Source organism: Cynocephalus volans, chromosome 2, assembly GCF_027409185.1.
Source record: "Cynocephalus volans isolate mCynVol1 chromosome 2, mCynVol1.pri, whole genome shotgun sequence".
Taxonomy (NCBI): Eukaryota; Metazoa; Chordata; class Mammalia; order Dermoptera; family Cynocephalidae; genus Cynocephalus; species Cynocephalus volans.
Window position 1 is genome coordinate 64,736,894 of NC_084461.1, and position 576,716 is coordinate 65,313,609.

The 576,716-nt window shown below is 39.4% G+C and overlaps 5 protein-coding genes, 1 non-coding gene and 1 pseudogene across 10 annotated transcripts; 2 read left to right on the forward strand and 5 right to left on the reverse strand.

Annotated features, from left to right (window-relative positions):
* The first annotated feature begins 47,317 nt into the window (after positions 1-47,317).
* Positions 47,318-79,003, forward strand: AGGF1 (angiogenic factor with G-patch and FHA domains 1). The gene is made up of 14 exons (XM_063086908.1): positions 47,318-47,899; positions 50,573-50,675; positions 51,684-51,886; positions 52,705-52,869; positions 55,430-55,618; positions 64,230-64,560; positions 65,412-65,523; positions 65,879-65,930; positions 68,656-68,757; positions 69,528-69,693; positions 70,972-71,054; positions 74,390-74,517; positions 75,226-75,325; positions 76,667-79,003. The coding sequence occupies exons 1-14, from the start codon at positions 47,678-47,680 to the stop codon at positions 76,865-76,867; spliced, it is 2,157 nt and encodes a 718-aa protein (XP_062942978.1). The 5' UTR covers positions 47,318-47,677; the 3' UTR covers positions 76,868-79,003.
* Positions 79,004-90,153: 11,150 nt separating this feature from the next.
* ZBED3 (zinc finger BED-type containing 3) lies at positions 90,154-99,851 on the reverse strand. Its single transcript, XM_063087129.1, has 3 exons — positions 99,764-99,851; positions 92,721-92,860; positions 90,154-92,051 (listed from the first exon to the last, which is right to left on the reverse strand). Exon 3 carries the CDS (start codon positions 92,035-92,037, stop codon positions 91,363-91,365), a length of 675 nt encoding a protein of 224 aa, XP_062943199.1. The 5' UTR covers positions 92,038-92,051; positions 92,721-92,860; positions 99,764-99,851; the 3' UTR covers positions 90,154-91,362.
* Positions 95,040-95,177, reverse strand: LOC134371424 (small nucleolar RNA SNORA47). The gene has a single exon (XR_010022845.1). It is a non-coding gene; the product is annotated as a small nucleolar RNA SNORA47 (small nucleolar RNA).
* Positions 99,852-122,769: 22,918 nt separating the features above from the next.
* On the reverse strand, positions 122,770-123,113 carry LOC134370912 (large ribosomal subunit protein eL30-like; annotated as a pseudogene).
* Positions 123,114-193,742: 70,629 nt separating this feature from the next.
* PDE8B (phosphodiesterase 8B) lies at positions 193,743-424,347 on the forward strand. 4 transcript variants are annotated; one of them, XM_063087919.1, is made up of 23 exons: positions 193,743-193,909; positions 227,618-227,923; positions 330,684-330,743; positions 344,686-344,876; positions 348,235-348,294; positions 350,648-350,705; positions 356,067-356,155; positions 362,493-362,571; positions 366,283-366,423; positions 367,826-367,914; positions 370,121-370,181; positions 400,582-400,624; positions 404,232-404,309; positions 406,431-406,507; positions 407,903-408,067; positions 410,078-410,123; positions 410,546-410,681; positions 411,306-411,504; positions 416,031-416,248; positions 417,615-417,735; positions 419,478-419,645; positions 421,769-421,898; positions 422,533-424,347. In XM_063087919.1, exons 1-23 carry the CDS (start codon positions 193,874-193,876, stop codon positions 422,640-422,642), a joined length of 2,661 nt encoding a protein of 886 aa, XP_062943989.1. In that variant the 5' UTR covers positions 193,743-193,873; the 3' UTR covers positions 422,643-424,347. The 4 variants fall into 4 exon arrangements, with proteins under 4 accessions (XP_062943989.1, XP_062943990.1, XP_062943991.1 ...); XM_063087920.1 differs by having other exon boundaries at positions 330,687-330,743; XM_063087921.1 differs by lacking the exon at positions 227,618-227,923.
* On the reverse strand, positions 424,310-466,044 carry WDR41 (WD repeat domain 41). Of its 2 annotated transcripts, none has more exons than XM_063087925.1 (13): positions 465,743-466,044; positions 463,486-463,586; positions 450,446-450,494; positions 449,131-449,262; positions 448,327-448,389; positions 443,421-443,532; positions 440,941-441,003; positions 439,403-439,513; positions 434,662-434,846; positions 432,004-432,125; positions 431,142-431,230; positions 430,022-430,155; positions 424,310-426,985 (listed from the first exon to the last, which is right to left on the reverse strand). In XM_063087925.1, the coding sequence occupies exons 1-13, from the start codon at positions 465,929-465,931 to the stop codon at positions 426,833-426,835; spliced, it is 1,503 nt and encodes a 500-aa protein (XP_062943995.1). In that variant the 5' UTR covers positions 465,932-466,044; the 3' UTR covers positions 424,310-426,832. The 2 variants fall into 2 exon arrangements, with proteins under 2 accessions (XP_062943995.1, XP_062943993.1); XM_063087923.1 differs by having other exon boundaries at positions 463,486-463,601.
* Positions 466,045-565,661: 99,617 nt separating this feature from the next.
* Positions 565,662-573,653, reverse strand: OTP (orthopedia homeobox). The gene is made up of 3 exons (XM_063083513.1): positions 573,617-573,653; positions 571,936-572,345; positions 565,662-566,192 (listed from the first exon to the last, which is right to left on the reverse strand). The coding sequence occupies exons 1-3, from the start codon at positions 573,651-573,653 to the stop codon at positions 565,662-565,664; spliced, it is 978 nt and encodes a 325-aa protein (XP_062939583.1).
* Positions 573,654-576,716: the final 3,063 nt, after the last annotated feature.

Below are 576,716 nucleotides of genomic sequence, written 5' to 3' on the forward strand. Positions count from 1 at the left end.
GGAAATCTGAGAGCTTCTTTGGTAGTGACAGCAGTTTACTGTTGACTGAGACTTGTTTACGTTTGGCTTGAGACTAAGCAGGTGGTATTTAAAGGCATCCTAGAGTATAAAACGAGGTTCTGAGCAACAAAGGAAAACTCCTAAGTGAACTCTTTACTTTGTGTTAGTGGATGGAATCTCCAAACTGTGCCATAATGAATGGCCTGATTGTGATTCCTGGAACATATTTAATAGAAAGTTTATTGGAATATACTGGGATCCCATACACTGAGATTGTTAAAATCTGAAAACCGGGCAGAAGGAAAAATATGGATTTGGAAGTGCTACAAGTACCTAGGATTTAGCATAAGTTTTGGATAAGTAGACATTTTGGAATGAGTGAATACTTTAGCAAATGAATGAGTAAGTGCTTGGATAGATGGATGACTATAATGCTTGACTTGTTATATAAGAAATGGAGTCCTTGTTTCATAGAAAATAATTTCTGTGAAGTTGAACCCTTTTATCTTTTTCACAGTCCCTCTAGCAACTTAAGAATAAGGCAGTTATATCACTGTCAGAAGGTTCTTGCTCTTAACCCTTGTGACTCCCTTATGGTGAATAAATTGCATTTTACCATGGAAGTTAGGACAATCTTATTTCTAAGGGATGTTTTGCAAGCTAGTTAGTCTCTCTGCACTTAGACAAGTGGTCCGTAAGTTTTCATCTAGTCCTGACATTCCACAGTCATTCCTTTGTGACATATTTTGCTTCAAAGCTTGTTAGTGCACAACAGTTTGCATTCTTTGAGAGGATGGTGACTCCAGTGGACTGTCATGTCTTATTCTCGGGGGGCATGACTTAGTCTTTATTCCAAAAGGGTGGGGCAGCTTTCTGGAAACAAAATGATAGATGAGATCTCTGGGGGAGAATTACACAGTGAGCCTTCACTGGCACATCCACTGAGCAAGTAAAAGTTTACATGAAACACTGGCCAAATTTGACTTTCTAAGAATGGCAGTAAAGCATAGAAGTTAAGGTCATCAACTCTGGAGCCAAACTTCTTTGAATCCCAGCTCAACAACTTACTTGAGCAAGTCACTTATAAGTCTCCATTGCTCAATTTTTAATCTGTAAACTGGGTTAACAAAGGTACCTTCTTCATAAGGGTTTTGTCAAGATTAAGTGGTTAAATATATTTAAAGACTAAGAACTGTGTCTAGCACACATTGGCTGTTATTTTTATCATTGCTTTTTAATTCTAAGAAAATATGCCACCCCAGTTCCTCTATACTCTTAGTGGGACATTTGCTTTGTACTTTGAAGGGTTTGCACTGATTTGATTGTACTGTTTCATCCCAGGGCATTGGTGAGGAAGCTAGGGTTAGTTAGGGTTGTTGTCTGTGACTGAGAAGCAGAGTAAGGTTACTGATATCATCTGAGAGTGGATTGTGTCAAGTTTTATCTGGTTGTCATGTGCTTCTCCTCACAGCCAACTCCTGTCAGTAGGCTCTGCATTGCTCAAGGACCAATCCTGACCTTTGGCAAGAGGAATTTGAGGAGCTCTTGTCCGCCATGCTGGTCATGAACAAGTCTCATAAATTGTCTGTCTTGGCTATCTATCCTTCTGTCCCATTCCCCATCTCTATAATCTTCCCTGATCTTGGCTATTTCATCCTAGATACTGCTTGACAATAGTATCATCCCTAACTCCTACTCCTAGGTCTTCCTAAATACTAATTAGGTGACTGGCGCTCTGCTACTGATAACTTATTTCCCAAATTCCTCTTGGCTCCATGCCTGAAATTCTGAGCATTTTTGCTTGTGGGTCTTATGTCACTGTGACCATTGCATCTTCTGGACACTATTCCATCTCCTATCAGCCTACCCCTCCTAGTCTTCTAGCCTATCATCTGTGGAACACCGTGGTCTGCCTATGACACTGGATTTTCTCCCAGTATCTAAAGCAGCACATCTTCTTCACCCCCAACTGCTTCCTGGTTCTGTGGCTTCATTTAAGTGGGTAGAGTAGAAATGCTATGTGTTCACCAAAACTCATTTCTTCTACCTCCTGAGTACATAGCTGGACTGTATTTCTAACCTTTACAGTTAGATTTGGTTACGTGACTGAATTCTGACTGAAGAAATATGGATAAAAGTGATGTGCACCCCTCAGAGTGATCCTCTACACCTTCTCCCTCTTCCCTTATCTACTGTCTAGACATAGGGTTTCTAACAGAGGACTCCAAGGCCATACAGGAAGACAGAGCCATAGAATGTGAGGATACTGGATCCCTGAATGACCACATGGAAGGCTGCCTATTGCCCAGGAATATTCACATTGGACCTTGTATAAATGAGAAATAAACTTTTATTTTGTTAAGCCACTGATATACATATATATATATGGGTATACATATATGTGTATATATAGCATTGAGTGTTACCATACTTCATACATTGGTTTTGTCTAAATCCAATTCTCAGCTATTCTTGAATTTTCCTGTCTGGTTTTTCAGCAGCTATCCAGACAGGCCTGACTTCTCTCTCTTCCAAAGAAAAATACCTCAAATGGACATCTTTGATCTCATGAACACCAAGCTTTAACTGATGTAACTGTATCTACTTTCTTCAAATCCCTTAAATAGTCTTAGAACAGTGATTCTCAGCTCCCTTTGAAAATCTGAAAGAAACTACAGATCATCTCCCAGAAAAAAAAAGCCCACAAAATACACAAAATATCCCCCAATATCTGAGTTCACAGACCCCCAAAGCCCATCCAAGTATTTCAGGTAAGAATGCCTGCTCTAGGATAAAATAATGGATAAGTACTGTGGTGAGGGCATTGGTGTCTTCTCAAATGGAGTTACCCTATTTTCAGTATTAGTATTTGTTAGTTAATTTGGCTGAAAACTAGGACAATAACAGCAACTTAAGCTTCCTGTATCTATATTCAACTATTTAATTTTGCCTTTCACTAAATGAGTTTTTCTTTATCTGCTATGTAGTTTTTCCTCAAGGAGGAAATACATTTGATACAGGACAAATTTTTGTGACAAAGATGTTTTCAGATTTCTCCCAACTTCAAGCTTTCCTTTCTTGCTATTTTAATAGGAAGGCAATGTTGCCAGAGTTTGCCTGCAAAGTAGAATCTTCATGAAAGAAAAATAAAAGTTTGATGGACAGGATTTACTTGTTGGCAGTTGGTTTATGTACTCAAAAACACCCAACAGAGAGTTGTGGAAAGGAACGCCTATTATAGGGTAATCACATGAAATTATATCTGAATGCACTTTTATCTGGGCAGTGGAGTATTTCAGAAGAGAGAAACACCTTTATGTGTTCAAATAAGCATGTTGAATGGACTCTGTTCTAATGGGTCATTTGTAATGATTACCATCCATTTTTCTCTTTGCATTTAAAAGTTTTTTCTTCATTTGTTAAGATAAATTAAAGAAAGAGGAGAAACAGACACACGAGAGAGAAAATATGAGTGAGAGAAAGAAGGCTTGATCAGAGGGTGTGAAAACAAAATGAAAATCAAGATCTCTAAATTGGACTCTGGGCTTGGCTCTTGATAACAATCGTGTACTCAATCCCTCTGCAGCTGAAAAATGGAAAACAAGAAGTATTTTGTTTGGGGGAAAGGCTTAATGTTAACACTAAGACATAAAGTCAGATGAGCTAGACATAATCATGATCTTTGTAAGTAGAAAGATTACCAGGTATTGGGGTTTCCAGTAAGAAGATGGACTCCCCGCTTCTGACTCCCCTCCCCTGCCCAGGTTTCTAAAGTATACCAAAATATGTTCTGCATTATTAATGGTTCAGATGCAATCAAGCCAGCCAAATGCACAGGCAAAACAGGCAGATACCTATGTGGTATGATTTGAGGGACACCAAACAGCCCACTTGACTGAAAATATTGCCCTCCACTGAAATTCCCACCCTTACAACCCTTTTCCTTTTGTTCTTTAAAAAGTATATTTATCATGTAAGTAATTCATTGGTACCTTGTTTGAAAGATTCAAACCATACAGAGGTAACTAGTTAATGAACTAACTTACGAACCAGTAAGCAATTTGGCCATGTGAGGTACTGCTAATCATTATGACATGACATAGAATTGGCAGGTAAGTTTTGAATAAAGGAGAAGGTAGTGGATGAAGTTAAGAGTATGAGATGCCAAAAAGGAAACCGACCCAGATGAACGTTCCATTAAAGCTACCTGGACAGCCAGCAAGGTACTGATGAAACCACTAGCTGGCTGCAAGTTTGTAGAGGTAAGCAGAAAGAAAGCTTGCTATGGAGTTGGGGGTGTGTCTTAGTCTGCTTTGTGTTGCTATAATAAAATACCTGAGAGTGGGTAATTTATAAAGAAAAGAGGTTTACTTGGCTCACAATTCTGCCAGCTGGAAAGTCCAAGGTTGGGCAGCTGCATCTGGCAAGGACCTCAGGCTGCTTCCATTCATGATAGAAAACAGAAGGGAATCGGGCATGTGCAGCAAGATCACATGACAAGAGAGAAAACTGAGGTAGTCAGTTCTTTTTGACAACCAGCTTTCACAGGAACTAATCCATTCCCACAAGAGTGAGAACTCACTCACTCCTGCAGGAGGGCACTAATCTATTCATGAGGGATCCGCTCCCATGAGCCAAACATCTCCCACAAGGCCCAACCTCCCAACACTGCCACATTGGGGATCAAATTTCAACATGAATTTGATGAGGACAAACCACACCCAAACCATAGCAGGTATTATCAAAGACAAACTTTGTGTGCTTTCTTAGTTTTGCTTAGGAACAGCTCAGAATGCAATCATGCCTGTGTAGAATGGATAGGACTGGCTTTAGAAGCCAGATCTAGACTTGTGAGTATAGGCCTCACAATGGAGGGGGAAGAACCTAGACATCAGGAACCAGATGTGGGGTCCTGAGTCAACCACTAACCAGTTGTATGTCCTTGAGCAAGTCGCTGCCCCACTCTGAGCATCCACCTCCTCCCATGTAACACATAACAGGAACACCTACTTTTTTTTTTTTCTTTCTTTTTTTTAAAATTTTTTAATTTTTTAAAATTTTATTTTGTCGATATACATTGTGGCTGATTATTGTTGCCCATCACCGAAACCTCCCTCCCTCCTCCCCCCCCCCACCAATGTCCCCTCTGTTTGCTTGTCGTATCAACTTCAAGTAATTGTGGTTGTTATATCTTCTTCCCCCCCCCCGGGTTTTTTGGGTTTTTTTTTTTGTGTGTGTGTGTGTGTGTGTGTGTGTGTGAATTTATATATTAATTTTTAGCTCCCACCAATAAGTGAGAACATGTGGTATTTCTCTTTCTGTGCCTGACTTGTTTCACTTAATTCTCACAAGGTCCATCCATGTTGTTGCACATGGCAGTATTTCATTCATTTTTATAGCTGAGTAGTATTCCATTGTGTAGATGTACCACATTTTCCGTATCCACTCATCTGATGATGGACATTTGGGCTGGTTCCAACTCTTGGCTATTGTAAAGAGTGCTGCAATGAACATTGGGGAACAGGTATACCTTCGACTTGATGATTTCCATTCCTCTGGGTATATTCCCAACAGTGGGATAGCTGGGTCGTATGGTAGATCTATCTGCAATTGTTTGAGGAACCTCCATACCATTTTCCATAGAGGCTGCACCATTTTGCAGTCCCACCAACAATGTATGAGAGTTCCTTTTTCTCCACAACCTCGCCAGCATTTATCGTTCAGTCTTTTGGATTTTAGCCATCCTAACTGGGGTTAGATGGTATCTCAGTGGGAACACCTACTTTTAAATGCCATGGCTTACATAAAGTGCCAAGCACCCGTCTAGGTACATGGTAGACACCATAAATCAGTGTCCCTTTCCTGGAAAAAAGTTGTTTGTCAATCAAGTCTTTGCTAATATAATTTCATCATAAATGCTATAAATAAGTTTGCTATTTAAAAGAAATAGAGGTGGCTTTTAAGTGATGAAAATTTAGTTGGTAAAAAGCAAATAGGTTGTTTTTGTAACATTAAATTGCTATTTTTTTTTTCTTGAAATGGCCTTACCTGTACAGTATTTACTCACCAATTCACTAAAACAGGGGCAGTTCATTTGTAAAGTTAATAACATGGTAGATCTGTTGCCTGCCTCTGTCCCTCCCCCATCACATCCGGGCTTATTCATAGGGGCCTCTATGATTCTTCCCTCCCCCAGCCTTTCCTGTGAAAAACAACCAGTGCTGACTTTGAGTGCCCCTTAGGGAACACTGAAATGCCAACCCCAGGGTAAAGGTAGGAAGGGATGAGGCTGGTGTAACTCTCTGTAAGCCTGCAGGGTTAAAAACAAAACAAAAGAAAACAACTCTCTCTAAGATTAGCAAACGATAAGAAAATGCTTGGCTTTATTCTTAATTTAAATGATAATAAAAGCTAATATTTATAGGATACTTAGTATGTTCTTTGCACTGTTCTACAGTGCTTTTCAGATGTAGAAACTGAAGCACAGAGAAGTAAATCACACAGTTAGAAAGCAGCCTTCAGGGACCCAACATCAGAGCTCGCGTGCTTTATTAGTGTCTCAGCCTGCTAGAGACTGTCACCACAATAAAGCATGTAGCACGGCCCTCACAGAGGGTATCCACCAGGATGGCAGTGACAGTGAAAGCATTCTGACCCTTATTCCTTTGTCAAAACACACCCTTCAATGTGATTTTAGGGCATGTGTCTGCAGATATTATAACAAATCAATCCCAGTTCCAACTCTCAAAATAGCCAAATGTGATGGCTCATTTTATGTGCCACCTTGGCTAGGCCATGATATTTAGATAGTTAACATCCAGTCATCTGGATGTTGCTGTGAAGGTATTTGTTAGAGGAGATTAACATTTAAATCAGTAGACTTTGAGTAAAGCGAATTACCCTCCGTGATTTGGATGGCCCTCGTCCAATCACTCGAAGGCCTTAAGAGGAAAAAGACAGAGGTCCCCAAGGAGAGGGAACATCCTATTGGTTCTGTTTCTCTGGAGAACCCCTAACACACCAAATGCTTTCTTTTCTGAAAAACTTTCCCTTGTACCCAGCCATATATGTGGTAAGCAAAGCTGTTGCTAAATCCCTGTTTACTGGCAAAGAGTCTGAGGTGATTGTGTCCTTCTTTTCTTTCTCCACACAGTCTGTGTGACCCCCTGCTCACAATTAAACTGACTCTAACATATAGGAGCACAAAAGGACAAAGGAATGGACATCAACATGCTCATTAGCACCTTTCCCACATCACCTCAGTCCATTTAAGTGAAGACCAGCTGCTGAAGATGGCAAGAGCCAACATAAAATCCAGTTCTCGACCAAATAAAATATCTCTGAAAAGAGTCCAAAATAAAATGGTTGTGAGATGCCACGGTCCCATTTTTGAGAACTGTGAAAGAAGAGCTGACAGTGACACAGAAACTTAAGATTATTTTTAGGTAAATTCCAAGCTATGTTCTATTTATAACCCATGCTAATTAAATGTTATCGTTTAACATTCATGATTAACAAAGGTTTTCTGGCTATTGTCAAATCTCAAGTGAAAGGCTTTTAGCTTCCTCATTTCTTCTCAATGAAACCAATTTGGTAGTCTCTTTCTAAGCAAAGTCTTTCATTGGAAAGTACTCCCTCCCTCATGCCTGAATGAACAATGTGTCTCCTCAGGTCATTGATACGATGTGCTCAGAATGAGCACGAAGCTCTGTGGTGGTGCTCTTCTCGGGATGCAGAGACATCTGGAATGTTCCTGTGTAAAAAGACAAGAGCAGAACATTATGGGGAGAGAAAACCCAGAGGATTAACTATAATAGAGGTAATAAATTTAAGAACTAATAAAAGAGTCATTAAGATATAAAGCTCTATGGATGGGTTCAACAGTTGATTGGCTATAGCTAATGAGAAAATCACTTCTGTAAGAAAAGTTAGGAGATACGAAGGAAAGAAAGAGATGCACTGACATACAGTCGCCCTGAGTGGGCCAGTGGTCTAGGATATTAGGCATTTTGTTTCTCCTCATTGCAAAAGATGAATATGCTCAGATACTCTGCAGATTTTTAAAATAGTTCTCTTGAAAATTACTCCCCAAAAAAGTGATATCCATAAAGATGCTGCGAAGAACTGATCGTTTATTAACTACATGAATGCAGGTGAACCCCTCCCAGGCCTGATCAATCTGCTAATTTCCCTCACAGTCATTTTGTTTTGTTTTTTATTCTTAAATGATCTTGTAAGTAGCTCACTTTCTCATTTCACTTCTTTATGTATGTAGATTTAATTTAATTGACACTCAAATTTTTGCACTAACGCTTTCTTTTAGTCCCAGAGTTGACTGCACCTCTATATAATAAGATGTAACATTTATTCAGTGTTTATTCTCTAAGCACTGTAAAATGGTTTACATATATTATCTCATTTAATCTTTGAACAATCCAAAGTGGTAGATAGTATTTTCCTCATTTTACAAATAAAGTAATAAAAGAAGAAAGAGGTTAAGACACTTTCCCAAGGTCATATAGCTACTCATTTATAAAGGAAAACAATTCACATTTGTTTGTCAAGGTTAATTCATTCCAAGAATGACTCATCTCATTCCTAATTATAAATCACTCTTTTATGTTACCTGTTTTACAATTCCTCCTGACCTCTTCCATCACAACCCATCCTATTCCATCCTCCCTTCCTCCAAATAAAAAGTGTCCATGGTATGGGGAAGAATACCTAGATAACTCAATGGGTTTCCTTTTACTATTTTCTTTTTAATGGAAATATCTGGGTGATTTCCCTCATTTTTCATTTCACAATAATTGTAGAGACTTGGCTTGTGGTATATCATATGTCTGGCATGAATGAAGGAAAATCCTTCAAACCTAGAGTTCTAAGATATCAAAACATTTTCATAATGATCCTTAGGTCAGAGTTTAGATGAGAAATTCATTGCTGTGGGATAAGAGGCAATAGCTTCCTCCTACGTCCTGGCTAGAACAGACAAAGCTTGCGTATTAGTCCTTCTCTGTCGCTTGTAACAGAATACCCAAAACTGGGTAATTTATAAGGAAAGAAAATTTATTTCTTACAGTTTCAGAGGCTGGGAAGTCCAAAGACTAGGGAACACATGGTGAGGACCTCGTTGGTGGTGACTGTATTCAGCAATGCAGGGTGTCCCATGGCAAGAGTGGCTGAGCAAAAGAGCTAAGCTTCTCCATTGTTCTCCTTTTAAAGCCATCAAAACCAGGCACATTGCTCCATGAATGGACAATTCCATTCACAAGTCCTCACAATTTAATCACCTCTTTAGGGCCCCACCTTTTGATTACCATAATAGGACTTCCCATTCTCGTAACACTGTCACAGTGGGGATTCAGTTTCTAAAACATGAAACTCTGAGGACACATTCAACCTATATCAGCTTGCTTTTGTGTTTTTGTTTGGCCAAATTTCTAGACATTATTTCTAGAGCAACAGCCTCTTGTTTGGTGCTGCTGGAACACAGTGCTGGGATCACAGATGGGAGTATCTGGGGTGACCGGGGGAGCTAACTTGCCAACCTTCCTCTTACTGAATAACACTGTCTCTTTTCCATTTTTTGTAGAAATCTTAATAGGCCACCAAGACTAATGAAAAAAAGTGGTGCTTCAGAAGAGAAGCCCTTTGCAGGCAGCTGCAGCTTGTGGTATCATTTAAAGGGCAGTCTATATTTGGCAGTGCTTCTTAAACCTTAATGTAACTCTGATTCACCTGGGATCCTGTTAAAGATGAGATTCTGATTCCGGGGTGGTTTCTAAGATTCTGCATTTCTAACATGCTCCTAGGTAATGTGACGCTGCTGGTTCATGAACCATAAGGAATACAGACCAGTATGGAGGAAGGAAATCAGCTTCCAAGGTATCTGGCTTATTTCTTCTTGCTTTTCTTGATGGCTGTGCTAAATCATGAAATCTACCTCACTTTCTTTCCACCTTGTCACCTGTGTTTGGAGCAACACAATACAAAGCGCAAGCTGTAACTTGTGAACAGGAGACACATTAATAAAAGAAAGCTCCAGAGAGAGAACCCAAGGCCAGCTGTTGCCATGACACTGAGCCGGAAGAGTGATTCTCCCTTGAGTAGTTATCAAATGACACCATCTTAATTAGCCATTGAAAAGACTACACCGTTTCCAGCAAACAATTATTTCCTGATTGATATCCCTGTCTTTGTGCATGTGCTTTCTGGCCATTTATAACCAGACATCTGATGTACTTTTCTGGAGAAGGAGAATCACTTTCTCAGCTATCTACTAATCAGCAGCGCCAACCTATATCACACACAAGAGCTTCTACATTTAGTTATTTTGAATGGTTTGAAACTTGTATTAGTCCGTTTCTGTTGCTTTTAACAAATACCTGAAACTGGATGATTTATAAGAAAATGAAACTTATTGCTCATAGTTTCAGAGGCTGGGAAGTCCAAAGTCCAGGGAACATATCTAGTGAGGTCTTGGTGTTGGCAGGAGTGACCCAGGGGTCTCACATGGCAGAAAAATGGTGGAGCAGAGAGAGAGACTAACCTCTCACGTGCTCTTCTTTTAAAGCCCTCAGAACCACACCACTGACCACTATTACTAATCCACTCACTACAGCACAGTCCTACAATCTAATCACCTCTTCAAAGTCCCACCTTTCAAGTACCATAATAGGATTTCCCACCCTCAACACTTGCAGTGGGGATTAAGCCTCAGTGAGGTTGGGGGGCCATCCAATCTACAGCAAAACTCCTTATTATTTGTTACACTTCAGTGACTTTTGACTATCAACGGAGAATTAAGAAGAGCACACAACTTCCCTTCCAGCAACTTATTTCACACTTGTGGCTAAGATGTCAACTTGGGGGAAGAGAAGATTGTCTCAAACCCTCCCTGGGGCATCTTCTTGATCTCAGCTTCTATCACGCTCCAGTCCTCTGAAGCCCTTCACTTTTGGTTGTGGTCTAGAGGCCTCAAGGACGACTGTCCCTTCTGACACTCTATGAGATATGGTTTGGGAGGGCAGTGTACCTCTCACTTCTCCTCACAGCCCTGTCTCTCACGTCCCACTGTAACACCACCACACTGAACCAAAAATGTTATTGATGAGTATAGTGGGTTGAATAGTGTCCTCCTAAAATTCATATCCACCTGGAACCTCAGAATGTGACCTTGTTTAGGAATAGTTTTTGCAGGTGTGATTAGTTAAGATGATGTCACACTGAGTTAGGGTGAAACCGAAATCCAATTATTGGTGTCCTTATAATAGCAAAGGACACACAGAGACAGAGGAGACACAGAGAGAACCCATCACGTAACAACGGAGACAGAGATTGGAGTGATGCATCTATGAGCCAAAGAATGGCAAAGATTGCCAGCAACCATCAGAAGCCAGGAAAAGACAGGGAAGGATTCTCTCCTAGACCTTTCAAAGGGAGCATGCCCTGCCAATGCCTTGATTTTAGACTTCTAACCTCCAAATCTATGAGACAATAATTTTCTGATGCTTGAAGCCACTCAGTTTATGATACTTTGTTATGGCAAATCCAGGAAACTAATATAATGAGTAAAGGAATTAAAAGGTGTGCAGGAAAGAATTTAAAACTTTGTGAAAAATATGACACCCCCCCCCCCACCATGGTCTAAAGAAAAAAAATCTCTAAAAGTTTAGCCCTTCATAGGGCTACCATGTTTCCTTACCATGCTCAAGGCTCAGGTCCGGGCTTTCTGTGGGAGCATCTTCTTCAAACGTCCACAGTTCAAATCTCCATCCATCTCTCGGGAAATCTCACGCACTACCAGAGGGATTGGTCTCACTCTAGGGCCGATTTCCCTTTCCTCACAATTTGTGATAATAGTCCCCAGCTGTGTTTTTCTCTAATTCTTAATTATCCAGCCCAGAATCACACTAGAGGGGAAAGGGCCTCTAGAAGGATAATTTAGAATGCGCAATGGCACCTTAGGTTTATTTAAGGTCTGCTACCTGTGTAAGTTGTGGAACTGCCACTTCATTCTTTTGAGTATCTACTGGGTAACTCTTTAATCACAAACATGTGAATGCGTGCATGGGTACACACACACACACACACACACACACACACACACACACACCCCTAGTCCCAATGCGTGCATGGGTACACACACACACACACACACACACACACACACACACACCCCTAGTCCCAAAGCCAATGCCACCGTGACAGACATTATTATAACTGGATATAGTTTGCTCAGCATAGCATGATATTTATATATGCTGCATTAGCGTGATTTGGGTTGCTTGGCACACACACTGTGCTATAGTAGGTATAGTGATGTATTACTTCTATTTGTATTTAACACTTCATAAAGGATTTTCATACATATCTCATTTAATCTCTCCAGTGTGCATGGACTCAACTCTGTTAACTAGGTGAATATGGGTATCTTCACTTAATACATGGGGAAACACAAGATTGAAAGATTTATGGAAGGATTGATAGTGAGTTAATGCAAAACTAGAATTTGCACTCAAAATGCCCAAGTTTCTAGACTACTGACTAACTACCTATCACTGAAGGCTAGTATTTATAACTCAGAATTGTATAATGCTAGTGATGTTCAGACTGCAGGATGCACATGAAAAAAGTTTTAATAATAGGTAATGAAACATTATTATTAAAAGGCATATTTCCCTAGTTTTATATACGACGACTTTCAGTTTTGAGTAACTAATTAATGCCTACAATAAAACTCTCAAATGAATATTGGCAATACAGATATGTAAAGATTTTTTAAAATCAAACTTAAAATAAAATCTTACTGAGTATTCATCAGAGAATTAACACACAATTGTTCTTCCTTTTAGAGCTTTATATGCTTGCGAGCTATGAAAGAGCAAATTTCATTTTACGGAACTGTCACTTTATTTTTTGCATCAGAAAATAAACTTTCATTTATTTTTGCCAAAACCCAGAATAATCTCTGATCATGTAATTTACTTCTCAGTTCACCAGAGGATATTTGTAGCAGAGTGAGCCTCAGAGATGAATGTTTAGGATAATGTTATGACGTTAGAAGTAAAATAGATAAGAAACATTTGGAAGGAATTCATGACAATGTGATAATCTTTTATAAATGATTCTTTTCTCACCTCTTTTTATATAAGAATGCCATTAGATGCATTCAGCTACTGTTTAATAGACTTTCTTGTTTAAACCCAAGAGAGAGACTGTTCTTTAGTCATCTTCATGTCCCTCAGAACTTTGCATGCAACACTGCCTTACATTCAATATGAATTCAAAAAATATTTGTTTAATTGAATCACTCAACTGTATTGTGAGACTCCCGTGTTTACATTCTCTGTATGAATTGCCCCAAGCCCTAGAGTAATAACGATAAACATTAAAACTAAACCCAGATTCTTAAAACTGTCCTAAAGTAGATTAAAATGGAGGTGTTGTCAAAATGTTAACGTAACTTCTACCAAGGCTGCTCTTAGAGTGATCACAATACATGGCATCCCAGAAGATTTTTTTTTCTGGAGCCTTCCCTATCCCTCCACTCTTGGACAGAGTAGAAGGACAATAAATTTGGGTAAGGTTAGTATGTCACACACCACAGATCTGGATGTGTTTATTCTAGAAATTAGTGACAAATGTTAGCAAAATTTTACCTGAAGAGACTTGACCATGGAATATTACTGGAGAAACCCAAGATGGGATGAGAGTTTAGGGTGAGACCCTGAAACATCTAACATGTAAACTTTTGCAGCTCCATGTTTAACTAGGGAATTTTTTTTCTCCTAGGACAAGTGGCCTAGAAATATGGATTTTAAAGAGTCTAAGATATTTGTAAGTCTAGGTTAAAAAGCAAAACACCAACTCACTGAGCCAGTAGAGGCTGAGGTTCCTCTTGCTAGAGTGAACAAGACTGTAGCACCTGCTTAAGACTGAGGAAGGAACATGAGAAGGGGTGAGTTGTAACAGCAGGACCCCTATGTTTGATCATTTTTTGATCCTTTTGCCCCAGGGCTGGAGCAGGCTGTAGACTTGGGGGAACTTTGCACGGCACACTTGCGGGCTGAGTCCCCAGAAACAGGAGTATATGCTTGCTAGCAGAATATAAGATGAGCATAAAGGCTGACAGCACGCGTTTCTCTGAGATCCCTCTTTCTCCCTGGTTACTTGATATTTTGAAGCTTGGTTGGGGGCAGGATGACATTATTTATGTAAGTGTAGAGCTGTTTTCCAGTCAGCCTGCAGCTGCAGACTTGCTATGAGGCATGTACTATCCAGACGCTGAGAGACTAAGGAAGACATCAATAAAGCTGTGCTGACTCCACCCCAAAGCAAATCAAAATCCTGCAGGACATTCAGATAACATCCAGGACGAGAACAGAAACTACATGGAACCGAGGTGAGATTTGCACGTGGCCTTTTACATGGAGCCCTACAACTCACATCCCCCTCCCTCCTGCTTTCCGCTTTCCACTTCTTACCCCCATAAAAACCCTTGGTTAACTTGAGCCAAATAGGTGGTGTAGTCTGCCATCTCCTTAGGCCTGAATAAAGCCACCTTTCCTTTCCACCAACATTTGACTTGTGAGGAGTCATTTGTCCACCAACAGAAGTGTGGCAGACTTGGGTTCAGTAACACTCTTGGTGTTTCTCCCTCTGAGGTTAAGCACAACAATTGCCGCCCCACTCTCCCACCCCCAGGGCTCCGCAGAGTCTTTATAGCCCTGCCCTGCCCTGCCTTCTGCATTATGACTTTTTCTTCTGCTATGGAGGGGAGCTGACTGTAATAGACTGTACGGAGAATAAATAGGCCTCCAGATCTCCGAGCTGAAGAATGGTGGTCTGGGGGACAATGAAAAGGAAAAGTTTTATGGCAATTGCTGTTCAGAAACACTGGCTGCCTTCAACAATCGGGCCCCTTCTGCTACAGTTTTGCTCTTAACTGCTTATTTTTTGTTGAGAGGGCAATGTTGTCTTTGGAACCTGTGATCTCTCTGGTCACATACTCCAGACCTGCAAGCTGAACTTGGAAGAAAACTGCTGAGACTTTGGTTATTTCATAGTATGTATAACGAATGAGAGGTATGAAATTATTCTTTATTTTTGTCCTCCGTTTTCCTGAATATACCACCTTCTGGCCATCCGGACTCAGTTGCCTTTCAGTCTCCATTAGCTTGTGGCTGCTTTCCTGGATAAGGTGGGAGCCCTTTGGGCTTTGCCAGGGAAAAAGTTTGTCAGGGTAGTTTCAAAGCATGATGCTCACCTAGTCCTAAGATCTAGAACATATACACCTGCACACTTCCACTTTCTATCCCCACAGCCTAGGGCAGGAGACAGGGAGTTTGGAAAGGAGGGTTGGTTCCGGGAAAAGTTCTCTTCCTTTTAGTAACTAAGCAGTGATGGAACCACTCAACTGCCTACAGGGTGTGTGTGACTCAAGGAAGGAAACTGTAATACTTTCTCCAGATGCTGCCTCACCCCAGGCCCTCAGCGCTGTCTGCTCTTACCCAGGGCAATAAGTAGAACTGTGTTCCCAAATTCCTCCTTTACCCCTCCATAAATTTATCATCTCAGGTTTCATCCTTAGTTCCCCCCCCATCCCCTTCTTCTGTGAGTACTGGTCTTAGGTGGATCATTGGTTGTAAGGAAATAGCCTAAGTGATTCGTTTTCAGGAATAGCTTAGCAAAGGGTGTTTAACTGGCTCTACCCCAAAATTGTTTAACTGGCTCAACCCGAAAGTTGTTTAACTGGCTCGACCCATTCCCAGAGAGTCCCTAAATGGGCAGAGCTCAGAAGCAGCACGTCACTCTTGAGAAATGACTTCTCAAGATGGTGGGTGGTCACTAGCCCTTTGTTCTCTTCATTTCCTGCTTCTTCTCCCTTCTCAGGGCTTTGACAGGCCTTTTTCACATGCTTGTCCCGAGCCATCAGACAAAGGAATTCCTTACAAGGGGATAATAAATCTTAGGTGTTGTCTGGGAAGTCTGTGCACCCCATAGTACCCAGCCAGTGAGGAACTGGAGGAGGGACTTGCGCACTAGGGAATAAATTGCTTTCTGGAACTGTTTTGTGTGTGCCTGCCCATTAGATACCTGATCTTGCAAGACTGTTATTAAAGTCTCGCTTCACTGTATCTCGTGTCTCTGTGTCCATTCTTTGGCATTGTATGGGTGAGGTTATTTCTCACATCTGTGAATTTATTGTGGGATTGGGTGTCAACAAAACAGCCAAGTGATGTTTAATTTTTTATTCTGATTACTGTCGAATTGAGATTTCTGAGCTGTAGACTAACAGATCTGCAACATAACCAGTGCCACTTTAGACAAGCCCAAGTACAAAATGGCGCCGCCCACCTCCTCCCCTCCCTTCCCCCCTTCCCTTTACGAGAAGCCTCCAGACTTAAACAGAAACCCCTTTTACTTCTGCAAGGACACAGTTCTCCACCCCATCTACATTAGCATAGTGACCCTCCTTGATGGTGTCAGCCAGCCCTTGGCACACACTATAAGTGGTACTACCCCCACACCTGGTGCTGTCCCCCATTTTCAGGGCAGCCCCAGGCTGTTCCCCACTTTGGGCACACCCTGGCAGATTCTTTTCCTTTAATAAAGCTTGAACGGTACCCGGCATCTCAGCTCATTTTCTTTCATAGACCACCATGCAACAGGGTTGCAGGTTGCAGATCAGAGATGCCAAACATGTCCCTAAAAAGAGGCTGCTGTTTATTAGCTAGTTCGAAAGAATCTTGGTCAATCTGGATGTTTGTCTTTGAGAAAAAAGAAACACTGATGTATTTAGGGAGTAAGGCAAGTTTGTTCTTCTGTCATGCATCTGGTAATAGGAATCCTTTAAGCCAGTTTACCAGACGTCCCTAGCTGTGATTCACCTGGATTGGTTGTTATTAACCCAGATTCCCAAGCGCCTCCACAAGATTCTGATTCAGTAGATCTGAGGCGGGACCTGGGAGTATGCGTTTATCACCAGCTTCCTGCTTCCCTGTCCCCCTGATTGTTATGATCAGGGAAGTGGACAAAATGTTGATTTAAACGAGTGATTATTAAACTGTAGCCTGCATCAGAATCACCTGGAGAGCTTTTTCAAAACATACCTCCAGAGTTTCTGATTCAGTAGGTCTTGGTGGTCCCCAAGAATTTCCATTTTTAACAAGTTCCCAGGTGATATTGATGCTGCTGGTCCTGGGACCACACTTTAAGAAGCAACGATTTAAACAACCAAGTCTCCCTAGGAAGATTCTTTACATTGGAACCACTTTTACTGCTCCTGTCGGCCCGAGGGGCTGTAGACCAGGGGGTTCAGGAGATGTACTTCATTCCAAAGAAGCACTTGGCAGCAACTTCTGGACTTCATGGCCCTCTTCCCACAGTTGCCTCCCCTGAAGACTGTGAACTAAGAAGAGCATGGCTGTAGCTTCCTAAAGCCAAGGCAGAAGCAAGTGTGTAGCTGTTGTGGTCTGAGAATGTTCTGCCAGTGTATTTACTTTGTTCAGCTGACCTTTACCGGGATCACTCCTGTCTGCCTGTTACAGATACCATCATATTTGTGTTGCCTGCAGCTGTTGGTGTTCTCAACAGCACCTTATTTGCAATACAAGAAAAGATGTTTTAATAAGAGAGTCCTGACTGACTAAAATCACTATGGCAAAATTCCCCTGGAAATCACAGCAATGAATACATTCAAAATTCTAAATGTCCAAAAACTCCTATTATATTCCCAAATCTTGTAACATTGGTAGCCTGTAGCTAAGGTGGAAAGAAAAATTTTCACCACCTGCTTCTTTTTACCATTTGAATTTTGAACTATATGAGTAAACTCTTTGAAAAATAAATTAATCTCAAAAAACATGAAAACTAAACTAAAAACCTCCCACTAACATCGCACCATAGCACTGCTGGCGTAAAAACATTAATCCAGCTCCTTTAAAAAATTTTTTTCATTTATTAAATTTAGGAATATATTCATGTGATTAAAACGTTCTAAAAATATATAAAAACATACAATAAAAAGTGTCATTCCCATTTCAGTCCCCATATCCACTGAATTCTCTTTCACCCCCATGGTTAACCACTTTTATTAGTTTCTAGTGTATCTTTATAGAAGTTTTTATGCAAATACAGGCACATACAAATATATGTTTTTGTTTTTCTCCTTTTCTTCATTTAATAATGTCATAGGGCTTTTTCTATATCAGCATTAGGTAACTTCCTCATTTTTACAGCTGGGTGTTCCATACTTTATTTAGCTATGACAGTGGACATTTGGATTGTTTCCAAACTTTGTAATTATCTGGTTCCTTCTTAAAATTAAAAAAAAAAAACATTTTAGGCTCTATCAGTCTAATTCATTTATGAACAAACATCTACAAGATTTTTAATGTGCCAGCCATTGTGCTGGGTGCAGGGGCCTCAGGGTGGGACAGATTGGGTCCCTGCAGTCATTCCACCAAACACGTTGTCCTAGTTTATTTCATTCAGTCCCCACAATCACTATTTCTATCTCTATTTTACAGATAAGTAAACTGAGGCTTAGAAAAGTCAGATAACTTCTCCAAAGTCATGCATCTAGAAAATGGCAGAATCTGTATTTAAATCCTGGCTATCTGACTCCTGCGTGAGATCCCAGGAGAAAAGTGTTAATTACAATTGCTACTGAACCAAGAGGGCGGTCTGTTGTTCACCACACCATGAAACTAAAGAGTCTGTGATGCCAAAATTTGCAGTGATAACAAACAGCATTTATTTGAGTGGCCAGTCAAAGGAGAACAAGGTAGCAAAAGAAGCTTGAAACCTGAAACTCCCAGATAGCTTAAAATCACAAGCATCTACAGAGCAAAATCATGAGTGGAGGTCCTGGGAGTCTTGTGGGAGTCTGACTAGCTCAGGGTCGAGTCAGCATCTTGTTTTGTCAGATCTGGGGAGTACATGTGTTTTAGCAGGTTTGTGGTTTCTGGTGGTCTTGCTTCATCTGCAAAACAAATTTAGGACTGGCATCAGAGGTGACTGGATGCTGGATGATCCATGTGAGTATGGTCAGGTTGCCCCAACCTCCAAAGATGCAAAAAACCATTTTATATTTATGTATCAGTACTGTTATCTTTAAAGCAAATACAGAGGCAAGCATCTAGGCATCTGGTGTCTCCAAATCATTTTTTTTTTTTTTTTGTCTTTTTCGTGACCGGCACTCAGCCAGTGAGTGCACCGGCCATTTCCATATAGGATCCGAACCCGCGGCGGGAGCATTGCTGCGCTCCCAGCGCCGCACTCTCCCGAGTGCGCCACGGGCTCGGCCCTCCAAATCATTTTTGACTACTATTTAAATTATTACTTTATGCTTATCTGGCTACATTTTTAAGAAGATAAACAGAATATTCTTTAAGCAACTTTCTGTAGTCTATTCCCTGTTACAAGTTCCCACTCTTATTATCTAGAGTATATGTGCTTACCTGCCATAAGGACTATAGGCTATAAAACTGAGCAAAATACGTATTTCTAATTTTATGATATCAAATCAAATCAAATCTGTGGTGGTCCGTTTAAAAATCTTATGGTACTTTTCTCCACTTGTATCTACACATGGTTTTCCCAGGAGAAAACAAGATCCTAATGCTAATTCATTATGACTTGAATCTCTAAATGTTACCCAGGCTATAAATGTAAAATTCTTTCCATAATCATTAAATTTTCAATTTCAAGAATAAACAGTATGCTTAACTGTTAACTCCCTAGGTTAGAGACTGAGTTATTCACCTTTGTTTCACCTTCCTCCCAGCCAGCTGGTAGCAGGACAGGCACATAATGGGTTACAAAAGTGTTCATCTCCCTGCCTGCCCCATGATTAGAACTGTTTGTCTCACAGTTGGAGCACTTTAGAGGAAAATGTTATGGTGGCATTTAACCATCCTTATTTTCAAAAACTTTTTCAGAAAGTTTATTTTTTTTAACATTTTACTCCTTCAAATGATAGGTGTGTTTGCATGGAGGAAAAATAGTAGTAATGTTTTCCCTATATATCTAAATTTTCTTCAATTAATATGTATCCTTATTAATGAAAGTTATTTTGCTTTTTTATTTTAAAAGAATGCACATATATGGTAAAAACTCAATTAGTCTGAAAAGTATGAAATGGAGAGTTAAACTCTCCACCTACTTACCCAATGTACACCCTTCCCACCACCATATTTTATTTCTCAACTCACTGTCAGTTTCTTGGGTATCCTTTCAGAAATGTTTTATGTGTATACAGAATATGTGTGAAAACCACACATGCACAAATTGGAGTAGCCTATAATACCGATCTATACTTTAAAGAAACAATGTGGTGGAAAAATGGCTTGCTGCCTCCTTGCTGTGTAGTCTTAGGCAAATTCCTTAACCTCTTTATGCTTCAGTTTCCTCATCTGTAAAATGGGAATAATAATACCTACATACCTTGAATAAATTCATTCATGTAAAGTGCTTAGACCAGTGCTGGCATGAAGTAAGCACTCAATAAACATTAGTTGATGTTAGCAATTTACACTGCACTTTATCTTGGAAATATTTCCATGTTATCCATATAGTTATTCCATATCCTGCAGAGTATTCCACTGTGTTGATGTATCACTTATGTACTTAATCGGTTCACTATTTCAGACATTTAGATTACAGTCCAGGTTTTGCTAATACAGACAGTGGACATCCTTGTGTACTTGCGGGAGTGCATCTGGAGGATAAATTATTAGAAGTGAAAATTTTGAATAAGAAGGCAGAAAACATTTTACATGTTGGTAGTTACGTCAAATGGCACCTCAAAGAAGTTGCGTTCATTTTCACTCCCACCTACAGGAAGTATGCTTGTTCCCTCAGACCCTCAATGGAAGTATAAAACTTTCTGGCTGTCACCAACTAGACAAGTAAAAATGCTATTTTATTGTTTTAATTTGGAATCTCTAAATATGAAGAAAGTAGGAGAGCCTTTCATATACTAATTGACTGTAATTCTGTAACTATTTTCTTTCTCCATTTTTCTATTACGTTGTTGTTTTTCTCATTGACAAGAGCTCTTTGGCAAGAAAGTAGCCCTTTTATGTCATATATGTGACAAATATTTTTTCTCAATTTGTAACTTGTCTTTTGACTTTAAAGACAACATTTTATATTTTTAAGTAGGAAAATATATTCAATCTTTTTCTTTATGTTAGGTTTTATATTAAGCTTAAAAAGTTTTTCTCCAATCTAATATTTCATTTTTAAAATTTCATTTGTTTTCTTCTATTACTTTTATGGTTTTGTTTTTATATGCAAATTTTTCATTCATCTGGAATTGGTTTTGCAATAAGGAGTGAGATACAGCTTGTTTTTTCTAAATAATAAGCCAATTATTCCAACACAATTTGTTGTGTAAAACTCTTTTCCCCCACTGACTTAAAATGACATCCTTAATACAGATCTATTTCTGGGCTGCCTATTTCTGCTTAAGTACAAAACTTTACTATATTTTTATAATCCTTTTTGCCTTTTTACTTTTTTATCACTCAGAAATGCTTCATTTAAAAAAAAATTTAGATTTCGGACTCTGTCCTTATGCCTTCAGCACTTTCACAACTATTTTCTGCTCCTTGATGAGGAAGGCACACTTATTCCTGTCACAGACACATTTAGCTCACGTGGAACCACCACAGGCCCTGCTGACATGGTGTTTCACTTTAGACAGCCTCATAAGAACCTTACGTCTCACAGTACTAACCCCTTGAACTCTGCTTGGGTACACACCACATGCAGATTGGGGGCTTTGCCAACCTTTTTCATATAAAGGTAAACAATTCTATTATCAGGGGTTCCTGACAGCCAAGTATTGTTAGAGGATGTATTGTAGGAAAGCCTACAGTGTTATGTCAAACGTGGACCATACTGAGTGCCTCTAGATGCTGTCCCCAGAAGAGGAAAGTCTATAATACATTTTTAAAAATTAAAAAATGCAATGGCATTTTAGGAAGATTTAGCTAATCAAAATATGGAGATTAAGGAAGACACTGGAGACAAGGTGATTAGATAGAATGTAATTGAGTCACCAGGTATGGCATGATAAATGCTTAGGGGGGAAAAACAATCTGCCTAATTAGTAGAATTTGGTGATATGTTGGACATGGGGGTCAAGAAGAACAAAGGATGGACCAGATCCAAAAATTATCAGAGAAAAGGAATTTGAGTCTTGTTCCTGTCACATCAAACGGAACTGAATCACTCTGTAGTTTCAGGTTTGGGTACTCGAAGAGAAATGGTATCACGACACAGTCATGGCTTTGTATGTCTTTAATGTGGGAATTTTGCCAAATTTAGGGTGCAGTCATATTTATTGGGTTAGACTAGTCATACTTCTTGAGGATTACACACTCTTTAAGAATTTGTGTTCCTGGTGAACGATTAGTTTTAATGTATCTCTTGGGCTGAGTTAATATGAAGTGCTTACAGTTAATTCAAAGATCAGATTTTTGGGGTCAGATTCATGTGATTATTGAGCCATGCCATTTGAGGAGCACACTTTGATATTTGTGGGTTGCTTGCCATATGCAGAACGCCAAGGAGGTAGACCTGGTGCCTTGACTCTTGTGGTCAACTTGTCTGGGCAATAACACGTGCAAACCCTCCTTTGTTGTTCTGGACTCTTTAATCAGCCATATCAAGAATACTTTATTCTGAACAATTAAAAATAATTTTTATGATATAACTTTTTTTAAAACTAAAAAGTTAATTAGAACAATAACATATACACATACTCTACAAGTTCAATGGTACAAAAATTTATAAAATAAAAAGTGGAGGGTCCATATCCTCTCTGCCTGTGTCAACTCCACTTCCAAAGGGATAAATGCTATTAAGAGTTCGGTGTGTCTCCTACCAGACCTTTGTTTCTATTGCAAACATTAACATATGTATGTATATATGCATATATGCATACGTGTATATACACACATATTCACGTAGCTTTTTATTTTACAAAAACACAATCATACTCTACACATTCTGCAATTGGCTTTTTTCATTCAATCTATATTATTGATGACTTAAATATCAACCAGTGTCCTTTGAGGCATCAATATTATCAACCAGGAATGACCCGATAATAATAATGATGTTCCCTGTGTTGTTCCACAGCAAATTAACAAAGCCTGTGATTAGAGATTATTGAATGTATAATCACTTCAAAATCCATATAATGTAAAACAACTCCAACTCTTTTTAATTTATGTTACTGTAACCAAAGACTTTTCTAAAAACCAGCAATTTAAATTATTATATCATTAATTTAATCAAGCACCAGTGTTTTACAATAAAAACAAAGATATATAAGCACACATAAATGTATATACACATACATAAATATGTCATACACATATACACATCACATACACAGATATATTTATATACACACATCTACACATGCACACATATATATACATCACACACACACACAAAAGCATCTGCATTATGTCTGGTATAACGTTACCCTTCTCTGCTCTGTTCTCAACACTTTTTTAGCTACCATATCATTAGTTGAATTCTGGCTTTTCTGTTGCTGAAGATGAAGTTAAAATAATCTGAATATTGAGTCAGTAGGCCAAAGTTGTTTGGCTTCAGTAGGGGCTCCTAATGAACAGGGCTGCCTGGGTCGTGGGCACCCTTGTATTTGGCTCACAGAGATGTGTTCAGAGCCACATGCCCCAACGAAGGAAGACCCCTCTGCAAGTTGATTTTAAGTAGACAATTAGAGAACCTCATTTTCTAAAGCAGTTAACATCTTCTTTGGCCTCTCTCTTTTTCATTGAAAACACTTTCCAAGGAAGCTTATAATAGTCTCTATGCTTTCTGGAAAATGAAACTTTTTTCACCTTTCTTTCGTGGAAACCCAACTTTCTCAACTGACTTTTACAATGCTTTTAGAGTTTTCACTTGGCTACACAGAAAATGCATTACTTTAACATCCTTTTTTTTTCAAGTATATGTGTTGTATATATAAAAATTAACATATACTAGCACATTATTCATATCATAATACATTAGTATGTAAGATTTTTATTTTATTTATTTTGGGGGGTTTTGCAAAAATTTTTACTGCAAGATCCTTTTAAGCAATGGCTTTCGTATTGCTCTGAAGCGCCAGTTGGCAGATAATTGGCTATTTGATGGGGAAGAGAGAAAGAGTTAATATAATGTCCATTCCTTTTCTCCATTCCCTGTAAGCCAATCAGTTTCCAAGTTTTTTTAACTCTTCTTCCCCAATATTTCTCTAATCTCTTTTTCCATTTCCATTATGGTTTTAGTCTGGGTTCTTATAACCCAAATTTGGGATTAGCAATAACTTGCTAATTGCTCTCCTTGGAGTAGTTTCTCCACTTCAGTCCAACTCATGCATCGATTTCATACAGATTATCTTAGAGTACTGATTTCATTATCTCTTTTTTATTCACACTCAAAGGCTGCCCAGTGTGTAAGGGATTTAATCCCACAATAGCATCCAAAGCATTTTATTGTCTGCCTTTATTTATCAACTTCCCAATTCTCTCCAAGGTATCATTTATAGAAATACTTAAACCCACAATAGCATACAAAGCATTTATTATCTGCCTTTATTTACTAACTTCCCAATTCTCTCCAGGTTATCATTTATAAAAACACTTGCAAGGGCTGGCCCATGGCTCACTCGGGAGAGTGCGGTGCTGATAACACCAAGGCCACGGGTTCGGATCCCATATAGGGATGGCCGGTTAGCTCATTGCTGACAATACTAAGTCAAGGGTTAAGATCCCCTTACAGGTCATCTTTAAAAAAAAATAAAAATAAATAAAATAAAAACACTTGCAAATGTGTGACAGACAGATTAATGGTCCTCCCTTCCCCAATTCCAAATGTCCACATCCTGATCTCTGGAAGCTTACAAAGCAAAAGGGATATTGCACTTGTGACTAACATCGAGAACCTTGAGATGAGGGGATTATCCAGAATTATTCATGTGGGCCCAATACAATCACACGAGTCCTTAAAAACAGAGAAGCTTTCCAAGATGTGGAGAGAGGGAGGTGTAATCATGGCAGAATAACCAGAAAGATGCAACATTGCTGGCTTTGAAGATGGAGGAAGGGGGGCACAAACCAAAAAAATGGAAAAGGCAAGAAATTAGATTGTATCCTAGAGTTTTCATAAAACTGAAAGGAATATAGCCCTGTTGACACCTTGATTTTAGTCCAGTGAGACACATGTTAGTCTTCTAAACTTCAAAACTCTAAAAAAATTTTTCTGTTGTTTTAAACCACTAAAATTGTGGTAATTTGTTACGGCAGTAACAGAAAACTAACATATGGGGTAATTGACTACATATATAAGGTTTTTCTATTTGTCAAACAATCCTCCTACCTCTACATAAGCCAGGTTCAACAGTGACTCCAGACAGGTTCCCAGGCTGGCCCTCTGCCTGCAATGCCCTCTCCATTGCATTTATTTAAATATTCTCTGTCATTTGAGTCCAGCTGGAGACCTGTTTCTTTCAGATTATTCTAATCTCTTCCTTTTAGGGTGTTGTCTGCACTCGATCATTACTCTCCTGCCCTGTTTATTAATTGTTTAACATCTGTATGTCTTGCTTCCATAATTAGATTTTAGGCTGTTGGAGAACAAGGACCACATTTTACATTTTTTGTCTCCTTCTTAGTAACCAGAAAACTGCATAAACATATATGATCAGCCCTAAATAAATAGTTCAATGTTAGAACCTCTTAAAAGTTAAAAATTAAAAAACCAAGTTATTGCCATTTGAAAAATAATCATTGAACTCATTGATGAAACTATAATGTAATTCAGTGAGGAAACAATCCAGTTGTCAAATTTCCTTCCCCAAGAAAACACCACTACATAAAGAAAGGTATTTCTGTGTGTATTCTAGTGGCAAGTTAAGCTTTAGTAGAAATGGATGAGCTTTCTCCAGTTGCAATGAGTTATACTTAACTACAGATGAAAAGCATACAACTCTTTACCAGCTTGGGAAACAGATCAGCCTGCTTGCTAAGTATAATGGCCAGGTTTATTGTTAGTGCTTGAAAAGTGGGATAAACCCAGAGGGGTGCTGCACTCACAATACTCAGCAGCTCCTTTGTTCAGTTTAATTTTATTCCTTAAAATAGGAAAATTCAGCCTTTAATAAATTGCTACAATTGACATCCTACTCAGTATTATACATATCAGAAAATGATCCCAGTCCTGATGTTTTGCCACAAAATATGTGTACATTTAGCACTGGAAAAATGATAAACAGAATTTTTGAGCCTCCTCATCAAGGAAAGCACAATGAGCAATAATGCAAGCATGGGGTGAGACAAGGATGAGATTATTTGATGTTCTTATAATAATGTTGATTTTTCTGATGCACTCATCTGCTAATCCCTGTAGCTGCTTATTTGTAAGAGAACATTCATTATCACGATCCTTTCGACTTTAATAATTTTGATAATTATCAATTCCATTTGCATCCTCTTTTTAACCATGTGACTGAGCTCCAAGGACAGGAAAACTTGCAGCAGGGTCTGAAATTGAGCAGAAAAGGTTTATCGTTAAATGAGACAGTTGGATCAGCAGGGGAGAGAATGCAGAGTGTGCTACTAAGTAACATGCCTCATCAGCAATCATAGCCACTGTCTCTCATTGTTACCACCTGTTGGGAAAATAGAATAATTTAATCAGGCCCCCCTGCCTCGGGGCAGGTTGTGGGTGGTGCAGCATTCTTTATGGACAGGTTGTGTGGGTGGAGTTAGTGCGCCTGCGCGGCGCCACCACCTTGGCTGACTATTGCCATGGGCGGCAGCCACCGCAGAAGCGGCTATGCCTTTCCAACCTGCGGCTTCCAAGGACCCATTTGCCGGTTACCTAGCTCATAGACAGACCTGCGTGTAAACGGTCTGGTGACCCAGCCTGGCATGTAAAGGGTTTGTGACCCAGTCTGTGAACGGGCTTGAGGGGTCTGTGAGCTCCAGACTCAGCCCTAGCTCGACAATTGGCCCAGCCGGGGCAGGATTATGGGCAGGTGGATTAAGAGCGCCACAACTGGCGTCACGAACAGGATTAAGAGCGCTACAGTTGGCGCTGTGAGTAGGATTCCGACATGAGCCTGAGCTTTACAATTGGCATCATTGGCAGGATGCCAACATTAGCCGTAGCGCACCACCACCTACTTCTCTTAGGGCACCTAAACAGCTCAACCCAGATGGAGTACCCAGTACGAAGTTCATTTTCCAGCTTCCCCAAAATTGGTGACCAGGCTGTATTGCTCCTAAATTAGTCTTCCACACTTATTTGCAGCTTATTTGCTGGCCATCGCCCAACTGTTTACAATACACTGGGTATATTGCTGGGCATATTGAAGTGTTGAGAAATATATTTCATCTATTAAATGACAATATGTACATGTATTTTCTGATGAACTCAATACCAGACATCAGCAAGAGCTCTTGCTTGTTTCAATTAGTTTACAATAAAAACTGAGAACCTGAGCATGAAGTTGATAGCTGATTTAAGTAGAAGACAGCACTTAGCTCTGCTATCAGAGACCCTCAGTTTGGTTTTGGTGTGGCGCTGAAGTCCCCCCTCCAAAGTGTCTCCTAATTGGTGACCTTCTCATTCTGGGTCTCTGTTTTGTGACTGTCAGTGTCTTGTCAGCAGTCACTGACTTCCTCTGTCTTCCCACAGCACCTTGTTGGTACTTTTTCCTGTATCAATCTGCCTTTGGGTTTATTTGGGTCGTTTAGAGATGTGCCTCTACTACTACTAAGATTAAGTTCCTTGACAATAGAGAATTTGTTACTCATTTAAGTCTCTCTCAGGACATGGCAAAGATCTGTGCACATAGCAGATAGACAACAAATTTGAGTATTTATTGGGTGAATAATGGCAACTGAATTAATTGTTAACTTTCAGATTCCTATAGTACCAGCTCTTTACAGGATTTTTTTCCCCTTTAACTCTTTAAAGTTTTATTACAGAATTAGTGCAAGCTATTTTAAAACCCAGGAACTATACCCAAGTAAAAATAAAGAGGCAAACTACTCATAATTTCTCATATATACACCCCTATATATTGTTGTGTTAATCTGTGTAGGCTATTTTCTATGCATATATAAACATAGAAATGGGATCATACTACATATAGTGTTTTGTAATTTGATTTTAAACTAAAAATATGCAATCTATATGCAATTAAATATAATCAATGCTTTAGTCCGTTTTGTGTTGCTATAACAGAAATACCTGAGACTGGGTAATTTATAAAGAAAAGAGGTTTATTTGGCTTACGATTCTGAGACAGTTGCATCTGGCACGGGCCTCAGGCTGCTTCTACTCATGGCGGAAAGCGGCAGGCAGCCGGAGGGTACAAGCAGGTCACGTGGCGAGTGGAAGCAAGAGAGAGAGAAGGTGCCAGGGTCTTTTTAAGCAACGAGATCTCGCAGGAACTAATAGAGTGAGAACTCACTCATTAATGCCCCCTCCCCCAGGGAGAGCATTAATCCATTCATGAGGGATCTGCCCCCATGACTCAGTTTCCAACACTGCCACATTGGGGATCAAATTTCCACATGAGTTTTGGAGGGGACAACACATCCAAACTCCATCAATTAATATATCCATATATCACAATTTTGACAGCTACAGAGCATGTTCATAGTATGGATGTACCTTACATTCTACATTTATATTACTTCCCAATTTTTGTCTTTACAAGTCCAGTTAAGATATTGTTTTGGCCTTCACTATTTTGTTAGTTTGAGGCCCACTCATCAAAGGGACCCACAATGTTCTGTGTGTTTACAGCAACCTCTAATCCCATCATGACCTGGAAGAATTACCTGGTGGCTGGTTACATAGGCTTTTACTGTATCCTTAACAAAATAATGTGTAATACAATAAAGAAAATTATAGTTATTCATCAAATCTACCTCATTCTTTGTTAAGAATGTGTATCTGAGAATACATTAGAAACTTTAAAATGATCAAGCACATTTCAAGACACTTAGTATGAGTAGAATTCATTGTCTACAGAAGTGTTGTGGTACCTTCATACTCCAGGTCCATTGTAAAAGAAACACTGATGAAATTGAAATCAGTCACAGTGACTAAAACCAAAAATGAAGGTAAGTGTGTTACATGGAAGTTCATAAAAATGCTCAAAAATATTGTTTCACACTAGCCTTTCTGTTAACGGACTCAGGTCCAGCTGCCTGCCCCCTTGAGAAGGAAAGAAAAAAACTCAGAAGTCAAATGGTTGGTGTTAGAAAAGCAGATGTATTCAGCTGAAGGAGACGGTAGGCTACCCCATCTCCAAGATTTGGATTTACTGAGTAGTTTTTAAAGGAAGGGTTAAGGGAATGGAATGTGGGACGTGAAAAGCAGGAGAGAAGGAGATGTGAGTTACAAGGGGTCCATTTCTATGGGTCAGATACAAGGTCTTGCCAAGGCTTCATCTGGTTTCTGTTCTCATCTTCGCTGTTATCTCAGGACTCTGCAAGATTTTGATTTGCGCTGGTGGTGTACTTGGCTGGTGCCCAAGGTCAGCTTCAGTCGTTTGGCCTTGATCATTTCTCAAAACTCTACAGTTCTCAAAGAAAGAACGGTTAGCTTTGCAAAATACTAATTAGCTTCTCGGCCTTGTTTTCCTACTTAGCAAGTGAGATAAGAAAGTCAGGGGATGGGAAGAAAGAGTGGAGAAAAAACTGTCCTTTTTAAAATCCTCCCCTGCTCCACAGCCCAGGCAGCTTTAGGTCCCAACATGGCTTCAGTCCTGCTCACTACAACATTTCCTTTTATTTTTCTCTCTGAAAATGATAATCGCTTCATCTGTGCAGCATTTTACATAGATAAACTAAAAGCCCATTCTAAAAGCTATATTTTAGTCATTGGCTGATGAGATCAAACTCTGAAGCTGGTGATAGTTACCCTCAACAAACTCTTACACTGGGTCACCATCTCCTTGCTACAGAAAAATCTGCTCTGCAAAGACAGGTTAGGGCAAGGAAATGAGGAATATGGCAACCACATGCCAAGAAGGTCACCTCAGGGTCTCTTCCTGTCCATTAATCCAGTCAGAGCCCAACTCACTCTAAAGTCCTCCTGGATTATTCATGCCTATGATACCCAATTATCAAGACCATGTCACACTAAACCAAATAAAAGAAGCAACCAAGGGTGAAAGTAATTGAAAACATTTGGGAAATAATACAAAGCAGTTAATAAAACTGTAGAGATCGTTGACTCATATTTTATCATTTAAATTCTATAGGCATAATATATTAAAGAAAAAGTACTGGGTCTCTGATTACCGTATGTTTCTGGCATTTTATAGACCTTGAGACCAGGTATGAACACCCAATTGATCGAGCGACATGTGCTGCCACTGTAATTAAGACTAAATGAAGTAAAACTATTTTAACAAATACATCATAGAAAATTCTATGATTCATCTACTTAAAATGGATTTAGAATTCTGGAAATATGTTGCCAATTTCATTGCCATTAGAGGAGTGAATTGTACATAATAAATGCATCTGTACAAAAAAAGTCATTTGTTATTTATGACTCAGGTCTAAAATTTTTCTTGGCAAATGAATAAAATCTTTATATAACAACCTGGCATCTGGTGTTTTACAATAGTAAAAAATAAACTGTTGACATTTTACGATTCATTGCTGAAAGCAGCCCATAAAATGGAATGCCATCATCTCATTGTTTCTTGATACAGACCCATCACAATTCCCATACTAACTTTTAAGTGTGCCACAGTTTAACTTTCAAGCCCCATAGTGTAGTTGAATTTATTTACATATTTTTCAGACTGTATTGGAAACTAGAAGCATTCTATGAGTAGCAGGAGTCATTCTTTTATCTGAAGACTATGCCGAATAATATAATCTATGTTGAAGGGAGGTAGACAGTGCATTGGCTCTGGGTTAGAATCACACCCTGTCACTTTCTAGCTGGAATGGTCTTGGGCATTAACCTCTCTAAGCCTCAGTTTTCTCATGGGCAAAATAGAGGTGATAACTTTCTTTTAAATTTTTATTTTGAAATAATTGTAGATTCACAATTTTTCTTTTAACTTTTTCTTTTGAAATGCTTTTTCTTTTAACTTTATTTTGAAATAATTGTAGATTCACAAGAAGTTGCAAGAATAGTGCTGTGAGGTCCCAGGTATCCAACACCCAGCTTACCCCAATAGTGACATTTTACATAACCATGGCTCATTATCAAACCAGGAAATCTATTGGTACAATACAATTAACTAGTCTACAATTCTTACTCAAATTTCCCCAGTTTTTGCATGCACTCTTTTGTGTGTGTGGGGGATTAGGGCTTTGTGTATAATTCTATGACATCACATGTACAGACTTGTATAAACATCATTGCAATCAAGATAAAAATATATGGATTAAATATAATTAAACATTTTAAGTGCTTAACACAGGAGGTTGCACATAGAAGAAACTAATGAAATGTTATCCGTTATTATTAAATCAGATGATCTTGCTTATTTAAATGATCTCGCTTATTCAATGCTTTCCAATTTCATGAGGTATTTGGTTGGTTGACACAAACAGTATTTTAGAAAGTAAGTATTTAGAAGCAAGTCTCTTAATTAATCATGTTTTAAAAAATTTTCTACATTTTATAATGCTTTGACATCTTGGGCCCTTGTAGACCTGAGAAGGGACTGCCCTTTTCAAGGGTAGCTAACTCCTAGTGATATCGAACATTTGCCTGTGAACTGCCTTTGATATGCCAACTAACCAATCTCAGTCCATATCTCCATCTGCCCCTTTCGTCAGGTTCTTACAGTTTGGGATGCTATCTCCAAGGTCCGGATCACCCCAGGCCCAGGTACTGGACAACCAGAGACCACCCCTATAGACCAGAGCCTGCTGAAACTATTCAAAGTATCCAATCCCAAGCCTGCTCAGCAGCTCATCTTGCCTCACCTGTTCCTTCCCATGGAAGCCACATAAAGGCTGTTGCCCAGGCTTTCTCTTACCTCCTTCTGCCCAACCCTGGTGCTTCCTTGTGTGGTCCTGAGTGGTGTGGCTTGCCCCTTATTCTTAAGAACTGTGAATAACAAACTATCTTTTCAATGGCAATTGCCCCTGATCTGTTTGCCCCACCCTACCCGAATAAAAACAAAATCCTAGGTCCATTTAAAAACATTCTTCGAGATCCAATTAACTCCCTATTTGGGAAAGATATAACCTGGTATATTCAACGTGAAGAGCCAAATCTGTTTAAGATAGATGTCTTCCCTCAGACTGAGAGGTCCAAGTTTAGAGCAAGAGATTCACCTAAGAAATATACGGAAGAATTTGGCACATAGTAAGCATTCAGTAAATGCTATGTTCCTGACCTGCCTTCTCCCTCTTCGACCTTAACTCTGAAAGTACCAATGTCTGCAAATGTAAGAGAACCTAATTCTTCTCAGCAAGTGTCCGTTATGAAAGAGCTTTAGGCATGGCCCAACGATGCCTTTGCTTCTGCAAAGAAGCCTTTGCAGGAAACTAAGGTTGGACTTCTCTCAGTGGCAGTCCTCTCACCCAAGTGACCTGCACCTTCAGGTCTGAGCTCCTGGCCTCTGCTATGGGGCCCCGCTGAAGTCGGACTCACCTTGCAGCCTGCAGCTCCATGAGCTTCAGCCTCCTGTTAGACTTCCACTGCCTCCCAACCACTGGGAACCTTCAGTACAGGCTGCTACCAGATTCTCACTCCTGCTCTTGAGTGATTGCCTCAGAGTTTGGACCTGTCCTACCTTATTTCCTCTCTGAATGACTTCCCATTGCATCTTTGCTTTTCAGGTTCATAACCATATATGCTTGCCTCTCAGTAGCAGACTCCTGTCCTGGGTCCATAGATGGGTTTCAGGGGCATCAACAAGTCAATAGGAGAGGTGGGTGGAGTTTCTGAAAATTCAACTTATTATACAAATATATAGGATAATAATTTTCAGCTGCTCTTTTTGGGGGGTTTCCAAACCAGTTATTTACTCTGGCCACCCATTAGAATCACCTGGACAGCTTTTGAATTATACTAGGCCCCACCCCAAAAGTCCTGATTTAATAGGTCTAAGGTGAAGCCACACATTAGTAATTTTAAAAGCTTCTCAGGTGATTCCTGTAAGCATCCAAGGTGGAGCTTCATCTTATTGGCTGGGGGGGGGGAGTGGAATCTCTGAGAAGGATCAAAGTGGGAAGAATGAGCACAGGTGCATTTCCATACCCTTTTACCACCTCCAGTCCCCCAAATTGTGCAGTCAAGCCTGACATATGGCCATTCAAGTGGGAAGAATTTTACTTCCTGTAAACTGTAGAAGCTTGAGCAGATTCAGTTGACATTTTTTGGCAGGAAAAATTCATGGGTGTTGTTATGGGCTTCTGTCAAGAGGCACATAAAAACCTGGTTGTCTCTCCTGATGTTTGATGATCAATATTTAGGTCCATTAATTTATTAGGGGCTGTGAAAAGCTGAGATTCTAATTCTATCTTCCTTCTTCATTTATTACCTGAAATATTCCTATAAGAAAAAATTTATTTTCATCTCTGATTAGTCCATGGTATGGTTCATATAGGAAATACACTAACAATTCTATATTGGAAAAATATGGCAAATACTTATATCCCCACTGAGTCCCTATTGCTGTCTAGCCACTTGATAGAAGACCAAAAACTGCCAGTTCATGATCCAGATTCTGCTTTAAATTAAGGTATTGATGCTATCTGTACACTTGAAGCTGACAGACTCTCTCCTTAACCAAACTTTAGTTGGGCTCCTCTGAGCCCTCTTCTCAACTAGGCCTAGATTTGTATAGCTCAGTTATAGCAAGAATCCTGCTATGTCAGTTAAGAGAGAATCTTCCCCACCCTTGATATTTGATCATGCTTGATATTTGATCACTCTTAATATCTAATCAAATTCTTCACCCTCCATCCTTGATATCTCATTACCCTGGCTTGCCTTCAGCAAGAATACTGTTTGGTCAGTCTAGCAAGAATCCTTCCTACCCTTGATGTCTCCTCTTAGTAATTTTTCATCCTCCAATATCCCCAATCTGCTCCTTGGGTATAAATTCCCACTTGTTCTTGTATTCAGTGTTGAACCTGATCTCTCTCCCTTATTACAATAGTTTCGACGTCTTTACTTATAATGGTCCTGAATAAAGTCTTCCTTACTATGTTAACAAGTGTTGGAATAATTTCTTCTTTAACAAACTCCATACCCGGCCTTTTCTAGACAGTACTAATGTGCACCTCCCAGAATTAAGGGAGATTTGTCAGGGTCTTCTCCCTTGATTACCGGAGGTGGAGGGGGTGGAGGCTGTGGAGGACCAAATCAAGGGTACGCCAATTTCTCCTAGTATTTCTTTCCTATTCCATGGATGAAGAACAAAGAGCAGGAATCATATTCTCAGATGCAGTAAAATTAGCACATGGACAAACTTCACCAGAGTTACAAATAATATAACCACAATATCCCAGTAATCATTCCATTTGCACAATAAAGTTAACTTAAATGTAGATTCTTAATCAGTTTTATGTTAATACCCTCTCATAATGTCACAGGATGGAGACATACTCTTCAGATAAATGACCTTGCTCTCAAGTACCCTGTGCGTTCTTAGTAGTGGCACCTATCGTACTATATCCCAACCAACTTCTGTCTGAGCCTGGGCTTCTTCAGGGCAGGGACACCCAGTGTGGGGGTGGGGAGTTGCTCGTCATAGTTGGTCACTTTAATTGGCTTTTAATTCTATTATCATTTGAAGACCACCAGGCACAGAATGTGGACCAACGAACCTCTAGACAGTATTTTGGCTCCTTAGATATACAACATCATGAGTTCTTAAATGTGTACCTGGCAGCATGGTACTGGCACAGAAACAGACACATAGACCAATGGAACAGAATAGAGAATTCAGAATAAATTCATGCACCTACAGCAAACTGATTTTTCACAAAGGAGCCAAGAACATACATTGGAACAAGGACAGTCTCTTCAATAAGTGGTGCTAGGAAAATTGGAGATCCATATGCAAAAGAATGATACTATACCCAATCTCTTACCATATACCAAAATCAACTCGAAATGAATTAAAAATTTAGGTGTAAGACCTGAAACTATGAAAATTCTAGAAGAAAGCATAGGCAAAACACTTCAGGATATAGGTCTGGGCAAAGACTTTATGAATAATACTTCAGAAGCACAAGGAACACAAGCAAAAATTAACAAATGGGATTATATTAAACTAAAAACCTTCTGCACAGCAAAGCCAACAACTGACAGAACCAAAAAACAACCTGCAGGATGGAAGAAAATATTTGCAAACTATGGATCTGACACAGGATTAATATCCAGAATGTACAAAGAACTCAGACAACTCAATAGTAAAAACTCAAATAATCCAATTAAAAAATGGGCAAAGGAACTGGACATTTTTTTGAAAGAAGACATACAAATGACCAACAGCCATATGAAAAAATGCTCAACATCATTAATCATCAGAGAAATGCAAATCAAAACTACAAAGAGATATCATCTCACCCCAGTTCAAATGGCTATTATCAAAAAGGCAGAAAATAACAAATGAGGATGAGGACAAAGGGAACTCCTACGTTCTTGTTGGGAATGTAAGTTAGTGCAGACACTATGGAAAACAGTATGGAGATTTCTCAGACAACTACAGATAGAACTGCTGTCAGGTTGGATCCTCAAGTCCTCCTCCCCTTCCTGTGCAGGTCGTGAGTCAAGTAACTGAAAGAAGACCCTGGCAGCTTTATGCAAGGTAGACATAATTTATTCTTCAAACGTGAGCTTCACAGACATACCTTATCCTCAGGCATGAGCTCTGCCATTCTCCACTGTGCTCTGCTGACCAGCAGTTCACAGCAGTTATCTTTTTGCTCTTAGTACACAATAGTGGCCACAAGCCCAGCATTACATAATTACAACAATCATGCTGAATCAGTAAATGGGCACGCATGCGCAGTTACACTACTTTTATAACTTGTTTCTAACAAATGTGCTGAATCTTGCCCATCTGTAACAGATGCGAGGTGAGAGAACCTGACTAAATTTTTTCTACTTTCTTTACAACTACCATACAATCCAGGAATCCCACTACTGGATATATATTCAAAGGAATGGAAGTCAACAAGTTGAAGGGACACCTGCACTCCATGTTTATTGCAGCTCTATTCACAATAGTCAAGAGTTGAAACCAACAGAAATGTCCTTCCACAGATGATTGAATAAAGAAAATGTGGTATATATGCACAATGGAATACTTCTCAGCCATAAAAAAGAATGAAATTCTGCCATGTGCCACAACATCGATGAACTTGGAAAAAATTATGTTAAGTGAAATAAGCCAGGCACACAGAGAGAAATACCACATGTTCTCACTCATATGTGGAAGCTAAGAAAATTGATCCCATAGAAGTAGAGAGTAGAGTAGTGGTTACTAGATACTGGTCAGGGGAAGGGAAAGGAGAGCTGGGAAGAGGTGGTCACTGAATACTAAATATTAGACAGATAGGAAGAATGGAATCTAGGGTTCTATAGTAATACAGGTAGACTATAGTTGACAACAAAGTACTGTGTATCTTTGAATAGCTAGTCAAGATGAAGTTAAATATTCCTAACACAAAGAAGTGATAAATATTTGAGATGATGGATATACTAAGCACCTGATACGATCTTGCACAGAGTATGAATGTACCCAAATATCATATTATACTCCATAAATACCTACAATTATCATGGATCAATTAAGAAAAATTAATTAAAAAGAGAGAAATAGAGAGTAGAATAGTGGTTACCAGAGGTAGGAAAAGAGAGAAGGGAGGGAAGGCTGGGGCAAGGCTGGCAGACTGGTACAAAATTACAAAGTTACAGTTAGATAGGAAGGATAAGTTCTGGTGCCCTAAGATGACAATAGCTAATAATATTGTATTGTATATTTCAAGATAGCTAGAAAAGAAAATCTTGAATGTTAGAACCACAAAGAAATGATAAACATTTAGGTGATTCTGATTAGATCATTGTACAATATATACACGTACTGCAACAACAAACTGTACCCCATAAATATGTGCAATGAAGAAATGAATAAAAATAAAAAAATAAAATAAACTTGTGCCTGAAACCTTTAAAAAATATCAATACTTTATTGCCACCTTCTGGTCAAATTGTGTTTTGTGTTATTTCTTCGTGTCATCATTTGGTCTCAATAGAAAGGATTTGAGAGATGTGAAGTCCCTGTCAGAACAGCAATCCCACTTCCAGTGGCAACCAACATGGATGGAATATTACGTATATATCCTTTGAGAAACTTCCCAAAGATGTGCATGCACATATGTTTATTTATAATAAACACAAATGAATACTGTTCTGATTCTACTAGGATATAAAAGTCAGATAATTATAGCTTACATTTCTATAGGTTGGTTTTTTTTTTTTAAAAAAAATAGTTTACAAAGTGCTTTCACATTTGGTCATCCTATTAGCTTCCAAGACAAGTAGGAATTATCAGTAGAATGATTTTTATAGCAATGATTTTTCCCTATAAGAAGATAGGGAATTGTCAACGAACTCTGAGTTTCTTTACAGATTTTTGGTCCTATTAATCTTTTTAACCTTTCTAGAATAATTCCGTATCTACTTTTTTCATAAGCAAGCCCACTTTTTCACTTAAAATATAATTCAGTTTACAAGAGTGATGGACACATTTTATGAAAACATCTGTTGTGGAGACAAAACTCTACTAATCAGTTGATGAATATGTATATATCGGTGCTTCATGCTTCACCCTCAGTTTATGGTTCTAGATGATGATGACGATAATGATGATGGTGACACCAACATGTGGAGGATAAATGGCATGGGGTGAAGAACACTGCCTCCGGAAGCAGATATTCTGAATTTGAATCCCAGCTCTGACCCTTACTGGCTGTATTATCTGAAGCAAGTTACTTAATCTCTGGACTTCAATGTCCTTATCTGTGAAATGGAGGTGATTATGATAATAAGAACAATAGTATCTATCCCACAGGACTGTTAAGAGAATTAAATGGGTTAATACGTGCACAGTGCTTAAAACTGTGCCTAGCATACAAATAATCATTTTTGTAATTATAACAGTGCCAGCATAGCAAGCACTATATGAGGGTACTTAAAAAGTTCATGTAATAATAGAATTAAAAGATAATATGAATCTTTCCATGAACTTTTTGAAGTACCCTCGTATAAACATTCATTAAACAGAAAAATAATAACATTAAATATTTACTGAGGATTTACCGTGTACCAGGATCTAAATTTAGCACTTTGCACACATTATTGCTTCGCAGCCTCCCAGGATCCTATGTGAAGGGTACTATTATTTAATCTCCACATGACAGATGAGGAAACCTGAAACACAGAGTGCTTAAGTAACTTGCCTAAAGTCACAGAGCTAGTATACAGCACAACTGAGATTTAATTAACCTGTCTCTCTCAAAAAGTTATTTTACTAACCCACACATGACCTTGTTGCATTTAAACAATTTCACTAAAATACCAAGTTAATTCTACACTGTTTGGAATCCTCTGTAACCCTAACTAGCTGCCTAAGTACCCAACTTTGTCTTTCTCTTCTAGGTTTTTGGTACATATTCAGATGAACCTTAATTTGTTCCTGGTTATTTTATATCTAGATACAGTCATACTGGCATCCAGGGGGGATTGATTCCAGGACCCTGGAGGATACCAAAATCCATGGATGCTCAGCTTCCCTGAGACAAAGTGGTGTCGTTTTTGCATATAACTTACACACATCCTCCCATATACTTTAAATCATCTGTAGATTACTTATAATACCTAATACAACATAAATGTTATGGAAATAGTTGTTATGCTGTATTTTTATTTGTATTATTTTTATTGCTGTGTTGTTATCTTTTTCTGAATATTTTAAATTTGTGATTGGTTGAATCCCAGGATGCAGAGCCTGTGGATATGGAGGACTGACTGTGTATGGGCATTTAAAACCAAACAAAATAACCATGACTATGTTTAATAAACATACGATGATAATACAGAAGTCGCTAGGCTCACAAACATTCTGTCCTTCCTCTTCAGGATACTGTTTCAGTAAATTAATTCATGACTTTGGTGATTAAATACTCATTCATTGTGATCTCAGGTTGAAGCCTCATGAAGTAAAGCAAAGTGAGAAGTACATATATTTCAATAAACAATGGGATCATGACCCATTGTTAAATATGTAGTCATGACATTCTAATGTTTCCTTTGGATAATTTAAATTTTATTTCTTGTATTTTTAAGTATTTCTAATTATTACAAGATAATTGTCAAAAAGTATTGCTCCACCTCAGGGAGAAAAGGGCAGGGAGGGAAGAAGTCTCCTACCTTGTGAAGATGCATTCATTCAGCACCTCCTCCCTTGCCCCCAAGCACACATGTGAAATGCCTCTTCATTACTCACTCACTGCGGGGGGCCCTGTCCAGGACCCGATCAGTCATCTCCTTCTCCTTGGGTTCATGTGGGTCTTGGGGTATTATGTTCACTGGATAGTGAAGTGGGGGAGGAGGGGCTGGCTGCAAGTCTCCTGGGCAATCAGAGGTGGAAGATGCTGGAGGAATGAAGTCCTCATGGACTCATAGGAGGAGACAGTTATCAAAGTCTCCTGGTGCAGGCACTGGAGATATTCTCTTGAATGAAAGCAGGGCCATTTGCAGGTGATGGCTCAGCTCCCAAGCAGTTCCCAGGCCCAGCACCAATAGCCCTCATGGTCGTCCTTTCTCAGATTTGCCTGTCCAGCTCTACCTGAGGAATTCACCCTTCTTGAGCAACTTTTCCTGGCTCCCAACCCATCCCCAAACCCCATTTCCTCTTCCTGACATCCTCTTGTTTCCTTTTGGTCTTAGAGAAAATCCTTACTTCCTTTAGCTCCCAGCCTTTTCTAGGATCCTTCTTTCTCTTTCTCAAACCCTAGTCTTTCGTTCCTTCCTGACAGACTGATGTGCATTAGCCTCAGGCCCATCCCTGTCCGTAATCCTTGAGTACAGGTAGAAATTGACATTCAGACATTTCCAAGAATCTAGGGGAAAATCATACTATATCAATGATATCACTTATAATTGACATAATTATGTAAGTATTGTTATAATATTTTCTATTGTTACAGTATTTTGACACTATAGTGTTAAATTATTATAACAATATTGTTATGTTTGTTATAATATTATTATAACATTTTATAATCTTATAAGTTGTTATAATATTTAGTTGCATTATTATAACATTGTCAAAATACTTTAACATTATAAATATTAAAATACAAATTTAATAAAAATAACATAAATATAAAACATTGATTTTATATGTTGTTTATTATTATTATATTAAAATGGTCTGAACATTCCTGTCTTTCCACACTATCTTGCGTGAATGTAACTGCTTTGGGGGAATTGTGGGAAAGGTTCTGAGCATGTTTTGTTTCCCCGGTAATGAGAGACTGTTCATTCTGTCCCAGCTCCCTGTTTTGATCCTCTAAAAGAAAATTTACATTGCTTTTTTTTTTTTAACATCTAGTTAGTGGAACCAAAGCAATTGTTGAAAGACTTCCCTTACTCTATTTTCTGTAATCATTTTAGCACCTTTGTCCTTTAAACACAACTCCCATCGCATTTTTAGACTTTTGCTTCAATGGAATAAGTTGCATTCAACGGGTGATATGGTTCTAATGCTGGTAATCTTGCTTTACAACTACACTTTTACTTGTTTGATTTCCTGATTAATGTCTGCCTCCCCAACTAGACTGTAAATCACAAGTAATTGAATCTATTTTCACTCACCATTGTACCCCCAGAGCCTCGCACCATGCCTAGCACATAGTTGGTGTTCCATAAATATGTGTAGAACAAGTAAGTGTTACTCTATTTTTGCCTTTAAAGCCTTTCGTGAAGATTTTGTCAACATTTAGAAATAAAGGTGAAGAAGAATTTTGGCAGAACCATATTAAAGGTGGTCTCCTGTGCCCCAGCTCTCTGATTCTTACCCAGGTGATTTAAGGCTTCATCACACATGACAATTTCATTGATTGATTGTAGCCATCTGGGGCGATTGTGCCAAGAAGGATTATGAAGACAAGACTGGGCTCAAAGGGAAAGAGCCAAATGCAGGGTGGCTACATCCTTGCTGTGTATGTGCTGATCTCACTTTATGCTTATGTGGTCATCCAGCTGAGAGGCAGTGGTATCAAGGAATGATCACACATCTCCAGTGTTTCTCACAACTTTTTTTCAGCTCATGAACTCTGTGAGTTTCACAGCCCTACACCACTCCAGCCAGATGTCTATAAATAACTCTGGTCCTCTCTTGCACTTAATGGTTTTTCAAATCAATTCAGCAGCATATACTGAACACTATTTTTGGAATACCCTGGTGGGGCTCAGTACATAGGCATTCTTTTCACTACTCTTTTTTTTTTAATAGATTTTATTTTTTAGAAAAGTTTTAGGTTAAAAGCAAAATTTACTTCAGTGTACTCATTTTAAAAACTCTGAAACAAACAATTATCTGCAAATGTAACAATTTGCAACTTGCAAATAAGCCCACATAGCATACACACATGCGCGCACGCGCGCACGCGCGCACACACGCACACACGCACACACGCACACACACACACACACACACACACACACAACCAGACAGCCTCCTTTCCACCATTGTTACAACTTCTATCTACCACTTCTTGGTTATTATTTATCAAGGGAAAGGAGAAAAGCCGAAAACTTCAAAACACACCAGGAACATTTTTATGTGACACTGTTGGAAAATATTCATGAAGGTTTCTTTGCCAAATTCCTAGTAAGTTTTAAGCTATTAATTTCTGGAGACTTGTCAATTAATTAATACTTGACTTTGGGGGAAAAATTGGAGGATATATAATTTTCACTCTGAGCTTATTGAAATGTTTCTTAACTGGAAGCTTTCATAGGTCACTCACATAGAAGAAGAACAAGGGAAGGTCAAGAAGAACACTGCATATTCTCAAACCTTCCATTGGTAATCAAAGTAACATCAAGAAGCCAGTGATTCTTAAATTTAGAGTCATTTTATCATAATATGAGAAATCATTACTTGAGTTTAAATTCTCATAAGTATAAAGTATTTCTAGAGACTAGAGTAGTAAATGCTTTAATCATTTAAAAGTTAGGTTATTAAAAATTACTAAGACATCTAACAAAGTAGATAAATTACATAAAAATGACTATGTCATTTAGGCATTACATTTGGCTGAGTGCAATAGAAACCCAACTGTGGTGACTAAATAAAATAGGGTTTAATTTTCTTAAGAGGAAGTCCAAAGACAGGCAGTCACAGTGCCTTTAACATCCCATTCTTCTGGCTTGCTTTCCTTAAGGTATGATGTTCATTATCATGATTGCCTCATGGTCCCAATATGGCTGCTCCACTTCCAGCATAATATCCCCTTCCAGGTAGGGGGAATAAGAAGGAAGAGAAGGACACACACAAAAGTCTGGATCTCTCCTTTTTCAGCAGACAGCAATAGCTTCCCCAGAAACCTTGCCTCTAGACTTCTATTTACACCCCAGTGGCCATAACTGTGTTACATGGTCACCTAGCTGCAAAGAAGGGTGGCAAATATAGATTTTAGCTAGGTGTATTGCAAACAAAATTCTGGTTCTATTGTAAATGAGGGAGGGAGAATGGCTATTGTGTTGACAATAGCAGTGCCTGCCACAAAAACAGTTTTTTATACTGGATCCAGAAAAGGTTTAAACTCCTAGGAACACTGGAGACAGTGAGAAAATGAATGAATGTAATATCTTGAATAAAAGTTTTTTTACAGGCTTGGGCTCAGCCTGAGGACAAAATATAACCTATGCTCCTACCGGTGGGCAATTAGACATAGTTCAGCATGAGCTGGCTTGAGTGCATTTTTAAAAACTAGGCAGCCACTTTCCTACTTATGCTATAGGATGCCTGAAAGGCACCAGCAAGCAATGAACACTCAAAATAATTTAACAATGATGCATGATTGCTAATTTTTGTATTTTGTCTCCAGTTTTAACAACAAGAAATTCCTGTCTGGAATGGGCCAGTTGCATTCAAAGAAGCATAGTTCAAATAGCCAAGCAACTTTTTAAAGAAATCCAAACTTTAACTTGCATCTCTTGAAAAGCATTAAAGAAGACCCATTTCATACTACTCAGCAACCCTTTTTGCATCCCTTATTCTCTCCTCCCCCATTCACTCACACATTTTATTGTACCTTACAAAAGTACTGATCCACAATGGATTAGAACTTTTTAAAAAAATTTTCTTCACCACAGAGAGCTTGAGAAGTACTTTTCTAGTATAAATCATTGATTTTGCATCTTGAAGACCTAGAATAGGTCCAGTGGAGACAGAATGTCCTCTGAGATCAACATTCTCATTACTGGGGGAGGTGGAAGGGGAGGAGAGTGTGGGAAGATTTACAATACACTCATTTTTTGCTCATTATTCATTATTATAAAATGAAGGTACAAAATGCAAGCATTTCAGTTGGGGGTGGAGAAGAGGCGTTTACCTAGCTTCCTTTACCAACACTCCATTGTTTTAATGTTACACCCACCCATTCTTTTCTTGGGCCTCCAGGGGAGGAAACAGGTAATGGTCAATCGACCAAAAGTAATATGGAGCAATAAATCAGAACTGTTGAAATGCTATGTCTCCCCAGATAGTCTGTGTGACGTCAAATAGTAGGATCAGGTAGGGGAGATTTGGCTACCCATTGGATCCAATATAAATTATGACAGGTGAATATTCATTAAATATAGAATTGATGACACTCTAAAAGAAATTGGATATAAATCAGGTTTTAATGAATCGACAATATTCCTCTTGTAGAATATAGTAGTCTCAGGCAGTTGGACTCCAGCCTGCTAAAACTCAGAGGCATCTGGAATGGCTCTAGATGAAGCTGAATATCAGCTATAGCTGCATACAAACACTCCCAAACCATAGTAGCTTCAAACTACCATCATTAATTATTTTTCACAAGCCTGGGGGTAATGTGTGGGCTGGCTGATTGTGATTGACAACGGGATTGCTAATGTGGCTGAGGGTTCCTAGAGCCTTGGCTCTAGGCTGGGCTTAGCTGGAGTAGCTTAGCTGGGACAGATCTGCTCCATGTGTCATTCATCCTCCTTCTGGGACCAGCAGACATGACTGGGTATGTCTTTCTCATGGCAATGGCAGGAATCCCAGAGAGCAAGTAGAACCACTAAGTCCTCTTGAGACCTAGGCTTGGAATGGATCCACTCTTCTGACCTACCTCATTCTACTGGTCAAAGCAAATCACGTGGCCAAATGCAGACTCAAAGGTGGAGGTGAGATTCTTCCTTTTTAGTGAGAGAAATCACAAAAATCATATGGCAAAGGATGTGGATACAGGACAGATAAAGAACTGAGGCCATTAATGCAATTTCCAAAGTGTAATAATTAATTTTATGTGTCAACTTGACTGGGCCACAAGATTCCCAGATAATCTCCTTAAACATTATTTCTAGTGTGTGTGAGGTTGTTTCTAGAAGAGATGAGCATCTGAATTGAACTGAGTATAACAGATGGACATCTCCAATGTGAGTGGCATCATTCAACCCACTGATGGCCTGAATAGAACAAAGAGGCAGAGGAGGTTGAATTCTTGCTTCAGCTGGAACATCCATTTTCTCCTGCCTTCCCTTAGCACTTCTGTTTCTCAGATTTTCAGATGTGGACTGTAATCTACAACATCAGCTCTCCAGCTATAGTTCAAATGTTCTTATCACAAAGAAATGATAAATTTTTGTGATGATGAATATGCTAATCACCCTGATTTGATCATCCCACATTGAATGCATGTATTGAAATATAACTCTGTACCCCATAAGTATATACAATCAATATATGTCAATTAAAAATAAATAATTTTTAAACCACCAAAACTACACCATTGGCTTTCCTGGGTCTCTAACTTCCAGACAGCAGACTGTGGGACTTCTCAGCCTCCATGATCTCATGAGCCAGTTCCTTATAATAAATCACATACAGCCATGCTTTGCTTAACAATGGAGATGTGTTTTGAGAAATGTCTCATTAGGCAATTTTGTCACTGTGTGAACATCATAGAGTGTACTTACACAAAACTAGATGGTATAGCCATTAAACACTTAGGCTACGTGGTACAGCCTGTTGCTCCAACCACCATCATGTATGCAGTCCATCATTAACTGAGATATTGTCATGAGGCACATGACTGTACGTGTGTGACACCAGAGCAGTACTTGAAGCAAGCATGAATAATGAAGAGAACATAATTATGAAGTCACAGAAATTATTTTTCTAATTTGAACATTGTTTTTAAAAAGAAAGATTTCATGTAAAAATCCAGATTTTTGGCTTTTTTTTAAAGATCAGAAGCTCCACAACACAGGGTCCTCATTCCCACATGGTTCCACAGTTCTCGGGAACTGAGTAGTAGCTGCTCATTGCCCTGTCAACTCATTTGTTTAATCTCCCTAGCTCATGGAGCCATTTAAATTTGCTTTACACAGTAGTAGTTCTACAGACAGATCTGTTTCTTAAGCTTCATATGGGCTTCTGCAGTGCTTATTGCTTACTGAACATCTGTAAAGGCATCCTGAAGCACCTCAAACTCAATATATTCAACAAAATCAAAACTACAGCATCCTTTCTTCTGCATGCAACATACTCATCTCCAATAATCCCTACCTCCTTTGTCCAAACTAGAAAATTATTATCTAACAGTTTGACTTTTCTTTCCTTCTCTAATATACTGGAGTATAAGAAGATTTCATTTACAATAAAACTACAGAGTTTAGAAAATAACCTAATAAAGAATGGCAAAGACCTTTCCCAAAAGAGTGTTAAAACTATGATAATGTAAACAAAAAGAATGAATAAATGGAGCAAAAAAGAATGTATGTGGATTGGACGTCTTAACATAGCAAAGTTTTATGTTAATTCTTCCCCCAAATAAATCTATATATTCAATATAATCTTAATAAAAATCCCATTGGATTGTTTGAGGAACTCAGCAAACTCATTCTAAAATTTATATGGAAAAACAGAGGTTCATGAATAAGTCAAATTTGAAGAAGAAAAGCAAAGTGGGGACTTGTTCTACCAGTTTTGAAGACATACTACAGAACCAGAGTGATGAAAATATAATGGTTCTGGCACAGAATCATTGTTCCAGAATTGGAACAGACTAATTGATGATTGGAAAAGAATAGAGAGTAGAGAAATAGGCCCATGTATAGACACGAACACCTGATAGATGATAATGGTGGTACTACAAAGCAATGCAAGGGAAACAGTTTTTTTTTTTCTTTTTGTCTTTTTTTGTGACTGCACTCAGCCAGTGAGCAAACCCGAACCGGCCATCCCTATATAGGACCCGAACCCGCGGCGGGAGCGCTGCTGCACTCCCAGCACCGCACTCTCCCGAGTGAGCCACGGGGTCGGCCCGTAAGGGAAACAGTTTTAAGTAAACTAAGTCATGTCTGAATCCCCCCTCCCCCATTGAACTAGAGAACGGAATGCAAAAGTTCAAATTCTAAGGCCAACACAAGAAAATATGACTCGGGATGGGGAAAGACTTTATGAATAAGATTCAAAAACCTAAATCATAGCACAAATGAAATAAAATAAAGTAAAATAAAACAAAGCCTGATTTGACTACTTGTAACATTAAGGATTTCTGGTCAATAAAGGACACCATGGACAAAGTTAACAGATATATGACAGACTGGAGAAGATATATATGCAATATCTAAAACTGATAAGAGATTAATACCTACTTTATATAAAGAATTCCTACAAAATAACAAGAAAGAAATGGCCAAAAAGATATGGATAGGCAAATCACAGAAAGTCCGAATACCCATCTCAACTTACATACTTTACAACAAACGTATAAAATCCTCTAGCAATCAGAGAAGTGCAAACCAAAACAGTAAGAAACTCATTACACTTATAATGGCAGAAAATAAAAGTGCCTCGTATGCAATGTAACCGCCCGGAGCCCAGCAATCCTCTCCACTCCCTCAGGCACCACCCCGCCCCCCTCAGGAGGGAAGTGCGCGTGCGAAGATGCGGTCCTTCCCGCTTCCCGTCGCTTCCTTTTCCGTCTTGGCCCCACCCACCGCCGGCGCCATCGTTTCCGGTTCAACCCGGGAACGCCCGAGTGTTTGTGGTCCGTGGTTCTCTGACCCGCCTACTCCTCTGACTCTCCTCCTGCCGTCTCAGTCGCTGGGGAAGATAGTTGCCAATAAAGTTTTCGGTTTCAGGGCCGCGCAGACCAGGCAGGGGCCATCCTTCGGCCCCTTGCTCGTTGCCCGCAGCCCGGTTCGGCTACAGGCAACGAGTATCAGGGCGTCATGGCCAGGGGCCACTGCGGCCGCCCGGGTGTCAGGCCGCCTTTCGCTGCCCGCGCGCTCCCGTGGCCTCTGGGTCCGCCGGTTCCTGTCTCGGCTTGAGTGCAGACTCTCCGCTCCCGCGGGCCACCCCGCGCTGGACCTCATGGCCTCCGAGGCGCCGTCCCCGCCGCCGTCGCCTTCGTTGTCGCTGTCACCGCCCGCCTCCCCCGAGCCTGAGCTGGCCCAGCTGAGGCGGAAGGTGGAAAAGTTGGAACTTGAGCTGCGGAGCTGCAAGCGGCAGGTGCGGGAGATCGAGAAGCTGTTGCATCACACAGAGCGGCTGTACCAGAGCGCCGAGAGCAACAACCAGGAGCTCCGCACGCAGGTGCGCGGTCTGCCCCCAGCCCCGCGCCCCATCCAGCCCTAGCTGAGCCTTCCAGGCCTCTAGTAGCCTCGGGAGGGCTCCCTAGCAGGGGCCCAGGACCACTCTCTAGGGTACTTGAAAAAAAATACAAGCTCAGTGCAGTTATAATTACAGGTATATTTGGAACAAACCTAAGAGAGCAAGTTTACTTAATTTAGATAAGTGTCTCACGGCTGGTCAGTACTCTGGCTACGTTTTCTTCATTCTCACTTGTCCAAGAGTCCCATTGGCAGTAGGTGCGTTTTAAATATTTTTTCTTCTAGATGACGCTTGAGTTTGTTAAAGCACAGAATGTGAACCCTAATCTTATTTCTGTCACTCTTTAGATGTATAAATTTATACTTAGCCTGTTTCCCATAAAGTGAGAATGTTAGTACCGCACAGTTGTGAAGGTTAAGTGAAGGTAAGCGTGAGCAAACTCTTAGAATTTTACAAACTGTTGAACACTATACATGTGTACGGTTGTTATTCTGGTCGTTTATCATCTTGGGTTTTCTTGTGGAAGTAGATTAGAGATCTTAAATTAATGTTAGAGACATTAAGCAGCTTACTTCATTTTCGTAATATACAGTAAGGACAAGTACTTAAACTGTCAAATTTTTTTAAAAAACAGGAGCATAATTTTTTTTCAGCTTTATCTGCTGGGCAGTTGCATTCTCTCCGAATAAGTTCCATGTAGTTACTAATTTCAATTTAACTCTTGTGTAGTCCTTCATAATTTATTGGTACCTTTCCCCAAACCACATATAAGAGGGGTCTTCAGGAGGTTCATGGAAAGATTCCTGTTATCTTTTAATTCCATTTTTCCACGAACTTTTCGGAGTACCCTCATGTAGTCTGAACACTTAAACGTTATCAGACTTTGTTATGCTTTGTTACCAAATGAGCAGTGAAAATAACTGTTGAGTTGCAGTGACTTTGTATGCCCGTTGTATAGAGTTGTCGTTATGATATTATAGGAAGTTTTTATTTATTTACTCAACAGCCGGTTCTTGAACACCCACAATGTATAAGAAATTCTAGGAGAATACAAATATGGTAAAAGTATGGGGGGAAGAGGAGCAAAATATGGCAGCTTTTTTAAAAAACCCTTTTATAATTCTAAATTGTTAAATTACTGCTTGTGTTAGAGATCCTAAAAAACTTTTTTGCTAATCTTCGAAGAGCCAGCATTTTGGCTATTAGTGGTAATTTGATTGTGGTCTAACATGAACAATTGAAATAACTAGAAAGTCTTGACTCTACTGCTGATAGTAATAGCTCCCGCTTATTTTCCTTCTAGTCAGCGTCCCCTGGTGGAGGGGTGGAATTTGGTTAACTGTCATCTCAAATAACTGAATATGTTTTGTCTGAAGTACTAAAAAGTTGGCTTGAGAATTCAGGATGAACTTTTAGAAAATCTTAATATGTGTAGGCTTTGGGGTCAGAGATCCTTGTGCGAATCACTCTGTGTCTTTAAATATTTCATATGTAAAATTGGGGTTAAGACAACTAATTTGTAAGGTGGTTGTGTGAATTAATGAGATATTATCCAAAGCACCAAGTATAGTGCTCAGCATGTGGTAGATACTAAATAATCTAGTTCGTAGTAATGGTGGTTGTAGCCAGAGCCAAGACTAGGGCAAGGCAGTAAGTCTCCTAGATCAGGGAATTTAAGGGAGCACTCATTCTCAGGTATGGACCCTGCGTGCGTCTGAGAGTGAATGCCTCAAATTTTTCACCCTAGGTGCCTTGCTTGCCTCAAACTAATTCCAGTCCTTGTAGTAACAGCAGATCTGATAACTCATGACGTGCCTAGATAATCTGTATATAGTCAGTCTTATCATCTTTCTCTGTTTAAGCTTTATGTGTCATTTAAGAAATATTTAGGAGCTTGTTTTTTAGTTTGTCTCTTTAACTATTTCATATGTAAAATTGGGGTTAAGACAGACTATTTTTCCATGTATATAGTAGACATTCTCTCGAACAGAGATCCTGCCAGACTGAAGTGTATCGACTGAGGCAGCTTCTCATCTGCTTATAGGCATTTCTGCGCTGTTGTTAAGCCTATGCAGCATCCTTTCAAGGGCATTTCAGTGTGTGAGGAACATGGAGGACAGATGCCCCTCTTAGGCAGTCACCTGTGTTCTCTTCTGCAGTTATTTAATCATAAGACTATTTGAAGAAAGATATGCAGTAAAGCATATAAGTGGCATGAATATATTTAAGTGACTCGTTAATTACAGGTGGAAGACCCTGAGTAATATTAGATAATTCAATATGGATGGAAATTTGTAGTTTTTAAATTTTCTAACTCTTTAGAGAGAACTGCTGACCTTTTAAAATATTAGCATAAAAGCCTTATTTGTTAGAAATAGAGGACCTGTTCACTAAGTCCCATTACTTAATTTAGTTAGTCCAATTTTTGGAGGGGATAGCAAGAGAGTTTAAGAATAAAAACATCTCTGTCTGCAAATTAAATGTAAAAGGTGAAAGTAAATTATAGTATTTTTAGCTTTTCTGGAAAGGAAACTAGCTGCTCTTGACCTTTTTCTAAAACTTTTACCAAGAAAAATAATTATTTGTTGTAATGTCAGAAGAATGCTATGTATATTATTAGGTTGCCATATGATTTTCTAAATCATTTTCTTTCAGGTGGAAGAACTCAGTAAAATAATCCATTGTGGGAGAAATGAAGATAATAAAAAGTCTGATGTAGAAGTACAAACAGAGAACCATGTTCCTTGGTCAATCTCAGGTATTCAACTTACAGTGAGGATATCCTAAAACTGTTACATTCAGATCATGCTAATGTAGAGTTTTCTTTAAATTTAAAATAGACAAGGATCTAGGTAAATATGAGAACTGTTATAATGTTGACTTCCCTCCATATGATTTGGTATTTTCAGATGATCAATTTGCTCTCCTGGTAGAAAAAGTAGAAGTGTGTTATTCCTATGATTTGTATGGTGTTGCTAATGTGTTTTCAGTAGTACACTCACTGAGTAATTTTTGCCATACAGTAAGCCGTCTACTTTCATATCTGTCTTTCCTCATGACCAGGGGCACATGTTTTCTTGTTGATATGTTCAACTTAGCAATCTGTACAGTGCCAGTCTCTTAGGCCCTTGTGAGAATGGTGAGCCCATCACCATGGCCTCATCAGTGGCATTATGTTGTAAGGTAAATTAACTGAGCTACTGAGTGTTAATAAACTTAGATCACAAGAAAAAGTAATTTTTACCATTAGGTTTTGCCTTACATCATTGAGGACATAATTCAGCTAAATTGCCAAATAGTAATAGTACTAACCTTGCATATCTATATGATATTGTATTTTTTTAACGTCAGCATCATGAGAGAAGTTTGACAGAAAAATTGTCCCTCGTACCTTGTCTTTATTTTGTCAGTTGATAAGCAATAATATTAAGGTATGTGGTTAGAAGCTATTAAGAGTTGCTGAGTTTTTGTGATAGAATACAACCTTCCTACCTATTTTCTTTGTTATTCTTGCTGTGGAAAATCCCAGTTTGCTTACCTTTTTAGTTTGACAGCTGGGGTACTGAAGGTGACATTAGAGCCAAAGATACATACTTCTGCAGATTTATCTGTACCATCAGTTTTAATCTTTTAAAATGTGTACAGTTGTAAAAATCATGATTTATTTGCAATATACTGTTTTGTGTTCAGTGCAATATTCTGGAATTAAAGTCCTTTTTACGTACAGTGTTCTAATATGATATCACTTAATTTGTTTTTGCTACAGATTATTATTATCAGACATACTATAATGATGTTAGTCTTCCAAATAAGGAGACTGACCTCTCAGTTGAGCAAGGTCAGGATAACAAAGTTCCTACTTTTAATTCTGAAGACCAGTCACAAATAGAAAATGATGCTTACGCTGGTGCTGATATAACAGAAAATGTTAAATGTGGACAAGAGGACCATTTCACCTCAAATGTACAGGTAATAAAATGCTAAACATGAAACTGTTGATGCCAAGAACTTGTCTTCTTTGTTGTTATTAGGCAGAAAAATAGACTTCTTTGGCCCATCACAGCGTATACAAGGGTTTTAAACATTGTTATGTATAATTATTCAAAGAATATTACAATTTTTGAAAAACAAACATTAGAACTTATTCATATGTGTAATTGTTTTCCTGCTACATTGTGTTCCAAAATTTTGTAAGGGATATACACGAAAAAAAAAAAAATTTGTTGTATATTTTGACTTGACCAAAGAATTTCAGACAACAACCACAATACCATGTTCACACCTAAAAAAAATTTAAGTACTTCCTTATGTCAAATATCCTGTCACTGTTCATATTTTACTGAGTGCTTTGTAAATTTACAGTTTGTTTGAATCAGGATCCCTACTGTGTGTGATATGTCTTATTTAATCCATAGTTTTCTCATTCATCTAAGTTTTTTTTCCCCCAGTGAATATGTAATTATTTGAAGAATCTAGATCATATATCTTACACAATATTTCAGAGTCTGTGTTTTGTGGAATGCTTTCCTTTAATCTCATACATTTATTTTTGAATACTGTAATTGTCTTTCACTCACTTTTATTGTCTTAAAAACTGGGTCAAAGTTGAGTTAACTGACACTAGTTAAAAAGGTGATTCAAATTGTAATTGATACCCACCCTTTTCATTGTAGAAATTGAAGTCATTATTTAAATGTAGCTTTAAGTCTATTGTTTCAAATTCTGCTAACTATTAAATTGATATACAGAAGTTTTTGTCTTATTTGACATGAGTGTATGTTTTGTAGGAGTCAGCATCTGTATTAGCAACAGAAGGTACATCCTTAGAAGGTTCATCATTAGCTGAAAGTTTGAGAGCTGCAGCAGAAGCTGCTGTATCACAGACTGGATTTAGTTATGATGAAAATACTGGACTGTATTTTGACCACAGCACTGGTTTCTATTATGATTCTGTAAGTATTGCAGACCTTTTAATACTCTGTGGTTGCATTCTTAGCTGCCTGATATCAAATATTAAATACGAAGCTGAAGTAAGAAAAGCAAGAAACTGCATTTAAATGTTATGTTTGATTCAAAGTTCTTTGACAGAATTATTCAGTAGCTTATGATGCTACACTTCTGAGTTTTTAATAAAATACGGTTTTAAGTTGTTAATCGTGGTTATTATTAATGTTTTAGAGAGGTCTAATGTTTTATATATAAAGTAACATACTAAAATTTTAGAGCATTTATTAATAAAAGTATGTAATTAACTACATTGTTATGAAATGTTTAAGAACCTAAACTAATATTTTTTTCATAGAATCTGTAAAGATATGGAATACTTAATTCTAGTTTTGGGGTGAGATTTTAAAAAATTGTCTCAAATACTTTATGAATCCATTTTAGGTCACAGATGGAGACTTTTTCTTGAATTCTCATTTGCATTTTTATTATTAGTCAGCGTTTTATATTCTGTAACTTTTAAGCATTTTCCTTTTTAAAAAATCAGTCTGTAAAAAGTGAGAACTAGGGAATTAATGTGGAATCAGAAATATAAAGGACCGCTGGCTAGCACAGACCCAGAAAATAAAATTTTTGATTTATGATATAGTATTATGACTGTTGAAGTTTAATACTTAATTGGATTTAATTCAGGATTTTATGACAGTGATGATGGAACTCACCCATGTACTTCAACTACAAGGATTTAGGAATGTGATCTGTTCCTCTAGAGAATTACAGAACATGGTGGCCAAAAGTGGAACAAATTTTTACCATTTCAGTTACTGGAATTATTGTTAACTAATCTAGGGAACATAATGATAATATTAAGTATCTTAGATGAGATAAGGGATTTCATTAGTTTGTCGATCTGTGCGTGGTAGATTTTGTAAGCTCTTTGTGATGAGAAAATTTTCTGTCATGGGAATATGCTAATTGACATTGCTGATTAATACCCAGAAAATTAATGTTTAAACTTTTGTCCGAGAGAAGTAACTATTACTTGTTTGATTTCTAGGGAAACACAAAGTTTCCAAGTAGACATTAGTTTTTGTCATTCTTTACCTTTCTCTTTGTATATTTCCTCCTGACACCTATTCTGTAAATTGTTAGTTACACTCTGCAGTTTATATGAGGGCACCTTTCTGAGTAAATTAGGGACTTCATTGTTTTGACATTTTTATTGAAGTAGTTTTCATTTTATTTTACTTAAAGTTTTTCTTATATTTCAAAAATGTCTATATAGTCACGCATTGCATAACAACTGGGATACGTTCTGAGGAATGCATCGATGGGCGACTTTGTCACTGTGCAAACATCACAGAGTATACACAAAACTAGATGGTATAGCCTACCACACACTTAGGCCGTATGGTATAGCCATCACAGTATCATGGGACCACTGTCGATATGTAGTCTGTCATTGACCAAAAAGTCGTCATGCCGTTCATGACTGTATTTTAGACTGACAGACATAACAGGTTAAAAAGGTTTGAGTTATAAAAGATCCATTATCACTAGAAGTGAAGAATAGAAAGCTTCCATTCAATTTTTTAGTTAAGGCTAAAACAGTGAGAATTCTAAATATTTTTGTAAGAGATCTGCAAAATGCATGGATTAAAGATGATAAATTGTGATAGTATCAACAGTTAGAAAAATAAATTATTCTTTTTCAGGAAGTTTTAGTTGCTCAATCTCAGCACATCATAAGATGTTTCCAGGTCTGGTCTGTATGGATTTATGATGTAAATAAAATATAGACTGTTCAATTAAATCTTGGCTATGGAGTACTGGCCAATATCTAATAAATGCAGGTGATTACATAATTTTATCTTTCTAGTTTTTAATCCATAATTTGCCAAAATTCACTTTTGCATGGCCGCTTTACTCACGTGTTATTTTCTTTACTATAAAATTAATTAGTGAAGAGAATTGGTTTTTGATTTTTCTATATAGAATGTTATGTTGTGGTATTTATGAGCTTTACTTTCAAATTTTTCTTCAGTGACTAAGTAATGAACATTACAAGGCAAATCTTTGTTTTAGGACATTGAGAAGAGGGTTTGGGGTTTATAATGCCAAACCACTATTGTGTAACCATTAAGGATAATGAGTCTGGAATTGCTTTCATATGGTCAGCCTTTTCTGATGCATGCCTTCGTTTTCATGCCTTTGAAAAACGTTTCCTGTTATCACTTTTTGTTAATGATTAAGTTAAACTATATAAAATTGCTGTTTCTTGTAAGTAAAAAATGGTTAAATATTGACAGTTTCATATGACTCAATATTTAGATTTATGCATTTTTTTACACTAGGAAAATTAAAGCAGATATTGAATGGTAAAGTATTTTGGAAAATTACAAGAATTTTTCACTCTGTTATCTTCATAATTCATTGTCTTCTGAAAATACTATAGTTTGTTAAACAAACATTTACAATATTTGAATACATATGGCATTTCTTTTGTTCATTTTTCTGTTTTATTTCATCTCACCTGAATAGAACTTATTGTTTTCTTGACTTTGAAAGGAAAATCAACTATATTATGATCCTTCTACTGGAATTTATTACTACTGTGATGTGGAAAGTGGTCGATATCAGTTTCATTCTCGAGTAGATTTGCAACCTTATCAGACTTCTAGCACTAAACAAAGTAAAGATAAAAAATTGAAGAAGAAAAGAAAGGACCCAGATTCTTCTACAACAAATGAGGAAAAGGTATATCTTCAAAATTTTAAAAGTTTACATAGTGGTGGTAACATAATAATTAAGCCAATTTTTTTTTTATGGTACCGAAAATTATTCAGTAATTCTGTATTTCAAACGTCTCATTAAGATAACAAGATATCATAATCCAACAACTGAGGAGAATTCAGATGGAGCAAATGGACTTTTTCACAAATTTTCAGTCACTAGAAATAGGAGGCATTCCTTAAAGACTGAAGGAGGTAAATGTAGGGCAGGTAAAATATCTTGTGTTGTATAATTTGGAAGAAGAACATTGAGACCCTCAATTGATAAGTTGTTGTTAGTGCACAATTCACACTTAAAGAAAAACAGAGTTTGTAAGAAGACATAGAAACAGGTTCAATATTCTTGGTCATGTTGAGCAATTTTTTACCTATTAAATTAGCAAACGTTTTTACTAGTTTTTTTAAATTAAAAAATTTTTTATATAAATTAAATTTAAAAAATTAAAATTTAAAAACTTTTTTAAACTAAATTTTAAAAATTTAAAAATTTATTTTTGATTATACATATTTACAGGGTAAGAATTGACTATCAGTATTTGTGTACAGTATGTGATGATCAAATCAATATTATTAGCATGTTCATCATTACAAATCATAATTACTCTTTGTGTCCCTCACCCAATTACTCATTAAGCCCCCTCCCCCTCCCTCTTTCCCATGTCTAGTGACTATAGGTCTTTTCTCTCCTGAAAGTTCAGTGTTTTACTGTGTTCTTTCTTAGCTTCCACTTACGAGTGAGGACATACAGTATTTCTCTTTCTGTGCCTGGCTTATTTCATTTAACAATTTTCTCCAAGCTCATCCATGTTGCTGCAAATGGCAGAATTTCATTCTTTTTTATAGCTGAGTAGTATTCCATTGTGTATATATACATTTTCCTTATCCAGTTGTCAGTCAATGGACATTTAAGTTGATTTCATATCTTGGCTATTGTAAATAGAGCTGTGATGAACGTGGGTGTGCAGGTATCCCTTTGACATGGTGATTTCCATTCCTTTGGGTATATACTGAGAAGTATGATTGCTGGATTATATGATAGTTCTTCTGTAGTTGTCTGAGAAATTTCCATACTGTTTTCCATAATGGCTGTACTAATTTACAGTCCCATAAACAGTGTAGAAGAGTTCCCTTTTCTTCACATCCTCGCCACCATTTGTTATTCTCAGTCTTTTTGGTAATAGCCAGTCTAACTGGGGTGAGGTGATATCTCATTGTGGTTTTGATTTGCATTTGCCTGATGATTAGTGATGTTGAGCATTTTTTCATGTATCTGCTGGCCATTTATATGTCTTCCGTTGAAAATGTCAGCTCCTTTGCCCATTTTTTAATTGGATTATTTGGGTTTTTTTTTTACAGTGAAATTGTTTGAGTTCCTTGTATATTCTGGATATTAATCCCTTTTTGGATGTATAGTTTGCATTTATTTTCTCCCATTCTATAGGTTGTATTTTCACTCTGTTAATTATTTACTTTGTTGTGCAGAAGCTTTTTAGTTTGATATAATCACATTTATTTTTTCTTTTGTTGCTTGTGCTTTTGGGGTCTTATAACGTCTTTGCCCAGTCCTACATCCTGAAGTGTTTCCCCTATGTTTTCTTCTAGGAGTTTTATAGTTTCAGGTCTTATACTTAAGTTTTTAATCCATTTTGAGTTGATTTTGGTATATGGCAAGATGTATGGGTTTAGTTTCATTCTTCTTCACATAGATATCCAGTTTTCCCAGCACCATTTGTAGTTGTTTGTCTCAATAAAATGTAGTGAACTACACTGAGACCATACATTCTCCAATGAATGTTTTTGGTGTCTTTGTCAAAGATCAGTTGGCTGTTAAGTACCTGGGTTGGTTTCTGGGTTCTCTGTTCTGTTCCATTGGTCCATGTTTCTGTTTTTATGCCACTACCATGCTGTTTTGGTTGCTTCATTGTATAGTTTGAAGTCAGGAAGTGTAATGCCTCCTGTTTTATTTTTTTTTTTGGCTTAGGATTGTTTTGAGTATTTGGGGTCTTTTGTTGTTCCATATGAATTTTAGGATTGTTTTTTCTATTTCTGTGAAGAATGGTGGTGGTATTTTGATGGGGATTGCATTGAATCTGTAGATCGCTTTGGATGGCATGGACATTATCACAATGTTAATTCTTGCAATCCATGAGCAAGGAATGTCTTTCCATCTTTTGGTGTCCTTAATTTCTTTCATCAGGGTTTTGTAGTTCTCATTGTAGAGATCTTTCACCTCTTTTGTTAAATTTATTCCTAGGTATTTTATTCTTTTGGTAGCTATTGTAAATGGACTTGCTTTCTCGATTTCTTTCTCTGCTTGTTTGTCATTGGTGTATAAGAATGCTACTGATTTTTGTGTATTGATTTTATATCCTGAAACTTTACTGAATTTGTTTATGAGCTCCAGGAGTTTTTTGGTAGAGGTTATGGGTTTTTCCATACATAGAACAGTGACAATTTGACTTTGTCTTTTCCATTTGGATGCCCTTTATTTCTTTTCTCTTGCCTGATTGCTCTGGCTAATACTTTCAATACTGTGGAGTGGTAAGAGTAGGTGTCCTTGTCTTGTTCCTGTTCTTAAAGGAAAAGCTTTCAGGCAGTGGGTTTGTCATATATGGCTTTTATTGTGTTGTGGTATTTTCCTTCTATACCTAATTTGTTGAGGGTCTTTATCATGAAAGGATGCTGAATTTTGTCAAATGGTTTTTCTTCATCTAGTGAGATAATTATATGGTTTTTGTCCTTGTTTTTGTTGGTGTAGTATATCACGTTTATTGATTTACATATGTTGAACCATCCTTGTATCCCTGGGGTGAATCCCGCTTGATCATGGTGTATAATCTTTTTGATGTACTGTTGTATTCTGTTTGCTAATACCTTGTTGAGGATTTTTGCATCTATGTTCATCAAGGATATTGGCGTATAGTCTTTTTTGTTGTGTCTTTGATTTTGGTTAAATTTTTTTTTTATTGAGACATAGTTGATTGTACGTATCTGAGGGATACAAAGTTAAGTATCAATAACTGTATGCAATATGTGATGCTCAAATCGGGATAATTTTGTTGTATTCAACACTATACAATGTAACTGTTTTTCATGGCCCTTTACCAGTTCCTCCCTTACCCTCCCTCCCCCTCCCCCTCTCCCACCTCTGGAACCCTCAGTTCTGTTCTCTCCCTTTAGCAAACATTTTTAAGAAAATTAATTGCTGGCAAACATGGAGTGAGGTATATATTTATTAGAACTGTAAACTGGTGCCTTTTTGGAAAATAGGCTGGTTATATGTGTCAGTAACCATAAAAGTGTTCATATTCATTAATTGGAAAATCTCATTTCCAATGATTTAGTTTTTAGAAAATCCAAATGAAAGAAAAATTTCTTTGCATAGTTACATAGCAATATTTATGAGCACAGAAAAAAATTAAAATTTTAAGTGGCCTGTAAGATACTGGTTAAAAAAATTGGTGGTATGTTTAATTGAAAAACTATTATATAGACCTTCAGATTTTGTAGTTATATATATAAAAATGCTTATGATACAATGTTAAATTGAAAAAGGGAAAATATAAAAAATGTTATCAGTGATCTTATTTCTACTCCCTAATAAGTTTGGTAGTTTATAGATAATGAAGGAGACTTATTTCTTGTATTGGCATTTTTTGAATTGTGTTGATTATTTGGTACTTTACTCTTGAAATTTTCTCTCATATTTTTCTCTCTTAACCAAAGAAAAATTACTTAAAATAATACTAAATTCTAACGTTTGCATATGGCGTTAGGATTCTGTTGGATTTATTTTCAGTTCTCTATTTGATTTGTTTCTATTTGTCTTTTTTCACTGACAATACCTAGAAACAGAAGAGTATATGACTGATACTGAAAATGATTTTTCTGTTTGCTTTCAAGACCTCTGTTTTAATGACTTGTGCCTGTTACTAGTGGTTGAATTGTTTGAAAGTCTACATTGTGAGAGCATTTCTCCCTGACAGTGAGAAAAGAGTGTACGGGATCCTCAAATGGTCTTTTCCTGACAAACTAGAGAATTGAAGTGGAAAGCATTCTGTGATATTTTAGTCCAGCCTAGCTCCCATAACTGCATGTCTTTACCATCCTTTTTTGAAAATGTGTGAACTCCAGGACAGGAACTTAAGAAAAATCATGATAGAATTTTGAGAATTCTTTGAGGACTCTAAAAGGTAGCTGTGAAGTCATGAGAAACTGGTTAAAGCGTCCTCATTATTTTCTTTATTTTTAAGATACTCTTGAGCCTCACTTCTTGTAGGTGGAGGTTATGTGGAAAAAAGACAGTAGGGTGAGGACATTGGACTAAATAACTTGAAATATACTTGTATGCCTCAGTTCCCACATGTAACCTCCCCCTTTTTTTAATCTCTTAATGAATATTTAGTTATCTAACATTATGTACTGCAGATAGCTTATAAAAAGTAGTACCTTTGGCAGTTTCATTCATTTTTCCCTCCATATGTTGTCCTATAAAAAGTAGTACCTTTGGCAGTTTCATTCATTTTTTCCCCTGTATATGTTGTCGTATTAGCAATAATAATAATAATAATATATACAAGATTGGAAACTTGTGGACAGAAAGGTTAAGTTATATACTTTTTAAAGTATATATAAATATGGATGTTTTTGCTATAATTCATGATGTACTCTAAAGCTCCTCATAGTTTTTCAGTTCCTTGCCTTTGTGCTTGGTGAGTTTATATTGCTGGAAGTATGTATAGTTTATCACACTGTGGATGTTTACCCAATCTCCAAATTGAATGTATGTTGCTTTTAAAAACATGTGTACAGGATGCTCTTATATTTTATATAATAACAGAAGAACATATGAATTCACTTCCTCATGTTGTGCTAAAGTAGAAAGAAAATTGTGTATGTGTGTTACAAACCAAAGAAAAAAGGGGAAAATTACTCTTTGCTTCTTCTAAGGTTAAAATAATAGATTTGGGAGGTGGGGTGGAGCTAAGGCACTGTGGTTGTAGGGGTTATTGCTGAAGGAACTAGGGAGCACACTTGGGGTGGGGGCTGAATTCTTCATTTCTGAAAGTTCCAGGTAAGGCTGAGAAGCACTGAGAGGCAGTGAGTGACTACCAATGCACAGGAAAAGTGTCCAGAAGGAGACTCTTAGTTGTTGAGAAGATTAGCTTGAGGATATTGGCCATTCCTGAGTTCTGAGCACAGAGAAAAAACCAGACACAGCCCCTGCTCAAGTAACGGTTGTGTGGTATCAGTCATCTAAACAGACAGTTGCATAAAACGGTGATTAGATGCCTGACAGAGTCTAAGCGTGGGATGCCAGAGATGGTGTCCTGGAAAGGTAGTCCTCTGACAGGTAAGTAAGGGGAACTGAAAAGACCTTGAATATGGGAGTCAGAGAAGGCATGATGGTGTGAAGATGTTGGAGAGATACTAGAGGAATGCCAAGTGTTGCCTGCCAAAATCTTCAAGTCTCTGTCTCTCTCTCTCTCTTTTCCCCCAACATGGTTATCTGCATTTGTTTGACCTGGAAACAGTGACCATTTTATATATTAGGCTACCTTTTAAATTTATCCCCCAAATTAATTTTTTTCAGTGACAGTCATTAATTAATTAACAATAGTTAATTAACTCAGTGACAGTCATGAAAAGGTTCTGTCTTATTAAACAATAAAAGATGGAAGTTTAGGCTGGTTACTTAAAGTTGCCACTATTATGCCCATTTTACAGATAAAAAAACTTATGGACAGAAAGGTTAAGTGACCTTCTCAAGGATACACATCCTATAAGTGTGAGATTTAAGCCCAGAAATCCTGGCTCTGTGCACTAAACTATTACATTATACAGTATCTCAAGGTAGAAAATAAAATGAAGGTCCCTTCCATCAAGGACCTCATGCTCTAGAGATAGAGACCTGCAAGAAGATTGTACTGTAAACCAGTAACTACAGATATAGATGTATGAGCCAAGTGAAGTGGTAGTCTAGAGAAGGAGACAATTAAGCTGAGTCTTTGAGGAGGACCAGAATTTTGCCAGGCAGAGATGTAAAAAAAAATTCTCTGCCAGAAGGTAGGCAGGTAAGGTTGTCAGGAAGGCAAGGCCTGGAAGAATTGCAAAACTTCATAAGACAGATTTGAAAATATCTCCCACGAAAATACTTGGGTACTTCTTGAACCTTGAGAAAGGAAAAATGGAAACTTGCAATTAAATACCTTCAGAATTATCTAGGTATGGGCCTTTAAGAAAAAATAAGTATGCCTTTGGTAAGTTGGTTGCAAAATCTGGGGGACAAGACAGTACACAGCAATGACATGTATCCTTTGTATCCCATGTATAGGCAATGGAAATCTCTCTGCCTATGCTTACCCCATCCAAGGGACGAAAAGTAGTAACTAGTTGGCTCACTTCCTACCCAGGCCATTTTTCTGTCTTGGCTTCTTTCTTTCTCCTTGCTCCCATTCCGCTGAACAATGTGCATCTTAAGAACTGGGGTCTGAGCCCTAGAGAGTGAGGATCCTGACTTCCTTTACTCTGTCACCTACTACTTGTTTAAGCCAAAGGGTTAATTATTTTCTAAGCAGAGGACCACTGCCTAGTAGTATACTGAAGACAAGGGAAACCAGTGGGTAAAACTTAAAATTAGCAAGGGTTAATTAAAAATATATATCATTGAAAGTTGACTATAGCATTCATGCTTCTGGTACTGGCTACAAACCACCACCAGTATCTTGTGCTGTGTCAGATTATATATCATCATCATGTTTACTTTTGTTTTCAGCTTTGGCCTGATACCTCTCGTTTTAGATTCATCACCTTCCAGACAGTAGCCACAGTGATGTTTCTAAAATGTATATATTAGTATGTCCATAATAGTGATGTCTAGTGTAATAGAATGCTTACTCTGTGCCAAGAACTCTTCACATATTAACTCGTTTAATCATCACAGTAGCCCTCCGATGTTGGTTTAGAAGCATCTTTCCCAGTTTACAAACAAGGAACTAGATAAAGCTCAGAGAGGTTTCATAGCTTGTACCAAGTTATACTGGAAGTCTGTTTCCAGAGTTCATGCTTTTCCTATTTCAATATTCCAGTAATTAAATAACCCTTGAATCACTCTCCCTAAAACATAAAGAGGACTTGCTTTCTGTAACATGCCTGGTGGGCTCTCCCTGATCCATGGAGCTCCCTGAAATGCCTGGGGTTAGGAACAGAAGAAGTTCCTTTAGACCTTTTAATACATCAGGTCTATGCAGTGAATAGTATCAGCATAATTAATCAGCTTTGGGGAAGGTTTTAATCAGGTTCTGTATGACAGGTTCCAGGTTCTTGTAATTTCTTCTCTTGTTCTAAATATTTACTTTTACATTAAAAAAAATAGGTTTGTCCATTGTGCAACATGGTGACTACAGTTAATAACAGTGTATTCTTGAAAATCTGTGAGAGTAAATTTTATGTGTTCTTACCACAAAAAATAAGTATGTGAGATAATGCACATATTAATTAGCTCAATTTCGCCATTTTACAATGTGTATGTATATAATTTTATCAATTAGAAAATTAGATTTGCTTATTTGTCATAATGCATGCCAGCTATATATGTACAACAAATACTAAAAGGCTTATGCTAGGTAAGTTGAAATTTTGTAATAAAAGAGATATAACTAATTTGTCTGCACATTTAACTTTTGTGTGTTATCAAAACAACTCTAAAAGTACTAAATTTTAGCAAAACTACACTTTTGCTACATTGAGTACATTTGGATCTTTAAGTTCATGTTGTTAGTAAAGCCAATTCTGTATTCATGTTAGTAAAGCCAATTCTGTATTTTATGTGTGTTGACCTTCTAATTGGTGAAATGTTCAGAAGGAAAATTTAGCATAGGTTTATTCTGTAGGCCTGTACTGTCTAGTAAGGTAGTCACTAGCTATGTATGGCTATTGAGCATATAAAGTATAGCTAGTCCCAATTGAAATGTGCTGTAAGTGTAAAATACACTCCAAATTTTGAAGACTTAGTACAAAAAATGTAAACTGTCTTATTAATAATTTTACTTTTTAAATGTGGCTACTAGAAAATTTAGTAGTATGAATACGAGGGTTCTTCAAAAAGTTTGTGGAAAAATAGACTTAAAATATGATATGAATCTTTCCATGACCTTTTTGAAGTACCCTTGTATGGCTTAACATTATATTTTTATCAGACAGCATTGGTCTAGGCTATCACATGGTCCAGGCTATACCTGATGAGGGCCTGGTCTGGGAACGTTAGGACAATGAGAATAGATAGGGGCGCAGATTTGGGATAAATTGTAGATGGAGATAGTGTCTGTAACACTTAGTAATTGATTCCGTGCCGTGGTTACAAGGGTGTCAAAGATTACTAAGGTATTTAATTTGGATAAGAGGATAGTAATATCATTAACCAAGAAAGGGAACATGAGAAGAATAGGGGTACAGGTAACTATTGTTATTTAACTGTAAATATATCTTCGCTAATTCGTTGAAAATTGATGTAATGTTATAAGATAGTGATATTTAAGATTATTCTCCCCTGTTCCTGCCTACCCACCTCTTTCCAGGATCTGAATTCAGAAGATCAAAAAGCCTCCAATGTTGAACATATAAGCTGCAGTGAGGAAGAAAATTTTGCAAATGTGAAAAAGAAGACCAAAATAGACATTCATCACAAAAATAGTCCCTCAAAATTCAGTGTTTCATTTAGTAGAAATCCTATAGAATCTCCTGTTAAAGAAATCATCTCTAATTCAGCTTCATTTAAAGATGAGAAAATCATAGAGACTGATAGTGAGCCCGAAGAAGGTGAAATCACAGACTCTCAGACTGAGGATAGTTATGATGAAGACATTACTAGTGAAGACGATATAACTGCAGAAGATAGTGAGGATGAAGGTAAGTAAACAGTCATTATTTCATTTTTAATAAATAACCAGTTGGTAACTGTAAAAGGGCAAAACAGTTAAAAATGTTAGTGATACTATCTCTCAAAAAATAAACTGATTATCTTAATGGCATTATTGAAAATTATGTGTGCCACCACTTGGTTATTTTTAGAGAGTAGGATGTGAATAAATAACTTATACTTAGACATTAAGAAAATTTCATTGTATCGAATGGCCTAATCAGTAGAACACAAAACCAAGCTATGTATATTCTAACCCTAAAGAATATATTAAGGATGTTTTAGGGGGTTAGGTATTTGTGGTATACTTTTGTAATTGGGGAGGGGGGACAGCAAGTTGCCTTTAAAAAGTGTAGTTCATGAATTTAGTTACGTAGGTGTTATGGTAAATCTAATATTTTTTTACTTGAAAATGTGAAGACATACTTTTAAAGCTTAGGATTTCACATTATAGTGTATGAGCTTATTTTGTTCTTTTGTTCTCAGTGGAATCTCTCTTTTAAAAAAAAAAGTGGGCTTAATTTTTCTTGCTTAAAATAATATAAAGATATTTGTTTGGGATATTTTCAAATTCCAAGACCTTAAAAAAGGGAGAATTGATTATTTTATAACCTGTGATAGATGCTGAATATGCTGCATACCTTTATATTGACCACTTTAATAACAGTGTTAAGCCTTACTCTTTGCTATGTATATTATATAGTAGAATTTAAGAAACTTTAGTAAGAATTAAGAGTTTTTGATCAATTTATTTTTATTTTATGGATGCCTCATAGTTATCCCTATGAACATTTTTTTCATAGCATTTGAATTGATGTTTATCCGCTTCTTTCCTTGGCAGACGAAGAAAAAATTTGGCCCCCATGTATTAGAGTAATTGTTATTAGATCACCAGTGTTGCAGACAGGATCACTTTTTATCATTACAGCTGTAAATCCTGCTACAATTGGAAGGTAAAAATGACTTATATTTCTATATCATTCTTTTAGTTATTTAAAAAACATTTTATTGACCGAGTATTATATATCAGGCATTGTTCTATGTGTTGTGGATACAAAAAGCTCTAAGGCAAGATCTCTACCCAAAGAAAGCAGTCTGAAGAGGAAAAAAAACATGTGGACAAATAATTACTGTGTGAAAGCAAAGGAAATCTAGAGTAGGAGTAAGGAAATGGAATAATTTGTGACTAGGAGTTAGACTTGTATTTTTTAACATTGTATTTTTAAAAATTCTTTCCATGTCACACTTTAAGTGCTGCATTTATATATGCTTCAAACATTATTAAAGATACTTTACTTAACTCTGCAGAGAAAAAGATATGGAGCATACTCTCCGAATCCCTGAAGTTGGTGTCAGTAAGGTAAGACCTTTAATTTCTCAAATATATAACCCCCTAGATGTAATTTTAAAATCATTATTACAGTAGAAAGCTTAGGGCTTTTTTCCATTTCATAGAAAGGTTAATATTTTGTGTAGTAATGGTAATGAAGGTGGTATGGATTTCTTTATTCCAGTGGCTGAGAAAATAAAAATTTTTGATCACAATTTGAATACATTATGTTTATTTTTTAACAGTCTGGAGCAGGAGTAGAAAACAGATTAATTTAATCTAAGTGTTAATGTAGTACCCATTTACCAAATACTTATGTAGCAAAATAAATATGCTACATTTTATGGCAGTTCAAAAATGAATCATACCTGGATTCAGGCTACTTTAATAGGTGGTTACTTTGAGCCTGGTGTATTTTTACAACCCAATAATTATCTGTCCTTCACCACCCAAGGCTCTTGTGTACAGCTCTTCTCCATTGAGCCTCACATGGTTTCAGGAAAAAGAACAATTGAGTTTTCAAAACAAACAGGAAGAACAGAGTTGCAACTTAATTTAAGTAGGAAAAAAAAGGGTTAGCTACCAAGGCTGTTTATACTTCATATTTCTCTTTTTCTTTCCTATGTTGTCTGTGGTTTTTCCTCCTCCCTTCTTATGGTTGTTATCATTCTCATCTTTTACTTTTTTTTTTCTTTTTTTACCTTCAATTATTCTCACTTTGTTTCTATTTAATAGACTGTAATATGGACCTGAAGTAGATTTTGTGTGATTTTTGTCATTTTGGAATGAAATTTCTTTCCCATTATTAGTTTGAAAGTGTAGTTACTTTCACTTTTTGGGGACTCATTCAGAGGGGGGGAATCCTCACAATCTTAACTCCAGCCGAATTATCTTGCCTTTTCACTTTACTAATATAGTTGATTCTCCTGCCTCCAAAGAAAACCCAGTCTGTAAGTTAAATAGCAAAGAAGTTCTTACTCACCTTTGATCTAAAATAAAGGTCGTTCTCTAGTGTCATTTCTGTTTCTTCTTTCTTTCTATTAAAATCCACTGGTAGGGTAGGTAATTTCTTGGCAAAATCAGTTTAACAGCATGTCTAACACACATCAAGGTAGGTGAAAACAATTAAATTTTTAAAAAACACTTCATATTAATGTTAGGGGAAAAAACAGAAACAAATATTTAACCACTGGATAGAAAACTTTCTGAGTTTAAAAAAAATGGTAAAAATCCCAAAGGGCAAGGTAATTTTCATTAAGTGTGAAGCTTTTTATATGTGTTAAGAAGCATACTTAAAAGGCAGACCGGGACAGTCACAACAAATATGACAAAATACATATCCTTTATATTTTAAAAGTTCATACAAATTTGTTTTTTCAAACCCCACTGCAACAATAGATAAATGAGCAAAGGACATAAATAGGCAATTTACAATAAAGGAAATATGGTTGATATATGAACACCAATCTTTGTGGTAATCTAAGAAATACACTGGCATATTTTTAAATATCACTCCTGTTGGTAGCATGATTTAGAACAGCTTTTTGGAATAGGGTTTGACAGTATTGAAAGACTTGAAACTGTTTAAACCCCTTTATCAAAGGGTTAAATAGTTACTGTTATTCTAAACAACCTAATAGGAAAAAGATGTACAAAGGACATAAAGAAAATTTACAGAAGAGGAAACCCAAGTGGCTAATAAATGTAAGAAAACATTTTCAGTGGTAATCAGGGAAATGCAAATTAAAATCACAGTGGTAAGACTTCATTTCACACCTGTTAGGCTAGCAAAAATTAGAAATTCTGACAATACCAAGTTTTGGTTAAGGATATATAGAGCAGTTCTCATAGATTGCTGGTGGGAATATAAATTGGTACAGCCACTTTGGAAGGCAATATGGCAGTATCTAGTGAAATTTAAGATTTGCATAGTATATCAAGGGTGCTTCAAAAAGTTCGTGGAAAAGTTGAATTAAAAGATGATATGAATCCTTCCATGAACTTTTTGAAGACCCCTTGTATAATTTAGCAATTCCATTTGTAAGTATATATCCCAGAAAAACACTTGCATTGTATGCAAAAAGATTGCGTGTACAAAAAAGATCATAACAATATTTTTTAAAATAGTAAAACCTTGGGAAAAACCTGGTTGTCCATTGTCAGGAGAGTAGATAGATCGTGGTATATCCACATAGCAGATTACCATTCATCCAAAAGAGTGCACGACAGCTGGATGAACTTCATGACATAATGTTAAGCCAAAGAAGAGAAATAAGAGGAATATATAAATGAAATGCTATGGAATGAGGAAGGAGTGATTTGTTCTGAGTATTGAATATCTGGAAAACTCTGAGAAGTTGGCCTTGAGTGATCCAAATCACATACCAGCAAGCTGCCAAAAAAGTAAAAACAAACCATCTTTTGTGTTAAGAATTTTTAATAATATGGACAAATACTTTTATTAGGTGAAAAAGTTCCAAATTGTTTATATAGTATAATCTTAACTGTATTAAAAAAGTTGAAAAGGTAGGACATATACTGTTATTAATGATAAAGGTGAAATTATAGATGAGTTTTTCTTCTATAATCTCTATATTTCTATCAGAAGCATAATAATTTATATTCAGAAAAGAGTTTTAAAAATAATAAATGTAATTATCAGAGACTGAAGTCTGCATCATATCATAGAGAAATAGTTATACATGGTTAAGAAAAGTATAGTACTTTATAATAGCTTGATTTTTTTTTTTCCAAGTTTCATGCAGAAATTTATTTTGACCATCACTTACAAAGTTATGTCCTCGTGGATCAAGGCAGTCAAAATGGCACAATTGTTAATGGAAAACAGATTCTTCAGGTGAGCATATATGTATTAATCATCTGTGCATTATTTTTAAGATGGAAATTTTTTATTCCTGAAGGTCATAGTCATTATAGGTATCATTTGGTTTGGATCAGAGTTCAAGCCCAAATGTGTTACTTGGAAAGGAATTCCCAGAAAAGGCTGAAAAAAGTATATAATCAGGGGATAGTTGGCTGTTGAGTTTTGAATTCTAATTATGTATCTATGCCTTATTTTTAGATATGAATGTATTTTAAAGCTATTCGGAGTAAATGGTCTTATAGCAACTTTAGGGGCCATGCTTTTTTTCTTTTTTCTTTTAAAATTGTCTTAATGGAAATGTTGCTAAACTGGAAACTCCTTGAAGGCAGGGGCTGTGTCTATCCTATTAACACTTATATCCCCAGCATGTAGTAAAGTGCTTGGCTTATAATAACATATGGAAGGAGGAGAGGGAATGAAGGAGGGAGGTCTTATGCTTAGTCTGTAAGAGTATAAAATGAAATAAGACTGAATTATCAAGAGAAAAGAGGGGAAAAAAAAGGAGATACGAAGCATTGACACCCGTCTAAGTTGCTCAGTTCAGCTATCTTCTCCACTGGTAGAATGTTTTTTATGGATCATCCATCAAGTTGGGGATGTGTGTGTGTGTACACGTCCATCTGTCTCATTAAGAATCATTTTAAATATTTTTAAAATTATAATCAGACATTGCTTACAGTAGACATAAAATAACCATACGTGACTGGTTTGGATTTCTGTTTTGTAACATTTTTCCCCTCTAGCCAAAAACTAAATGTGACCCTTATGTACTTGAGCATGGAGATGAAGTGAAAATTGGAGAGACTGTGTTATCCTTTCACATTCACCCTGGCAGTGATACCTGTGATGGCTGTGAACCAGGGCAAGTTAGAGCTCACCTTCGTCTTGATAAGAAAGATGAATCTTTTGGTATGTGAAACATTGTTAAATGTGGGTATGATAATTTTTCTCTTTAATTCAGTAAGTGTTTTAAAATATTAGTCAGCTACCGGCTTCATATCTAATTGATAGATACCATATTGAGATATATTTGTATGAAGCTATCAGTTTTGTATCTAATGTAATAATGGATTGAGACACATCTGTATTTCAGTGAATATTATCAGTTGAGACTAAGAAATGACATATATTTGGAATTTGAGACCTAGGCTAATAGATTGTGATTGTAGTTGAGTTTTCTATGTAGTAATTTAGCTATGTGATATTGTAGCATTAGATTGCTTTCTGACCAGGAATGAGACTGATTCACTCTGTTTTTGCTAATTCAGTTTAGTAGGATTTTGAAGCAGACTGCTATAGTAGCTAAATGTCTTTCAAAAGAGTAATTATGTTTGAAAATTGCTAAGAGAGTAGATTTTAAGTGTTCTCACCACACACACAAAAATGATAATTATGTGAAGTAATACATATGTTGATTAGCTTGATTTTGCCATTCCACAATGTATGCATATATCAAAACATCATGATATACACCATACATATAATTTTTATTTGTCAAGTAAATAAATAATTTAAAAAGTAATTGTGACGTAATTATAATAAAGGTTGGTTTCCTTTTAGTATCTGTTTACTGATAAGAAAAAGTTGAACCTTGTCATATAATATTAACATAGAAAATAGTAAGCCAAGACATTAAAGGTGCTATAAACCTACCCATCTAAAAATCTTAAAATTTAATATATACTTTGAACTAGTAAAAGTCATCTTTTTCCACATCAATTTTCCCCATAAATACCAAGTATATGTGTTCATTGTTTATTTTTTGTTTTCTGATACTAATTTGAAAGTGAGCATGTCGCATTACACAATAACATAAATCTTGGGTGTTCTGTGATTTTTATTTTTATTTTGCACATGCCTATGTTCCTTTGAAAAATTTACTTAATATTTCTGCATTTGAGATTTGACTGTAGTAATCAGTTCGGAAAGTTGACATGTTCATTTTCATTTTGGTATTTATTACTGTAATCTTATTATAATGTTTGGTTTTTGGTTTACTTTCCCAGTAGATTTAGCTATCAAGATGCTGAACAGACATCATCACAATCCTAGGTCCTTTATATTAATGTTTATTTGAACTTCTGGTTAATCCAAATGGGGTACTAATACTGTTAGTATTATTTTCTACAAAATCTATCAGATTTGGTGGATTTTTTTTTTCATTAAACTCACTTTTTTTCCTTTGAGTTGGTCCAACACTAAGTAAGGAGGAAAAAGAGCTGGAAAGAAGAAAAGAATTAAAGAAAATACGAGTGAAATATGGCTTACAGGTAAGGATGTTAAATATTGTATGTGTCAAGCTGTATATTTGGTTTTGAGTAACATGCCTTTAGATATGCTGATATTAAAAAAAGAGATACTTAGTATAATTTTGAGATTTATGTGATTTCTATTAGTTGTTTACTGTTCTGGTACCATAACATAACTTTTGAGGTTGGAGTTGAAAATGATGATCATAGCTATGTTTGAATAGCCTTTTCTGGTTTTCAAAAAACTTATATTCAGAAGTCATTGAAGAACATAGTTGGAGGACTAATACTACCTGATTTCAAGAGTTATTATAAAATACAATGATTAAGACAATGATTATCATATTTCCATAAAGATAAACAAATAGGTGGGTTGAACAAAATAATGAGTCTAGAAATAAACCAGTATATATATATGATTTTTGACAAAGATGGAAAGGCAGTTTGGTGGAGAAAGGGTGGTCTTTTTCAAAAAATTGTGCTAGAATAATTGGACAGTCATGCAGAAGGAAAAAAAAGAAAAAAACCCAGAAAACAAAAGAAAGAGCATTGATCCATACTTTGTACTATGTACAAAAATGAACTGAAAATGGATTGTAGGCATAAATATAAAATCTAAAATTTTAAAACTTCTAGAAACCTTTAAAACAAAAAATGGTTAGGCAAAGATTTCTAAGATATTTAACACCAAAAGCACAGTCTATAAGAACAAATTTATAATCTGTATTTCCTCAAAATTGAAAACTTTTGCTCTTCCACAGACACTATTCCACAGAGAATGAAAAGACAAGCCACGGACTGGGAAAAATATTTGTAAATCATATATCTGATAAAAGACTTACATCTAGAATATATTTAAAAGTCTCAGAACTCAATAATAAGAAAACAGCTCAGTTAAAAAATGGGTAAAAGATTTGAATAGACACTTTGTCAAAGAAGATAAACAGATGGCAAACACACACACACAAAGATGTTTAATATCATTAGGGAAATGCAAATTAAAACCACAGTGAGGTACCACTACACATCTATTAGAATTGCTAACATTTTAAAAACTGACTATACCAAGTGTTAGACACACAGAGGAACTGAAATTTTCATATGCTGCTGGTGGGAATGTAAAATAGTGCAGTTGCTTTGGAAAACAGTTTGAAAGTTTCTTAAAAAGTTAAATGTACACCTACCATATGATTCAGCCATTCCACTCCAAGGTATTTACCCAAGAGAAATGCAAGCAGATGATTATACAAAGACTAGTAAACAAATGTTTTTGGTAATAGAAACTGGGAGAAAGTCAAATGTCCATCATATATGGATAAACAAACTATGGTATATTTATGTAGTGGAATACTATTTAGCAGTAAAAAAAAGAAACTATTGATATAGAAGACGACCTACATGAATCTCAAAATAATCATGTTAAGTGAAAGAAGTGAGACAAGACAGTATGCTTCCACTTGTGAAGCAGGTTTGCTGTGCACTGGTTTCCAGCTTGTCTGAGTCCGGTGAGACAGAACACACTCATATGCAACAAGTCACATGAAGTAGATTTATTACTTACAGATAGGCAACAAGGGACAACTGAAGCTGCCTTCTATATAGATGGAGTCTCCATTGTGTGTGCCTCACTTGCACTGCAGATGATACACTCTAGAAAGCAGCCCTCCCTGGGTTATATATCCCAGGGTCACGTGACTCATAAGGCTAAGTGTTGAGGGACATCCTGTTTCTAGCTGGGATCTGGAACAGAGCCTGGATTTTCCAACCAATCCCTCCTTATTTCAGGATGTTGTGTTCTCAGCACATTCTACAGTTATTCTTGAGAACTACAAATGAGAAAGGGGGAAGTACTGGGTTGGTTCAAGGCCACTGTCCTGCACTATTTACATAAACTTCTAGGAAAGCAAACTAATGTATTGTGATAGAAAAAAGATCAGTGGTTGTCTGGACACAGGGAGAAAGGATACACAGGAAGGTGTGGAGGATTCGATTACAAAGAAGGGAGTAGGACACTTTCGGGGGAGACAGATATGTTTATTATCTTGCTAGTGGTAATGGTTTCATAGGTGTATAAATCTCAGAAGAATCTCATTGTACACTTTATGTGTAATCTATTGTATATTAATTATACGTCAACAAAGCTGTTAAAAAATTTACCATTTAATCCTATAAGTAGACCAGGACGGTAATATTTACGGTTTACTTTTGAGAAGTTGAAGCTCAGTTAGTAAAATGACAGAGCTAACTACAGAATCTGTGTCTCAAGTATATTTGTCCAGTGCCTTTTACATTTCATGAAGATGTGAAAAAAGGAGTTGTTGCCGAAATATTTTTCTGCACAATTTTATTTTTTATTGTAACTGTTGTAGTAAGAGAGAAATCATAATAGAAAAAAATGTTCATTTAGGCCAGTTCGTGAAAAAATAGAAGCCATGTAAGGAGAGAATAAAATGTTTTCTCAAACATGTTTACACAATTTTTGTATCTTCTGGGGGAAGAGCTCACTAGGATAGGTGGTTCTATATTTTTCTTCTCTGTTTAAAAGCAAAATCAAGTAAAAACTTCTCTGATATTTTCCTTGAGTTGCTTTCCAGTCTCTAGCATCTCTCTGGATGAATGTCACTTTTTATAAAGATCGGGAAGTAGTAACAAGGGAAAGGAAGCGTTCTCTGAAGCCCCCAGCTGAATTGACTGCCTCTTTGTGCCACTGCCACACCTTATGAATACTATTATTGTAGAACCAGTCATACTGTATACAGCAAGCTAAAGATTATGTGTCTTCCCTCTGGGATTATACATTTGTTTTCATTCCATCACCTACCATGGAGCTTAACACACTCTTTACTCAGTGAATATTTGTTGAATGACTGATGAATCATATAAATGGAGCTGTATTGAAGCAAAAAACAATTATCATCACTGGGATATAAAGAGTATTTGACCTTTTCTCATTTTTTAAAAACTTTCTGCCTCTTTCCCTTCCAAGAAACTATCAAACTGTTTTAGGTCCTTTGGAACTTTCAGTTCCTTAGAGAAAAGGGGAATTAGGGTTTTTTTTTATCCTCAGGGGTTTGAACATTGGTAGTTCATTTGACAGTATGAAAACACAGTGTTAAGTCAAGATGTACTATATTTTTACCATATTATCTTCTCGCCATTTATATTTATGTTGGGGAACAATTTGAAATAATATAAACATTCGAAAGGGAATAGGATATCTAATAACACAATTGTCTTTATATTGTAGCTTATTTTATATTATTGTTTATAGAGGCCCCATTGAACCGTATTTGCTAAGGCAGTTGTACAGAAATTCCTTTCTTTGTATGAGCTTTCTTTATTTTCTGTATATTAAGAATACAGACTATGAAGATGAAAAGACACTGAAGAATCCAAAATATAAAGATAGAGCTGGAAAACGTAGAGAGCAGATTGGAAGTGAAGGAACTTTCCAAAGAGATGATGCTCCTGCATCTGTCCATTCGTAAGTATTGAATTATGATTCTTGAAACATTTTTGTTCCATTTTATTTTACCTTATTAATGGTTTATTGTTATTGAAGAACTAATTTAGTACATTTTGTAGAACTGAAAAGATATGTGGTAGGACATAAAATTAAAACACCTTTAAATTAGCAGAATACTTGGACAAGAAATAGAAAATTATCAGTAACTCCAGAAGCCTACCCTCTTTGTGACCCTTCCAACTCGCTGTCCTGCTCTCCTCCCTAAAGGTAGCCACCATCTTGACAGCAGTAGATTGATTTCACTTATTTCTAAATTTTAAATAAGTGGAACAGTTCATTGTTTTATCTATATTCTTTTTGTCCCATTATTTTGTTAGGTATAGTTTATTTCTATTATTTATTTTAATTTATTTACTTTTTTAATTTTAATTTTTAAATTTTCTATTGTATGTGTATAACACAATTTATTCATTTTACCATTAATGGACATCTGGATTGTTTCTAATTTGTTGCTATTAGATTTGCTGCAAGAACGTTCTTATACATGTCTTTTGGTGCACACGTACATGCTTTTTTCTATTAAGTAGTATATGTAGGAGTGGAATTTGTCTTCAACTTTATTTTTTCTAAAATGGTTGTACCAATTATTTTTAATTCATGAATTTGTTATAAATCTGGCCTAAAAGGTCTTTTTATAAATCAACTGTCATTTAATTTTTCTTAAAGTGAAATTACTGATAGCAACAAAGGTCGGAAGATGTTGGAGAAGATGGGTTGGAAAAAAGGAGAGGGCCTGGGGAAGGATGGTGGAGGAATGAGAACTCCGGTAAGACTTGTGTTTTCTTTCATTCACATATTCTTACAGCAGACATTTACTGTGCCAGTAATGTGCCAGGCCTTGCCTTAAGTGCTGGGAATGTAGTAGCAAGCAAAACCACACATGATTATATTTACGTTTTGACTTTGTGGCATTTACAGTTGCCATATATATGTGTGTGTGTGTATATATATATACATACATATATATACATATATATATATACATACATATATATACATATATATATATACACGTATATATATGTGCTTTGTTTTGATTATGTTTTAGGAAGCCTCTTTTAGAATTTTTTCCTACATCAAAGCTAGGATAGTAAGTGCTGTTTACTAAGCCAAAGGTTCTTTTTTGTCTTTTAGTTGTTTTAATGACTTTCTTATGATGCCTGGTACTGGACATTGCACGAACAGTCACAGTGTAAGTTTACAAACAGGCAGATTCTGTATCTGCTGGAGAATATGTTAGGTTAAAGAATTAGAGCATGTAATATGCAATGTAAGAATAATGTCTGGAAAACAATACAGTGGTTTAATTCTGTAGTCCCATGGTTCATAGGAGTTTCAAAATATCTTTCACAGAAACCTTAAAAAGTAACCTGACTACAGAACTTTCATGGTAATTACTTAGTATCGAAAGAAATAAAAGATGGATCCATGTGAGTCTATCAGTTTTCTCATTTTCATTGAGGTACAATGGAAAGAACATGGATTTTAGTCAGACATAGGATGGAATATGTGCTCCATTATTTTCCAGCTGTGTGGCTTTGGGCAGGTTTGGACTTAGTATTCTTACGTAAAAATGATAAGGACTGTTTTTCAGGGATGTCTTGAAGATAAAGCCCCTAAGCATGGTACCTTACATTAGGCACTTAGTAACTGACTGGTAGCTTTTAGTGTTCTCAAAATTATATGTAGTCCTTCCTTCCTGTTATGGAAAAAACAAACAAACCCAGGTTCTCTTTGACTCTTAATGTTTAATGTACTTGTTCACTTATTTAAGTGAGGATAGGACAATAGGCTTAAATATGTTTATTGCCTTTACTTCTGGTTAGAGTGAGATGACATACTCTGCAGCATCTAAACAAAATTTGGTGATTGCTATTTTCTGTAGAATTGGCTATATTTATTCACAAGCAAGGCAACATGGAAAAATGAGTTTTAGCATTATGTATAATGTATATATTCCCGTATGGATTTGGTGCATTTGACAGGTTTTTCTTTTGTATCAGCCTTTATTTAAGAAATCAAAGAATTAGAGTACCAAGTTGGACACAGGAGATTTCAGTGTGCTTAGACTCTAAAATAAGTCCTCTGCTCAACTTTTCGGTAACAGATCCAGCTCCAGCTTCGGCGAACACATGCTGGCTTGGGGACAGGCAAACCATCCTCAATTGAAGATGTTCACCTTCTCCAAAACAAGAGCAAAAAAAACTGGGACAAAGCACGAGAAAGGTTTGCTGAAAACTTCCCAGAAACTAAACCTCAAAAAGATGCACCAGGGAGCATGCCTTGGGTAAAAGGGACTATAGAGTGAAGGTCAATCATAGAACAAAATTCAAGGTTTTTTTAAAAAAGAGTTTGGAAACTCTTATTTTATTGCAGAACTTTTCTCCCTAAAAGAGTCAGTGGCACAAGAGAACTATGCCACAATTTACGCCCTCATGATTCAGAAATGGGTAATAAAGTGTGGTTTGCAGCTTTTAAAAACCATTTTTTTAAACTAATAAATAGTAACTTAATCAAGCTATGCAGTGAGTGGACTAAAGTTCATAGGGCACAGATGAGCTTATCAAACTTTGTTATTTTATCTTGTCATTTACAACACCCATATAAGCAACAAGCTGTATAAGCAAAATTCACGTGACCACTAATAGTTTAAATGTACATTTGTCCTTATACTTTTGTCCTTGTCTCCGTATATTCATCATTGTAAGGTGCACAGCAAGAGAAACATCAGAAGTTTATGAAAACAATTCTGACAATATGCATCTTTGTTTACACCCTTTAGAATCTAGATAAAAAATGTTGAGAAAACATGGGTAGTGCATAAAATTTATTATCCTTGAAATAGTCTAAGTAATATTGTTGAAGAATTAATGAACAGGTGACATATTGTAGAAAATTAGTCTTTTATTTTCTTCTGTGAAGAATCTGTTCATTTGTATTATGTATTCCGCATTTATATTTGGTTTGTTTCATAGCTGATGAGAGATTTACATATGAACAGCCGAGTATGGTATTGAAGTATTCAGTGTGCTGGCATTTGTAGTTTTGATAAATACCATTGCAGGCAATGGAGTTGTGCCAGAGAAATCTGATTTCTAGTACAAAAAGATTACCTAGCCAAGGCCTCAAACTCAAGATATTTATTGAAAATGTCCTCAAATGCAATAAAAACATTATATAATATTAAAAAGAGTGACTCATTGAACCAGTGATTTAAACATATTGATCTGCTTTGAATTTGCAACCAGCCAGAATTTTCCTCTGTAAATTAGCAGAGTGATAACAAAAGGATAGTCTCACGTATTGAAGAGCTGCAGTGCAGCTTTCTGGGTGCAGGTGTCACTGCTCTGCCAGCTGTTCTTTTCCTTTCTGTTCAACTTTTCTCTCAGCTTTTTGCTAAGAAATTAATGCTAGAACCAACCCTTTTCTGGCAGTGAATATAAGCTATAGTTCCCCATATACTATGAAGAAATGTCTTCAAGATTTAGAAATAAGTAAGGGAAAATTCTGAAAAAAAAAAAAAAAATTACACAGTAACTGCCAGTTTAAATGGTGCAGGGTACCTAAGGAGAAAGTGGCATGGAGAAAGAGAAATAAATTATGACTAAAGATGAGAGATATGACCAAATTGGCATGTCCGTATAGACTTAAGCTGGGATAATCAGGCCCTATAACTCCAAATTTGGATAAAGTATTTTTGTATATCCTTCCTGGCCACGTACACAGTCGAACACACATGTGTACATTAGACACAGAGGTCTAAATGTGGTCCTGGTGCTCATGCCCTGTATATAGGTAACAATATAGGACCCCCAAAAAAGATTTTGCTTCTGGTGGATATCATACATTGGGTCAGTGTACAACTGTCTGTATATTTCCCATTTTTTTAATTATGTGGGAGAAAAATTTTTTATAGTTTTCTTTTGTTAAGAAAATGGAAATCTTGAAAATGGTGATAAAAATTGAAATATGTGTGATATTTCATTATTAAATACCTTTGCAGATCTGAAGTCTCAGGGCTATACTATAGTGGTTAAAGTACTAAATATGTGGGCCTATTTCCTTCTGTAAAATAAGAATAATATTTATCTCACATGTTTGTCTTGAGTATAGAAAATGTATATAAAATTACTTTGTAAACTATAAAAGTAGTGCAAATGTGAGGTTCTATTTGTTTAGAAGCATAAATGAATTATGTACAATTTGGATTATGTGTAAAGTTGTTTTATGCCAAATATTTTAAATAGATGATTCACACAGTATGCATTTACTAATTTAATTGCTTTTAAGTGTTAATGGAGCTACAAGTTGATGAATTTTAAAAAATCTAATTTTGCCAGAACATGAGAAGCTGGCAAGGTTGAGAATAGAAGAAACCATCAATGTTGGAGTAAAAGAACAGAGATTGTTTTCTAATATTAAATAGTTAGAGGAAGCACTCTTATCTTTAAAAAAGAGTAACTTTTTTTTTGTTTTTGAAACAGTTTTTGCTCTGATGTTTTGTTTTTATTCTAGTCATGAACTTATGAAAAGTAATGGTACACCCAAATCAAAACCCTTCTGACTTTTCATGTAAAAGATTATTTATTATTTTGTCATATTTTCCAAGAGAAGGTAAGAGAAAATAGACATCTCAAACAAGAGAAAGCAAGAGGTGTCAGAGATTGTGTACAAAGGCTATTCTATAAAGTAGCAGGACAGAAGGATGTTGGCAGGGAGCCAGAAAGCACTTCTGGACCTACTGCCTAAAGGTGTTCACAGGAACAGTTGAAAGTGTTTTCGCCGTCATCTTGTTAATGTGCTGCTGCTTTTAGTAGGTCCTTACTTATATCTCTGCTCTGAATTTTTTATTTAAAACATTTCATTTTACTTTTTCTGATTTTAAAGTAGAAATACATTTATATTCTTTAAAATGGGGCAGTGTTTATGTGTGTATCTGTGTATCTGGGCCCGGGCTTTTTTTCTACCTCTCTGCTAGTCTTAGTGTTGGCCTGTGGCATTGTAGTTGCACAATGACTTTTGGAACTCTAGCCATCATATTCATGTCTAAAAAAGGAAGAAAAGGGAAAAATCAGTGTGTAGTGTTGATTCTCTTTTATCAGGAAAGCAAAAGCTTACTCAGAAGCTCTCAAAGCCAACTTTTCAGGGTCATTAGCCAGAACCAGATAGTATGTCTACTCCTAGAAGGGAAGCTGTAAAAGTGGGCAACAGGATGGTCACAGTTGTCTTAAGACAATCATGAACCATCACCTGGGACTGAGCATATTGCCATTGGAACAAAATCAGGGTTCAGTGAACAGAAGAACAGTGGATAGTGAATGGAAACTGTCTGCCAGATAACCTAACTATCCATCAGTGGAGACCAGGAGTTTGTTTAAATTGTAATGCATCCCTACTGTGTAATACTTTTGTAGCCATTCAAACGAATAAGCTACAACTATCTATACTCTAATATAGAAGAAAATTCTCACTACATTGCTGATTTTAAAAAGCAGATTGTAGATAATTATGTATGTACCCATAAGGGTACATATCGAATTAACAATTACCCAAGGAGTGAGCAGACTTTCATTTTTTATTTTATTATTTTTATATTTGCAGTTTAAAAAGTAAACGTGCAATTGTGTGGTTAACTGTGTATGTACACACATATTTGTAATAAGTAGGAATTCACCTGGAAGTGGGGAGGCCTTCAAGGCTCAACCCCAGGCATTTTTCTCACGTGTACCCAATTTCATTTACCATCTGTATACCCATGACTTGTAGGCTGTCTCAGTCAGGATATTGATTCTGAGCTCATGACCTACATATTCATCTCAAAGTCACTTTAAATGTAGTTTATCCAAGACTAAGCCTATAATCTGCTTCAAACCCTAGTCTCTTGTAGTTTACTCTCTCAGGCTGGTAACACCATCTTTCCAGTTGTGTGAGCCAGAAGCCTAACAGAGCCTCTATTTCACTACCACCAGCCTCTTCCCGTCCTCCCAGTCTCCAATATATTAAATCAATTCATTGTCACCACTTCCCAGGACTACTCCAATAGCCTCCTAGCTGGTCTGCCTACAGTCCCTCCTTCCCTCCAATCCATCCTCCACACTGCAGACACAGCATCTTCACAGCTCCTATCTCATCATCTTTTTGGCTTCCCATTACTCTGAGGACGAAATAAACTCCAGGCCCATAAGACCCTGCATGGTCTGGCCACTGCCAACTTTCCCAGTCGTGTCATGTCACTTTCCCACTTATTCTCTGGGCTCCAGCATGCTGGCTTTTTTTCAATTCATCAAGCACACCTGTCCTTTCTCTTAGCAGGGCCTCTGTGTTATATCTGGAATGCTCTTCCTCCACTGACTTATGTAGTTAATTGACATAGTCTTTAGATCTCTACTAATTGATTCTTCAGTGATGCCTCCCTTGAACCCCTACACTAGATCAATTACCTTTGATATATGTTCTTGAAAAACCGTATTTCTTTCATTTAGAACACTTATCTTGGTTTGTGGTAATAATTAATGTGGTTAGTGTAATTTGTCTCTAAACTCTCAAAGTGCTATGTGAATAGGACCTTGGTTTTGCTTACTACTGCATCCCTAAACTGTGCCTGGCATCTATAGACAGAAGTGAAAGAGGAAGTTGGGTTTGGGGAACTGCAAGTAGCTTGATGGAGTTTCATGTGACTGAAGAAATGTGGAAACTAAGGCTATATAGAGGATCTAAAGCAGTGGCTTTCACACTGTTTGGAAAATGATTCTTGATAAGAAATACAATTTATATCAAACTAAGTACACGAGCATGTGTGTATGCATATGTAACATAGATTTTTTGTACCAATACAGTTCTTTGCTGTAAGTTCATGTAAACCACTCTTGTTTTCCAAATCAATGATTCCAACCACTAAATTGATTTCATAACCTACTAAAGGGTTGTGTCCTACAATTAGATTTTCAAACTGTTTCACAGAACCCATGACATAGCCTTAGGAGCTGCTGCTGCTGCTGCTACTCTCTCTCTCTCTCTCTGTGTGTGTGTGTGTGTGTGTGTGTTTGTGTGTGCTGCTGCTACTCTCTGTGTGTGTGTGTGTGTGTGTGTGTGTGTGTATGTGTGTGTGAGAGAGAGAGAGAGAGAGAGAGAGAGAGAGAGAGAGAGAGAATGAGATTGGGGGTGGGGAGGGGTTAGGATGCCAGACTGGTGACTCCAATTCTAATGCCTGTAACCTCATAGGTCTGTGTTGATCTGGTTTACAGTTCAAGCTCCCAGATAGGTTTCATCTGAAGAAAAAAGGAAGGGGGGAAAATTGAGCCTCTTATCTATAGCCATTCTCACATATTGTATTAACAAATTTGGATTTTATATCTGAGGCAGTGAGGAATCCACTGAAGGATTTTAAGTAGGGAAGGGCCCTCGCTGTATTGCTTTATAGCAGAATAAATGTAGTCAATTGAAGAGAGGCAGAGTGGAGGCTGGGGACCTCCTTGAGGGTTTGTTCTATATATCAAATATTTATTGAGCATCCGCGAAGTGTTGTGCAGATCTTGGAAGGCAGGAACCTTGTTTGTCTTATTCGCTGCTGTATCTTCAATACCTCACACAGGATTGGATGCTTGGGAGGTCCTCAAGAAGCATTTACTGGTGGAATGGACAGAATGCACATTTGTGGTATGTCAGGCACTGTGCTAGGCACTTAACATGTTCTTTCTTCCTACTACTATCTTGTGAATTAGAAAACTGAAGCTTAAGAGGTTTTTAATTTTGTTCAAGGTCAAAAAGCCTGTATGACAGACATGGCAAAGCTGGGCTTTCAGTATTGATTCTTTTCATCCCAGAGGGATGGTTAAGAGCACAGGCTGAGGTTTCTGACCTGGGTTCAAATTACAGCTCCACCACTTCTGAGCTGAGGGACCTTTAAAAATTTATTTAAACCTCTGTACCTCAGTGTCTTCATGAGATTGCTGGAAGATTAAATGAGACAAGGACTTTGTGGCACTGAGCATAGTGTCTACACAATAAGACCTCCAATATTAGTGATTATTAGCATTGTTATCATCTGTGCTACCAATACCAAGGGCGTGGGGAGTAGAGTCTTGGAGTAGAAATAGTGGTTATTGAAGTCAAGGAGGATGAAGAATGAGGCTAGCAAGTGGATGGGTCACCTTAATTCGTTGAGGTGATGATGGGAGATAGATGTGGACAAGAAGACTGAGTCAGGAGGTGTGTTTCTTAATACTGAGAATGAACGGGACCACAATTGTAGACGATAAACAGTGAGAAAGGAGAGAAGGTATTGTGTGATCATCATCCTCAAAGGGGGAGGGGATTGTACATGACTTTGGAAATGGAGCCATCTGGAGAAATGATAGAGAGATCTAGCAAGCCAGCCCTGGCTTTCAGTACCCTGTGGGAGAAGGAGAGCAACAGGGAGAACTCCAAGAAGAACTAGATTTCAGTTACTTGCGTATAAAATCTTTCAACAACATTGATTAATTCAGCAATAGCCATGAAGCACTTAGCATAGGCCAGGAACTGTTCTAGTCACTAGGGATACAGCAGTGAAAAAAACAGACGAGACTCCTTGCCTTCACGGAACTTATATTTATTTTTAGATAGTATGGGGCAGAATTAAGGCCACGTAATACATGAAGGCCTTGATGGTTCCATAGAGTATTAATCCAAAGGTTTCTTTTCATTCCAAAGTTGTAAAGCCGTAATTCATGGGGTGGAATGGGTGGAGGGATTTGTTTTTTTTTTTTTGGTCGGGTTTTTTAATGTTTTCAGATCTGTCTCTAAACCAGACCTATTTAGGGAAATCTTATAAACTCTGCCTTCAAAACTTTTTTAGTCATGTTTTTGAGAGTTTTGTTATATAGACAACAAACAGTAAAACTGTACGGAGGCCATAGCCCCTCATTTAGTCATGTACGTCCTCTGGTTACCTGAGAATAATAGTAACTGCTCAGACATTTGGGTTTTACAAACATTAGGTTAACGAAATTTAAAAAAAAAAAAAAAAAAAAAAGCAACAAACAATCAGAAATAGGGATTGATGGAGAACATGTAAATCAAAAAGCCCCTGGAGGCGGACAGTTGGGAAAGTTCATGTGAATGGAGGCCATGTCTCTGCCTGCTGAGTAAGAATGACTTTTCAGAAATTCTTCATCAAAAAGTCCACTTCCTTCATCTTTGTTAAAATGCCATGGTATTTTATTGCCCAGCAAGCAGAAGACAGGCAGAAGCTAGTTGGCTGTTAATAAATGTATTTAAACATGTGACCATGTGTCGCTTTGCTACTGATTACTAGTAGACTGCAGAGGGCAGAAAGGTTGCCAGCTCATTCATCTCATCATTACTTATCTTGACCAAAAGCCCGTGAGAATATGTACTGAAGGAATAAAGCTTTCATATCCATTTAATGTTTTTCCTTAAAGCCTCATTTTAATCCTATGAAATCAGATCGCAGAGAACGTTATAATTAAGATTTTCATAAAAAGAAACATTTAGTACTGTTTAAATATATAATTACTCCCAGTGCTACCTGAATTCATTCACATCATAAACCAACTAAAAGGCTTTAATCTCTACCATGACCGTGCTGCCTTTACTTAACCTTAATATACAACACCATCAAGACCAATTTATGAGCCACACAAAAATAATTAACATTGCTTTATTGTAATCTCACTTTATTAATCAGAAATGTTAATCTAGTTAATAATCTACCATATTTACCAGACTGGGCTCTGAATAATTGGCTGCTCTTTTTAAAACTCAGATTTATCCTGGAAAGATGAATATTTGCCAACTAAAGGATGTTTTAAAGAATGTGCTAGAGACTCTGATGGCCACTCTAAAAGGAGTTTAGAAATGTTTTAAGCATGGAAACACTTGGAATACTGTATAGTTTTCCAGGGTGATTGCTATGAAGGGAAACTGCTTAAGATGGATAGATTTTTATATATTGTAAGATACATTGGATTACTTTGTAGTCGCAAGTCATATTGAGTTCTGACTAGAGCAGCTCATTTGGTAAATCAGGTATGAAGTTTATGTTTTGATAGAAAATAGTTATAATGTGAAAGAGAAGGACTTGGCAAATCTTTGTGATTTGTGTGCAGCTGCTCTCAGGAATCCTCTCAGGGAACCTGTTCTTTCTGAGGTCCTTGGGTTTTGACTTTGAGCTCCCATTCAGGTAAGTAAGAGAAATAGAAGTCATAGTTACTGAGTTCAAACTTCGTCAGAATTTGCCTAAGTAATATCTTCCTCCTTACAACAACTCTGTAAAGGTATGTATTATCCCTACTTTAAAGGTAGGAAATTGGGTTTCAGGTTAGGGAGTCTATGGCCATACCACCCTGAAGACGCCTGATCTCAGAAACTAAGCAAGGTCAGGCCTGGTTAGTACTTGAATGGGAGGAAGGTTAGGATGGTTGGTTGGGAGCTTAGATTTTAATTCATGGCTGACTCCAAAGGCTTGGTCAGCTACTCACCCACCATCACATAGCCTTCCTAGTCAATGCACAAATTTACAGACATTCTTGGAACTGTGGAGGTCTCTGATTTCCCATCAGAGTTATCTTTGACACCCACCTTCCAGGTATTTGTCCCAGAAAAGTCTATGAATGCTCATGTAATGAGCAGAGAAAGATACAAGAGGGGACAGATTGGGACCCCTGGTGAAGTGTTAATTGTGGGGAAGAGGGGCTCCTCCATCAAGCACATCCCTTTCTCAGAACCCCCTAGCCCTGAGCCAGGCAGTATAATATTGTGGTGGGTAGAATAATGCACCCTGCTCCCCCTGCAAAGATGCGCAGATTCCAATCCCTGGAACCTGTCAATCTGTTACATAGCAGGGGGAAATTAAGGTTGTAGATGTGAGTAGAATTAGGTTGCTGACCAGCTGACCTTAAGATAAAAGAGAGGATCCTTTAAATGTGGAAGAGGGAAGCAGAGTAATGCAGTGGGAGAAAGACTCCACTGGCCCTAGCTGGCCCGTGGAGAATACAAGCAAGGAGTATTGGAAGGGAATCCAAGCAAGGAATGTGGGCAGTCCCTAGAAGCTGGAAAAGGCAAAAACCAGATTCGCCCCTAGAGCCTCTGGAAAGGAACACAGCCCTGCCAACACTCTGACATTCCATTTCAGACTTTTGACCTGCAGAACTGTAAGATAAAGTTGTGTTGTTTTAAGTTGCTAAGTTTGTGTAATCTGTTACAGCAGGAATAGGAAACAAATACAAAGGCCAACCTCTTTTCCTCTGGGAAAGCTGGCTGGCCTGCCCCCTACATTAGAGCTTGTGGGTGGGAAGTAGCCAACATCAGCCCAAGTGTTTGTTAGCAAAGCACTCAGGCCAAGATCCAGAGGTCCCAGCACTGCTGAAGAGGTGAACCAGAAGAGAGGCCTTGAAGGAAGCACAAATGTCAGGCCATACATGTGAGCGGGTCCACTGGGATCCAGGCTCCAATCAGCTACTTACCAGCTGTGTGGTCTTCAGCAGGGCACTTAACCTTTTTTGAGGTTTTGGACACCTAACCTACCTGCAGGATGTTGTGAGAATAAAAAGGAGACAGTATGGAAGAATGTGCTGATTCCTGCTACGTACATTTTCAGTTCTAGTTAGTGATTCTGATAGAATGAGTACCTTTATGCTGTTGTATTAAGTTATATGAAGTGGTGTATCAAAATTCTTATTTGATATACTACCTTTATTTTTAATAAGAAGCATGCACGTGACTTTCAACATTTTTTCCTAACTCTGCATTTAACAAGAAAATCCAAATAAAGCAACCGATTCACTAAAATGTCAATTGATGTTTTACTGTATTTCATGTAATCATAGCATATTAGAGCCAAAGGGGACCTTAATGATTACCTCATCCATTTTACAGGCAAAGAAGTAGATTTCAGCTTGTTGAAAGGTAGAAAATCAAACCTTTCAAAGTAGAATTCCTGAATGAGTCCATGGCAGCAAAACAAAACCAATAAATCCCAGTGTTCATTAATCTCTCTGAGACATTAAGGACACAGACAGCTATTTAAAGTGGAAACTCAGCCCAAACCAAACCAATCCCTTCCCTTCTCCAGCCTCCAAGGATGACGTCTTAGGTGCTCGAAGGGCCCTAGCTGTTTTAAGTTTGGTTGTCATTACCTGGCTTTTCCCACACTCCCTCCTCCCTGCCAGATTTAACCTTAAGAAGTGAGCAGTCTCTTTACATCATGGCAGGATTTGAGCAGTTGATTTCCAGGGCGCAGTCTACATCCCAGTTCCAGCCATCTGCCTCACCCCTATATGTACTACTCTCAGAGACAGCACCAGGGTGGTGCTGTTAGCAAGCCCAGGTGCACAAATCAGGGAAGCCCTGATGACCGACACAAGGCATGTCATTGTCACCAATTGGCAGTGACAACCCCCTGTGTTGCCACAGCCAGAAAGTCCAGTTCAATTCCCTGAAGCCATCTCTTCATTCTCAAATCCCACCTCTTAGCAGACATTGGGATTGCCATCTCAGCCAGCTGGTTCTGATGGACTTTGTGCTTTGTCAGGTGAGCAAGAAGCTCTCAAGGCCAGAGAGGGGCAGAATATCTGTTGAAAATGGTGCAGTCAAGTGACCTGCCACAGTCACTATCTCCTAATAGCGGACAGGTCACTCTCTGGGACTCATTTTCCTCATCTGTCAAATGGTGGAATTAAACTGGACAAGAGCTACATTTCTTTCTAGGCTTTTCTGGAAGTGGGGATTATATCCATGCTTGTGTTGTAGGTTTTGTAAGGAAAGGTAAGGAAGCTGAATGCTGATGGAGAGATTTGTTTGCAAAATGTAAATTTTAATTTTTTTGTTATAAAAGTAGTTCATGCTTGGTATTAAAAAATCACAACAATGCAGAAGTATATAGAGCAGAAAGTAAAACCTCTCCCATTAATTCCCACAACCAGCATTCAGTCAGCACTCAGGTAATTGTTCTGTCCCCTGACAGGCCACTCAGACTAGCCATCTTTCTTGAGGGAGTGGTTAAGATTTTAAAAATAAATCTTTAATAGTTCTAACCATTGGTGAAATAGAAGAGTAACATTTGTAGAAGTCTTTTTTTCCCTTCCAGAAAGTCCAAATTGAGATATTGTAGCCCAACTTACAAATGTACATGAAGTTAAATTCCAATACTTAGAAATAACTTATACTATTATTAATGTAAAAATGGCAAAAAACAGAAGAAATTACATTAAAATGTTAATAGCAATTTTACCAAGGCAACAGGACTTTGAGGGATTGTTTTTTCTGCTGTTCTTTGTAGACTGGCGCATTACATTTTTGTTACTCGTATAATGAAAAAAACAGTCCTACAAAAAACATTCCTGATAATGACATGCTAGAATAGTTGATTATATTGAAATCAAACAGCCCAATAACTGACTTATTAAATTTTGACTAAACAGCTTTAAAAAATTATTATTGCTATTTCCCTTTAGGCTATTTTTTTTTTTTTTCTGCTAAGAATCTTACTTAGAAAATTAAAGATAGATGAATTATAATTACAGAAAAACTAACATAAAAATCTTAAACACGTTGAATTAGTTCAATGCCTCAGATATTTATTGAGCAGCTATTATGTGCAAGGCACTGTGGGAGTAGGAAGAGTCAACGACCCCCAGGGGCTCAGGTCTGGCAGGGGAGGTAAAACAAAACCCTACATAGCCATGCTAGATGGCCTGCTTTGAGGGCTGTGAGATACAAAATGCTAGGAGAGTCCAGAGAGATAAGGAAATGCCTCTAAATGAGGAGAAATCAAGGAAAGCTCTGTGGTCTTAGAAAGTGGGTGGGCTTTTTCATACTCAGATTGAAGAAGTTTTTTAAGTCGAGGGACGGTGAACTGAGGCATAGAGGGGCCACGTTAGGAAGAATGGACTCCAGTTTGGCTGGAGCATACAGAATATGTAGGAGAAGGGACAGATAAGACTGGCATCTGGGGAGCAGGGAGGGCAACTTGAATGTCAGGCCACAAGGTAGAAGCCTGGACTATAATCAGTAGGTACTGTGTGACCTTGGGGGCTTTTCAGCAGGAAAAGTGATATAATTAGTCAGCATTGGTTTAGGACATTTCCTTGGCTTTGGCCAAGTTGTGTCAGGTCAGGGGAAATAGGGGAAGACAAGAATGGGAAGACGAATCCCAGATGAATGGTAAATGGGGTCTGGGCTTGGCAGGTGGCATCAGAAGGAAGGCAGGTACCATATTTTGTAGACAGACTTAGTAGAGCAGGTGCCTAGAATTCAGTGAGACTGAAGTTCAGATCCCACTTTGCCTCTTTGCAGCTGTGAGGCTGTGAAGACTTTACTGAACTCCCCTGAGCCTGTCTCCTCCTCATCTACAAAATGGGCACAATAGCACCTATGTCACCAGGCTTGCTGCCTGGCAGGTAATTATTTTTGTAAAGCCTTATAGCATAGCTCTGACACTTGGTGAATGCTCAGTAAGTGTTAATATCAATTCCAGTTAATTCCACTAATAAATTGGGAGCTAGGGTGGAAACAGGTGTCAGCTTCCATAACTAGCAGGAAAGCAGAGCTCTCAGAGGAGCAGTGCAGTAGTTAGGAGCATGGCATCTGGGAGTCAACTGTGACTGCATTTGGATCCCACCGCTACTATATACCAGCTGTGATCCTGTGCAAGCTACTTAATCCCTTTACCTCAGTTTCCTTAGCTGTAAAATGGCCATCGTATCAGTACCTCTCCATGGAGCTGCTGTGAGAATAAAGTGAGATATTACATGTAGTGTGTAGTGCATACCTGATACATTTTAAATACCCAGTAAATATTAGTTATCAGGTGAGGGGTGGAATGTGGAGTGGAATAGATGTTTCCATTTGAATGCCCTTTCCATTTGTAGTGGCAGGAGATGCAAGTAGGGGTGGAGACAAGCAGCAGGGGATTGGGCACGAAAGACCAGAGCCAGGAAGGCTGGAGATAGAAGTCGCTGGCACAGAAGAGATTATTGTAAGTCTACTGGGAGATTAGTCAGAGTGGAGTGTGGAAACTGGTCCAAGTAAACAAGCAGACAAGTCCAGAACATAGGACATTGTATAAGACAGCTGGCCTGGACGCTTCAAAAAGTAAACATGGAAAAAAATATAAGGGGGGATGTACTAGACTAAAAGACAGTGAAGAGTTATAAACAAAAGTAATATTTGAACATTGATTGGACCTGTTTGAAAAAAGAAAAAAAAGATGAAAAGACATTCTTGAGACAATTGGGGAATTTTGATTAAGGACAACGTATTAGAGGCTATAAGAAATTTATATTCTTAGGTATGATCATTGTAATCATGTAGAACAAGGTTTTCATTCTTAGGAGATACATGCTGAAATACTTAGGGGTGAAATGTCATTATACACACATACATGGGGTACAGAGTGAGAAAAGTAAATATGGCAAAATGTTAACAATTGTTCAGTCTAGGTGGAGGGTATGTATATGGGTATTCGTTGTACTAGCCTTGCAACTTTTTCTGCATGCTTGGGATTTTTCAAAATTAAAAAAAAAAAAAAAATAGGAAAAAAAGGCATGAGGAAAAAAATGGGAAGCGGTATACATCAGAAAAAGGAGTTCTTGGGGGGGAAAAGCAAGTTCCATCTACCAAAGGAGATATTTCCAGAAAGAAGAGATTAAGAAAAATGAAATCATCACATTTGGTCATTCCAAGATTGTGGTGGCTTCTAATGTAGCATAGAAAGCTGACCAGGAGTGAAGGAGTAAGAGAGGAGGAGGAAGTATAAGCAGCAAGGACTACTTGACCCTTCTGGGTTGAAAGTCCTAAGCACTGCTGAGGAAGAAGAGCCTGGGGAAAGGGAGGGTGACAGACGGAGGAGGAATACTAATGGAGCAGAGACCCATAAACGTGGAAGAGGAATGAGAGAAAAACACGACAGGAAGATGTGGTCGGGGGTGGGGGGAGGGAATCTTTCTCCTTTGACCCAGGAGTGAGGACTGTGAAGACATGTGCGTTAGGAACCGCCCTTCCTAGCAACAATGGGATGAAGTCATGTCTTGCCACCAAGTGGCAGGAAAGGAGGGAAACCCCCGCCACATCAGACCCACATCTGCCACTGGGTCTGAACCAGGGGAAAGATGGCTGAGGTGAGACAGGGTGCGTCTGGTATTGGTTGGGCATCTTGGGGGGGGGGGGGATAAAAAAGGGGCCCTCTGGCGCTGCCCTGACGCCGCTCTAGAGGTGATGAAAGTAAAAAGAACAGTAGTGGAAACTACAGATCGCCCTTTCAGAACTTGGTGCTGAGCAAAGATTAGGCTTTAGGAAACGTGTAAAACTTTTCTGGGTGAAAACCTTTCTCATTTCCATGCACCAACCACCTTGGGCTGCCCTGGTGTATAGGCACATGGTGTTTTAAGTCTTTGGTGTGTAAAGAAGCTTCTGACCTTTCAGGGTCACCAGGTACAGGGTTCTCAGCCCCACTAGCCACGGCACCAGGCGATATGGATTCCCGGTGCTGCTCAGCTCTCAGGTTTCCCGCGTGCGCACTGCCCTGCACGCAGGCCCACGAAAGGCCAACAGCACGGGAGGCCACAGGGGCTTCGGCTCCCAGCACCCCAGATGACCCCACTGAGGAAATGATTTTTGGTTCTGCTCCGGCTCCCGAAGCGCTTCTCAAACGTAAGCAGTAGCATGGCGTGGAGGACCCGGCATTTGGAGCCCTCGAGTCAGTCAGGGGTCCGCGGGCCTGAATCCTGCCCCTCAGGGAGGCTGAAGGCACCGGCCGCGGCCCACACTTGGAGGAGCGCGGGCATGGGGTGGATGTGGCCAACGCTACAGGAGGACCTTCGTGATGACGCAGCCGCTGCCGTCCCCCTCGGGGTCCTCTTTGAGGGGCGGCGGCGCGGCGGCGGCCCAGGCCAGGGCGCCCTCGCGGCGGCTCACCTCCCGCAGCCGCGCCTGCAGCGCCTCCCGCTCGGCCTGCAGCTCTCGGCGCGCCTGGGCCGCGGCGCGCTCCTCCTCCTGCAGCGCCCGCCGCCGCCGCTCCAGGGCGCGCTCGCCCTGCTGCACGGCCGCCTCGCGCCGCTCCAGCTCCCGCTCGCGCCGGCTGCCGCGCACGGCCAGCGCGCCCATCTGCTCCAGCAGGCGCGCCCAGTCGCCCTCGGCGGCCGCGGCGGGGCCGGGCGGCGGAGAGCGCCGGGTGCCGCTCTTTTCCAGCTCCCGCCGGTGCGCGCCCCTCAGGTGCCTCCACAGCGCCGCGGTCCCCCCATGGAAGCCGGGGCCGCGGCCCACCTGCTCGCCGCACAGGCGGCAGGTGGCCCAGTGGCCCGACGGGTGCCCGGGGAGCGCCGGGGCCAGATGGAAGTACCCCCAGGCCTCGGAGTATGGCGCCCCCAGGCGGCCGGGAGGCACCGGCGCCAGCTCCGGACTCGGGCCGCCCTGCGCCGCCACCGAGTCGTCCTGCCCGCGGCTCTCTTCCATGGTCACGGCCAGCTCTTCACGCCTCATTCTTTCGGCTGCGTCTGCACACCGAGGGGAAAGGAGGGCGAAAGCGGAAAGAATAGTAATAATAATTATTACTATTACACACACACAACTCCTAAGACTAGTGCGCCTGTGAAGAAACCATGCCGCCCTCCCTTTTATTCTTTCTCCTTAATATTCAGTATTAAGTGTTGATCCCCGGGGAAAACATGTTTAAAATGTCTAGCCCTTCTTATACTAGGAATTCTCTTTGAAATCAAGTGGGTTCCCAGCTAACAAGTATTTATACTAATAGTGGGAAGCTAAGCTTCTTGAACGGAAAGACCTACCTAGTAAGTGCTGTATCTCTATTAGTTTTAACTAGGCTCCTTCACTTTAAAAAAAATAGTTACTGTCTCCAGGGTAAGAGCGAGGCTCCCTTCTGTAGTCTTCTCTGGGTATTGCAGAGCAAACTTTAGAAATGAGCAGAAAATAATGATTTGGGAACGAACATTTTGTTTCTTAAACTTTAGGGGCAGAAGTTCCAGTGGTGAACAGGCTTTTTAAAAAGCTTTCAATGACTGGACATTTTTCAAGATACAATTATCTGTTTTTGTGATTATAAAAATAATGTTCTTGTAAGAAAATTGGCAGTAACGAAAGCCATTAAAATGTTTTAGTATATGCACATTTAGAAAACGGCAATATATAAAGCAGCAAACTTTTACCTTTAACTTAGATGGTGGGCCATGTTCCGAAGGCTTCCAGGTCCCTGTCATTGCCTCAAGGTTTCCAACCAACCCAAGTTCCAGGGATAGAATCACTGTATGCAGCATGACTCTTGAGTTCTGAAGCACCATCAGCAGTGCTAGAAGAAAATTTAGAGGACGGGAGGCCCAGTAAAAGAAATTCAATCAAACAGCCTTCAATAAAGATACTAGAAATACTGACTTAGTGCCATGTCCTTCTAGTGTTCATTTTTTCTGACCCTTTCATAGGTGTGCAAGGCATAAAACAAAATTAGTTTTTTAAAAATTGCTCATCCCAACTAAATGGCGCCCTCTATAGATCTGCAAGCTACAAAGCTTGCTCAATACTTTTAATTAAGAAAGAAAAATAAAGAAAATACCTTCGCACTTTGTCCAGGAAAATATCTTGGTTAAAGGGATCCAAACATAATGCAATGACTATCATTGCAAAGTCTTTTCTATTAGGAAAACAATGCATGACTTCAATAACCTATCAAACAAGGCAGGGATAGGAAAAGGTGAAGTATAGCCTTTAAGAAATACGTTCACAAAGGACCAAATGTGTGATTATAGACAAATGTGCTTCGAAAGTTTAAAAACAATAAAGAGAACACACGACAGACTCCCTGAGTTCTTCTGAGAACTTATCTCAGGGGGAAAATCAAGGCCAACGTGGGGAGAACCATGCACAGTGAGCTAGCCAATGCCTGCTCATACTGTCAGGTTTCCAACCAGCAGCAGTGAAGATGATAAAGTTCCAGAATCTCTCTTGCTATAAACACAACTGAGAATGATTAACGACAAAGATGAAAACAGGAAAAATAGGCTCCTATATTAGTAGATTTAGTGTAAGCTTTTAATTCAACTACTAATAATGTTCTTACAAATGCATTACAATTTTCTAAACTTAATTGTTCTTTTTCCCACCAAGCAGTCTACTCAGGATCAGGCATGACCTTTAATATGTCTCTCACATTTTAAAAAAAGATAATAATTATACCACAGTCATCAAAAAAGACAGGAATCAGGTCTCTTCTAACAATAGAGTTGGCTTATTCACATATCTTCTGATTCACAGGCATTAAATTGAATATTGTTACTCATGATGACCAATTAGCATAAAAGGACTTTAGAAATTAAAGGCCACATTTCCCCCAAGAGATTTATTAAATTGCTGTGGGGGAAAATAGGTAACTTAGTCAGACTCCCTCCGCTCAGGTCTGGCTGGGGGTCAGCAGCATATTTCTTGTAAACAAGTTGTTGGGTAGAGTTAGTGTGCATGTGCACCCATGTATCTTTCTAATTAATTGCTTTTGTGTGTTCTGCAGTTTGTGAAGCAGGCTGGCGGCAGAGAGCTGCGTCTAACAATAGAGCATGTTTACTCTGCTGGCAGCTGCTCAGGTTCAGTTTTTCTTTGGACTTTGCCAGCAGCAGTTGAGTTTCTGAGTTTCTGTTTGTACTGCTTAGCTCCTAGTGTTGTGTGTGCTAAATAAAGAGTATTCCTTCTTCAACCAAGGCTCCAAGGACCGTTTTATCTGGTTACCTAGCTCATAGACCTGCGTGTGAAGGGTTTGTGAACAGGCTCGAGGGGTCTGTAAGCACCAGACCCTAGCCCTAGCTCTACAACTGCTGAAGTTCCAAAAGTAGGAATAGGTGGGATGAGGAATTACAGACCACCTCCAAGGAAAATTTGTTTATGGTCAGTAAACATTACAATTATGTAACATTATGGTTAGTAAACAGAACAAGATTTTAGTCTTAGAAATGTTTTTATTTTCCAACTTTACCTAAAATTTTCCTACACTCCTTTTTCCTTTTTAGAACTCCATTTCCTTCTACATTTGAATTTGACCTTTTCAGAGTTCCTATTTTATTATTGGACATACATAAAAGTGAAGAAACTATATAATGAATCCCTATGATTTATTTAATAAAGAGATTTAAGTTTTTCTATAAGATCAAGGCTATTACTTTGCATTCTGATATGCCTTCCTGAGCTAGTCGTTGAAACTGCACATAACCTGCAGATTCTCTTACCTGTGCCAAAGTCTGAGAGTCATCATCACACATGTGCCCCTAATAGTGCCTGAAGTGTCCAATTACTGTCATTCTTTTTACCTCCCTGCAAGATATCTCTGGGTTTCTTTAAAAAACTGGAATGCCCAGAGAAGTATCATATATGTGAATGCCATCTGTTATGAGTTAAGGCAGGCACAAGGGTGAGATGCTGTGATTTTGATGTCTTAATCCTTTTGACTTAGTGGAAAGCCTCACCTGAGCCAGGGCCAAGCAGCACCACAAATGTTGGCCAGCAGAGCGCTGCCCCTCCATGGGAGGCAGAGGGACATCCTCTGCCTGGGCAGCCTTTCGCTTTTGGAGGTCTTAACCAGTGGAAGGCAGCACGGTGCAGAGCTGCCTCACTTTCTCAGTCCTCCACACTCAGCCGCATTTGGCTCAATACAATCTTCTCTTCAGACGCAGTATCTAAAGAGTGACCAGCAGTCTATGGCCACAGGTCATAACAGCCTGCCTAGCTCTGCTAAACAACCCCTAAGTTCATTTCACTTGCCCAGCCCTACAGTGCAGAAGGGAGAAGCCTGCAATTCAACCATCCTGCTTGGAAGAGAAGCCTTTTTAGACTCTTCAGCCACAACCACAACACACAAAGCTTTCACCAACTGACACAAAAAAGACAAACAACCTAATAGAAAAATTGGCAAGAAATATGAATAGGCAAATGACCTAAGAGCAAACTCAAATGGCAGGGAAATTTGTGAAAAGATGCACATTGTCACACGTTCAGTGAAATGCTATTAAGGTGAAAATAAGGTATCATTACACTCATCACCTAACAGAAATGAAGAAGTCCAACAGCCAAAGCTAGAAGGGAGGCAGAGAAAAGGGCACACTCGTATTACCAGTGAAGATATGATGGCTTTTAGGAAAGCAAACTGGCAATTTCCTTATTATTTAAAAATAGATATAACCAGAAATTCCACTCTTGGGGATCTATTCTATAGAACTAAAAGTACCAGTACATAAAGTCATATGTGTTAGGATGTTATTGTAGCATTATTCAGAATGGCAAAAAACTGAAAACAAGGGAATGCCTATCAGCAGGAGAATGGCTGAGTAGATTATGTATGTCCACACTGGGGAATATTACACAGCCATTAAAAAGGATGGACTAAAGGTCTGCCAGATGTCACTGGAGGACTGTTCAGGGAGAAAAGCAAGATGCAAAAAAGTGTGTATAATAGGATCTCATTATTAGTAAGTAATATACAGATCAGTATAGGAGATATGTAGAAAGATATATATGAAGAAAAATAAGGAAGGAGACACAATGAGTTCATGGGGTGGCAGCTGCTGTGAAAGGAGGGAGAAGGGGAAGAGGTAAATATAAAAGCAAAAGAAAAAGGTACTAAGAAAGCATGCATGTTATCATGTGCATACATTTAGGTAGAGTATGTATATTGCAGGATCTGTGATAAATAAAACATAATTTCATAAAATAATCCTTGGCTCCTGAGGTATGGGGGCTCAGGAAGGATCAGGCCAACCTTAACTATGGAGGCTGGAGGGGCCAGTCCTATACATGCACAGTGTGCTGCCATCTGGCCTGGGAGAAACCTAGTATGTGAGGTTGCTCAGTGACGAGTGGTTCGCTGTGCCCTGCCCAAGCAGAAGGAGATTCTATTTCCACAGGAGATGAAGGACACAATGGGAGAGGATCTCATCTCATTCATCTCCCTGGTACAGGGTAGACACTTGGGGGATGCTGCATTAAATAAAATGAACCTGACTCTGTTTCTTGGCCCCAGCTTACCCTCTCCACATCTGCCAAGGGAAATGATTAGATTATGTGCCTCTAAGCAGATGGCTGAAATCATATAATACTAATGATGTCACTGTGGACTCTCCGGTGCTGTATAAATTCAAGGCATGAACAAAAAAGAAGCTACCATTACTTACTGATTGAACATGCCCACCTTAAGATTTTAGTAGCTAAAAGGCAGTGGTATTTTTCTGTTTGACATTCTATTATTCAATATAGTAGGTAGTCTATGTTAGAAGAATCCCCTTGGGGATTTTTGAATACAAAAATCAAATAAAAAGAATAACAGATCCAAGACCTTCACTCCCCAAATTTATTTTCATTTCCTAAATTGACTTTCATGCAAAATAGGTTGCTCATCATTCAGGTAAAAGAAGATAATGGGGAGGTTTGATTAGCTGGAGCCCTGTGGTATGCATTTCTTCCTCGCCAAGTACCCAATAAAAATGCATATCCATTAACTGTATGTTTAGCTAAGAAAAAAAGGAAAAATAAGACCTTCTTTAATTTTTCCTTAAACATTTCTTTAAACTACCAGAAAGATGTCAGTAAATGTGATTATTTTGCATACATCTATTCACTCTACCAACTCATTCACTCAAATGCTCACTGTGCACTTGCTTAGGGTCAGGCACTGGCTTGCTGCCAAGCATTCCAACAGGAACACCACATAGTCCCTGCCCTCAGGAAGCTCACTGATCTGGTGGGGAAAGAGATGCTTCCAACAATAATTCTGTTACCCCTGGTAAAGGTCAGATCAGTGTTCACTCATTAGGGTAAATACCATCACCCTGTCCATACTGGGGAAGGGTAGGCAGGGGGCAGCTCCTTGGCGCTGAAGACTTGGGGGCTCTAACACAAACATTCCTGCTGCTTAGCATCCTTCCTCTTCCCATCCTCCACAGTGGACAAAATGCACTGTGTTATCCACCCCCAAAACACATTACCATTAGTGCTTGACTCTAATAAATACAGTTCCAATTCGTTGTATAACTAGGCTTCCAAGCTCCTATTTTAATATAAAATTTCTTGAAGCTAAATAAAAGCATTGCTAGCATGAAATTAACAGTGGAAATTTTTGAGTCCAATTTTAGAGGAAAAAAACTGGAAAAAAAATGTAGATTTTAGATATTTCATGGAAGAGGAGACAGCAGCATTATTGGTAGCATGCCTCTGATTCTCCTACAGCTGAGTTTCATTTGAGTATCCATTATCTGGAAGGAGTGATAAAAAGTCTAAGCCTGTGGAATGTAATAAATTCACATTAATTATCTATGCATTTGAGTCTATTCCTGAAGAAGCTCTATTCTTCTACTAACCTATCAGATTAAAACCCAGGTTCCTCAGTATCATCTCCCTGAATGCCAATATAGAGAATAAAGAAAGGGATCAAAACCCAGATGGATAATTTGTGTAAGTATGGGCATAAACACAGGTATGACTATAACATTGAGTCATTCTATAAATAACTCACAAAAGTTAATTTTATTATTTTATACTTATATACATAAAAAATATTAGGCAGGCTAAAAAGCAAAGAACCAGGCAATGTTCTTGAAGGAAATAAATGAATCACAGCTTTATTTGTCCTTCCAAAGTCAAGGCTACTCACTTTAGTTGGATTAACCAGGCAGAGTTAGAAGCAAACACATGTTGGTGGAGCCTAGTTCTTAGATGAGAAATTCACAGTAATATGAAATTTACATAGACTTGTGTGGAAATACTAAAACCATTTTCATTTAGTTCATCCACCAGTGACTTTAATCAAAGCAGAACATAATAATTTAAACGAATAACTAGCCTTGACAACAGACGTGTCAAGGAAACCACAATTCATTCATGTGTTATCTATCTCTGTTTACTGCCAGGTATTAATCTATTTATAAACAGATCCAGACAATTAGAAAAATTAGTCTAGAATCACCAGGCTAAAGGCCATAAAAGACAAGTAAAAATGTCTCCAAACTGTTAAATGTGGATACCTGAGTTGAAGAATAAAAGGTTAAGTGTGAAAAATTTAGAAAAAGGTTATAAATGGACTCTAAAAAATGTACTGGACCCACAGGTAATTATCTGGTGAATTAGAGGTGTTCCCTAAATGTCATAAGCCAAACTCCTAGATATTTCTACCATTAGCTAAAAGGTAGAGAAACACACTCTCTATTAATGCATTTTAAAAAATGAAATTGTAAAGCGTTCTGCCCTAAAGCAGACCTTTATTTCAGGCCTGCTTACTTTAATACAAATGCTACTGAAAAGAAAGGTGGCGATCCATTTTATTTTGTAAAAATGCATAATTTAATATGAATTAAGGGAATTTAAAGCTGCCCTACTTTGAAGGCCTGTGTAACTCAAAAGATTTTCTAATTGAGAATCACATGGTTTTGGCTCTTGACCTTTTCATACATCGTTGAATACTTTTTATTGTAAATTGCCTAAAGCTATTTTTGGCCAAAAAAAAGATGTGCTAATAATACATTAATAAAAAAGAGAAGAAATAATTACCCTAATTATGTCAATTTATTAAGCTATTTCTACAACAGTTCTCTTAAACACCTTATCTTTGTAGTTTTGGCTAATTATAATTTCGACCGGTGGCAAGTACTTATTTTTTTCTTTCAAGGAGGGAAAAATAACTTTGCTTGAGAAGCTGCAGGTATTTGGTTAGTTTAAGAAACTACAGCAAGCTGCTGCAGGATACTCGGAAAGGATCAGAAAATTATTTTGTTTGAGTACCATGGAGGGGGATTCTGGTCTGAGCATCTGGCCTGCGTTCGGTGTCTCCCCCCAAACGTGCAAACATGAAGAAAGTCCCAACTAGAGAAAGAGCCCCCCACAGGGCGCTCAGCCACTTGTACTGTTAACGTGAGACTACGACGAGGCGACTTTAATAAAGGGACAGCGGGACAGTGGCAATGGTTTTCGACATTCTGAATAACTTGGTAGGGGAGGAAGACCGCAGGGAAGGAGCAACCGTGAGGTGCTAAAGGCAGAAAAGCGGGGCGTGTGCGCAGAAGCCGGGTCCCAGTGCATCTTTAGATCGGGACAATGGCGAAGGGCACGCCCCGCGCCCGGGGCTCCCGGGGCTCCCGGGCCTGTGACAGCGCCGGGCGGCGCCTCGCTGACTACCTGCGCCCCGCAGTCCTGGCCCGCCGCGCCCGCCAGTCCCGCGGCCCACACTCACCGCATCTTCCGCGGGGCGCGGCTGCAGCCCGAGGCGGCCCGGGGTCCGGGATCGCCGAGCCCGCGCCAGGCTCCTCGCAGACATTTTGTCCCGGACGGAAACCTCCGCGCTTCCCCCTTAAAGACACAGCGCTCAATTCACTCGTCGTGGGTGCAGAGGGAGACGGTAAAGCGTGTCCTTCAGGGGAAAGCGGCCGGGGAGGCACTCCTAAAGCATCCAGACTCACGATGACACACTCATGCTCGTCAGAGTTTTAACATCAGTCAGTCGCTTAGTGATGTTTAAAGTGTAGCTATTGCTTTATGTCTTTGCATTAACCTTCCAAGACCTGGATTCTGGATTCTACCCCCCGCCCCCGTTCCCGAGTCTCTGAGTGCAGTTTGCATCCTGTCAGGTTCAGGCGTGTGATGTCATAAGCTGTTAGAAGACATACGCCCCACCCCCCCCCCCCCAAGGACAGATAAAGGTAGAGCTCATTGGTGTTCACCAAAACACCAGCATGGTGTATCAGCTTTGCTGGATTTTAGGTAACGAACAATCCCTGCAACTCAGGGATTTGCAATATAGCAAAGGTCCGTTTCTCAAATACGTTACGTCAGCGGCAGGCAGCTTTGGCTCTACTCCACGAGTTTTCTTTATTCCAGGCTCCAGACTGAAAGATCAACTTTTGGGGGGACATGCTCACTGGTGCGTTGGTAAACCAACTTTGAGGGAAGAGGGGGAAGTCCTGATTTGCAGTGTTTGCTATTTCCGTGGTGTAAATACTCCCACGATGGCCGACTTCAAGTTACAAACAGTTTTAACAAGTGGCTGGCCAAGTTCCTGGGAATGTAACAATCGGCTCTTGTCCCCGCGTGGCACATATTGCTGGTAAAACTCACTTTGTGCATGCCGCAATTCTGCTCACGTTCTATTGGCCAAATCAAGTCACATGACTGAGCTTGATGCCAATGGGCGGGAAAGTGTACTCCCTTAAGGAGGCCTAGCAACCCATGTGACAATAAGCAGAGATGTACAATTCTCTTCAAAAAAAGAGCAAGAAATAACCGTGTATAGTAATACAATCCACTCTACCTGCTTTGGTTCAAGTAATTGTTTTTAAACCTCATTCTTTCTGTAAACTAGAATTTCAAAGTCCATTTCATGGTGTTTTTCCTTACCATGCTAAGATTAGTTTTGTAAGACCCGTGCACTAAGCACAAATCCCACACGCCGGAGTGGCTCGCTTCACAAAGACCACGAGACAAGAGTCCGCTGCAGTCAAGCAAGAGGTGTTTATTTCAGCATGCTGGATCGCTTTTTCATAAGCAGCCCCGAACTTACAATACCAAGGCTTTTTATACAGTTTTTCTTAGACAGACTCTCATAACAGGCTGAGTCGTTAATTAGCCATGGCGCCTTAAGATTTATGGTTAGGCTCAACAGGCCTGCACCACTAGCACCTCGATAGGTGTCCAGAAGATAAGGTGGGGGCTGGTTCAGTCCTTGGGACCGGCTGTCTCCTGGAATGTGAGTCTGGTTCTGCCTTGACTTCTGCCTGACCTCTTAAAAGGTGCTTCACTTAAAAAACCTTTAGATATGTTTTCCCCGTTTTTAGTAAGTGCTTACAGGAATAATTGGTGCAGGTTAAGTTAAAGTCATACTTTTCTGTTACAATTTGTGCAGGCTAAAGTTATATAGGCAATAGTGCAGGTTAGAGTTACAATTTTTATAACAGTTTCAGAAGAAGAAACTAAACAGGTGTCTTCAAAGGGACAATTTTGCAATATAAAGGTTAACTATTAGGTTACTACTTTTCTTCAGGCCCAAAAGGACACTTACAGCCGTAGACATCTGATTAAAAGAAAAATAACTAGCATAAATGAATCAGGTTCAAGTCATCTTTAATTCACGTTTTAATATATGAACAAATACTTAAAGATTATTGTATCTGGCAATCCTTTTAACAAGAAGCTATATTGCTTTTGAGTGCTTTAAAGATTCATTTGGCTTTAAACTGACCATGTAATGAGATACATGATATTTTCATTAGTTCATTAGAGATTTTAGTAAGTACTGGTTATGGACAAAGTACTATCTTAAGCCTGATTAGGAGTCTAGAGTTTCAAGAGACCATTTCTGCCCTCAAGAAGATTACACTCCAGTAAGACAGTAAGACAGATGCAACTCCAGGAAGAAAGTGAAAAATGATGTTAGAGGAAACCAAGTGCCGTAAGAAATTGAGAACAGCTACAGATTTTCGAAAGTGTCAGCGTTTAATCAAGACCTGAAAAAGGGCGGGATTTGGACCCCTGGCATTATATGTTTATTATCCTAACAAAATGCGTTTGCGATTCATTTTTAAACTTCAGAGAAAAGGAGCCTTTTCTGTGTTTGATTCAATGTTTAAACTTTGTTTTAATCAGAAATCTTTTTGTAACTTTCAATTAAATTTTAAATTAAGTTATAAAATATGTCTCAGAACTGTTGTATTGGGGATTAAATTTCAACATGAGTTTTGAAGGGCACAAAAGCATGCGAAGCTTAGCACCAGCAATCCTTGGTGTTCTTTGGTTTGCTGTTGCATGACTCCAGTCTCTGCCTCTGTCATCACATGGTGTTCTTCCTGTGTGTCTGTGTCCAAATTCCCCTCGTCGTATAAGGACACCAGCCTATTGGATTAAGGCCTACCCTAGTGACCTCGTCTTAACAACATCTGCAAAGAGCCTATTTCCAAATAAGGTCACGTTCATAGATACCCAGGGTTAGGACTTACCATCTTTTTCGTGGTCACAATTCAACTCAAAACACTTAACCACACGTACCAGTTCCACATGGTCAACTTTTCTGTGTGCTACTCTTTACCCTTCTTAACTCATCCTTTATTTTCCTACCTATATTTTCCTTTTGTCCTGATTTCCTAGACTACTTAGTTTGTCCTTAATTATATGCATCTTTGGCTGGGTCTGAAAGAAAGAAGACAGGAAGGGAAGAAGGTAGGGGAGGAGGGAGGACAAAAGAAAAGAGAAAGGGAGGAAGAAAGGCTTGCCCCCCCTCCCGGCCCGCCACCCAGTTAGACATGGAACTTGGAGGACAGTGTTGCTGGAATGGGGAGTGGGGGTGAGGAAGATTGGTTGGAGAAGGGTTGCTGTGCGGGCTTCATCAGAGCCTCAGAATTACTCTTTTTGCAGGAATGGATGCAATGGTTAGGAGCTGCTTGCAGCTCAGCTGACCTAGGAAAAGTTGGAAGCTAGTTTGAGGAGTGGGAGGTTAGGAGAGTAAAGGTATGGCCCAGCTACTTTTATATCAATATTAGTAAATACAATACAGATTCAGGTTTTGTGGTACTCAAAAGCCCATACAGTAGTCACCTCTGATCTGCAGTTTCATTTTCCAGGGTTGCAGTTTCCTTCAGTCAACTACAGTCCAAAACATAGGTGAGTACGGTACAATAAGATATTCTGATAGAGATACCATATTCACATAGCTTTCACTTTTATTATTATATTTTTTTGTTTTATTATTAGTTATTGTTTTAATCTCTTACTGTGCCTAGTTTATAAATTAAACTTTATCATAGGTATGTACATGTAGGAAAAGCATAGTAACTATAGAGGTCAGTACTGTTCGCAGTTTCAGTCATCCACCGGGGGACTGAGAATGTGCCGGAGACCAGATCCAGTCAAGTTGGGGGTCTTTGAAAGAGGGATGGAAAGGCGGCGAAAATAAAAAAAAACAGGTAGAGACCTCGGTTCCTTTGAAGCACGTTCTCACCCTGTGGGCTGTCAGCGCTGTGGCAGCCAAAGCAGCTAAAGCAGCTGAAGCAGCCCAGACTGAAAACAGCATTTTTATTTGTTACACAACACGGGGGGTGGTTAATGTGGGCATTTTAACTACATAAACCTTTAAAATTATTAAGCCAATAGTTAAATGGAAACTTTTCTTAAAATTACGTCAATTTTCATAAAATTAATAATTCACAAGGTTAAATAAAACTCGGTGGTCAGCCGATTCTTTTTGGTGATTATATCTGTTGTGGTCGATTAGTCCGTGACTTGCTGTTCTTGACGTTTTTCACCATTGTGTTTCTTTTTTTTCTTGTCCTCATATTAACCTTAAACTTATTATTACCAGCAAGCATAAATTATATGTCTGACTCAAAACTGAGACGGCAGCGATTGTGGTTTCAAAGTGTTAAACAAACCTTATATATATTTTTAACCTTGATTTAATGATTCTCATATTTCTATAGGCATGAACCTATTGTTTATTTGAAAAAGGAATAAAAGATATTTGAACAGCTTTATCATGCATGTACTTAATATAGCGGCCGTGTGGCCCAATGTAAAGTGTCAAAGTTCACAGCACCATCCCTCACAAAACCAGGTGCATTCTAAATTCCATCTATAATCTTTATTTTTAGGAGGGAAAGTTGTGCATCATATGTTTTTGTCCCAATATCTTACTAAGATGTTTTTATTTAACTTAGGACACCAATGAGTAACAGGGTTTCTATGCATTCCTTCTCATAAATTTAATTCTTTTTATAGTATCTTTTTCCATTAATTCCAACCATTCTCTTACCATTAATATAATCCCCTGTAAATGACGTTTGCCAACTTAAGTCATATTTAAGACGTCCCCTAGGAGGGCACCAAATTTTTCCTTACCCCATTTTATAACCCATATAATCATTTACCCAGATGGTGGGAAGAGGATGGGGATTTCTATTGTTTATTAATTTCTTTGGTAAAAGCAATTGCTCATGGCTGTTCATAAGGTGTTTTTAAAACATCCGTTGGTGTAATAAATTGACTCAAAAGGGACAATTTGGAATTGTTCAATCTTCTCGGATTTTTTGTGGGATAATCTAATTTTATGACAACAACTGTTTGTGTGTCATTTTCTGCATCGTTTGGAAACTCAGGAAACTGCCACGCTGACCAAAACATCAAAAGAGAAAGCAAAGGCAGCACCACTATGCCAAGGCAGAGATCTTTAAGTGAAAGCAAGAGCTGGTAGCTGTGGCCCTGCCAGCAGCTCTCCCTCCGGGGCCTTGCCAACTCGGAAAGGGCAGCCCAAGCTATTCTTTTCAAGACCCCGCCATGGCGTGGACCGTGCCAGGAATGTATCCCTGCAGATAAGGGGGGACTACTGTACAGTGTTGAAGACCCATATATTCTAGCTATTGGGGACACAGACCCATAAATCATTGATTTAATGCATACAACTTACACTGAAGGACAGTATTCCATCTCTACAGGGCATCACACTCCAAAAGGCACCTTCACTGAAACTTTAATAGGCTATACATATGTTTTTTAAGGTCTAGCTAAAGCTGCTGCATAAACCAACATCCCCTTCCACCTGTTCCTCATCTGCAGAGCACACTGCTTCACTGGCCCACTTGTCCAAAGAGCTGGCAGGGTGGGAGTCCATACTGCTTGTTTACAGACAGGTATGAGTTGTTCAAGGGGTCATCTGGAGGCTCATCTCATTGTCATTCCAGGAATCTCTCCTTCCAGCTGTAGTCAGAGTTGATGTGACCTGACCCTGGTGATCAGACATTCCACACAAGTTGCAGAGGTTTTTACAAACTCCTTTTGTCAAAGGAAAAAGACAAATTTACACAAAAGAGCTGGTTTAGCTATTTTCTGAGATAATTATAAAAAGCAAGCCCCCTCCCTTAAATTTTTGTGTGTGTGTCTATTTTGTGATAGGAGAAAAGTAAACCATTAGAAGTGTATGTGTGGCTTGGGGGGACGTCCAGAAGTCTGATTCACAGACCTAGAGTTTATTTTTCTGTCCTCAGAGAAACTATATCAGAATGCTGTTGCCTTTTAGCTTTGGCTGGGTCTGCTTGGGATGATGCAGCCTGCCTGCCTGGATGTGTGATATAGTTAATACAAAGTCTTCCTCTCTGCCCAATTGTATCAGTCCATTTCTGTTGCTTATAACAAAACACTTGGAACTGGGTAATTTATAAAGAAAATGAAATCTACTGCCTATACTTTCTGAGGCTGGGAAGTCAAAAATCCAGGGAACACATCTGCTGAGAGCCTTGGTGGTGGTGACAGTGACGGCAGAGTATCACATTGCTAAAATGGTAGAGCAGAGAGCGGTATAGCTCCTCCTACACTCTCCTTTTAAAGCCACCAGAGCCACATCCATGACCATCATTTTTAATCCATTCACTACAGCATGGTCCTACCTTTCAATTGTCATAATAGGATTTCCCACCCTCAACAGTTACAGTGGGGATTAAGTTTTAGGAGGACATTCAACTGAAGGCACCAACCAAACCTACTCATTCTTTGAGTCTTATGAAGACTTCTTAGACTACAGCATCTAATAAGCCTCTCTCTCACATAAATTTCTTATTCTCCAGGTTAGTATTATGTACCTAATTCATTGTTTCTTAGAAGCTACTCTTGCCTTCACAGCTCAACTGTAATGATCTCAGTGGTAGGAATCAGATCTCATATTGTATATATTCCCCCCATAAAGTTTAGCACAATATTTGTAAATAGTATTTGTAAACACTTGGTCTCAGTAACAACATGGAGGGATTGAAAATTTGACATCAAAAGTATGCACTATACCACTTATATGAGGTACCTAGAGTAGTCAAGTCCATAGACACAGAAAGCAGAATGGTGGTTGCTAGAGGTTGGGGGTGGGGGGATGGGAGTTGTTGTTTGATGGGTATAGAGTTTCCGTTTGGGAAGATGAAAAAGTTCTGGAGTGGATGGTGCTGATTGTTGTACAACAATGTGAATGTACTTAATGCCACCGGACTGTGTGGCGGTACTTCAAAAAGTTGGTGGAAAGATTTGTGTTATCTTTCAATGCTTATTTTCCATGAACTTTTGAAGTACCCTCGTACACTTAAAAAGAGTTAAAATGATAGATTTTATTTTATGTGTATTTTACCACAATGAGACAATTTTTTTAAAAGTATATGCTATAGAAATTTGAGGCTGTACCCTAACTGCACCCTCAGCCACCCCACGTGATGCCCATGTGCGGAATCAAGATCTACGTGTGAGGGAAGTTTCCAGTTTGACTGGCATGCTGAGCGGGCTCCAGATACCAGGCTCAGCTTCCCACTTGTCAGCTTCCTTTTTTAAAAATGGGAACATTTGCACCAGGCTTTCAGTTTAGATTTGTTTTTGCAGTTTATGCCCACACAGGGATGATTAGGCAAGAGTCCAGATCTAGAGCAAGCAATGGGACAATTTCCCTCAGAGTAACAGAAAAAAAGCATAGTGGTGGTGTGATTATGGGCAAGTTACTTAACATCTCAGATCCTTAAATTTGTTTGGTTTTGGTTTTCATCTATAAAATGGAGACAATAATACCTCCATTGGTTGTTGTGAGGTTTAAACAAAATGAATTGCATTAGACACCTTGCAGAGTACCTAAGGCAGAGTAGGAGCTGGAAAGTATGGTTAATTGTTTGTAAATGGCAGCTGAGAATTCTTTTATTTTGTGTCTTCAGCTTGGATTCAAGAACAGAAGTTGACCACAGGTCCCTTGAAATAGTGCCTTGTCTATGACGTGTGATCCCACATGCAACCAAATTCCTGGAAGGCACCAGGCTGGTGGCTGGAGGAACAACCCAACACAGAGCATCAGGGTCTTTCTCTCAGACATTCCCAGCTTGTCCAGAAACATGCTGTCAGCAGCTCCTGGGCTCAGTTGTTCCCAGCTGGGCTCCCTTTCTTTAGTTCAAATTTGAAACATCTTGGGAAAGGACTTGAAAAGACCCAGCTTGGCTGGCATTCTCCCCTGTGTGGTCAAGATGGTCAGAGTGGAGAAGGCAGTTTTCCAAGAGAAGGGACTGCTGCCTTCTGAATAAGAGGAGTGTTAGGCAGAAAAATGAAGTGACCGATCTGCACCAAACTAGAGAAAAAGCAGCCATGGGTCCCACCCTCCAGGATCTTGTTCTTTGGTGATTAATGACCTATATGCCATGCTATCTGTTTTCAAGGAACAGATGCCCCATGTTTCTTCTTTTCAAAGGGAATCAAACACATTGATCTAAACTTTTTCAAGTTGGCACTTAAAATTATTTTACCTTGGTTTAATATGGGGAAATTTATCAGGTTGTGAAAATGAAAATGCTTAATGAAAAATACTTGAAATAAACTCAAGACTGCGTTAACATTTAATGTACACTTCCAGAGAGAAGCTGTTTTTACGTTCCTATTTACTAGTATGATATGCTTTGGTTATGTTTCCCCATGACTCGATATGGTAGGCTGTTTTTCCCTTTCTTCAAACAATTTTCAATTTGAACGTGACCCAGAGTTCCCATTTTCCCCCCAAATTACATAGTTTTAGCACATGAGGATAGCAGGAATGCTGTGTGTCTCTCGAATGTACTTCTGTATTTGAATTCTAGAGAAAATGACTTAATAGGATTCTGAACTTTGGGTACTCTTGATACAGCTGATGCAGAGAGGAGAACAGAATTCTGTGTTCTGGACCCAGGTCCTGCCTGGTCTGAACACAAGCCTGCCGTGGACTGTGCATGCTGGGTCAGGGCGGTGAGGGGAAGGGTGGGCACGCGTGATCAGGAACAAAGGCAGCCTGGCAGTCACAACCCAGGCTTTGACGTCATGCAACCCCGGGGTCAGACCAGTGAAAAACTGAATACTTCTCCCTTAGATGGTGAACAGGCAAGGATGTCCTCTCTCATCAGTTCTATTCAATATTGTACTAGAAATTCTAACCATTGCAAAAAAGGCATGAAAAAGAAAGAAAAGGCATAGATATTAGGCAGGAAAATAATAAAACTTTTTTTTAAAAGATAACATTATTGTATTAGAAAATCCTAAAGAATCTACAACAACAAAAAAGCTACTGGAACTAGAAAGTTGAATTTAGCAAGGTCATAGGATACAAGATCTATATATAATCTCAAGTGTATTACTAAATACCAGCAATGAACATTTGGAAAATAAAGTAAAAAATACAATTCCATTTATAATGTCATCAAAAAAATGACATATTTTGGAGTAAGTTTAACAAAGTTTGTGCAAGACATGTATACTGAAAACTATAAAACGTTGCTAAAATAATTAAGACCTAAATAAACAGAGACATATATCATATCCACAGGTCTGAAGATTCAATATTGTTAAGATGGCAATTCTCTCCAAATTGATTCACAGATTGAACAACATCCCAGTCAAAATTCCAGCAGATTTTTTTCTTTAGAACTTGACAAGTTGATTCTAGACTTTATATGAAAATGAAAACAACCTAAGATAACAAAAGCAATTTCAAGACTTTTTGTAAAACTGCAGTACTAAAGATAATGGCAAAAAGACATGTAGATCCAGAAAAACACCCATATGCATGCACAGTCAAGTGATTTTCAACAGAAGTGTGAAGGCAGTTCAACAAATGGTGCTAAAACAATTGGAAATCCACATCAAAAAATATAAGTATTGACCCTTGCCTCACAGCATGCCCAATAATTAACTCAAAATGTAACACGTAAAAGTGGAAACTATAAAACTCCTATTTCAAAATCTAGGATAAAATCTTTGCAACTTTGGTGTAGGCAAATATTTCTTAGATAAGGTGTATAAAACCCATAAATTATAAAAGACATAATTAGAAAATCAGGTTTTCACAAAATTGGTATTTTTACTGATTGAAAAACATTATTAGGAAAATAAAAATCAAGCCCCAAAGTGGGAAAAAATATTTTCAATACATATATCTGACAAAGGATTTGTATGCAGAATATATAGATAACTAAAACAATCCAACTATCAAGACAGAAACCAATTAGATATAGGCAAAATATCTGAGAAGATACTTCACTGAAGAAGATATATGAATGACTAATAAACACATGGAAAGACCTCAACACCATTAGCCCTTAGGAAAATACAAATTAAAACTAAAATGAGATACCACTTCACACCCACTAGTATGACCAAAATTAAAGAGACAGAGTGTCACTGAGGATGTGGAGCACTTGGAGCTCTCATGCATTGCTGGTAGGAGTACAAAACATCATTGCTACTTTGCAAAATATTTTTGCAGTTTCTCATAAATTTAAACATGTGCTTACCAAATATGATCCAGCAATCCCATTCCATGTACTTATCCAAAGGAAATGAAAACATGTATCCACATAAAGACTTGTACACAAATGTTCACAGCAGCTTTAAAAATATATATATTTTAATATTATGTATATATATATATAATACCCCCAAACCAGAAACAACCCAAATGTCCATCAACAGGGAATGGAGATAACCATACTGTGGTATATCTGTATAATGGAATAAAACTTAGCAATAAAAAGGAAGCATCCACTGATACATGCAACAATGTGGATGAATCTCAAAAAATGATAAATGAAAGAAGCCTAACACATTCCATTTATGTAAAATTCTAGAAAATGCAAACTTTTCTACAGTGACAGAAAGCAGATCAATGGTTGCCTGGGGGTGGGGAGAAGGGGAGATAATTGCAACAGGATATAAGAAAACTTTTGAGGGTTATGGAAGTATTCTGTACCTTGATTGAGGTGGTGCTCACATAACCATACACATTGGTCGAAACCCATCAGACTGTACCTTTAAAGTGGAAGCACTCTATTGTATATAAAATGTCTAAGCTGTCTTCCAAAAATGTTCACTAAAGCAAAAACAAAAAAACACCCAAGTTTCTGAATCCTCAACTAGGTGACTGTCTTAGTCCATCCCTGCTGCTATCACAAAATACCACAGACTGGGTAATTTATAAATAATAGAAATTTATTTCTCACGGTTCTGGAGTCTGGGAAGTCCAAAATCAAGAAGCCAGCAGGTTCGTGTCCCATGAGGGAAGCTCTGTGCTTGCAAGATGGTGCCTTGCTGCCACCTCCTCCTATTCTGGAGGGAGCAAACACTGTTTCCTCACATGGCAGAAGGTGGAAGGGCAAAAGGGCTGAACATGATAGTTAGCTGTAACTTCTTCATAGATGTCCTAAAATGTAGTCTGCTTTTAAATATTACTATGGTCTGGCAGTTCTAAACCAAGCCAATGATAAAATACTTATCACACCAAAAATATCTTTTGTTGGTCTAAGTTCCAAGCAATTGCTGAAGTTACTGTTGAGTTTTATTAATATATATGTAAGCTTAAAATGTACACTTTTGCATCAATTATCCTTTAAGAATTATATTTTATGTGGAAGTTAATTAAGAGAATTCCCAGTTATACATTTATCCTGTTCCCTTCCAACTCCCCCCAGGACCCTGCACAATGACTCTGCTGCATGCTTTCTTCAGAAAACAAATTTGTAAGGTTGAAATAATTCCAGCTTTCTTCAGGTGCACTTCATGCCTCCAGTCCCTGGGATACACATATTCCTGCATTTACACCATGGAGTCCAAATAAACAATTACAGTTATGCACTGCATAATGACATTTTGGTCAACGACTGACCACATATACAACAGTGGTCCCATATGATTCAAATGGAGCTGAAAAATTCCTATCACCTAGTGGCATCGTAGCTGTCATAATGTCATAGCCCAATTATTTTATTTTTCTATAAACTCAGTGTAGCCTAAGTGTACAGTGTTTATAAAATCTATGGCAGTGTAGAGTAACATCCTAGGCCTTCACATTCACTTACCACTTACATGCTGACTCAGCCCAAACAGCTTCCAGTCCTGCAAGTTCCATTCATGGTAAGTGCCCAAAACAGATGTACCACTTTTTCAAAATCATTTATATCATCATATTTTTCCTATATGTTTTCTGTGTTTAGATAAGTTTAGAGCAACTTCCAGTCCTGCAAGCTCCATTCATGGTAAGTGCCCAATACAGGTGTACCATTGTAAAAAAATCATTTTTACCATATTTTACTGTATCTTACCTATGTTTAGATATGTTTAGATGCAGAGATACTTACCATTCTGTTACAATTGCCTTCAGAATTCAGTATAGTGACATGCTGCACAGGTTTGTGGCCTACGAGCCATAGGCTATACCATATAGCCTAGGTGTGTAGTGAGTGGGCCACACCCTCTAGATTTCTGTCAGTGCACTCCGTGATGTTCCCACAATGACGACATCACCGGACGAGGAGTTTCTCATATCGTATTCCTGCCGTTAAGTGACACTTGATGGTATAGCACAACGATTAGAAAGATGAAGAAACAGAACTTGACTTACTTCAATTCTGTCATCTATATGACCACTTGGAGTTTTCAGTTGTGCTTAAAATTTAAGACAGTGAAACTACGAGGTGTAACATTTTTGTTTGGTAGGGCAAATTTTCATTTATACATGAAATGTTTTACTGATTGAGGTGATATCTTTAAAATCGACGTTTGTTCATTTTAATTGCTATTCTTGTTATTTGTTGTTTAATTATAATATTATTCATTTCTGTGACAGACCAATAGGTAGGTCTCAGGGTTTTTCCTTTTAAAAATACATTAATGGAATGAAAGAAAAAAAAATCCATCATTATTTTTGCATGTCTGTACTGTAATATCTTACTTTTTATTTTTTACTTTTAGTTTTATTGGCATACTTGTATGTACAACATTTAAAAAAACAAAAGTTTTATTGTCAGTATTTCTCTTCTGGTCATCGTTACTTTTCACTGCAGTTTATGATTACTTATAACAATAATTTTAGTACAGAGACCGGGCATTTGCTCCAGGGGCTGAGTATGCCATTCCGCCATCGCTGAGGTGGAGCCTGTCTGTGCATGGCTAGCCCCAGGCAGTTGTCAGCCCACAGACCACCCTGTGAGTCAGACAGAGTGTGCTTCAGGTGGTTGCCTGTGGTTTCTTTGTCTTCTGGGGAGCATTTTGAGTTTTGTTCTGCGGCAGGGGCACAGGTAAGACAGTTTAATGATGAATAGCTGTGAAACAATTCTGTAAAGTCCTAGTGGAAAACACTGGACTGAGAGTCATGACTCTGCCCTGATGCCACTTCATCTTCTCACAGCTGGGGGTTGAATGAGACAATGCCAAGGTTTTCTTCTGTTTCTGAAATTCAATGAGTCTCTTATCTCACTATTAAACATAAGAGGTTATTATGACTGTTGTTGTTGTTTGTATTAATGAGCAAAGAAGAGGCTCTGGAGCCTTTGACCAGTGGCGCAGGAAGGATAGTAAGTCTGTTAAATATTAAACATCTTCTAATGGCAGACTGAAGAGTCATGTCCCCAGCTATTTCAATTGTGCTCACTCCTATCTCTGTGACCTTACACTTCATTCTCAAGGTTGGAGACCTTTATTAAGTTAAATTGCAGAGAGTAGATGCTAATGGTGGTTAACTAATAATACGTCTGTCCTTGAGGCTTCTCCTGGGTGCTCAGATCAAGCCCACCTCTGCCTGGGCTCAGGCAGAGACAGAAACCCATGTCTGATTCTGTCCTGTTACTGCAGAGGCAAAGCTCTCCAAAGGTGTTTTTGGATCATCTCCATCAGAATCACCTGGAGAGCTTCCAAAACTACTGAATCAGAATCTAAGGGCCAAGGAACCTGCCCTAAACATGTTTGCCAGTTGATATAATGCATTCTGAAGTTTGAGCTCTAGTCATATGGAAGGATGGCCAAGTGAGTGAGGGTTTGAAAATGACTCAAATTAGATACAACACAAGTGAATTACTAAAATGTTATTTAACTACCTTTGTTATTTCACAATATCTTTAGTTATTAAATGGCCAGTGCTTTGTCTTCCAAAGTTGTCATTCTAGAAAATCAGGAGATGCCACTTTAAGTAGTATTAACTGCTGCAAGATAAAATATGGTGATATGACTGATATGACAAATTGTAAGATGACATTCATCACATGGAATCCATGGCCTGTATGAAAGGTTAGGGAAACTATGGGTTTCTAATGAGAAAGTCAAGTTTAATTAATTGTCCTCTGAATAGATTTGCATTGGAGGTTTGGCACCTGAAGCTTCATAGCTAATGACAAGGATGGCCAGTGAATGAATAGTGGGTAATCTGCATCCCCATTTTTATGCTGGAGATGTCATAATTGCTGTTTGTCACAGGACAGAAGGCAGAGGAAATGGAAACCAGTTGTGGCTTTCTAGAGGCATCCCAAGGTGCTGCTCTGAGGGTTGGAAAATAAATCCCAGTTGTCAACCCCAGACTGAGATGGAATCAGTAGTTTCAAAAGATGCACTATGTACCTGGTTGCCTTTGAATCATGGAGACGGAAGAAACTGCCAGATGGCCCCTAATCGATCCCCTTCCAATAGGCCACAATGCATCCAATTATTTCAGGTAATACCATCTTCCCATCCTTCAACTCCCATCCAGCCAATTCCCTTCAGTAGTTAGGTATTAGGCAGGGTTCCTATAATTTACCATATGAAAAGCATTTAACAAAATTCAACACCCATTCATGATAAAAGTTCTTAACAATCTTGGAATAGAAGAGAACTCCCTTAACCTAAAAAGGGCATCTTAAAAAACCTACAAGTAGTGTCATACTTACTGGTGCAAAACTGAATGCTTTTCCCCTAATATTGAGGAAATCACTTTGGCTGAAGAATGAAGAATGAATTGTAGAGAGATGGGCAAAAGTCAGGGATATAATGGCATCTAGGAAGTTATTGCAGTAGTTCAAGAAAGGACGAAAGCTTAGACTGGAGCGGCAGTAACAGAAAAGAGGGGTATTTAGGAGGCAAAATAGTCGAGGCTTATTCACAGATTGGATACGTGGATTGAGGGAGTGTTCTAAGGATAACTCCTAGGTATTAGTTTACTCATGTGGACGACTCAACTGGATGGATGGTGCTGCCTTTCACTGAGCAGGACAATCAGGATGATGGGACATGTTCCTTCTCTTCTGGAGGGACTCTACCCTCTATATCATGGCCCCCCAACGTCAATTAGAACAGTTTTGTATCGGTGGAAAAGATATGTATTCAGAATGGGAGTGAAGTATTTGCAAGCATATAAAACCGTATGAGGGTACTTCAAAAAGTTCTTGGAAAAATGGAATTAAAAGATAATACAAATCTTTTCATGAACTTTTAAAAGACCACTCATATTTAAATACATTGGCCTCCTTGACTACAGATGGGCCTTGAAGGAGAAAAACAAGTCTTTTGAAATAAATTGTTGGGGAGATGTGCCAATGCTGAAAAACTGGAGAAGAGGTGAAAATGATGTATTTCAAGGTGCCTTACAACAAATTTCTTTAGCATATTATCTAATTTAGGTATCACCTTAGCCATATGAGGTAGAATTTTTTTTTTTTTTTTTTTTAAAGATGACCGGTAAGGGGATCTTAACCCTTGACTTGGTGTTGTCAGCACCACGCTCACCCAGTAAGCAACCGGCCATCCCTATATGGGATCCGAACCTGGGGCCTTGGTGTTATCAGCACCACACTCTCCCAAGTGAGCCACGGGCCGGCCCAGGTAGAATTTTTTTGATCCTTGTTTTCAGATTAGAAATTGGAGTCCCAGATTTAAGTGATTTGTCCAAAACTATTCAATGGTCAAAGAAGTTTTTAAACTTAAATCTTCTGATTCTAGTGTCCCTAATATGTTCAATGCTACAGTGAAAATTAATTTCAACTAGGAAGAGAGCTATTAGAGAGAATTTGGGTGCATGCAGGCTGGGTCCTCTCTTGCAGGCTGTTTCTCTTTCTCTCACACAGCTAAGTCCTATGCATCCTTCAAGGATCAGTTCAAATTGTTCGTCTCACATAAATCTTTCATGCCCATTCCTGCCTACTGATTTTTTCCAATTTTTTAATTTAAAAATTATATTTTATTTAATGTAATACATCAAAATAGTATCATTTCAACATATAATCAATGTAAAAATTGAGATATTTTATTAAGTTTTTTCTGTACTAAATCTTTGAAATCCAGTGTGTATTTCACACTTACAATACATCTCAGTTTCAACTAGTCATGTTTAAAGTGCTCAGTAACCAATGGTGGCTAGGGACTACTAAATCGGACAGTGCAGGTCTATAGTCTAACCCTCTTCTAACCTCCAGTATAATACTCACCTTAAAATGTACACAAAAAAGGTACATACATAATTGTTGATCCAAAGCTAAGTAATGCTCTGTTAAAATGGCAAGTGAAAGACTGTCTAGATCTGTTCTAGTGACATAAATGAAAAATTTTGCTCTTATTTAGGAATGGCTTTGCAAATGTTTTTGACATCTGTATTAATCTGTTTCTGTGGCTTATACCAAAATACTTGGAATTGGGAGATTTATAAGAAGATGAAATTTATTGCTTATAGTTTCATAGGCTGGGAAGTCCACAGTCCAGGGAGCACATCTGGTGAGGATCTTGGTAGTGGTGACATTTACCCAGGGGTCTCACATGGCAGAAAGTGGTGGAGCAGAGAGAGCAGAGACTAACCTCCTCATTCACTCTCAAAGCCCTCAGAGCCACGCTCCTGACCGCCATTATTAATCCATTCACTACTGCACAGTCCTACAGTCTAATCCCCTCTTCAAGGCCCCACCTTTCAATTACCGTAATAGGATTTCCCACCCTCAACAGTTACAGTGGGGATTAAATTTGCGGGGGGAGGCATTCAACCTAAGGCAACTTCATTTTTACAAATGCTGGGAGACTGGTTTCTTCTTTCCCTTACCTCATCTAAAGTCTTTCTGGGCACTTGGCTATTTTTGTTCCCCAATTGAGTTCACTCAATAAATACTCACCTGTTGACAACTATTTGCAAAACACTGTGCTAGTTGCGGTGAGGGATGTAAAAGATACTCTATATCATTTTTCCAAACTAGAGATAAAAGGAAAGAGAGTGACAAACATGTGAAAATAAATCTTTGTGTTTTATTTGACTGTTATCACTCTGTGTCAATTATTTGCTTGCATATTAGTTTCCCCTAATTCTCTAACTGGAATGAAAGGAATTTATCTTCTTATTCTTTTTATCTTCCCAGGACCTAAGAGAATGCCTTAATAATACTTGTGGAATTCACTGCAATGAATAAGTAGGTGTTATTTTCTACAACAGAAGTCCCTGCACGTATGCTAGGAATATAAGAAAACATTTCATCTTCCCCATGGGGAACAGAAAAGAATATAAGGCAGCGGAGTTGTATGGGCTAGGTCTTGAAGGACCTGACACAAATAGACAATGGTGAGGAGGAGGTTTGAGGAAGAGAATGAAAGAGTTTACAGATGAGAAAGTATGGGAATCCTATGAACATTTCCTTATTAAGTGCACAAATGGATAAAAGGCAGAGGCTGAATGACCCGAGAATGACCTAATTTGTGGACATAAAAATGGAGAATATGAGGAAGTGCAGGGGGGTGGTGCCCCACAAGTCATACAGAGAAAATGATGTCTATGACTAAGTAGCTGCAATTATTAACATTTTAAAGCAAAACAAAACAACAGCAGCAACGACCCTCCTGACCTTGAAGGGTACAAGGTCTTATCTTTGGGCTAATACCTGTTGTATCCATCTGAGAACTTTAATGATTCCATAATCTCTCCTTAACTTGAATAATTTCATTAGAGAATGTTTATGGGCAGAGTGAAAAATAAGAAACAGCCAAGTGACATACTTTTATTTTACCATCATGCATACAAGGGGAGACAAATATGCCAATAATGCACTTCTAATTTGATAGCACAATCTCACAAGAATTTATGCTATTTAGGAGAAAAGACACATCAATTACTAACTGTTTCCAGGGAAAATTAGAAAGCAAGACAATCAATCAGAGCCACAGATCTTTGTAGGTTATTTTTCCAGGAAGACAACAATTTCCAAAGTTATCAGAGTCTAACAAGATCAAATTATTCAAATTATGCTTCTAAGGATGCAGTTTTAGTATAGAAAAGAACAAATTGAAAACTGTTAGAAATATTCATGTCTCTGTGTTATACAGGAAAGTAAAATGGATATTCTCTAAATGTTCCCAGTTGAAAGCAAACATAAGCCTGTACAGCTCATATTTTCCGGTAGGAGAAAACAAAGAAAGTAATAGGATTTTCTAAATACTGTGAAAAACATAAATGAGCTCACATGGAAACACGAGAAAACTCCCTCCTGTGGGTTGATATATCCCCCAAAAGTTCATGCATTGGAAACTTGATCCCCATTGTAAGAGGGCAGGAAATCCAATTATGGTATTTGAAAGGTGGGGCCTTTAAGAGGTGATGGGATGGTGAGGACTGTGCCTTCATGAATTAATTCATTTATGCAGTAATGGGTTGATGGTTTAATGCATTATCAGGACGTGGTTTTGATGGCTTTCTAAGGACAGCAAGTGAGCACCTTAGCTCTCTTGCTCCTGCCATGCTCGCCATGTGATTGACAGTGTAGCCATGGGACTCTTCAGAGTTCCCACCTGGAAGAAGGCCCTCACCAGATGTGCCCCCTGGACCTTGGCCTTCAAGCCTCCAAAGCTGTTAATAAATTTCATTTTCTTATAAATTACCCAGTTTCAGATATTATGTTATAGGCAACAGAAAATTGACTAATAAACCCCAAATTGCCTTGTTTGTGTTTCTTTAAGGAACCCTTCTCTAAGCAACATATCTGACGCTCCAGCCCACTTCAATTCCCCCATCCCAATCCCGACAAAAGCATTTCTCCTTCCACCACCACTGCCAGAGTAAGTCCCCGCTCCCAGAAGGGGTTCCTCTTCCTACAGCTCATCCTCCTTCCCTCCTTCCTCCTCCACCCTCTTCGCCTCCATCACCCCGGTCCTCTCCTCCTCTCCTGCTGCTGCTGAGAAGATGGCACACTTTTCAGTCATCACTTCCGTGGCCTTCCTCTCAGCCATCACCTGCACCACAGATTTCTAGAGACTTCTCCGCAGCAGGACCTTGCAGTTCTCCACCCTGAGAGCCATTTTTCAGGCTGCTATCTCTTGCCACCAAGGCAGAGGCTGCTTCTAGGCCTTCCGTTAGGGGTGAAACCTCTTCCTGCTCTGCTTTGGTGGCTCAGAGACTGCAATCCTCATCGACTCGGACCTGGGTAGAGTGGTCACAGTCTGAGGGGTCCCAGGGTGCACCTCCCTCCCCTGGAGCCTCCAAGGTCTACAAGCTGTCCCACCTGTGCCCGCCATCACCTGCATTGCCTCAGTTTCTGCTCAGAGTCTCTGGCATAGCGGAGGCCTCCAGGAGCATGGTTGTGAGTAGTGAGGCTGCGGGTTTGGGGCTCCCATCCAAGCCACTCATGTTGGTCACTACCAGACTGATCGGGCAGGAAGGGCGAGTGTGCATTTTCCCATTCATGGCCCTCCCCATGGAGCATGCTCCTTCTATCATTCTTTGTTTTATAACCACATACTATCATGTACTGTTATTTAAATATGCATCCAATCATTTATACATTCATTATTTTTTTTCACCCAACAGTTATTCAACACATATGTACAGGCACTTTTTTAGGTGGTAGTTCTGTATCAGTCCAGAACCCTCAAACTTTTAAGTTTTTTGTTGTTGTTGTAGGAAAACTCAGATCCTGGGGCAGAACATGAGGATAGGACAGGCTGAAGGATACAGTGGGGGCGGGGGAGCTTGTCTCTCAGACCTGTCCTCTCAGGCCTGCACACGGAGAGTCATGAGATGCTTCAGGGTACTCTGGGTGAGGAGGAAAAGATGGAGGAAGACCTGGGTCTTATATGGAAGCCCAAGTGATTTATGGAAGAGTAATTTGTTTTCTAAGCCATTTCTCTGTTTTTTAGACCAGTGCCTTTTGTGTTTGAACTTGGCATGAATGGCTGTCTTAGTGATTTTTATTGCAATGACAATAGAGTTAAATGATATAAGATTTCATTAATGGTAAAGGATACAGAAATGTATCTGTGTGTGGTCAATATAGACTACTCCCAGCCAGAGGTACAGTTTTCTGGATCCTGCACAGACATTACGTGGAAGCACATCTATTAACCAATGAGAGGTGAGGTTTCCCCCAAATAGAGAAGCATCCTCTTTGCCATTTTCACAGGAGTGGGAATGGGTTTATACCTTCTTAGCTCTCCTACTGTTTCTAGGTATCCTCTTAGCCTGAGTATCCCTAAAGTAAAGCCAAGATGAAGGGTCATAGACAGGTAGTCTATTTGAGAAATGATACTTGGTACCAGTGGGGAATGGGAGAGTGGAGCAGGGGAGACGGAAAAGCCAATACAAGAATGCACTGTTGATAAATGAATGACCAACAAGCACATGAAAAGGTGGTCAGTATCGCCAGTCATCAGAATTCAAATGCAAACCACAGTGAGATACCTACTAGATGCTTCCTAGAATGGCTAAATTAAAAAGACTACAGCGACATATGTTGGTGAGTATGTGGAACAATCGGAGTGCTCATAAACTGTTGTTAGGGGTGTAAAATGGTACAGCCACTTTGGAAAGGTCTGGCAGTTTCTTTTTTTTTTTTTTTTTTGTCGTTTTTTCGTGACCGGCACTCAGCCAGTGAGTGCACCGGTCAGTCCTATATAGGATCCGAACCCGCGGCGGGAGCGTCACCGCGCTGCCAGCGCAGCACTCTACCAAGTGCGCCACGGGCTTGGCCCTGGCAGTTTCTTATAAAACTAAAGATATACCTTCTATGACCCAGCAACTCCATCCCTAGATATTTACCCAAGAGAAGCCAAAACATCTGTACACAAACATACTTGTGTAAGAATGTTCACAGCAGCATTATTCATAAGAGTGAAAAACTAGAAACAGAAGAACGGATAAGAATGGATAATTAACAGAAGAATGGATAGGCAAACTGTGGTATGTTCATGCAATGTAATATTGCCCAGCAATAAGAAAAACCAGATTATTGATACAACAATATGGATAAATATTAAAACATGCTAGGTGAAAGCCTTAGGCAAAAGAGTACGGTATTTTTCTATTTATGTAAAATTCTAGTACAGGCAAAATTAATCTGTTGTGGAGAAAAATCGAAACAATGGTCTGTTTGGGTGTGGGTGTGGAAATGGGGATTGACAGAGAACAGGCATGAGGGAGTGTTGTTCTATATCTTCAGAGGGGCCTGGGTTACGCAGGTAAATGTATTTTTCAAAATTTATTGAATGGTACACTTAAGATTTGTCCTTCTATTGAATGAAAGAAAAAAATCATAAACAAATATTTAAGTCTAGTTAATGATATGCATGCTGAAGTGTTTAGGAGTGAATTTGTTCTGTTGTCTGCAAAGTACTTTCAAATGCATTAAAAATAAGATAGATTAGATAGAGTGATACATGGATAGACATGTGATAAAGGAAATAAAGTAAAATGGTAATTGTACAATGTAGGCAGGGGTATATGGGTTTTGACTGTAAAATTCTTTCAACTCTCCGTATACTTGAAACTTTTCATAGTAAAATGTTGGGTAAAAAGAAGAATACATTATCAAGTCAGACACAGTTGTGTGATTGGTGCTCAAGTTTCCTAAGACTTTCTCAGGAGTCTTCTGAAATCCACCTCAAAACCTAACAACTGGCTGGTAAAAGGGAAAGCATTTATCTATGGGCTTCTTTCTCATTTTGTGAGTGCTGAAAGGCCTGTTGCAGGTTCCCTGCACCTTAGAGAATTCCTGGAGGTACACAGAATGGGCAGAGGTGGGATGCTTCAGGTTACACCTGTGTATAGCTGGTCAAAGCCTATGCAGAACCAAGAGCCAAACAAGAGGATGTAAAGTGCTGTAGAAGTATTGTGTTAGTTACCTATTGCTGCATAACAGGTTACCCACAAACTTAGTGTCTTATAACAAAGCAGGCAACTACTATCCCTAGTTTCTGTGGGTCAGGAATTCAGGAGCCACTTAGCCGGATGGTTCTGGCTCAGGGTCTCCCATGATGTTATATTCAATATTTCAAGCCAGAGCTGCATTTATCTGAAAGCTCGATTAGGGCTGAAAGATCCACATCCAGTGTGACTCACTACATGTGGTTGTTGGCAGGAGGCTCCAGTTCCCCCATGCGGGTCTCATACTAGGGCTGCTGGAGTGTCCTCATGACATGGCAACTGGCTTCCCCGAGTGAGCGATGAGAGAGTGATTAGAGAGAAAAAGAAGGTCACAATGCCTTTTATGACCCGGTCTCGGAAGTCACACACTGTCATTCCACCACCTTCTGTTCCTTAGAAATGAATGGCTAAGTCTGGTCCACCCTCAGGGGAAAGGGAGTTAGGCTTCACATCTTGAAGGAAGGAGCACTACAGATTTAGAGGACATGTTTTGAAACCACAGCAGGTTTCCAATAGAGATTTACCCTTGCACTTCATAGATACTTATGTGCTCTGCATTAAGTCCAATCTGCCCAGAGTCTTCTTCCAGGGAGTGACCAGCTCCAAATCCTACAAAGACTTAATACAGGAAGGTTCATGGAATAAATTACATTACCTGCTGCTGCAACAAATCCTAAGTACATAATTAATATTCATCATCTCCCTTTTCCACTGTTTGCTCTAAATTTCTCTTACTCTCAGCCACTTCCTTGGTTGATCTAGGTTGCTTTCCTGATGGATGACTCAGATCTTCATCTCTGAGAGGTCTGACCCTTTAGTTGCCTTTGGAAGGCCATGATCACTGCTATTGTCCATAAACTGTCACCAGTCATGGAATCATCAATGTCCCTGAGAATCTCTTGTGTTCCAGACATACTTCTCCCTGTGCACATTATGTAACAGCAGACTTACCTCCTTAATTAGAGCCAATGATTCTTTTCAATGGGGGAGTACCTTTCTTTGCTTGCTGGTCTACTGCCATGAGGAGCCCAAAGTTTACAAGTGGTAATTATAACCTAAGTTGAGTGGAGGAAGCTCTACTGTTTCTCCTAGTGGGCACATTCTTCTATCTGAAAGTAGGACAATTAATTCAGCAGAATCTAAGCTTGTGGATATGAGAAATCATTTTTTTGTTTGTTCGTTCGTTTGTTTTTGTGGCTGTCCACCATGGGGATCCAAACCCTTGAACTTGGTGTTACAAGGCTACATTCTGACCAACTGAGCTAACCCCCCCCCCTTTTTTAAACAAGCTTTGGCAAGTTTATTAAAGAAAAAGTTTGTGTGGTTTACTTTTCACCAATCTGCTCTGGCATGCTTCTAGGGATATCAGAATCACCTGGATCAATGATAGCCAGTGTATACACTCTGTAGTATTTCCTGCATGCTGTGCCCAATTCAGTATTATTGCCACTAGTGAGGGACCTGTTTTGGCTAACATGGCGTAGTACTCTATTTCAGATTTCTTCAAAGCTGGGGAGTTGTTGGCGAGGATGACCAATTTCACTTTGCCTTATCAGGCCATCTTTAGAGTCTGCTTGTATTCCAGCACGTATTTTCACCTTTTCATAACAATCTGGAGCCTAGAGTTAGTTGACTCCGGCGACTTTTTCATCTTTTTTGAAGCCACCATCTTCCTGCCTTAGTTGCAGGACAGTCCCCAACCAAAACAGCTGCCAAGATGGCCAGGCAATAAGAAAAGCGAGAAATACAAATTTTTAAGTGGATCACAAGAAGTGATGCCCAGTCCTACTTCTACCTCATATTTCCTTGACCAATGTTGCTAGACATTGAGGACATAACACCATATATCAGCTGTTGTTTTAACACATATGTACTGTGTTCTGGAGGACAGCATCATAACCAACTGGATGTTGTCCCTGAGATGACACTGAAAGGTCTTTTCAAGAACTTCTGCTTTCAGCCATGAGGGAGTAAGCCAGTCTGGCATTACACTTTGAATGTGAGCAATTAGAAAACTAAACAAAATGTAGAAAATAATTATTTTCAGACATTGAACAAGAGTCAAACAAGACTGTAATCCCTGTGAAAAGGAGAACAGAGGGTCAAGATTAACCATTGCGAAGGCTTTGTAGCCTTCTGTACGTAGCTCCAAGACTGATTCAGGGAGAGAAAACCATGCAGTGTGTAGTAATTCTCACCAAGTTAAATAGAGACTGTAGTTCAAGAAGACCAAGGTAACTATGAATTATAAGACAGGGTATGTGAGAGGAGGGAGTTACACAAAAAGAGCTAGAGAAATCTCTTTAGGAATCCACTTGAATCTTTGTCGTAACACCCAATACTCAGGAATAGGGTGAAATCCCCAAAGCCTGGGCAAGAACAATTTCCAAGGAAAGAATAGTTCACTGTAAGCTGTAAGACAAATAAACAATAACCAGAGTTCACGCAGGGCTGGGAATCATTTAAGTTTCTTCCAGTCAGAGTAAAGAGACCTTGCTGAATACACATGACATTCAGTAGAAATCCTAGAAAAGCAACAGTTTATGGAACAGAGCTAAATTGTCTCTCAAATAAGTGCTACTCTAGAACACATTAAAGGAGCCTAAAAACATACTCAAAAGAGTCAAACTAATCTGCAAGTAAGTCCAGCAGAAAAAGCCCAACACTCTTTAAAGAAATACAACAAAGTTCAGCACCCAACCATGTAAATACCCAACATTTAATGTAACGTTAATAGACATTCAAAGAAACAGGAAATTATGAACAATAGCCAAGAAAAAACTTAGTCACAAGACTCAGATACAGAAACGACAGAAACTATGGGATTAACAGACAAGAATGTTAGTACAGCTATTAGAAATATGCTCCACATGCATAAGGATAAAAGAACATGAAAATGATGAGATGAAAAATGGAAGATTTAAAAAGAACTAAACTCAAGCTTCTACAGATAAGACTACAATATTCAAAATTAAAAATATCCTGGATGGATATAATAGCAGGTTCGAATGCAGAAGAAAAGCTCTGAACCTAAGGCATAGAAAAAGAAACTATCCATATTGAAATACAGAGAAAAGACTGACAAAAAATAGCATCAGTGAGCTATGGAATAATATCAAATGATCTGTCATATGTGCATTTGAAGTATCAGAAGGAAAGAAAAGAGAGGAGGGAGAAAAAAATGTTTGAAGCAGTAATAGTGCTTCAAATTTTTTTTTAGTTCTTCACACCTGTTAGGATGTTATTTTTGTAAAAAGTAAAATAACAAGTGTTGGCAAGGATGTGAAGAAATTGGAACCGATGCATTGCTGGTGGGAATGTAAAATTGTGCACCTGTTGTGGACAACCGTTTGAGGGATCTTCAAAAAGTTAAACATAGAATTACTACATGATTCAGCAATTCCCCTCCTAAGCATGTACCCCAAAGAATTGAAAACAGGGACTCAGACAGATACTTGTACACTAATCTCCATAGAAACACTATCTGCCAAAGCCAAAAGGTAGAAACAACCCAAATATCAAAACAGATGAATGGATAAACAAAATATGGCATACACGTACAATGGAATGCTATTCATGTTTTTAAAGAAATGAAATTGTGATACCTGCTACAACGCGAATAAACCTTGAAAACATTATGCTACGTGAAATAAACCAGACATACACACAAAAGTATTGTATGATTTCACTAATATAAAGTACCTAGAATATATCAATTCATAGAGACAGAAAGTAGAATAGAGGTTGCCAGGGACTGTGGGAAGAGGAGATTGGGGAGTTATTGTTTAATGGGTACAGTTTTTCAGTTTGGGATGATGAAAAAGTTGTGGAGATGCAGAGCAGTGATGGTTGCACGACACTGTGAATATCTTTAATGCCACTGAACTGTGTACTTGAAATGGTTAAAATAGTACATTTTGTGTTATGTATATTTTACCACAGTAAAGTTTTTTTTTAAGTTAGTCATCATTGTTCAAGGATAAACTGTGCTTTGTCAGCACAGGCCATTTGATGATTATGACAAAGATCAAAGAGCTTGATGGAATTCAGTTTTGTATAAGGGTATCTGTGTGTGTTTCTTCCAAACTTTTAGAAACAGAAATGCTTGTAGACATTTAAATTACATTTTGCCTCTGAATTCTAATGAGCACTTTCTGCTATTGATCATAAATGAATAAGCAAAAGAAAAAATAAATCTCTTCTAATATTTCCACTTCCATGAACTTTCTGATTTCTCCTTAATATGGTACCAGAGAAGGTCCAGCATATGGATTTTGTTTAAACTATTCTTTCAGTGTGTTGATCCAGGAGGCCTTGCCATGACATTGAGTTTAAACAAAGGGAGAGAACTCTCTTTCCAATAAGTCCTCTGCTCTCCAGGTCTCTGTCCCACTAACCCACTCCGGTCCAGCATCCTCAAGATCAACTCCCACAGGCACATCCAGATTCCCACCTGTATGCATGAGCCAGATCCGTCAGTTCCTTCAGTAAACTATTTCCTGCTGGAGCAGGTATACATTTCCTTGCCTGCTTGAGCTGAAAACTGACTCTAATTATTATCCTGGAATCAGTGAGTTGAGGTAGGAGAGGACCTTGAGGAAGACGAGCATCACTTTGCGTGGCAAGGTGCAGGTGAGTTCTTTTCAGGGTCCCCTGGCAAGGCGAGGCTGATCTCTAGCAAGGGGAAGAAGGTTGATTCTGCTGTCCTAGAGGATGAAAGTAAATCTAGCGACTGAATATTCTTGGACTTGTCTACCCTATTCCGGGTATTAAGATCTTAAACTTTTCCTGTCAGGGACATAACTTTGAAATAGGAGACCTGTTGAGACTTTGCTTTCTGTCTCCATTATGACTTTGTCACCTGATGACTAAATTTTTGACTTAATTTTTTTTATTGGTTATGAATATTCATGGGATATAAAGCAAATTGTCACCACTCATGCCTAATATGTGATGGCCAGATCCATACTGGCAGCAGGCCCATTACCACAAATTGTGATTATGCCCCGTGTCCCTAACCCAATTATCCCCGACCTCCCTCCCCATCCCCTTTTCCCCACTCCACTTTGTATCCTTGGGTATGTTCTCTCCCTCTGCAAGTCCAATGTACCACTGTGGTCTTTCTTTCCTTCCTTCTTTCTCTCTTAGCTCCCACTTATGAGCGAGGACATGCAGTATTTATCCCTCTGTGTTTTGCGTATTTCACTAGGTTTAATTTTTAAGACAGTATTCCCTGCACCTGCAGGAGATCATGTTCTTTTAAACATCACCATGGAGACCTTCTAAACTTCACAGTGTGCTCAAGTTGATAGTTGGCTAACCTGACTCTGTCGGTTTCTTTTTCCAAGACTTACAAAGCAGTTAACAAAAGCCAGTGAATTCCCCACTCCTTATCATTATTCTTGCCTCCATATTGTTCAAGTGCCACAGCTTCCACTTAACCCCATTGCTCCCTTCCACCTGTACCTCCTCCCAACCCACCACAGGTATGGGCCTAATTGTGTTGCTACCGGATCTGCACTTATCACCAGCAATGGGGTCCTTATTTCTGTCCACCTATGATATCCCATCCAAAGGGAGCCTCAAAGGTAATAATTGCCCAACACTTCTGGATTATTCATGTCTGCCAAGCAGTTTTTCACAGGCATCACAGACGTTGGCATCAGAGAAGCCCTGAAGCAAAATCTAAAGCTCCAATGTCTGAACTGAGGCACTATCAGCTTCAGCCTGTGTGAAGCTGGTCAATACCTACATGGAACTGGTCACCTGCAGCAGAGGCTGGAGTAAGTGGCAGGGCCAACAGGATGCACAATGGTGCTCAAGAATTCTGGTACTCTGGCAGCACTCTTTACAATAGCCAAGAGTTGGAACCAGCCCAAATGCCCATCATCGGATGAGTGGATACGGAAAATGTGGTACATCTACACAATGGAATACTACTCAGCTATAAAAACGAATGAAATACTGCCATTTGCAACAACATGGATGGACCTTGAGAGAATTATATTAAGTGAAACAAGTCAGGCACAGAAAGAGAAATAGAACATGTTCTCACTTATTGGTGGGAGCTAAAAATTAATATATAAATTCACACACACACACACACACACACACAAACCGGGGTGGGGAAGAAGATATAACAACCACAATTATTTGAAGTTGATACGACAAGCAAACAGAAAGGACATTGTTGGGGGGGAGGGAGGGAGGAAGAAGGGAGGGAGGTTTTGGTGATGGGGAGCAATAATCAGCCATAATGTATATCGACAAAATAAAATTTAAAAAAATAATAATAAAAAAAATAAAAGGAGAAAAAAAAAAAGTGGATGGCAATAAGGAAAAAAAAAAAAAAAAAAAAAGAATTCTGGTACTCTGGAGGCTCTGCCTGTAACCAAGTATTCGCATACAAAACATTGTCAGTGCATCCCTGAGCACTGACTTGAACCTAGGTAAATTGGAGGTCATTTCCTAGATGCATTTGAACAGAACTAGATCAAAGTCTATTTGCCTAATCAATTTCCTGGCTACCATTTTAGCTGTTTGGTTCTGGTACTGGGTTTGGTTCTGAGTCTGAGGACCATGATCACAAATCTATTTCTCAGTGGACTAAAAGCGAAACCAGGCTAAAGATTCTCAAACGTACTAACATCCTTGCTTTCAGTCAGTCATTAAGGTGATGGTGATTTCATTCACTAACAGAGCTTTGAACATAGTTTTCAGGGTCAAAACTGCCCGAATAATTTATTTCCTTGTTGTTATCAGATCTATAATCTGTTATATGACCTAAAGTGTCCATATAAAAAATTTCTGTTTCCCCAACTAGTTTATTAATCTTAACTACATGCAAAATATGTCTAAAATTCCTTGGGGGTCTTGGTGAAGATTACCTAAAAGCTGGCTGATGGGTAAATGAAGATTTATTATTTCATTCTTTCTATTTTGTGTATATTTAAAATTTTTCATAATAAAATGTTTTGAAAAATCCTTCTGATTTAAAAAATATCTTCAGTATGGGGAAGAGGAGGACAGATGAAATTATTAGACTGTCATTGAGAGAATCCACTAGTTGTAAAAACTTACAATTGCTTAAGGATTTTTAAAAAAATTTTATTATGTCAATATACATTGTGGCTGATTATTGTTGCCCATCACCAAAACCTCCCTCCCTCCTCCCTCCCCCCCCAAAACAATGTCCTTTCTGTTTGCTTGTCGTATCAACTTCAAGTAATTGTGGTTGTTATATCTTCTTCCCCCCCCCGGTTATTTTTTTTTGTGTGTGTCTGTGTCTGTGTGTGTGTGTGTGTGTGTGTGTGTGTGTGTGTGTGTGTGTGTGTGTGTGTGTGTGTGTGTGTGTGAATTTATATATTAATTTTTAGCTCCCTCCAATAAGTGAGAACATGTGGTATTTCTCTTTCTGTGCCTGACTTGTTTCACTTAATATAATTCTCTCAAGGTCCATCCATGCTGTTGCAAATGGCAGTATTTCATTCGTTTTTATAGCTGAGTAGTATTCCATTGTGTAGATGTACCACATTTTCCATATCCACTCATCTGATGATGGACATTTGGGCTGGTTCCAACTCTTGGCTATTGTAAAGAGTGCTGCGATGAACATTGGGGAACAGGTATACCTTCGACTAGATGATTTCCATTCCTCTGGGTATATTCCCAACAGTGAGATAGCTGGGTCATATGGTAGATCTATCTGCAATTGTTTGAGGAACCTCCATACCATTTTCCACAGAGGCTGCACCATTTTGCAGTCCCACTAACAATGTATGAGAGTTCCTTTTTCTCCGCAACCTCGCCAGCATTTATCGTTCAGAGTCGTTTGGATTTTAGCCATCCTAACTGGGGTTAGATGGTATCTCAGTGTGGTTTTGATTTGCATTTCCCGGATGCTGAGTGATGTTGAGCATTTTTTCATATGTCTGTTGGCCATTTGTATATCTTCCTTAGAGAAATGCCTACTTAGCTCTTTTGCCCATATTTTAATTGTGTTGCTTGTTTTTTTCTTGTAAAGTTGTTTGAGTTCCTTATATATTCTGGATATTAACCCTTTGTCAGATGTATATTTTGCAAATATTTTCTCCCACTCTGTTGGTTGTCTTTTAACTCTGTTAATTGTTTCTTTTGCTGTGCAGAAGCTTTTTAGTTTGATATAATCCCATTTGTTTATTTTTCCTTTGGTTGCCCGTGCTTTTGGGGTCGTATTCATGAAGTCTGTGCCCAGTCCTATTTCCTGAAGTGTTTCTCCTATGTTTTCTTCAAGAAGTTTTATTGTTTCAGGGTGTATATTTAAATCCTTAATCCATTTTGAGTTGATTTTAGTATACAGTGAGAGGTATGGGTCTAGTTTCATTCTCCTGCATATGGATATCCAGTTATCCCAGCACCATTTGCTGAAGAGGCAGTCCCTTCCCTGGTGAATAGGCTTGGTGCCTTTGTCAAAGATCAGATGGCAGTAAGTGTGTGGGTTGATTTCTGGATTCTCTATTCTATTCCATTGATCAGTGTGTCTGTTTTTATGCCAGTACCATACTGTTTTGGTTATTACAGCTTTGTAGTATAGCTTAAAGTCAGGTAGAGTTATGCCTCCAGCTTTATTTTTTTTTGCTCAGCATTGCTTTGGCTATGCACGGTCTTTTATTATTCCAAATAAATGTCTGAATAGTTTTTTCCATTTCTGAGAAAAATGTCTTTGGAATTTTGATGGGGATTGCATTGAATTTGTATATCACTTTGGGTAGTATGGACATTTTCACTATGTTGATTCTTCCAATCCAAGAGCATGGGATATCTTTCCATCTTCTTGTATCCTCTCTAATTTCTCTCAGCAGTGGTTTGTAGTTCTCATTATAGAGATTTTTCACCTCCTTGGTTAACTCAATTCCTAAGTATTTTATTTTTTTGGTGGCTATTGTAAATGGGCAGGCTTTCTTGATTTCTCTTTCTGCATGTTCACTATTGGAGAAAAGAAATGCTACTGATTTTTGTGTGTTGATTTTGTATCCTGCTACTGTGCTGAAGTCATTTATCAATTCCAAGAGTTTTTTTGTAGAGGTTTTAGGCTGTTCGATATATAGGATCATGTCATCTGCAAACAGGGACAGTTTGACTTCATCTTTTCCAATCTGGATGCCCTTTATTTCCTTCTCTTCTCTGATTGCTCTGGCTTGTACTTCCAGCACTATGTTGAATAGGAGTGGTGAGAGTGGGCATCCTTGTCTAGTCCTGTTCTTAAAGGAAAAGCTTTCAGCTTTTGCCCATTCAGGATGATATTGGCAGTGGGTTTGTCATATATGGCTTTAATTATGTTGAGATACTTTCCCTCTATACCTAACTTATAGAGGGTCTTTGTCATGAATGAGTGCTGAACTTTATCAAATGCTTTTTCAGCATCTATAGAGATGATCATATGGACCTTGTGTTTGACTTTATTAATATGGTATATCACATTTATTGATTTGCGTATGTTGAACCAACCTTGCATCCCTGGGATGAATCCCACTTGATCGTGGTGAATAATTTTACGTATGTGTTGCTGTATTCTGTTTGCTAATATTTTAGTGAGGATTTTTGCATCTATATTCATCAAGGATATCGGCCTGTAGTTTTCTTTTTTGGTTATATCTTTATCTGGTTTTGGTATCAGGATGATGTTTGCTTCATACAATGAGTTTGGGAGATTTGCGTCTGTTTCAATCTTTTGGAATAGTTTGTAAAGAATCGGTGTCAATTCCTCTTTGAATGTTTGGTAAAATTCTGCTGTGAATCCATCTGGTCCTGGGCTTTTCTTTGTTGGGAGCCTTCTGATAACAGCTTCAATCTCCTTTATTGTTATTGGTCTGTTCAAATTCTCTACGTCTTCATGGTTCAGTTTTGGGAGCTTGTGTGTGTCCAGAAATTTATCCATTTCCTCCAGATTTTCAAATTTGTTGGCGTATAGTTGTTTATAGTAGTCTTGAATGATTCCTTGTATTTCAGATGAATCAGTTGTAATATCGCCTTTTTCATTTCTAATTTTGGTTATTTGAGTCTTCTCTCTTCTTTTTTTTTGTTAGCCATGCTAATGGTTTGTCAATTTTATTTATCTTTTCAAAAAACCAACTTTTTGATTCATTGATCTTTTGAATTGTATTTTGGGTTTCAATTTCATTCAGTTCTGCTCTGATCTTAATGATTTCTTTCCATCTGCTATCTTTAGGTTTGGATTGTTCTTGTTTTTCTAGTTCTTTAAGGTGAAGTGTTAGGTTGTTCACTTGCCATCTTTCCATTCTTCTGAGGTGAGCATTCAATGCAATAAATTTCCCCCTTAATATTGCTTTTGCAGTATCTCACAGGTTTTGGTATGATGTATCATTACTTTCATTAGTTTCAATAAATCTTTTGATTTCCTGTTTGATTTCTTCTTGGACCCATATGTCATTAAGTAGAATGCTGTTTAATTTCCATGTTTTTGTATAGTTTCCAGAGTTTCGTTTGTTAATAATTTCTAGTTTTAATCCATTGTGGTCTGAGAAGATACATGGGATAATTCCAATTTTTTTGAATTTATTGAGACTTGATTTGTGACCTAATATGTGATCTATCCTGGAGAATGATCCATGTGCTGATGAGAAGAATGAATATTTTGAGGTTGGTGGATGGAATGTTCTGTAGATATCTGCCAATTCCAATTGGTCGAGAGTATTGTTTAGATCTTGTGTTTCTCTGCTGATTCTTTGCCTAGATGATCTGTCTAATATTGACAGTGGGGTGTTCAAGTCCCCTGCTATTATGGTATTAGTGTCTATTTCCTTCTTTAGGTCTAATAGAGTTTGTTTTATAAATCTGGCTGCTCCAACATTGGGTGCGTACATATTTATGATTGTTATGTCTTCTTGATGGATCAGTCCTTTTATCATTAAGTAGTGTCTCTCATTGTCTCTTTTTGTGGTTTTTAGTTTAAAGTCTATTTTGTCAGATATAAGAATAGCTACTCCAGCTCATTTTCCTTTTCTGTTTGCATAGTAAATCTTTTTCCATCCTTTCACTCTTAGTCTATGTGAATCTTTATGGGTGAGGTGGGTCTCTTGTAGGCAGCATATAGTTGGGTCCTCCTTTTTGATCCAGTCAGCCAGTCTGTGTCTTTTGATTGGGGAATTTAAGCCTTTTACACTAAGAGTTGTTATTGAAAGGTGTTTATTTATTCCTAGCATTTTATTGGTTGTTTGGTTGTCTTAGGTGTCTTTTGTTCCTTGCTTTCTGATTTACTGTTTGGTTTCTGTGTTTGTTGGTTCCTTAGGTTGTAGATAGCGTTTTTGTTTGATTGTTTTCTCTTCATGAATGCCATTTTTATTATACTGGTGGGTTTTGATTTTTCTTGGGTTTTTATGGCAGTGGTAGTTATTTTTCAGGAACCAAACCCAGTACTCCCTTGAGGATTTCTTGTAAGGGTGGTCGTGTGGTAGTGAACTCTCGCAGTTTTTGTTTGTCTGAGAAATATACTATTTGCCCTTCATTTCGGAAGGATAGCCTTACAGGGTAGAGTATTCTTGGCTGGCAATCTTTGTCTTTTAGTATTTTGCATATATCATCCCATTCCTTTCTAGCTTTTAGGGTTTGTGATGAAAAGTCTGATGTTAGCCTGATTGGGGCTCCCTTATAGGTGATTTGACGCTTCTCTCTTGCAGCTTTTAAGATTCTCTCTTTGTGTCTGAGTTTTCCCAATTCGACTATTACATGTCTTGGAGAAGGCCTTTTTGGGTTGAATATGTTTGGAGATCGTTGAGCTTCCTGGATGTGAAGATCTGTGATTTTTCCTATACCTGGGAAGTTTTCTGCCTCTATTTTGTTGAATATGTTTTCAAAGGAATCTCTATTTTCCTCCCCTTCTGGAATACCCATGACTCGGATATTTGAGCGCTTAAGGTTGTCTGATATCTCTCTCAGATTTTCTTCAATGTCTTTGATTCTTTTTTATTTCTTTTTGTCTGCTTGTGTTATTTCAAACAGCCCATCTTAAAGTTCAGAGGTTCTCTCTTCAACTTCCACAAGCCTGCTGGTTAAACTCTCTGTTGTGTTTTTTATTTCACTGAATAACTTCTTCAGTTCAGCATGTTCTGCTACATTTTTTTTCAGGGCATTGATTTCCTTATACATTTCCTCTTTCAGGTCCTGTATACTTTTCGTCATTTCATCATGATGTCTAGCTGAGTTTTCTTGTATCTCATTCAGTTTCCTTAGAATTATCACTCGAAATTCCTTGTCAGTCATTTCCAGGGCTTCTTGTTCTATAGGATCTACAGTTTGAGATTTATTAACTTTTGGTGGTATACTTTCTTGATTTTTTGTATTTCAGATATCTTTTTTTTGATGTTTATTCATTGTGGCAGGGGGTTTCACAGTCCACCTGTTTGAGACTATTGACTAACTAAGATGTTGCTGTGGTTGCCAATTTGGTATGGCTACCTCCGTGACTGCTCAGTTGACCTTTAGTGCCTTGTGTGTATGGTTGCCTCGGGTCTTGGGCCTCTCTGGGGAGCCACCTCTCTGGTCAGCTTGGACTCTTCTGGCCTGCTGGATCACGTGCCACAGGGTGTGTGATCTCTGCTGAGCTTTCACTTTCCATGCAGGACTTCTCCCTGTTCCGTGCGCTCTGGCCCGGGCTGTTGGATCGTGCAGTGGTGACCCCACAGGGTGTGTGGTTTCTGTTGAGTCTCCGCCTCCCTAGCCGGACGTCTCCCCACTCTGTGCACACTGGGCTTGGCTGGGACGTGTCTTCTGCAACCCTCGTCTATCAGCTGGGCCTTCAAGACCCTGCTCGGCACCACCTCGCCCAGGAAGTCTACCAGGTTTCTGCTAGGCACAGATGACCGGTCTCTCTGGGTGCCTTTGTAGCACTGTGTAGATCTTTCTTGGGACTTATCACCTTCCTCCTGGTATCGCGGTTATTTGTGTACTTGTCTTATCTCCCACACCAGAGTGTGAGCTCCTCGGAGGAGGAGCCCGCAGCACACGGTTCACCTTTGTATCCCCCCGGTATGGACCGAGTCCAGTGCCCGCCTGCAGACAGCTCTCCGGCAGGTTTAAGCGGACTTGGGAACTCTCCTACCACACTATTCCTAACCAGAAATTGGTTAGGCGTTTTTCTGAACTGGTGGCCGCAGAGATGGTATCTGCCTCCCAGTAACAGGAAGTTTACCAGGGGCCGGAGTCCAGGGTGTGGTGGAGTGACAGTCAGCCCGCCCATACTTCCTTGCCCTCCTGACACTGGCCGGGGATGCCCCACGCCACTAGCCCCGCCAGAGAACCATGGAGGGAGTGGGAGGGGAGGCCAGCCCGCAGGCCCCAGGAAGGGCCACGCAAGGGCAAGCAAGTGGGAAGGCTCAGTGAGGAGCCGAGCCGGGCCGGAGCTGCCACCACCTGAGAAAATGGAGGCAGCCCCGAGGCGGCGAGTGGCCCAGTGATGCAGGCAGAAGCCGGGTGGGCGTCAGCCCCCCGAGCAGGGCCAAGCCAGGGTTCACTCACAGGGCTGTGCCAGGTCGGGTGCTCACTCTCTGCCTCTGGTTTGTCGCCTTCCCCATTCTCGGTTCCGCTGCCTCGGGCTGCTTGCTCGGTCCTACAGCGTGGCTCGGGCGCTCCCAGGAATCTTCTTTTATGCCGGCCTGAAACCTCGAATCCTGAATAGGGCAGCTGGCCGCCTTCAGCGCGGCCCCAGCCTCCGGGATCCTGTCTGCATCCACAGCAGCCCTGGCTCCATGTTCCCTGTTTAGAGACTCGCTTTTGCAGCTAAGAAACAGTTCTTTTCCTGCTCCACACTTCAAAGCTGTTGCTTGTAAGTGGGGCAGCCTCTCCTGCCAAGGGCAAAGTGGCGGTCAGCCCCCATGACCGGCCACCAGCCGCGGTCCTCCCTTAAGAGATGGCAAGAGGAAGGTCCACAAGTTTCCCGGCTGCCTGAGGCCCAGTGGCCGCCTTTTCCACCTCAGCTACTCCACGCCAACCACCGCAGCCACCGCCATCTTGAAACCGCCCACACACACTCCAAAACATTTTATTATGAAAACTTTTAAACATACACAAAACAGAAAGAATGAAATAATAAATCTTCATTTACCCATCAGCCAGCTTTTAGGGAATCTTTACCAAAACTCCCAAGGAATTCTAGGCACACTTTGTGCACAGCTAAGATAGTGTAAGAGAAGAACATTTTTCTCACCATTCCCATCACAGCTTGAATGAGTGATCACATTGCATAACTCAGAAATGGATTTCTTCCCCTCCAGTGGGTTTATGTGCTCAGGTTTCATTTAAGCAGAGGGGTCAGTATCATGGTCAGGCATGAGGCAGGGTTTAGCTGTGCTCACTGGAGAGAGTAGTATCCTTCTGTTTCTCAGTAATGCGCTGTAAATTGGTGCTGATACTTGTCAGACTTTTGTTTAGTTTTGTTCTCCTTGTGTTGGAATATCGTTCGTTTTCCTTGGACTGTGGGATACATTCCATGACCTTCACCCTGGCTCTGGCATTACTGTCTGTAGTATTCCACAGTAAATGAATTCGCATAACGTCACCGACCTTACTTCTATGCTGCTTGACTCTTGCATTCCTATCAGTGTACAGACTGCTCACTCTTTCTCATCTTAGTTCAGGGAAACTAGAAAAAAATTGCTTTGAAATTGAATTTTTTTGAGTATGTTTTTCTAATGAAACTCCTCAATGGCCTTGATTGTGTTTTTCAGATCTCTTCTCATCTCACTTCTGTTTTCACACTGAAGTGCAGTTGTTTTTCACAGTGTGGAACATGGAAAAAAATGTGAATTGTACCATATGCTGATCAGAACCTATGTGGACCTATGGGTTTTATTTTGGGCACTACATTTGAAAGGGTGTATCGGCAAACTGGAGTGCATTGGGGAAAGCTAACAGGTTGGTCTGAGAAATACATAAGGAACAATTAACCATGGAGGAAAGAAGACTCAGTAGAGATAGAGTAGATATCTGCAAAACCTGTACTGAAATATAACCATGACTGGTGTGGGGAAGTTAGAGGAAGGCAAATTTTAGCTTATTATAAGAATAGATTAGAAATGTCCAATAATTAAACTAGACTGATTCATAAAGTAGTGAATTTCCCTCCCTAGGAGTCAGATAAATACCAGTTAACCTGTCTCAGGAATATACTTCCAGAGGGGGATCCCAATAACAGCAAACCCACAAAGAGTACTTCTCTTGCAAGTACTATTCTAAGCACCTGTCCTATATTACTAATTTAATCCTCACAAGAAACTTATGAGATAGGCACTTCAGATCCAAAGGCTTTTATTCAAAAGCTTTAGGACCAGACATGTGTCAAAATCCTTAATTTTATGGGTTTTAGAAAGGTATATGGCTCATATACGTTATGTTAGAAAACACCCCCATGGGGTTGTATTCCATGACTAAACACATTACTGTTTATGTAGAGAGGCATATAAACACATTAAATAGAATAAATAGTTTTACATGAGTTGGGTCAGATTTTGCTGCCATTATTTTAAAATAATGTTAGGCTTTTGGATTCTGAACTGTGGGTAAGGGAATATGGACTCACTGCTGTCCCTAGCTTACACATGAAGAAACTCAGACATAGAGATTAAATAACTTGCTCAAAGTCTTACAGCTTCCCAGGGACAGAAATCAGGTTCACACCATGTCCTTAATCACTACATGTGTTACCTTTCACCAAGCTCTGCCTCCTCTACTTGAGGAGCTGGGCTAAATCACCTCATGTGTCTCTTAAAACTCCTGAGTCTTTGATTCCCTGACATCTGACTTCAACCAGCCTCAGGCTGTTCGCAGAGAGATACCAAGTTCTATTCCCAGAGACGAGGCTGGAATGAGAGACATCTGGGAAAAGGAGATGTCCTACCCCAACTGGATTGTGTCTTACAAGAGGCATTTTAGAGTCCTTGCTTCCTATGGACCGGCAGAGGCAGCTGAAGAGAAAATTGCATGTCATCATAATTTGTCTTCGGTGACCTTTCCTTTTGTGTCTTTCATCACCACCTGTTCCCCAAAACAAAACCACATGAATTCCAATCGTTCAGATTTGCCCCCTTTCCACCACGTTCCAGGATGGATTTTCCCAGGAAAGGGGCTAAGGACTCTTCACTTTTCTTCTACCATATAGAGAAGAATTATGGGTAATGGGAAGAAAATGGGTTTGGACATTCAAATACTTTGAGTTTAAGTCCAGATGTGCAAACTTGGGCAAAGCCCCTTAACCTAATTCATTGACTTCTAAAATGGGATAAATAATAATTACCCAGGATGAATTTAGGGTTTGTTGAGCCTGAAGTTTATACTATTTTGGGGAGCCTACTTTAAACAAAAGAATACAAATTTGTGAGCACAAATTGGATACAAAAATCTATATTAGGGGGCAGCTCCCTCTGCCCAGAAGCAGGCAAGAGAGCAACACACAGGGTCTTAAGCAAGAGCTGATGGCAGCCTCCCCTGCTTAGAAGCAGGCAAAAGAGCACACCAAAAACACCACTTTCATGCAGGTGGCCCACCACAGCCACCATCAAAGCCACAGCTGCTGCAAAAGTGGCTCGACACCACAGCAGTAGCCACAGCCACCATGCAGGCATCCTGCCAGACACTTGACTGTATAACACAAGCAGAGTCACCAGCGGAAACCAGAAAAAGAAGAGATTTCTCTCCTCAAAGCCCACTCCAGAATAATAGAAGAAGCAACTACTCTATCAACATGAAGATACTAGAAATATTAAAACCCAAGAAAATATGATACCACCAAAAGAATAGAGTAATTCTCAAATACCAGATCCTATAGAGCAGGAAACACTTGAAATGACTGAAAAGAAATTCTGAGCAAAAATATTAAGGAAACTCACTGAGATACGAGAAGACTCAGTTAGACAACATAAAGAAATGAGAGAAAAAAAAACCAAACAAACCCAGGATATGAAGGAGGAAACTTACAAAGAGATTAATACCTTAAAAAAGAATGTAGCAGAAGTCATGGAACTGAAAGATTCATTCAATGAAAGAAGAAATACAGCCAATAGCTTAAGCAGCAGGCTAGAACAAGCAGAAGAAAGAATTTCTTTCTTTCTTTCTTTTTTTTTTTTTTGTGACCAATAAGGGGATCGTAACCCTTGGCTTGGTGTCGTCCGCACTGTGCTCAGCCAGTGAGTGCACCGGCCATCCCTATATAGGATCCGAACCCGCGGCGGGAGCGCCGCTGCGCTCCCAGCACTGCACTCTCCCGAGTGAGCCATGGGGTCAGCCCCAGAAGAAAGAATTTCTGATCTTGAAGATACTTTTTTCTAAATAACCCAAGCAGACAAAAAAAAAAGGAAAAAAGAATTTTAAAAACTGAAGAAAATCTAAGAGAGCTAGCAGACAACCTTAAATGCACAAACATCCAAATCATGGGTGTTCCAGAAGGGGAGAAGTGAGGAAAAGGCATGGAAAACCTATTCAACAAAGTAATAGCAGAAAACTTCCGAGGTATAGGGAGAGACATGGACCTTCAGATCCAGGAGGCTCAAAGATCCCCAAACAGATCCAACCCAGAAAGATCCTCTCTAAGACACATTATAGTCAAACTGGCAAAGATCAAAGACAAAGAGAGAATCTTAAAAGAAGCAAGAAAAAAGTGTCAAATCACCTGTAAAGGGGCCCCTATCAGACCGACAGCAGACTTCTCAACAGAAACTCTACAGGCCACAAGAAAATGGGATGGTATTTTCAAAATACTAAAAGAAAAAACTGCCAGCCAAGAATACTATACCCAGCAAGGCTATCCTTCAGAAATGAGGGAACAATAGTGTATTTTCCAGAAAAAAGAAAAGCTTGAGAGGTTCACCACCACGTGACCAGCTCTACAAGAAATCCTCAAGAAAGTCCTGCATCTAGAATACAGAAAACAATAATCACTGCCATGAATACACAAAAAGAACAAAACCCACTGGTAGAACAAAAATGCAAAAGGGAAAGAGAAAGAAACTAAATCTTACCACCACAAAAAACCATGATGACAATGTAATAATGCCCCTGCTTTATGTCTGATTTTAGTAATTTCTGTCTTTTCTCTTTTTTTCTTGATAGATAAAGGTTTGCAAATTTTGTTGATCTTTTTAAAGAATCAAGTTTTGGTTTTGTTGATTTTCTTTACTGTTTTTTAATTCCCCATTTCATTTATTTCTGTTGCAATCTTTGTTATTTCCTACTTAAATTTACTTTTGGTTTAGTTTGTTCTTCTTTTTCTATTTTCTTAAGGTAGAAGTTCACATTACTGAGTGGAGATTTTTCTTATTTTTAATAGAGGTGTTTGCAAGTATAAATTTTCCTTTAAGCACTGCACGAGCTCTGCATCCTATAAATTTTGATATGTTGTACTTTGATCTTTATCTCAAAGTATTCTCTAATTTCCCTGTGATTTTTCTTTTTATCCATTGTTTATTTAGGAGAGTGTTGTTTAATTTCCACACATTTGTGAATTTTCTAAATTTCCTTCTGTTATTGTTCAGAGAATATATTTTCTATGATCTTAGTCTTTTAAAATGTATTAAGACTTGTTTTGTTGCCAAAAATAAAAGGAAGGAAGGAAGGAAGGAAGGAAGGAAGGAAGGAAGGAAGGAAGGAAGGAAGGAAGGAAGGAAGGAAGGAAGGAAGGAAGGAAGGAAGGAAGGAAGGAAGAAAGGAATAATAAGGTGAAAAAAGTGAAAAAAAACAAGTATATTTATTTAGTAGTAATGCCCATGGCTACATAAGGGTAAATATGATGCATTAGAAGTGAAGTGTTCTTAACAAAAGGCCATTTTCTCTGTAATTGACAAAAATATATGATTGTGTGAACATATTGCCAGGGCCTCTTCCTGGAGTTAGGAAGGAGTCCATTCAGTGAGGGGTCCTGAATCTTAAGATTCATTAGCATCATGGTAAATTTACATCTGTATCAAACTCGCAGACTTGTGAGAATTAAATCATAAGACTAAATATATGCAAATATGTTCTGCCATCACTGAACATTGCGAAGTATTGATCATTATTTTGATGCCTAGAACCAAGAATACATGTTTATTCAATAAATAATAAAATGAACGAAACTTGCTCTCACCAAAGTATTGTACAGGCTTACTTTATTACCCTTCCCTAGGCCTTAAAAAGTTTTATCAGAGTAATATATGCACATATTTTTACAAAAGAGTCAAATGTTGGTGAAGACTTGCAACAAAAAATTGCAATCCCATGTCTCACCCCTCATGTTTTCTAATTCCACTTTCCATAGTCAATGTGTTTCTTGCATGTTGCTAAATAATATGTGTTGTATTGCTTTCTCCTGATTTATCAGCCTTGTCTTTCTATTATGGTAGATAAGGATTTCATGTTAGTATTCCCCTTCTCTCAATATAGTTATAGGACAATTTTTATGATTATTAGTATATGAAATATTGTTTATAGCTGAACAAAATAATGGACTATAATTATATTTCCTTTCATATACATCTTTTTCACTTTCCTGGAGTTAATAATTGTATTACTTTTTTTCTTTCTTAGTTTTTCATTGTACCTATATTGAGTTTTCCCACTCTCTACAATAGCATTTTATATATATTTTTCACACAAATCAATTCCCCACACTTCAATGACCCATGGAGCCCTCCATCTCTCTGCACCAGAATGGTTTTGGTGCTCTCTGTGTAACGATATGGAACTTCCCTATGCTATCATGCTGGAAATTTCACTCTCCTATGTTGGATTTCTTACTTCCTTCTTTCCTATTTTCTATGTTCTTCTTTCTTCATTTAGTGCCTCTTTTTGGTGGATTTTTTTCTCCAGTAGCTTCCCAAGGAAAGGTATATGAGAGATAAATTAACTGACATTCTTCAAGTCTTTGAATGTGTTTATTCTTCCTTACAATTGATTGATAAGTTAGATATAGAATTCTAGGTTTAAAACCATTTCACTCAGAATTTGTCAGCACCACGCTCACCCAGTGAGCAACCGGCCATCCCTATATGGGATCCAAACCCGGGTCCTTGGTGTTATCAGCACCACACTCTCCTGAGTGAGCCACGGGCCAGCCCTTTTCACTCAGAATTTGGAAGGCATTTCATTGTCTTCTAGCTTCTGACATTGCTCTTGAGAAGCTCTGCCATTTTCATTCCCAATCCTTTGTAATTGATACCTTTTCCTCTTTGGAGATGATCTAAGATTCCACAAAAATTTATGGATAGACTAGGTTATTATTCAGAAATAGTCATGCACCACATAACCATGTTTTGGTCAACAACAGACTGCATATATGACAGTCGTCAGTGGTTGGTGGTCGGTGCAATAGGCTGTACCATATAGTCTAGGTTTGGAGCAGGCTATGCCATCTAGGTTTGTGTAAGTACACTCTATGATGTTTGCACAATGATGAAATCACCTAAGGATGCATTTCTCAGAACAGAGCCCATTGTAAAGCAATGCATGACTGTACTCTTCTCCCCCACTCTCTCACCCCTGCCCTACTGATGTGGGTGGAGCAACTTTCCTGACCCTAGATTCTAGGCTTGACCATGTGACTTACTTTGTCAAATGGAATATTAACAGATATGCAAGCAGAGGCTTGAAAAACACTTGTGTGGTTGGGCTTGTTCTGTTATGCTTATGCCTTCAGAATCAGCAGAGCATGCTGATGGCTAGCCCACTGGTTCTAGGAGGAGGATTAATAAACACATGGAACAAAGCCAGTCAGTCCTACCTACCCATGTTCAATCTGAATCAGCAAAGCTGCCCCGTGGGCCCAGCCTGGATTTGCCAACACTCAGGTGAGTCACAGATCAATAATGACAAATTACTGTCAGTTTTAAGCCACTGAATTTTTGGATGTTTGTTATCTAGCATTTTGTGGCAATAGCTTTTGGTATCAGAAATTGGTACCTAATTGGTATTAGAAATTGTTATCAATAGTGGGATATAAGAGAAACAAAATTAAGTGGCATTGGTTTGGGGACTGGCTGGTGGGCACAAGAAAACTGCTATAGGAGGCTGGAAAGAAAATGGTGATCTGTGTTATGTAGGGATGAAATATTTTATAAAACTGTCACCTTTGGTAACTTGGAAGTTTATGTACCTAAAAATATTTGGATTTGTGCTGAGAAATCTTCAGACAAAATAATGAAAGTGTGAGCTAGTATTAGGCTGCATATAATAGGTACTATAAGAAAGAGATGAGTTCAAAAAAGAACTAGCCAGTTTTCAAGGACAATGCAGGTGGAATAGAGAGAGCCCAGGAAATCTGGGACTTGCTGAGTTGGAAAATAAAATGTTTGCATCTCCAACTGGCTATTTAGTGGCAAGCCAACTGTATTGGGTCCCTTCTGTCCTGCAAGTTTCAGCAGTTCATTCTCTCAGGGTTAGATCCTGTTCTGTCTATAGGATCTGTCTTTCCAACCCACAGAGTTTCAGCAAGCACCACTACCTGGGGCTCATGCATGCCTGCTCTATAGTCATGGAATCACACACAACATGCTATTGGCCAGGGGATCTACTCCATAGCAAATAAGGCATAGGAATAGGCCCATGACCATGGATCCATTGGTCATATCACATACTGCATCATCTAGAAGGAGCCAGCCTTATAAAGCATTGGGATGCTCACTAAGGCACAGCCAAGCTCCAGCTGGGAGACAATACTGTGAAAGGACAGAGCCCCATCCTTCAGCATGCACTACATACTTTAAATTAGGGTCCTCTATATAGTGCTGCGTCATCAATAGGAAGGATACATGGGTCTGAGAATCAAGGGGCAAAAGCAGGAGTGACCCCACTTATCACTCCCAATGACCTGCTGGGGAACTTTGTGCTTCTTGTCTCCACAATTCTGGGCTCTGTGGGATTAGAGGTCCTGGTCCCCCAATGAGGTGTCCTTTTGACAGGAGACACAGCAAAGTTCTCACTGAACTACGTGCTATGGCTACCACCAGGATATTTTGGACTTTTTATATACAAAGACGAGCAGGAGAAAAGAGGAGTCCTCATCTCGGTAGCGATAATTGACCTTCATCAACAGGAGACTGTGGGGATGCTTGTACACAATGGGCAGGGAGGAACGTGTGTGAGTTCCAGGTGACCGTCCTGGGCACCTCTCTCTATACTCTTGCCCAATCTGTGAATAGACACGGGCAACAAATCCTGCCTGAAAAGCGTGTGATTACCAACAGCTAAGACCTCTCTGGAATGAAGGTTTGGGTCACACAACCAGGTAAGCCTCCAAGAGCTGCAGAATTGAGAGCTGAGAGAGAGGAGAATTTAGATTGGATTGTGTAGGTGGGAGAGGATGAATATTTGTTATGACCTCAAGACAAATGGCAGCACCAGGGCTATAGTTCCTCCACTGATTCCCCTCTTCTAAGTTACTCCTCAGGAAGAGAAGCCCACAGGAACCAGGGAGAATTGGATCTGTGCGGGGCAAGAAATGGACTGTGGCACTGTTCAGATGTGCCTTTAAGATAACCTGCCAGGGGAAGCATAGCTGACCGACAGCTCCAGCTTCACACCTTTGGATCTCCCGCCAGGTGAACTAAGAGGACGTACTTCCCTTAGGCTGCTCCCAGCCAGTGACTAAGGTGGAACAGAGCCAGGCCGTGCCTACCTGACAGGGGCTCCTCTGACAAGCAACCTTTGCTGCACAGACCTCCTTTGCTCTGGCTGAGACTTTCTTAGAGCTGTGCTGTGTCTGAAGCTTTTCCTGCTCAAGGCTCTCTTCTCACAGGTATCAGACCTGCATCGTGTGAAGGTAGGTTGTCCTCACCTACTTCTGCTCTCTAGTCCTTTATCCTTCACAGGCATTTCCCCAATACATCTCTCACACAACCAATCTCATCTTGACATCTCAGAGGATCCAAAATGACATGGATCCCACAGCATTTTTTGGTAAATAGTTAATTGATATAATTTGACTTAAAATGGGTTTCATTCATTGTGCTCGGCACTTAAGAGACCCTTTCAATTGAGGGACTCAAGACTTACAGTTACAGGAAATTTTATTTCTTCTTTTAAAACCTTCCCTCCACTTTTTTTTCCTGGAACTCGTATTAGTTGAACCCCCCAGGATCAAACTTCTACTTTTCTTACCTTTTCTATTGTCCATGTGTTTGTGTTTTGAGTTCTACTTTCTAGGAGATTTCCTCAACTTTTCTAGCAACTTTTAGAATTTCTGTTCTCTTATTCTTAATTTCCAAGAGCTCTTTTTATTTTCTAGTTACTTTTTTTTCTAGAGCATCCTGTTTTTATTTCATAAATGCACTTTCTCTTCTTACATATTTCAGGATTTTATTTCTAGTTTTGTCTTTGAACTGTTTATTCCTTACATTGTCTCTACTTCCTCTTAGTAAACTTTTTTTGTTTCTTTTTGCTTTGTTTGGCTTTTGTCTTTGTTTTTTGTGCAGGAAACTTTTTTTCAAATGTCTACCGTCAATTCTTGATTATCTGTTCTTATTTTGAGAGTGAGGCACTAACTGGCTAAATGTAAAATCTGAGGGGCTGATCACCCCCTTGACTACAATGGTAGTAAGCTGGATTTTTCAGTGGGGGAGATTCAGAAGTCATCATCTGTTGGACGTCTCTCTGGGACCGTTGAGGTCTGGAGAGAAGAATCTTCCAGTCTTCTCCTTATAGGTAAGAGCCTAGCTGCTGGCATTTTTGCAGCTGAAATGAGGAGGATGTTTGCATCATTCAATATTTTTACTCTGAAATCTAGCTCCCACATATTCTAGAAACTTTCTGGTTCATTTATTTCCCACATACAACCTCTTTGTATCACTTTATTTGGGTTGTGGGTGAGAACTTAATGCTCATTGAGTAGATTTTGGACATATCTCCCTATTTCTATCACTTTCCTCACTCTAACTAGTCTCAGAGCCTGAGCTTTTCAGAGGTTATGCAGGGAAAAATCACTTTGTTTCCTGGTGATTTCATTCTCTGCAGGTTTTTAAGTTTCACTTTTCTCTACTCTGCTAGGGAAAGAAACCTCCAGTTACTTTCCGTGTTCATATATTGTGCTTTGAGAACAGAAGGTTCTCTTGGTTTTATCAGTGCTGCGTGGGTGTTTCTGTTTCTCATCTTGCTTGTTGCTGAGAGTGTAAAGGGGAAGAAACGTCTTTCCTCCATCATCTTAAACTGAAAGACTTCCCCAGGTTATTTGCATGTTACAAGAGTAAATGCCTAATTCATAATTAGCTCATGCAGATTACCCCAAGAGAGCCTGGCTTAGGAGGGCTGGGAGAACCCATGGGGGTGGGGTGGGGTAGAGGGGTACACGGATGCAGCTGGATGAATGTCAAGAGCAAAAAGCATGATCGAGCTAGGAAAGAGCACATTTCCAAATGGCATGTTCAGAAATGGGATGGGAACTGCAATTGGGTTGAGGGTGGACTCAGTCAGATATGGAAGAAGAAACAGGTATGAGATGCTCTGGCATTGATAGGCTGTCCAAGGCAGAGTCAAGGTGGAAGCAGCTTATTGGAATTTCTGTCCAAGTTTTGCTAGTGGCCCTATCAGGTCTGCTTTGATGCCACTGCTCAAGGCAAGACTGCTTCCTGGTTCTCGGTGTCTTCACATGAAGTAAGGAGCACCAGTGGTCACAGTCCAGTGTCAGCAAATGGCCCTTGTATACCCTGCAGAAAGGGCCTCCTTCCTGGAAGTTTAAAATCACAGTTTTGCTCTAGCTGTGAGCTCTACCTTACCCTCACATTTTGTGCAGGAGTAAAATAGGCTGTGGTGTAGGTGATGGTATGACTGGAGGTTGGTCATCAGCAGAGTTAAGGGAGATGTCAGCATCTGAGAAGGCAAAGAAGGACACCACATCTACAAACTGACCAAAGCAAAGGAACAGACATGCTTCCCACCCCAGAAGTTATTAAAAATGAGGGGGGTTACCCAGGTACAGGAAAGACTCCTACTTCCCTACTCCTTTCAGCTTCCCATGTTGATAGTGACAAAATCTTTAAAACCATACATGTGAATATCTGGTGTGACAAGTCCAAGGGCATTTATGAAGACAAGGAAACTGAATATTTGAAATACATTCATCCTTGGAAATTTGGAGCCAAGGGGTGCCATCTCTTCAGCCTCCTATCATCCTGAGGCTACCTCAATGGTTTCTTGTCCCCACCTGTATTCATTTATTTTTGTGTTGTTATAACAGACTACCTGAGACTGGGCAATTTTAAAGAACAGAGGTTTATTTGGCTTACAATTCTGAGATAGCTGCGTCTGACACTGGCCTCAGGCTGCTTCTACTCATGGTAGAAAATGGCAGGGCAGCCGGCAGGTGCAGGATCACAAGGCAAGAGGAAACAAGAGAGAGAGGCTTGCCTCCTCATGTGCTCTCCTTTTAAAGCCCTCAGAACCACACCCATTACCACTATTAAACCATCAACTTATTAATCCATTTACCAGGTCATGGTCATCACAACCACCTCTTCTTCAAGGCTCCACCTTTCATTGCCATAACAGGATTTCTCACCCTCTTAACACTGTCACAGTGGGGGTTATGTTTTGAGGGGACATTCAACCCACAGCACCACCCTTCCCTAACCCTTCACTGTGGCCCTGATTTCAGGTCCTAAATGCATCAAGTTAGGAGTTTCCTAGGGCAAGTGACATTTTTCTTTCTTGCCCCTCAGGTTTTTTTTTTTTTTTTTAATCCTCAGTAGCTTGTATATTTTGAATAGAACAATTGTGTGAGGATTATTTGCCTGAAAGCCCTTTTCAGAGCAAAGTATTTCCAGAACAGAGGTAAATGGACTGCTCTTATTCTGAAATCTATTGTGATTATTAACAAAATTTCCTTATTTTTTATCAGTTTATTTGTCAAAGACTCTAGTGTAGAATCTTTCTGTTTGTTTGTTTGTTTGTTTTGGCAGGTATGGGTATCTGAACCCTTGACCTTGGTGTTATGAGCACTGCACTCTAACCAACTGAGCTAAGTGGCCAGCCCTCCAGCGTAGCATTTATTTAAGAAGAACAAATGATTTTCTAGGTTTGACTTCTTGGCTGAGAGGGATTCATGGTTCATAGAAAGGCCCAAATAGGAAGATCTTTTCGTTTTCTTCTTTTAGTTGATCGATATTTTCTATTTCTTTCTATCTGCTTTTATTTCCCATGATCCAGACCCACCTTTCCTACTTTGCCCCTCCATCAATCTAAAACACTGTGTAAAGATAGGGATAATTCTTGTTCTTTTAAACATTAACCATAATTTCAAGAAAAAAAAGTCTAGTACTACAGTCCTAGCAGCACAGATTTTAACACCGAACAAAGCAATTTGTTTTTTTCTTTAGATACTTTTGGGCCAAATTTGGAGGGTGAAAGGTTTATAGGTAAAACTAAAAATTAGTTACCCCAAGATTTTGCAACAGCAGCAAAGAAATGTCAAGCCATTAATTAAAATGACTCCAACTTCCCTCTTGGAATCAAGTTGTTCCCAGTAAGTCAACATCTGTCACAATCTGTGTGAAAGGGCAGAAAATGCTACACAGCAGCACATTTGAAAACTCAACTGCAAAACATTAAATCAGAGCACAGAGGCCTTTGGCCACTGTGAGGCTGACTTGCCCGTGGCATGGTAGTTGCAGTTGGCTAATATAAGCCAGCCATTGCCCACTGACCACATCTGCCCACTGGCCACAAGTGCCTGAGTAAACCCTCCAAGACCAGGAACCTCTCAGCTCATCTGAGCCCAAGTTGTTCACCCACAGAACTGTGAGTTTTAAATGAATAGTGGTGGTTTTAAACCACTGAATTCTGGGATGGTTTATTACACAGCAGTAGATATCAATACAGTGTACTTGTCAATCTAAGAATCCTTGTGTCATCGATTCTGAAAAGATTCCCAACCATTTTCGCATCACATATTATTTCTTTCCCATTTTCTGTTCACCCCTTCTGTAACTCCTATTAAATAGCCTTTCTGTCTTTTGTGATTCTGTCCTTTGTGATTCTTAAACTCTCATTCATCTTTTTCCCCTTTTTGTCTTTGCTACATTCTGAGTCATTTCCTTAGTTCCAGTTGCTTGTTTTTTTATCTTGCTATTAAATACATTTATTTAGTTTTGAGTTTCAGTGGCTGTAAGTCTCATTTATAAAAGAAATATTTGGCCCTTTTCTAGATCTGCGTTTACTTTTTACATGCTTCCCTATTTTTCTTTTCTTTTTTTCTTTCTTGTAAATCATTTAAAACATATTTATAGTAATCTATAGATTGATCTATTTCTCTACTTCTTGGGGCATTAATTTCTCTGTTGATGTTGTGATCTGACCCTCAAGATGGTTTCCTCATGTGGTTGTAATTTTTATTATGAGCTTATTTTCAGCAGGGATTTTTCCACCTGGTGAAGATCTGGATGCCTTGGGTTGTCGGACTGTCCCTTCACTGTGCCTTCAAGTTTGCTTCTGTGGGAGTCCTGCAGGTATCCCCAGCTCTCAACCAGCTTTAATATTTCTTCCCAGATTGGTATTTCTGTCTCACAGTGAAAATTCAGAGCTCATGTCAATGGATGGCTCAGGCTTGGTTTCAAGTTTTTGTGTATGACCTTATTTTCTTTTTCTTTTCACTTATAGCCTGAGGACACAGGAGATTTGATCCTGGTTTTGCCAACAGTTCAGCCCTCAGGAACTCAGTTTTGCAGAGTGTTCGATTCCAGGTACCTTCCTTGTTCACACCAGACACAACATCTTATTGGCCCAGAAGGGTGTTGAAATCCTAGGCACCCCTAGGGCTTATAGTCTGTCCAAACCCTGCAGAGGCTACAGTGGCATTAGCCCCTACTTATTGTTCAGCCTCTGAGTTCCCTCTTTGTTTCTGGAATCTGGGGATTTCCCTTTCTCTCTGTCAGGTACATATAACTTTCCCCCCAGCATTTCTCTGTAATAGAAGGTGAAGTAGAACTCTTCTGCACCATCTTAGTTCACTATATTGCTGGAAGTTTCCTCTTCCACACTTTTGAGATATAATTTTACAATATGAAAGGTAAAATTCACCAGGAAGACATAACATTTGCGAATCTATATATGCTTGTTGTTGGAAAAATTGTTAGAAACACAATAGCAATGGGTTGCTTTATCATGCTACATTGAGCCTTTACCAAATCAAGAAAGTAAAAATTAAGCATAACAGAAGAATTTGAATAATGCTATAAATACATATATATCAAACAGTAACTTAGAAGCAGTAAATATACATTTTATGATGCTCATAGAACATTAATAATCCTCAAGAACTCAAATTAGGCTTTAAACAGCAATGGATAGAGATGAGTTGCTTGGAGCCTGTTGCTAAAGGCATCTGTCCCACCTGCCTCATGGCAGATCATCTGCTTTGGATCTCTAGTGTATCCAAGTCAGATTTAGACTCTGTGGGCCACTGGACTTGCCCTCTGAATCATCTCCAGCTCTGCAGGATTCATAACAGAGCTGCTTTGTTGTTGTGGGATTTGGAGATTGGGCCGTATTTGATTTTGGCTATTTTTGTGCAGTCCATAGATCCTTGAAACAGGACATTCCACTTTGCCAACAGCTGACTCATAGAAGACCTATCTGTGCACTTACCTGGTAACTCATATGGCCAATGCCATTAGATTTCTTTTGAAAACCTCAGAGTTTATTGCAATATTGCACACAATTATGAAAAATTGGAAACAAGTGAAATGCCTATCATGGGGAGAATGGGTAAGTAAAATATAGTATATCCACATTATATTATGATATGAATTGTTATAACAGCCATTAGAAGGGATGGATTATGCCTTATTATATATGTAATGTAATATATCCATATAAAAAACATCTCTACATAATATCAACACATTACATAATGTAAGAAAAAGGAAATTAGTGGAATAAAATATACATGTCATTTATATAAATTTTTTAAAACACGCATAAATAGTATTCTATATTGTTTAAGAATATATCCTCAAGCATGTAAAATTATTACCAGTGGACTGATTGGGATACACACTAAATTCATGATAGTTGCTTCTGGGGGTGGAGGTAAAGAAATAGAACTATGGCTGGGGATTTCATTTTTATCTGTTTATTTTATGTAAACAATGATTGAGGCAAATATGATAAATTGTTAATAAATATCAATTAGTCTTTTTGCACTTCTCTTTTTACAACTTTATTGAGGTATAATTGTACAATAAATTGCACATATTTAAAGTGTACAACATGATGAGTTTTGACAGATGTATATATATCCATGAAACCTTTACCACAATCATTGAGACAATAAACATTTCTATCACCCACAATAGTTTCCTCAGGCCCCTTGATAATTTATTTCTTCCTCTTCCCCTGACCTTGGGAAAACCACTAATTTGCTTTCTATCACTATACATTAGTTTGCTTTTTCTAAAATTTTATATAAATGTAATTCTACTGTATGTACTTTTGTTGGGGGGCGGGAGTCTCTGGCTGCTTTCATTCAGCAATTTCTCAAAATAAAAACAATTTTTAAAGCCCTGGAACTGCTGAAAGGCAATCTGGAGCATATAATCTGTGATTCAGAAATGGAGGAAGGAAGAAATCTGTGGAAAGTAGGTACCATTTGGGATAGATTCTCAAGCAGCAAAATAAGCCCCTCTATGACGTCTTCCATATTCCCCCAAATCTTCCCTCATGTAATCTGTATTTTTTCATTTTGTGGCACTGCCTGAAATTACACAGATGAGAATCTTTTGAATAACTAAGACACCCATTTAAAAACAGAAGCACTGCTGAAAATTTGTTCGTGGCAATTGGTTCAATGACACGCCTGTCATCCTAACACTCACCTGAACTTAGCTTCACTAGGGGATGGATGTTCGGATCATGGAAGAGAGGAGCTAAGATGTGCTGAAGCATGAAAAACTGGGGAATGTGGGAGATCTGCGTGAGGCAGCACCCTAGGAGATTTCAGACAACTCTAGGATATTGGGAACTAGGACCCAAAGAGGTGGGAGAGGGCCAGAAAAGAATGAGAGAAGATACCCAAAGTTAGGAGTCACCCATTTCATACTGTTTCCTATGGACAGCCTCTCTGAGAACCTGGAGGAAGAAATTCCCATTCTATCTTCCTGCATCTATTATCTCAACATTAGAGAATTTTTATTCTCTAAATTCAACTTGATATCATTATTGCTCCATGGATTGAATTGGCTCTTGTTGGCTGGGCGGGGATCCCAAGTACCAGGTATAATATTGTTTCTATGCAAAAATGTACCCAAATATCAAATAACTGATCTACAAAGAAAGTTTTGAAACATAACCTGCTGTACATCAGGGACTTCTTATGTATATAAATCTTTGTAACAATGAGCTATATTATAATGGAAATATTTTCACAGATATAATTCTTAATCTGTAGCCAATATCAGTCACTAAAACATACTGTTAAGTCTTGGGGCCCATAAGTGGAGGATGTTATGGAGAAATTGGAAAGGAGCCAAGGGAGACAAAGTAAATGATGGAAGGTTTTGAAAAATAGCCCTTCGGGGAAAAGTCTGCATTAGTTCAGAGAAGAGAGGTGTGAGTAGACTGAATATCAGTCTTCAAACTACAAAGGACTGTTACATGATTGACATCAAGTCTTTTTTCTCCATGTCCACTGAGGGCAAAATTAGAAGAAATGAGTTTAAACTACAGCAGAAGAGATTTAGGCTAGTCAGGTGTCCCTAACCTGAAGATCAGAGACCCGTTCCCAAGTTACCCAGCTTCAGTCTCACAGAGGGTAGGTCATTCTTGAGGGGTTTTTTTGAGCTCTCTGATCAGTGGCAGGCCACGTTCATGAAGACCTGGTCATCTGCCTGCAGTTGTTTGCATACATTATTATTTGGAAAACTATTGAGTTTTGCTCAAGAAGAGAAAATGTTTCAGGGCTGCAAAGAGAGTAAAGTAAGGCAAGTGTGAAGTTGCCTCATGTGGGAAATATCCAGACAGGAGAAATCTTGGCCATCATTTGACAAGGCTGCATGAAAGAGCTCGGGCTCATAGGGGTAGAGTGTCTGGCAGGAGGGTGGTATCAGCCCCACCGCACTGTGGGACAGTTGGGCCATATCTCAGGTGCCGGGTACAGGTCTCGGCATTCAGTGTGTCTTCAGGGGCTGCTGACAAACCATCGTCTCCACAGGGGAGCAACTGAGACAGAGACTAGAATCTGGAAAAGAATCAAAGAAGGAACAGTTGAAGGAACGTATGTTGGCCTGGAGAGACCAAGCTTCGGCGGGGGGGGGGGGGGTCAAGAAGCTGTTTTCAAATATTTGAAGTGCTGTCAGGTGGAAATGAGATTAGAATTGTGCTGTGCAACCCCAGAGGGCAAACGTGGGGCTAATGAGTACAGGTCACAGGGGTAAAGTGTCAGCTGAGAAGAAGGACACAGTTGTAATTACTAAAGATGTTCAGTATTGCGGTGCTTAGTGATGTGGGAAGTGTTTGGGCAAAGATTAGATAAATAGCTCATAAGAATGTTGGAGGAAAATTTTCTGAACTTTTTGTTTCTTCGTCTCACTAAGCAAATCAAACTTTCTGGAGAGAGATGACCTAGCAACAGTATTTTTCTCTTTGTGCTCAGGAAAGGCAGGCTTTGCAGTCTTAACCACTAGAGGGAGTCAGGACAGCAGCATTGCAGGGCTGCCATCCAGTCTCTTCAGCCAAGTAGCAACCGATACCCAGTCCTGGCTCTTGTCTCCTTAATTCTGCTGCTTTCAATATCTCCCCCATGAATCTTTCCGGAATGCCTACATTTGGTAAATTCTTCTATGTCTGAAGGGCCACTGTAGGTAGAGAGACACAATCACTGCTATTTGTAACCCGTTTGATGCTTGATTTTAAATAGTATTCTTCTAAAAATTCAAGCACTCCAACAACTAAAAAATAATAACATGAATTTAGCAATTATAACATTTTCCAAACATTTAAACATTAATTTATAAATATATTGAATTCTCTTAAATATATATTATATATATTTTGCTAAAATTACAAATATACTATATCTAAATCTTTTAATTGCTACAAATGCATTAAAAGCAGAAACATACAAATGAATCATCACAATGAGACATATATGAAGTAAGTGATGAATTTGATTATACAGCTAAGAAGATTTCCAAGAAAAGTGCTAAAAGTTCCGCCTGGTTTCTTCTTGATGCTTATAGCAAAATTTTAGAGGAGAGAGATAAATTGAGGGAAGAGCTATTAAACAAAAAGGAACCAGGACTTGACAATTTTGAAAATTCTTAGTCTCTCTAGATGAGAAAAGATGTTAAAATTAAGAAATTAATTTCAAGCATGTGGCATAATGGTAAGTTCTGGCCTAGAGAAAAAGCCAAGCAATAACTGTACAAACTTGTTAAAACCTCAGGAATATCAAAAAAGATCAGATTCATTCACACAAAAAGCGCTCGCCAGAGATTAAAGGTGTATTTCACAGAAATTCTCAAATAATAGGGCATTTTGGCTTAATGGAGCCATCTTTCAACCATTTTAGCAGGAACCCACAGCAGATGAGGGCCTGTCTCAAAAAGAATTGTGGATATAGCTTTTGTGCAAAGGGAAATTCACAGGAGACCCACAAAGTATTTAGGAAAATTATTTCAGCAAAAACACTGCTAACTTACACTGAAAGGACAGAAGGAGTGCAAAATGAAAGTAGGCTGTCAGATCTCCAAAATTCTACTGGCAGGAAGCAGGATGACAAAACTACTGAGCTGCAAACATGTGTCACCTTTCATGAAAAAAGGAAATATGACTCAGAGGGCAGAACGAAGAGCTATGGTAGATTGTTCCCAGCCCTTGAAATATAATCAAGGAATTGTGGCTGGAGTTTGCTAGGCTGCGTTTCAAAACTACTTTGGACTGATAATTCCTTTTCATTTTACATAGCCCCCCCCCCTCTTCTTTTTAAATGGGAATGTCTATGACTATTTTACTATACCCTTCTCTCCATTATGTGTTAGGAGTCAAATAACTTGTCTTTAATTTTATAGATTGAGAGGAACTACAACCTAGGAGCCTCATCCATACCTGGACTTAATTGAGATGATGAAATTCTGGACTTCAAGCCAGTGCTGTAATGATATGAGATTTCTGGGGACCTTGGAAGGGAACAAATGTATTTTGCATGTGGGAAGGACATGAATCATTGGGAGTCAGAGGGTGAACCAGAGTGGGCAGACTCTAGGGTGGCCCCAATGATCCCCACCTTCTGGTTCTCAGATGACGGAAATTTGGGCTGGTTCCAGCTCTTGGCTATTGTAAATAGAGCTGCAATAAACATTGGAGTGCAGGAATCCCTTTGGCATGATGATTCCCATTCCATTTTGCAGCCCCACCAACAGTGAGTGAGAGTTCCTTTTCCTCTGCAACCTCTTCACCTTATTCTCAGTCATTTGGATATTAGCCATCCTAACTGGAATGACATGGTATCTCAGTGTGGTTTTGATTTGCATTTCCCGGATGCTGAGTGTTGCTGAGCATTTTTTCATGTGTCTGTTGGCCATTCGTATATCTTCCTTTGAGAAATACCTATTTGCCCATTTTTTAATTGGGTTACTTGTTTTTTTGCTGTAAAGTTGTTTGAGTTCCTTGTATATTCTGGATATTAATCCTTTGTCGGATGTATATTTTGCAAGTATTTTTTCACACTCTGTTGGTTGTCTTGTCACTCTGTTGATTGTTTCTTTTGCTGTCCAGAAGCTTTTTAGTTTGATATAATCCCATTTGTTTATTTTACCTTTAGTTGCCTGTGCTTTTTGGGTCCTGTTCATGAATTCTGTACCCACTCCTACTTCCTGGAGTGTTTCCCCTATGTTTTCTTTAAGAAGTTTTATTGTTTCAGGATATATATTTAATTCTTTAATCCATTTGTATTGATTTTGGTATATGGTGAAAGGTATGGGTCTAGTTTCATTCTCCTACATATGAGTATCCAGTTTTCCCAGCACCACTTGTTGAAAAGGCAGTCTCTTCCCTAGTATGTAGATTTGCCACCTTTGTCAAAGATCAGATGGCTGTAGGCATATGGATTGATTTCTGTGTTCTCTTCTATTCCATTGATCCGTGTGTCTATTTTTATGCCTGTACCATGCTGTTTTGGTTATTATAGCTTTGTAATATAATTTAAAGCCAGTAGCATTATGCCTCCAGCTTTATTTTTTTTGCTCAGGATTGCTTTGGCTATGTGCAGTCTTTTGTTGTTCCATATAAATGTCTGGATAGTTTTTTCCATTTCTGAGAAAAATGTCATTAGAATTTTGGTGAGGATTGCATTGAATCTGTAGATCACCTTGGGTAATATGGACATTTTCACAATGTTAATTCTTCTGATCCAAGAGCATGGTATATCTTTCCATCTTCTTGTGTCCTCTTTAATTTATCTCAGCAGTGCTTTGTAGTTCTCTTTGTAGTGATTTTTCACATCCTTGGTCAGCTTTATTCCTAAGTATTTTATTTTTTTGGTGGCTATTGTAAATGGACAAGCTTTCTTGATTTCTTTTTCTTCATGTTCACTGTTGGAGTATAGAAATGCTACTGATTTTTGTGTGTTGATTTTGTACCCTGCAACTTTGCCGAAATCATTTAAACTCTAGGAGTTTTTTTTATAGAAGCTTTAGGCTGTTGAATATATAGGATCATATCATCCACAAAAAGGGATAGCTTGACTTCATCCTTTCCTATCTGGATGTCCTTTATTTCCTTCTCTTCTCTGATTGCTCTGGCTAGTACTTCCAACACTATGTTGAATAGGAGTGGTGAGAGAGGGCATCCTTGTCTAATTCCTGTTTTTAAGGGAAAAGCTTTCAGCTTTTCCCCGTTCAGGATGATATTGGCAGTGGGCTTATCATATATGTCTTTACTTACGTTGAGATACTTTCCAACTATGCCTAAGTTGTAGAAAGTCTTTCATTAATTTTTCTTAGTAATGTTTTATTATTTTTAGTGTACAAGTCTTGCACGTTCATTAAATTTATTCCTAAGTGTTTTATTCTTGTTGATGCTTTGTGAATAAAAATTATTTTAAATTTCACCTTTTGGTTTGTCATTGATAATTTATAGAAATACAATTGATTTTTAAAATACTGATCTTGTATCCTGCAGCCTAGCTAAAAACTCTGTTATTAGTTCTAGGCATGTTGTGTGTGGATTCCCTGGTATTTTCTGTGCACAGCATGGTGTCATCTGTGAATATAAGCTGTTATGCTTCTTCCTTACCCTCAGTCTGCTTTTAATGAACTATTATATCTTCTGTTCTTCTCTGGTCAGACCTTCGCTTGGACCATAGTATTTATTCCTGGCCATCACATGTTCCTTGGAGAAAGGAAAAAATTAAAAAGATAAAATATCTATCACCATAATCTCTGCACCCAGGCACAAGCTTTATGAATATGTCGGTGGCTTCTTCCAGATATTGTGCTAGAGGCATTGTAGCAGAGCTGTGATGCCCTGAGCCACATCCTTCAGTCACTGACTGCAAAGTAGCTGTGTGAATATTGCCACGCACTTTGCCAGTGTCTGTATAAGCTTTCATCACAGTGTCTCTCTGTTTTGCTTTCTAGAAGTTGGAGAGCCTACTCAGCTACGTGTAAGTACAAGCCATGATTTCAAGGCAGTTAACACCCCTGGGTTGGAGGAAGCCTTCAACCAGTGAGAATCGGTTTTCATGGATAAATGTACCAGCCTCCCCATCCTGCAGGACATACAATGTGGGACAATTTTAAGATGCTTTCAACATGTTTCTTTAGATCCCCTTATGGGATTGAACCCCATTTGCCCACAGCTATAATCCACTTATTTATAGACTTGTCTTCCTTTCTCCTTTCCCTCACTTCTGTTTCCTAAGATTACTTACCCTCAAATTACCTACACCCAAGTCCTTGTCTCAGGGTCTGCTTTCAGGTAAACCGAAACTATGGTAGTTTGTCAAGATGTCCCTTGACTAACTGGGGTATGTCCATGGAACAGCCATCAAGAGAGTGAGGGGTCTGGTGATGATGTCATATAAAAACAATAAAAATAGCTAAGGAAACTGGGAGAAGGGAAAACTTATGGAAATAATCAGAGTCATCTTTGAATACTGCAAAGCAATCAGGTAAAAGAGGACCAAAGGAGACACCAGCATTAATTGAGCACTTTCTAGGTTATCTAGATACTATGCAGTGTGCTAACATATACATTTTCTTATTTCATCATTACAACAACCCAGTCAGGTAAGTATGACTACCCTTATTTTTCTTTCTTTTTGGGGGGGTGTGGTGTGTTGTGGTGTTTAATTTGCTCTGCTATAGTTGTGCAATATAATATGAACCATTCAATTCCTAAACATACACACAAGCAAAATGCCTGCTGTGGACTGATGGAATTGTGTCCCCCAAAGTTCATATATTAGAAGCTTAATTCCCACTGTAACTGTTGAGGGTGGGAAATCCTACTCTGGTAATTGAAAGGTGGGGCCTTGAAGAGGTGATTAGATTGTAGGACCATGCTGTAGTGAATGGATTAATAATGGGGTTGGGGTGTGGTTCAGAGGGCTTTAAAAGCAGAGCACATGAAGAGTCTCTCTCTCTCTCTGCTTCTCCATCTTCTGCCATGTGAGACCCCTGCAGTGCTGTAAAGCCATCACAAAAGAAGACCCTCACCAGATGTGTTCCCTGGACTTTAGACTTCCCAGCCTCAGAAACTGTAAGCAATAAATTTTATTTTCTTATAAATTACCCAGTTCCAGGTATTCTTTTATAAGTAATAGAAATGGAGTAATACAATATCTTTCATGTTTTGTGTCTAGTACATTTGTGTCTTCCCATAATTTTCCTTGTCCGGGTAGAAGAATCACAAAGTTTCCAAAACGAACTAGACAGTAGCACTGCTTCAAGGTGGCAGGTCCCTCTTCCACCTAGTTGTCTGTGTTTAGGACACCCTAATCACTGTCATCCATTTCGACAGTGAGAGGAGACACTAAGTGGGACGACATGCACGGTGAGGGCCATGGTACTGTCTGTGTTATACCTGAGGGAGCGGGACAGGGGACGCTGGCGGAGTTTTTGTTTTTTTGTTTTTTTTAAGACCTATGTAAAACACAAGCAAAGCACAAATCTGAAATGTCCAAGGGAGTTAATTTTTCATACACTTGTATAATCACTACCCAGATCAATTTTAGGACATTTCTTTCTTTTTTTTAATGGAAGTGGTTATTTTTATTGTTATTATTTTTAATATGTCATTATTCAAGTTGGTCCCCCACGTGGTAAGGAACTGAGGGTGGCCTCCGGCCAACAGCCAGGGACAAACTGAGCCTCTCAGTTCAACAACCCTCAAGGAGTTGAATTTTTTTAAAATTAATTTTAATGTCAATCGATAAGGAACAAATTTAACACAAAGATTAACATCTTTAATGAAAAAAGAGCTCTTAAAAATGAATTAGAAAAATCTAAGCAGAAACTTGGTGAAGGACATGAGCAGATAAGTCACACACCCCACAGAAACATGTGCCTAAGAAGTACACGCTAAGATGCTGCAGGGTAGGTGGTGGGGCTGAGGCCCCGTGTCAGGGCCTGGGGGGCTTTTGCTACAGTAGCTTTTGGTTCTGGCTCCGTGGTCCGCCCAGCTATGGAGAGCGGCGGGCGGGCTGATGCCCATGTCTTCAGGGCCCCCTATCCTTATTTTTCGAAAGAGAAAACTGAGGGACAGAGTGTTTAAGGTATTTAGAGAGGTCCAAAGTTGGCACGTATTGAAATTAAGATTCAAATCAAAGCCTTTCTGAACCCAAGCCCATGCATTCTGCTGTCCAGTGTATATTGCTCTGAAGGGCATGACAGAGACAGGTAACAGGTACACATTCCAAATCTGCAGAATTGTATTTATATGGATGCAGAGTGTGGCAAAGATTGTCTAGATTTCACCAATGTGTTTTCTCTGTTTCTCTTTCTGGACACATGGGAACATTTCATGTTCTAGTCTCTTTTATAATTTGGTTCAGGCCATGTGATAGGGTTCTGGCAAATGGGAATGTATAGATGTGGTGCATCTGGTATTCTCTCTCTCTTAGCTAACTGAAAGCAGAGAACCCAGCGGAAGATTCTGGGAAGGTCCTGGGGGGTGGCAGAGCAACCAGATAGAGGGTGCATGGGTCCATGGGGCTTAGGGTGGAACAGAGCACTTGTTGACCATGTTGGACTGGGACCTGAGCAATAACTGAACATACATTGGATTAAGCCACTGAGATTTGGGGGTTGTTATGCAACTGGCATCCCTAAGAAGCCATGAGCTTCCTGCCTCAGGAAGTGCACAGCAGTGGTTGAATGTTCAACTGTCAAAAATGTTGTAAAGAGATTTCTGGGAGAGTTAACCAGGTGCCCTAAGTAAATAACAGCTCACATTGATTGACCCATTATGGACCAGGCATGTGCACACATTCTCTCATTTAAGTCTACAATTTTATACATGAGGAAAGTAAGGCACAGAGAGGTTAGGTAACTTGCTCAAGGTCACACAGCAAAAAAGGGGTAGAACAGACACCCTTCTTATTCCTTCCAGGTACCTCTTACCCACTGCGTCTCATTGTCTCTAAAGAGCAGTTATAGACTGAAGGCTTACAAACTAGTTTGGTTTTGTCCATGCAGGGCTTTTTGTTTTGTTTTTATTTTAAAATTTCAGCCTATGCTTAAAAATTAATAGATTTCATATACAAATCCAGTTTTCCAAATTCTCTTCAAAATTCAGAAGATGTGGCAAAATAGGATTCCAGACCATCATGGCAATGGGTAGCTGGAGATGAGGAACGGGCCCCCTTCAGATGGGCAGAAGCACTGCCCCCATCATTTAGGTTACTTTCGGGCTCTGGAAGCTTTTGAACTTGCGAACCCTGAAAGATTCCATCTAAAGCTAAGTTCTTCCCAGGGGTAGACCACAGTGCTGGGCATATAATAAGAACTCAATAAATACTTATCAAACGAATGAATAAAAATAGAACACTTTTCCTCTCACCCTTTCCCTAACATTCCACCTCTCTTTTCTGTGACTGGAAACCACTGAACCTGAGTCTCTAGATGGTAACATATAAGACTAATTTTCCTTTTGTTTCAAGCAGACAGGACCCAGGTTATAGATATCTACAGATGCCATGTCTGACCTGGGTTCACAATGGCATTTTTTATCTACTGAAAATGTTTGCTTCCGTACAACTAGTGTTTGTTCCCAAATAACCAGCCAGAGCTGGGGGTAAGCTACCCAGCCAGTGCATTGGTTCTATCTTAGATTAGGTTGTGGACAATGGACTCTTTGTAAAGTTCTTATGGCAGGGAGTAGCCAGGCAGGCATCCTCTGCTCCCAGTTTTGGAGACTTGCTCATAACAGTGGTCAAGATAGATGGAGCACAATTTTCATCCTCCTGGCTTAGAGAAGCCACAGACTGCTGGACTTTCATGTGGGAGTATAAGCCTCACATAGAGGAAGCTTTTCTCCAGCATCATTAGCAAAGCTCATTTGGAGGAGTGCAGGTCTGGGGCATGGCCTGGATGGTCAGCCATGACTCATGCACCGTAAGCTCCAGAAGCTCACTGATCTCCTTGGCCACTCCCATCCTCCCCTTCCAACCCAGACCTGGGATAGCATGCCTGTCTCTGGAGGACTGGTGTCTTGGCATCAAGGATGAGAAGATGGAATATAAGGGATCTTCCAGGAGGGAGTCTCCTGCTTATTTGCATGGGGGAAGGGTTGGGGGCCTTTCCATGCTCCTACACTTCTGAGTCCCAATTGTCAGAGAAAAGTGGATTGCTTAAAGCTACAGTTCTCAGCCTGAAGCAATTCTCCCCACCCCCCGCCCCAGTGGACATTTTGCAATACCTGGAGGGATTTTTGGTGGCAATGTCTTGGAAGGGGAAGGGGAAAGTGATGCCACATCTAGAGGGTAGAGGCCAGGGTTGCGGCTAAATATACTGCAGTGCACAGGACAGCCCCCATGGCACAGAATTTCCCATCCCAAAATGTCAATAGTGCCAAGGTTGAGAAACTCTGGATTAAAGGAGGGCTTTTATTACTTTTTTAAGCTTAAGAATTATAAAATGCAATTTATTGTTTTATAATCAGAAGAATAAAAGAAGGGTTATTTTAAATATAGATAAATATGCTGGACTTCCCAAGTATCACTTTCTTTCATTATTTATCATAACGGTCTTGGCACGTAGTAGTAGTCAATACCTATTTGTGTAATGAATGAATGACATACTGTAATAGTGTCCCTTACTTAATTTGTTATAATGTGGTTACTTCCTTCACTGAGGCAGATACAGCTTTGGGGATGGGGGATGGGAGTAGACACTGGAGAGTCTATTTATTTATCTACTTACCAGTCTGCTTCTGGCTTTAGCACGTGGGCCCCTGACTTCAACTGCACTTTGTTTAATAAAATGTCCTCAGATTTGCTAATAAACTTGTCCTCTCTCTTTTTTCAATCCTGGTGCTACTGTTTGGGTGGATTTGACTTGATACATTTTCAATCCATCTGTGCAAGAACCAGATTTGGGATTGATATTGATTGTAGCCATAAAGCTGTTTTTCACAGAGGAAGATACATTTTGTAATTGAAAAATTAAACTGTTACATATATCCCTTGAGTCCCGAAACCCCAAAGTTAAGAATGTCATATTGTTCAAAATGGGAGGCAAGGTGAAATCTTGACTCATTCCTGCTCCTCCTTGGCAACCACCAAAATTGCTGATGGTCCTGTGGCCCTGTAGACTGTTTTTCTCATATAGCCACTGGTTTCTTTACAGCATTATCGCTGCTTGCAATTCTGTCAGATATTGTTAACTTCTTTTTCTGTCTTTCCCTTCTAGATGTGAAGCAAGGACCTCTTCTCTAAGGGCAAGGGCTTTGTTCTTGCTTAGGCACTGCTGTGTCCTCAGTGCCTAGAACAGTGCCTGGCACATGAAGGGCATTTAATAAATATTTGTTGAATGAATGAATGACAGGGCAGAGAGGCCCAGAGACTGAGTGACCGACCTAAGGTCATACAGAGCCCCAGCAGGAGAACTGCTCATGCAACCAGAAACCAGGTTCAGGCCCTCTCTGTTCAGCCACCCTCCCCACCCCATACAACACGGGGGTGCTCTCCTTACACCACAGGAGTTGCCCAGTGAGACTCAGTAGTACCAGGATTAAGTATGGCATCACTTCCCAGATGGTAGGGACCACTATAGAGGTGACCTTGTGATTTGACACATAGGTGACCAACCTGATTTGCCTGGGACAGACGAACTTTCTGGGATGCAGGACTTTCAGTCTAAAAAGGGGAAAGTTCCAGTTAGACTGGGATGAATTGGTCACCTTATGTGACAACAACATTCAGTGGAAATCCACAGTGTCCTACTGTGGATTCTTCATCTGTGAAACTCAGTCAAGTTGTCAGGGACTCATGGACTCTTAGTGGTGGGAGGGAGAGAACTTAGCGATCCCTAGGTTGGAAGGTTGTAGACCCATATGTCTGCACAAAGCTGTGAGAAATGAGGGCTACAGCAAATTGGAGCATATATTCCCTTTGTAAAAGAGGTGACCTTCACACAATTTGAGGTGAATGTTGCCCTGTGGTAATAAGAGCCCATATGGCCAGATGGGCCCATTTTCAAGAGAAGCCTAAAATCTCTCTGTGTGTGTGTGTGTGTAGGAGAAAGAGAGAGAGAGAGCTATAGAAGTAGAGAGAAGTCTACTGATTTTTAACATTGACAACTACTTTTTAGCATGCAAACATTATGTAATGCAGCAAAATGTTGCTGCAGGCCAGGTCCAGCACATGGGCCACCGACTGGCAGCTGCTGATAGTCTGACATTTTACACAGTGGGACACTGAAACACAGAGGACAGTGAGTGAGGGGTGAAGGATCCAGCCCTCTTGACCAGGCAGCTTCAATAAACAACTAGTTTCTATAAAGATTGTTAATTTGGGGTGGGGACTTGTAAAGGAAAAAACTGATTGAACTTCTATCATGTTCCAGACAATTGCTTCATGAGTTCAATGCATAAAAATCACACCCAATTTTCACAATATTCTTTGAACAGGTTACTTAATCTCTGTAGGCCTGTTTCCTATGTGCAAATAACAATAGGACGTAATTCATGAGGTTGTGGTAAGGATTAAAGAAGTTAATTCACATGAAGTGCTCAGAAGCATGGAGCAAGCATGTACTGGCTCTCATTAGCATTGAGGTAGGTGTTGTCCTCGTGCTCACGTCACGTGAGAAGATGCAGATTTCTCAGAGGTTGCCTAACTTGCTCACAAGTGTACAGAAATAAATCAGAACCAAGAGTTCAACTTTGGCTGTCTGATTTTAATTACAGGGGTCTTTTCCTCTGTGTTCCCTTGCTATCCCACTAGGCTGGTGTTATAAATTTGCGACTAAGAAAACAAAACCAAAAAGCCAGTTTTTCCTTCTTGGGTAGTCATCGTATAGACAGTCAAGGTCAGAACTTAAGTTCTGCGGCATTCTCTCTGCTGTCAGTCGAGCATCGTCTGCAGTAATGGAAAGGAAGAGGCTACACAGACAGCAAAAATGGTGGATAATAAAAATAATCTCTGCTTGGGCATTCACTATGCAATTGTGGAGGCAGCTAATTTATCTTCCTAATTATGTTTTGCTTAAGCTGATTTTAAAACTAGTTTGTTTGCCCTGAGCACAGACTGATTAACAGCAGGGAGAGTTGGCCTAGCAGCATCTTGGGTGGTAGAGGGAAGATATTTTGAGACTTAGGGGTAATTTCCATGAATAATTTTCATGTTGCTATGGGAAGGTATAAGGTTGATATGTTGATGGTGCTCTGAGTATAAATAATTATTGCGATTTGTTGTTGGGAGTATTTAATGTAAGTCTATAGACTGCAGACCCAGAGAGGTGAATGGACCTCACAATTCCTTCTTGTTTATTCTTCAGTGCTGAAGAACAGAACAGACAGTCAAGGAGGTAGAAAAGGAGAGCTAGCTGGAGGAGATCCCAGGAGTTTCCTTTCAGTAGATATCCCAGGACGACTGAATGCCTTTTATGTACCATGAATTATGCCAGGACCTGAGGATACCAAGATGAATAAGGCCGTTGTCTTACCCTGTGCAACTCCACAATCTAGTAAGGAAAACTGACTTGTAAGCAGAGAGATCACAGCCTGGTGGAATCAGTGCTATGAAAAAGACAGGATCAGAGTCGAGGGGGCAGAGAGGTGGCTATCTGCCTAAGGGAGGCAGGAAGCGAAGCAGCTCCGTGCCTCGCTCCTCTTCTGCTCCCTCAGTTTCCAGGGTGGGGGTGGAGTGGGTGGGGAGTGGGGTGGGGGGCTAGGAGCACCTGCAGGCTCAGTGTCAGCTGGCTTCTGGCTTTTTCAGCCAATGGGAGGCACTGTGGACAGAAGGGAGGACAGGAGAAAGGGGAAAGTCAGGGTCATGCTCCCTGTTCTCTGCCTTGTGTGACATATTCAGAATCTTCGAAGCAGCTGGGTCTCCCCCATGACTCCATCTCCCAGTAGACAGGTCTGCTAGGGTCCAGCTTTAGTGGGGTGATCATGGCTCCTGGGCTCTGATAATCTTCAACTGCCCATCTAGACCCGAGCTGGTAACAGCTGCTTGCTGGTGCTCATCTCTGGTTTTCCTCACTGTCCCCTGGTCGGTGCCTCAGTTTTTCCATCACCTGCCAAACTAATCCCCTGCATTAAATTCAATTAAAGTGGTTTCTGTATTTCTGGGTGGGCTCTGATAGATACGGAAGGCTTCCCAGGGCAGCTGATACTTGAGCTGGTTCTTAAAGAGTGAGAAGAAACTTTCTAGGTAGAGATCCAGGGAAGGTTTTGTCCTATATATACTTGAAGGAGTGAGACACCTGAGTGTGGGGATCCAGGAAGGACAGACAACCCCAGCAGTGGGGAGCCACTAAAACATTTTCAGAAAGGGGATAAAGTATTCAGGTATTTTAGAAAACATTTGACCAGCTCTGCTCAACACAGATAAGTAAAGAAAAGACCAGAGTGGGCATGAAGACTAGTTGAGACCATCACAATGATTCAGACTAGAAGTCACTGAGGCTTGAACTATATGTAGCAGCTTGAAGGATAGTTCTGGTGGGGAGAGGACACCCTCTCGCTATTGCACTCTTAATTAGCTGCAAGAAAAGAAATGTCTTGTTTTCCTTGCACGCCATAGGTGTTGAATATTTGTTGAATAAATTAATAATATTCTAATAAATTATTTGTGTTACATAACTTCAGTTGTGCACTTTCTTCCCCACATTTCTTCCCCTTAACCAGAACTCTAGGTGCCATGATAGTATGTGACTGTCCTATGGGGTATATTGCACCAGGTCTCCAGGTTTCTGCCTCCCCTCTAGGACAGTGTGGTGTTCACACAGCTGGCACTCTGGCTTCCCAGCCCAACTCTAGAGCAGCCCCCTCTTTATTTACAAACCCCCCAACCCCCATTGCAGCCCTTCAATCAGCAGATATTGACAAGCACTTACATATTCACAGCTGACAGCAGTGAGCACTTAAAACATGTGCCATGCATTTGTCTCCACCCTTGTAACTGCCCAGTGAAGAAGGTGCTACTTTTGTCCTGATTTTATAGGCAAAGATAACAGACCGAGACTGAGTAACTTGTGGCAGGTCACACAGCTACTAAGTGGCAGGGCTCGAATTCATGCCCAGGTTTCTTCTGTCTCTGGAGCCCAGGTTCTGAGCCACTAGGCTATATTGCCTAGCACTGTGTGCTATTTGCAGCTTGGATATAACAAAATATAAGACATACTTGTTGGGGAGAAAAGGTGTGAGTGCACAAAGAGTAAACTTTGATACTAAAAATATATTGAAATTCAAGACAATGAACGAAGAGCTGCCACAAACCACAGTGTGATTATGGCCAGTCTGAACGTAGGGATAATGAAGGAGAGAGATCATCCTGGCCTGGGGTAATCAAGGGAGGATTAAGGAAGGAGATAGGATTTGACCTGTGGCTTTTCTGCTAGTTAAGGAGGCATGCTGAATTCCTTTGAAACAATGCAAGAACGACTGGGAGGTCGCGAGTGGGCTGACACAAAGCACAGCAGGAAATTAAAGAAGGGAGAGATTAGTATGAACTGGAGAAGGGCATCTGGTTGATTCTCTGTGCTCCTGTGGATGGAGCCTGGATGGGTGGCCTGTGTGTGGAACACCTTTTACTAACTTCTCTGCCTGACCCCCTGGAGCAGACTCCTTTCATACAGGCACATTTCTAGGTTGGAATGGGCTTTTTCTAGGACTCTAGCTTTTCCTTTGGGTGTGCTTCTCCCCAGTATTCACTCACCACCTATGATTTCAGCAGGGAACACAGATTCCACTACAGCTGAGGAGGCACCATCTCTCCTCGTCGCTTGGGGATGATGGAATGACAAGCAACACAGGGACTTGAGTTTACTCACTTGATGGTACACTCATAAAGTCACCCAGGAAAGTGGCCCCAGTGACTCCAGGAGGGCGTTGGGGAGTCTGAGCATGGAGGTAAGAGAATGCCTGCTTGCCCCCGGTAGTCACCTCTGTATCTTTTTAACCTGTCTATCGTGCCTTCCCTGGGGGCACCCCTCCCCTTCTCTGTGTGGTCTAGGTGGGATTTGATCACATATGCTGTCCTCCACCACAGGCGACAGGATATAGCCCAGCTGGCCAATCAACACAGTCCATCCCCGTGGCCATAGTGGAGAAGCCAAGCGTGCCGAACAGGTAGGCCCCTGCTCTGCAGCCCTGCTAGCCTTGAGCTGAAGGACAGCACCTTGTACAGTGTCAGGGTCCATGTGAGCCAAGAGTGGGCAAAGTTCTGCAGCTTCACAGACTTTTCCTGGTGCCCACCTACGATATGAAGGATCAGTCCCCTCTTGTCTCCACGTAGGTACGTACTCAGAGACTCTCAGCTTTGGTGATTTGGGACCTTGGCAGCGCTAGTCTAGTTTACTCTTTTTTTTTTTTTTAATTTGTCTGTTTTTTTATTTTAACTTCTCAAAATACATTGTAGTTGATTTTCATGTCCCTTTACCCATTCCTACCTGCCCCCCAACTACATCATATCTGTTCACTTGTCTTAACAAGTTTAAGGAATTGTTGTGATTGTTGTGTCCTCTTCCCCCCACCCTTTATTTGTTTGCATATTTATTTATTTGTTTGTTTTTTGCTCCAACAAATAAGTGAGAACATGTGGTATTTCATTTTCTGTGGCTGACTTGTTTCACTTAATATAATTTTCTCTAAGTCCATCCATGTTGCTGCAAATGGTAGTATTTCATTCTTTTTTATAGCAGAGTAGTATTCCATTGTGTAGATGTACCACATTATCCTTATCCACTAATCCGATGATGGACATTTGGGCTGGTTCCAACTCTTGGCTATTGTATACAGAGCTGTAGTAAACATGGGAGTACAGGGATCCCTTCAGCATGATGATTTCCATTCCTCTGGATATACTGCCAGCAGTGGAATAGATGGGTCATATAGTAGATCTATCTGTAATTGTTTGAGGAACCTCCATACCATTTTCCATAAAGGCTCCAGACCATTTTGCAGTCCCACCAACAGTGTAGGAGGGTTCCTTTTTCTCCTCAACCTCTCCAGCACTTATCATTCTCAGTCTTTTGAATATTAGCCATGCTAACTGGAGTGAGATGGTATCTCAAAGTGTTTTTGATTTGCATTTCCTGAATGCTGAATGACGTTCAGCATTTTTTCATGTGTCTGTTGGCCATCTGTATGTCTTCCTTTGGGAAATGCCTATTCAGCTCTTTTGCCATTTTTTAATTGGGTTATTTATTTTATTTTTTTATTTTTTTGCTGTAAAGTTGTTTGAGTTCCTTTTATATTCTGGATATTAATCCTTTGTCAGATATATATTTTGCAAATATTTTCTCCCATTCTGTTGGTGATCTTTTCACTCTGTTGATTGTTTCTTTTGCTGTGCAGAAGCTTTTTAGTTTGATATAATCCCATTTATTTATTTTTCCTTTGGTTGTCTGTGCTTTTGGGGTCATATTCATGAAGTCTGTACCCACTCCTACTTCCTGGAGTATTTCCCCTATGTTTTCTTTAAGAAGTTTTATTGTTTCAGGATGTATATTTAATTCTTTAATCCATTTTGAATTGATTTTGGTATATGGTGAAAGGTATGGGTCTAGTTTCATTCTTCTACATATGAATATCCAGTTTTCCCAGCACCACTCGTTGAAAAGGCATTCTCTTCACTAGTATATAGACTTGCTGCCTTTGTCAAAGATTAGATGGCTGTAGGCATATGGATTGATTTCTGGGTTCTCTATTCTATTCCATTGATCCATGTGTCTATTTTTATGCCAGTACCATGCTGTTTTGGTTATTATAGCTTTGTAATATTTTTTTAAAGTCAGGTAGTTTTATGCCTCCAGCTTTATTTTTTTTTGCTCAGGATTGCTTTGGCTGTGCATGGTCTTTTGTTATTCCATATAAACATCTGGATAGTTTTTTCCATTTCTGAGAAAAATGTCATTAGAATTTTGGTGAGGATTGCATTGAATCTGTAGATCACTTTGGGTAATATGGACATTTTCACAATGTTAATTCTTCTAATCCAAGAACATGGTATATCTTTCCATCTTCTTGTGTCCTCTTTAATTTCTCTCAACAGTGCTTTGTAGTTCTCTTTGTAGAGATTTTTCACATCCTTGGTCAGCTTTATTCCTAAGTATTTTATTTTTTGGTGGCTATTGTAAATGGACAAGCTTTCTTGATTTCTTTTTCTGCAAGTTCACTGGTGGAGTATAGAAATGCTACTGACTTTTGTGTGTTGATTTTGTGTCCTGCAACTTTGCTGAAATCATTTATCGATTTTAAAAGTTTTTTTGTAGAGGCTTTAGGCTGTTCGATATGGAAGATCACATCATCCGCAAACAGGGACAGTTTGACTTCATCTTTTCCAGTCTGAGTGTCCTTTATTGTCTTCTTTTCTCTGATTGCTCTGGCTAGAACTTCCAACGTTATGTTGAATAGGAATGGTGAGAGTGGGCATCCTTGTTTAGTTCCTGTTCTTAAGGGAAAAACTTTCAGCTTTTCCCCATTCAGGATAATATTGGCAGCGGGCTTATCATATATAACTTTAATTGTGTTGGGATACTTTCCATCTATACCTAACTTATAGTCTTTATCATGAACAAATGTAGAATTTTGTCAAATGCTTTTTCATCATCTATAGAGATGATCATATGTTTTTTGTCTGTGATTTTATTGATGTGGTGTATCACATTTATTGATTTGTGTATGTTGAACCAAACTCGCAACCCTGGGATGAATCCCACTTGATCATGATGGATAGTTTTGTGTATGTGTTGCTGTATTCTGTTAGCTAGTATTTTATTGAGGATTTTTGCATCTCTATTCATCAAGGATATTGGCCTGTAGTTTTCTATTTTTTATGTATCTTTGTCTGGTTTTGATATCAGGATGTTGTTTGCCTCATACAATTAGTTTGGGAGAATGGCCTCTGTTTCAGTCTTTTGGAATAGTTTGTAGACAACTGCCATCAACTCCTCTTTGAAGGTTTTGTAGAATGCTGAAGTGAACTCATTGGTCCTGAGCTTTTCTTTGTCGGGAGCCTTCTGATAACAGTTTCAACCTCTTTTATTGTTATTGGTCTGTTCAGATTTTCTGTGTCTTCTTGGCTCAGTTTTGGTAGTTTATATTTGTCCAGAAATTTATCCATTTCCTCCAGATTTTCACATTTGTTGGCATATAGTTGTTGATAGTAGTCTCTAATGATTCCTTGTATTTCTGAGGTATCAGTTGTAATACCACCTTTTTCTTTTCTAATTTTTGTTATTTGGGTCTTTTCTTTTCTTAGCTAGCCTTGCTAAAGGTTTGTCAATTTTATCTATCTTTTCGAAAAAACAACTTTTTGTTTCATTGATCTTTTGTATCATTTTTTGGGTTTCTATTTCATTTAGTTCTGCTCTGATCTTAATTATTTCTTTCCGTCTACTAACTTTGGGTTTGGATTGTTCTTGTCTTTCTAATTCTTTAAGGTGTTCTAATTAAGGTTCAATTTTACTTCCTGGTACAGACGCACTTAACAAAGGCATAAACCTGAGGATCTTTACACCAAAGGAGATTTGAAGAGGGAAAACAGGCATGCCCACCCATACCTACATCTAGGCATGTTGTCAAAGCAAGAGGACTTTGCATATATATTGACATTTTTTCTTCCAGGGAGATTGTACCATTTTACATTCCCACTAAAGATCTGAGAGTATCTTTTTCTTCCTGTCCTCACCAAACCCAGGTATTTAAAAAATTTTTTTAAAAAATCAGTTTGACAGATAATAAATTATATTATTATTATTCTGCTTGTGTTTCTTTGATTTCTATGGAGTCAAAGTCTTTTTCATATATATTGTCTGTTTATATTTTTTCTTTTGTGAATTATTTCTTTGGGTGCTTTTGCAATTTTCTTCATGTATACGTATTTTCTTATTAATTTTTAAGAGTTCTTTGTATATTAAAGATTTCACAAACTTATCTGCCTTAGATGTTGCAAATATTTTGTTTGCCATTTTCTTTGAATGTTTACTATGGATTTTTTCAATGTAATTTCAGAATAATTTATACATACAATAAAATGCATCCACTGTAAGGGTTCAATTCAGTGAGTTTTGATAAATATATATCACATAATCATGATCACAATAAACATATAGAATGTTTCTGTCACCCCAAAAAGTTCTCTTGTGCCATTGTACACAGATCTAATTTTCATAACCTTAGATCAGTTTTTTCCTATTCTATAACTTCATATAAATGGAATCGTACAATATAAACTTTTTCCATGAAGTGTAATGTTTTTGAGATTTATCCATGCTGTATATATCAGTAGTTTGTTCCTTTCTATTGCTGTGTAGTGTTCCACTGCCTGACTATCCCATACTATTTTCATCTATTTACTTACTGATAATCATAGCCATTTTCCCCACTTTGGTTTATTATGAGTAAGGCTGATAATGACATTTGAGTGCAAGGTTTTTTTTGGACATATGCTTCATTTCTCTTGGGTAAATATCTAGAAGCAGAACAATTCTGCTTCTAGATATTTACCCAAGAGAAATTAAAGTGTATGTTTAACTACTTAAGACACTGGCAAACTCTTAAAAGAAATGTCATCCTTTTACACTCCCCCCAAAATTGATGAGAGTTTCAGTTGCTCTAAATCTTTACCAACATTTAGTATTGAAGTTTGTTTCATTTTAGCCATTCTAGAAGGCATTTTTTGGTATCTTGTTATGGTTTTAATTTGCATTACACTGATGGCTAAGGTTTTTAGACATTTTTTTCTCTGCTTATTGGATATTTGTAGGTCTTCATTAGTTGAGTATCCTTTCAGATATTTTGTTACTTTTTATTGGGTTGTGTTTTTATTTCTGAGTTGTAAAAGATTTTTATCTGAGGGAAACATAATCATGTATGTAGAAAATTCTAAGGGGTATACCCTCCAAAAATATAAATAAACTCTCCTGGAACTAATAAATGAATCTAGCAAGGTTGTAGGATACAAGGCCAATATACAAGAATCAATTGTATTTCTATGTACCAGCAACAAAAAATTGGAAAATGAAATTTTAAAAATTGCCATTTATAACATTTATAATATCATCAAAAACCTAAACTACTTAGGGATAAATTTAAATAAAATATATCCAAGCCTTATAAACTGAAAAACTGCACAACGTTGCTGAGAGAAATTAAATGATATGCATCAATGGATGAATATACCATTGTCCTGTATTAAATTTGATGTTCATAAGATGTCACTTTCTCCTAAATTTAACTATAAATTTGTCCAATCCCAATCAAAATCCCTGCAGGCTATTTTGTAGAAATTGACAAGCTGACTCTAAAATCTATGTTGAAGTAGAAAGCACTCAGAATTGTGGAAAAGATTTTTAAAAAGAAGAACAAAGTTGGAGGGCTCACACTCATTTCAGAACTTAGAATAATGCTATAGTAATCAAGACAATGTGGTATTAGTGAACACATAGACATATGCAGTCATGTGCTGCATAATGATGTTTTGGTCAATGACTGATAACATATATGAAGGTGGTCCCATGAGATTATAACAGAGCTGAAAAATTCCTGTTGCCTAGAGAGTGTTAGCACGATGCATTACTCATGTAGGAGAAACAGGCTATGCCAGATAGCCTAGATGTTATAGGCTATACCACCTAAGTTTGTGTAAGTACACTCTGATGTTCACACAACAAAATCGCCTAATGATGCATTCCTAATGCATCCCCATTAAGCGACACATGACTGTAAATCAATGGAACAAAATAGAGTCCAGAAATAGACCCACACATATACAGCAGTTGATTTTTGACAAAGATGCCAAGATATTTTAATGAAAAAAAGATTTTCAACAAATGGAGCTGAAACACCTGGATATCTGTATGAAAGGAAAATGTTCCTCAACCCCTACTTCACACTGTTTTCAAAAATTAACTTTAAAGGAGCCATAGATTTAAATGTAAAAGGTAGAACTTTAAAAATTTGGAAGCACACCGTAGAGAAAATGTCTGTAACCTTTGGGGTAAACAAACTTTCTTAGGACGTAAGAAATTACTAAACATTAAAAAAAAAATTGATAAATTGGATTTCATCAAAATTTTCTGCTCTCAAAATAATTAAGAAAATAAAAAGATAAGTCATAGATGGGGAGAGAATATTTAAAATACATATATTTAACAAAGTACTTGTATTGTGGATGTTTCTGATATACAAAAGTTTAACATTTTTATAGAGTCAAATATGTTAATCTTTCTCTTTATGACCTATGCCTAGGGTGTTATTCTTAGAAAGACCCTATTGATTCCAACATTATAGACATATTCATTTACAATTTCTGGCATTTTTATAATATTAAAATTGTAATGAAAAATTTAAATAAAATTAAATCTAACATAAAAACAATAAAATTTTAATCTTTCTGATTTAAATTTCAAAAATGTTAGCATATTATCCCAATAGCATATAAAATTTTTACTGATATTTCATCCTCCCCTCCCAAATTAAGATGCCATGTTTGTTAAATATTAAATACTTATAGACACTTGGATCTGTTCTGGGTCTTTTATTCTGTTTTCCAGACGTGGTAACAACTGAACACTCTTATCAGAACTAATATTGTTTTCTGTTTTGTGCCCTGACATATTTCTCTCTCTCTCTCTTCCACAAAGATATGTTGAATTCTAATTAAGTTTTCCAAACTATCCATCTTTCTCCACCAAATCATCTTGATGTTATGTTTGGATTTAGTGAGAATTTACGTAGTGTTTACATGGAGAAAAAATGCAGAAATAAGGATATTAAAACTAATGACAAGTTAGCGCATTACTATCCAATAATTCAGTGGTGCTGATTTATCGATGGCTAGAGAGAAAATGAGCCACTTTTTCAAATCACAGAGATCTAATTTGTAAATTGTCTTTCCCAGGGTACAAGTCTGTAGGTGGCCCCCAAAGAATTATTAACCATTTACCATAGTTCTTAGTAGTAATGAACTTAATTGCATAAAATTACAATTATAATAGAATTGGTTCTTATATTTGCTTTAACCAGACCTAAGGTTAAATATAAATATACTAATATATTAAATATACTCAACTTCAAATGAAGAAGACAGGTTAAGAGGGAGCATTAATCTTACTCATGGGAAAGTTACATTAAAGTGATTTCCATCTTACTTTTCTAAGTAGCCATTTGCCATTGATTTTACCAATGAAGCAGGCATGTAGATAAACACCAAGAGAGAGAACAGAGTACCTCCTGAACTCAATTTTGTGGTAGAAATGGGGGTCAGAAATAAAATTATGAGGACCTTAGGGGAACACATCAAGTTAGGGTGAGAGGAAGTTGGAGAAATGGCTTGCATAGCAATCCCTGCCCTCTTAGAGTAATGTCTCTCTCCACATTTCTTTGGTCTTTTGGGAGATTTTGCTTTGGTTTATTTAAGGGTAGGATTCTTATGAATGATTTCACGTTAAAGCAATGGACAAGAACACTTTGCAAAGGTACATGCTTTATAAATGTATTATTATTGTGATTCTGAAAATATAAGAAAGATTGAGAAAAGGTGGTTATATGCTGAAAAGTGTTTTTTGATAGTGGGACTTAAAAAAAATTTTCATTTCCATTCAAATAACCACTACTTACCATTTGGTACAAATTTTTCCAGTCATGGCTTATAAAATAAAAGCTCTCATTACAAGTATGTAGTAAGAAGTTTCTTTTCCCCAGTTCTTTGGGTCTGGCCCAAGGACTGTGTGAACAGCTGTTTTGCAAAAGCTGGCCACTCTCCTTTTCCCTTTTCATGGTCTCTGCCCAATTGGCCAGCAAATTAACAATGTTTAATGTCATCCAGTCTTTTAATCAGAAATTAATAAAGCAAAGTCTCATAAAAAATTGTTTAGAAGTTTATGGTATGTGGATTCACATTTTAAGAACTCCATATTCTTTACAAGCAGAGCGTCCTCACTAGTTCTAGCTTGCCCCACGGATCGGTTAAAAGTGGCCTTGTGATCCTATGGCCTTGTTGTCTTCTTTGTACTTTGGTGTCATCAGTTAAGGATACTGAAGGCCAACCTCTAATCTTACTTTCTAGTAAATAAACGTTGCACGTGGCCTGGATGAAACTCTGAACAGCTCAATGCTATGGAATCGGGTGGCAAGCTAACATAAGAGTCCTTGGAGGAGGAAGAGAGAGGATAGCACATGGGTCGACTTGGTTGGTGCAGGTTAAAATAAGCAGCGTGGCATGCTTCCTACCTTTTGGAAGGTACGGCATTTTCAAAGCCAGTTGGCACTGTGGGAACTAATCCCAGCTCTCTTACAAACTAGTCAAGCGGGCAATGGTAAATTAGGTAGCTTCAGAATTTGGGGCCCCTTTTGTTCATAATAGGGAAGGTAATGTGCTAAAGATTATATATAATAATAAATGGGATAGGGCTTTGTAAAGTACAATCACTGAATTCTTTTAAGGATGATGCCCTTTGACCCACTCACTCTGAAGTAAAAAAAAAAGCCAAATGTTTTGAAAACCAGAGATTAAAGCTAAAGGTTTACTTCTACTTGTTCAGTTCTTCACCCAACTCGTTCAAGATATGTCTGCCAAGAAAATATCTAGAGTGAAGAACTGAAGATAACCACTCATCTCTCAAGTTGCAGGACCATATGGTGCTGAGAGATGACACGCACAGCCGCCTCATATCAAAAACAGTCCATTTGCCCTGCTCTTCTTCTTGCCCTTCAGAACCAACCCAACCCCAGCAGACTGTCGGATTTCTCAGACTTGCATTGGAGTTCACAGGATTCACCCAAAGCAGAGCATGTTCACTAGGAGAGTGTGTGTGTATGGGGGTGGGAAGGGGTGGCACATGTGTCTCCATGGTAGGCAAGGGACACAGCAGGAGTGACTTGAGGGTGTCAGAAATTAGCTGGGCAAGTGGCTTTGGAAAGGTACAGGCAGAACTTCTGGAAGGTTCCATATTCTCTCTCCCCACATCCATCAAGTTGAATATTGCCATTTGTAGTTGCCCACAAGCTTAGCTCCTGAGCCCACTGGAGGTCAGAATAGTGGTATGCTGATAAATACTTAAGAACTGCCTTGGTGGGAGAAGGGGCAGTAAACAAAGCCCTGACTTGTAGTGTTTGCCAAATTCTCTGGTGTGAATACTCCCACCATGGCTGAGTTCAATCTACCAGTGTGACGTCACTGAGCACGGAGTTGGGAAGAGAAATGCAGTCACTCCGTGTATAGTATTCCCACCATAAAGATCCAATAGACATAAATAATTTCACGTGTATTGATGAGAGCAAGTGTAATGAAATAATTAGGAAGTGATGAGGTTTAAGTGCTGATTACTTTTGTTTTTAATATAATTTATTTAATTGTATGTCTATGTAATTTAATTTGTAATAATGGCAGTGTTTAACAATCATCTTGCAAAATTCCTGAAATTTTGATATGCATTTCTGATGAGCCAGTGCAAGCTGGCTCCAGCACACCAGTGTGTCCACAGGAAAAGACAAAATCCTGAGTGTGTGTTGAACACCCTGTACAGAGTATAAGGCTCCTCCTGCTGCTGTTTCATCCCCTCCCCTAGCAGAAGTGCCCTCAAAGGGGTCTAAGACAAACAGGGCTTGTTTAACTAATGACTGTAACAACAGCAACAACACAGGAGAAATAAAAACCTTCACTCTGCTGACATAAGATTTACATCTCACTTCATGGGTTAAGCCATATCCATCTACCAGATAGCCGGTCTGGGAGGGAGGGTCACAGGAAGGGTAAGTTTTGAGGTATAAGGAAGAGGGGAGCTTGGGTGATGTCAAAACAGGACGCTATCACAGAAGGTTCTGGAGGCCAACTGTGGCATTTGGATGCTGGATACTTAGGTTGGAAAGAGGAAGCAGGAAAAATGACGGAGAAAACCAACTCCCTGTACTTCTCAATTCTCCCTGGGCCAGTCCTGGCACAGTTCTTAAAGAACATCGTTCTCTGATGAGACTCTTTTGGTAAAGAAAAAAATCCTTCTGTGGTCATAGAAACACATCTTATAAAATAGGTCTCCCAGAATTCAGGCCACAGAGTCATCCTCAGTGCTGTAATGGGACACAGAATGAAAAAGGGCCTGGGGCCTAGGAGCTACTAAATCCTGCCCCACTGAGTACACAGGGAGAGGAAAAAGACCAAATGCCATTTCAGTCCATTATCAGTCCAATCTACTACTTCTTGAGTGGGAGCAGAGTTAGAAATTTAGCTCTAAAAATAACACTGTAATCTGTGGCCTGGAATGATCACACCTATCTAAAGCCAGGTGGAAGTGTGTGCTGTGTACAAGTACATGTGTGTGTGTGTGTGTGTGTGTGTGTGTGTGTGTGTGTGTTTAGGGTGGGGTGAGAGAATGAACACTACCTTGTGTGTATGTGCAACAGTAATTTTCTTTCCCACTTTTATATTTTCTTTTTAGGCAGCAGATACAACCCTGGGGTTGGGGAAGGCGGAAGGGAAGGAATCGGCACTGCTGAGTACCTGTCAGGCCCATCAGGACCCAGGCACTGGGTACAGCACCTGCCACTGGCTATCTCATGCAATGCTCACGAACTCTGAGGTAGGCAACTTTACCGCAGAGAGAGGCTGAGTAACAAGCTCAAAGTCAAGCAGCCAGGAAGAGACAGAACTGTGTTTTAAACTTATCTATTGGGCATCAAAGGTCACTCTCTTTTCCCTATGTTATGCTGTGCTACAACTAATCATGTCCTTCCCCAATCAGACCAGAGATGGCCAGAGGACTTGGGTCATCCTCATCTCAGTATACCCAGCACCAGAACGGTCCTCAGCACAGAGCAGAGTTCACAAATGTCTGTTGAACATAGGGATTTCCAAGCAAAGATTTAACCTCCGAATGTTCAACTCGCAGCATGTGAACTGGCAGGAGACTCCACAGCTATCCTAGATCCAGTGATACTGCCTTAGGAGTCAAGACACAAAATCAGATTATGGCAAGCACGAATCCCTGTACTTGTATTAGCAGTTACTGGTTTATTCATAAGTGTGGCACTGCTTGTCAACATTCCTCAGCATGCTTTGAAGTCAGATGCCCTTTGGTGATAAAGGTGTGTCCAGTCACACACCAGACCATATCTATTTTTGGCTTTGGGGCACAGGGGTGCTTAACACTGAGAAAAACCCAAAAGAGGAACAGCTAGATTTACAAAGAGAGAACTTGTAGGGGGACAGGGTAGGGATATTGTATTACCAAATTATCTACCATGATTTCCTTTAGATTGTCATATTCCAGAGTGTGCTTAAACTACGAATCACACTCCCAGGCTGATTTGCACACCACTTTCCAGCAGCACATCGAAGTGGATCAAGCAGCGGAAACCACCATCCACACCTGCCCCTTCCCTGACAAGGGGCCTCTGGTTCTCCCCTCCTGTGTCCTCTTTTCTCTTTTCTAGGAAGAGAAATGCCCTCAATGTATTCTCACAAAGTCTGGTGAAGGCACAAGCTGACTGTCCCTGAGAAGGAAAATCTGATTGGAAGAACATAGACTGGGGGAAGCTGAGGGGATGAGGGGAAGGAATTGTGACATCTGCTAGGAGTGTCACCTCAAACCCAGGAAATGCCCATCCCAGGAGTGAGGGCTCCTGGTGAATCTGGAGGGAGACAGAAAGAGGGTCCCCACAGCACAGAGATCCCACCGTCCACACTAACCGGCTTCCACCACCCGAGGGGGTGAATTGAGCTGAATATTTGCAGATGAGGAAGTGGAGAGGAATGTGAGAATCCTCACTACTGACGTCAAGCTTGCCTTTCATTTTATTTATACCCATGACATTGTGACACAGGATCTAATTTTCCATTGTATTTTTTCCTCTCTTAGGAACGAAGTGATGACAAGCAAATTTGTGCCTGAGCCTGGAAAACAACATTTTAAATTTGAAGCCAGGGGCCATCCGGGATTCTGTGTCTATCTCTGTCTTCCCACCTGCCCCCTCTTCCCTTGAACTGCTGAACTAACCGTCAAGACAGGCAGAGGAACAACGCTCCTGCAGGGTGGAGCTGCCCAAGGAGTCCCAGCTGGAAGCATCCAGTTGCCCACTCCTCACTTGTGACAAGCTGTTCCTTCCTAGCACAGGCACTGGAGGAAGACCAGGGGGCAGTGAGGCCACACAGCAGCCTTGGCACAGAGCCCCGGCCACTGTCTGGGCATGAAACAGGGCTCTGGAACAAGGAGCATGGTTCCAGCTCCTTGACCCAGAACTGCCTTTGCATGGGCCCCTCTGCCACTTGCACCCTGGTGGGACCCTCCTCCTTCTCCCCCTCTGAGGCAGGGCAGGGTCAGGAGCAGGGATGGATCTGGAAAGAATGGCAGCATCAATTAGAGGACACTTGGGCAAAGGCAAGTTAGATCCCCATGTGGAGAAACAGCCCTTGGGGATGTGACTGTGATGGTGGAGATAATGGCATGTGTTTCCAGCAAGTGGACAGAGGGGGCTTTACCCCAGTGCCCTGCTTTGCTGCCAGACTAGGGGCCACAGCCCTACCAATAATGTCCCTCCATCACTTCCCATGGCCCCAAATCCAGATGCAGCATCCCTAATGTGGGTCCCTTGTCCTACCCTCAAATGAAAGCTTTGCCTGGGTTTCTACAGACCTGCCACTCTTTCAGTAGGTCCTGCTGTCACCAGCTTTGCAACCAGGTTTTCCAGCCTCTGACCCCAGAGAAATCTTGACTTCCTTGTACTCAGTTCAGAAGATGTTTGTTATTCAGGATTCTGATGCAGAGGTCTGATAAGAGAGCCCTCAGGCCTTCTGAGTTAGTAAATCAACAGGATCTGAGGATTTTAAAAAACAAAGAAGCAGTTGTTTGAGTTCCTTGTATATTCTGGATATTAATCCTTTGTCAGATGTATATTTTGCAAATATTTTCTCCCACTCTGTTGGGTGTCTTTTAACTATGTTAATTGTTTGTTTTGCTGCACAGAAGCTTTTTAGTTTGATATAGTCCCATTTGTTTATTTTACCTTTGGTTGCCCATGCTTTTGGGGTCATATTCATGAAGTCTGTGCCCTATCCTACTTCCTGGAGTGTTTCCCCTATGTTTTCTTTAAGGAGTTTTATTGTTTCAGGTTGTATATTTAATTCTTTAATCCATTTTGTGTTGATTTTGGTATATGGTGAGAGGTATGGGTCTAGTTCCATTCTCCTGCATAAGGATATCCAGTTTTCCCAGCACCATTTGCTGAAGAGGTAGTCTCTTCCCCAGTGTGTAGACTTGGTGCCTTTATCAAAGATCAGATGGCTGTAGGTGTGTGGGTTGATTTCTGGATTCTCTATTCTATTCCATTGATCCATGTGTCTGTTTTTATGCCAGTACCATACTGTTTTGGTTATTATAGCTTTGTAGTATGGTTTTAAAGTCAGGTAGTGTTATGCTTCCAGCTTTATTTATTTATTTTTTTTGCTCGTGATTGTTTTGGCTATTCATGGTGTTTTGTTATTCAATATAAATGTTAGGATATTTTTTCCAATTCAGAGAGAAATATCATTGGAATTTTGATAGAGATTGCATTGAATGATTAATATCCAGAATATACAAGGAACTCAAACAACTTTATAGCAAAAAAACAGGTAACCCAATTAAAAAATGGGCAAAGGAGCTGAACAGGCATTTCTCAAAGGAAGATATACAAATGGTCAACAGACACATGAAAAAATGCTGAACATCACTGAGCATTTGGGAAATGCAAATCTAAACCACACTGAGATACCATCTCACTCCAGTTAGGATGGCTAATATCCTAAAGACTGAGAATGATAAATGCTGGTGAGGTTGCAGAGAAAAAGGAACCCTCCCACACTGTTGGGGGGACTGCAAAATGGTGCAGCCTTTATGGAAAATTGTTTGGAGGTTGCTCAAACAATTACAGGTCTATCTACCATATAACCAGCTATTCCACTGCTGGAAATATAACCAGAGAAATGGAATTCATTATGTCTGTGGGATACCTGTATTCCCATGTTTATTGTAGCACTATTTACAATAGCCAGGAGTTGGAACCAACCCAAATATCTAACATCAGATGAGTGGATACGGAAAATGTGGTATATCTACACAATGGGATACTACTCTGCTGCAAAAAGAATTAAATACTACCATTTGCAGCAACATGGATGGACTTAGAGAAACTTATATTAAGTGAAACAAGTCAGCCACAGAAAATGAAATACCACACGTTCTCACTTATTTGTGGGAGCTAAGAATAAATAAATAAATACACAAACAAATTGGGGGTGGGGGTGGGGAAGAAGACACAACAATCACAATTCCTTGAACTTGTGAAGACAAGTGAACAGATATGATGTTGATGGGCAGGAGTGGGGAGAGGGAAGGGAGAGGGAGGATTTGGTAGAGGGACATGAAAATCAACTACATTGTATATTCATAAAATAAAATTAAAATTAAAAACAAAACAAAGAAGCAGAAGGACAGCCATGCCCTGAGAGGTTTCACACTGCCAGCTCCTGTCACCTGAAATCTTCCATGGTATCTGAAAGTGGGTGTCAGTGAGTTTTCACTATATTTATCTTGGTTGTCTTGTTTTGTTTGTTTTTTCTTTTGGTAACAAAGGTTTTCAATAGTACCAACAAATCTATTGTTATTTGTATGCTTGACTCAGTGTTGCCTTTTACTTTAGCGTCACTTTTCTCTGTCAATTGAGGTTAAAATGGCATGGAGTGGACTGTTGTCTAGAAATGGGCTGTGGGAAGCCAGAGAGAAGGCCCTCAAAGCTCTCTTGGCTCTCACCCCTCACCGACCCATGGGTGTAAGGGGCTGGGGAGCTGTCATCATGTGGAATAGCTCAGGACAAGGGCTTCAGAATTCCATCTGCAACAGCCCACACTAGACTTGATTCTGAAAGCCTGTGTCTGTTTAATCTGCCTGTATCAAATGCTTCCTATGGGCAAGTATATTGTATGCTTCCTACGAGGTATTGGGATAAAGGTAGGAGCCATAGGCGAGGAGGTATGAATGAGACATGGTCATTCCCATCAGTCGGAAAGCACAGAAGTAACCCAGGGCTGCAGGAAACCAAGTGTGGCGGTGAGGAACACTGAGCGTGGTCTCAGGATATAGATGGACAGGCTTTAGATGCCATTTGGGGATGCTGGTGTCTTCTAGAAATCCCTTTCCAAAGGCTCATGGAGGGATGTTTGGTGCATAAAATTTATAGTCAGATAGTCCACGGTTCAAGTACTGCCTTACTAGCTCTGTGATCTTAAGGAAAGTACTTAAACTCTATGCCTCAGTTTCCACTTCTGTCACATAGACTTATTGAGGGTGTTAAATGAGATTAGGAAGATAAAACACATCTATGGCATAGAGCACATAGTAGGTCTCCCTGGCCTTCCCCACTTGGACTGGGGATTAGAGAGCCCCACAGAGGGGGCCTTTTAAGTCTTAGCCCAGCCAGGCAGCTTCACTTGTTTCCTTGGTCACAGGCTGTGAAGGTTGGGAATCTGAATGCCGAATGGACAGATGTGGCTGTGCTGAGTTAAGATGTGGGGTAGAGGGACAGGTGAGCCCCACTGACTCAGGGAGGCAGGGCGGAGAGGAGGAATTGTCTTCACAGGCAGGTGTTGGAACAGAAGACCTGGGAACACAGCAGAGTCGGGGCAGTCTCCTGATCTCATGCTCTCCAATGTGGAGCTGGGGGGTGGGGTGGGGGGTGTCGCCTCTGCCAGGACTGTTTCTGCCCTAAAGCTGCCTTGGAGGTTTATGTAAACTTGATTTTATCTCGGGGAGAAAACACCGAGGTATGGTGCAGGGTCCATAGCTCACTTTACCTGAGCCAGAATCCTCGGGACAAGACCCTGATCCCTTCTCTTGTCCCCAACCCCTGTCATGACCCCCAGCTGCCAGCTACTCATGATCCTGTGTGTGTTGCTCTAGGTGTTCCTGTGTGCTCCCCATCCTGAGACTCACTCCAGTGGAGCTACCTCCAGTTGTAGTGTGTCTAATAAGAATAGGTCCACTGACCCTTGGAGGTGTCCTTCTGCAACATGGGGATAGTGAAACTGTGCTGACCCTGAGATATTGTGAGGATTTAAAGTGATAAGGTATGCACAAGGCTGAGCACAGAGTAAACACTCAGTCCACACTAGTTTTCTCTCCTCCCTCCATTCTCTGACTTGAAACATGGCTTTATCTCAAGTTCCGTATTTTAGCTTTAAGACGATATGTTCCTGATAAGGTCCCATGGTGTGTCCTATACCTGCAAGCAAAAAGAGTTAATGTGGAGGTAATTCATGATACTAAACTGGGATCTGGGTAAGTGGAAGGCTACAGATAAATCTGGATACCACTTTCTTAGAGCAGTGTGTGTGTGTGCGTGTGTGTGTGTGCGTGTGCGTGTGTGTGCGCGCGCGCACGCGTGTGCACCACATCCAATTCATAAACGTCATGGGATTTTAAATTAGAGAAAGCATGAGTTAGGTTTTTGGAGCCAAAGTGCACAACTGGCATTAGACCAATTTAATTCAGACCACATTTATTAAGCTTTCACTCTGTGCCACTGGGTGCTATGCTAGGTGTTGGGAAGACAGAGGTGAACGAGATTGGGTCCCTACTCTTGAGGAGGTCACAGTCTCTCCAGAAGATGGACACATAAGTAACCATGAGCAGTGGGATAAAAGCCACAACAAAGGTCTGTACAAAGGGCAAGAAAAACTCAGGGGAGAGAGCAGTTCTGTCTGGGGAAGTCAGAGAAGGTCACAGATAGAAAGTGACATCTGAGCCAAGCCTGCGAGGGAAACTTCTATAGAATGAGCAGAACTGGAGGATAAATGAACACATCTTCTTTAAGAATTTTCTTGTTATTGTTTTTAGCTCCGACCGAAATCATCGTTTGAGCTTCTAGGCGATACATGGCCACATGGTGTTGAATTTGATTTAAAATATTGCATAAGCCGTTATATATAGAAACACATATGGAAACAATCTGAAAATATTTCTCCTCAAATATAGTGCCATTTGCTTTTATGAATTCGCTATTTCTAGATGAATATGTGAAACATGGTTTAGTCTTCTGAAACTCAGAAGAAATTATGTCACTGTCCCAAGCGAAAATAATTTTGGTTGCTAATTTGCTCATTCATTTATTTAGTCAGTCAGTCAACAAACATTTAGTTAGAAATTTCAATTTATGAAGCACTGAAATAGGTCCATCAGGGTAAAGAAGAATATGTAAGACATTGTCCTGCTTGCAGGACTCTTTAAAGATTGGGAGTGAGAAAAACACCTGAACATAAATAATTCTAACACACGTGGAAGGTAAGTGACATGAATGGGTAAAAACAAAATGCTACAAGTATCTGGAAGAAAACAAGCTGTTTTCTGATTGGGATAATTGTAGAAAGCTTGACCATTGATGCAGAAGAATCCCTTTTCATAGGCCTTGTAGGGCGAGAAGGGATTGGAGGTGAGGTGAGGTTATCCAAGCAGATGGAAGTTTGTGAACAAAATCCTTTTCACAATGAGTAAAAAACCTGAGGTCACTTGAAAATGGCACTTTGTCCTGTTTAGGGATATGACTTGAGGAAAGTGCTGGAATAGGTAGATGACGGCCTCACAGCAAAGCTTGAACTTGATTCTACCAACTGTGACTCCTTGGAATTTGAAATGCCAAGCACTTGTCACTTGGTTTCTTGTACACTTGTTTCAGTTGGCATATCAGTCCTGGCTTTAATCTTGTCATAATTGTGTCCAACCCATAGGAAGAGTTTTAAAAAATCTGTGTATGCCAGTAGCACTAAAATCCCAGTGTGGTTTCAAATCGTCACAAAGGCAAGCCACAGATTGAAACTAGACCCTTTATCCAGGAAGTTATGATTGCACATCTGGAGGTCGAAAGACATGGGTTTTGTGTCAGAGTCCCTTCAGGAAACAGATGAAAGTTTATTTCTGCAAGTGTGGACAGGGTTAAGGGGTGGTGCAGTATCTGTGGGCTGTAAGAGCCCTGGGCAGGTTGTAATAGGACAGGAGACAAAGCAGACATTGGAACTTGGAAAGAGCTCTGAGTTGTCACGAAGGGACACAGCTACTGCCCATGCTCCGATCCTGTGCTGGTAGCTCCTGGTGGCTGAAATGGGCCTTGGCTGAACCTGCCCAGCTGGAATCCAGAGGGCAAGGGGTCCACTGATGTATCCCCTACAGGTCAGCCTTTTAGGGCACAGGGTGAAGGGAGGAAGGATGGAAAGCTGACCTGGAGGGGCAACAGAGACTACCTGACACAATCTTTTCTAGCTTTAATGTTTCTGTGATTTCAAAATAACCCAAACTACAGTAAGCCTTCATTTGATAAATATGTCCCAAACACCCCGTATTATTCTCAGCAGTTTATAAAAAATAAGAAACACAGAGAATCAATTGGATGGATAGATGAGTGGATGGAGGGTAAAGGAGACTCTGACTGAGGCAGTTCACTAAATAGTAACTCAGCTAGATTGCAAGCTTGGTGAACACAGGAACTAAGTTGGGTTTGCTTATTGTTGCATCCTTGGTGCCCAGCAATGTGCCTGAAACTTAGCAGATCCACAATAAACATCTGTCTGAATCACTTAAGAGTACCAAGCAACATCAAATGTGCAATTGGAAGTCTTGGGACAGAAGAACCCAAAGTTAGGGTCAGGAGCTAACATTCTTGGACCTAGGAGAAGCAATTTATGACGGTATTTGTTTTTCTGCTTCTAGTAACTTTTAGACCAAAGCTTCTAGCATCTCCCAGGAAACAAAGGCCATCACTTAAAAGGGCAACATTATAATCCGTGCATCCCAACCTCAATTAATTCATCCATTTATTCATTCAGTGAAAATTTATTGACAGTGTATTTTGTGTTTGGGAATCTAAAAATAAGACATATACAGTCTCAGCCCTCAATGAGTTTAGTCTGGTAGGAGCTAGAGACAATACACCAGGGAATTGCAGTACTGGTGCTGGCTAGGGGGATGCAGGCTGCTGTGGGAGTAATGGGAGGACACCTTACACGGGCTGCAGGTGTCAGAGTAGGTAAGTTGAGTACTGAAAAACTATTCCAACTTGTTCATTTATCTCTGGCATCTGCTCCACTCCCCCCTCTCCCCAATAAGTAAGTAAGTAAATGGTTTATAATGCAAATTCCGGTCTGAGGTAACATTTTTGTTTGAAGACATTTACACCAAAGTGCCATAAACCAACCAATGGGCATATGTAGAGGACACTGTCTCATCAGCCAATCAGTGACCACATGTGGAGGGTACAGTCCTTCCTTCCCAGTTCTTGGTACAGAAGGGGAGCAAGAGGTCAGGAGGGCACAAAGTGGGTGTCTGGATTGGAAGGAGGAGAGAACAGGTACAGGAAGGGAAACTGGGGAATCTGGAGACAAACCTCACTCATGGCACAATTTTTTGGAGAATCAGTACTATTGACCTTCAACTCTGCAAACGAATGTAAAGTATGTGGGGAGATTCGTCTGTGCTTGTTTGATTGATTTTTAGTCTCTAGGAACTGAACACAGGGCAGGAGGTCTTAAAAACATTGCTATTGACCTGCATGCTTCCCATATTAACACTGATTCACCAGATTTATGAAGGTGATTGGCTGGTTTTAACATACGGACAATTTTGTTACAAAATTGCTTCATTCCTAGAGGTTTTGTTAATCAGAATATTCATGGATTTAACTTGAGTATTATGACTAGAAACGGGAGGAAAAAACCAGTTTGGGAAGGAGGAGCGGAGGGGGGAAAAGAAAAAATAGCACGTGGGTCAAAATCTAAGGGGCAAAGATTTCCTAATTTATCTATATTGCTGTCTTTTTAAAATGAAATAAAGTCTACTAGAGTTGTGAGAATTTGATGCAAATGTATTTTAATTCTTAGCTAATTTGAGAAATAGAAGTGTTTTTAAATTTACTTCCTCCTCTCCTCCCCACTTCATTTTTTAAAGGAGGGAAAAATCCTTCCAGCCCTAGAAAGAGTTGTTGAGTTAAGAGTGTGTGTGTGTGAGAGTGTGTGTGTGTGTGTGTGTGTGTGTTTGTGTGTGTTAGAGGAGGAGTGTATCTCATTTTCTATGAGAACATTACTTCTGTTATGGAGTGACTTTCTTCATTTACGGTCTTCAAGGCATTTCAAGTTTGGGTGAAGTTTCTTTGCTGTTACCACACTCAGTCCTTGGCCTAGAAAGAGTTATGCTGGGACCAACTGGCTGAGAGCTGATTATCTTACCTTGCAGCCATCTGCCTGTCTCCTTCAACCCATCCTTTCTGTTCACCCTTTCGCAGTCGGCTGTCTCTTTTGAGGCTTGATCCTTAGGTCTGCTCCTCAGACCTTTCTCTCTTACCTGTGTATGGAGGCTGTCTGAATTTTTAGCTCTAACCTAAATATTTCATTTCACCTGCAAACCTATGTTTCCTTTTACCTACTGGTCATCTTCCCTGTGCATCCCTTGGGCACCTTAAACCCAACATGCTCCAAACTTCTTGCCCAACCTGTCCCTATTTTTGTGGGAGGTACCAGCATCCTAGAGTCACCCACTCACAGCCAATCACTTACCAAGTCCTATTCTAACCCTGAATTTCTTTCCTATGCATCCTTTCTTCTCCATTCCTAAAGCCACTGCTCTCGTCACCTCTTTCAGGATTATTATTAATGTCTCTCTACCCGCATTGTCTTCTCCACTGCATGCTTCCCTCAACAACCAGGTTTGTATTTATCATGTACAAATCTCTACGTCCATTCCTTGTGTAAAATCTTTCAGGGGCCCTCCATTTTCTAGCTAGTCCTTCAAACACTTGCATTCTCTTTGTGTGGGTTTTCGTCCTGTCTCATGGGCCACAGCTCTTCAGTCTCTGCTCACATCTCCTCCTCTGCTCAACCTTGAAGAGTTGGCAGGCCCAGAGTGTGGTTCTCTGCCCTCTTCTCCTTTCTGATGACACGCCCCTCACCCCCTTAGGTGACCTCCTCTAGCTCTACAGCTCACAGTAGCATGTATACACTGATGTCCCCCAAATTTATGGCTCCAGCCCTGACCTTTCTATGGAGGTCCAGACACATAGATCCAGCTGCCTGCTCAACATCTTTACTTGGATGTCTAATAGAGACTCATACTTAACAAGGCCAAAGCAGAGCTCTGATTTCCCACTTATTCTTTCCTTGCTCCTCTCCCACCCTTCCTCATCTCAGTGGATAGTACCACTACCCACCCAACTGCTCAGGCCAAAAACATAGGGGTTATCTTTGATTCTTCTCTCTGCTTCCTGCACTCCCCACATCTAATCCATCATGGGTCCTGTCAACCTGACATTCAAAATGAACCTGACTTTCTATCAGTCTCCACTGCTTTCTCCCTAGTCACCACCTCTCTCACTCTGATTACTCCAACAGCCTGTTGCTGTCCTACCAGCTTCCACCCTAAATTCCCTGGAATAGATTCTCCACACAGTGGCTAGAGTGATCTTTTCAAAAAGCAAATTATGCTGTGTTTCTTCTCTGCTTAAAACCCTCCCAAAGCTTCCTGATGCACCCCAGCTGTGCTGGCCTCCTTCCACTACCTTGAACTTACCAGGCTTGTTCCTTAAGGATTTTGCACTTATAATTCCTTTTCCTGGGATCCCCTTCCCCCAGATCTTTGCATTACCAGTTCCTTCAGATAACTCATGTGCCAGTTCAAATGTCCCCTCCCAGAGAAGCCTTCTCTGATTTCCCAAACTAAAGTGGCCTCCCCTCAGCTTCTTTCTACTGCAGTAATTTGTTTTGCTATCTTCAAATCATGATACAATTATCTTTTTCTTTCTTTCTTTTTTCTTCTTAATGGTCTCTCACCTCTCCAGAATGCAAGCATCATGACAAGTATGGATTCATCTTGTTTACAAATCAATCCTCAGCACCTAAAATAATTCCTGGCACATAGTAGTTGCTCAAAAATATTCATTGAGTGAATGGATGAATATATAATTGAGTGAATTTGCCTGTGTGAGGAATACCTCTCTACCAACTCATGTATATATGATGTAAGTATCAGTAAAGGGTGGGAGGGGCTAGGCTCGCAAACACACTGAAGGAAAAGTATGGCAGCTACTTGACACTGTGGCCTCTCCTCAGACCCAAGTGCAAGGCTGTCATCATTAATGCTTACAGCCTCCTGCTGATAAATAATAATGAGAGATATTTTATTGGTAATGCTGAACTTTCCAGTCCATATTTAATCTTTGCAAATTTGTAACTCCAGGCCACAGGGCTCATGCCTGCCCTTGTGACAACTGCAGGTTTACTTCGAACTTTCTATTCCTCTTTCTTTTTGACTTGAGCCGTCCTGCAGGCAGGGATCCAGATTGGGGAATGTCTGTTTTAAAATTCTGTAGGAGGTGTGTTTGGCTTCCTTGGGGTAGCTTTGGTTGATTTTGTCTGAGATTTCAATATGACTAGGGAAAATTGGGGCTAGGATCCTGAATCTATTCATAGGTCTAGAGTAAGGGAGGCCACAGGTGACACCAAGTGGCCTCTCGAAGTCTGACCCCTGTTGTCAGAAGGATAGTTATGTTACTCTTTGTATAGTCCTTTGGTTTAAGGTGGGGTTGGTGATGATGGGATAATGCTATGCCAACTGTATGGGTAAACTTATAACTGGAAGTTTAATGCATGTGTGGCCAGTGACACTCCAGAAATTGTTGAACACTAGTGGCACTTGACAGCACTGGTCTTTCATGCTGTGGCAATCATGTAAGTGCCAGCTTGTCAACACCATCAACATCTTCAATCTTCAAAGAAGAAAGAACAACAATATGTCCAAAGGAACCTAAATGGTGTACGCCATTTGTTTTAACCTCATCCGTGGAACTAGAATTGAGTTATCAATTGATAACCGCTCTCTTCCAGCCCTGAATGGTTGGATTTCCGTTTGTTTCCTATAAGAAAACTGCTTTCTTCTCGCCCCATATCTCCGCTTGTTGAGTTACAGAATCAGGTAGATTCCATTACACAACTGGAGTGACCACAAGGCTCACTAGGCAATAGCCAACTGAGAGACGCCTTACTCCTGCCCATATTCCAAACAGCTAGACACACAGGGCCATAGGCGAAGCTGTGAAATGCGGGACGGTGGTTTTTGCTACCCATTTTCTTTCATCCCAGCAATGTCTGCTCTTCCCAATGTGTGGGAAGAAGAGAGCGTCTGATAGAACATTATGAAAATTTTATAGGCACAAAAAGTTACCACAAACAGAAATATTTACAGTTTTTAAACTTTAGGATAGAGCAATACTGAACCAATTAGAAAAAAACACTTTAAGGAAATTTCAAGCCCTGTCAAATCTGGATGAGGGAGATATTTATGGGCATGAGCAGGGGAGAGGTGGATTCTTTGGCACATCTGAGTTGAATCATGCTGCATTGTCTATTGTCTATGTACCTCGCTTGGTCCAGAGGGAGATGACAGGGGCCCAAACGGGCTCTGTGTCACTCGTGGCAATAGGGGTGCAAAGGGAAGGAAGGAGGACAATGACACTATAATGGGAGTGGTGGCTGGTAGGAATGGAGAGCAAGGGAGAAGGAGGAAAGCCAGATGTCTGTGATTTGAACTTGGAGAGTTGTTAGTAGCATTAACCACTCGGAGTCAGATTGGGTAGGGAGATGATTTTGGTTCAGAAGCTTTGTTGTGAGATATTGATGGGACTCACACCTGGAGATGCCCAGCAGGCAATGGGAAGTGTGAGAGCAGCGCTTCATGGCGCAGTTTTTAAAACCCTCAACCCCACCCCCCCGCTAGATTGGGAATAGCTTCCTTTTAACTGGAAGGAAGCGCTTTATAGCTTCTCTTTGGCATATCTCAATTGCCAGCATCACTCCTCTTGTGCTTTGGGGCCATTATGAATTCAAATGAGGGTGACTTGAACAAAAGCACTGCCGTCCCACCACAGTCAATCTGATCACCACGCTGGCTACTAAGTGATTAAGGGGCAGGTGGCATCCACAGCGTGGATAAGCTATGCTGGACAAAGGAATGATTCACATCACAGGCAGCATAGAGTGAGACGGCCTGAGATTTCATCACGCTCCTCAGAATGGCGCGTAATTTAAAATGTATGAATTGTTAACTTCTGGGATTTTCCATTTAGTATTTTTGGATCTTGGTTGATGGTGGGTAACTAAATCTGCAGAAAGTGAAACCCTCAGAACGTGGGCTAGTAGTTTTAAGACACTGTTTTTATGCAATTTCTCAGGAACAATAGACAATCTGCTGGTTGCCACAGGCATGTACTGTGCACAGACATCTTCTTAGTAGTCTTGATCGGCTCTTCTGGAAAATCCCCACAATCGCAGGAGTCAATAATATGGCTTTTGTTTTTCTTTTGTAGGTACAGTAATTAGAAAAGTCATTCAGAGGATTTGGTGCCTTTACCCTTCCTTGTCGTCTCTTTGGTGTTGTTTTTCTCCTTCTTGTTTCCCTTTTGACTTATGTTGCTTTCTGAAAATATTTGAATTTTTTGCTTGGGTAAATTTATCCTGAGTTTCTCAATCGGTCCTTCACCTGCTGGATTATTTTCACCACAGACTTTCTTAAAGATCTTCTTTTGCTTTACCCCCCACCAAATCTCGACCTGACCTTGATCCTTCTGATGTCTTTGCTGTTCTGTGTTTTCTTGTCTATACAGGCCTAAAAAGACTATGAGTATAAAGTAATGATAGATCATGCTGTGAATTTAAAGGACCTGGGCCCTTCTACCTAACCTCCTTTGCCTCACTTTTCCATCTGTGAAAGGAATAAGTGTATAAGTTTTGCTATTGCTACATAACAAATCACCACAAATTTAGTAGTTTAAAGCAACACACATTCACTACTGCTCAGTTTCTATGGGTCAGAAGTCTGGGAATGGCTTTCCTGGGTCCTTTGTTGTAGGATCTCATCTGAAAGCTGTGATCGATGTGTCAGCCAGGGCTGCATCTTATCTCAAGGCTTGGCTAGGGAATGGTCCACTTTCAATCTCTCCTGGTTGTTGGCAGCACTTAGCTCCTTCAGTTTGTTGGGCTGAGGGCCTCAGTTTCTTACTGGCTCTTGGCCAGAGGCAGCCTCAGTTCCTTGCCATATGGGCCTCCCCACCATGGCCCCTTGTTTTATTAAAACCGGCAAGACAGTCTCCTAGCAAAACCATACAATCTAATCTCTAAAGTGACATTCCTGTCATCTTTGCCACATTCCCATATTCCTTTGGTAGCCAGCAAGTTACAGGTTCCACCCACACTCAAGGGGAGGGGATAACACAAGGCCATGAACACCAGGAGGTGGGGATCACCGGGGCCATCTTAGAGTCCGTCCACACAAATTACTTTATAAACTTCATTATTCTTCTGTTTGTTTTGAGACGCCAAAGCTATTTAATATAATCATCACTTTTACATGTCAAATGGCTGTGATTGGAAATTAAGCATCTCCTTATTTGTGCTGTAGCCGAGGCTGCATTTATAGGATGTTTTCCACCAATGACGTGCAGGATCATCAGCCTGGGTAAAGCTCTGTGATTTTAAATTTTACCGTACACTAGACGTTTTTGCATCCTTCGTTGCACTCTTAAAATGGGAAAATATTTTGAGCTCCTAGAAAAAATATTAAGTCTATATTAATACTGCTCTCATCCCTTATTATTACTATTATCATCATCATCATCTAGGCCTTTATAGATTATGGCTAACACTAAAATAATCATTTTTCTCTTTGTCTCTCTCCATGCCCTATGAACTCAGTTTTACTTCTAAAAATGACTCGTTTTCCTTTTCTGCCATTAGAAATCTCATCAGGCTCTCTGGTTGAGAAAATCAGCAGGGACAGATTGTTGTTGGTCTTGGTTTTGGCTAGACTGACTCAGCTCTGTGGGCAGCTAAGAAAGGAAAGACCTTTGCAAATGCTCTCTAGGCCCTTTGTTAGAAATCCCTCCAGCCTAAAGGAGCCAGGTATGGGGCAGGCACAGTAATTACTGCAAGCAAGATGCCAGGCCTATTTATAGGGGAGGCACTTCATTAGGTAGGTACAATTTATTACTTTTTGAAAGCGTCTGAAAGCTTAATGGTATCTGCTTAGACCTTTAATGACTCCAGCTTCCTAAACAGATTGATGGGAAGTGGGGGTAGGGTAGGGGAACCCGCGCTGGGGACCTGGAAGCTTAGCAGCACCTCTGTCTTGATCCACTTTTGTCTCACGTTTGGAGATTGCTCAATTAGGACCGAAGGATAACCGCCCTGCCCCCCACACATACACAATAGAGTGTTGTTTACATATTCATTTTAATATAAAATCTTTTACTTTGAGGAAGAACGAACTTTGTTATATATGATATAGACATGTTTAAAGATCAATACCTGACTTTAAATCTTTTAAAAATAGTAGTATATGTAAAAGTGAGTTGTGGGATGCAGGCAAATCTGATCCTTCAGCGTTTTCATGGGAGTAGGGGAGAGTGGAGAAGCGTTGGCGCAGTCAAGGGGATGCTCGGAGCCCGAACCCCGAGGTTCAGCAGCTGCAGCAAGACTCTACTTCGCTTGGGGGGCCGGGGAGGAGCTAAGCGGGCTCCAAGTCGGGGCTCCCCCCCCCGGGAGGGGCGCTAGGACCCAGGCACCCACTGGCCTCGGGATGTGTCTAGGGAGTGAAGGCGCGTAGAGGCTCAGGCTAGTGGCCAGAGTCCCTCGGAGCGACCAGACCCTTCACGTGGGCGCGAGGCCAGGGTGCAGGGCGCGCCAGCCCAGTGCCCCGTGTGCGGGGCTGCGGCGCCGGGCACGGGCACCACCGGAGCGCCCAGCAGCCGCCCACCGCCGGCATGGATCAGCCGCGCTGCCCGCCGAGCGTGCGCCAGGTGAGCCCCCCGCGCGGGGTCCGCGGGTCCGGCCGGCACAACACCCGGCGCCGTCCGAGGGCCGCCCCGGCACCTGGGCACCCGGGCACCGGAGCGCTGGGGCCAGCTGAGCTGGGCGCGCAGGGTGCGCAGGCACAAGCCCAGAGCCATCCCCCGGGCCCCCTCTCGGACACCCCACTGCTGGGGAAGCTTTTATCTTTCCTTTTCCTTTCTCTTCCCAGTCTTTGCATGTCCTGGTGCCCGATTCCCTTCTTCCTTCCCAGGCGGGAAGGACCCCGAGTGTCTGGCGCGACCGTCCGGCTTGTAATTCCCGGTAATAGTGATCGCCGGCAGACAGCCGCCGTTGGCGTCTCCACGGCGCTTCGCAGCGATCGCCGCGCCTCCCGCATTAGCCGGAGCTGTTTCTGAGTCTGGCCCGCTCCACGGGCTCCTGTTGCGCCCCTGTTCCCACGCTCTCCCCGTGCTTCCAGTGGCTGCGTACCTGCCTCCCGTCCCGGGAAGCGAACCACCCGCAGCCGCAGCCCGGGGCGTGTGCACTCGTCCCCGTGCTCCGCTCCAGCTCTTGGGACTCCGCGATCCCGAGGACCCCCACCCCCACCCCCGCGCTCAGCTCCTGGGACAGCGCTCGCTGGGCGGATAGACTGAGACTGAGGATTAAACCACCGGCCTCATCCCCCGTGGGAAGGGATGTGTAGAGGGGGAGGGGAGCAGAGGCGCTTCAGAACGTGAGTGCAAAAAAGGGTCTCAAGCCGTGGGGTCGCGGGGAAGTGCCCGTGAGAACGGCTGCGGCGCGGGGAGGAGCGCTTCGTCCAAGGGAGAAGCTGTGCAGGTGGCGCTGCCACTCTGAACTTGGGGGCGTTCTGCTAGGCGTCAGTGTCACCTGAAATGCCCTTAGTTACCGGGATCAAACAGACGCGGTCCTCTGGCTTTTTGCAGGAGGTGAGGCTTGCCCCATCCTTTACAAGGCTTGGATAGGGGTCTTGAACGTTCAACAGGCTTCTCTGAACTCTCAAGACTAGCTATGCCCACCCATTCTGCTTCTGGCTCAATCTGACACCAATTTACTCTCTCCAAGTTGCTGGTCCCTGAACACTGCAAATGAGCTAGCTGAGAGTAGCTAGAACTGTAAAACCACCGAAGTTGAGCTGTGGGTACCTGCCCCAGCCACCTCCCCAGGCCCTGGGGGGCGTGTCTGCTCTGACTGTTATAGACACGTCTGTCTGAACCATAAGTTAAACGGGCAGCCCTAACCTAGAACAGAAACTTCCTCTAAATTGCGTGTTGGGAGACAATCAATAAAAACATTTACACAGGGCCCCTGGGGGAGGTGAGGGCCAAAGGACCCACCCTCTAGGATTTTATAATCTGTGGGTTTGCATTGCCAGTTCTGCCTGACTGCCCTTCTGACCTTGAATGAGCTATTTTAACTTTGTAGAGGCTGGGTTTTCCAAGTAGCAAAAAGGGAAGAATGATAATTCACAAGCAGTGGAAAGAGTGTGGATTGGGAAGCCAGGACCTGGGTTCCAGCCCTAGCTGTACCACTGATCAGCTGCAAAACCCTGGGAAAGCCACACAACCGGTACTGGTCTCAGCTGCCGCAAAGGCCCAAAAGGAGCCTTTAATTCTGGGGATCAATTCTGGCATTAAGCTGCTAAGCTTATGTAGCCTATGAATGTTCACTAGTTCTTTGCAGTCTTGCTGCATATTGTACTTGGTTCCAAAGAGCATTCACTGAAGAGATACTGGATGAGAACTGCGGGTGAATTGAATTTTAATTCCAATCTGTTTATAGAGCCACACAAATCATTCAGGCTTAAAGTCTGTGGAAATAGGCCTGACTGGTTTAGTTAATACAGAGAATGCCCCAGGAAGGACCACACATAGAAAGTCTTGGTTAGGTTCAAGTTTGGTTACATAAACCCGGAAGGAAAGAATCCTTTCTGCGTGTTTGAAAGACCCTAGCCACAACCTCCCTGTTAAAGGCAGGAGTAGATGAGAAGCCCCAAATTGACCCCTCAGTAGAAGAGGGCCCAGTGTTCTGCATATCTCACGGAGGCCCCTTAAGTTATATCTGATAATTTATTTACCTGGGAATGACTCGGTTAATATTAACTTTGCAGAAAAGCAGTTTATCAGTTTGTTAATGAAATAATAAAATTGTCTTTAGAAACTACATTAAGTATTGGAATGCCCACTATTGCCAGAGCTTTTTGGGGGTAAGCACTGCTTTAAAAAAATGCTGCTGTTTTAATTTAGTTTCAGAAAAGGAAATAAGCAGGATGATTTATTATGTTTTCTTTTACTAGATAATTTTTTTAGAAAGAGATTTTTTAAAAAGCGGAATACAACACAAGCCATAAGGAACCTCATTTCTTAAGGTTTTCAGAGATGAATATCGTCACAGTGGTGAATATTTATTAAGTACTTACTATGTGCTAGGCATTGTACTACCACCTCTATGTACACCTTCTCATATAATCCTGTCAACACCTTCTGAAGGAAGTGCAGCCATTTCTTTCAGTTTTACAGATGAGGGAACTGAGGCTTCTTGCCTGAGATCACACACGTAGTAGGTGGTAGAGCTGGGCGAGCTAGCTGGGTTTATTTATAATGATCCAAGCAATATGCCAGAGAGAAAAGGAAGGGAGGGCAAAAAGTGCCTACTAAGTGTCAGATACTTCGTACACCTCCGCGCACAGAGATTAAAAAAATGTTTTATGGGTGGTCATTTCTTTTCTTTTCTACTTAGACTTTCTTGCTTTTATCAATATGACTTGAGTGTCTTTTCATGTTAGCAAAGAGATTGACCTCTTTCTTTTTAACTCTGTAGATTAGAGTGCAGACAGATGAACCATAATTTATTTAACCAATTCCCTGTGCATGGGCATTTGGATTATTTCTAAATTTTCATAATCACATATAGTGCTAGCACAGTGGATATCTTTATTTATATAATTTTGCACACCTGTTCAGATATTTCTGGTGGATCAATTTCTAGGGGTAGAATTGCTACGTGAAAGAGCATGGTTACCATTTAGGTATGTGCTTCTTAATACAGAGTGCCAACTTTCCCTCCCAAAAAGAAATGTGATTTCTGATTTCGGGTCCGGTTCTTCCACTAACATGTTCTTGGATTTTTGGTAAATCATTTAATCTGAATGAGTCTCAGGTGTATTATCTATAAACTAGGGGTGGTAGGACTTGGTTGCCAAGATCTTTTCCAACTATAAGATTCTGCAAATATGTGCAGTTAGATTGAACAAATGAAAATGTCCATATTTGACTATTTTTTTTACCTACAAAAACAATTTAATGTGGTTTTGCCTAATCTCGCATGAACTCCTGAAGTATCTGTTTTGGATACAGTGGCTTTCCTGAGGGAGACTGGAGTGGGAAATGTGGCTAGGCTATGCTATAGTCACAAATCAACCCTGAAACCTAAGTGGATTAAAATATAAAAAGGCTATTTCTCACTACATTTTATGTCCAAAGCAGGTTAGTAGAGTACCCTGCTCCGTACAGTCTCTCAGGGAGCCAGGCTGATAGACATTCTGCTGTCTTGTAACTGCACTATCTAGAACATGCAGTCTCCATTGTCCCATGGCAAGGGAGGAGGCAGAGACAGTGGGGAATTAACACCTGCTGTTAAAATGCCTCAGCCCAGGAAGGAAGCATATTTCTTTTATTTACAGTCCTTTGGTCAGAACTAGTCACATGGGCCTCACCTTGATGCATGGAGACGGGGAAATGTTGCTTTCCTGTGTGTGCAAAAAGAAGAAATGATAAATGCTTAACATTTTGTTTTAGATTTCTAGGGCTGCTATAACAAAGTACAGAGACTGGTTGGTTTACACAACAGAAATTCACTTTCTCATATTCTGAAGCCTAGAAGCCCAAGATTGAAGTGTCAGCAGGATTGGTTTCTTCCTGGCTTGTAGATGGTCATCTTCTCCCTGTGCCTTCACATGGTCTTCCGTCTGTGTGTCTATGTCCTAATCTCTTCATATGAAGACATCAGTCATATTGGATTAGAGCCCACACTAATGACCTTATTTAATATTATATCCTCTTTAAAGGCTCTATCTCCAAATATAGCTACATTCTGAAGTATTGGGTATTAGGACATCAACATAGGAATTTGGGGGCACGTAATTCAGCCCATAACACATTGTCTCTGTTGTTTTTATTTGAGGAGGTCAGAAGTTTCTGAAGCCACATTAGGGAGTCATCTTCCTCTTCCTATCACATCCATTTCCCTCCAAACCCCCACCCTCACATTTCCTAACAAAAAGTGTTACTTTGTGAGTTCCCTGAGTGTTATTTAAAGGGACCCAATGTTAATACTTGCATCAGGTAACCTTTATTAATGGCATTGAATCTAAGATGAGGCAGGCTGGCTGTAGGTGAGATGGCATACATGGAGGTTAAGAGCATAGACTCCAAAGCAGGCTGTCTGGGTTCTAATTCAAGCTCCGTTACTTACCAGCAATATTTCCTCTTCTGTAAAATAGTAATACTTCTCTCACCTTGGAGTTACTGTCCTAATTAAATGAAATAAAATATGTAAAGTGGTTGGCACATACTAGGGGTCAAACATGGTGCCTATTATTATTTGCTACTTTGGAAGCTCACGCATGGGGCCCTTCAGGCCCAGTGTGCTGTGTCCCAGACCAGGCCCCACGGTTACAGACAACTGGAGGCTCCTCTACATGATTTTCCCAGGGCATCCATGGCACTCCCAGGAAGCATGTATTCCTTAGTATGACAGTAATTGCATTACCATGTTGAGACTGCAACATTTTATACACTTTAGATTCTGGATTAGATTTTAGAGCCAAAAAGGAACACAAGAGACTATCCCTTTAAATAGCCCCTTAAAATTATTATCCTTATCACAGTTGAGGCAACTAGGGCTTGCGGTTAAAGCAAGTTTTAAAAGCAGCATTTCAGTTTTTCTGAGATGTACCCTCTCCCTCTCCCATTTTGTTAACTCTGGAATCAGGAAATGTCTTGCAGTCAATAACACCTGAGAGTCAGCCCTGGCACCTTTTCCCATTGACCTGGGATGGCAACTGCAGACTTACCTTCTCACACCATCTTTTCCTTGGAAACACAAGGAGTTGGACTGCTCTGTACCTGGACAGATTATCTGTGTTGGTTATTGTGGAACTATTGTTTACTGGGACTGAATAGGGACTGGGAGAGCTGTGAGATGTCATGTGGTCTTGGGCCTGCATGATTGGGGTAATATAGAGTCCAGTAGGAAACCAAACCAGTAGCTTCTCCTGGCCAGGGTAAATTGTACAATTCATCCCTGGCAACCATGTGTGTCCCCCATGTGGATGAGGGGAGGCCTAGGCTCTACAATTGTGGGTAGTTCCTGGGCCTTCCTATGAGACAGCAGATACTAGGCATACTGTCTTTCCCTTCCTGTTTCCTACTATAAAGCTAAATAAAGGTAGTGGTAGATTAAAGCCTACTATAGCTTATGAATTGATTACCAGTCTGAATCTGTGACCACTACTGTTGGTAGGTAGCATCTTGTAGATTGCTGTTAGCCAGGCAGTGGTCGTAATGGATTTGTCACCATCTGAATGTGAATACCCACTTTTAGCTTTTTATGTTTTCAGCATTTCAATCTGAAGTAGGTACATTGTTGATAATACATGTGTTGAGTTTAATTGCTGATTAAGATGATTTCAGAAAGGTTACACTGTGATTTGGTATTGAAACAAAAAGTTATTGTTTATAGAGAGTCAAAGAAATAGAGCATGGGGAATAAACTGATATTGATGAAGCAAATATTTGTCATTGGAGTAATGATGCAATTTTGGTTTTATTTTCTTTGTTTTATAAAGTATCAGCCAAGTGCTTTTAAGGAAAAAGCGATACCCACAGTACCTAAAGCTAGATATATGTTGTATTATCGAGATATGTGTGAAAGGATTAACTATTACATGTCAAGTAACTAAACCAAAGGTAGGAGAAATTGCCTAATCCCTCAGTATAACAGATGAAAAAAATTCATAGTAGTGCAAGGCTAGTGGAACCAATTCTTCTGTCTTATAGGGCTGTCATTAGGCCATTGTGTCATTGTTTAATGGGCAGCATTATTTTCTTAGCGATACTTAAAATGATGGTATTTTGTACAATCAGTGGTATCTTAGATTTAATGAAATATGGCAAAAGTGGCCAAGAGGGGACTAGAACCTAGAGCTCCTGTCTCAAGCAGTCCACTTTTCCCTACCTATACCAAGGTGCATATTCCCTGACCCTGGTGTTACCTAACTCTAGCTACCAGATTGGTGGCATAGGTCACTTGCATGATCCAGAGAATGGATGCCTCCGTTGGAGTGAGGCATGCTGGTGCAGGGTCAGCATCTGATGAGTGCTTGCTGAAATTTTGTGCCCTACCTGCCCCCTTGCCCTACTCTAGTCCTAGCCTTGGTTTTGATTTTTGAAAGAGTTCTCAAGCTTTTCCCTAGAAGATTAAGAAAATTACATTGAGGTATAAATGGATGAAAATATAACCAACACACATGGCTAGCCAATATCCTCCATTGTAAATATTACTCTTTCTGAGTGAGATCAGAAGGATGTTACCAAGGTTGGGACATTACTGAAAAAATAAGTGACCTAATAAATGTATTAATACTCCATACATTGTTTACCACTGTGCACACATTAGGAGACCATGGACGATTAAGTAGGAGGAACACCAATGATTTCTCTAAGGTTTTAGCATCTATTTTCTAGTTCCATCTAGTTCAGGACAATCTTTGTTAATGGAGTGGAATAGAAAGAGGAAAAGTAACTTGCTCAGAGAGCTTTCATCAAATCCCTTCTGCTTTGAATACTGCACAAAAGACTTTCTTAGTAGCCTAAGAGTGCTTTAGAAAGTTGAGGAATTCTAGATCCTGCCCTGGCTGGCAATGGAATAATATTAGGGAGATTGAGGTAAATAATATTGATAAAGGGCTTATTATGAACATCTTTGTCAAAGAGCCATTGAACAACATTTCTGCTTAAAGAGGATCATTTTGCAATATTCATTTTCATGTCTTGAAGAGGAAAAATTCAGTTTTATTCCAGAATAGCATTTTTAGAGGGATGGTGGCCATTGAACAATTTTCACTATCTGTCTTTGATGCAGCAGAGTTTTCCATTTAAGGAAGGGCATTTCAGATCTTTTAATATGGCATGCACTGGGAGTTCTCAACATGCTCTCACTCATGTTGTGCAAATAACTTTTGTCAGGAAAGCCGTGGCTCCATTGATCTCTGCAACAGCAGTAAAGCTCCCATGGCTGCAGGGCTTGCACAGAGGGAAATCCACAGGAAGGTGGGAGTGGAAGATCGTGGAAGGAATAGAGGGGAAGGCTGCTTGGAGGAAGAGTTAAGCAGTATGTCCCAACCCTTTTGCATCACAGCACACAGAAGACCATGGTAAGATTGTCTGCAACACTGGAGTCTGTGGACAAGGCTCTGTGTCTGCTCCAGGCCCTGCATGCATGACCTGAGGGCTGAGAGAATCAGTACCTTGTCACTTCTGTACCAGTTCAGTCAGTCCATGGGTGAGGAAGCTCTGGGGTAAAGCTTAGTCCTCAGTGACTGGGTGAAGGAAGGGGAGAGGCCAGGGACCCCTGCATTGTCTGCTCCCACCTGCCTCAAACACTCAGATGGCTTTTTGCCTCGGCCCAGGTGTAACTGGCCTTCCTATTCCTCCCCTGAACCTTTCCCCCTGCCTTTGGAGGGATTTGCTCATTCTGAAGGGCTTTTCTCTGCTGCCACTGTTGCTGTCCATGTGGCTTGCAATCAGGAGGGCAATGAGAGCTATGAGCAGCAGGGGAGGATGGGACAGCCTAGGATAGTCACTACTCTTCTGACTTCTCATGGGTAAAGGAGCAGGTTTCCATTCCGTTTCTATTATTCATGTAACAAATAATTACTGAGCATCTAACATGTGTCAGACAAAGTTCCTCCCCTCTTGGAGCTCACCTTGTGTGGGGAGAAAGTCAAGAGGCAAAAGGGAGAGGGAGAGGGAGAGGGGGACAGGAGAGCAGGGGAAAGAAAGTGTCAGATGGTGGTAAGTGTTAGGGAGAACTATAAAGCCAGAAGGAGTGACTAGGAATGCCCAGGATGGGGTGGGTAATGTTGCTGTATGAAATAGCGTGATCAGAGAAGGCCTCCCTGGTAAGGTAACATTTGAGCTGAGGCCTGAAGGAAGTGGGAGTGAGCCATGTGGCTATTTGGGGAAGAGCATTCCAAGCAGGAGGAATAGCAGATGCAAAGCCCTGAAGGAGTATGTCCGTGTGCTGGAGGTGCAGCAAGCGGGCCAATGTAGCAGGAGGGGGTGAGTGAGGGGAGGGCAGTAGGAGCTGAGAGCAGACCGGTCACAGAGGGCCAGACTGCTTAGGCCCTTGGGGTCTGCTGTAAAGACTGGGACAAATGGCAGGTGACAGGATCTGACTGAAGTTGTAGGAGGCTCACCCTGGCTGCTTGTGGAGAATAGCCTGCAGGGAGCCAGGTGAAGCCAGGAGGTATGCTAGGAGGCCATCACAATAATCCAGGCAAGAGATGATGGTGGCTTAGACCAGGATAGGAGCAGTGAAGAGGGTAACAAATGGTCAGATTCTGAATTGATTTTGTAAGTTGAGCTAATAGGATTTGCAGGCAGATAGACCATGGAGAAAGATCTAGGATGACATTAGAATATGTCATCCCTTCCAGCACTAGCATGGTGTGAGTTTTTGTCATTAGTCTGCTGGTCCGACTTGCCATCTGGCCCCTGTCTTTTTGCTCATATTCATGAATTCTTCTCCATGTGTTGACTCACATGACCTGGGTTGATATTAAGGGTGACCATGGTCTGGCTTGGTTCTTGAATTCCACTGTGCTCTTTGGTTTCCCCAGAAGGCAAAACCTTCCAGGGAGATCTAAGGCCAGACCTTGACTGCAGCAGCTCAACATGCCATGGTCAAAACAAATCCCCCCTTCCCCTGGGAGACTTTCCTCATAACCAAACTTGGAGTGCCCCTAAATTTGCTTTGAAGGAGAGGGGTGGATCAGTTTGTTGGCTGAAATACATTGCTCTTAATAAATGAACCATAAACAGTGGAAGGATAGAACGAACAGAATCATTGGTTACAGAAATTTATTTGATAAATGGGGTAATAAAAAGAGAGAGTAGCCTACAATTCATATTTTAGGGGCCAGTGCCAAGTGAGGCTCATTCAGAAGCCAAGGGAAAGCAATGGCTTCACTGAAATCTGATCTGACACACAGTTGGGGTGCGACAGAAGTGCTCTTGTGATCTTCCTTTCACTTGAACCCAACAAGGTCTGTCTGGTATCACTGATTGCTTTTACAGGCCTAAAAGCTGTGTTCCCATCATCACTTTGAGTCTAACATAATGATCCTGCTGTCTGATCTGTTGGCCAAGGCTTTCTGCAGAATTAAAACAACTGCTGGTCTCTCAAATTATATTTTAGACAAACTGCAATTGGCTAAAGATAAAATAGGCCCAAGAATAATATGAGTAGTAAGGGATGGTGAGTTTATTTTCTTCCTATGCTTGTAGCTCAGGTGTATTAGTCTGTTTGGGCTGCCATAACAAAATAGCACATGCTGGGTGGCTTAAAGAAAAGATATTCATTTTCTCACAGTTCTGAAGGCTAGAAGTCCAAGATCAAGGTGCTGCCAGGACTGGTTTCTGGTGAGGCCTTTCTTCCTGGTTTGTACCCAGCCGCCTTCTTACTGTGTCCATACATTGCTTTTTCTCTGTGCACGGGAGGAGAGAGCTCTACGGTGCTTCCTGCTTTTCTTTTAAGGACACCAGTCTTCTTGGTTTAGGGCCCCACCCTTATCCTCATTTAACCTTAATTACCTCTCTAAAGGCCCTATCTCCAACTATAGTCACATTGGGGGTTAGGGCTTCAACCTATGAATTTTGGGGGAACCACTGCAGTACATACATAACATTAGGTAAATACAGTAGATTTTTAAAAAATAAACTTTATTGAGGTATAATTTATGTATAATAAAGAATACACCCTTTATAGTTTGATGAGTTCTGACAAGGCGTGTCATCATAGACTGTGCCCATGCAATCACTACCACAATCTAGATACAGACCAGTTCCATCAGCCTGTCTCGTGTGCTCCTTCCCAGGCAATTCCCAGGTTTACCCCCCCGACTCCAGAGACCCCAGGTAGCCACTGATCTTCCTTCTATTCCAGTAGACTAGAGTTGTCTTTTTAGAGTTTCATGTCAATGAAATCATGCGTGCAGCCTTGTATGTCAGTCTTCTTTCACCCAGTATAAGGATTTTGAGATTTGTACATGTTGTTGTGTGTAGCAGTAGTTTGTTACTTTTCATTATTGAGTAGTATTCCATTTCAGGGATGTCCCACAATTTGTTTAATTCACCTGCTCATGAACATTTAGGTTGTTTCCAATTTGGGGTGATTATTAAAAAGCTGCCACAAACATCCATAGACATGCGTTTGGACATATGTTTTCATTACTCTAGGGTAAATACCCAGAAGTAAAATTTCGTGGTTCTATGGTAAGTATATGTTTAATAAGAAATTGTTAGATTGTTTTCCAAAAGTGGTTGTATCAATTTTTATTCCCATCAGCAATGTATGAGAATTTTAGTTGCTCCACATCCTTACTAATACTTAGTATTGCATTTTAGCCATTTTAGTGGCTGTACAGTGGTATCTCATTGTGGTTTTATTTGCATTTCATTGATGACTAATTGATGCTGAGCATTTTTTCATGTGCTTACTGGCCATTTTTATTTCTTGTACTGTGAAGTGTCTTTTCCAAATATTTTGCCTTCTGATTATTGGCTTATAGAATTTATTTATATATTCTGGATATAAGTCTTTGATATATATTTCTCCCAGCCTGTGGCTTGCCTTTTTATTTTCTTAAAGATATCTTTAAAACATCAGACTTTTAAATTTTTGGTGAATTCTAATTTATCAATTTTTTTCTTTTATGGTTTATACATTTTGCATTCTTTCTAAGAAATTTTTGTCTACACCAAGTTCACAAAGACTTCCTCCTATGTTTATTTCTAGAAGTTTTTACGTTTTGGCTTTTTTGTTTAATACTACGATCTGTTACAAATTAATATTTATGTATAGTATAAAGTAAGGGTTGAGGGTTTTTGTTTGTTTTGTTTTTGCATGTGGATATCCAGTTATTCCACTACCATTTGTTGAAAATACTGTACTTTCCCAATTAAATTACTTTGGCACTTTTACTGAAAATTAATTGACCCTAAATGGATAGGTCTATATCTGAACACTATTCTGTTCCATTTATCTATTTGTCTATCCTTATGCCAGTACCACCCTGTCTTGTTTACTGTGGCTTTAGATTAAATTTTAAAATCAGGTATTGTCTGTCTTTCAGCTTCATTCTTTTTCAAAATTCATTTGACTATTTTAGGTCTTTTGCATTTCTGCATAAATTTTAGAATCATTTGATCAACTTCTACAAAAAAGCCTTCTGGGGTTTTGATTGGGATTGTACTGAATCTATAAATCAATTGAGAAAGAATTGACATCTCAGCAGTATGGAGCTTTCTGATACAAGAACATTGCATACCACTATTTATTTAGGCTTCTTAATTTTTCTCATCAATGTTTTGTAGCTTTCAGTGTGGAGATCTACAGAGATTTTTATGCTTTTTAACATCGCTATAAACAGCATTTTAAATTTCAATTTCCAATTATGCATTGCTAGTATATAGAATTCAATTGCCTTTTTGTTTATAGACTTTGTATCCTGTGATTTTGCTAAACTCACTCATTAGTTCTATTAGCTGTTTTTGTAGAGTCTAGGATTTTCTATGTGCTGTGAATAAACAAAGTTCTACTTCTTTACAAAATTTGTGTATATTTTATTTCTTTTTCTTGGTTTATTGTACTGGCTGGAGCCTCTAGTATAGATATGGTGAAAGTGCACATCTGTGCCTTTTTCCTGATCTCAGGGGAAAAGCATTCAATCTTTCACTTTTAAGTATGATGTTTATTGTAGGTTTTTTGTAGATGCTTTTTACCAGGTTGAAAAAGTTCCCTTTCACAACTGATTGGTTGACAGTTCTTATCATGAATAAGTAGTGAATTGTCAAATGTTTTTCCTAACTCTGTTGAGATGGTGGTATTTTTTCCTTTATTCTGTTAAGGTGGTGAAGAGCATTGATTGATTTTTTTATTGTGGTAAAATACACATAATATAAAATTAACATTTTATCCATTTAAAAGTGTACAATTAAGTAATTTTAAGTGTGTTCCCAATGTTGTGCAACAATTACCGCTATCTAGTTCCAGAACTTTTTTTTTTATCACTCCAACAGGAAACTCTATGCCCATTAAGCAGCCACTCTCCATTTCCTCTGTTCCCCAGCCGTGGGCAACCACTTGCTTTCTGTCTCTGAATTTGCCTATTCTGGATAGTTCATGTAAATGGAACTATAACATGTGGCCTTTGTGTCTGGTTTCTTTCACTTAGCATGTTTTCAAGGTTCATCTATGTTGTAGCATGAATCAGTACTTCATTTTTTACGGCTAAATAATATTCCTTTGTATGGATATACCACATTTTGTTTATTCATACATCTGTTTATGATTATTTGGGCTATTTCCACCTTTTGGCAATTGTGAATAGTGCTACTATAAGCATTTATGTATGAGTTATTGTTTGAACACCTGTTGTCAGTTATTTGGGGTATATACCTAGGGGTGGAATTGATGAGTCATTTAATAACTCTGTTTCCCTGCTGTATTAGTCTGTTTCTGTCACTTCTAATAAAAATACCTAAAACTGGGTAATTTGTAAAGAAACAATATTTATTGCTTACAGTTCCAGAGGCTGGGAAGTCCAAAGTCCAGGGAACACATCTGCTAAAGGTTTTCTTTGGTGGTGACACAGAGTATCAGATTGCAAAAAAGGTAGGAGCAAGAGAGAGAGCTCCTCACGTGCTGTTCCTTTGAAGCCCTCAGAACCACACCCATGACCACGATTAAACCATCAAATGGATTAATCCATTCACTTGGGCATGGTCATCACAATCTAATCACCTTTTCAAGGCCACACCTTTCAATTACCATAATAGGATTTCCCACCCTCTTAACAGTGTCACAGTGGGGATCAAGCCTCCAACACATTAAACTTTGGGGGGATGCAATTCAATCCATAGTATTCTGCCCCTGGTCCCCCAAAACTCATGTCCTTTTCACATACAAATATGTTCATTCCATCCCTAAAGTCTTATCTTTTTTTTTTTTTTTTTTCGTGACCGGCACTCAGCCAGTGAGCGCACTGGTCATTTCTATATAGGATCCGAACCCGCGGCGGGAGCGTCGCCGCGCTCCCAGCGCAGCACTCTACCGAGTGCGCCACGGGCTGGGCCCAAAGTCTTATCTTGTTTTGACTAAAAAGTCCAAAGTTCAAAGTCCCCTCTGTGAAATCAAAACAAGTTATCTACTTAACAACATACAATGGTGGGACAAGCATAGGGTACCTATTCCTGTGCCAAAAGGGAGAAATAGGCCAAAAGAAAGGGGTAACAGGTCCTAAGCAAGTCTGAAACCCACCAGGGCAGGCATTAAATCTCACAGCTGGCAATGAAATTTAATGCCTTCTCTCCAGCCATGCTTCAGCTCTTGTAGGCTGGTATTGCCTGCTGGTTGCTCCACACTTCTGGGGTCTCCATGGTGGTCCAACTTTCATGGCTCTACTAGACATGGTGCTGGTGGGTGTTTTCTGCTGCATCTCTGACCCAACATTTCCTTTTGGCATTTTCCTCTAGCAAAGGCTGTCTGTGGTGACTCCACCCCTGTGACAAGTCTTTTCCTGGGTCACGAGGCTTTTTCATACATCCATTGAAATCTGTCTGGTATAGCACTGGCATTCTGGAAGCCTACAGACATAACACCATGTGGACACTGTCAAGGTTTATGGCTTCAGAGCTGAGGGTCCAGTCACATCTGGGGCCACTTTAGCCATGGCTGGAGCACCCGAAGTAGCTGGGGTGCTGGTGCCAAAGTAGTAGGTGGCCCTGGGCAGCAAGCCTGTGAGGTCTGTTCCTGTAGGCCTCTGGGCCTGTAATGGAAGAGTCAGCCTTGAAGATCTCCGAAATGCCTTCAAGGTCTTTTTTCCCTCCTCTTGACAATCTTTTCTTCTGTACTAATCTCCTTAGCACACGGTTGCTGGCCTTCACTATTGAATTTTTCTTCTGGAAATGCTCTCTGCTTCTCTACCACATGGCCAGGCTGGAGATTTTCCAAATCTTTATGCTCTGCTTTCTTTTTAGTTATAGATTCTGCCTTTACTTCATGCCTTTTCTGCCATAACTCAGTGTAGGCTGTTACAAGTAGCCATGCAGCTTCCTGAATGCTTTGTTGCTTAGAAATTTCTTCTGTCAAATACCCTGTATCAGCACCTTGAAGTTCCACATTCCATAAAACTTTTGGGCATGAACAGAATGCAGCCAAGTTCCTTGCAAATTCATAGCAAGGCTGATCTTTGCCCCGGTTTCCAATAAGCTCCTTCTCATTTCTAAGACCTTAGAATACATTTCTAAGACCTTAGAATAGTCCTTATAGTCATATCTCTATAAGCATTCTGCTCACCACCATTTCGCCAGTCTCTAAGAAGTTCCAAACTTTCCCTCATCATTTGCCTTCTTCTGAATCCTCTAAACTCCTCCATCCTTTGCCCAACACTCCACATTCTCAAGTGCTTATTCTCAGCAACAACTTTCTTCTTTGGTACCAGTTTTCTGTATTAGTCCATTTCTGTTGCTTATAGCAAAATACCTGAAACTGGGTAATTTGCAGAAAAACAATATTTATGGCTTACGATTTTGGAGCCTGGGAGATCCAGAGTCCAGGGAATGCATCTGGTGAAGTCCTCATTGGTGGTGACAGTGACACAGGGGTCTCACATGACAGAATGGTGGAGCAAAGATATCTTAGTCTGTGTTGCTATAACAGGATATCTGAGACTGGCTAATTCAAAATAAAAGAAATTTATTTTCTCACAGTTCAGGAGAATGGAAAACCCAAGATCAAGGTGACTACGTCTGTCGAAGGCCTTTTTGCTGTGTCCTCCAGAGGGGAGGAATTTCAGTGTCTTCACATGGCGGAAGGGCAAGAGGGCAAGACAGATCGAATTCACAGTCTCAAGCCCTTTTTATAATGGCATTAATCATTCATGAGAGCTTTCCCCTTATGATCCCCCATAAGGCTTAATCCCCATTGTACTGGGGATTAAGTTTCTCCACATCATTGTCAACACTCGTTATTTTCTTCTTTTTTCCTTTTTTTAATTACAGTCATTCTAGTGGGTGTAAAGTGACATCTCATTGTAGTTTTGAGTTGCATTTCCCTAATGACTAATGATGTTGAACATCTTTTTATGTGCTTCTTGGCCACTTGTATATCTTCTTTGTAGAAATGTCCATTCAAATTTGTTGTCCCTTTTTGAATTGGATTGTTTGTCTTTTTGTAGTTGAGTTGTAAGTTTTTAAAAATATATTCTCAATACTTGACGCTTATCAAATATATGATTTGCAAATATTTTCTCCCATTCTTTGGGTTGTCTTTTTACTTTCTTGATAGGGTCCTTTGATGTACAAGAGTTTTTAATTTTGATGAAATCCAATTTATCTATTTTTTCTTTTGTTGCTTGTGCTTTTAGTATCATATTTAAGAAACCGTTGTCAAATCTAAGGTATGAGGATTTGCCCATCTGTCTTCTTCTAAGAGCTTTATAGTTTTAGCTGTTAAATTTAGAGTTTTGACATGTTTTTAAGTTAATTTTGAATACGGTGGGTGGTAAGAGTCCAACTTCATTCTTTTGAACATTGAGTTTTTAAATGTGAAACTAACTTTACATTCTTGGGATAAACACCACTTGTCCATGGTTTATTATCTTTTAAATATATCGGTAGATTTGATTTGCTAAACTTTGTTAAAGATTTTTGTGTGTATGTTCAGTAATATATTTATCTGTACTTTTTTTGTAATGTCTTTTTTTTAGTCTTTGGTATTTGGATAATGCTTGCCTTAAAACATGAGCTGTGATGGGCTTTCTACTACTCAATTTTATGAAAATATTTGTATAGAGTTGGAATTATTTTTTCTTTATAAATTTTGCAGACTGTATCAGAGAATGTTTCTGGGATTGGAGTTTTCTTTGTGAGCAGGTGTGTAAACACAAATTCAGTTTCTTTAGTAAATATAGGAAAATTTAGATTTTAAAACACTTTTTCTTGAGTGAGTACTTTGGGTATTTCTAGGAATATGTTCATTTTACCCAAACTGTAAATTTATCGACATAAACTTATTTGTAATATTCCCTTATTCTTTTAATGGCTGTAGAGTCCTGAAGTCAATAATTGTTGTGCTCTTTTATTATTGATCAATCTTGCTAGAGATTTATCAATTTTATTGACGTTTCAAAAACCAGCTTTTGGATTCGTTGAGCTTGCTTGTTTTCTATTTATTAATTTCTGCTTTTATATTTATTATATCTTCCTTTCTTTTTTTCCTAATTTCTTAAAGTGGAATCTTAGATCATTGGACTTGGACCCTTCTCTTGTTCTAACATAAGCTTTTAAAGCTATAATTTTCCCTTTAAGTACTGCTTTAGTTAGCTACATCCAAAACTTTTTATTTTATTTTATTTATTTTTTATTTTATTTTATTTTTATTCAGTTCAAATGTTTTCTAACTTCCCTTGTTATTCTTATTTGACCTATGCATTATTTAGAAGTATGTCATTTAATTTTCATGTGTTTGTGGGTTTTCCAGATAAATTTGTTATTGACTTCTAATTTAAATCCATGTGGTCAGAGAACATTCTCTCTATGATTTTAATCTTTAAAATATCTTGAGATTGTTTTATGGATTCGCATATGGTATATCTTGGTGAATATTACATGTATACCTGAAAAAAATGTGCATTCTACTGTTACTGGGTAATGTGTTCTGTAAGTATAAATTACGTCAAGTTGGTTAATGGTGCTTTTCAAATGTTTTGTATACTTACTGATCCTCTTTGTTATATCAATTGGTGCAAGAGAAATTTTCCAAGTGTAACTGTGGATTTGTTTATTCTTTTACTTTTTGCTTCATGTATATCAAGGCTTTGTTATTGAGTGCATTTATATTCAGAATTATATATCTTCTAGATGAATTAATTCCTTTAACTTAATGGAATGTTCCTCATTATCCATATAGTCTATCTGGTTCTGAAATCTATTTTATCTGACATTAATAGAGCCATTTCAGCTTTCTTTTAAAAAAAAATTAATTAATTATTATATTTATTGAATCATAATTGATTATACATATTTTGGGGGTTCAACATTGACGTATGTTGATCAATATGATTAGCATATATATTATTACAAATCATACTTATTCTTTATGCCCCTTGTCCAATCTCTTCCCATCCCCCTTTTTCTCCCCCCTCCCACCCCTGATGACTATAGACTTCTCTTCTTCTGGAAGAGTAATGGTTACTCTATTGATTTGTTGCCTGGTTGATCTGTCCAGTGCTGAGAGGTGTGTTCAGGTCCCCCAATATTATCATAGAGCAGATGCTTCTTCTGTCACTCTGGAATGGGCTTTGTGGAGAGAGACATCCTCTTCTTTTCTTTGGTCTCTGCTGGTGACTCTCCTTGTGTCAATGCACGCCAGTGGCTGGTTGTGATGTCTAGCCACTTTTGGGGCAGCTGTGGTTACTGTGGTGACTGTGGTAGGCCACCCACGTGGGGGTGATGTTTTTGGCATGCTACTTGGTACTGGCATTGTGCTTGAGTGTGGGCGGGGGCTCTGGTCCTTGGGAGGGTGAGGTGCTAGTGGTGTGTGTGGTTGTGCGTGGGTGGTCTGTTCTTCACCTCCATGCCTCAGGTCCCGTGGTGGGCCCTGAGGTGCTGGTGGTGTGCCTGGGCCGGAACTAATTTTTTGTCCTTTGCTTACTTCTAAAATGGGGGAACTTCCTGTGGGAACCAGTACTTGGACTGTGTTGTTAAGCTAAATTGCTGCTTTGCTGCTGTTTCCCTAGGGAAGACTTTTTGTGCAGCTCAGGATTTTATGGTTGACCTTATAGGTACTTCCGGCTCTCCAGAGACCCGGTACACTTGGGTTGTATAGAAACTCTGATCTGGGCCTGCATTTTTTCATCAAACTGCACCCCATGGAATTCTGCATTCCTGACCAGTCTCCTCTGAATGGTCCTGTGCTGATTGGTGGGGCGGATTGGCTATCCTTGCTGTGTCCCAGTGTTCTTCTGGTGGGCACATCTCCCCCATTGCCCATGCTCCAAACACTTCCCATGGGATGGGCCCTGCACCAGTCCCTTGTGATGACTCACTAGCCTCTGAATGGCTCCCCTTTTTCAGCTCTTCTGGCTCCTTGCTCCTGAGTGGGTCCATAGGAACCCTGTTAGTGGTCTTGCTGTCCTGGGGGCCACCAGATCCCTCTTCTCCCCTGCTGCCTCCAAGCAACTCCATCTGAAGGGCACAGCTGCAGCTTCTGCTGACTACTGCTCCATGCACTCAGCAGTTCTAGCCTTAAAGCAGATGCAGCATGAAATGGTCAGAGCAGTTTTTTCTTTCTCTCATTGTGGCTTCTCCCCCTTCTTGAACTCCATAGGTCTCTCCTCCTCTTGCCCTGAGCTCCAGTGGCCCTAGCTTGGCTGTTGTTACATTTTCATTGTTGTAAATTGGTTGATTTGTGGGAGACAGTGATGCTGGGTACCATCTATTGTGCTATCTTGACCAGAACTTTCCATTCCAGCTTTCTTATCTTTAGTTTTGCATGGTATATCTTTTATTCTTTTACTTTTAACTAATCTGTCTTTATATTAAAGTAGGTTTTTTTGTAGATAGTGTATACTTGTTTAATGGAGTGCTCAGACCATTTGCATTTATTGTAATTAGTAGTTAGATTAATTTAATGGAAATTTCTAGATGCTAGAATGTAAGTCTATCATCTTAGTATTTGTTTTCTATTTTTCATCTGCTATTTATTGCTTTTTCTCTCTTTCCCTGCATTTTTTGTGTTGAGTAATTTTTGTGATATCATTTTATATTAACTATACTTTGTTTCTTTTTTAATGGTTGCTTTTCAATATCTACTTCTTAACTTATCAGAGTGTGCTTTCAAATAATATTACACTCCTTAGTGCATAGTAAAAGAATACGCTAAGTATTATACTTTTTTTTTGTTTTTTGGCTTCAGGCCAGTACAGAGATCCAAACCGTTGATCTTGTTGTTACAACACCAGGCTCTAACCAACTGAACTAATCAGTCAGCCCCTTACATTATGCTTCTATGTATTCCTTCCAATCCTTTGTGCTATCTTTGTCATTCATTTTACTTCCACATATTTTTATAAACACCATAATGCATTGCTATTATTGTTGCTTTCAAGTTAATTATCTTTTAAAAGCAATAAAAGTGAGATAAATTCTTATGTATTTACCCTCATATTTACCATTTTTATTCTTTTCATTCCTTTGGGTATATCTAAGTTTCTAAGTAGTATCATTTTTTCTTCTGCTTGAAGAATTTTTTCTACTTTTCTTATAATGCATGATTGCTGGTGATGAATTCTGTTAATTTTTGTTAGTCTGAAAAAGTCTTTATTTACCTTCATTTTTTGAAAGATATTTTTCCTGCATATAGTTGATAGTTTTTTTTCTTTCAGCACTTTAAAGATGTCCTTCCATTTTCTTCTGGCTTTCATAGTTTCTAGCGAGAAGTCTGTTATTCTTGTCTTTGTTCCTCTGTACTTATGCCCTTTTTCTCTGCCTCCTTTTAAGATTTTTTTTATCATTTGTTTTCAGAAATTATATTATATTGTATTGTACATGGTCTGCTTTTGTTTTATTCTGCTACAGGTTTATCAAATTTCTTAGACCTGTGAGTCACTAAGACTCTGTTTTCTTTTAGCTTTTGTTTCCCTTAGTGATTGAATTTGAATAGTTTTATTTAGCATGTCTTCTAATTCACTGATCTTTTCTTCTACAATGTCTAATCTACTTTTAGTTCCATCCAGTGACTATTTCATTTTAGAACTTGTATTTTTCATTTCTAAAAATTCCACTTGATTCTTTTTTGTATCTTCCATTTCTTTTCTCCCAATGCTTATGTTTTCTTTCAATACTTGGACAATAATTATAATAGTTGTTTTAATGTTCAATTGCTATTTTCAATGTTTATGTCATTTCTGTTTCTATTTACTGACATTTCTTTTGATTATTGGTCATTTTTCCTGCTTCTTGGCATATCTAGTAATTTTGATTATATGCTAGATAGCAACATTTTGAATGTTGTCATTGTTGAGTGTTTAGGTTTTGTTGTCTTCCTTTAATGAATGTTAGATTTTGCTTTGATAGACAATTAAGTAAATTTTGGTTCAGTTTGAGCCTTTCAAGATTTGTTTAAGCTTTTAAAGATTGGTCTGGAGTAATCTCTTGTCTAGGAATTCTTTAACCTTATTATTAAGGCATGACCCAATTGGGTTCTCTACTGAATGTTCTGAGTGGTCTATAAGGACTCTCCACTTTAGCTGGTCAGAACCTGGATGGCTCTCAGTTCTGTATGAGCTCTGTGAATTGTTGAGTTTATAGCTTTTTAGTCACTCTCTTCCTGGTCTGTGGAATATCACCCTATTCATGCATGTCTTAGTATTTAGTAAACTTTCAAGTACCCCTCTATGTTCCTTTTATATGTAGCTGTCTTTTCTGAAGCTCTGTACCATAACTTTCAAATAAACCTCTTTGAACTCTGATTTTGGTCTCCTCATGTCAGCAAAACCACTGTGTTCTGCCTGGAATTCTTTCCCTGCTCTGAGATGTAGAATTTGCCTCCAAGATAAAAGCTGGGGCAATCATATTGTATATGCCATCTATTCCCCTTCTCTCAATGAGTGACAGTCTTGAGCTACTTATTTTCCAATGTCTGATAATAGTTGTTTCATATAGCTTATCTGGTTCTGTAGTTGTTAATGAAAGGAGAGTAAATTTGGTGCTTGTTTCTTTATCATGGTCAAAACCAGAAGCCCATGCTGCAAATTTTTATTCATGTTCCTACACAAAAAGTTGTCATCTGAGAATGCTGTTCTATTTGAAATTATACTCTGAGATGTTTTGTGTTCCTTTTCCTTTCTTCTTCTGCAATTTAAAAAAAAAAAAAAAAAAAAAAACTGTGACGGTCCAAAGAAATTTGGAAGAATTGTACTTCACTGTTTATGTTTATCATTGAAGAATTGTCTGTTTTCCCATAGTGGTTCCTATGCCTTATTCTTTTCCAACACACCCACTCCAAAGAGGGCTAATGCAACTTTTTGATATAGTATGTAGGCTCTGAAACGACTCTTGGACCTTCGAGGGGAATTTCTCAGCCTCTCATAGCTGGAGTTCTAAGAATGGCCATTCAAAAAGCTTGCTTCTTACATTTCCTAGATCTGGGGATTACTCATAGGTAAGGCATCTTTAACTCATTATTATATATATTCCATACTCATTTGTACATATGACAGAAACAGAGGATATTACAAGTGCAATTAATGTGGAAATATATGCCAACTGATTATAGTTAAGTTATGATTATAGTAAGCTACGATTTTCTTACAGAACTTTTTCTCAATTTAGTACTTAAAATGTCTTATAAATGTATAGACTTTGTGGCTTGTCTCCATCTCTCACAAAAGTGTTAAGCAAAGGAAAAAAATACAGTCATGTGTCACTTGATGGGAATATGCTCTGAGAAATGCATCTTCAGGCACTTTCATCCTTGTGTGAAAATCAGAGTGTATTTACACAAACCTAGATGGTATAGCTTACTACACACCTAGGGTATCTGGTACAGCCTATTGCTTCTAGGCTACAAACCTGTATAGCATGTTACTGTGCTAAATACTGTAGGCAATTGTAACACAATGGTATTTGTGTATTTGAACATATCTAAACGTAGAAAAGGTACAGCAAAAATATGGTATAAGAGATAAAAAGGGTACACCTGTATAGGGCACTTACCATGAATGGAGCTTGCGGGACTAGAAGTTGCTCTGGGTGAGTCAGTGAGTGAGTAGTGAATGAATGTGAAGGCCTAAGACATTACTGTGCACTACTATAGACTTTATAAACACTGTACACTTAGTCTACACTAAATTTGTTTTAAAAATAAAGTAATTGCACTACGATGTTATGACAGCTATGATGTCACTAGAACATAGGAATTTTTCAGCTCCATCATAATCTTATGGGACCACTACTGTATATGTGGTCTGTCACTGACCAAAACATCATTATATGGTGTATGACTGCACTAGCTTGATTTCTTAACTTAACAACAGAAGACAAATCTCATACTGTACATCTCTTAACATGCCACTCTTACTTCAAAAGTCTAAAGAGTTTTTTTTCCTTCTTTTAAAGCTGATGTTTATGTCAGTGATTTTAAAAAGGTCAGATTCCCTATTAAGAAGAATCTGAACCTTATCTTTTATATCTCAGTGAGAAATGCAGTGCATATAGCATTAGCCATATTTCTTTTTTAAAGGTCTAGGTAGGATTTTTATAACCTATAAAAGTTTGATGACTCTGTGCTCAGGAGAAAGCAAGTAATTACTTACTCAAGCTAGGTGGGAGTTCAGGTTAATGGTAAACAGAAAAAAGATGTCAAAAGATTTCATATCCAAAGGGTAAAAGCACAAGAGAAGCATAGAGAGATAAAAAATACAACGTAAAAGACTGTTACACAGTAATCTGCCTCCCAAATGGTAGCCATTATTATTATTCAGCCAGTATTCTGAAAATAATTTTATCTGTTTTGTGCACTTACACTGGATTGAATTCACACTGTCTCTGCCCCTTCCCTCTGCCCCCCAGGTCTCTGCTTCCTAGCACTATATTTATTGTTCCTAAAAGATAGTGGACTTTTGTCTTCCCAGTTTTGAACTCTATATATTAAGAAAAAGAAAATCAAGTACTTTACTGGAAACTTATGTAGTTCTGCTGGTATATATTTAAACATTAAGTTTACTTCTACAAGTAACCTTATCCTTCCCCTAACCCTCACCCTGACTCCTATGTCTCAGAAAGGATGAAGACTATTGAAAACCTTTCCTTAGAAGTCCTGAGGTTTGGGAGGCTTGGAGACATCCCTGAAATTCACAATCTTTCATTCCTTATAAATTGCCAGATGATAGTGCTTTGCAATGTTACTTTGTGTAATGAAACTTCAGGTTTAAGCCCGAGTTATATTTGATTTCAGAAAATAAAACACCACAGGTGAGGGTGTTTTGTTTTTGTTTTTGTTTTGTTTTATCATTGTTTTTGTTTTGCAATATCTTACTTTGTGTATAGCAGTGGTTTTCAAAGTGTAATCCCTGGATCAGTAGCATTAACCTTGCTTGGGAACTAGGTAGAAATGCAAATTCTCAGGCCTTGCAACCTGTGTTTTAGGCAATTCTGAAGCTTGCTATAGTTTGAAAGTCACTGGTGTGGAGAACCCTGGAAAGCTCTCCTGCCTCTGACTTAATCTATGTCTGTCTATGATATTATAAGTCACATAATACGAGGTGTGAAGAAATAATCAGTCATGCCCCCAGCTCCTGTTGCCTTGGAGATGTCTAATGGTGTAATATAGCAAGTGCCAAGCTGCAGAGCAAATGTCGAACTCTGAGAAGGAAGAGTCTTGCTGACAGAAGGCTTCTAGAACACCCGCTTTCACAGCCCCAGCAGCCAAAGTGAGGGGATTATGACACCAGAACCACAGAAGCTGCTAATGCAGGACCCTCAGGCTGAGCAGCAGCCTTGAGTCACCTTGAGCTAGTTAAGAAGTAAAATCCCAGGGCTCAAAAGCTGTTCTTGAAGCAAAAGTATCAAAAGACTGACTTTAGCCATCCAGACACAAAGTAAGAAACTAGTGTCTCTGTGTAGGCCTGACTGTGGGAAGCCCAAGGAAGTCTTGGCAAAGAGACTTTTTTCTCAGGCCCATTGAAAAGGGTGGCCATGCATTTGTCAGCGAGAGGACCTGAGGGCTGACGATCTGTGTCCACTTCATAAATTCCTATGATCTGTTCAACACGTATTGCTCGTGTATTATTTCTGGTTCTAAGTACTAGAGATCCAGCAGCGAACACAGAATAAGTTCCTGGCCTCGTGTCTCTCCCATTCTAGTCATGTTCTGGGGAGAGTTAAAGGTCAGTGCTCGTGTTGGGTGGACACTTTCTAGCTTCTAGACTCAAAATTCAGGGCCACAGAGAGTGCAAATAGGTGCATAAAGGTGAAGAATCCCCTTTATAGACAAAGCTCATTTCTCCTGAGAGTGCTTCCCATTCTCATAGGCACCTTGTCCTAGATATCTAACCTGTGGTATCACTGGCTTCCCGACCCCTCATCTAACCAGGCACCACATCTCAGGGATTTGTTCTCAGTAAGGTCTGTGGAATTCCCCATTCTTTTCCATTATTACAAATTTCATCTACTCAACGTCCCTGTATTAGTTTGCTAGGCCTGCCATAACAAAATGCCACAGACTGGGTTGCTTCAACAACAGAAATTTATTTTCTCGCAATTCTGGAGCCTGGAAGTCCAAGATCAAGGTATGAGAAGGGTAGGTGTCTAGTGAGGCCCCCCTCCTTGGCTTGCAGATGATGCCTTCCCTTTGTGTTTTCACGTGGCCTTTGCTCTGTGTGCTTGCGGGGAGGGAGGGAGAGAGCTCATGTCTCTTCCTCTTCTTATGAGGACACCAGTTCTATTGGATGAGGGTTCCCCCCTTATAACCTCATTTTACCTTAATTACCTCCTTAAAGCTCTATCTCCAAATATAGTCACATTAGGGGTTAGGGTTTCAGCATATGAATTTTCGGAAGACACAACTCAGTCCATAACAATCCCTATTATCCCATTCCTGGATTATCACAGCTCCTTACTGATCTTTATTTCTGACTCTCTTCACCAGTCCTTCTCGAATATGCAACCTGACTCTTCTCAGTGAAATAAGACTTTAAAGTTTCAGTCTTACTAAAAATTTCAGTGATTCCCAATGACTAGAACTTAGCCCAGCTCCTTAGTAGGGCGTTTGGTTTCTTGGTCATAGCCTACCTTGTCAGCCAAAATAATGTTATTCTTTTGCTCCACACGAAAGCCCTTTTTGAATGACTTATTCCTTGTTCTTCAAGCATTCAGTGAGTGTTCCCATCTCTAGGCCTTCACATACATTATTCTCTTTGGAAAGTCCTCTTTTATGCTTATTCAAATACTGCCCTTTTCTTCCAAGAGCTATACTCTGTCTCCTCTGTGACATCTTCCAGATCACTTCCACCCACAGTGATCTTTCTCTCTGGACTTGGATTATTTTTTCAAAGCCAATGTTAACACACTTCTTTTGTGTCTATGTCTATGTTCCTAACTGAACTATCTGAGCATGAGTACTGAGTATTTTTCTTCTTGGTACCCCTCATAGAGCCTGGCACAGCAGTGGTACTCAAACAATGTTCTCAGTGCATGGATGGGTGGATGGGCGAATGAAAAAAGAATGATATTCCCTTTGATAAAAGTTTTCTGAGAATCTTAGCTTAAATGTCATCTTCTCTGAGAAAACTTCCATAACCCCATCCCACTCTCTCTTTCTATCACATCAACATGCTTTAAATCTCTATATAACCTTCATCATTACCAGATAATTTTGTTGCTTGTTTGTCCTTCCAACCGCCCATAGTATTCCAAACTCCAAAGAAATAGGGACTATTTCTGTCTTGTTCCCCAGTGCTTGGTTAGCACCTGATACATGGTAGCCACTCGGTAAATAGTTGCTGCAAAAGAATGGATGAATTTAGCATCACATAGTGTAATGAAATCTTTTGGAATGAATGGTAATACCTAGCAAGGTGTGCATATAGGCAGGGAAGGGCCTGCTTAAAAACCTCAACTTTTAGAAATTACCAAGAAGCATTTAGAAATGTCACACTAATTTCGAAACAAATGTTGCTTTATAAATTGTATAAAAACTTGGTGTGATACAATATATGAATATTTTGAAATAACAAACGGTACCCCATAAGCGTGTATAATGAAAAAAAAAACTTTTTAAAAATTCATGTGAATTAATAATTGTTACCCTGACTTAGAATATCTAGAAAACTCAAAGTGCTATATAACAGAATTTATGGAGCTATGCAGTCAGCTATTTAAAGAAAGCTAACATTTCATCGTTTGGCAAACAAAAATTTCTTTTGCAAGACAACAGATTTGTTTTCTAAATCTAGATTTTCACATGGTAAGATTCCTTAAGAATGAACCCATAGTGACTTTCACTACATATAGGAGAAGATTCAGAATCTTCCATCTTTTGCCTCTTTCTTCCCCTTTAAGTTTTATCCTTCCTGCCCCAGGAAACACTGTCTAATTGTCTGATCTGCTCACTGCCTTCTGGTTCCACCAAGGCTAGTTCTGCCTCTGTGCCTTTGCTCATGCTGTGCCCTTTGATTGAAAAGTCCTCCTGGCCGAGGTCTACCTGACATGCCCTCTTCTCCAGCAAGCCTTCCCCAATGATCACAACTACCGTAAAAGAACTGACACTCATGTGTTATGCTCTGTTATTTCTTGTGTGTAAGTCCCATCTCCCTGATTGCTTTATACTCTTCCTTGGAGCAGGACTTTACCTTGTATTTTATTGTATGTACTTTTATGTCTGATACTTTTGTGACATGTATTTACAAGACTTTTGGAAATGAATGTTTCATCTCTCATAGCCTGACTATTTGGGTCCAGGAGAATTCTGAAGGTGAGTAGCAAGGACATTCTGGAGGCTCTCTCCAGGGCTGATCCAGCCCCTCCCTGTGGTGTTCTTGCTAAAAGGAAGGGCAGATCACATTTGCACTATGCAGACTCAGGGCCCAGCACTCAGTGGAGTCCATGTTTGACGATGTTGACTTAAGAAAGTCGGAGGTTGGCTGAATCTCTTCCTATATCTTCTCTGTTTGCATTTTCTACATCTGGCAAGAAAGTACTGTCCTATGGGCCAAATCCTTTCCTTAATGTCATTTGGTCTGTGGCAGAGGCCCAGGAAGTGATATCCTGTAGTTAAAAATATAACTTTTTTTGCTCTCTTAAAAGAGCTGTATCTGTAAACCCACTTAGGATTATTTCACCATGAAACAGGCTCCTTTTGTCTTTCTCTGTCTTGCATTTTCTGTTCGCCTCTCTGCATGTCTGTTTCTGTATTTCCTTTGTAAATGTGTATGCATTAATGTCTCCATCTATCTCTGATTCTTTCCCTTCTTCAATTTTTTTCATCTTCTATCTTCTGTCTGAAAGAAGAAAAATCAGTAGGAGTCCATAAAAAATATAGTTAGCTAAAATGTTTTTGAGGAGAGAATTAGGAAACATTGTATTTATTCATTTACACTGTTTTTTATGCAGTTTTTCAGAAAAAGAAATCTGTTGTTTCTTATCTATATCACTCTCACTTACAAACCGCAACATATATACATACATTTTTCATATTTGTAACCAATCTCTGTATACTATATCATTTTTTAAATTTAACATTACTTCATCTATACACATTTGAATACTAATATTCTAACATGTTAGTGTAGTTTGTTGAGCCCTTCTCTAAGCGTTTGATGTTTGAATTATCTCCGGTTTCATTATTGTAAATGGTGTCGCTACCAACATCTTTGTACACATTGTTATTTTATTTTGGGGGCTTTTTTTGATGTATATTACTCAAAGGAAGATTATCAGATCAAAGGAATTCACTGACTTAAAAACTAAAAACACAGAACATAAAACTCTGCTTGATTGAAAAAACAACAACAAAATAATCCTTTCAATTTTGGGTTATAACAATTAAGAGGAGAGAAAGGCAAAAGAGAAAGAAATGGGAAAAAATAATTCATTCACTCATTCAAGAAATATTTGAGCACCTACTATATCCTAGGCACTATTCTAAGAATATGAGACCCATCAGTGAATATGAAGCCAAAAAATTCCTGCCCTTGTACAGCCTGTGTTCTAGAGGGAGAAGATAGACAATAAGCATAATCATAAATGAGCTAATTATATAAGTTGGAAGGTGAAAATGCTGTGAAACAAGACAAATAGTAGGCTAAGGGGAATGAGGAGTGGCAGAGGGATAATGGAGGGAAGTGAGTTGCAATTTTAAACAGGGGCTGGGGACAGGTGTCATTGAATAGGGGACATTTGAGCAGACCCTTAAAGGAAGTGAGGAAGTTAGCCATGCGAGCATTGATGGAACTGCATATCAGGCAGAGGGAACAGCTCCTGGTTACTAATGTTAGATCTGGAGAAACAGCAAGGAGACCAGTGTGGCTGGAGCAGAGTGAGTGATGGGGGGCGGGGAGACAGCTCAGCAAGGACAGCAGGGGCCACATTGTGTGGGATCTCAGAGGCACTTTATTTGTTTGTTTGTTTGTTTATTTATTTATTTTGAATATTCATGAGATACAAAGCTGATTGTCCCCCCTCCTGCCCATGATGTGGGGCCCAGATTCATATTGGGGCCATACCCATTACCAGAAATTGCTTTTGTACCCTTTGTCCCCGACCTCCCTCCCCCTCCCCCTCTCCCCTCAACTCCAATTTCTAGCCCTAGGAATGTTCCCTCCCTCTGTTGGATCACAGGACTACTGTAGTCTTTCTTTCCTGCCTTCCTTTCTCTCTTAGCTCCCACATATGAGTGAGCACATGAGGTATTTACCCCTCTGTGCTTTGTTTGTTTCACTCAACATAAGTTTCTCCAGGTTCATCCATGTTGTTGCTAATGGGAGTATTTCATTCTTTTTTATGGCAGAGTAGTATTCCATACTGTATATATACCACAGTTTCCTTATCCACTCATCTATTGATGGACATTTCGGTTGGTTCCATATCTTGGCTATTGTAAACAGAGCTACAATAAACATGGGAGTGCAGGTATCTCTTCGACATGATGATTTCCATTCCTCTGGATATATACCCAGAAGAGGGATTGCTGGATCATATGGAAGATCTATCTGTAGTTGTTTGAGAAACCTCCAAATTGTTTTCCAAAGTGGTTGTACTAATTTACATTCCCACCAACAGTGCAGTAGTGTTCCCTTCTCTCCACACCCTCGCCAGCATTTGTTATTCACTGTCTTTTTGATTATAGCCAGTCTAACTGGAGTGAGATGATATATCAATGTGGTTTTAATTTGCATTTCAGAGGCACTTTTTAAGGACTTCAACCTTTACTTTCCTTTCCAAAGGAGGCTATAAAAAAGCTACAATGGAGTCACTTTTTGAAAGGGCAGATTCTGGACTTCTCCTTAACCCCTGAATCCAAGTCTCTGGAATAGGAGTATGAAATTATATTTCTGACAAATTCCTCAAGGTGATTCTGATGGGTATTTAGGTTTGAGACCAGTCTTTCAGTTCAAAAATCTCACAATTCTAAATAAAAAAAAATTTAATGAAAGAAAGTCAAAATTTCACAGCATCCCTGAATTTCAGTGAATTAGCGGCTTTGGAAATTATCTAGGAATTTGAGGCCTAGAGGTTAAGTGACTTGCCCAAGGTTTTTAACAGCTATAAGAAGCAGAACTGGGTTTCAGATTCACCCTTCTAATGCTGAGTTCAGTGTACCTTCCACTGTACTGGGCTGCCTAATAAATTGTATCATTTCACTTACCAGGTAGTTAGATTCCCAATAAGTTCCACCATTAAGAACACAGTTTGAATCCAAATGATCTGTAGGGTTGATTAGTTGATTAAATGTTTTATTATCTAAAGATCAATCAGATGGCTGCTATTGTTTTAACCTTTATGGTTAAGAATCATTCAAAATATATTAATCACATTTTCTGCTTCTTTAGAGGAATTCCAGAAAAGTCATACCATTTTAGAATTGGAAGAGACCTTGCCAACCCTGTGGCGCACTTGGGAGAGTGCGGCGCTGGGAGTGCAGCAACGTCCCTCTGCGGGTTCGGATCCTGTATAGGACTGGCAGGTGCGCTCACTGGCTGAGTACCGGTCACGAAAAAGACAAAAAAAAAAAAAAAAAAACAGAATTGGAAGAGACCTTAATTGTTCAGGATCTTGCATTGCCTCTGGGTCATAATTTTGAAGTGAGTTCTTATTTAATACCATTATAAAACATACAGGCCATTCAGCTGACCCTGGACATATCTGAGATTAAGTTTTTCAATACATTCCTGATTTAGTTTGTTTTCTTTTGATTTGTTTCTTGGACATTGTTTGTCATTAAATTTTTCTTCACTTAATTAAATTTTTTTTATGACATTGGTTTTCCTGGCCTAAATTTTATCTGCAGTATCTGAATTTGTAGACGTTGCTGTCACCCTGGGATGCAATGAAGTAAAGACATGGGAATTGGTTCAGAAATCACTTACATGGGAAAGAACTCAGGCCTCAGAACTGCAAGGGAAATGATTTCAGTTAAACTATTTCCTCTCCATTCGCACACTTCTGCAAATTTCAGTGAATAGAGCTGTTCCAGCAATGGGGGCAGGTTGCACATTCCCACTGCGAATATTTGGTGATTATAGGGATACATTATTTTTTCCTTTCCCTAAGCCAGAATTGACAGTGGAAGCTACGTCAGAGCTATTGGCTGCTTTCAGAATAGGAGGAAAAATGTATATCTAGTGCATTTCCCCCTCTATTCTTATAGAGAAGTCACATTCAGTGAATGGCACTGGTCCCAATATGAAATGCTCAATTAACCTATGAAAGCAGCTCAGTGCTATTCACCAGCTGCCTTGAGGTCATCTACTCTCTCAAGGCTTAATATATATATATTTTTTTAATGTAGAAAATTCAACCTAAGTTTTTTTCTGGGTGACTTGTACCTTCATGATTCAGCTCCTAGTGTTCTCCACCAGAAGACTGATTGTCATTTCTGTTTCATCGTAGTCTTCTTACCATCAAAAGTCCCCATGACTGGTGCTTTTCTCTTCTCTGGGTATTCTCATCATAGTAAGTACATTTATAGAGAAAACGCTGAAAAAGTAGACATGTGGCATGATAATCAGCATGGCTCTAAATTTCAATATGTTGAGGCTGCCATTGGCAGCCCCATGAAGGATAATGGCTTGAAATGGGTGGAGTATGTAAGAGAATCATAGATAAGCTTTAAGAATGATTAACTCCTGACTTTAACATTACATAAGGGATTGGTGTGGAGACCAGTGCTTTTGTAATTTAGGCCTGATGTTGCTTACCTGGGTCCTAAATGGTCCCATGGAAGTAGAGCCTATGGAAGCAATCGGGCTTAGTTTTAAATGAATTGTTGTTCCTGTATCTCAGTCTCGACCATTTAATGTGGTGTTCTTATATGCATGGATGGAGGCAGGGACCCAGGCAGTCTGGAAGGGAAGTCATGGAAGCAATGTTGCTAGGAAAGAGGGATTTACTCCTCAGCTTCTGGGAGTACTGACAGCAAAAAGCCCTTGATCCAGTTGTCATTTCATAAGGGGAGTGCCTCAGCTGAAGAGAGCCACTTTGCTCAAGATTGCTGAGGTGTCCTGCATGTAATGACTGATGCATGTGGTAGTGTAAAGGCTGTTCCTCCCAGCCCCAACTCAGGATAACTCTGAAGCATCATCCCAGCTTCAGAGCCCTCCCTGCACAATGTCTCCTTCTGCTTAAACTAACTCCTCCTGGCCCTGGCTCCCTTTCTTTCCTCCTGCTTCGGAATAAACCTTCTGCCTGATGAACACCATCTCAGAGTAATGCTTCCATTCGAAAATATAGCATACACTCTTTCCAGATTAACTGGATATGGACTTTTTCATGTCATTAAAAAATTTTTTTTAAAAAAGCTAAACTGAGAAGAGAAGCAAAGGTAGAAGAATAAGATTAGATTAGCTCTTTCTCCTCTCTAGAGCTGAATTTGGGATTTGGGGTGACACTTTGTTTCTCCAAGAAGGTTAGAAGCTGTCATTTGAAGTCTTCATCTAGTCACTTCAAGAGTTGGTGGTATGAAGAAAGGAAGAGAAGAATGAAAGAAATTATTTTAAATTGGTTATTTGTTTCTCTGTGCTTTGCTTTAAGACTGTGTTTTCGCCCTTGCCCTTGTAAGCAACTCTGAAGTCTTTTCTTAGACCATCTCATTACCTCCCTTGTGCCATTGTGGGAGCAGTCAGGGATTACTGAAGGAGGCAAGAAATAAATGGGCAATGGTGCCTCATTGCTGTATCCCAGATTTCGCATCAGGAGAAAGGTGGACAGCAGCCTTATTTCTAAAGGCATTCTTACTGTCCTTGAGTGAAGCTTAGTCTGCGTGTGCCTCACTAAGGGGGGTGAGGGAAGGCTCTTTTGACTGCCCGGTCCGGAATGTGAGAAAGAGCAGTCGACTCTGGAGGCTGGGTGGGGTAGAAGCCAGAGGAAAATTTAATGACACTCAAAGAAGAGGTAAAAACTCTGGGGAAGAAAGCCAAGAACAATGTAGACAGCTTCATTCTGTTCTTTCCTTGGATCTTAGGGGAATTTATGTGTTTAAGGATTCATTCCTCTGCAGGTCCTCCCATCCCTTGGCATAAGCTTCCAAATGATGAGCAGACATGGAATGGGCTTCTTCTGAGGACTGGGTCTCCATCCAACTCAGCCTGGAGTCTGGGGGCGGGGATAGAGGGGGAATGGGGAGATGGGGTGGAAATTGGGGGGGAGATGGGGTGGAAATTGGGGGGAAGAGGACTGTGCTATGGAAGCACGAGGTCTTTCCTTAACTTCCTGAGTGTGTTGGGTGGGCCCGCACTGTAGGGTTCCTACTATTTTGGGAGGGGGGCGTCCTGGCGTTTAGCTCAGGGATGTGTGAAAATGTGTTTGTGCAAAGCGTGGAAGAGCTGCCCAGGCACACGGCCCTCCAGGGCCTGGCCCGGGGTGTGTGCCGGCAGGGGGAGAGGGGCTGAGGGGCTGGGGCACTGGGGGGGGCGGTGACGTCGGGCTGGGTGCCGAAGGGACGAGGCCTCTGGACAGCGGAGGCGGGGTGCCAGCGGCGGCGCAGGGGGGCCCGGTGGCCGAGCCTCGCCCGCGGGCAAGCTCTGCCCAGCCGGAGAGAGCTCGGGGCGCGGCGGGCAGGGCTGAGGGGCGCAGCGGGGCCCGAGCGGCGGCGGCGGCGGCGGGGCGGGGCCCTGAGGGGGAGGCGGGAAGGGGACGGGCGCAGACTGAAAGTGGGGAAAGAAGGTGCAGGCGCGCGGGCGGGCGGGCGTCCTGGCCCGGGGCCGCGGGCGCGGGAGCCCGGCGCGGTCGAGCTGGGCGGCGGCGCGGGCCGAGCCGCGGGAGGAGGGGCAGGCGGAGGCGCGGGGAGCGTGTTCGGGGCGCCGCGGCGGGGAGGGTGGCGGCCGCCGGTGCGCGCGGGGCGCTGTGTGCGCGCGCTCCCCCGCCCGGGGAGAGAGCGGGCCCAGATGGGAAAGTTGGGGTGACGCGCGCGGCCCCCGGAGGCTCGGCGGGGGGCTCCTCGGCGAGCCCGACGGAGCGGCGGCCAGACAGGCCGGGGGGAGCGCAGTCCCGGCGTCGTCGCCGCCGCTGCCGCCGCGCCCGCCCCCTCACTGCAGGTGGCAGCGGGTGCGCTGGGTCCGGGCGGCCCCGGGCGCCGGCGGGCGGGCGAGAGAGCCCGGCCGAGGGATGGGCTGCGCCCCCAGCATCCATGTCTCGCAGAGCGGCGTGATCTACTGCCGGGACTCGGACGAGTCCAACTCGCCCCGCCAGACCACCAGCGTGTCGCAGGGCCCCGCGGCCCCCCTGCACGGCCTCTTCGTACAGACCGACGCCGCCGACGCCATCCCCCCGAGCCGCTCGTCCGGACCCCCCAGCGCAGCCCGCGTCCGCAGGGCCCGCGCCGAGCTAGGCAGCGGCAGCAGCGCGGGCTCCGCTGTCCCCGCCGCGACCACCTGCAGGGGCAGGAGGCGCCACTGCTGCAGCAGCGCGGAGGCCGAGACCCAGACCAGCTACACCAGCGTCAAGGTAAATGCCGGGCGCCGGCACAGACTGGCGAGGGCCGCCCGCCCCGTCCAGGAGGGCCTCGTGTGGGTAGGGGGCTCCGGCGGAGTTGAGTGGCCGTGATGCGGTTGGTTTGGGGAGGTTGTCACCAAGGAGGAGTTTACTTTTCGTTTTGGGGAGTGGCGAGGGCCCAGGAGATGTGAGCAGAGAAAGACCCCTGGAGAGGTCCTGGGAGCGCCCTTGCTGGTCCTGTGCGACCAGGTGGAGAAGGGAGCGCGGTGGGAGAGGGTGGGCTGGCCTGTTCTTGAGAGGAGGAAGGCTGTGGCTCGGTTTACGCAGGAGGAAGGGTGGGCATTATTGAAAGCATTTGGTGGCGAGCCCGACTGAGTGAAGTCTGAGCACCGAGCTGGATTTGCATGTCTTGTAGGTGACTGGTGCAGATCCAGTACCAGGATAGTGCCCCGTAGTCAGATTTTTACCTAGAAAAACCAGCCAGGCTGGATGGAGTCTCAGCACAGGGACCAAATGCAGAGATTTGTGAATGAATGAGGAAGAGGAGCAGAGTGGAACCTGTTGTCTGTCACTTTGGCATTTTTCTGGGTTGGCTGCGTCCTGGACGTAATTGAGAGAACCGGGCCATGAGTTTGGAGTGTCAAAACACCTAGTGAGTGGACATGGTTTCCAGTGCAGGGTAGCTGTCTGAAGATGAAGATTCTGCACATATATATATGTTCTTTCAGGAGATTGGAATTTTGAGAAAGTGGAAAAAAATTGCTCAAATGGGTAAAACAGTCACTAGATATTTCTTTTTTTTTTTTCAATTTTATTTTGTCGATATACATTGTAGCTGATTAATGCTCCCCATCACCAAAACCTCCCTCCCTCCTCCCTCCCCCCCTCCCCCCAACAATGTCCTTTCTGTTTGCTTGTTGTATCAACTTCAAATAATTGTGGTTGTTATATCTTCTTCCCCCCCCCCCCGGTTTGTGTGTGTGTGTGTGTGTGTGTGTGTGTGTATGTGTGTGTGTGAATTTATATATTAATTTTTAGCTCCCTCTAAGAAAAACGAGTATTTGAATAGTGCAATCGTGTATGTTCTCAGTATTTACTGTTAGATACGAGAGGGTTTTCATTGTGTAAATCTGGGCACTGCGCCTTTTTTCCTTATAGCAAACATAATGACAATGGCACATCCCATTGTGCAGGCGAAAAAAAATACATCTTCATGACTTTTAATGTTAGGTAGAATCACAGCTTTTATATGGTCAGTAGATTAGCAGGGAACAATTCCTTTGGTTCTTTGGCAGACAATTGTATATTTAACGGTTAAAATATGCAAAAAGTAAAATTTCAACAATCGACCTAGTGTGAAAAGGCACATGGTTTTCAGTGGATGAAGTAACTGGAGGAGTAAGGAGAAGGATAGCATGTGCTGGCTTCCGTCTAGAAGACCAAAAGCTTTTGATGAACTTAATTTTTTTTAACAGCATCTGATTTTGTCACATGAAGTTAACTGATGTTTATTTGTAGTCGCAGCATTTCTCTGGTAATAATCATAATCATCATTATAAAAATATATCATTTATTGAGCATCTACTATGTCCCAGGAATAAGCTTTCTCTTCTATTGAATGTTAACAGTGTGATATTAGCATAGAATATTCAAAGATTAGGAACCTGAATTCATGACAGTACAACTTACCAATTACACATCCATAAAGAGGCATGTGCTCAGCATTACACTTTGCTTTTGTCAAATCCCACCACCACCCGATCCTCCTACTGTTCATATAAAGTTAGCTTTAGGAGCAATTTCAGGGGATTAAAATGTTACATTTGGTGAAATCATTTAATTGGGATGTTATCAATAAAGACTATCCTTTTACCTTTATTATAGAAAAGAAGATTTGAAGACCTGAAGCAGTAGCTCAGAATGGCAACTGCTCATGAACTCTGTGATCCTTTTTTTTTGGTTGCTGAAGAGAATTGTGTCTTTTTGCCTTTCAAAGTAGTAAGAACCTCAGTTTAGTACCTGGCAACTCTAGCTCCTTCACGTTTGTTCGGTGAACTCATTCTGTGTTCTAATATTTTCCTTAAGAGGCTACTGAGAGACCAAATGGAGTAAAAACTTGAGGGAAAATGAGTTCCAGTTATTAGCAGCTAGTGTAAACTTGTATAAATCTCATTGCTGCTTGGTTGAAGTGTTGAAAGACTTGACCTGGGTAGGAATTTAACTCATTTGTGTCATCAACAAGATTCCCAAATATGAGCTTAATTCATTCCAACCTATTACTAGGAATGTAGGAAATGAAACTGCTGGTTCACTGATTCAACAGTAATTTGCGTTGTGTAGATCTCAGAAACTATATATTTGAAATTAAATTTGAGACAGCAGTTATTTATCCAGGTTATACAGAATTATTATCACAGAATTGCCCTATTATATTTAATAGTATCCTTTTAGGCCTTGTGACTTAGTGTTATATTATTCTTTTCAATCTTAAAGTTCACATGTTTCATACCCCTTTGTGAATGAGATAATTTTATAAAAACTTTACTTTCATTTCTTTTTAGAATGAGAATTTTCCTTTTGCCTTGAGTTTGAGAGAGTTGCTAGCCATGTGACTCCCCTCCCCTTTCCAAAATGCTCAGGTGGAAAAGTGAAGTCTTTGCCATTTGGTCCTGTTTATAGTGGTGGTGGGTTGTAATCATTTTTTCCCTCCTCTTTGTACATCAATTATAAACCATATCCTCATTTTCTGCTTGGCTTCTGGTATTCCCCAGAGTACAAAAATGTGTGGTTGATCTCTCTCTTTTCTAGCAATAATTCATCTCATTAAGCTTTTAGAATGATGAAGCATTATGATGTAAAATATGATGTCAACAAGAACCTTCCTGAATACCTAATTTATAAAAAAAAAAGGATTAGAAGCATTAATAATTCATATGCAGTACAATGATATCACATGGGTTTCCATTTCTGGTAAGAAGTTAGATTTGTCTCCCAATTGCTGTAAAAATGTATCTTCCTAGCAATTTGTCTCCCTCTTGCTTGCCTTTTCAAAAATAGTACTACAACAGGAGAATCCTGAAGGATGCTCACTCCTGATATTGTGCCAGTTTTGTAATTCTTGTTCAGAAATTCTCAGAGGAGATGGTTGAACCTCTCTCTGGGAAGAACCAGGAATTCTTACAAGTCTTCTTTTCTCATACCAGCTGTTATTGCCTGGGAGCATCCGGAACTAGGCAGCCAGTTGTAGAAAAGAATCTTCATTGACAATGCAGTCAACTTGCTGGGACCTCTGTGTAGGTGAACTATTTTGTGGATCAGGCACAGGAGATGCTAGTTTCTAAATGACTTTGTGCTGATAGGTAGCATCGCCGACTCCTCCTTTTCCTCCATTCATTGTGCTCATTTACCCATTCAGCTAGTATTTGTGCCAGACTCTGTTGTAGGTGCTAGAGATTCAGGGAATATTCATGAAATTTGGTAAGTGAAGCCTAATGAGGAGGGTAGATATCATGCAAAAGAGTGTGCCTAAACCAGTTATTAGTGAATTCTATATTATCTCTTCCACAGCATTCCAGAATTAATGAGGGTAGTTCTGGTTCACTATATATAAAGGGAAAAGAAATATTTTTTTCTGACCTTATGATTATTAGTGAGATTTTATTTAGGGGAGAGGTGCAGCTATTTTGGAAAAGTCATTTTTGTTTGTTTTCTAAGTCAGTATTCTCAAACGTTAATGTGCATCAGAATCACGTGGAAGGCTTGTTAAAATACAGATTGCTGGGCCCCACCTCCAGAGTTTCTGATTTAGTAGGTCTTGGGTGGGGTCTGATAATTTGAATTTCTAGCAAGGTTCCAGGAGATGCTAGTGTTGCTGATCTTGGAACCACACTTTTGAGACCACTGACTTTAAGCAAATTAAATTATCTGTCCATTGACGAGATAAGTTAGGTGAGCAGAGTGTTGTACTGCATTGCATGCATTTGGGGTACTAGTTATAGCCCTACCTTCATCTTGGTTTACTTTTTTATGGGAAACCTGCCATCTCCATTCACGAAGTCAAACTCTGAGACTCCAAGGTTGGCTGGAAAGTCTGTAAGTGGAGAGGGTGCTGGACCGTGTAGCCAACTCTTGTTTTTTGAGGTTCAGTTCTCCGTAGGATCCTTCTGCGTTTGCAAAAGGATCTGATGTCTTGCTTTGCTATATCAGTCCCTCACATGCCTCTGCCCTTGTGGTGGCCATTTCATTTACCATGGGAAATTGCAAGGCAAGGGAGGAGCCTAAAACATGGCTGGATGTCCCATGATACAGGCACATGTCTTGTTCTCTGCTCTTGGAGTTCTTGCTAGTTCTTTCACGATCATTTTTCATTTTAAACTGGAGCATAAAGTTTAGTAAACTCAAGTGAATCCTGCAAATTGACTTAGTAAAACCTAAGTTTAGCTGCTGCCATTATCTATTTTATCACAATTTTGTCTCTCCTCCTTCTCCCAACACAATTAGAGCCAGTAAGCACATTTTCCTAATTTTCACTGCTTTCTTCAGTTAAGTTACACTAATTTTTAAGGACTATCAGGTAGTTCTTCCTTTTGACTTTATTAAGTAAGTCCTCAAACCAGAAAGTGACAGTGCAAGCTGCTATCTTTTCAAAGTTGATGCAGTTTCTACTGAAATCCTGCCCTTGTGACCACCAGGCAGGGCAGGACAGGGCATGATAGTGAGGGCAGGGCAGATTCTGTGGCACCAGATTGGTGATGGGTTAAGGCCAGGAATCAAAGTAGGAAGGAGGCAGTGAACCCCATAGAACTAGGTGGAAGACAGAGTCCAGAGTTTGGAAAACCAGAAGAGTTGGGGAAGAAGCAGGTAAGAATTTTGGGGCCAGATGGGCAAGTAAAACTAGAAGTCAAGGTTTCAGCAAAGGTGACAGCTGTCAAACCAGGTTGAGAATTCTGATTGGGGAACAGAGCTATTTATATTCTGTTCTTTTGGGGACTCTCAAAAGAGAGCGTGAATAGCCGAGGGTCACAAGAGGTGCCAGTGACCAGTCAGGGCTGCAGGTAAACCTTGCACCTAGGTAAGGCAAGACAAACCAAGCAGGCCTTCCTTGCACCCCCATCAGTGTCTGGGAAGGAAACAGATCACACATCCAAAAAGGTTTAGCTGAAAATAATCTAACAAAGGGATTATTTCAAAGGAAATGAAAGGCAGGATGAAGAAAAGCCAACAATTGATGCTGAAGCACCTAAGACTAGAAAAAAAGGGACTTGTTACCACCCTAGAAGAGTCAAGGGGAAGGAGTGGTTATAGGAACCTGAGAAATCAAACCTATAGTACAGAGAAGTCTCCAGAAGCTGCAACCTTAAGGAGGGATGCAGGACTGGTGTCCATGGCCGAGCAAGGAGGGAGCCAAGAGAGTAAAGACCTCCCTGCCATTGTCCTCCCTGTCATTGATCTCTTGCTTGTACCTCCCTTTGGCCAAATGCACCTGGAAGCCAGAGGGAAAAGGAGCCTGTTGATCAGGGGGCTCCTGTGTACAGGGCAGGGAGGAGAGTGGGTCTAGACGGGCACATGGAGAATATCCTGTACGTATCCCAAAGGCTGTGTGTAACAAGTGTTAAAAGATGTTCAGCAGCATTAGAGATATCTGAGTATAAACTCAAATTGAAATGGACTATTTTGATGGTTGTCTGAAGTAATGGCATTTTTAAATGGCTACTTAATTCATTGTTTACATTTTCTGTTTAATGACTAATGATATTTAAGTATGTGCTATTACCGTGGTTGGAGACCTCTAAGTTATTGTGCAAACACATCCTCCTCTTCAGTTTACTCTCTATCCTGACTCTGCTGAGATATGTTTCTGTTATTTCCTCTGCCTGCTACCCCTTTCCCCACCCTGAACCCAAGCCCAGCTGTCAGGACAGGGAGAGAAAGCACTATTTTTCAAAAGCAATGGGGACTCAGCCTCATCAGCTTATTACATTTTTTCCACAATTTGTACTTTCTGGCTCTCTACAACTTTCTCTCCACAGGCTCAAAATATTTTTTTAAAAATGAATTTTACTGTTTATTAGCTGATACTTTCAATAAAGAATATGTATATTTAGATCATATTTTAAAATATTAAAATGTGCTCTGTAGTTCATTTTTAAAGATAGGTGTTACCTTTCTCTTACCCTGGAAGCCTTGGTAGTTATTATGTTTTAATAGAAAACACTGCTTTTTAAGTAGTTGTTGTATGTATTAGTTTAGAATTGATTGTTGATGGCTCCTTTCCTGTTCTCTCTCTTCTCCCATTGGCAGATAAAAGCTAGCTTTTATTTCGGATATTCATGCTTTACTAGTTATGGACTACTTTCACCTCCCCTGTTCTGCCTTCTTAGGGACAACCCACAGGAAAATAGTTCTTGAAGTGGAATTAACCTACTCTGCTAAAAATTTGCTTTAAGAAGCTTGTGATTGCTGTAATAAAAATCAAGAAACTCTTTTACTTTTAGATGATCAATCAATGAAAGAAAGAATATTTCATAGTTATTTCTTGTTTCCAAGGTGAATCAAGTTTCATGCATGGTTTGTGCATTTTGCAACAAGATAAATAGGGTAGATATAATAAGAACAGCTATTATTTAAATCCCTGCTATTTGCTGAGCACTTTATATACATTGTTTCACCTAATCTACTATGAGCTACAAATTATTATTGCCCTTTTTAAAATGAAAAACAAACAAACAAACAAACAAACAAATGAGGCTTGCCCAAGGTGAGGGCTGAAATTTGGAGGTGAGATTATCTGAATTCAACTCCAAAATTCTTTGTTTGTTTGTTTTGGTGGCTGGCCAGTGTGGAGATCTGTGACTTGGTGTCATAAGGCTGCGCTCTAACCAGCTGAGCTAACCCACCCAGCCCTCAACTCCAAGGTTCTTAATCATGGAGCTTACTGCCTGTCACTACATGATCCCACTCCTTAGGTGTGGTGCCTTCTCAGACCTGTGGACACATAGTCCGTGTCCAGCCTGTGGCTGGTCCTGGAACTTCAGAGTTATTTAGAACAGAAAGGTGATAAACACGTGACAGACTGGGGATCAGAGGGCCTTGGGAGTGAGGTTTTTCCTCCTACTTATCCACTATCATCTTTTCTGTTAACTTGAACTGGAGTGGTGTTCGGAGGTGAGTAGAGAATGTAAAATGCATACAAAATTCGAGAAGCTTTGGTGCAACATGTCATTTTCACTGAATACCGTGCTTGGTACTTTGTAAGTGCTGTACAAGTATTAGCTGCTCATATTCTTGTGGCTGCTATTATTACTATTTTGATAATTAAAATGAGACTTTTGTTATTTAGATATGGATATTTTTCAAACATATATTTTTTTTTTAATTGAAAAATGTATCCCACACTTTCATGTAGATTGATTTATTTGGCCAACGTAGATGACTAACTGGATTTATACAGAGATGTGCTATCCTGAAGCTTTGAAAACCACTACTAGAGACATGGGTTTGGTCTGCTTCCATTGGATTTCCAAAGGAAATGACAAGGTAGAATCTTGCCAGTCGAAGGCCCATGCAGGGGTTTGGGTTGCATGACTGTTGATCCTGCGCTAAGCAGAATTTAAAGGTCAGGGCCTTGGTGTTATCTTGAGGTTCTATGTGGAATTCTTTGGTGTAAACGTCTCACCTGAAGCCTTAGTTGGTAATTGCACTTAGAACTATTTTGCATGAGCTCTGTTGGCTTTTATTATATTGCAGCATTTTGGGTGCCGTCAGACATAGTATGTTGCTGGGAAAATGATACAGTGTAAATCTAAAACCTGTTTTCTCTCAGATTGGAAGGTGTAATGATTAGCTCTGGGAACACAGTTGCCTATGTGGGTCTCAGAACTGAAAGTAGACCTTGAATTTTGAAATTTTTGTAGGAAAACACATGATAGACTTTTAAGCAACTTATCACGTAAGGTAACATATACTCATGTGTGCATGTGTGTGTATACACACACACATATATATATATATATACATACACATACATATATACATATATACACACACACACAAGCACACAAACAAAGTGCCATTTACTGAAGTCAGAACCAGAAATAACATTAAAGTGCTGGAACTGGAAGGTGATGACAGGAGTTCAGGATGGGTAGGGCTTTGTCCACTCTAGGGTTCCTGCTGAAGGACCTTCAAGCAAGAACAATGGAGAGAAAAGTATGTTTATGAAGGCCAGTGTTGACCACAGGTAGTCTTTAGGCCATATGGGGCATATTCTTTCTCAGCTTAAAAAACTGACTGAAAGGCCAGGCTGAGAAACTGAGTGGCTGTGAGGCAAGCAAAGGCCACCAACAGTATTTGGGGCTGAGCCTTAGTTGGAAGTAGAAGTCACTCTTTCTCCCACAGCCATGAGAGCATGATACTCAAAGGAATGATGGGTGAATAAAGACACAATGGAGCAAAGGATCAGCCTTATCAATGGCCTGAAAGCACTTGGGTGATACTGTCTTTCACCCTAGATTCCACCATGTGCACAGTTGGACCCCGCCACAGGCACACACATCCCCACGCCCCCTCACATCCCTGATCTGGGAGTTGTTTCTGGGACAGAAGGCTTAGGTAGACAGGTTTACATGAGGCTTCTTGCTCTCCTGCTCCCAAATCTGTAAGGCAGGGTCTGCAAAGCCATTTCCAGGACCCCTCACCCATTGGACCCGCACAGACCCTCCTGTCCCTGTGGTCACTGCCCATTTACTCAGTCACATGTGGAAGCCAGGGTGAGCTCTCCAAACCCAGTCCCTTTCTCTGCAGTCATGTGGCCCACTAGTACCATGAGGCCTCAGGACGGGCCCACTCTGACCACCGAGCCTTCACCCTTTGCGGGAGCTGGTGCAGGAAAAGGAGAGTGGTCCGCTTAGCCTGACCACCCTGGTAGGGCACTGGTAGAGGGGAGTTTTGCAAACATATTCTCCCTCCCCTTTGTTTGTTGAGAGTTTCAAGAAGGGAGAAGAAGTGGGGCAAAAGGCCAGAACCTCTTCTGTGTATCAAAGATGAGAACGTTGAATCCTAAAAAACAACCAGGAAATGTTTTGGATTAATGTAAAAGGCAACCCTCATTTTTATATGCAGATTACATAACAAATAGTTTTTAAGGCATCTAGTTGGTATTGGGGAAGGATTTTCATATAGAAACTATGTTATGTGTGGCATTAAGGTTTTTAGGTTAACCCAGAAAAGTATTTAACCCATTATGTAGCTGGGATATATTTACAGTGTTGAAACGATACTTCTGTGAGAGACACATAAAATTGAGTTAGAACTAGTGTTTCTTTTGTGTGCCTGTCTTTTGGGAGAAGAAAGTTTAATTAGAGGGTGATGAAGCAGATGAAGGAGAACTTGTGAAGTTCCCTCAGAGAGTCATTAGTTACCCACAGCGATCTTTCTGATGAGGTAGGGGCTCAGGTGGCGTCACCCAGCCCACTCTGCTAGGGAGGAAGTTGAGGCACAGGAAGCTCGAATGGCTTGACCAAGATCACACAGCTAGGGATTCAGAGCTGCGTCTGCTCAACTGTCCTATTTTCACTGTGCTATTTTACCTCCAGGTAAAAAGTTCTGTGCCTAGTTTCTTTGAGGTGATTTTTAAAATTTTTATTTTATTTTTCATCGTACATATTTATGGATATGGTTTGTTGTTTCAGTACGTGCATATATTGTATAATGATCTCGTCAGAATAGTTAGCATATCTATCACCTAAACAATTATCATTTCTTTGTGGTTATAACACTCAATATCCTCTTTTCTGGCTGTCTTGAAATATACAACACAATATCATTAGCTATTGTCATCCTAGGGCACCAGAACTTATTCTTCCTGTGTAACTGTAACTTTGTAACTTGGTGCCAGTCTGCCAAGCTTTCCCTGGCCCCCACCCTCTCCCTTTTCCTGCCTCTGGTAATCACTATTTTACTCTCTGTTTCTCTGTTTTTTCCACTCTTTTAAATTTATTTCTTTAATCGACCCGTGATAATTGTATATATTTATGGAGTACAGTATGATAATTGGATACATTCATACTGTGTGCAGTGATCTTATCAGGATGCTTAGTATATCCATCACCTCAAACATTTGTCATTTCTGTGTGAGGAGCATTCAACTTCCTCTTGACTAGCTATTCAAAGATACACAGTACTTTGTTGTTGACTGTAGTCTCCCTGAATTACTACAGAACCCTAGATCCCATTCTTCCTCTCTCTCTAATATTTTGTATTTGCTAACCACTCTGTCCTTTCATCTCCTTTTTCTTCCCCCGACCAGTCTCTAGTAACCACTACTCTACTCTCTACTTCTATGAGGTCAACTTTTTTAGCTTCCACATACGAGTGAGAACATGTGGTATTTCTTTCTCTGTGCCTGGCTTGTTTCACTCTGAGGCACTTATTTTCTGTTTCATCTACAAGTATTTCAGTATGTAACTTTTAATTATAAGAACTCTTTTAAAAATTAAAAAATCATTATACACCAAAAATTTAATTACTACTTAATATCAATCACATTTTTCTAATTGTCTTACTAGTTATTCTTTTACCACTTGTTGGTATCCAAATAAGGTCCCCTCATTGCAATTGGTTGATATGTGTCAGGTATCTTTTAATCTATTGGTTCCCCTTTCCTCTCTTTTTTTTCTACTTGCAACTTATTTGTTGAGCAACCTGGGTTGTTTGTCCGATAGATTTTCCTCCAATCTGCATTTTACTTATTTCACTTCTGTGGTGCATCTTACATGTTTCCCTGCCTTCTGTGTTTGCTAGAAACTGGTAGTTAAATTTGGAGGCTCGATCAGATTATATTAAGTTTTGGGATGTGGGGGTGGAGCAAGAATACAATTTAGGTGATATTATATTCTGACTTCAGGAAACATTCAATGCTTGATTGTCTCTTTTCTGTGATGCTAACCCTTTACTAATGACCACTGCTTACATCCATTGGACATTAGGGGTTATAAAATGGTGATATTCTTGTTCTGTCATTTATTTCTCATTTACCCAATGGACTGTCTCTAGAAAGAGAGACTTCATCTCACCAACTAGATGGTTTCCCTGGGATACAGTTTATATAAGAAAGACAGACTAAATGCATGAATCTTTTCTGTTTATTTCCAGTTTTCAAAATAATGAGTTGATTCCCTAGTATTCTCCTAAGGAGTTTTTTGCTTGTTTAGTATTATTATGAATCATTATGGGTGTACACCTATTTGATGTATGTTAATTTATTGCAGTTATTATATTGATGCTCAAATTGCCCATTTTCTGAATGGAGGGAATTTATTCAAAATGGTGAGAAACTGAAATAAGAACTGTTTCTTGAAGACACAGTTCTTGCTGAGTTGTTTAAGTTATGCTCTTATTCAAAACACATTCTCTGTAGATGAGGACTTGCTGTCCCCTGAAGGTGGAGGCACATCCTGGTGTCCACCTAGCCAGTCTCAGTCATATCAAGGCCCCATACATCATGGAGCTTTTTAGAGAAGACATTTCACAAGGTCCTGTTGTAGTTCTTTTCTTATAATTCTTATGGCTACAAAAGGGCAACCTGGTGTGATGGAAAGGTAGTCACTGGCCTGGGCTTGAGTTCCATTTCTGCCCTACATAAACTTTGTGACCTTGGAGAAGCTTCATAATTCCTCCTTGCAAGGTGGGGAGAATACCCTGCCAAAAGGATTGGTACTGTACGTGTATGACAGAGGTACAGTCCCTGTAAACCTTTTCGGTTCTCGTGAATGTGTGTATGTGTGTATTTCCTGCCTTATACTAGGCACTACTCTAGGTTTTAGGGGATATGAAAATGAATAAAACATATTTCTGCCTTTCAGGAGTTTTCATCGTTTGTGCCTGGTACGACCATCCTTTGTGGGAAGGCAGGGTACGGGCCGAGAGTTAGCTGGCTGGCAGGAGTTGGGGATTGTGTTCTTCAAGGTGAAGCACTCCTACTGGGGGAGCATGAATAATTATGAGCCTGAGGGGTAAGTCAGTGAAAGCCAATAAGGGAGAACCAAGGAGAAGACAACTGTGTGATCACAGATAATGTCAAATTTAGAGGCCAGAGGTAAAATTAAGGTCAGGCTCTCTAAGCCTAGAATTCAAAGCTGCCAGATACACATTGGATCCAAGAGAAATGATTAAGAATGAGCATAAATTCTGGTAGAGTTGATGGCTGAGAATGGTCTTGGGTGTTGTGGCTCACAGACTGCTAGATATGGTTTGCTTTGGGTTGAAGCTCTAGAGCAGCACTGTCCAGGAGAAATGTAATGTGAGCCACAGGAGTAACCCACACATGTAGCTTTAAAATTTTCTATTACTCACATTAAAAAAGTAAAAAGAAACAGGTAAAATTAATTTTAATAAATATTTATTTAACCAGTACATTGAAAATATTATCATTTTAACATTTACTCAATATAAAAAAATGAATGAGATAGTTTATTTATTTATTTTTTTTGGAACTAAGTGTACCCACAAATTAAAGTAATTCCTTAATATTATCAAGTACCAAAGACAGTGTTCATATTTCTTGAATTATCACATAAGTGCTTTTGTTAAAAATTTTTTTGTTTGGTTCATTTTTAGAATAAGATCCCCCTATTGCAATTAGATGATATGTTTCTTAAGTATCTTTTAATCTGCAGGTCCCCCTTTCTCTTTTTCCTTAAAATTTGTTTGTTGAAGAAACTGGGTCATTTGTCCAGCAGAGTTTCCCACAGTCTCGATTCTACTGATTACATTCCTGTGGTATCACTTACCACATTCTTCTGGCCCTTATTCCCTGTATATTGGTAGTTAGATCTAGAGGCTCGATTGGATTCAGGTTTACTTATTTATTTCTTTTTGGGAACACTGCTTTACAGGTAGTGCTGTGTACCTCCATCAGGAGGCATTTGATGTCTAGTCGTCTCTCTTTTTGTGACGTTAGCGGCCAATGATGATTGTTGCCTAGATCCATTAATTCCTTAGGGTTTACAAAAACCTATTCTTTCTACAATACTTCTGGAATGCTTCTATAGAGAGAAACTTCTCTTCATCAACTATTTGATTATCCTGAGGTACAATTCACATGAAAAAGGCAGGGCAAATGCTTGCTTGATTCTTCTCTTCTATTTACCAGCTTTCAAAATAATGAGTTGGTTCCCTACCATCCTCCAAAGATAACCAGTGATGTGTTTAATATTGTTATAAGCTCATCGGTTTTTAAATATTTAAGGTATTCTAGTCCATTGCAGTTGTTATCCTTACTGGTGCTCAATTGTCCTGTCTTGTCTACTGGAAGTAGCCACGTTGGCTCCTGTGTCCTTTTCATAGTCCTCCAGCAATGGCTGATAGATTTCTTGCCTTTTGGTCTGACAAGGTATTCCAGGTTCATTAAGTTTATTTCCTATTTCTGATCTTAAAGTCAGTCATTTTCCCCAGTAACCTAATTCCTTTTATTATAAGATGGTCTTTAGAAGCCATCTGGGCAGTGGGGTGCTCATTGCTAAGGGACTGGTGATTGTTTCTGGGCTTTTAAAGTGGATATAGCCAGGAAATAAATATTTCTGAAAGATAACAGTGCACCATGAGTTTATAGTTATACATCCAATGCAGATTGAGAACTGCAAGGCTTTTCTTTAACCTCCTGTCTTCTATTTCCTCTCTCTCATAACATAAATCCTGATCCTTAACAACATCATGATTATTCTTCATTTGCTTTATTCCACAACGCACACGTCTCAGACTAACAATGATTAACAAACACTTCTTCATGATTTTCAGTAACATGATTACTGAAACAGTTTAAATATTTTTCCCTGATTTTTTTTTTTTTTTTTTTTTAAAGAAGACTAACACAGACATTGATTTTTGATGTTAAGATATATGCCACTGGGGATGAACTGGCAAATTACTGTATTTTTAACTCTTTTAAATCAGTTCTTTTTTTTTTTTTTTTTTGGCAGCAAGCCATTACATGGAACCAGCAGGCCGAACCATTGACCTTGGTGTTACAAGGCCGTGCTCTAACCAGCTGAGGTAACTGGCCAGCTCTAAATCAGTTCCTTTTTATGTGGCTATTCTACTAACAATGGAGCAGTTAGTGATTAGCTCAACACAGTTAGGATTATTTGTTTCATTTTACTTTTGATTTGGTCTTGTTTAAAGTTTATTTTTGCCTTCTAATAATGCAAATTATTTACATGTTCCTAAGTAAAATATAGCATGTTTAATATGGTAGTCATATGCATCTATTTGACAGACCTGGAGTAATTGCTGTCTGCTGCTAAGGTTTCCACTACTGATGCAAGAAAAAAAATCCTCGCACTCTGTCTGACTGTGGCAGCCAAGATTAAACAGAAGACAAGAGAGGGGGAAAAGAGAGAAAATTTTTGAAACTTGGGAAAACAGTGAAGAGCCTGTTTTATTCCAAAGAACCTAAAAATTGAGTTTACACAAGAAATGTTGGAAATATTCCCTATCACCCTTACCTGGTTGATTATACCTTTAATATCTTAAAGATTAAACTAATTAAAGCAAGCCAGTGACTTAAAAAAAAAATGGTACTTGCATATTCAGAGAAGTTTGGATTTCATCCCTGTCTATTACATTCTAGGACCTTTATCCTATAGGTAATTATATTTAAAATTTTTGTGGTTTCCATGCCATTGTTTTAAATTCACACGAACTTATCTTTATGTCCTCCATATCTCGGATGCATGGTAATATACTAATTTACTTTTCTTCATTTTCTTTTTTTCACTTAATAATATATCCTGGAGATCACTTCATTGTAGTTTATAAACATATCCCTCACTCCTTTTTATAGCTGCATATTACTGTGTACCATTATTTGGCTATACTATGGTTTATTCAGCCAGTCCTCTCCCCTACAAATTGGGTTTTGGATTCTTTCCAGTATTTTTTGCTATTGTAAGTGTTGCTACAGGGAACAGCCTTGTGCTTATATCTTTTCATATTATGGAGTCTAATTTTTTAGTACAATAGTGACATAATGTTTTCTAGAAGGGACATACTTACCTATGTGGAGCATTAACTTCTGCCCACCACACAGATATTTCCGCTGGGTCCTTTAGTTCTCCAGGAATTATAAAATAGTAATATAGTGGTAGCTCAAGTGTAAGCTTAAGATCTCTAGCAGAGTGTCCTCTGTGAGGAAAAACTACTCTTTTCTGCTTTAAACCAGCCATAGTTTGGGTTTCGTGGAGGTACGAGCTCTCTGAGACAATTTTCTGGAAGAGGTTGGTCCTGTCAATGGTGAATATATTGGACACTGTAATTCTTCCTTATCATGGCAGCAAAGTGGTTTGGGAAGATAGTGGCTGTCTTTTCATCTTCATTCTGCTTCTCTGCTTATCTAGGAGTTACACTGGCATTAACCCTGTTAGCACTCACAATGCCACAGGGTGCTCAGCACCACTGATTGTTATAAAGAACGTCCTTGAGTCTTCATGAGAACTTAGAGCATAATTGACACCTTATCTTGATGTTAATCATCAAGACCTAGGATCAAGTCTTTTTGAAATAGAATGTGTAGATGTATATTCTTTTGAGTGATTCAAAACTCTGATTCTATTTTTGTGATAGAATCACATATCTGATCTATGACAATACGTTTCCTAAAGTGCTTTCTTATGTTCAGTATAATTTGTAAACTGGTCTTGTTCTTTTTTTTTATATACAGATATATGGACTTTATCAACTAGCGATGCTCATGGTGGTTTCTTGGCTCACAAGTTGTATATGTGTGAGTGAGACTGTGATGAAGCTGGGGTGGGGCAGGGGGAGAAAGACAGGGAGAAGCAAAGGCACCCGTGAGAGAAGGCAGGTATGAGTTAGAATGAGAGAGAGATTTTGGGGGGTACACACAGGAGCTGAAAGATGAGAAAGTGATATAAAGAGTGGATGTGTGCCTATGCCTGTCCAAAAGAGAGATTCTTGGAGGTGGAGTAACTTAACTGTGTGTCACTAGGGATGGAAGACAGAGTTTGTTACCTGCATCAGTTTAGGAGAGGGAAGCGAGGTTGGGGATTATACATTCAGAAATTTTGGGGTAGACTGGTTCAGTTCAACAAACATCTATTGAAGGTCTGACTGAGCATGAAGCACGTGCATTAGATTTAAGAATACAAAAATGAATAAGGTGATCACTTCCCTAGGGCAGTTTATGTTCCAGTTGGGTGGGCAAATGACCCACAAACAGGTATTTCTCTATTGCTGCATAACACATCACCACAGACTGAGGGGCTTGAGACACACAGGTTTATTAGCTTCTGTGGATCAGGAGTCCAGGCATGGCTCATCTGGGTCCTTACTTCTGGGTGTCTTACAAGGCTGCAATCAAGGCATTGGCTAGGGCTGGGTCTCATCTGAAGGCTTCACTGGAGAAGATCTTCTTCTAATCTAATTTACATAATTATTAGTAGGATTCAGTTCCTTGATGGCTGTTACAGTGGGGGTTTTGGTTCCTTGCTGGCTGTTGGCAGGAGGCCACCCTCAGTTCCTTGCCGTGGTGGCCTCCCTAACAGAGCAACATGCCTCATCAAAGCCAGTGAGAGAGAGACAGTCTTCACTATCAAGTAATACGGTAGTCACAATTCTATGCCACCCATTACAGATGTGGAGGAGGGGATTTCACAAGGGCATGAATACCAGGAGGTGGGAATTGTTGAGGCCTGTGTTGGAGCCTGCCTGCCATACAGATCTTTACTATAGTACTGTAATGTCTGAAAGAGGCAGTGTTCCATGGGAGCATAAAGGAAGAGCATCTAACCCAGCCTGGCATGAAAATTGCTTCTCAGGTAATGTGATGTCTGGATGTGTGAGTGTAACCTTGAAGGACAAACAGAGATTAACTTGGTGTGTAGATGGTAGCAGGGAGAGGAGGGAAAGGGAAGTTCAAGCAATGTGAGCAAACATTGGGCAGAGGTGAAATAGGGTGTATGTCTGAGGACCACCACCCAAGTAATTCAATGTAAACTGTGTGTGGAAGACATGTAGAAAGAGTCAGAAATGGAAGAAATGAAAGGTGAGGGCAAGATTTGGGGGTTTCTTTTTGCCAAGCTAATGAATGAGGACTCATCAAGGGGATCACAGGGAAGATTTTAAGCAGGGGAGTGACATGTTAGAGTTGTGGTTCATCAGTGTGGAAGATCAACTTGGGCATCTTTATAATAATACAGGTGACAGATAAAGAGGGCCCGGATTAAAGTAGTAGCAATAGAGAGAAGGGAATACCTTTTTATTTTTTAAATTAGGAAATTATTTGAAATTTGAACGAGGCAGATGTGGGAGATAGAACAGTCTGGAATGATGTCCAGTTTTTGGGTTAGTTTTGGTGGAACATCCTTGTTGGGGAGCAGGGGAAAAGGTGGCAGTGAGAGGTCTGTACGTGTTTATGTAACTTTGTAAATGAAGTGACTACAGGAGAGCTTAAGCCAAAATATTCTTTATTTTTAAAGAATGTTTTGTTCTTTAAAAGTACAGTACTTATGTTCTCAACTTAATCAATATAACTATGTAAATTTTCTTTCTAGTTAAACCATATGCTCCACTGGTAGGAGACAGAATTAAATACAGAATTCATTTTTCTTGCAAGCAGTTTGATAAAAGAAAAGTTAGGACCAGAATTTTAGTAAACCTTGACCAAAACTAGGGAACCCCTGCCCATCAGTTTTATCTAGTGCTTGGAATATTATACTCTGGCATTTGCATGCAAGTATACTACAGAAGAATATCATTTAGTAGATACAAAGTGTCATGTAACTGACTTTTTCTTGAAAATTGGGATGTAACTCACAAAATATAATATTCACCATTTTAAAGCATACCATTCTGTGTTTTTTAATTATATTCGCTATGCTGTGAAACCATCACACTATTTAATTCTAGAATATTTCCATCACCCCCAAAAGAAGCCCTGCACCTATTAGCAGTCAGTTCCAATTCACTCCCACTCTCCTGGGAACCACTGGCAACCACTACTCTACCTTCTGTCTCTGGCCATTTCATTTAGATGGACTCATATGATATGTAGCCTTTTGTGCCTGGCTTCTTCCACTTGGCATGGTATTTTCAAGGTTCATACATATTGAAGCATGTTTCAGTACTTCATTCCTCTTTACTGCAAAATAATATTCCATTGTATGGATATACTACATTTTGCTTATCTATTCATCCATTGATGGACATTTGGGTTGTTTGCACTTTTTGGCTATTGTGAATAGTGCTGCTATGAACATTCTTGTACAAGTTTTTGCATGGAAATATGTTTTCATTTCTCTTGAGTATATACGAGGAGTGGAACTGCTAAGTCATATGGTAACTCTATGTTTTACTGTTTGAGGAACCACCAAACTGTTCTCCAAAGTGGCTGCACCATTTTCTATTCCCACCAGCATGTATGAGGGTCTCTATTTCCCCATGTTCTTGCCAACACTTGTTATTCCTTGTCTTTTTGTTTATAACCATTCTAATAGGTGTGAAGTGGTGTCTCATGTGGTTTGATTTGCGTTTCCCTGATGGCTAATTCAGGGTTGTTTTAAATAATTAAACAAGATAACATTGGTCACGTCTCAACATGTTTGGGTCTCAGTTCTCTGCTAGATTTGGGGGACATCCAGAATGACTGTATTAGTGTTCCCTGTCAGTTTTATTTATGCTGCATCTTTTTAGCTCAGGAAGCCAGAGTACAGGTATAGCTCCCCACACAGGGCTTTACAGGAGTGTATGCCAGAATACCCTGTAGAGCCCTATCTCAGAGCTCTGGAATCTCAATCTCATGGGGCTCGCCTAGCCTGTGCATTTTTACAAAGCTGCATGTTCAGTACTGATGCAAAGTCAAGAGCTGAGAATCACTGCCCGACTCCAGTCTGGGAGAAGTAATTGGTAGAACCTCGAGGAAAAGCGAGACTTGGTCTGAAGAATCCTTCAGCAGCATCTTCTTTCACCACCACAGGAGGTGCTACTGAACACATGCCATTCAGACCCCCAGTAAGAATGGAGAGAGCTGGTCACCATTTTTTACACGTTCAGAAACAAGGTTTAGACTTGATTCAGTAGCTTAACATTAACACAAAATCATTGGAAGCACTAAAATTGAATGTGGGGCCAGGTTTCTAGTTTGGGCGCATTGAGTCATACACAGTGTATGTTGGTTCTTGATACTTGTTTGGGTAATTTAGAGGGAATAGAGGTAAAGATAATTCCCGAATGGTGGCTCCTGCAGAATTCATGTGTAGTTGTTTTAGAATGCAGTTTCTACATGCTCATGTGAATGCAGATATGGCTAGCTGACGGTATGGAAATTGGCAATACAGCAAACAAAACAAAGAAGCCAGGCTACAAAGACCCAGCTTAAAAGGAATTAGGGGAAATCTGTGGAAATTTCCCCTTTCTACTTTTTAATTCTTCCTGCTTCTTACTTGGATTAAATAGTATTGCTTTTTAGATTGACATAAAGTTCCTAAGAAAACTGTTTTTCTTTAGGCTGTTCTTCTCTGCTAACAATGGAAGGAACTGGATTTAGGCTTGAAAGGAGGGTATTTCAAATCACCTTCTTTTCTAGCTTCTTTTGTATGATAATCAGATAAAGTAAGAATGATAATAATGGTAACAGAGTCAAAAGGGAGCTGTGTGACAAAAGGATTTGCTACACGTTAATTCAAAATTGATCCCGGTTGTCGAGGTTGCATCAGTCCAGTCCCAGGGGAAACAATCCACCAGGTGGTACTAATGAGGAGACTTCAGTGGAGGTTCTGCTTACAGAGGTGTGAGCAGAGAGAAGGGAAGACAAGGGTCAATGAGATGCTCAGACTAGCAACTGTATGAAGCCCTCTCCAGCCTTATGACTGCCCCCTGCAGGAGCTGCACCCATGAAGGCACAGCTATTGCCAGGACAGCGCACTGTAGCAGGGGGAAGAAATGACCTGATCTCTCTCTCTTCTCGCCCTCCAGTGCCCTGCCAGTGCCTCCCCTTGGCTGCACACAACGTGAGGCCAGTGCAAGGGAGGCTGGTGCAGGCTGCAAGTTCAGCCTCCTGGAGCAGTAAGCAGGGTGGGTGGTGGAGGTGGACGGGCATGGTGGGTTGCAATTGGAGACTAACTTGCACACAAAACAACTATTTTACAGTGATCACATTCTATTGTTAATTTTGGAATATGTTATTTTGAAGCACTTTGAGAAATATTGCAAATTTAGAAAAACGTCCATTTCTTATTTTAAAAAATCCTACTGCATTTCACATTTACTTATGCAAAAACTTCTATCTTTTAGGTGTTAAATTTTGTTATGAAGTACTTTTTTCTTATTTTCCCAATACATTTGTGCATATCATTGTACATATCATTGAGCATGTCATTGTGAGAGAGCCACTCTGTCTTTCAGATTGGCAGAGAGTGCTTTTTAAGTTCCTCTCTTCCAGATTACTGTCTAGATATTTGTGGATATTTAAAGGTGGTCACTTGTCTTCAAATCAAATTAGTCAAAGTGGAATTTAATTTAATGTCTTTCGTAGCTCATAGCTGAGTGGGAAGGTGCAATGTTTTAGAGACATCTAGATAGCTGTCTAATTTTTTTTGCAGACATAGCTAGGACTTATTTTGCTCCACACATTAATGAAATATACCAAATTGAAATGTTTGTGCTAACCCAGTGACCTGTTGTCTCTGTCATCATATGTGTAATTCTCCTAGGTCTGAGTAAAGGGCTGAGATGAAGGTCTGTGTCTCTGAGTGCCTATGGTGTTGCTAGGAAATGATTTTCAAAGTGTTCTGTGGTGATGCAGCAGGTTGAACTTTTTTGTGAAGCGTTGTCATGGAAACCAAGTGCATCATTGCCTTGTCTGACTAGTTCATCTTTTAATGATGAAAATAATGTAATCCAGGGTTAACGGATAAAAAAATTTAATAAAAATTTAATAATTTTAAAGGGAATACTTCTGGAAGTAGTAAGTCTTTTGTACTGAAAGATTTCCCTTACTAGTGGCAAGAGTATTATGTAATTCATGTTGGTGAGGGCTTGCGTGTGCAGAATCATGGGAACTAATCATTTGTTTTCCTTCTTGTCTTAGGAGTAGAAAAACCATGATTTCACTCTGTGGCCTATTGCTGGGGGACTTTATTACCAGCCCCAGCTCCTGAGCTTGTAAGTGAAGTGGGAGGCAGCACACCATCACTGTGAGGCTCAACAAGGTTGCCAGGGTTTTGTTATTTGGTGGGTTGGTTGGTTTTATTTCTCCCTTACCCCCTCCAGCCATCTCCCCTGAGAGAAGGCTGCAGGTGACAGTGCTAGCCCTACCATTCATGAAGCCCTGTCACATGGAAATGGTGCCCTAGGTTTGCTCTCTCTGCCAAGCACCCCTACACCCCCATTTCACCAGTAGCAGGTCCTGGAGCACAAGGAAAAGAAACCCTCCTGTTTTGTGTACTGAGGACAAAACCTTCTAGCACTGTAGATATGCATGCATGCTGCTTATCTCTTGATGAGCTTGTTAGAGTAAGCCAAATGAAAATACTTTGTCAGGATAGGAGAACTGAACTAAAAGGAGACTCAGTACTGTGTTTAGGAATTCATCTGCTTCCATGGGGATTTGGCTCCTGGAGTTTCATCTTCCCCAGCTGTGTGTGGTAGACTTCTGTCACACTGAATTAAATCTGCTTTGTTTTAGACTTTTCAAAAGTATCTGTTATTGATATTTCCAAATTTAATACATGGTTGAGCTTTTTGCATTTAAGGGGGAAAAGTTTGACTCTAGGTATGAGTCCTAACATAGATAATGGAAACAAGTCAATTTAATCAATGTTTACTGAGTGGCATTTAAGGCCCAAATCTATTTTCATTCATTCATCTAGCATATATTTGCTGAGCACCTGCTTTGTGCTAGGTACTTCTGGTGCACCTGTTATGTACAAAAGAATTGTCAGGAGCCGGGTACTTTTAAGGCAAAAGGCTGAAGGCAAAGGCCAGCCAGCGTGTGTGAACTCCACGCTGGTAAACATAAAAGTAGGGGCATAGACTAAAAATTGGCTATGTTTATTGATCTTTCAGTCTATTGTTCAATTGATGAGGTATTCAAAATAGCCTTTACTGTAAAATGTACAGCATTTTACCCATTTCCTGTGTGTACCTCAGCACCTGGCCTACCAGCATGGGACCAAGATTCTTGGGGTTATGCTTATGCCTCTCCCTGTTAGGGTCTCACTTTCTTGTAGATCAAGGGCCAGAAGACTATGGAGAGGGCATTCATTCAGTGAGTCCTGCAGCATGTATATGTTGAGGGCCTACTTTGTCCTTGGGGACACAAGCAAGGTCCTTGTTCTCCTGGAGCTTATGTTGCAATTCATTCACCATTTTCATTCATTCATTCATTCACTCATTCAATATATCTTAAAATTCTGTGTTCATCTTTTGATAAATAAGGAATATTTCCTTCATGTCCTTCTCGTTTTTCACTTACACTTTCATTCATTTATTTGTCCAGCAAATATTGATTGAGGGAAAATGTGTTAGGTAATGTGCAAGACACTGGGTTTCAGCAGCAAAAAGAAAAAAAAGCAAAAGTTTTTGTCTTCTTAGAGCTTACATTCTAGTTGGGGGAGACCACCAATAAAAAAATAAGTAACTGAAGTACAAATATGTTAGTGACAAATGTTATGAGGAAAACAATTCAGGGAAAGGAAAAGGAAGTGACCTTCTAAAATAGCTAACACTTACAGTGCATTTCATTGATTTTAAGATGCACTTTTTCAAAAAATATTTTTGCAACTCTGAAGCTCGGACGCACTTTAAAATTGATAAGATTTCGTGCTTTAATTGGCAGTAATTCTTTAAGCTGTAGATCAAGTAATGGTGTGTCTTACAATGCATAGTATCTTAGATGTAGTAAATATGACAGTGCTCACCATGGGGCAGGCACTGTTCTTAGCAATTCACATTAATTCATTAAATCCTCACAACAACCTTATTAGGTCGGGGCTATTATTATTTCTCCATTCGAAGATGAGGAAACTGAAGCCCAGATATATTAAGTAATTTACTCAAGGTCACAACAGGAACCAATCAGGAAATGACCAAATCAGAATTGAAACCTGGGCTGGATTCTTATCTGCTGTGCTGTGTTGCCAGAAAGGGTCTCCCTGGAAGGTGACTATTGGGATAAGACTTGAAGGAGGCAAGGTAGAAAGCCATGTCTATATCTGGGGGAAAAGTATCCCAGAGGGAGGCTCTGAGTCTGGAATGTGCTCAGCATTTTGAGAGAACCACAAGTGAAATAAGTGAGAGGGAGGAGAGGGGGAGATGAGGTCAGAGAGGTGAGGGGGTGGGCAGGTCATGTGACTGTTGTGGTCTGTTGTAAGGACTCTGGCATTTACTTTGAACCAGATGGGGGTCACTAGAGGGTTCTGACCAGAGATGTGATTTATTATACTAGGATCATTCTGCTTGTAGAATGAGAATAGCCTGGAAGAGGGCAAGGATGGAAACCAGAAGAAAAGCTAGGAGCTTATTGGCATAATTCAGGAGAAAGATGCCAATGGCTTGGATGAGAATGGTAGTGGCAGAGGTGCTGAGAAGTGATCAGATTCCAGATATATTTTGAAAACACAGGTGACATAATTTCTGATGGATTAAATGTGGGAGAATGATATGGTAATGATGGTATTAAAAATATTTGCCAATGTTTATATATACTCACTAAATACTTGACACATATTCGTTCACTTAATCCCTGTATCAACTCTAGGAGGAAGTAGGTACCGTTATTATCCCCATCCCATAGAGGTGGAAGCTAAGGGACTGCAAGCTTAGGTAATTTGAGTAGTGTCACAGGCTACTTAGTGATGAAGGTGGGATTCTAATATAGATGGTCTGGATCCAGAGTCTATTTTCAACCACTTCATTTTATTGCCTCTAAGCTGAAGAAAGGAAGAGAGTCATGGGTGGGCTAAGATTTTTGCCCTGAGAAATGAAAACCACTCAGGTGGTGATAAGTACTTTTATAAAAATAGGCAATAGTAGCCAAATCAGTTTTGAATGTAAGTTAGAGATGTCTCATAAATACCTCTGTGGAGATGTTGCAAAGGCATTGGAATATACAGGTTTGGAGTTCAGGGATGAGGTTCTACCTGTAGTTATAAATTTTGGAGTCATCAGTGCATAGATGACACTTAAAGCTATGAACTTGGATGGGATCATCAAAGGAGTGAGTGTAGAGAGAGAGGAAAAGAGATCCAAAAACTGCAGCAAGTCCTGGGGTACACAGAATTTAGAGGTTGGATTGATGAGGAAGAATCCAGTTCCTGCAAATGAGTGGCCACTGGGTAGGAGGAAGAAAGTGTGGTGACCTGAAAGCCAAGTGAAAAAAGTTTTTCAAAGAGGAGGGAATAATCAACCACGTCACATGCTGCTGATAGTTCAAGATGAAGGCCAATATTGGACCACTTGATTTAGCAAAATAGAGGTCATTGATGAACTTGACAGGATGATTTCAGCACAGTAATAGAGGCAAAAACCTGTCTAGAGTGGTTTAAGAGAGAATGGGGGAGAGAAATTGGAGACAGTAAATTTAGATAACTATTTTGAGAAGGTTGTCTGCAAAGGAAAGAAAAGAAATGGTATGATATCTGCTAGGGGAAGTGTTCTATAAATGTTAATTAAGTTCAATTAGTTGATAATGTTGTTCAGTTTTTCTATATGCATGCTGATTTTCAATCTAGATGTTCTGTCAATTACTGAAAGAGGGCTATTGAAGTTCCCAACTATAACTGTGGATTTTTCTATTTCTCTTTTTAGTTCTGTCATGTATTTTGAAGCTCTATTGTTTGGTGATTATATATTTAGTATTGTTATGTCTTCTTAGTGATTTGACCCTTTAGTGATTATGTAATCTTTTTAATCCATTTTAACAATCTCTGTCCTTTCATTGATTTGTTTAGACCATTTACATTTAATGTAATTATTGACATATTTCAATTTAGGTCTGCAGTTTTATTATTTGTTTTCTGTTTGTTTCCTCCATTTTTCATTTCTTCTGCCTGCTTTCTTTGGGTTATTTTAACATTTTTAAGTATTAAAATTTAATTTTATCTATTGTGTTTTTGGCTATATCTCTTTATGTACTTTTTATTGGCTGCTGTAGGGATTGCAATATATATATGTACATATATGTTTATCTCATAAAAAGTTTGTGGAAAGATCTATATTATCTTTTAATTCTATTTTTCCATAAACAACTTAATATACCCTTGTGTGTGTGTACATATGCTTAACTTTCCATAGTCTACTTGGAAACAAGGTTCTGCCATTTCAAGTGGTATGAAGAAATCTTTATACAGATCTTTTTTTCTACCGTCTTTGTGTTATGGTTGTCTCATGTTTTAGATCTACATACATTGAAAATTCAACTAGACAATGTTATGTCAGCGTATTTTGAGAAATTCAAGGATAGAATAGTCTACTTTACTTATCTATTTACAATTTCTGTTGCTCTTCCTTCATTCCTGATCTTCCAAGTTTTCTTCTACTATTATTTTCCTTTAGTCTGAAGGATTTTTTTAAAGAATTCTTTGAAAGCAAGTCTGCTAGCAACTGATTCTTTAAATTTTCCTTCGTTTGATTCACCTTAATTCCTGATAGATATTTTTACTGAATATAGAATTCTGGGTTGATATTTGTTTTCTTTCAGCACTTTGAAGATCTTGCTTCATTTGTTTCTGCCCTTTGTGGTTTCTGATGAGAAGCATTCAGCCATTCAAATTATTGTCTCAAAATAAGTAAGGTGTAATTTTCTCTGGTTGCTTTCAGGAATTTTTCATCATATTTAGTTTTCCATAGTTTGATTATGATGTTTCTGGACATGGATTTCTTTGGCTTTATCTTGTTTTGAGTTTGCTGAGCTTCTTAAATATGTAGGTTAATGTCTTTCACCAAAATTGGGAAGCTTTCAGCCATTATTTCTTCAAATATAAGGGTTCTTCAAAAAATTCATGAAAAAGTAGAATTGAAAGGTAGTACAAATCTTTCGATGCACTTTTTGAAGACTCCTTGTACTTTCTTTCTCCTCTCCTTCTGAAATTCCAGTCACATAATGTTAAAGCTTTTGCTATTGTTCCACAGGTCTTTAAGACTCTGTTCGTATTTTATTTACTCTTTTCTCTCTTTCATTCAGATTGAATAATTTGTATTGATCCGTCTTCAAGTTCATTGACTCTTTCCTTTATCTTCATTCTAACATTTTATTTTGATTATTCTATCTTTTAGCCCTAAAATTTCCATTTGGTTCTTCTTTATATTTTCTATTCCTTGCTGAGAGTCTCTATCTTCCTATTTGTTTAAAGTGCTACCCTTTCTTATTGGACGTTTTTATGATATTTCCCTTAAGGTCTTTGCCAGATAACTCTAGCGTCTTTGCAACATCTTGGTGCTGGCATCTTTATTAGTCAGGGTTCTCCAGAGAAACAGAACCAGTAGGCTATATAGAGATTTTTAGAAGATATTTATTATGAGAGATTGGCTCATGTGAGTATGGAAGCTGAAAAGATCAATGATCTTCCTTCTACAAGCTGTAAACCCAGGAAAGCTAGTGGTGTAGTTCCAGTTCAACCCTGAAGGCCTGAGAACCAGAGGAGTCAATGGTGTATGTCCCAGTCCAAGTCTAAAGGTTGGAGAACCAGGAGTGCTGATGTCCAAGAGGAGAGGAAGATGGATGTCCCAGCTCAAGCAGAGAAAGAAAATTTGCCCTTCCTCTGTCTTTTTGTTCTATTCAAGCCCTCATAGTTTGGATGATGCCCACCCATATTGGTGAGGGAGATCTTCTTTACTCAGTCAACTGATTCAAATGCTATCTCTTCTGGAAATCCTCACAGATAAACCCAGAAATAATGTTTTACCATTTATCTGGGTGTTCCGTAGCTCAGTCAAGCTGACACGTAAAATTAACCATCATAGCATCTGTTGATTTTTTTCCTCTGCAAGTTGTGATTTTCCTGGTTCTTATGTCCAGGAATTTTATATTATATTATATTGTGAAACTTTGTGTCTTGATTAAATCTTCTGGTGAATTTTGGTATTTTTGTTTTACCAGGTAATCAACCCAGTTGGGTTCAGGTAATAAGTTCTAATTAGCCTTCTGTAGGTTATGATTTCAATATCAGTTCTCTTTTAAAGCCTTTCTGGTACTCTTGGCATATATCCAATGTGTATGCCACCCAATGGCAAGTATGTGACCTGGGAAGTGATCTATTACATAATTTAGTTCTTGGAATTTATGATATGCTGTTTAGCATGTGATCCATGTATGTGCAACTTTGAGGTGATCCCACGAGTGCATAAACAAATTATGCTTTTGCTTTTCCAAGCTCTTCTTTCTCCACGATCTCTTGATATTTTTCTAGTTCCTTGGGCCACCCCTTTTTTGTCCTCTGGCCAGAGATCAGGGGGCTCCTTTACTTTATTCTGCTGCATACTTCCCATGACTGTGGCCACATTTGGGGCCAAATAATGAGAGAGAAGAGAGAGAAAAGGGGTAAGAGGAATTTTCCCCATCCTCTTGGGACTACAGCTTCTCTGATCAGAGAGAATCCTTTAGTGTTTTAGTCTCCTGGGGGTTGCTGATGCTGCAATCTTAAGACTGGGGTGAGAGAATGAAGAAAGACAAATGGACTCTGTATTAGTCTGTTTCTGTTGCTTATAACAAAATACCTGGAACTGGGTAATTTAGAAAGAAAACAAAATTTATTGCTTACAGTTTCAGAGGCTAGGAAGTCCAAAGTCCAGGGAACACATCTGGTTAAGGCTTTCTTTGGTGTTGACTTCAGTGACAGCAGATTATCACATTGCAAAATGGCAGAGCAGAGAGAGCAGAGAGAGAGAAAGAGAGAGACAGACTCTCCTCTTCTTTTAAATCCCTCAGAACCACACCCCTGACCACCATTTTTAATCCATTCACTACTGCACGGTCCTACAATCCAGTCACCTCTTCAAGGCTCCACCCTTTGATTACCGCAATAAGATTTCCCACCCTCTTAACAGTCACAGTGGGGACTAAGTTTCTAATACATGAAACTTGGGGGACACAATTCAAGCTTCAGTGAGTTTTGGGGGGACATAATTCAATCCACTACAGACTCTTTCCCCCACCCCAAATGTTAGGAGACCTCTTTCCTGTTCCTTGAGCTAGAACTAGGGACTTTTTCTGGAGTTCTCTTTGAGAGCACTAATGGTTTTCAGGTTGCGTTTAATATAGGCTGAGGAATACCAGTGGGAGAAAAACGGTAAACTCACTACCAGTTTGGTGATACTTCAAATTCTGGCTGTCTTCCCAATTTATCTGATGCTTTTCAAGGTTCTCAAATAACTGCTCCATGCATTCTCTGCAGATTTTATAACTGCATTAATTGGAGAGACAGAGTGGAGTGTGCTTACTACATCTTACCCTAACTGGAACCTCTGACTATTTTATAGGAGGCCCATTGGCATACACCATGCATGAGTTGGGTAATGGGACATGTTGGGGAAGGATTCAAACCATAAGAGAGTGTTTTGTTGCTGTTTGTGGTGATGGTGAGTGAGGTGTAGGTTCTTGCTGGTAAATAAATGCCTCTTTTCCAGAGGCATTTTAGCAGCTACAGTAGTTCTTTTTTAAAATGATAACTTCAGAACTTTAAATCAAAATTTGAAATGCAAGAGACTTGTGCTTTCTTTAGCAAATCCATATTGCTTTTCCATTTCCCCAGAGCAATCATCCAATGGCTAATGTGAGCTTTGCTTTAATAACACATTGTCTCAAGAGAGAGGCAGAATGGTAGTTGGGAGCTGGCCTTGACCCTCACACAGACTTGGACCCCAGTCTTGGCTTTGTCACTTAATTGCTGTGTGTCCTTGGTCAAGCTACTGAACCTCTGAGATAATAATCACAGTGCTTGCAGGACAGGATTGCTGTGTGAATCAGTGAGGTAATGCTGGTAATGCTCTTCATGTGGTGCTCAATAAGTACCAGTGTTTGTTCTTACTATAATTGTTTTGTGTCATAAGTAAAATGATTATGCCTACTTACCTCTCAAGTTACTTTTAATCTGTTGCAATATATAGTATCTAATCACTCTCCTCCTCTCAGTATTTCAGTTCATATTAAACATCAATTTAAGATTCTTTATTGACACTAGAGAGCAATGCACTTTGAACTATTATACTTCTGGTAATGGAAGTATCTGAGTAAGTATTTGAATGTAATGGTGAGTTACTCTAGTATTTACCAACACAAGGCAATGACATGTATGTGCTGAAGTCACAGTAAATGTATCACCCAGTTTTCTGTATGTTTTATCCAAGAGCTGCCCCTCCAAAGGTACTATACTGGCAGATGCCTCAGAAAAAGAACTTATTTCGAGTGGCTTCTGTCTCCTCTCTTAATTGCAATTCCTGTTCGCAGTGGTCTCACTTTTTTCTTCTTCATTCTTCATTTTTTAATGCATACAACATTAAAAAGTTCATTATGTGTTTACTGAAATTGATATTAATCTAGTCACTTCCTAAGAAGTTTTGTAAACATGCTTACTTACCAAACTGCTGCTTAGTTGTAACTACATATTATTTGAAAGTCTACTTAAACATTTTATCCATCCATATTTGGAAATCTGTATTTCAAAGTCAAAATAGTTTTATTTTGTGGAAATGCAAATTGGAAAGCTTCTCGGAGGTAAGAATTACATATTTTTCTTTACTCCCTTTTACAACAACTATTACATAGAATGGGTACTGAATAACTGTCAGCTAATTTCAATTTGAATGCTTTTGAATAATTAGTGTGGGTATAACTCTTTTTTTTTTTTTGAAGTACACTAGGTCATGCTGTGTGTTATATCTATTTATTTTTCTACATGAGTAGAATCCCATCTACAAGCTCTCCTGTGAGTCCTGAGTTTTAATTAAAATTTAAATTGCCCTTCTGAAAAAGTCTCAGTTGAATGACTAAAACAGAATACAAAAAATGGCATCATTTTAACTTCTGTCCCATGCTGTCACTGGAGAGTTTGTTGAAAAGGAAGGATCACAGAAAAAGTACTGATGAAGGAGGCAAAACACTTAAACTTGAATGTATTTGAAGAGACTGATGTCCGAGGGCTGCTGTTATGTTTCTCGGCTTCAGGACCCCCTAAAAAACATTGTGTTCCCAAAGGATAATGGACCAGTAGCAGCATAAACAAACATGCTTTAAAAGCCACCCAAGTAGAAGAGCATTCTGGAGAGAGAAGCCAGGGTTTTTACAAGAATGAGAGCTCTGAACAGGAGCATGTTTAACCTCATCCAAAATCTTCACAATAAAGCTGAAGCTGGAGGAGCCCATGTCTATTACAAAGACATGTGGAAAGTTTTTAAGTTATACATGGATAAGTGATTGGACCATTTTCATTGAAAGTGTGGATTTTAATTGCAGAAAGATTGGATGTTATTTTCCACACTAAAATCATCTAGTAAAGGAGAGAACATTGGTGTTTTTGGTATGGTCATTGAATAAAAATGAAATAAATTGGGATAGAGCCATCTATATTACCAAAAAAGGTAATCTGTGTTTATTGTAAGCCTTTTAGGATTTGTCATTGCATTCTTTTTGGTTTAAAAAACCCCAGCTCTATTGAGTCCTGCGGATTGGATGCCCTCCCCACAACCTCATTGAAGCTTGAATCCCCACTGTAACTGTTGAGGTGGGAAATCCTTTTATGGTAATTGAAAAGTAGAGCCTTGAAGAGGTGACTAGGTTGTAGGATCAGTGCCGTCGTGAATGGATTAAAAATGATGGTCATGGCGTGGTTCTGAGGGCTTTAAAAGAAGTGCACATGAGAGGTTAGTTTCTCTCTGCTTCCACCGTCTTGCAATGTGAGACCTCTGGGTCACTGTTGCCACCACCAGGTATGTTCTTTGGACTTTGGAATTCCCAGTCTCAGAAACTGTAAGCAGTTTCTTTTTATTTTGTGTTTTTTATAAATCACCCAGTTCAAGGTATTTTGTTATAAGCAACAGAAATGGACTAATACATTGAGATATAATTTACATACCATAAAGTTTATTTGTTTTAAGTGTAGAGTTTCATAAATTTTAGTAAACTTACATACCATAAAATTTGTTCATTTTAAGTGTACAGTTTTGTGAATTTTGGTAAATTTATACAGTTATGCAAACATCACCACAATCCGGTTTTAGAATATTTCCATCACCCCTGAAAGATCCCTAATACCTGTTTATTGATGAGCCTGCTCCCACCCTCAGACCCAGCAACCACTGATCCTCTTTCTGTTGGTTTTACCTTTTCAAGGTAAATGGGATCATGCAATATATTTCATATAAATGGGATTTATATGAAATTATATTTCATGTAAATGGGATTTATGTGAAATTATATTTCATGTAAATGGGATTTATGTGAAATTATATTTCATGTAAATGGGATTTATGTGAAATTATGTTTCATGTAAATGGGATTTATGTGAAATTATATTTCATGTAAATGGGATATAAGTCATATTTCATATAAATGGGATTGTAGAATATGTAGTCTTTTCTGTCTGGCTTCTTTCACATAGTATAATGTTTCTAATATGGTAGCACGTATGAGTAGTTTGTTCCTTTTTATTGCTGAGTAGTGTTCTATTGTATGCATATACCACATTTGATCCATCCATTTATCAGTTGATGGACGTTTAACTTGTTTCTGGTTTTTTGCTTTTATAGATAATGTTGCATACAAGTTTTTGTGTGGACATATGTTTTCATTATTTCTCTTAAGGAGATACATAAGAGTGGAGTCAGGATTTTATGGTAGCTTTTTAAGACTTTGCCAAATTGTTTTACAAAGTGCCTGCAAGAAGCTATGTTCTCACCATCACCATTGCATCATTTTCCACTTGACTAAATTGTTAGTGTTTGGTCTGAGCTTAAGAGCAGAAGCAGGGCATGGAGAAGGGCTGAAGAAGACCCTCTATCACCAGCATCACCGAGACAGGAAGGGAGCTGGGGAAGCAGATTGGACTACACAAGCAAAGATGAGGATAGGACTGAAGGAAACCCAGGCAGAACCGGAAACATTTATGATGGGTGTTGGAATGATTTAGATGGGGGTGTTGGGTGTGCCGGTGGCAGCTGACATCTGAACAGGGGTTCCTGGGCACAGTAGGACTGCAGCTATAGGCTCAGCTCCAGAGAGGAAGACTGAAAACAGAAACACAGAAGAACAGGGCCCTCAGCACCTTGCCTTTGGCTCATGGCAGGGCTGCACCCTGGGCATTACAAATTTGGGCAGAGGCATAGGGTCAGATATAGGGATGGGACCAGGTCAGGGAGGAAGGATCATAGAGCTGGGCCTAGGAAACCACACAGGCCCTAGGCGCAAGCTTAGGTGAAGATACCCTAGAGGCAAGCCTCTTACCAGAAGTCCAACTGGTGTGAGTGGCTTAGCAGGCCTTGCTATGTTGTACAGACAGCAGAGGCTTTCATATAATAATATTATTATTTTTATTATATTACAATTATTATTATTACAATTATATAACAGTTATTATTATTACATACTACTTACTTTATACTGAGTGCTGTTTTAAGTGCTTTACATATGTATTAATTTATTTAATTCTCACCACAACCCCATGAGATAGGTACTGTTATTCCATTTTATTAACCAAGACTCTAAGTGTAAAGAGGTGAAGTGACTTGCCCAAAGTCATAGAACTAGCAAGTGGTGAAGCTGGGATTCAAACTGAGACTGGCTGACTCCAGAGGCCATTCTCTTAATCACTAAGCCAGTTGCCACTCATTGTCATCCTTGTCACCTCCGCCTGTATTGGCTCCAGAACTGGTTGACAAAGGTAAGGGGCAGGAAGCTGGAGGCAGGACCCTAGTTGAAAGTTTAATACCAAAAAAATCACACATAGACCACAGATTCCAATGAAGTGCATGTAATCATAGAAAATATTAAATATAAAGGGAAACCGTATGTGGAATATTTCTTAAAATGCTAAAAACAGAAACCAAAAAACTCCCTCCTGCTCTGCAGCTACTGTTTGAGTTAGGTCTAAGATAGGTCCAATAGCAATGAACTAGAACATTACCATATGGGTTTTGCGTGATCGTAGCCTTCTCTCTATTGATTTGAAGAAGATGCCTCCTACTCTCTAAATCAGCAAGACGTTGTACAAACTAACAAGGTTCAAAAAATGAATAGTATCTTAAATAAAATAAAATACCTTTTCAGTTTTTTGGAAACATTAGATAAAATGGAAAAATGTGTTGAAACCAAAGCATCTCCATCAGTGCTTTGTAACTTTTAAATGACTTTATATACAAAATATTAAATTCTTTTGGGAGACATGTGGGTAACATCATCATCATCAACAACGATTTATTGAGCACCCACAGTCTCTCTGATCATAAAGAAGACAAGGCCTAGTTCCTTTAGCAACTTAGATTTCAGATGATGAAGATGATTATCCCTGAGTCTCCCATCGCCTGTCTTATTCCCCCTTTCTCTTTGGTCTTCATTTTATGGAGGAGGCTGTGTGCGAGTGCGTGTGCATGCACATGCACTTGCTAGGTGCCGGACAGTGTGCTAACATTCTCTATCCAACATCTCATTTGATCTTCACAGCAGCCCCATGAGATAGGTATCTTATCCTCATTTTGCAGAAAAGGAAACTGAGGTTTAGAGTTTAAGTAACTTACCCGAGGTCGTTCTGGTCAGAGTCTATGTTCTTACCACTACCTATTTTGTATCCCTTCTTCTCTCTCCCATCACCTTTTACTTTTACCTTTTATTAGCTAGTCATAATATAAAAAAGGAAATGATTTTAGGTCATTTGGTGGACTTATTGCATTACATATTGTGTCCACCTTGTTGATCTGCAAATGACTATGTCACCCTGGCCTGTGGGCAAAGGGTCCTCTACCAGGAGGCAGGGCCCAGGACTGTTCAGTTGTTTGTGGGGACTGTCTGGCCATCTGAGGACAGGAAAACAAGGGCAGAGCCTCACTTAGTTGCCATCTGTTGCAGGGATCTGCAAACTTCAGCCTGAGGACCAGATTCAGCTCATTGCCTGTTTTTGTATGGCTCATGACTTAAGAAAGGCTTTTTATGTTTTAAAATCGTTGAAAAAAAGTTACAAGAAGATTTTATGACAGGTGAAAATCATCTGAAATTCCAATCGCAGTAAACATAAATAATGTTTTATCGAAACATAGCCAGCCATGCTCATTCATTTACTTACTGTGTATGACAGCTTTCACACTACGGTGGCAGAGTCAAAGAGTTGTGATAGAGACAAGATGGCCCACGAAACCAAAAATATTTTCTATCTGGCCCTGATAGAGTTCGGGTGTTATTGTCCCCCCAAAACTCATGTGGAAATCTGATCCCCAACTTGGCAATGTTGGGAACAGTTTGGGTCATGGGGATGGATCCCTTATAAATGGATTAACGCTTGCCCTGGGGAGGGGTAATAAGTGAGTTTTCACTCTATTAGTTCCTTCAAGAGCTGGTTGTTTAAAAAGACCCTGGTGCCTCCTCTCTCTCTCTCTCTCTCTTGCCTCCTCTCTCTCTCTCTCTCTCTTGCCTCCTCTCTCTCTCTCTCTTGCCTCCTCTTGCCATGTGATCTGCTTGTACCCACCAGCTGCCTGCCACTTTCCACCATGAGTAGAAGCAGCCCAAGGCCCACACCAGATGCAGCTGTCCCAGAATCGAGAGCCAAATAAACCTCTGTTCTTTATAAGTTATCCAGTCTCGGGTATTATGTTATAGCAACACAAAACGGACTAATACAGGCCCTTTACAGAAAAAGTTTTACAACTCCAGTCTATTGGAGCAGGTTGGAGAAACTGAGCTTGTTGAAGAAAGTGACTGAACTCTACAAGGGAAAAGGAGGCAGGAAGCAGCATGGTGCACCTGCCGGGTAAGAGCCACACAGACTCTGGGTTTGATTTCAACTCCCCCTGTGTGACCTTGGGCAAGTTACTTAACCTGTCTGTGCCTCCAGTTCCATATATGTAAAATAAAGATAATAACAGTGCCTATCTCATAGGTTTTTATAAGGATTATATTTATATGCAAACCACTCAAACAGTACTTTATATATAAATATAATGTACAAAGAAGATGATTAATGTTTATCTTTTTGTAGTGGGCATTTTCTCTAGGCCAGGTACAACAGGGCCCTAGGAGCCACCAAAACTTGGCCTCTTTGAATAGCACTTCGTCCTCAGAGTTATGAGACCCTCTGGCTTTCTGAGACTCTCCTGCCCCCAGCACAGGACCTGGTGGCCCACAGACATACCTTTCTCTTCTTTCTCCTGGGCCAGAATCTCTCCACTCCAGCTCCTTTGTGGGACTCCTGCTTTCTGTTCCTGGGCTCCACTGGTGGAGGCATGATGCGACACTGGCACTGCAGTCATGTGCTGGGTCCCTCAGGCTCCCAAGCATGGGCCATGTCATTCTCGCATGGGCCTTCCTCCATGTCATATCACAGTGACTGCACTCTTGATAGGCATGACCCTTAGTTCAGAGTAGGGTGGAGCCATGTGCTGTGGTGACTCATTTGAGCTGCCAAGGGCCTGGCTGCTCTGCATGTCCATTAGTGTCACTTATGGAGCACACACTACATGGCAGGCCTGGGGCTAGGTGTTCTGCACACTCCATCCTGCATCCTCATGAAATCTCTGCAGAGTAGCACTATTCTCCTCTTATTGTTGGGGAGGGCCGTCACAACACTCCACATAAATCTCCCTCCCTCATCGAGGGTTAAATGTGTCCCTTCCTTGTCCTGGGACCAATGTTCTGCAGAGATGTGGTTTTCCTTGAGAAAGGTGGAAGTCATGCCCACAGCCAGAGAACTGTAGGTCCTTTCTGCCTCCTACTATTGGCTGCCATATTCCCTCACCCCCAGGCCACATTTGTTTCTCCAAAGCATCCCATGTAGTGAGTGTTCAGTAAATATTTGTTGTCCAGGGACCCATGCAGGAAAGTCTGAGGTTACAAGCATGTAAACAGGGGCACTTTGCCCACAGGTTGTTGTTTGGATCTAACAGCATATCTAAGGCCTGCTCATCCTGCATGAGACAGCTGAGAAAACAGAGGTGAAGTGATGTTCCCAAAGTGACAGTCCCAAACCTAGCTCTGACTCTGAAATCAGAGCGTTCTTGGAAGAAGTGACAAGTGAGGAGTAATAGGCACTAATGACACTGTGAGCTCAATAAGGGCAGGGACCGCTGCCTGTTTTATTCACTGTTGGGTCCCAAGGCCTAGAATGGCACCTGGCTCATGGATGGCACCCAACTAACATCCGTTGAAGTCATAGTGAGTATGGCTGCCAAGATGCAGATGAACCAGGAGCTTCCTGTTTGGACAAAGAGCAGAGGAGAGAGTAGCTGTGCACTGAGTGGAATACTTTCTCTCCTCAAGAATTAAATCCCAAATTAAATTAATTGTTTTGTTATTGATGTTTCATGAACTTCCCATTTCTTCCCCATTCACAGCATGGATCATTGGCCTTGAGTGGCAAAGACTTCCTCAGCCCGGTCTACATCATTACTGCAGGAAGTAACTCCATGTGTGCCTACTGTGAGCAAGCAAGGGTGTCATCTCCCACAGACAGCATGTTACATGCTCTTGCAGCATCTGCTGGTCTGTGGGGAAAAGGAAAAAATCTACTTATGCCAGAAGAATCTCTGGAAATGTACACATCAAATTGTGGTGCTGTGGACTGAATAGTGTCCGCCCGCCTGCCCCCCCCAAATCATATGTTGAAGCCCTAACTCCTCATGTGACTGTATTTTGGACACGGCCTTTAAGGAGGTGATTAAGGTTAAATGAGATCAAGAGGATGGAGACCTGATTCGATAGGTTTAGTGTTCTCATAAGAGACTCCAGAGAGCTCTCTCTCTGTTCCCACTACGTAAGGACACAGCAAGAAGACTGGGCTGACCCTGTGGTACACTCGGGAGAGTGCCGTGCTGGGAGCGCAGCAACACTCCCGCCGTGGGTTTGGATCCTATATAGGAATGGCCGGTGCACTCACTGGCTGAGTACCGGTCACGAAAAAGACAAAAAAAAAAAAAAAAAAAAAAAAGAAGACAGCTGTCTGCAAGCCAGGAAGAGAACCTTCACCAGGAAACAACCCTGCTGGAACTTGATCTTGGACTTTCCAGCCTCTAAAACTGTGAAAAAGGAAATTTCTGTTGGTTAAGCCACCCAGTCTATGGTATTTTGTTATGGCAGCCCAAGTGGATTAAGATACATGGCTTTCCACTATATACCCATTTACATAATGAGGATCTGTCTGGAAAGATCTTTAAATCTTTAACAACAGATGCAGAATTCTTATGATGCCACGAGTAGTTAATAAATTGTATCCAAATAAGTAGTAGGTATAGTGATCCATATTTTCCTGATAGAAAAAGCTGCATTTAATGATTTTCCATTTACAAAAGGCACACCACAAACACTGTCCACTTTAATTCTCATCGTAGTGCTGTGTTATTGTGAGAGGTAAAGAAATTTGGGCTCAAAGAGGTTGCATGAGTTGTCTAAGGCCACACAACTTATAAGTGGCAAAGCCGAATCCCAACCCAGGTCTTTGACTCTTGAATGAAGCTGCGTATACTCAAGGACATAGTTCAGATTCTCTGACCTTTAATGGCCATACCTACTAAGTAGCAAATAACTCAAAATAAAGCACTATAACTTGGGGAGAAATCAGGAAAATTTAGAACAAAGCTTTTGTCTTTGTCCTTAATTTACCTGACAGCATTTTCTGAAGTAATGGGTCTTGGGAATGTGTGGGATGCAAGCTGCCACATTTGCAGCAGTTACTAGGCAGAATGAGGAGAACCAGGGAGGTGTCACCAGCACCAGACCTTCCGATGTCAAGGCCATTTGCTCTTGCTCACCTGAAGCATGCCGCTTTAGAAGCACTTAATTTCTGACTGATGAAAATTAGAGTCATGAAGTGCTTTAGTTAGGAAAGCATTCCAGCACAAAAGAAACCATTCGGCTGAAGGGTCTGCAGGGTTGGATTTGATTCTTTGGAAACCATGAAGGTTTGTGAAAACGAAAACAACAATTACAAATTGGTGCAAGCCTTGTACGGGAAGATGTGTGCAGAGGTTCCTTCTGTTGGCCAGAGTGTGCACACACGTCCCTGTTACACAATTACTGCTTTTCTCAGTTGCCTCCGTGTGAAAAAGAAAACAACGTGATGAGACTGACATTCACGGGGAAAAACGTGCACCTGTGGACTGCTGCTTTCTTAACACACAGGAAGAGGGATGAGAAACGAACCCATTTGCACAACCAGGCTCTATATCAGGCTCCACGCTGGGCTCTTAGAGGGTTTCTTGCATCTTCATCTTCACAGCAACTCTGTGAGGTGAGGATCAACAGCCACATTTTACAGATTAGAAAATTTGTTGTTAAATAACTCATTAACTCATTCAATGTTTTTCTCTTTTAACGATGGGGATCGAAACGAGGGCATGTGATTCAGAAATCTTTGCTCTCACTGTTGATGGGCCCAGTTACTCTCCTTCCCTTCCTTTTTCTGTGATAATCCTGCCCCGGGGCTGTATGAGGATGGGGGACCTGAGACAGGGACGCTTTTCCTTAGTGCTGTGCTTCTGGGTAAAAATGTCCATCTTTGCTACCTTAGAAGAGCAAGTCCTCTTGAGGTTCCGGGGTGCCTTCCCTCTTCCTCATTAACTTATCTCTCCCTGAATTAAGCAAGCGCACAAGGTCTCTTTCCACATGAGAATGACTCTTACGTTCTTGCCTGCCAAAAGATAGCCCCCTTTCCCGGTTCCACAATCAGGGCAGGGTGTGGGGAGGTCTCTGCCCCTCTATAGCTTTGGATAATCCATAATTGTCCTGTACTGACTTTTCAGCCAGGGTCATCAGTGGGCATAGGATTCCCTGACAACTCCAGAAAACAAGGTGTGTTTCCTGGGCCTCTGAGGTCTCTCTTCACAGCTGCAGGGAGGGGATGCTGAAGGCTACAGGAGACATCTCATGATGCTGTGTGCATTTTGACTGAACATCATGAGATGTATTTTCTTTCTAGGTCGGGTTATAAAAGTACATTATATTAGGTACCCTTGACTAAGTAACCATCTGCGGTATAATTCAGCCACATTATGGGTTCTTAAAGACAGTTTTGATAACTCTGTTTAGCTATAGTAGCTAACAACATGGACTTTGGAGTCAGACTGCCTGGGTACTTATCCCAACTCTGCCACTTGTTAGCTGTATAGCCTTGAGCAAGTTTTCTTAACCTTTCTGTGCCCCAGTCTCTTCCTTTGTAAAATGAGGATAATAATAGTACCTTCCTCACAGCGTTGGTAGAAGGATTGCTAAGCAGTGGTGGCTCTGAAGATGATTCATTTGAACGTCGTCTTTATTTTTTTTCCCTGGTTGCTTTTAAGATTTCCTTTGTCCTTGGTATTTTGCAGTTCCACTGTGATGTGTGTAAGTGTGGATTTCTTCTGATTTATACTGCTTGGGAATTGTTGGTTCTCCTAAGTCCATGCATTGATGTCTTTTATTGGCTCTAAATTATTCTCAGCTGTGACCTCTTCACGTGCTGCTATGTCTCATTTTCTCACTCCTTTCCTTGAACTCCAAGTAAATATATTAGACATTCTCACATATCTACTGCATCTCTTCTTCTCTCTTTCATCTTTTTGTCTCAGTGATATATTCTAGATAGTTTTTCTGACATTTTATGGTTTTGCTAATTCTCTGTTCAGTTGTATCTCATCAGCTGTTACATCCTTCCACTGGTTTATTCATTTTGATTATTACTTTTTTTTTTTTTTGAGCTCTGGAATTTCTACTTGGCTCTTTTTCAGGTCTACCAAATCTTGTGTGTTTTTTATAATTCCCAATTCCTTACTGCAGTTTCAGCCTGAGCTTTTAGTTTCTCTGAATGTCGTAGGAATAGCTGTGTTACAGTCCACAACTGGTAATTCCAGTATTCAACGCACTCTCTGTTTCTGTTGTTTTCCTGGGTCTTCCTTATGTCATCATGTGTACTCATGAGCCTGGTTCTACTTCACAGAGGTTTCTGTTTGCTTCTGCCTGGGGTGGGGGATTGTGGTGGCGACTGACTTCATCTGGGGTCAAGGCTTCAGGTTCCCTGGATGACTCATTGCTGCGAGCAGGCTGTGAGTCTGCCCAAGGGCTGCTTTACTTCAGGTTCACTCTTTCCCTGAGTTGTAGCCCTTTGGGGCCACAGATGAACCTGGGGGCTCACTTCATTTTCCTCTTTTGGTGTCCTTGGCTTTTACTTTAGTCCTTTTTTTCTTTGAAGTTAAAATAAGAAGCTCAGTTTCACAACTTTTTTTTTTTCTAAATTAGCAAATACTCCTGGGTGTTCAATTTATCCAACTACGTTCTTTTTTTTTTTTTCATTTTTTTTTTATTGAAACAAGTGAGTGTACATATCTGTGGAGTACCATGTTGAATGTCAATACCTGTGTGCAATATGTGATGCTCAAATCAGGATAATTAGTATATTCACCATTACATAGTGTAATCATTTTTTGTGACCCGTTCCCAATTTTCCCTCTTTCCCACCTCTGGTAACCTCAGTACTGTTCTCTTCTTTTGAAAGCTCAGTGTATTATAGTGATTGTTGTATCTTTCTTTCTTTTTTTATTTTATTATTATTTTTTTAGCTCCTATTTTTTAATTTTAACTTCTCAATATACATTGCAGTTGATTTTCATGTCCTTTTATCCGTTCCTCTTTCCCCACTCCCTTCCCTCCCTCCCATCTACATCATATCTGTTCACTTGTCTTAACAAGTTCAAGGAATTGTTGTGATTGTTGTGTCTTCTTCCCCACCCACCATTTATTTGCTTGTATATTTATTTGTTTGTTTGTTTTTAGCTCCCACAAATAAGTGAGAACATGTGGTATTTCTCTTTCTGTGCATGACTTGTTTCGCTTAATTTAATTTTCTCTAAGTCCATCCATGTGGCTGCTAATGGTAGTATTTCATTCTTTTTTATAGCACAGTCATATTCCATTGTGTAGATATGCCACAGTTTCCATATCCACTCATCCAATGATGGACATCTGGGCTGGTTCCAACTCTTGGCTATTGTAAATAGTGCTGCGATAAACATGGGAGTATAGGTATCCCTTCGGCATGATGATTTCCTTTCTTCTGGGTATATTCCCAGCAGTGGAATAGCTGGGTCATATAGTAGATCTATCTGCAATTGTTTGAGGAACCTCCACACAATTTTCCATAAAGACTGCACCATTTTGCAGTCACACCAACAGTGGATGAGAGTTCCTATTTCTCCGCAACCTCGTCAGCATTTATCATTCTCAGTTTTTTGGATATTAGTGATCATAACTGGAGTGAGATGGTATCTCAAAGTGTTTTTGATTTGCATTTCCTGAATGCTGAGTGATGTTGAGCACTTTTTCATGTGTCTGTTGGCCATTCGTATATCTTCCTTTGAGAAATGTCTATTCAGTTCCTTTGCCCATTTTTAAATTGAGTTATTTGGTTTTTTGCTGTAAAGTTGTTCGAGTTCCATGTATATTCTGGATATTAATCCTTTGTCACGATACATATTTTGAAAATATTTTCTCCTACTCTGTTGTTTGTCTTTTTACTCTGTTCTTTCTTTTGCTGTGCAGAAACTTTTTACTTTGACATAATCCCATTTGTTTATTTTTCCTTTGGTTGCCTGTGCTTTTGGGGTCATATTCATGAAGTCTATACCCACTCCTAGTTCCTGGAGTGTTTCCCCTATGTTTTCTTTAAGGAGTTTTATTGTTTCAGGTTGTATATTTAATTCTTTAATCAATTTGAGTTGATTTTGGTATATGGTAAGAGGTACAGGTCTAGTTTCATTCTCCTACATATGAATATCCAGTTTTCCCAGCACCATTTGCTGAAGAGGCAGTCTCTTCGCTAGTGTGTAGACCTGGTGCTTTTGTCAAAGATCAGATGGCTGTAGGTGTATGGGTTGATTTCTGGATTCTCTATTCTATTCCATTGACCCATGTGTCTGTTTTTATGCCAGTACCATGCTTACTTCAGAAGAATGGAAAGATGGCAAGTAAACAACCTAACATTTCACCTTAAAGAACTAGAAAAACAAGAACAATCCAAACCTAAAGTTAGTAGATGGAAAGAAATAATTAAGATCAGAGCAGAACTAAATGAAATAGAAACCCAAAAAACCATACAAAAGATAAATGAAACAAAAAGTTGTTTTTTTGAAAAGATAAATAAAATTGACAAACCTTTAGCAAGGCTAAGTAAGAAAAGAAGAAAGAAGACCCAAATAACAAAAATTAGAAATAAAAAAGGTGATATTACAACTGATACCTCAGAAATACAAGGAATCATTAGAGACTGCTATAAACAACTATATGCCAACAAATATGAAAATCTGGAGGAAATGGATGAATTTCTGGACACATACAAACTACTAAAAATGAGCCAAGAAGATATATAAAAATCTGAACAGACCAGTAACAATAAAAGGATTGAAGCTGTCATCAGAAGGCTCTCAAGAAAGAAAAGACCAGGACTAGATTGGTTCACTGCAGAGTTCTACCAAACCTTCAAGGAAGAATTGATACCAATTCTCTACAAACTATTCCAAAAGATTGAAACAGAGGCCATTCTCCCAAACTCATTCAATGAGGCAAACATCACCCTGATATCAAAACCAGACAAAGATACAACAAAAAAAGAAAACTACATGTCAATATCCTTGATAAATATAGATGCAAGAATCCTCAATAAAATCCTAGCTAACAGAATTCAGCAACACATACACAAAATTATGCACCATGATCAAGTAGGATCCATCCCAGGGATGCAAGGTTGGTTCAATATATGCAAATCAATAAATGTGATACACTACATCAATAAAAGCAAAGACATAAACCATATGATCATCTCTGTAGATGCTGAAAAAGCATATGACAAAATTTATCATTTGCCCATGATAAAGACTCTCTACAAGTTTGGTATAGATGGAAAGTATCTCAACACAATTCAAGCCATATATGATAAGGCCACTGCCAATATCATCCTTAGATGATAAGAGCAGGAACTAGACAAGGATGCCCACTCTCACCACTCCTATTCAACATAGTGTTGGGAGTACTAGCCAGAGCAATCAGAAGAGAAGGAAATAAAAGGTATCCAGATTGGAAATGATGAAGTCAAACTGTCCTTGTTTGTGGATATGATCCTATATATTGAACAGCCTAAAATCTCTACAAAAAAACTCTTATTAGAGTTGATAAATGATTTCATCAAAGTTGCAGGATACAAAATCAACACACAAAAATCAGTAGCAGTTCTGTACTACACCAGTGAACACGCAGTAAAAGAAATCAAGAAAGCTAGCCCATTTACAATAGCCACCAAAAAATTAAAATACTTAGGAATAAAGTTAACCAAGGATGTGAAAAATCTCTACAAAGAGAACTACAAACCACTGTTGAAAGAAATTAAAGAGGATACAAGAAGATGGAAAGATATCCCATGCTCTTGGATCGGAAAAATTAGCATTGTGAAAATGTCCATATTACCCAAAGTGATCTACAGATTCAATGCAATCCCCATCAAAATTCCAATGACATTTTTCTTAGAAATGGAAAAAACTATTCAGACATTTATATGGAGTAACAAAAGACCATGAATAGCCAAAGCAATCCTGAGCAAAAAAAAAAAAAAAAGCTGGAGGCATAGTACCTGACTTTAAACTATACTACAAAGCTATAATAACCAAAACAGCTCCTATTTATGAGTGAGGACATGTGGTAATTCTATTTCTGTGCCTGGCTTATTTCACTTAACATAATTTTCTCCAAGCTCATCCATGTTGCTGTGAATGGCAGAGTTTCATTCTTTTTTACGGCAGGGTAGTATTCCATTCTGTATATATATCACATTTTCCTTATCCAGTCATATGATGATGAACATTTAGGTTGGTTCCAACTCTTGGCCATTGTAAATAGAGCTGCAATAAACATGGGAGTGCAGGTATCCCTTTGACATGATGATTTCCATTCCTTTCAGTATATACCCAGCAATGTGATTGCTGCATCATATGGCAATTCTGTTGTAGTTATTTGATGAATCTTCATATTGTTTTCCATGATGGCTGTACAAATTTACAGTCCCACCAATAGTGTAGGAGGGTTCCCCTTTTTCTGTGTCCTCACCAGCATTTGTTATTCTGTCTTTTTTTTTATAATAGCCAGTCTAACTGAGGTGAGATAATATCTCAATGTGGTTTTGATTTGTATTTCCCTGATGCTGAGAGACATTGAGCATTTTTTCATGTGTCTGTTGGTCATTGTATATCTTCCTTTGAGAAATGCCTATTCAGCTCCTTTTCCCCTTTTTTTAATAGGGTTACTTGTTTTTTATGGTTAAGTTGTTTGAGTTCCTTGTATATTCTGGATGTTAATCCCTTGTCAGATGCACGTTTGCAAATATTTTCTTCCATTCTGTAGGTCATCTTTTCACTCTATTGTTTCTTTTGCTGTACAGAAGGTTTTCAGTTTGATATAATCCTTTTTGTTTATTTTTTCTTTTGTTGTCTGAGCTTTTGGGGTCATATTCATAAAGTCTTTGCCCTGTCCTACTTTCTTGTTTCCCCTATGTTTACTTTTAGGAGCTTTATAGTTTCACATCTTATATTTAATCCATTTTGCATTGATTTTGCTATATGGCAAGAGGTATGGGTCTAGTTTCATTCTTCTACTTATGAACATCCAATTTTCCTAGCACCATTTTTTGAAGACGCAGTCTTTTCCCTGTTATATGTTCTTGGTGCCTTTGTTGAAGATCAGTTGGCTGTAAGTATGTGGGTTGATTTTGGTATTCTCTGTTCTGTTCCATTAGTCCAAGTATTTGCTTTTATGCCAGCACCATTCTATTTTTGTGACTATAGCTTTGTAGTATAATTTGAGGTCAGGTAATGTAATGCCTCTAGCTTTATTTCTTTTTTGCTCAGGCTTGCTTTGGCTATTTGGGGTATTTTGTTATTCCATGTGAATGTTAGGGTTGTTTTTTCTATTTCTGTGAAGAATGTCATTGGTTTTTTGATGGGGATTGCTTTGAATCTGTAGATCACTTTGGGTAGCATGGACATTTTCATAGTGTTGATTCTTCCAATCCATTCAACGTATTAAATTTTCATTCTCCTTCTTAGAAGAAACCTTCCAAGTATGAGAGAAAAAGAAATTGAAGATCACCTTGAATAGATTTATTTTACACATTTGAAATTTCATTGGCATGAGGACAACTTACAGTGAACATAGTCCTCCTTCAGCACTCTTCAACTGACATTATCCCCCACAGGTGGCCTAAAATACTGGAGCAAATGTTTTGGAGTAAAAGCCTGGGGTACACGAACCTTTTAGTTGCACAGCCCTGACTCTTGATGTGAAATTTGAAATTGAACCTTACAAAGACAGCATTCTTAAATGATATCATTAATGCATTACAGAAAAAGAAAATGTTCTTCTCTTTTTAAAATTGACACGTACCTTCTTCCTAAGTGGATAGATTTAACATGATTGTAGACTGGACTATAACAAAGTTTGAGTATTCTGTATTTTATGTGTTTTAGTTACCATTGATATGAAGTAAGCTTTCACATTCTCTTGGTTAATGTGGCCTAAAAGATTGCTAAAAAGAAGTAAAGCATTGGGAATTTGTGTGGAACCAATAAGTAGAATGATCTCCATGACTGTGTCTCTACCTGACAAATTTTACAATGTTCCTTTCAGATCCATTCCTTACCCATTGTGAATCACAGATACAAAAGAAGCATCTGGATTATATATGATGAACTCCTTGAAAGAACTTTAAGCATTAACTCTTTAGAAATTGAGAGATATGTTGGACATTGTGAGTCTCTTGCTTTTAAAAGTGGATATGAATTGTGCTCAGAAAAGAACTACAGTGAAAAACTGTCTCAAAGGAAGACAGAAAAGATCTCAGAACTATTTGAATAAATGCTTTTCAATTTGGAAAATTCCGTCATTAAAAAAATTGAAATAATTGTGCTGAAGAATGATAGATTGGTGCTCTCTTTTAAGGTTCCCATCTCTAATGGATTTATTAATTGCCTCTTTTCTCTAGTCATTGTATTGTTACACCAAACCCCCAATGCCAGGTGTGTACTGATGCACTTAGTTTCCTCCTGCTTTTCTCACAAAGGGGCTGATCTTCCAGTCTTTGTTTTTTTTTTCCCCCTATCAAGTTTCCACTTCTGAAATACAGTTGAACAATTGTTGGAACGTTAATGGTAACTTGAAAAGAAAAGAATTAGAACTAGAATTAATTTTTAAAAATAATTTTATCAATACAGTGCTTCAACGTTAACTGATGTCTTTTGTGCCTACTATTTTCTGTTCTTCTTGAAATGTCTTATATTTTTCTGGATGGACCAGCAATAGCAGATGATTTCGTGCGAGCAGAGGTGAGAGCCCATTGTGTTTCTTAGTTTGTGTGTGCCTTCTGTAGGCACAGGAAAGTATAGTTTCTTTGATCAATGGTACCTTTTGGGGAGAGAGGGAGGGTTGATGTATCTTCTGATTTTGTGAATCCCTTTTATTTCTTAGTACTCTTAATTTCTATTGCTCGCTGCTGCTTCTTTTCCCCTTCATCATCATGCATCTAGGGGATGTGACCTCCAAGTTGCTTCCCTCCCCAGGAGTGGTGCCCTCCCGAGATTTGCCATCTGAAGTCCTGTGAACTTTCCAGCCCTTCCTTTCATTTCTTATGTAGCCAAGGATCAGATTTGTTCTCAATATTTTCACACTCAGGGTCGGAATGATTTTCATCTGTTCCGCTACCAGGCTGTGCTTTTGACCCTCTCCTCTGACAAGGTTTCTGCTGGTTTCAGATGTTTGTTTCCCTCCCTGTGCATTAATTGAAGTTTAGGGTGTGCTCCACCTCCTAAATATGCAATAGGCGGGGCTGGATTCCTAGGCAGGCCACCAATGCAGTTGCACAGGGCCCCATTCTCAGAAGGGTCTCATGCTTGGGATTTAATGCTCTGCAGTCACTGTCTTGAAGTTCCCGATAATTTGTGTTAATCTCTGAATTTGTGTTCTGTAAGTGAGGTCTGATGGGACAATGGACCGTGTGTCAGGGCCTTGAAGCCTCAGCTCACAAGTGGTCCTGCCTCCTCCCCACCCTCTGAAGCTCCCACTCCTCACCTTACCACTTCCGCTGGGTAAGTTATGAGCAGCTTGCTCCTGCCACTGCCCTGCGACCACTGCAGTCCTCTGGCTGGAGCAGTGATCTGGTTGCATTGCAGGCAGAGTTCTCTGGTCTGTTCTAGTCCTCCACACCCACCAGGGGCCTGGAAGCCTGTGTGAGAAGGGTTGGGGTCCCAGGTTGGCAGAGTCATAGTGCATTCAGCAGGACACTCAGTGAGGACCTCTCGTTCACTGCTGATCCAGGTACAGAGCATGTCCCAGCACGAAAGATGCGGTTCCTTGGAGGTTGCCAGTCTGCTGTAGTTCAGGGTGGTAGGGTCCTAGGAAGGGGAGATTGACTTCTTTGCACCCTGTTGGGGCCCCTCATTTTCATGTTGGACTAGACCCTGCCAATTATGTATCAGGCTCTGGCTATAAATGTGAGTTACAGGTGTTTGCATTTGTTCTCCTACTTGATTTCTATGGTTTTTGGACAGATTCAAATTTAAGGAGCTGTCATTATCTCATAGGAAACTGGAAGTCCCTGATTTCTTTTTATTTGCTTTATTGAATTTTTTCGTACTATAACAGCAATTCATGGTCTTTGCAGCAAAACAAATAACGTACATATGTATAAAGTAAAAGTCAACATTCTGTTCTCCCTCCATCCCAAAGTGACCAATGTTCACATTGGATGTATATGCATGGTCTTCCCAGACTTTTTTTCATGATCATATAGTATACACACACACACATGCACAAACACACACACACACACACACACATATTTTATGTTTGCAAATACATACACACACAAGCCATGTGGGGTTTTTGAAGTATGGAAAAAATGCTTATATCTTGAGAACGTAAAAGATCCTCTATTTCAATACATATGGATCCAACTCATTCTTTTTAATAACATAATATTCTATATCCATAGATTTGCTATTATTCACTTGCTAGTCTCATAATGATGGACATCTAATTTGTTTCCAGTTTTTTAGTGTTATCAACAAGGCAGCATTACTTATGTATTTATACCTAGTGCTTTTAGTTCATAAGTATGAATTCCCCAAAGTGGAAGTTCTAGGCTAAGGGAGTATTACTTTCCAAAAAGATTGGAGGAATTCACATTTCCACCAGCAAGCATGTGAATGCCTGTCTCCCCACAACATTACAAGTATATGATCAGTCTTGTAAATTCTTGCTAACATGAACTGTGAAAAATCACTTCTGGTCTTGATTTACATTTTCCAATTTATTGTGAGGTCACGTATCATATATTTTATTAGCTGCTTGCATTTCCACTTCTGTGAATTTCTTATTCATTCCTGTATGTATTTTTCTATTGGAATACTTCTTGTTTTCTTATCAATTTTGGAAGAGTTTTGTTTATTAAGGATATTAACCTCATCTCTTATCTATGAGGCAAGATTTTCCTCAGTGACCATTTGTCATTTGATTTGGTGTCTTTGCCATAAAATTATTAAAATTAAATATGTCTGTTGTTTCCTTTCTGGTTTAGTGTTTCTTGACTTACCTAAGAAATTCTCTCTGATGCTGAGGTTATAAAATAGTCTCTTAAATTTCTTATGATTAAAAAATATTTTTAATCCATGTGAATTTTATTTTTGAATCTTATATAACTTGTTCCCTTTCAGATAGTTATTGTAGCCAATATCATTTATGAAACGAGTTCTTTGTTTCCATAATTTATCATATATTATGTTTCTAAGTATACTTAGATCTATTTCTAGATTCTCTATCCTATTCTGCTAATACATTTGTGTATTCTCATGCCAATATCATATTGTTTTAAGTACAAGGACTTTCTAGTATGATTTTTATCTGGTGGAGCGAATCTCCCCTCACTGTTCTTTATTTTGCAAAAGTTTCTTGGCTATACTATTGTAATTTCTTTTGGAGTTTAAAATAGTTGCTTCCATTTCCTCTAAAAACTCTATTGGGATTTGGATTTGGATTTTATATTTTAATTAAAGTTTAGATGTTAATTAAAATGTGTACAATTTTCTTTATATTTATCAATTTCCTTTCTGAATTTTATAGCTGCTGTTGCTATTATGTTTGAAATTGATTTTCTATTTCTTGCAATTTAGTGCTAGTATAGAGGAAAACTACTAGTTTTCATATTTCTATTGTATCTAGTTATCTTATTAAAAGTTGTAACTCCGTTTTGTAGCTTTCAGTGTTTACGATGAAGAGTTTAATACTATTTTTTTCTCTTTCCTAGGTAACCTTTTCTTTCTTAATGCAAGTTGATAAAATTTTCTCTTTATTCTGGAAGTTCAGATACTTCAGCAAAATATACCTGGTTAAACCTGAAGGCTTAAGTTTTTCTAATGAAAGTTTTGTTTTATTATTTCTTCAGTTATGTATTCTTTATCTGTTTCTTTTTCTACTTTAGAGTTACTGATTTTGCATTTTAAATCTCATGGATCTATTTCTCTTCAGTTTTTTCCCCACATGTTGTGATAGATTTTTTATTTGATCTTCTAGACCAAGAATCTAAAAACTTCAGACCTCTTGACAAGTTCATTCAACCACCTATTTCTGTAAATAAAATTTTATTGGAACACAGCCAATCCCTGTGTATTGTCTACAGCTGCTTTTGTGCTATGATGGCAAAGTTGAGCAATTTCAACAGAGACCATATGGCCACAGATTTAAAAATATTTGCTAACTTGACCTTTATAGAAAAAAATTGCCATCCCCTCTTCCAGACTACTTATTTTATTCTCAGGAGTAAATATTCTCTTTCTATTAGGTTATTAAATTTTTAAATTTTTCCAAAATCTTTTTAGTTTTAGAAAATCTTTTTTCGGTTCTAATTACATCACTTAGATGGTTTGCATTCCTTTGTCCTTTAATGGTTTCTTTTATCTCTTCTATCAGTGAGATCTATCTGATTTCAGTTTGATCTTTTTCTCTTAGGGACCAAGTCTTCTTTGACAGATTGCAGGTTTCTTTGCCAGTTTCTAGGTTGATGCCCTCAGCACCAAGTCCTGAGGCCGTGGGGGATTTTAGCCAGCGTTTTGTTAGGGGCTGTCCCTGATCAGAAAAGGAAAAGCTATACCTGTTCCAATGATGACTGAGGAGGTCTTTATTCTCTGCCTGTGAATTGGGTGGGAGAAGCAGCCTTTTCCAGTATGCAAAGGCTAAGAGTCTCAATTCTCTAGATTTCACAAGATTGTGGAGCCTCTGTCTATAGGGCCTTGCACAGTAGGCTGGGATATGCAGCACCCTTACAGAACACCCTTACAGAACATGTGTGTCCATGTGTGTTGATACACATCTGCTTCTTGGCCTTCTTGGGAAGCTAGGTACTGGCCCAAGACACCATGTATCACAGATTACAAAGCCGGGACCTCTTGTAGCCTCTTAAGAACTCCAGGTCTTAACTGCCCCATGCTTTCCAGACCTCAGCAGAAGGCACATTCTCATTTTCCAGATTTTAGAGTCATTTAGAGAGTTCAGAGATGGGGAGTTGGAAGACCTCCCTGATGATTTGTAATTTGGGTATTTACTATTTTCTTTTGCCTGTCTGGGTGTGCTGGGAAGTAACAGATGATATTGGTGGTTATAGGATAGATCAGCTTGGGACCTGGCATATGTTTGATTAGGAATTTAGTGGTTCAAGGAAGGAACCATCAATATTCCCATCAATAAATGAAAGACTACTTTTATGTTTATTTTTCGTGTGTGTGTGTGTGTGTGTGTGTGTGTGTGTGTGTGTGTGTGCATGCACGCATATGCACTTATATACCCCTTCATACACATATGCACAGGCTCAATGTTGATTATAAAGTAAATCCGCAGTGCAAGAACTGCATACAGTAATACAATATAGCCCAATCATGAAGGAGAAATAAGCCTCGGAGAGACCAATGCTCAAGGATCTTGTTTGATAACCCCCTCTCCCATCTTTTAGAAGTTCCATGAGAATACCTACTGGTGAATGGATGTTCACCACTGGTGGAGTTTACAGAGAAAATGCTAGTTCAGCTGATCTTGAAATTTTGCAATTTATAGAGAGTTCTGTTTGGACTAAGAATCTTCAGATTTAAAAGGTGATCTATATCTGTTATTAATCACTGTTTAAAAGCTTTGGTTCAGAGAAAGTATAATTTACATTTGTGGGTGTCCTTTATCTCTGCAGAAATGGTTATTTACAATTATTTGCCATTTATCATCATTTAATTATTAGTTACAGTAATAAAATTATTTTCATATCTTCAAAATAGTTTTTGCCCTAGAGGATTGTAAACTAGAAATAATACATGAAAGCAATGATGGGGTCATATTTTATGTACCAGGAAAAAAGCATAACCCTTGTTGGAGCTGCTCTGATGCATTATTTGGTCTACTTATCATGCCCTGACTACATTTAAGTGTGTGGGCAATTTTATCATGTACTCAACATTCACTAGCGCATCATTATTCTTACCATAATCTCATTTGATTCAATTTCAGTTTTAAAATTCTATAGTGGTTTCTGTAAGTTTGACACAAAAATAGATTTTTTTCCTCTTATTCTGTTTCACTATACAGTAAATATTCTCCTTTACTTGAGACCAAACTTAGCATCTTCAATAACTAGAAGAATGTTTTCCCCATTTATGTTAAGGAAAGAGGCAGATTGCAAAGAAACCATACCACATTAAGACTTTCCTCAAAAAAGGAAAACTAAATAATGGTGCATCCCGAGCTCTGTACAGATTTATTTCATTCTACACCTTCGCTTCCATTTCTGTATTCAAACATCATAACTGGTGGTCAGAATAATGATAATAAGATACTGCAAATTTATTTCCAGTACACTAAACTTGTAAGAGATAAAGAGCCAACTATTATATTTTAGGAAAAAAATCTTAAACCAAAAAAGTGTTGAAGCATATAGAATTTAATGAATGATCCTCATTGGATTAGAAATTCTATTAACTAGAATGCTCATTTTCTTGAAAATTTTGTTTAATTGGTATTTTGCTTAGCTCTGTTATTCAATTTATTCAATAATAATTTATTGAAACACTACTAGTTTCCAGGCATATTTTTGAGTGCCAGGATAATAGCAGTGAATTGTACAATAGTGAACATAGATAGAATGTGATAAATTTAGCCAACCACTAAAAAAAAAAAAATTACACATACCTAAGAAACTAACATAGAAGATAAAATGCATTAGGCATTTAAGAAATACTTCATAAATCCAAAAGAAGGTAGAAAAAGAGAAAAAGGAGGAATGAAGAACATAGAGACAGGTAGAAGACAAACAACATTATGAAACAATTAAGCCCAACATTAAATGTAAGTGGTCTAAACACCTCAAGTAAAAGGCAGAGATTGTCAAATAGGATAAAAGAAAAAGTAAGACCCAACTACATACTCTTAACACGACATCCATCTTAAATACAAAGACACAAATAGGTTAAAAGTAAAGGTATAGAAAGAGATGTATACTATGCTAACACTAACAAAAAGAAAGCTGAAGTGGCTGTATTAGTATCAAACAAAATGGATGTCAGAACTCAGAATATTACCAGTGATAAATATTATCATTTCATAACAAAAAAGAGGTCAATGAATCAAGAGGACATAACAGTATTAAAAGATTATGCATCTAATGACAGGGCTTCACAGTATATGAACTAAAAACTGATAGAACTGAAAAAATAAATAGATGAGTCAACATTGATAGCCAGAGCTCTTAACACTTTTTTCTTAATAATAATTTAAAGAAGAATGTTCCAGGCAAAAAAAGGTATGTGCAAAGGTCCTGAGGTCAGAAAGAACCCAAAGCATTTCAATGTGTTTGTAGCAGAGTGAGTTGATGGACCATGGTCCATGGTAGACCAGGGAGATAGGCAGGGGCCAGATTGCATAAAGCCTTGTGGACCATTGTAAGGAGTTTGCAAAAGTACAAAGCAAGATTGGGGAACACCATGTCCCCCCAAATGTCTGCACCTAGCCCAGTGATGACCACCAGGCTGCCACCAGAAGTGTCCTGGGCTCCTGAGCCAGGGTGGGATGGGGCCGAGGGCCTCAGCCATTCCCCCCTGAGGTCCATATCCAGCCCAGCAAAGAGCACCAAGCTGCTGCTGGAAATGCCCTGGGCTCTCAAGCCAGGATGGTGGGGGCTGAGGGTCTCATCCACACCCCCCTGATGTCTGCACCCATCTCAGCAATGACCACCAAGCTGCTGCTGCAAGCACTCTGGGCTCCTGAGCCAGGGTGGTGGGGGGCCTCAGGCCTCAGCCATGTCTCCCTGATGTCTGCAAGCAGCCCAGCAATGACTACTGAGCTGCCACCAGAAGCTCCTGGGGCTCCCGAGCCTGGGCGGTGGAAGGCCAAGGGCCTCAGTCATGCCCCACCCCTGGTGTCTGCATCCAGACCAGTGATGACCGAGCTGACACTGGAAGCCCCCTGAACTCCCCTGCTGGAATGAGGGGGGTGCCACGGGCCTCAATCATGCCCTCCTTCCTTCCTCCTTCTCCCACCCTATCCCCTGCCCCCTTCTTCTCCTCCCCTCCCCCCAATTGCTCTGTGACAACATCTTAGAATGTAAAAAAAATAAATTAATTAATTAATAAAAGAAGATTGGGGAGCAAAAATGTTTGCTTTATACTGTAACTTTGATTTCACAGTTAAGCATTATGTGGTTCTTAGAATTTCTCCACAGCCTAAAACTGAAGACAATAGGTGACAAAGAGCCCCACACTTTAAAGAACAAGCTGGACCTGATAGGAAACCATCAGAAAACAAATCTGTTTTTCTCCCATCACTTCTTTTAAATCAGTTTTGTCAGACCTTTCCTCACATCTCTGGATTGTATCTCAGGAAACTGTCAAAGCCTTTGAGTCTTATTTAGTTTATTAAAAACTCCCATTCCTTATCATCCAGTTCAATGCTTCTAAGATTATTTTAGCCTAGGGCTTCCCTTGTCTTGAAAACCTGCAGCATGGTAGAGCTGTGTGGCCCTTTGTCTTGGCTCTCCTTGCCCCACCCTCTCCTGCACACGCTTCTGAATCCTCAGGGTCTGGGCAGGGGGAATGAGAAGCAAAAGGGGGCAATTGGGTCCTTTGGGTTTTTTTTTTTTTTTTAACTCTCCTTTGGTTACTGAATGCTTTCTCTCTTGGGGTACTTTGGTGGCTTTTTGTCTATCCCCTGTCCCCAACACACACACACACACACACACACACACACACACACACACACACACTCATTTTTATTCTTTGCCCTGGGAATGTGTTCTCCAGCTGACCTTTTATCATAACCTCCTTTCTTGGCTCCTGCTTTATGGGATATGCCTCCAGCCTCTTTCTGCTAACACAACCTCAGCCCAGTGGCAGCAGCCCTTCTGAATATAGTCTCTTTAAGATAGTGTCTTCTTCAAGAATGCTGCTTAGTTCAAGAATGCTGCTGCCTTCTGCATTGTCACCTTAGCGCATAGGACAGGCTATGAATTTTTGCCCCATCGAGCATTGAATTGGCAGGCTTTTTGCCCTCTCCCCACAGGGGCAGCTCCAGGCAGCTCTCATCTCTATCATATATGCCCTAAGAATTTCATATATGCCCATATACTCTTCTAAGAACTCTTCTGCACCTTCTCTGGTGGCAGCTTGTGGGGGGCTATGTGTTTCTTTCTGCAGCCCAGCAAGAAATCTGCCTGGGAGGGGGATGTCAGCCTCCTCTCTGGCAAGCATATGCACTCTCTGGGGGGGAGTTCTCTTGATGCTGCCCTCACTTGGAGGGGGATGATGCTGCCCTCACTTGGAGGGGGAATGTCTTCTCCACTTCCCTGCTCTAAGAAGGAGGGGGAACTCTGCAACAATCCCTACTAAACCAACAACTCCTTAAACGATCCTCCTCACCCAGCATATCCCCAGCCTTCTTTTAAATAGACTGGAGGTGGGAGGTGAGCTCAGAGTGGTGGCAATACGAAGCCTGCATCCTGGCAAGTCCTCTGTAGATGAACCTCTGTAGTGTGGGATCCTTATTTCAGCTTTCAGCCATTTAATATCCTGTTTCATGTAGGAAAAAGTTTGTGTATAGAAATAAAGCTATCATCCACACTAATGAAATATAAAGGATCTGCTAATTTGTTTGCTCAAGATTCTGTTAAAAAGCTCTAATATGGCAGTAGGAATTTAAGACCTTGCTCAATTAAAAGCATTTCTTGAAAATCAGCTCATCATTTTATCATCTGGTTGGGAAAGGAGGAGACCTCTTCTTATAAGGAGCATTTTAAAAAGTGACATTGAAAAGTTGGCCACCATTTATATAAATGCTTCTTGAAAATTTTTGCATAGAATTTAATGATTTGATAAATTAGAAAATAGTAAGTAAATCTATAGATATGTTTCATAGAATGTGAATATCAGTTAATTTCATAATGCAGAAGTAAATATATCCTCAGGTTTTTATTGATGATTTTCACTGTCACTCACTTCTCAATCAATTGTTGGGCCATTTTCCCATAAGTACCCTGTTTCTTCATCAGAAAAGTAATTTAGAAAATGAAATCATGACTGCTGTAATACTGACTGAAGCCAGAGAAACAAATCAGGAACTATTGATCAAGACCACCCTTTAATCCTGTGGGACTGTGGAGAGATTATTGCATAATGTTTGTTTGAAAGATAGTTGTATTCTGTTGCTTTTAAATGTCTGGAAATAAAAATGGTCTGGTATCTTAAAAAAATGTTTAGAAAAAGTCCAGTAGCTTTAAAAAAATGTCGGAAGTCATCCTGTTAGAATTCTCCTGTGGAGGTAGCAAAACCAGCATGCAGTCCTTATCAAAGGAGCTCACTGTGTGATCTATACAGATACAATCATGAGGACTGTCACCTCCAGGGAGAGGGGAAAAGATACTAAGAAAGAGCAGCTCTAATCCCATGGTATCTGTAGGAAGCATGTGTTAGATAAGCTTTGTCCAGGCATAAATTATAGCACTGTTGGCTGTGAGTCCAGTGCTAGTGACTCAACAATTTATATTTAATAAGGTGTCTTTAAACAGAAACAAACATAAAACAAAGTTATGTATTGATTGGTTGAACAAAATGTGACCAGAGGCTTGCAGGAACCTAACCCTGTGCTTCCCTTAGGAGCAATGATTCAGCATTTATTAATTCAGTATTTGGGGTGGCTTTATAGCTTGAATCATGAGAATTGACTATATCTCTTTTCCTGCTTGTGACTCTCCACATATGTGGGAAGCAAGCCCTCCAGGACAAAACATGAGGCTTATTATTTCTTGGATCACTTTTCTATGGAGAATTTCACTTGAAAATTTATGAATATTATGTGGTGTTGAATTGAGCTTTTGAAAACCTAGTCGAAGTCATCTCCAAGATTTTTGTTCCAAACATTGAAACTTATATACTCATGATGAGTTTTTGAATGTTAACAATGGAACTGTAATTATTCTGTATCCTTTAAGCCCATCTGATGCATTCCCTGCCTTCAGATTTACTTGTTGATCAATTGATTCATTCACTACTTCCCACTTCCTGGAAGTTTAGCACCACTATTAAAAATAGCAGGAAAACCTTGCTAACTGGGCTCAAGTGAGAGATTTGCCTCATTTTTGAGTCTGTGGCTCTCTCCCTGAGCTGGAAGGGGCTGCCATGAGTGTCCTGCCCTCACAGATCTCAGCAGGGGGCTGGTGGCAGGTTTCTCTTCTGGAGTCTGCAGCTCTGAGTGCTGCCCAGTTTTGAAGCCTGTCACTTGTGAGCTCTCTCAGATTGTTCCCTGTTCTTGATCCAGATCTGTGATTGTTTCTCACAAACCTCATCAGTCATCACATTGACAATCCCCAGACAATGGGTAGTAATTAAGTCAACTTTCATGAGGTTTCTTATATTATGTGAAATGATTACAAAGAGATAGCTTACAAGAGTGGTGAAACAGGAGTTCAAGGTGAAGGCAGTGTCTTTAGTGAGCCAATGAGTAGTCTATATGTCAATTGGGAAATTGTTCAGTTTGAGAGTAGAATAAGATGTTTTCTGAAACACACAACCAGTGGGAAGATTCCTTAAAGAGATTTCCTTACAGAACAGTGTATTTTACCTATAGAATTAGTTTAATGACTATTCTTATTTACCAGGGTTTTAAAAACCAAAAGACCTAGTGGAAGGATGACTGGACATTAGGAATGGGAGATGTGATTCGGCAAAGGGATAGTGATAGCGACTGACCATTAAATAGCTCCATTTCCTTTTGTATTTTCAGTGTCTTATTTCCTCCCATGTTCCCTCTTAACCCTCCCTCCTGCCTCTACTTTGTGCTGTTAGCACTAGAGCTACCACTTCTTAAGAGATGGAGTGATGTGGTGATGGTATTTAGAGGGACACTGGAGCTTCTGAATCCTGCTCTGAGCTGGCCATCCAGCTCAATAAGGTGCCTCGGAAACATGTATGCACAGAGTGTAGTGGATTGAATTATGTCCCCTCAAAACTCATTGAAGCTTGAATTATCTGCCAAGTTTTATGTATTAGAAACTTAGCCCCCACTGTGACTGTTAAGAGGATAGGAAATCCTATTATGGTAATTGAAAGGTGGAGCCTTGAAGAGGTGATTGGATTGTAGGACTGTGCAGTAGTGAATGGATTAAAAATAGTGGTCAGGGGCAAGGTTCTGAGGGCTTTAAAAGAAGAGGACAGTCTGTCTTGCTCTCTCTGCTCTCTCTGCTTCCACCATCTTGCAATGTGAGACCCCTGGGTCTCTGTTGCCACCACCAGATGGACTTTGGATTTCCCAGCCTCAGAAACCATAAGCGATAAATTTCATTTTGTTTATAAATTGCCCAGTTCCACATATTTTGTTATAAGCAACCTAAACAGACTAATACACAGAGGATACTGATTTTTCATGGTACTTGCTGTTAGACCTTGGTGCACTACTCCAAATATGAAGGACTCCTTTGGCAGAAAGAAGAGCCAACCAGAGACACCAGTTCTCCCTGAGACCTACAGCAGGGCTGGTGGAATCCTGGCCCAGGCTTTCTCTGGAAGCTACCCCAGCTCCAGCCAGGCTTACCTTACCAGCCAGATGGGAGTTAGGAGGGCTTAGGGTCACACATGAAGCCACAAATCTCCTAAAAACAGTGCCCTCTTTAGTGTAGAGCATAGGCTAACCCCTCACTGTTTGCTCAGGAATTAAGTCAAACCTAAGGAGTACCTCTACTCATGGAATCCATGAGGTGACAGCATTACGGGGAACACTGGCCAAACTCCCAACAGGAGCAAGTCCATATTGCAAGGGGATGTGCTATGACTGCATTTAAATGGCCAGACCCTGCCTTTGTCATGTCTCTTTCCAGGTCACTTTGGTGAGGGGTCACCAATATCAAGAAGTAAAGGAGAATGGCAATTCATGGGAGACCATAGGAGTTCCCTTTTCCACACAGAAAGACAAATACAGCATGATCTCACTCAGATGCGGAATCTTGGGGGAGAAAAGAGTGGTTCTCATAGAAGTAGAGTGTAAAATAATGGTTCCCAGAGTCCAGGAGTGGAGGAGGATGGAGGAGAGGAGAAGTCGTGGACTAACAGGCATAAAACGATGCTGTCTATCCTAAGTGGACCATTGTGCAGTATACGCATGTATTGAAACAGCACACTGTACCCCACAAATATGTGCAAGTAAATGTTAAAAAAAAAAAAGATTTCCCTATTCTGGGGTCAAAGGTGGACAGATAATAGTGTTGTTTCCATAGACTGGTGGAGGTGGAATCCAGATGACAAAGGGTTAAAGAGTTGGGGGTGGGGGTGTAGTTTGGGCAGCCAAAGGCATATAGATGAATCTTCCAAATTTCAAGGTGAACTGGGAAATGAAGAAGGTAGTAGCTGAAGGTCACAGGGACAGTTTATTTTTTAGGATGTGAAAGATAAACATTTTTGAAGGCAGAGAAGAGGGATATTAGAAACATTAGTAAAAGAGGGAATAATTGACAGGTCATGGCCCAGGAGCAGGCCAGAAGGAATGGAATCAAGAACAGGTGGAAGGAAGTGAAAGAAAGGACACAGAAGTGGCTCTGGCTGGACCTCCCCAAAGTTGCCCACTACTGCCAATGAGAGCCACCATTTCTCGAAGTCTGACCAGGTGCCAGATGGCTCTTCTCCATTCTCATCTGACTTTCACAGCACACATTTCACATCTTACAGATGAGAAAACTGGAGCTGAGGACAGGTTATTCAGGGGTGTGTGGGGAGGAGGGATGTGAATCCAGTCAGTGTGATTTGCAGAATCTGCCCTACCAGAGTCTTGCTACTCAGAGTGTGGTCCCTGGAACAGTGGCATGGGTACCACCTGGGAGCTTGTTAGAAATGCGGACTCACAGCCCCATCCTCAGACCGACTGAACCAGATCTGCATTTTGACAAGATCCCCAGATGATGTATACACATGTTAAAGTCTGAGAACCCTGGTCTAAACCTCTGCCCTCTGCTGTCCTTGGAATATAGGATGTTGACTTGACTCTCTGCTGAGGTTAGGGGAGCAGGGAGAGGGCAGAGGCTGGAGAGTGAATTGGAACAGCAATCAGAGGAACATGATGGGATGAATCAAGAGAAAGTTTCTAGAAGATTATGATACCTGTTCATTCACTGGGTAGGGCTAAACTGGGTAATGGTTTCAGATAAGTTGATATAATTGTGCTTTCCAGAGAGAGCACCCAAGTAACCTTGGTTGACTTTGGTTGTTCTAATATTCTTAGATACCCATTCTCCTGGGAGTGTCAAACCACAGCTGGCTGATCTATTATCGAAGGACTTGCCGTGCCTTGAACATTTCCTGCTATTTCACAATCCAGTGCCCTTTGTACATGTGGTTCCTTCTCTTTCTTTACCTGACTTGTGCTTTAAATCCTCCATTTGAGAGCTGTCTCTTCCAGATGGACTTCCTTGCCCACCCCCAGCCCCAGTCTGGTTTGGGACCACCTACTCTGTGCTGCTACTTGCCACCCTGTAAGCCTATGGCTGGTACGTGATCTTTATAGATCATGTACGGTACCTGGCACATAGTTAGTACTCAGTAAGCACTAGCTTCTGTTATTATCTCAGGAGTAGGAATAAAAGTAGTTAAGAGTGGAAGAACTCATGTTTGAGAGGGAGTGGCACATAATGTGCCACTTTATGTAAATTTTGTATATATATATATTTTTTTTTTATATAAATATAAAGGGATAAAAATAACCAAAGGTATATGCCTTTGCCTTCAGTAAGGCAAGAGCCATATTGAAGTGGTTGATTAAGAGTTTTCTGTGCTGGGAACGGAGGGTGAGAAGACAAGAGAGAGGCAGGAGAATGTTGGGGTTTTTTAATTTATTTTTTGTTACAAGTATTTATGGTGTACAGTGTGATGTTTTGGTATACGTATGCGTAGAATGATTTTGAATGGCTCTGCTTGCTGCAAGGTCAGCTATAAGATGGGAGAGAAAGAAGACGTCAACTTAAAGAAGGTAGTTCACATCATTCTACTTTTAAGAAAGCAATGTGAGACATGCTGTACGAGAAACAGGATAAGTATGTTTATTTTATTTATTTTTCTGTTTATTTATTTATTAACATTATTATCTTTTCACATTCCAAGATGTTGTTGCAGAGCTGTTGGGGGGAGGGGGAGAGGAAAAGGGGGAAGGAAATAGGGTGGGAGAAGGAGGAAGGAGGGGGGCATGGTTGAGGCCCGTGGCACCCCCTTCATTCCTGCAGGGGAGACTAGGGGGCTTCCAGCAGTGGCTCAGTCATTGCTGGGCTGGATGTAGATGTCAGGGGGATGTGGCTGAAGCCCTCAGCCCCCCACTGCCCCAGCTTGGGAGCCTGGGGTGTTTCCAGTGGCAGCTCAGTGGTCATCATTGGGCTGGTTGCGGGTGTTGGGGGTCATGGCTACGGCCTCCAGCCCTTCCACCTCCCTGGCTTAGGAGTCCAGGGGGCTGCCAGTCCTAGGTTTTTTTTTTTTTTTTTGTCTTTTTCGTGACCGGCACTCAGCCAGTGAGTGCACCGGCCATTCCTATATGGGATCCGAACCCGCGGAGGGAGCATCGCGGTGCTCCCAGTGCCGCACTCTCCCGAGTGCGCCACGGGCTCGGCCCCAGTCCTAGGTTTTACAGGTGTTCTTTGGTGATGTGAGACCTCTACTAGTTAATACCAAACTTTGTCTCTCATCTGTGGGTATTTTGTTTTTTCTTTCAGTTCTGTGTTGGATTATTCACTGTTCCCACCACTGAAACTCTGCATTGGAATTAATTTGTTGTCCTTTGCTTACTTCTAAAATGGGGAAACTTCATGTGGGGATCAGCACTTGAGCCCTGTGGTTGAACTAAATTGTGTCTTTGCCGCTGATTCCCTGGGGAAGGCTTTTTTGTGCAGCTCAGGTTTTAATTGTTGTCCTTGTATGTACTTCTGGCTCTTGTGAGTTCTGGTACACCTGGATGGTGTGGAAACTCTGGTCTGGGCCTGAGACCTTTCAGCAAACTGCACCCCTGCAGTTCTATATTCCTGACCAGTCTCCTCTGAGTGGGCCTGTGCTGATTGGGGGGCAGATCAGCTGTCCATGCTGTGCCCCAACATTCCCCCGGTGGCGTGTCTCCCCCACTGCCTGCACTCCAAACAGGCTATGCACCGGTCCCTTGTGATGTCTCACCGTCTCTGAGTGGCTCCTTTTTTTTCAGTTGTTGTGGCTCCTTGCTCCTGTGTGGGTCCACAGGAACCCTGTTAGTGGTCTTGCTGGCCTGAGGGTCACCAAGGCCCTCTTCTCTCCTACCACCTCTAAGCAACTTCATATGAAGGGCACAGCTGTGGCTTTTGCCAGCTCTTGCTCCATGTGCTCACCAGCTCTAGCCTTGAAGCAGCCAGGATTCAAAATGGTGGGAGTGATCCTTTCTTTCTCTCATGGTGGCTTCTCCCACCTTCATGAACTCTGTAGGTCTCTCCTCCTCTTCTTCCTCTGAGCTCTAGTGGCCCCAGCTTGGCTGTGGTTGCTTTTTAATAGTTGTAAATTGGTTGATTTGTGAGAGAGAGTGATGCTGGGGACCGTCTATTCCAACATCTTGACTGGAAGCCAGGATAAGTATGTATGTTGAAGGAGAATAACTTGCTTTTGGCTGGGGTTGGGGGTCGGAGATAAAAGCTTTGAGGCAAAGGTGGTGGTTAAACTTGATCTGGAGATTGGGTCTAAGTTTGACAGGAAGAAATAAGGCAAAAGGCATTCGACGTGGGCAAAATAGTATTTAAGAAATAAACTCTCGGGCCGGCCCCGTGGCGCACTCGGGAGAGTGCAGCACTTGGGACCACAGCGGCACTCCCACCGCGGGTTCGGGTCCTATATAGGAATGGCCGGTGCGCTCACTGGCTGAGCGCAGTGCGGATGACACCACGCCGAGGGTTGCGATCCCCTTACCGGTCACAAAAAGACAAAAAAAAAAAAAAAGAAATAAACTCTCATTTTCACAAACACATTGTGGTGAAAAGAGAACTGCTAGATGGTTCCATTTTTAGATTAAAATTCAAGTATTCACAAGAAGGAGAACTACCATTTGATGAATGCTAATGTTTATGTACATATATATTATCCCAGTTAATCCTCACAAAAACTCTGTGAGGTAGGGAGGTATTATTATCCTCATTACACAGATAAAGAAACTGAGGTTCAGAAAAATTAATTATTTTGCTAAAGGTCACATAGCTAGTATGTAGCAGGGCTGGAATTCAAACACGTATGTCTGATTCCAAAGCTCGGGCTATTTCCACTACTTCCTGCTGCCTTCCTGTGGTTCACAAAGTTGACATTAACCCATTCATTCATTCATTCATTCATTCCACCCATATTTTTTGAGTATCTAACATGTCCCAGGCGCTGTGGAAGGCACTGGGGATGCAGCAATGAGCTACAGCTGTGTTCTCCCCAGCAGCACGGTTATATCATTCCAGGTTTCCTCATAAATGTATGGGGCAAACGGAGGCACAAGTAACACCTTGATAGTTCTGGGGCATAAAGGTTTCCAATTAAATGTAAATTTAAAGGATTAATGCACTTTATTGATCTCATCAAATAGCTTTTAATTGATTACCCTCATCAAATAATTGAAAAGGCACAATGATCACTGAGAGATAACAGATGGAAAAATAGTGATTATTTAGATGTCATAGTTGGAATACTTTATTAAAACATCAGCAGTTTGGGATTTTAATTGTGGGCCAGAGTGCCCAAGGGTATACTGCACCTAAGCCATACAGATGGTTTTTAAATATTTATTTATTTATTTAATTTGCATTCTGAGATGTTGCAGGGGGGTGGGAGGGGGAGTGGGGTGGGAGCAGGGGTGGTCCACGGCTGGCTCTTTTACTGGCCTGCTTGCCAATGGTGGGGCAGGGGGTGGGCGGCAGAGCATGGCTGAGGCCTGTGGCCTCCGGGCCCATGGCTCAGGTCTCAGGAGCTGGAGGACTTCCAGTGACTGTTCCCTGTTTGCTGGCCTCCCATGCTGATTGTGATATAGATAAAAATTAATGTAAATGTTTCAGAGAGAGAGTTAAAAGAGAGAGAATGAGAGAGAGATGGAGAAAAAGAAGTTTTGTCGACAACCAGATGAAATTTTGTAGTCAGAAATTTAATCCACTGGCCTACTTTAAAAAAAAAAATCTTTTGAAAATGCTGAGAAACACAAAAAATATGAAAAAATCAATAATAATATTACCACTTAAAAAAATATATGTGTATGTGAAAGTCCCTCCTCCTGATAACCTACTCCTCCAGCCTCATCCCAGAGGTAACTATGGAGTTTATCCTTCCTGAATTTGTTATTCATTTTGACAAATTAGTTTATTTAAGTTTACACGTACAATATTTACTTCCCTTTTTGTAAAAAGAGGGCCATTTTTCTATTCTTATTTTTTTTTGTCATTTACCCTTTCTAAACTTAATATATCTTTGGTCCCATTAATTGATTTATCTTTGGCTTTTAAGAGAATGACCTTATGTTGCTCCCATGAGGGTGCAAACACCAATAGGGTTAGCAGCAAACTGTAGATAAGGCTATGAATGTGGGTCTTGTGTTCAGTTTGGGAACAACACTCTTCAGTATGTGAACCTGGGAGAAGAGAAATAGCTTATGAGTCAACTAAAATACTACCAAGGACTCTTAAAGAAGAAGTTATGGATTTGCTCTTAATTGCTGCACAGTTCTCCTTAGTTACTCTGTGAACTTGTAAGAATCCACCCACAGAAAGTCAGAATTGACAAGTTGTAAGAAATTGTTATGAGAATTACAATTCCTTGTATCCCAAGTGCAAAGTGCTCCCAAGATATTTCTTAAAATGTTCAATTTCGATTAAATATCTCAATAAGGAAAAAAATCTAACTACATGAGACTGAAAAGCTTAAAATTATTATCCTATCCTATGATCATACCAAAGGGTACTTAAGAATGATATAAAGTGGGATATAAATATCTATATTATTATCCTCAGAACTGAAGGAAGTAATGTGTATTTGTTATCCTTTATACCAAATTAATTACGTAAAAAATAAAGTTCAAAATATGAGTGTAGCTCCTGTGTGATGAATTGCCCAAATTATTCAGGTGATTGTTTCAAACCTTCACTTCATTTGTTTGTAGAGTTCTTCTGAAGAGCTTAGTAAAATTATCTGAAAGTTGTCTCTAGGGTATGACACTTCTGTGTGCATTATTCCACTCAGCAGGTAAGTTGTGTCATACACTGGTCTCCTTCCTGTTCCTTAAAATGAGCCAAGTCTTTCTGGCCTCAGGGCCTTTGCACCTGCTGTTGCCTCTGCTGGACGCCTAACATTCCCTCCTCCTCCAAGGCAGAATAACTCCTCATACTTAAGGTCTCAGCTCAAATTCCTTATAGTGTCTTCTCCTTCCAGTTACTATCATATTATCTAATCTATTTCCTTCATAGCACTTGTCATAGTCTATCATTATCACGTTTGTTAGTGCTGTGCCTTGGCACATAGTGGACTCTTCAACAGATACCTGTGGAATGAATAAAGGGCTTCACTGGTCATTCTTTCCCTCATTCATTCACTTCTTCCTTTATCCATTCAGCATCAGACACATATGGAGTGTCTACTATGTGTAAGTCACTGTGTGGGGCATTGATCAGCAATAGTGATCTCAGCGAGATTTTTGGATAAATAATGCTTAGCCCTTCAGATACCAAAATTTACTTTAATGTGAATATTGGATATAAATAAATAAAGGATAAAATGGTAAAATAGTGGAGAAGAATCTTCCTTAAATACATTATGTACATCTCTCTTAAATAGAAAGACCTAGTCTTGATATGGCATGGTCCTCATTGTGAAATGCCCTTACCGTGTAGTTTTTAATCCACATTTTGGGTTTTCTCTGAGCCCACAGGGATGCCACTTCCCCTGCCATGACTCTGACAGTTCCTCTGATGACAGCCCCTTCCCTATCTCTAGATACAGGGGTGCTATTCACTCGTCTCCTGGGTCTAAGCAAGACATCTAGGATGGCTGTTCTTACCATGTCCCCTGCCATCCCAGTTTTCCTGCAGTGTGCAAGGGCCTGAAGTTATCCAAAGAAGAACCTGATTTTCCAAGGGGTGGTGTGGAAGAAAACAGAAGATTATTGAAAACTTGCATTTATAGAGTTAAATATTATGAAAGTTTTTATCTTACATAAATCACTTGTGTATATTACTTTCATAAAATCGTCTTTGTAAGATGAGATTTGTGTTAACATGATAGTGCTCAGATGGCTTTAGCAAAAGATTTGTAAGAAACACCTATTATCTATGATTGGGGTTATCAGAATGCCAAAATTTAAATCATCTTTTCTGGGTTCTGTGTTAGTGATTATTATTTCCATGTTTCCATTTTAACTCCCTTCATATCTTCTAATGGTGGCAACATTAAACTTGGCAAAATTTCATATGCTTATTTGGTAAGGATTTTACTTCTGGATTTCTTCCCCTTGACATGAAAAACACATACATTCTCTGCTTTGTATCCAAAATTTAAGCATACATTTAAGTAGCTGTATTTTTTAATGTGTATCCTGTTTTTGGTCTAGTTTTTATTATATCATGTGTTTTACCTGCTATTTCTCTTTATTCTCTTTCGTCCATTTTGCAAGAGATGGGAGACAAGAGATGCTGCATCTTAGTGCAGTTTTGTCCACATCGCAGCTCTCTCCTGCCTCTTTTATGCACGATGGTTAGGCACTACAGACTTCCCAGCAAGCAGATTTTCCACATAGGTGAGACTTACTCCATTAACCACTACAACTTTAAAAGAATTATTAATCACTTTGGAAACACATTTCACAGTTTCCTGGTTTCTTAGATAGACTACGCAGAACATCCATCTATCCCTATTGAGTCAAGACCAGCTGGTGAACCTCCACTCTTGCCCGACGCTAGAAAGATAGGTTTTGGAGGCTGTTGGGCTAATCAGGGCTGTTTGCCCAGGCACCAAATGCTCTTGTTTCTCTCTGTCTCTGCCTACCATTGTGGGCTGCCATTCCCTGGGACCATCACTGGGGCTTCGTGGCTTCTGATTTTTTTCTTTATTGTTAACACAACTGGCTGAGTTAAGACCCAGGTTTACCTCCACTTCTTCCATAGACAGAACTCCCATGGGTAGTACTCTGTTCAGTACTCTTGGGTCATTGTATTGCACTTCCATGTTCTGGTTAGGTTTGGGTAGGCAGGAACCTGACCGCTGGCTAAAGTGAGTTGGGGATATCATCCTAAATTGTCATACAAATCCCTTAACCCTTAATGAGCCTTGTTCAGGACCACCTATTTTAATTTTTCAACTACTGTGCTCTCATGAGATGGAAACCATGGAGCCAAGTGTCTTTGAGGAATTCCACTCGAGATCTTAGCAAGACTCCATGTTATTTTTTAAAGAGAGATGTGTTTTTCTAGTTTTTGTGTGGATAATTTTGTATATTAGTGCTAACACTGAAAACATAGTATAAAATCAGTCTTTATCATTTTAATTTCTCCCTTCCTGATAAATACTAGTTTAATTTTTTTTTAAATTTTATTTTGTTTGGTCAATATACAATGTGGTTGATTATTATGGCCCATTACCAAAACTTCCCTCCCTCCTACGTCTCCCCCCTCCCTCCCAACAATCTTCTTTATGTTTGCTTGTCATATGAACGTCAAGGAATTGTAATTGTCGTGTCTTCTTCCCTCCCCTGCCCCAGTTTATTTATGTATTTATTTATTTATTTTTAGCTCCCACAAATAAGTGACTTGTTTCACTTAATATAATTAATTAGCTCCCACAAATAACTGACTTGTTTCACTTAATATAATTCTCTCTAGGTCCATCCATGTCATTGCAAATGGCAGTATTTCATTCTTTTTTATAGCAGAGTAGTATTCCATTGTGTAGATATACCACATTTTCCGTATCCACTCATCTGATGATGGACATTTGGGCTGGTTCCAACTCTTAGCTATTGTAAAGAGTGCTGCAATGAACATTGGGGAACAGTTATACCTTCAACTTGATGATTTCCATTCTTCTGGGTATATTCCCAGCAGTGGGATAGCTGGGTCATATGGTAGGTCTATCTGCAATTGTTTGAGGAACCTCCATACCATTTTCCATAGAGGCTGCACCATTTTGCAGTCCCACCAACAATGTATGAGAGTTCCTTTTTCCCTGCAACCTTGCCAGCATTTATCATTCACAGTCTTTTGGATATTAGCCATCCTAACCGGGGTGAGATGGTATCTCAGTGTGGTTTTGATTTGCATTTCCCGAATGCTGAGTGATGTGGAGCATTTTTTCATATGTCTGTCGGTCATTCGTATACCTTCCTTTGAGAAATGCCTGTTTAGCTCTTTTGCCCATTTTTAATTGGGTTGCTTGTTTTTTTCTTGTAAAGTTGTTTGAGTTCCTTATATGTTCTGGATATTAATCCTTTGTCAGATGTATATTTTGCAAATATTTTCTCCCACTCTGTTGGTTGTCTTTTCATCTGTTAATTGTTTCTTTTGCTGTGCAGAAGCTTTTTAGTTTGATATAATCCCATTTGTTTATTTTTCCTTTGGTTGCTCATGCTTTTGGGGTCGTATCCATGAAGTCTGTGCCCAGTCCTACTTTCTGAAGTGTTTCTCCTATGTTTTCTTTAAGAAGTTTTATTGTTTCAGGTTGTATATTTAATTCTTTAATCCATTTTGAGTTGATTTTCGTATATGGTGAGAGGTATGGGTCTAGTTTCATTCTCCTGCATATAGATATCCAATTCTCCCAGCACCATTTGCTAAAGAGGCAGTCCCTTCCCCAGTGTACAGGCTTGGTGCCTTTGTCAAAGATCAGATGGCTGTAGGTGTGTGGGTTGATTTCTAGATTCTCTATTCTATTCCATTGATCAGTGTGTCTGTTTTTATGCCAGTACCATGCTGTTTGGGTTATTATAGCTTTGTAGTATAGTTTAAAGTCAGGTAGTGTTATGCCTCCAGCTTTCTTTTTTTTGCTCAGCATTGCTTTGGCTATGCGTGGTCGCTTGTTATTCCATATAAATATCTGGATAGCTTTTTCCATTTCTGAGAAAAATGTCATTGGAATTTTGATGGGGATTGCATTGAATTTGTATATCACCTTGGATAGTATGGTCATTTTCACAATGTTGATTCTTCCAATCCAGGAGCGTGGGATATCTTTCCATCTTCTTGTATCCTCTCTAATTTCTCTCAGCAGTGGTTTGTAGTTCTCATTATAGAGATCTTTTATGTCCTTGGTTAATTCAGTTCCTAAGTATTTTATTTTTTTGGTTGCTATTGTAAATGGGAAAGCTTTCTTGATTTCTCTTTCTGCATGTTCACTATTGGAGAATAGAAATGCTACTGATTTTTGTGTATTGCGTTTGTATCCTGTTACTTTGCTGAAATCCTTTACCAACTCCAAGAGTTTTTTTGTAGAGGCTTTAGGCTGTTCAATATATAGGATCATGTCATCTGCAAAGAGAGACAGTTTGACTTCATCTTTTCCAATCTGGATGCCCTTTATTTCCTTCTCTTCTCTGATTGCTCTGGCTAGTACTTCCAACACTATGTTGAGTAGGAGTGGTGAGAGTGGGCATCCTTGTCTAGTTTCTGTTCTTAAAGGAAAAGCTTTCAGCTTTTCCCTATTCCGGATGATCTTGGCAGTGGGTTTATCATATATGGCTTTAATTATGTTGAGATACTTTCCCTCTATACCTAACTTATAGAGGGTCTTTGTCATGAATGAATGTTGAATTTTATCAAATGCTTTTTCAGCATCTATAGAGATGATCATATGTTCCTTGTGTTTGATTTTATTAATATGGTGTATCACATTTATTGATTTGGGTATGTTGAACCAACCTTGCATCCCTGGGATGAATCCCACTTGATCGTGGTGTATAATTTTATGTATGTATTGCTGTATTCTGTTAGCTAGTATTTGATTGAGGATTTTTGCATCTATATTCATCAAGGATATTGGCCTGTAGTGTTCTTTTTTAGTTGTATCTTTACCTGGTTTTGATATCAGGGTGATGTTTGCTTCATAAAATGAGTTTGGGAGATTTGCCTCTGTTTTAATCTTTTGGAATAGTTTGTAAAGAATCGGTGTCAATTCCTCTTTGAATGTTTGTTAAAATTCTTCTGTGAATCCATCTGGTCCTGGGCTTTTCTTTGTTGGGAGCCTTCTGATAACAACTGCAATCTCCTTTATTGTTATTGGTCTTTTCAGATTTTCTATGTCTTCTTGGCTCAGTTTTGGTAGCTTGTGTGTGTCCAGAAATTTATCCATTTCCTCCAGATTTTCAAATTTGTTGGCATATAGTTGTTTAAAGTAATCTCAAATGATTCCTTGTATTTCAGATGTTTCAGTTGTAATATCACCTTTTTAATTTCTAATTAGTTATTTAGATCTTCTCTCTTCTTTTAGTTAGTTGTGCTAATGGTTTGTCAATTTTATTTATCTTTTTAAAAAACCAACTTTTTGATTGATTGATCTTTTGAATTGTTTTTTAGGTTTCAATTTCATTCAGTTCTGCTCTGATTTTAATGATTTCTTTCCATCTGCTAACTTTGGGTTTGGATTGTTCTTGTTTTTCTAGTTCTTTAAGGTGAAGTGCTAGGTTGTTCACTTGCCATCTTTCCATTCTTCTGAAGTAAGCATTTAATGTGATAAATTTCCCCCTTAGTACTGCTTTTGCAGTATCCCACAGGCTTTGATATGATGTATCATTATTTTCATTAGTTTCAATAAATTTTTTGATTTCCTGTTTGATTTCTTCTTGGCCCCATATGTCATTAAGTAGAATGCTGTTTAATTTCCATGTGTTTGTATAGTTTCCAGAATTTCATTTGTTATTGATTTCTAGTTTTAATCCATTGTGGTCTGGAAAAATAGATGGGATAATTCCAATTTTTTTGAATTTGTTGAGACTTGATTTGTAACCTAAGATGTGATCTATCCATCCTTGAGAATGATCCATGTGCTGATGAGAAGAATGAATATTTTGAGGTTGTTGGATGGAATGTTCTGTAGATATCTGCCAAGTCCAATTGGTCTAGTGTGTTGTTTAGATCTTGTGTTTCTCTGCTGATTCTTTGCCTAGATGATCTGTCCAATATTGACAGTGGGGTGTTCAGGTCTCCCGCTATTATGGTATTAGTGTCTATTTCCTTCTTTAGGTCTAATAGAGTTTGTTTTATAAATCTGGCTGCTCCAACATTGGGTGTATATGTATTTATGATTGTTATGTCTTCTTGATGGATCAATCCTTTTATCATTATGTAGTGGCCCTCATTATCTCTTTATGGTTTTTAGTTTAAAGTCTATTTTATCAGATATAGGAATAGCTACCTCAGCTCATTTTTCATTTCTGTTTGCATGGTAAATCTTTTTCCATCCTTTCACTCTTAGTCTATGTGAGTCTTTATAGGTGAGGTGGGTCTCTTGAAGGCAGCATATAGTTGTGTCCTCCTTTTTAATCCAGTCAGCCAGTCTGTGTCTTTTGATTGGGGAATTTGATCCTTTTACATTGAGAGTTGTTATTGAAAAGTGTTGATTTATTCCTAGCATTTTATTGATTTTTGTCTGGATGTCTTAAGTGTCTTTTGTTCCTTTCTTTCTGATTTACAGTTTGTTTTCTGTATTTGTTGGTTCCTTGGGTTGTAGATAAACTTTTTTGTTTCTCTTCATTGTTGGCATTTTTATTTTACTAGTGAGTTTTGATTTTTCTTAAGTTTTTATGGCTATGGTAGTTATTTTTCAGGTACCAAACCCAGTACTCCCTTGAGAATTTCTTGTAAGGGTGGTCATGTGGTAGTGAACTCCCACAGTTTTTGTTTGTCTGAGAAATATACTATTTGCCCTTAATTTCAGAAGGATAGCCTTGTGGGGTAGAGTACTCTTGTCTGACAATCTCTGTCTTTTAGTATTTTGAATATATCATCCCATTCCTTTCTGGCTTTTAGGGTTTGTTATGAACAGTCTGATGTTAGTCTGATTGGGGCTCCCTTATAGGTGATTTGATGGCTTCTCTCTTGCAGCTTTTAAGATTCTCTCTTTGTCTTTGAGTTTTGCCAATTTGACTATAACATGTCTTGGAGAAGACCTTTTGGGATGAATACATTTGGGGATCTTTGAGCTTCCTGAATCAGAAGATCTGTGTCTTTTCCTATACCTGGGAAGTTTTCTGCCACTATATTTTTGAATATGTTTTCAATGCAGTGTCTTTTTTCCTCCCCTTCTGGAATACCCATGACTTGGATATTTGAGCACTTAAGGTTGTCTGATATCTCTCTTAGATTTTCTTCAATGTTTTTAATTCTTTATTCTTTTTTTTTTTGTCTGCCTGTGTTATTTCAGACAGCCCATCTTCAATGTCAGAAGCCTCTCTTCTGCTTCTGCAAGCCTGCTGGTTAAACTCTCTGTTGTGTTTTTTATTTTGTTGAATGAATTCTTCAGCTCAGCAAGCTCTGCTACATTCTTTTTCAGCACATTGATTTCCTTGTACATTTCTTATTTCAGCATATATTTCTTATTTCAGTACACATTTAGTGTACATTTCTTATTTCAGTATACATTTCCTCATTTCATTGTGTTGTCTAGCTGAGTTTTCTTGTATCTCATTTAGTTTCTTTAGAATTATTACTCGAAATTCCATGTCAGATATTTCAAGGGCTTCTTGTTCTATAGGATCTAGAGCTTGAGAGTTATTACCCTTTGGTGGTGTACTTTCTTGATTTTTCATATTTCTGGTATCTTTCCTTTGATGTTTAGTTCTTGTGGCAGGGGATTTCATGGTCCACTGGTTCAACAATATTGTCTGGCTAGGATGCTGCTGGGGCTGCCAATTTGGTACAGCAGCCTCAGTGTCTGTTCGGTTGCCCACTAGTGCCTTGGTGCATGGTTGCCTTGGGTCTTGGGCCTCTCCAGGGAGGTGCGTCTTTGGTTAGCATGCACTCAGCGGGGCCAGGGATGGAGTCGGGCAGCAGCAGCAAGGCCTACCTGCTGGGTCATGCACTGACACTGCAGGGCACATAGTCTCTGTGGATCTTTGGCCTCTCCAGCTGGGCATCTCTCTGATAGGCATGCACTAGGCTGGGCTGGGGATGGTGTTGGTGGCGGGGGTGAGGCCTACCTGCTGGGTCACATGCTGGCACCGCAGGGCACATAGTCTCCGTGGATCTCGGGCCTCTCCAGCTGGGTGCCTCGCTGATCGGCACACACTAGCCTAGTTTAATTTAAATTGCTGTTTTAAAAAATGCCCCAATTCATTCAGGATATTAAAATTTGCAGTGGGGAAGCTTTGTGGCTCGTGTTGCTCCCTGTTGTTATAGGGCTTAGTTTATTACTTTAATTACTATGAGCTTCTGAAATAAAATATACATCGGTTTGGGAAATCATCTTAACAGCTTTTTAAAACTGTTTTGTTCCATCCGTAATTATATTTTTATGTCACAGTTTACTAAATACTTGTGAGTGGAGTTCTGATGTGCATGTACATGTAATAAAACTAAGATGACGACATTTAGATTCAGTGGGGACACTGCCTAAAATATATACTTGCTTAATTCCAAATTTCCAATTCTTTGAAGATTTGTATTGTAAACAGAATACTTTTTATTGCATTTACAAAATGTGGGGCATGACTTGACCAAGAGTTGCTATTCTCAGGTCGATTACTTTTGTTTTTGCTATATCTTGCCTTCTTGATATTCTAGATGGTAAATTTTTCTTTCAAATCCCAGTGGAGTCTACAATGCTACACATAGTTTCCAACATACCAACTCTCATCTGTGTGGTGGTGCCATGAGCATTGGAAGGAGCATTGTCCCTTGAGCCAGAAAGCACTGGTTCTTTCTCTCTTTGGCTGTGATCCCCTCACCACCTCTTTTTTTTTTTTTTTTAAGTTAGCATTTATTGGAGACTTTGGGCCAGGTGCTATGTGTCACATGTTTTTCAGACATTAAGTTACTTAATTATTGTACAAACCCTATGATGCAGGTATTGGTATCCACATCTTACAAATATGTGAACTCAGGCCCAGAGTGCTTAAATACTCCAAAGTCACCCAGCTGGTTAGTGAAAAAGGCAGGGTTTGAAAACAGGTCGTACTCCCAAAGCCTGCACTTGACTCGTTGCTCTGTATGACCTCCATTTCTCTCTGAGCCAACTTTGGTGTTCTGCAATGTGAGAGTGACAACCGCAGTCTCAGGGGGTTATCTGGAGTCACAAGTGAGAAAGGGATGCAGAACATACTCATACCGTCCTGTACTTGAGCAACATGGCAGTACAGCCTGGGTAGTAATTTTCTTTTCTCTGCATGTGTTTTCCTCTTTCTGAATTATAGGTAGCAGTGTCTCTCACCTAGGCCAGCTTTATCCTGCCATGCAGCATGCCACCAGCTCTGCTCTCTGGGTTGGTGTGCACCAAGGAAGTGCAAATAAAGTGGAATATGCCTAATTAAGCAGGAAGGTTGTCATGAAGAAAGGCTGAGAGCTGTACCTGTGCTCTTTGTCATCTGATAGATGGGACCATTGCCAAGGCTGTGAGAGTTCAGGTGATTGGCGTTAACCAGGATGCTGAAGAGCTCACTAAGCCTGTGCAGCGTGTTGCCCTGGAGGCACCTCGCCCTTCACATTTCAGGCAGTCCCATGCAAGCCCTCCCCTGGAAGGGCTGTCAGATCACACCTGTGCCATCACTGCTGTCTCCTCCCCGTACACCTGCAGGTACCTTCCCTGTGATTGTCAGGAATCTTATTGCCAACCAAAACTCTTATAAAATACAATGAAAATGAATCACTGCAAAAATGGCTTTTTTAAATAAAGGAGGCACACAAAATACAAGCTGTAATATTTTACTAGAAGATTCAAACAGCAGTGAAATTACATTTCTAGAAATGGTCATGGCCATGACAAATTGCTGGAAATTTCTAGGCACTTATTTTCATTTTCTGTCCCAATCTCATTGCTGTTAGATAGCAGTTCACAGACCAGGACCAGTCCACAGAGTACACCTTGAGAAGCTGGCCCAGAGCCCTCCCTGACCGAGGCAGGTCATTTACAGGTGGACGCAGGCCCTCCCACTGAGGGTCTGGAGCTGTGCTTGCTGCCATCTACTTGGTGTGTGAATGCCTGGTCAAGCCCCAGTCCCCAGTGCCTGCTGCAGTGCCAGTTTCCAGCTGCCCTCCATGATTGCTCCATCCTTGGGATGTGGCCTCCACCTCAGCTCCCAGTTTCATTCTGGTTTCTCCTGGTGCTAGACAGAGCTCAGGCTCTGAACCCTAACTGGTGCGGCTGTGGCACTGAGAGGGTCTTGCCAGCATCCTTCCCCCTAGATCCTGCTGTCTGGGAGCCCAGTTGTTGGCCAGGATTCTAATCCAGTGTATTAGTTACTTATTGCTGCTGTAACAAATTACCACAAATTTAGTGGCTTAAAACAACCAAACTTTATTCTCTTACAGTCTGGAGGCCAGAAGTTCGAGATGAGTCTCATGGGATAAAATCAAAGTGTTAGCAAGGCTGGTTCCTTCTGGAGGCTCTAGGGGGATTATTTCTTGCCTCTTCCAGCTGCCAGTGGCTGCCAGCATTCTTTAGCTTGTGGCCTCATCACTCCAATTTCTGCTTCCATTGTTACATTACCTTTTCTTCTGCTGCTGTCACATCTCCCTCTACCTTACTCTTATGAGGTCACTTTTAATTGCATAAAGGCTTCCCACCCTGATAATTCAAAATAATCTTTCCATCTCAAGATCCTTAACTACATCTGCACAGTCCCTTTGCACTGTAAGGTAACATTCACAGGTTCCAGGGGTTAGGACTTGGATCTTTTTGGAGGTTATTATTCAGTCTACCACCACCAGGTTTGGGAATTCATGTCATTGTCACCTGACCCACTGTAAATTTTGCTTCTGTTGTGCAATCCTCCCCACCCCCACCGCACCCCCCACCACCAACACTGGATCACCTAGGAGGTGTAATCCTTTGAGGGGTGATCTGAGGTTGTCAGAATCTGGGGGCACTGGTGTGGCAGCTAATACTTACTGAGTAATTTTAGATGCTTTGCTAAGAGCTTTATAGATTATCCCATTTAATACAGCCACCAAAGAGGTACTGGGGAAGCTGCATGCAATCTCAGGCAGTCTGGCCCCAGAGCCAGAGTTCTTACTGCCTACAACAGACTAGTGCTCCAGCCTGGCCTCGTGGTCCTGGCTTCTCTCCTTTCCCTGCCAGCCTGCGGGATGCACCTTCCCAACAAGGGACAGCAGGGTGAGCTCTTCAGCTCTCCCAGCAGGACACACAGAACTCAGGAACCAAGATAACTGATTGGCTGTGTGAAGAGCCCGGATTCTTCCAAGCGGTCTGGCATTCAACCCCTACCCTGTGCTGCCACTTTGACAGGAATGGAGCTAGCAATCAGCAAACTGAGTTTTAATTTGTTTGCAATCTTGTTATGATATGTCATTAAACATTCCTGGCTGGAAGTGAGACATTAGAGCACAGTGGAGGCATTCTTACATGCCTGTGTTGGGGAAAACCTTTCTTACTGACTGCTTTGCTACCCTCTAGAGCCTTCTGTTTAGGAGGCAGTGCTGGCAGCTGATGCAGGGTAGCTGCTGGTACAGAAGCAGCTATAGTTTGGGGAAAGGCTGTTAGGCCGTGAGTCATCTTCCCTGACTGTGAATTCCGAGTCCTTGTGGAGCAGTGTCCAGCAGACTCAGGAAAGTCGGAAGTCTGGAACCCTGCCTGGTGGCCCAAGACAGGGGCCAGATGTGGCTGGAAGGCTGAGCTTCTTTAGAAGGCTTCCCAGACAAGGCTGTTTGGAAACCCCATCGGTGGACTCATAAAATGCCAAGCAAAAGGATGTGTCATGAGAATTAGAACCTAAACCTCACACTGACCTTGGGGAGTGCTCCCTGCGGCTTCCTTTGCTGAGAGGGGCCTGAGGCCCAGAGTTGTCCAACCTGGCCTGCAGCTCTAGGAACATTCTTCTGGAGTAAGAGTCTTATTAAATTCCGTATAATTTAAATACATTTTAATGAGAAAAGTATGGATAAATTATTGATGAGAATACAAATTTTTTGCATATCTCTTACATTATGTAAGTAAGCACTGAAGTGGTTTCTTTTTAAAAAAAAAAATAGACCTATTTTTTAGAACAATTTTAGATTCACAGTAGAACTGTGCAGAAGGTTCAGAGGGTCCCCGTACATGCTCTGCCCCCCTCCCACGCAGAGCCACCGCCATCAATGAACCTATAGCGACACATCATCATCACCCAAAGTCCATAGTTTACAGCAGTATTCACTCTTGCTGGTGTACTTTCTATGTGTTTTGACAAATATGTAATAACATGTATCTACCATTATATTAGCATACAGAATAGTTTCACCGTTTGAAAAACCCTCTGTGCTCTGCCTATTCATCCCTCCCTTCCTTCTGATCTCCAGCAACCACTGATCTTATTACTATCTTCATAGTTTTTCCTTTTTCAGAATGTTATGTAGTTGGAATCATACAGTATTTAGCCTTTTCAGATTGGCTTTTCTCACTTAGTAATATGCATTTAAGATTCCTCCATGTCCTCTCATGGCTTGATAGCACATTTTTAGAGCCAAATAATATTCCGTTGTTTGGATGTACCACACTTTATTCAGCTACTGAAGGATGTCTTGGTTGCTTCCAAGTTTTGGCAACTGTGAATAAAGCTGCTATAAACATCTACGTGCAGTTTTTTTCATGAACATAAGTTTTGAGCTCATTTGCATAAATACCAAGGAATGCAATTGTTTGATTGTATGGTAAGAATATGTTTAGTTTTGTAAGAAACTGCCAAACTGTCTTCCAAAGTGACTGTACCATTTTGCATTCCTAGCAGCTATGAATGAGAGCTGCTGTTGCTCCACATCCCTGTCAGGATTTGGTGTTGTCTGTGGAACTTTTGCCATTCTATTAGCTGTGTAGTGGTATTTCATTGTTTTAATGTGCATTTCCCTGATGACATGATTTTCAGCATCTTTCCGAATGCTTGTTTGCCATCTGTATATCTTCTTTGGTGAGGTGTCTGTTCAGAGCTTTTGCCCAATTTTTAGTCAGATTGTCTGTTTTCTTATTGTTGAGTTTTAAGAGTATTTATGTATTTTGGATAATAGTCCTTTATTGATATGTATTTTGCAAATATTTTCTCCCAGTTTGTGATATGTCTTCTCATTCTCTTGACAGTACTTTTTTGTAGAGCGGAAGTTTTTAATTTTAATTAAGTCTTGCTTATCTATTTTTTTTTCATGGGTCGTGCCTTTGGTGTTGTATCTAAAAAGTCATCACCAAGGGCTGGCTGGTTAGCTCAGTTGGTTAGAGCATGGTGTTATAACACCAAAATCAAAGGTTCAGATCCCTATACCCGCCAGTTGCCAAAAAATAAAAAATAAAAAAATAAAATAAAAAACAAGAAGTCATCACCAAACCCAAGGTCGTATAGATTTTCCCTATGTTATCTTCTAGGAGTTTTACAGTTTTGTGTATTAGGTCTAGGTTTCTTGTTTATAAACTTTTTAATTGAAGAATAATATACAAAGTTATAAAATCATAAGTATGCTATTTGATGAATTAGCACAAAGTTAACAAATTCGTAAGTATCACAGAGATTAAGAAAGAGACACAGTAACTCAGAAGACTCTCTCATGTCCTCTCACAATTATTACTGTCTTCCTTCCTATTTTGACTTGTAAAATCATACAGTGATGTTGCTGTCTTTGAACTTTATGTAAATGAAATCATATAGCATATATAATTTTATGTCTGGCTTCTTTTGCTTAATGTTACACTTCAGAGATGAATCTGTGTTGTGTGTTGCAGTATTTAACACGTTTAATTGCTGTATAGTATTCCATTGCATGCTTATATCATAATTTATTTATTTATTCTAATGTTAATGGACATCCAAGATGTTTCCATTTGGGACTACTGTGAAGAATGCTGCTGTGAACATTCTCAGACATACCTTTTGAAGCATGTATGGGCATATTCCTGTTGGGTACTTACCTGGAGTAGATAGGCAGTGTCACCATATTTCTAGTTTGTGCCTAACTGTCTCCATTTATGCCTAGTCTTCCAGAGTAATAATTTACTGTTCTACCTTTCATTATCAGAGCTGTTCCATTTTGGACAGTAAAAAATATGTCTTTTGGTGAATAGAAGTTTAATGAAGTTAAAAAAAATCTTTCCATACACCAAGGTTATGAAGATAGTCTCCTATATTACCTTTTAGAAGCCATATCGTTTTACCTTTTACATTTTTTGTGTGTGTTAACACACATAAAATAACCTTTTTAATTTACCATTTCTGATACTCATTATTCATTCTTCAGTCATGTTTCCTTCTAGTATCATTTCCTGTAACATGAAATAATTATTTTAGCATTTCTTTTACTGCAGATCTATGGGCAATGAATTGTCTTAGTTTTCCTTTGCCCCCAAATATCTTTACTTTAAAGTTGTTGTCCCACTGTCTTCTGGCTTCCTGGTTTCTTTTGAAAATTTAGCAGTCGGTATATCGACAAAATAAAATTAAAAAAAAAAAAAAAAAAAGAAAAAAAAAAAAAAAAAAAAAAGAAAATTTAGCAGTCGTTTGAATGATTGTCCCACTGTGTGCAATGTGTAGTTTTTCTCTGGCTGCTTTTACCTTTGGCTTTCAGAAGATTAATTATAATGTGCCTAGACATAGTTTTCTTCTCTCTTCACTATCTGGTTTGTTAACTTCTTAAATTTTTGATAATATACCTTTTAACAGATTTGGAAATTTTTCAGTCTTTTTTTTCCTCCCTGAATACTTTCCCATTCTCTTTCTTCTCTCTACCTGGGACTTCAATTACTGATATGTTAGACCTTTTGGTATTGCCCACAGATCCCTAAGTCTCTGTTTTTTCCAATCTTTCCCTCTCTTCTTCAGATTGGACACTTTCTATTTATCTACGTTATAATTTCTATCTATCCACCATGTTCATGGACTTTTTCCTCTGTCATCTCTATTCTGCTATTAATTACAAATAGTGAATATTTATTTCCAATATTGTATTTTTCAGTTCTAAGTTTTTCATTTGTTCTTTTTCTATTTTCTATTTTTGGCTGAGATTTCTTCTCTTTTTATTTGTTATGAGCATATTTTTCTTTATCTCATTGAGCATAATTATAAAAGCAGTATTAAAGTTCTTACCTGGGTCATCTTGGGGTTACCATTATTTTTCTTATGTGGGGTGATTTGGGAATGTATCATAGACATTATGAATGATATGTTGTGGAGACTCTTTTTGTTTTGTTTTAGCTGGTAACTAACTTGATTAGATTTAAACTGTAAACAGTGTGTCACTTGAGGTAGATGGCAGCTCAAATTTCAGTTAGAAGTTTTTATCTTTAACTGGGCTCCTTGGAGTCTGCCCTGTGCATGTGTGGTTTAAAGGTCAGTCAGAGACTTGGGCAGACTTTATGCACAAAATTCAGATTTCTCTTCCTCTGGGTCCCTACTTGCTGGGATTCTCCCCTCACTCGCTGGCAGTCCTGGTTGCCTCAGGCTCTATTTCTGTTCCTTAGGCAAGATTGATGGTGAGTTCAAACCAGCGTTTGATTGTCCCATGCCATGCTGCAACTGTGGGCTGCCCTTATGGCAAAACAGAAAAACTGGGGAACTCAACAAGTGCTGGATTCTTTCCCCAAGTTTATACTCCCCTCCAAAATCTGCCTGCTTTTGTTCACTCTCCAGAACCCTCAGGTTGTCATTTTTTGTGTGTGTGTCTAGATCTTATCGTTGTTATTGGTGAAAGAGGGCTGGTGATTTATGACTTTACTCTTTCATACTGGAAGAGGAACCTAGTTCATTTACATTAAATATAATTGGTAATATATTTACACTTAATGTGATTATCTTAACCCTTTTCTTTCTATTTTCCCCATTTGTTCTAGGTTCTAGGTTTTTATCTTGGTTTCTATTAGTTTAAATATTTTATTCCATTTCTCCCTCTGTCTGCTTGTTAGTTATACCATTTATGTTCTTTTCGTAATTAATAGAAGTTACAAAATTACTCTTAACTTGTTAGCCTAATGTTAATACCTCTAACGTACCAGACAATAGAAAGACCTTAGAACACTTACGTTGAAGTTATTTCCCTCCTGATTTTATGTTCTTGTTGTCATGCACCTTAATTCTATGCATTTTTAAATCCAGAAGATAATTCCTATTGTTTTTTACACTCAATATTCATTTAGATTGATTCACAAATTTACTTTTTACCAGTGATATTATTTTCTCCATCCGTGAGTTTCCATCTGAGATGATTTGCTTTCTGACTAAAGATCTCCCTTTAGCATTTTCTTTAGTGCCAGTCTCCTAGTGACAAATTCTCTTAGTTTTTGTTTGTCTAAAAATTTTAATTTTATTATTATTTTTGAAGTATATTTTCACTAGGTGTAGAGTTCAGGGTTGGTATATATTTTATTTCAGCACTTTGAAGATATCATTTCACTGTGTTCTATCTCCCATTATTTCTGTTGAGAAGTTAACTGTCAGTCTTATTATTGCACCTTTAAAGCAATATGTTTTTATTCTTTGACTATTTTTTAACATTTTTCACTTACATTTTGCTTTCAGTGGTTCTTCTATAAGCACTTAAAGTATTATTTTCTTTGTATGTCTTCTCCTTAGGGTTCATGATGCTTCTTGACTTTGTGGCTTGATTTATGTCTTCAACCCCAGAATATTCTCAGCCACTTTTTTCTTCAAATGTTGTTTCTGCCCCATTCTCTCTTTCTAATCCTACTAGGAGTGAAATTACATGTATGTGATGCTTTTTCTCTGTGTCCCGGATGTTTCTTACACTACTTCTTATATTTGCCCTTCTTTTGTCTCCCTGAACCTTAGTTTGGATCTATTTTTCCTGACATGTATTCCAGTTCCCCAATTCCCTGTTCACTGAGCCTAATATCCTTATAAAACAACCCATGTAGTGACTAATTTTAACTATTATATTTTTCAGTACTAAAATTTCCATTTGATTTTTAAAAATAGTTTCTAGTTCTTTGCCAAAATTTTGTGCTTGTCTTGTAACTCTTTGAACATGTTAAGCACAAAGTGTGTGTATGATAAGCCCACTCTCTGGATCTTCTATGTGTCTATTTAATGTTTCTTTTTCTCTATCTTGGCTTTTGATCAGTTTTCTCCCTTATAACCCCAGTTATTTTTTACTGAATGTTGGACATTAAATTTGATCAGTTTTAGAGATAATTTGATACTCCAGATGATGGCATATTCCTCCAGACAGAATTTACTTTTGCTTCTAGTTGGCAGCTGGGCAAGGGATGGGTGATAATAATTCAGTGACTGCGATGAGTCAAAGAAGGGTTTCATCCCATGTGAAGGTTGGTCTTTTTCCAGGACCATCCCATTCCTAGGTTGCAGCCCACTGGGGTTCCAACTGAAAACTTAATGTGTTTCCCAAGGTCCTCCCTCCCTGATGGGCCCCAAACTCCAGCTTTTTCCTTTCACGTGTGAGGTGGGTAGAAGCTCTGCTTAGCTTCTCAGCCATTGCTTTCAGAATTGTCAATGGCTTTGAGGGGATACAGGCACCAAAAGCTACATTCTTGCTTCTCACCTTCCTTACTCACCCAGATCTTGGTCTGACAGAGTCTCACTGCACTGGTATCTCTCCGATACTTTCAAATAGATTTTTAAAAATATTCTGCCCTATCTTTCTATTTATTCTCATGGGAGAGTTGGTTCAAGAAAATTCAGGTTCAGAGAGGAAAAACGAATTGTGCAGGATCATACAGACCCTGGAAGTAGAATCCCCATGAAATACAGTTAAATAGGAGACACAAGACCAGAGAAATCTGGAACTTATAGTAGCCTGCATCCCCAACTATCATCATTCTTTGTCCGCAGGGTTCTTCCATGGTTAAGTTTGAGAAACATTGAATTTAACTCCTTTGTTTTACAAAACTGATACCAGAGAGAGAGTGTGATCTGTTCATGACCATATATAGCTAGTTAATGTATGAGTTGGGGGCAGAACACAGGCCTTTGATCCTCAGACAGTTTTCCCCTATTACACCTTGCTGGTTCCTATTACTTTTTATTATTACTCAAGGACCCAGACCTGCACCCCAATTGAGTAATGCATCTCAGTGGTCCAAGAGGATCCCTCTAGTTCATAGGAAATTTTCCCTGCTTTGCCTAACAACATAAGAGTGTCGCCTCCACCCTCTTTTCCCTTCCCTCCTTCATCACTTTCCTTTTCTTCTCTGGATTTTTACATTGCTGCTGACGTCTTGCCGTTGGCTAATAGGCAAGTCCACACTGAGAGACATGTGCTGTACTGGGGTGGCTTCAGAGACTGCTCAATTAGTCTGACCTCTGTTATGGTTGGATATATTATGTCAGATTCTGCAAAAGAGTTTGAAAAATAAGATGCAGAGGGAAATGATAAAACGAGGCATTTTAGGAAATTTTGAAACTCATGATTAGCCTTTTCACTTAAAAATAATTCGTAATCTCTTCCAGAATTGCCAGTAAAGGCTTTTAACTTTTGTGGCTTATCTGCCATTCTCTCAAGCACATGGCATATATTTACAGGTTCTTACATTAAATTATAAGAAGAATCATGAGTTAGAGATCAGAAATAAAGCTGACCGAAAGTAAATCTATTATGACATCTTCTCTTTGCAAGCCCAGTAAATGTGATATTCTATGCTTCTGTTTTTGAAGGAAAAGCATTTTGGTGGTAACCAGGACAGTGGGACACGGTGGGAGTATCATTGGCCCAGCAGCTCAGAGTCCCCAATTTTGTCCCACCGTGACATCCCACTTGTGTATGACCTTGGGCACACCCCTTGTCCCCTTAGGCCTTATTTGACAATCTGTAAAATGAAGGAGTTGGACAAGATGACCACTGGGGAGCCTTCCAATTCTTAAATTCCTGGAAACCATCCTTTCCCATGAGGTCAGTGTCTAGAAGAGCATTTTGTAATAATATGAGTGAGGACATGAAGCACTTCTTTATTTTCTGTGGTACTGGAAGGGAGAGGGAGGGTAAAGCTAGCTAATCCAGAAGTTGACATTTGTCTTTTTTATGTAAGCAAGTCAAATGTTCTGGGATTACATTTTGCTGCAAGCTAAAGAAAGAACTAATGTTGTGATGACCCGACTTGTTAAGTTAGATAACAAGTATAAGGCACCTATTTCGTTTCTTGAACACTGGGGGGCTCAGTAAGGATTTTTCAAAAGAATGAATGAGAGATCATCATCATAATATCTATCATTTGTCAACTGCCTGCTGAGCCAAGATACATCCGTGAGTAATACACATTCAGCATCTGCCCTCTCCAAGGGGCATGTATTATCTCCCTATAGTTACACATGGGGTAAAGGAATTCCAGTCTGGTCTTATATTTAAAACCTTTTACCAAATAACAACATTGGCAGCTTTAGTTCTTTAGCAGCTTGCATTTTGTGCCAAGGAGCAAAGTAATCTTCCATTTACCAAGGGCTTTTTCAGCTTTTTAATGATGTATTAAATGAAGCACCCACTCACTCAATATCTGTGAGTGTTGGTGGTAGCAGATGGATTTGGGCGTTAGGTGCAGGGATGCATCCTGTCACAGCTGATCATTTACTGGCTCTCCAACTGTGGCTGGATGGAATTGGCATCTGTCTACTAGGGTCCTCTGCCCCTAGCAGTTCGTGGTATGGCAACCAAATGATTGCATGATAAATATCATGGCAGATGTATAAACAGAGGAAAGGGGACAGCAATTGAAAGGGTCTCGAACACATTTTAAGGTACTTACTGTTTCAGTTACCAAGACCCAGGAAGGCAGTATGGTGTGTGTTAGAGTCCCTGGGATGATTTTCCTCCCCCTCCAGCAGGATATGAAAATACTGAGTGCCCCCAACCCTCGTCACACTGGCAATCATCACTGTAAAATCTTTGGAATTTAATGAGCAAAAAATGGAATCTCATTGTTTTAATTTGCATTTTTAGATTGCCTGAGAGGCTAGGCATTGTTGCACAATTTTTACAGCTTATTTGCGTGTTTGTTTTGTAAATTGCCTGGGCTTTTCTTGTCCTATTTTTAATTGGGGTGCTTGCCTTTTTTATTCTTGTCTTGTTAGAGCTTTAAAAAATTCTAATAAGGATGCCAGCTGCTTTTCTATCATATATTACTAATATTTTTTCTCAGTTCATTTTGTATTTTAATATTTATTATGCTTTTTAGTATACTTTTATTAGTTAGAATCTAACAATCTTTTCCTTCAGGGTTTATGTCTTTGTTACTATTTTTAGCAAAAGCCTCTGGGCCCTTGAGTGATATAAGTATTCATTTGCATTGTTTTTCAATATTCTTGAGGTTTTTTTTTTCCATTGAAAATTTTAATCTGGGGCCAGCCCTGTGGTGCACTCAGGAGAGTGCGGTGCTTGGGAGCTCCCTCCACGGGTTCGGATCCTATATAGGAATGGCCGGGGCTCTCACTGGCTGAGCACGGTGCAGACAACGCCAAGCCAAGGGTTGCGATCCCCCTACCGGTCACAAAAAAATAAAAAAATAAAAAAGACAAAAAAAAAAAAAAAGGAAATTTTAATCTGTCTGGAAGTAATTTGGGTGTATGTCATGATCCATGGAGCTGACTTCATTTTTCTCCACATAGTTAACCAATTATCCCAACATTATTATTGAATTATCCACTTCTTCCCTACCGATAGAAAATGACACTTTTGTTGTGTACTAAAATAATATATATATGCTAGACTATATATATATACAAATAAAATTGGGTCAGTTCTAGGCTTTCTGTTGTCTTCCATTGGCCTTTTTGCCAGAACCATGCTGTTTTGTTAGTTGTATCTTTGAAGTATAGTGTAACATCTGGCAGAGCAAAATTGTCATAATCCTTCCTTCACCATTTTGTTAGCCAGTTTCTGGCATTTATTCTTTTTAACTTGGGAATCATTTCATCATTTTACAAAGTTGCTCCAGGATATTTACAGTAATTGGTCTATAGATTAATTTTGGGGAGACTTGACATGTTTTTAGTATACCCAGGAAAGCAGCATATCATTCCATTCAGTTCAGTTTTCTTTGCAGACATTCAGGTTGTCTGGGCATGTAATATAGTATGTAAAAGCACAGTTCTGGAGTCAGAGAGTCCAAGTTCAAATCCAAATCAAGCCATTTATTAGTTTGTGTAGCAGCAAGCAATTTTTTCCCCAGTAACTGGAATGTAGTGGGTGCTCAGTAAATAATCATTGAAGAAATGTTTGAATGAAAGAACTTATTCTTAAGTTTTTTGTTTCTGCTATCGTGAATGAGTGTTAGTCTGCATCCCTTGCCAGCAGCTGGCATTGTCAGTTTTTTAGATTTTTTTCCATTCTCATAGGTGTGTAATGGTATCTCATTGTTTTAATTTGCAGTTCTCTAGTGACAAATGATGATGAGTATCTTTTCATATGCTTTTTTGCTGTCTGAATATCTTCTCCAGTGAGGTGTCCAGCTCTTTTGCTCTCTTTTAAATTTGGTTGTTTGTTTCCTTAATGTTGAGTTTTAAGGATTCTTTATATATTTTGGACATAAGTCCTTTATCAGATATGTTTGAAAATATTTTCTCCCTATCTCTGGTTTGTCTTTTCATTCTCTTCTCAGTGTCTTTTGAAAGTAGACATTTTTAATTTTAATAAAATACAACTTAACATTTTTTTTATTTCATGGATCCTGCCTCTGTTTACCTAAGTTTCTTCCTTTTCTTGAAAATGTGAGGATTTGGAAAGAGACAGGGAGGATAGTGGTATCCATGTGACAGGCTCCAGCAGCCTTAACCAATAAGGATCGATAGGCAGCATTGGTGAGTTTTAGGATGTGGACACCACTGGAGGGAGTGGGGTAGGGTGAGCCTGGTTGCAAAGATGCAGATTTCAATGCAACTGAAGGCAGCACTTTCTAATACATGGAGTTGTACACTGGTTGTCTAGAAAGAGGCTGGACCTGCATCTGCCAGGATACCAGGTCCATGTAGGCCTGCTGATTTGTCCACCAGACACCATTCCCAGAGCTGAATTTCAGCCATCTGACTGGTCAGGTACCCCAGGGCATCCCACATCCTTGTGCATGACAACGTAGCTTCAGACACTGAATTGGACACGCCAAGGCCTCAGCTCCATGAGTCAGTCTTATTCCTTTGGGCTGATGCTTCTCAAACCTTTTCAACTCTGGGGATGGAGAGAGGAGATGCCTGTCTTAGGGGTATAGTTTAAGTGATTTACTGCAAGCACAAGATTTTTGTGAAGTTTAATTCTCTAACATTAAAATTCATGTGAACTTTACATTCTACTCCAGTCTTGTCTTCTCAAATAATATGAAAATATTTTGAATGACTTTATAGTTAAATTGCTGACATTATTTCCTCTTGACATGAAAGTTGATGCTCCACCAGGATGCACTTGTAGCTTTGAACTTCTCCTGGCCCCGTCTCTGCATCATCCCCATTCAGAATCGTCACATCTCCCAAAGTCCCCCAGTTCCCCAGTAGGTCTTGACAACAGTGAGTTTTAGAGTGGTGGCAAGGGCTCAGGGCAGAAGAAGGGCAGAACATCTAGACTTGGTCACAGTTTTCATATTTTAATTCTTTAACAATAGAGAAAATGTTATACCTGAGAAACAGGCACTGTCTTACAGTTGGAACAACAGATTTAAATTTGTTATTGTACATTCTGAGGTTTTAGTTGAACACTGACTCTGCAATTGTATTCACCAACGAAACCCCCTTCAGCTTCTTTTTTGAGGAGGGGCAGCCTTTTAACTTTACTTATTGGTTGTTATAAGCATTTCTCATTGCTTAATAAATAAAAATCATCATAGTTAATATATATTATGGGCTAAATGTTTGTGTCCCCCCAAAGTTCGTATGTTGAAGCCTTCCCAGTGTGATGGTATTTAGAGGCGGTGCTTTTGGGAGGTACTTAGGTTTAGAAGAGGTCTTGAGGATAGGACCCTCATAATTAGTGCCCTTATGAGAAGATGAAGAGAGAGAGATTTCTCTTTCCTTGGGAACACACTGAGGAAAGGCCATGGGAGCACAGAGCAAGAAGGTAGCTGTCTACAGGTCAGGAAGAGAGCCCTTACCAGGAACCAAACCAGTTCTTACCTCCAGAACCATGAGAAATAAATGTTTGTTGGTTGAGCTTCCCAGTTGACAGTATTTTGTTAATAAAAGCCTGAGCTAAGACAATATATATTTCCTAAACATCAAAAACTATAATATAAAATATCAGAATTTTTACACAAGGGCCCCAAGGCCCATCACAAATATTAATGATTTTTAACAAGATACCAGGAGAGTGGAGCTGGAAGGAGGACCTTCTTCCCTTGCTGCCCATGAATCTGCATCACTGCTTACGTTATTGCTGAGAGATTGGGAGTGGGACAATTGTGAGTGAATAGCTGTGAGGCAGTCTACTTGGATCAGGGGTCCCACATACATGGTGGACAAGGCCAGATTGCTCTCCGTGCCTGATCTAAGAGGCATAAAGCCATGTTCCCCGATGCTGGAGCATGATCAGAGAGCCTGGCACTGGGTGCCAAGCCTGTGTTCTCTGATGAAGACATTTTAATGCTTTGAGTACAGAAAAGCGAGAACCAGAGGATCTTCAGAGTGAGCATGTGGGCAGAACTTTAGAGCAAGAATAAAAGGGAGCCCCTTGCTTTTATTCCTCTCTTAGGCAAGAGAACATTACCCAGCCTGTTCTCCAGTCAAAAGAAGAGGAAGATATCAGTGGGTCCAAGCAAGATAGGCTGTGAATTTGAATCTTTTTTTTTTTTTTTTTTTTTTTTTACCAAGAAATGTATTTTAGTAGAACATGAAATGGTCTTTGGGGACTTATTTAACCCTTTGTTGTGCTTTGCGAGTTTTCTAATTTTTTTTCTCCACCAATGCACACATTTATTCTAAACCCCTTTCTGATTATCCAGGTTTCTGGGAGGAGGGGGAGATACTGCCATGGGAGCTCTTCCTCAGCTCAGTCCCCTGTCCTCCTCTCTAAATCTTAAAAAATAATATAGGAAAGAAGAAAGATTGTAGGTGTTGTCTCATTGGCCCCAGAGCATCAAGGCACAGTGGGGACTAGTCCTCCACGTGTGTTAGCTAAAGGGGAGGAGAATGGGTTGGGTCTGACGTCTTGGAGACCTTTCCAGAAGAAGCCCTGCTGGTCTCTGGGAATCTGTTATATTTGCTAAGCTTCTAAATGTTGAGGCTTTAATCGTATAGAGTTTCACTCAGGTTTTACATCGTTAGGATGTAAGTAGTGCTTTTTGTCAATAACTACTTAGAAATAGTGATTGTTTTTACCAAGTAAGTAAAATTCCTTTTCAAAAAAGTGGGCATTTGCATTTTGCTGGTGACTTTGCATGGCTTACTTACTTTTACATGGGATTCGATGAGATTAGTTTTTAAATGTGAATTAGTGCCCCACAGGGATTCATTACCCTGAGGCCCATGTAATCTTTGGACTTGGCGACAGAGGTCACAGTTCATCCCAGTGCAAGTGGTCCTGACACACCAGTCAGGAAAGTGAGCCTGTTTGGGTTCTTGGTAGGGTACCAGATGTGGCTAAAAATCCAGAGATGCTTCAGGGTCAGGTCCCTAGTGGGAGACTCTGGGGCCAACCAAGGAAGACATTGAGCTCTTGGTTCTCTAGCTTATCAATGATAAAATTGAGGACTGGCAGCATGGATAATAGAAATCCCTAGGAAATCTCTAAAACTCATTTTTAGCAGATGGTTTCTGTTTCCTTGCCCATCAAATCTATTTACCAGAACTGCTGACCATGTAGCAAAATTGAGTGATGTGAATAGCATTCCTCCCCAGTTTCCCCCATCTTCATTTAATGTTCAGGAGAAAGGAAGGCATCCGAAGGCACACAGCAGCATGGAAGAGGATCAGAAATGAATGCTTGGGTTTTTCCACAGTCTGAGTAATTGCCTCCTGAATAATCAGAGATCAACTGTTCTTTGCTTGTTCTCTATTATACAATGCAATTTCACATGCTTGAAGTCATCCAGCAGTGTCTGTTATCAGCAGTGTCTCTAATAAAAGGAAGGAAGTTAGTTCAAGGATGTCACATTTTTGCCATTGCCTTTAAATTCCTCTGCTCTCCTGTTCAGACCCTTGGTTTGATCTTTGGGATCTGGGAATGGTGCTATGTTTACACACACTCAGACTAGCGATGCTGTGGCTGAATTATTATTTATGAAAGCTTGGTGCCTTGATTCTTACACTGCCTGCGTGATGGAAAGCCTTTTGACATAATCATAATATCCAAGTGCAGATGGGGTTTCTTTTCCTCCTTTAAAATTAATTGTCTCTGAGCCTTCCTTGTGCTGGCCTCTTTCAGGTACTCGTCATTTCATGGTTTATATTCTAGACCATTTTTTGTTTCCTTTCCTCTTAAGACATAATCAATATCAGTTCTTTTCTCATGGCTGTAGATGGCATGACTATATTGTATAAATAATTTCTCTCTTTAATCTGATATTTGTGGTGGGGGGGGAGGGGAAATGGCTTCTCCAGTAGACTACGCTGGCCAAGTTTTCTGGGTTTGCATCTGATGACATCTGCATGATTCGCGTGTTTGTTTTTTTTAATACCACTTTGGAGCTAACAAGAGGATAACTTCTTATCTTTTCTCACTGCCGTATTTTCCAGGCATGGTGGGGTATAGAATCATCTCCTTCACTGGCCCAGTGAAGCTCACTCTGTGTAGTAGTAATCATTCTTAAGAAAGAGCAGTCTTGTCCCCAACAGTGACAGTGGGGAATGGAGGCGAGGGGCTGAGTGGGAGGCAGTATAAGACACAGTGCAGGAAAGCCCATCACTGTTCCTAGTGCATAGGATGGTCGAGGGTACCACGTCCCCCTTTGCTCTGGCAGCTTGACCTCATCAGCCAGGTAGCCCCCTTGGTTAGGAGTGTGCACTTGGTGACAGATGTTGTGCACACTGACCTCACTACTTGCTCAATCTTTTCCATGCTCATTATTTCTCAGCCACATCTTTTATGTGTGTTTACAAGTCATTTTAAAACTCTTACTTAATTTAAAGTCCCTTTGTACACCATCTTAAGACCCTTCTGGAACGAATTGGGACATAAGTAAATACATAAGTAAATAAGAGCATGGCCTTCCCAGGAAGGCAGGCCTGGGCTTAAATCTCAGCTCCCTTCCTTTGGGCAAGTTGTTTAGCCTTTCTGCAGCTTTAACTTCTGTAGCTATGAAAAGGGGCCCATAACACCCTTGTGGGATTGCTGAGACCATTACATGAGATGACGTACACAGGGATTCATCAGCCCCATCCTGTCTTATTGAGGCACAGAGCAGTTACTCATCTTGAGCAATGTCCCCTGAGTCCCAGCCCAATTTTCCAGTATTTTATTTTATCAAGTTTCAGAGAAACTCTATCTGTATTCTGAGGAGTTTTAAATACAACACCTTATTTTACCAAATAAAGACTTTACTAGAAAAAAAATATGTAGATATGTAGAATATTTATATAGTGACTACTGTTCAGTTAATGTTAACCCAAGACTTTCCCAATAAAATTAAAAATATTTTAAATATATTTTGCAATATTTAAGATATATAGTAAGACAGAAAGTATAGTTCAGGAAATACTGCTGTACTCACCACTCATTGCTTAAAAAAAAAGATCATTAACAATGTCATTGAAGCCCCTGATAGTTCCCTCCCTGAATACATTGCCTGCTGCACCAGCAGGATCACTTTCCTTAACTGGGAATTTGTTAGAACTTCTCGTATTGTTACAATATGTTCTTAAAACATATCACTATTGCTTAAAATATTTTAAAACTTTATCTAAGTGGTATTCTAAGGTATGTATTCTTCTAAAACTTGCATTCATTGTTTTGTTGCTAAACTCAATGTTTTTGAGATTTATTCTGAATGAGAGGCTCTAGTTGATTCATTTCCATTGCTGTATAATATTCCATTGTATGTATATTCCTTGATGTATTTACCATTTTTTTTTTGGTGATAGATGTTAATGGAATGTGGAGTAGGCTGTTTTAAACATTTGTTGTTACAAACAATGTTGCTCCAAATATTCTTGTAAATGTCTGCTAATATATCATAGAGAAGCATTCACGTAGGAGGCTGGATTATAGGATACACACTTCTTTACTAGAAATCCTGAAATTGTTTTTCAAAGTAGCTGAGTCAATTTACGCACTCACCAAAATTGTGTGAGAGTTCCTGTGGGTCTGCTTTCTTGCCTCTGCTAGATAGTGTTGATAAAAATGGTTGGGTGTATCTCACTATAATTTAAAATTTTTATTTTCCTGATTACTAATGATGTTAAACATCTCTTCATACTTGTATTTCCTCTCATACTAATTTTTTTTCTTTTTCAAATCTTTTGCCGAGCTTTCTTTTTGGTTGTCTTTTTATTTATGTTTTAAAAAATTTTGTTATATGTTCTGATTACTAATATTTGTTAGTTTTAGTTTTGTTACTAAGCAATGGCTTGCTGTCTAATGCCAATACTAAGGTATCAGTTTTTGAGAAAAGAAAAAGCTTTATCTGAGGTCAACTGGCAAAGAAAAAGGAGGCAAGACTCAAATCTGTCTCTCTAGTCCAGGGTCTGGGCATCTTTTAAAGGGTTGGGGAACAAGGAAGTTTCAGGTTGGCAGAGTTTGACTGGTCAGTGCACCAGATCTTCCTTATTGTAGGACCTCTTACTTCAGAATTGGCTCTGGCAGCTAAGTTTCCAGCATTTTGGTTCAGCTGGCAGGGACCTTTGTTCCTGCAGTGCTGAAGGTCATGACCTTCCTCCCCTGTGCATGCTCAGTGGGTGTCCTGCAAAACAACATACTAGTACAAAGAAGTAAGACTGGTTGAAACCAGTTATGGGATTTCAATTCTCCCTTTTTGTTGTACATTCTTCAATCTTGAGGAAATGAGATGCCTACCGCTCTAGCTACTTCCTGCTGATAAGGGGCATTAAATACTCACAGGTCCCAGGTTGCCTGAAAGGATTGTTATTATGAGGGTAAGAAAATGGGTAGCCATTATTTATTTTTAGCAGGTAAGAGACTAGTGGATTTGCTCAGTAGGAAAAAGCACTTGGAGTCCTATGAATAACAGGTAAAGCGACTCAGTCCTCCAGGCAGAATACAAAAGATCATGAATAAGTAGAAAGTGAATCAGGGAAACTTGTTCATTACTTATCTTGAAGTCTTCTTTTTAAAGAGTACCTTCAAATCAGTCAACAGTTTATAGGACTCTCCTGGAGTAGAAAAGTCCTCCTCTGAGTTGGGTAGCCATCCTGTGTATGGACGATCTGGCCTCTGGACTTCTTGCTGTCCATGGAGACTGTTGCCTGTCCGATTGTTACAGACAGGTCTGAAGGGGTCCTGACCATCAGTGGGTAAAATATTCACCAGCGAAGGTTTCTAGATGGAGTGGGGAGTAAGATAGAGGCATTTGTCACTACTGGATGTATATCCTCCACAATTTGATGAATGGCCCTCAAGTCATGCACAAAACAGTAGTCTTTGGTCCCTGGTTTTTGCACTGGCAAGATAGGAGTATTGTGTGGGGACTGGCAAGCTGGTACTCATGAAAGGCAGTTATTAGAGGCTTTATACCTTCCATGGCCTGTCTTCTTAGAGGGCATTGTCTCAAGTTGGGGACCATCACACCCTTTACTGGAGCTGCCATTCTACCTTGCCCTGACCTTTTGTCAGCCCACATGTCTGACTTTACCTCTTGTAGAATCTTCTTAGGTATTGCTGGTTGAGGTTTTTCTCCTAATTGTAGTAGTGCAGCTTAGAGAGTATAGGCATAGTCAGGAGGTACCTTGACATCCGTCCTCCCTGGTGTGAAAGTCACCCATGCATTTAGCTTGATTAACAAATTACAGCCTACCAGGGGTATCAGACATTCCAGCATGTACAAGAAGCAATGTTTTAAGTAGGTCTTTCCTAGGTGGCACTAAGGGGTTGGAGAAAAGGCTTATGAGAAAATTCTTCAGAGACAGCTCTTAACTGCTGTGGTTCTAGGGGAGGGGGGCCTTGTTAGACATTCGAGACTGAATATGTAGCTTCAATGACAATAAGAAAGTCTACATGTTTTCTTCTCACAGTCAATGCTTTTTTTCTTATGTCTGGAGAACTCTGGATAATAAAAGTCATATTAACCAGCCTCATATTATCCGGGTGCTCTGAGTCTATGTCAGTATATCACCCATAGGCCTTGAAAACTCTTTTAAAGAAGGCAAAGGGATTCTCTTTTTCTCCTTGTTGTACCTGTTGGACTTTGTTCAAGCTTTTAGATTTTGGGACCCTTTTTGCATTACTATTGTTAAACAAATTTTGTAGTGGTCTAACTTTGCTCTGTCTCCAGGGTCATTTGGATCCCAACCTGGCTCAGTTTCAGGCACCTTGCTTGTACTGCAAGAGTACTAATTGGATTGTTAGGTTACAACTAACGAAGCCCTCAGCTTCCTGATGAGCCTTCTTTAATACCATCCTCTGTTCCTCTAGGGTAAAGAAAGTATTCGTGACAGCCTGAATGTCAGCCCATTAGAGTTATGTCATAATTAATGTCATAATTAGAGTTATGGAAAGATGGATGTGAATAGGTTCTCCATCCTTGGGGTATCGTTCTGATAGGAGAGCGTGCGATTCTTCCAGTAGTATAGATCTGAAGTCAAGAAAGGGGAATGCATGTACAAAAATCCTCTGGGCACCAGACTTGGTCTTTAAGACTAGCAAGAACTTGCCTCAATGGGAATTGCCCTGCCTGAAGTTGAGGCCACATTTACTACCGTGATGGGGGTGGGGTGGGGGAGACCTTTCCCAGTTGACTGTCTGACAAAGTAGGGTCCAAGATTGGACGAGCATCTTCAGGGGTACCCCAATTATAGGGGAGTGGACAGGCAGGAGAAGGCAGGGCAGAAGGCCCTGTCATTGAATGGGACATGATGAGGTTTTCCTCAAGTCCTGATTCGGGCAGAACCAGCTTTTTCTGGAGATCTCACCTCTGAACCATGACCTTACATTTCTTTTGTAAGTCTTTGTTTTGAAATACGGACATAAAAGACCATATGTAGGGAATCTTATTTCATTTTTCCTCTCTCTTACAGAGTAAATCTAATTGCAAAATCGTGTTATAGTTTAGAGACCCATTCTTGGGCTATTTTTCACCTGACTCCAACAAATATTGGGTCCAGGCAGTGTTACAGAAGAAAGACTTTTTTTTTTTTTACTCTCTTTTGGTTCGCAGCTGAACATCGCCCAATTCTGAAGAATACATTCCAAAGGACTGCAATTGGGAATGCTACTTGTATTTCCCATGATTTGGGGAAAACTTTGTCTAAGTTGACCAGAACAAAGACTCCTTTTTTCTGGGGACTTAGGAGTCTTTCTGGTGACTTACAGTCACCAAAGAATCTAGTCTTAATCTGCCAATTAAACAAACAAGACTAACACATAAAAACAGAAAAATAGTAAATAGCGTACTCTCATAACTAAACCTGAGATCCTAAACTAAATTATGTGAGCACCTCCACATTTATAACCTTTTATATTGTCCTTAATTTTCCTTGGACTCTAACCCAAGACCTGGGACTCTAACCTAATAAGGTATCCCTAGGGTAGGACTCCATTCCAAAACCCTCATGAGATCAAAAGGCAAAGGAAGGTATAGATGTGGAGCGAGATTACTCACCCAGAGACATCTTGATCCCAAGAGCTGTTTCTTTTCCCAAAAAGTGAAGTAGTGCCAAGGAGCCTGGAGTACCACAATGGAGAATCCGGGACCCCACAGTTGAATCTAGACAAACCAGTCTAGGAGGCCACTCAGGATCCGTGAGAAGGGTCCACACCCTGCCGGGGCGCTACAATACCTCGGGGCAGGCAGTCACAAGACCTTGCTCCCTTCATGGTCACCAGAAATTGTTGCCAAGCAAGGGCTAGCTGCTTGACAGCATAGAAGCCAATATTATGGTACTGGTTTTTGAGAAAATAAAAGATTTATTTCAAGGTCAACTAGCAAGAAGACAGGAGGCAAGGCTCAAATTTGTCTCTCCAGTCTAGGATCTGGGCATGTTTTAAGGGGCTGGGGAGCAAGGAAGTTTCAAGTTGGCAGAGTTTGGACCTCTCACGTCAGAATTGGCTCTGGTGGTTAAGTTTCCAGCCTTTTTTTCCCACTGGTGAGGAATTTTGTTCTTGTAGTGCTCAAAGTCACAAACTTCTTTCCCTGCACATGCTCAGTGGGTTTCCTGCAAAACGACATTCTCATACAAAGTGGGACTAGTTGAAACCAGTTAAGTGGCTTCAGTTTTCTATGTTTTAGATTTCATCTCTCAGGCTGTAGGCTATGCTTTTTCTCACTTATAGTGCTCTTTGTTTTGGTTTTTGGTGAATAGAAACTATACTTTTAAAGTCAAAGTGATTCATCTTTTCTTTCATGGTTGTATCTTTTGATGAGTAGATATTTATATGTTTATATGTATGTGATAAAACATCATGCTGTCAAATTAATGTAACATTCTAAACTGCAGGGCATGAAAGACAAAGTAGATTTATCTCTTACTGTGAGTATCTTGAAACTATAAAAACTCTTCCACCTATATATGAATAGCAAAAAAAAACCTATAAAATAAATTTTTGATTGATTTTTATTATAATTTAGTGATATTGTTTTGGGGGATAATTCACTAAATGTGAAAGACTTTATCTTCCTCTTGCCTAAGTGATTATCTTGTGTTTTTGGAGGGCCTATCTGGAAGAAACCCTGTGTGTGTCCAGGTTCATATGACAGCTGAGTTTTGGGTGGGTTTTGGTGCCATCCATGTGGTGAGTGCTGCATTGACACTGTTGAGTAAATGGACATATACTAGAGTCTGTGGGAGGGGCCAGTGAAAAGGAAGGAACTGAAATTGACAACAGACATGCTGCTCAAAAGAATAGATTAATGGTTTTCAACCGTGGCTGCACCCAAGAATATTAAAAAATGCTGATGCCTGGGCCCCATCCTTAGATATTACAATTCTCTTGATGTGTTGTAGGACCCAGGCAGTGATGCATTTTAGCATTTCTCAAGTACTTCTCATATGAAGCCCATATTGAGAACTTTTAGGCCAGAGAATTAGAAACAGGAAGGTGAAGGGAGGATCAAGGATCACCCAGTGACCTCTTGGGCACTGAAAGGTCTAGCATGTCAGTTACCAGGAGGTTCTCAAGAGTGGCCAGATCAAAGCCAGGAGAGGGCTGGAGGTGGTGTGAGGACAGAGCCAGCCAGCGGGGCCCATGGCTGTGAAGGGACAGAAGGAAGAAGAGAGCATTCTGAGAATGCTAAGCACAGTTGGGGAGAGTGGAGAGAGACAGGGTTTCCCAGTTTGGAGCAGGGATGCCCATCCTCACTGTGAGGTCATCTAGATGCTGCAGTGCTGGTCTTTCTAACTGGAAGCCAGAGGGCAGGCAGGGGCCCATGCAAAAGGAAAAAGTCAAACACAACCTTTGTTTACCCAGAACTCAGGAGAATGAAGAAGCAAATTTGGCTTGTGAATAGAGAGCAGACAGGGGACATGTTGAGACGATTAAATGCTGTTTTAAAATCAGAGCCAACAGGGCAGGAGGTAGAGTTGATTAAAGACATTTAAAATGCCTATTCCTGTGCCCACAACTGGTGCCTTTTGTGAGTGAAAAATGATCTTAACTGTGGACCCTTCTCATGAAGTGAAGTCAAGCTTGTCCCTTGCCCTAAGTTGTCTGTGTGTGTGTGTGTGTGTGTGTGTATGTGTGTATGTGTACACATACCTGTGTGTGAACACCCCATACTGCAGATGGTGGGCAGGAAGGGCTGACGGAGGAGAAGTCATTGAAGTAGGGAAAGATTCATCTATGAGCTTGTTTTTGGAAGGTGGAAATTATGGACACCCCCTGATGACACTCTCTCTCTCTCTCTCTCTCTCTCTCTCTCTCTCTCTCTCTCTCTCTCTCTCTCACACACACACACACACACACACACACACACACACACACACACACACACACACACACACACACACACTCTTTTCCATCTTAATGCTGGTGGCAGCCCTGTTAACAGACTACCAAGAAGTGAGCAGGGATCAATAGGTATTGGGTCATCTATTCTGCAGAATCAGAATGGAGTCCAGAAAGCCATGACAGAAAAATAGGCAGTGCAGTCAGAATTAATGCTCCAAATTTTGGAGCATAATGAAAGAGCAGTGCACTGGGAGTTTACAAGAATACAGTCTCACTCCTGACTCTGTGCTTGGAATCTCTGTGATCTTAGGCAGTTTAACTCAATTCTACATAGCACTTACTGAGTACTTTCTCGATACTAGGGATAAAATTGTGAAAAAGACAGAGTCTATGTCCTCAAGAAACTCGCAGTCTTGCCAAGGAGCAAGATATTTAAATAACTAACACAAACAAGTGCTATTAATTCTATAGTGCTACTAATTCTATAACAGAAGGAGTACTGAAGAGAGACATTCACTGGTTCTGCCTTTGGTGAAGTGGGGCTTGAAGCATTCACAGAGGGTTGAAGGCACTGGAGTGGGCCCTTCAAGGATGAGTGAGCTGCTGAGGTAGGAAAGGACTTTCCAGGTCAGATGATTTCCTTTCTGAATTTTCAGCTTCCCTCTGAAAGCTGATTTAAGGAAAGCTCTAAAACTCAATGCCAAGTTAGTTTGTAAAGTTCCTGAAGCTGAAACCACCAAGAGCTGTGGCAATCAGCTCTAGAGAATGTGGCGCATAACAGGTGAATTGACCAACCTGAACTACTTGATTTCTCTCCCAATTTTGTCTCTTTCACCGGCCTACCCTGCACCACTGGGTTGCATCTTGGAGTTCCCTCTCTATTGAAGTGAAGCCGAGCTGTGCTTTTTTTTCTCGTAATTTTTTTCTTGATCGTTGCAATATATTTTCTCACTTGCTTTCACTGCTGAAGTTCCTACTCATAGAGGTGTTTTTATTTGTTTTGTTTTTGCTAAATCTCTGTACTTGTTTACTCAGAAAGTAGGCAAAGTGTTTGATTTTCTCAAGTCACACATCTGATTGTGTTCATCCTCTTTTCAGAAACCAGCAATGTGATATGTGCAGGATAAAAGGGTAGCTCCTTTCCTGTATCCTGTAAGGGTCTGACCTCAACTCGCCTGGTCTTCCTTTTCATACGCTCTGTCTTCCAGCTTCTCTGGACGCTTGTTTCCTCCCCCGTGAGCACCTTTGCTTTGGCAGCTCTGTAGGCCTAACCATTTCTTCCCCCGACCCAATCTCTTTGTCTTCCTATTTTTCACAACCTACCTGCCTTCAAGAAGCCTTCCTTGATCTCCCCACCTCCCAAACTGGAAGTATTATCTCTTCTCCCTCAGCTTCAAAGTCTGTGGGAAAATGTCTCTCAACCAGAATTCTGGAATTCTAAATCCAGGTAAACTTTCAAACAAAAGCGAATGATAGACATTTGCATATCAACAAAGGCTAAATGAGTTTGTCACCCATAGATCCTCTCTAAATGAGGAGATATACTCCCAGTCGTGCAGTCAATGACTATGTTGCTACATTGAGGTCAGCCATGGTGAAAGTACTTACACCATGGAAATCAGCAAATGCTGCAAAATAGAATTCCTATTTTTTTCCTTAGAGAGCTAGCTCATCAGAAGGTGAATTGGGGACCCTGATTACATGTACATATGTATGTATGTATGTTACCATTCATACGCACATGTACACACAAATGTTTGATACACTATAAATGTCATACAGTACAGTTAAAACTGCACTGTAGTTCAGCAATTCTTCCTCATTGGGCTATTGGGGAAATCTGTGTGGTTAGAGTGGCTAGGTGGTGTGTCTCTCTTCACACTCTGGTCCCATCCTCCCCGCTTCTCAAATGCTGGAATTGTGTTACCTATGACTCCATCCCCACTTTTGTTCCTCTCTCCCTGGAAAACTTGGTCACTTCCTGGAATCAGCGCTAATATACTACTTGAGGATCTGTGCATCTGCAGTTGCTCAAAGTTCACTCTTTGAAGTGGAGACTCTTGGCTTGATTTCAGTAAGAGGTCTCCTGTTTCTGTTCATAATTGCTGCTTTATAAATTGGTGAAATGCAGGCAGTAAGACTCCTGTGTCAGAAACAGAACTCTGCCAACTGCTGTCTGTGAATATACCTGCTACAGGTTTTCTTCTGCTGGTCACTGCCTGGTGCCAGCCCTCAGAGACAGCATGGACATGTTCCAGGGTTCTGTCGGGACATTTGTCCCCTTTTTGACACAGAAGCCAAGGGCAGATGACTTGGAGCACTAATCGAGAAGGAAAAGGCAAACCAAGAGACTCAGAGCAAAGCGTGAGTCAGAGCTAGAGGAACTGGGAAATTGAGGTGCCCAAGCTGGAGGTGGAGATGGAGTGAGAGCATCTGGGGGGTAGCACAGTGAAGTGGGGCTGGGAGGAGAGATGTAAGAGACAGGTGGAATTGTGAGAGACAGGGGGCCTGGTGAGGGTCCTTCAGCAGCAACCTCGCACTTCCTCTTCAGGCTCTGCTTTCTTCCCCCTGAGGCTCATAGCTCATCTTCCTGCTTAGTCAGGTCAGAGAGAGGTTAAAATGCTGCATGTAGGCAGGGAACTGTTGTGGCTGTGGAAGAAAGTTGTAGGGTTTTTCCTGTCATTAGACAGGAAAAAGCTATCTTCTAGCTTGAGTGCTGCTTTTAAAACTCCATACTGTCACTCAGAGTCCGTTGCCTTCTCCCACTAAGACCACATGTTTAAAGTGCCTAGCACAGTGCCTAGCAGGGAGTGGGCTTAGGGAATGCTCCCAGGCATCAGATCTCTACTGGCAGAGTTCAGAATGCGCTGCCTCCCGCCACCCTGGGAGGTCAGCTGTAGCAGCACTTCATGTGCATGTTGGTTACCTGCAAAAGTAGACAGACAACATATAGGTTAGGTGTGAATTATCCTTCTTTTTTTGGACAGTCTGTGCCTTTCTTGCAGAGGTCCCTCCCTCAGTCTCTTTGCCATCCAGAGCGAATTGTTTTTTATTTTATTCTTTTTAACTTTTATTGATTTATTATTTCATTCATTAACTTATTTTCTGCCTCTGGACAACTCCTCTAGGAGCCTGATTTTGCCGGAGAAACCATTAACCGGTGGCCTTTTGGAGGGAGGCTTCTGTGCATGGTGGATACAGTGAACTCAAGAGACATCTCAGGGAGAGTGAAAAGATATCCCAAATTTTCAATCAAATTTATCTTAATATATCAAATTGGCTTCAATTTTTAATCATTATTTTTTTTTAGTTAATTCTGGCAGTTGTGCTGGTCTTGGAGGAGGATGTCTGTTTCAAACAACAAAAACTGCCTCAGGAGTGGAGCTAGGTTGGGACGGGGGCGGTAGCTAGTGACACAGGAAGCCTGGGGATGCTCCTCTCCTGGGGCTGTTGCTCCTGGGGCTGTGTACGTAGGCTGCTGGTACCGGCACACACACACTCCTTGCATGATACTGATTTGCTTAGAGAAAAGAAGCGTGAGAGAGTTACACTCAACTTGAGCACGTCACTTTTACCTGAACGTGGCAGTGAAATGCTGAAGGCTCAGGGACCGGAGATATGCCAGCCCTGCTGAATGGGCCGCCAGTCGGGGGCCTCCTCCCCAAGCAGAGTGGGGAGGCAACTTCACCCTCCTGAGGACCCACCACCAAGGGCCAGGAGCCTCAGATGAGCAGTCATTAGAGGGCCCTTCCAGGTTTCTGCTGGCAGGTCTGGTGAGAGGCCAAAGTACCAGCATTATTTCTTGATACGGCAATGTCGGGGTGCAGTGGGGTGGGAGGACCAACCCTTCATTGGAAAAGAATGTGGCATTTGGAGAGGATCCATAGCGTGAACATACCGGAGTCAAGCATGGGGAAAGGAGGAGAAAGGGGAAATTTTAGTGTCTTCCAAAGTATAGTTTAAAGAAAATTCTGCTTCTCTTGCTTGTTTTCTTAACCAATAAAGCCTCCACTGGCTCCTGGGTCGCTGCCGTGTCCATGGGCGTGGGAGCCCTGACTCTTGCTGAGGTGCTCCTTCCCACAGGCAGGGGCCTGCACGGTGGCTTGCACGCAGGATAAGCTTCCAAGTAGTGCAAGGGACCACAGCCCTTAGTGAAAAACAAGATTGGATCCATGGAGGTGAGGACCTTTAAGACCTTTGACCGAATTAGTCTAGAGAAAAGTCATTTTTAGAAATCCAAGTGAAGTAATTAAAAATAAAGACAAATATTTGCTCTATGCCTGCGGCCTAAGGCAGTTAGATGGTGTTGGCCAGTGAACACCTACAAGTCCGACGCTTACTCCTGGAGCCATGGGGTTAGCTTCTGTGGTCATGGTGTGCTGTTACTTAGTTTATATGAGGAAATATAACGGAGATGAATAATTTATTCATGGCAAACATGGGTAAAAGCAAGCTGTTTATTCCTCATACGAAAACATTTAGATAAAAAAAATAAGATCTAAATATAGGAACAGCTCATAAACCATAGATGTGCTGTAGCTTCCATATCTGAGATAAATTTTTACTCTTTTGAAATCTCAGAATAATAATAGCTTTAGCATGGTACCCAGCACACAGCAGGTGCTCAGTAAATAATTATTGAATTGAATTGTTTTCTCCCATGAAATAGGACCTGGTTATTATAAAAATCCAGACATTTAAGGTAAAAATAACCCAAAGTCCTGCAACTTAGCATATTTCCAATGTGTGTATATATATATATATATATCTTCTTTTACAAAACCAGGATTGTACTGTACGTGATCTTTTGTAACCTGTCTCCAAGTCAATAAGTTGGATCCTTTCATTAGGGTCTGCAATGTGGCATAATGTAATATGTTGTATAAGGAAGGATTTGTCAGTTTGTGTGGTTAAGCCTTGACACTTCTCATGTGCTGTCTTTTATTTAGCAGGTGTCTTCTGCGGAGGTGCGCATTGGGCCCATGAGATTGACGCAGGACCCTATTCAGGTATGCCTCCATTACTCAGTAGGAGCTTTGTTTTCAGGGTACATGGTTATGTCAGCACCGTTTGAGGGGCTCTTCGGGTACAACAGCAGATAGCCATCCTTGCCCCACATACATGTTCATACATACATAGTGTATACACATGGCTGTGCGTGTGCGTGTGTATAAGTGCGTGTTTTTATTAATGTCATACTTGAGGACTCAGGTTGTTTTCTTGAAGACTAAACATTGCCCCATTGCCCATATAATGGGTGGATTGCATGGTGGATTGTGAGGAAGAAAACTGCTCCATGTCCTGTTGCAGCCAGAAAGGGATGAAGTAGTGTGGTTGTGCAGGGCGGGGCTTTGCCCCGAGCCACAGCTGGGTGTGACTGTGGGCTCTGCCTTTAATCAGCCACGTGACCTTGCATATATGGTTTCACTTTTCTGGCGCAGTGTCCTGTTTGCTAAGTGGAGTTGTTAATACCCCTCTCATAGGCAATTTTCAGTTTAGTGAGTGGCAGCAAGTACCTAGAACCATTACCTGGTAATGGAAGGTGCTCAAGAACTGATGATTGTTGTTCTTGGGAAGAGAAGATGATTAAAAGCTCCCCTTTCTTGTCCCATGTGACTTAAGCCAAGCAGCCTACTGGGCTCTATAACACAAAGGGAACCGGGGTCCAAGGATAAAAGGCCCAGCCACCTGCAGGATTGACCTCACTCTCACAATGACACCAACTGTGTCTTCATTGCAGCTCCCTGAGCCCCCTTCCCCTTCCAGCTTCCTGAGCCCCCTTCCCTTTCCAGATTCTTATGTCCCTTCCTCTTCCAGCTTCCTGAGCCCCCTTCAGAGAAACAGGTACCAAAGGGAGTTTGTACCCTTTTGAATAATTTGTAAATCCTCATCTGCATATAAATCATCCTGTTAGGCCTAAATAAGTGAACTCTTCCTCATAAAAACTGTAGCTTGTTAACACCTGGAAGTTTGTACTGTACGTGTGACAAGTGAAGATGCAGAAAAAATGGAAACCAGCTAACCAACGTATAGATGAAAGTGAAAAAGCAGCCGAGGAAACGTACTGTTTGATTTATGAGCAAATGGAAAAAGAGAACAATATTTTAGTTTCTTGGAAAAGGAAATGCAAATCTAGGGAAAGGAAAAAAACAAAAGGAAGAGATTTAGCTTGGGAAAATTTGATGAAAACAAATTTAGGAGCAGAGAGAAAGAGAAAAATAAACATAAGCCACAAGTATTTGTATAGAATACAAACAAGTGGAAAATTCCAGTAATCATTCTGGGGCCACAGACTTTGTACTCCAGTTTTGAATAAAGGCAATCACAAATAAAGGAATTGATATCAATTTTCAGAATACTTCTTGAGATCAGTGTAGTTTTAGGTCAATTTCACTCACCTTCGTTTTTCCCCTGCACTGGCAATAAATGCTCATGATAAGATGTTTCATTCTTTTAAAAATGTAATTTGTCAAGTTGTAAAATATCTTAAATATTCATAAAGGTGCATGTGTGCACCCACACCCACTTTGATTAAATATTAACAGTGTGCCCTATTTGTTTCAGAGAGGTTTTGTCAGAAACAAAAGATTGCAGGTGTTGTTGAAGCCCTTTATTTATCCCTTTGCCCACTTCCTTTCCTCTCTAAAAGTAACCGCTGTGATACCCTCCTGTATATTTACTCTTCATATGTTTGTGTCCGTTCATAATATTTACTCTTGTTTTGAATGTTTTTAAGCTTTGTTTGAAAGGTGTCATGCTGTAGGCATCATTCTGAAATGGTTTCCTTCATTCAACATCATATGGTTTCATTTCTGAGAATCCACTGCCTAATCTAAGTCAGGGAGATTTACTTTGTTTTCTTCTAAGAATTTTATAATTTCAGCTTTTACATTTAGCTCTATGGTTCATTTGAGTTAATTTCTGTACATGGTGCAAGGTAAGGGTCCCTGCTTCATTCTTTCACATGTGGATATCTAGTTATCCCAGCAGCATTGTTAAAAACATTTTTACCCCACTGAATTGTCTTGGCACCTTTGTCAAAAATCAATCAACCATAAAAGTGAGGATTTATTTCTGGATTATCAATTCTATTCCAATGATTTGTATGTCCATCTTGATGCTAATACCACACAGTCCTGATTACTGTAGCTCTGTAGTAAGTTTTGAAATTATGAAGTGTGAGTACCTCAACTTTGTTCTTATTTTTCAAAATAGTTTTTGCTGTTTGGGTCTCTTGCATCTTCATATGAATTTTAGGACTAGCTTGTCAATTTTGAGGGCAGGGGGGAGAAGGAGGGACAGTTGGGATCTTAATAGGGATTGCAGTGGATCTGTAGATCAATTTTGGGAATATTATGTTAACAATTTTGTTTTGCAAGCCATGAACATGAGATGTCTTTTCATTTTGCAGAATCTTGTATCCTGCAACCTTGCTGCACTCATTTATTAGCTCTTACAGTTTTGTGTGGATTCCTTAGGATTTTCTGTATATAAGATCATGTCATTATTTTTTCCTTTCCAATCTGTATGCTTTTTTTTTCTTGCATAAATGCCATGGCTAGAACCACCTGAACAATTGTGTGTTTAGTTTTTTAAGATACTTCCAGACCTTTTCCCAGAGTACTGGTACCATTTTAATATACATGCTTAAAAGCCAAATTTTTTAACAAAGTCTCAAGTTATGCTGTATTTTTATCCTCTCAAACATGATATAGTCCTTTGCAGGATTTAAATATCCCTTGACATTCCCACTCCCCCATAACTGAAAAACAGTTGTCTGTAATTTTAGATTTATTCTATTTGGTATATTAAAACATACAAAAATATTTTTAATTTGTACTAATAACCTATGAAACATAATAATAAAATGAATGCCCACCACAAACCCACCACCCAGTACAAGAGCTGGAATGTTGCCAGTGTTATGCTGCCTGGTTCCTGGCACATGAGTTTGACCCCAAATGACAGCAGTTACAGGTGGTCAAGAGTCTCCCTCTGAGTGAGGGACAGAATAATTAAGATAATTAATTAATAAATAATCTTCTTTTTAAAAAGATAAGAAGCCCAACTCAGCACCAAGGATGCCTTTACTACTTAGTCTCATTCAAACATAGAGTTTGACTCATTGATCCATCCAGTAAGAATCTAATGAGAGCCTGCTACATTCAGGGCGCCATACAGGGTGCTGCAAGGGATAGAGAGATGGCATGAGGCTCCCTGGCCACACAGAGAGGTCTGGGAGGTCAGTTTCACTGTTTATAATAACCCTCTAACTCTAGGGGCTTTGATATCTAGTCAAGTATTTCTGTGCTTCTGCTATTAACATTGTGACTGTCTTACAAAAATCAAGCTATATACTAAAGCTTTTCATTTTGTTTTATATTTTCCCCCCTTGGAAAAAAACATTTATTCACTTACTTCACTGGAATGCCAAAAGTATTAATTAGCTGCATCAGCCAGAGGCCTTAGGGCTTGGGAGGATATGGCTTGATAAGAATATTTCAGGACGTGGTTGCTTTTGAGGATGCATTTCTGGGTTCACCAGGGGAGGTTTGCTCCCATGTCAAGACATGTAACATGGGGCATGTGGAGCCCCACACGGAGCTGGCAGGAGCACAGTGAGGCGTGGAATGGATTGGAAGTGCAGCGTGGTGCTGGAGCGTACATCTCTCCTGGGTGAGTAATGTGACTCACAGTGAAAGTCATATTTTCCAATCTTGGCAGGAAAATTAAAATATAGGGGAAATATTATGAGGCAGTAGATTCATATCAGCATGATACTGTCTGAAATTCAAGTGGCCTTTTCCTCGTCAATGCCTGGAGCACATTTACTTCCCTGGTGTGCAGAATTGATGTGTTTCTCTTTAGAGAGTCCTGTCCTCACTACCCTCACACTGGGCTTTCCACTGGACTTGGAAGCAAATCCCACAGCTGTGGTCTAAACTTTTTCCTAGCAAGGCAGCACATCCCTTCAAAACTTATTCTTTCATATTGTATGGACATGGGTTTTTCTAGAACCATTTATATTGGGGATTTTATGTATTGGAGATCACATGGCCACATGGGGAGCTTACCTTCACACATTAAGTGAAATGACTGAGTGTCTTAGTCCATTTTGTGTTGCTTATAGCAAAATTCATGAAACTGGGTAATTATAAAGAAAAAAAAATTTATTGCTTATGGTTTCTGGGGCTAAGAAGTCCAAAGTCCATCTGGTGGTAGCGACAGTGACCCAGGTGTCTCACATTGCAAGATGGTGGAAGCAGAGAGAGCAGAGACAGAGCAAAACAGACTCTCCTCTTATTTTAAAGACCTCAGAATCATGCCCCTGACCACCATTTTTAATCCATTCACTACTGCATGGTCCTATAATCCAATCACCACTTCATGGCTCCTCAGTTCAACTACCATAATAGGATTTCCTACCCTCTCAACAGTCACAGTGGGGGCTAAGTTTCTAATAAATAAAACTTGGGGGACACAATTCAAGTTTCAGGGAATTTGGGGGGGACATAATTTGATCCACTACATGTTGCTTTGCCCCCCACGGATTTGTCACCCCACTTACCCTGGGTGATGGAGCCACAAAGGGTTACTCAAAGTCCATCTCTTCTGAGCAGTGAGAAGCCCCAAAGTGGTTAATCTCCCCTGGAACCCTCAAGCGAGAAGCATCCCTTCCTTGGGAAATTAACCCCAAGTTGGGGTTCTCTTCCTGCATTGATTTTCCAGACCAGGAAATTCCAGGAAGAGAACATAGGTGGGGTTATAGTTTAACAATATCAGCTGGTAACTTTCAGTGAAACAAGTCAGATGACATTCCATTAGACAATTCAGTGATCCACCAACAAAAGCTTGATCTTAGCAAACATTCCTTCTCCCTCTAGCAATTTTCCAGTATCTTTACATATCAAGCAGTAACTAGTTTGTCTTTGAGCCAGCAACCTTGCCGTGTTAGAATTCTTTATCTTATACCAAAGACATTATAGCCTGAGGAAAATTTCCTGTCCTTTGCAAGGTCAATATTTGAAACTGCAAGGCTTTGGAAAACAAGGCCCTGTAAAGTACATTTGCTTTAAGAATCCTCTACAACTACATTCTGCCCCTGGCCCCCCAAAACTCATGTCCTTTTCACATGCAAATACATTCATTTCATCCCCGAAGTCTTAACTTGTTTCAACTCAAGAGTCTAAAGTTCAAAGTCCCATCTGTGAAATCAATCCAAGTTATCTACTTCCAAGATACAATGGTGGGACAAACATAGGGTACATATTCTCATTCCAAAAGGGAGAAATAGGACAAAAGAAAGGGGTAACAGGTCCCAAACAAGTCCAAAACCCAGCAGGGCAGGAATTAAATCTCAATGCTGGTGAGTGAGGTGCCTTGACTCCATGTTCGATCTCCTCTGCATGCTGGTCTGGGGGTTGGGTCCCCAAGTTCTTGGGCAGCTCTGCTCCTATGGCATTCCTGGTCTCAGGTGATGCTTTAGTTCTCACAGGCTGGTGTTGCATACTGGTAGTTCCACAGGTCTGGGGTCTCCATGGCAGTCCCTCTCTCACAGCTTCACTAGACATGGCTCTGATGGGGTTTCTCTGCTGCAACTCTGACCCCACATTTTCACTCGGCATTGCTCTAGCGAAAGCTGTCTCCAGTGCCTCTGCCCCTGTGACAGATCTCTTCCTAGGCTACAGACTTTTCCATACATCCTCTGAAATCAGGGTGGAGGCTCCCAAGCCTCCACAGTTCTAGCATTCTGCAAGCCTGCAGACCTAACATCATGTGGACACTGCCAAGGCTTCTGGCTTGTATTTTCCAAAGCTCTGAGTCTAGCCACACCTGCGGCCAATTTAGCCATGGCTGGAGCAGCCAAAGCAGCTGGGGTGCTGGTGTGGGGAGCAGCATCCCAAGGTGGCCCTGGGCAGTGAGCCTGTGGAATGTACCCCAAGCCTGTTCCCCAAGACCATTCTGTCTCCCTAGGCCTTTGGGCCTGACATGGAATGGTTGGTCCCAGAGGCTTCTGCAGTGCCTTCAGGACCTTTCCCCCCTTCTCTTGATAATCCCTTTCTTTTGTATTAATCTTCTTAGCACCATTGGATTTTTCTTCTGAAAATGCTCTCTGCTTCTCTGCCACATGGCAAGGCTGCAAATTTTCCAAATCTTTGCACTCTGCTTCCCTTTCAAATTCTGGCTTTATATCCTGCCTTTGCCACCATATCTCAGCATAGGCTGTTGCAAGTAGCCATGCAGCTTCCTTAATGCTTTGCTACTTAGATATTTCTTCCACCAAGTACTCTGCTTCACAACTCCTAAGTTCCACCTTCCACAAAGTCCTAGGGCATGGATACAATGCAGCCAAATTCCTTATCAGTTCACAGGAAGGGTGATCTTTGCCCCAGTTTCTGATAAACTCCTACTTATTTCTACCCGATACCTCCTTAGAATGGTCTTTACAGTCCATATTTCCATAAGCATTCTGTTCACCACCATTTAAACAGTCTCTAAAACTTTTCCTGGTTTTCTTGTCTTCTACACTTCCAACAGCACCTAGGCTTTTTCTAGCCTGTTCCTGCAAATTCCTCCAGTCTCTCCTCAACACCCAGTTCCAAAGCAGCTTCCACATTTTCAAGTATTCGTTAAAAAGCAATACCCCATTCCTGGTACCAATTTTCTGTATTAGTCCATTTTATGTTGCTTATAGCAAAATTCATGGAACTGGGTAATTATAAAGAAAAACAAAATTTATTACTTACAGTTTCTGAGGCTGGGAAGTCCAAAGTCCATCCAGTGGTGGTGACAGTGACCCACCCAGGGGTCTTACATTGCAAGATGGTGGAAGCAGAGAGAGAGCAGAGAGAGCAGAGAGAGACAGACTCTCTTCTTCTTTTAAAGCCCTCAGAGCCACACTCCTGATCACCATTTTTAATTTATTAACCACCGCACAGTCCTACAATCCAATCACCTCTTCAAGGCTCCACCTTTCAACTACCGTAATAGGATTTCCCACCCTCTTAACAGTCACAGTAGGGGCTAAGTTTCTAATACATAAAACTTGGGGGACACAATTCAGGTTTCAGGGAGTTTTGGGGGGACATAATTTGATCCACTACACTGAGTGATGGAAATGTTCAGACTCAATAACTCCCTGCGGTCAGCATCTTCCTTCCTGTCTGTGCTTACTATTGTGTCTTCCAAGTTGTGTCTTCTACCTAGTTCAGCCAGTTTTGTGGAACCACAGAGCTTTTAGGAATTTCAGTCCAATATTTTAGGGGGTAAAAATAAAACAGAGTGGCTTACTTAACATACTGGTTGCAAAGACTCTGGGGTCAGGCCAATCTCAGTTCAAATCCTGCTAGCTGTGTGGCTATGGACAAGTCTCTTAACCATCCAAGCCTCAGTTTCCATGTCTGTAAATGGGGATAATGCCCACCTCCAAAGAACTGCTAACGGGTTGTTCAGTAAGATCATATATTCCAAATACTTCCAGTACAATGACTGACCCTTAGAAAAGTCTCATGAAGCTATTGCTGCTATCAGCATCACTTTCCTGGACTTATTTAAGGCAAGTTCTTAGATCATTTTTTTTCAGCTGAATTGACCCCTCCTCTGATCACAGTGATCACAACTTACATGATCTATGTGTGGGAGTCTATTCTAGAAGCTCCCTGCTACCAGATTTTTGCTTAAAGCCAAAAAGTATTCTGAAAATTTGACATTTAATAATAGATGATAATCCATTTCGAGGTATGTATACACATCCTTATTTAGAAAGAACACTAATAATAATGAACACACATTGTATTCTTCAAGTTAAAGAAAAGTTAGTTTTGTTTCCATCTTTTTGTAATTAGTCTTCACTAGAGAAAATAGTTTCATTCTAATTTAGCTATCAAAGACAGATTATTGCTATCCTCAAAAAGATATTTTCCAGCTCTTTCTTGATAAAACTTGTAAAAGGAATGGTTACAAAAACTTCCAGCAAAGCAAGGTGACATCAGCTGTAGCTACGGAAAGATTGCTAAGGAGGAGTTGAGAGCTCTGGGTTCCAGATCTGCTGCTGCTTTGCTTGGGAAAGTCATCACCCTCCTGTGTTGGATGGTGGTTGGATGGATCATTCCCAGAGTCTGTTCCTGCTCTGAGGCCTCCTGAGAGTCAGGGCTCCTGCTTCTGTCATTGCCAGTGGGACCCCAAATCCCCCACAGTCTGTGTGCTTCTCCTCTACAGCCTCTCACACCAGGCCCCTCCACTTCATTCTCCTGCCATTGCCCTGGGTCAGCCCTTATTTCATCATTCTTGCTTGGGATGAAAGACGAATTAAACTTAGTGGTTCCAAGAAGGTTTAGGTAGAGTTCTACTTGGAGACAGAGGGAGGCCCTGCATGGCAATTTGAGGTCTTCATAGTGACATTTGAAAAGCAGTGCAGGTAGCCCTTGCTTTGCACAGTTTCAATGTGCACAAATTTCAGTTTAACTAGTTAAGTAACACCAGACCCCCAGCAACATCTTTCTGATTACAGTTACAGCAGTGTTTTAACTGTAAATAATGACATAAAGTACAAACTTTGCTGCTAGCTCTTTAGTCCACCTATCACTGTGAATAACAAATGCATAGCATGATCAGCAACCAATCACATCACTTTTTTCAAAGTCTCCATGATTGGTCTCTGCCTGTTATTCAGTTTAAGTACAGACAGCAAACCATGTAGTTGTGTTACCCCCTGTCTCTCAGTGATAAATCCACGAGGCATTATACAAAAATAGATCACTGAAAGAGGGAATGAGCCAACAGAGATAAAAGTGAAGTGAAGAAATGAAAAGTGATAATGCTACAAATGAAATTTGAATCGAATGTAAATGGAATTAGAGGGGAAAGAGTGACCGTGGGAACGCTGACACTGCGGCCTTTGAGAGATTCTAGGCATGTGGCCAGTGGAAGTTGGTGCATGCAAGCTTATCAACACAGACATAAATGAGGACAGTGGCTGTGACAAAAAGGATGGAGATGTCACGGAGGAAGTCAGGCCAGCAAAAATCTTCACATTATTTAAAGGAACTCTGAGGATATCGCATGATGCTGAAAGCACAGAGGATAGAATTTCAGAAGTTGATCGAAACTTAAAAGTATGACAACCACCAAGGCATAGAGGAGATGCTTGCTCCCTATCACAATTCATATGACTTGAAGAAGGTGGCAAGCACTGCTCACTAATTTGTATATGTTTTTTAAAAAGAAATAAAACACTTTTAACTCTCAATGTTTCTAATGTTTTAAATTATAGCGTACTGAATAAATATTAGTTTTGCATTTTTTTCATTTTTCTGTGCAGTTATTATAACCAATAATAAGAAAGTTTTCAATGTTTTAACAAAAAAAATTTAATGGTCACCAAACAATCATAATATTTACCATCATTTTATTAAGATCACTTTGCAAGTCATTTTTGTGGTCTGGTTCTACCGTGCAGAGTAAGGACTGCTGATAGTTGTGTTCTGACCCTGGACAGAACCTACGCTGGCTAACATCTGCTCTAGAAAGAGCAAATTTCCTCATTCTTCAGCCCAGATCAGTTCTTTATTTTCTCCTCTTTTGCTGTGTTTGCAACAGTACTGTGAGACTGATGCAACAAAACTGCTTCCTTCTGACTGTTCTCCTGTACCTAGATTCTTGTGTATGCTCTGTGGTCACCACTCATTAGGGCATTTATGGTAATTATCTGCTTCCCCAACTCTTTCCCTGGCTGGGGACCCAGGGGTAGAGACTGGCCTATAGCTGTCTCTCATCTTTTTATTGCCAGTTCTCAACATCTTGCATAGTCAATAAATATTCTCTGAATGAATGTTGAGCATATTACGTAGAGCAAGCACAAGGGTCAATTTGCTATTACTCTTTACAGATCAAGTTCAGTTACATGCCTTTAACTATGATTTTTTAGAAATATATTTTGCAAAATCACTTATATGAGTCAATCATTTATTGACCTCAGTAAATGGTCAATAAAAACAATTGGTCACATCTAACAAGGAACTATAAATATAGATACATAGAATGTTAAAGCTGAAGAGGGACTGTATTGCTTAAGATTTTTTGGTTTTTGCATGAATTACATCTTATTCATCTACGGTCCCATGTAAACACACAGAAGGTATTCAATAAGATGCTTGTTAGGTTATTATAATTAAATGAATTAATATTATTAAATTCATTATCTATTTGTTTCTTGCTATTTGTGCATTCATGCAACATCCTAGAATCTAATGATGGCGTTAAGGATCCTCTCCCCGGAAAAACGCATATATGTACACACACTCAAAATACACACATACACACAAAAAAGATTTTTTTGGTCTTTGTTTTTTGGTTGCAGGTAACAACTGCCTTATATAAAAAAAAGTAAATAAATGAATAAGAGATAATATTGGGCCATGGGTCCCTATTCCCAGCCTCTGTGTCTCTCTGTTCAAATTCCAAAATCTTGGAAACGAAGTATCATTATCCCAGCTGTGGCCTGGGAGATGGAAACAGAGTCCAGTCTTGGTTACCTGCATCCACCTCTTTCCTGGAAAAGGTATAATTTTCCAGAGCTGGGCAGATATTTAAAAAGGTGATTACTACAGTGTTTTACTCTAAAATGTATATTTTTATTACCATAGATTTTCACTTTGCTTAGGAGTTAAATAATTGAAAAGTAGTCATTCTAAATTAATTTTTTATAAATGGAAAGAGTTTTAAATACTACCCAAAGAAATTCTCCAGTGAGTGACTTTATAATATAAATATGCACACTCCTATTTTTAAATGTAGATTTTATTACTCAAGTATGGTAAGGCCAACAGATCAAGGATCGATTGCCATTGAAAAATCAGTTACAATTCCCAAGAGGATGGGTCACACTAGGCCACACAGGGCCACACGAAGAAGCACCAGGGTCAGTCAGGAGGCAGAAGGCACGGGAGGAAAGAGGCTGTACTTTGGTTTCGGTGAGAGGAAATGGGCAAGGCAGTGTAAGAAGGTTTAGAATCGGCTAGTTTGAATCATGTCAGGGGGCTTTGGGTGTAGGAGCTGTCTCTAGTTGTCTGGTACTTGGCCCTGGGTGCTTAGGACAGTGTGTCAGAGCCTGGGAGATAAAGGAGTTGGTTGGGGTGTGGGCTCTGAAAAGCGTACTCCCAGGAGACTGGTTTGCTATCTCTAGGAATTAGTTAACCTTGAGAGGGCCAGTCTCTCCAATGTCAGCAAAGCCCCATATGTCAAAGCATGAGAAACACAAAAAATTAAAAGGCATGATTAATATGACTTACCACCTTCGATCAGTTTTTTATAAGTTTCCGTGTGAAATCCAGATTTTTTAAGTTCTTAAAGTGTTCTAGAGGGCCTTACCATGCTCTGGCCCTCTGCTGTGAACTTGACCTCCACCCACCCTCTCCTCCACCACCCTGGCTCCCTTGCAGTTCCTGGGAGCTTATGGAACTACTTGGAAGGCTTTTCCTTCAGACTCCCATTTGGCTTTCTTTTCTACCCCCTCAGGCATTTGCTCTGATGTCACTTTGTCAGTGAGGTCTACCCTAATCACCTACTCAGTGCTTCTACCAGCACCCACTCCTGATCCCCTTTACTCTGTTCTACTGCTTTTTTACCTAGCACCTATCCCTCACTAACATTCCATATAATTTGCTTACTTATCATACCGATTGTGTATTGCTTGTCTCCCTCCACAACAATGCAGGGGGTCTTTCTTTTGTTCATCAATGTACCGTAAGCAATTAAAAACTGTCTGGCACATAATAGGTGTTCGGGAAATATTTGTTGAATAATGACATTTATTATGGAACACTCAGTCAGATAAGGGCACATATGACAAGTGGGATTAGTGATATCTGCAGCAATGTTCAACAGGAGAATGGTGTTGTGTTCTTATTGTATCAGTCAAATATTGAGGCATAATGGTATCAAGGAAATATAAATGGTTGAGATTCTTATTTAGAAATCCATAATTCAGCCAGACTGGTGAGAGACAAGAAGTTTTGTCATCTTGCCTGACTCCTAGGCTTTGCATATTGAGTTTCTCGTGTTAATACCACAGCTACACCAAATAAAAGGCTATTGACTGGGCACAAACTAGTACATTCTACCTGATTTTTCTTCTTTTGGCTACCTTGTTAATAGTCTTGTTTGAAGGCTTTCTTTTCGCTGTCAAAATCCACCAGGCTGTGCCCCTCACTTCTCTTGGGAGAGCCCCCTCCTATTTCTTCCTAAAAAGAGCTGTGTGGCTGAAGATTTCAGGGTCATCTTTGACTGAAGAGTGACAGAACCTAGCCAGAGTGAGCCCTTGACAAGTGTGGCTGCCTCATGTGTTATTGGCATGGGATTTCAAGCCCCATACAGAGAAGACAATGTCAAAATTATGCTGAAAATTATATTATTTCTCTTCTGGAAACATGGCATTTGAGAAAAAAGGAAATGATTCAAACAAAATTTGTTTTAACAAATGGCATGTATGACATGTTTGGATATTTATCAATGTTAAGGAATTATTGGGGAGGTTTAGGTATGAAATGGTATTGTGATTTTGTTCTTTTAGAAAAGTCTTTATCTTTCACAGATGCATATGGATGAAATAATGATACCTGAATTTGCCACAGAGTAATACAAGAATTAGGAAAGTAGATAGGTATAGATTGAACCCAGACTGACCAGGAGTTGGTTATTGCTGAAGCTGAGTGATGGCTACATGAAATTCATTACGTTATTGTTTTTACTTTTCTATATATTCCAATTTTCAATTAATAAAATATTTTTCAAATGTAATGGTAATGATTGGACAGTTTGGCTTATTTCTGATTTTAAATGAAACACATTCGGTATTTTACCTTGACAGATGATATTGACCATTGGCTTAAAAGCTCTCCATGTTGAGAAACTACCCTTCTGTTCTTAATCGGTTAAGTCGGAAGTGGATGCTGAAGAATATTAAATGCTTTATCAATATCTTGAGATTATTATATGTTTTTCTTATTGTACCTATTCCTGGGAGATAGTCCTACTTCTATTAATAGTAAAGCCCTCTTGCATTTCTCAGAAACCCTACAAGTAGTTAGTCTTTCACTCATCAGATATTTACCAAACAGCTACTAAGTGGCAGCCAGGTGCTGGGCATGGAGGTACAGCAGAGCAAGACAGGTCAGTCCTCGGTCTCCTGAAGCTTCGTTCTCTGGTGAGGGAGGTAGACCATACACAGGTAAGTTAGTTTAGGTCATGGTAAGACTGTCTCTGGCTTTCTGGGTTCCTGAACCCAGGGGATAATGAGGGGCATGGTAGGTAAAGTATTGCCACTGGCATTCCCGTAGGTGGGGCTGTGCTTTTCAATGAGGCAAACAGAGGCAAATTTTTCTCAATTTAGCTCCATCGGCTCCCCATTTCATGATCATTATTTCCAAATTCTGGCAAGGGTCGGGTGTTAGAATTAGTTTTTGAGGATATTCTGAATTCCCTTACTTTCCTATTTTATAAGTATTTTAGTGCTAAGTTTAGACAGGTGGACTTTGCAACAACTACAACTCGCACTGGAACCAGATACAGGTGTATGTGAACCATAAGCTAGCCAGCGATAATTATCCTGTTAATAATTTTACTGCTTATATTATTTAAAAACAAAGCTAATTAGGAAATTGACAATATGTGCTTGTAACTGCAGCAAATAACAACTGCCACACCTATTCTGTGCTCAGTCACTCAGCTCTCAGGAACAGTTATGTGGCACTGTTCCTGTCACATCTCACAGCAAAGAAACCGTAGGTTGAAGAGATGAAATTACTGGTTCAAAGACTACTGTAACTAATTGGAGGAGCTGGGATTTGAACCCAGGTAGGGTTCCAGAGGCCCTGTTTAACCAGTAGTCTTGCTTTTAATACAGTCCCTGAGGATGATGATTTCTGCCAAGATGCTCTTTTCGTTGTGTTTCAGGTTTTGCTGATCTTTGCAAAGGAAGATAGTCAGAGTGACGGCTTCTGGTGGGCCTGTGACAGAGCCGGTTATAGATGCAATATTGCTCGGACTCCAGAGTCAGCCCTCGAATGCTTTCTAGATAAGCATCATGAAATTATCGTAATCGATCACAGGCAAACTCGGACCTTCAATGCAGATGTGGTGTGCAGGTACCTTCCTAATTAAATATGCTTCGTAAATGTCCACTTAACAGCTTAAAATAAACTTCACTTATAGATGTCTTTAGTTTCATCGCAAATATTTTAAAATTACAGGTTGATGTTTCTAAGCAGTATATACAGATTTCCGTGGTGCACGCTATAGCTTTTTCCTGTGGATTTATCTTGCCTTTTCTATTTTTCCACATTTGAGTTGTGCTGAATTTAGAGGTGTGAGCTCGGCTCCCCTGAAAACTCCAGGGTATTCCCCTTCACCCCCCTCCAACCTGAGTATTGCTCATAAAAAACATTAAAATTCACACAGTTCTTATTGCACAGATACAGTTTGGATTTAAACAAGATATTTTAATCTTCATTATTCTGTCCCAAAATGAACATCAGAAATGTGTGAAATGTACATTTTTTCCTGCCTGACACAGATGGGTAGATCCTACAGCAGGCTTCCCAGTCATGGAGCGAAGGCAGCCACTTTGCAGCAGCACAAACTCTTCTAGGGACCCAAGCCCCCTGCTCGCTTACAGAAATGCTTGCAGTCTGGGGAAGAAACACATGCCCGTACATAAATAAATACACTCATAAGAGTTAACTCTGGGTGAACTGATCCATTTAGCAGAAGTGGAATACTTTGAAGCTAGATGGGAAGAGGTCACTAATTAAATGTTAGCCTAGGACAGAGTTCAATTGCATACGGAGCTGGAATTTTCTTGAGTGTTAGTAAGTGATGTGGAAGGTGGGGAAATGGCTTCTTAGAAGATTTGGTACGCTGACAAGAAATTAATGCATTAAGAGAAGTTTCTTATCACAGGACTTGCCTTGCTAGTCTTTGATGATTTTCAATTTCCCAAAGAAGAATTTTTGTAAGTAACTGATTTTAAGATGTTTTAATGGTCTCAAATAATCTTACCTTTCTGCATAGAAATACTTTCCTATTTAATAAGGCATGTAAATATATCTTAAAATACTTGGTTGCTATTTTTAGTATTAAAAAGTATTTTTTCTTTTTAAATGATTTTCAGGGTAGAATTGGGTCCTTCATAACTATGTCTGATTCTTCCTGGCCTTCACTTACTTTTCTTACATGGTTTTGTAGTAAAAATACCACAGTCCTTTGTGCATATGTAGAATGATTTAAAAGAAGCTTCAGTTGTAAAGAAAAAAATAATAGGAATAAATCTTTTAATTCAGGCAAAGGCCTAGCTTAGCAGATAAGCTACACATTCTTCTCTGAATATAAGGACATATAGTTTTGTTTTCTAACAAATGTACCTCTGTCTTAGCTGCACGGAACAACCATGGGGGATCTGTAAAGTTCAGAAGCCAGGTGTACATACCTGGTATGTGTTTACTGGCTGTTACTGCTCATGCAGAGGGTGGCCAGATTCCTGAATGTTTGACTTCTAGCACACATTCGTTTCCTATGGAGATGAATGGAGGTCACACTCCTGGCAGATGTGCATTCTTTCTGGTCATCTATGGTCCTAGGTCCTTGGCTTTTGAGCTAGACTGGACCTCCACCTAACGGGCTTCCTTGGATCCCAGCCCTACCCATCCCCAGGTCTCCCTTAGTCCTCTCAACTAGAAGAGGTGTAGGTTCTTCTTACCACACAAGTTCCTTTGGAGGCATGAGCAGAAAGAGGGAGCAGCAGGAAGCAACCCAAAAAAGGGAAGCTAATACCAAAAGAAGCCAAGAGAGCGTGCCCAGCCCAGTTAACGTCCATTCCATGTTTTAGCTTCTTGCCCAAGACCTTCCCCCATTACAGTGTAGCCTGCAGTGTCCCCATGATGCTTCACTGGGGTCAGGGAGGCAGAGCATGTCTTTGAAACACTGTGTACTTTTCTCATTAGGTGCTAACTGGTGTTTTTGCTGAGTATTCAGTAGGCTCTTAAATATAAAATAAGTGTGGCTTCATCTTAGTAGGACCTGCTGTTTGGAATGGCTGAGTGGGAAGTAGTCTGTGCGGGCATTGGAGGGGCATTGACTTATCCCTCCTGCCCCACTGTGAATTCAATAGGCAGTCTCTTCAAAGGGGCTTGCTCAAATACCATTTATCCACAAGTGAAACTTCGCTTCCCAGGAAAATGGCAGCTGATCATTTTCTTAAGCCTTCCGCCCACACTGAGTGAAGTCTCAAGGAACAAGACATGGAGAAGTTACATTTTTTGAGAAAGGTCAGGAAATTTTCGAGTTGAAGAGGATGAAGCAATATGATCCGGCGGTCTCTGGGGGAGCAGCAGTGCAAACACGTTAAAATGGAGAGGAGCAGAAATGCCCACAGCTAGAGAGAAACAAATACATGTGGTTTCACAAATTCCTCAGGAATAATTCTGTTCTTGGGGATGACAGTTTCCTTTCAAAGGATCTCAAAATAAGCAGAGGTCAGACCAAGGGGATGGGTCAAAACAAGCATACTGATTTGCACTGATTCAAATATGTGGTCCTTTATTAAAAGTTTGTCCAGGCTGGCTGGTTAGCTCACTTGGTTAGAGTGCAGTGCTGATAATACCTAGATCAAGCATTCAGATCCCCTTACCAGCCAGCTGCAAAGAAAAAAAAAATTTGTCCAATTTATGACCCCATGACCAGAATAGTCTAGAATCTGAGCTGCAGCATAATACATCTTCTAAGAAGACTCACGGACCTGAAAATTCTATACTCTTATGTATTTTGATCCTGTTAAATTCCCAGGGAGTAAACTGAATATATACAGGTGGTCATAGTACAACAAATATTATTTTATAGTGACAGTTACTATATTGCAACGTTCCTCAGCCCCAGTTGATGACGGAGTTGTTTCAAAGTATTTAAGCACAAACAACAGTACCACCAAGAAGTTTGGGTGGCTCTTTGTACCGTCTTTAACAGGCTTTCACCTGCATTTGTAGATCCAGCTGCCAGCTAGTGCTTTTATTTTTATTATAAGGCCAACTTTCTGAACTATCTACTATTTTAAAAGGAAAAAGAACCAATCCAATTAACCCCCCACCCCCCGCCCCAAGAACAAACTGTTAACTAGAAGATTGTAGGACTGTCAATTTTTTTTTTTTCAGAATGGAATTTTGATCAAAAAACATGAAATTTAAGTGGGATTTGCCAGTTTTCAAAGTGGAAAATTGGCAGGTCTGACCTGTTGGATAATTGCCAAGGAGTTTAAAAATTTTCTTAAAAAAATAAAATGAGATTTCCTAATTTAAAGGGCATCTTTCTTTGTTATCTTCCTTGTGTTTTGAAACTTTTTCTTTAGAGAAAAAATTTGATCTTGTGCCATTTTTCAATGTGAAAAAGATCCACATTCGTTTAATGTAACAAAGCCCAGATCACCTTGTTTGACTTGGAACCTTTTCATTGCAGGTCGATCCGGGCCACCAATCCCTCCGAGCACACAGTGATCCTGGCGGTGGTCTCACAAGCGTAAGCTCACCTCCCATGCCCAGCTGGGAGTAGTACTGTTCCTTCTGAAATGTTTGTCTGAGCTCATCCAGCTTTTGAGCTAGCAAAGAGATGGGCAAGTCCAGGGCCCTGGAATACCAGCCGATCTTGCTTTGGGGGTTTTGTTTGTTTCAAGAGTTTCTGGAAATACTTAGGCTTTTTTCTCTCTATCATATGTGATTGCTGTTAGCACATACTTTTACACCTCAGGAAAAAAGTTTACCCATTATATGCCAGAAATGAATGGAAAATCTGAGGAGGAGAGGAGTTTGGAAAGAACATTGTTCCAGTTTATCTTTTTTTCTGTGAAGAAAAGAGATGGGGAAATGCTTGTTTTGCACTGAAGAAGAAACAAATTATAGCATGAGATCAAAGAGGCACTACATCCTCTGTAAGAAAAGGATTGTGAAGTTGGTGATGGGACAGTTCTGTGGCCAGAAGTGGGACAGTAGGGTTTATGCCAGTGTCTGAAGGCAAAGACGGACTGAGCGGCAGGTGCAGTGAGACTGCAGGATGAGAAACTGCTCTGCTGGGTTTATTGGCTGAAATGGCCAGCACTTAAAAGAGGCAGCAAGAAAAAAAAAAGTTTTTTGTACAAGCTGCAATGGTTGGAATCTTTGCAAGTAACAAAATTTGTTGTAGATACTTAATGGATGTCATTAGCTTAAGAGAAAATGAGATCTTAATTAGGGCCTAGGACCTATTGGATTTGGCCCCATTGTGGCATTTGGTACAGATTCTGCAACAAAGGAGCTGCCAATACAAAAACTCAAGTTTAGGGCTCCCTGGGCAAGCCTGGCCCAGGGGAGACTTGAAATACCTCATTCCTCATTCATATTGGTAAAGTAGGAAATCATGGCTTCAAAGTCTCACCCTTACCAAAGACTCCTGCTTCCATACCACTCTCTAAGCCTCTCAACTTAAGAGCTGTCTCTTCACCTTTGATACCTACTACAGCTATGGCCCAAAGAAAGTGACAAAACTGTTCCCACTGATTCCTTATGCCTCGCCATCCTAGTGGGAGATGACATCCCAAGGGGAAGGAGTGAAGGGAACTGAGATGTGAAATCAGCCTCCTTCAGCCTGTCTTACATTGATCTTCTGGCCACCCTGAGATCTTAACAGGGTCTTCGGGTTGTGGCCATGGATACCAGAAATGTATTAGCCACACAGCATTTCCCCCAAGCCTGGCTTACTCTATGGGCTCAAGAATTAAACCTTCTTTTTTTTTTTTCCTACTGATATAGCAAAAATGTTTACTAGTCCTTGACAAGTAATGGTTTACTATGGCTTAGTTGATATGATTTCTCACCTTTTTTTTCTATTGTTATTATAAAATATTTCATATTTAGGGCGATAATAAAACAAATACTTGTGTTTGTGTCACCCACTTTAAGAACTAGAACATTATTAATACCTTTGGAACCCTTTTTATGCCTCTCATGATTTATCTTCCAGAGAATGTAGAACCTCGAATTCCTGAAGGAAAAAGGAGTAAGGGAGACTGCTTTTCCCAGTAGTGCAGACATCAGCCATGAGTAATGCCTCAAATAAACGCTGGGGTTTCTCCTCCTGTCTTCCACCTGCATCTCCATCTAGTCCCTTTTATTCCGTTTTTCTTCCCTGATTTTCAGGGTGTGTACCCCATGTTACTTGAGGTTGTCTCAGGGACACTATTTCTCTTTCATAATGGTGAAAGCCCAGCAGCAGCGTATCCTCGTGAAAAGCCAGCTCACACCCCCTCCTTGTACTCAGACTGAAGTCCTGGGACCCAACTGGAGGCTCAGGAAAGGAACCTTCTTGAGAAATGAGTGACTCTTACATTTTTTGTTTTCTCTTCTCTCTTTGAACTTTGCATTCTTGCTGACACTTCTTTTCGATTTGGCTGTGGGTCCTGCAGCCTGTAATGTGGGTCGTCTTCCTCACATGAGAGCTGCACCCAGCCAGGTCTTGGGGTGGGAGTTGTGCTTCCAGAAGGTTCGGGTATAGCAAAGCGGGATGAGCAGTGCCCTAATGTGTCCCTTTGTAGGACTGTTCCCCTGCCTTTGCTCCAACCTTAACTGGCAGCCCAGAGTTGGAGACGGCACTCATGTGCACCAGCGTGACACTTTCAGGCAGACTGCTGGTGTTTTCTCTACCATTTTTGTTCTATTTGCATCTCGAAGGCAGATGCGGGGTGTGTGTTCCTGAAGGCAGGTGCGCCTGTGGGCACATGCTGGTCAGGAAGCCACTCTTAGAGCTAATGTATGTGGCCTCATTGCTCTCTCTCCATGTTTCAGTGTGAGGAATCCTGGTTTGTATCTTCTGAGTGACCACATTTTCTACTTTGCTGCAGATCAGATGACCACGAAGAGGACTCAGTCCTTCCTCTTCTCCATGCAGGCTTCAACAGGGTACGTATGAGATGAACCATCACCTCTGTCAGGTGCAGGAGCCTTACCCCTGACTCGTCCATAACAGCAAAGAAAGACAGCCACAGAGAATCGCGAAGGGGAAAGGAAGTAACTGTGTTCCCATGGGACAGTAACGAGCAACTGCTAGTCAAGCTTTTGCCTTTTTCTCTCTCTGGATTTTCTTCATATATCTTAGCAACAGAAACGTAATGACATAAAAATACATCTGATGATATCAAGTCAAAATTCTGTAGTCCCAAAGTAATCTCATTTAAATCAGTTCTGATAATTAGATTCAATGTGTGTGTGACTATATATAGATAAGTCTACCAAATTGACACCCAGGGCTCTGTTCACCAGGGCCTGCAACAGAGCTTATAGCCTAGGGATAGGCCCATGACAGCTATAGATCCTGTGAACTCCTGGTTCAAACCATTAACATCAGCCAAGGAAAATTCTTTTGAGTGACAACTACAAATATGAATAACACTGATATTCAACCCGAAGGTTAAGTTTGATTATTCCAAGTAGACTTACCAGCAAACTAAAGAATAGGCTTACCCAGCATTTCAAGGTCTTTTGATAGGAGTAATCTGAATCTTGAATAGATGGTGTGATGCATTCCTTCAGAAATAGGATACTGCCTGTGCTTTGTGAATTATGAAAATTCCATTGGGTGCTTTAAATAATGGTGCTTTGCTACCCTGGGCTTGAAAAAATATCCCTCTTGTTTGTAGAACTCAGAGAAGCAGAAACTGGCTTTACGATGCAGTTGTTTTGTGCATTGGTATGCTGCACTGTGGAAGTAGCAGTGCTATCAAAAAGATTTCAGGTAGTGTAGTGGTTCACAATGTGTAATGGAAATGAATGTTTCTAGCTAGCAAGATTTCTCACTCTTCTAACACTTCCCTCCTCTCTGTCTTGTCTTCTCGCAAGAGTTGACATTTGGTTATGAAAGCTATTCTTATGTGCTATATCTTAATGAGAATGCATAGGACAATGTTTCTGAGTCTGGAACGGAGAGATGCAAAAGGAAAATAAGCAAAGAAGCCATGTGGCTGAGACTTAATTCCTTTACTCATTCATTTCCTAAGAAATAACTTTAAAATTATCCACAGGCTTCATAGTTCTTCTATGTGATGTTGACACCCACCTCCATCCCGTCCCCAAATTGTCTTTTTCAAGTTTGAGTCAGGACCTGGCCGAGTGGGAGGATGAAGGTTTTCCTCACTACCTGGGGGCTGACTGGAGGATAAGCAATGACACACCACAGGTCTTATCAATTAGGACCCACCTAAGTGCTGTCTAGTGTCCTTTTGGAATTCTGTTTTTAGTTCAGTGGTCCTACCTCCAACTGGCTTAGAGATCAGGGTCGTTTGAAGTGATAGCGTCTTGCCTAGAGGATGGAGATTGTGCATCTGCTCCCAGCAAAGCTTGGGAGAAACAATTGGCACTCTTTGGTTTGCTATTAAGAAAATTTAACAAAAGTTTCATTGTTTCCTTTTTATGCATTCTGTAACCTGTCTGTGATGCTCTGGGGTGTTTCATTTTCCTTTGTTCAGATATGTTACCGATTTTTGCAGTCGGCCACCATGAGTAAAACCCTTGGCGGGAGCATGAAAAACAGTCCCTGTCAGGGGCCACCTGGTGTTCTTCAGCACTGGGTCTGATGGAGGCCATTTACCAGTAAAGTTAGGGTGCCCCCAGAACTTGGGCTCTTTCCAAGGGAAGCACACTGCACTTACAGTGGTTTTCCTGAGCTACTGTGGCCCAGGATCAGCTGAGGCTGATCTCCAGGTGGCTGTTCTCCTTTTTTGGGCAAAATCCTATCTTTGGCTACTCTCTACCCAAGCACCTTTCCAAATATGCCAGCTATTCTTGCCTTGCATGAGGTTGTTTCCCTTCTCCAAGTTGTTTTGATTGTATTAAATCATTTGCTGAAACTCAGCCTTGTGTTGCTAGCTAATTGGCCGGTGTTTCAGTCTGTGGTCCCTGAGTGGGGATCTGGGAACAAATTGTGCCATCAAATATCCCACAACAACTCCCCTTGAAACCTTTGGAGCTGTGTGCAAGCAGCTGACTGTACTGATGCTCAGTCCTCGCTGAGCCTTTTAGAAACCAGCATCTTAGCAAAGGGCAGTTGCAGCTGTTCTTATATCAACCTTTTTGTGCCTCTTTTTTTTTTTTTTTAAATAATGATGCTTATTCCATTCAACAAATATTTATGGAGCTCTGACTATGTGCAGTGCAACGTGCTAGGCATGCGGGGGCATGGATGTAGGACATGCTTCTCCCTGGAGAGGCTTCCTGTGGAGTAGGAAGTGGGGAACTACGATATATTATTCGTCAGGCCCAGTTCCAGGTGATTTACTTAATCCTCCTCTACGTGTGAGGGATTTGATATTTTCTCCAATTTTGCAGAGGAGGAAACAAGCTCAAAACAACTAAGTAGCTTGCCAGAGCTCACACTCTTGATGAAGTCAAGATGCAAATGTAAGTTATATAACTTCGAACTCCACATTGGGTCCACTAAAGGAGTATTTCCCAAACTATTCCATGGAACACTAGTTTTCCAAAAGCTCTTAAAAGGTGTTCCAAGAAAAAAAGTTTCTGTGGTCAAATAAGTTTGGGGAACCAGTGAAGAGTTGGGTCCTCCTCCCTTTCCTGAGAATCCTCAGTGCTCATTAGCAATGTTGCACATTAGCATATCGAATGCTCTGAGAACTCCTGTAGTAAAGAAACCTGTTAACTCTGTTTATCCCAACATTTTCAAAACTTATTTTATCACAGAATTTTTTTATGGTTTTACAAAGCATCAGATAACCCTCAGAGCTCTGTTATAGGCTGATATATCATTTATACACATCTAAAAGCTCAAGTTGAACTTAACTATGTTTAATTTTGCTTTGTAAATCAAAGAGAAGGCATTTCTCTTCTGTGTATATTTATGCCTCCCCCTCTTTCCTTAGCCCTTCTTAGCTTCCACATGGAATAAAAGGGGACCAGGGGACCAGGGAAAGTCAGGGGGCTTTGAAGGTATTCCCCGGTGAGAAGCCATCCATTCAAGATGTGTGGACATGTGTGTGAGTACATGTAAGACAGGAGCTGGGAGAGGGATTGTTCTTTCTCTGGCCAACTTGGTTGAAGGAAATCTAAGAAATATACAATCAGCCTTTGGTATCTGGCAGGGATTGGTTCCAGGACCCCCATTGACACCAAAATCCACAGATAGTCTAGTCTCTGATAGTATTTGCATATAAGCTAGGCACATCTTCCCATACACTTTAAATCATCTCTAGATTTAAATTATAGATTTCATATAATACCTTATACATTGTAAATGCTATGTAAATAGTTGTTCTACTGTATTGTTTAGGAAATAATGACAAGAAAAAAATCTGTACGTGTTCAGTACAGACACAGCCATCATAGGCCTAACTACATTTTCGATCTGTGGTGGGTTGAATACAGAGTGCCGACTGCATGTTTCAGCAGGACCTGGTAGTCTCCCCCTCTACTTGTCTAGCTATCTGAGAGGCAAAAGAATGTGGTTGGGTAGTTTGGAATACTTCAGAATTTCGTTTATCTTCTACTGAATAGCTTGCCAGTCATATGCTTAGAAATATTTGCATGATGTGTATTTTTTTGTAAATTAAAATGCAAGGTATTTCCCCCATTCCTAAGTAGAGCTGTCCTTAAATCTGTTCCCTTATTATTTTTTACTTGCTATTTTTTTGTGATTTGATTATTTCTCATTAAGTATTGATATGTTCCTGTAAGAGAAGTGCTCAATTTCTTGTATATTCTGCAGCAAGCAATGCAATATATTTAAGAAATGCAAAAAAAAAATTACTTTGGGATTGTTAAGGTCCTACACTCCTTCAAGCGCTGGGCTTAAGCAGCTTCTGCGTAGCACATGTGGATGCTTAATCGTTCTTTGAATGACAATATGTGTTGATCTTCCTCAACTTTGTCATTTGCTTATCCATCTGTTGACTCATCCACTAATTTTTTTTAATATAAATCCATGAAAGCCTTTTTTTTTCAATTGAAGTAAGACTAAAATGAACTATTTTAAGGTGAACAATTCAGTGACATTTAAAATATTCACAATGTTGTGCAGCCACCACCTTTATCTAGTGATAAAACATTTTCAACAGCGCCAAATAGAAACTGTGTTCCCATTAAGCAGTCACTCCCAGTCCTCCTCCCCCCAGCCCTGGCAACCCCCAGTCTGCATTCTGACTCTATAGGTTGACCATTGAGATAATTCACATAAATGGAATCATACAATATGTGACCTTTTGTGTCTGGTTTCTATCACTTAGCAATTTTATGAGGTTCATGCATGTTATAGCATGAATCAGTATTTCATTCCTGTTTGATGGCTGAATAATATTCCATTATATGTATATACCACAATTTGCTTATCCAATCATCTGCTGATGGACATTTGGGCTGTTTCTACCTTTTAGCTATTGTGAATAGTGCTGCTATGAACATACATTTACAAGTATTTGTTTGAGTACTGGTTTTCAGTTCTTTTGGGTATATACCTAGGAGTGGCATTGCTGGGTCACATGGTATTTCTATGTTTATCTTTTTGAGGACCTTTCAAACTATTTTCCCACAGTAACTGGACCATTTTATATCCCCACCAGCAATGTACAAGCATTCTAATTTCTCCACATCCTTGCCAACACTTATTATTTCCCCCCCTTTTTTTTCATTCTAGTGCCATCCTACTGGGTATGAAGTGGCATCTCATTGTGCTTTTGGTTGCATTTCCTTAATGACTGATGATGTTGAGCATGTTTTCATATGCTTTTTGGCCATTGTATATTTTCTTTGGAGAAATGTTTGTTCAAGTCCTTTGTCCATTTTTTGACTGGCTTGTTAGTCTTTTGCTGTTGAGTTCACTGAGTTTTAAATGGCTATCACATGTGGCGTTCTGCATTAGGCACTCAGAAAATTAGGAGGAAGCAAAGAATAGCCTCCTCCCTTGAAAGAAATGAATGATAGTGTGGTGCACACTGAACATGTCAAGTGTTGAGTTTTAGATGATTTTTGTTAGTGCAATATGAAGCAAAAACCTTTCAGTAATTAACACTGTTGGGGAGGTATTCTGTGCCCTTGTGTGCTTGTTTTCCTGTGAGCATTCACTATGAAGTTTATCTCACCTTCGTTATAAAGGGAGCTAAACAAGCATTTCAAACCCCTTGAACACTGTTTTATTTCATCTCATCTTACCTACTAGTTGTCTTATATAACAGTTACCTGGGAGAACAACTAAGTTTCTCTGTTTGACTCTCTAAGAAGTAATTTTATATGTCTTATGTATTATCTTTGCTTTCTTTTCAGAGATTTATGGAAAATAGCAACATAATTGCTTGCTATAATGAACTGATTCAAATAGAGCATGGGGAAGTTCGCTCACAGTTCAAATTACGGTATGTGCCAAAATAAGACAGGAACACGAGGTTAACAGTTCTTTAGAAAATCTTATCTGTCACTGATGTTTACAGGTTCATATCTGAATCCCAGGGATTTTGAAGCTATTAAACAGGTAATGGCAGCTGGTAAACAGCAGTATCTAAACTGGGGGCCCCTTAATATAATAGGAGAAATTGGAAGCATTTCTTCTTTTTGACAGTATTTTCCACTATTTACAGCAGTTTTAAAATTATAACCTAGGGAAAGTACTGTTTAGCTTTTATGCAATTTGATCAAGATTAAGAGTAGCCTTTGAGGATTACTTTCTGCTTTCTACTTTCAACATTTATAAATTTCTACTTGGATTGTTATGGATGGGGCAAACCAATGGGTACATTTATTATGCTAACCATAATAATTGCTATGAAACACAATAGCAATTTCATGAAGTCTATTTGTGGCCTCGATATGGATGATATATCTTCAAGAAACAGGTTTTAAGTTCCTTGACAGATACACAGTGCTTTAAGAACAGGCTTCTCACCAGTGCTCAGTCCTGGGATGAGATTCTGTTAGTGTCTGGCTGCTGGCAGATGCTGGATTGTGGGATGCTCTGCTTCTGGGCCTTCTGGGAATACCAAGGTTCTAGCTCCTGCCTGGTTTTGCTCAGGCTCACTCTAGCATGTTCTTCTGACCCTGATTTCTTCAGCTCACCCTCCTTGAACCAGAGATCAGGGGAAGGAGAAGGCTCTTCTCCACCCATGGCCCTGGGAAGGGCCAGTCCCTAGCAGCTTCTGGCTATAGGATGCCAGGAAAGTCCCTGGTATGGCTTCTCTCTCTGGCCAACTGAGAAGACAGGGGAATAAGTAAGATAACATTTCACTGTTATGATTATATTTCTTCTCTTGATTACTTATTTTGTATTCAAAGATTACCAAATCCTTTTAATCTTAATTGCCCTCTGTCCCTGGGAAGCAAAATGGATTGGCATAAACCTACAGAAGCAGGTTCTCCCAGGGTGCACTCTGGTCAGGGAAGTCACTTCTTGGTGGAAATAGAGCTCTAAGAAATAAAATGTGGGGATAAATAGTCACTTTCTTAGGTAAAAAAGTATTTTAAAAAAATAATCTCAAACCAGTGGGAATTCAGATATTTTGGAAATTCAAGTATTTTAACATCCTTTGAGGAGGAATATTGCCAAAGACTTTTTGAATGTATAAGTGAGTTAAACATCATTTTTTCTATGTTTATTAGCTTCAGAGAACTTCATAGAATTTTTCTAGAAAGCCACATTGTCTCTACATCAGCAATTTATGCTTTTTAATGATGTATGTTAATTTTTTTATTCCTGGGGGGTCTCTACTGTTTTTAAATGAGGATAAAAAGACTTAATACTTTTATTTTAGATGTTTGTACAATAAATAGAATTAGCAAAAGAGGGATTTCATTGTGGTTTAATTCTTGAACCTATATTATCTACAAAAAAAAAAAAATGAGCAGCACAACACCTTATTGCTTTGATGGGCAGTTCCCTCATTTTATTTTCAATAAGTGCTTCTGTTTTCTTAGGCAGCATTAATGTGATGGCATATGTTAGATGGCAGGAGGTGACTTAATACAGACTCTGCAATGTACATCAGGGCATTGTAGGGCTATCTCAGGGATGTTAGGGGCACCTTGTCCATGGTGAGCAGGGCAAGGGCAGGCTTGGCAATTTGAAGAACACATCCCCAGCCAACAATGGCATGAAGAAAAGGCTTCAGGTTATTGTGCTGATGAAATCTGCTTAGAGCCAGGGTGCTGAAAATTTCTCAAGGTATTATCAGATTCAGAACTTTGCAAGTTTCTAAGTACCTAATGCAAGTTTCTAAGAACCTAACACTATGTATGTACTGTAACTTCTCACCCCTCACTGCCTGAAACTGGTTGGGGGAGTTGGACCCATTGTTGAGGTCATAGTGAAAAGGCTCATGTTCTTAAAACAAATCCATATGGAGTTGGTGAACAGACTTGACCCAGGAAGGTGGTGGACCTGGGAGGAGGGTTTGCGTGGCATGAGGAACCTCTTACCTCCTACACCAGTTTAAGCTGTTGCTTTTTGGCCAGTTCTGCCTCAACCTTACCAAGTTCTCTCTCTTTCTGGGTGTGTGTGCACCCATGCACATGGTGTGAATCTCCACAGGTATACTATATCTGGTCCCAGCAGATGGGAGGGACAGTGACCCATGCCATGACCTTCCCCCAGCTCCATAGGGCATTCAAGGACATCTAGGGCATCTGCCTGCACCCTGAGGCAGGCAAGCAATTATGTCATTTGTTGCAGACTGGGAAAATGAGGTTCTTTATTATACAATGCCAGAATAATTATAGTCTAATTATGTAATACTTTTCCCTACAATTCCGCCCCCAGCTGCAGCTAAATATGTAACATTACTGTCATTCTGCAAGGACAGTCTGTGCTGCAGGATGATGTTGAATGTTGAAAGTGGACACTTCTGTCCAGGTCTTCATATATGGTGACCATACTTACTTAACCAAGAAAATAAAGGATCTTCTGATCTGATCAAACAAAAGATATGGTCTACTTTTAAGATTTCATTATGTAGAATAGTTTTTAAACATGTAAGAACTAAATCATATTTCTGTATACATTTGATGAATTACTCTGTTGAACAGAAGAATTCATGAAATGGAGAGTGTCTAGGATAATCTGGGCTAAATAATGACCACTTATCTCTTCTAATGCTCTTATGCCTCTTCATCATGAAAAGACCTATTTTATCTAAAATGAATATTATGATTTAGCTACTTATCAAGAGTTTAAGCTGATTAGTTTATGCTAGTGCAGTACCAGCTATTGTTTCAACATTAGTCAGTCTAGGAGTTAAACCCAAACCATCATGTTTATTTCACTCCAGATCTTAAGACAGTAGCAGTCCTTGATTTTAGAAAGAATCAGTTTCTGATGAATGAACCCTGTATTTCATGGAACACTACATATCTCGTTATTAACAGATATTCATAGAGCACTTTATCCTCACATGGGCTATGTGTGACAGCCATTGTGTTCTGAGAGTGGAAACTGAGCTGTGAAGGCTTAAAATAACTGCCCCTACTGCATCATTGCCCAGGAATGAGTGCCAATGAGTAGCAAGTCCATGATCCCCTTGCCTCACTCACCGCCCCCCTCCCCACCACCATTCATCCAAGACCCCTGCTGGGGTGTTGCCTTGCATTCAGAATCTCCTCTCTTCAAGCCACCACCTTGCCCAGTGCTACCCTTGTTCCAGGCAGCCTCAATGTGTGTGTGTGTGTGTGTGTGTGTGTGTGTGTGTGTGTGTGTGTGTGTGTGTGTGTGTGTGTGTGTGTGTGTGTGTGGTTTTAGTAGAATCTAGAGAGAGCTCCTTTGGAAGGGACACAGGAGATCATATAACCCAACCACCCTGGCCACAATTGACAGAGGAGGCTTTTGACATAATCACAGCTGCTCAATGTGTTTGTGGCAGTGCTAGAGTAGAATTCAGGTGTCCTGATCTTCAGTCTGGTGCTCTTTGCACCCCACTTGCACTATGTTATTTGTAGACATTATACCTGGAAGCCTGTAATATTTGCTTTTCCCCTCTGGACCTTCAAGAGCCTTAGGAAGGTACAGGGAAATGATTATAGTGTCCATACTTCCTGTGTTTCCACACCCAGGTTAGCTTTCCCTTCTATTTCTTTTTCCAATTTTTCAACTACTTAACCTGAAGGATAAAAATAAAGATATTTGAGATGCAGAGGTGTGTGGTTCCCAAGAACAGAAAATTAATAAAGTTAAGGTTCTTCTGCCTAAAGAGTATGAATAATTAATACAAACAATTAAGTTCCCAAACTCTAGAAATGGGACTCAAAGTGATTACCCCATTTTGCTGCAGGTTTATTTGAATAGAATCATCAACCAAAAGAGGTTAAAAGCCCAAATAAACATTGCAGTCTGGTAGTGTCTGCCACAGGGGAAAATAATACACTGCTCCTACAGATGTCCTTTTACTTCAACTATCCACAAGAATTTGCATTGTCCTTTTCAGCAATATACTAATTGGATATTTTATGCCTTGTGGATAATCATGAAATGAATGTTTAATAGTTAAAATTGGAGGTTGGATCTAAGATCTTATATAAAGGCAGCCTCTTGAATTGACAAAAATGATAATACTCTGAAGTACCTGTTCATGTACTTAGTTGAGATATACAGGTACTTTAGAGAAAATACTTAGGTAAGAGAGGAATTTATTATTCGATAAAATGTGTCAATTACAGCATAATTATCCAGCTCTCAAAGTTAACAAATTAGCTCACATTGACTTTGTTTTCCCATGTGTAACTTCTGAAAGATAGTCACTGCTGAGTCCAGTCTGGGCCAGGTGCCTGGAAAATACTTTTGATAAGACTAGTGCTTGCTTGCCTCTTGAGAGGCGGGGCAGACTTTGGTGACAGTTTTAAGGTCCTCTTTCATTCTTTTTTCTTATTTTAAATGGTCATGTTTACAAATGCAGTGGTGGTAATAAGGCAGTATAAAGTTCAAATTAGGTGGATGGGAGCAATTTAAGTACGAAAATATACTACACCACTCAGGAATTTCAGTCGAGTTAGGTTGGTATTCTCCTCTGCTCTGCTCACCCACATCATGATTACTTGTTTTACTTACCCTCATGCAGTGATATTTTCATATCTGCAGCCATAGGAATGCCACCCTTCAGGGGGCTAAAATCCTCTCCACGTGCAGGTTACCTTGCTATTATTGAATATAGTTCTTGGTTTGACATTTCAGGTATACTCATGAGAAAAGATAGGTTATCATTCATTTTTCTTTTCACCAAAGGCTTTTGACAGCCTTAGGGAACAAAGAAATATTACTCTGTGATCTTACCAATAATAACACGTACGTAGCATGTGTTGAACTCTTGTATTGTTCCAAGTACTTTGAGAAATGCCTGACATAAACTGTTTTGATCCTTATAAAAACCTGTCAAATACAAATAACTATTCTCATTTTACAGATGAAGAAACCAAGGGTCAGAGAAGATAAAAAGTTGCCCCCAGTCCCCAAACTGGAAATAAATAGTCTGATTTCACCCAGTTTTTTCTGCCTTCTTTCCTATAAATAGATCAAAACAGGGCTGCCATGTTAGACAGCCTTTATGAGTGGAAAAAATAACGTTTTAAGAGTCTGTTTTATAAGAAGAAATGTGAATCCAGTAAATCAATATTTTTCCTTTTCTTTTTTTCTTTTTGTAATGTTTAAGAAAGCCTTCTTTGGGATTCTTTAAACAGTATAAGTAACAAAGCCCTAGCTACATATTTGCTGTGTTGGACAGTAAATAACTTACTGTATTTGGAGTTATTCTAGATTTAGAAGTTAGTTAAAATTATAGCCAAGGAAATGAGTCTGATTTCAAATATTCTGGATATACCGAAAAGGTCACCAAGGAAAATACACCCTGGAGGGCCACATAGATACCATGAAGTAGGCAAGGGGAATCCTGCTGCATTTGCCTCTCGTCATGCTAGTGGGTGGTTGGAAGCAAATTGACAGCACAAAAGTAAGAAAGGAGAAAAAATGTGTCTGTGTCTGTTGCAAAAGGCCAGAATACCTCAGATCCAATTTGGGCCTAACTATGTTCTCCTAACCAATAGGATTTGACTTCTCCATGACCATGACTATGAATGAAACAGAAGAACTTCACTAACATAGAACATATGGGACTTACAGAGCAGTCTCCTCCTCATGTTCATTCTCATGTTGGTGTTGGAGTTTCACTAAGCACACAAACAGCTTGTTCCACAATCCGTGAACATTTGGCTCACCTGCGATCCTTCTTTTTGTATCATATACACATAACTGTCATAGTCCACCTGAGCTGCTGTAACAAAATACCTTGAACTGGGTTATTTATAAATGACAGGAATTTATTGCTGACAGTTCTGAAGGCTGAGAAGTCCAAGATCAAGGTGCTGGCAGGTTCAGTGTCTGGTGAAGGCCAGTTCCCCATAGATGGCACCCTTCATTGTGTTCTCACAGGGTGGAAGGGCAAGGGGGCTCACCTGAGCCTCTTTTACAAAGGCACTAATCCCATTTACGAGAGTGGAGCCTCATAACCTAATTACCTCCCAAAGGCTCCACCTTCTAATACCATCACCTTGGTGATTAGGTTTCAACATATGAATTTTGGGGGAATACCAACATTCAGGCCATAGCCTAACAAAAAGTACATGGTTTTAATGAATCTGGGATCTGTTTACTTTATTAAATTAACAGATGAAATGTGAACAGTTTTTATAGAAGAACTAACTCTAATCTTTTGCAACTTCTAGGGCCTGTAATTCAGTGTTTACAGCATTAGACCACTGTCATGAAGCCATAGAAATAACGAGTGATGACCACGTGATTCAGGTATGGAAGGAAACACTTTATATCATTAGATGTCAAAAATAGAACCTTTCCAGTTTGAACCATCCTTTTTGAAGTACTCTGCCATTATTCTCACATATTAGTACATTTTCTTTGGAGAAAGGAAAATCAAAGTGTGCAAAGAATACTGATGGACTTAAGCTAAGCATTAGGTATTCAATAAAGAATAAACTATTAGTAATTCAGAGCAGAACCTGCAATTTCTTTGACAGAGATGAGGTAAATTCTTTGGACCATCTGTGAAGACAGTATTTACACAGAAGTAAATAAAAATTGTAGAGTAAATGCTTATAAATGTCTATGGGAAGAGAATATTTTCAAAGAGCTTATGTATTTGCCTGTACTTGGTATTCTAATTATAAAGCACTCTTATGCTAAAGTCATCTTCCTGAGGAAATGTGTGTAGTAGACAAATATTTGTTGAAATAAGGCTTTCTTATTATAATTGTTGGAAACTAAGACATCTATACTTAAAAATCCTCCAAAATGCAGACTTTCCACTAATCGGTACTGGCCTGACTACAGTTGGTTCTTAGTGACACTGAGAGTAAGGCGCACTTGCTGTCATCAGTAGAGCACCAAAGACAGTGGGCAAGCACAGTGACCCCCGCGGCAGGAGCCTCACATTCGTCTCCTCTGCACCTCCCAGTGCACGCACAGACACCCTGCTCTCGTACCAGACCCATAACACCAGCAGCCCAGCATCCCTGGGCCTTGTCATCAGCACTTTCATTAGGTTATCTCATTTCCATTCAGTAACCCAATGAAAGAGACATAATTGTCCTGTAGTGCAGATGAGGAAACGGAGACCCAGCAAGGTCAAGGAACTTATCCAAGGAAAGCCCTAGTAATAAGTACTGGCACCAAAATAAGTAGCCATGTCTTTCCAACTCCCAAGCCTTCCTACCTGCTTTTCTATTAGGCTGCATTTTTAGAATTTGTTTTTCTGGCTGCTCCTTGAGGCTTCCTCATATTGCCGGTTATTATTTGCCCTCCTGCCCTTGGGTCTGCCTCCTGGACTGCAGAGAAAGCCAGACATGTTTCTGTTACAGGCCAAGCACAAATCCCGCATCTCCCCAGACTTGCACAATCTATTCTCCTGCTGAAACTCGTTTGCTTTGCGGTTCCCCATTCAACGGTGAGCTGCTGGGCTGTGATTAGGAAAAGGGCTCCCTCCCTCTCCCCAGCGTCTCCTCTGGTAATCTAACAGCCAACTCCTTGAACAGGGCATTGAGTCCTTCATTCTACAGTTAGCAATTGGTGGTTAGGAAACCTGTATCTCTGGCAGAGGTAATATGGCATCTAATTATGGTATTAGTCATCTCCCAGCCTTTACCATCAACAGAGAGAAACAGGGGCATGAGGACAGCAGGTGCCTGTACAGGGGAGATGGAGGAAGAGTCAATGCATTGAAAACTTGGATTCTGAAATAAGACATTACAGGGTTTTCCTCAGGGAACCTCTGCATGTTCCCTTTAAAAATACATCAGCAATCTGAAATAAAATCTCAAAACAGGAAGGAGGAGGAAGATGCTGAATATAGGATGCCATATGAAGGGGGATACTAAAATGACCTTTGTGCTATAGATTTCGAGGATGAGTCATCATGGATGGGATGGATATTTCATACACATTCTTATTTGATACCAGCGTGCTTCACAGGGCACTCCAACTGAATAGTTAGACTCTTTGTGAGTGCACGTCTTCAGAGTTCAGGCAGTAGCACTTAAAATCTAGGAACAATACTGCCTGCCTGTCTGTCTGTCTGTCTGTCTGTCTGTCTATCTATCTGTCTATCTGTCTATCCCTCCCCCCTCCATGCCTCCATCTATCTAAACTATCTATATATTTGCTTTAAAACACTTACATGGCACTTACCATGTGCCAGGGTCAGTTCTAAGCATTTTACACATACTCATTTATTTCTTAAAACAAACCTATGAGTCAGGTACTACTATTATGTCCTGAGGAAATGGAGGACCAGAAAAGTTAAATAATTTGCCCATGGTTATATAACTAGTAATTGGCAAAGCCAAGATTTGAGCTTGAATGCCATGGCTCCAGAGTCCATGTCCTAGAGTACCTGCTATATTCTGAGCTTACAGGAACCCTGGCATGAAAGAAGGGGCATGACTTCTACCCATATTTGGAACCTAATGGGTAAGGCAGAATAAACATTTGTGAAAATGTATGAGAATATAGCCAACAAATAAGGAAAACAACACATTCTCTAATATTATCTATTCATTCATCATAAATTTACCAAACAGTCCTGAGTATAAAAAGATAAAAACAAGGTGATATTTTCCCTTGAGGATTTTAATGTCTGGTGTGACAGAAAGTGAACAAAATCTTAAGTTCCGTGTAATAAGTCACTAGAAGTTTGCACAGGAGTCATTGGGATCTCTTAGGAGTGGCCCCAGCTCAGACTGGCCAGGGGGTCAAGGAGGGCTTCCTGGAGGAGGAGAGGAATGAATTGGAGTCGGTGAGGCAATGAGATGGGGAAGGGCATTCTACGCAGAGAGAGCACTTAGGGAAAGGCCCAGAGATGAGGGAGATGTGCAGACAGCTCAGCAGCCTACAGGGATGGGCCAGGGAGCTGTGGGTCCACAGTGCAAGTGATGAGGTCAGGATGGATCTGGAGATCCGTGAAGACAGTGTCATGATCTCCTCCTCTTCAGCCACTCCCAAAGGGGTGATGGCCAGAGCATCCTCCCGACCCCTTCAACTCCCAGTAAATAGAATGTGATAATAGAAGCTATGTTTCCAAGGGAATAGCCCCCCAGTGTCCGTGACTGCTGTCATTATGGTGGAGGGCAAGAGTGACTGCAGTTGGCTCGAACGTTTCTGAAGCAGCAGATGGATATAAATTATGCCCACAGACATCCTCGACCCACAAGCATTACGTTCACATTGTCCCCACATTCCCTGCCGCTTGTCCTCCTGCACTCAGCTCCCCATCTGGTGACTGTTCTTTGAAAAGAAACTGGGGGTGGGGACAGGAGGTTGGAGTCACCTGAGGTAACAGCTCTAATTTCCAGGACCCTGGACAGAATTCTGGAAGGAAACCTCTGAGTCTGCTGGCCCCAGTGTGTGCCCAGGGGAGCCCCTCCTCACACCTGCCCCATATGGAGCACTTCAAGGCTGCCTCCTGCCCAAGCCAGTTAATGGAATTTATTGTTCAGATTAGACCAGAAGTGGCCCCAACTCACAGCATTGATTAACAGATAGTGGCAATGGGAAAGGAGTCCCAAGAGAGCAAACTGCTGCCTTGTTGAGAGGTGACTAATATAAGCCACAACCTGTCAAATTGAGTTCCAATTATTTAGTTTCTTTTGCTTTCTGTTTTTCTTCCCCCTCTGAGTTTTTCCTTATTCATGGGCGGTGGATGATGAATGAGGTCCCCCAGAGGCTGGTACTGCTAGATGAGGGCTTCCTGCTCTTTTCCTGCTAAAGAGTTTCCTGCAGGGGGGCAGGATGGTGATTGAATGAAAAAATTGCTGCTCAGGCGGGAGGCATCTACTCCAGGGGGGCTGGGGATGGAGCAGACAGCCGCACCTGCACAGAGCACATTTGCTCGGGGAACTTCTTGCCTGTGTGACACAACAAGCTTTCCTTCAGGGCAGGGCATGCAGACATTTTGTGATCCCTGCCTCGTGTCCCTGCACTGAGCTTTACCCCTTCTGTTAACAGTATGTCAACCCAGCCTTCGAAAGGATGATGGGCTACCACAAAGGTGAGCTGCTGGGGAAAGAGCTGGCAGAGCTGCCCAAAAGCGACAAGAACCGGGCAGATCTTCTCGACACCATCAACACGTGTATCAAGAAGGGAAAGGTGGGTGAAACCAACCTTTTTTGTGAAAGGACATTTTACCCTTTGCATGAATATATCCCACCTGTCGTCGTTGGAATATCGTGCCTATCTTTGAGCAGAGATCCTGTTGCTGGGTGTTTTCAGTTTATCCAGTCTTTGGGGGATTAGAAGTGTTTAACATCAGTATTTACCACCCTAGCATCCGTAGGCCCAGTTTCTTGTCAGTCTCCCTGTTTCTGTTCTCTTTACTCGTCACTGTGCAGCTGCCTTCCCCTTGCTGCACCTGTTCCCAGCAGCTCCCATGCTTCATCCGCAGATGCAGGCAGAGGGAGAAACACAGTGGGAAGGTTCCCTCAAGCCCTCCCTGTAGAGGAGCACTGGCTCTCAGGACCACGGTGCCTGTGCTTTTCCTCTCAAGCATTTGCAATGCTTCTCACATGCTATTTCTTTCATCTCCCTTTCTCTGATGGGAAGGAGTTAGATAAGAATTGCATCCATTTAACAGGGGAGCCATCTTACAGAGATAAAATAAGTTTGGATTATAGATGAAATTAATAATAAAAAAATTATAGATGATTACATATGAAATTAATATTAATAAAAAAATTGGGACAGTGAGACTGAAAAGAAATAAGGACATTGTAAACTACCCCAAGAAAATTTGCCAAAAAGAAGGCAGCCACACATCTGGTGACCCCTGTGTGCATACCAGTTAGCCGTGTTATGTGAGGGAGGGGCAAGAAATGGCTGCAGGGAAGCTTTCCGATTTAAACACTCCCTCCCAGAAATAGTGGAGGTACCCCAGGGTTCCCCTGGAGTTCACCTGGCTCTTCATCCCACATGTATCCCTAGGGTCCAGGCAGGAATCTTCACACTCCCCTTGCCCTCGTCTGGAAACTTGGAGGAGTCAGACTAACCCCATAGAAGCCTTGGCTGGAAGGCCCATAGCATGTTAGAAAGATGTGGGCTCCTGAGAGAGTTAAAGAGATATGAATTTATAACCCGATCCTCCGCTTCCTAAGGAGGGCCAATTCGTCAGAATCTCTGAGCCTCACTTTACCCACCTGTAAATTAAGAATGATAATGCCAAGCTCACAGGTTTGTAAAGATTTTGAAAGAGACCTCAGAAGAATATCTTGGCCCGGTGCCCCAGCACCCGTATGGCTGACAGCAGGAATTCCACCCTCTGGTCTAGTGTCCTGGGACTCAAGACAGCAGCCTGGCGCTGCACACTTTGCTGAGTGGTCTTGTCTTCATGCCATGTGGCCATGTCAGCATCGCAGTGGGGGCAGTGATCCAGCAGAGCTTTTTGAAGTATAACGAAAGCATGTGAGAATGTTCTCACTCAGCCTGCTGGGACCCTCCATAGGAGCAGCTGCAAGCCTCCACTGAAGGATTTTAAGCGCTCTCTTTGTCCATGTAGGAGTGGCAGGGGGTTTACTACGCCAGACGGAAATCTGGGGACAGCATCCAACAGCACGTGAAGATCACCCCAGTGATTGGCCAAGGAGGGTGAGTGCAAACTCTTCAACTCTTTTAGCTGAAAAAAAGACTCGGAGCCCTCGTGGGCATTGGGATTGCATATTGCAAAGTTGGTATAAGCCTCATCTCCACCAATACAGTAGGGCTGTGCTGTACATACCCAGGGCACCTCCATCTGGCCAGCAGCAGCGCCCAGCCGTGGTTTCCCTCCCCTTCTCTTCTCTGCTTAGAGTCTTTTATGAAGCAGCACCCCAACTCCCCAACTGCCCACCTCCACCCGATCTCCTGAGGTTCCATCATTTCCAGTACCCTCAACAGGGGCTCCATTTCCAGGCTTTGCTTAGCCCATAACAACAAATAACTTCTGGCCAGGCTCCCTGGCCTCAGCCCTCAGCCTGCAGGAAGTCAACCTACTCTCCTTGTGGCCCTGGCTCTCTGCTGGTCCTCTCCAGGCCAGCTGTGGGCTTGTTCCACAAGAGGTGAGAAAGCACTGGAGGAAAGGTGGGTCTGACTAGGACCTGAGGGCGTCCAATCCCACTGAATCTCAGATTACCAGAGAAGCCTGTCTTGTGGAGAGATGAGGAAAATATGGAATTCCTCCTCCTCCCAGTTAATTTCTGTGAGTTTCTGGGTTTACACATTTCTGGGTTTACAAAGCCCAACAGGATCCCCCAGCAACACATCACTATTGAGACTTTGGAAACCAGCCTGTAGGTCAACACCAGCTTCAAAGCTTGAGTCTATAAAGGACACATGACATTGTGTGATGTTTTAGAAAAAGACAAGACAGCAGTTATTGTGCCAGTAACTGGAACAGGACAGTCCCACCTGTGACTCTTAGGACTACCAGAGTCTCTTGCAAATTGTTGTGTGTTTAGAAAACTAGACACTCCATAAAATCGGCAAAATATTTGTAGATTGTTTCCCTTCCAATTTTACTTGTTTGATTAATTTCAAAATTGTTCTCCCATCAGTTGAGAGACCGCCACCTGGTATCTCGTGCCATTTTATAATTTGTGGCTCCTCTTTTGTTTCACTCTGGTTGGTGGGGACACTGACAGGTCCCAGACCAAGGGCTCCAAGCCTCCGAGAACTGCCCCCAGGCCCTCCTCTTGAGCACCACAGCCTCAGCACGGCCATTGCCACCAGTGGAGAGTGCTCAGAGCCACAGGGTGGAGATAATGTCCACGGCCATCATGTTGCTTTTACCATCTTCTCAGAAAATGGAAGCTAAAAACCACGTTTTGTGTCTGTGACCAGAATCATTAGGTAACCAAAGCAGAGGAGACATTCTATTTCCTGGTAATTTCTGTAAGAATAAATTTTTCTAATCTTTCTGACTTTACAGATAAGAGAAAGACATTCTTTTGTCCAGAAACAATTTCCAGTGTTATTTTCCCCCTAATTGTAGGCAGTGAGCTCTCAGAGGCAATTCTTATTAAAAGTAGGGGAATTTTACTATTCCTACTTGAGTGAATCTCATTACAGAAAAACCAATAATTTCTATGCCCTCTTCAGAATCCTCCAAAGAAAAATGAACCAGAGAGAGAGAGAGAGAGAGGATGCCCCTGGGGCTTCTGGGGCGTAAAGTCTAATATAACTCTCTGGATTTCATGGCTTTACTCTCAGCAGAAAATCTACCTTGAGCTGATTTTTGCACAAGGCTGAGGCACCTGTTGTTTTTTGCCTGGTTTCTCTTGTGGTAATGAGTGAGACCATAGGCTGAGTTTCAGGATCCCGTCCATGACCTTGAAATAAGAGGATTTTTCTCTGCCTGAAAAATGCCATCATTATGACAACCACAGTGTGAAAGAATATGGAACATTTAATATAAAAACAGCAACCACGAAATTTGGTCATTGTCCAAATGAGTCTTTTGCTTTTTATGTAAGCTATAAAATTATTAGTGTCTGCAGAATTAAAGCCAATTTGTCTATAGTAGCATTTCATCCTATCCCTGAAGATATCTAGGAGCCAAACTTCAGAAGTCAGTTTCAGGATGAAATACCCATTGGGAGAGTGTTTCTGAGCCAGGTCTGATTGTAAGGGAGGCCCAGTTTCTGAAGGTATGTGTGGGCTCTGTGTGAAAAATGTGTTTTCCGTAGATTGAGTTTTGCTTGAATTTTAAATCTGCCCTAGGATAGACCCTGGAGTTTTGCTTTAAGAAGACTCTGTTGGTGTTTTCATTTGCTGACTCATATCTGTTTCACTAATAACTGATTATTTATGTTATTAGGAAAATTAGGCATTTTGTCTCCCTCAAGAAGCTGTGCTGCACCACTGACAATAACAAGCAGGTACAGTACGCAGCTTACTGCCCTGGCTTTGTCAGCTTGACCGTGTGCTACTTGCGTTGGGTGCGTCTCACCACTGTTCTCTGCTTGTCTTTCTCCATTTCTTGTTGCAATCACCAATTAAGACGGTTTATGGGAAAATTAGGCTCCTCTGACAAATATTTTTTAAAAGGCGAAAGATTTATACGATCTGAAGAGAAACCAGAGTATGACAAATATTTTTTAAAAATTCCCCTGCAAGCCTGTATTAGTAGCGTACATCAGTTATAATTTAGCTTGTGGCTGAGCAACTCTCTGGAGTAATATATTTTATGAGAGCATAAAATTTTTTCTCCAAATAAAAAATGTTCTATTTTCCTGTCTTAATTTATTAAACAGATGAAAAGTATATACCCATTTGAGCATTTCTCCCCTGCAAATTTATATCCAAAACAAGAATTATCCCAAATTAGTACAGTGATTTTTTTCTTACCATTAAGTCATTTAAATGTTGTCTTCTGAAGTAGCAGAATTTTAATAAGTTGCTATATTTAAGAACTTTTTAAGGTAGTTTCATAATAGAGAGTGACATTGATATAGGTATTTTTTTCTGTTTGATTTGTACTTCTACTACTGGATTATGTGGATTATATTTCTACCACTTCATGCTTTATAATTTATTGACGAAAAAGTGTACGACAAACATAATTACCAGTGATTTATTTTTGAAAACTTACAGAATATGGCCATTGACTTTGATGATTTTAAAAGAAGGGACCATGTTCCTGAGGTATTTCAAGGGCTTGCAGGGTGTAATCAGTTTTAGTGAGCATGGTGGAGACTTGTGAAGTGCAGGATGAGAAGGTGAGGCGTGGCAAGAGCAGGGAGATAAACTGGGCAAACAGGACGAGGGACACTCTTGGAGGGAAGGTGGGATTGAGCCCAGCATGCCGGGCAGGGCTTTCAGTCACTTGTCTCAAGACATAAAAGGTGTCCATGCCCGCGTCCATGTGCATTTCCATAAGATTTAGTTCAGCAAAAAATAAAGCACTGAGAATTTCATCTGGAATCAGGAAATTTTCAGTTAATTCCATATAGTCATGCTGAGAGACAAGTCCTTGGAGACCTCTGGGAAAGGAAGGGAATGGACTTTCATAGGAAAAAAAAAAATCCTCCAGCAGCCAAGTTGAGACATACCAGGGGGAAAAATGAAGTCTGCGTGAGAGGTGACACAGGCAGAGGAGGAGGGGCAGGAAATCCTCGTGTCCCTTTAGAAACAAACTACTGAACACAAGCACTGCAAACCAACCTTTCTGGGCTATGGATCTGCAGGAGAGGACATGCGCCCAATTGGGTTCATTCATTCTCATGCCAGAAATTAACCAAGTACAGTTCATGTCCAAAATCAAGCACACCCAGCCCCCACCAACTCCTTCCTCCCTTTCTCACTTAATGAATGGGACCCCCAATCTCCTGCACCAGTCTCCCTGCACCTCCACCTGCCGAAATCCTACCAGTCCTTCATGGTCCAGCCCAAGAAATATGAAGTACTACCTCCTTCCCCATGGCCCCCACAGCACCTTCTCTGCTTTGTGTCATCCCCCCAATGCATTTTCATAGCTATTTGTATGCTAAACTGCCCTGTTCTCTCTAGCAGACTCACTCATCTATGCTTGTCTTTGTGTGCCCAGGCCACCTGGCACATAGTAGGCCCTCAAGCTGTTGGTTAACTTGAATGAACTGAATGTCTCAGTCCTGGCCTCCTGCCCGCTGTAAACTCTTCCTGTCTGACAGGGAAGGTGGGCAAGCCCTTAGCACAGGACTTCAGGGTGCAGAAGTGAGGGGCCACCTCCTCTTTTCAAGGCTCTAAATAGAAAAGCTTTTACTACCATGAATTAGCTGCTGTTCTCAGAAGAGTGGAAACGCAGAGCTCAGATACCATGAGCCACTGACATTACCTCATAGTGCTGCACAGACCTAGAGAGACAGATTTTCCAATAACAAAGCATTTTTGTACTTCCGTTAGCTGCGGTATTTTTCTCCTCATCGAAGGAGACTAAAGTACAAGGCAATGGGGTCTGTGCTGGCGGGGGCTCCCCAGGGTGGGGGGCAGCTTGTCTGCAGGCGGTTCTGGTGGTGCTGCTTTCTGGCATGTAGCCCTGACGTCAAACTCAGCCTGTGGGTTTGCATTTTAACAAGGAATGAAATTGTAGGCCCGGCTGCTGTCTTCTGGTAGTGCTTGTCATCAGCAAAGATCTCTTGTCCTCCGTGAGCACTGTAGCTTTTTGCCAAGAGGCTGGAAATGCTCAGTGAAGTTTGTCTGCTGTAAACATCGTCTCCCTTCCACCATCACACACACACTTTCTCCCCAGATGTGTATTAACCACCTATTCTGTGCTGGCCCCAGGGACACTGTGTCTCTGTTCCAGAAGCCATAGGCCCACCAACAGGTAAACAGGATAAATAGAATGCAGCACAGGTAAAGAGCAAACCGAGCACTGGAGAAGCACACAACCCAGGACAGGGAGCAACAAATGGCAATCTACAGGTCCAATGTGGCCTGTCTTGTAAGTAAAGTATTATAGGAACACAGCCTCACTGTGGTGCAGCTGCTTTCACACTGCAGCAGAGCTGAGTAGTCACAACAGAGGCCATATGGCCCACAAACCCTACAATATTTGACATCTGGTCCTTTACAGGAAAAGTTTACAGCTCTGTCTAGTTCACATGGTATTACAAAGAATATCTGCTGTATCCTTCTAAAGCATACATCCAAGTGTGACTTAAAAGAAAATTAGAGAAAAAGGCCATTATAACTGGAACATGACCTCAATTATCTCTGAAAGTGGCTATTCACATTTAGAAATGTGTTTTATATAATTGCAATTTACCGTGATACAGAGTTTGTACATATGTACGTTACTCACAGCAGGTGCCACAAAATATTTGTTGATATATTTGGTAAAACTACTAAGTAAACAAAATTATCCAAATTTTTCCATTTGGTTTTAGTACATATTTACAAGAAGCTATTTAAAGAAAGGGCTCCGATATTGCAAAATCACATTTTTTCCTGAGAAGCCACATTTTGAACAGCCAAACCCTGAGCAGACATGCATGGAGTACCTGCTGTGTGTCAAGGACCGTGGGAGGCTCTGAGGGCACGAGAGCAGCAGGAGTCTGCAGCAGGGGATGGAGAGACCAGCAGGGATGCTGAGCATTCAGCTATAGGGTTGCATGCACGGGAAAGTCACTCAGCAGAGGGAGAGATGACTCTGAGCCTGGTGTGGTGGTAGCTGCTTAGCTGGTCATGACAGGCTTCATGGAGCCCCGGAGGTCTGAAGCTGAGAGGCAGTCTCTTGGCTGATGAGAGGGAGGGTAAACTGAGAACATCTGCGCACGTGCACCTACACTGAGCAGGTGCGCTGTGGAAGGAGGCTGCCTACTTTCAGGCAGACATGTGCGCCCTTTTGCCCTGGCAGAGAAGCTTGCCCCTTGTGGCCAGCAGGGCGTGTCTGTCCTGCACAGGGATGGAGTTTCTTTGCCTGTCTGGTCTCTCATCCTGTCCTCTATGCCACATCGGTAGATGTTTGTAAGGCGGCACTTGGCCTGTGGTGGGGACAAGTGGGAGGTGGAGCGTGGGAAAATCAGAGGGGAGGGAACAATACGTCTGAGTTGGAAATGAAGTTTCCTTCTGAATGAAGCCATCATCCTGTTCACTAGTAATAACCTGCTCCTGCAGGGAGGCCCCACTCAGGTGAGCCTCAACCCTGGAGGCCTAAACATGGAGAAAAACTAGTTTGACTCTAGAAAACTAAGATAGGTTTGGTAATGAATGGTAAAGAGACATAGCTGAGCTATTTCTTAAAAATTAGTGTTATCTGTTTAACTCTAACTCATTTAAGACAACTAGGATCCAAAGAGGAGATACTATGTTGGCCTTTGGGGAGAAGGATTTTTCCCTTAAATTTAACTAAAATTCCAAAGGTTGAACTTTTATATGATTTGGGTCATTCAGACCCAAAGACTATGGCAAGATTCTGCTTACTCCAGATGCTTGTGCTAACTGACCACAAGAGTCTTTTACAATACCTTAGACCTGACTTTTGTTGAAGTTCTACTTTCCAGTTTTTTATGCAACTTATGGGCGTTAGCACTCTCTGGAAAATTTTCTTTTTCCAAAGCAACAGTTGGTGGCCGACTCCTTCAAAGGAACTGAGTCACTTCCAAAGAGGAGACCTGTTCGGTGTTTGGCGTTTTGCTCAGCCTAAGCCGAGTGGCCATCCATCCATTCAGTGAGCATCGGTCACCTGGCACTTTGGCCTGGAAGACACAAGGATGGATGAGGCCGAAGTAACCATGTCTCTCTCCATATCTGCTCCTGCTATAGTACAATCCCTAGCTTGGCTAATGGGATCCCCCATCCACCCACTCACCCCCACCCTTAACCTGGGAGCCACTCTCCGCATCCTTGCTTTCCCACACCCCTACACCCTAGAAGCCACTTGGTTCTGAAGGTTGTGTCTTCTTCACAGCCCTGACTCCATGCCCTTTCTCCTCCCCACCTCTGCTGCATTCTGCCACCATGACCCCCAACTGTCCTCCATGAGCCTAGAACTGTTCTCTCTGCTCCATGTAGAGTGTGCTGGAGCCAGTTCATGCATGTGGAAACAGACAGTTGACTTCTCTGGAATTTTGAGAGTCAGTAGTTAGAACAACCATTAGTAAAAATTTAATTATATAAGCCTGCAATCATACACATTTTATTTTTAAGAAGTAATAAGTACTCAAAATCCACCACTTCCTAAGCATGTTACTACATTTTACTATTGTCTGTGCTCCTGAGGTTATGTGCATCTATTTTCTCTGCACTGTGGAAATGCCCCCATGAAGTCGTGCTGCTGCACACACCTTCCCAACTCCACCTTCAGCAGCTTCCAAAGGCTGTGCTGGGAGTACTTTTAGACCAAAGAAATCAGCAGTTACTATAGATCAGGACTTATTTTTTGGCTGATTTTCTAGACTTAAAAGAGTGATGGAAGAAATGTTAATAATACAGAATTAACTTAAATGTATGTCACGTCTGTAACAGTTTCATTGTGAATTGCATAAAAAAATTGAAATATTCCTTCAGTATTTAAAACTATTCTCCAATACGACAAAGAAGTTGCTCGCATCATTGACAAATGCGTGAAGGTCTTGCATATGTCTCTTATTTTACCTTCATCTTCCTCCCCAATGACACTCACATGGGAACTCCACTCACTCACCAGCTGTGAATGTGAATTGGCTACTGACACATGCAGCCAGCAAAAATCAGTAAAGGCATCTTGTGGGAATGAATTGGCTGTATAGAATTTCCCTCAAAGAGTATTTTATGTTTTAGCATTATTTAGGAATTGTGTATTATTCATCCTTTATATCAGGGGTTGGGAACTTTTTTTCTTAAAGGCCAAATTGTAAATATCTTAGGACTGATAGTCTCTGTCACAACTGCTCACCTCTGCCACTGCAGTGAGAAAGCAGCCATAGATGCTGTGTAAGTGAGTGGGCAAGGTTATGTTGTAATAAAATTATGTTTACAAAACCAGGTGCCTAGCCCCTGGGCCATAATTTACTAATCTCGGCTTTATGTCGGTAAAATTTGTAATAATCTCGCATACAGCTGTCTTTACACTTTCAGCAAGCCTGTGGTTAAACCTCTCCCAGCACACCATTGAGTATAATCCCATTCAGTCCCCCGTCCTCATTCTAAAGGGCCACCAGTGGCTCCTCGTCACCTATAGAGTCATCAGGCGTCTTTGAGGAGCACACTCCCGCTTGATGTCCCCACCTTCCCTGCCACTTTGCTCAAGCCACACCAAGCTGTCTGTGGTTGCCTGAACACAAGGCTTGTCCATGCCTCTGTGCATTGCACGTATTGCTCCTCTGCCTAGCCTGCCCTCCTTTCCTCATGTCCTCCTAGAGAACTCTAGCTCATCTGACGCAGGTTGAATGTCTCCTCTGGGGTTGCCCCAGCCACTTCTCTCCCTTACCGCCATGGAGTGGATTTAGCACCTGCCACACTATTGCCGCCCTGCTAGGCCAGCTCATCAAGGGCAGTGTCCTGTCTTGGTCCCCTGCATCCCCATCTCTGCTGATGCTACTGAACTCACTTAGCGAATATTTGATCAGTGGAGTACAGCAAGGAGCTTATGTTTTAGTGATCATAATAAGATCTGTCATGTATTTACACTTTGTATCCCTTCCTCTGCAAGAGTTCTTCATACATGAACTCCAGTAGTCCTCACCACAGCTCTTATGAGGTAGATACTACAATGCCCTTTTTACAAATGAGGAAACAGGCTTGGATTGGTCAAGAAACCTGTCCAGGTTTCACATAGGATGTATGTGGCAGAACCGGGATTCAAACCCTGAAGTAGTTAGCAATACAGTAATAAAAGAAATGCGAGTGCATACTGGGAGCACTCATGAGAGAAAGGTTACCTTACTTGGGAAGCTGGGGGTCTGCTTCACGGGGGAGGTGTTGACTGAGGTAGGTTTGAATGGTGGATGGAGTGTATCCCTGTGGGGAGAGGAATCCTCTCCAAAGCGAAAAGGTAACTAGAGGCAGGAGAAAGGAGGATGATCAGGCTTGGCTGTATCCCGTGATGTGACATAGATAAGGGGGCTTGAGCTGGAAGTGCAGTTGGGGCCCAGCCTCTCAGCTGCCCTGCCTTTGTCCTGCTTCCTCTACAGTCCCGACCCTGCCTCGAGGTGCTTCTAGGGGCAGAGCCATCCCTCGTGGTGTTTGGACTGAAGTAAATTATGCCCGTGGCTGCGCCCTGTTTATGTGATGCACCATGAGAGGAAGTTACAGAAGGGCAGTTTGGTGGTGCAGGTGGAGGGCTGAGAGAGCGAGGAAGCTAACTATCCTGTGTGCAGAGGAGCCTTGGCCTCTCTTGGGAAAAACTGGAGCCTCAGATGACGGCTGCATGTGGAGGACACTGGGGCATCTAATCCCGGGACCAGGTGTCAGGAGGCACCCAACAGTGTATGTTGGACACTGTCAGTTTTAACTGCACACTTCAGAACGCATTTTTCCATCATATTTTGGAGGTGTACAGCCAATCCACATTTAAAACCCAACCATAGTGCCACCTTGTTTCAACCATGTCACAGCAGTGTTCATTAATTAGGATTGTATTCAAGCTTCTGGGCCTTCACTTACGTGGTACCTCATTTAAGTAATTTCTAACAACAAAATTCTAAGAAGTATGGTCTCCTCCAGTGCCATTGCTGGAAAAAGAAGTGAGGAGGAGGAAGAATTCTGGGTTGTGATTCCAGAGCCCAGCCCTACCTAAACCCAGAATCACAATGTAAGGAGTGGATTAAATGGCACTTTTTCTTTTGTTAGCTGGCTGTGCAATGGGAGGCTGAGCAGGTGCGACATATGTACTTTCTGGTAAGCGGGAGGATAACAGGGCCTGGTCTCAGGGGTGCCGTTCATTCCACAAGGTCTAGCTGAGAACTTTCATACCAAGCACGAACCAGAGCTATGGCACTGCAAAAACAGCACAAGTGGAGCCTGCTCTCCAGCTGCTTAGGGTCTAGTAGAGGTTTGTGAGAAGGTTTCAGATCATTAGACTATTAAAAAGAATTTGCCTGTTTACAGAGCATTGGCCCAAGAGTTGCAAAGGGAGCAAAAGGCAGATTCATAAGGGGCAGGTTGCAATCCATAAGGAACACTGGACCTGTCTGACCATGGAAATCCTTACAGAAGGAATGTTTACATCTACCCAGCAGGACTGGGGAGCGGCAGCACCCTTCGCTTGTGTTAAATGGTGAGGAATGTGGGAAGGCTGACGCAATGGTCCTCAACCTCAGCTGCACATTGGAATTACCTGGAGAGTTAGGAAAAAAACACAGATGAGCAATGCCTGTATTGCAGAGGCTGGGTGTGTGAGGATTTCTGAAAGCTCCCCAAGGGATTCCAGTGTACTGGCAAGTCTGAACCACCGGGCTAAAGAGTGAAGCCTCTGAGTGATGTGGATCCAGTGTGATCAGGTTATGTTGGCCTATGGAGGTTTCCTGCTGGACATTTTGGAGGGGGACAGAGTGCAGATTGACCACAAAACCATGGAAGGGCAGGCTGATGGAAGGATGACCTGTGTGTAGTTCTCACAGGGAGGACCAGGCTGCTGTGGAACTACCGGGGTGGGGATGATGTCTTCATCATCATCAGAGCGCTGGCACACAAAAAAATACCTTTTGAGTGAATATTGGTATCCAGGGTAGAGAAAATATCTGTTGAGTGAATGTTTGCATCCAGGGGAGAGAAGCAGAAGTGGTTCCTGGGAGACAGGAGCATGGTGTGTGCTCTTCCGCAGGCCTCGTCTGGACTAGAGAGCATGGGGTGTAGCATGGACTTCCAGAGCAGGCACTGGCCCATGGGAAGGCTGGCCTGGGAAGAGCCACTCTGCAGGCTGGGCCCTACCTGTCTTCTCAGCTGTGTCCCTAGCACCTAGCGCAGAGCCTGGCACACGGAGGCGCTCCTGAGAGATTGGAGGGTGTCTGTGCAGTCACCCCTCTCCTTAGGAGTGGTTCCTGGCACTGGGGCTTCTCTGTCTGCAGGGCCTGACCTGAAGGCACTTTACACCTGAGTACAGGGAGTTTGGGACACGTGCAACAAAAACTCATTCCATGGTCTGCATCCCAAGCCCCGTTACCTGATTCGGCTGACAGGTTTTTTGGTTTTGTTTTTTGTTTTTTTTTCCATTTCTCTTCCACATTAATGGTTCATGGTCATGAGAGCTGGTGGGGGAAGTCATAGTGTGGATGGGATTTATAGAGTTTTTTGTTTCAATTTAAATTTGAAAAATTCACCCAACACACTTCAGGGCATGAGAACTTCTATAAAAATGTCATCTTCCATAAATCATCGTCCTTGTGACTACACTGCCGAAATGCCAAGTCTTGTTTCCCTGTGTATCACTGCTGGGCACCTACAGCAAACCAGCTGCCTCTTTAGCCACAGAAGCATGACATTCTGTGTAGCCAGTTGAGGGGCAGGATCCAAGTCCCATCCCAGATGGCATGTGGTGGTGAAGGGATGCTGTGGCCCCCACAGGGAGGAGCCCAGCAATGGCAGCTGTGGGTAGGCCTGAACCCTCGAGAGCGGCTGCCCTGGTGACCACAAGCTCTACTGATTGGTCTGGGCTCAGGAGGGCAGATCTGCACCCCTCCGCCCTGGCCGGGGCTCTTCCTCTGTGCCTGGCAGCCTCAGCGCCTTGCGTGGGAAACTCACCACTATGCAAACAGCCTCCTGGCCACCTGGGCTACAGCAGCTCCGTGGGGCCAGAGCAGCCACTATGTGTGTTAAGGCATCTGTTGATATATCAGTTATCACTCAGAGGGACTTGTTTGAGCAGTGGCCCCAGAGTTGCTTTCTGGATTAGGAATTTAAAGTGGCATTAAAACAATAACAACTTTGAAACATCTAACCAAAAGTGTTAGGGCTTCAGGGTTCTAGGACTTGCTCCTGGCTGGCAGCCTCCTGGTGGCTGGCAGAGACCCTCCAGTGCCCGTGTCTACTGGGGCATCTGTGCAGAGAATCTGTGTGGAGCTGGCCTGATGGTGACCAAGGGGGGCTAGGCCCTCTGGGGCCTTGCAACTCATCAGCCTTTATTGGAACAAGGGGGTAAAACTACTGGGAAGAGAAGACACTTCAAAAGTTCTTTTTAGACAATGTCAACTGCCATTTGTAAACTTACAAAGAGAGATGTTAAAACATTGGTTGCCCAGGAAAACACAAAACAAGTGTCTTTATATAAAAAGGAAAAGGAAAATAACTTTGCCTTATTTTGTTCAGAATTAATTTCCTCCTTATGCAGCTGCTAATGGTGAGCCAGTGTTTTGGTTGATTTCTGGGAGGCGCTCTGCATTCCTTCTGGTTCAATGGTCTAGAACAGAGAAGCAGACTGTAGCCGAGTGAGCGCTGTGCCCCGTGGAATGGGCGGTGCAGAAGAGCCACCCCCTCTGTGCTGGAACTAATCTGTGGCCCAAAGCACACTTTCAAGTTAGTCTTTCTGGCAGTGACCTTGACCTTTGATTTTGGAAATAACAACTAGTAGCCTGGGGAATTGTACAGTTTCCTAAGGCTTCTAACAACACTGAGTCACAGACCTGGGGTGAGCCATGTGAGCGTGCAACGCTTTGCACAAATTGCTCACCACTAGCTCTCTTCCATGAACTGCCTCCACTGGCCACCTCTCTGCAGTGTGATTTTCAGCTCCAACTCATGGGCTAGGTGGTCTTTGTGACTAAGATTCCCCCATAGGAGAATAGAGGACCCCAAGTGTGAAAGTCATTTAATTCCCTAGGGAAATCTTGACCTTTAGCATCCCATTTTCAGTAGCAGCATTTACAGAACAAAGTGCGATGTTGTGTTTGGTCTTTCAAATCTATCTCTCTTTTTCCTCCAGAAGAACCTTCATTTTCTCCAGAATCACTGAATTAAAGCCACCCCCCCTCTCCCAATCGATCCTGCACCCCCAGCCACACTCATGTCCCCAAGATGACACTGGGATCACTCATTTCTATCCTCAAAACATGCACAGGCTCCCTGTTGCCTATAATGTCTGACCAGGTGACTTAAGTCCCATCACCTAGTCCCTTGCCCTCCTGTGATGTAGCACATTCTTCCCCCTATGGAGCCTCTACTTGTAGCACCCTATTACCTGGCTGTATTCAAAGGGAGGTTTAGAAGTCAGTCTCTTCCACAGAGTGTCCCATTCCCCATGGCCTTCTATCCTTTTGGAATCCCACCACACTGAGCCCAACACTCAGTTGGGTTCTATCCCACTACACAAGTCATCCCAAGCAGTGTTCATTGACTTTTCCAACCTGATCTCTTCTTCTCCCAATGGCCTTACACAGTCCTAGAGAGGTGACTAATAAATGTGGACTAAATTAGATTGTCCGAAATTATTCATAATTAGGTTATCAATATCACATCTTACAAGTTACTGGAAAGGTACTTAACGAGCTACACAGGAGAGATAGACAGCTCTGTTCTAAACCAGTCTTATTAAGTCAAGTGAACAATATTCAGATATATGGAAACAGAAAGAAAAGCAAAGAGGTGTTGTTAGACCCCGTCTTCAAGACAGATTATAAAGATGGACATAAGAGATGCTTTGACCAAAAAATGAGCCAGGTTTTCTAAGTGAGATATTGAGGGGTGAGACAGAAAGGGGAGCAAGGAATGACCCTGCGTGAGTGACCATTCATGAATTCAGAGATAGGAAGGAATACCGTGGGGACCCAAATGGAAGTCTGTGCGAGACAAGAGAAGTGCCGAGAATGAGGACGTGCTGGGCTGAGGTGACAGAGGACCATGGCTGGTTAGGTATCTCAGTGGAGAGAAGAACCCAAGGAAGTTACAAAATAACACACTATATCTGCAAATGACAAAGCATAATACAATAATATTTAAAATGTATCGAATGTTTATTTTTTGACAGGCCCCAGACTTTTAAAGTCATCATCTCAATTTATCATCATATCAAACCCATAGAATAGTATTATCCTTATTCAGCAGATGAAGAAACATATCCAGAGAGCAGTTACCCAGCTAGCAAACATCCAAGCTTGGCATCATACCTTGCAACCACTGCACGGCCCCTCCCAGCGGTGCCTTTGAACAAATAGTGTTTTCACTGGCACAGGCTGCTCCCAGCATAAAGTAAAGCAGCCACTTTTCATAAATCATGGGGGAAGCAGACGTCATGAAAAAGACAAGCCAGAGCTCATGCTCAGTTCACATTGCAACCAATTTTTTCTCCAGTATTTTATTGTGAAAATTGTCAAACATACAGCAAAGTTGAAAAATTTTACAGTAAACATCCTAGTACCCACTACCTAGATTCTGCCTTTAACATTTTACTAATAATTTGCAATATCATACATCTCTCCACATATGCATCCCTCTGTGCATCCTTCAATACATGTTGTTTTTCAAAATAAATTTCACATCTTAATACTTTTCCCCTGAAATGCTTTAGTATGCATATCGTTAGCTACATTTTACGTAAAATTGACATGTAAAGAAGCACAAATGGTAAGTGTGCCTTTGCATGACATTTGACAAAGGCATACACCTGTGTGACCTAAACCCCTAAGAAGACATAGAACGTCACCACCACTCCAGAAAAATTCCTTCATTATTCTTCCCAATTGATCTCTGTCCCCAATCCCCAGAAGCAACCACTGATCTGATTTTTCTCCACCATAGATTAGTTTTTCCTGTTCTAAAATTTCATCTAAATGGAGTCATACAATATGGGCTCATTTGTGGAAGCCTCCTTTCAGTCACTAAAATGTTCTTGAGACTTATCTATGTTTTTGAGTGTATTGGTTTGTTACTTTTTATTGTTACTTTTATTTATCACTTTTTATTAATTCTCCTATTGATGGACACCTGGGTTGGTTCCAGTCTTGGATTATTATGAATAAAGCTGCTAGGAACATTCTTATACAAGGCTCTTTTTGAATATGTATTTTTGTTTATCTTGGGAAAAATACCTAGGAGGAGACTTGCGAAGTCATAGATTAAGTGTATGTTTACTTTTCTAAGAAACTGCCAGTTCTTTTCCCACAGTCGTTGCACTATTTGACATTCCCTAGAACGACGTGTGAGAGCTCCAGTTGCCGCACGTCCTTGCCAGCGGCTGGTGTTGCTGGTCTTTACATACAATGTCAGCCCTTCTCTTAGGTGTGTAGGTTTTAATTTGCACTTCTCTGATGACAAATGATGGTTAGCAGTTTTTTTCATGTGTTATTGGCTATTTGTATATCATCTTTTGTAAAGTATCTACTTAAATCCTTTGCCATTTTTAATTGAGTTGTTTTTATTATTGAATTGTAAAAGTTCTTTATATATCCTGGACATCAATCTATTACCAGATATGTGTTTTGCTAATATTTTTTTCCACTCTGTACCTTTGCTATTCATTTAACAGTAGTTTTTGGTGAACAGAAGTTTTTAATTTGATGAAGTTTTAACTTTCACATTAGGTCCATAATTCATCCAGAATTGATTTTTGTGTATGGTGTCAGATGGGATCAAGCTTAACATTTTTCCTTATGGATTTTCAGTTCTTCAAGCACCGTTTGTTGAAAAGACTTACATTTCCTCTTTGGATTGCTTTGGCACCTTTGTCAAAAGTCAAATGACTGTATAGTATTAGTCCATTTCTGGACTCTATTCTGTTACATTGATCTATTTGTAAATCTATATTTTGTATAATCTCTTAATTACTTTATCATAAGTCTCAAAGTCAGGTAATGTAAGTTCCTCAGCTGGTTTGGTATTCTATATCCTTTGTATTTCTATATAAATTTTAGAATTAGCTTGATCTTGTTTACACCAAAAAGTCTGCTGAGTTTATTATTAGTATTGGATTGAAGCTATAGATCAATTGGAAAGAATTGATATTTAATGATATTGATTCTTCCAATTCATGAACATGGTGTATGTAGTTCTCCATTTGTTTAGATCTTTAATTTCTCTCAAAACTGTTATGTAGTTTTCAATATAGAGGTCATGCATATCTTTGTCAAACTTATTTCTAAGAATATTATGGTTTTTGATGTGACAAATGGAATTGTCTTTTAAGTTCATTTTCCAGATGTTTGTTGCCAGTATATAAAAATACAATTGATTTTTTTTTATCAGCTTTATACCTGTGAACTTGTTTGACTGATATATTAGTTCTAGCAGTTGCTTTATAGGTTGCTTAGAATTTTATACATAAAAAGCCATGTCTGTCACATCTGTTTATGATGGATCTTGGTCTATAGTTTTCTTTTTTAAATAAATCTTCATCAGGTTTTTCATATTAAGATTATGCTAGCCTATTAAACGAGCTTGAAAGTGTTCCCTCCTCTTCTATTTTCTGAATGAGTTTATATAATGTATAAGATTGGTGTTATTGCTTTCTTAAACGTATGCTAGAATTCACCTGTGAAGCTATTGTGGCCTGGAATTTTCTATATTGAAAGATTTTTGATAACAAAATCTTCTTTTTTTCCCTAATTTTTTTGTAAATATATGAAAATTCCATTTTTTTCTGTTTAATCTTATGTCAGTTTAGGTAAGTTGTATTTTCAGAGAATTTGTCCATTTCATCTAGGTTGTTGATTTTTTTTTTGGCAAAACTGGATCATAATACCCTCTTATCCCTTTAATGCCTGCAGCATTTATAGAAATAACCTCTTTCATTTCTGAAATTGGTATTTGTGTTCTCTTTCTTTATTGATCTGTCTAAGCGAGATTTATCAATTTGTTGGTCTTTTTGTAGAGCCATATTTTAGGCTTTATAAATCATCTGTTAATCAGTTTTCTGTTTTGTTGCTTTCTGTCCTGATCCTTATCATTTTCTCCATTCCTTCCATTCACCTTGGATTAGTTTGCTCTTTTTTACTAGCTTCTTAGGTGGAACCTCAGGTCATTATTTTTTTAAATAGCTTCATTGAGGAATAACTGACATACATTAAGCTGCACATATTTAAAGCATATAATTTGATGAGCTTTGTTATATGTATACACCCTTGAAGCCATCACCACACTCGAGATAATGAAGGTGTCCATCAACATATCCCCAAGAGTTTCCTTGGGCGCCTTTGTATTCCTTCTCTCCTGACCTTCTTTGCCCTCCTGTTTGCAAGCAACCACTGACCACCATAGAATAGTTTCCATCTTCTACAACTTTATGTAAATAGTTATGGAATATGTAGTCTTTTGTGTGACTTCTTTCACTCAGCATGATTCTGAGAACCACTCATGCTGTTGTATTTATCAATAGTTCATCCCAGTTTTATTGAGATATAATTCACTTACCATACAATTTACCCATTAAAGCATACAATTCAATGGATTTTAGTAGCTCATTTATTTTTATTGCTCAGTACTATTCTATTGCATTAGCTATACCACAATTTGTTTATTCATTCTATTGGTGGACATTTGGGTTGTTTCCAGGTTTGGCTATTACAAATAAAGTTGTTTTGAACATTCATGTAAGTCTTCCAACATTTGGAGTGGTCAGTTTTTAATTTTAGACACTTATACAATGGTATTTCTTTGTGGTCTTAATTTTTATTTCCCTAATGACTACTGATGTTTAGTATCTTTTCATGTACCTATTTGCTATCTGTACATTTTCTTTGCTATAACAGAATACCTGAAACTGAGTAATTTATAAAGAAAAGAGATTTATTTGACTCACAACTCTGGGACAGTTGCATCTGGCATGGGCCTCAGGCTGCTTCTACTCATGGAAACTGGAAGGCAGCCAGTGGGTACAAGATCACTTGGCAAGAGGAAGCAAAAGAGAGAAGAGGAGAGGAGGTGTCAGGCTCCTTTAGACACTCAGTTCTCATGTGAACTAATAGAATGAGAATTCACTCAGTACCCCTTGCCCAGTGAAGTCATTAATTTATTCATGAAGGATCAACTCCGCCATGACCTAAACAGCCCCCAACACTGCCACATTGGGGATAAGATTTCAACATGAGCTTTGGGGGGACAAAGGTTAAGAGACAAGGACATCCAAAGAATATCATTCATGTCATCTGCAAACAAATGCAATTTACTACTTCTTTTCCAAACTGGAAATCTTTCCTTTTTTTTTCTTGCCTTATAGCATTGGATAGAACTTCCACTACAATGTTGAATAGAAGTGATAAAGCAGACATCCTTGCCTTATTCCTGATTTTAGGGGGAAAGCATTCATTCTTTGACCCTTAAATATGATATTAACTATAGGTATTTTGTATATAATATTTATTAGGTCAAGGAAATTTCTTTCTATTTTGTTTGCTGAGTTATTTATTTATTTTTTTATCAAGAGTGGATATTGGATTTTGTCAAGTGCTTTAAAAAAAATCTATTGGAACAAGTCACTTTTTTTCTCATTTAGTCTGTTAATATAGTGAATTATACTGATTGCTTTTCACATGTAAAATAAACCTTCTCTTCTTGAGATAAACCTTACTTGACATATTATCCTTTTCACACATTGTTGTTTTGATTTGCTAAAATATTAAGTTTCTACATCTGTGTTCCTATGGAATATTGGTCTGCAGTTTTCTTTCCTTGTGATGTTTTTTCTAGTTTTCGAATCAGTGTTATGCTGGCCTTGTAGAATGAGTGGTAAAGTATTTCCTCCTCTTCAAGTTTCTGGAAGAGGTTTGGAATTGGCATTATTTGTTCCTGAAATGTTTTATAGAAGTTCTTATCTGAGTTTGAAACTTTTAATTTCACTGATTTTCTCTCTTGTTTTTGTGTTCTTTTGTATTGACTGCTGCTTTGATATTTATTATTTCTTTTCTTTTTTTTTTAACTTCAGGTTAATTTGCTTCTCTTTTTCTAGTTTTTTAAGATGGAAGTTGAGGTCATTTTTCCTAATATAGATGTTTAGTGCTATAAATTTTCCTCTAAGTACTTCTTTATCTGCATCCCAAGAATATTGATATGTTGCTGCTTGGGAGGTCCCAAGCCCACCCATATGTTTAGTGGATTCTCTAGAAGAACTCAAGGATTCAAAGGCAGTTGTACTCATGGCTATAGTTTATTGTAGCAATCAGAAAGAAGAAAAGAGTCTTGAGGGAACTGTGCAGAGGCTTCCAGTGTTCTTCCTCTCCATTCCCCAGGTGGTGTCACACAGCACAGGTTGCTTTCTACAGTAGTGGAATACAACAACATGTGTACAGTATTTTCACCCAGGGACTCAAAGTTGAAGGTTTTTATTGGGAGATGGTCACATAGGCACAACTAGTCACAAATATCAAAATTCCCATCTCCCAAAAAGAAAACAGGTATCAGTGCTCAAGAAGGATAAAACAGTCTTAATGTGGAACATTCCAAAAATCAAGTTCCCAGACACCATTCCATGGCCAGCACCAAAACAGGCTCTTCTAAAGATAGCAACATCAGGCCTTCTTTCTTAACTTTTTACTACACAGTTGTGTTCTCCTTCTTATTAAATTCAAAACACTTCATAACTTTCCTTTTGATTTATTCTTTGGTGCATGAGTTATTTAGAAGTTTTGCTTTCTTGTGTTTTTTTTTTTTTTTTAGTTTCTAAATATTTGGGGATTTTACAGATATTTTTCTATTAACAGTTTCTAATTTAGTTCCATGGTGGTCAGAGAACATACTTTGTGTGATTCACATCTATTTAAATTTATTGAGACTTGCTTTATGGCCCAGATTAAGGTCTGTCTTAGTCAATGTTTCAAACATATTTGATAAGAATGTGTATTCTTCTGTTGTTGGGCAGAGTGTTCTATAATATCAAATAGATTATGGTTATTGATTGCATTCTTCATCTCATTTATATTTTTACTAATTTTTTTCTAGTTCTATCAAGTGCCAAAAGAGGAGTGTTAAGATGCTCATCTATGAGTGGACTTATCTATTTCTGCCTTCAATCCCATCAATTTTTGTTTCACGTGCTTTAAAGTTCTGTTGTTTGGTAACATGTTTAAGATTTCTATGTCTTTCTGATGAATTGACCCTTTTATCATTATAAAATGCCCCTCTTTACATCTGGTGATACTATCTATCTGATAATATATTTTATTTGATATTAATATAGCAACTTCAGCTTTCTTATGCTTATTTGTTCGCATGATGAATCTTTTCCCATCCATGTACTTTCAATCTGTGTCTATTTTAAGGTGGTGCATTTCTTATGGAGAGTGTATAATTGGTTTTTGATTTTTTTATCAGTTCTGACCATCTCTGCTTCTTAATTTTAGTGTTTAGTCCATTAACAGTTAATGTAATTATTGATATGGTTGGATTGTGAGCCTACCATTTTGTCCTTTGCTTTTTGCTTGTTCATCTGTTTGTTTTTGTTTTGTTTTTATTCCTTTATACAGGCCTTCTCTTAGGTTATTTGAACAATTTTTAAATGCCATTTTATTTATCCATTGGCTTTGTTTTTAAATTATTTGTTTTGTTTGTTTTTTTACATCCTAAGATATTGTGGAGCAGTTGGGGGAAGGGGGAAAGGGAAAGGGGAATGAGATAAGGTGGGAGGAAGAAAAGGAGGGAGGGGAGCATGGTCAAGTCCTGTAGCAACCCCTCGCTCCAGCAGCAGAGTCTGGGGGCTTCTGGCAGTGGCTCAGTCATGTCTGGGCTGGATGCAGACTTTGGGGGCATGGCTGAGTTCCTTGGCCCTCCATCGCCCCAGCTTGGGAGCCTGGGGCACTTCCAGTGGCAGCTTCGTGATCAGTGCTGGGCTAGATGTGGACATCAAGGGGCAGGGCTGAGGCACTCAGTCCCCCACTGCCCTGGCTCAGGAGCCCAGGTGCTTCTGGCAGCAGCCTGGTGGTTGTCACTGGGCTGGATGTGGATGTCAGGGGGGTGTAGCTGAGGCCCTCAGCCCTCCCCACACCTGTATTGGGAGCCCAGGGGGCTTCTGGTCTTTCTAGGTTATAGGTGTTCTTTGGTAGTGTTAGATCTTTACTGGCTAATATCAGAACTTCCTCTCTGATCTGTGGGCTTTTTGTCTTTTCTTTCGGTTCTGTGTTGGATTATTCACTATTTCCACCACTTAAAATCTGCACTGGAACTAATTTGTTGTCCTTTGCTTACTTCTAAAATGGGGAAACTTCCTGTGGGAAACAGCACTTGAGCCCTGTGGAGCCAAATTGCTGCTTTGCTGCTGATTCCCTGGGGAAGGCATTTTGCAGAGCTCAGGTTTTAATTGTTAACCTTGTAAGCACTTCTGGGTCTTGTGACTTCCGGTACACCTGGGTTGTGTGGAAAATCTCATCTAGGCCTGAGTCTTTTCAGCAAATTGCACCTGCTGCATTTCTGTATTCTTGACCAGTCTCCACTGAGTGAGCCTGTGCTGATTGGGGGGCAGATCAGCTGTCATTGCTGTGCCCCAGTGTACCCTCAGTGGGCCTGTCTCCCTCACCACCTGTACTCCAAACTCTTCCCATGGGATGGGCTATGCGCCAGACCCTTGCGGTGACTCATCAGCCTCTGAGTGGCTCCTTTTTTCTATTGTGTGTGGCTCCTTGCTCCTGTGTGGGTCCATGGGAACCCTATCAGTGGTCTTGCTGGCCTGGGGGCCCCCAAGGCCTTCTTCTCCCCTGCAGCCTGCAAGCAACTTCATACAAAGGGCACAGCAGTGGCTTTTGCCAGCTCTTGTTCAGCGTGCTCACCAGGGCCAGTCTTGAAGTGTTTGGGGCTCAAAAGGTGGGAGGGATCCTTTCTTTCTCTCATTGTGGTTTCTCCTACCTTCATGAACTCCATAGGTCTCTCTTCCTCTTCCCCTGAGCTTTAGTGGCCCCAGCTTGGCAGCCTATCCATTGGCTTTTTAGTAAAATCTCTACATTTTTTCATGGTTGCCTTAACGGATTACCATATACAACCTTAACTACACAGTCTATTTAACCTAATATTGTACCAATTCATGGGAGACATAGGAACCCTTGCATCTGTATGATTCATTTACCGCCTTCCCTCCTATTGTTTATGCTATAGTTTTCTCATATATATTACATCTCTATACGTTATAAACCCCACAAGACAGTGTTATTACTTTTGCCTTAAACACATATGCGTTTTAAAGAAATTGAGAAAATTTTCTCTAATATTTATGCAAATACTTCCTCTTCCTGAGTACTGAAGATTGATGAGAAGACAGTGCACACGTGTTCTGTCCTTCTCTCTATCTCTGGCTACTTCTGTGCCTTTGGGCAAATGTCCTAACCACTTGGCCTCAGCTGCCTCCTTCCATGACTTGTCAATAGGTGTCTTAACTGTCTACTGGCTGCAGACAAAACCAGATAGTCTCTCTCTCTCTCACACACAGCCCCCCCAACTCTAGGATCTCTAATGCTTGAGAAATTGCATTGTTAAAGTGGATTTTTAGGCACTGAAACAATCCCCTGAGGACACAGCTGGTTTTTTTCCCAGGAATTTTTCAGAATAGTTACCATATATGTGATGATTTAGATGTTGTGCTATTGTCCCTGGTGGGGCCACTAACGAAGCTCCCAGCTGTGTTTTAGAACCTGCGGCAGTTGTTTATGTAGGGGTGGTGAGCAGTTCCCTCAGCTGTGCTGCACGGCCTCCTCTCCCGACACAGACCCCACCTGCAGCATCAGGAGGGGTCGCTTTATCTCTGAGTGAGCCTGAGGGCCCAAGAGTTTGAGTGCCACTGGCTGCGGGAACCTCTGATGACGAGGGCTCCACAGGAACAGCCCCAGGCAGGGAGGGTCAGGTTAAACAAGTGCTCCAGGCTAACTGACCCCAAATAAATTGTTATCTGGACAGGACTAAAACTTTAACAAAAAGTATTAAAATTTCTGTTTTCAGACATTAATTTCAGACGTGTTTTTCTGGTACATCTTTAACATGTAATAACATGTAATAGTACCAAAGTCTGCACAACTGAAAAGCTACATAGAGGAAATAAAACGTCATCTCTGTTTAAAGTGAGACTGTGTCTCGTGACTGCATTTGCTGCCATCTGTTCCTGTCTCCCTTCCGTCAGCCAGGCCATGCCAGAAAATTAAATCGCCCTGTAATGTCCTCCTGCCACTAGCCTGTCATCACAAAACTCCACTCATAGCCCATTACTAGCTGACTCACAGGAAAAGTTACAATTATGCCATTCGAGTATTGATGTTCCTGCTTTAGCTTCGTGGCATTTTTTATTGTGTCTGCAAGGAAAAAAACATCTGCCCATGCCACATGAGATTGGTATACTTTTTGGAAATTGTAAATGCTGCTTGATTTATCCATTCTGTTACCCTTTCTCAGGGCACAGGGGTGTGGCTTAACACCCCTCTTGTGCCTTCATTTCTAATGGAGCATTTCCAGACCAAAGTAGGTGAATGGTCTCATTTCCTAGGATATCCTCAGACTGGCAGCCTAGGACTGGGAGTGGCTGCAGCGTTCTAAGGACCAAATGGCTTGAATGTGTGATTCAAGGCCATTTAGTGTCAAGTTTGGGAATGCCCTACACTTGCCTTTCAACCCCTTGGCACTCCACCTTTTGGGGAATGTGATCTTTGGGCACTTTGAACTAGCTCCCTGAGAGAAGCTTTATCTCGTTCATTCTCTGTCACATCCCCAGTGCCTAGAACATTGCCTAGCACATAGTACATGCTCAGCACACACTTACTGAATAAAGTCGTGTGGCAGCACTGTTTTTGTCCCCTATGAGACAGTCAGTCTCTTAAGAGCAGGGACTTGGACCTAACCAATTTTGCCTCACAAGCCCAGTAAATATTTCTTGAATTGAATTAGAAGATGAGGTATCAATTAGAGATGATTTTTTCTCCTGGGGGTGATTGTTTACAAAATGTAAACAAAGATTGTGTAAACAGCATTTTCAGGAGCTGGGGACACATAACGATGAAACTGTTTTACATTCCTGTCCTCTCATTATCACTGATTTTTCCTTTGTGCTGTCCCCATCTCTGCGGTAGCTCTAGAGGGACCTGATTTATTAAGTGTCAGTCCTGAGGATCACTTCTATCTTATGCTAATCAGAGTGCAAACGAAGCCCTGCTCTCATTAAGTAGTTTAATGACTCTCTGTTGAATGCTAGTATAACAGGAGTGGGAAAATGTTAGATTTTTGTTAATTCCCTCATTCTCTTGACAAAATCCAGCAGGCATATGCGTTTACCTATAAAAGTATTTAGCACAAGTGTCATCAGTTATTGACAATTCTTTAAGAACCAGAAACTTTAATCAAAATTAAATTTCTTTCTGAAACTTTATATGTATGTTTCTCTTTGTCACTGAGCAGTGAGGGGACACAGCCTGGGGGAATGACGGCATAAAAGTAAGGAACTCGGTTTCACAGAGTGTGTGTAAACCGCTCAGTAGAGCGCACCACATACACTCAACATCCAGCTTCAGAGGAAACGAAACTAAAATTAGTCCCAAAATAGCAAGCAATGTAAACATCACCGAATCCAGATTCTCAACCAGCAGAGCGCAGCCATGAAAGGGAAGGCAAAGGGAACCAGCATTATCTGGGCCCACTATGGGCGAGGCCAGTGGTTCTCAAAGTATGGCCACCAGATCTACGGCCTCAGCCTCACCTGGGAACTTGCTAGAAATGCAGATTCTCAGCCCCCACCCAAACCTACTGAAACAGAAATGATGGGGTTGGATCCCAGCCATGTGCTTTACCAAGCCCCCCAGATGATTCCAATATAAAGACCAGCTTTCTATCTAGTATATAAAGAGAGACACAGAGAGCTACTGGGCTAGACACTTTGCACACATGATCTCATTTGATCCTCTTAGACCCTAAACGGTAGGTTTGATGGTTGATTTTAGGTGTCAGCTTGACTGGGTTAAAGGATACCCAGATAGCCGGTAAAACATTATGTCTCAGTATGTCTTTGAGGGTGTTTCTTGAAGAGACTGGCATTTATCAGTGGACTGAGTACGAAGATCTGCCCTCACCAATGTGGGCACCATCTAAACGGCTGAGGGCCCGGGTAGACTAAAAAGGCAGAGCGAGGGCGAATTCACTCTCTTCACAAGCTGGGGCATCCTTCTCCTGCCCTCAGACATCAGCGCTCCTGGTTCTCGGGCCTTCAGGCTCCAGGACTTACAGCACCAACTTCCTTGGTTTTCTATCTTGCAGATGAAGTATCGGGGACTTCTCAGCCTCGATCATTCTGTGAGCCTATTTTCATAATACATCCCCTCTTACGTATCTCTCTATATACGTATATCCTATTGGATCTGTTTCTCTGGAGAACCCTAATATGGTGGGTGTTGGTCCCCGTTTACCTGTAAGGAAACAGACTCAGTGAAGCTCATGTTTTCCCCAGGTTTATACAACTAGAAATGGAGATATCAAAAGATCCATTGCCAAAACCCGTGATCTTTCCACTTTACAAGTGTTTCTCAAACTGTCGGGTGTAATTAAATCACCTGGAGATTAAATGTTAAAGTACAGATTCTGATTCAGTAAGTCTGGAGAGAGCCTGAGAGTCAGTTTTAACAAAATCCCAGATGTTGCCAGTGATGCTGGTATTCTGGTAGCACCTTGAGTACGAAGGCATGGTATGTTACAGTGGGTTCCCCAAATCTCAAGCCTCAACCTCCCCTGGGAACTCTTAGAGATCCAAATGTGTGGCCCCACTTAAACCTACTGAATCAGCAACTCTTGGGATAGGGGCCAGCAATCTGTCTTAACCAACCCTCCAGGTGATTCTTACTCATGCTTAAGTTTAAGAACTATGTATGGATAAATCATTTTTCTGTGTCAGAAAACTCAGTATTTGCTAGGTTGTGAAGCAAAGTGGTCCTTACATTGTATTTGAAAATCACTAAAAGAGAAATTGGGCAAGAGACTAAAGAACAATTTAAGCCTGAATAGTAGCTCGCATTAAGTGTTTTTTCCATGAGATAAGGATACAAAAATGATTATCTCTGGGCTGAACAATGAGAGTACTTCTCTGTTAAGGCTCTTGCAAATGCACGGTGAATGTAGAGCCAGTGGGCGCCAGCCTTGGGAGGTAAGAGAAATTTTGACCAAGGGATGCCATTGATATCTGAACATGTAGATCTGACACTGCACAGGAAAGTGATGCTTAAACTTTTTCAAGAAAATATCTAACAGCAGAAAAAAAATCTGTGTTTGCCTGGCATACAGAAAATGATCTGGGAAAAGAAGTTTGGGACTTTTTTTTTTTACTCTTATGTAATCTTAAAAATTCATAAGCACTTGCATCTATATCAAAACAAAGCATGTGGCTTTGATATAAATAACATTTTAAATTACCATTAAGATAAAAAGGGAGAGATGCTGTTGTAATGAGTCTATTAAATACCTAAAATTTACTGAAGTGAAGAGATCTGACACTAAATATCAGGATGAGCGTCCATGCAGTTTCTCTTCTCTGTCTGGGCACTGCAGTATTTTGAGAACCCAGACCCAGAATACATGGAAACAAATGGCAGCAGCTTGTCCCTGGCTTTAGAAGGTGCAAACGTACTCCAAACAGGTCATGCAAAAATGGAGTTAAAAGACATGCAAATCTTGCCATGAGCTGTAGTACCCTCGTATGTGAAGGTAATCGTTGAAGATAGGGACCCAGAATGTTGCATGAGGTGTTTTGTTCTGGTGTTTGGGGGCTGTTTGTGTGGGAATGTTGAAAAGTGTATCTTCAAGTGGTTTTTGAAAATAAAATGGACAGAAAAGATCTTTGATCTATGCATCAGATCCTTTTACTTTTTGAGAAGATACTCATCAAAGTATTTTCAATAAAGAAAGATGATCAAAGGTGTTCTGTATTCTGCCACTCACACTGTCCTTTTCATTACATGTAAATGAAGGGAGGGTCTCAAAGCTCCCTTCCTGTGATCAGATCTTTTCATCCAGCATTCAAACTCCACTTCATCAAAGAAGTCTTTTTTACATGCACAAAAGCATTCCATTTTGTCATGAACTTGTGGATCAAAAATGTTCAGTCTTAAAAAAAAAGATTGCTTAATAAGTCCACTTTGTAAACTACACTGACTATTTAAGTGAATAGTACTTTTGTTCATCTTAACCAGGTTTTTATCTCTTTTCATAACATGGGGCGGTGGGCACAAAAACAACCAAACAATATAAATCTGAGTTTGGAAACTTTGATCAAAATCTTCTTCCGTCAAAGCCAGCATTCTTCTAGGTAGTCAAGAAATACTTTCCCATTTTGTTACAAATGTATGTATGAATATGAACAGTCCTTTTGTTTTTAAATAATATCTACCATTTTTACCATTCCATTGAATTCAGCAAGAAACGTGACAAAGAATCTCTGAGGTTTGTGGACCTAAGTCAGGGACAAGAATGCACTCAGGTATTTGATAGTTTTGATTTCTCACCATCTCAACAACTCTGCACTGTCAGAGATTGGCACTATTTGCTTATTAAAACCACACACACACACACACACACACACACACACACGTTATGGAAAGTCCCTTGTTAGTATTTTACCATGAAACACGTTGCAAATTAATGTCTTTAGAGACATAAGTATTAAGTATAACCAACAAAGACCAAATGATTAAAAACAATGTTTTCACCACAGCTGTAAGGTAAAGAGCCTGATTAACCTCTGTCTCTCATGGGTTCATTTGATATTTATTCGTTTCTATGTGCTGGTACTGTGTTAGCACTGGGTATATACAAAGGCAATCAAATTAGACACAACCCCTGCCTAAATGGAACTTACAGTTTGGTAGGGAAACAGACGTTAGTTAAATAAGTACAAAGTTGTGAGCTATGGTAAATACAATAAGAGAACAGTCTGTATTGAAAGCATGCCACAGAGGCGCTTGACCTCGTAAGGGGCTGAGATGGGCAGGAAATACCTGGGAAGTCTTCCCTGTGGAGATCGTGTTTGAGCTAAGACCTGGAGGACAAATAGGCAAGGGAAGAGTGGATCAGGAAGCTTCCCAAGCAGAGCAGTCAGGTGTGCAGGGTCATACCTGGGTGGTAAAGGGCATGGGAGAATGAGAGGGATGGAAAGGAGCTCAGCATGACCTGTGGGCTGAGAGCCCAGGGCAGAGCGGCAGGGGTCAGTGGTGCCGCTGGAGAGCTGGCAGGGGCCGGGCCCCACACCCAGCAAGGGTGCCATCTGGAGCTGACCCTGGGAACAATGGGAAGTGGGAGTTTTAAACAGGAGAATGACAGGACTAAATACACGGTTTTGCAAGCTTACACTGGCTGAAGAGTTGAGAATGGACTAGGTCGGGGGGTATTGCCCAGTTCAGATGAGAGCTGAAGTGGTGATCTCAGAGGTATCTATAAGGGAGATTTGACAGAACCGGATGATGGACCAGACATGGAGAGGGGAGAGGAGGAAGCTGCAAGGATGACCCCCAGTGTGTGTACTGGGGTGTCCGGTGAGTTACTTGTGACTTCTGATGCCTTTGACTTTGCATTCATCATGACAGAAGCTGACTCACATTTCTAGCAAACGCTATTCATCTTCCCAAGGTGATTCTGAAATGAACGGTGTGGGAGGCATTCGGTATTTATTTGCTTACTTGCTTTGCTGGCCTTGACTCATTTTAATTGCTGAAAAGTCTGATTTTTTTTTTTAAGTTGACTTGAACACATCATGTTAAGAAGGAAGTTTTTGTGTCATTATTTCTGAGTTTTTCTCAAGAGATATTGGGACTGAAGTTCATTTGCAACTCCTCAATTCATAAAATCAATCAAATTAATAAAATCAATGTTTTAAATAGTTACCTAAGTAAATCTCACACTTCTTAAATCAAGAGCTGCTGTCTATAATTCCCCTGTTGTGGTTTGAAGTGGTGTGTAATCTCATGTCCAGGCTCATGGTAGGGGTCCCAGGGACCGTGAAATGTCATTCACCTCACTTGGTTTCAGGCTGTTCTCAATTTCCTTCATTTTGTTTATTTTCAAATTATACTTGACTTCCAGTTTTTAGCCATCGATCCACACACTCAGTTGAACATATAATTTTTCCAACACTTTATTACGAAAAATTTTAAACATGTGGAAGAGTTGGAAGAATTGTAAGTGAATACCCATATGCCCACCAGCCAGGGTCTTCGTTAGCATTGCTCCGTCATATGTCCGTCTGTCTGTGTATCGTTGTAGTCACGCACAAGTGCATCTTATTTTTTGATAGATTTCCAACTATCAAAAGTTGCAAACATCAGTGCATTTCACCACTCATCACTTGAGCATGCATATTATTAACTACAGTTTAATACTTGCTTCGAGTTTCAGGCTGGCTTACATACAGTGAAATACACAAATCTTAAGTATAGCCTTCCTGGAGTTTCAACACATGTATATAACTCTGTAACCCCAATCCCATCAATATACCATCCCAGAAGTCCCCCATGCCCCTTCACAGTCTGTCTCTGCTTCCACCCCTGTCCTGCCCACCCCCAGAGGCAACCATTGTTCTGAATTATTTAACCATAGATTAGCTAGAGCTTCATACAGTGTGTACTCTTTTGTGTTTGGCTTCTTTCACTCATCATAGTTTTTGAGATTGATCTGTGCTGTATGTGTCAGTAATTTTTTCCTTCTTATCACTGAACATTTCTTTGCATTAATCTACCACGATGTGAAGAACGTTCTTCTGTTGATGGACTCCTGGGCTGTTTCCAGCATTTGACTGCTTTGTACATTCTTAGATAAATCCTCTTGTGAATATGAGGGTACTTCAAAAGTGCATGGAAAAATATAATGAGAAGATAATATGAATCTTTCCATGAACTTGTGGAAGACCCCTCATATATGCTTTTGTTTACCTTGGGTAAATACTTAGAGGTAGAACTGTTGGGTCATAGGGAAGGCATATGTTTAATTTTAGAAGAAACTGCTAGACCTTTTATCAAAGTGGTCATACAATTATATACTCCCTCCAACTATGCATGAGAGTACCAGTTCTACATTTTGACAAAATTTCTTTTCAGTTTTAGACATTCTTGTGGGTGTGTAGAAAAAATATAATTTTTAAATGATTATTCTTTAAGAGACAAATTACCCTGAAATCGTGTGTGTACACACACAAATCCTGGATTTGTAGTGCTTTTCAGAGCCAAGTCAGGTGTTTGTAAACAAAGCATTTAGCACGACAGCAAAATGTGTGACAACCTATTGTATTTTAAGTAATTAAGGGTTTCAAATTATTATTTCTACCCCCCCCCCCCCCCATACAAGCTGTAAGCTTCCAAGCCTCCAAGGACTTGCTGAGAAATCCCAGCTTTGAGCTCTGGCAGGAGCATCACAGGCCGAGGACAGCAGTATTCACATTGCAGAAACTGTAGTGCTAAAGCCTCTAGGCTCCCCAGTAACACAGTAACAAAATTCCCAGTCATTACTGTACATGAAAATGTTCTACATTATAAGCTTTTATAAATAAACACCACAGTACCAAGAGTTGATTGTCATGGGGATATTAAATTCTGATCTTTTTCCTTTGCCTTGGTATGTGTGTGACAAAACCTTTTGATAATAGAAATTCAAACCTTCTCCAAAATTTCAAGGAAAACTGTTTCCAACAGATGTCCTGCATTGATCAGGGGATATTTCCTTAGACCCTGTTTAACAAGTCTAGGCCTTAGCCATCCCTCCTGGGGCCTCACTGTAGTGGGACAGAGCAAGTGACTATAGAGCTAGTGAGGGCCCAGTTAGAAATTGGGCCCTGTGCACTGGTTGTGTGGCACAACCACACCTTCTTTATTTTCTCAGTCAGCTAAGTATTATGAGGAGAATAATTTTGGCAGAATAATTAATACTGAGTTGTAAATGACTGGTGGGTTTAGATCTCCAGAAGAAAATTCTAAGAGAACTTTGTCATCTAAGTGAATCTTTAGTTGTAAAATGAGGTGTTGGAGGAGGCAGGTGGATAATCTGAGTTGGAAAGTTTCATTAAAAACCCAACACTGCTGGGGTGTGGCAGGGAGAAGGTCTTCCAGTGCTGCTCATGGTTCAGAGCATCCGTCATGAAGTGAGTCTCAAAATACAGTCCTGGTGCTAGATGTTGACACAACCCCGAAGAGTGTCCATTGTCGAACTAGCAGTGTCCCCACACTGCAATGCTGGCAGTAGGTATGGAGAGAGCCCAGCAGAGGCAGATGAGCCGGTTGGAGACAGTGTGCTCAGCTCAGAAAGTGCCAAATGCAACATGGTACATAAAGAAAAACCAGAGACCCCTCAGCAGATGGAGCTGTACCTGCTGACCCCATCCTGCCTGTACCCTCATCTTCCCCTTGGTGGCTGGGCACATTTCCATCCCCGGAGCAGGGTGGGCTGTGCACCTGCTGGACTTTGTGCTTCATCTGGGCCCACTCTAGGCAGAACACAAAGCCCTCGCTGAAGTCCCAGGAGATTCACAATTCAACCTGCTGGCCCACAGGTGCCAATGAAAGAGGAGAAAGGTTTTTTTTGTATAATGTGGGCAGCCATGTGTGGGACTTGGCTCCTAACAGAAAGAGGTATTTTTGATTCAGAGAGAAAAACCGGGCAGTTAAAAGATCACTTGCTTTTGAGCAAAAACTGATTGAGAAAACAATTTGCAAGGCAAAAGTTTTATTCATTTGGCCTAGTATAAAAAATTCACACTGTGCTCAGTAGCTTTGTAGCAAATGGTCTTCATCCCTAAAGGAGAACATAAAACAGTTGTTTGCCAAAGAAATAAAAAGGTCCCATAATTATGGGATAAATGAGTCACAGCCCTTAGTCACATTATGACCAAGACATCACACAGGTTGGTCGTGTAATTGTTTCTATAATTATGTGGAAGAGACTGAGCAGAATAGTTCATAGAAAACCCTATTTTAACACTTTACTTTTACATGATTATTTTTCAATGGTTCAGTTAAGCTGTAATATTTTGCCTGAATCTGACAAAGATGGGATTTCTGGCTATTACAGTTGATCTTGCTAAGCCATGCTAGTTTTCCTTCACAGACCGTCCTACACACTCACCTGTCTTGTTTAGCCCACTGAGTGGCCAGGCAGGTTTAATGATCTGAGCACCTGGAAGTGGGGGGCTGTAGCAGTTACGCAGCATGATTATCTGCGGTAGAACTAAATGTGCCCCCTAACGGTGCCTAGGTCAGTTATAAACACAGGAAATGCAGAACCTTAAAGCATAGTTATTATTTCTAGTGTTAATGACTTCATTTCCTTATTTGACAGATATTTATTGAGTATTAACACAAAATCATTGGCACAAAAAATTTGATAATGAGAAAGAACTAGGTGTAAAACTGCATCTAAAGTTTAGATCTCATTGTGAAGATCATTTTTTCCCAAGCGTACACAGATATATTTTTTATTTTTATAAAAATGTATCATGATCTACATGTTTTGTAACCTCATTTTTAACTAAATAGTATGTCATAACGTGTGAAGAAACATTTTATAAATTGACTTGTACTTGAGGAGCATTTGAAGAACATTTTAGGAAGGTTTTTAAAAAAAATCCTAGGCTTAAATTCAGATTATTTTATATTACAGAAAAATTTTATAACACGTCTGAAACATAAACAGGTTATATATATTAGCCTCATAAAAAACTTAAATTTAGTTACAGCCTTCGTCTTTCTCCAGACTGCCAAAGTGAGATTAGCTGACTGGGCGTTTAGATGCCCTGCTTAGAAAGGACGTCCCTCGGGAACCTTCCAGCTCTCGGGCTCAACCATTCTCTAAGTGTCTAAAAGAAGTAGAGCCTCTGTGTCATTATCACTTGGTGTACATCTTTCATCTGTTCATGTTATCTGTGCAATTCTTGCTTTCTTAAAGTTTTCAGAGCTTTTTAAATTGTTTGATGAGAAGTATAGCAAATGCTGTATTTAAAATCTCTTTGTCTTGTACCAAACTTTTGAACGAGTTTAGATTCACAAGGTTCATCGTGATTCAGGAGACAATTCTCAGACAGGTGAGAATACTTTAATTTAACTCTAATATATTTATGAGGCATTTGTGGGCTCAAGTCTATAATTACTCTGAAGAAGTCTAGATTGACACCCACCACCCCAGAACATGGATTGCTAAAATTCAAGGGCTAATATTGGAAGCTTGGAGAGCCAGAAGAAAAGCAGGAATCCCTTAAAAAATCTTTGAATCTTCATTCATGACAGCCTTATCTACTGGATGCTTTACCCATCTTGGTTTTCTTTTCTTGGCTAGAGGTGATGTAGAACAGATAAACCCAAAACAGAGAGTGGCCCAAAGTTCTCGGGGACACATTAGTGGAACATGAGCCAGGTGAGAATATGGTTGTTTTTCAGCCCTATCCAGTCTTCCCATTCTTTGCAGTAATTGGCGACTGTACAGTTAGCAAACGTGGATGGCCCCGGCCCGAGAGGCAGGAGCACTGCGTTTCTATTTCGGCTCCCCGCTTTCTCATCTCAGACCTCAGGGAAGACTCTGTCTGACCCTTTTGGTTTCCTCATCCCTAATAAGAGGGGCTGGACCTGATGCCTTCTACATGTGGAAAGGTCTGGAATTCTCTGACCATTAGAGGAAAAGATCAGTCTGCCACCAAAGATTTAAATTCTTGTTCCTACAAGAATTGCAACCAACACATTTTCTGCCCTTGGGTGGCTTTTCCCACCCACTAATACGTAAAGTTAAACCCTGGGCACTGATTCAGCCCTTCTCTTTGACTCTGGAATGGAATATTCAGCCTACTCAGAAAGATTTCATGTGCTGTTTCTCAGCTTCGGTTTCTTCATTTGTAAAATAAACTAACAGTGTCCATTTCGTTGTTAATGAGGATTAAAGAAGAAAGTGCATGTGATATCTAGCCGTCCCAGGCATTTGTTTGGTATCATCCTTGCCCTTTTCTGAGAACTTCTGGGCAAGAACAGCCTTGGGTGACAGGACGACTCTTCACACACACACACACTTTCTCAGTTGTTGACATTCAGAGAGAGGGTATTAATTTAACCAACTTGTGAGCTCGGGGTGCCCAAGACCGTCATAAACATGTTCATGTCCTTTACAGTGCCCAGCACTGCCTCGTGCATGAGAGACACTCAGTAAACCCTCACAGAGCACTGATGAACTGAAACCATTCCATCTAGGAAAACGAAGTTTCCACCATTTATTAGCTCTTTAACCTTGGGCTATTTACATAATCTCTCTAAGCTTAAATTCCTTCTCAGCAAAATGGGGATAGCCCTATGTAGCTTTCAGAATTATTGTAATTATTAAATGAGATAATTATTACATTTAAAGTAATAGCACAATGCCTGGCGCATAGTAGGTGGGGGCTCAGTATGTGGTAGCTTTTTTTGTACTGGTGACACAATATCACTTTTTGCCACTGAGTACAGCTTCTTAAATCTCCTTTATCTTCTTTTCTCTGATTTAAGTTTTTAATAATTTCTGTATGTGCCTATTGAGGGTATGAATAATGAATTCTTTGATTTAAATGGCCTTACTTTAGCCGTTATTGAAAATAATTTCTCCAACCTGTTAATCATTTCTATTGCTCTAGAGTCTCTTAATTTTATTTAACTGAGATAAAATCAGGAAGAATAAGTATCATCCAGACTTGAATCATTTCTAATGAATGATTTAGAATTCAACCACCCAGCCTGGGCCACAGCCTTGAGACTAACCTCTCTACTTTTAGTTTTATTTAGCAATTACATTTTGAGGAATTCTTGGTACTTTAATCTTGACTTTAATCTTAAATCTTTAATAAATTAGATTTAATAAATTAGATTTAATGGTAAACAAATAAATGTCAGGAATGTATGTGATTATTAAGTCCCTGAATGGGCTAAAGACAAGTGTCTAGCGAGTGAACACTATTAGTATCTCAGGGTTTGAAAAATTGATCCTAACAATATTATTTAAAGTACTACTGTCATAGATGTCTTTATGAAGAAATTCTGAAACTCATATCCAAGGACAGGAGAATTATTAAGGCAGAGTCTGGAAGATAAAGATTAGGCAAAGGGATAGTAAATATGTGAAGTTAGGTTATTTAAGACAAGGCTCTGGGGCTGTGATGTTCAGATTAACTGTAATAGTTCTGCCTTCAATTCATGCTGCATAAATAGAATTCGGGTTTAGTTATTGATTTAACCTTTTTTTAGTTAAATCAGATTTTTTTAGGATACTAAAGTAAAAGGTTAAAAAGGTGTGATCTAGAAAAGTGTCTAAGACATAAAAGTATTATGAAGTAAAAATAGCAAGTAGTAGGATATGATAACATCCCATGTGTGTCTAAAAAGATATATATGCAAACGGGCAGATGTAATTAATAATAGCCAGCATGTACGACATGCTTGCTGTGTGGAAGACACTGTTCTAGTGTTATACATGGATTAACTCATTTACTTCTCACAACAACCTATGAATGATACGCTATAATTATCCCCACTTTACAGATACAGATTCTGAGACACAGAGAAATTAAGTAACATTCCCAAGGTTACACAGCTACTAGATGGCACAGTAGAGATTTGAATTTTGACAATTTGGCTCTGGAGCTGGTTTTCTTAACTGCCAGGCTCTCTTGTACCCGTTTTGGTGTTGCTAGGCAATTCTTAAAGAAGCATTATTGCATCTTTTTCTCCTTGGAATATGGCCATTTACTGGTGTTTGAGAAATGCATTCTTCCTGCTGGAACCTGCATGTCTGCCTCCTCTGTTAGCATGATGAAGAGTGATTCTGTCTTATGGTTAGTTTGCTCTCTTTGCTCATTAGTTACTCCCACAGGAAGCAAATGCCTTCAAAATGCAAGTTTCTAAAGCCAGCAGTGCTGCCTTGACATCTTTTACACCTTGGTGCCCACTGGTGGTATACACTTTTGCTTCCTTCTTTCATTAATGTGACAGCACATTTTGAGTGTTAAATTTAAAGTCTGCAAAGACTTATGTGGAATTTTTAAAAATGCTTTCTCAGAAAATAGGTACATGAATGAGAGTTGCAATGTTGGAAATTGTAGGGAATGTAAAACTGCTTTGTCTTCTCTTCGCTTCCTGTGATGGGCAATATGGGTCATTTGATGAACTCCATCCTCAGGAGATCATAGAAAGACCATCTAGAAGGCTGACTTTCCACTGTTGCCCAAAACTGGTCCAAATTAGTTTCTCAAATAGTTCAAGACCTCTGGATTTCACCAGTATTCTATTTCCTCAGATATCCCCATAAAAGCTTTTCCCACCCAGTTGAATATATTGCCCTTCAAGTCAAATGAAGCCCCCAAAAATTTCCTCAAAATTTTAAAGTTTATTTTCAAAATGATGTTTTATTCATAAAACTAAATAACCCTTAATAATAAGTTTCATTGCTGTGATGTAATGTGGTGTCATAAGAAAAAGGTGTTGTTTTTCTACTAATATGGCTGATAATTTTGTGTGTCTTGATGATTTAAAGAGAAAATAGTTTACTATTTCTTAAAATTATTTTATAGTACTTAAAAAGTAACCTTGTTTTCTTTGGAGAATAAGAAAAAAATGTGTCTGAACTTCATCAGTGAATACACTGAAAACTAATCACCCTCCATTTCTCATCTGAAATCTTAGAGCCTCATTCATTCAGACACAAGAACAGGAGGAAAGAGTCCATCGATGTGAAATCTATATCGTCTCGAGGCAGTGATGGTAAGAAGCTTCTCATTTTTCTTTTTATAATGTAGAAAATGGCAGAGGAACATGTTCAAGAATTTCTCAGCATATAAATAAACTCCAAGGAGTAAGATTGCAACTAAACTGTCTTTTTTCCCCAGTAAGCTGAAAATTTTATAATTTTTCTTATGCTTTCTACAGTCTTTCTCTTCTCTTTGAAGTGACTCCATGCTGCTTATTCTTTGATAGCCTGAAGTGTGTTGGGCCACGCAACCACCAAAGCAACTCACTTTCAGCAGTTAGCCAGCGTCATTCTTGGGTGCTAGTGGCAGAGAGAGGACCAGAGTCCTGGCTTCCCAATTCTACCACAAACCCAGTTTTCAGCATATCTGCTTACTTTCCCGTAATAAAATGTCACCGAGAACCTGTGAGGCAGAGTTCAGCAAATCATTCCATGAGCTCAGTCAATCAGGACTAAATAACCAGTTGGATTTGCGAGAAGATGGAAAAGTTGAAGACAATTCTGAAATTTCTTTCCTAGGTACCTGGGAAGTTATAAGTAATATTTACAGAAATAGGAAAGTCTCTGGGTATAGGTAGGTTGGGAGTTGAGAAGACAACGAGTTTTATTTTAGTGGAGTTGCCGAGGAAGCTAATGTGCAAAACTGGGATTGGGGACTAGAGATTTGGAATTGGGAGTCCTAGAGGTGACAGATGAAGCCATGAGCAGAGGAACATCTTTAAGAGCTGTGTGTGAGTGAGTGTATAGTAAAAGAACAGAGGGTCTAAGCTCGAGCCTGAAGGCACACCCTCAGTCAGGGGGGAGGCAGAGGAAGAAATAGGGCTGATGTGGAGGACAGAAGAGCTGGAGGTGAGCCCTCTGAGGACAGCGTCATATGAACCAAGAACTAAATGACACCTAGAGAGAGCAGAGGACCAGCAGTGTAGATGCTACAGAGATCAGAGAGCCTCAGAGCTGAGAACAGACTAATAGGTTTCACTCATTCATTTGGTTTTTATTTGGCAAATGGGAGGACAGATTCTAGGAGCGTGAGGAAGGGATGGCTAGTGCCTGTGATAGGAAGGAGGGACGTGGGGGTTACCTAAGGGAACAAATGGAAAGGTCAAGTGAAGGACTTCCCCGTCCTTCAGGTCGTGATGGGAAGCCTGAGTATGAGAAAAGTGGCTGAAATAGCAAGGAGCGAAGACGCTAGAGACAAGGTGGATAATTCATAGAGCAAGACAAGATAGAGCGTTTGAGGGGCTGAGACCAAGAATGTAAGGAAGAGAATATGGGTTGGAATATTTCAAGATGGGCTGAGGGTGTAGATAGAACATTTTAGATGGAGAGGATAACAGATGTGGAAATTTAAACTGGATTAGCTCAGTTTTTGGAGCAGAGCTGGAGATGGGGTCGTCCTCTCCTGCATGGGCGAAGGGGAGGTTGCAGAGTGAAGATGGCAGCAGGAGAGGACCACAGAGAGAGCAGCGGATTGGTGTTAGCTGGATTAAGTGGTCCCACTGATAAAATGGGATCCTGTTCCTTCTGCATGCCACATGGGGGTGGTAGGAAGATCTGATGAAGACCACATGTGAGCACTACCTATTCAAAAAATAAAATTATTTTTAAATGAAAATTTCTACAGATTAGAACTAGAACCACCATGGGTTCGTAAGGGCTCAGGAAGGGGAAGTGTCTGGCTCTAATTTGTGCTGAGAATGGGCTCAATCTTCTGCTCCCACCCTAACCATGGACCATGCCTCCCCTCCCATGCTGCATGGCCAGCAGCTTAACTGAAAGTGATGGAACTGCCCAAAGTGGGCTTTAGTGACATGTGGGAAAGTGAGTCCTGGGAAATCATTAGGATGTTGGGATAAGGACTTAGGATCCCATCAAGCTTCTCTGAAATTTCCCATGTTGACCTGGCTGAGACTCGTCAAGCCCTCCTGTCACCAAAGATCCAGGCCAACCCACCTTTCCAGACTCAGACAAGTAGTGGATGAGCTGTCAGCCTCTCTGGAATAAGAGATGGGTGAATTCATTGTTTTTGGCAGGGGGAGGGTAGTCCTGTGAGAATCAGGTCCCCAGTCCAAGAAGGGATCCCTTGCCAAGCCGAGCCACCAGAACGGGATACAACTTTCTTGCCTTCTCTCCAGCACCAAGCCTACAGAATCGTCGCTATCCGTCCATGGCGAGGATCCACTCGATGACCATCGAGGCTCCCATCACCAAGGTGAGCAGCAGCTGCTGCCTCCACTCTGCAGCCAGGGCCACCTAGGATTGGGCTATGTTCTGGAGATACGGGGACAAGTGACATACTGCTGATATCATGGAGCTTACAGTACTGGAAGAAACAGATGTTGAGTACATAAACACGTAATAAATAAATAAACCTATAGTTGTAAATTACAATAAATGATATGAAGGCAAACAAGGTTCTTGAAGCAAGCCCGGAAGCAGGAGAAGATGTTGGTCAGAAGAGGGGAGAGAGGACTCCAGGTCACATGAAGAGTAAGGGAAGAGCCCTGAGATGGGGAAAGGGGATCACAGCATTCGAGGGCTGAAAGAAAGTCAGCGTGGCTGGAGCTTGGCGGGCAGAGGGGAGACAGTGATAACGTGGGTTGTGCAGGGCTCAGCTCTTTCCGGTCAGTTGAACCATGATAAGGAGTTTGTATCTTAGTTTGTGTGCAGCAGAAACCACTGAAGAGTCTAAAGTAGGGGGCTGTGCTTGTTGAAAAGAACACCCAACTGCTATGCAGAGTGTGGATTGGAGGTGGCAGGAGTGCAAGAGTCTCCTTGCCAGGTTGGGGCTTTTCTCAAATTCCAGGCAAGAAATTTGGTAGCTGGGCTAGAATTTAGCAGTGGAAGTGGAGAGAAATGAGCAGATCAAGAAATATTTAGGGGTAGAACCAACTGGACTTGGTAATGAATTATATTGTCAAGGTGGGGAGTGGAAAGAGGTCAAGAGGGCAAGTGATGTGTCAGGCAGGGCCTCCCAGATTTTTGGTTTGAACATGAGGTGGATAGAAGTGCTTTTTACTGCAGTGTAGAAACCAGAGAAGAACAGCTTTTGTCTTTGATTTTTTTTTTTTTTTTTTTTTTGTATTTGTTTATTTGCTTGCTATGAGGAGAGGGAAATAAGATCATGAGTTTAGTTTAGGACGTGTAAGAAAGATAGTCCAGTAGATATGTCAGGCAGACAATTGAATGTACAAGTCTGGAGGTCAAAAAGGAGGTCAGGGCTCAGAGGTAAATGTGAGAGTCCTTGGCTATGGATCTTATGTGTCCAAAGTCATGGAAACACAGTATCATTTCTGGAAGGACTGTAGAGTGAGAGACAGGCTCAGGACTGATCTCTGAGGAACTCCAACCTGTAGATGAGAGCTAGAGGAGGGAGATCAGTCAAGGAGGCTGACAAAACGTAGTCCCTGAGGTGGGAGACCTGCAGGGGGCACGGGATGGCAAGTGGGCTCCAGCAGGAGCGGGCGGTGCCATGAAGGCACAGGGCATTTGAACGATAAACTGTGTCATCATCTGATTTCTTTTGGATTCTGGGCATGTGAAAGACTTTGGGAAGTAGAATCCTAATATACTCAAATGTATTCTCTCTCTCTCTTTGTTTTCCTAGGTTATAAATATAATCAACGCAGCCCAAGAAAACAGCCCAGTCACAGTAGCAGAAGCCTTGGACAGAGTTCTTGAGATTTTACGGACCACAGAGCTGTACTCCCCTCAGCTGGGCACCAAAGATGAAGATCCTCACACCAGCGATCTTGTTGGAGGCCTGATGACTGTGAGTAATAAGGAAAAGCCAGACATGCAGGGGAGGCGACAATCAATGCACTCTAGCATACATCTGACATATGAAGTGTCACCTATAGTTGCAGAAATACCTGTTGTATGGACTAGCATCAGCATAGCCAGAAGTGACTGCATCAAAATCTATGTATTCTATGTATGGGGCATTCAAGTGATCTTGCATTTATCTTTCCACGAGGCTGGCTGGCCAGCCAGAGCAAAGGAGACAGCCCTTCAGAATGCGTGTTACAGTAAGGAGTAAGTAGGCAACTGGCTGAGGGCTAAAAATGCGGGATGGGGGTGATGCAGGCCCTTGTTCACTTCCTCTTCTTGATCTAGGACAGTACTGGATTGAAGGTCATGGCTAAATCTCCTTGGACCTCAGACTCTTCATCTATATAATAGGATTTGTACCTAGACTACAGCAATTTCCAAAATCTTAGCTATAGAATCCTTTCTTTAAATAAAAGTTTATGTAGAAGTTCCATTGATAATCAGATAAAGGCAGAGTAGAGCTGTTCTGGCTCAGTAGGAGCAAGGAGAGGAGCCAGCCTCTTCCAGCTCTCCAAGAAGCACCATCAGAATCACCAAGAGGCTGATTTCTAAGGTTCTGGGGTTTTGCTGTGATCTATTTGGCTTTAATCATCATCTATCATCAAGTGGAGAAAAGGAAGAAAATTCAAATTATTCATCTGTGCTCTCTATCTGAGGCTGAAGCTGGAAAAATTCCTTAGGAGAAAGAGTCCAAGAGTCGCCCATGATTTCTACTTTGAAGGTTTCTGTCTAGCCTTGCCACCAAATGCTGAGTGTTGGCTGGCTTTCTGACCCATTCGCTGCCTGCAGCTTGAGTGACCTCCTGTTCCATTCCCCTGGGCTGGCATTGGCCGCCCATCCCAATGCAGTGTGGACCTCGGCTTCTAGAGAGCACTGCCAAGGGTCTAGCGAGAGGGCGGCCACTGCAGAGCTGCAGCAGAAGGATTCCGGTTGCAGGAACAAGCTGTCTGCCCTCCTTCCCCTGCTGCCATACCATCTTGGGTTTCCTCTCCAGATAATGCTGTGAGGAACCAGTGCAGAATACCACCTCATTTGGGGGGAAGTGGAAAGAGAAAAGAAAGGCAAGGAAAAATAGAGGAATCTCTTGCAATACCTGCCTTAGAGGCAGGACAGTCATGGCTATTGTTACATATCTATTTATCTAAGTTTTAAAATTAAGCTCTTGGCCTAAAGATCCAAAATGTAACTTCAGGGAAGTTCTTCATTAATATTATTTTAAACCTTAGCATTTTCTGGGGATGATAGGTAAACAATTGTAAATGACTTTTAAGCAAAGTTCTGAATAATTCAAGAACATTTGGGGACTAGTTCAAGATCTAGTAAACGGCAGAACACTGGAATTGTCTACTCTTTTAAGTTGCCTCTCCAAAGACCTCAAAATCCAGAAACTTTTCTTTAAAAGGCTAGCAGCAGTGTACATGTTTCAAAGCAGAAAATACAGTTGGAAAGAAAGTAGATGAGATATTAGCTCAACCTTTTAAAAACTTTACATTAGAAAGTCATCCCCACAATGTGGTCCATGGCTTCGACTCCTCAAAATATAAATCTAAGAATACAAGAAAAACACAGTCCCTATGAGGGTGAGTGGGGTCCCTTCAAAGTTACATGTATCCAAAGCAAGATTGCTTCTGTGATTTCGCTTATGTGGCTTCAGGATGCCAGAAGAAAAAGATGGCACGAGGACAGAGCCAACCGACACTCAGGTGTGAGGCCTGAATGCCGTCATGTCCACTGTATGCCGACTCTCCACCTGCTGGGACTGGGAGCCATGCAAGGCAGACTATCGTCGCTCTTGCAGCTGTTGTTCTGACTTAGTTTTAAGCTCTGTTTCAACTTGAAGGTCCAGACCGATTGGGTTATTCAGGATTCAGATCTCTGACTGATGAAGGAATGAGAGATCCATGGTAACAGGACATAAAGCACGCTTCTAACAGCATCTTCTTTATTCCAGGATGGCTTAAGAAGGCTGTCAGGAAATGAGTACGTGTTTACCAAGAGTAAGTTTTCATCTGTCCACTGGTCATGATAACCTCTCTCCAGCCCATGCTGTCCCCAGTGTCGTGATTATTGTTCAGGGAGGGCCTTGGTGTTACTTCCAGTTGGTCTCATTTGAATTCAAGCATCTCTGTGGTCTACATTTGAAACTAGGTCTTGTATTTAAAATTACTTTTCTGAGCACTGTTAGAATAAGAATTGTACAGCTTTATACATTTAAGCAGACAGTTAAGTTCAATTATTTTTCTGTTGGCGGGGGATGTGTTTTTCTGTTTAATAACATAAGAGAACCTTGAAGTGAAAATCTTCCTACTCTTGGAAGTTCAAGACTTTCTAGTAGTAACCAAGAAGATGATGACAGATGCTCAGGGACACTCACGATTCCATATTTAACCAGCTTCCCTCACCCCATCTGTTTGTCCAGATGTACACCAGAGTCACAGCCACCTTGCGATGCCAATAACCATCAACGATGTTCCCCCTTGTATCGCTCAGTTACTTGATAATGAGGAAAGCTGGGACTTCAACATCTTTGAATTGGAAGCAGTTACCCATAAAAGGTATGTGACTTCTATGGCTGCAGTGGGGCAGGATTGATGGCCACGCTCAAGACTTGCACATCTGGAAACTCTGAGGGAAACATATGTCCTTGCCACAAGAGGCTTCACAGGTTCTGCCTTTCAGGCTATGCCGAAGGAATGTTGAGTGAGTAGAGAGACCATGGGCCCTGCGTGAGCTCCTTTGTGGAGAGAGAGTGTTAGTGGGTAAGATGTGGGAGCAGCTCGAGTGTCCTCAGGTCTATTCAGGTCACCCCTTTGTACCAGTGAGTCAAGAGTTCTAAGTATTCTTAGCCCCGAACTGGTGGAAGTTCCACCCTACAAAATGAGTTTGAGAGCACCATAGATTTTTCTTTGACTCCATCCTGTAAGCAAGGGAAAGATCAGGTAACTAGAAGGTCCTCTTCTATAGAAATAATTTGGATTGACCACCATGAGACACCAGGTTCCAAAGAAATGGCTGGTGAGGAGGCTCTACCTCCTGCAAATTTTGGATTAGATGTTTTTACGCTCCTCTGCGGGGGTTATCATCAAAAGAAAAATGCCTCCATTCTCCAATATCATCAAAGGAAACAGTTTCTGAGCCAGTGAATACAATGAACCAGGGTTTGTTTTCCTGTTTTCCAGGCCATTGGTTTATCTGGGCTTAAAGGTCTTCTCCCGGTTTGGAGTATGTGAATTTTTAAACTGTTCTGAAACCACTCTTCGGGCCTGGCTCCAAGTGATTGAAGCCAACTACCACTCCTCCAATGCCTACCATAACTCCACCCACGCTGCAGACGTCCTGCATGCCACTGCCTTCTTCCTGGGAAAGGAGAGAGTGAAGGTAGAATGTGATATAATGATGTAGTTACCTGCCTGGATTGGAGAGCCATGATTCGATCACAGTAAATACATTAGGCAAGCAGCTGTTTTGCAACCAATTTGACAGTGTTTTTCTGGCTACCAAATCGACCAGTCATTTTGGTGTTGTAAAAACATGGACCTTTCTCCCCCAATGCTTAAAATAATAAATTATGTCACTATAGAGACCCCTTTATATGTGTGGCTGGTTCATGAACCCCTTCTCTAAATGTTCACTAGGACCTCTATGATACTGGGTTGCAGGACAGAACTTAATTATTATAGCAAATGGTTACTAGGTTTAGAGGTTAAGTTTTATTATCAGGATTTGGCCACTGGTATATTACAATCCAGATAATAATGCACTATTCAGCTTTCTACTGATTTACATAGATGTGTGTGTGTGTTGTATGGCTGTAAATGTGTATAGCTGTATATTAATGACTTTTGCATAATTCTGAAAGAGTTCCAATTCCCTTAGTCTTACTTAGAGTTTGATACTGTCATGTACAGGTGCTGATTTATAGGGCCGCCCTATGTACTCTCCATGTAAAGCTGGCAAAATATCCCATCTCCCCTCCTTCCCAACTGTAGTCACTTACACAATGAAATTTGTGACTACCTTTGCTGCAATTGGAACTGAAACTTAAAATCTAGATACCCCTGGGAGAAACGCCATATAAAGGCTGAAATGCACATCACTCTGTAAATGCCTGACATCAGATCGCTTTCTTAGTACAGGTGTTGATGAGGGATTAAGACCCTGGGTACTTAGAAAAAGTGATAGTGTAGCGGGACAGGTAGGAGCAGAAATGGCACTAAAATGAACAGGGGGGATGTTTCCTTCTCAGTTTTGCTAAAGGCTTACCCTGTTATTTACTTTCATCAGTCAGAAAAAAAAGAATGTGGTCCAGGAATGATGCTTGTGAAGATTTTTGTCTTGTACTTTAAAAAAAAGGGAATAGTGGTTATTAGCCTGTGTTTCTATAACACCTTTCTTTGAGGAGCTTCTCAAACACCCCTGGCTTCCTACCACAGGTTCACACTCCTGCATTTCACACTGCTGAGGTCACACACTCCCAATTGAGAACAGCACCCAGCTCATTAGCACCAAGACCAAAGTGATCTACAGGTGCTGCAGTCTTGAGTTAGAGGTGAACTGCACTTAAGCAGAAGTGCTCTGGGAAAGCATAGATTGTTTGATAAATTAGGGAATGCTTAGTCACTTTATCATTTCACTTACTACCCCTCTTCCAAAAAAAGTATTTTTCTTAAATTATGAAGTTCTGCCAGTGTACTCAGAGTGTGATTGAATTTCTCAAATAACAGCAATAGAAACAAGCCTAAGACTAGATAAAATATGCTTACAATTCAAAAGACATGTTCTAACTGTGGCAGCCCCTGCCAGAGAATCAGGAAATTTACAGCAGCAAGAAATCTTGGAGAATAGGGCTGGAGGGAGCTCCTGAGCTCAGAGGTTTAGTCACAGTCCAGGAGCACTGGTTAGTCACCAGAAGTGCTTCCAGCAGGACTTCCTTCTGAGGCCTCTTCCACCAGACCCACTGCCTCTGATGAAGAGGGTCGGGAAAAGGAGTTTTTACCTCTTTTTTGCATCATCTGTCACCCCTAATTTCTTCATACAATAAAGCTAACATTCATAATGTCACCATTACAAAGCATCTTCAACCCAGCCATAGGAGAAAATGCCCAGAGCTGACAGCCCCTTCAATTTGTTAGGGACCCCATACTCTCCCCGCTCTTACCCGATTCCCAGGAGCCGCTGCAAGTGGAGAGGCCAGGACAGACAGTATTTCTGTTGAAGTCTCTGGGCATAAGTGACTATTATCCTGGATAAGAGCTATCTGAAAGGCTGATCTAGAATGGAAAGTGAAAGGATGAGGCACAAACGCAAGGCAGCTGGCCGGAGAAGTTCCGATTTATTTAGCGAGTACATCTGTTTTATAGGGTTAGAAGAGAGTTGATAGGTTTACAGGGGACATGCGGCCTTCGGGGATTGGATGGATTATGTTGCTAAGGGGCCAGGAGCAGGGAGCCTGCGCTGATTGGCGCGCGATTCGGCCCAGCGGGAAGGTATTGTGGCGCCGGTGGGAAGGAAAAAGGCGGAAGAGAAGGGTAGCCAGCGCCATGATGGGGTGCGGCCAAAAAAGGGTTCTCATACGACCTAATAGAAAGCATTCTGGCTAATCCTCCTCAGTGTGATCCAAATGGTTAAAGAAGGAAAAAAACTATGCAGAGACAGATGTTTCCACCTCCACGGGTTGGAGTGTCACCAGTTGCAGGTTTGGTGGGGTTTTCTTCCATAGACAGTCCCTCCCCCACATAGGAAAGGCCTTGCTTCTCTCCTCTGCTAGTGAGCTAGCCTGGTCTTCTTTCCCCACTTCCCAGCCATCTCTTATCAGATGATGCATTGTTAGAGCCCACAAGCCTGCAGGACACGGCCCATTGTTGGCATCTTTGTATAAGTGCCGTTGTGATTGAGTTTTTGGTTTAAATTAGCGTAAGGTGGAAGGAAAGACATGTCTCATCTACTGCTACTTATGTTTTTACTTGAATCTATTTCATTGAAGAATTTAGAAATGTATTGGCCCCAGACAGCAAGCAGGATTGAACATACTGCTGGAGCAATAGCTGGAGGCCCAGAGTTTGGGCCTGTGGCTCCTCACTGCACGAGTAAAATCAGAAGACAGAGCTTCTGGGTACTGAGCTTGGAGAAAGTTGACTGTACCTGCAGGTTACTGTGGCCTCTTCCGACCAGCAGTGAAGTGTGGCCAATCATGCTTGCTTGCCCTGGGCACTACACAATCATCTCTGAGAAGAGCCGAAAAGAATATAACATCTGCGCCTGTTCCTGCTCAGAAAGCGTGGTCGTGTTGACTGGGGCCAACCCAGACTGCTCACCAGCTCCACGAGGTCACGATTCAAAGCGGAGATGGCTCTCTCCTGGTGGGAACAGAGCTTTAGGGAAAGCCCACAACAACCCTAAACCAACGCAAGTGGGTGAAGCCCAGCAGCCAGTCAGGATGTCAACAGGGCTGAGCTTCAGATTCACTGTTCCTCACCTGAGAAGCAGTTTTTCCTCCCACAAGCCTGTGAGAGGAACTTGGGAATACCAAGAGTTATGGCTACCCCTCCAGTTATGGCTACCACTGTCCCTCACTCACTGTCCTGCAGCCCAATGATGCTCTTTAGGTTTCCCAAATAAACCCCTTTCTTTCTTTGACCTCAGGAGCTTCTACAGGCTATTCTTTCTGCCTGGAATTCTCTCCCTTGCCACTTGTTGCCTGGCTAGTTCCTGCTTATCCTTCAGTCCTTCCCTCACCCTCTGGACCCATGTTATCCAGTATGGTAGCCATTAGCCACATGTTGCTACTAAAATTAAAGTTAAAAGTTTAGTTCCTCAATTGCACTGGCACATTTCAAGTGTCCAGTAACTCCGTGTGACTAGAGGTCACTGTATTGGCTAGCATAGACACAAAACATTTCCGTCATCACAAAGTTTACTGGCCAGTGCTGCCCTGGACCAGATCAGGTCCCATGGTTAGACTCTCAAAGTATCTGTACTTTCTTTCTTAGCACATCTCACAAAAAGTCACTTCTATTTGTGGTTTTAAATTTATTTCTCTATATTAAAAACTCCATCAGTGCAGAAACTGTGCCGGTATAAATCACTGTAGCTCCGGCACTATGCGTGATAACTGGTACCAGTAGGTACCCAATAAATAAATACTGAATGAATTCATAGCATGATGTCTCTTATATAACAATGGCCATTTGCTAACTTCCTCCTAAAGCTTGCAAGTGAGAAAACATCTGGATACTCTGGTTTATGTTCTTTAGCTACATAACGAGAGCTTTAGAAAGAGGGGTTCTCTTTTTGCCTTTGCTGCCTGCTACCCCAGAACTGAGTTTTGTTCTTAGCTGCAAGAGCCCCCTTAGCCTAGCTTTTTCTGGTGAAAGTATTCTGCTCACCCTGATCCTTTTTTACCACTTGGCTCTAATCATTTTATCATTGTGTGAATAGTTTTGTTGTATCTGTGCCATTTACTACCAGCACTCTCAAAATCCTTTTTCAGAAGTAGGCAAATCAAATAAGTAGTATTTGTGATCATGGCTGCCTTCTCCTGTATCTGCTCATGGGAGAGTCACAGCATTACCAACCAGCGGGCAAAGTCAAGGGGCCTGCTTGGCTTCTTTCTGTAAAAAGGGAGTGAAGTGACCCTGGGGAAAGAATTTAGGTATCTATTGTAACTGCAGCTCATATTCCCACTTCTCTCCAGATAAAACACAGCACAGTAAGGTGATGTGACATGTCCAAGGCTGCCTCTCAATGTCTAGGAAGTCAGAGAAGGCTTGGCATGCTAAAAGAACATTCTGGAAATCCCAAATCCCCCGGCCCCTCCTCCATCCAAGAGACAGGGATGGATGTAGGTCTTAAAAGTCTGGTACCCACTGGTTACCCTCCTCAACCTCATTTCCCCCTTATCCTAGGGAAGCCTCGATCAGCTGGATGAGGTGGCAGCCCTGATTGCTGCCACAGTCCATGACGTGGATCACCCAGGAAGGACCAACTCTTTCCTGTGCAACGCGGGCAGTGAACTTGCTGTGCTCTATAATGACACTGCTGTCTTGGAGAGCCACCACACAGCCCTGGCCTTCCAGCTCACGGTCAAGGACACTAAATGCAACATTTTCAAGAATATTGACAGGTTTGTTGTGTTTGGGCTCCTATGCTCAGGCTTGTGTCATTTAAGTGTGAAACTCAGTTTTCTCTAACTTCTCCAAAGAGCTTTCTCTTATTGGAAAGAGGAAATAAAAGAGGAAATAAAAATAGTTGTACCATTGTATCAGATGATAAAATAATAACCTTGCCTTTATAAACTTCATTTTACTTTTCAGACTGCCTTCATGTTTTTAAATCTCATTTGGTCTTCAGTGAGTTCATGAAAATGTTTTTATACGCTGCAAAGCACTACGTAAATATTGACTGTATTACTAGTAAGTATAGCAGATATTTTTACCCTCTTAGGAGGACATCCCGTCTTTGGTGTAACTCAAGGAAAATGTATCCTTCCCTGTCTCACCCCAGCTCAGTTTTTGCCCACTTGAAATCCTTACCTCATGAGGAGGTCTCAGTAGAGGTGCTGGAGCCCAAAACCTGCTGGGCAAGTTTTCTCCTAGACAAGTAATCTCTTCGGTGAGAGCTGGCCAAATGTGGACAGATTACTAGCAACTCCCCTCGCCTTCCAGCAACCCTCATGGTCAGCTTATAGGTGTTTCCCACGCAGCCCCAGCCAGGCTGTGGGCAGACTCCTGGGAGAGGGCAGTGTGCAGGGAGCGCGGAGCTTGCACGGGCCTTGGGATCACTTGTCTATGTCAACCTATCAGAAATCTGGGAAGATATGGAGGCCAGTTGTTCCACCTTCAGCTTAAGTTTCATCATTTTCAAGGACTGGTTTTTAAACTTTTGCAGAAAGAATTCTTTTTTTAACAGCTTTCAGGCTCTTGAAGTTAGAAAAAGATGATAGGAAGGGGACAGTAATTTTGGGCAGGGTTGTTGCTCTGTCCCTTATAACTTCTATCAGTTACAGTCTAGAGAATTACTTATTAACAGGCAACTTTCTTCCAATACCATCATCAAAAGAAATCATGACAATTCTCTGCAATGGGAATCACCGTGTCTGCACGGAACGCAATGGGACAGCTCGTCAGGCTGCTGTACCAGCCTGTCATTTCCCTTAGCCCCATTGTTTTGATGCTCTCAAAGGAAGGTAGAAGGAAATCATCTTGTGAAATAAGTGCCCACCATGTGACAGGTACTTTCTTTTTGTTTTTTTAAATATTCATAAATCATATGAGGAAGGGTCAGCTATCACTGGGGACCATGAAATAGTGTCTACAAGTCCTGGCTTTCTGGGAGGATGAGCAGGTGAACTCTTTCGTGATCTGCACTCATTTCTTAACTCTGTGCCCCAGTTGCCTCCTAGGTTGTGGGATGTGTGATGAGATGCTGGCAGAACAGTTGTAATTCAGGACACAATGTGAACCAGACCTTTTGTCTTCTGGTTATTTTAGGAACCATTATCGAACACTGCGCCAGGCTATTATTGACATGGTTTTGGCAACAGAGATGACAAAACACTTTGAACATGTGAACAAATTTGTGAACAGCATCAACAAGCCAATGGCAGCTGAGGTGAGCATTTCCCAAGTCATAAGATACATCAGAGTGCATTTTCATAAGTACCTACTCTGGCCTCAAAACATTTTTCTCTACCTCTTGAGTGCAAGGTGGTTAGTTGTTTACACTTGGTAAAGGGCTGAAAGTACTGGCCACTTGTTTTCCTTAGGGATGGGAATGATTGACAGTATCTACGGCAACTCTGAGCTCCTTGAAAGAAAGGCTCTGAGATAAAGCCAGTAGTAACAAAAGGGATTAGGCTCAAAGAATATGTGGAAGGAGACTGCAGACAAGCAGAGACTGGCATAAATGATGGTATTTTACGGGATCCAAAGCCCTTTCTAATTCTCTGTTCTTTGAACTGTTGGCAGACCTCAAAGTTGGAGAATATGTTAAAGAATTATATTCCTGCTGATTTGCATTAAAAACATACAAGTACCTGAAGACTATAGTAACATTGGGAGTGACTAGAAAACAAAAGCATATGTTGTTTTTCCTTTTTTAAATGTATTGAGGTACCTTGGACCTCAATTAAGATTCTTACAAATTTGAGTTTTAGGAACATGGGAGAGAAGGTTCATATTTCTATTGTTTAAAATGAGATCAATTGTCCTCTGAAACTATGAAGCTGTTCATAGTCCCATAAAGGCTGAAAAGCTTTCCACTCACTTCTGTTGAGGAGAAGAGGTTAGAGAAGTGGATGGAGGATGAATGGTCAATTTAAATCATCCTAAAAGTAACTTGACCATCAGTAAGACTATCTGTGTAGTACTCATCACATGACCAGCCTGGATGGAGGGACAGTGTTCACCTCACTTGTCCAGCCACATCCCCCAGAGATTCCACAGCACAATGCCAGGGCCCTCTCCTCCCACAGAGGACCTATGGGAGCAAAGATCTGGGGACTTTGAGGGGGAAAATTATACAGAAACAGAATTGGTGAGGTCATCTATCCAAGTAATCCCCCAGCTCTGTGTTGAGACTTACTATTTCCGTGGTATCTATAGTAACCAGTCCCTAACTTTGTATTGAGAGTTACTATTTACTGCAGTGTCTATAGGAAGCAGCATCTTCCCAATGGTAAGTAATCAAAACAACCTTCAGAACATATTCTTCCCAGGGGTGGGCCAATAAATAGGTCCAGTCTCAAAACAAAACCACTACATGTCATGCAATGTTTCAGCTTCCACTTTCTGCTCCAAGTACCACAAACTTACATGGCTCACACTCTCTATCAGTCAGAAAAACAGCCAAGAAAACACGAGAGGACACATGCCTTAAGAGAAACAAAGTGGGAGGGAGTAGGTGAGTAGAGGACTGGTCATAGGAGAGAGAGGGCTGGCAGGTATAATAAGTAGAAATAAATGAAATAATTGAAGGGTCACATGTATGCGCTATTTCTCCACCTTTAATGCATTAACTGGAAGCTCTGCTTTTATACATTTTATACATTTTCTGATAAATATGGTCAAAACAAAACCAAAACCTGCTTGTAGTAGTTACCTCTGGGGGAGAGGATGGAAGATGAGGTGGTAGATAGGTGATGATAGGGACTTTTACCTTTTAAACTGTTTGTGTTGCTTGAGTTTGATATCAGTATATTATATATGGAATTAAGAAAAGGAAAAGCCTCCTTTGCTGAGTTCCAGTCCCACCAAAGTGTGCCTGGGTGGTCACCATCTAATGCCTGCTGAGTTAGCCCTTGTGGGCTTCACCATCATCTTGAACCAACTCTGATCTGCTCATCTGCTTTCCAGATTGAGGGCAGCGACTGTGAATGCAACCCTACTGGGAAGAACTTTCCTGAAAACCAAATCCTGATCAAGCGCATGATGATTAAGTGTGCTGATGTGGCCAACCCATGCCGTCCCTTGGACCTGTGCATTGAATGGGCCGGGAGGATCTCTGAGGAGTATTTTGCACAGGTGCGCTGCTTCGCTACGGAGGCTCTACGTCCCTTCAGGGAACAGGCCACCAGGTCATAGACTCTGGGGATTTTTCAGCCGAGTAACTATCAATTAGTAAACTATTACTCCCTGGAAGAAAATGGCTCACCCCTGCCTGCCTGGAGTAGACTTGTTTCCCTCAAGGGACTGACCGATGTGGCTGGTCACTAACCAAAGTCTCTCTAGGGGAAGGGGGATAAACAGCCTTTGGAAGTAATTTTTCATCCTCAAATTGTTGGATCTTGAACTTCCACAAAAACTGGGAAATCAGTGGGTGATTCCTAGGTTTCATTCACTAGGTTGGTATTGAGTGCCTCCATGGTGCATTACGGGAACACAGACAGGAGTAGGACACATCACTGCCACGGACAGCTCACAATCCAGTAGGGGAGAAAAAACGTAGACAGAGATAGGCCCATACGTTGGTAAAAAAAAATGAAAAGTACGTCTAAAGGAAGTATGTGTTAAGTGCTATAGGAGTTCAGAAAGATTTTTTTCTAGATAAAAGAAGGGCTTTGTGGAGGTGATGTTAGAGTTTTTGTTTTGTTTTTTTAAGGATTTAGAAATGTGGAAATAGGAAAAGACTTCCTGGAAGAATAAAGCTTTATGAGCAAAATTAATAAGGAAGGAAAATAGAATGTTTAAACAAGGGGAGCAGCAATATGTAGTTCACTTTAACTGTGGCAGTGTAAAGAGGACTTAAAGGAAAAAAATCCAGAAAGCAGCAGACTGTTAGCCCTATTTCCAGAGAAAAGGCTCTCAGGACTGATATGTATGTGTATGACAGAGGACAAGTACCCACAAGTAATGCATTTGAGGTGGGGGGTCTCTATTGCTGGAACGGACTCTTGAGGCAAGATAAAGAAGAGTAGGATAAAGGATTGCACATGATGTCTAGAAGGGCTGGGAGGGGGAATGGCCAGCAGATGACCCAGTAAGTTAACTGCAGCTTTGAAGGCTGGGAAGAGAGCCCCTGAACTGGGGGAAGGAATTGGGGGGGAAGTAGGACAGGCAGTTCTGAGCTTGCCAGAAAGAAGCGGGGGGGGAAGCCCAAACTACTCCTTGAACATCAGTGTGTATTTTCAGGCTGCTTGATCGAATGACCTGAAACAAGCAAGCTGAGCCAAAAGCTGGCAGGAGGCCATTAATGGGCTTCCCAGGACCCACTCACAGACAACCTGAGGTCCTACTCCTAGTTATTCTGAGAGTGTGTGAATGGGGAAGAACCACTTTTAAGTTCCTTGATGTAAGCATCCTGTTTAGGTGGCCTTTTCCCAAAAAGGAATGTACTAATGTTCACAAGCTGGTGTAGCCTAAAAATCAAAAAAAGCTACAAATGAGGCCTCTCATCAGCTGGCTTCTGGCTCAATACACCACGAGGAAATGTGGATCTCAATATGCAGCTCAGGGAATTACAGCCTCATGCATATGTGTGAACATACGCTTTAACGTGCATGATACTCAGACCCACACACCTTGAGAGAGCTGCATGGCTTATACCCGAATCTAAACAATCATGGTTTGTCAGTCATTCTCTCAAGTAAAAATAGTGTTCCGTAGAAAAAAGCATCTAGTTCAGCTCACAACCTGACGGCAGAAGTGCCCTTCCTCAGGACAGCCACCGGACTTCGGCGTGTGGCACGAGTGCTGTATGGGTGCTTCCCATTTTGTCACAGGATACTAAAAAATATGTACTCAAAGGTTGAAACTTAATAACTCTTACTCCTTTAAAGCAGTCATTCTTAAGTGAAACTGTTTTTTTTTTTAACCGCAAACACATGGCAGTGAATGATGCCACGACTATTACTGTTGGTAGTTGGGTGCCAGTTCCCTGATTCACACTAAGGCGTCAGCAGTGTCGCATCATTGCTTCCGCACCCTCAATGTGAATGTCAATCGGTAGTACTGGCATGAGTAGTAGTATTGGTATGACTTTGAAAATAGTTTTGACCTTGTAATAATAAAAACAGATCACAGAAAAGGGACTAAGCACCGAGTTCAGTACTTCAGGAGGCGCTGTGGAAGGGTTGTTGAGAAACAAGATGTTACTGTGATAGCTTCTCATGTGCCCTATGGCCCTGTGTGGTGGTTTTTTCTTACAGACCGATGAAGAGAAGAGACAGGGGCTACCTGTGGTGATGCCAGTGTTTGACCGGAATACCTGTAGCATCCCCAAGTCCCAGATCTCCTTCATTGACTACTTCATAACAGACATGTTTGATGCTTGGGATGGTAAGACAGTACTGTTTTGTCACCCGCAGAAAACATTTTGTTATACTTTACAATGATTACCTTTAATGACATAGGCTGGACCTAGAGGTAAATAAAAAAAAAAAAAAAAAAAAGCCGTCAGCTGTGTTTGCCAGGGTGGGAAGAGTGCACGTACATTTTCTGCCTCCCCAGCACCTGACACAGAACCTTGTGTCAGGTGGATGTTTGATAACTGGATAAATGTCTTCAAAAGACATGTTTCCAAAACTTATGTCAGGTTATTTTTTTGTTTTTTTGCTGGCTGGGCTGGTATGGGGATCCGAACTCTTGACCTTGATGTTATTATCAATTTTATTTTATCATTGGAGGAAACTCTAGAAAGAATGTGAAATGTATTGAGTCTACTCTGAATCACACATTTTGATGTCACTGATAAACAGCTTTCCAATTTTTAATTAAAAGGACCTCTTTGTATTTCAGAAACTATTATTTAATGACTTGTTCTTCTCATGCTGTGTGTTCACTTGCAGCCCAGGGCCAAACCCAGGGTACCTCTCCTCCAATTCTGACCCCAAACTTGTCCCAGAGAGCCCTAGCTTTAAATGCTCCTAGGATCTAACAACAGGTTTCTTTTGATTCTTTTATGTCCTTGCAGCCTTTGCACATCTGCCAGCCCTGATGCAACACTTGGCCAACAACTACAAACACTGGAAGACATTAGATGACCTAAAGTGCAAAAGTTTGAGGCTTCCATCTGACAGCTAAAGCCAAGCCAGGGAAGGGGACCTCTTGATCTACAAAGGGCACGGTGAATCATAGTAGTATAACCAAGAGGCTTTCCTTTATAATGAAAATGACAAGTGTAGGTAAAGACGCTAATGTTTAAATATTTGACCTTGAATCATTCAAGTCCCAAATTTCATTTTTAGAACGTTATATTCCATGAAGAAAAATATATGTTCTTTTGAACAATCACTTAGTGACAGAATCCTTGGCAAACTACCTTGCTCTGCTGTCATTTGCTGTGGGCCCTTGTCAAACCATGGAGCTGTTTCACTGTAACTAGCAGGACACAATAAGCAAAGATTTGGTATCTGAGAACTCATTGCCCTGGAGGGTGACCAAGAAGCTTAGCTAGTGTTCAGCTATCTCTTACTACAAAAGTCACCATGACTCTTTTCTTGATTGTTCTCCTCAAGAGCATTGGTCTGAAGGATTCATGAGAAGCTTATCTGAACAGATATTTCTAAGAAAGAAAACTACCTAAAATGAGCAAAACAACTAGGACCAAATTATTGATAAACTAATTAGCGTCACAGCCTCCAAGGCTAGGTGAATCTTCCTGTTGGTGGTGTGACACCCAAGTTAGAAAACAGCCACAGCCTGGTGAACGCCCTCTCCAGGCTAGTATCAGCAGCTGGGTTAGCCCTTTTTCCATGGCAGGGATTCCTCTTAACAGAAAGCTGCCTATGACAGGGAAGGGAGTGGCATCTTGTTTGCGGGGAATCCATGAGCTTCCCTTATCTCTGGTTCACAGAGGCAGCCACAAGGCACTATACTATATAATATATACTTTATATATTATATAAAAGCCATTAAGTCTGAATGCCCTTGGACAAGCTTTTTTTAAAAAGAAAAAATTTATATACATTTGCTGTTTAAAATTTTTATTCAAACAATCTAAATTTTCTGGGTGAGAGCCCATGGAGTATGTTGTACCGTGCACCACCTATACATAATATATTTGGGGATGGGCTACGGGAAGTTTCAAGGTTCAGATATTTTTAACCTATCTATATTTGAGGTCATGCCATTTGCTTAACGATGTAAAAAAAATTGCAAGATGTGTGTACATATCAGAAAATAGGCATATGAGGCAGTAAATACTATTTTCAGCTATTAATTGTATGCTAAAAGCTTCTAAAGCACAAGTGCATATTTTTATACAGCTCTTTTCACACTTTCTGTGATCTACATAAGGTCAGAATTGAGATTTTCCTTTCTCTTTTACCAGCCAACCCTTCTGTCTGTCTTATAAATATTAGAAACTCAGTAAACAAAATACTTTCTCTTTCTCTGAATTCCATGCTGCATTTTTAAAAGGTATAAACAGAGACTGAATTAATTGAACCAGTTGTTACTTTTTTCCAAATGAAAATTGGAATGCAGAACACGTGGAACTGGTACACGGGAAGAAGAAAATGACTTATCACTATGTAATGTGCCAATGTGTTTTTCTATGTTTTGTATGCAAAATGGAAACATATATGGCGACTCCACGCAAAGAAATTTATCTAAATTATTTTTGTTAGATGATAAGAGAACTTGCTTGGTCAGGACAGGAGCCAGCTTTGTATTATAATGCTGCATTATGTAAATGTGAAATATGAAAATGTTTTTGTGAAGTACTTGTAACAAAATTCCTACAGCCATTTTTCATTCCCAACAGCTGTTTTTATTTTACCTCTTTGGCCTAAATTTTTCATAATTTCAAATTTTTGGTTTAGTGTCTTTTATTTCATGCGTCAAACACTTCTGTTTTCAGAACACATTAAAATCAGGATGCCAGTACCCCTTAGTATGGAGCTAAATAATTTGCCTAGGCTGCAGAAGCTTGCTTGAGGCAAGGACAGTCTTTTTCTAACCATCTCCCTTTCAGTTCCATTTGGTAAGTAACATCTATTGGGTGTCTGACACTTTCTATATGAAACATTACAGCTTACTCAGTTATGTCAAATTAATTTCATGTTAACTTCAAACTTTAATATTAATATCCGAATGTTAAATGCTGTAAGACAGCCAGGTACTAAAGCTTCAGCACAGTTCTCTTTATCAGCGTAATCTATTACAGTGTAATCTTCTGAGTTGCTAAGTAGTGTAACCACACAGTCAATTTATTAGAAATAATGTCTTTCAGATGGCATGTGTATCATATAGGTATAAACTATTATAATTGCCTCTTAACTGAGATATTTACTAAAACACCATGTATTGAAGGAGCCATATTAATTTAGGAAAATGCAACACTATCTAATTCGAAGGGAAGTCACATTATTACCATTACTACTAACCAGGAGAAAGCAGGTGGTTATAAAACATTATTACTTGGACCAGAATGGCCCTATCGTTTCACAATCTATTCCACTTGAATAGATTATCATCACAAAACACTACAGGTTAAGAAATAAAACACTTTAAACTCTATGCATTACTTATATCTTATACAATTCAAGAAAACAGCTTTACAAACTCATAACCTAATATAGAATTTCCAAAGAAAAAGCTAGCTAGTACTGGAGGCAAGTCCATCTATAGAGGAAAATTAAAAGCTTGAAAATGACTTTGAGATAACTTAGCCACAGTGATCAACAATCTGACACACCCAGACCCGACTGCATGTCTGCCTGGTTTAGGGATACTGCCCTTGCTCCAATTTCAGGATGAAAGATTAGAAGGCTGCCTCTGTGTGACTCTTCAAATACGCCACAGTGATAATGATTTGGTGGCTAAAAGATAGTGGTAATTTTCCCATTCATATTCTTCTATTCTGTAATAGAGGCAGCTTAAATTTTAATATATTTCTCCATAAAGCTATTTTCATTGTGAATTAAAACAGCAGTAATGACTGTGAATATTATTTGGTTTTCCTCAAGTGGGAGTCATATAGTCACATAAGCCTTTATCTCTCATTCCAGTCCTCTTCAATTCCTGTTTTAAAGCTGCTCAATGATGATAATGGGCACTATGGCGCTATCTAATTGCAAGGCCTTATTGCCTCACTGGGCCTCAGTTTCCTCATTTATAACATTATGCCACTGGCCTACCTACTGACCATAACTTTTCCAGTCTTTGAGTGTAGGTAGTTGTGGAAGCAACTGTAAATGAATAAACTAGTAAAACCAAGAATTTATGAAAATTCCAAATTCCATTTAGGATGTGCAGGTATGTGCATAATGAACAAATCTACAGAAAGCGTTCTTTGAGAAGGGTCAATCCTCTAACACATCAGTCATCTTGTCTGTTCTATCGTAAGATTCTTTAGTCAGAAGTTTAAATTTAATAAATAATTCCATAACTAAACCCACCCAATATTTAATGTGTAGAATACTTTTTCATTTTTAGTACCAAACAGGAGAAAGGGTGCTGTAAGGCTGGTGGAGTAATGAGGATGATCAAAACTACATGAGCAAAACCTTTCTCAAGCATTCCATATTTGAGTCAATGGTCAAATGGACTGGGCACTATCACTGGCAGTCCCTGACTTTGGAAAGCACTGTGCCTGCTTGCTGATCTAGCGTTCATCCCTGGCACACAGGAGGGGCAGCTGCAGTTCTAGTTCCAATCTAGCCAACAGCTGTTCAGGCCAATCTGCACCAAGAAAAAAATTGCACCTTCATAAGATTCCTATCAATTTGAGTTCACAGGAATTTTAGTAGCTAGAACTAAAAAAAAAAATTGTTTAATGATTTAAACATTCCAAAAAAAAATCATTGTACTTAAACAATATATGTAGTTCATTTTGGGGCTGATTCAAGTTGGCGCTATAAAATGCTGACATTTACTAAAGACCAGGGAAATTTGTAGGAGAAAGGATATACTTCAGTTTATCAAAAGAATAAAAAAACTTCTAATGAAGTCCATAGCTTTAGTTTTACCTCTATTTCCACCTCTTACGAGGTCTACGTTTCAAATTAAGAAGCTCAAAATAAAGCACTCACCATTTCAACAGCAGCACAAAGTCAAATGTAAAACTTGTGGTATGTTCTTTGTGGATGTACTAATACCTGAGAAGCAACTGTTGCTGGTTTGTACGCCCACAAAAAAGAATTCAAGCATGTAGAATTTTATGGACTGACAAGAAAAAAAATACACTACAAATTTAAGTGTTCAATATATTAATGGTTTTCAGAGTATTACTCTATATTTGATGTTCAGGGTACTTCTAATTCCTTAAATTAGACAGCAAGGTATAAGTCACCATTTTCCTCTAATTTTTGAAATAATTTTAAACTGCGCAATCCAGATTCTCGCTCTCCATTTTTCCACAAAATAATGAGATGATCAGCAGAGCATGTCACTAGTCCATGATCTTCAAAGTATAAAAACATCTGTAAAGAAAAATTAAAACTACTGATTATAGGAACTTCAAGAAGAGGCTAATACTAGATTAACACATGTGCTTGTAAGATTTGTACCTTGGAGACTTCTTTGGATTTCAATTTGTAAAACTCCATTTCACTTTTCATGAGAAATTTCATTTTTAAGTGTTGGTTACAGTCATGTACAAATATGACCAATATCTAATATTTTAATAATCAGAACTTTGTTAAAACCGCTCAACTACACAACTATGAATAACAGCTATTTTTGTAAAGTACATGAGTTCCCAAAAAGTATCTTCTGAATTTTACCATAATCTAATTCAAGTACTGGTTTTAAGATTTGTCAGGTATAGGTTCTTCCACACCTGCTTTACTTAATCATTATTTATGCACAAATGGCTACCCATAAAATGTATGAAATCCAAATTTTCCAAGATAAACACTGGCTTCAGCCCACTATATAAGAGTAGATAATCAATAGGCATTTACTGTCTTTTCTATGCTTATGGTCCCTACCCTCAGGAAGGTTGTAATTCAGTTTTGAAAACCAAATCACAGCTGAAACAATGAGAGCACCAATAAAAGATTATGTAATCAGGTACTAAGTACAGTTGATCCTTGAACAACATGATTTGGACTGCATGGGTCCACTTATATGCAGATTTTTTTCAATATACGTACAGTAATGTATTTTCCTTATGATTTTCTTAATAACATTTTCTTTTCTATAGGTTACTTTATTGTAAGAATACAGTATATGATATATAGAGAGAAAATATATGCTAATCAACTGTTTATGTTTTCGGTAAGGCTTCTGGTCAACAATAACCTATTAGTAGTTAAGTTTTGGGAGAGTCCAACGTTATCGGTGGATATTTGACTGTGTGGGGTGTTGTCACTCCTAACCTCCACATTGTTGAGGGGTCAACCATAATGCAGTAAAGACTATGACATGCCACAGAAATTTAGGAAAAGGGGAAATTGATCAGTAATAACAGAAGTTGTCAGAAAAGCTTCAAAGAGATAAAACTCTCCAAGTAAAGGGAAGGAGCATGCACTCAGTGAAAAAAAACAGGCTGGAAGCTAAGAATAGGAAAATGGAGTGTTGACGAAAAGGCAGCATGAATACTGTAGAGTGGAGAGCTGGTATCAGAGAGGAGATAAACAAACCCATGAAAAGGAAAAGGTCCTTGAAGGAAAGACCAAAATAAAGAAGAGAGACAACTTTAAGGAACAAGAGAATGAGAGTTTTCTCTGAAATGTTATATACATTTCTGAAGACAGTAGGGTAAGATCACAAGAGAGGACTCAGCTGATGATGTAGGAGTGAAGGGGGAAATATGGGAGCAAGATTCCTCAGCAGACTGGAAAAGACAGAATTCAGTGCATAGGTAGACGGGTTGGGCCAGACAGCAAGGATGAAAATATAAAAGGAATAAAGAAATTCAGGAGATAGCACCTAAGAGATAAACCAGATTTTATCAGTGAAGCCAGAGATGCTTTTAAAAAGTGACTAAGTGTCAATACTTTCACTCAGGAAAATTCTTAAGAATCTGACACTTTTATATTATGAAAATGTGCCATTTTGAAGGTTTTCTCCACCATTTAAAAACCTCTAATGCATTCCTACTATTTTAAAAATAAAGTTAAAACTCCTTAGCCTTACATTCAAGGACATTCATAATCTGACCCAAAACTACTTTCCCAGGCTTTATCTCCTGCTAGAGTCTGCTCACAGGAACCCAGTGCTCCAGCCTAGCCAATCTGTTCCTTGCCACCAACTAAATGCTATCTCTGCCCTTTTGTCTACCACATTCCTTTCTCACCACCCTCAAACTACACTGTAGCCACCCAAGCAAAAACAAAAAGTTTAAACAAACAAACAAACAAAACCTGAGTTACTTGTTAGAGGAAAGCAAAGATGAATAAGACATAGGGCCCAACATCAGGGAACAAGGTTTTAGTATATTAAGGTGACATGGTTATAGTATATTAATCTTACCTACAATTGAAAGCTCGGCTCAAGTCTCATATCTTCTACTAACCATTTACAGGATTCGGCAAGAAACATTTCTTCTAACTCCTGAGTACTCACTGTCTACTACTCATCTGGGTCCATCATAAGCAGCCTAGGTTAACATCTTATTAGGTCTATATCCTTTCTCTCCACTAAAGTATAAGATCCATGAGGGCAAGGACTGTATTTTATATCTTTTTGTAAACTCCAGCGTCCAGTGTCTAGAGAGTGCCTGGAATATGAGAAATGTTCATAAACAAGTATGCTGCAACGGCTCCTGCGCATGAATGCCCTTTCGTATGAAAAATAATTTGTTCCTCCCTGGCTATGAAACGGTGAAGCATGATTTAAGAAATTCATTACTTAGGGCCTGCTTACACTGTTATCATCACACTGCTACCAGTTCCAATCATCTCTTCATCTCTTATCTTACTCCTCCATTACAGGCAATGGTGCCTATGGTGAATATTAACGTATTTGGATTTCCACAACTTAGAATTTTATGTATCTTATAATTTTCAACTATTTTGATATATGCACAATGATAATCAAGGCACAGGGTTTTATTAAACTAACAAATTATCATTCTTCAAAGGCAGGTAAAAACAGCATTCTGTTCAGGAATTTGATAAAGGCCCCCAGAATTAGATTAGATTTTGTTAAGCCTTTCACTCTGCACATGTAACCACAACCCTCCACGCACTCTGTCAACTGCTGTTACACACACAGTCACTACTGTACATATCATCCTTATTGACAGCCATCTCCATCTCATAAATAATGGTGATTAAGCCCATTCTTAACAGCAATGCATTCCTTGCTTCCTCAAATCATATCTCTGTGAAGGGAGATCCTAACTGCACGAAATATAACCAATCTGATCTCACGTTCAGATACAGCAAAAACCTACAGATAAGACAGAGAGCACAGGTCTTGATGAGACTATAAAGTATAGGTCTTTATGAGAGCGGTAAGATGCCAAAGCAGGAAATGCCTGGGCCTCACATGCCTATTAAAAGCAATACCTCCACAGATGATGAGTGTCCAATCAAATCGCCAATAAGCTCCAGTGAACATGACGTGGCATTTTCTTGTTGCTTTTTAACAGGCTGGCTGGCTTGTTTGTTCACTCTTCCAAATCCCCACATGTTAAAAAAACCTACAAAAACACAATCATTTCAGTCATTTCCAAAATTAATGTGCTCTTTACTTATAGTAGTAATATGAGATCAGAAAAACAGAGAAAATTTAAATGCAGATGTTCTGCACTTATTTTAGTCCAGGGCTAAGTGGATGTTTCCAGGCACTATGCTAGTGTTTTTTTAAATGCTATTTCATCTCATCTTTCTTAGCTAACCGGGTTTGTTCCTCCTCTATTTCTATTGCTCCTTCTCACCCATGATAAAAAAGACAGGCACTAGAAATGAAAGAGGAGAGAGGTGAAAGGCCTGAATGACAGTGTCTAATTGTCAAAAAAAAAAAAGAAAAAAAAAAAAAAGAAAAAAAAAAAAAAGGCATAGCTCAGCTCTTTCAACAGAGCATAGAGGAAAAGCTATATGTGTGTATCCAAAAACAATACCCTAGGACATCAGGTAAGTCAAAAGAACCAGAAGAAACTAGAGGTACCGGCATCAGATTTCTATGCAAAGGTTGACAGTAATTCATTCAAACAACCAGAGTTTTATTTTTCAAACCAAACACCTAAAAGTCAAGAGCTTCAGAGATTATGATACAAACACAAAGAGAAGTGTATTTTCCCATAAATTGAGTTCAATGTTAATGCTTCAAGGCTAAAGAACACTCAGTTTGACATCTGACAGTACAATTTCTGTTTGTGTATCAGTCAGAATTATAGATAATAGAAATGATATTTCATTAGGCCATTTGGTTATTCAGATTACCAGTTTTCCCTCGAAACATAAAATACCAGTTGATTGGAACTGAAGTAAAGAGGCGGTTTAAGGCAGTATTAAGATGTGAATCCTACATCCCAATTACCATATGCTCCCTGTAAACATCTTATGCCTATTCGGAGCATATTCTATATTATTCTTGTGATTTCACATAATCGCCCTTCTTCTGCCATCCATATGAGAAAAAAGGGAGAGAAAAAGAAGGACTACCTTTTTGGGAAAAGACACACACCTGTTGGTACAGGTTCAGCTGCAAGCTGCTGTTTTTCTCGTAACTCCCAAATGCGTACACTGCCATCTTCTGAGCATGAGATTAATTGCCTGTCAGAACAGAAAATCAGTAACACAAAGAAAGCACACCATGGAGGGCCAATGCTAAATTTGCAGTTAGAGAAATCATTAGAGCCCTCAACTGCTTTTATTCAGTCTTAGCGGGAGCTGATAAAAATTACAAATTAACATGGCTTTACAATACAAACTAAAAGTATTCTTCAGGAAAGGCACATATTATACTATGTCACATTGTTCAAATGCTATAAATTTATTATCTTCATTTCTTAAAATGCATTTGGGAAAACAGTATGAATGACACTTTTACAATGTCCTGAGAAACCCCCTTCCCTCCTCTCACTATATCGCTTCTCAGGGTGCCTCTTACTCTAAAAATATCCTGCACAGAAAATAATGCTATTCCCTTCCCATAATTTCATCCCTAGAAACTGAGAAGCCAAATTTACCCTGAGAGGAAAACCCTCACTTAGTGGCCTTAGACAACAAGGAGACTACCATTTGATTCTGGCCATTATATAGTAAGTGCCCCAAAGTCTTTTACCTTATTAAATAAAAACTAAATTTTAAATCATCTCTTCTTACAATGAAATTCAATGTAATTCATTTGAACCTTGCTTCTTGTAAATTTTGTAATACAGTGCTACAAACTCTTCTGTTAGAGACAGCCATGGGACATTCTCAATGTCCAAAAAGAACACAGCAGATCAAGCCACAGAACCAGGTAACTTAGTGACGAGAAATTACACTGGTGGCCCCAGGAACCACTTTCTTTCATCTATTGCAGAACGGATGGGAACTCATACCTGTTTGGAAGTTTGGCAATGTGCAGAACATTGGAGTCATGTGCAGTTTTCTGGCAGGCAATCACACGCTTCATTTGAAGGTTATATACATATAAACCCCTTCCAACTGCAGCAAATACATTCTGGGGAGGGAGCGGGGAGGGAGTTCAGAAATGGTCATAAAACTAGTACTTACCACCACCTGGTGTAACAGATTTCCAGCCCTCTGACATCAGAAAGCCATGTTACCTCCCCTATTCCTAGTCTTCAGCCCAAGTTACTATACTGCCCTCTGAAGTCCAATAATGTCGAAGCATCAAGGACTGCTCAGAGAGTATTTAGAAGGTATAAACACACAACTACTAATACAGAGAAAGCTTGCATATCATACCCCTTAGTGTCACTTTCTTCCTCGATGAAATATGACAGCTAGAAAAAGGAGCTATGGGTGGTGGCCTTACCCTGCAGCAGAAGCTACTGAGGTTTTCATTCACATAACACTATATACTTGGGAAAATTACTTAGCTTCTTTTGCCTAGAAAGTGTGAGCAAATTACTTGCACTCCACAACTTAAGCAATCGAGAGACCTATAAATGATACAATTACGACAGTATATGCTTTTTTGTATCATTGTAAGATCCTCTGAAAGCTTCACAAAAACATTTTTTCCAAATATAGTATTAGAAATTCCTTTTTGCTAACATAACTTTAATAGTTTGAAAGCACTTTACCAATGTTTATCTCACTTCAGCCTCACAACATCTTGTTAAGGGAGGAAAGGCAAACATTACTGCCATTTTCCAGAAGAACAAGTTAAAATTTTAAAAAGATGAAAGTCACACAAGAAATCAGACATGGAGTCAACATTAGAATCAAGGTAATGTTACTTCAGTCCCTTGTTCTTTGCTAACACCACACGACCTAGCTTCTGAAATTACTTTGCAAGTTACCAGACTTCTAGCAGCACTAGTCTTAGAATCATTCATTCTTATACAATAGGTACCCTCGTGAGGAAGACCTTCCAGATTGCCTTTCTGTTTTCACCAGAGACCTTGGGCCCTCCAACCCTTCTAATACAGCCTCAAAGGCTACAAACCCAACTCAGACCTACAATATCTGAATCAAAGCATGTCCCCAAGGCTTACCAGAGTCTAAATCTGGAATGATCCCCTTGACACTCAGGATTAGTACTCTGCACTCAGTAAGGCAAGTTGAGGATCAGTGCCAACGGCACAAATAAAAACAACTAGCCAATGTGCTAAAATCTAGAGCTCTATAAATTGCATTCAATGCAAAACCCCAGAAACTAGTCCTACAGACCAAGAAATCCATGCACAGTTTAAGTGACTGGATCTAAGGTCACAAAGAAAATTACAAACACAACTAGAGAATTCATGAGCTTTAGTGGCAGCATTTTCTCAATGGAGACATCAATCAACTGTCATCAATAATAGTTCCCTGTAGAAGGAAAGAACCCTCAACAAAAGAAGGAAAACTAGGGAAAACTGAATAATGCTTTTTATCAAGTATTTATAGCTTGATATATTTTTAAGATTAAAAGGAATACAAAGTGAAAAAACTTTTACGTACTAATTTTTACAAAAGTCAGAAAAAGGTATAAAATTATTTATATAATTTTTAGGGCTACAACTCTTAGAAATCTAGTCTCCATATTTTGAGACTATATTATTTTTTATCACATATATATATTTTTTCAAAAACAAAGAAACCTAACCTTTGGGTATATTAGTTTTGTTTTTTAAAAAAATCCTATTCTTATCCTATTCTTTTCTCTTTTGTTTTTGTTTTGTTTTTAAAGAGAGGTGCAAAGAAAAAAAAAGTACACCACATTCTCTCCCTCCAGAACACTATTAATGAAATTTTTCATTAATTAACACTAATTAATGAAACCAATGGATTACTGAATCTTGGCTCTGATCAATCTCTTCTCTTAGCCTCAGGGGCTCAGAAAATACATTTAAAGGGGGTTACTTGTCTAAATGTAATTAAAAGATATGTTTTAAGAGTTGTAACCTTTGAGGGAGGGGGTGGGGTAGGAGGCTTTTCTCTCACTTTTATTTTGTGCCTGTCTATACTGTTTAAATTTTCCAATTGCATACATGTTATTATTTTTACTTAAAAATTTCATTAATAGTAATCCATTGGTACTAATCTCTTCCAGCTAAAAAGATGTCAAGTACTTCAACAGCATCACTGCCAAGGCCTAAAGGATGGAAGCTAGCAATTATCACCCAATTATCTCGCCCCAGAATGCTAACAAACTAAAAGGGAAACATTCTTGAAATTTTTAATTTCTTTATCTCTCTGTAAAAAGCACCAGAATCTTCAAAGGGATCCTTTCTGACAGTGTTTCTTAAAACAATTTTAAGCATTAACCTCAAATCCTATGGGATTATTTAATTCCACCCAAAATTTTCAATAGGGTTAAAATCTGCGGCCATTTAGTCACCCCCTTATCTCAAAATTAGGAGTGAGGATTAAAATGCCTTTTTAACACAAATGGTACCATTTTCAAAAAATATCAGACCGTTTTAAAGCACAACTTGAAACCATGGGGAATGATATCTCTTTATGGCTATAATGGAATTAAAGTTTAAAAATCAGAAATTAGATTTATTAAAAAAGGCACATTTACAGATATTTTATAGATTTTTTACCTCTTCATCACATGTGAAATGATGAATAGAAATGTCATTTTGTTTTTGACAGAGTTTTATTTCTTGCTGAGTGTCCAGTTGTGGAGATGGGTCCCAGAAGTTGCGTTCATAGGCCTGCACGGTCCAGTCCAGGACATCCCAGATGATCAGCTCTCCAACATGAGAGCCAGTGACAAAACTCAAATCTAGGCAAAGTTCACATGTGCCTCATTACTGATCATTTTATCTAGGCTAAAGGTAAAAATGAATGGACTGCCTAGTAGTAATGCTCTATAAAATCACAGTAATTAGAACAGTGAGGTATCTACACAAGCCAAACAGAAATATTAATATAACAGAATAAAAAGACCAAAAATAGATTCAAGTTGACTTAATTATTTATTTTGTGATAATGACTGCATTTCACTTCAGTAAAGAAATACCTCATTCTGGAATATTTGGTTAAGTTTTGGGGGAATAAAAATAAAATAACCTTACCTTAGCTCATGTACCAAAATAAGTTTCTAATAAATTAAAACATTATAGGTACTTAAAGGACTGAAGAAAATAAAGAGGAACACTTTTATGAATACAAAGTGGTAAAGGGCTCTAAAGGAAGCAGATAAGTGTTCAGAGGGAAGAGATCCTAGTAAATATTTGCCTGGCCAAAAAAAAAAAATCATATACTTAAATGACAAAACGCTGGGAAAAATTTACAACTTAAATGTCAAAATAGGTTTATTATACGTGATACATAAGGAGTTCTTAGCAATCACTATGAACAAAATACCCCACTAGGAAAAATGGGCGAAGGACTTAAACAGGCAAAAAAAATTACAAATGGTCAGTAAACCCGTGAAAAGATATCCAACTCCTTTAATAAAAAAATCTAAAAGCAATCAGATGCCATTTACTGAATTGCAAATTGGGCAAGATTGTAAAGCAGGAAAACACCCAATGCTGGCAAAAACATCGGGAATCAGCACATTCATGCACTGCTAATGTCCAGGTATCAATTAGTACAATCTTTTCAAAAATTCACTTGGTAATATGTATCAAAACCTTTAAAAAAAAACCTATAGTTCCAACAATTCTACTTCTAGAAATTTTTCCTGAGGGAAGTACATAAAAGACACAGGGACAATGTTGTTATACTATCTTAAAAGTCTGAAGATAACCTAAACATCTAACTGGGGACTGAATAAATAAATAAGGCATCCACAAAAGAAACAGTAATGCTGTTATTGAAAATTAAGTTGTAAAAGTATGTTTACATTGATATGAAAATAAATTCATGCCATACTGTTACAAAACTGTAAATCATTTGTATACACATAACACACACACCCACACATATGCCTGGAAAACATCTAAAAGGATGTGTACCAGTATTTAGTGCTTGACAGTAGGACAATTTAAATTTTAACATTTTTTATGTTTCTCACTATTTCTCATTTTTCTACTATGACTATGTGTAACTTGGTACAATAACAAGTTTTTAAAACCTTTAGAGAAAATGAAATTAATGGGCCAAGACATTTTATAAATCATACATTTAATAGAAAATGCACAGCTGCTAGACTAAAAATTATTTTAAAGAAATGTAATTTATTTTAATTCTTACATATTTTGGGTAAGACAGAACAGAACAATGCACTGAATCCAGAAACCCAAGTTCTAATTTTGGCTCTGCATGTTATTAGCCAGGTGGTCTTTAGGAAGTCATTTACTTTATTTATTTTTTTTAGGAAATCGTTTAAACTTTCTGTATCTTGGATTCCTCAAGCATTAAATGAGGATGATTGTAAAAATAAAATTAAATAATAAATGTGTAGCCATTTCAAAAAAACATCAAATGTTATCTTTGAGTCCCTGGTATTATTTTGAGCCTCTGGTATTATTCCACATCAATGATACTAAAACATCCAATTACTTGTAATTTAGAAATACATAGATGAGTATAATTATGATTTAATTATCCCATTTATCAAATAAACCAGTGGGACAAAAATCTTTAATAAGCAGATGAATAATCTCTTAGAAATAAAGAATTACCAGCAATCATACATGTAAGCATTATTTTGTCTTGGTTCCAAGGCTATCATAGGTAGCTCATTAATGCCTAATTTCCATAGTTTATTAACAGACTCTATAGAATATGCTCTGTGAAGAAATAAGTTCACTTCTCATCTGTGGAGAAAAACAGGCTTCTACTTTTAAAAGTGAGAAAGTTAAGGTGGTACTAATCTTTCCATGACCTTCTTTTCCACTGCTTTCCCTCCTCTTTCCAATTTCAAACTACAAAAGCAACAGAGAAGTGAAGGAGTGAAGACTCGTCTTGACTCTCACTCTGCATATGTGGTCGTAACACAGAGTTTACCTACTGAGACCATGTAGCAGCTTTCTCTGACTTAATCCTTTTAGTGTCTGCGATTCCTCTATGCAGTAGAAACAAAGTATTAATGACCAGTTAGAATTTTTCACTAAAAACAAAATAGTGGCATTCATCTGTGTCAGCACATAGTTTATCACTATGTATATTTTTACATTCCCAAACAGGTCATTCAAAATGTGTCTCACCAAACAACTTCAATGATGTGTTATTAATGGATGGATTTTTATCCTATATAAGTATCAGAAGCCACTTAGTATGAAAATCTCACCTGGCATCTGTCTATCCATTCCTCACAAGTACTAACACTTTGTGACTACCATATCATGCTGTCAGCACAAAATAAGAAAAGGAATAAAATAAAGCAGCAGCAGCCACAGCCTTTTGTCAGAAGAAATTAGTAAGGTCATCTTGTTTGTCTGTCCTAGAAAACCTTCCGCATTCAGATGTCTAGTAACATTTGCGGGAGTTCTATCTTTCCATTCTAAGGTCGCCCTGGGGACTGCTCTCTTAAAATGCACTTCCCCTGTGATGTACAAACCCAGGAACCAGCCACATCTTTCACTGGTAATGGTGAGGACAAAGAAGCAGGGCAGAGACTGGAGCAGGGAACTATACGACACAATCATTCCAGGACTGCCAAAGGCTGCAACAGGGCTGACATGCCTATGCACAAGATCAGACTGTCGGCAAATCATTTTCAAATTGTACCAGACTTCCTGGCTATGTATCACTACATATGCTTTTGGCTTATTTATTATCCATAGTGTAATTTTACAATCACAGAGTTTATAAGGTAAAAAGTACTAGGGGTTTTCTGTAACTTTCATTAACAATTTTTTTATTTAAGCTTGTCATTTTCCTTCCCTTAAGAATTTGGCAAAGAAATACTTGAAGAAATCTTTCTTTAACTGTAATAACATTCTCTTCATATCACATAGCAAAAGAAGGGCCATGAAGTTAAGGTTATCTCTGTAACATCCCACCACCTTCATTTATGTAAACATGCTGGTTCAATGGTACTAAATAAGACACTAAATTTCACCAAAAATAAGACAACTAGGCATGATCAGTATAATGGGCCAGAACACTGTTGTGTTTTTCTCTGCAGCTTGGGGCCTTAGGGCTCCAAGCAGGCCTCAGAAAGTCTCTCAAATAAGAACTTTCCTTTTATGCTATGTCTCCATCAATGACTAGAAAAAAAGAACACCCAGAGAAAAATAAAGGGGCACTACCAAAAACTGTTACTTCTATCACCACAGAAAATCTGGTTTTTAGAAAGACTTGTAGCCTGGCTTTTACAAGAAGATGTCTCTTAGAGAGGAGGATTTTGGAGCTGAGAGGGATGTTCTTACTGATGTATCTGAAAATGTGACTGAATGGCACACAAATGGAGACTATACTTGGTGCTCTCTGTGCCCCTCTTTCCCTTGTCTCATGTTTACACAAAATATTGTTCAAAAAGAGCCAACCCAGGCCTCAGGTAGATATGTGACTGGGGTGCAGTCCAGTCCTCCCACTATATCATATTCCCACCATACCTATAAGACCCACTTGCAGTTTCCACTGGACTATCAAACTGAAGCCACCAAGAGTTCTCTTAACTGACCTTATGCAGATCACCAGCAGGGCTCTAATAATATAAGTTGTGCTTATTTGCAAGTGAACTAGCTAAACGCCAAGATCTGTGGTTTGTGATCCTGTCCTACCATCTGATGTCAGATTCATCTCAAACGAGATACTCATTAAAATCATTTATGAAGCCAAACAGGTTGTCACCAAGGCAAAACCCACAACCATTAAGAAGGGCAGACATGAACCATGACCCATTTTCTGCAGACCTTTACTTTAGTTCAGTGTTATTCTCTGAGTCTTCAATCATGATTGTAACTGACTTGAATCCTGCTCATTGTACTGTAAGTGTGTAACTTGCTATGTGATACTGTACTGTGTGGTCAGCAAGACAAAAAGGCATAAATATTTCCAATCTTCTCTACAAAAGAGGAACTCGCCAGAACCATTTGCCAAAAATGCTGAAATGCTACTAGGCGTTAGTATTTGTAGCCTATAACAATCATCCCACAGCTACCAAGTACTGCCTGAGATAATTATGCTCTCCTCTGTCTTCTTTTCTCTGCCCTACTCTATGTTCCTTGTGCCTAAATCTTAGACCTACCAAGCTATGAAACTTTCTCAGCTCCACTGGCTAAAAACTCAGAATAAAAGAGAATGACAATCCTTCCTAATCTAAAGCATTATTTTAATGAAAGTAATTCCAGAATCCTGGAACAAAACAAGACTGAAGTTCAGAACAGGTTACGTTAACAAGTACAAAACTATACATAATATACATGTACACAATGAGCTTACCACTGACATTAACCAACGAGAGAATATTATCCTTGTGATCAAGGAGGCGCTTAACTTCAAGGATATCCCATTTTGGTGATCCATCTATGGGTGCTACCAATTTGAAAATTACTAAATGAAAAAAAGATATAATTTATTAAAGTGTTCAAGGAAATAAAACACTATTTCTGCTCAAAAAGTAAGCATTTCATTACATGAAAAATACCTACCATATTGAAAAAAACCCATCTGCAAAAACAGCCTTATTCATACTACTTTAAAATGTTTCTTTGAAATCCTAGAGAATTTGAAATGATCTAGTAAAGCCCCAAGTGAGTTTTTAGAACTCTCTTCCTTTATTGACTCTTCCAAACCCACTACCAAACCCTAAAGCCCCCATTCTCTCTAGGGTTTCAATGCACGTATGGCTATCCCACCTCACTTCCTCCCTAGCCAGTGACTGGCCCATATTCCTGAATCATCTCGACCAACAGCTTTCTCCACACATGTTCCCAGGCCAGAAAGCACTGCTAAAAAATAAGCTACTACTGTATGCCTAACTTCAACTCGGTGAAGACTTCAACACTTGCTTTTCTTTTTTTTTTTAACTTTTTTTTTATATGTAGGAATATATGATCAAATTATAAATTCTATGAGAATATGCCTTATAATTTTTGTAGGCCATACAATTCTTTTGTTGACTATAGATGTTCAATGTGCTGATTTACTCATTATCTGACTTTAACAAACACAGTTTTTTTGAAACTAGTATAAATCCAAACTGTAATAAATACAGAAAACCCAAAATCAAATCAACTGAAGTAATTTTATCAACACTTACTAAACATCTACTAAGTTCTAGGAACTCTAGATGCCAAATGTGAATAAGGCCCAGTCACTGCCCTGAAATGCTCTGTTTAGAATGGAAGTGAGATTTATAAATGGGCTTACCATCAATGTATTCAGTGTTATAAGCCACTGGACCAAGTGCTGTGGATGCTCAAAGATAACTAACATCTAAGAAATGAGAGGGTCTCATAGATCATGTCCTTTCCAAATGGTGGTAATTACTAAAATGTCTCTTCTTTCTCATATTTCTCTCTGGAAAACAGGTCACACCTTGTTTCTTTCTGTATCTGTGATATTTTACCAACTGACAAATCTCTAGCAAGGTTATTTAATCCTGACAGCCACTCACATTCAAACTGGCTGTCAAAAGAAGAGGGTTTTCAGTCAATACAAAAGAGAACTCTTCCTGATACCTTTCAAAGTTGTATGAAAATTCTACGTCAGTTGAAATACTACTAAATGATCTTGAGACTGGGATTTCTGAATAACAAGCAATCTATTGTTTAATCAAACTCACAGGGATCATAACCTGAAATACTGGCAAGAAAAAGAAACCTGACCCAATACCTTGAAAATGTCTTAGTCTCCATGTTACTTCAACAATCCCAGGAGGCCAAGACTGGGGCAGGTATATAAAAAACCAATTAGTCTTGCCAGCATGTGTATACAAGTCTAATTCAAAATTTAAAAAAGAAAAAAATCATACTCACTCAGTTCTTTGCCAACTGCTGCTACAACACAGTTCTTAGGTATTTCAACCAAAGTGCTGATCCCTTCAAAAACATAAAACAATGGTCAAATTATTTTTTTCATGGATTACATCAAAAACAAAAACATTCTCAGTTTTACGTCAGTCAAACATTTTTACTATTGTGGCAAAGTGGTATATTTGGCCATTCAAACTTATTTAACAGGGGTCCCTTAAGATAAGCATCATTACCCATTTACTAGATGCCTAGCTCAAATGAAATGAAAAATTGGGTTTTCTTCATGGTACACTTAAGAAGTCTCAGCAGGCTCCCTAGGACTGAGGGAGCTAGCCAACAGTCAACAGCTAAGAAAGTAGCCTTCAAATGGCATGTTTATGACCAATTAATACCTTTATAAAATTCTTTATATTATTGAAATAATCAGATTCAACATTGTATCACATTTCGCTTATTTACTTAAATATAAAATTCTGAATATCTTTTCATAGCTGATTTATGAAATGATTTGAAGGTAACCACAACTTCTGTAAGATATATTACAATTATTACTTCTGTCAGCAAGAATTAAAGGGTTGATATATTAGGACCTCCAGATGTGTTGGCAAAAAACCTATTGATGAAAGTTAATTTTTCCATTATGACATACATGTAATTTATAATACACATGCAAATTTAGAAAATATATACTCATTTGCTTATTCTTCCCACCCATCAAATGACTAGCACTGTTATGATCTGAAGAGTATTTCCAACCAAAATTTTTTCTCCACACAGGCTTGTTTTAACAGCATGTTTTGTATTTTTCTATGTACAAGGAGCAGGAGGTGGTGCTGCAGGAGGAGAGAGTGGGAGTAGTGGTACAACAGAAGGAGGTGGAGGAAATGGGGATGAGTGGCAAGAGGACCACTCTAAACAAAGAAAACAGTTTGTGAAAAAATGTTCATCAAATTATTTGTGTAGTGAAAATATTGGAAACCCAACAATCCAGAAGTAGTAATTTAATATTCAGAATCACAAAACATGCTGAAAAGAGCATGGATGTCCTGTCCTCCAGTCCAGTGCTTTCCATTGGATGATTTTGACCACGATTATCTTTTCTTATTTCCAAATAGAGAATAACTGCCTCTAAAAGCCCCACCAACACATTAATCAAGCAGGGCTTTTAAAGGCCATCATGAGATAAGGGTCTAATAGCACTGCTGGCACCCAGCATCCTGTAACTTGGAAAACCCAAATCACAAAAAGCTCACTAGTGGTAACTTATGGCCTTTTCAAGCTTTCCAATAGATTCCCTCAAAGTCTTCAGTTATCTCTTGAGACACTGATAAACAAACAGGGCAATATTGTGATTATTTAATGTGTAGTACTCAAAGATAACATGCAAAAGAAAAGAAGACTACAATAATAGTTAATATATAAAACATTCTTTTTAGTCTGATTTCAATATTTCACAATATAACTACTAATAATTTACAATAAAATTCACAAATAACCACAGGCTAGCAAAAGAAATAGAGAAGAAAATGAACATGTAAATAAAGAGATATAACTCATGATAGTAAACAAAGAAATACACTTTAAATTCAAACAAGATTATCAGTAACCACATGTTTTACAAAGAGGTTAAATTGTAAATGTATGGATTTAGTCTTCCTAAGACATCTCATTATTTTTCTGATATTTTATAATACCTATGTGGAGATAAGCTACCTCCAATTATGAACTGTAAATTCAACTCACAGGGTTCCTGCTATCTTTAAACATCAACATTATGCACCATGGTATTCTTTTTAGGATGTCCTTAGGCTCATTTGCTTACTCTGAGAAGCAAAAGTAGTTAATAGTGTATTATACGACTTCAAGGTTATTATCATTTAACTGTACTCATTTATATTTAAATATCTTTACTCTAAAAATATTTTTTAATTTTATTTTTTTAAGATCCTTGATATCAATAAAAGTCAAAACCGTTTTTTTCGGTTATAATTGAAGTGTATGTTGATAAAATTCTGAGAAAATAGAACTTTGTTAGTGAGCTTGCACGTGTATGAACTTTTTAGTTATAACCAACTGCAAAAAGAGGTCATCCTTAGGAATCTATTCAAAGTCCAGTGACACTACAAAAAGAGAAAAATGCTACAGTAAAGTCATAAGGGTCTGCATTGGTATCCTTGTCAAACTCAGTTTAGGAACATGGCCCAAGAGCACACATGAAAAGGTCTTTCTTGACCACTTCTGAGAAATTCTGTTAGAAGGGAAGGGGAAGTCAAAAGGAGAGGGGTCTTCTCTCAATTCAGGATGGAAATATATTTTACACAGCCCTTGATCTGAATTGAAGAAATATGGCTACATATCTTCAGAACTACAAAGAAAAATCCCCCATATTGACCTCTGTATTCATGGAAGGTCTCTTTGAAGATTCACTGTGTCTCTTACAGTGTGTCAATCGTGGTTCACAATTACCTTATTTGTTTTTTTACCTGTATCAGAAAGGTGACTAGTCTTACACAGGAGGTCTAATTTTCGGTTCCACACACAAAGGTCATTCCCACCAGAAAGCCAAACATCTAGTCTCTGAAGAACAAGTAGACACTGCAAAATTGATACGAAATGTGTATCAGTTTAGAAACTCAAGCATTCAGTGTTCGGTGGTTTTGAAATACATCCACAAGTTCTTTGAAACCCTTCAAAACATGGAGATTATTTCTCCTCCTTTTGAATATGGGTTCAACTAAGTGACTAGCTTCGAATGAATAGAATGTGGCAGAAGGGATGGTGCATGACTTACAAGACTAAGTCATAAAAGATACTGTGGCTTCCTCCTTGTTCTCTCTTGGGTCACTTGCTCCTCTGGATCACAACCAACCAGCACTAACTTGCCAAGCATGTGAGCCCCTAGGAAGTGGATCCTCCACCCCCAGGGAAGCCTTCAGATGACAGCAAACTCATGAAGACCCTTAGCCAGCACCACCCAGCTAAGGTGCTCTCTATCCCTGAGCACAAACACTGAGAAATAACAAACAGTTATTGTTTAAAACCACTAAGTTTTGAGAAAATCTGTTACTCAATAACAGATAACTAATAACACAATGCTTAAAATAAGCTCTTTTTAAAATAAAAACTAAAGTCATATTTTTAGCTTTATGTGTCTTAAATTATTATCTCCTATTTTTTTCAATAAATCTTTATGTTTGGTAGACTCAGGAAAGTGAGTGTTTCAAGGATTCTGGAAGTCTTTATCCTTAATTTGAAAATAAAGTCTACTCCTTTAACAGTATTCTCTTCACCCACTCCGAGTGAGAACAAGGGCAAGAGAAGAATAAAAAAGAAAAGGAAAAGGTCTTGGTAGTCTTGTCTAGGCTAAGGGTGGGGTTGCTTTTCAAACTGATGGAATAAAGAGTTGAAAATAATCAATATGGTTTAGATTTCAAGAGGTCCTATCCTGTCTCTCTGAATTTTTAACCTAAGTATTTCATTCCTTTTTATTGCCAAGTAATATTCCATTGTATGGATACACCACATTTGTCTACCCATTTATCAGCTGGTAGACATTTAAGTTGTTTCCATTTTTTGGCTATTATGAATAATACTGCAGTGAATATTTATGCACACATTTTTGTCTAAACATGTATTTTCATTTCTCTTGAGAATACACCTAGGATTGCTACATCAAATGATAATTCTGTTTAACATTTTGATGAGTTGACAAACTGTTTTCCAAGATGGCTGTACCATTTTACAATCCCACCAGCAAAATATGAAGGTTAAAATTTCCCCACATCCATATTAACACTTTTTATTGTCTGTCTTTTAGATATTAGCCATTCTAGTATGTATGAAATAGTATCTCATTGTGGTTTTGACTTGTATTTCTCTAATGACAAATGATGTTGAGTTTCTTTTTATGCACTTTTTGGCCATTTCTATATCTTTTTTGGAGATATTTCTTTCAAAATCCTTTGTCTATTTTTAAATGGGTTGTCTTCTTTTTATTAAGAGTTCTTTTTATATTCTAGATAAAAATCCATTTTCAGATATGTAATTTACAAATATTTTCTCCTATTCTGAGTTATCTTTTCACTTTATTAATGACGTCCCTTGAAACAAAAAAAAACCCTTCATTTTGATGAGGTCCAATTTAGTTTTTTCATTTGTTGCTATGCTTTTGGTGTCATATCTAAGATACCTAAACCAAGGTCAAGAAAGATTTATTCCTGTATTTCTTCTAAGAGTTTTATAGGTTTAGCTCTCACATTTGGATCTTTGACACATTTGAGTTAATTTTTGGATAGGATGTGAGGTAAGGATTCAATTTCACTATTTTGTATGTGGATATCCAGTTGACTCAGTACTATTTTTTGAAGAGACTATTCTTTCTCCCAGTGAAGGCTCTTAGCACTCCTGTTGAAAATCTCTTGGCCATATATGAGGGTACTTTAAAAAGTTCATGGAAAAATAGAATTGAAAGATAATACAAATGTTTCTGTGAACTTTTTGAATACCCCTCATATGGATGGCTTTATTTCTGGACTTCCAATTCTGCTCCATTAATCTGCATGTCTGTCATTATGCCAGTAACACACTGTCTTGATTACTGTAGCTTTGTAGTAAGTTTTGAAATTGAGGAATGCGTCTTGTAACTTTGTTCTTCCTTTTCAAGATTGTTTTGGCTATTCTGGGTCCCTTGCACTTCTATATGAATTTTAGGATCAGCTTGTCAATTCTGGGGGGAAAAAAAGCCAGCTGTAATTTTGATAGGTTGAATTCAAAATGTAGATCAATTTGGGCAGTGTTGCATTCTTAACAATATTAAATCTGATCCATGAACATAGGATGTCTTTCCATTTATTTAGATCTTCTTTAATTTGTTTCAACAATGCTTATAGTTTTTGGTGTACAAGACTTATACTGCTGTAAATTTACTTCTACGTATTTTATTCTTTCAGATGCTACTGTAAATGGAATTGTTTTTGTAATTTCATTTTTAGAATGTTCATTGCTAGTATACAGAAATGCAATTGATCTTTGTGTATTGCTATTATATACTGAAACGTTACCCTAATAGTTTTGTTGCAGATTTGGGACTTTCTATATACAAAATGGTGTTACTATAAATAGAGATAGTTTTATTTCTTCCTTTCCAATACGAATTTGTTTCTTTTTTATTGCCTAATTTCCCTGGCTAGAACTGCCAGTACAAGGCTGAACAGACATGCAGAGAGCACACATTTTTATCTTATTCCTGACATAGGGGTGAAGTATTCAGTTAGTCTTTAACCATTAATATGATGTTAGCTGCGGGGGTTTCATAGATGCCCTTTATAAGGCTGAGTAAATTCTCATCTGTTCCTAGTTTGCTGTATATTTTTATCACAAGAGAGTGTTGGAGTTTGTCGAATGCTTTTTCTACATCTATCGAGATAATTGTGTGGTTTTTGTCCTTTATTCTTATTACGGTTTATTTCATTGATTGATTTTCCAGATGTTAAACTAAGCTCAAGTTCCTGGGATAAATCTCATCTGGTCATGGTGTATAATCCTTTTTACATGCTGCTGGATTTGGTTTGCTAATTTTGTTGAGAATAATATATTGCTTTTGTTACTGAACATCTTACCACTAGCATTTTCCAAACTCTTTTTATATTTTTCTGAAATACCATTTTTAGTATATAGTCTACTATAATTTAACTTTTTCTATAAGACATTTAGGATAATTCCAATCACCTATTTAAAAATATATTTGTAGTATATATTTCTGTTCATAAATCTCTGCCCAAGTTTCTGATTATTTCCTTTAAAGAGCTTTCTAAAAGTAAAATCACTGGGTCAATGCATATAATCATTTTTTAAGATTCATTCATAATGCGAAACTGCCTTTCAGGAAGAGCATTATCAATTTATACTCTCAATAAGCAATAAAAATGACAATTTCACTATCTTCTTGCTAACACCAACCCTTATAAAAAAAACTTTACTAGTTCAAAAAATAATAATAGTATTCCTTATATTAGGGATCTGAATTTCTTTGACAAATTCTCTATTTAAGACCAACTGAACCACTGAACTAAAGTGAGCACAATGCTATTTTTAACAATTTTTTATGTGAAACACAATCGTAGAAGAAATAAACAAAATTATTCAGCTGATTAACATTACAGTAAAACCTCTTTAAAAAGCACTTTCACCATTTTCTTGACCAGTTTCTACAACCAGTTCATCGAACAGTGCACCAAAGGAATTGCCCCCAAATACACTAAAGTTTTTCTCCTCTATTCCTTCAATTCATGTATTTTCATCTGAAACCTAACAATCTTAGTTTTTCAGATGGCAAGAATATTTTTAAAGGAATGTAAAGGGGCATCTTTTAAGATCACATAAAGAATAGAGATTTTGATCAAGTCAATACTTTAATGACTTCTTCAAAAAAAAGAGCCTGCATTAGATACAAGCATATAGCACATTTTACATGTTCTTTCCCAGAAACTTTACTAAACTTACATTTAGAACAGCATAGTGCCATAAGATAGCTACCAGAGATGATGCCTTTTAGGAAAAAAAATGAACTACCCTTACTATTGGCACACAGCAATTTTTTTTTTTTTTAATTAAAGAAAAAAAGTGTTAACTCCAATAGGGAAATCAGTTATCTTTAAAGCAAATGAGGAAACATCTCATTTTACCAGTATCTTTTCCTAAATGTGCTGACATTATTTAAAAAAAAAAAAAAAAAAAAAAGCAGTACTTTCTCAGAATATTTATGGTAATTTCTTCTGTAGGAATCACAAGTAACCAAGTCTTATCCATGTTTGTTTCTCTGAAATGTAGCAGAGCTCCTGTCATATAATAAGCCCCAATTAATATCTGTTTGTAAAATCAATGTACCTAATAGTAGCATCTGATTAGCCAATATATTTTTAGTTTTAGAACTAAGTAATTGATATGTCTTGTCTTTATGACCTTAGAGAAGGCAGAGATTGAGGGACAAATAACTCCAAATTTTCAGTTCAAAAATATAAAGAAAAGAGACTAGCTACCATTATGGTTATTCTGCAAGTGTATCTATTCCGAGAATGACCGACTAAAAACATACTGGGGACTTTTTCCTCATCTTGCTACTAGGATTAGCCTCTGCTCTAATTTCAAATTCAATTATTCTAGCACCTAATACAAGGGTACTTCAAAAAGTACCCTCAAAAATACATGCATATATTCCCAAAGATCTAGTCTTAGAAGAATCAAGTGACTGTGACTGTACTGACTGTTAGTGTATGTAAAAGAAAATAATTTTTAAAACTTACGAAAGAAATTTCATCTAACTCATTAAAGTATTTTTTGTGAGACAAAAACAGATTACCATAAAAACTCATATTTTGCTTATGATTTTACCTTTACAGTAGACTGGAAGCATGATACTCTCCGAACTTGTCTGCCAGTATCACTATCCCATACCTAAATTTATGTTAGGAAATGATTTCTAGACAGAATTTTAAAACCTTAATTATGAGATAACTTTTCTAATTAATTGAACCACCAATGTTACACATTTAGTTAGAAAATCTTTAAATAAAACATAAAATATTTAGTCTTTATACGACCACAAAAATTAATTCATATAGTGAGCCATCAAGTTAGCAGAGCAGGCTGATGATCTCAAATGAGTTTGAGGTAAATTTTACTAAAAAGCTATTTGAAAATGCCAGCAGAATGAGTGATCTTAAGTACTGAATCTTTACAGGCATTAAATACTGCAACTGTTTAAAAGTTTATTCTCCAGAATAGTCTACCATAATTTAATAAACATGAAGTATCTGTACTAAAAACTATCACATCCATTAATTAATTTTTACTGAAAGCGCCTTGCAACGTGCACGGCATGACTTACTACTGTCATCCTTATTTAAAGATGATGCTAATGGTGTATTTTACACAACTTGATATAACAGGAACTCTGGAAAGAACAGCTATAGTCAGGGGGTTTTCATCAATAACAAGCCTTAACCTGCTATTTCCAGTCTAATCCCTTTCAAATGTCTAATACCTTAAAGAAGTGTCTTATGAAGACCAGAACAAAATCATTTTTGCTAAAACAGGAGTGTACAGACAAGCCCCTAGAGGATAAAGATTAATAACGTATGTAGTGGCCCCTTGGGTCACTGTAGCTATTTCGTTTTCTTTCAGATTTAAGGATATAATAACTGTTCTATCAGCAGAGGCTGACAAGATGAGTTGATTTTTGTCTTCACAAGATTCCAAGGAAGGAAATGTAATAATAGCTGTTATCTTTTGAGTGTGTCCACTGAGTTCCAAAAGTTTTTCTCCTGTCTGAAAAACCAATAAAAATAGTTAATAGGCTCATCTTTCACAACTTTGATAATCTTAAAAGACAACATTAAGAAAAATCACCACGTACAAAGTACACATACATTCCATTTAAAATTACTTATTCAGGACTTATAATCTAACTTTAGCAATCAAACAGAATCTAAACAAGTGCTAAAAGAATAACCACAAACAATTTTGATTATTTTCTATTAGAAAATGCTAATTTTTCACATATTTTTATAGAAAATTTAAAGTATTCTTTCCTATGGTTTTAACAATATAATTGTGTAAATTAAGCATAAAAACATCAGTATCTCAATCTGTAGGAAAAAAATATGGAATCTTTGTTATCCAAGTATCTAAGTCTCTACAGTTATAAGGTTGTAGAATGAAATAAAAGTCAGCATAACAACAAATACATACATATATACACTAACTTATCAACCACTTATAAAGTTAGTCTCCATCTCTATTGAACACCAACCCATCCATCCAATGTCTTCGTCCATCAGTCTCTCATTGATTTCCAAGTAGTAAACATACAAAAATACAATGTAAATATAATGTAAAATACAAATGTTTCCAAGGTTGCAGGACTTCATAAATGTGAAAGTAACGTTAAAGAACTGCTTTAATCACAGACAAAGCCACCAAAAATGAGGATCTGGCAGAGTCAGACCAGATAACAACCCAAAATAAGGATGAGAGGAAGATAAATGTTTCAAAAGCAATTAAGCTGAGTAACAAAGGATCAGGAGGAGACCTGAAGAAACTCAGTGAAGCCTTAAGTATTTTTTGAAAAAATAGGCCTTTTGTTATATGACTATTAAAGTCAAACATGAGAAGAATGTTATGTTATCATACAACAATGAAAGAAAAATTGTGCCTCTGACAAAAAAACTAACAATTTGATTCATTTTGGAAGTCAGTACACAGCTGCTGATAACCTAAATCTTGTTCAATAAAATAAAAATTTTCATTTTCACAGTTTGACATTTTTCTCAGAAAAAAATCTTAACAAAAAAACCTGTACCTCTTTATTATGAAATATTGGTCCCTATTTTAAATGGATTTATCCTATGTAGCCTTTTCAAATATTAATTAGTCTCAAATAATGATATTGATATGCGAATATATCCCCAAAGAGTATTTATTACACAATCCACATATAATCAATACACACCTGAGCATTCCACACAACTACAAGTCCATCATCACCAGCAGATGCAAATCTGGTCAGAGAAAAAAGGTCAAAGGAAAAAAAAAAATCACTGGTGGCATTTAATTGCTAAGATTAATTTAAGAACTATCAGACCTTATTCATGGTATTTTGACTTACTAGTATTAATGAAGATTAAATTCTTTAAGCTAATTTAACAAATATTTATAGAATACCTTCTAGGTTCTATGTCAGGTACTAAGGGTCCAAAGATAAATAAGACATTTATAGGATTACAAAGAATAACCTGTTAGAAATGTAAAAATGAGGGAGACACATAGATGATCTTTAAAGTCCTTCCTTGTTGTAAAATTCTGTGATTTTAAGAAATTCCATATCAAGCTGAGGAGCAGTTTCACTGACAGAAACAGGGGTCGAATGGAATCATGTCCTTAAATAAATTCATAATTTCTATGATTTTCTCTGTAAAGATATTTAACTCTTTTATTTAAAGTCAAGACCTCTCCTTTGCCCATCCTGGCTCCTTGGTCTTTTCACATAAATGCTATGTTCTTGCTTTGAAATGTTTGGGTTTTTTGAGGGTTTTTTTGTTCTTGTTTTTTACTAATGATGCTTGAAATGAAAAGAGGTAAAATTCATTTCAAGACACGAAAAAAGATCTGTGATAAACTCTGCTATAGTTCATCTCTCCTTCTTCAGCTCCCATTCTCTTTACATGAAGGAACAATCATCTATCTACATTCTGTAAAGTAAAAGATATCCTTGACACAAACACTTTCCTTAACACTCCAAACTGAGCTTCAGGTTCAAATTTCTCATGCTCAGTTTCAAAGTTCTCTACTTAAGCATTGTCTTCACGGCCTAGGATGATTCCCATACTCTGTTCTCACTTCAAAACCCTTTCATTACGTCTCTTACTGTTAGAGCTGAGATTATACAGGAGATGGGAAACGGGTCAAATACAGTCTGACAAAAATCTATTAATTTTTTAATATAGAATTATATATCTTTTTAATGAAAAGAACCTTTTACTTCTTAGGTAACCAGCTAGAAACCAAAGAGTTATTTTTAAACCCAAGTCTATCATTTATTCTTATTTCAAAATGTAAGATACAAAAGATCTAGAGATTAAAAAGAAACTGATCACTCCCAAGTTAAAAATACAATTTCCTATGCTTAATTAGATGTATTTTCTGAATCAGAATACTAAACAGTGCCTTGAATATCACAAACAGTTGCTGAAAGTAAATCTTTAATAGCTTATGTTTCTGAGCCTATTGATCTCTATTTGTATAGAGATGGCGGGGCAGGACTCAAGATCTTAAATTTTCTTTGGTATAAAACATCATTTTCTATTAATTCTTTAAACTCTTATAATTGCTTTTCTCCCATTTAAAGGATTGCAGATTTAAAATACATACTTTTTTCTAACCCTGATTTTTAACTTCTCATTATTCTTTTATCACATCTGAATCTCCTGAGTTCACAATGAGAGATGATTGAATGGTTGAGAGTTTAGAAATGAGATGTAAAACATTTCACCTCAAATTTTAATTCAATCAGGAGTGAACGAAAGTTAAATCTAAACAGTGCTCAATGGTAATGCATGAAAGAAATCACAGCCAATTTTTTATTGCTCAGAGGTCAATTACCAATTTGGTAGATTATTCAGGCCTTTCAATTCTTATATAGATATTCTATTGCTGCATTTTTTTTTTTTTTTTGCCATTTCAGTATTCAATACTATGTCCTCTAAAGAGGAAACATAAATCATTTTTTTAAATTAATTAATTTATTTCAAATGTTCATGAGATACAAAGCTGATTGTCCCCCCTCCTGCCCATGATGTGGGGGCCAGATTCATTTGGGGGACATACCCATTACTGGAAATTGCTTTTGTACCCTTTGTCCCCTTCCAATTATCCCCCAACCTCCCCCTCTCCCCTCAACTTCAATTTGTAGCCCTGGGAATGTTCCCTCCCTCTGTCGGATCATGGGACTACTGTGGTTTTTCTTTCCTGCGTTCCTTTCTCTCTTAGCTCCCATAAATGAGTGAGTATATGTGGTATTTATTCCTCTGTGCTTTGCCTGTTTCACTCAACGTAAGTTTCTCCAGGTTCATCCATGTTGTTGCAAATGGGAGTATTTCATTCTTTTTTATGGCAGAGTAGTATTCCATACTGTATATATACCACAGTTTCCTTATCCACTCATCTATTGATGGACATTTCGGTTGGTTCCATATCTTGGCTATTGTAAACAGAGCTGCAACAAACATGGGAGCGCAGGTATCCCTTCGACGTGATGATTTCCACTCCTCTGGATATATACCCAGAAGAGGGACTGCTGGATCATATGGAAGATCTAGCTGTAGTTGTTTGAGAAACCTCCAAATTGTTTTCCAAAGCGGTTGTACTAATTTACAGTCCCACCAACAGTGCAGTAGTGTTCCCTCTCTCCACACCCTCACCAGCATTTGTTATTCACCGTCTTTTTTATCATAGCCAGTCTAACTGGAGTGAGGTGGTATCTCAATGTGGTTTTAATTTGCATTTACCTGATGACTAGTGATGTTGAGCATTTTTTCATGTATCTGTTGGCCATTTGTATGTCCTCCTTTGAAAAATGTCTATTCAGCTCCTTTGCCCATATTTTAATTGGGTCTTTTTTTTTTTTTTTTTTTTTTACTGTATAATTGCTTGAGTTCTATGTATATTCGGGATATTAGTGCCTTGTCAGATGCATAGTTGACAAAAATTTTCTTCCACTCTGTAGGTTGTCTTTTCAATCTGTTGATTGTTTCTTTTGCTGTGCAGAAACTTTTTAGTTTGATATAGTCCCATTTGTTTATTTTTTCTTTTGCTGCTTGTGCTTTTGGGCTCATGTTCACAAAGCCTGTGCCCTGACCTAACTGCTGAAGTGTTTCACCTATTTTCCCTTAGTAATTTTACAAACCAATGTAACTTTGCTACATATTAGTACCTCTTATGAGATAACTAATACAGGGTTGGGAGATCATTCATGAATTACAACTATCCATCCTACTATGATGAGTAACTAAAAACCAGCTATACTATATCAGTTTATCTTAAATCAAATCCTAGTCAGTCAAGCACACGTTCCACCATCTCCAAATCAGAAATGAAAATTTAGCCCAAGAATTCCTAATAGTAAGATATAGTTGGACTACTGAAAACAAGTAATGAACTATAAAAAAGGAGTAGTGAAAATATCAGTAAGGTTTAAGCTATCCAGTGGAAGGAAGAATAGTAACTGATATGCTAATTTTTATATATTAATTTTTTTAAAAAAACACTTTAAATTAATAGAATTCAAAGACTTAAGTCTAAAGGTAATATTGAGAGAAATGCTTTCTTACTAATTAGCACAATATGTATTTAGTGAGATTCTGTGCTAGATGTTAGGGAAATGTCAAGACAAACTATCTGTGATTCTCGCCTCGAGATCTTAAGATTTAATGATTGTTGAGAAATGCACTGTATTTCATCAAATTGAAGCAATCATCAAGTGTAAGACACTATTATTTTATGTACCATTAAGAAAAATGCGGCCAATTATATAACTGGAAAACACTATTAATTACATAAGGTGTCCAAATTTCAGTGATGTTAAAATAGAAAAAAATATGCTTCTTAGAATCAATGAAATATATTAATTACCATATTTACTGTTCTTTATAATATGGTATTTCCTAATCTAACAAATCTCTGATTATCTCTGGCAGGTTCAAAGAGCTAAAGTAATGCTTGTTGAATGAATAAATGAATGAGTAAACATTTAAGTGTTACACGGGCTCTGTGAAATAGATTCATTAACATTATTAATGTAGCCTCATCTTTTTCTTTTATCATTATTCATGTATCAACATAAGGGTAATTCAAAAAGTTGGTGGAAAAATAGAATTAAAAGGTAATACGAATCTTTCCATGAACCTTTTTTTTAAAGACTCCTCCTACATTATAACAAAAACAGAAAGTTGAAAAAGTTTAAACCCAGAATCCCACAACACATACAAAAAAATTGTTTTCATGTTCCTGTCCAATTCTCATGCATGCATATCCTTCAAGTTTCCTCAACTTGAAACCAAGTTGTTAAAAATACTCTTTGAGACTACACAATTAAATGACTAAACAAAAATTATATGCATGAAAAACAAGTTTAACAAGGTGAAGCATACTTTAATGAGACCTATAGCAGACTCTGTAGACTCTTCTATCCCCTCCTACCCTAATTATGAGAACAAATTTGTGTCAGTGATTCCCTCGTTCATTCATGACATACTTATTAAATACTAACTATAGGTAATCATGAACTATACTTGTGTATATGCTTGATACTGAGAACAAGATCAATAAGAAATGTTCCTAGCCCTTCATGAACTCACAGTCTGACATTACTAAGTGATGCTATAGGGTCTAGATCATGTCCACTGAGAATTCTTTTACAACCACTTCAACTTATACAAATCATCCCCTCTAAACACCTTCCCTTTGAACATCTCAAAAAATATACTCTCATTCTTGCCCACTATGGGCTTTGAAAGTACAGCAAAGCTTCACAAATATTTGTATATAATAAAACATCTTCACAAATAATTCCTATGTCCATTACCTAAATACTCATGTAATAGTTCTTACTCATGTGAAGCAATTTCAATTAAGTTAAAGATCTTACAAATTCAAATATAAAGGACATAATAAAAACTATACCCCATAAATCTGTACATTAATCTTACTGCAGTCAGTATCTACATAACCATAAAGCACTGGAAAAATAAAAACAGAACATCATTTTGCCGGTACAGAAAACCTCAGTGGTTAACTAACTCCCCACACAATCCACAAGTACTTTCTAACGCATGATGAAACTGAAATACTGTATTTCTTTTACAATAAGTTGAAAAAGGCTACTACAATACTAGAAACTAGACAAAACTTAAAAATAACACAATTTCCACTTTAAAAAGATTTCTGTTTGTATGCTAGAACTACTTGAAGAAAATTAGAGAAGTATGTAGATAGGGACTTGTAGGAGAAGTTGAAGAGAACTTCAAAGCATTTTCAGGAGCCATACATACTGATGCCACTGATTCTTTCATTAGATCTACTTAAACATTAATTTTTTTTCCTTGATCAAGAACAATGAATTATGTTAACACAACTCTAACATCTAAAAGCCTAAGGTCCTTTTTTAGCTCACAAATAGAATGAAGGTGGGAAGATTTCATAGTTCCCATGATCATTTGCAAAGGCAAAATCTTTGGTAAATCCTCCCCTTCCCCAAATTCACAAATAGAAGGCTGAACTTTCTATTTTTAAATACTGCAGACTACTAAGTTTTATTTTTAAATACTGTAATCTAACAAATTTACAATATTAGGATACCAAAAATATCACCGTGACTTCTATTGCAGGAGACCTCCATTCCTCTGAGCTCCAATTTCTGTGAAGGAACTTCTACTACTAGAGAAACAACCCTGGCCTCTCTCTGCCCCACTTACGTGTATGAGATAATGAATTGAGCATGCTCAGTTCAGCGTCTTTGGGTTTTCTAAGATCTGTCTGTTCATAGAGAGGGAACATTCTGGTCTGCTCTTATTTTTGTGTTAAGCCTACATCTAAATGGGAGGCTTGCAGCTGTCCAGCTGTACCATTGATTCGGTGAATAAATCTACCTAATTCAAAGCGAAGTATAAGGAAACCCACTGTTGCTGAATATCAAAATCCACATCATTTAATCCAGTCTTTTCTCAGTTACTAATTTATTAAGCTGATATGTTCATGTATCTGTGTGATTCCTACATCTATTCTCAATAAATTCTGTTCTCAAAGGGAAACAGGGGTGGTTCTCGGTTGAACACTTGTAACACTTGTAACACTTAAGAAAAAATAATTTATTTCATACTGAAACAACAGTACCTTTTAAGTTGGCATTTCTATTTCCTCTGTATCAAATATAGTTTTTTTTTAACTTTTTATTATAGAGAATTTAAATATACACAAAAGTGGAGAAAACAGTATAATAAAAAGCCCGATGTAATCTTCACCTGTCTTCAATAATTATCAACTCATGGTCAATATTGTTTCATCTGAAGTCCACCCAATCACCCCCACTGCAGATTATTTTGAAGAAAATCCCAGTCACAGTATTTCATTTCATCAGTATATATTTCAGTATACACCTCTAAGGACTCATTTACATCAAACCTAAAGTTAACATTTATTTCCTTAATGTAATACCTATCTGTGATCAAATTTTTCTGATTGTCTCACAATTTTTTCAAACAGGTTATTAGTTAGAAGCAGGATCCAACTAAGGTCCACACATTGCAATTGGTTGATATATCTCTAAAGTCTCTTTTTTTCTATTGATTTGTTCTCCATCTATTTTTTCCTTGCAATTTATTACTTGAAAAAAGTCATGTGTCTTGTAGAGTTCTCACAGTCTGGATTTTGCTGGTTACTTTCTTGTGTTGTCATTTGGCATGCACCCCCAACCCCTGTATTTTTTGGTAAAGTGATAGTTAGATCTAGAGACTTAGATTCAAATTTGACTTTTTGGTAAGACCACTTCATAGGCAGTTTGTTTACTCCATCAGGAAACATAATTCCAGGCAGTCTTTTTTGTGTTTTGTGTGTGATGTTAAGAGCCATCAATAATCATTATGTAAATTCATTATTATATTTGAAGATGTTCAGAGTATACAACCCCAAAACATGACACTCTGGTATTAGGATTATTTTCAACTGAAGACAACTGAGAAAAAGCAGACACAGAATGAGCTCTCTGCCCTCCTCCTGTCTACTTGAAAACAGAACATAAACACCCTTGTGAAGGTGCCCCTCTCCCTACCTTCCACACCAGGAAACGGATAACAACCTTATTACTGGGGTCTGCGCAAACAAATCTTACTAATAGTCTTTATCTACCATTAGTTTCCCCCAAATATTTGCCTTCTCACAACTGCCACCCCAAGAAACTAAAAGTACCTTTCATTTGTGTTGTCACTTCTTAACAAATTTATTGTTCTTCTGTTAAGATGCTATAGAAGCCCAGGTTTTAACCACCTCTTTGAGTTATTCAACACTGAGTACTCCAGCATGTATGTGTGATGCACGCATTAATATGCTTGTTTTTCTCTCGTTAATCTGTCTTTTGTCAGTCTGATTTGCAGAGCCCCAGCCAATGAACCTAATACAGGTTAAGGAAAAACATATTTTTCCTCCCCTACACATTCGAGGTTGCAAAATTACAATATTCCAATTCTATCATTTTTCCTAGCTTGAATTCTTCTATAAAGAGAATTTTCTTCTCATCAATCATTACTCATCCCTAGATACAGTTTATAAAAGAAAGGCAATATAGATCTTGACTTTGCCCATTTACCAATTTTCAAAATAATGAGTTAGTTCCCTAGCATTCTCCAAAGGTAACCAGTGAGTTCTCTTTTTTAAGTATCATTATAAACACATGAATTTAAACATGTGATATGCTGCAATCGATTATCCAGTTATTATCCTTATCTATGCTCAAATTGTCAGATGAATTTTTTTAAAGCTACATTTTAAGGACATTCAAGGAAATAGTTTTAAATGATGAATAAGGGTATTTGTAACTGAGGGAGCCTGATTTTACCTAGAAATTATACATTTTTATTGCTAAGATGACAGAATTTGAAACCGAAATGCCATTATACACTTGCTGACCCAAAATTTGATTATATGCTGCTGCACGACACAGCAATTACCTTTCTACTCACTCCTGTCATCCTCTCAAACCTTATGTCTTAGCCAACTAAACAAAATTCAACTACATTTCCAAAACATGAGCTAAAAGGACAAAATTATTAGAAATAAGAAAAAGGAAGGAAGAAAGGATAGTATTGCTTATGCTATACTTCCTTTATTTGACTAAGTACTATACAAAAACAACAGAAACTGAGTAAACAAATTCACCACAAAGAGTCATTTAGGGGTCTCAGAAAAGCTTTTTGTTGTTGTTAATACATTTTAGTAAAATCTATTATAATAAATCAAGATGTCTAAATTCAACTAGATGTAAGCACTTAGAAAAATTTGCCAGTACTGCTATTAGTACTGTGGCTGCTGGAATTCATAATGGAAAGGATTCTGCTTACACCCTTTTCCAGGTACAACTACCTTAAAATCTCTGAAAACCATATAAATTTTTTTATGCCATCTAAGAATTATTAACCAATGTCACTCTTAAACAGTTTCTTAAAAAGGTGCCCAATGGCATGGCTTTTATGAGTGTATTCATGCAACTTAAAGATAAAATAACCAAACTTACAACTATGGAAGTGTGGCAGACACAAAAATGTGCCTTCCAGACCCCCTTTCAAGAGAGGACTACCTGTCCAGTTGTAAGGAATGTAGCTATCTGACTGCCTCCAGCTGTTGACTTCAGGGTCCATTTTAGTTTTCAAGCCACAGTCATACTAACTCAGCTGGTCCCTAATCACTGGGATTTAAGCAAGATGGTAGAAGCAGGGGTCCCATTCTTCTTGGATGACCCTCAGCAAATGACTAAGGCGGCGGTACAAGACTCCAGTTACTTATCTCTAGTGCAGAACTCCTCTTAAAGGCAATCTTTCCTCCAGAACTCCCCATTGGGCTGGCAGAGACCTGTCACATCTGTGTCATAGTATGGGAGAGCTCCCCTTGTCCAATCCTGCTTCCTCCCTTCTCTTTTCACTGGCATTTTTCTCTAACAAAACTTTTGCATGTTTAACTCCATTTTAGTGTGTGCTTCCCAGGGAACCCAGGTATTAAGAAGATCTAAACCAACTTGACCATTGATCTCTATTCCTTGAATGTTAGTATGTGAGAACAAATATTCTTAGCTTAAGAATATCATTTTAAAGATGGAGCATATTGTTTGTTTTCAGTGGATTATCAAACTGAGTTTGTTTACTTTCTTGTGAATGTACAGCTTCACCAGCCATACTAGAAGCACATTTTGTTCTCCAGTCTGGCACTTCATGAGTCATCTGAGTCTTTTCCACTCATGATCACCATCCTACATAACCTTGTCTGCTTCCAGGAAGAGCTAGGAATGGTCAAATGAGCAAGAGAAAACTATTCTTAAAATGTGTTATGAACTCAGTTTAGTTTAATGTGTCAAATGCTAGAGTATTACATTCAGTTTTAGCACAGTCCATTTTTTGGAAGACTCTTGCTGAGGCTTAGCCTTCTTTAGTGATCTCCCAATCAATATGACCCTCGCTTTATGTTCAAAAAATACTAAAGAAGAAAAGAAAAGGCAGCTGTCTGTTGGGTTATACAGGATTTATTTGGTATCTTCAAAAACCAATCTAAGAAAATTTTCCACTCACTGATTTTAGCTGAGCCACCAAGAAAACAAGAAAATCCTTCTGCAAAATTTTCAATAAGATGATATTATCTAAAGACCTGAAGCGTGAAACCTGGATTACAACAGCTGACCAAAAAAGCAGAATATAATTCCTACAAAAACTAAATAAAAACATAAAATATATATATAAATTATTTAAAAACTAGAAAGTTTTTAAATTTTTAAATTATTTAAAAACTGGAAAATTTTTATTTCTGTAATTCGACAATGCATAAATAACATACATGTAAAATGGTAAAGATAATTCTAAACTATCTAAACTATTAAATTAAGAGTGAAAATACTGAGCTCTTAATTCTGCCCAAAATAAATATTTATTATAGTCTGTAGGTTTTATGTCCTTCTATGTGTTACGTCCAAGAATGACTCTTTCAGTTCTTATTATTTTTTATTACACTACAGAATTAATTTTTTAAAAACAAACATGGATTGAAAGTTCTACAGGTCTGCCACTGAAAAACTTCATACCTAATTATATGTAAATTTTGATACCTGAGTACAAAGAATTAAGTGTGTTCACAAAATCATACCATCACTGTATTGCAAAAGTGAATGGGCAAGCTTTTTCATCTATTCTAGACATTTAGATTCACTGTGGTAGATAGCAAACACGGCCACAAAACATTCCCTCTCCCTATACTCACCACCATTTTCAACAGGACTTAGTTGCTCCTCCTATCAAGAAGTAGAGTTTATTTACCCACTCACTGAATTTGTGCCAGCTCCTGACTTCTCTGGCCAATGAAACAGCAGCAAACATAATATAAGCAGAGACTTGAAAAGTGTCTTACTTTGGGGCTTGCCCTTCTGCTGGTATGAGAACTCCATAACTACTATGTAATCAAGCATCTGAAAAACCACATGGAGGGAGACCATAGTCATCCCAGCTGGAACCATCATGAACCACACAGCCCCAGCCAATCTACCAGTTGACTGTAGATGCATAAGTAAACCTAGCCAAGATCAGCTGACCCTAGCAGAGATGAAGATTCACCCAGCTGAGCCTAGCCCAAATTACCATCCTGCAGAATAATGTACTAAATAGATGAAGGCTGTTTTAACCCACTAAGTTTGGGGTAATATTTGACAGAGCAACGGGTAACTGATATACTCAACTATAGCTTTTTACTGTTTATAGAATAGTTACTATATTATTGAAAAACTGAAGTATACATGAGCACCAGTATGAGGAAAATGTAATCAAGAATCAAGTAGATTTGTACAATGACCATTATTCTACAAGCTGGCCTTTTCTACGGATTCTTCTTCTATGTAATAAGAATAGCCAAGAGAACATTTCACAGACAAGAGAGCAGTGAACATGGAATCTTAACAATCTCTATAAAAATTTAAAGATTACATCCTGAAAGTATACTGTGTACTTGTTATTTAACTTTCCTAGACAAAATGATTTTAGGATTCCTTAAGGTCCAGGTATTAGTGATAATGTTATAAAAATTTAATTGGGTTTTTAAAAAAAATTTTATTTTGTCGATATTCATTGTGGCTGATTATTGTTGCCCATGACCAAAACCTCCCTCCATCCTCCCTCCCCCCCTCCCTCCCACCAACTGGATTTTTTTAACCTAGCAATTTACTACGGTAAAATACGGTACAAGAAAACTAGCTGTCCAAGACCCTACCTTTCCAGAAATTTTAGCTTCCCACAGAAATGACCACTTACATATAAATAAATAGGGTCTCTAAGGAACATAAAACAATATTCCCAAAAAAGGCTGACGATTATTATCTATGTTTAACATGCTGTGATCTAGTTGGCTTGCATCACAACAGGAAAACAGTGCTTAAAGGCTGATGATATATGTAAGAGCAAATCTTTTCAAGCGGAAGTTGATAAACATGGTGTTGTATAATTTTGCTGGCCTTTGTCCCTGCTTCCTAGAAGGGAGACTCTAAAACCTTGGAATTTCCCAGATGACAGGAGTGTCTTCATATTCATGGTGGGTCCATTGAGTTTATGTTAACAGGATGACTTGCTGTGAGCACTTAGATAATTTGAGGATGAGGGCTGGCCAACTTGGAAAGATGAGCCATGTGATTAGAAGGTTTGGGCTTTCAGCTACTACCACAGAATATCAGCCCAACCTCCCAGGGCAGGGCTGGAAGGCAAGGGGACTGGAGATTGAGTTCAATCACATGGCCAGTGATTCAAATAATCATGCCTATGTAATGAAACCCCAATAAAAACTCTGGACACCCAAAACTCAAGTGAACTTCCTCACTGGTGATACACCCTGATGTGCTAAGAGGGCGAGGTGAGTCCCAGACACATGAAATCTTCGCATTTAGGATTCTCCTACATGAAACCCAATGCATCTCCTTATTGGGCTGGTCCTAATTTGCATCCTTTAAAATAAAACTATAATCATAAATATAAGGCTTTCCTGAATTCTGTGAGTTGCTCTAGCAAATTATCAAACCTGAAGGGGGAGTGGGAACTTGTAACCAGCTGGTCCGAAGTGCAGGTGGCCTGGGAACTCAATAGATTGAGGCTAGTATCTAGGGTGAGGAGATCGTTGTGAAGAACTGTGTCCTTCATCTGTGGAATGTGACCTAACTCCTCATAGAGTCAGAATTTCACTGCACATGGTAAAAGCAACTAAATAACAAAGACATAAAAAAGCAGAGAGAAAACAAGGTAAATAGTCTGCAAAAATGGTAGTCAGAGTTAGGACTAAGCACAGCAAAAAAAAAAAAAAAAAAAGACAGTAGCAAAGGCAAAAGAGAAAATTAGAGATGATAATGGAAGAACTGGTAGTGACAACAGAAGTGAAGTTGGGGGATTAGGATGGCATGAAATGTGTACACTTAATAAGTCTTTGGAGTCATTCATTCACTTAACTATCTATTAATTACCTGCTACATGTAAGGTACTGTGCTAGGTACTAAGAATACTGTGGTGAGTAAGCAAAACAGCCCCACTCTCATGAAGTTTACATTCTAGAGGGGAAAACAAATATTAAGTAGTTATACCATTAATTTTGTAACTATCATTGTGACACATGCTACAAAGAATAAGTATGTAGTTGAATAAGGGCTTAATAAACAGATACATAGATCAGTAATAAGCTAAGTCTATAGCCCTAAGACCTGTACACCTTTATCTCTATTTGCAAATATATTAAACACAATATTATGCATGTTAGTAGGGAAGTAAGAATAACATAACTTTAAAGAGGTTTCCTCAGTAACAAAAACTTCAGATTAAATTCTTACCTTACCCTCCACTTAAAACAGCACATTTCTGGTAGGCACCTGATATTTAAACATTTAACGTATTTGTTTTTCAAATCAGGTTCACCTTAACTTACAGTTATAACTCCCACCCAAATTTTAAAGTCATATATTTCTCAGAATTCAAAAAACAAACAAACAAATATAATCCTCAGATTGCCAGATATAACACCCTGACTTTGGGTAAAAAAGACTTCAGATACATGTTTCCTCAATGCAGAGGTCAATTTCAATTTCTATTTAATGTTACTAATGATCAGAGTTTTGAAATTTTTAGGAAAGATGTATTAATTTTAAAGTTGTTTGTTTTTAATATAAAATTCCCTAAAAACTCTTTCCAAACAGTAGTCAATTAGACAACTAGAATCTCTTACCTGTAGTCATCTAACTGTACCAGAAATCGTACAATGTCATGATGAGCTTTGAGTACAAGCAGTTCAGTGTAGGGGTTCTGGGTTTGTTCTTCGCCTATTGTCTGTAAGGGAGATTTCTTACATTGGAAAAAAACAAGCAAAAAAAAGAACAGAGAAAAAGATAAAATGATTTATGACAAAAGACCATAGTGGAATATAACTGCATGGTATACATCTAAAAATACAAGATTTAAAAAGCCCTAAGGTATCATGTTCTCATACTAAGTATTATTTCCCCTAATATCAACTTAATAACTGCCAATTCCACATAAAACACTTCCCTTACCACAAATTCATACCCATAAACTTTAGTAATTTCAAGTCACAAAAGGGTGGAAAATTGTGTGTCAATAAACCTCACTTAAAAAGTTATTGGGCCAATTCAACTCAGTATTTCAGAATGTTTCTCAATTGAAACTTGGCAGGAACAAAACTGCAAGTCAAAGGGGTAAAATACAGACTAAAACAGTGCTTAGCACTGAATACATGTTTATTGAATGAATGAAAGACAGAATGAAATCATTTAGACTCAATGAATTCAACTCTGGACAATATATTGATAAAGCTAGTTGCTAACAATTACAGAGGACTGTATTATGTGGCAGGCTATATGCCAGAGACTGTGTTAAGTACTTATGCCATGTAACTTAACTTAATACTTCTGTAAAACAGGTCTCATTAACCCCGTTTTGGAGTCAAACCCAGTACTATTTCATAATCAAACCTTTGTTCTTAACCTCTAAACCAGGGTTTCTCAAACTTGACACTACTGACATTTTGGACCAGATAATTTTTTGTCCTGTGCATTGTAAGATATTTAGTAGCATTCCAAGTCCTACAGGCTAGATGCCAATAGGAACGTCCCCCTATCCCAACTCCCTCCCCCCAAGTTGTGATAATCAAAAATGTGTCCAGACATTGCCAACGTTCCCTGCTGGACAAAATCAGCGCAGTTGAGAACCACTGCTTAAACTAAAAGCCTGGATACAAAGTTCTTGCATAAACTGGGGAAAACCATAGGTTCTTATAATGTACAAATTTACAGTAGTTATACAGCTGAAGTACTTTTATATGAAGAAATGTATAAATTAACATGCATAAATCTTTTCCAAAAAAATCCACCCCAAAGCAGTAATTTTGTATTTATCCCATCTCCCTTCTAGCAGAGGTTCTGATGAGAAAAACAAAAGTGAGAAATCTGAAAACTGTATAAACTGCTTCATCCCAAATGAAAGCTTGCCAAGAATGGCAGAAGTGGTGGATCAAATTATACAATTAATCAAATAATCGTTTTAATACAAAATTGTCATATACATCATACAAGTATATGGCTATTCTATGATCCACAATTCTTCCATAATCTGAGGATTTCAGGTCAGTAAGGAATTTTTTTAAATAGACAATAAACCTCAACTGCAAAGAGGAAGTTAAAACTGAGAAGTAGGGTGCTTACTCACAATAATCCAAATTTTTACTTTTAACAGTCAAAACAAATACTTCCTATAAGAAACAAAATGGAATTCAACACAAATTCTGTTCTTGCGTGTCATATAAATTCCAGACCTCAACATTTTTAAGGCTGCAAAATTATTTTATTCACATTTCAAATGTAAATCTCATTAAACGGTCTGTTCAGACCCACAAAGAAAGTGTGACTATGCAGCCAAAAACAGCAGTTAATTAGAAAATCATTTTCTTGAATTTGAAGCAAATTATTTTTTAAACATCAGTATGTCCCTTTTTTTGGTTCTTGGATAAATAATCAATTTAATTCTCTATTCCCTGAGCAAGTGTCAGCTGATGTTGGGAAGGGGTACCAATTCAAATAAACCAGAAGTGGAAAGTGGCAGTTACCACTTGTTCGTTTCTAGCTACGTCGGATACCTTTTTAAATTGAAATGAGGCTGGTTTAAGTAGCCAGAAGACCTGAGTGGACCGATGACTAGCTGAGCTCTGCTTGCATTTCCCCACCTGCTGACACAGGGCGATGTAACTCACAGCGCCCGCAGGCGGGACCGAGGCGTCTGGAGAAGCTCCAGAAAGCGGCCCTCTCGCATCGTCGCCTCTGGCGGCCGCGAGACAGCGCAGCGCGTGCTCGCTGCAGGCCCCGCCTCTGCCTGGGCCCCGCCGCCGGGACCCCGTGAGCCGGCTCAGGCCGAAGGCGCCGCCCGGGCAAGCTCGGCCTCTGCGGCTGCAGGGAATGTCCGCCCGGGTTTACCTCGGCCAGTCCCGGAGGTTCTCGGCCTCCCCCGATCAGCCATCGCAACATCCGGGCAGCAGCGGCGTCTGGGCGGGTCCAGGCCCCAGTCAGGCCGAGCTCCACTCGGGCTCGGCCTCCTCCTGACGCTTGGGCAATACCGCGATGGAGACGCTTGTACTTGCCGCCCGAGGTTTGACCACGGGGCATAGGAGTGCAGAGCACAGACTAAAGAAGAGGGAAGATTTTTGTCCCCTAAGCGCTCTCGTATCACCCACTGAGGCTTAGTTTGGGCAGCCGTCCAGGGAAACACAGCGGCGGCGATTCCTAGGCGCGCACAGCTCCGACTGAGCACGCGCGGGGGCGCCGCCCGGTAGCGCCCGGAGCTTGGGTCACTCGAGCGGCCCCTGGTGGACACACGCGGCGCAGCTACCGGAACTCGACGAGCCAGCGCGCACCTGGAACGGTGCGCTCGCGGTTAGATGGCGTTAGTATCCTTCCCTCGGCTGGCGACCAGGAGACCTCCCCTGTTTTCCCAAGAGCTGGCTGGTGAAGGTGCAACAGTAGAAATGTGCATCCGAACGAATCCAGTGACACGTGTGCACACCAGCATAAATCAGACCAATATTTACTGTGTGCTATAGTACAGGTACTGTACTAAGGCTTTACGTAAATCCTCATAGTAACCCTACAGCCCTTGTTTTGTAGATCAAGAAACTGAAGCTCTGAACGATTAGGTCATTTGCCTAAGGATAACAGCTGCGAAGTGGCTGCATTGGGATTGGAACCAGTCTCCAAGCTCCAAAACTAGTGTTTTTGACTATATGCTGTACAGTCTAATATAAAATCTCCCTGAAGGCACTTTCTATACTTTATTTTGATTACTAAATTTTCTTAGGTAGTCAAAGGGCTGTGGTTCTCTACCCTAACCGCATATCAGAATTACCTAAGTAGCTTTTGAAAAATGTAGATTTCTTGCTTCTACCCCAGACTTATTAAAACAATGTATGTGGTTGGAATGTAGGAATCAGGGTTTGGCGACATTCCTCAGATGATTTTAAGTAGCAAAGTTTGAGAATCATTGGTCTAGGGACTACTTATTCATACTAATATGTTCGTAACAGTTCATCCATATATTTGTATATGTATTTATTAAGGTCAAATGAGGTTCCTAAGCAGTAAATTCTTGCAGAGAACCTACAGCAAATGTCCCAGTCAATACATTAATTCAACAAACATGTATTGGCCATAGATGCACTACAGATGCAAAAAGGAATATAAAATCTCTGCTCTCTAGAGACAAGGAAAAATGTCCTAGGCACCAGTAAGAGGGGGCCATACATCCTACTTTAAGTTATATTAGTGTGGGCAGCTGCCCAACCTAACCACCAGTCCCCAAAGAACTGGGATCTTCTGCAATTCATCTTTGTATTTATGTCCAGTGCACTTGGCAAGGAAACATTTTCAAGGAGTAGGAGCAGGTTGCCTTTTATGTGCTAGCCTGAAATTTCAGTCTACATGCAGTTGAAAACAGACCAAAATAGAGACTAGCCCCTGCAAAAAGGCAACTTATCTGTAGTGAAACAAATCCCAGGAACACCAGGATTTCAGTTTTGGAATGAATATCTTCAATGAGGCAACATTGTTGTGCAGAGATCCTAAATTTTATGCTTCTGATTTTCCACGTTCTTTGGGAGTCTGCCCAGTGTCATGTTACTCTGATCTAAGGAACACTCTGCTGGTCCTTTAAAGATCTGATTCAGGGGTGAACACTTCCCTTCTTGGTTCCTCTCAGGAGAGCTAAAAAAAGAACTTTATAAAAGAATATACTAGAGTGATGTAAGGGAAGTTGGAGGATTAGGAAGTGCCAGAGATGAATTCCACCTAGGGAACAATTATACTGGCAGAAACTGTCCGAAGTAACAATTTTGGAGCGCTGAAGTCCATTTAAAAGCTTGCAGATTCCAGGAGAAATCTTAGCTAGCACCAAGGCTGGCCATCGTTATTTTAACCCCACTGGCTAAAGCATCTTCCTGGGGATTTAAAACAACAGCACATGTTTAGTGTTTTTTCTGCCCTTTCTCCTTGTCAGGAACCAGACATTTAAGTATTAGGACATTCAAAAGCAACCATGTATATGGGAAAATTCAGAAAGTCACCACATACCCAAGGAAAGTCGCAGGCTCAGAAGAGACCCAAGAAGACCTTAACATTCCTCCTAAGGCTAATCCCTGGCACAAAGACAACCTTAAACAATTCAAAAATAAATAAATAAAATAGAGTTATCACACTATAAGATTCAAATGTCCAATTTCCAACTAAAAAGTCACAAGCTGTATAAGGAAAAAAGAAGGTATGGCCCATTAAAAGGAACAAATTTAATCAACAGAAACTGTCCCTGAAGAAGCCCAACATTAGACTGTCTAGACAAAGGCTTTAAAACAACTGTCTTTAAAATGCTCAGAGCTAAAGGAAAACATGGGCAAGATAGAAAAACAATGCATGAACACAATGAGAGTATCAATAAAAAGACAAATTATAAAAAGGAACCAAAGGAAATTCTGGAGCTGAAAAATACAGTGACTGAAATGAAAAATTCACCAGAAGAGTTCAAGAGCAGATCTAAGTAGACAGTAAAAAGAAACAGTGAAGATAACACAATGGAAGATAGGACCATTGAAATGATAAAGTTTCAGGAAATAGAAGAAAAAAAATGAAGAAAAATTAACAGAGACTAAGGGACCTGTGGAACACCATCAAGTAAATTAACATATGGTGGGAATCTCAGAAAAAGAAGATAAAGGGGCAGAAATAATATCTGAAGAAATAATGACTGAAAATTAGCAAATTTAATGAAAGATATTAATTCTACAAATCCAGAAGTTCAATGAAGACCAAGTAGAATAAACTTAAAGACACCATACTGAAATACATCATAATCAAACTGTTGGAAGACAAAGAAAAAGGGAGAATCTTGAAAGCAGCAAGAGAGAAGCAATTCATCACTTACAAGGGATCCTCAATAAGATTATCAACTGCATTCTCATCAGAAACCTTGTAGGCCAGAAGGCAGTGGGTTGGTATATTTAAAGTGCTTAAAGGAAACTAAAAAAAAATACTGTCAACCAACAGTTCTGTGTCCAGCAACACTGCCCTTTAAAAATAAAGGAGAATTAAGATATTCTCGGATAAGCAAAAATTGAAGGAGTTTATTATCACTAGACTTGCCTTGTGGTAGAAATACTAAAGGAAGTCCTTCAGCATTTAGAAATGCTAAAGGGAGTCCTTAAGTTGAGATGAAAGGATGCTTGACAGTAACTTAAAACCTCATGAAGAAATAAAGATCTCTGGTAAAGGTAAATACATGTGCAATTACAGAAGATAGTATTATTATAATTTTGGTTTATACCACTTTTTATTTTTACAAGATTTAAAAGACAAACAATTTTTTTAAAAATTATTAATTTATATTATTGGGCACACAATGTATAAAGATGTAATTTGTGACATCGATAGAAAGGGTGGAAAGGAGGTGCACAGGAGCAGAGTTTTTGTATGTTATTGAAGTTAAGTTGGTATAAATTCAAATTATATTGTTATAACTTTGGGATGTTAAATGTAATCCTCATGGCAACCACAAAAAATATCTGTAGAATGTACTAAAAAGGAAATTAGTAGGGAATCAAAACATTCTCTACAAAAATAAACACAACACAAAAGAAGGCAGTAATGAAGAAAATGAGAGACAAAAAACCTATAAGTCATGTAGAAAACAAATAGCAAAATGGCAGAAGTAAGTTCCTCCTTATCAGTAATTATCTTAAATGTAAATGGATTTGACTTTCCATACAAAAGACAGACTATTAAAACAAAAAATGGAAAAACCATTATCCTAGATCAGTTGGTTAGAGTGCAGCCTTATAACATCAAGGCCACGGTTTGGATCCCCATATCAGCCAGCCAGCAAACAAAAACCAAAGCAAAAAAACCCCAAAAAACCCCATGATCCAATTATATGCTGCCTACAGGATATTCACTTTAGATCCAAAGACACAAATAGATCAAAAGTGAAAGGATGGAAAAAGATATTCCATGCAAATAGTAACCAAAAGAGAGCTAAAGTAGCTATACTAGTATCAGAAAAAAGACTAAATCAAAAAGTTTACAAGACAAAGAAGGACATTATATTATATATTAATAAAAGGTTCAGTATAGCAAGGAGATATAACAATTACAAATATGTACACACCTAATAACAGATCAAAATTTATGAAGCAAAAATTGACAGAATTGAAGGGAGAAATAGTTCTACAATAATAGTTGCAGACTTCAATAGCCCATGCTCAATAGACAGAAGTAAGAAAATAAAGGACTTTAACAACACAATAAACCAACTAGATCTAACAGACATATACAAAATGTTCTACCCAACAACAATAGAATACCCATGCTTCTCAAGCAGGCATAGGACATTCTCTTAGACAGATCATATGTTAAGCCACAAAACAGGTCTTAATAGATTTTAAAAGAGATATCATACAAAGTATCTTCTCTGACCACAACAGAATGAAGTTAGAAATCAATGACAGAAGTAAAACTGAAAATTCAGAAATATGCTTAAATTAAACAAAACAAACCACCAATGGGTCAAAGAAGAAAACACGAGAAATTATTAAATACCTAGAGACAAATGAAAACACAACATGCCAAAATTTATGGGATGCAGTAAAAGCAGTGCTCAAAGGGAAATTTATATCTATAAATGCCTACATCAAAAAAGAAGATCTGGAGCTTCCAGATAGCTGAACACATGGAGTTTCCTGGAGGTGGCATGGAAGCTCCATGCCCCTTCCCTTAAACCTCGTCCTATGCATTTCTTCCTCTGTATCGTTTGTAATATCCTTTATAATAAGCTGGTAAACATGACACTTACGATTTGCCCAGTACACTGGATTTCAAACTGATATACATGTCTTACAAAGTGTACAATGACTTTTGAAGAGGTTCTGACTCCTCAGGAGCAAAAGAATCACATGAAGGAGGAGGAAGTTACAGGATTTGGGTATCCACATTTCTGGGGGCACATTTGATTCAAGACTGAGATTTCTGGGTAGAAATTGAGAGCAGATCCAGAAGACACACAAAGACAGAGCATCCCAGTTACCAGCTATTTTCTGAGAACAGAAGATGATCCAGGCCCAGAACATAGCAGCCAACTCTAAGGGACTCTCTACTGGCCTAAGATTTTGAGCATCCAAAGTCCAATGACTGCAATTGGTCGAAGAACCTTAAGTACATTAAATTTCATCAGTTCATACTAATACTTGAAAAAAATAAAATTCATTTGTCACTATTTGAGGTTGGGAGAGAACAAAGTATTTAATCAGCAAATTAATAAAGGAACATAAACATGTTCTTTTTTGTGGGAGAGGGTTGACTGTGACTTTTAAAAACATATTCTCTATATCTATAATTTTTTTATCTTGAGAATGTGATGTAAATGGAATCATGTATTGTGTAACCTTTTGAAATTTAAGTGGATTAGTGGTTGCTAGGGATTTGGGGTGGGGACAGGAGGAATATGGCTGTGGCTATAAAAGGGTGCCATGATGGAACTGTTCTGTATCTTGATTATGGTGATGGCCACATGAATTTACATGTGATAAAACTGCGTAGGGTTAAGTAAACACACAAATGAGTGCATTTAATCTAGTAAATCTGAATAAGAAGTGTATCAGTGTCAATATCCTGGTTGTAATATTGTTTTATAGGTACGCAAGATGTTACCATTAGGAGAAACTAGGTGAAAGGTATATGTGCTCTCTCTGCATTATTTCTTACAACTGTATATGATAATTATCTTAAAAAGAAAATATATTTATTATATATAAACAAAATAATATAGTCAATGTAAAAAAAATCATCTAAGCATCATTGATAAAATCAAGACTCTTTGACCAGTAGATCCTTCCTCCAAAAGGAAGCAGTGTATCAGTTTAATCTCCATCCTCCAGACTATTTTCAGTGTAAGCATAGTTTTTTGTTGTTGTTGTTATTTTAAAAGGAACCATACTAATATTTATTATACCTGCTTTTTCCCTTCAAAGTGTATTTGCATTCTTTATGTGTTAGTACATGCCAATCTACCTTCTTCATTTTGACTGTACTGTCCTCTGACTTTGAAAATGGAGCTAACAGACAGAATTCTGCCCACGTCCAAGGTGGGACAGATCAAGATAGCACTGCAAAGACTTTACAATTGAACTGACATTGCAACCACAGCTCACAAGAATCAGGTTAGAACTTGTGTCTAAACTTACACAGGTTAATTGCTTGCTAAACTAAAACACCAACATTCTCCATAGGACTTAAATAAAACAGAGTTTCATACTGTCATATTCCAAGCATCTAGGAATACAAGCCAAAATTATTTGGCATATGAAGAAACACAAAAATCTCAGCTCACATGGAAAAACACTATCAACATTGGCATTACAAAATTATACAGGTATTGGAATTATCTGACAGACTTTAAAACAGCTATTATAATAATGCTTGAATGGCAATTGTGAACACTCTTGAAACAAATAAAATAGAACATATCAGCAAAAAATAAAAAAACATATAAAATAGAAGAACCAAATGGCAATTTTTAAATTGAAAATACCTTAACCAAAATTTAAAACTCACTGGATGGACTGAATAGCAAAATGGAAATGACAGAGGAAAGAGCCAGTGAACTTGAATGGAGAAAATCAATGAAACCAAAAGCTGGGTTTTTTAAAAGATCAATAAAATTGATAAACCTCTAGCAAGACTGAAAAGAAAGAGATAACAGACACAAATTAGCCACATGAGGAATAAAAGGAGATATCATGTTAGACCCTGCACATATTAAAAGGATAATAAAGGATATAAAGGATATAAACAACTCTACACACAAATTTAACAACTTTGATGAAATGGAACAGTTTCTCAAATATCACAAAGTACCCAAACTCATGAAAGATAACCTAAGTAGTCCCCTAATCATTCACAAAATTGAATTCATAGTTTGAAATGTTCCGAAAAAGAAATCTTTGGGCCCAGATGGCAAATACTACTAAAAATCCCAGCAGGATTTCTTGTAAATAGACAGCTGCTTCTAAAATATATGAAAGGAACTAGGATACCCTATGAGATATTACGTTAGGAACTGAGATGGATATTCAAAACTTCAAAATTTGAACATTATAATCCCTGCTGCCAAGAAACCTATAGTAGACTCTAAAAACGTTGAGTAGATTCTTGAATTTTAAGAAGAAAAACTGAAGAGTAACAAATGATCACACACAAATTAGTACTGAGTAAACTGAAGGAGTAAGTTCTAAGAAGGTCTGGTTTGAAAATAATCATCAGAGTTCAGGAAATTGGTGACATGATGATGTGAGTGTATTTAAAACCACTGAACTGTATACATAAAATTGTTAAGATGGTAAATATTATGTTGTATGTATTTTACCACAATTAAAAATAAATATAATCATCATCATAAAAGTGTAGTAAAGTAAAAAAGTTAATTTGCATTTTATGGACATAAAATCATACACATATATTTAAAGTCAAATTGTACTAGGGCTTATAATGAAAACCAGAAATATACTGCCCCACCCATTCACAGCCCCAGTGCTCTCCCAGAGGCAACCACTTTCAAGGTTGTAGGTGCTTCTTTTACAATTTGCCTCAATATTTCTGAAAATATGCACATACTTCTATCTTTTATACTTGTTCTCCCTTGAATCATCATTTTGAGATCTTTGATATCTTATGTTAGATGAGGACTAACACTAAAAACCTTCCCCACTAAGTCTTCACGTTGAACCTTCCTCACCTCATCACCCTACCTATGTCACCAATGTTCCTTTTCACCTCTTTTAACAAATTTTTTGTTAGTCAATATTTAATTCTTACAGTCTTAAGGCTATAACATTAGGTGGAAAATGTTTTTCGCTATTGAGTCAAATAGAGTACCAGGGAATCGAATAGAGTACTAAGATTCCATTTCCTTTTTATGATGTGACTAGGTGTGGATCTCTTTATGTTTATCCTACCTAGAGTTTATTAAGCTTCTTGGATGTGTAGATTAATGTTTTTCATCAAATTTTGGAAGTTTTCAGCCATTATTTCTTCAAATATTTTGTGTGCTCCTTTCTCTCTTCTACTCTATCTACATGTATGTTGGTGTACTTAATGATGTCTCACATTTCGCTGAGACTCATTCACTTTTCCTCGTTCTTTTTTCTCTTTGTTCTTTGGCTTGCATAATCTCTATCAATCTATCCTCAAATATACTGATTCTCTTTTCTGCCAGTTTAAATCTACTGTTCAGCCTCTCTGGTAAATTTTTCATTTTGTTTATTTTACCATTTGACTCCGAAGTTTCCATTTGGTTTTTCTTTATAATACCTATCTTTTTATTTATATTCTCTAATTGATAAGACATTGTCATCGTGGCGTCTTTTACTTCTGTAAGCACGGTTTCCTTTAGTTCTTTGAACATATTTATAAAGTCTACCTTGAATTCTTTTTTTGTTTATTTGTTTTTCTGTTTTTGTGACCGGTAAGGGGATCACACCCTTGGCTTGGTGTCGTCCGCACCGCACTCAGCCAGTGAGCTCACCGGCCATCCCTACATAGGATCCGAACCCACAGCGGGAGCGCCGCTGTGCTCCCAGCGCCGCACTCTCCTGAGTGAGCCACGGGATCGGCCCCTACCTTGAATTCTTTATCTGTTAAATCTGATATCTAGGCCTCTTCACAAGTAGTTTTATTGCCTGCTTTTTCTTCCTGTATATGAGTCACATTTCCCTGTTTCATTGCTTGTGTCATGATTTTTTGTTGTTGTGGAAAACTGAACATTTTAGGTAATATATTGTACAATACTGGATACTGATTTCCCTCCCTCTCTAGAGTTTGCTGTTGTTGTTGCTTGTGTATTTGTTTAGTGGCTTGGCTAAACTATTCTAATGGCCTATTCCTCTCCCACCACAGTGTACAGCTTCTTTTGTACTCATCAGAGGGTGTAGCCTTGGGCATGGGACAGTCACCCTGGAGTGACTGATTTTAGCAGGGCTCTCTTTGTTTCTTTCCCTAATTTCTCTTTTAAGCCTTCTGCTCCTTTTTGTTAGTCCCCACTAATTGTTGCCTGATTGTTTGACAATGCCCTGGGGTATAAATGGCTCCACAGTCTGATCCAATTAAATTCAGGCAGGGATAGTGTTTGAGGCCAGTATTTGAGGTTTGATCTGTCCCCAGAAAGGCTCTTAATGGTCTCTCTCCCTTGTTCTCTCTGGTGAAGTTGCTGACCTATGATTTACCTTGTTGTTCTCAATATAATTTTTCAGCCAACCAGATCTATAATATAAAATACCAGTTCCATTTTTTTCCTGGAGACCTCCCTTATCAAGACGTCTTTCTGCTCCAATCTTAACTGGTTGTTTTCTAGGCCTGATACACAGCTGTCATCCTGGGGTTTCCTTTGCCACCTTCTTAGGAATTCCCTTTGTTTCAGGGGTCCCAGTAATATAACTCCTGGGTATATAACCAAGAGAAATGAAAATATATGTTTACACAGAAACTTGTATGTGCAGCATTATTCATAATAGCCAAAAGGGGAAACAATTCATATATCCATCAATGGACAATTGGATAAGCAAAATGTGGTATGTGCATACAATAGAATATTATTCCATAAAAAGTAATGCAGTACTGATATATGCTACAACATGATCAAACCTTGAAAACATTATAAGTGAAAGAAGCTAGTCACAAAAGACTACATACTATGATTCATATGAAAGTCCAGAATAGGGAAATTTATAGAGACAGAAAGTAGATTAGTGGTTGCTTAGGGCTAGGACATGGGGGGACAGGGTACTGATAGCTAAAGGATTATAAGGTTTCTTCTTAAGATGATGAAAAGTTCTAAAATTGCGGTAACAGTAACACATATCTATAAATATACTAAAAACCACTGAATTGTACACTTTAAATGGGTGGATTGTATGATATGTGATTTATATCTCAGTAAAGCTGCTTTAAAAATACAGGCCATTAAGATATTTATTGGCAACCTTAACTTGTCATTGAATTTTGCTACTCTCCTAGCATATGAGAGTAATGCTTTAACAGAACCTCTTGAGAAATTTCCCCTCACATCTCATTGGCTAGGATTGGATACCCTTCCCTTCCTAAACCAATCACTAGTATAGAACTGGGAGCACCAGGAGTAGATTGGATTAATCATGACTTAACCAATAGGGAATGGGTGAATATATAAATAAAATTAAGGTACTGACCAACAGGCATGAAGGAGGGAAAGGTTGTTTGTTGGGCAGGCTATGAATAGCATCTGCTACACATTTGCTTCACATTTTCAAGTTTCAATCCCTTTCCACTATCTTAATTTTTCTTCCTAACTACCTTATAAAGTTGGCAAGAGAAATAACTACCTTTTATAGGTGACAAAACTGTCTCAAAGATGTGAAGTAATTTAACCATGGTTACACTGCCTGTTAAGTGATGGAGCCAGGACTTGAATCCAGATTTTCTGGCTCCATGTTCAAATTTTTAAATTACAATTTTAAAAACCATGCCCCTACTAATTAGAATTTGTATTAAACGAAGTGTTACTATAATTTTTTATTATACTCTGCACTGGAAGATCCTCCAGATCACAACTCTTATTTAAAGCTCTCTCAATTTCTCCTAACACAACCAGCTCATTCTCTCCAGCTGACCTCTTTCCAACACACTCCACTGCACCGGTACATCCTGTGCTCTCATTCAAACAAGGAACTGTGTGGCTAAGGATTTTGCATTCCTACTACAGAATTTGTTGTGTACTTCATGGAATTAAGCAGAATGCAGTAGAATTTTAAATTGAGTTCTCCGTCTCTATCTCTAATGGCTTTTCATTCATAATTATAGTGTTTGTAATGAGTGCATGGGGGATGACAGAAATCCACCATAACATATTCCATTGTCTGAGTTAGCTTCAGACTCTTACTTAATGACTTATTAATCAACCACAGTCAGTCAATAGTGTCTCACCTTAAATCTCTGAACAACACAAGCAAAGAATTTTTATTTTCTCTCCATGTAACCTGTGGAGCAATCTTAACCAATGTGAATCTGTTCAAACATCCATCCACAGTTCTATTACATCTGCAGTTCTATTAGTAAAGGTCAGCTTAGGTTAGTTCACTGTCAGCAGCTAGAATGTTGTAAGAATAGATGAGCTTAATTGCTTTATTGTTACTATCACTGTGCGTATTTAAAATTCTGGTACATAAAACTTCTGAGATATTAAATCTCCATCTAGGTTACCAAGAGGCATTAGTTAAGTTTGGATTCTTACCCAGAAGCCACCCTAATTATTAACACTACAGATGATCACATTTAAGACACTTCATAAATCAGTAATAGGTAATGTATATTATAATTGCTTTACCTTCTATTCCACTTCTATCATCCTTAGGGGTTTAAGCAGTTAATCAATCAATGAATACAATATCCCATTGGGCATTCACAGCTAATAACTATAGGTACAGAACAACAACAGCATGCCTTTACCTGGATAAAATGTATTTGTAGTTTTGTTAGTTTACTTGTTTAAATAGAACAGTGATTCTTAAGCTTTTTGCACACGAGAATCACCTGGAGAACATTAAAAAATGTTGATGCCTGGTTCCAATGTAATTGGTATAAGGAAGTAGCCTGGGCATCAGATTTTTTAAAGTTTCCCAGATGATTGTAATGTGCAGCCAGAGTTAAGAAAAGTCTGTAATTGTACGGCGTCTTTGGGACATAAAATTGGTCAGGGGATGAACTTAACTTTCCTGGTAGGGACATTTAGTTTAAAATTCTGAAAATAGAAGTTAATAACTAATATATAAATGCATCATTTTATTTGGTATTCACATATTACATTCTTACTACATGCCAACTCCTAGAGACTCCTAGATGCCTTTGCCCTAGAGACCCTTAAGGAGCAGTGGAAATTTTCTCATTAAGACAGAATAAAAAAAGCTTATGATTTTTCCTACTTGACTGAAAGCTAAAGCCTGAATTTAAATAATTACGATTTTATTCCACTGATGATGGCTACAACACACTTAAGCAAATGGCATGTTTTGAACGTATATGGCTTTGTTCCACCTTCATAGTCTTGGGGTAAATGAGATGGCATATCTACTTTTCAATCCTTGCACTTTCTACAGTTACTTCTGTTAACCTCTGTTTAATGAAATTTTGTAAAGATTCTTGAGCCTAATTCTTAGTAGTGTCTTATTACTGCTTGGCACTCTGTAGGTCTGTGTGCCTGCTCGCGAAAACTTGAATTCTTTAGTGGCATTGCCTTTCTCATTACTGCAAATTATCAGCATTCACTAGATAACTAAATGTCGGGCTCTTTTACCTGGCCGTAATCCTGCCAACTGGGCCAATTGTCATGCTAGGGCTGGGTCTGGAGCTCACAGACCCTTCAAGACCGTTCACAGACTGGGTCACAAACCCCTCACATTCCAGGCTGGGTCCCCAGACCTCTCACATGCCAGGCTGGGTCACCAGACCCCTCACACACAGGTCTATGAGCTAGGTAGCCGGCAAAAAGGTCCTTGGAGCCACAGGTCTGAGAGCATGGCCGTGCCCAAGTCACTCAGTGCCAGACAAGGTGGCAGGGCGCCCATGCGCACTAACTCCACCCACACACAACTTGCTTATAAAGAATGCACCATACCACCCCCAACCAGACCTAAGGTAAGGGGTCCTGATTGAATTATTCTATTTTTCCAATACTAAATTAGCTAAAAAAGAAAAAAAACTATAACGCAACTTCTTCCTTCTTTCAAGATTAGAAGTAACAGCAGAAAAATTCACAACTGTGTCAATACATTGCCATAGCCACAGATCCTGAAACTGTTTTTTTTTTCTGATTAGCAGAAGGTTTCCTTGGGAGCTAAATTACTATTCCTCATTCATTCATCTGCGCCCTTCCTCCTTGCATTCAGTGAAGGTATAAAAGTTATTTTGCATACAATACTAGAGATGACAAGAAGTTGCATTTTTTTCTAAACCAGACCTTTAAAAGGCTCACTTATGCCTTTTTTCCTTCATAAAATTTTAAACATATTTTAACCGAACAATTTCCAAAATAATTTCCACATGGTATTTGCCAGATTTTACATCTGCTTTTTAAATGTTCATGAGCCCAATCTATTTTTCTTGTTCCTTTGATTACAGCATACCCTCTGAATGGTAAAAGTTTTTCTTTTCTCCCCTCTTAAACTGGAGTAGCCAAATTCTTACACCCTCTGGACATGCCCACAGAAGGCTTTTTCTTTGTTGATGGCTGCTTAATCACACATTTATTTTCCTTTTGTTACATTACAAAAAAACTTTAATTTTTCTTCTTCGTATTTTAGGAGTCAAAGCTTCCCTTCATGTTATGCTGATAGTTATACATGTTATGCTAACAGAAAAACAGCATTTCCTTAAAAAATTTTTCATAAAAATAATTACAGCACATCATAGAAAACTGGGAAAATACATGAGGGAAAATATCACATATAATCCTACAATCTTTTAAATCATTCTGTTATGATGAACTCCTGTCAGTCTTTCTTTTTTTTCCCCTGTAAACTGGCAGCCAGGCTCATCTTGCCCTCTCGCACTAAAAAAAGACCCAAAAGTCCAAACATTGGTGCAAGGATTGGAAGGTTTATCCAGATAACAAGCATCTGGGGGGTGACCAGTCTAAAATTATCCCACTGCTGATGCCTGTCCTGGAGTTTGTAAAGTGGAAGAGGCGGGAAGATGAGGTAAGGGTTTTTTCGCAGGAAGAAGGGGGAGGCTGGTCACGGATCAGTAGAGGGTCTGATTCAGACGTCAGGGTCCCATTGTTGGAGTGAGCAGGACTGAAACCATGTTGGGACGTAAAGCTGCCTGGGCTGCAGAGTGGGGGAGGATTTTAAAAAGGGCAGTTTTTTTCTCTCCTCTCTTGCTTCCCATCCCCTGACTTTCTTATCTTGCTCGCTAAGTAGGAAAACAAGGCCGAGAAGCTAATTAATACTTTGCAAAGCTAACAGTTCTTTCTTCGAGACTTGTAGAGTTTTGAGAAATGATCAAGGCCAAATAACTGGAAGCTGACCTTGGGCACTAGCCAAGTACACTGGCACAAACCAAAATCTTGCAGGGTCCTGAGATAAAGCAAAGATGAGAACAGAACCAGATGAGGCCTTGGCAAGACCTTGTACCTGACTCACAGACATGGACCCCTCCTAACTCACATCTCCTGCTCTCCTGCTTTTCATCTCCCACACTCTATCCCCTCAACCCTTCCTTTAAAAACCCCTCAGTAAGTGTAAATCTTTGAGATGGGGTAGCCTTCCATCTCCTTCAGCTGAATACATCTGCTGTTCTAACACCAACCATTTGACTTCTGAGTTTTTTTTCTTTCCTTTACAAAGAGACGGGCAGCCGGACGTGAGTCTGGTAACGCCATGATGGGCTGAGTGCTTTGGCATCATGGAGTCTGCAATTGGTAGACTGGTCAGCTTCAAGCCCTTGATGTTATTTCAAGATTTAAGTTCTTATCTCCTAGAGACAACTCAAAGATAATAACCTCAGTCAAACATCACTGGAACATAAAAACACTTGACTTGGACCTCTAAATAATGTGGATGCAATTTTCCTTTGAGCAAGAAGGTGAGTTAATAATCAGATAGAGTGCTTTCCCTTCTCTTATATTTCCTCTGTTTGCAGTTGATTTAGGGAGGTAAGAAAAACAAGAAAACTTAGTTTCAATCCTTAATTTTAGTTATGCAATATCTAAAGTAAATCAACATGAGAGGGTGTAATGGAAGATAAATAGAAATAAACCTTTGAGAAGGATCCTTTTGGAGCATGATTTCATCCCTGGGCAGTTCCAGCCATACAGTCAGTTTCTTCTTTCCTCTACCAACCTCAGGAATTGATAATTATCAGTTCCCAAGGTAATGACTAACTGAAATTTTCTCCTTGGTCTTAGTTACCCCAAAGATGGCCATTCTCTGGCTAAGGTCCCTTTTGTAAGGATTTTCCATTTCAATGTATAGTGTTCATATCCATTCTCCTCATTAATTCCTTTTCATTCTTTAGATCTTAGTGCAAAGTTCACATCGTTAATGTCTTAACTTCTCAGTCTAGGTCAGGTTCCCTTATTTGCTTTCATAGAACCATGTTCCTTTCATATATAGCACTGACCATAAGTGTACAGTAGCCACCCCCCTTATCTACGGGGTGTAGTCCCAAGACACCCTACCAAACCCAGTGTATGCTTGAAACCATAGGTAGTACTGAACCCTATATATACTATGTTTTTTCCTATACATGCATACCTATGATAAAGTTTAATTCATGAATTAGGCATAATGAGATTAATAACAATAATAAAATAGAACAATTATAATAATATGCAAGGGTTCATCAAAAAGTTTGAGGAAAAATGGAACTAAAAGATAATATGAATCTTTCCATGAACTTTTTGAAGACTACTGTAATAAAACTTATGCGAACTCTCTCAAAATATTTTACTGTAAATCTAAGCAACCTTAGCATAAAATTGTTTTCCTCTCCTTATTAAGTTGGGAAATTTCACCTTTTCATTCAACGGAAGCACTTTATAGCTTCTCTTTGGCATATATGAATTGCCAGCATCACTCCTCTTATACTTTAAGGCCATTATTAAGTAAAATAAGGGTTACTTGAACACAAGCACTGTGATACCCCAACAGTTGATTTGATCACCTTGATGGCTACTAAGTGTCTAACAGGCAGGTGGCATTTACCGTGGATACACTGGACAATTGGATGATCTATGTCCTGGGTGGGAGGGAGCAGGATGGTGTGAGATTTCACCATGCTACTCAGAACGGTGCCCAATTTAAAACTGATGAATGGTTTATTTCTGAAATTTTCCATTTAATATTTTCATACTGTGGTTGACCATGGTTAACTGAAACCTCAGAAAGCAAAACCACAAATAAGGAACTACTGTAATTATTTCATCATCTGTCTTCCCTACAAGGCTGTAAGTGCCATGAGATCCAAGACCATGTCTACCTACTTTTCCTTCTCATCCTATAACCTGAACAAGGTCTGGAACATAGTAGACATTCATATTTGACAAATAGTTTATTGAGATGCAACTGTGTGGCAACAAATATAAATTTGTTGAATAAGCAAATAAATAACCCTCATTTTCAATGGCCATTTGATAATCTGTCCAGTATACATTGTTATACCTTACTTAGCCAATCCCTATGTTGAAAATTTAGGTGATTTCCAATTTGTCATCATTATTAATAATACTTCAGCGAGTATCTTTGTGCACACAACATTTCTGTATTTACAATTATTTCCTTAGAACGGTTTCCCAGAAACAGAATTGCTGGATCAAAAGACAAATATATTCTTATGGCTCTTGATACATATTTCCAAATTGTTTATCAATGTATGTTGCCACAAGCAATGAAATGCTATGCCAGTCCCTTTTTCTATCTGCTTCATTTAAAAAAGTTTTTAAGTTACTAATTGATAAAAGATAACATTATTTTGACTTATTATTAGTTATAGGCTGTATATTTTTCTTATGCTTATTATATGCATTTTTTATCAACTGTGTGTAACAGTATCCTTTCTAATACCATCACAATGCTTCTAAGCTAAGAGGATGGACAAAATTAACATGGTAGATAACACATGGATATATTATATAAAAATTAATTTTAAAACACATAAATGCATTTTTAGTAACTGTAATCAACAAATGAATCTGTGTTTCCCTTGACAATTACATTAGTTGATATTAGATTCAGCTGCAAGTTGTGGAAAATCCAAAATAAGAGTGACATAATAGAAGTTAATTTCTCTCCCAGGAAAGTGTTCTATGACTGTTACATCACTCCACAGGGTCGAGGAGCCTGCCTCCTTCCACCTAGCTTTACTCTGTGTGGCGTCTATATTATGGCCCAAGACGGTAGCATCTTTGTTCAGACAGCAGGATAGATGAATGGATGAAAAGAGGCAAATGGTGTGTGCCACTTGTCTATTAAGAAATGTTTTCCAGAGGTTGCCACAGGATATTTCCATTTACAACCCATCAGCCAGAACTTAGTTATTTGGTCAAAGGCAGCTACAACGGGATTTGGGGAATGTAACCTTTATTCTGAGCAGTCAAATGCCCACATAAAAATTCTATTGCTGACAATAAAGATGGATATTGAGGAACTATTACTAGTTTCTGCCATAGTAATGTAATACAGTTCAAATAATCTACATATAATTTACAAATCTTCTTCATTAAACATTACAAATCTCATCAACTTCTAACCAGAGCTTCTAGCAGATGCTATAGTAGACACTTGACTAAAAAAACAGACCAGACACTCTTGCAAATTTATTCTTCTCATTTAAATATCCCCGCAGCAGTTAGACCACTCTTAGTCCTCTGAACATTTGCATATATTAGCTATAGGATCAAGTTGCAATCAATGCATCCCCTAGATCTAGTAACTCTCAACTTTTTTCTTTTCCTTTATGACATATATTTTCTGTTGAGATAACTAGAAAACTCTAAAATATTGACTTATTTATTCACATTTATTGAACATCTACTATATATCAGGCTAATAGGTAATTATCAGAAAGAAAGGATGTGAATAAATTGACAAATAGAATAATGAGCTTTTAATTAAATATGACATTGCTTATAGCAACAGAGATTTGAAAATCATCCAAATGGGAAAAATAGTGTTAAAGTGTAAGATAGACAAAATTCTGGTTCTCAGAATTGTAAAAATAAATAAATGTATATATATTCTGTTATAAAACAAAAGAAACAAAAATACTGTAGATAAGGACATCAGCAGCTCATATATTTTTATCTAATGTGTATTGTATATTTTATCTTCTGACAGCACAAAAGATCTTTTTCCTTAACAATATTCAACAAACAATAGGAATTCATTAAAGACTACAAAAAATGATGAATGTAAATGAACTCCCTCAAAATATGGTGTTGCATTGTAACCACTTCTCAAAGGCTCCCTAGGGTGGTTCCGCTGCTCCGCTGGTTTGACTAACTCTTCTACAGGTTTTTAAGGTCAGCAAAAAAAAAAGAGGGGACATTTTCACTGCCATAAATACATATTAGTATATGTCTTTTTATTTAAGCTTGTTTTTATTTGGCTTGACCTTGTAATCCTCATCTCATAATGTAATATAAAATTTTAGACATTCTATGTTATATGTATCCTGTCTCTTGAAAGGAACTCTATTGCTTGACTACAGGAAAGAAATAGCTCAGTAATGTAAGTTGTAGAAAATAAGATAATATTTTGAACCATGATTCCTTCTGTGAAATCACTATAGAAATCAGTGAAAAGGAAAAATAAATGGTAATTATTGTTCTGAAGGGCAAATGTAGGTAATTGTAAATTACCCTACAGGATTATTGGTTTTAGTGAACTGTGATGTCCCTAAAAGCCCCCAGGTGGCATTATAGCCTTGTTTTTCCTAAGTCATTTGTTTCGTATGGCACAGTTCAGAATCTACTTTAACAATGAATTCCCCTTAGTCCAATCATAAATGCAAATATCAAAAATACTACTTTAATTTGTTTATTTCTTTGTTTGAGTAAGCTCTCAATTCCAAAGTAGCTATTAATTTTAAATGTGTTTTGATAAAAATAAGAAAAAGCACTTTTCAAATAAAATAGTTTATAATCCAAAATTTCCCAAAAGGACAAAATGTGAATTTTTTTTCCAAGGGTATTACTTTATCTTTAGGAACCCAGTAATATATGTTTAAATAAATATATATAAGCAGGATAAATTCAGTCCCAAATGAATAATTTTAGTGAGATATGGGTTTATTTGCAACTGTTACTAATTCTCCTTGTGATCTCTGAAAAATTGTTCATTTTCTAAGGCTCAATTTCTCCAACTTTCAAACCAAGAACACTACATTTATTAAACTGAAAAACACTTCTGAGGTTGTTAGCTAAATGCTAGAAGTATGTATGAAAAGCACACTTTTCAACAATGTCAGATAATGAAATCTGTGCATTCAATAAGTATAAGTTTGGGCACTTGACCAGTATAATTCAATAGTGAATTATTGTAATGAATTCTAAAAGGAAAATAATTATTTATTCCAGTGTGCTAACATTAAGTAAGACAAACTTGTTTAAATTACTGCCCTATGTACTTGCATACATAATGAGTTTTTTATACCTATACCTCCTATAAATTATTTTGAGAGTATATAATATCAAACTTATCAAACTTTACTTGAGTAGTAGACACCATATTCAATTATACTATATGACTTTTAAGGACATTAATTTTTGTATTCACTTTATTTACTAAACAATCAACATGATAATTAAAATGAAAGGTTTCAATTTAGCTCCAAGTATTTAGTCTTTATTCTTTCCAAATTTAATCTACCCACTGATCTATCAAATTATCTCTAACATAATGTACTAAGAGATTCAAACAAATTATATTTATTGAGAAGTAATTATTTAAGATTCAACTTGAAAATAGCTTCTTGTGAAGACTTGTACCAGGTTAAAAATTTTTTTTCAAGACAATATTGATAAAAGCACCGTGCATTTAAATTAGGTAATTAAAAAGATTTTAAAAATTTTTTCTTTTCCATCTTTATTAAATTAGTTTATATTTTCTATGTTAAATGTGAAGTCCATTTCAGAATTATTCCAATTCTAAGCATGCACTTAAATTTTTTCATAAGTTTTACTTGTAACTTTCATGGTAACAAAAAGTATGGTACATTTTCTATCACATGCAAACACATACAAGAAAGCTATTACATTCAAAGTTCCAGAAGATTAATTAATCTAAAGCTCCTGGATTACTCATTGAAAATAAAAGGAAATTATTATCAATATATTATTTCAATATCTTTTTTTTTTTTTTTTTTGTGACCGGCAAGGGGATCGCAACCCTTGGCCTGGTGTCACCCGCACCGCGCTCAGCCAGTGAGTGTACTGGCCATCCCTATATAGGATCTGAACCCGTGGCCACGGGGTCGGCCCTTATTCCAATATCTTTTCAATACATTAAAATTTTGTGGTTTTTTAGTAAGTGAAAGAAAAACACCTTTAAAAATTTTGGCTTCTAAATTACTTTCCTTTTAAGTCACTTAGAGTGTAGTTTTCTGAGGGCCCATAGCCTCACTGGGAAAAATTGCATAATTATAGAACTGACAATCAGATGAGAAAGCAAGGATAATTATCTATCTTGCCCTTTTGGTGTAAGATCACCCTCTCATGGGGTTCCAGACCCATTTAGAATGGATTGATTAAATAAAATTAGATTTTTTAAATTAGAAACCACAGTTATAACTTGAAAAAGTATCTACTCTAATAAACATGCGTCAATAGTATTTTAGCAATCTCTTTAGAAGCATTATTCTAGAGTCCAAATGATTCTATGCTATTACCGATAACAGTACTTTTATCTAAAGATCATTAAGCTTTTTTCAGCATTAACCCATTAATTTCACACTTTCTCTGTGAGGCAGTAAGATGCAAGTATGGTTAGTTTAATTTTCCACCTAAGAAAACCAAATAACCAAGAAAGGAACTTGCTAAAAGTCACACAAGAAATACCCACAAATGAAACAGAGCCCAAAGACCAAAAACCCAACCAATATAAGGAGGGGGTGCTTTATACACTGGTATAAACAGAATGACCATCTCTATCACTAAATTTACTAGCTTTATTCCATAGTAATCGAGTCTTTCCTCACGTTTTCCCTTCATGCTCCTCCTGGAAATGAACTTCCTTTCAGACCTGAACCCCATAAACCTACAGGTCACTCTGCTTCCTATTCCCAACCATTTTGGAATATGATAAAACTCTTAGGAAGAGCTACTTGTAGGTAAGTGGGTTCAGATTATGCTTGTGCAGATTATGCTTGGTATTATTTAAGATATTAAGACCAACAGTAGTTTTTTTATTTGTTTGTTTTAAGAGGGGGCAGAGAACTGGGTTTGATAATAAATGGAGTTTGGAGTTTGACAAAGTTTTGTTTAAGTCCTCACAACTATCTGAAAATATGTCTCCCATGCTTCCAGGACATCTATGAGTTTCTAATCCTTAACTCCTGACCTTGGGGAGTTCTATATGCCAGGAGACTAGGACTACCCTACGAGTCTGGCCCAAACAAATTCATATTACCCCCATGCACCTCCTTATCTCCCAAAGTTCCCTTTAAGGTACAGAAATACTTTGTTTCCCCAGATGATTATGGGGGAAACTACTTATCTGTCCAATGAAAATCTTATATCAAAACTACAAACATTAATTCCAAGTGATTAATTTTCGAAGTCCACAATCCCTTATCCACAATTCCAAAATACAAAAATCTCTCAAATTCTAAATTTTTAAATAATTTATTTGGTGGCAAAACCTCACCTGACCTGACCACATTTTGTAGCAAAGCCTAACCTAAATTGATGACAGTCTTTTTATAGTCTTGATCTATCACATTCCATGTGAATGAATAATCATACATTTCACTGCAGAAATATTAATATGTTTTATTTTGTCTGCTGTGCTTCCTCAAAAGGGTATTACCTTGTTAACAGGATATGTACACTACTACCTTGATGAACTCTAAAATATAATAAATTCTGATATACATCTGGTACCAAGGATTTCAGATAAGACACCGTGGGGCCTTTAGTCTTCAGGTTCTAATACCTTAATTTCGGATTTCACGTACTATCTTAGTAACTTTGGATGAGTCACATGGTTCCTACTAAGTTTGAAATAATTACAAGGGTTTTTTTTCTAGAAAAATCAATGGAACTTTAGGACCTATAGGTGACTAAAACATTAGAATGAAGTTAGGAGGGGAAGCAGGCCTGAGATGCCTTTAATTGCACACCTGTTTGTATTTGAGGTAACACAGGACGACGTCTCCCAGGCAGATGCATAGATAAGACTGTACTTTTGGATGGAGAAGCAAGAGCTGTGGAGTGAGGAAAACAGAACTAAAATTTGGACCTCTGAGACAGCAGCTAATTCCACAGAAAAGTCTCAAGGAAGACAGTCCCAGAGAATGCCAGAGGAAAGGGAACCTTTAAAAGAAACAGAAAGAATTATCCAAGACACAGTAAGAAGGCTAAGAAACAGCACCATAAAAGCCAAGATAAAACAGAATTTTCCAAAGGGGGTGACAAGAAAAATTAAATGCTGGAAAAGCATGAGGTATATGAGGTGTCTGAACAAAGGGCAATCGTTTTCACTAGAAGGGTCACTGGAGATTTTGAAAGCTTGGCTCCAGTAAAAACTATAAATGATTAAAGAAGAGATGTGTGATGTGTGGTGAGGAATGAAGGTAACAGATGCAGTGCACTCATTTGAGAAGGAATACAAACAACTGGAACAGTCACCAAAGAAAAGAAAACTTAGAAGAGTAAATAATGAGAAACACCTCCTGTATTTGAAAAATAAAATGAACTGACAAATTTTCTGCTTTTTAGAATAGTCTACATAATATTTTCCCCTTGATAATTTTTATATATACCAAGTGTTTGGTAATTTATTATCCTTCTTTATAATGAAAGGGACCTTAACCAGAGAATTTCCATCTTTGGGGTAACTAAGACCAAACAGAAAATTTCAGTTAGCCATTAACTTAGGAACTGACAATCATCAATTACTTGAGCTTAGCAAAGGAATTGAGAAACTGGCTGTATGGCTGAAACCACCTGGAGATAAAATCATGCCCCAAAAGGATCTTTCTCAAAAGCTTATTTCTGTTTATCTCCCATTACACTCTCTTATGTTGATTTACTTTAGAATTCGTGCACCCAAAATTAAGAATTGAAACTAAGTTTTCTTGTTTTTCTTACCTTTCCCAATCAATTATAAACAAAGGAATTCCAAGAGAAAGGCAAAGCACCCCAGCTGATTATTAACTCACCTTCTCACTTAAAGGAAAATTGCATTAGTTAGAGGTAAGATTCAGGTATTTTTATGTTCCAGTGATACTTGACTAAAGTTATTGTCTTTGAGCTCTGCTTAGGAGATAAGGACTCCAGCCCCGAAATAACATCAAAAGTGTGAGGCTGACCAGGCCACTAACTCCATGAGGCCAAAGCACCCAGTCCATCATGGGACCCTGACATCTGACTCCGATCCTCTGCTCACCCTGTGACCAGCCTCCCCCTCTTTGCCTGCAGGACAAAACTCTTACCTCTCCTTCCCGCCTCTTCCCCTTTATAAATCCCAGAACAGGCATCAGAAGGCAGGATGATTTTAGCCTGGTCATCTGCCAGATGACAGTTATCTGAATAAACCTTCCAATCCTTGCACCAACTTTTGGACTTTCAGGTCATTTGTTTAGTGCAAGAGGGCAAGCCAAGCCTCTTGCTGGACTTTTCTGAGAGGAAATAACTATGTCTATTTTACAGATAAAGGAGCAGAGGAACAGAGTTTAAGTGCTTTGTTCATTACTATTATTATTTCTAGTTAGAAAGCCTTTACTGTTTGCCTCCTATATTCAGCAAACCATACTAGTGCCCCACCTAAAGTGCCTAGCACTATTCAGTGCTTAATAATTTTTTTTAACTGAGTTGAATTAGAAATATTTGGATTTAGTAAGTGTTACTACAAGCAATACAACCTCTGGAGTACAAGGCTCTTTTTTAGTTCAGCAGTCTTGCAAATGGTGAGAAATGGACTTGAATACCCTTATATACACACATACACACAAAGAATACAATCAAATTAGAATTCAATAAGACAATTTTGAGCATTGAACATTGAGTGCATTAGACCGAAGTAAAGACCACTCATTTGAAATCTAAAAAAAGAGAGAAAAACCAAAAAGGCTAGAATGAACTAAATGGATTTGAATTATCCACTCCTTTTATTAAAGAGAAATAGTGCAAATAGTGGGGGAACTGACAGTTGCTTCAATTATCTGTTATTAAAACACACACACACACATACACACACACACACCCCTTATATACACTGACCAGGAATTTACTAAATGTGTTTTCTAAAACTTTTTATAAACTATACTTCACTTTTTATAAACTATAGTTCAAAACGGCAGGGTACATATATTCATACACAGGAACAAAACAATCAGGTAAGTCCTAAAGAAAATATGACAGTTTTCCCCCACCTCCAGCTTTATGTAGATATAGCTGACAAATAAAAATGTGACAGTTTAAAAATAAAATAATTTGTTTTCTTTTAGTATTACTTTGGGAGTTTTATGTATACCTTAGGTCAGTGTAATTTGAGCATTTTCTATAATGTACCATAGACAGAATAAATCACTGACCCAGGAGGTGAGATGAGGAGTCAGTCTTAGCCCAAGAGGTTCCCAGCAATCTCAAAGTATAGCTGAGAATTTCATGTTCATTGAACATTCTCCTCCAAAATACACCCGAGTTTGTTTTAATATAAAATAATGCTTTAAATTATTTACCAATCACATTACATTTTCCTAAATATTTGAGTAAAATTAGCCCTCTGGAAGATGCACAACAATTCACCTATGGCTTCTCTAACCTCCAGGCCCCTCAACCCCAGTTTTAGAACTATAGCTATAAGAATTTAGGTGATGAGAGGAAAACATAACTTAATGCTCTTTGATCAAATTAATCCTTTCGGAGATAACATACTGCTGAGGATTATTGAAGAGGGTGAAGTAAAGGGGCAACAAGGAAAGAATGAGTAATGATGAAAATGTACTCCACTGAAAAGCCAAAGCTTTCTAAAATTAATAGTAAAGATGAATTCACATTATTTTCCTTACGTTCCATACATTTAAATTATTTAGTTTTTATTCATTCATCTATTCACTGACTCATCCATCCATCCATTCAACAAATATTTATTATGCCCCTTTACATGCCAGACTGTGTCCATGAACTCAGGATACAAAAATGAAATAGGAAGTCCCTACCTTGAGGAGCTCACAGTCTGTGGGGAGGCGCATGCAGTACAGCAGGGTAAGAGCTATAAACATAACCACTCAGTGGGCACAGAAAGACCAACTCTTCCTAGGGTTGCTGGCAGAAAACAGGAACCATCAAAAATGAAAGAGGACAACGAAAAAATAGTGGCTAGACTGAGCTATTAAACTGGGGTTTAGAGAAGATCTAGACCTTTGACCATTCTTCCTTCTTGAAAGAATTTCTTAAAATCACCAAAATTCAGAGAGGCATCATCTGAAATCTAGTATCTTGTATACACTCCTAATTCCAGCAAACAAAAAATTCCAACAAGCACCGTACCAACGCTGTACATTCAGAACCATAGATAAGACTTGAAAAGGACTTTTGAGCTAATTTAGGCCAATATCCCATCTTAGAAACAAACAAACATCTGAGACCCAGAGAGATAAACATCCTGCCAGTGCTGTCCATGGCTCATTTGGGAGAGTGTGGTGCTGATAACACCAAAGCCACAGGTTCGGATCCCTATATAGGGATGAACAGTTAGCTCACTTGGGAGAGCGTGGTGCTGACAAGTCAAGGGTTAAGATCTCCTTACCGGTCATCTTTAAAAAAAAAAATCCTGCCAAACGGGGTAGCATACACTCATTAGTGTAGCCTAAAGCTATAAGCCAGTTTTCAATTCATTACAACAAATCTCAGCACCAACCTTAGCATTCTCTGGTTCATTTTCTAGTCTCCAGTCAATCTGAAGATATTACCTATAAAAATTTTATCTATCATGAAAATATTTAAATTTTTTAACATTAAAGAGATTCAATGCTTTTCCAGGAATATTTTTTCTTTAAAATTTTTTATTACAATTTTCAAACATATATTAAAGTGGAGAAAATAGTATACACTCTCATAATACCTACTGATCAAATTCAATTACTTTTAACATTTTAGCACACTTGTTTTCTCTCTTTTTTTCTTTCATTTTATTACTGCAATATTTTAAACCAAATTCCTGACATTACGTCTATGTCATTTCAATCCTAAATACTTCTATGAGATACACATATTATTATATTACCACAATATGGTCACACCTACAAAATTAATGATTCCTTGATATCATCTAATAACCAATATTCAAATTTCCCTATTTTTCTCAAAAATATCTTTTTACAGTTATTCTAGTCCTTTTTAATATTTATTTTTATTTCACTACAAAACAGTATTCTACATTTGGATTCAACATGCCTATTTTTCTTGCTTTTTATAAACTTCTATTCTGAACTTCTATTCTATTTGAACCTTAGTTACAATGGGCTTATATATATCATTAACTTCAGGCACACCTCCTCAATCTTGATCCCAGCCTTGGTATATTTTTAACACCTTAATGATTACTTCAGATATCCTTCCTGCTTTTTCACCACAATACACACAATCTATGATTTCATTACTTTCTCCAGTCTATTTGAATTACTGTAAAACCCCATTTAAAAAGCCCTTTTTGCAACACGAATAAAATTACATTTGATATATATAGATAGATAGATAGATAGATAGATAGATAGATAGATAGATAGATAGATAGATAGATAGATAGATACAGTGGTGTGTGATTCATACAGCTATAATTATAATTCAATAAGCCTAGATATTTCCTTGCTCTCTCAATGCCAAAGTGAAGATTGGGGTTGGCTGTATTTGGAAACTTGCTATGGCTTCTTTCTTGGCCATTGCTTACAATAGCTATCCTATATGGACTCTAATTTCTTTGAATCTCAGCTTGAAACCGTATCCACTATCTCCTTCCTTGTTCACAGAATATTTTAAAACAAAAATGGAAATTTCCTCAAGATACTTATAACACACCTAGAAAACATGAGCCCACAGTAAATATCTCAGAAAGGTCATTCCATTAGCTTTAGTTTAATAAAAGCCTAATTCCAGGTTCTCCCAGCAAAGCAGAGAGACCCATAATTGTGATAAGTAAATATTATTGGACTAAATTCTCTAGTAAAGACAGATTGTCAGACTAGATTAAAAACCTAACTCTGTGCTGTTCAGAAAAGACACATTAAGAAGGATATGAAAGTATTAAAAGTAAAAAAAGAGAAAACATACCATGTAAACAAAGGAAGCTAACATATCTTAGTAATATAAGACAAAGTAGTATTTAAGGTAAAAAAACAATATTAGACATATAAAGGAATACTTCACAAAAGAACTCAATTCATATGGAAGATATACCAATTCTAAATTTGTATGTACCTAATAGTGTGGCCTCAAATATATAAAGCAAATGTTATAGACCTAGAGGTAGAAACAGACAAATCCACAATCATGAACATAAATTGATAGATTACAGACCATATAATTTAAACAAAAGAAGAAGAAACTTGATCTGATTAATATAAATAGAACACTGTACCAAACAACTCAAATGCATATAGAACATTTCAAAGAGTTGAACATGCGCTACAAAGCAAGTCTCAACACATTTCAAAGAACTATCACACAGAGTATGTTCTCCAACTACAATGCAACTAAGCTAAATGTCAAAATAAAAAAAAACTTTTAAATTCCCATATATTTGGAAAATAAGAAATCTACTTCTAAACGATGCAGGGGCCAAAGAAGAAATCATAGAAAATATTTTGAACCGAAAATACAAAATATCAAAACTTGTGAGATGCAGTTTATAGGAATGCTTCAAGAGAAATTCACAGTATTAAATGCATACTAGAAATTAAGTAAGATAGAAAATTAATGAGATAAGTATAATTCACAAGAAGTTATGGAAAGAATAGCAAATTAAAGTCAAAGAAAGAAGGAAATAATAAATATAACAAAATTAATAAAACAGTAAAAATCTTACAACAGAGGATCAATAAAGCAAAAAATGGATTCATTGAAAACACCATTAAAATTGATAATCCTACAGGAAGACTAATCAAGGCAGAGAGAGAAAAGGAATAGACATAAAATGTAGAGATAGAAAAGAAGAAATGATGATAGACACAATTAAGAAGATATTAAGAAGTGATTATGAACAACTTTATGACAATAAATTAAAAATTTTAGATAAAATGGACTTCTTAGAAAATACAATTTATCAAAATGACACAAGAAGTAGAAAATCTAAATAGTTAATTAACTATTAAAAGAAAATTTAATCCACAAAGGAAACTTCAGGCCCAGATGGCTTCACAGACCAATTCCACTAGACAAGGAAGAAATGTGCCAATCTTACATAACTTTGCCAGAAAATAGAAAAATAAGGACTATTTCCCAGCTTCTTTTGTGAGACTAGAATAACTTAATAGCAAAGCCTGATGAGGACATTTTGAAAAAGGATAATTACTGGCCAATCTTATTCATTAACATAATTTAGAAGTCTGAAATAAAAATTTTAGCAAACAAAATCCATCAACCTATGGAAAGGATAATATATCATGGTCAAGATATGTTTATCACAGAAATGTAAGGCTGGAGTAACATTCTGAAACCAATAAATAAAATTCAGAACATTGACACAATAATAGAGAGAAATCATATGATCATCTCAATAGATACAAAAAAACTACCTGATAAAATTTAACACCCATCATTATTTTTTTAAAAAATAACTTTCAGCAAACCGGAATAGAACTTTTAGCAAACCAGGAATATCAGGAATCCTTAATCTGATAAAAATTATCTACTTAAAAACCTACAGCAACATCACATTTAATGAAATATTGATACTTTTCCCTTGAAATGTGGAATGAGATAAGAATGCCCACTGTCATTACTTCTATTCAAGTCTGTATTGGACAACATACCAGTACAATAAGGCAAGAAAAAAAGTAAAGGGTGCAGGAATTGGCAAGAAAGAGATAAAAATACAGCTGACTTGTATAATCGAATACATAGAAAATGCAAAAGAATCTACAGATAAACTATTAGACACAATAAGCAACTTTAGTAAAGTTGCTAATCCCAAGTTATAAGTTAAAATCAATTTATTTCTATATACCAACAACAAATAGACAGAGACATCTTTTAAATGTTATTTATATAAAGAACATTACAAAAATCAAACAAGAATATATCTAACAAAAGATTTGTAAGGTCTCTGAGCAGAAAAATTATAAACCATTGCTAAAAGAAAATTTAAAAGATATTAATAAATGGAGAGATATCCCATGTTCATGGATTTAAAGGCTTAATTTTATAAAGATGTCCATTCTTCCCCAAACTGATCTAGAGATACAATAACATCACAACCAAAATCCAAAATTTTCTTAGAACTTTAAAAGTTGATTATAAAATTTTTATGAAAGAGTCAAAATTAAGACAAACTTGGGGAAAAAGAACAAAGTGAGAAGACTTGATTTATCATATGTGAAGATTTATTATAAAGCAACACGAATTAAGACAATGTGTATTGGTATGAAGATAGACAAACAAACCAATGAGAGAAAAATGGAGAGCAAAGAAACAAATTAATGCATAAATGGATAATACTTCATTCATGACAAAAGTGGCATTTAGAATGGCAGGGAAATGGTGGTCTTTTTAATAAATGGTGCTGGGATGACTGCATATTTGTAAGGGAAAAAAATGAATCTTTGCTGCTTCCTCACACCATATACCAAGATCAGTTTCAAGTGGATTGTAGAATTAAGTGTGAAAAGCAAAACAAATAAATCTTTCAGATGACAACATGGGATAACATTAGTTTGGAAAAACTTACCACAAAAAAAATGCATACATCTGATATATGCATCAGAAGGGCTTATATCAAAATATAGAAAGAAATAAAACAATAAGAAAAAGACACAAAGCCACATACAAAACGAGAATAATATATATTGAAATATACTTAACATTATTAGCCATCAAATTAAAACAAAAATTAAAACCACAATGAGACACCACTACACATTCACCATAATGGCTAATATTAAAAAGACAATATTTCAACCTCAAATATTGACAAGAATGTGGAATGAACAAAACTCTCATTTATGATTGGTGGAAAAGAAAACGGTACACCTACCCTATGACTCAGCAATTCCAATACCAGGTGTTTGACTAAAAGAAATGAAAACATATGTCCACAAAAAGAATTGAACAAGAATGTCAATTGCAGCTTTATTCATAACAGCACAAGGCTAGAAATAATCCAGGTGTTTATCAGTAGAAGAACAGATAACTAAAGATGTTCATAAAATGAAATACCAACCATCACTAAGAGAAATCAAACTACTGACACAATCAACAGTATGGATGATCTCAAAAACATTATGCTTATAATGAAACCTTATACCAAAGAGAACAAGAAAGCTTATACAAAAAAGAATATACTGAACAATTCTATTTATAAAAAGTTCTAATCTAAGGCAAAACTAACCTGTAGTGGAAAAAAATTCCTTCTGCTTTTTAGAGTTTGAGGATGAGGACTGATTGGAAAAAGGCATGAAGGGACTTACTTGGGTGATGATAATGTTCTATATCTTGATGGGGGGTTTGGGATACATGGTCATATGCAGCTGTCAACACCAAGAAGAAGCACAATTAACATCTGTACATTTTATTATAAGCAATTTTTAAATCAAAAGAAGAAACTGTAAACAAATTTTGAATCTCACTTAATGAAATGTATGCTGTAGTATTTAGAAGGACTGATGACTGAAATCTGTTTAGAAGTGCATCAAAAAGTAAGATGGATAAAAATATGATAAAACAAATACAGTTAAATGTGAATGGTACAACAAGTGGTCCTGAAACAACTGGATATCCACATGCAAAAAAATAAAGGTGGACCCCTACCTCACTCCACATACAAAAATTAACTCAAAATGTATCCATAACCTAAATATAAGAGTTAACCCTGTAAAACTCTTAGAATAAAACAGAGGTAAACTTTCATGACCTCAGATTTAGCAATGTATTCTTAGACATAATGCCAAAAGCATGAACAACAACAAAAATAGGTAAATTGGGCCTTATCAAAATTAAAAACTTTTGTGCATCAAAGACTATAGTCCATGCTCATCTGCAGGGAATACTTTCCAAAACCCCCGGTGGATGCCTGAAACTGAGGATTGTACCAAACCCGTGTGCTATCAGTCTGAACACACTTCTGTTCACGTCTTGTACCCACAAGTTTGGCACTTTTTCCATCTTAACTAAGCATTTATTATGCACTGTGGCCATAACTTTTGCAGTCTGAGGCAGGACAGTACAACTAGTAAGAATTTCTTCTTCCTTCTTCACAATTTCATGGAAGAAGATTCATTCTTACTGTAGATCTTAGCAACCTTGGCATACAACTTTTTTCTTTCCTTATCAAGTCTAGAACTTTCACCTTTTCTCTTAAAGGAAGCACTTTATGTTTCTCTTTGGCATATATGAATTGCCATCATCACTCCTCTTGTGCTTTGGGGCTATTTTGAAATAATAATAATAATAATAATAATAATAATAATAATAATAATAATAATAAGATTGCCTGAACCTAACAAGTCCTGTGATACTGCCATAGTAGATCTGATAACCGAGATGGCTACTAAGTGACTAAGGGGTGGGTTACATCCACAGCATGAATACCCTGGACAAAGGAATGATCCACATCCCAGGCAGAATGGAGTGGGATGGAGCAGGATGGAGAGAGATTTCATCACTCTACTCAGAATGACATATGAATTAAAACTTGTGAATTGTTTATTTCTGAAAATTTCCATTTAATATTTTTGAGCCACAGTTGACCACAGGTATATGAAACTGCAGAGTGCAAAAATGGGAATAAGGGTAGACTACTGTATCAAGAAATTGAAAAGACAACCTACGGAATGGGAGATAATATTTGCAATCATATTTCTGATAGGGGTCTAACATCCAGAATATATAATGAACTAAACAACAGAATGACAAACAACCCAATTTTAAAATGGTCAGAGATTATGGAAAACAACATGGAGGTTTCTCAAAAAACTACTGACAGAAATACCATATGACCTAGCAATCCCACTATTGGGTATATATCCAAAGGAAAGGAAATCAAGTTGAAAGGACACCTGCACTCCCATGTTTGTTGTGGCTCTATCCACAATAGCCAAGATTTGGAACCAACCTAAATGTCCATCAACGGATGACTGAATAAAGAAAATGTGGTATATATACACAATGGAATACTACTTAGCCATAAAAAGGAATGGAATTCTGCCATTTGCAGCAATATGGATGAGATTGGAGAAGATTGTTAAATGAAAAAAGACAGGCACAGGTAGAGAAATACCACATTTCTACTCATACATAGAAGTTAAAAAAAGTTGATCTCATAAAAGTAGAATAGAATAGGGGTTATTAGAAACTAGTAAGGGGATGGGGGAAGAAGGTGGTCAATGGATATAAAATTATAGAGAAATAGGAAGAATAAGATCTAGTGTTCTATAGCAATATAAGGAGACTACAGTTAACAACAAATTACTGTATAACTTTAAGTAACTGGCTGATAGGATTAAATATTCTCAACACAAAGAGGTGACAAATGTTTGAGGTGATAGATATAAGCACCCTGATTTGATCATTGCACACTGTATCAATGTACACAAATATCATATTGTATTTCATAAATATATACAATTATCATGGGTCAATTAAGAAAAAATAAATTAAAAAGAAAAAATAAATAAATAAAAATGGGCAAAGGACTTGAATAAATATTTTTCCAAAGAAGACATGAAAATGGCTAACAAGCACACAAAAAGATGCTCAACATCATTAGTCATTAGGGAAACACAAATCAGAACCACAATAATATATTACTTCAAACCCACTAGGATTGCTGAGAATGTGAAAAAATAGGAACACTTGTCCATTGCTGGTGGGAATGTAAAATGCTTCTGCTGCTGTGGAAAACAATTTGGTGGTTACTCAGAAAGTTAAACATAGAATTACCATATGTCCCAGCAATTCCGTTCCTAGATATATACTCAAAAAAAGTAAAAACAGGTACAGGAATATTTATAGCAGCATTATTCACAATAGCCAAAATGTGGAAACAACCTGAAAGTCCATCAACGAATGAACAGATAAACAAATTGCAGTATACATACTCAAGTACAATGACTACTGTCCAGTCATAAAAATGAATGAAACATTGATATATGCTACAATGTAGATGAATCTTGAAAACATTAAGCTAAGTAAAAGAAGCCAGACGCAAAAGGTCACATATTGTGTGATTTCATTCATATGAAATATCCAAAATAGGTTAATTCATAGAAACAGGAAACAGATTAGTGGTTGTCAGGGGCTACAGGGAGGGAAAAATGGGATTAACTGTGTATTGGCTATGGAGTTTTATTTGGGGGTGATGAAAATGTTTTGGAACTAGATAGAGGTGGTGGTTGCACAACATTGTGAATGACTAATTATGAATCAATTAATTACTTAATTGTTCATTTAAAAATGATTACTTTTACATTACGTGAATTTCCCTCAATAAAAAAAAAATAGAAAAGGAACAAGGGAGAAAAGGTTTAGAAGGTTCAGAATGCTCATCAGAAAAAATAGATCCACCTCATAGATATACATTCACTACAAATAAATGCACGTGAATACCAAGAGTCATGTATAAGAATGTCCATTCAGCCTTATTTATAATATCCAAAAACTTTTAGAAACCCAAATATCTATCAACAGTAGAATGGATAAATAAATTATGGTATGTAATCATATGGTAGAATATACCACAGCAAAAATGAATTAACTATGGCAGTACACAACAACATGGTTGAATCTCCTAAACATAATATCAAGTAAAAGCTAAACGCAAAAGAATATATATACAATTCAGAAGCAGGCAAAACTAAATTACAGTGAGTGTGGATGAATATTTGGAGAGTAAAGGTAAAGAAGAAAAACAAGAAAGTGATTACCATAAAAATCACAATAGTGGTTATGTTCAGGAGAAGAGAGGGAATGATGACTGCAAAGGGGCATTTGGAGGATTGACGGATGCTACCAATGTTCTATTTCTTTACCTGGGTGCCTAAATTTTTACTTTTTAATAATTGAGAAAGCTATACATTTATTTTATACACCTTCTTGTATGTGCTTTATATTTCACAATTTTTAAAAGTTAAAAAAAGAAAAAAGTGCATACATGTTGACAATGATACCAGGAAATGGGATCCCTCATGCATTTCTGATGGGAGCACAAACCAGTGCAATCATTCTGAAGAACTAAGTACTACCAGTGAAATCAGCAGGCATGCTCCCCATCACCTAGTAATTCACTTCTGGCTATCCACCCCAGAGATATTCACTTACAGCTATAAAGCTGTTCTTTGTAACATTTACTTGTTTATTTGCTTTTGGTAGTGTGTATTTGGAAGCAACCAAGGTGTATGTTAGAAAAGGAACTGATAAGTAAAATCTGATGGATACATATTTTAAAAAGACAGACAACAGTCAGAAGCAATGAAACTAAAAGGAGCATAGACTGATTTTTCAAATAGTGACGAGTGGAAAAAAGAAGTAAAGAAAATGATATCTATGCTCTTTATGTAAATGTAAAACACATATAGAAAGATATCTAAGTACATACAATATATACAGTACCTATCTACATACATCTATACATATACCAAATATGTAGGAGTGGGAGATGCCTGTGGGAGAGAGAGAAATAGGAATGGGGCTAAGGATAGAGGAAGAAAAAGTGTAAAATAAAATAAGAGAGAGCTTGAATAGATGATGATTATAGTGTGCTATGAACAGAAGAATGTAACTAACTCAACTCTCCACTCCTAAGTTCCAAAAATGAAACAAAAGAATAAGGCAGTATATAAAAACTGTTATTGTTACTAGTCTACAGAATCCTCAGGTCAGTGTGGGGGCACCATCTACATCTTTAAATCCTACCAGATTTATTTCTTAGGGTTCTCTTTGCATTGGCTACTTCCTTATCTTATGCCTGTGCTTTTCATAATATTAAAGATCGGGTCTCACTTGCACTGCATCTTCTTTTGCAAGGCTTACAGAATCATTTTGTGGAGCTGCTGAACTGCATCAAAGAAATAAGCCCTTACAAATATCATCTATGCATGCGATTAAGAAAACCAAACTACTGATACAACTATTATATGAATATTAACCTACAAAATACGGTGTAACATTTCAATTGAAATAAAGATTTTAACCCAAGAATACAAGTGTAAATCGTCTTTTAAAATGTATTATTTGCTTTTAAAACTAAATATAGTATTCTCTGCTTTTAAAAACCATCTCATAAACTAGTAGAATATGCTTTATGGATTAGAATCTTTAATTTACATAGGTGCTATGTAAAAATTATACTTATACCACAAAATTTCAGATAACATTCTAGAAAAAATTTGCATCTACACCTTTATATGTGGGGAAAAAAGTCCCACATAGACAAAAATAAATTGAAAACCAAAGGTAACTGATCAGAGGCTATGAAAAACAGTTTTGAATAAAACACCTACAAAATTTCAATTTAACGAAACATTTATTAAACTTTTGTTGTAGGAAAGGCACAGTCTAGGAGCTGGAGATATTAACATGAAGCCAGCCATAAGTCCTGCCCTCAGGGACAAAGGTTTAAAAAATAATAAATGACATGTGATGACGGTTTTAATGTCTTTATTCCCCAGACAAAAGGGGATATTTTGATTGTGTTTATAAAATATGCACAAATTAAGACAAAATAGTTTTGAGGCTATATTAGGTAAGTTTATGAACCCAATAGTTATGTTTAAACATTATCTGGCATTTTAATGGTTACTGGTAAATACCAAAGATAGCCATGAATACAGTGATATCTGAGTTTTTGTTTCTGGGGGGATTTTTTTAGTCATGGTTAATTTTAGCTGGACAAATTCTGAGTCGGGTCATTACTGTCTTGCTAAATTCCCTGTAAGTCTCAGCTGGATCCAGCATTCTTCATTTCCTATCCTAAATTGTCCCCCTTATGTTCCATGCTTGCTGTGGAAAAGAATTGTAGCTCTTAATTGTCTGGGGCCAGATTCTCTCAATCCATCTTCCCCCTTTGCACAGAACACTTCTTGCTTGTGAGACACTTAGACCCTGGGGAGACAGGTGCTGTACCTGTGCAAAGGGTGGTTATTATTATGGCTGATTCTCATAAACACCGAAATTCAGAATGTCAAAATTAATGTCAGACCCTAAAGTAATAACAAAGCTTTCTCTCTTGGAAAGCTATTCCATTATGTTCACTTCGATGTCAGTTGTGTCTGTGTTGTGCACAAATATCTCTGTGTAGGCACAGCTCAGAGACAGGGATGACTAGCCCAGAGGGGTAATAACAAAGACTTTATCTTCTGCCACATCCTGCTAGTTAAGTAGTTCCCACAGTGGTTACCTGAGTCACAAAAGCACTAAGTTCTTCAACACCATAATGACAGGAAAAGGAACAGTTCATCTAGCTCCAACCGTTTATCCTGGACTCACAAAAACTGTCCTTATTCATTTATGTAGCCTTTCTCAGTCACCAGTATTAATGAATAACTGCCAGATGACAAAACCAAATTGCCTCTGCCCATGTATTAGATTAGAGTATTATGTTATAGGCTCAACAGCAGAAGTTTAAATTATGAAAATGAGAACAAATGAAGCGCACTTGCTAGGATTTGCCTACCTGGCTCATGTAAGACCCTCCTAGCTCTACTGAGAAATTTCCAGTGAATACTTCTTTTGTCTGCCCTTATAAAGATGGATAATTTTGCAGTCAAAATTTTTGTACAAGGATTTTACTATCACAATGAACCTGGGTTATCTGAACCTGAGCCAGAGAATGTTGAAGGTGATTGGTCTAATCAGTTTCCTATTCCATGGAATATAATAAAGAATGCTACCACCTGTTTTATTGGCTCAATGCAAATATCCTCGTTTATTATGTACACATACAAGTTTTTGCTAGTCTGTGAGGAAAATTATATCTAGGACTTAGATTCCAATGAGCAAGCCCCTCTGCAAGTCTTCTGATGATTAATTAGTCATTTCCTTTCATGTTTACTGAGATCCTACCCTGTGCAGTACTGTGCTAGGTACTGGAGATAAAAAGTGTAAATAAGCTTCCTTGATCTCAAAAAGTTTAGAGTGTAATAAAGGAGACACATAAAAACTACTTAAAAGTGAAGCAAATGAAACAAGAACTCTAACAGATGCATAAACAAAGTGCAAAAGAAAAGGTAACAAAATTTACTTGGTATATTAGTCAGTTTGTGTTGCTTATAACAAAACATGGAAATGGGTAATTATAAAGAAAATGAAATTTATTGCTTACAGTTTCTGAGGCTGGGAAATCCAAAGTCCATATGGTGGTGGTGACAGTGACCCAGGGGTCTCACATAGCAAGATGGTGGAAGCAGAGAGAGTAGAGAGACAGACAGACAGACTCTCTAAAGCCCTCAGAATCATGCCCCCAACCACCATTTTTAATCCATTCACTACAGCATGCTCCTACAATCCAATCACCTCTTCAAGGCCCCACCTTCCAATTATAATAGGATTTTCCACCCTTTTAACAGTCACAGTGGGTACCAACTTTCTAATACATAAAACTTGGGGGACACAATTCAAGATTCAATGAGTTTTGAGGGGACATAATTCAATCCACTACGTTCTGCCCCTGGCCCCCCAAAACTCATGTCCTTTTCATATACAAATACACTCATTTCATACCCAAAGTCTTAACTTGTTTTACCTCAAGAGTCCAAAGTTCAAAGTCCCATCTGTGAAATCAATACAAGTTATCTACTTCCAAGATACAATGGTGGGACAAACGGTACAAATTCCCATTCCAAAAGAGAGAAATAGGCCAAAAGAAAGGGGTAACAGGTCCCAAACAAGTCCGAAACCCAGCAGGACATTAAATCTCAAAGCTGGTGAATCATGTACCTTGACTCCATGTTCCACCTCCTCTGCACGCTGGTGTGGGTGTTGGGTCCTCAAGTCCTTGGCAGCTCCGCTGCTATGGCTTTCCTGGTCTCAGGCCACACTTCACCTCTCCCAGGCTGGTGCTCCACTCTGGTAGCTCCGCAGGTCTGGGGTCTCCATGGCAGTACTGCTCTCATGACTCCACGAGGCATGGCGCTGTTGGGGTTTCTCTGCTGTAACTCTGACCCCACATTTCTGTTGGGCATTGCTCTAGCAAAGGCTGTCTGTGGTGACTCCACCCCTGTGACAGATCTATTCCTGTGCCTGAAGACTTTTCCATACGTCTTTTGAAATCGGGGTGGAGGCTCCCAAGATTCCACAGCTCTAGCACTCTGCAAGTCTGCAGACCTAACACCATGTGGATGCCGCCAAAGCTTCCAGCTTGATTTTCCAAAGCTGCGCATCCAGCCACACCTGGGGCCAATTTACCCACAGCTGGAGTAGCCAAAGCAGCAGGGGTGTTGGTGCTTGAAGCAGCTTCCCAAGGTGTTCCTGAGCAGTGAGCCTATGGAGGGTGCCTGAGGCCTGTTCCCCAAGACCTTTTTGTCTCCCTAGGTCTTTGGGCCTGAAATAGAAGGATTGGCCCCAGAGGCTTCTGCAAGGCCTTCAGGACCTTATCCCCTTCTCTTGATAATCCTTTTTCTTTGCACTAATCTTCTTAGCTAATGGTCATTGGGCTGCACCATTGCATGCTCTCTGCTTCTCTACCAGATGGCTAAAGCTGCAAATTTTCTAAATTTTTACACTCTGCTTCCCTTTTAAATTCTGGCTTTCATGTCAAGCCTTTGCTACCATAACTCAGCGTAGGCTGTTGCAAGTAGCCATGTAGCTTCCTTAATGTTCTGCTGCTTGGAAATTTCTTCCACCAAACAGTCTGGTTCACAACTCTTAAGTTCCAACCTCCACAAAGTCCTAGGGCATGGACACAATGCAGCCAAGTTCTTTGCCAGTTCACAGGAAGGGTAATCTTTGCCCCAGTTTCTGAAAAATTCCTTCTTATTTCTACCTGAGACCTCCTTAGAATGGTCTTTACAGTCCATATTTCTATCAGAATTCTGCTCGCCACCATGTAACCTGTCTCTAAAACATTCCAAACTTTCCCTCGTCTTTTTATCTTCTTCTGAGTCCTCCAAACTCCTCCAACATTTGCCTAACACCCAGTTCCAAAGCCATTTCCACATTTTCAAGTACTTGTTACAAGCAACTTCTCTGGTACCAATTTTCTGTATTAATCTGTTTGTGTTGCTCATAACAAAATACATGGAACTGGGTAATTATAAAGAAAATGAAATTTATTGCTTACAGTTTCTGAGGCTGGGAAATCCAAAGTCCATCTGATGGTGGTGACAGTGACCCAGGGGTCTCACATAGCAAGATGGTGGAAGCAGAGAGAGCAGAGAGAGAGACAGACAGACTCTCTTAAAGCCCTCAGAATCATGCCCCAACCACCATTTTTAATCCATTCACTACAGCATGGTCCTACAATCCAATCAACTCTTCAAGGCTTCACCTTCCAATTATCATAATAGAATTACCCACCCTCTTAACAGTCACAGTGGGGACCAAGTTTCTAATAGATAAAAATTGGGGGACACAATTCAAGCTTCAGGGAGTTTTGCGGGGACATAATTCAATCCACTACACCTGGGGAGATCAGCAAGTCTCCAGTGACAATGTAGCAGTTAAGCAAGAAATAAGATTTCTAAAATCAGAAAAGGAAAGAAGAAGAAGAGCATCATGAACAAAGGCACAAGGGCTTAAGAGTTATGTAGTTCAGATTGTATTTCAAAAGAGAAAGGGCACTAGATGTTAAGTCCCAAGACTAAGGTTATAGTTTCGGCCTCATCTCTTACTCTCTATGGAAACTTGGTTGGTAAGAAAAATGGCATTAGGGTTTACCGACATCCGCAGGTGCTGTTAAAAAATTTGACATGTAATATGGGGTGGACACTAACCAATCAAAATGAATGTTGACTGTAATAATCAGTACAGACATCTTGGTGCATTCCAAGTGAATACCAATGGAACTTGCGTACATTTTTTTTTCTGTCTTCCCCCTTTTTTACTAATTAATTAATTAATTAATTTATTATTATTATTATTATTTGCATTCTAAGATGTTATTGTGGAGCACTAGGAGGGGGAAGGAGTTAGGGGGGCAGGGAGATGGAGGTGGGGGTAGGGAGCAGGGCTGGCCCATAGCCAGCTCTTTCACTGGCCTGGTTACAGATGTCAGGGGGGCGTGGCTGAGGCCCTTGGCACCCCCGACCTGGCTCAGGGCCTGGGGAGCTTCCGGCAGCTGCACTGTCATTGCCCAGCTAGATGTGGACAATAGGGATCGCGGCTGAGGCCCTTGGCCCTCCGACCCCAGCTTGGGAGACTGGGGGGCTTCCTGCTCTTCTAGGTTTTATAGGTGTTCTTTGGTGGTGTTAGACCTTTACTGGTTAATATCAGAAATTTGTCTCTGATCTGTGGGTGCTTTGTGTTTTTTCTCAGTTTTGTGTTGGATTATTAGCTACCCCCAACACGTAAACTCTGCACTGGAGCTAATTTGTTGTCCTTTGCTTACTTCTAAAATGGAGTAACTTCCTGTGGGGACCAGCACTTGAGTCTTGTGGTTGAGCTAAACTGCTGCTTTGCTGCTGATTCTCTAGGGAAGTCTTTTTGTGCAGCTCTGGTTTTAATTGTTGACCTTGTAAGCACTTCCAGGTCTTATGAGATTTGATACACCTGGGTTGTGTGGAAACTCAGGTCTGGGCCTGAGTCTTTTCAGCAAACTGCACCCCTGCAGTTCTATATTCCTGACCAGTCTACACAGAGTGGGCCTGTGCTGATTGGAGGGCAGATGAGCTGCCCACGCTGTGCCCCAATGTTCTCCTGGTGGCCCATCTCCCCCCCCACCCACACTCCAAACACTTCCCATGGGGTGGACCATGTGCTGGTCCCTTGTGGTGACTCATCAGCCTTTGAGTTTTCAGTTGTCTGTGGCCCCTTACTCCTATGTGGGTCCATGGGAACCTTGTCAGTGGTCTTGCTCGCCTGGGGGCCACCAAGGCTCTCCTCTCCCCTGCAGTCTCCACGCAACTTCACACAAAGGGCACAGCTGTGGTTTTCTCCAGCTCTTGTTCCGTGTGTTCACCAGGGCCAGCCTTGAAATGGCCAGGGCTTGAAACGGTTAGAGTGGTCCCTTCTTTCTCTCATTGTGGCTTCTCCTACCTTCATGCACTCCATAGGTCTCTCCTCCTCTTCCCCTGAGCTCTAGCAGTCCCAGCTTGGCAGTCTTTGCTTTTTAATAGTTGTAAATTGGTTGATTATGGGACAGGGTGACACTGGGTACCATCTATTCTGCCACCTTCTCTGCCCATCTCCCTATGTCTTCGTTGACCACTGTGTCCTAAAATTGTACCTGGTAATTATTTTAAGAAGGCATGGTAAGACATACAGACATGGAAATGATTGTCATGAAGGAAGTTTATACTCAGAGATCCCTAGAAACAGGATGTATAGCCTGCCATGCAGGGACACATAAGAAATCACCAAGGTCAGTAAGGAGGCAGAAGGGCAAGAGGGGAGAGCATGGCCTTTCATTGGGGTTTTTATGTGAAGGAACAGGTGAAGCAGAGTAGGTATGCTGAGCAAGCTTATGATTAGATAGTTTGAATAACTTTGCTGGGCTCTGGGCTATTGGGGTGGTCCCTAGTGGTTTAGTACCTGGCCCTGGGGTGACTCAGGGCAGGGGAAATATTGGCTTAGTGTGTGAGGGTTTGATAAAGATGGTTGGGGATGTGGGCTCTGGATTAGTTGGTTTGTGTATCAAAGGCATGCTCACAGGGAGTCATTTGCTCTCTCTAGGAATTAACTAGCCCTGGGAGAGGAACTCTCTCCAGGATCAATGCCCTAAATGCCAGAGCATCAAGAATAATAAAAATAAGAAAATATAATCAGTACACACTGCTTTCACAATGCCTGGTAAATGTAAGTGCTCAACAAATATTTATTGTACATATGAATCAGTAAGTGAATGAGAGATTATTTAAATACGATGAGTTTAGAATAGATGGAAATATGTAGTGAGATTAGGACTAAAAATGTATGTTTAAGTCAGATGGGAAGGCTTGCATGCCATGCTAAGAAGTTGGTCTTAAAACAAATTTTAAAGAATTTTTGAATATTTACCGTGTGCCTTATAATGAGATCAGGATTACTATATCGGCCAACCAGCTAATGACAGGAAAACTAGACAGGTTTTTGTTTGTTTGCTTTCCCTCAGAAGTCTTTTTCCATATTACTGTATACCATCTGTCTCAGCTCAGGTCACTGTAATATAACAAATACCATAGACTAGGCAGCTTTAACAGCGAATATTTATTTCTCACAGTTCTGGAGTCTTGGCAGTCTAAGATCAAGATGCCAACCAATCTGGTTCTTTGTGATGTCTCTCTTCCTGGTTTGCAGATAGCCACATTCTTCCTGTAGCCTCACAGTGAGGAGAGAGAAATCATCTCTCTGGTATCTCCTCCTAACAAGGGCATTAATCTCATCATGAGGTCTCCACTCTCATGACCTAATTACCTCCCACCTCCAAATACCATGACAGTGGGATAAGGATTTCAACATATGAATTTTGGGGAGACACAAACTTTCAGTCCATAGCACCATCTGTAGACAAAAGTTGAAAATACCTTTCTACAAATATCAGTTCTTTTTCTATCTCCTCTGTAATGTCTTCCCTAATCAACCTAATCTGCCTCTTTAATGTTCTATTTTAGAGTAGTGCTTCTCAAACTTTACTGTGTGCAAGAACCACCTGAACATCTTGTTAAAATGCAGATTCTGATTCAATAGTTCTGGGGTGCAGTGGGGCGGATTCTGCCTTTCTAATAAGCTCCCTGGTGATTCCAGTACTGCTGGTCTAGGAGCTGCATTTTGAAGTATGAGGTCTTAGAGGATGGATTATTTTCTATTAGAAAGGCAGTATAGTACACAGAACTGGTTAAGAGGAAGTCTGGGTTTGAACTCTGGCTCTGCTGCATATAGCCTCAAATAAACTACTTAATCTCTCTAAGCCTCAATTTCCTGTAAAATGAGGAAAATAAATAAAAGAGTTGCTCTAAAAGATTTAACACAGTACTTTGTACACAGTAACAGCTAAAAACAAACAAAAAACACCAAAATTATAAATAATAATAATAGCAGCAGGAATAATAACAACGATAATATTCAGAATACAAGGATAACCACATACACCTGGCTTGGATCCAATCAGACTTCCTGACAGCTTAGTGGTCAGGACTCTAAAACGGTACCTAACTACCCCCGCAAGAGAAAACTTATGATAGTCTGATTGAGATTAAATTTTCCCCTCCCAATGATGAAAACAAGAGTAGGTTCTTTTCCCTCTATATAACTGGGCCTTTACATAGAGAACAGACTCACAAGATAAAATACAAGGTAAAACATAAGTAATATTTAAGACTATCTCCTAGCCTCCTTCAACCCAGTGAGGAAGAAAAGGAAAGACACCCAGCTAGGAGGGAAATGAAAGGTTATGGTATCTCATCACTCCTGATATACTTCTCTATACACTGTAAGGGGGGAGGGTGTCAAATGTCACTGTAGCAATGGGCAGCACCCCAAGGAATGAATCTTGCTTTGGTCATTCTGTGAACATATCTCAGCATGTTCAATAGCAGCAGCAGCACAAACCCCATCTGGTCTTGTCTTTAGCTGCCTCAGGGAAATGGTCCCAGAATGTCGATGTCAAAATCTTAGCTTTTGGAACTTCTCAAGAGTGGCTAGACATTTAGAGGCCATGCTGCCCAGGTCCAAGTCATCCAATAATCCTTTAAAAATATACTGCTAAGAGCTAATGACATTCTTACACTTCAAATATAGTTTTGTGTCTAAGTTCAAACTGCTGTATTACAATCAAGTCATATAAGCCTGTTTCACATTTAAGGCCAAACAGGCTTAAACTAATGAAGGGGATAGTTTGATGACTAAAAGGAGAAAGTCTTGTTACAAACTGGCAGAGGCCAGGGGAGCCAAAGCCCTGGAAAAAGAAATTTTTCCGAGACCCCTACCAGGACAGAACCTGAAGCTACTGCTACAACCACAGTCTTTCAGAAGTTTTTGGTGATTCACTAAGAGTTATTATGTTAAACTTAGGGACTGTATCATTTCAAATTAACATACATAAATGAGGTGTGGAATAATTAAAACTGTCCATACCTTATTATCCAGAAATACTATTTTTAAAATGTTCTTATAAAAGAAAATCAAAGTGGCAAAAGCTCATGTCAACAAATTTTTATGACAGTAGTAGTATTAACAAAACAAACAAACAAAAAATGGAACCAACTTTAATACTAATAAATGAAATGGGAAGAAAATATATCTATCACTTCAATGGAATATAATGCAGCTATTACCATTCTCACTCATCATGAGCCTCAACCCTCAGAGCACCCTGATTATACAATGAAATTAGCAACTTCATAGGATTCTTGCAAGGAATATCGTATACTTCATACTGAAAAAATTGCTCAAAAATGAAAAAGCAGCAATAACAGTACAAATGTTCCCGTTTGGTTTAACATTTACTTTTGTGGATCTAACTGCAGAGGAGTTTCCTCCCCTCCCAATATCTATTATGAGAAAGATAATTTATTTAGTTACGTGCTCTCTGCTAATTTTGAACCTAAGTATCTATCTTAAGTATAAGAAATGATTGCAAGTTATTGTGATTCCTAATAAGGATGACTATAACCTTCACTTTACCTTTAAAAGAAAAATGAACTTCTATTTCTAGAAGTGTGGTAGATTAGACACCTTCCTGAACTCCTAATAAAAACATTAAAATACTAGGTAAAGCATTAAACTTCCTTGTAAAAGGAATCAATGAGCCAGCAAGATACAAAGGAATATTCAGAAATCAAAAACTAAGAGACTGTGGGAACCCAGAGAGGTAAATACAGCTCTAAAATCTACTTTCCTCTCGAGGACAGATACCTAACTAAATGACATTAAGCTTAGATTTCCACAGCCTCCCAGGAATTTGGAAAGAGAAGAACCCGATCCCCTTGCCCCAACTCCCCAAAGAGAACTTCAGGGAAAACTGCCTGGCCATAGTACTGAATATAAATGAAGAGTGGGGAAAAAAAATCACAAGTATTAGTAATCACGACAGCTTTCTCATGGTCTCCATCCTGAATTCACACTACCTAAGTGGTCTGGAAACCTCAAGCCAAGAATGTAGTTTAAAGGGGTCGAAGACACATAACAGGATCAAATATAAATCTTCCCTGGAGTAACTCACCTTCAAGTCAGGCCTTACGGAATTCTCACTGTTCTAAGTAATATCAATTCACAGTCATCAAAATTCACAAAACACATAATAAAACAAAGTACTATGAGTAAAAACTAGCAGAAATAACATAAAACAGAATCAAATATATTAAAACTTTACATATTGGAACATCAATCACAGAATATAAAACAAATATCTTCATATCATTATGAAATAAGAGAATTAAAACATGAGTAAAAACCAAGGGAAATACAAGTAAAAATTTGAAAAAGAACCAAAAATACATTAAATGAAATTTAAAAACTCAATAAATAAGTTCTATAGCAGATTAAGAGCAGCTAAAGAGAGAATCAGTGAACTTGGAAGATGTATCTTGGCAATTTATCCAGAATCAAGCAGAAAGAGACAAAGAGATAGAAAATATAAAGCTTAAGAGATATGAGCACAGAATGAAAAGGTCTAACACATATGTAATCAGATGACAGAAGGACAGAGGAGAGAGCATGGAATGAGGCAATAGTTGAAGAAATAATGGCTGAGAACTTTTCAGAATTTATAATAGTCAACAATTCAGATTTATAAAGCCCAGCAAGTTCTAACCAGGATAAATACAAATAAATCCATACCCAGGCTTATCACAGTAATTGCAAAACACCAAGACAAATGATCTTAAAAGAAACTAGAGAGAAAAGTCATATCACCTTAAAAGAAAAAACAATGAAGGCAGAATTGTCAGCAACAGTGGAAGCCAGAAGACAGAGGAAATATATATTCACTTTGCTGACAGAAAATAATTATCAATATAGAATTGTATATCCAAGAAGAATATAGAGACCAAGGAGAAAACAATGTATTTTTTAATGTAACATAATATAACATAATTTTAGAAAAAAACAAATTGAGAAAATTCGCTACAACAAATCCTCATTAATGAAAATTCTAAAGTATGCTCTTCAGGCAGAAGGAACGTAAACTCAGATGGAAGATCTGATATGCAAAGAAAACTGTAGATATGTCATTAAATTTAAACAAACACTGATTCTTATAAAATGAAAATGATACAGAAACTGGGGGAAGGAATAATGAGAAGCTATTACTTAATACACAGTTTATATTTAGGATAATGAAAACATTTTGGAAATAGAGGTGATGGTCACACAGTATTGTGAATGTAATTAATTCCATGCAATTGTATGTTTAAAAATGCTTAAGATGGCAATCTTTATGTTATATTTACTTACCACAATAAAAAAATTTTTTATTTAAAAATATTTTTGTGGAACTAAACAAAACTGATAAAATTTATTACAATTATACAAAAATTATATGACAATAGCATAATAGCATGTAAGACAGAACATTTAAGCCAGGAGTGGTGTGATTAGAATTTAAATGTTCCAAGGATTTTGTATGTTTAATAAGGGAGGTAAAGATATTAATTAATGTTAGACTTTGATACATTACATTCAAAAGCTAATTCCAGAATGACTATGAAAATAAAAATAATAAAGCATAAAATTTCCTAACTAGTAAGGGGAAATTGAATGGAAAAAAAATGCAATTGATTTAGAGAAAGACAAGAAAGAAGCACAGGAAAGGTAGGGCAAATAGAAATCCCTAACTAAAAATTGTCAGAATTAATCCAAACGTATCAGTAATTTCAATAAATGTAAAAGACACACAAAAAGTAATTATAGTAATAGTGAACATGCAGAAACTGATATTAAAAACACAATACAATTTACAACCACTCTAAGGAAAATGAATTATGAATACACAACACGTGCAAGATCTATATGCTAAAAATTACAAAATACTGATTTTTAAAATAAATAAATGGAGGGACACATCGTGTTCATGGATTGGAAGACAATATAGTAAAGCTGTCAGTTCTCCCAAAACTGGTTTATAGTTTAATGCAATTCCTATTAAAGTCCCAGCAATGTTTTTTTCATAAACTTAGACAAGCTTATGCTAAAATCTATATGAAAAGGCACAGGCTCTACAGTGGCTAGAACAATCTTGACAAAGAAAAGTGACAAAGAAGACATTGTAAAAATTACTCCACTCATATTACACTTTACTATATAGTTACAGTAATTAAGACAGTGTGACACAGGCAGAGGGACAGACACATAAATCAATGGGGCAGAACAGAAGAACCTGAAATAGACTCACACAAATATGCTACACTGACTTTTGACAAAGATGCAAAATCAGTTCCATGGAGGAAGTACAGCCTTTTCAACAAGTGGTGCTGGAACAACTGAACATCCGTAGAGGGTGAAAAAAGAACCTAGACCTAAACATCATGCCATATACAAAAATAAGCTCAAAATGAATCATAGATTTAAATGTAAAATATAAATCTATAAAACTTTAAAAAAAATACATAGAAAAAATTGTCAGGTTCTGGAGCTAAGCCAATAGTTCTCAGACTTGACACCAAATGCATGATTCATAAAAGGAAAATTTGATAAACTGGACCTCATAGGAATTAAAATTTTTTGCACTGTGAAGGTCCATTTGAAGAGGATAAAAAGACAAACCACTAACCAGGAGAAAATATTTTCAAGTCACATATCTTGGTCTGTTTGTGTGCTATAATAAAATACCTGAGACTGGGTACTGTAATTTACAAAGAACAGAAGTTTATCTTTGACAGTCCTGGAGGATGGGAAGTTCAAGATAAAGATATCAGCCTTTGGTGTCTGGCTAGGGCCCAGTCTCTTCTTTTAAGATGGAGCCTTGTTGCTGTATCCCCCAGAGGGGACAAAGCCTGTGTTTTCACATAACGGAAAACATGGAAGGGCAAAAAGGGCCTAAACGACTTCCCTCCATCTAGGCACTAATCCATTCATGAGGGCAGAGCACTCATGACTTAATCATTTCCCCAAAGGCCCCACCTCTTAGTACCATCACAATGGGGATTAAGTTTCAACACATAAATTATGGAGGGAATCACCGTCATTCAAGCCGTAACACCCCATATCTAACAAAGGACTAGTATCTAGAATACAGTAAGAACTCTCAAAACTCAACAGTGAGAAACAAATAATCTAATTAGAAAATGAGAAAAAGGTATGAACAGACATTTTAATGAAGAGTATGTGCAGATGAAAAATAAGCACATGAAAAGATGTTCAACATCATTAACCATCAGGGCATTTTTAATTAAAACCACAATGAGATACAACTGCACACATATCAAAATGACTAAACTAAAAAATAATACCACCACCAAATGCTGGCAAAGCTGCAGAGAAACCAGCTCGCTCATACATTACTAGTGGGAAGGTAAAATGGCACAACCACTCTGGAAAACAGACAATTGATTAGAAAACTAAACGTGCAACTAACATATAACCAGTAATTGCATTCCTGAACATCTATGCCATAGAAATAAAAATCATTTTCAAACAAAACCTAAACATGAATGTTTATAGCAGCTTTATTTGTAATTGCTAAAAACTGGAATCAAGAGGTAAATGGTTAAAGGAATCGTGTTATATATACAACAAGGACTACTAAGAAAAGTGGACAGATTATCGACACACACAATTTGGATGAGACTCTAGGGAATTACACTGAATGAAAAAAGCCAATCCCCAAAATTACATACTGTATGATTCCATTTATATAAAATTTTTGGAATGATAAAATTTTAGGAAAGGAGGACGGATTAGTCATTGCCAGATGGTAGAGAGGGATGAGGGGAGGTAGAAAAAAGGTTGCTTTGGTTCAAATGTTTGTGTCCCTCCAAAATTCTTATGTTAAAACGTAATCACCAATGTGATGGTATTAGGAGATGAGACCTTTGGCGGATGATTATGTCAAGAGGGCAGAGCTGTCATGAGTGGGATTAGTGCTTGTATTAGTCTGTTTTCTGTTGCTTACAACAGACTATCTGAACCTAAGTGATTTATGAAGAAACAAAATTCACTTCTTCCAACCTTGGAGGCTGGGCAGTCCAAGGTTCAGGGAATACATCTGGTGAGAGCCTTCCTCTTGGTGGGAATACCACAGAGTCCTGTGGCCACCAAGGTACCACATGGTGAAATTGGCAAGAGCTCTTCAATGTGCTTATTTGTTCTCCCTGTAAAGCCATAAGTGTCACTCCCATGACAACCCACTAAACCATTAACCCATCAGTCCATGAATGAGGGCTTAGTCATCACAATCCAATCACCTCTTAAAGGTCCCACCTTTTTTTTTTTTTTTTTTTTGTCTTTTTTGTGACCGGCACTCAGCCAGTGAGTGCACTGGCCATTCCTATATAGGATCCGAACCCGCGGCGGAGCGTCGCTGCGCTCCCAGGTCACACTCTCCCGAGTGTGCCACGGGCTCGGCCCAAGGTCCCACCTTTTAACACTGCCATAGTCTGATTTCCCACCCCCTTTACACTGCTACAATGGGGATCAAGCTTCAATGAGTTTTGGGGGGATATTTAGTCCACAGCAGGGCCCTTATAAAAGAAACCCGAGTGTTAGCTCACCTCTCCCAACATGTGAGCACACAGAAAGAAGGAGCTATCTATGAACAAGGAGACAGACCCTCACCAGACATTGAAGCTGCTGGTGCCTTGATCTGGAATTTCTCAGCCTGCAGATCTGTCAGAAACAAATTTCTGTTGTTTATTAGTATATAGTATTTATAATTTATAATATATTGCATAATCTATAATTTATAATATGTAGTATAATTTCTGTTGTTTATAAGTTCATAGTACTTTGTTATAACAACCTGAATGGACTAAGACAATGGTGTAGTTACAAAAGGTAACAGGAGGGATTTCTGTGGTGTTGAAACTGTTCAGTATCTTGAACAGTGGTAATGAATACCTGAACCACAGTGATGAATGTGTATAGAATTCAACACACACACATACATATAAATGTGTACAATTAAAACTGGGGAATTATGGGGCCGATCCTGACTGACTGAATGCACTCACTGACTGAATACTGGTCACGAAAAAGACAAAAAAAAAAAAAAAACCTGGGGAAATATGAATGAGATCAGTGAGTTACATTAATTTGCTGGTTGTAGTATTATAGTGCAGTTTTGCAAAAGGTTACCGTTGGAGGAAACTAGGCAAAGTGAATAAGGGATCTTTCTGTATTATTCCTTACAACTACATGTGAATCTACAATTATCTTTAAAAAAAAAAAAAAAGACATTCATTATGACAGTATCAAAAAATATGAAGTGCCTAGAAATGAATCTAATAAGCAATGGGTAAGATCCATACAGATAAATTATAAAATTTTATTGACAGAGATTAAAGAAGAGCTAAATAAATGGAATATAAATCTTAATATACTCATGGATTGGAATACTTAATTTCATAAAAATGTAAAGATTCAATTCTATTCCAATAAAAAACCCAAGAAGGGTTCTTCATGGAAACTAACAAGCTGATTCTAAAAATTATATAGAAATAAAAGGGCCAAGAAGAAAAACAGAATGAGGAGACTTGCCTCACCAGATATCAGATGTATTATAAAGCTGGAGCAATTAAGACAGTGGTATTGGCATAGAAATAGACAAAATAACCAACAGGATAAAATAGAGAGCCAAGAAACAGACCTGATTTTTGACAAAGGTAGCATTGCAGATGATGGGATAAAGATGAACTGTTAATTAATATCACTGAGACAGCTGGTTATTCGTGTGAGAAAAAATGGAACTGGATCTTATTTTTGTGGTTGTCCCATGAAGGGTGAGATCAACCCCCCATCCAAAATTGGTTCAGATGTCAAGACTGGTGACACCATACCCCAAGGGGATATGAAAAAAGTTTATTACTCACATAATGAGGATTTCAGGGCAGAGCAGGACAGGCACCCAAGAGAGTGCTTAAGTGAGGGAGAGGCAAGTGACTTTGGTTTTTATTGTGGTTAGTGGTGGGACGAGGGTGAGGCTCCTCACAAGCAGGCTGGGGTTTATGTGATTTGAACTTCCTGTTGGTACCAATTGAGGGGGCACCTAGGCTTTCTTATCAGTTTTGCCATATGTCGGCCAAAGGGAAAGGAGGGGAGGGGATAGAGCCTGAAAGCTGTTAGCAGTTTAACATCAAACATGGAGTCAGACTCTATTACAGATCCTTTTAACACACATAAACAAAAAAGTTTGCGGATCAAAGAATTAAATATTAAAAACAAAAGTATGAAATTTAAAAGACAATATTGAAGAATATCTACAATCTCAAAGTAGCACAGAAGGTACTAACATAAAGAAAGAATAATAAATTTAACTATGTTAAAGTTAAGAACTTCTACCATCAAGAGAGTAAACAGATAAACCACATACTTGGAGAAGTTATCTGTAATACACTGTAAGTAACCCAAAAAATTGTACACAGAATATATAAAGAACTACCGTAAATTAATAGAAAAAGACCCAATGGGCAGAAGACTTGAGCAAGCATTTCACAGAGGAAACAGAAGTAGCCAAAAGCATAAAAAGATTAAAAAAATGCTCACAGTAAGATAACATTTCACATATGCCAAGTTTGCAAAAATTAAAAATTCTGACAATATTAAGTGTGGGTTTGAGTCACCAGAATGCTTAAACATTGCTGCTGGTAGTAGAAAGTAGTGTAATTTTTTTGGAAAACAATTTGGCATTACCTAGTAGATTTGAAGGCATGTCATTCCACTTCTAAACATGTACCAAAAGAAACTCTTGCACATATGCACCAAAACACATGTATATGAATAATCATACTATAGTGACATGATTCATAATAGAAAAAATTGAAAACAGCTCAAATGTTTACTAACAGTAGAAAAAACAAATTTGTGGCATATTCATCCAATGCAGTATTACATGACTGTGAAAAGTAGTGTCTTATGATAGAAGCAATAGTTACCAAAGAATATATGCTATATGATTACCTTTACATGAAGGCCAAAAATATTCCAAATTAATCAATATATTGTTTAGTAGAAAAAATGTGATAAAACAGTAAGTAAAAATAAACAAATGAAAACCCCAAGTCAGTATAATGGTCACCTCTAAGTAGAAGGGAAGGAGATGGGCACACAGGGGACTTCAACTGTTCTTTTTTTTAAAAAAATAGGAGTAAGTATACAGTCAGCCTGTATCTGCAGGCTCCGAATCTGTGGATTCAACCAACGGTGGATCAAAAATAGTCAAAAATAAATAAAAAAATAAAAATAAAAATAATGCTAATAAACAATACAGTATAACAACTATTTACATAGCATTTGCATTGAATTAGATATTTTAAGTAATCTAGAGATGATTTAAAGTATACAGGAGGATTTGCATAGGTTATATGCAAATACTTCAACAATTTATATCGGGACTTGAATATCTGGAGATTTTCATTTCCTTGAGGGTGGAGGGAATAGTACTGGAACCAATCCCTCACTGATACTGAGGAACGGCTGTATAGGTAATCCTAGAAATTAATATTTAACTTAAACAGTTCTTATAAAGAAAAATTATAGATTTTGAATTCTCTTTTCGTTTGAGAGAGGAAAATTTACCGTGGTGACATTTTTAGTGGCTTATGAGTTATTTCTTATCCATGAGTATAAATCCAAGAAGAACAGAAAAGAAGTAAGGAAACTGAAAATAGAAAATTCTTACGTAAGTGCTAGGCAAGAGCAGACAGCCCGCCTTTTCCAGGGAGTCTGGCAACACAAAGGGGCTGTGGAGGCAGAGCAGATTGGTGCATTCACCAAAAGAGGCTTGCTGACCTGCACTGTGTTCCCAAGAGTACAGGGCCCTACTTATTTTTACATCATTAGCCCTCTTAGGGCAGGCCGAGGTCACTTTCAATTTGAAAAAGACCTTGGATCACAAGCTGAGGTTTTTAATTTGTTCACATTATAAAGCATCCTGAGGAATGAGTAATAAATTTTCTGTATAGAGAAATAAGTTTATTTCTAACAAACAAGGTCCTTGGCATTTACACTGTTGCAGTGAGTTTATTCCACAAATTAATTTTCTGGCGAATTCTAATCTTAGCATTGCTTGGCAGTCCCTTAAACTCAGCAATAAGTTGCCTGGTAAGCCAATATGCAAGACACAAACTGCTCGGTAAGTTATGGATATGATCGATGACTTTCCTCCTTTCAACATAATGAAGTAATTGGAAAAAATAATTTTTCTTTTTTTTCCAAATTATCTATTAATTTGGGGAAAAAACTTAATTTTTAAAGTTTAACAAGAAATTATGGGCTAAGTTGCCACAAGGAATCAAATACGCATTCCGCTTTTCATAGACGAGTCTGTGAGAGCCGTTGTTACTCTCTTAGGAGAGCCCAAGAATAGATAATAGCAGACATGTTTTGAGCTGCTCTGTGTACTATGATTAAAGACAGCGGTGTGCTGGTAAATGGTTAACAACCAGATATACAGAGGGGGAAAAAAGCTTTGATTTGTAGCATTTGCCAATTTCTGTGGTGTAAATACTCTCATGATGGCCAAATCAAGCCACCAATTTGATATCACTAAATGTGGAGTGGGAAGAAATAAACAGTAGCACAACATTATCTAGTATTTTTACCATGTACATACAATAGATAGATATAAATACCTTTAAGAACATAGACAACATTAAAATGTAGTGGGATAATTAGGAAGTAATACGTTTTGAGCATTTATTACGTTTTATTATGATTTATTTAATTCTAAGTTTATATAATGTGGTTGTTAATAATGACCATGTTTAACAGGCTGACAAAATTCCTGAAACTTTGCTCCAGCATACCACTGATTAGACTGCACTCTAGGTAGTGTCCCCAAACTGGTACAACAATTAGTAAATGACAGAATTTTGTATATGAATGTGGTTATATATATATATTCCTACATACTCATGACCTCTATATAGGAAAGAATTCCAAAATCCTCCTGTAAGGTAACTGCTTAGTAAACTATATACACAATTCAATGATAGCCACGCTAATGGGTTGTTTTGCTGATAACAGACAATTTTCAGAATTTAACTCTTAGTCGAGACAGGTCAGAGAGAACAATACAACACATAATTTTTGGATTTCTGACAAAGTCCTCTAACAGACCTGAAAGACCTCCAGTATAATTCCCAATTTGTCTACTCAGTATATGAGACACAAGGTAGGAAAGGAAAAGGGGGGAAAGAGGGAGACTCCCAAAGGATCCGTTCCACAATTAATTATGCAAATTACAAGTAAATTAGACACTAAAAATTTAAGATTGATTGAAAGTCTTGCTCAAATTGCTTTAACTGTGATTCATAAACCAATCACGTAAATTCATATGTTAGGTTGTGTAAAAAAAAAAATTAGTACGATGTAGAATAGAATAAGATTACCTTAATTTAAATGTAAAAGACATGGTTGCTGAAGTATGAGTCTCTTTACACTGTTAGCACTAGCCCATCAGATGTTAACAAAATCTGATATGCAACAGTTTTACATATCCCCTTGTGGGAGAAAGATCAACTTGTGATCTGCTTTATAAATCAGCTACAGTGTTAGAGTTAGGCTACTGTAGCTAAATGGCTTTTAGATATGCTTCCTGTTTTAAGCTACCATATTTACAAATGAAAGCTTTTTCAAACCATGGCTTTTAATATAATTTGCATATTTAGTAATACATTGATTAAAATTAAACACGGATTATTGCAATTTATTTCAGAAACAGATGGGATGCATTAAGTGAAAAGCCAGAGCTTTTAAATAGAACAGACTCACTTGCTGACTACTGATGAATGATGAATACAAAAACTTTGTAAATTGGCAAAAACGAAAAAAAGCCCTTTGCACCCATTTTCTTCCAAGGCTTTCCTGACTAGTGATTCCATGAAATTAGTAACCAAGTTAATTTAAAATGAATAATGTATATCAAAGGTATGCATCAGCTTAATGAGAACAAATTTCTGAGAAGAAAAATTGCTTTCACAAACTTTGGATCTTCCTCGTCTATAGGGTACGTGTCCTCACGTTTTACTCATTATGGATTTGATAGGGTTCACCAGCAGATGGCATTCTTCCATTACATACACTCCTGCTGGACTGCTTTGCTTTTATAGTTGCAAGAAACTTCACCAACTAGTGTAAAATAATCATGAATTCACTCAATGGCAGAGAGAGTTGGGTCCAAGCATCTGTTTCTGAAATAGCATATTCTCAAAATTGTCTTGGTTGCTCTGAACCTGATTAGATTGTGAAGAGTATTTCTTTTTTACTCCGTTCTCTATATCCATTGCTTAGTTGAATATCATTCACAAAAACTCATTTTAGTAAGAACAATGTATAAATCTCTTCTGTTGGCCTCTTGTCAATTATCTCATCAAAGGTGAAAGGACTAAGCTTTTGCCTCTCTTCCTATCCCATAACAGTGTGATATAACTCAATCAGATCACATTACTATGCTAGTTCAATTATGAAAATAATTTTTGCATCTAAGTTTTTCATTTTGTAAAGCACAGTCACTTTCCAAGTTAATTTAGCAAACTCCAGCTTAGTTTGCTTGGCTATCCAACACTTCTTATTAACCAAGGCAATTAATTTTAAGAATGCCATAAAAGAAATCATGAAGTTGGAAGAGAGTTTATAATTTAATGTTGACATATTTTTCCTTCTTGATTTTTTATTTTTTCGAGTTAGAGGTAAAAAGGGAATTAGACCTACAACATTTAAATAATGTTTATATTATTCAAAACTTTCACTGGACAGTACAGAAACCCTATTAACATGTAGACTCAAATTCACCAACTTCAATTGAACTCAGTTGCTGAAGGTGAATGTGTACTAAAGTCAGACTAAGTCCTAATATTTCCTATTTAATATAAACGTTAATTATAAATTCTCAAAGTAAGCAAAACTGGGCAGTTTAGAGCACGAATTGTCCATTTCATAATGGATCAGTGGCACATTTTTCAAAGAAAGTAAAACTTTTTATATAAAGCTGACTTTGTTTCTTAAAAGCAAACAGGAATTTTTTTTAAAAAAAGGATTTTTTCCATCAAAATCCTGATTACAGTAACCTGATGATGTGGAGATTTTATTTTATGTTTTGTTTTTAAATATAAAATATTACCAAAAATTACCACCAGCTTGTTCAAAGTTTGATTAAATACTCAAAAGTACTTAAAAGGTCAGTTCTCAGTTTCACTGCTATGGATTACTCTAACATGAAATGTTTGTCACCTATTGTGAGTTGTGAAAATCCCCCTGTATCCAATGTGTTTTGTTTGGATTGAGATGGCGTGCAGTTGATGGCTGTGACCTTCATGGTGGCTTAGATCCCTGGCTGGCACTGATTTTTGATTTAGTGCCGATCTGCTGCGCTTGTCACAGGCTGCAAGGTGCTTTCCATGCACTAATGGAACAGCTCAAGGGCAGAGGGGCCCTGTAAATGTCTATCTCTCACCAACCACAGGCTAAATAGAGAGGTGAGTTTTCTACATGTGAATGACAGACTCTGAGATTACATGCAGAAGGTAATACGAAGTTTTAAAACCTGTGCAGACTTAGCAAAAATAACAGGCATTTGCAAAGTGCAAACTCTAAGGTTATTCTGCCTGCTAATGAATATGTATCTGCACTGTTAAAATGGAATATTTAACACAAATACTGATAATATATCTTCATTTGATGGCAGGGAACTAACAATCAGTTGATGTGTCCTTTGGTTCAATTGTAGTTGTTAATAAATTCTGTTACTTAATGATGTCTTCAACAGAAAACTGCATATGTCCAAACTTTTTCCTTCTAAGAAAACACAAAATGATATGATAATTGTTATAGAAATAATTTAAAGGCAAAATATAATATCTTGGCCTATGAATCATCTTGGCTAGGCATCTTGACCACTGATGGGTATTCCAGATACGCAGTAAAAAAACAAACACAGGTGAATTTTTACTTGTAAACTCACTCTGCTTAGGTGAGAGTAATCCATGCCAAGAGGCTAGTAAACATGTTATCAGTACATCTATAAGTGCGCAGGTCCTACTCATCCTTCAAGACTCAGCTCAAATGCTGTTTCCTTCACAAGCAATTCTTAATTCTCCCAATATGTAATCTGTCCTTCCTTGAACTTCTACGATAATGGGTTTGTGCATTTCTTACTGTTATTATTGCTCTTTATCTTGTATGATAGACATACTTACCTCATTTTCTGCAATAGACTGTAAGTTCTTTAAGGGCAAGTTCTACATCTATTTTATTTTTATAACCATCATCTTACATAGCCCTGTACCTGATACATTATATGTGCTCAAAACATGTTTGTTGAATGAATGAATGATAAATATATGACTACAACATGTTAACAGTCTCCAGGTTGATGAAATCTTAAAGCTATAAGTATTTGTGGTGATTTTATCATTAACACTAATGTCTGCCTGACTTCCTAAATCCCCATTTCTTCAATCATGACATATGATGGCCCCTTTCACATTCATAAGTCTCACTTTAGAGTTTATGATTTCTCTCTGAATCTGCCTCCCACTAGAAAGACTACCTGCTAGACCTTACACTTAGCTAAGACAACTCTACTGCCAAGCTCACCAAAACAACACTCCCTATATATGCTATTCAGATCTCTTCAATATATAATATCCTTAGTGTGCCTCACCTGATGACAGAATAATTCACACATATAAACTTCATCCATGTCTTAGAAGTCTTTGAAATCATCCCATGGGAAATTACCTTCTCGGTATATTCAGTTAATTTTATATCCCTCTGATTCATATGTTAATTCACCAACTCCTTATTGAGTGCCTACTATGCACCAGGCAGTAAAAGGTAATCATGGTATGGTGCTGTGCACCCTCAGGAGGAACCAGGCAGTGTGCCAGGTAACACCCAAAACCACTGGAAACTTCAGGTACATCTTGAACATGGTACATCTTCTTACATGGGGAAATTAAGTAATTAAAACATTAATGCTATATTAAATTAAAGTAAGGAATAGAATGCAAAATTTACACAAATTTTTAAAACAGAAGAATTCAAAAAATTCCCATTTTCAATAGACTGCATTTTGATAACCCTGAGAGTGAATTCATTCTCTTCTGCCATTCTAGATAGTTCAGTTGAAAAATTTTGCTAAGCTGTCTGAAAGAACACATGTTTTGGAATAAGGAAGTCTTGATTAGAATCCCAATTATTCCTGCTCCTAATTATGTATCTTCCGGTGAATTATTTAATCACTATGCACTTGAATGTTCTCATCAATAAAGTATGTGTAATAATGCCTACTTTTTAGAGCAATTGTAAAGATTAAATAAGTTAATACATGTAAAATACAAGGGCAGCACTTAGTACATAGTAAGTGGCCTTTTAGGAACTTTTTCCTAAAACCCTAAAAGAGATCTACCAGATTTTAATGTTATTTCACACCTCTGCCACTTCAACTCCTTGTACTTGAACCACTGAATAACTGATATAATACTTTAACCATCAGATTGCTCTCTTTCACAATAAATTCATATTCTGCATGTAGAGCAGCCCATAAAGACTTCATGGACACCATTCAGATCATCTACATAGTTTTGTCACAACTTTTAAAACTTTCAAAAGCCTCTAGTTCAATCATTTCACATTCTAAATGGCCTAACTTATTTGTCTCCTCTGCTGGCCAAAATCCTTTTACTGCCCAATGGACAGGTATCATATAAGGTTCCACTCTTAGCACTCATCTTTCCTCTCTCTACATTTATTCCTCTGGGTGATTATATCCACCCTCTCCAATGGCTCCAACCACCAACTCTCTGCCAGTGACCCCCAAATCTCTGTCTCCAATTCTGACCTTTGATTTGTGCTCCAGTCTTGCAGTTTCACCTGCCTACAGGATATGCACTGTTGAATAGATTGCCATCTACTCAAACTCAAGGGGCCCACAGTTTATCTCACACTAACATTTCTTCCGTCAGATTAGAAACTTAGAAGTAATCTTTGACTCGTTTCCCCTTTTTAATCCCCCTATAGTCAATTTATCACCAATCTCTTGCTTTCTTTAAGACATCATTCAAATCTGAATAGTCCTTTCCACTGCCATTGCCATGACTCTATTCCAGGGCTTCACAGCCTCAAGCCCAGAATGATGCAAGAGGCTCCCAGCTCAGTGCTTCTCAAATTCTGGACACAGTTCACAATAACTTGAGGGAACTTTGAAAAACTACAGGCTACCTTAGCTTACTGAATCAGAATCCTTGGGGGCTAAAGCGCTCCAGTTGATTCACATGCACAATTAGACTTGAAACCACTGTTAACAATTATTACCATGTCTCTCTCCAATTTCAACACACAAAGTATATTTAAATATTAATTTTATCATGGCACATCAGTGTTTAAAAACTTTCTAATGGTTTCCTACTGCCAGGCAATTAAGATAACTTCCTCTGCCAATTTCTGTCTCCATAACCTAGCTCCACCTCACTTTTTCAGACTTAATACTTAATCTGACAAGTTCAGTATCCTCAATCTTATTCCCATCTCAGTTCCTTGGTTCATTGCTTAAAACCGTTTCTTCTCCATCCACCCACCAACCTAAACACCATCCATCCTTCAAAGATAAGTTCCAGCTGACCTTCTTACAAGTGTCCTCCGATCCTACTATTCCACTATATTTTCTCCTTTCTCTGTCTCCTATTGTGATTTAAGTCAGTACTGTGCTATTTTATAATTTTTTTTTCAAATTATAGTTTTATAAATCTCTCCATAGACAGATGTCATGAAGAAAACAACTATGTCAAAAAATTTTTTCATGTTTTTCCTCATAATATCTCAAGATATATTATGGGTTCTCAACAGATAATTGTAAGTAATTAATACCCAGTGAACGCTTACTGCAAGGCAGACATATGTATTAACTCATTTAATTTTCACAACAATCCTTTAAGGATTTTAACATAAAACTCATTTTTTGGACAAAGAAAATAAAAATAGAGAGGTGAAATAACTTACCAAACTTACACAGTTCACACATGGAAGAGTTGAAATTCAAACCTGGGTAGTCTTTCCAAAGCTTATCCTCTTAAACAACGCACCATACAATCAAAGAACATTAGCACTGGAAGGGGATGTAGTGGTCATCTAGCTTATATGCCTACTACTAAGAAGATATTTTTCTATTTACTAATCTTTATGTGTTTGTTTATTTAAAGATACCTGTTCTCTATTCACTTTCCTATATTGTCCTTTAGGTGGTCTCTTTGGATCTCTATTTATATTGACACCACATAACTTTTTAGATGACTCAATATATGCATATTGGTTGCAGTGATGAGTACTTAGCAAAATATTAGGACAAAAAAGATGCAAATAAAAATTCCTCCCAAACCAAACTGTCCATTTTGAAGGATAGTAAAGCAGGCCAAGACACATATTTCATTGGAGAGTTTCTTTTTAAATATTTCTGGGCCTTTGCTGTCATTTTGTTAAAAGAAAGGGATTTATTAATTTAATGAGTTGGGGGGTATGTGTGTGTGCACACTTAGTTAGCAGTGTTGTGAGGGGAAGGGAGACCTAGGAGTTCAAAGAATATGCTTTTGAAAGTAGATACGGAAATTTGTTCATGTCAGGGTAATAAGTAACTTGTTTACTACCCTGTTTCTATGTTGTACACTTCTTCTGACATGCAAACCTGCTATACCTCAGGGTGCACGAATTGACTGCAATCAAAGTCTGTGCACGTGTCTAGGCCTGGGGGTCTGGTTTTCCTGACAGTCAGCATGATTTGAGGAGCACTGGAAGTCACTGGAGTTAAATGGCACTCCATGTGATAGAATAAGACACTTCTATCAGCTCACATCAATGGACAAAAACAAGCTCCAACATTCAGAAGAGAATCCAATATGGTAGTACATGAACCAGATTTCTTAGCTTTTGGCCAGACACTTTGAAAATTTGAGCCCTATTAAAATGCTAAAAACAAATGAGGTAGAGCGATAGAGTCCATTGCTCTATTTACACTGACACTGGCTTCCACATAGTTATTGGTGGCTGTACTAGAACTCTAGATTTTTCATGCTTTGGTGTTTTGGAATAGCATGAATAATTGAAATACACAGATAATACCAAAATTTAATTTTAGTCAAGGTATTAAGCCATCTCCTCAATGGAGCTTTTATTATATTAGCTAGCAAACAGTATAACTGACTGGCTTGCATTTCAGCTTTTAGTTTTTTCTGTACACCTTCTAGCACTCTTGAATAGGTGTTATTGAGCCACTAGAAAAAGGAGATCTGCACTCTTGCCCTGTCCACTGTGATCAACTATGGTCTATGTTTTTGCAGGATGGGTGGCTGATGCTGGGACGCAAACAGGACCTCCACTTTTCATCCTCACAACATTACAGGGTTAGTGTAAATCCCTTCTCTCCAAGCAGTAGTACAAATACTGCATAAACAGAACTATTTTTAATCACTAATAAGTGTTATCTTTACAAACTAATTGTGTACTGAAGTAAACGTGATACAGGTACACTAAATCAAAAATTTTTTTCAAGACGAAGAACTACTGCTATTCTGAATCACCTAGGAATCTTGTTTAAGATAAAGATTTCCAAAATCTCCCTATAGAGAGTCTGACTTAATAGGTTTGGGTCCAAGAATTCGCATTTTAATAAATATCCCTGCTCTTCCCTTTATTCTCCCCCTATTCCTCCCCATTTATCCCTACCCCCAAACTCACCCCACCCAGTGATTCAGATATAGAGGGCCCATGGACCACACTCTGAAAATCACTGCCTAGGGCTTGGAAAACAGAGTTGGAAAGCCCTGCATTTGGTTCCACAAGCAAAAGATTTTTCTTTTCCTGGTTCTACAGCCCCCAGATGTGTTGAGCCTATATCAGCTATACTGACTTAAAAGACCACGTTAAAGGTGTGATACACACTTCCTCTAAAGCAAGAAGTGATAAAATTGTTTGCTTATAGGGCATATGGAGCTTTGTGTTGTAGCCTTGAGGGCTGCTTAAGGGCAGGATCAGGCTTATAGGTAATGAAATGTACAAGATAGTGATACTGTCCAGCCAGATTATGATTCTGCCATGCTCTGATCCAGGCAGAACAAACAGCTGCTGAGGCCAGACCATGACAAGGGCTATTTTTACCTGTGACATTGGAGAATTTATTCAAGAACAGTTTCCCTTTGTGCCAGGATTTCCACTATGCAGTTGCAAAGGTGACTTAGTCCTTGTTGTTTGAACTTTCTCACATGTCTCAAATAAATCTAGTCATTCTTCCTGGGATTTAGGGATCCATATGAAAGCTTTGCTAGCTGAGGATGAAATCCTTGTCCCTATTTCCTCTAGTCCATATACTTGGAAGAGTGGTCACTTTGCAGTAACTGTGTTTTCTAAATAGCAACTTCTTGCACAGGTACTATGATTTGGGGGAGAAAATGATTTCCCCTAAAGGTCACATAGTTCATAAGGGTCTTTGTGAGGATTAAATAACATAATGCCCATGAAAGCAATCTGAATACTGTAAGATGCCATGAAAACACTAGAATTATTAAATAGTATATAGCAGAAAGGATTCACTATGAATGTCCAACCAGGGAAGTTACTCTCAGTAAAGGTGATCAACAACAGACTGTCTCTCCTAGAAAAGCTCTTTGTGTGTTTGGCTTCCCCACCCGTAATCTGAAAGTACAAACAGTTTCTGCTATGTGTGCTAGATTTCTGTGAACTGTGGCAGAAAAACCCTGGGTGAGAACATAAAATTGTTTTGTCTTCATTTTACCAAAGTTAGACTGTAATGTCACAGAGTGCTCCCAGAGCAAGGGTATTGCATCAGACCTCACCACATCATTGTGCCCTGCCTTTCTCTGGTTCCTTCCCACTGTTCAAGCACTTTGACACTTTGTGGATTATGCTTTCAGGTTCTTTCATCAATTTAACATTAAAAGTCCTGTGAAATATTAATGAAATAATGTTGGGAAAAAAAAGAAAAATGTTCCTACAATACCACAACATTTTAATGCCTCATTAAAATCATTAGCAATGCTAATACTAAAGAACTTACTCCATCTTTCAAGGAGCCAAAATATAAATCATAATAAAATGTTTGTTAATGTTACATCTGGAGAAATAAATTATACAATGCCTTTTTATATAGGTTTTACATAGTTTAAAGATGACACACTAAGATTACACCCTTAAGTACATGCAACTGGTTTTTCCCCATGGAAACTCATATTGTATTATTTTATAATATTCATTAAATGCTGTGAATATTGTTTGTGTTTTTCATTTATGAGAGAAATATATGGTGTGCCTATCAACCAGCCGGGGCTCTCATGGAACTCAGGTTGCAAACAATGACATGCTTCACTGACCTGGATGACTTACAAAAGCCATTTATATTCAGTACTCTCATTTATGCTATCTTTAAAAATGAGTAAGAGACATATATTAATAGCAAGAAACTGGTAGGATGATTGCATCACTACCCATCTCCAGACTTATTGCAACACTTCATTTTCCATCAGTTGAACTGACATTGAAATGTAAATGTCGTATATAATAGTCATATAAAATTTTACTACGAGGTAACTAAGGCAAGTGTGACAGTTTCTTTTTCTGTGTTGACCAACTTTCAATTGGAAAGCAAGGGGGTTTAATGACATGGTAAAGTTCTAGCTAGTTTGTTATGGAAGAGAACTTCTCACCATAGACTGGGGTAAGTGGCATAGGAGTGTTCTCTTATATAAATCTAAATCTTCTGTGTTTATTGATAGTACAATATACACTCACTGTATGGGCACATCCAGAAGGTCTTGAAAAATTCTTTTCCCTATAAGAATAATCCAGTGTTTAGTCATGTAAGATGAGATAAAGATTTTAAAAAATAAATAAAACAAAACCTCTATCCATAAAAGTGTTCCCATACCTACCTAGATAAAATAAGCACCAGGAACCCATCTAAATCCAATCTCTCAGCCAATCTATTTGATATTTCATTCTATTGGAAACTAATACTTGCTAACAGCATGATTTTCACCTGGGCCCGATTTCTCTTAGGCTGTCCATCATGGGCTGTCTGTACTATTTGAATGTTTCTTTAGTGGTGAATATTAACCATTGATATATATTTTTTTCTCATTAAAATATATCATATAAATGCCTATTATCATTTGCTATTAATAATTATCATTATCACTCTATTATATGACTAAAAGATGATTGTTCTCATTCAACGGGGAGAACTGCAGTAGTTGGTGACAGTTGCTTACAAATGAAACCAGAATAAATTATTTGGAAAATGCAACAGCTATCAAGAAAAAGAGTGGGGAAGATTATACTTTATATTATGTCATAGAGTATGTAATGTATCACAGATGTTGCTAATTTTTACATTAGTAGTCTATAGTGTTGAAATTTTATGTTAACAGAGCTAAGCCATTTTTTCAAAATGTAATACTAAATTCTTAAAACCCAAGGACTTAAAGGTGTGAGTTCCAAATCAGAGAACTTAGTTTGGCACTTTCAATGCAAATTATCATTAGGTTTAGACAGATAGTTAATTAAGGATTTTTTAAATCACATATTTAAAACATAGGCAAGCTCTAAAAATGCTAAAACCATTTGTTAAGAACTTCAGTTACATCTTCCTTAGCCATCCATCTATTCAAAGAGCAAATTAATTGTTCCAATCTAGTAAGCGACAAAAGAAACAGTCGACAAAGGGTGAAATATGAACATCAATGGTAAGTTTTGGATTTACCCTATTTATCTTGAATGTAAGATCTCATGACCCACTAAAACTCAGTTCACAGTGTTTTATGAAAAATAATGGCTGAAATTGAATGTCTTAATTTACATTTAATGCAATTAAGAATGGTTTAAATTATGACTGATGAACAGCACACACAGATGTCAGTCAGTTTCATCAGAATAAATTGAAGTCAGTGTCAATGAATGCTCCACTGATAAATCCCACTTTACATAAAATTAATAAAAATAAGGAAATATAATCCTTAACTAATTGCAAAATGGTCTGGAATCCCCCTGAATTTTGGGGGGGGGAACTTACATAACTGAGAAAACCACAGCGTTGTTTGGAAAATGTTAGGTCTTTTTTAATAGTCAGCTAATACCAGAAGTGATTCTATCAGCAAACAGCCCTAAAGAGTTACAGGATACAAACATCTACATTGGGTTATGCAAATATGGTGGAAGGAAAACACACACACACACACACACACACACACACACACACACCAGAAGAAGAGAAAGAAGAGGGAGGAAGAGAAGAAGAGGAGGAGGAGGAGGAAGAGGAAGTGGGGGAGAAATTGGAATAACATTTGTAAAATAAATGCATTTGGCAGTTTTTCTCAGATTGCTGCAATTCCAAGTTTTCTCAGTCAGTCTCAAGCACGATACTGGGTTAACATCTTGCTTTATAAAGCTTCTCCAAGTTTTTGCTGCAAATGATGTTCTCCATCAATGTTTTAATGCCAAGGTAGGAAGACTGTGAATTTGACTGCTGGCTGGATTCTTAGCTTGCAGACAGTACTCTCTTCCTCCATGTAGACCCTGAAGCTTTGTGGATTGGAGCAGATGTTGCTGCTTTTGAAGTTAATAGAAACTTTATGGAGCATTTTTCACTCTCTCATCAAGGAGCAAATGTCAACCATAGTTTTATTCAAAATCTGAATTCTTGGCTCAAGTACTAATTGCTGTTAATGTGTTTAAATCCCAATTCTCAGGGAAAGGGGGGAAAGTGTTTTTCCAATGGAAGAAACTGGGTTAATATTTGCATTCTTAGTGTCTGTATAAACAAGAAATATGCTAGGCTTCTGAGCCACACAATTCTGCAAGCAACCATGGAAGGCCTAAAAATCACGTTTTTCTAGGCTTAATGGGTTAGTTAGTGTGTTTGGGATGAAATAGTTCTTGAAACTCCGAAAAATAAAACTGTTAAGGAAGACAGGTGAAAAAGTGGAGAAGGTTCACTTTATAAACCTATCTTAATAACAATAACAACCACTATTCTTATTACTACTTTTACAGCAAGTTAGAACTAACAAGCACTCCCATTGTGAGATATACTCCTTTTTAATGTTATTTTATCCATTTCACAGATGAGTGAAGTAAACACAAATTAAAAGACATAACTAGGAAGTGGCAATGCCGAAACTTGAATCCAGGTCTTTTGACTCCAAAACTTATGCTCACAAATTTTTACATGTATCTACTCCAGCTATGTGAATTAACAGCAATTTTAAAAGTTCTCAAGTATTCAGGAATTGCTCCTCCTTTGTAAGAGCTATATAAAATATATATATATGTATATATATATTAGTTTGAAAGAATTTTACTTTCTTGTTTGATGTTGTAGACTTTAAACCCAATTTGGAACTCCTAATATCTAATAAATAGTATTGAGTAATTATAGACATTTCCTAATGACAATTTTTACCTAACCATTTCCTAACTTCCTGACATAGTTTGAGAGTAAATGAAGACAAGACCAGTCTTAAAGAGAGTAGCCTAATAGGCAGGCAGTTGTCCAAAGTACTGAAAATTTTGCCTATGAGGAAATATCTTCCAACTATCATGAAATGTTACCATTTTGGAAACATTTATTTTAATCAGGCAAAGTTTCTCAAAATAGTTGATTTCATTAAACAATTCTTCAGCTAGTTGTTTGCCATTTATATAATCAAAATATCCATTAGCAACTGTATTTTTCAGTAACCATAAGTATTTGATTTTCATTGCATGTCTTTCAATCCAGCCCCAGATGTGGCAGGGTCTTTGCACTATGCACAAAGGAGTGAGTGGTTTTTATGTATTTGCCATGTTTCTCTTCCTCTGTCCTAATCTTCCTCTACTATATACCAATCAAAGCAAAAAAAGCATTTATTCATTCACTCACAATTGTACATGGTACCACAGAGCCACTATTTAGACATATCACTACCCTCAAAGAACTTATAATCAAAGGCTCCTTGTCCAAAATAGAGCTGTTTTCACTACTTTTGCCCAGCTACCTTCAAGGCTTAGGGGGGTCCAGAAACTAATGGGATTTTAAGAGACTAAACCAGGCACAAGTCAAGTAAGAACCTGCCCTAATCTACTGCAAGTTTCTCTTAATATGATTAGTTTTTCTAGAACATTAGTTGAATACTTACAGACCCCCACTCAATATGGAAATTAATACCCACAGCCAGCCCAGTGGCAATCACCAAGCCACTGCAGGAAGCACCCTGGGCTCTCCCAACTTGGGGTGGTGGGGGGCCAGGGGCCTCGGGCCTCGGCCATGCCCCCCTGACACCCACAGCCAGCCCAGCAGCAACCACTGAGCTGCCACAGGAAGCACCCCAAGCTCTCCTAAGCCAGTGCAGTAGGGGGCCTTGGGCTGGGCCATCTCCCCCTCAACGTGTGCGACTAGCCCAGCTATGACCACCAAGCTGCAGCAAGAAGGGCCCCAGGTTCTCAAGCTGGGACGGTGGGAGGGGCAAGAGCTTTTGCCACAACCCTCTGATATCGGCACCCAGCCTGGCAATGACCAAGCCACCACTGGAAGCCCCCCTGTCTCCCCTGTGGGAATGAGGGGGGTGCCACAGGCCTTAATCCCACCCCTCCTCCTTCCTCCTTCTTCCATCCCATTTTCTTGCCCTTTCCCCTCTCCCCCTCCCTCCCAACTGCTCCGCAACAGTGTCCTAGAATGTAAAAAATAATATTAATAAAATTACATTTTCTTAAAAAAAATACAAAAATTACAGGTTAATCAACTTTATCTCTACTCTCTAAACTTGCAGAAGAGACTCACAGAAGAATCAAATATGCAGCTTATCCCAAGTTGCTAACTCTGGTAGATCTTCCTACCATCCCATCATGGTGCCTCCTTTTTCCTTCCTTGGACTGAGGAACTGTTCTGCTTGCAGACACAGAATTTCCACCTGTAGCCACCAATGCCTGTCCACTACTGAGTCCAAAGTTCAGAAGTGCATCCCAGAAGTTTTATAGAAAGTTTTATAGGAAATTTCCATAACTAGATGTGGTCTAGACGGCATCAAACACAGTATGCCTCCCCTTTCCAATACCTCTGCCTTTATACCTCTCTAAGCAGCTTTTGAACAAGTTTATGGGAAGATGCTATGCTCTAATTGACCCAATTTTCATATCAACCACTACAGGCAATTTCTCTAGGAGAGCGAGCCATGGACTTATTACTGCTTGCTTCCCCCCACTCACTCCCCATCTCACCTCAAGTAAGGAGACATTTTGCAACAAACCTCCTTTTCAATTAAAATTCCTATATGGACAGTGCTTGTGTTTAGCAAACGGGATTCTGATCTCACTTCTACCTCCACCCCAAACTCCTGGAGACACATCAGGTGTGGAGCCAGCAGTCAAGAGGAAGGAGGTCAGACATTGTAAGTATTCAGTGTGGATGACACATAAACCAATAAACACTGTGTATGTTTTTTATGTACATTTTTTCATTTGACTTTAAGGGATCATTACTCAATGTTATTTCTCATATTGAAAAATCTAAGGCTAATACTTTGACTTGATTTTAAAGACTGAATTTTTTCTGCTGGTATAAATAGTATGGACATAGTAAAAGTACTTGAAAGAGCCTAATGAACCATTTCTTACACCCCATTACCTTTAGTCTGATATGACTGAGAGTGCAGGCACTAATTATCCTCTCTTTCACAGATACCGACATAGATCTACAGTATGTCTTAAAACACAATTTCCCATACAACTCAACACTTTCTTGCATAATTCCTGTATTTTTCCCCTTATTGCAATTTAAATGAGAAAGGACAGGTTTTTATTTTCCTATGACTTTTCTAAATACAAAGGACATACAGTTAATGATATTTCTTCATCTCTAGAGACCAAACATAAAATTATGCACAAGTAGAAATGAGGATTTTTAAAAAATAACAAAAATCACATTTCACAAAAGCTTCTGTTCATGGGAGAATAGCCTAAAATGCATTTAGGAAATTAAAAAGACAAATATAAATTATTTCCTACTGGGATATATGAATGATTTTATTACACGGAACCTTATTTTTATGTATTAAGTACATACTGCAGTATAATGCCTGCTGTAATAAACATGCCGTCTTCCAACATTCTACCACTCTAACTTGTGAAAGAAATATCTTTGTAGTTTCTGAAAGAAAAAGAGTGAAAGAATAAGCTATGACACTTAATACCAGATTTGATATAGTGAGAAATAGGAAAGAACTTCACAATGAGATAACTTAGAAACCTTAAAATAGATTTCAATGTAGATGGTTCTTTAGGATAATATACACATTTATGACAGATATATAAGGACACAGCAAACTATCTGCTTTTAGTATTTATGCATCCTCCTATATTACATGTTGAATAGTTCTGGTAAAAATTTTAACAGTAGAGGAAAAAAGTTCTTTATCATACAGCAGAAACTGAAAAAGGATCAAAGGGTGGAGGGACACACTTTAGAGGAGATCTCAATTGTAAAGCCATGGCACACCAAATTAGTTACAGGTGTGCTCAGGTATGCCCAAGCTATTGAAGCCCTTAGGACATTAAGGCAGAAGTCCCTGATATAAGCTGTGAGTAGCCTGTTCAGCCCAGTGTACAGGATAAATACTGTTTTTTTTTTTTCTGTGTATCATGATGTAGAAAAATGTTGGGAAGTATTACAAGAGAACCTTCTCTATTTATAGGGTAACCTTGCTGAATAACTGAGACTTTCCTCATGGAATTTGTGTAAGGAAATATGTAAAAAATGTAAGGTTAGCAAGATTTATTTTCTGTACAACCAATGATATTTTAATATACTTGAGGAAAAAGAGTCCTAAAATACATCCAGTCTATAAAATCCTTGATCCCAGGGCTATGAAGTGTCAAAGCATATGCCTATGGTTCCCTGAGCATTCAGGCTACACTGACAGTGAGTCGTATCAGATCAAAATGAACCTACGAAATGACATCTTCCTGAAACCACAGACAGAGATTTAATAGCTCTCTCCTTTATAACCTCTTATCATGTTGTACATACTTCATAGCATGTCTTACACAGTATGTAATTATTTCCCATGTTATAAAACACACCCTTATTCTCTTTCTTTCTTAGAAGAACACCTCTACCCGTGTTCTGCCTCATTCCTTCCTGTTTCCTGGAAATCATGTTTTCTTTTGCCTACCTTTCTTGCTTCTCCTTCTGGTCCCTTTCCTTCGTGTATAACCATGCACAGGTCTCCCACATGTTTAATCACTCCCCCCAACCTGATACCCCTTCTAGATATCATCTTATCTCTCTGCTTCCTTTCACATTGAATTCCTCAAAATAATGTTCTATACTCAGTCCCCACTACCTAACATCTCATTTACTCCCTGACTTTCTGCAGTCTGATTTCCAGCCCAAACACTGACCAAGCCAACATCATTTATGACCCCTCACTGCCAAATCTTACTTGACTTGACATTAACTATCATACTCTCTCCTTGAAATTTAGGCCTGTTACTCATTCACTCTGTTCACTATTCCCTCCTTCTTGAATCTCTTCTAACCCCTCCATGAACTCTGGCTACGTTAACTCAGATCTCTTTACTGCTTCCTTTTCTCTTCCTGTTCTTTAAGAGTTAGTACTAGCTAGGTTTCTGTTCTTAGTCCTTTTTCTTTCTCACATTTCCACACTCCTCCTGGACAGTTCTACTTGGATGCTCCACAGGGAGCACAACTCAACACATCCAATGCTGCACCAATTATCATTCCTTCAATGTTAGTCCTTGCTCTCTCTACTATAATCCATCTTTTGGTTAATGGCACCACTATCAGACCAATTGCTCAAGCCAAAAATCTGAAAAATATATATTTTTTTCAAGTACATGTGAGGAATTCTTCAGGATAGGCCATATGCTAGACCATAAAACAAACCTCAACAAATGTAAAAGGATAGAAGTAATGCAAGTATGCTCTCTGATCACAATGAAATGAAATTATAAATCAATAGTAGGAAAAAAATTGGAAAACTCACAAATACATGGAAATTAAACAACACACTCCTAAATAACCAATGGCTCAAAGAAGAAAACAAAAGGTAAATCATAAAATACTTTGAGATGAATGAAAATAAAGACTCATACCACCAAAACTTATGGCTTTGGCTAAAGCAGTGCTTAGAGGGAAATATATAGCTGTAAAAGCCCATATTAAAGAAGAAAGATCTCAAATAAATAGCCTAACCTTATACCTTAAGACCCTGGAAAAAGAAGAGCAAACTAAGTCTAGGACAAACAGATGAAAATGAATAATAAAAAACAGAGTAGAGATAAATGAAACAGAATAGAAAAACAATAGAGAACATCAATGAAACCAAAAGCCAATTGTTTGAAAAGTTCAACAAAACTGACAAATCTTTAACTAGATTAATGAGAGGGGTGGTGTGTGTGGGAGGACTCAACTTACTAGAATCAGAAATAAGAGGGGACATTACTACCAACCTTACAGAAGTAAAAAGGATTATAAAGGAATACTATTAACAAATATACACCAATAAATTAGATAACTCAGATTAAACGAACAAATTCCTAGAAAGACACAAACTACTAAAACTAATTCAAGAAAAAACAATCTGTATAGACATATAACAAGTGAAGAGACTGAATTAGTAATCAACCTACCACACAATGATAATCCCAGGCCCAGATGGCTTCACCACTGAGTTTTATCAAACGTTTAAAGTAATGTTAATTATTTCCAAACTCTTCCAAAAATAGAAAATGGGGAAATACTTCCCAACTCATTTTATGAGGCAAGTATTACTCCAAAACAAAGATATCACAAGAAAAGAAGCCAATACCTATTATAAATGTGGATGCAAAAATCCTCAGCAAAATACGAGCAAACCAAATCCAGGAACATGTAAATAGAATTATATGCCATGACCAAGTGAGATTTATCCCAAGAATACAAAGTTGGTTTCCAATCGAAAAAATCAATTAATATAGTACATCATATCATTAGAATTAAAAAATCACACGATCATCTTAGACACAAAAAGTCATTTGACAAAATCCATTTTATAATCATAATTTTTTCAATTCTTATATCTGTAGTATTATCTTGTGCTTTAATCTGCCTTTCCTTGATGAGTAGTGATGCTGAGCACTGTTATGGACTGAATTGTGTCCACCAAATATTCAAATGTTGAAGCACTAACCCCCAGAACCCCAAAATGTAACCATACTTTGAGATAGGGCCTTTAGAGAGGCAATTAAGTTAAAATGAGGCTGTTAGGGTGTGCCTTAATCCAATCTGACTGGTGTCCTTATAAAAAGAGAAGATTAGGACACAGGGAGAAACCAGGGGCATATGTGCACAGAGGGAAGACCATGTGAAGACCATGGCCCCATCTGCAAGCCAAGGAGAGAGGTCTCAAGGGAAACCACCTCTGCCAAAGTGATCTTGGACTTCCAGCCTCCAGAACTGTAAGAAAATAAATTTCTGTTGTTTAAGCCACCCATTCTGTGGTACTTTGTTACAGCCGCCCTAGCAAACTAATATAATCATCTTATCATAAGCTTATTGGCCATTTGTATATCCTTTTTTATGAACTACCTGTTCAAGTCTTTTCCCTCTTTAAAACTAGATTATTTGCCTTTTCCTTAGTGATGGGTATGAGTTGCTTACATATTCTGGATATAAATTCTTTGTCATATACATGCATTGCAAATATCTCCTTCACTCAGTAATAGGTCTTCTTGCTCTTCTAATGGTGTCTTTTAATGAACAGACATTCTTGGCTTTCATGAAGTCCAATATATCAATCTTCTCTTTTATGGCCAGTCCTTTTTGGGTTCTGTTTAGAAAAATTTTGCCCAAAAAAAGGCTTATAAAGATATAGTCCTGTGTAATCTTTTACAGATTGTATTGCTTTACCTTTTACATTCAGGTCTACAATCAATATAGAAGTGAATTTACATGTGTGGTATAAGGTAGGGGTCAAGATTCATTTTTAATCAGTTTGGATATTCAATTTACCTAGAACCCTCTCTTTAAAAAAAAAAAAAAACCAGACCCTTTCCCATGCACTCCCACGGCAACTTTGAATTTAATCAGTTATCCATTTGTTTCTGTGTTCTCCATTCTGTTTCACTGGCCTATACAGTCAACTCTCCTTATTTGCAGTAGTTAAAAGTTGAAACAAATACTGATTTAGCAAACACTGAACCACTGCTTATAGAGGAAATATATGGTTAGGTTCCTGCAAGCTTCTACTCGCAACATTTGTGTCAACTAATTAATACAAAAACTTGTTTTATGTGTGTTTCTGTTTTAAAAAACTTTCCTTAATGTGTATTGTTGATTCATTAACACTAATGAAAGAAGCTTATATAGCACATGTATTTTTTCTGTAAGGCACATGACAACCTTCTCGCACTTAGGAACACTAGAGAACACTTCAGCACTAGTCTCAGGGGCCATTTTAAATAGAAAAATCATCAACAAAAAGCAGAAAAATGTGAAAAATGTGGCACTCAATAGATGACAAAAAGGACACTTGTTTAGAGTATGAGAAAATAGAAGAAACCATCATCTTGTTCAGCCTCACCTGGTAATGTACACGTCAGGCAGTTCAGATTTTTCACTGCTCTGCACATGTCCTCTAATGACCACAAAGCAACAAATTTGTATTTTTTTTAATAGATTTTTTTTTTTCAGTGACTGGCCGATGCAGGGGTCTGAACCCTTGACCTTGGTGTTGACTTTTGTATTTTGAACTTGCCAAATTCACTTACTAATTCAACAGTTTATCTGTACTTTTAAAAAATTTTGTACATATACAATAATGCCATCCATGAATAATGATGGCTTTGTTTGTTCCTTTCCAATCCTTATAACTTTTATTTTTCTTGCCATATAATGCTGGCTAAGACTTTAGTACAAGTCTGAATAGAAATGGTGAGAGCTGAAATCCTTGTGTCCCTATCTCAGGAAGGAAAGCTTTCAACATTTCAATATTAAATTTGATGTTTGCTGTTCTACTTTTGGTAGATATTCTGCATGAGTTTAAGGACGTAGCCTTTTACTCCTAGTTTGCTAAGCATAACAAGTATTAGATTTTATCGAATGCTTTTTCTTAATTTATTGAGATGATAATATGGAGAAGAGTTTTTGGTGGTTTTTTTGGTCCTTTTTTCTGTTAATGTGAATTTCATTGGCTTTTTAAATGTAAAACTAACATAGCACTCGTGGAATAAACCCAATTTGGTTATGACATGTTATCAGTTTTATAGATGGCGGGATTAGATTTGCTAATATTTTTATTCTGAATTTTTACAACTGTTTCTATGTTTGTTTTGTTTGTCTTAGCAATGTCTGCAGTGGGTTAGCAGGCATCCTTTCCCGATAGGTTCAGATGACTGAGCAGATAACACTCAAACTGGATGCAGAGGAAACACATCAGAATTATTAAGACATAATAATATTTGGTGGGATACAGCTTGCCTTAGGGGACCACACCGATGACACATGAGGTGAAAACAAAGCACAGCAGAAGATTGGTTGAGGCCTTATAAGCCTTGAAGGGTAGGGCTTCCCACTTAATTGGGTGGCTAAAATGAAAGCTGGTGGGGAAACTAGGTCAGAGCTGAGAAAGAGGAAGAACAGATGAGAACTGAGAGTGTGTTGTTTTAGATAAAATAGCTGACACCAAAGGATTCTATTGCTGAAGACACCTAGAGGAAGAGTTGCTAGTATGGACTGCTGGTCTGTGTGGTAAGGGAGGATCCTCCCATTTTCCCCCTTTGACCCTTGGCAGATGTCATGGCAGCAACTTAAGTATTGAGGCCATATATTTAGAGACATACAAATTTAGTACTATTATCTTCCTGTGGGGTTGACCTATCATTATGAAACGTCCCTCTTTATCTTAGTAAAATCTATTTCACCTGATATTAGTATGGCTACACCAGGTTTCTTGTGGATTGTGTTTACTTGGAATACCTTTTCTGTATAATGGAATATGATACAGCCATTTGAAATGATGTAAAAGAATACATAAGAACATAGGAAAATGTTTATATTAAATGTAAACAAAGCAGGTGATAAAAGTAGACTATTATCTGAATCATAAAGTTTATGATGTATTTTGTAAAAACATATGCATAGAATATTAAAGCTGGAAGAGACTTAGAGCTCACCTAGTCCACCAAGACCAGAAAGGTTACATGACTTAAATGACCAAGACAAGGACTAGAATACAGATTTGATTCTCAATCTAACGCTCATTCTATTGCTCTCATGGTCTCGCTATTATATTGGATCTCAAAAGTACTTATACTTCTGCTAATTTTGGATTTAAATGGAAAATTAGAGCTAGCAGGATCTTTTATTTTATTCATAATTTATTATAAATCCACTTACATCTAGATTTTTAAAATTAATCTACAGTAGACTGAAGCACTGTCAAAATTATAAAGGGGGGATTATCTCAAAATAATATATCTATATAAGTACATATAGGTATAGGTATATTTGCAGGACTCTTTACATGAATTAACTCATTGAAAATAAACAGTTAAATATACTACATGTCAGCAATTATTACAAAAATATCTGTGGTTCATAATTTTTAAAATTCTAACAATGGTACACAGAATTTATCAAGGAAATGACATTCTTGGGAAGCAAAACACTGTTTCTATGACACCAGTAACCATCTCTCCTTTGAATCTGCAGGTTTCCTTGGCTATGATTTTAGAGCAGGAGGGACAGAAGGCTCCTTTTAGAAATCAAACAGCCCAACCTTCTCCCTTCTATGATAACATAGCATAGCCCTTCACTGTCTGATCTGCAGGGAAAAAAACCTGCCTTTAATTAACCATTAATTACTTGAATGCAGCCTGCATTATGTGGAAAAATGTGTTACTTTCATCTTAATTTAAAAGACAACATCTGAGGTTCCAACTGACAAGGAGATACACTTTATAAATGCATTTATATCATTATTCTCCTTCAGAGGATTAGAAAAGAGATTCATGGACTTAGATAAGGCAGACTTCTCCTATGGTTCTGCAGGGCTTGGAATGGTAAGAAAGGTGAAAGACCAGGAAATGGGGCTTTCTCCATGAAGTTTTTCACAGGACAGAAAAAACATTTTAATTTGAGAGATTTTTGATTACTGTAAGTAGCTGTCTGCATATTAAAGAGTAAAATTCATAAGAGGCCTTACTGAATGCTAAGAAAACTATTTGAAATTTAAGATTTAAGGTCTTTGTGCTTTATCTGCCATAAATACATTAAAGGTATTTAAATTTGTGTACTAAATTAGATCAAATAGAAAATAGAAAGGATTTGTCACAGGTCTAGATTGCATGACCGATAGAATAAAGTTCAGCTACAAGAAAGAATGTTTATAAATACGGGGGATGGTCGCCTCAATATTTTTATAATTTTATGTGCATTATTTTTCACATCTTCAAGCTGCCCAAGTATAGAAACATACAGGACTTCAATAACAGTTACCAGCATGATTTGCTTTTATTACCTTTTTGTTCAAGACCCTTGTTTCCCCCTTGTAGCATGTCAAATTGCCCCCAAAACCATATTATACAGCAGAGAAATGTTGTTCACACTTCACTGGCTATTGATTTACTTTATTTATTGGCACAAAATCAGCTTGAGATAAACATTTTGTCCCCCATTTCCACTATTGTAAGTGGTATACTTCATTGCAAGATAGGTAAACCCAAATGTGCAGGGTCACAATTCGACATGGCTCTCTAATCAATGTGTGAAAAATCATCTAATGAATAATGGGTTGCACATTTCCACAAACAAATTAACCAGGGTGAGACTGAAACTAATGATTATATTTATCTAATGTAATTTCACATCTGTTACTAGTGGTAGTAATTTTTTTCTCTTTCATCCATGGTGTCCTCAAAATTACAACTTAGCTTTTCAGATACAGTTATAGGACATCAGTTTAACTAGAAAATAGACAATTTTGTGGAACGTTTATTTTTTTTCTTTGAATGTCAGCAGCGCTGAGATATATGATGCAATTTATAAAATTTGGGAATCCAGATACTGTATCATTACCTCTGTTTTGTTTCTAAGTACTGCCTGTGGGCTTAATTTCATAGCCTAGAGGTCAAATTCCATCATTCAGTCTCATAAAGAGCAAAATGATCTTATTTTACCATCCTTAATTTTACCTATAAGATCATCCTTAATTTTACCTGTCCTTATAACAACATAATGTTTAATCCTGATTTAAAATGTAGAATTTTTTTAAAAAGTAGAAGCAGTTCCCAACTCAAGAAAAAATTTAAATTCTAAACATTTTCTCTAAACTTAGGACATCTAAGGCTCCCAGGCAAGGCCTGAGAAGTCTACTCTATCTCAATGTACCTGGCTGGGCACAGAAGCTAGCCACGACTGAAACTCTGTTTTCTAATGCGAAAGAGTGTTCACGATTTAAACCAAGAACATGTGTCTTTCAGCCATGATCTCCCACTCTTCTACCACCTGCCATGGAGGTTGGAGAGTCTCCTACCCTAAGGTACTAACTGCTGGCACCAATGGCTTGGGGAAGGGACCTAAAAGGGTGGAACCTGAGACCAAAAGATAATTTCATGTGGTAAAGAAGCGAGGAACGCTAGGGGCAGAAGTCATTTGTTGCAGTACCCAGGGATCTTTCTTAGCTTGCTCTGTTATTCAGACAGACCACCACCTATTTTTGAAACCAAATCTGCTAATTTTAATAAAAAACTCCAACTTTTCAATTATTAGAAATTAGGCTCTGGTAGTCAGAGAAAGATCTGTAAATTCTACCACCTGACTGAAGAGTTCCCTGATACAGCCACAGGGAATTCTTTGCTTAGGCTCACTATGCAGGAAAAGTAGATTACTGAGATAACATCTTTTGATCCCTGGAAGGAAAAACAGCCCTTGATGACAGTGGTTCTCAAAATCTGAGAAGTTCTGGGCCGGCCCTGTGGCTCACTCGGGAGAGTGCAGCGCTGGTGGCGCCGAGGCCGCAGGTTTGGATCCTATATAGGGATGGATGGTGCGCTCACTGGCTGAGCGTGGTGTGGATGAAACCAAGCCGAGGGTTGCGATCCCCTTACCAGTCAGAAACAAACAAACAAAAAAATCGGAGAAGTTCTCAAACTTTCTTGTTACTGAAAAATTATTGAGGACCTCAAAAAACTTTTATTTATACGCTATGTCATTAGTTGTGGTATTAGAAATTAAAGCTAATAATTCTTTAAAATATTTAGTTATTAGTCCATTTTAAAATAAGATAAGCACTTTACATGTTAACATAAACAACATTTTATAAAAAAATAACTGAATTTCTCCTTCCCCGAAAAAATCTTAGTGAAAAGACTGTCTTCATAGAAGATAGATTCTCATAAAGGAGGCTGCCTGCACTTGTCATATGTTGTTGTTTTGACTGAAGTATGTAAAGAATATCCAGCTCCATGCAGATATGTAGTTGGAAAACAAAAATTATTTTAACAGTCATTTTGGATAATTGTGGATATTCTGCTTTGATTATAAACCAAAATACTAGTTCACTGACTTATGTATACCTTTCAAATGTTGGCACATCTCATTATACAATATTTAAAAATCACATTATTTGGGCTGGCCCCATGGCTCACTCGGGAGAGTGCAGCGCTGGTAAGCGCCGAGGCCTTGGGTTTGGATCCTACATAGGGATGGCTGGTGCGCTCACTGGCTGAGAGTGGTACAGAGCACACCGTGCTGAGGGCTGTGATCCCCTTACCGGTCAAAAAATATATATATATTATGATTTCATTTGTTCAGCATTCTGGAAAATTCAAAACCTTTGGGGATAATAAACAGATCAGGGGTTGAGAGTAGGGGTTGAGGATTGACTACAAAGGGGCATGAGGAGATTTTGGAGGTGATGAAAATATTCTGTATTTTGATTTTTGTGGTAGTTATATGGCTGTATACGTTTGTCAAAACTCAGAACTGCACATCTAAAAGGTGAATTTTACTACGTAAGTTTTCTCTATATATTATGTAACTACATATATATATATATATATTTTTAAGGCCTTTTAACAGTATGTATCTTGTCATCATACAAGTCTGGGTAAGATCAAGAATGACATGGTCAAAAAAGGGTTCAAGCTAAACTCACTGGAGTTCTGGAAATTCATAAGGCTGGCCAGGGGAAATGTTCCCTTTGAAACCAAAGGAAGTATAACTGAAGGATAAAATGGAGGCATGGAACTGATAATAGGGTGGAAATAATACTGCTGCCTAAAATACATTTTTTAATTATCAGAAGGAAAATTCTAGAGCAAAAACTTGATCCTTCATTGAATTTTCATTTTGTCAAGACATACCACCTAAGATGAACCTCAAACTAAAGTAGGTCTGAAAGTTGGCCATTTTATTTCAGCTACTGAGAATCAATCAGTTGCTTTTGACTTTCCAGGGGGAAAAATGACATAATGCTATAGTATTTTCTCAAGATCCTCATTAGAAGAGAGCTACAAGGATGTCAATAAAGCAGAGAAACTGTGCATAATATCAAATTAATTTTAAATTTACTTTTCATAAATGAAATATTTAGATTGCAAGGAGTTTAGGAGAGCAGAAAAAGGTAGCCTGAAGACACATCACATACAGCCTTTACTCCAATGTGACTAATGGTTTGGTACTTAAGGATTCAGGAGGCAAAGTCTCTACTGCTCCAATAAATATGAAGCTACTTCTCTAAACGTAGTTAAACCCATCTCAAGTTCACTGCCCAATGGCTCATCTCTCCGTGCCTCAGATATCTCCCTCAGAGACTCAGAGTTGAAATAAAGTGAAAAATAATTCCTCCTCAGCTTCTTTTCCTATTCATAAACCTCAAGGCTGAATCTTTAAAAATCATCCTCAATTGTAGGCAAACTGGCATTCTCATAAATTGGTGTTGAGACTGTAAGTTGTTAAACCCTCATGGAGGACAATTTTCTGTTATCTGTAAAATTAAAAATGGGAAACTCTTTCACCTAGCAATTCTTCTTCCAGGAATTATCCAATGAATATATTCAGACACATGAAATGATAACTGTTCAAGATTATTCATTACAGCATAATTACAGTGGCAAAAGACCAAAAACAAATGAAATGCTCATCAATACAGGACTTAAATAATTACATTGCATTCATACAATAAAATACTATGCAACTGTGAAAAAGAGAATGAGAAAGCTCTTCATGTACTGATGTAGAAAGCTCTCCAATGTACATCATATGAAAAAAAGCAATGTAAAAAACAGTGGAACAGAATGTTACCATTTGTGTACAAGAAAGGGGGAAAGAATATAAAATCACACTAGTTTATTATACATTAAAAATATCTAGGATACACAGGAAATGAACAATAATGACTACTTGTTAGGAAGGAAAATTTTGGTGTATGGGGGCAGGGGTGGGAGGAAGGCTTTTTACTATAGACTCTTTTATAAGTTTTAATTCTTAACTATTTGGGTGTATGTCCTGTTTAAAAATTTAACTTAAAAAAAATCTACCCTCCTGAACTTGGTGAGCCAACTTTCGCCCCCTGGATGAGCTACCAAAGATGCTGACTAGGACCAGCCCTAAACAAAATGATGAAGACTGTTCTTGGGACCCTCATCCTCTCCATCCAGCTTTCTGCTTCCTCCATGTCAGCACACATTCTGTCTGCTCCTTACTGTGGTCTACCCTAAGTTCTCAAGGTCTCCCTACAACCCCGCATGCTCAGGGATCCTCACATAAATCATTTCTCTGCCATACTCTCTAGATTTCCCCAAAGCAAAGGTTACATACATTCTTCACCCATGACTAACAGATATTTGTTGTTGGGTTTGTTTGTTTTTTTTTAACCCCTAAGGGTGTGGTAGGGTGGGACTTGTCCAGTATCAAATTCTCTTCCTATTTGGGAGAATCTTTGTGTATAGTCTTATAGGAGGCTTTGCTCTGCAGGGCCAAAGGGGACAGATCCTTCCTTTCTCTACTTCCTGAAAGGCAGAGCTGCTGAGAACTCTGAAGTTTGGAAAATGACCCAAAGAGAAAGGCTCAGATAGGACCAATTTATGGAGAAATGCAGTGAGGATGACAGTATCCAGACATGGCAGCAGTTAGCCAGGCAGGTTGTTAAAGGTTGCCTAGCCTCTGGGCCCCTCTTGGTTCCTGCCCATTTTCCACACCTGCTCCTCAGGCTTCCTGTCATTTCCGTGGGTCTCCATTATCCCTCCAATAAATGCTTTTTGCTTAAATAAGAGATAGTTTCCTGTTTCTTATCAAAAACCTGTACTGATATACTTTAAACAAAAAAGTAAGTACCTCTTATGAGCAGGAAAGGATATAGGTATATAAAATACAAATATGATCCCTGTTCTCAAGGAAATTATCATCTAGTTTTGGAGACAAAGACCAAAAAAAAAAAAATATGTGTGCTAAGGAATGGTATGGTCAAAAGACAAAGAAAGAAGTCAATGATTTAGAGCAGTCAGGGAAAACAAGAAAGTGTGGACCTCCCAGTTATAACTAATCACTCCTATCCTTCCAAGCAGAATTCATCACTCATCACTCTCTACAACTGCCCCCCTTTTTTAACCTAATATTAAAACTAGCTGTTAACATACCAGTCTTTCCCATAGTCTATGTGTTCCTCAAAGACAGATTTTATGATCCCAAACAGTGCCAGAAAAACCCATTCATCCATTATTCCATGTGCAGTTTCAGAAGCTGGTCATAAGTGTGAAATGAGCTGATTTCCAGGGTATTTGGATAAGGGTAAAAGGGAAGAAAAGGGGAGATAGGATAAGAAATGGATAAAGGTTTCCTATGAGGGAATAGTAGGAAATAAAGTTGGGATAATAGAGTGCAATCATTGTTCAGGGCATTGAATACCATGCTAACCATCAGGAAAGGTGGCAAACTCAAATGGCTGTGGGAACAAGCAGGAAGTGTAAATGAGTGGAGTGAGTGAGCTGGATAAAAGCAATAGAAAGTCATGCAAGCTGGGGTGAGGCCATGCCTGGCCCCAAAGCACTCAAATTTTTTTTAAAAAATTGCCACAAAATAAGTTTGCAGGTCACATACTACCAAACCGTGACTTCTGTGAGGTGAGGCAATGGAGGAATTTTTGAGTAAGACAGAAACAGGATCAGAGGATATATTAAGACAACAAACAAAGCAGTAGTACACATGGAGAGAAAACCAAAAGCTTGGGGATAAACAAGAAGGATTAAGGCTCTGAACTGGGATAAGAGCAATATTCATCAATGGGTGAAACTATTAGATAAAAATTTAATGTGAAGTTGGACAATGAAGGAAAGGCTGTCAACAGTTGAACCCAGTGGTCACTAAAAGTGAGGAAATGGAGAAAGCTGTGATAAATACTATACAGAAAAATTCCACAGGACTTTTGGATATGAGACAAAAAGAGAAAGGAGGATAGCAATTAATGATTAGTCCCATATTTAAAGCCTGGTAGCTAGAGCAATAATGATGCGAATGAAGGATATGGGGAAACCCAGAGGTAGAACCAGTTTTCAAAAGGGATACTAGAAGCAGCTGGGTGCCACAATAAGAACATCAGGCTGGATAGGTATTCTCCCAGATCAACCACTATCTACCCTGAGCAAACACAACCTCCTAGACCCCATGTCCTCATCTAAAAAAATGAAACTAAACTAGGTACTCTACATGATTCTTCCAGATCTAATATTCCAAGACAGTTTGGTTTAAACATGTTTAAAGTGTCTCAGGATAATGAAGGGGAAAAAACGCTCATTGTGTGTTTTTTAATAATATAAATTTATTTAGTAATATACACATATATGAGGAAAATATATAAAAATAAATATGCTTATTTTAAGTGCCATATAAATGAATTTTTAAATATTCTTTGTTGATTTTGTATATATTTTAAGTTTTCAGATAATTGCCCTTATTTAGATTCTTCAATTCCACTCCTTCCATTCTCACTTAAATGCAGTCCAATCAGGCTTTTGCTCATATGAAACTTCATGAAACTACATTTTTAAAGAATTGTGGTTAAATACACATAAAAAATAAAATTTGCCACTTTATCCACTTATAAGTATAGACTTCATTGGCAGCCATCCACAGAACTCTTTTCATCTTGCAAAACTGAAACACAATACCCATTAATCAATAACTCCCCATCCTCCCCCTAGTCCCTGGCAGCCACCATTCTACTATCTGTCTGTATGAGTTTGACTACTCTAGGTACCTCATATAAATGGAATCATACAGTATTTGTCCTTTAGTGACTGGCTTATTTCACTTAGTGTAATGTCCTCAAGATCTATCCATGTTGTACCATGTGTCAGAATTTCCTTTCTAAGGCTGAATAATATTCCATTGTCTGTATATATCATATTTTGTTTATCCATTCATCCCTCAATGAATACTTGAGTTGTTTCCACCTTTTGGCTATTGTGCTTAATGCTGCTATGAACGTGGTGTGCAAAGTCTCTTTGAGTTCCTCTGTTTTCAATTCCTTTGAGTATATACCCAGAAGTGGAATTGCTGGACCATACGGTAATTTTATTTTTAATTTTTTAAGGAACTACCATACTGTTTTCCATAGGAGCTGCACTATTTTATATTCCCACCAACAGTGCTCAAGGGTTCCAATTTCTCCACATCCTTGCCAACAATGGTTATTTTCTATTTTTGGGGTAGTAGACATCCTAATGGTTGTGAGGTGGTTTTTCACTGTGGTTTTGATATGCATTTCCCTAATGATTAATGTTCTCTGTGTTTTTATCAAAAGAACATACAAGCCAACAGAAAGAGGTTCTATTGGCCAAAGATGCTTTGACCATCAAAAAGAATAATAAATGAAACTGATTAAAGAACACTGAATATGTAAACTCTCTAAGTTCATAATGACTCTAACAGTGAAACATCTCATTGAACACCACTGGAAGTAACTAGGGTACACATTTCTCTGGAAAATGGCAGTTAAAAGGCAAAAATTAAGAATTTATTCTGCCTTTTCTGTACGAAATGTATTTTAGGATAAGCAGATAGCCCTAATGGATGAAAGAAAGTTCTTTACCAAAGAATTTGAACTAGTAAACAAGGAAAGAATGATAGAAGTAGGAAGTCACTATTTTGCAAGCCTTGGTGAAATAATTGCTTCAGGCAATATTCATAACTGGGTGAAATCGTTAGATAAAATGTTGATAAGGAATTGTTACAATGCAGATCAGGCTGTCACCACTTGAACCCACTGGTCAACCACTGCATTCCTGAAAGTGGGAAAAGCAAACATTATATGCCTCCTGATAAAATACAATATGAAGCATAAACACCTATGAAACATTCATGCCCCCAAATATTGGACCTAAATCTAATTAAGCCTCTAGAGTTGTACTGCCTAATACAGTAGCCACTGCCATATTTAGCTATTTAATTTTAAAACTAAAATTAAAAAATTCAGTTTCTCCATCTATCACAATAACCACATTTCAAGTGCTCCAAAGCCACATGTAGTTATTAGACAGTGCAGATACAGAATATTTCCACCAATGTAGAACTTCTATTGCATAGTGCTGCTCTGTAGCTAAATTCCATTTATAAGAAATATGGAGGGGGCTGGGGATAAAGAAACAAGTTAAATGACACCAGAAACAAGCAAACAGACAAATCCAGAGCACGGGGCATTCTACAGAACAATAATGCCAGGGGAAAAGTGGAGGGAGGAGAAAACTACTCTAGATAATAAAAGACTTAAGATATAAAATGTCTAGAAAAGAAAAATTTATACAAACAGAAAGCAGATCAGTGGTTGCCTAGGGCTGGAGGTGGGAGCAGGGATTGCACGATAGGCTGGAGGGAATTTGGGGGAGTGATGGTAATGTTCTAAAACTGGACTGTGATGATGGTTGCCCAACTCCACAAGTTTGCTAAATACGACTGAATTGTTACATTAAAAAAAAAAAAAGTCATAAGAGACAACTGTAATGTATGGACCTTGTTTGGACCTGACTCTAACAAACTAACTCTAAAAAACACATTTTTGAGATACTCAAAAAAATTTGAATATGAATTAGACAACACCAAAAACTTATTACTTATTTTCCTGGGTATAAATAGCTTATTTGTCCATATTTTTAGAGATGATTATTGAAATATGTGTCATGTCTGAGATTTCTTTTAATATACTGCAACAAAGAAAAAAGAATGAATGAAACAAATGGAATAAAATCTTGATAATTACTGAATTTGCATGATGGACAAATGGGGATTCATTGAACTATTTTTTCTACATTTGTATGTTTAAAATTTATTATAATTAAAAAATTAATACCTACTATAATACCTCTCATGGTCAATTTCATAAACTAAAGTAAGAATGAATTTGTGTAACTCCCCAGTATTGCCAGCAACTAAGACACCAGATTAACATTTAAGTAAGTTTGGCTTTTTAAGTTATTTTAAGCCTCCAAAGTAAAAACTAATTGCTTACCTTTAAATCGCCATTTAAAACTTCAAAAAACTTTATAAACTCACTCTATCTTTGGTTTGGGGGGGATGGGGTGGAAGAGGAGGTATTATATATATATATAGTATATTATATATATAATTCAACTAGCCTAGCTTTGTCTCTGTTACATACTTTACACTGCACAGATCATGAAATAAATTCATCAGCGTTCTCCATACTAGCCTATAATAAACATGCCTGGCACCAGTGCGATGTATTCAAGCCTTTTCAACAGCCTTTTCTTTGTGCACACGTGAAGGCTTTCTATGCACATCTGCACATAGAATCCACAACCATGATCTGCATTATAATTAATGAAGCAGCACATCTGACCGGGTCCACAAGGTATTGATGTATAACTGCTTTTGAGATCTGCAGGGAATTGAGGATGCCCTGAGGAGAAGGTAAGGCTAATTTCAGATCAGGCACCGGACAAGCTGTAAGTGGTAAGACAGTTGTTTTCCTGAAGCAGCTATGACGTTGCCACAGGAAAATTCTTAGTGCACATGTACGTGTGTGTGTTACATACATGTATGTTTACTTCAAATCACAGTTGCTTTCCTCTTGCACTCCTTACCACATTCCTCATGTACCCACTCAGAATGACCAAGGCATAGTCTCAACATTTACGTACAGATACATTTTTAAACCTTACATAAAAAAGCCTTCTGGGCCGGCCCCATGGCTCACTCGGGAGTGTGCAGCACTGGTAGTGCCGAGGCTGCAGGTTCAGATCCTATATAAGGATGGCCGGTGCGCTCACTGGCTGAGCGTGGTGCAGACCACACCGTGCCGAGGGTTGCGATCCCCTTACCGGTCAGAGAAACAAAAACAAAAACAAACAAAAAAAAGCCTTCTTTGGTTACCACTGACATAAAATCACTGAAGTGTGAATTTGAAAGTGGTACATAGCCATAGCAAGCTTGGAAATATTAGACCTGAACTTCACATCCCTCTCATTCTATACCCTTGGTAGTCAATACTTTCTTCCTCATGCCCCACTTACCCTCACTTAAAACAGTTTCTACGTTAAAATCTAGATAGAAATCTCAAGGTTAGGTAAGTTCCTACTTACACTCGTTTCTTCTAAGGCCCTCGGAGACACTCACTGTCTACTTACATTGTTCAATTCCACAGCCAAAGCACAGAATGAAGTCCCGTGAAACTCAGCAAGAAGCAGAGCACCTTGATTCTGTATCTCCCAGCCTAGAATTCTATGAGTCAGCGCTGTCCAGTAAAACTTCTGCAGTGCTATCCAATATGGTAGCCACTAGCCACATGTGGGTTTTCAGTACTTAAAATGTGGATATTGTGAGTGAGGAACTGAACTTTTAACTTTATTTAACTTAAATTTAAATAACCACATGAAGATAGTGGCTACCATATTGACCCGGTAGCAATAAGTAAAAGATTTTCATTTGTTGTGTTTTCACTCAGGAGACTTGTTATACACAAAATATTCTTTAAAATAATTCTCTTTCTCATCTGCACACACACCACACACACACACACACAGATACATTAAATTTTAATAATGCTTAACTCTGGGTAAGGGGCTATAGAATCAGATATTAAAATATATTTTGCATGAATAAATATGTGTTTATATTTAACAATTTTTACAATAAGCAGGTAACATTTTTATAATCAGAAAAAGCTGTAAACTATAGTCATTAAAACTAAGCATACGAAGATATAAATCAATATGGAAGATATACATATTTATGGAAGATAGAAGCAAAATACAAAATATGCTTTGGTCACAGATATTAAAAATTAGATAGGTATATGTACAATGATTGGAGGGGAACATAACCAATTAAAACAATCAGATGCAGAAATAGATTATAAGTGGATTTTGTTCATGTTGAGTTGCCTTAATGTTTGTATATAAAGTTTTAGAAAAAATAAAATAAGGCTAAAGAGTAATGAGACCTAAAGGAGTGAGCATGGCAATAGTTCCATAAAACTTGGCGAGAGCAAATTATCCTACATGAGCAGCAAGCTGAGAGGGCTGCGGATATGGAGACGGAAAACAATCCAAGCTGTATGTTGTAGGGGAAAGGTGTAACTATAATTGAGAAATTCATGACTAAGGAAAAGAGGGGGAAAGAAAGAGCTTGTAATAAGAGACCTAACGGTGGTAGATGTTAATATCGAGTCAGTAAAAGACTTAAGGTTGTTCCAAGGCTGGTAACTGAAAGGCCAGGGAGACTCAACATTGTTTTTCAGGTGCAACCCATTCCTGAGATTAGCATCAATTATACTTAATTCACCTGGATAGCTTTAGTGATTGAAACAGTGGTTCTCACACCTTAAAGTGAAATTCCTAAACCCTATCCCCAGAGACTGAAAAATACTGATTTAAAAAAGTAACTTGCTTTAAATGTCTGGGATGGGGAAAAGAGTACAGCAACCCTGATGTTCCTTATGGATAAAATCTGTCTTCTGTTTAATAAAGGAGACTAAACAAGTGTTTTGATAACTTGGAGAACCTTAGCATCTGTGATCATAGTCCCTTTTGTTTTCATAAATTTTAGGAAAGAAAGGGAAACAGAAAAGCTATATTTAAACACGTGACGACCTACAAAGTAATAAAGGATGCAGACTTGTTTTTACGACATCAGGAATAAGCCAGAGGGGGGATGGTTTCAGTTTGATATCAATTTTTTTTTTTTTTTTTTTTTTAGTGGTAGGGGGATCTGAAACCCTTGCCCTTGGTGTTATCAGCATCATGCTCTACCAACTAGGCTAACCAGCCAGCCCCCTGATCTAAGAATATTTTGAAAGAAATGGGATCCCTTAGAAGGTGGTGAGTTTCCTGTCTCTTGGAGATGTCTAAGTTACGCTAAATGACCATTTGGTCTATAATTTGTGTGACTAATTTAACCAGCAACAGAAGGAATAAATGACCAGTAACCACCCTCCAACCTTGATACATCCTACCTAAATCTTGTAGAATTTACTACTGTTACAAAATAGAACTCAAGTTCATTTGAAAGTATTTTATTTTATATAGAATTGCTTCAGTGAATAAGCACTCACACCAATATGATTTTTACTTTTACACAGCAAATCATTTGATTCCTCTCTCGCTTTTCTGGTACCTAAAATCAAAGTCCATGTTGCATTTCCACTCAGTATTATCTATTCAACAAATATTTTTTGCCATCTAATAAGTGTCAGGTACTACACATTCAGGCCTGGAAATAGCTAAACTACTCATCAAAACACACAAATTAAGAGACAAAAGATTTGGATCTGATTTTCCCCAAACTCAGGTTTCATAGTCTCAACCTACCCCCATGCCCCAGGGCAGACTTTCCTGTGTTATACCCCCATGAAGCACCCATTTTCTCTCTTTCCCTCACCCCAATTACCTGAGGGGTACTTGAGCAACATGTCCAGCAGCTGCTTCTCCCCAGCCCTGACCCCAAATCCATGTGCCTCTGATGCAGCAGAAATTTAGAGCCAGGAGGATGATTGCCTGCCTAGACGGGGCAAGAGGATTACCATAGATAAGGAAGACAGAAACTCAGAGCAGGATATTACACAGCAAGAATGGACTCAGGATTTCAAGGGAGATGACAGACAGAGTTGGGAAAGTAAAGATATAGTATTGTTTGTTTTGTGGGGTTTGGAAAGGAGGACTACTGGGAAGTCAGGAGACAGACTAAGGTGATTCTAGAGCACTGGGATTCACCTATAAGAAGTCAACAATACCAAGAGGTGCCTCTGTATATGTATACTTAAGTGTCTTTGATGCAATCAATCCCTGAAGGAATCTGTGAAGTCTTATTACTATAGAAAAGCTGTTGTTTGGGGATGCGACACCAGGAAAAGGAGGATATTACTACTGGTATTTTTTTTTCTTGTTGTGAAATATGTCCAACAAACAAAAGAATATATATAGTATACAGTTTGAATAGTAAAACAAACACCTGTGTTCCCACCTCCCAAGTAAAGATTTTTCTTCACTCCTTTTCCCCAGTTCCTTGAGCAGCCCCAAACAACTAAAGTAGATTCATCTCAGGTGGGCATAATTTTCTTAAACTGCATAATACCCCTGTGCAAATGTCCTTTAAATGGATTAAGATACTCTTTCTACACTAAAATTAAAGGGCTTAGATGGATAAATTAGCATATTGGTGTAAATCTATTCAGTCAAAGTATAAATAATCCTAGCTAATTCACTGTTTTGATAGGGGGAAAGGATTGGGAAGATAAGGTCCTATGACCACGAAAATGTCGGGGGAGGGAAGAAAGCTGAAGGCTTCCTAAAAACTTCACATACTTCACCAGTGTCCCCTGGACTTGAGCTATTAGCCTTCATGATAGATAAAGAGAGGTTATGAGCAGAGTACTACCTGGCCTGTGTACATGTGCTCACCTGAGTAGCCACGATGCTGCCCATTCTTTTCATTCTCCCATGTGGTCACAAACACCTGGCATTGCCTTGGCAACTGAATAAATATGCTGGCACTGCCCCACTCTACCTTATAAGTAGTTGGCCAGTTGCCACACTAACTTTACACAAGGAACTGGTACTATGTGAATCTAATCAATCCAATCAAAATTTACTGAGTGCTTCCTATATAAGAATATGTCTACATTGTCTATTTTCTAATTTCTCCTTTTTGGTTAAATCCATGGGGTAACCATACTTTACTAGATGACTGTTGGGAAAACATAGGAAAATGATCATGGCCCCTCAGATGTTCAGAATCTTGCCAAGCATTTGATGTAAATAGGCACATGCTCTCGGGTGTTCCTTGGTTATTGTCTAGTGTAATTGCGCATGTGCACCCAGGTGTCCTGGATTATGGACTTAAGTATAAAGGATGAGCGGTTCTGATCTAGGGAGCTTCCTACCCCCAGGGTACCCCCAGGGGGGTGGGGGGCTCTGGGGAGGCCACGCCTGCTGCTGGAGGTGGCTGCTGCTGCTAGTGCCCCCGGGACCCTCTATAAGGCCACTGCCACCACTGGACCTGTAAGCTACTGGACCTATAAGCTGCTGCTACTGAGGAAGCCGAGGACTGAGTTCATGTCATCTGCCAGTGGCTCCCGGGATCTTTCCTAATTACCTAGCATGGACCTGCCTGTGAGGGGTCTGGAGACCCAGTCTGTACAATGGGTTTGAAGGGTAAACATTTTGGCTTTAGTTATTATTTGCCTTACTCTATAATGACATACAAACTGCATGGCACTAATTGTTTAAGAATAAGGATAAAGATTCCTTTGCATAGCCATATTTGTCTATGAAAAGTTATATTCTTGCATGTTCCAATCGTCCTTTTCTACTCTGGAAAGTAATTCCTATGCAGTCTCCCCCTCCTTTCCTGGGTCCTGTTACAAGGAGGCTGGGGATGTTGTCAGTGGCAGCAACTCTTCAGCAAAGCACTGATGTTTTGTGCTTACCTTTTCACCCTCTAACACAACACTGATTTAACTCAGAATCAGATTCCCTCCTCTCAGAGAAAAGGACATGTCTTCAAAGGAAACAGATTAGACAAAGACCAGCCTAGGCATCTGATTAACAGGTATTTTTTAACTGACTTGCCCCATAGTAGTCAGCAATGTAGAGTTATATCTTTATCAGAAACAGTTAGCATTGAGAAAGAACTTCAGATATTATACAAGGAAATGGAAGCTCACAACTGCTAAGTGACTGGACCAAGTTCACACAGTCATGAACTAACTAAGGACTACAACTATGTTTTCCAAACCATGTTGCATTCCTTCAGGGTCCCCAACTATAGCAGAGTAGCGACAGGATAAGAATTGTTCTATAACTGGGCGGACAGGGGAACTATCTCCCTGAGAAACAACAATATACTAACCTGTACCCAAAGCAACCCTACCAGAACCTTAAGGTCCTCCTTTGCAGTCTTTCTGCCTAAGGATAAAATTCTCATCAGAATTCTTCAAATCTGATATGTCCCATGGTATACAACCAGTTCTCAGAGAAGCCACTAGGCTTAAAATGAAAATGAAGCTCTTAAGTCTTCCAACAGGGAAATATAAGATAGCTGGTTTCCTGGCAAGTGTGTGTTCCTCCCTCTATTGTGGGAAATAATCCAGTCACTGGAGTTTCTAAGAGTGGCATATTAACTCTTCCAAAATACCAGGGCATCGTTTACTAAATTACCTTTTTGAAGACACTACATGGTACACCCGTTCTTTGGAAAAGGTAATTAGCCTCCCATGGGTGACTAGTTTACTCTGAGCACTGTGCTCACCATAGGACAAAGATGGTCTCTTTTTGTGGGAATGCAAACATTATTTTGCTTGAGGTCAGGAGTGATTTATTTTTTCATCTCTTTTTTTTTTTTTTGGTGGCTGGTGGGTATGGGGATCCAAACCCTTGACCCTGTTGATACCATGCTCTAACCATCTGAGCTAACTGGCCAGCTCTTATTTTTCATCTTAATAATACATAAGCCCCTCAATATATATTTTTAATTGGCAAATACCTTGTCTAGATATAACAGATCAGAAGTAACTGCAATAAGCTGGGTGCTTTAACACCAACATATCTGACCTAAATTCAACTTAACAAACTTCTATTGAGCACCTACTATGTCCATTGCTACCACTTATCCACTTGGGGAATATCAGTGATACTATAACACTATATCAGATTATGAATGACAATTAAAGTGAGTCTGGCAAATGGCCCACCATGCCTTGCCCTGGTCACAAGAGACCTGAATCTGAATCTGGTTAATGCCTCCACATTTAAGAGGCTAGTGGAGAATTTAGTAATAATGTATACAAACACACAAAACATACTTTATAGATCTGAAAATAAGACTCACAAGGAAAGGTCAAAAGAACTCCAACAAAGTGGAGAAAAAAATCTTAAAGGGTGACTTTGATATCCTATAAGGCCCAGTTCCTCCAGGAAGCTTTGCCCAGAAATTCTATCGCCAATGATCTCCTGCTTCTTTGGGTTCCCACTGCATTTATAATATGGATCAGAGTACCTATCACTTGATCAATGAATCCATTAAAAACTGCCTTGTATGGTTTTCTTTTTAAAATATACTTGTGTTACCTCCCCAGTTACATGGTAAGCTCTTTGAGAACTTGGATGCCATATATTTCTCTGGTGCCTGACCAAGAAATAGTTGTTGACTGTAAGTATTACAAAAATGTTAAGTGAGGGAACTAAGGGTGTTCATAACAGAGAAAATAAAATTGTAGCAGAGACATAGTCTACTCACAGAATATGTGCTCCCTGACATTTGCCTGCCCTTTTGCAGTTAGAAGAAGCCATGTCATTAGTTCTTACTTACTGGACTATGAGCAGAAGTTTCTGGGCCACAAAGCATTAACAGCCAGTTCGCAACCTTCCAGCTCTCTGTTCCTACCACAAAGACCATGGAAACCCTGTAATGAGGTAGTTAAGCCACAAAATGAAATTCAGCTTGGATCACTAAGCTACCTCTTGAAGGGGAGCTGTCCTGCAGAGTCACTTCACTCACAGTGGAGTTTGTGTGAGCAAGAAATAAACCTTGGTTGTGTTAAGCCAGAGATATAAGGTTTATCCGATGTCACAGAACAGACTAGTGTTATACTGACTGATATTAATAAAAAGAAACTAAAAAGAAAAATCATTTTAGTATTGAGAGACCTGAGAGAAGGAAGAACTGGGAGTCAAACTGAGCTCAATAAAAGGAAGAACTTTCTGGCAGTTAGGCCAATAACAGAGAGCTAACCTGTATTTAACCGGAGTCTGCAAGTCCACTTGGTGAGAAATGAAAAAAGGACAACCATGGTCAGGGAATTTGAACTAGATGAATTCAAAGATCCCTTCAAATGCTAATATTTTATGATCTATGATTGACAATGAATTTAATATGTGGAGGACAGAAAAAGGAGAAACAGCTTATTCTGAGTTGTGACTAATATTATACAAAAGCTACATCAAAAGATCCCCCTATAAAATCTTGCAGGGACAAGTAACATATCTGAAACACCAAGGGACTCAAAGATCCTTTCCCTTGTGGACAGAACCAAACCTTCCCCTCTCCATCTATAATGCCACACTCCTCAAAGTACTCCCAAAGCCATCTCACAAGTTTCTTGCCACCTCAGCCCAGAGCTCATGTCACAAGGAGACTTCATTGATAAAGACATCTCACGTGATAATGAGCCTTCTCAGTGGCACATTTGAACTATCTTGAATTAACCTCTAGAGAGAAGGTGAGATTCAGGAGTGTTTCTAGACTCTTCAAACCATGTTTTATTTTAATACAGCTATCATGTCCCTTCAAAGCATCACTTGTTTAAATTACAAACTTCTAAGTAAGGGAGTTTATTTAGTTTTCTTCTCTGAAAATATTTTAAGAATAAGAGCAATGTCTACATGTCACATACACAATGGTATGAATGACCTAAAGACCTGACTTAAAAGAGGTATGTGACCTTTGGCAAGTTACTTAGCCTCTATGAGTCTCAATTTCTTCACCTATAAAACAGAAATTATAATATCTACTTCATAAAGGTGCATGATTTAAATGAGATAATGTGCTCTGTAAACTGAAAAATGGAGTTCAAATGTAAAGTACTGGAGGGAAAGTAATGAAATACCCTCTGAAAATGTTATTCCTGAAATCAGTGTTGGATTACCTATCAGGCAGACTAAGCATGTGATAATTAATAAGGCAGGGGCAGAAAAAAGAGACTAATTTGGCTTCACTAAACTCATTCAGAAATTCGCAATTAGAAAATCTAGAAGGAACTTATTTTAATTTCAGTATACTTATGCTTTGTGTTTTAAATTTTAGTATTGTTTTTATTTTTAATTTCATTAAGAATCGTATCATCTTTTCAGTGTTAAGGGCTTCTACAGTTCTTAATCTGACCTTGTTTGAGTTTGTCTTAAATAGATTCAGTAAGGACTGTGAGCAAAAGCATATAAAGCCCTGTGACATTTCAATGAAAGATATAAAGAATATATATTCTATATGTCATGTGGGTCAATTATATATTTCCTGGTATTTGCCAATTACTTAAACACAGAACTGAGAGGGATTGTGGCAGTATGAGCAAGTGCAACAAGTGTATCTCAAATCCAATATGTCTTTAAAGATGGAAACTTGGATACAAGAGATATTTGGTCATGTGGATGGAAGATGCAGCTTAACAGCACAAACAACTAATTATGCCTGCTTAAAGACCAATTACAACATCATCAAAATCCAAAGAGGGCCTTTCGTGTAGTTCATACCTGAAATTCCTTAATAGCATTTTCTAGTAACTCATAAATCCATGCCTTGTTTTGATAGAGCATGCAGGAGAAAAAGCCAAAGGCATTGTTCTGTTTCTCTCTGTAATGGCCACATGCTAAATAGGCCATGGTTCCTGTGCTGAAAGCTCTGCACTGATGAGAGTTAGCAGAGAGCCAGGCAGGGGGTTCTCCCCTTTGTTGCTGCTTTCATTTTTAAAATGAATCATAATTTCTGCATTGGATACGAAGATGGGTTTACAGCTATTAGCCATCATATTAATAATTTAGAAAATACATGCCCAATCACTTGTGTTCTTTCAATTCTCTATGAACACAGCTGCAACCCACATTAGAAGTGAGGGTGAATGGATATTTTTCAGATGAGATATTTGGGCTGAATTATTAGGGTAGCCTATACTACAAAATTACTAATAAACATTGCTTCTGCCTCAATTTAGCCTGAACTCAGTGAACCTAGCCAATGGTGACAAATCAAAAATCTGAAATGCCCAACGAATGAATCTAACTAATCAAGGAACCCTATAGGAAGTACATGCCAGGATTAATGAGCCAGTAGTTTCACCATGCCATGCTGTTATTTCTCCACATAAATGCCCTCAGATGAGATTACGTTTATGTCATGAAAAGGAGAAAACGAAGGTTACATTCTTTGAACTGGCAGGTTAACTACTGACATTACTGGAATATACATCTTTGTGGGCTGTTTTTCTTACCCTAAAAATTAAAATGTAAAGTCCATGGTACAAATTAAAAATACATTTTCTTTTTCAGGGAAAGTAGTCATTGAGGACATCAAACATAAATTGCCCCAAAGTTAGCATTTCCTCTGTGTATCTATATTCACATCTACCCTGATTTGTCCATATTGCTCCGCATCCTATTTCATGTTCAGTATCTAACATTATCTTTAGCAGGCTGCATTCCTATATCATATTTCTTTCATCATCAAGAAAAGGTAATCTAAGTGCAACATCCTTACTTCCATCAGTTGTATGCCACATATGACATTTAGTACCAATACTGAGGAGAAAATAAAGATACAAGGGTGAATATGTGTATTAGAATAAATCAATCATATAGTTACATCATAATGGACTTTTTCTAGCTAGCATGTAGTGATACTATTTGATGACAAAAAGACTACTCAGCAAAAAGTACAATTCATTAAAGGCAGGACATCTAGCATGTTGTACTTACCTACCTTGTGTTCTGATATTATTCATCATTATTGTCTTTATTGTCTTATTAAATTTAATTAGTTATTATTATAGTTTTGAGTCAGGATTACTGTTAATGATGAGTAAAAATAGTATGAGGCATTATTCTGTTGTTAGATATTATTCTCTCCCTCAAAAAGCAGAAATCTTTCAGGCTTATTATTGAGATTCTCATTCTCTGCTTTTTATCTTTGCTAAACCACCAACCTTAACAATTTAGGCCAGGTTGTCTTCCTTTATCATAATGGTATATATGACTTTAAAATGTTTAGGATTCTTAATACAAAAATCTATTGCCATAGAAACAAATATTATTCCAGAGTCAGATCAAGTGAAAAACTCTATACACTTTCATTATAATATTGATAAATAACCACTATATTATGAAATATAAGTATCTTTGAAAGCATCTATCACTTTAGTTGATTTGCAACTTCTCATCAGTGTTCTGAGTTGGCCCATTTTTTTTCAAATGAAAGATCCCATTTCCCTTGCCTTTGAGAAATACAATTTTTAAAGATTCCATTTAGCATCCTTTATTGCATTCCTACATCATAAAGTTATGCTTTATGGCAGCATAAAAAAGCTGTAAAATTAGCATCCTTGTAAACAACCTTCCATGCTCACTGGTGAAGCAATCTGTGATTTGTACTGATCTCTTAAATGTGACTTGAGATTACAGTATCCACGATTTCAATTTAAAAAAAAAAAGAGCGCTAACATAAGACAAGGGAGAATATGATGAAATCTGAGGACACGGAAAAGTATTTTTCACCTACCAATATTTAAGAAATTTGTGGTTGTGCTATTAAATGATGAGTTCTAAAATACAGAAATATCCCATTTTTATATGAAATCCCAAATTAACATTTTTTCTTATTTTAATATTTAAATGTTATCTCTAAAATACTCTTTAGAAAATGTAAAACTGAAATATTCTGTGAACCCACCCACAAATTTACCTTTAATTAAAATTCCTAAGGTAACATAAACATAAAATCATATGTTTATGATCTGATCAAATCAGATCATAAAAAGTCATGCCTTTTTGTTCTCACCTTTGAGGAGATTCCACTGTGATCTTTTAGTTGGGTAACAATTATAACAGTTCCTAAAATTCACAAGTAGCCCAGTCGCACGAAACTGTACTACTCTAGCACAAGGGTGTTTTTAAGGGTTTACACTCTGTGGCAATCAAATGAGAAATCTTCCCATGGGAAAAGGGGTGCCTTCTCAACGCCTATAATGACCATTAAATTTCAACCGCCAAAGATTGATTTTGGTTAGTCTTCTAAAGGAAGTCTGTTGATATCGAATTGCCTCCAAGTTAAAAACACCCCGGCAACCTTCTCCCTCAGACTACCGAAGAAACAGCAATTTTTACTGCTACTCTGGGGAAGTCTCCTGAGCACGTGGCTAAATTCGAGGTTCGCTCGCACGGAAACGGACCAGAGCTGCCCGGCGGGGGACGCCCTGACAGGCGCCGGCCCTTAGCCCGTCTGTCCTGGACACGCCTCTTCGGACGCGCCGTTTGCGCCCTCTGGGGAAGTCCCGGGGCGCGGTCACCTCTTTGGGCAGGCCGTGACGAAGCCTAGGCCCTGGGGGAGGCGAGAGCCGCGACCCCTCGCGTCTGCCGCGTACCTGGGCCAGACGCGCTCTGGGCGGCCCGGGGGGGACCGAGCTCCGGAGGGTGCATCAGGCGCCTGCAGCCCGGGAGGGGAGCCCTTGGTTCCATTGTACGAGGGAAACCGTTCACCCGAGAAGCTTATCGACTCTCGGGCCCTGCGTTCCGCGCCGGCAGCAGCGCCCGGAGCCCGGTCTCCGGCTCTGAAGTCTGGGCTGGCCCGGAAGTCTCGCGAGGCTCCGAGCTCGCGTGGGGCGCTCGCGGCCCGGCCTCCGCACTTGAGGCCTGCGGCCCGGGCGACTCGAGGCCGGGCCTCACTGGCCCGAGGCTTTGCTCCAGCACGCCGCCTTGCTGCGGAGACCTGGCCGCGCAACCCTGAGACTGAACCCAAGCCCACTGAAGGGCGAGGGGCTGCACGTCCCAAACGCGCGAACTGAGCGCGAATATGAGAATCCCCTAGACTAGCCCTCTTCCCCTCCCCCCACGAGCCCCTTCCCGCCATTCCAAGTCACAGCAAAACCCATCGTTCTCCATATCACATACTGAAAATGATTTTATTTTATTCATTTACATTTAACTTGATATAAACTTGTCCGGAAAAGTGAAATAATATGCTTTATATTAGCTCAAACATTTATTAAGAAAACCAAATTCCATAAATAAGCACAGACAATAAGTTAAAACATATCACAAATTGACCAGTATGTAACAAGAATGCTTTATCTACACAAAACATCCTATTTCACGTTTGTTCATTCTTAGAAAGCACTTCTGTTCTCTGGGTTTGGATTTGACCAGCACATGCAGAAAGAGCAGATTGTGTTTCTCTGTACAAAGTTGCAGGGTTGTAGATGTCCGAGTGCAGCCATCGGCGGCCGGCAGGTGGCCGAGGGGCACGAGGGACGACAGGACGGCCACAAAACAACCAAGGGCACAGAGCAGCGAGAAGAGAGAAACGGAAATGGAAGCAAACAAACCCCAGTCCTGAAGGATCTAGAAAAGAGATGTGGCTTTTGCTTTTACAAAAGGAAATTTTGCTTACATGTTTATTTTATTCTTCCTTATAAAGACTTATCAAAATGGGTAAGATCACCTCTTCTTCATTACTTGACTGCTTTAGTCTACTCCAGCCACCCAACCCACTGGCATGTTCCTCCTGAGAAGCTTTTCCTTCTATACCCTCACACAGTTGTGCTTAAGAAAATAAAAAGAAGGTAAAGTAACCGCGTCCTTATGCAAGCCAATAGAGGGCTGCATGGATGTAACAGGGTGGACGGGCCAAGGGTGGGGTAACGGGAGAGGAAAGAAAGAAGAGTTCGGATAATGAATACGAGGATAAATCAAATTACATCAGTTGGGCCCTCAGAAGAGGTGGTTGCTAGTAGATGCTTGTCCTCCTTTAAGACGAAAATCCCTAACATTGTGCTGTCCCTTGAACACGTCCGTGTGTGACCTGGGTGCACTGTGTGCGTGCGTGCGCGCGGGTGTGTAGTGTCAGAGCGAGCGCGAGCGCGAGTGTGTGTGTTTCTGCCCACAAACCAGTCCATTGGTGTCTGATTTCAGATCCTGAGTCGACTCCCTGGTAAGTAAAATGGCGGGAAGGATGCTTTTTGCCGGCCGCGGGAGGAGGGGCGTGAGGTGTGGGGAAGGAAGGGACTGGAGAGGAGGCGGCGGGCGAAGGGGGATCGTAGGTGTCGTGTCGAAGTGTGGGTGGCCGGGAGGAGGGCGCGAGCACTACGCGTGCGAGCCGCGAGGCCGGGGGAGCGGGAAGGCTGGGCAGAGGCGCTGGGGACCGGGCCGCGGGAGGAGCTGGACGGGAAGGGAAGAGGGGTTTGCGGGTGGCGGGGGGGAGGCCTCGCGGGCTGGTACTCGGGGTGAGCCCGAATGAGTGCCGGAGAGAAGCGAGGGCGAACCGAGACGGGGCGGGCCGGGGCCGGGTCGGGGCAGGGCGCTGGGGTCCCGGCGCGCGCCGGCAGGGCCTCGGGGCGGCCTGGGGGCGGTGCCGGGGGCGGAGCGGGCCGGGGCGCGGCTGCATTAAGTGAAGCTCATGGAGACTGTGTGCTCTAGCGCCTTGCGGCGGAGAGAGGCGATGCTCGTGCCCCGCCACACGTCGCTGCTGTCCGGGGAGCTGCAGAGCTGGGGCGAGCCGGAGACGTTGCTGGGGCCAGGGAGGGAAGCGGGCACCATGCCGGGGAAGGCGGGCTGGTAGAGGTGCGACTGCAGCCCGGCGCCGTTGGAACCCGCCAGGCTGTTGGACAGGCCCATAGAGTTGGGCGGCGGCCCGGCCGCCAGGCTGCACTGGGACAGAGACTGCGCCATGGCTTGCTGCCTGCCCAGCGCCGGCGGCAGCGGCAGCTGTGACACGCCCGGCATGGCGGCCGCCGCCCAGCGGGTGTCGTTGGCGTGGAAAGAGCACAGGCTGTCGCCCATGGCGGCGGCGGCGGCGGCGGCGGCTGACGGGAACTGAGGCAGGCCTGGCGTGGGCAGCAGCGTGCCAGGCGCGCGGAACACGTTGGTCGTCTTCTTGCGCTTCTTCCACTTGGCGCGCCGGTTCTGGAACCATACCTGGAGCGGACGGGGCAGGAGACAGACAGGGCGCTATTAGCGAGCCCGGTGGCCAGGAGGGGTAGGGGCTTGAACCACAGAAACCCGCACCAGTTACAGCCACCCCGCCCCAGGTGGAACAAGTGCCCTCTGCCCGACACGCCCCTACACCCAGCCAGAGACCCTGGTTGTCCACCAGCTCCTGGCAACTGGCGCCCCTTACACCCACAAGTGAGGACCCCTGCGCTCGAGTGATCGTGCCCCGGAGCGCTTCTGCACAGTGCAAACATACCAGCGTGGGCAGTGTTCATCACACCCCTGCACGCTGGCACATTCCGTGCACTGCACAGAGGCACAGGTCTGCAGGCAGGCATGTGTCAAGATCTCGACCCACAGATGTACAAATGAAGATAAACATGTGTACCCATGTGACTTAATAGCGTGTCTTATAACACTGATGGGGTATAGAATTTTCAGAAACGCTGGAAATTTGGAAATTGATGAAGGGCCGCCGTGAATGACATAGCCAGTTTCAAAATCGAAAGACAAAGGAAAACCCCTAACACCGAGGCTGACAGAGCGAAGAGGTTAATATAGCGATCCGTGTGGGAAAGTGAGCACCACGGAGCTACAATGTTGTTTCAGTCTTCTTGATTCCTCCTATATCGTGTGGTGCTACTGCCACAAGTCTCCCTGCCTCGTTCCCAAACCACTCTAAGGGCACCTTTGGGCTGTGCGGCTGTGCTGGAATCGTAGCCCTGAGCCCCAGGGCCTTCACGTCTACTCTTTTCAGGAACTTACTGAGGATGCCAAGCAACAAGGGCTCCGATTCCCTAAAGTCTCTTTTGTTTCATCTATAAAATAAAAGCAAATTTTCTGATCTGTACAAATGAAAGTAAGTCAAGTTTAAAACTCGCACTAGTTACAAATCAAATTTAATTGTGTAGACAAACCCACATGGATGTTTAAGGAGATGTTTGATAAAATATACTCCAAATGAAAAATAAGCCTCGTAGTCTTTCGTTCTTAATAGTTTCCCAGAAATTTCAGACCTTACCAGACAAATTTGCTTAGGGATGTCAATTTTACTATCCCAGGGGAAGAGTTCTGCCTGAAAGACATCAAGAAAGCTGCCTCACCAATAACCTCTCATCTCCTATTTGGATTTGACCTTTAAAAAAAAGAAAAGAAAAGAAAAAAATTGCCAGCACACCTGCTTGGCAGACTTGCAGTTTAAAATCTAGTTAGCTGGAGTTTTACTGTGCCTAAATATAAATGGTGTGGGACACATCTCAGGTACTGATTGAGTTTCTTAGAATTTGGCCAACGAAATTTGACCACCATAGTCGTGGCCAAAAAGGTTATTCATCTGTTAATCCAATCTATTTAGTGTTTACTCTGCAAGCTACATTATCAGGCGTATGGACATACCTGCCCTCATTTTGGGAAGCTAGCCATGCACATCAGTGTGTTCACATCCGTGCAAGTGAAGACACACTCTCCGCTTACCAACGACATTACAATCTAGAATTCTTAGGGCCTGGCCTTTCCAGGATACCTGCGCCTTTGCCAACCACTTTATCTTTTGCTCGTTTCTACCCCATTTCCCACATTGCTGCCTACCCTGGTGTGGGCGATAGGTAAATACGCCATGTCCCTTCCCCGCTGCAGGCCCTGAGCTGGTGGCTCAGCGGATTAATGAAGGAGCAGGCCCCTGGATGGTGGATGGGATCAATGGAGCTGGATTGAGCTGTTAGCGGCCTTCGGCGGAGAGCAACCCTCAGGAAAGAAGGAAGGCACAGCGAGGAGACCTGTGACCCACAGTCGCTTTGCAGCACCCACCCAACACTGAATGGGGGTGAGGCAGTGGACAGAATGAGCCCTAGACAGAGACAGTATCTGTGTTCAAATGTTCCCTTACCTCACATGCTGCACCCAAATATATTTTTGAAAGATATTTTACAATGTCAAGACCAGTTCCTAACACTCTGCAAGTGCCAGTGAATCCCGAGATGTTTGGTTGTTTGTGGGGGGAGGAGGACAGTTGCGGGGGGAGGAGGACAGTTGCGGGGGGAGGACTAGGGAAAGAAACAGAAGAAAGAAGGGGAGGAGGGTTATTGCCCAGATGAGTTTCAATGGAAAACACGACTTCCAGAAAGGTGTCTGAATCTAGGATCTGCTCGGGCACAGGTGGAAAAGAACAGCTGTTAAAGAACTAAATATTATAAGAATAATCGAAAAATTGTGCTCAATTATGTTTGAGGGTTAGTAGTCAAATGATGGCTACAAATTTTTTTATGTTTCATGGCTTACTGGGGTTGGGAAAAAAATCTGCATGGGGTATGAGCACCTCCGTTCCAAGCTATGATGCATATGTTTTTAAAATGTGAATGTTTCCACTTGAAAACTAGAGCATGACAGATTAAAATGCAGGCAAAACCTAAGGGAGATTTTCAGAATGCACAGATGACAACTCCAGAAAATATATTAACCGCAGCCATGAGCCAACTTTGTACTCAGTTTGAAATGCAGCTCTTCTCAGAAAATGCTTAATACAACAGTGAGAATCTAATGGAGGTTGGAATCTAAAAATCCACTTTTGTGATATCTGCTGTTACAGTAATATAGACGTACTGTAAATGTATTTTAAAATATATAGCCCGTTTAATTCCCCAGCTATAAATGGCTCAGAAATAGAGAAAGAGGGGGAGAAAAAGAGAATATTACTTTTCTCCCCTCGAAGCAAACGCTTTATGAAGATCTCATTGGAATCCAGCAAATGATTAATGTGAAGATTTGGGAGGAAATCTGGGGAGCTGTATTAAAGCCTAGATCTCAGGTTCATTTCGATCAGCCAGCCGTGAACTCTGGGCCGAATTCATTACACTTTAATAGTGCTGGGAGAGGAAGAAAATGCAATTTCTCATTCCATTAGAAAACTAGAAAATACTCTCAGCTTGTCCCCCTATTAAGATGTGGCAGGTGACAGGGCCATTCTGGGGGACACGGTCAATGGAATTACAGCACATTATTTTTGTTCGTATAAAATATTGAAAGGCAAGCCTGACTGTGCAGAAGTTATTTCACTGATTTGGTTTTTATGTAAATAAAATATTGAAAGTTAATTAATCCATGCTAGAGACTAATGATTATGCTTATTATATTGCATTTGATCGCGTAATTTGCATGATTCTCGCATTGCTGCTTAATAAGCCATTCCAGGTTATAAATAATTCTGAAATTGGTTTCTAATAATGGCATGCTATAAAAGGAATGGTTTTATTACACTAGCCAGAAAAGTGGAGCGATATCAGACATGGAATTGGCCTCCTTGTGAGTAGAGGTGTTTTAATAAATATTTAAAACTGATATATACTAGAGATGGATTAAAAATAAGTATATTGAATAATTTAGAATCAAAAAGCATCTTTAAAAACACACAACTGCAGTAAATTAAATGTTTAGGTAATTTTTAATCAGCGCAGTGGCCCACATACTGAAAAGAATGTGTGGCAATCTGTTAACTATAAAGAAAACTATGAAGTACTCATCATATAAGAACATAAACCAATTACTATTTAATTTGAATTTGGTCAAGGAGCAATGGTACAGTGAATTGTGAAGTAAATACATTTTCCATAAATTATTTTTACATTACATTACATAATGTTAATCATTTTGAAATGTTAATTAAGAAGGTTATGTTGATCTGATTACTTTTTAAACTATGGAACATTATTTTTAAAAATATTGAAATTGCCATTCTATTAAATTGTTTCTATCAGCAGCCTCAAGCTATTATCTTTGGTTGAACATTATGCTAGAGCAATTAAAGTACTTTGTCTCTTTCTTCTTGCATATTCTTTTGTGTACTTTTTGAAAATAACTATTTCTATTACATAGTTTGTATTTTATTTCATTTACAACTTTTTCTATTAAAAGAATCACTGTCATTAACCTTTGGAAGACCTAATAAAGTTTTATAGACCTCGTTTTCTTTTTTCATAAAGTCAGTTGTCCAATTATATTTTATTTGTGATTCTAAGTTCTATTTTAATTTAAACTAATTGCCAGTATGTCTAGGTTAAGACACAGCATTTTACTCTTTAAAGCAAAAGTTAATAGGTAGTATTTCTCTTAAGGAACAAAAGGCAAATTTATGAATTTTTTTGAATATACAAAATTGAACATGCGAGCAAATATTATCAGTAGCATTGATGGAAGTATTAAAACTGTATATTTTTATAAAGGTTTGAACTCAATTTCAGTTTTTAAAAAGGTAAAAGGTAAAAATTTTGAAGGGCATTAGTAATATATATCTGCACAATGCAATTAGCACTCTTTTGGTGTGTAATTTAATAGGCCTATGGTTCCAGCCTTTCGGATTTCGCTAACAAAACCACCCAGACTTATATTGAAAAAAATAGTAATCATTATGTTATTCCCTGAATATTACTTTATTAACTTGACTGTTTTAAGTCCCCAATGACATTCATTTACCAATTATTAGAAAAGAAGCGTGTGCTACTATTCCAGACTATCTCTAAAATGCTAAATGGAGACAGAAATATTCAACACTGTGATTATGGACACCCTCGTCGCTTACTTCTTATATGAAATGTAAAGTAACTGAGATCTTTAGAGTTAATTTCTAAAAACAGGTAGATCTGGTTTAACGGATTAATCAAGTAGACACCCAGGATACCGGACAGAAAATACCAACGTCCAACATAGCAAAGGAAGATTTTTCAGCACCCTGGATAGCTCAAGACTAACTGCGTGTCTTGGAATTTCACCTCCAGGCACCAGTCCATAAAATATTTGATATGTTGTTTTCATCCTTTTAAAAAGCGGGGAAAAAAATCTGGGATTTATAAGGCGTATAGTTTTATACCGCAATTTTCAGAAAAAAGTTATAAATGTGATTTTCTGGGTTATATATAATTTACAGCTTGGAGTGTAGTTGGAGGAGAGTAAGGGTCAGCAATGATTTCGTCTACTACTTGTCAACCTTGCCAGCCCTAATGTCCCTTCTTCGGATCGGATATCTATAACAGAAAGACTTTATTCCCCACCCCCAACCAAACCCACCACCAGTTTCCTTAGGGGAATTTAAGCAAAACAAAACAGGGCTCACAGGTTGTGGGAGATCTGCGCATTGTTAGACCACCAAAGTTCAAATCCCTTGCACACATCAAAGCTAGGCGGATTTTGCCTAAGAGCAGCGGCACGGTGATATTCAAGAGAATACTTAATGCCACACTGTGAAACCGGGTGTGGCTCTTTTTTAAAAGGCGCCCATTACGACGCATTTCTTCTTTTTTCATGTTTTCTGTTTAATTGTTGCATTTTCCTATTTATCCAGAAACGTAACACAAACTCATTAGGAGATAATGAAATATTTGTCAACAATGCGAGCTAGGGTTGAGGTGAGCGCTCGGCTTAGCCGCTTGCGAGACGCATAGGTTGCCTTCTCTGTAGGAGGGAGGCGAACCTGGCAGCCCAACAATGCCGGGTTTCGCTTTTGAGAAGTTCCTGCGGGAATGTGGCTTTATTGGCAGGAGATGGGGGCTCTGCGTGTCCATTGGAGGATGACGATTGGGACAAGTTTCTGGGCAGAGAAGGAGCTAACTCAACCCAGGAACACATAGACAACCAGAGTGCGGCCCAGGATCCTGGAAAGGGAAGGAAAGACCCCGTTCTCTTTGCCCAAATCCTCCTGTCCCCTCCTTGCCTTCTGTCCCAGCGCCCAAGCTCCACGTACCTGAACTCGGGACTCGGTCAGGCCGATACGCAGTGCCAGCTCTTCTCGCATGAAGATGTCGGGGTAGTGAGTCTTGGCAAAGCTCCTCTCTAACTCGTTGAGCTGTGCGGGGGTGAAGCGCGTCCGGTGGCGCTTCTGCTTCTGTTGGCCCTGCTGCTGGCCGGCTTGGCTGGGGTTCGGGCCGCCCTGGGGCCCGGGCTGCTTGTCCGGGTCTTTGGCGCTCACCGCCAGCGAGGCCGGGGCAGAGCCCACTGTGGTGATGTCCTCCCCAGGCAGCAGAGTGGCTCCCTCGACTGGGTCAGAGTTGGGCGCCAGGTCCCCCGGATGGCCCCCGGGGTCGGAGCCCCCCACGCCCAGCCTACACTTCACCGCCTCCCGGTGGCCCAGAAGCTCGGCGGCATCTTTCATACCTGAGGAAGCAAGGGGATCGTGGTCACTACTTTCCTGGAGATGCCAGGAGGCACTGTCTTCCCCGAACGGTCCTCCTTCAGCCCGATCCTCGGCTCCCTGCGCCGCGCCCACGCTTGCCCTACGGACGAAACTCCCAGAGTACTCAGCTGGGTTCCCCAAGACTTGGACAGCCAAGCTGAAATAACATCTCCCGGCCTTTCCCCTTCTCTTCGCAGCAGGCTCCAGTAGTAAACAGCACATGCTTTCATCTCTCCCACAATAAAATACTCCCAGTCCCGGCAATAAAACATGCCTCCGAGTCCCTTTCATAAACCGTACCCCCAGCGCCCCAGGAAATCAAAAGCAAATCCTTGGACCCGAGGGGAAATAAAGGAACAAAATTAGACGATTCTCAGTTGCTGCCCCACCTGCGCTTAGGCAGACTGATGAACTCTACCTCTGGCCCTCAGCAGATTCCTTCTCACTTTCGGAAGATGGATATGTCTCCAAGCCTTCCAGCCCCCGAAATCAACCCAAATCAGCTCCGCCTCCCCCTCAAATCAGAGAAAGTGTTTGGAAAATGGGGTCACATCCATCATCAAAGATTCCCAAACCGGAAACCCAGAACCCAGCAACCCAGATGACATTAAGAAAACTAGAGTGAACTCTATAGACATAACAGTGAATCAAACTTTAAATAATTCAACTTTTCTTTCCGGAGAAATAAAAGACGCGTTGCTTTCAGCCATTGGAACGCCAAGTCCCTTGGAGAAGGTGGGGATGCCTGTGAGGGTGAATCTAGCTTTTCTTCTCCTCAACCAGCACACTTAAGCAAATCCACCTCGATGGCAGTCGCTTCTCCTTCATGCCAGGGTTTTAGAAAGTCAACCACGCTTAGATGAGAAGGGAAAGTGGCGGTGAGGAGAGAGGAAGAGAGGGAAGAAAGAAATCCCAAATCAAAGCAAACGGGAGGGAAAGCGAACGAGAGAGAAACACTTCCAAACAAGTGATCACGGGGCAGACCGCCTTTGGAAAAAAAAAGGGGGAGGGAAAAAGAGAAAAAATAAGAAAAACAAAAAGTAACAACATCCCCCAACTCCTTTTTTGGATCTACATATTCCATAGATTTTTTTTTTTAAAGACGATGTTAAATCAAATTAAACTTTAATGCAGCACAATTACTTTTAAAGAAATTAGTCCATTTAGGGCGCATTAAGGTAAAATAAGGAACAAATTGACAATTTCCTGCCCTGGCTTCTCCTGGCTGCCCGGGCGAGAGGCGCGCACTCACCTAGCCTGGCGTCCAGGAGGTCGGCGTGAGACAGCATCGCGCACCGCTCCAGGGCGAAAGCCGTTCCCCCCCAAATTTTAGCGGCTTTGGGTTATTTAAAATAGATATAAGCTATAAGCTATACGATATAGATATATATAGATCACCTAAATGAAAGAAAATTCGGTTTGTGGTTAAAAAGGGGGCTTCTTGCATTATAATGTCCTTTAGAGAGACGGGGAGGTGCTTAACAGTTGAATGAACCCGTGAGCAGCTCTGCGAGGGGACCAATCAGGAGGGCAGCCTGCAAATGTCAGCGCCCGAAGAGTCCCCCACTCCGCCCGCCCGCCCGCGCCCGCCCGGAGGAGGCGGCGGCGGCAGCCCTGGCAGCTCCAGCGACCAGAAGCAGCAGCTAAAACCGCGGCGGCTGCCTGGGCCTCGCCCTGAGCTTCCGGGCCTGGCCTCCGTTTGTTCTTCCCTGCGATTTTCTCCAGGCAAAACTTTCCTTCCCCTTGTCCTGCCTTCCTCTCTTCAAAAGCACAGCTCTGTTTCTCCGAGCTAGGGTCTTCCCGGGGCAGGCGCAGGGCAGGGGCCAGAGCAGGGCATGACCCCTGTGTGACCCGAGAGTCGCCCCCGCCCGCCCGCTTTGAGCGACACTAGCCTGCCGCTGGTGATAGCCTACCAGCCCAGGGCACGAAGAGGGCACGCCTTGGCCTCCAGATCGTGCCTAGACTTCGCCGCCGCTCAGCAGGCCTGCACCAGGCATCCTGGCTGTGCCCTGGGCCTACCGAGCCCTAACCCCGCAGCGGGCCTAGAGCGCAAAGAGGATTCGGCTCCCCTGTCGTCGCCAGCATCCGCTGTCTGCTTCGATGGCCGGCGCGCTGTGCGGGTTCGTGCGCTCCGCACCCTTCCAGCCGGGCTGCCTCCCGGCTCCCACTCCTCCGCCCGGCCCACGCTCGCATCCCGGCCCCCAACCCACTCTTTCGGTCAAAGTTTCTAAGTTCAGCTGGCTCCCAACTTCACTTAAGGCTGTAAATAAAGTTAAATGCTCTTTATTTTCCTCTTGAATATGTTAAACTACTTGAACAATTTAAAGTGCTTTGCACAAGTGAAGCGAACCATTTCTAATGTTCTGATTTTTCAGAGCCAGCCAACAACAAAGTTTAGATTAGTAATATATTTCTAACCAGAGTAATTTTCAAGATCATTAGGCATTTATGTAATTAGTGCCAAATCTATAAGCTTTTATTACGATTATTAGAGTAAAATCAGTATAAATTTGTACTAATTTACTACTGTTTAGACTTGGCTGTCAAGCCCAGAGGTTCTTATTGTAAATGATAACTGAGGAAATTAAGTGCAAAATTCTGTACCATTTCTGATCTGCTCCTAAACAATCCGTTTCAATTGTATTTGTAGCAGAACATAATGCCCTTTTAAAGTTATTTGACTTGTATTTTTATTTGCAACACAAGAAAAATGCCCTCTACCCAGGCACAATGAAAACTGATATTTACTACTCCCAACTTGATTAACATTGATTTTTAATTCAAGAGTGATGCAATTAAGATTATTCATTTAGTGCAAATAAAGCTTCCACAAAAAGGTGGCCCTATGAAGTCTGTTTTAAATAATACCAAGCAAATGGCTTTTTTTGTTCGCCGTCCAATTGACTTACACAAAACATTGGAAATGCTGCTTGAGAGCAGATGCGAGAGGAATTGTGTGTGTGTGTGCGTGTGTGTCCTCAGCTGTGTGTGTGACAGGGACCGAGCAAGGAGACAAAGGAGGCAGTAAAGCGAACTCTGGGGCAGTTTTGTTTCCTCCTTCTTTCCTCCTGCAGTCCATTCCCCTCCTGCCGTGCACACACACATGCGGGTGCACACACACATGCGGGTGCACACACACGTGTGAGTACAGGGTAGCGTCCACCCCGGTTCCTTTAGAGCTGCAGAGGCCACTTCCCCAGAAGCTCCGGGCCTAGCTGGGCTTCTGCAGCCGCTGCAGCTCCTGCCAACGCGGCCTGCGTGGGGCTGGGAAGCCAGGGCCACGGATTCCGGTTCTGCGGAGCCCGAGCGGCTGCGGCGTGTCTGGGAGCTGCAAGGGCGTTCGGCAAGCTCCCGGTGCTCTTTCGAGAAAGGTTTTGCCTGGGAGCAAACAGAATATGTCCAATAAGAGCTTCTTTCTCCCCAAACAAACCCCAAATCTAGAAGCTGGAGCGCTGAGCGTGCTCAGCAGGAAGAGGGCGGCGGGACAGCAGCCCGGGGCGGGGCGGCGTGCTCTCAGGACTTGGCTCGGGAATGCGCATCTGGCTGCGCGCGTCCAGGGGCTCGCAGGGGGTTTCTGTCCACCTGGGTGGGGCTTGCGGAGTATCCAGGCCGGAACGCAGGAGCAGAGGTGGGGAGAAGTGGCTAAGAAAGAGACAGGGTGCCGCCGCCAGGCCACCCACTGACCCCCCAAACAGACAGGTCCGCCGAGGCCCCCACTGTCGTGGCTCCGCACCCAGTATGGAGGGAGCGAGGAGAGGCCGCGACCCGGGAAGAGAAGGGGAAGGGCGTGCGGTGGCGAATCTACACGTGTGTGCACACAAGCGCTCGTGTCCCCATCCCACAGCGGGCCCGGAGCAGCCGCGCGCCGTGCCGCGTCCTCCCACACGCTCTCGCTCGTATATTCTGTTTTGTTGTATCTTTCAGGTCGATAAATAAATGTGTAATAGTTAATGTGAAGACACATCAGAGTAATAACAATGGGACGAAATCAAAGGATTATCCATCTCTGTTAGTAACCGCTGAATAACAATGTTGCGGCGTGATTGATAGCCCGCTTCATTTTATGACTTTTCTATTGGTCTTGATTTTTATAGCAGTATAAACAAACTAAATCACTTCTTCCAAGACTTCAGAGCATAAGCATCTCGGGGGGCGGGGGGGGAGGGAGAAAGGAAAGGGAGAAATAAAAAAAGAAGGGAGATCTGAGAGTGGGAGGAGGTGACAGGGGCGGTGTGGGGGCGTCGAGGTGGGGAGAGCTCGGGCTGGAGCTGGAGCGTGGACCCGGTAGCAGGTCGCCAGCAGGCGTGGCGAGGAAGTCGACAATAGTCTGGAAGTAAAACGTTCGCCCCCGC

Excerpts from the sequence above, each read along its gene's own strand:
- AGGF1 (XM_063086908.1), top strand. The coding sequence starts at position 47,678 with ATGGCCTCCGAGGCGCCGTCCCCGCCGCCGTCGCCTTCGTTGTCGCTG. Across the intron at positions 65,931-68,655 it reads CTGAAGTTGGTGTCAGTAAG|TTTCATGCAGAAATTTATTT; the intron begins GTAAGACCTTTA and ends TTTTTTTCCAAG. Across the intron at positions 75,326-76,666 it reads GTGGAGGAATGAGAACTCCG|ATCCAGCTCCAGCTTCGGCG; the intron begins GTAAGACTTGTG and ends TTTCGGTAACAG.
- ZBED3 (XM_063087129.1), bottom strand. The coding sequence starts at position 92,037 with ATGAGGCGTGAAGAGCTGGCCGTGACCATGGAAGAGAGCCGCGGGCAG.
- PDE8B (XM_063087919.1), top strand. The coding sequence starts at position 193,874 with ATGGATCAGCCGCGCTGCCCGCCGAGCGTGCGCCAG. Across the intron at positions 400,625-404,231 it reads AGGAGACAATTCTCAGACAG|AGCCTCATTCATTCAGACAC; the intron begins GTGAGAATACTT and ends CTGAAATCTTAG. Across the intron at positions 421,899-422,532 it reads CATGTTTGATGCTTGGGATG|CCTTTGCACATCTGCCAGCC; the intron begins GTAAGACAGTAC and ends ATGTCCTTGCAG.
- WDR41 (XM_063087923.1), bottom strand. The coding sequence starts at position 465,931 with ATGCCCCGTGGTCAAACCTCGGGCGGCAAGTACAAGCGTCTCCATCGC. Across the intron at positions 432,126-434,661 it reads ATTTCACATGTGATGAAGAG|AATGTATTTGCTGCAGTTGG; the intron begins GTAAAAAATCTA and ends CTCCCTCCCCAG. Across the intron at positions 430,156-431,141 it reads AGCTGAACCTGTACCAACAG|GTTTTTTTAACATGTGGGGA; the intron begins GTGTGTGTCTTT and ends GTGTTTTTGTAG.
- OTP (XM_063083513.1), bottom strand. The coding sequence starts at position 573,653 with ATGCTGTCTCACGCCGACCTCCTGGACGCCAGGCTAG. Across the intron at positions 572,346-573,616 it reads CCTCCTGGACGCCAGGCTAG|GTATGAAAGATGCCGCCGAG; the intron begins GTGAGTGCGCGC and ends TTGCTTCCTCAG. Across the intron at positions 566,193-571,935 it reads TGACCGAGTCCCGAGTTCAG|GTATGGTTCCAGAACCGGCG; the intron begins GTACGTGGAGCT and ends CGTCCGCTCCAG.